This window comes from Stegodyphus dumicola, chromosome 4 (assembly GCF_044657685.1).
Source record: "Stegodyphus dumicola isolate Sdum_Otavi_A_Nest chromosome 4, ASM4465768v1".
NCBI classification, from domain to species: domain Eukaryota; kingdom Metazoa; phylum Arthropoda; class Arachnida; order Araneae; family Eresidae; genus Stegodyphus; species Stegodyphus dumicola.
In genome coordinates, this window is record NC_140771.1 from 118078754 (window position 1) to 118655469 (window position 576716).

Below are 576716 nucleotides of genomic sequence, written 5' to 3' on the forward strand. Positions count from 1 at the left end.
TAGCTTTAGCAAGCTCTCTGTTCCGAGTCAGGTCCTTGCATGTTCCCGAAAAAGGTTAGACGGAACATTGATCCTGATAGTGGCGCCCAACGAAGAAGAATAACCATGGCCGAGTTTCAAGACGAACCTGTGCTGCCTGCAGAAGCGGCTCAGAATCCAGAAATGCCAGCTGCCGCCCTGGAAGGATTTGGTTACATCGTCCAGACCATGCGCGCTTCGATGAAACCAGAAGCAACATTTAATGGAAACTCACCGGTAACCAGTTTTTTGGAAAAATTGGATGACCACTTCATGCTCTACCCCGTGCACGAATTTCAAAAAGTTACCTTAGCCACCAGCGCTTTGAGGGGCCAAGCGCTTAACTGGTTCAAATGTATAGGCAGAAGTCTCTTGGGTCAAGCAGGAAGTCCCACCTATACTTACGAGAATTTCAAGACTGCCCTAGTAAAAGCCTTCCCTGTTGTAAGGGATCGTGCGAAATTAGAAACGGAACTTTTCAGCATATATCAACAAAGAATCGAAAATCTCTCAAGCTTTATTTTAAGAAAAATTCACGTCTTCAAACTCTTGTATGGAAACCGTCCGGATCCTGAGATAATTCAAGTGATTTTGCCGAGGTTACTGCCCCAAGTGCAAGACTTTATTGAATTAAGAAATCCGACTACACTGGAAAAGTTATTTGAGCTAGCAATCCAGTTTGAAAGTAGAAGAATGGCGGACATTGAAAGAAGACGCCAATATCAACAGCGAAACCAATTTGGGGCGCCAAGACTACAGCAAACTCAAGCACACGGCTACGGAAGCAAAGCGAATCAGTGGGCAAGGAAACTCGAGCATTCAAAAACAGCCGGCGAACGTCTCAGTTCAATAGCAATCCAGGAAAAAAGTCTCAAGGCCAGTGGAAAAAGAAGGAAAGCACGGAAATGAAAAATAATTTAAAATAAAACGGATTTCTGCTGACGAGAGGGTGCGGAAATCCGAAGGCCAAGAAAACCCCTCTTCCTTCAAGTTAAATACAGTAATGGTGAAGAATTTGACTCTTCGGAAGATTGAAGTGTTGGTGAATAATATCCCACCCACCGCACTCCTGGATACAGGCGCGCAGTGTTCCTGTGTGGCAGAAGAATTTTTTAGGAAGTATTTTCGCAAACACCGCATATATAATTCGGATAATACGACAGTGTTAGCGGCGCAAGGAGAAACATGTAAGTGTATAGGTAAAGTACCACTGTACGTCCGTATCAAGGAGGAACAAGTAAAGGTGATGTTTTTTATAGTAAAGAATCTGCAAGCACATATAATTTTAGGAATAGATTTTCCTTCAGAAGCACAAGCAACGCTGGATTTTAATGAAGCGTCCCTTAAGCTGACGATGAAACCAGTTCGTGCAGAAAAGGCTGAACCGCCGATGTTAAATCTTGACCACCTGCCTAATGACGAGCAAGGAAGAATCCGACAAGTGATCTTTTGCAGGATCCGGCACGGCAGACACCGCAGGCACAAGCTCCAGAGGTGGAAAAACGACAAGTACAAGGGCAAGCCATTAAGAGGCAGGAGAAAGTGAAAAGAAAGTTTCCCCGCGGAAAAATTGAAGGTAGCAAGAAAAAGAAGCCGTTCCACCGTCCAGAAAAGAGAGTTCACGAACACCCCCAGAATGAAGAAGGGAGAAGGACGACGTATGCAAAGAGAACCAGGAGAAATGACGGCAACTATAACCCGGCTCTAAAACGGAGGATCTACTCATCCGACAGGACTCTCCGCAGCAAATGTCGCCGAACTGCGGAAGGGCCATCAGCGGCGGAGGAAAAGTTACAAGGAAAATTTGAACGGCCAGCAACGAGGTCCAAGCAGGAACACGAAAGAAGTTTCCCGGTTCCGCCAAGACCAGCTGCCATCAAACGACCAAGACCAGAGGCAGAAGCGAAAAAGAAGGTATTCAAGGGTGACAGAACTGGAGAAAAAAGAAAGCATCTAGAGGAAGGAACTGAAGGGCGAGCCCGTACAAGAAGGAGGATAAATCAAACAACTATCTGCACTACCTTTAAGGACTGGGCACAGAAAAGAATGTCCGAATATCACAAAGATAAGTAAAATTTTATGTTACTTTGCAAACTTAAGTTAATCTTTCATTCTTACTGCAAGTGGCAGATTTCAAGAAGTTTTACCTCATGCGAGGTCTACCTTTATCGCCAAAAGGGCGAGAAATGAGTTGTTACCGATTTTGGTATTATGTTTTTCAATTACTCGCGCGTAAAACTAAAGTTGATGTATAATAGCGTTGTGTAACTTAAATATTGTAAAAATAATGTAAAAATATATTGACTTAAATATTGTAAAAAGTTATTGTATAAATATTATTTAAAACATTCTGGCAAGAAAGAAGTTTTAGTCTGAAAGACTTTTTGAAATGTATTATTTCAATGTAGAAAGAATTGGCACTTGCTTTGAAAAGAATAGAAGTTAACAATGTACTACTAATGTATGTTTTCAAATGTGTAAAATTAACGGCATGTTAATATGTTCTTATATACAATGTGAACTGTTATTTTAAACTGTTATTTTAAATGTTAAGAAATACCGTGATATGGTAAAAGTGAAAGTAATGTTAAAATTTTTTTTATTCGTGTGACTGTAAAAAGACTAAATCATGGTGAATATGTGTTAAAGGTTGAATGATGTAGTTAGGCTCTCTGACGCTACACTTCAGAGTTAGCCACTTTCAGAATAGTACATCAGGGTTTAGAGTTGAAATTAGGGTGTGTTACGAGGTCTTGGTATGTTGAATTTTAACACGTTAGTGTATTGATTGTAGGAGGAAGTGTTGAACACATAGACATAAACACATTCGTGTTTGGTGTTCTTTTACAACACATGTCAGAGAGCACGGGGAGAGATAATTAAAATAGTCATGAATGAAATAAGAATGTTAAGAGAAATATAATTATACATGTTACTTGCCATTTCATTGTGTAACATGTCATTAAACTAGTTTTCCTTCCAGATCTCTGGAAGGAATCAGATTTGAATAAAAGCTCCTGTTTAGATGCAGTACAGATGAAAAAATTGTGTCCTGGGAGCTGCTATTGTAAAAACAAATTTCTTTCTTTTAAATTTCTAGTTTCTAGCGAATAATGTTTGTAAAAGATTGGCCTCGCGTTAGATTCTAGAGCTAAAAGTTTTCAACAAGGTCGTTTTAGACCTCAGTTTCAAACTAATTAACTCTGGCGGGAAGTATGTAAGGATCTTAAGTTTTACTAAAGTTTATTTTATTTTAAATCTTTACTATCACTTCTTATTTTCTACTTCCGGCCAGAATTATAAGCGTTAAAGTATTTATGCAAAGTTTGTCTGGCGAACGCCAAGTATTTAAGTTGCGGCTTTTTGCCAAGCGAGAGAGAGGAAGCAGTGAGTCGAAGCAGGCCGCTTACCTTAGAAGTTTTACGCAGTTGCTGGTTGCCTTCCAGGCCAGAGGTTTTAATCCTCTTGATAAATTTTAAACGTATTGTAGTGTTCACAGTTCTGTGTACTACATACGGCTTCCTGTTAATATAAGGCCAATTTTCCACGTTTATTATTTTAAAGTTAAATTAGAGTTTAGTTCTATTTTTATATTTTTACGTTAGACCCCAAGTAGCGGGTCTGTGTATTCCGAAGTACGGTAGTTATTCTAAATAGAGAAAAATAAAGGGTTTTATATACCCTTCTTGTGTATCCTGTTTACTTCCCACAGTTTTGAACATAGCTTTAGTAAGCTCTCTGTTCCGAGTCAGGTCCTTCCATGTTCCCGAAGAAGGTTAGACGGAACATTGATCCTGATAATATGACATGATTTTTTGGCTTCTTTTAAATCGAAAAATGTAAGTCTTTATAATTAATGCTCTATTCGGTTCATTTTAAATTAGAGAATTATTAGGAATTAGCGAAATACTTTAAATAAGTATTTCGCTAATTCCTAATAATTAAATAGTACTTGACTTTCTCTGAACATTTCTGAAAGGGAATAAAATAAGTATTTTTTTTTTTTTTTTTAAGTATTATTTAAAACTTGTAACTGAGTTATTATAAAATGTAAGGGGAATAATTCTTTTAATTATACTTATCAGATTTTTTTTTTACCCTTCATTTCAACAATACATATTCCAAAATTCTTTATTACGTTCTTAAGTGCGCATCTCATAGCATTTGCTTTACAATACCTTTTAACAGATTGCTTTCCAATACGAACAATTCTTGCTTAAATAGTTTTATAACGTATTTGTCAACAGGATTTCAATTTATGTTTACAATTCATTATTAAGTTTATTATATATTTAGATAACATTTATAATCATTATAAATTAAATACATTTAATCATTAGATTTCTTCACAGTACTTTCACAGTTGTTTATAAGTGAATAAATTCTTCATTTCAAATACATTTATAAATAATTTAATGAATATTTAAGTATTTTGTCAAAGGCAGATACATGCTTTTTGCAAGCACATGCATAAATACCCATACATATTTCCTATTTATCATTTCCGGCATGTGCAAATCTTTAATTTCTGTGCATTCACTGTATTTTTCGTGTAAAGTAATTTACACTAATTTAGCATACACCCGAAAGTTTTACATAAAAAATATATATGAATATAATTTGAATGAAAATTATTATTTTTAATACCCATTCAAAGGTCAGTTTTTCTTCAAAATTCCTCCACGATGGCATCTCTCTCTTTAGGCAGATAGCCCTTGCATGCGTTACTCTATTTAATAAAAACTTAATCTGACCTATGTGCCTAATTACAAATATTTTAACATACATAATTTTATATTTACATTTAGACATCAAGTTTCAAACTTTTCAAATCTTCTAGAAAATAAATTTTGGCAGATCTCTTTTAGCAATTTTCTTAAAATCTATATTTTTGTAGTGCAACAGCTTAGAATTTTATAAAACAAATTCATAATCAAAATCGCTGTTGTTAGTTATCGAAAAATAACCAAGATGTGATTTTTGCGTTAATGTCAGTAAACTATACAAATTGCTATTATCCATTACACTATGAATGTTTCTTTCATGCGAGAGTGTCCCTTTTTCGATTTCTATGGAACTGTCGTGTGTCGAAATACTATCAGAATCTTGTCAAGCGAACTTCTGAATGTAAACAAAGAACACCCCGTCTGGTGACCCAAGCTTCAAAGCAGTGCTTCACTTCTAACGCGGTATGGCCCCTCCTCCCTTTCCTACCTCCATGCTTTGCATAAAGCAACCCTACACAAGCCTGTTCGTCAATGTAGGTCTTATCGACTGTTTACAATTGCAGTACTACTACGAAAATTTGTTTGTGTTTAATTGTTGCTTCTTTTTCATTTCATTGTGGTTTATTTTGATAATAATTTATAATGATAATAATTTTTTGGACTATACTTCAGTAAGTTAAACTGAATTTATTCTTTAATTTGTTAAAGTGGAACAAATGGAATGTATAGTAAATAACCAGTTGCTTTTTTTCCTCAGAAATATAATCAATATACATTCAGCTAAATATATCTTGTAATGTTTCCTGTTTTGTAATCCTTCTTAAATGAAAATTTGCTTAGTTTACAATAGATATTTACACTCTAAATAATGAAGCAACTTACTGAGTAACAAGTTTTAAAACCCCGAACTGTTTTAAGCTCAGATAACAGAATATCAACCATACGCCGCATTTATCTTCTTTTAGAATTGTGACAAAGTCGTAATAGCGCCAAATTCTCTTCTGAGCATGCGCAGTACGCAAAATCCGTTTAACATTGATCAACTGAATGTGCGGTCTGCCATTACGCGTCCGGTAACAATCTGAATTATCTGGCGTAAGTTAGTTCTACTAAGGTGTATGAGTTTACCTGATAAATTAAGTGTACTGAATACCAATTCAGAATGAGCGCAGTCTGGTAGTTTAGATAATATATCACCATGTTTGTTCTTTATCCAGCTTCTTACTTCTTTTTTAACAGCTTGATATGAAACTGGGTAAAATGGTTCTGGGCCAGACATGGGTAGTTGCGAAGCATCTTTAGCTACTTTATCAGCTAGTTTATTTCCAGCAAAATCGCAATGACCTGGGACCCAAACTAAACTAATGGTGTTATGGGCCTGAGCCAGAGAACTGAGATCTTGAGTACAGTTCAAAACTCAGTTTTGTAACTTGACACGATTAGCCAGAGCAAGGATGGTTGATTGGCTGTCAGAGAGAATATATATATTCTTATCGACCGTATTTTTAGCTAAGAGCTCCATGGCGACCATATTGATCGCCAGAACCTCGGCTTGGAAAACAGTTGTTAGTTTACGAAGGTACAGATGAAATCTTCTCCAGATCCCTTGGTTCTTATAATAGCTCCAGCTCCAGTGAAGTTGGATTTTGATCCATCTGTGTAGCATTCAACTGATCCTGTTGGAATTAGGTCAATTAGAGATTCTATTTCATTCCTTTTTGGTATATAAGTTGAAAATAGTTTATCTGGAACTATTGTTTTAGTAATTGCATCTTTGGACACATAGATTTTAGAGATCTCATTGCCCAAGTTCAGGCATATGTCAAGGTGGCTTTTATGACCGAAACCTGTCCTTTGGCACCATGGGCCATTTTTATTCAACCTATACATGGCTTTAATTGCTTCTCCACTCAAGAATAATTTCAAGGGTGGATTTTGCAATAAAAATTCTAATGCAGCAGTAGGGGTACTATTTAAAGTCCCACTAATGCATGTATTTCATAGGCAAGCAAGTATTTGCACCTTTTATAAAATGTTTAAATACATGCTTTTGTTAACAGCTTAAGCTGGAAGGATGTTAGCGTAATCATTCTAAATGAGTTTGGTTTCTCATATGTGTCTTTTCCTGGTTTGGGGAGAAACACACCTCGTGAAGTTCTCCACACCTTAGGAACATACCTAAAACCAAGCTTGATTCGAATATATCCGCGAGAATGTGGCCAAAATGTCCCAGCCTTTGTGAAGCAGAATTGGGTAAATACCATTGTTCCCTGAAGATTTAAAGGGATGAAATACATCTAGGGCTGCTTTAGCTTTTTCAAAGTTCACTATTGTTTTAGCAAAATCCAAATCTAATGGACTATGAAGGAGTTCTAATAGGTTTTCCTGGGGGTCAGAGGTTACACTTGTGTCCCCTAGATGAAAATATATCATGGTCGAAAGTGTATCGAAAGGGTTTATAGTATAACTGCCGTCTGGTCGCATAACCGACGAGAATTGAGACTCCTGAGACCTCTTAAGAATCTTATGTACACTGGCAGTCTCATGGTAGGACAGAATATCTGTGCAGAAGGATCTCCATGAGTTGTATTTAGTTTTCCTAATTTCACTTTTAAATTTCCTTTGTAGGATTTTAAAGTTAGACCAGTTAACTTCAGATTTATTTCTGACTACTTGTCTTGTTCTGACTACTTGTTTGTGAGCTCTCCGAACCTCTAGGCGGAGGCTTTCAAGCTCATTGGTCCACCAGACTCTCTTGCTAGAAGAGTACTTTCTTCGTTTGAGAGGGCATGATACATGATAAGATTCAATAATGATATTTGTCAGGTTGTTTGCTTGAGTATCAAACTTCTCGACTGAACAATTATTGTCTAAAGCCTGAAGATTAATGACATTAGAAACCAGTGAGTCCTTATAAAGGTCCCAATTTGTGATTTTAATGTTTCTGAGAAATTCAGCTGGAATTTCATCTCTAATACAAAATTGTATAAGGCGATGGTCTGAAAGTGAAGGATTGTCACTTACATGCCAATTCTTAATAAGGTTATAAATATCAGAAGAAGTTAGTGTGAGGTCAATGACCTCTTCCCTTCTTCTGTTGACAAAGGTGGGGCGATTTCCCCTGTTTACCCAAGTTAGGTTGGTATTCATTATAAGTTCCATGAGTTTTTCTCCTCTAGGATTAGTATCAGAACTGCCTCATGATAGGTGGTGAGCATTAACATCACCTCCAATAACCCTAGGAATACTGTTTATTTCACAGAAACTCACAAGATCTATAAATTCTTGTGGAATGTTGAGGTCATAAGCCATGTAAACCGAGCAGAAACAAATGTTTCCTCTTAGTGAACTGTTTATGTCCTTGGTTAAAATAGCAGTCAAGTCCTCTGATGTAAATTGAGATAATTTCATAGCCTTTATATTTTTAGAAATGTAAATGCTAGTTCTAGGTCTCTTATTAGGTCTTTCTGACGAAAAGAAGTGTGCGTTCATGGGCCTACCAAGGATTTTACCCTTGGAGACCCAAGGTTCTTGAATTAAGGCAACAAAAGTTCCTTGTTTACCTAATTGAGCAGCTAAATTATATGAAACTGCTCTGATGTGTTGCAGGTTTAGCTGACTAACCTTAACCATTAAAACAGGTTAAATGAGAGATAAGAACTTACGCTGAGGGATTTTAGGAGAGACTTAGTTAAAAGCCGCCTCCTTAACACACTACTTCCCTTGAAGTCGTGACAGGGGAAACCTATTTAGAGGTCTTCCCCAGAGCCACCAAAGAAGGCTCTGGTTCTGACTCCTTTTCGGGCTCCCCTTCTTCCATCAACTGTTTCCTCGGAGGATCCTTGGGCGGAGGAATTGATTTCCCTTGTTGTCTCGGTTCCTTCAACTGTACAGAGCCACGGGCGTCACAAAATGTTTGAAATTCTGTGCCTCCAGGTAATCCATAAGCTCAAGTTCCACTCCCAGCACCAGAGTGTTACCTTCGTCTCCAGGGATGACTGCCTTGATGGCGATCATCTTAACATCTAAGCCCTTGTTACAGGCATCAAGGAACTTGATGTTATCTTTTGGTGACTTGTTACCAGGAAACCAAGCGAAAAACCTCTTCATGGGGGGGGTCTGTCCCCGGGAGCCATAGCATGATAACCGGGATGGTTTTCTTCAGGGCTAAATAGATCATTGATTAGGGTCTTTAGAACGTCCCAGTCTCCTGGTCCTCACACGCAATGTTGAGTCCATTCGGCTCCAGGACTGTCTTGTGGATCCTACAGGTGGTTATGGAGCCGTCGATAATTGCTTCCTCACAGACTCTAAAGCCTTCGTTTCTTGAGGGCCATTTCCTGGGTGTCACCAGCAATACGTTCTCTCTTACGAGAATCTTCATTGCTTGGAAGACTCTTCTTCACCAGTTTAGAGGTCGCTCCAGAGGTCCCAGCTTTACCTGTTTTCTCAATTGCTCCCTTCTCCCCGGTGATCGATATCCCTTCCATGGCCCTATCCAGCCGTTTCCGCTCCTTCTGGCGTTGTTTCTTTTCTCTTCTTTTATTTACAACCTACGTCATTGGTGACTGGTCATCCGCTTGCGCATATGCCACAGCACTTCTAACAGAGGAGTCAGCATCCGTCCCCACCGGGTTCAAGGCGTTCGTGTCTAAAGGCACATTCACCCCTTCGCCAGCGGTTCTGGTTTCTGTAGTCCTAAAGAGAAGAGCGTCCGCACCTAAGAGCGAATTCACTCCCTCAGAATGAGCTACAGTGGCTAAAGTGGGGATTTCAGAGGATGCGTTTTTATCTGATTCTGTATTCTTAAAATCCATTTTGGTATTTGATTGAAGAAAGGGGGAGAAAAATTTCTTCCGATTTTCTAAGTGCCATTTTGAAGGGCCTAGCCCCGAATTCAGCAGCCAGCAGTGGCTTCGGAAGAGACCCGCGCTCTGCCATGCAGTACCCCACCCAAGAAACACCTGGAACTACAAGGCAGACGAGATTATACACCAGCTGATAGAGTGGCCAGGACATGCTGGTTCGGATGCCCCGGGCTCCTGTACTATCTGGCGGCTTGAGACGCAAAACTTAGTTTTTCTCCTGTATCGTCTCATAGGCTGCTTCCTCCAAGACCCCTTTTCTCCAGATCGGAGGTCCTTGAAATTTCAGATCCTCCCCACAATTGCCGGTTTTCCCAGGGAGGAGTGGTCCGTTGGGTCGTCATAAAATCCATAATATCATCAAAGCGAAACTCATCCCACTAAGCCCAGGACTTTGTGGCATTTACCCATTTAGCATCACCCAGGGGGCACGTGTGACTCAAGGATAATCACGGACGCGGGTAACATTACCCCCTCCAAGCTGATATAATCAACAACAAAATGTTTTTCCTTAATTTTGGAAACTATATTTTAAAAAACGAAAGTCCTCTTTTTCATCAAATTGCCTTCATAAAGTTTGTCATTAAACTTTTTTGATATAAAAAGCGTGACAAAAACCCTTTCTTACATGGGTTAATTTCTTTAACTAGAAGTACCGTTGCCCTATGGAAATCCACCATGTTGGTCTTCCGTTTACTTTTCTTTCAGGACACCATGCTGGTCTTTAATCTTTATTTATTTTTTTTTTTTTGCAGGAAAAGCAAACATTAAATAAATAAAATAATAAATAATTAATAATAAAATTAACTAAGGTGTAATGAAGCAAAATAAAAAAGTTAATAAGTTAAATTAAATTAAAGATAAACTGTTAAGTAATAAATTAAAATAACATAGCTTAGCATTCCAGTCGAAATTACAGTTTTGCATAAAACTGAGAAATACCGGAAGAAGATCTGGGTAGGTTTCAGTTGAATGAAAGCCTATTTTGAGCCTCGAATTTAAGTCTAAAGAGTAATGAGAATTTTTTTTTTAATCTTCGGAGCCAAATTTCCCATTTCGGCTGAAGACTTCTTATGTGGTATTTCTTTTTTTTTTTTTTTTTTTTTTTTTTTTTCCCATGCTCCGAAAACTGCAGGAGTATAATACATAAAATCATCCTTTTTATAAACATTTTAAAATGAATACTACCTGTGATGGAAACTGCCGAGTTGTGCAATTCTTTTAAGAGATTCAGTCTCTTTAACCTTGAAGACAGTATATCAGGCCGGTATTCTGATAAATTAAGGATGTGATCAAGATAAGTTAAGCGAGAGTAGCTGGAGACGATTATGTCGGAGTTAATAAAAGACTAAAAAGTAATAAAAGTTTTAAGAAAATTTTTAAAAAGAACTCTCACATAAAACTATAGTGCCGATATTCCGTCTTCTGTTGCAAATGAGAGAAGCCTCATGGAGAAAATTTTGATTTAATTGAAATCAACAAGCTAATATATTTAGAAACTATAAAAAAAATTCCTGCTATAAAATTATTGTGTAGAAGTATTTTCCGAGGATGGCCAAACTTTGAGCCAATAGGAGAAGCTTATTACAATTCAAGTACTCTCAAGGGCCGCAGCTACATTTTCTGAGAGCAGCAATTAGATATGCATACTGTTACGAATTTTGTATTTAGATAGATAATTTTAGAACACTTATAATTAAATGTTGTGTTCCCCCGTGCCATGCAGCGCGAGACATATTTTTAAGAGAAAGCTATACCGGAAAAGCAAAAATACAGAAGCACGTGCATTTAACATTAAATAAACGGATATCTCGATAACTTGTATTCAAATTAAATAATTGTAACTGAATACTCTATGTTAGCTGTAACCGTAATTTCATCCTTTTATTGCTTTCCAGAAATAACTCATTTTTTTAACTCAAAATTAACTATTAGATAAATTAAGATAAACCTTACAAGTTTCCCGACCAGAAAATAAGGTCTCAAAAAGACCTTGTTTAAGACTTTTAAAGTCGAAAAAATCTTCTTAAAGTTAAATGCAACACTTTCTAACTCTTTGCATTAAATAATTTTCACTTTAAACTTTCTGTTTAGGACCAACTTTACAGCAAATCTAAAGCTAGACTAAAACTAGAAAATTTTACAAAATTTTACAATTTTTAACTAGAAACAAACTCCTACTTCTTTCATTTGATTCCGCTATTCATTCTCGGTCCTTCCAATTTATCTGGAAGGAAACTAGATTAGTACATCTTTTACAAATATTTCTATTTTTCCTACAATTACTCTTTTACTGACCTCTTTTGGCCCTCACACAATTTACATTCATTCATACTTAAATTTCTCTTCCACCAATGCTCTCCAGAATTGTTCTGAATGTACTTAGTGTATGTTGTGTACTAATGTTGTGTTACCGCGAACACAAACTACCACTAAACATCATCTAACATTTGTTAAACATGACATACTAGACCTCAAAAAATCTTTCTACGCACAAACTCTGCCCTAATGTGCTAAGCGAGAACTTTATTTAACTTTAAAGTGTTAGTTGGAGAGCTAAACATTAAACACACATATTCTAAACATTAAATTCTTTCATAAATTCACTTGCACTTTGGCCAAAATATATCTTTTGTACAAGTTAAAACTTAAGACACTTCAACACTGACATGACATTGCTACTTTGAACATAAAAATTTTCAGATATTTACACATCTCATTTTAAATTCACTTTATATCAAAAGTCATAGCTGCTTAAATACAATTTACCAGTGTTTTTGCTATTGGACTTCCCACCTTTTCCGGTCTACCGATACGCACTCTGCTGAACTTGCGGTTTTTTCTGCGGAGTAAATCTTGAATATTGTCGAAACTGACTTGCACGAGCGTTTTGAAAGCAGAAGAAACGCGTTCTCCGCGTTTCTTCTTCTGCTTTGGAACTTTACAGCAAGCTGTAAGAGGTTTTCTAATAATTGCGGGTTCCGGGCTTCAAGAAAGTCTTGAGCTGACAGTAGTAGACGCGGTAAAATCACCTAAGTTCGCCTTTGGGCCTCTTCCCGTACAGAAGTTTAAAGACTTGAATTTTCCTTAAGATAAAGTCCGTTAAATCATCGAAATTCATTTGATATTTGCAAAACAGTTCTGCTTCTAGCTTCACACGGTCGCTCACAACTGGAAATGCTTTCAACAATGCTGTCTTGAAATTTTCCCAGCTGTACGTCTCCGAACCTAGATCCCCCAACGAAAATTTGCCAATCCATTTGTACCAGCTGAGAGCTTGACTTTTGAGGTTCGTCGTAGGTATCGTGATTTTTTGTAGCTAGTTTACGGAATACAAGGTGAAATGCAGGTTCAGCTGCTCGAGGAAGGTTATTACTGAGCATTTTCGGTCGAACGGTTGCTGCTGCTTTCATCGCAGTTCGCATAGGTTCTACGATAAATCCGAATCCTTCTATCAGATTTGTTGACGTCTGAGAGACCTGAAAGGCTGGAAAGGTCAGTGAAAATTTTTTGTTACTAGCGGCATGGTCCGTTAAAACCTTTCGGGCGTCAATGTAAGATTCCAAACCTTGGATGTTACTGCAATGTGTCTGGAACGTTGAGAACTGATAAGCGAATAATCGCTTAATTCAGAGAGATGGAAATGTAAACGTACGAAGGGTTAATTACCCTTTATTATTCAAAATAAATTTAACAGACGACTCCTTGGAGTTACAAAGAAGCCTCCACTGGAATAATACATGGGCTTAAACTCAGGAATAATAGACAATAAAACTTAACTAAAAAGATATAGTCGAAGCTATCAAGATTTTAACAGAGTTGGTCCCTTATCGCCAAAAGGCTAACCGCACTGATCAGAATCTCAGACTCTCTAATGAAGTTAAATTCTTCACAGTTAAATTCTTCTTCTTCTCCTCATTTGCATTCGACCGCGATTCTGAAAATACGTTCTGGCAGGAAATTGTAAGCTGAAATTAAGGAAAGATACAAAGTAACTTTAACTCAATACTACTGGACAAGAACTTTGGCAGTTAAGGATGATGCCGTTTGGACTACGTAATGAGCCGGCAACATTCGAATCCCTTATGGAGACTGCGTTGAGAGGTCTTTCCTACGAAGCCTCTCTGATATACCTGGATGATATTATCATCGTCGGGAAGAGTTTTGAAGAACATCTAGAAAATCTTGGAAAGTTGCTTCAGAAACTGAAAGAAGCTAATATAAAGTTAAGACCCGCCAAATGTAAATTATTCAGACAGGAAGTTACTTACCCCGGACATGTTATCTCTGCTGAAGGGTTGGGTGTCAGATCCAGAAAAAGTGTGAGTAGTTACAGACTGGAGACTCCCCGAAAATGTCAATTAGCTAAGAAGTTTCCTAGGATTTTGCACCTACTATAAGAGATTCGTGAAGAACTTTTCTTGCATCGCAAGACCCCCTTCACAAGCTGAGAGAGAGCAAGCAAACGTTTCTGTAGACAAAAGAACGATAGGATGCACTTAAAAACTTAAAGGAAACTTTAACAAATGCTCCAATCCTGACGTATCGTATTGATTTAATCGGGAGAATTACTGTGTCACCAGGAAAGAGTTGCTCGGCATAGTTAAATCCATAAAGCATTTCCATCATTATCTCTACGGCAGAAAAGTCCTACTCCGAACGTATCATGCATCGTTGACATGGCTTTTAAATTTGAAAATCCTGAAGGTCAGATTGCCAGGTGTATACAGGACCTCCAGGAATATGACATCACTATCCAACATCGGAAGCAATCATCACATGGAAACTATTCTGTAGACAAAAGAACGAGAGGATGCACTTAAAAACTTAAAGGAAATTTTAACAAATGCTCCAATCCTGACGCCCTGTCTAGAAGACCTTGCCCAGGAAGCTGCTCGTATTATGTTCGGATCGACGCGAAATACGAGCTAGTTAACTCGGTCGCACGACGAATTACAACATCGACATCGTCTGATCGAGACCCATGGAGTGACAAAGTCACGAAAGACCAGCTGGGAGACGGCTACATTAAACCCGTAATTGGTTTAATGAAGTTCTCAAACAGAAAACCTACCTGGTAGGACATTTCGATCTATAGTCCTACAAGAAAACAATACTGGGCCCTCTGGGACTCACTCCATAGTCGTAGTTTGCATCCGTAAGTCTCTGCATACTTAGCTTAAAGTCGTTCATTACAACACGCTAGCTCTTTATCATGGCCATCGTACGTACTGTATATAATGTAAATAGCATAAGATCATGCTCATATTTGTTTCTGAATTTGTAAAGTTGTGCATTTATTTATTGATTTGGTATTCGATTTATTTTGAGAAGTTTCCTAGGACTTTGCATTTACTATAAGAGATTCGTGAAGCACTTTTCTTGCATCGCAAGACCCCCTTCACAAGCTGACAGAGAGCAAGCAAACGTTTCTGTAGATAAAAGGACGAGAGGATGCACTTAAAAACTCTTAAAGGAAACTTTAACAAATGCTCCAATCCTGACGTATCGCCAGCTCGACAAACCATTTATTCTCATTACACAAAGCTATTTATAGTCATTACTGTTTATGTTGTTTGTTATTGTATTGTAATGTTTATTATTGCATTGATGCTTTAATTGTAAGTATGCCTTCCTGTCCAAGGATTGTACTGCCTGGGACCTCTTGGGGGGGGGCAGCGTTACGAATTTTGCATTTAGTTAGATGTTTATAGTAGAATTATAATTAAAACTGTTTTATTTCCCCGTGCAATGCAGCACGAGACATATTTTTAAGAGAATGCCGGAAAAGTAAAAATACAGAAGCGCGGTGCATTTAACATTTAAATAAAAGTTTATCTCGGTAATTTATATTTAATTTTAATAAATGTAATTGACTACTACGGTAGCTGTAACTGTAATTTTACACTTTTGCTTTCTAGAAATAGAAATTACTAGAATCTCTCGCGACCGATTTAAAAGCTATAAAACCCGGAGAGAAGCTTCTCAGTAGTTTGTGGATTGCATTCTATTTATTGTTTTAATAGTTTAAAATATAGCTACTGGTTATATTGCGTAACATTGTGATATTGTACTTATCATCTTCTATCCTATCCTCCTGGACTTGCTGTACTGCACTCATTCTACTTGAAGCGCCCTTGTATGGTACACGAAGTTCTGACAGCCGGAACACAGCATGAATGTTTCATGCTAATCTCGGCATACAGCGGAAGTTGGAGAATGAAGTCTCAATAATTGTTTACATAGTTGCTGTAATTATTGTTGATCGGATTAGCCTTCTCTGCACTGTGGATTGCGTTCTATTTAATGTTTTAATAGTTCAAAGTATAGTTACTGATTATATTGCGTGATATTGTGATATTGTACGAATATCTCTGAGGAAAATTCCAGCATTTTGTTATATTTCTTGCTATAAGAATAAATTTTGTTAACTTGTTATCGGTCTTGAGCATTCAATCTCTTTACGAACCCGTACGCACGCAGTATTGAGATATCCGTAAGAGCTTTGCCTTTTAAACGCGCTTTGTAGCACATTTGGTTAACGTTCTTAGTAACTTGGAGTGTAACCACTGATTGTGGTCTGTGATATTGAGAAGAGCTGTTACGCGTCTTTTTGTGCAGAATTCTAGAACTGTAAAGTAATTGTTTTAATAAAAATAAATTGTATCAAGCTACCATCGTTTCTGGGTACATTCGTTCTATTACGAACCCGTACACACGCGACAATATAATAGTAAATAATTATTATATCTCCCTCATTTTTGCGCTAAAAGTTACATGCATACTGACTATATGTAGTATTATAGATACTGGGAAGAGGATAACAAACGAAATTTCTTACCTCTATAACTTCTGATTATTCTCTATCACAGTAGCTATACGTATCCAAGTTGTCATCCACTTCATCAGAATAAATAATTAAAGACTCGCATATATCTTACATAAAGTTCAGCTTTTTAGTCATTTCCTACCTTTTCTACTTAGGTGTTGTACTTTTTCCAGTTTTCTGTCGTTACGCTTTCGAGATCTTTCCGTAATTTTTAATAATTTATCCATTGCCACATCTCCAGCTGTGTTGCATGTTTGTTACAAATTGCTTTATTTCACCCCAAACGAATTCAATTGCATTAATAACGCAGTGGTACGTGGGCAGATGTCGAGCAGTAAATCCAAGTTCTCCGAACATTGAATCAAATTTATATGACTTTTCTTCAGGAGTACTTTGTTTCATAAGCTCCATCAAATCTACTTTCCGTAAACGCGGAGAGAATTGTAAATTTTTTAAAGAAATCACTGCATACTTTTTTTTCTTCTCGACTTGCCATGATTGGACATTTGGTTAACTGGACAGTATGGTAGAAGGCATTGTCTAAAATCACTACAGCATTTGATAGTAGATTCAGAATGAGTTTTTTACAAGTCCACTTTTCAAAAACAGAAGAATTTATTTGCCCATGAGAGTCCCCCCGACCGATGGGGCATTTGCTTTCCATATTAGAGATGTATGATGTAAAATTCCCATATCGCCTCCAGCCCATAAAACAATCTCATTTAGATGCATTGCTGCTCTTCCAGGATACCAAAAATTGTTTTTTGTTGCTAGCATTTTAAGAATGTTATGTTGCTATCCATTCAAATTTTGTCAAGAAAATGAGAGGATATTTTTTTTCAAAACGAAATTCCCTCACTTATCGAAGATACTGTACTCTTAGCACAATGTCACTTTTTTAATTAAAACTTTTCTCTTGTTTTCGGCTTTTTCTCTATACAAATCCAATATTATGCATCACATTTCTTAACGTTTCTCATTTGAATTTAAAATTTGTCTTTTCTTGCAACAAATTTTTTTTTCTCATTAACATAAAGTTCATGGACAGTTCGTCGAATTCCATAGCAATCAAAACCATCTTTTTGGTTCCCTCCCCCCCCCAACTTCCGGAAGAATGGAAAACTGGCTCTTTCTCTTTTTCTGCCTCACGAAGAATTTTCTTTATTGTCGTTAGCGATAAATGTTAAATGTTTCTGGTTCTCTTCGTGAGCTGTGAGATGGGAATGCTATGTTGTCCATCTTCAGCTTCCATGTCACAAAATGTAATGACATCATAGTAGTAATTTCCTAGCATTGTGAAACGCCTTGTTTTTACCAGTTGTACTCATTTTAACGATAAAAGCAAGCTATTCCTAATACTTACACGAAAAACCACAATACTGGCCAATGTCACGTTAAAATCAACTACGATCTAGGTAAATTCATCGCAAATGGGGTTGAAACCTATTGACTAGTTTCTGTTTTTTCCTACGAAAGAATACTTAGTCCTATACCGCCCAACTAGGATAATGGTTAATGACGCTGATTGCCTTACCAAAGGACCCAGGTTCGAATCCCGGAGAAGGCATGGGTGTTTGTAAATATATAGCGTCTGTGCAGTATGGGGCACTCCAGATATGCGGCGAACCGAAAGTCCTCGCGAAAATTTGATGGTAGGGGAAGAAGGGGGTATGAAATCCTCAGACCCTCTGCCCTGGGCTGCTCTCCATCACAGTTGGAGGCGGAAGTCGTATTCTCACCTGTATGGTGTTCAAGGCTCTTGCCAACGACAGCGCAGTCTTGCACTCCTTGTCACGATGAATTTCGTGGGCTTGTTCTGATGTTGCTGTCAGACAAGTGAGATAAGCCACAACAACAGAGCATGTCCTATGATTTAGTGACCTTATCTTTAAATGAGAGAGAAAACAAAAGCGCGAAAGACAATTAACAACATTCGATGACATGGGGATTCCCCCCTCCCAACCGGTCGCATAAATTCACTTTTACCGCCAAAGACAGGACTTTCATGTCACCTCTTCCCAAGGTCCGTGACCTCTTCCCTCGCGGCACGTATTATGGCTCAATGTGTTTTTCCCTTTTGGAGAACTCTATGTGTTTTGGCAGAATGCCAGCCTAGGTTGTGTTTGAGACGACTGAACACGTGTGTGGGATTACGGTCGAATCAAACACGTATGGACGTATGGTATACGCATGCGTAAGTTTGCTATTTTTAATTGCATGCTCAAGAATCTAAAGAGTAAACTGAAACCGGGGAAAGCGAATAATCAGAAAGTACCTTATATTCTTCCGATTTTTCTCTTCCTTCGTTTTTATGATTATAACTCTTAACTGTTATTAATATCAGTCAACTGAAAACGAAAAAAAAAATAGGAATATTTACTACAAAGCACTAAGAATTTTTTTCATTCGGGTAAAGATTGCGCAGTGATCTGAAAAATGAAGGCTGTTTTCAAGACGTAAGAGAAGACGCGAGGCTGTTTTGTTTTTTCCCTTTCCGGACACGTACTCCTTTGGAGAGAGTAAGAACAAGTGAGAAGAGATAATATATGCTGTGGAGCGAAGCATGAAATTCGTTTTCAAACAAGCTTTCAGTTTAAGGGAATAACTGCTTTTAAGTCGAAGACCAACATATAGAGATAAGATCTCACCGTAAATTGTTAAATTAATCCATTAAATGCAGTTAAGTTTGTCCGTTTCATTTATTTATTTTTATTGGAAGTATACATATTTGTTAGTTGCTGATAGATATTTAATATCATCATAGTAAATAGCAGAAATAGTGTTATTTGCCAGTTGTTTATCGCTTTAAAGATTAAAACAAACAACACAGTTTAAAATTACTTTTATTATATGCATAATTAACTATGCTTTAATAAATGAAATAAATGGTAATTTAATAAATGAAATTACAGGTATTTTAAAAAGCATCTCATAACACAATTTCTTTTTTTCTTTCCTTTTTTTCTTTTTTCTTTTCTTTTCTTTTTTTTTTTTTTTTTCAGAATGTATTTTTTGAAAGAAATTTACTTTTTACTGCAACATGAACAGCAGTTAGCCATGACTGGTATATTTTATTCCTAAAAGTATTTCGACAATGGATAGTCGCCTTTTTGGAGTATAAATAGTCTTTTCGTAATGTAAAAAATATTAATGTATAATGTATAAAATAATGCAATAATTTAGTAATGTGTAAAATAAATAATAATTTCTTAATGTGTAAATGTTGCACTCCTGTTTTCTATTATTATGTAAGATTATACTTGAATATGTTTATTATATTTGAATTTCGAATAAAAATGAATAAAATATTTGCTCTTAATTCTTGCAATAAAACAGACATTAAATAATAAACTGTACTTTCTTTAAAGTTTTATTAAAGTTTTCGCCTGAACTTATCACGCACAAATACACAGATTTAAAATTTTCATGGCAGGGATCTTAATATAAGCAATGCTACAGATTTTAAGATTTTTTATTACTAATTTTTATATGATACATGTGAAATCAAAATTAATGCAACAAAAGTGCTTTCCCTCGTTTTTACTTACTGAAACTAACATTCTTATTTGCAATATCATCCTCTGATCACTTGACAGATAGAAAGTATATTAGAAAATATATTAGTTACTATGTCGTTTAGGGACTAGTTTCATCCTCCAAATCAAATTCTTCTGTAGTAACAATATTCAATTTTAACAATATAATATTCACAACTAATAACAATAATTTTAACAATATTTATTATTATTCTAAAGAATAATAATGAGTATCGTTAAAAGTGATCTGAATAATTGCTATAATATTAAAAAGTGATGAGGCAAAATAATCAGACTACTGACAGAAGTAAATATATTCTTAACACATAAGTATATTTTTATTTTTATTTTTCCTTTCTCTCTTTCACGCCTCTTCGTCTCTTTTTCCTCCGTGATAAATAGGAGAGGGGATGCTTATTTTTAATACAACTAAGAAAATTTTCAGAAAAGAACCAAAAATAAATAAATAAGTAAATAAATAAAATTTCTGAAAATTTAAAAATGTAAAAATCTTACTTTTTATTATTAATTAATTTAGAATTTGCAGATGGGTAAGATAATTCACTGCAAACATGCATCGACGCCCTATTTAAGAAAGAAGAAAATTCTAATTCAATTCACCTTTCGATCGAATTCCGTGATTCGATTCTGTCAAACATCTGAGTTCAGTCGCCTTTACGCGTGAGCTCTGATGGTCTTACTGGCAAGATAAACTGCATTTTTTATTATTTCAAATTATTTACTAAGAAATATCAAGCTATAATTCAATTATTAAATGAAATGCAGTAAAATTTAACGCACTGATTAAAAATTCCACTAGAAAACAGATCATAGTGATGTTGTTATCGAAATATTAAATCTTGCTATGCACTTTTTTGATTTATTTATTTGTTTACTATAAAAGCGCATAAAAATACATTGACATTGTCTGAGAAGGACCGTATTTCTCTTAGCAACACTTTTCTTTGAACATTCTTTTTTTCTTTAAATCAGATAAGTAAATTAGTAAGTAGTTATCTTCTCATTCGACTTACTTGAAGGGTACAAAAAATTTTTGGATGTCATCTCGCATACTGATTTATAGAAGATTAATATCAGCGTTATAATAATTTTTTTCTTTTTTTTTTTTTTCCCACGGTAAACTACTGCAATCTCTTCTTCATCAGTTTCGTAATAAACTTTAAGTGCTTAATATTATGTGATGACTCAAAGAGTAATTTCTGTAAGCAATTCGGTAATATCATGGGACGATTCTATTAAACAAGCAGGGGTGTTCCAAGATTCAGTATAAGACGAAAGACGGAGCAGCAACACGTTCTTTTCTTGCGAGAACCGGAATAAACGACGTTGGGAAAAATGACTTCGGCCATGTTACCCATGGGTGCAGTGATAAGAAAATCAAGTACGACCCCTCACTTCACTCGTTAAATCTGGACTACATATATCTATATTACATTTCGCCCCCTTTTTCCTCTCATAATTGTTCGAAAGAACATAGTTTGGAGCTTACATTTTGTGTATACTTTGCATGTTTACTGGGAAGTGAAAAGTCTACACTCGTTGTCGAGATTGTGAAGATTAAAATTTGCTTTCGAAAGATTAGATCGCTTTGTTAAGATTAGCTGTTCTTGAAAACAGCATTTTCTTGTTTGGAAAATCAATTAATCATAATAGCATATTTTTCTATTACAAGCGATAAAAAGTGGGAATTGATATTTCATTTGACTGAGATCACGTTTCTGAAAGCATGAAAATTCTAAAACATTATTTGGGGAACTTTCAGTGTTGACTGACACTTTAAAAATGTTTGAAAGTTTACAGTGGAAGTAAGTCGGTTTTTAATTGGAAACAAGACTTCTTTAGAATCTTCTTAAGGTACAAATTTTGAAGCTTACGCAATTAAAAAAGTTTTAATGTTAATAATAAATTTGCGTTATGTACCTATAATAATATCATTCAGACGTTTTTTAGCTTGTAGAGATAATTTTCTGAGCAATCATAAGCTTTTGAAACTATTTGAAGGTACACATTTTTTAAATTAAAAAAAAATAATTTTTTAAAGTTATTAAGTATTTTCTATATTGAATGTAATAATTAAGTTTTGGATGTTGAAAGGCATTTTTTAAAATTTATATTTATTTATTTAATTTTGAAGGATGTTTTAAGATATGCTAAAGATAGGGTTTTAAAAATAATTTTCACAATATGTTGCTTAGTTGGTAAGACGTTTATCAGTCCTTACTATTATTATATATATTTAAAAAGGCATTTATTTCACTGTTTGGCTTACGTTTTATCATTTCTCACCAATTTAATATTTAAAAATATTACTTTGAATTTTTAATTATAGAAAGGAAATGCACTTAAATGTGAGTTTTAATGCCAGTTAATTTGTACCTTTTAATTAGAGGGTAAAATATATATTACAGGAGTATAATAATGCAAATTTTATAGCTAGAACTTCATTTTAAGAGTATGTATGTATAAGTTTTTTTAAATATTTCGAGTTTATAATTTTTATTCAACTCATTAACGGAGAAGAATACGATCCATTCCTTAGTGAAGGTAATTTTTTGGTATTAGCACTGCTAAGAAATTTCGTCAGTTTGCAATTAGTTACAGTTAGTGGAAATTTAACATTTTTATTTAAACGTTAACTCAAGCATGAGACAAATCACGGATAGTTGAATCCGAAAAGTTGCGATTATTGGACCATATTCTGTGGATTCCTTATTGACTTAATCAATCAAATTTGTTTATTTCAGGGAAGATTTTCTTTAAGAAGATGGTACTACGAAGAAACATTTCAAATACATTCAATTTACCAGACACTCATAAAATGCTGCAACAAACGTGCAGGAAATTTGCTGAAGAAGAATTACAGCCATTAGCTGCAAAATTTGATAAAGAACATTTGTTTCCCGGAGAACAAGTAATATTTTCCTTTTAATTTCAATATGGCGAATAAATAACGTTAAGCTTTTTTCAGTTAAGAACGCTTATAGTATTTATATATTATATGTACTAAGTGATTATTATATTTATATATACTTACTTCATTCAGATACATTCTACTAACTTTGTATTAGGAGATAATATAATCACTATTACTTTAGTAAATAAATTATTATTATCTTGTTTTGCAGCTATTGCGCATGTATTAAAAAATGATATATTCTTTATAAAAAGCACACATTAAAAAAAAAAAAAAAAAATGTGACTCCCGTACTACAAAAATTGACCGATATATTTAGTTTTAAATTTGGACATCATTCGGGGACTGTAGAAAAATTGAAAAATGAAAAGCATTTGCATTTGACTAAAAGTAAAATATTAGTTTACGATAAGATTAAGATTTATGATTTTAATCGATTAAGTGATGAGCATTTCTGTGCATATTATCGGAAAAAATATTAAGGAATATATATATATATATTTTCAAAATGGGGAACCTTATAACAGAATCTTACAGAATTCTTTTTCTAGAAAACATTAGCAGGCTTCAATATTGTCATATTGCCAACAAGTAACATCATTTGAGTAGTTTAAAAAATGATTCTAGTTTGATGAATATTATGCATGATGTAATAAAATTGCATGAGACTATTAATAACTTATTTCTAACATTTCGAAACTTATAAATTATTTGTGTGAAAATTCTTTGGCATATCCTTTATAACAAAATTATAAATTAAACAATGTTGCGCCCTAGTAAATCGCAAAAGAATATAGCAGGGGTAATTAAGGAGGGAAAAATAAAATGTATTTATTAACCGACCTCTTTTAACTCGAAATTAAGGTAAAAAGTGGCAAGTTTTGAAACCAAATACCTCGTTCAATCTTTGTCCTACCAGAGTCAACTCATTATTGTTATAATAAGCTTGCATTTTCCAAAACATAAGTCTAGGGATCAGGAACTGTATAAAAAGTTATGTTTCGTATTTTATACACATTTATTTTTAAATTTAAAAATGCAAAAACATGAATACTTACATCATTTAAAATATTTTTATATTTTGGAAGTATATATCTGCGACAAATGGTGGAGAAACTAAAGGCTCAGTAAGACTCTTATGCACTCGGTACAAGAAAATACAAGAAAACTAAAAAATATTTGATAAAAATGTAAAGAGTTCGAAATAAGCAGATTTTGTAATGGGATGTGTGTGAGAAAACGGCGCATGTGGGGTGCCGCAAGTAGATAAAAGCGTAATGAGAGCATTAATCTCCATATTTCGTACGAATGTCGAATGGTATGCATTGCTACACGAATGCGGAGCTCGCCGACATGTGCCTTATCTATGGGCTGCGAAAAGGAAACCCAGCAACTGGTCAAAGATTGTGCTCGGGAATCATTCTTTTTACCTTTATATGTATAGTGTGCATGTGCACATTTTAAGGAAATATATATACACATTTTAAATCCGAAAATAGGGGGAAACGTCGGCAAATTCTGAAATAGTAGTTTTAAATTTCATTAGTTAAAATTACTATAGTTTTGAGTGCTTTAGCATTAAGAGATATTTACTTTGGCAAGGCTAATATTTTTTTTTAGAAAGTATATCTGGTGATTAATGGCGATTATACCATTTTATTTATAAAATTTATTTTCAGTTAAACTTTAAGAAACAATCCGTAAAACATACCACGTATATAAATGTATACTGTATATGGCATTTTCATTTATTTCATTCTTAAATACATTATTTCATATTTATATTTTCACATACATATGATAATAATAGTTCAGTGTTTGTATATTAAAAGCTTCCTATCAGGTTTGACTTTATAGATGATAAAACATATTATATGGGAGTACTGACGAATTCATTCAACCAAAAAGGAATTTTTTGTAGGAAAATTGCCGTAAAGATGTTACATATAAATAGTTAATTATATTATATTACACTGGAAGATACCTAATTACATAACCATCAGAGACGAGACTTAGAATTTTTTTAACAATTATCTTTTTATGATGTTGCTTTTTATAATGTATGGATTCGCAAATGATTAAATGCACATAAAACCTATGATAGCTTAGTAAAATTTATTTTTACCAAAAGGAACACTTCACAGTTCTGGAACTTTCCACAAAATACTTGTGCAGATCTTCACAGTATCACAGAGTACAATCAATTACGCCTCAAACTACTAAGGACGCCTTCAACGCCTTTTACAATGCAAGACACATCTAAAAAGTGAAGCTCTCAGTACTCCAAAGTTTAGTCTAGTCTGTGCGACTATAGCCGAAATGTCGCGCGGCTGCGCAACTTGTCCGGCTCTTGAAAATAAGCCCAAAGGGCACATGACGTTGCAGTTTCTTGACAAGTTTAGAGAGGTCAAAGGTGGTTACAGGGGGCGACCATGCGTCGCAAGCAGGAGCCGTGAGGATCTGTGTGAAATGTTTGTGTTGAACATCAAGAAACACAGACAAAATCCAACAATTTCAATCTTGACATTTGAATTTAAGACACATCATAAAAATTAAACATATCATACTTTATTACATACATACTACTGAAACGTAAAAAGGAAATACATAAATTACAATTGAAGAATAAAAATAAAAATAAAAATAATTACATTATATACAATATGTACAAGAGCAGTGCGTACCCATCATGAAAAATTTTACGTTGGGAAATATAAGTCCCTGGCGAGGTGGGCCGCGAGTGGTCTTAACGAGGCATCTTCATTAAGAATCACATAATCCAAGACATTAAGATCAGTCACAGTGTACACATTCCTGAGCCTTATTAAAGAAATTGTTGTTAGCCTTATGCAAATACGTCTCGACGGATTCCATTTTCAAGTCACGGTGTAGAGTGTGATTTGAAACGTAATAATGTGCATTAGCTATCATTCGAAGAGCTTTATTTTGTAAAATTTGTAACTTGTCTATCTCCTTCTTCTGAACAGTTGCCCAGGCGGGAGAGGCATATGAGAAGATAGGACGTATGATAGATATATATATGTGTCTTTTCCTTTTTAAGTCTAATCTGGAAGTCGCAGACAGAAGCGGCGTGAGACTTCGTAAGACTCCGATAGTTTTTCCTCTAATGCAGTTAATATGTTCTTTCCAGAGGAAATTTGAACAATATTTTAGTCCAAGGTAGGTAGCACTTTTGACAACAGGCACTACAGTGTCAAAGAGTATCAGTTGTGTAGTCAAGGGATGATTCATCTTATTTTTCTTAAAGATTAGCAGTTTGGACTTATCAGCATTGATTGCTATTTTCCATTTGGCGCACCAATGTTCCAGCTTAGGCATAAATCTCTGCAGTTTCTTTAGGGCAAAATTCGGCGTCCCAGACTTGACAGCGAAAGCTGTATCATCTGCGTAGCACCCCATGAAGAAGTTTTGATCAAGGTGTTCAGCAGGTAAGTCTGCTACGTAAAAAAGATAGAGTACTGGCCCTAAAATAGATCCCTGTGGGACCCCGGCCTTTACTTCTTTCATAATCGATTTACTTTCTCCAATTTGAATGTGGAAAGTTCTGTTTGTCAGGAAAGAATAAATAATTTTAATCAGCGCATCACTGAACTTTAAGCTGATTAACTTATAAATAAGCCCCTCATGCCAGACGCGGTCGAACGCCTTCGCCACGTCCAGCATGAGTAAGGCAACATATCTCTTGTTGTGCAGTGCACTGCCTATGAATTCGTTGAGTCGAACTAGCTGTTTAGTCGTGGAAAGTGCTTTTCTAAAACCAAATTGTTCTAGAGGTAGCTTATCCATGTGAGGCTGAATACGGCTAAGGATGATTCTTTCTAGTATTTTACCCATACTGGGTAACAGGCTAATGGGCCTGTACCCTTCTGTTTTAGTAAGATTTTTCCCGGTTTAGGGAGTACTATCATCTTAGCAGATTTCCAGATTTGCGGAAAATAACTGTTATAAAGGCAAGCGTTTAGAATGCCTGTGAACCTGTTGACCATGTTAATTGGCAGCCACTTAAAGCGCCACATTATTTATATTGTCCTGCCCAGGGGCCTTCCTGTTCCTGAGTTTTTTGATGATGCTAAGTATTTCTTGGGGTGAAGTGAGCTCAAGATGACTCTGCATATTAAAGTTATCCATCCAGTTAGAAACTGTGGAGTTTACTAAGGTAGAAAAATCCTGATTAGATGGTGATGTGTTCTGGGTAAACTGCTTTTCAAAATGTTCAGCAAGCGTGTTACATTTTTCACTATTAGTAAGTGCAATCCCATGCTCATGATAAATTGGTCTGTTTACCCTATTCTTATTTTTTAAACGTCTTACAAAAGACCAAAAAGAATTACTTGGCTCATTAAAGCTTTCTATCTTTTCGTCCCATAGATCCTTACGGTAAATACTTATCTGTTTTTTGATTTCTCTACTGAGCCTATTCATGTCTTTCTTTGTGTTCGGGTCATAGGTAAGGTGAAACCTCTTTCTGATCTTGTTCCTGTCTCTGATAAGATTTTTAATTTTAATTGGCAGTTTATTAGTGATATGCTTTCTTGGAATCTTTCTGGTGGCAGCGTCATAAGCGTTTTGTATATCTGTCGTCAGCTGCCTCGCAGCACGCTCTATGTCGTCGGGAGTGCGTAACATAAGGTTTGTGCGACTTTCAGAGAGAATTTCATTATATTCCCTCCAGTTCGTCGTATTGATAAGCTCTTCCATGACTTCCTTAGTCGTGCCAAGAGTCGCAATGACTGGGCAGTGATCCGAGTCCAGATCCTGTAAGACCACTAGGCTAAAAGATAGTGAGATGGTAGAAAGGAAGATGTCAAGAATATCACCCGAATTACCGTTATTGGGCAAATAAGTGTGCTCACTCGGCACATGTAAATAAACCGGGTAATTATTAATGAACTCCGACAATTTAATACCGTTATTATTAGTCCTCCTGCAGTACTCCGAAGTCAGCTCGGACGAGCTAACAACTGAGAGCTGGGATTGCGAAGGTGTAGAAGGGGGTGTGACCAACGTCACGTGAGCACGAGAAGACATCTGAATGGTGCAGTGCAGTATACATTATATGCGATAAAATACAAAATACAAGTGAAAATATAAGTTTAAAAATGCAAAATGATAAGTATAAAACAAGTTCTTGATTAAATAATCACTATTTCCATATGGACAAAGTCGCAGGAAAGTATTAATAGTTCAAGAAATCATACGACACAGGTCACGTGGGAGGTCACCCTCCCAAGTCCTGGCTCTGGTGAATGCTGCTGCATCTGTGAAGTTAGAATATGTGCAGTCAGACTTTGGGAAAAACAAACAACTATTTAAGTTGGAAAGTTCTGATTGCTATCTATCATGAAAGCAGCGAAAGGACGGAGATGTCTATCTTCGTCCAGTATTTCATACTGAAACAAGTTGAATTTATCTAGGTGCTCACAGTCTTTAGCTTTCCTAAAGAAGTTCTTGTTAGTTTATCAGGTTCAATGTTTCTTCTTACCTTCTTCGGAAACATACAATGACCTGACTAGAACAGAGAGCTTACTAAAGCTATGTTCACTAATTGTAGTAAGTAGACAGGATACAGACGAAGGGTATACAAAACCCTTTATTTTTTTCTTTATATACAATGACTTCCGTACTTCGGAATACAATGACCCTCCACTCGGGGTCTAACTTAAAAGATATCAAAATAAAACTAAACTCTAATTTAACTTTAGAATAAGATTGGCCTTATAATAACAGAAAGCGTATGTAGCACAGAGACTGTGAACACTACAATACGTTTAATTTATCAAGAGGATTAAAACCTCTGGCCTGGAAGGCAAAGTAGCAACTGCGTAACTTCTAAGGTAAGCGGCCTGCTTCGAACTCACGGCTTCCTCTCTTCTGCTTGGCAAAAAGGCCACACTTAAATACTTGGCGTTCGCCAGACAACTTTGCATAAAACTCCTTCACGCTTATAATTCTGGCCGGAAGTAGAAAATAAGAAGTGATAGTAAAGATTTAAAATAAAATAAACGTTAGTAAAACTTAAGATCCTTACAAGTTTTACGAAGGAAATTGTCCATGGTCTCAATTTTAAGGTCCGTGTGCAAAACATCGTTCCGTACAAAGTAATGAGCGTTGGTAATGAGTCTTAAGAAGCGATTTTGAATTACTTGTAGCTTCTTTAAATCAGACGCTGACACCGTGGCCCAGGCTGATGAAGCATAGATCATTATTGGTCGTAAAATCGATAGGTAGATAAGTCTCTTTTTCTCTAAGCTAAGTTTGGAGAAGCGTCCTAACATGGGATATAGGCTTTTCATGACATAGATTGTTTTTTGTCTGACGTGATTGACATGATTTGTCCAAGTCATTTTACTGTTTAAAATCACACCAAGGTATTTTGCTTGAGTTACAATAGGAATAGGTTCGTTGAAAAGATTTAGCTGATTTTTGAGTTTATTTTTCTTTTTCCTTCTGTGTATGATAAGAAGCTGGGATTTTGAGGCATTAATTTGCACTTTCCAGTTCTTACACCAATCCTCGATGAGCGGGATGTGGTCTTGGAGTTTACGGACGGCGTGATTCACATTAGCAGACTTTACTGCTAATGCAGTATCGTCTGCATAGCACGCTAAGATGGAATTATTGCTGTGAAGAACAGTTGCAAAGTCCTCAGCATAAAACAGGTAAAAGATAGGCCCTAAAACGCTTCCTTGTGGAATTCCACTGAGTATTGGTCGTTCGGAGGAGTAGGAACCGTGTACGGTCACTTTGAATTTTCTGCAGGTGATGAAGGATGGGATAATAAGTACCAGTTCTCTTTCGAAATTGAAATCTATGAGTTTGGAGATGAGACCCTCATGCCAGACGCGGTCGAATGCTTTCGCCACATCTAACATGAGGATAGCAACATTTTGTTTACAGTGCAGAGCTGATCCGATAAATTCGGTCAATCTAACAAGTTGCTTTGTAGTAGAAAGCTGGGCTCTGAATCCAAATTGTTCAGGCGGTAGTAAAGTGAGATAGGTTTTCATTTTAGCAAGCAGAATCCTTTCAAAAACTTTACTCAGACTTGGATGAAGGCTAATTGGGCGGAAGCCATCAGGATGCAGTTGATTTTTCCCCGGTTTGGGAATCCTGATAATTTTAGCTAACTTCCATGAGCTAGGGTAGTAGAAGTTAGAGATGCATGCATTAAAAATAACTGAGAGCTGATGCTCTCTCCGGTCTTACATAGTTTTTGCCAGGCCGCCCAAAAATCTCTAATACCTTCCATTTTTTTAAATTACTGGAAGATATATACGGTTAAAATTACATATAAGGGTCAGATACGGTCACAGTTACGTATAGCCATTAATTTACACTTATTAAATTTTAATATCCATTACAGTTATGCAGAGATCTCAAATGGTTGCCAAGTTTTGGGACGTTTCGCAATTTCTTGCCAAATTTAGCGATAAAAATCAATCGCCAAAACCATCGCCTGATTAGCGATATATCGCCATTTAGCAAGAGAGCCATTTATCTCTCAATATGAATAGAATTTGCCACAGTAACCTTATTTTCCTGCAGAGTGTCGTCTCTTTCAAGCATTTTATATTATATTAAACAAAATATGCTGCAATCTCGCGCGTAATTTCACTAAAGTTATTTACATGTATACAAAATACGTAACACGCCCCTTTTCGAGGACTGCACGTCCCGAGAAGTCCTGAAAAAATGCAATACTAAGATAATAATTTCAATAAAGAACGCGCAAAAAATCAAATATTAAATCAATAAACAAATAAACGCATAAATTTACAAATTTATATACAAATAGAACAATGGTCTTAATATATTATTTACATCACTGTACACCATGGGTGTCTAAACTACGACCGTTTGAGGGCCGCATTGCAAAGAAAAAAAATTTGCGGGGCCACACATACAGTATTTAAAAAAAAATTGAAATAAAAGTTAGCTATAGGTTGTTTTATTAAAATAAATTAACTTCTTTCCATTATTATTTTTTAATTGAATTAGAATAGGTACATATTTATTATTAATTTATAAAAGTTTCGTTTAATTTAGTGTGGATTTTATAAAGATGGAAAAAATTCAAATTAATGAAATGGATGAATTTGCTTTTGTTGAACAAGCAAATCGATATCGGGTATAATAGACGAGACTGCAATTCATAATGCATTTTCAAGATGTTTGCCAGTGATTTTTGTCCTATTTTTGTTTTTTGTATGCTTCATTCTTGAAAATAATTGTTTACAAATATAGGTACTAAGCTAAAGACATTAATAAAGCATGATTGTGAAAATTAGAATATTTTTCGCAGAGTGGGTAATCTTTATAAAACTCCAGGAAAGAAACATTTTCAAATTTTTGTTTCAGTAGAATGCCACTTTCCTGTTCAATGCATCCTATTTGAAGATTTGAAGGTAATTTACTTATTTCCAGAGAAAATGGAGTAGAAAATATGTTGAAATACTGTTAATTTTCCCGAAAATCTTGAAATCTACTTTCAAACTCTTGAATTAAATCAAAAATTAATGCAGCATATTTTACATATTTTGTGCAACTCACAGGTTTATGTACTGCCAAAGTACTGAAATGTGTCAAATACTTTACTCTTATTTGATTGTGCCAAAATTTTAACTTTCTTTCAAGCGCTGTTATTGTTTGGAACATATCATTGATAAGTTGATTTTTTTTCCTCTAAGTCTCAAATTTAAATCATTCAAATGTTCTGTTGTTAAGTCTACTAAAAAAGCTAAATCTAAAACCCAATTTTCGTTTTCAAATTCAGTCACAGGTTTCCCTTTTATTTTCATAAATACTTTTATTTCAGTTCTTAAATCGTAAAAACTTATGAACATTTTCCCCCTACTGAGCCATCTCACTGCTGTATAATAAATAACATCAGCAAATTCGGTGCCCATTACCTTAAAAAAATCTTGAAATTGTTTATGATATTAAGTCTTTTTGCTCTTATAAATTTAATGGTTTTTATAACAGCGCTTAATACACTTTCCATTTTAAAATTTTTCCACATAAGTTTCTCTATTGTACACTGCTTAAAAAAAAAAAAAAAAAAAAAAAAAAAAACCGGGGGGGGGACGGTGCTATATCTCCCGTTCTACTGGGCCGATTGGCAAAATTCAAACTGCGTTTTTCATGTCTCGAAAGCGCGACTTAAGATATATATTAGATTTATATATAACACTATTCTAACGTAGGTATTTTGACACAAAATCGGACTTTTTCTGAAATAACATACCATTTTTTTCCATATTTCGATTCTATGACTCAAATTATGCCAGAATGCCAAGTTTTTAAAAATCGTACGAGTAGTTTTTAAAATATTAGCTCTCAAACTTTTAGCTCCTCAATGTTAATTGAATTTGGGAAATATTTATTAATATCTCTTTTTTTATTAAACTTTTCTAATTTTTCCTTTCACATTTCGAAATTTAGATTCATTCCGAATAAAATTTACCAATTTTTTGTGTTTTATTTTTAAATTTCAATTTTTAAATAATTTATAAATTTTTCCGAAAAAATTTTTAATTATAACCTATAAACTTTTTACCGTCAACTTAAAGTAGGTGTATTTCTAAGCATACCTGCACAAAATTAGACTTTTTTATTCAAAATTTTCTAAGATATACACGAATTTACATATTTTCGCGTTTTGAAATTTGGCATCTTTTTTTGAGCGATAATAACGCCAAATGTGGTTTATGGATTTTTGTTACAGTGAATTGCCACAGCTATTTTTAACCTTAAATTTCAAATAAAATCTTAGGGAGAATTAATTATATGAAATTTTTCCCTAAATGATGCGTAATAAATATTTATTAATACTATAGGAAAAGCTACTTTTTTAAAATTATACATGATATTATTCAAATTTTTAACTATTTTTTTACATTTCTCTCTTCGATTTAAAAAAAATATTTGTAAGCATAAATTTTTATTTTCGGCGTTTTATCGTCTGCTACTTTACTTTAATTTCGTTTAAATCGAATTGTCTAAAACTGAGAACTTTCGTTTGATGTTTATTTGAATTTTATGAAAATATTTTATGACATTAACTGCATAATTTATTTCTAAACAAGCTGTTGCTTATGAAGTGGCTGAAAGAGCGGCTGATACTATCATCCATATTTTTAAAGTACCGTATATTTTTATAGAAACATAAGATTTAGAATAATCATTTTTATAAAATTCAAATTATGATATAAACATGTAATCCTCTAGAGACCGAATTAATGAAAGTTCAATGGTTATGTAGCATGGTTATGCTCAGTGTTATGTTCAAGGGTTATGTTAATGATCTGCAGCTACTTAATGGCTGGATAAGTCAGCAGGTTCAGTGGACAAGTAAGAATAATTATATAAACGACACTCAACATTCTGGATTCAATTAATAACGAGGGTACGATATTTATTAAATGAATTTAAGAAGTTTTTAAACATAAAAAAAATCCACTAATTTTTTATCCTAAAATGTATTTTTGTGCGTAGCGTATTTTCAGTATACCCTTAAAATTCTAATTTAGAATGTACATGTCAAGAACTGAATTTTAATCATCAGTAATATAATACGTAATTATTACGGTTATTAATAAATCCTTCTTATAAAGTAATTTCAAATATTTCGAAAAACTTTCTGTCTGAATGCAAATATTTCTAATTTTATATTAATCAAGATTGCACACGATATTATTTATTTGCACTTCAGTTTTTACCGTCAGCTCTAGTAGAAGCTACAAATCAATTATATTTAATTAAGGAATGACCATCTAAGATTAGAAACAGCGTACCGTAACAGCAATTCAATTATTGGCGCCGTATCTTTCATGTTACTCCCGATTGGCAAGCTATATGATTTTTAATGAGTATTCGGGTTTGGCTAGTAACTTCACTTGGAAATCTCGCTTAAACTAGGTTAGTTGGTTATTTGAACATAGAAAGAACATGGGAAATATTTGGTTAAGATGCTTTCATAGAGAACCTTTGTAAAGAGAACCCAGAAAACTACGAAAACCAACCATGCAGCCTGGGTTAGACTTCGCAATAAACAATTAGTATTTAACAATCTTCAAATGCTAGGCAACCAATTAAATCTTCAGTTTAATATTTTATTTGTAAATATTTAAAATATTGCTGTATTCTTAGACACAAAAAGCAGAATTTAAGTTTTGTTAACTCGTTAGTAAACTACCAAGCCGTAGTGCAAATGAATATTCAATTTCTTTTGCAATAATTGTATTCACTTAATATTCTTGGAATAAGCGCTAAAGAAGGAATGTTCTTGGAAGATTAAAGAAGTGTTTAAATCCAGTGATATTAGGTTTGTCTTACAATATCAAAATCAAAACGATTCTGCAATTGCCCGAGTAGTTGACTTGTAAATGGCTGTGAATTAAGCAGATGACTTTTAATCTTACGTTTTTTAGTCAGAAAACGTATTCCAAATGTTTTTCATGACAATGCATCTTTTCATTATTCAATAACCAATTGGAGAACCGCTTGTATTCCGAAAATAAGCATGTGTACTCAATCGTCCTGCATTTGTCTTCTTGTGATTTTTTTTCTTTCCAAAAAATTAATGTTGCCTCTCAAAGGAACATTTTTTGACATTGAAGAGACAAAAGGAGTATGACATCTACTTTTAGAGGCATGTCAAAAGCAGATCTCTACAAGCCTTCTCTACCATTACATATTGTGCATTCAGACAAAAAGTTGGATCAGCGTAAATTCTATAAGATATTTTTATTACACTCTGATTACTTTTTTTTACATACAGTGAATATATACTAAACCTTTTACTTCAGCTTCAGTAATTCGGAATTTTTTGACGGAATTTTTGTCGGAACTAGGACATAGAAGATAAGTGAAATTGAATATTTCGATAATCCAATAAGTTCAAGGTCGAAGTTTCAATATTTTATTTTCGGAGGAAGGCGAAATTTTTTCAGTTTTGTTCCATTATTATCCTAAGTATATTTGCTTCGATTCTTTATTTTTTCCATAAAAGCGAAAATCTTACGCATGGTATGCATATAATGCATAGCTTCAAATTAAAATTTAATAATATACAGGGTGGTTATAATTAAGGTTTCACTTTGAAACGGTCATAAAAGGAAAACTACTGGATCAAATGTTATCAAACTTTGTGACCGTGTAAAGGTGGTCATGGGAATTTATTTTCCGCGAAAAAAAGAAAGTTCGAAACCTCACCACCAAGGGGTAAAATGGCGTTGTATGTAATATTATTAAAAGGAATATGGGTCGGAATCTAACTTAACCTTTTGTTACACGGGTTTAATATGTTGTATACCCTTAAGAAACTTTGAAGTAAGCAAATTATCATTTAAAGGCGTTAAAGTCGATAAAAGTCGAGTGCGCCATCCGTGTAAGTGAGAAATTCGTCCGTGAAAACCACGAATTAGCAATTACAAAATGTGAGATCGCAAATAACTCGCACAACTCCCTACAATCTGTAAATTGTTTTCTTACAGATCGCTAATTTGTTATTTTTGAAGCCTGACTTCGGCCCTAAAACATGAAGATACTGATTCAAAACGCTTTGAATCAATTTGGGCCAAAGAAATCCCTCGTGTTATCTACCTAGTTCCATTGCATTCTCTTACTGCATTCCATTACATAGCAATTATTACACACCGCTTGGAGTGGAACGACAGCTAGTTTCATAACTGAACCATTTTTCTCTGAAGAGCAGTCGATAGCTGGACTACTGTGATTGCAGCTCGCTTAGAGTCAATGTTAAAATGTTTCGTGATACATGAACTGAAGTAACGTGGCATTTTAGGTACTACGATTTTTATGCAGGGCTGGGCCCCACCTCACATGTGTCGCACAGTTATTTAGGCAACATTTCACGAATGAACGTCTTAAATGCCGACACTTCCCCCCCCCACTTCCCACCGGACCTCAACCTCTGTGACTTTTGGCTATTGGGTTATCTCAAAAACACTGTTTATGGTGATAATCTAAACAATTTGGCAGAAATGAAAAATGTGATACACCGACATGTCCGTAACATTCCTCCTGATATGCTAAGAGCTTCTGTTGAGAATGCAGTAACAGGATTTAACTTGCTTTCGGAAAATGCTGGACGCTACATTGAACATGCTTTGCAACACGTTTCGAAAACGATAAAACACATTTTAAACCAATGTCTTCGTGTCTTATTTCATTTCACAATATTGCATACAACGCCATTTCCCCCCCTGGTGGTGAGTTTTTGAACCTTTTTTTTTTCCTTCGCGGAAAATAAATTTCCATAACCTCCTTTACACGATTCTCAAGTTTGATAACATTTTGGTCCGGCAGTTTTCCTTTTATGACCATTTCAAAGTGGAACTTTAATTATAACCACCATGTAAATTAAACTTTAAAAGTTTGACAGTTTGGTTCAAGTCCCAGCTTTAAATATATATATATATATATATATAAATTTTTATGTTAATCCTCTTAGAAAGAATGTTTTAAGAAGCTAATTTTTCTCTCGCCTTATAGATTGTATAAAAAAACATGATCTTTAATATGATTTAGATTGTTTCAGCCGATATAAAAATCGGTTCACTCGGTGGTACAGAATAAACACTGCTGGACTGTTTTATTTCTTTGTCATTTAGCAAAAAATATTTTAATTAAAATATTTATCCTTTTTACTTCGCTTTAAACTTTATATATAGTTAAAATGACTAGAAAATGAAAAGCTGTCTTCAGCTGAAACGCAATTCATGTAATTGATATTTAAAAAAAAATGACAAGAATGCAAAATTTAGGGAAGTCTGGCAATCAAAAATTCTTAATTTTCTTGTGTGAGCATTGAAAATAACTGTAGAAGGAAAGAAGAAAATTAGGGAGAAAAGTAAGCAAAAATTTGCAGGGAAATTTGGCTGTCAGAGAGTGCGACCGCACCATCAACGAACGCTTGCTGCGTTCTAATCCCGGCTCTCCTGCTAAAGGGAGGAGGCGGACATTGCATAGGGTCCATACGGACCGCAAAAACCTCGGTCGGGCGACGAGACCGGACGAACAGGCTAACAACCGACGGCACAGCCGAAGCCACGCCACCGGCCACCTGCCAACGCACGTCCTTTAGTCCGTCGAGTCTTCCCAACCGGCTACGGCGTCCGACATACCAAGATGTTTAAAAAAATTGGACGCTTTTGAATGTACTTTCATTTAGGAGTTCAAAGAGAAAACACTTGGACGTGTACACCAGCAAATACCATCAACTAAGCTTGTGTTAACAGAAAAGACAAAAACGATATCATTGCAGATTAAAGTGAAGAGCGTCTGGTTTTAGACTATATGGTTATATAAATTTAAATTACGTTATAGAACATCATATCGTATCGTAAAAGGAGAATCCCATGATTTCTCAGTCGAATTATTTGAAGATTCAGGAGTTTGTCCAGTGATGTATGTGGATGTCACCTAAAGACTTTTTTTTTTTTTTTTTTTTTTTAAATTTCTTCCTGATGAAACAGTGGGCGAGCGGTAAAGTCTCTGAAAACTGGTTGTTCGGTCCGAGGTTCGAATCACACGAACGGGCTGGCTGCATGGGCGTTTTCGTGGATTTCCCCATGTGTAACGTATATACGAGCCAGTTTCCCTTAGAAAGTCCTCCACGATGGCATCCCTTTCCTTAGGCAGATAGCCCTAGTGTGCTTTGTCATAATTAAATAAACCAAAACCTCTTGATAAAACCAGTCTTTCCTTTTATTTCAGACCTTCAAAATGCTTAGCTTCTAAATACTGATGAAATGGATTGAATTGGATTATTAAGTTACGACGAAGCAGGGCTATCTGCCTATAAGGAAGGATGCCTTCGTGAACATTGAAAGGCGCTTTACTGTATTTTCTCTTTTAATATATGCAGTTTTCAAAGGCATCGTAGTCTGAGTTACAAAGTATTCTTCCGAAAGAAACGCAATTCAAATAAATAAAATCAAATTCTGGAAAATGTATATTAATAAATATATTTAAAATGCGCAGTTCGAATGAATGAATAAAAGATTTTAAAACAATTATCCGAAGAGACGATGCAACACTAACAATTAAAATAAAAGTCTAAAAATTTTAAAAATTACCTAAAATAATAACTATGACTAAAAATATAGTATAAAGAAAACTATTTGAAAATAAATAAATAAATAAATAAACGATGCGCCTTTGATTTAAACTACGCAGTTCGAATGAGGAAATAGAAATTTTTAAAACAGTTATTCGAAAGAGACTATGCAACGTAAACTATTAGAATAAATTCGAAAAAAGAAAAAAAAAAAAAGAAAAAAAAAAAAAAAAATGCTTAAAATAAATAACAATTATAAATAAAAGTATAAGATAAAGAACATTATTTGAAAGAAGGAACGATTGAGTCTTTTTTTTTTTTTTTTTTTTCCTCTTACGCACTATGTAAAAATAGGTTGCCACATATTAAGAAGTTCGCCAAGTGAACTAATTTTGGGGCAAACTGAATAAAAAGCGCCAACATAAATTGTTGAATTTCTCCGTAAATTTCGCACCAAATTTTACAAAATTTAATATTTAGGCATAATTTGAGTCGTAGAATCGAAATATGTAAAAAAAAATGGTATGTTATTTCAGAAAAACTCCGAATTTTTGTGTCAAAATATCTATGTTAGAATAGTGCTATATGTAAATCTAATATATATCCTAAGTCGCGCTTTCGAGACATGAAGAACGCAATTTGAATTTCGTGAATCGGCCCAGTACAACGGGAGATATACAACTGTCCCTTTTTTTTTTTTTTTTTTTTTTTTTGAGCAGTGTACAATACAATGATATACCATTAAGACCATATTGCCAGCAGCGCGGCTTCATTATTAACCATTTTAACGAGTCCCCCATTTTTACCAAACTGGCAGGGGTTATGATAGCTAATAAATTTTTCATTGATAAGCAAAACCTTTTATCGTCGTTTTTAATGCATCGAATAAATCTACAGACTTGTTTGTGTCCTTTAAAAATACTAAAGGAACCATTTCTTCCGTAATACTATAATGTTTATCGATTCCTTTGATAAAAGATTGCCAATTGTGCCGTATCAGAAGCATCAGTGCTTTCGTCCATGGCTAACGAATAAAATTTTAAATTGATGCATTTGCTTTTTAAAGACTTTTAAATTGAATTTCCCAAATCTTCACTTCTTGTGGCTATAATTTGGTGTAATAAAATGATTTTAGAAAAATTCAACTTTTTTCAGGGCAAATTATGTTTGCTAGGCTTTTCATGCATTCTTTTATAAATTCGCCATCAATAAAAGGTTTTTGATTTTTTCGCTATTAAATTTGCTATGACATAACTTGCTTTTGCAGTGTTATTATTTTGAGTAACTGTTCTTTTTTAAAAAAAATTGTTCAGACGATAGTCCTTTTTTTAGTTCTGTTATTTTATCTTCACGGTTAAATGCCGAGATATACATCGTATTTTGCGGCATATATTTGACTATAATGTCGCTTCAAATTGTAGTCTTTAAAAACTGGCACAAAGTCCCTACAAATTAAGCAAAGTGCTTTTATTCTCCTCAATAAAAAATTATTTCTTCGTCCAGTTTTCGTTAAAAACTCTTTTTTTCTCTTCAATTTTTCTTTTTTTAATGTTCTGATTGTTTTTCAATGACATGGAGGCCATCTAAAAAATTATATATATAGGTATATTTTAATTTTATAAGTAAATATACATAATGAATATGAATTATTCATACCTTTTTAAGAATTTGATAAAGAATTAGGAACTTAGAATACAATGCAATATACTGCATACAAATATTGTAATTCGTCGAAAATTTGTATACATATTTATAAAAGTTTAACGGCAGCAAATAGATATTGACAATTAAGGGTTGATTATTTTTGGAAATATAAAATCGAGTGGATACACACATAGTTCAAAATGTAAATTCTCATGTGTGGTAAAATATACCAAATGGAACGGTTTTAGAATGTATTTAAGTATTTTACAAGTTGTGAACTTTTGTGAATTGCGAAAGTATAAATTGAACTACAAGCTAACTAATTTGTATAGCTAATAATATTACTTGTACTTACTTATTATTATTAATTATAAACCTGAAATTCTGGTCCCACAAATGACAAAGCCAATTCCCGCCAAGAATAAAAGAAGCAATAGCCCCTACAATGATATAAACCTGCAGCGTCATCTAGGTGCAAAACGAGACGTGAAATATGATTATTATAATGTTCTTAACCTACACGAAGGAAAAAACGGAATCTGTATTGAAAATAAGAGAAATAAACTTGCGCATTCTATTTTCACGTGACCCATATTACGAGACAGATTTCCCATCCCATGGAAATCGCGGGAACCGTACGCGGAGGGTTTTAATACATCATGACTTACTAAAAGGTTTTTATTTAAATTTTTATTTTAAAATGTCAACGAATCGATTATATATGAATCAAATTCAAACATTTATTTTTTAAATAAAAATGTGTAAATTTAAATACTTTCATAATTTGCGTTTCGGCCGCATTTTAAAGACTTTTTGGCCGCACTTTAGATACCCGTGATGTACATTATAGGTATTCATGTACACTATATCATGTACACTACTGCGTAAAATGGCCATAGTAAGGGACTAGATTTTCGTAATGAGCGAATTTATGCTTAGGCTTTGATCACTTACGGATCCGAATTTCGACGTCGTTCAGCCTATATAGGATTGTGTAAGGACTGTAGCAAGGTGACTGTACTTTAGATGAAAGTCCTTTCCGTCGAATCTGATTCCATAACCACAACATATGACCTTCTTTGAATCGACATCCTTAGCTCTTGTGTCATATCGGGTCTTTATGTTCTCCATGGCCAAACTAAATTGCTGTAGTGCAAAATTTTGCATCATTGCAAACTGCGCCTAGAGATCTTGAATGTACTCCTCAGGCAATGAAGGCGCATCTGGAGGGCGACCAAACAAGAGACCACAAGGCAGACGATCAAAGAGCATCTGAGATGGAGAATTGCCGGTTGTGCTGTGGAAAGCAGTGCGCAGGCCAGTAAAAACAGGGGTAACTTTCGGATCCCAGTCCTACTGGTTTTTAGAAAGCACGTGAGAGAGTTTATTAAGGATAGTTCTATTAACCCTCTCTACCATGCCGTCTGATTGGGGATGAAATGGTGTTATTTGGGTTTAGTCGATGTAGAAAGCGTGCAGAGTTCTTTAATTGAAGCCGAGATGAAATTCCTTCCTTGGTCGGAATATAATTCAAGAGTCACCACAGGCGTGGAAATCGAACGCTGTATCAATACCTCTACTATTGCGACAGGGATAGGTTACTCTTATTACACGATAAGAACTACTCGCTTTTTTAACGCAGGTCGCTGAAGCAAGGTTGCGCGGCTTTCTTTGACTTAGAATCCTAGATGCCATCAATGAAAATCTGCAAGGACAGAGTTTGCCTTGTTTCTGAAGGCCAGTTCGTAAAAGCGAGATGAGATGCTTTTCGTCATCCGTGGCAAGCTCTGGAATGTTTCCGGGGGTTCTGTTGCAGATTTTTAACTGAAGCCTGCTGTAGTTTTTTAAACATTTCTTTGCAAAGCGCAACTTCAGTGCGCGGAGTAGATCTTCAAAGTCTAGCCTCTGGTTTTCGTTCAGAGTTTGAAGGATATCCGCTGCGTCTGCTTTCAGAAAAGCGGCGGGATAGCAGGCCTTAGCTTTGGAATCCCATCCATTTCCGTCCGCCACTATAGAAAACTGAGCCTTATATACTTGTCAGGATTTCTTTCCATTATAAGTGGCCAGCTTTAGACAAAGTCGAGAAGGTATGGGTAAATACTTAAATTCGTGAGAATTGATTCCTTCTGTCGCTATGAATTTTCTATGAAATCCATTTTTTTGTTCGTCAGCAGAAACTTTCTGTTCGATATTTTGTGCGATAACAGAAATTCTTTCTTCAGTTTCTGCAACTTTACTTTCAAGCCTATATATTCTCCTTCTATAGACTCGAATCTGCTCTCTTTTATGGGGGAATTTCTCTTTTCATTTCCTCTTGACCCGCTTCAGTCTTTTCTTGAACTGACTTGACCGCTCCTTTCATCTTTTCTTGAATAGCTTTCAGCTGTTCATTAACAGATTCTTATCCCGCTTTCCTCTCTACTTTAAGAGACTTGACTAGCTCGCTTTCATCTCTTCTTGACCCGTTTGCATTTTTTACTTTAACTGCTTTCATCACTTCTTTAATGGGAGTTGTCAGCCCCTTCCATCTTTTACTCGAATGCAACAGAGGCAGTCACTCTAATTTACTTAAATTTAATTAGTCTTAGTTACTCTAATTTAATTCTATGCTACTCCTGGTACCAAAGTTTGTTATATGTGCACGGGTTCTTAATGATTTGAATGCGCACAGAACCGATGATATCGTGATAAAATTAATTGTTCCAAAAGAAACACTAATCAATAGTTACTCTTCAAACTGCTAAAAGCGTTAAATAAAAAGCTGTCACGGATATCTCAATATTCCGGTGTCAGCTCGGAACAAGCAATTGGGAGCTGATGTTCTCTCCGGTTTTATGTAGTTCTCCGGCCCCCGAAAAATCTGTAGTACTTTGCTTGAAATTACTGGAAGGCATATACGGTTAAAGCTACACATGAGGCCCAGGTATGGTTACAGCTATTCAATTTGAATACTTAGTACAGTTATACAGGGACCAAACCAAAACAACGCCAAATGGTCACCAGATTTAGCGTCTTTAGGCGATTTTCCGCCAAATTTGGCGACAAAAAAGTTTTTCAAAAAATCGCCAGCTTGGCGATACCTCTTTTAATTTAACGAGATAGCATTTTACCTCAGTGGTCAAAAGAATTGCCCTTGTAACCTTATTCTTCAGGCAGAGCTTCGCTTTTTCAAGCATTTCATATCACATTATACAAAAGATACAATTTCAGGTATAATTTCATAATTTTAGTAAAATTATTTATATATATATATATATATTACGAAATTCTTAATGATACTTTCATGTTAAAACACTTGCTATCATTCTATTAAAAGATTATTCAGATTTCAATGTTTTAAACTTCGGTTAAGAAAGTGTACACTTTTGTCAGTATGAAATCTAAAATTAAGGTAAAATCTAATTGTGGATTAATTTTTTTTAATGGAGAATAATATGAGAGTTTGACTGATCTGTAATGTAATGCCAAATCATTTATAGATTCTCCTGCCTCTTCATACCATCCAAAATCTGCTTTACTATAACAATCCAATATTTCTGGTTTATATCTGTACTTCTATGTAATACTTTAAGAGAACCTGCTATGTACACCTTGCGAAAAAAAAAAAAAAAAAAAAAATACTGAAAGCTTTCAGATTTTATATTACGTCTAAAAGGGCGTTTTTTTAACGTTTTGCGTGCTACCTTTATTTATTAAATATCATGTTCTGCGCACTAAATCATAAAATTCAACTCAACAGCATCACAAAATAATTCAAAAAGAGCATATCTTTAGAATTTCCAATATTCAGTCTCGCGTGGAGATAAATTTTTTTTTTTTTTTTTTCGTTCAATGATGCCATTGCTCGTTTTGAAATCGTTGAGTTTGTTTATAAAAAATTCGTTAGTTTTACAAAATATGAAATCGATAATAAAACAAATTCCAAATTTGGGCTTCCAGATGGCCATATTTGAGTGGAAGACTACGTTATTCAAAATTTGATGTTTCTAGGTACCGCTGTTTTTTCACAGTGCGAAAGCATACATACATTCATTTTCTTCATTATTTAATTTCTTTAAATATAATGCAGAGCTCTAATATTTGGTGACAAAAATTTGAAAAGTGAGGCGCAGTTTATAGTGAAACAATGCAAAATGTCATAACGAAATTAATAGCCCATCTGGGAAAATTTGACCTTTTGGGTTAAAAAAAAAAGGTGCACTGTTCTATATTTCCCGTTCTACTTGGCCGATTCACGAAATTTAAGTTGTGTTTTTCATGTCTCGAAAGCGCGACTTTATTAGACTTATATATAAAGCATTTTTTAACATAGGTATTTTGACACAAAATTGGGTTCTTTTTTTGAATCTAATATATATCATGAGTCACGCTTTCGAGACATAAAAAACCCAAGTTGCATTTTGTCAATCTGCCCAATAGAACGAGAGATATAAAACTGCCCCCCTTTTTTTTTGCGCGGTGTACAAATTCTTCATTTAATTTTGTCTTCTTTTAACTCTTACATAAGCCGAAACAACAAACTTTTGATGAACTTACTTAGACATATCTGATATATCGAAACAAAAGTATTGTTAAAAAAAAAGATTATCGAATTATTTTGAAGAAATGGAATAATTAGATATCCTGGAACTTTGTACGATAATACCTTTGTTCATTTTAAGCTTTTAGTGAAGATCTAAGAGAAAAACGAAAAATATTAATTTTCACCCCCAACCAAAAAAAAAAAAAAAAAAAAAAAAAAGTCGCACATATGGGTGAAAATAATTCGATTGGCATGAAACTTCACGTGCAAGAACCATATGATTAAAATCCGCAAATGGTTGAACTGGACTCATCCACAGTCCAGCTGCACTTTCACTTTTAGAGCAAAAGCACAATTCGAGTGGAGCGCATTCGAAGTTCTCAGTAAAATGAGCTGTGGTGCTGCGTTGTTTAATTCAGTCGCGATATGGGCAGAAAATTTTGCTACTAACTCAACATTTCTTTTAACAATGAATAAAGCTGACACTGACATTACATACTTTTAACGATGAATAAAGCTGACACTGATATTACATACTTTTAACAATGAATAATGCTGAACGTACTTGTGCATTTCACATTTTCACAGAGAACCAAAATACATGGATAAGCGTGATCAGAGGAACAAATCTATCACTTAGAGAAGAGGGATATTTATGAATTCTGCTTCTCTTATCATGAAGGCTTTAATGAGTTGTAATCTAAAATAAGGAAGCAATTTTATGATTGTGAAGCATACTTTTCGAAACCTTTCTTTTATCATCAATGTAGTACCATGCCTTTTTTGTTTTTGCATCTTACTTTCTTCTCAGAATGTATTAATTAAATTTAATTTGTTATTCCTCTAATTATTATTGATTTATAATATTTTATTTATCTCTTTATTTAATTTAATTTAAATTTGACAATTTATTAATTTCTTTCTGCCATTTCTGATAATCTTCCATGAAGTTCCAGCATTTCAGATTGTAAAAATTAAGCCTGTATAGAAATCAAACCCTATAAACCCTTGATTGAAGATACAAAATTGAATTTCATTTGCATGTATTTTCGTCGACTGCGAGGAAGTTTCGATAACAAAGTCTACTCGCGACCGACGCCAAAAACTATGAGCTTGAAAGAGAATAAGTGCGCACCGAGAAGGAGGCGGACCACGAGTCTTATTGGAGGGTCCTAAGAACCATAAGTTTTTAAGCATATAATTTTTTTATACGTAGGAGTATAAAAAAGACGAAGCTAAAGCTGACATTTTCTATGCTGATCCTTTCAATAAGGGTTGGTCCCAGGAGATTTCCGCTCCTTGCTTCGTTAACCGTAGGGCTTGCCACTCATTTTAAGATCGCCATACTTCTCGACATCTGGAACGAAGCCATGCACTCCGATCTAATTGCTGATGCTGTGATGCTGCTGACATCATCCAGTATAAGAAGATGTTAGCAGGAACAGGCGACAACGTCTTGAAGTTAGAATAGCTAACTTACAAAACAGAAGAAGCAAGCAAAAGTGGGTAGCTTAGGGAAATTGTAAACAGGAAGTTGGTTGGTGACTGAAATATGGCAATGTTCACTTGCATACTATGACAAAGCTATTAACACAGTTATTTGCACATTAAGTATTAATTTTAATTTCATTGTCCTTAAAAGTGCTTTGATAAATCTAAGGCTTTCTTCCGTACTCAGGATTTATGAATATAAAATTAAAAGGAAAAAATTACATAATAGCTAAATTATTAGAAAATTTTACGAATATAAATTAACAAATTATTACTTGAAGTGCAGAATAATGAACGCAATATTAAGTTGATATGTTTCGCACCAAAATCGTATTGATTTCAATTATGTGAATCCTACTTTATAAAGTGTCTTATTGAATATGAAGTTCAGACTTCTTTTAACATTGCGTCGCTGTGAATACAATACAGAAATCTTCCACTGTTTTAAATTTCAAAATTGGAAGCTGTGATGACGAAGTTTAGAATTGCTTCTAACATATATGAAGAAAACCCTTTCTTACATGTATTCACCCAAATTGCCCATACAGTTAAGTTCGAAGTGTAATCATCGAGCGAAAGTTCAATAACAAACTAAGAGTCTAGTTATGATCGTCTGACGGCTGTTCACAGCTTCCATTCGTCGAGTTAATTAACAAGGAAGAGACCACAAATTCTAATATATATATATATATACAATAATACATATAAAATTACTGCATAAAAGCAGTAAATAAATAAACCAAAACATTATAAAGTACACGGAAATCAAATTACATACAAATAATCAGAAAGAGCTACATAATTTACAACAATATCTTTTTTTGTTTCGTTATTATAGATAAAGAAAATTGGCAAACTGGGTTTAATGGGGTTGACTCTACCAGAGAATGAAGGAGGCTCTGGACTTGATAATGTTGCTTATGTAGTAGCCATGGAAGAGATCAGCAGAGGATGCGCATCTTGTGCTACAATATTCAGTGTACACTGTGTAAGCAGAACTCCCATTTTATTTATTTCGCTTCCTCATTAACTCTTTAACTGCGATTTTGCATAATAATTTGTCTATGCTTTATTTTTAGTCATTGTATTTAGGTGCCATAGAAAAATTCGGAAACGATTCCCAGAAGAAAAAGTTTTTAAAACCTTTTATGGACGGGAAGAAAATTGGTTGCTTTGCATTGAGTGAACCAGGTACACATATTTTTTCATTCTATCCTACATTCCATCTGAGTATTTCATTAATTATATTACATTTTTATTCAAACATAAACGGAAAAACTATGCCAAATGTAAATGTGACAGAAAGAAAAAATATGGAGTAGTATATTTTCCTTTTAAAGTAATCGATGTTAAAAATTTCAAAGCCCTGTTGACCTTGTATGGGTCTGAAGACCTTAGCAGTGCCTTCTTAAGAAATGAGATAACCTTTTAGGCGCTTATTTCGTATAGAAAGTGAATTCGAGTTGATCTTCTAGGCATTCTTATTATCGCTTTCAGTATCTTTATAGTTTTACCCACTCTCTAATATTGACTGTATTTAAAGTGGAGACATCATGTAGGAGTGATTTGTCCTATGTGTTACGCCTGTTATCTCGCTATTAAATAATTATTAAAAGTACTGATATATAGCAAGGGAATATTTTTTTATAATAGCGGCTCCAAAATTTTATAAAATAACCATAAATTAAAAGCGATTATCCTATTCAAAAGATCAGATTTGAAAATTTTCCCGTTGTGTTCTTTTTAAAAAGAATATTATGCAAAAAATAGAAATTTTAAGCAAGCTAAATAAACTAAATACTTTAGTAATTGTTAAGCAAAGGTGTTGATTATAAATCTACGTGTTTTAGTTTTAATTAAGGAGATTTATTAAAAAGACATTTTTGTAAGTTAAAATTGCAAGAAATAATATTGTTGGCATTTCTAATTTAAGATAAATTGCATTTCAGTTTTTAAGTACAGTAAAATCCATATGAATTAATAATTACATTAATAATTATTTTTGGAGATCATTAGTGAACGAAGATCTTAAAGAAAGAGAAAATCTTGGTCGAAGTTAGGAGGTGTTCATTCACTTGTGCTGTTTTTTGTTAAATGGAGATGCTTTATCGACTGAAGTAAAACTAATTTTCCTTTCGGCTGTTCTGATACCTGGTGAAATGGGACTAAACCTATCCACTAGTCAGACTTGTGATATTCCTCACCTTTGTTTCTCCCCTTCAATGTACAATTTCCGGATGTTATCTAATATAACGTAGAAAAATTAGTTAACAAAAACATGTAGATATATTTACGCATCGTATAAATGAAATATTTTATTGTTTTTGTGTACATGAATGAATCGGGGCAGAAATGAAATGATATTCAGTTGATAAAAAAGTATAAATAAGAAACGTATAAACAGACTTTTACTGTATTTTATATTTATGCATAGTCATGAATTTTTTACGAGCAAGAAGCCTGAAAAATCAACTAGACCTCAAACTAGCTAATCGAACCCAAGACTTTTCAACTTTTTAGTATGGTGTGTTAACCGCAATGTGATCAAAGCGAAAATTCACGATTAAATTTTGCCTAAATTTAAATTTCAGATTGGCATACTACTCTTTCGTACGCTTTAATACAGATTAATGAACTTCCACTAAGGAAGTGTAAAATGTGAAATTATCGTTATATCCTCTTTAAAACATCAGTTTGTTAGCATCCTGGTAAATTTAGAAGCATAATATCAGAGTATGTCATTCTTTATCTATCCCTAAAAGCGTGTTTTAAAAAATAATTGTTAAAGTACATAAACAGAATTGGTGATATGACTCACATATATCCGTCTTCAAGATAATGGATCAATTATGACCATTTCTTTAAATGCTTCGTAGAACAAAAAATGCTTTGCATGTGTTAAGCTACTCCGCAAAGTTACTCTGCATGTGGAATTTGAAATTGTTACAAAAGGCAGTTTTAGTTCACTGGTTTGCCTTCTGTAGTGATGCGTTCACACATCGCGGCAGAACACACACGATACAAACATGATGTGTGAATAGCCTGATGAACGGGCTTAACAACTTGGTAAGTCCGTTTCCACGTGTAAATTACGCAGAGTCAGTTTTAGCTTAGGGATTCTTTCTCTCCGCGTAGAATGGCTCCTTCACATGCTTTGCAGCATTCTGTCGAACCCAGCTGAAAACAGCTTGTGTTAAGCTGTGTATGCCGCTTTATCTTAAATTAAATATCTAGGTATCTTAAATGCTGTCTATTTATTTGCATATAAGGAAACATAAAGTACATAATTTCTATTCATGCAAAGATTATTGATGCACGTAAAAGAAAACTAGTGAAATTTAATTTTCAAAGAATAAATTAATTATGCACGCTAAAGAAATGCAGAGAAACTTATTCTTCAAACAATTAATTAATTATACAACTTTACAATTTTAATCTTAGGAAATGGCAGTGATGCTGTTGCAGCATCAACAACAGCACGATTAGATGGAGATTCTTGGATTCTAAATGGGACCAAAGCTTGGGTAACAAATGGCTACGAAGCTGAAGCAGCTGTGGTAAGCAGACTACCTTTTTAACCTTGAAAAATTAGAATCTAGAAGTAAGAATATTATGGTACACTTTGAAAAAAGAAATGATAAGCCTCAAGTTGTGAGATTTAGTATATGCATGTGAAGCATTGGAATGTTCAGGGTGTTAAAAAAGGCTTAGTTTATTTCTTTAAATATATATTTTAAACATATATATATAATACCTCCGAAATTCCTTGAAAAAAGTGCATAATTTTGTGAAAATAATCTTAATCATACAAATGGAAAAAGGCCTGTAAATATAAAATCATTGTACAATGCGCAAAAAAATGGGGGGGAGACAGTTCGATATTTCTTGTTTAACTGGGCCGATTGACAAAATTCAAATTGCCTTTCTTCTTATCTCAACTACTTGTCTCAACTTTCTTATCTCAACTTTCTTGCAAAACTACTCGTGCGATTTTTACAAAACTTGGTAGTTTGGCGTAATTTGAGTCGTTGAATGGAAATATGAAAAAAACTTAGTATGTTATTTCAGAAAAAGTCGATATTGTGTCAAAATACCTATATTAGAACAGTGCTATATATAAATCTAAAACATATCCTAAGTCGCGCTTTCAAGACATGAAAAACGCAAGTTGAATTTCGTCAATCGGCCCAGTAGAAGGGGAGATATAGAACTGTCCCATTCCCCCCCCCCCGCAGTGTACAAAGTCCCAGTTGTTTCAAAAAATTAATTATAATTTGTAATAATTATTAAAATTACATTATTATAGCAATAAATCCCATATGTTATTATTGATGAACCAAAGCCAAAGATAATTATAGCTTTTATGCAAAATTCGCAGAGAATAATTTTACTCTCTTACGTCATTTTTCATTAAATAAATATTATCCATTGATCTTACAAAATACCTCACAAGAATTGCACTGCTTTGAAATTCAAACGGTCAAATGAAATTTGGAATCTACTGTCCAAAAAACACTGTGATTAGCTTATTAGTATGTATTTTTTATGATATTTCATACATATATATATATATATATATATATATATATATATATATATGTATGTATCACATTACACAATCTCACATTACACATCTTTTGAATATATAATTTTATATAGCCAAATTGAATATTAATTATTGACGCTGACTTCTGAAAGGGCTTTTACGAAGTTCGATAGATTGTGGTGTTTCAGGGTGCTAAACTGCAGTCTGAAGTTTGCAAATTTTTAACGTACCTGAGTTTATTTAATTTTTATTTTTTTTTTAAGAAATATGCAAAAAAATTCTACATTTATAACAGTTCATCTTTTAGATAAAAAGTTTAGTTACATTTTATTAGTTGATGAGTAATTCTTTTTCACATTTCACTTAGGTTTTTGCTGCTACCAACAAATCCAAGAAACATAAAGGTATCAGCTTTTTTCTAGTTCCAAAGCCAATAGATGGTCTTTCTTTAGGTAAAAAGGAAGATAAAATGGGTATCAGAGGATCCTCCACTTGCAATCTGATATTTGAAGATTGTAGAATTCCACGAGAAAACCTCTTAGGTCAAGAAGGTGATGGATTTAAAATAGCTATGGTAATGTAAATCCATTATTATTTTTGTTTCTTTAATTATCTGAAGTATCCAAGTTTTGTGTGTATTGTAAGACTAAAAACTACTTAATAATGGAGATAAAAAAATTTTTTTCGGAAATATTTACAGTAAATTCTATAAAATAAAATATATATTGATGAAAATATACTGTATTTCCTCATGTGTTTTCCTTATCATTATTATTATTATTAAATTAATCGAGAGGGGAAAGCTATGTGAATAGTTTAATTTCCATAGAACGCATACAGTAAGAAACAAATGAAAGGTAGTTATGGATAAACTGCAGGTAACAATCACAATATTATTCCTTCGAAAGGAACCTGCATTCTAATAAGAAGACATAGCAATTTGATACTCTCGTATCTAACAAGATCTTCCTTTATACTTCCCTGTATCTTAAATCGCACCCGTTCTTATTGTGTCTCCGCTACTCCTTAGCAAGGCGTAATTTCTAAAATAAGAAGTGTCGGAGCCCTACAGGAAAATCTTCAAGAAGAAGGGGGAAAAATAAATAAATAAAATAACTAATAACTAAAATAATTAAATAATAATAAAAAAAAAAAAAAGAAAATCTGAAAGGTTTCAGATTTGAAATTACGACCAAAGGGGCGTTTTTTAACATTTTGTGTGTTACCTTTATTTATTAAATATCATGTTCTTCGCACTTAAACCATAAAATTCAGTTCAAGAGCAATATCACAAAATAATTTTAAACTGAGTATATCTTTAGAATTTCCGATACACAGTCTTACGCGCTGGAGATTTTCTGTACAACGTTGCCATTACTGGCTTTGAAATCCTTGAGTTTTTAATCAGAAATTTGTTAAAGTTTTACAAAATATGAAATCAATAATAAAACAAACTCCAAATTTCAAAGTTGGGCTTCCAGATGCCCATATTCGCAGTAGGATTACGTCATTCAAAATTTGATGGCTTTAGGTACCGTTGTTTTCTCACAATGCGAGAAATATTCATGCATTTATGCAGATTCTTCATTATTTAATTTCTTCAACTATAATACAGGGTGATAATATTTTGTGGCAACAATTTAAAAAGTGTTACAGCTTTTTGAAGATTTCAACCCAAAATGCCAAAACGAAAACAATAGTCCCTCAGGGACAAAGGACAAAGCCCCTTTGGACTAATAAATTGAATTAAAATAAAATTCAGTAACATATAAAAGTAAAAATAAAAATTTGATAAATTCTTAAATTCATGCTGAATAGTTAAATAAAAGAAATTAAATATCAAATCGTGTCTTAGTTGAGGCTCTGGCTGTACTTACAACTTCATTCAAAGACTAACAAATAGCTCAGCCGGCCTCCGACTTAATTTAAACCCTGAATATACGGTACATAAGATACTATTTCAAGGGATGAGGGAAGCAAAAACCATTCTTTTTCTAGCACACCGATGCAAAAAATGTAAAATGGTAAAAGCGTCACTAATGAGAATAGACAGAATGCTAGAAACAATATGAGAGCATGGAGAGAAATTTTTAACTGAGAAGTATAGCTTCAAAAACAAAGAGAGGAGTTCAATTTTTTTTCCATCTGATTGCGATGCCCTGCCGATATAATTGTAGCTGTTAAGCAAAATGCCACCTGGCAAAAAAATAAGGAAAAAGGTTTCCCCGAATCCAATCCCATAACAATATGAGAACAGGTGAGAGATGACGAAGGGTGGGGTCACTTGGTCGCTAACAGAGATTAACAGGTATATGGCTCCTCCCCGCGTTTTTTTTTTTTTTTTTTTTTTTTTTTTTTTGATAATTTTCATAAGCAGAGATTACAATACCAGGAGGAGCCTTGATTTAGGCTTAATATATACATATAATAAAGATAAAATTAGAGAGTCTCGTATTATTAGGTAACGAGCTCTAGAAAGACTGTAGAGGAATTATCCTGTGGTTTTATGATGAAGTCAGAAGAGAGTAACTGACCGTATATTCGATTACAAAGCGTTCACAGATGACCCCACTTGGGCTTACATCAGCCAACACTTTTGGCTTAAATTTAAACATGAAATGTAATTAGACAGTTTAAATGCAGGGAGGCTCTGGTTCATAGAAACCGGCAGAGCAAGCCTCAACGTCACAGACTCAAATCGCTGTTAAGTCAAGGTAACAACGTGGCCTTTCAACTGGCGCAATGCGCTCTAAAATCAGCGTTCGAAACTTCGCTTCAATAGCACTTCTTTCTCCCTTAATATGAATATACTCCCAACTAACTGATCAGGATACAAGAAAGGGATGTTCATGCCATTTCGAGCAGCGGTCTGTAAACATAAAGTACTCAACTTCGAATGGTATTTAAATGCAGCATTTGCGAAAGAGCAACGCTATCGTTAAAAGACTCAACTCTTCTGAAAAGGCCCAAACCTAAATCCGAATATTTTGAATATCATTCTTGCTTTTCGAAAATTTAAAACTGGATTTTGCAGTGACATAGAAAAGGCGTTTTTGATGATTCGGATAGCAAAGGAGAATAGACAATATTTAAAATTTTTGCGGTATCCTGATAATGATAGACAGGACTTTAAAATTATGAAATGAATAGAATATTATTTGGATGTAACTATTCACCTTTTTATTGAATACAATGATCAAATATCATTTAGAGAATACTCAGAAACAAACAAAAACTGTATCGAGATGTTAAATATCTCACCTTATGCAGATTATTTGTGTTATGGAGCGAAAAGTATAGAGCCAGCTTTCAATCTTTCATCAGAAGTGGTACCTATTCTGGGAGATGCGACTTTCGATTTCAGAAAGCTAAACACTAATTCTAAAGAGCTGTATGACTTATGGTTCAAAATAGATCATGCAAAAACAATAGGGCCGACATGGATAGGAAGTTAAAAGCGTTAGACCAGGCGGGAAACTTGGAAGAGGATGTTTTAAGAGTAGACGTTATACCATTGAGTAGTTTAGAATCGTTGCGAAATAGTAAAAGATTAGTCTTAAGTACAGTAGCTAAGGTGTTTGATCCAGTAGGATTTATTTTCCTTCTATGGTGCGAATTAAGACATGGAAGGGTTTGAATTGGGATTCAGAGTTGCGAACAGATACCTGGGCTTTATTAAGCCCATACATAATTCTAAATGCCCCAAACCCTAAAGGCGATCCAAAGAGAGATACCCCCCGGTTAACATAGAGGACAAAAATTGCACACAGCCAAGATTTATGCATTACGTGTCAGTGGTGACCGACAAGCAATCACCCACAAACAGAACGAAGACAGATCAAAGACTCCACCCCTCCCCAGTGTTGACCAAGGGAGTCAAACACCCAAGGACAGCCTGGATATCTAACCATGCAACGTCCCCAAAACCAAGGGAAGACAAGACAGTATCAATAGGGTCCTTACCGAGCCTGAACCTACAGTTGAATAAACCATAGTTCTAGTCACTCTGAAGATTGATTACGTACTCCAGGAGCCGAGCCAGTCTAAGTACTGATCTTAGCCAGAGCGTCACGGATTGCCCCCTTTCGACCCCGGGGGGGGGAAGAATTACAGTACAAATGGATAAAGTGGTGCACTGAAATTAAGGAATTAAACGATTTGAAAATAGAGCGGTACTACTTTGCAGAAGTTCTAGGTAAAGGTCATTCGGTAAAAGTTTATACTTTCTGCGACGCGTCAGCGGAGGCATCTAGAGCGGTGGCACATTTTATATACACTCATGTCCATAAATTAAGGATAATGCAAAATCAGGCAAAGGAAGAGTTAGAAGCAAAACAAATTTGACTTATTCATAAAGCTTATTTATTAAACAAAAGGTAAAGAGCAAAAAGAGATGTTATATGTTTGATATTATTAAAAAAATTAGCGATTTTTTCTCCCTGGAGCAAATTAAAAAAAAACTATTTACATAAAAACAATATTACATGATTGGTATGATTGTTAATACATTGTATGTCTCCCAGACGATGCAATACAGTCCGTACAACGCCTAGGCATGCTGAGTATCAAATTATCGATCTGCTCTTGGGGGATATTACAACACTCAAAAAGCAATGCTCTCCGAAGTTCCGGTAGACATGTAGGAGTAGGTTGACGGGCTGAAACTCGTCGGCCAAGCATATCCCACACGTGCTCTACTGGATTCAAGTTCGGTGAGAATGCTGGCCAGTCCATACGGGTGATATCCTCCGATTGAAGGCATTCGCTTACGATGTTTGCACGGTGAGGACGAGCGTTGTCATCCATAAACACAAATTATGCGCCCATGGCGCCCCAAAACAAACGTACATGTTGTTCCAGAATGACATCCCGATAGATTTGGCTTGTCATGGTTCCAATTTGAACATACAGGTCAGTTCTGCAACCCAGAATAATTCCACCCCAAACGAGCACTCCTGCACCACCGTAACGGTATCGTTCAGTGATGTTTTCTTTGTGGTAACGGGTACCTGGAGCTCTCCATATGAAAGTCCGGTGACAATCAGACTGCAAGCTAAACTTGGACTCATCGGAAAACATCACACAAGCCCACTGTTGCGGTGTCCACAATGCCTGCTCTCTACTCCAGGCTAACCGCAGGCGACAGTGAGTTGCAGTAAGTGGAACGCATCTGACAGGTCTACGAGCATATAGACCAATCTGCCCTAAGCGTCTGTACACGGTCTGCCTTGAAATAGTCGTACCAGTGGCTGAAGAGAGCTGACGAGACAGGTCTGAGGCTGTGCTCCGCCTGTTTCTTTTGGCAGTAACTACCAAATACTGGTCCTCATTCGGCGTTGTAACTCAGGGGCGACCTGTGCTGTAACGTCTACTCACATTACCATCATCTTGGAATCATTGCCAAAGCCTGGAGATGACACTCTGGGCAATTCCAAGTTCGTCTGATACTTCCAGTTGGGTACGCACACATTCCAGACGACCGATAATTCTACCACGTAAAAAATCATCCAAATGCGTCCTTTGTGTCATAACTATTCGGTTATTGTACTGAAATGCTTATAAAGCGCCTGCGAACAATTTTACTTCTTTGCCTGTATTCCTTATATATCACTCTCTTACACTCTCGTCATTGTGACGTACCATCGGTGTCATCTGGTTACTTCCTGAAATTTGCATATGATTCTTGAAGATGTGTGCAGTGATATTAGAGGTGATATATTTATTTTAGAGTTCGATTTCCGCGTGACTCCGAATTTCCTTAATTTATGGACATGAGTGTATAAGAATGAGAGAGCACGTCGTTTATAATTTCGAAAAGTATTATAGCACTATTAAAGAAACTGCCACTTCCTAGATTAGAATTAATAGGGGCATTAGTCGCGGCAAGGTTGTGGAAGTATCTATTGAGGGTGTTCGAAGGCTTAGTTGAGAAAGTGGTTCTTTGGATAGATTCAAAAATATGTTTGCTCTGGATTAAAGGATCAGTGCGGGAGTGGAAGCAGTTTATGCCAGATTGCAGAAATACAGGACTGTACTTCTCCTGATAAGTAGAAATATTTATTGTCCAGGGTCGAAAAACCCTGCAAATAAGTTAATTCCTAGTAAGGTATTTTCTCTCTCTTTTCTGCATACCTTAACAGTAGTACATTCGACGCGTATTCAAGAGGTCCAGGTTCGACGAGTATTCAAGAGGCCGGCGAGGGCACTGCACATTTTTCACAGCATCAAAATAACCTAATGGCTCTACAGTGGCACCGGAACTAAAAGGTGGTGGATGATGATTCTTCATCACCATGATTTGGCGATTGAGTCTCCTAATCGCCAGTCGCCCTTTAAAAGTGGGAGTATAGAAGTTATTTTTTCTCTCCTTTCTGCATGCCTTCGTGGTGTAACGGTAGCACACTCGGCGCTTATTCGAGAGGTCTAGATTCAAGTCTCGGCGAGGACATTGCACATTTTTCACAGCATCAAAATAACCTAATGACTCTACAAAACAACATATGCACTACTGAATGATAATATTTGGTGGCATGGTCCATCATGGTTGAAAGGTTGTAAAGATCAGTGGCCTGAGCAAAAGTTTAAAGTACAAGCTGATAATTAAAATTTGGAACGTTTGAGCACTTATGTTCATATGATTGTTCCAGCAGGTGAAATTGCGTTAAATATTACTACGTTCAGAACTCTGGAAAAATTGTTGAAAGTCTCGGTTTGGCTGAAGCGGTTTGTTGCCAAGCTAAAACTTGCGTGTGAAGAAGATCCTCTTGCTGCAGTGAAGATCAAACAAGCTGAGAAATACTGGCTAACACAAGTGTAGAGAGAGAAAGAATTATTTTTCAGATATTCAACAACTAGAGAGGAATAATCTAATAACACCTGAGTCTAAGCTTTACAGTTTAACACCATATCTGGACAGTACAGGTATTTTGCGTGTCAGATGTCGTTTGCAACAAGCAGAACTAATAGATGACGAAACACATCCTGTTACACTGCCAAAGTTCACAGAACTAGGGATATTTAGTGAACATATAAAATAATTCCCTTCAGGTGTTGTGGTAACATTGTCCAAAGTCAGGAATGAATTTTGGATACCTAGAGGCAGATAGGAAATGAAAAAATTACAGCTATTTGTATTATCTGTGGAAAGTACACAGTGAAACCCGCTAGGCAACTAATAGAACAATTACGAAGACATTGTGCATTTGAAACTTCTCCTTTCACAGTAGTAGGAACTGATTTCATCGGAGCAGTTACCATTAAATCTGAGAGAGAAAGGCTAAAAATGTATGCATTGTTCCGTTTTAGTGTGCATAGTGCATACTGATGTCGTCTCAGACATGTCAACAAAAAGATTTATTTTATCACTTCGATATTTTCTATTTAGAAGAGGAAACTGCAAAGTGATCTATTCAGACAGCACCAAATCTTTCCGCAGCTCAAGTAAAATACTGAAGGATTATCATAGATCCAACACTGAAAGACTTCATAACATCTAAAGGTATCACTTCCCTGTGCGTTCACAATGGTGGGGAGAATTCTGGGAACGCATGATGAAGAGTATCAAGGAACTTTTAAAGAAAATATTGGGAAGCGCTTTATTGTCATATGAGGAATTAACAACAATACTTAGGGAAATAGAATGTGTTTTAATTAACATATCATTACCTTACCAGTGCAGTGAGCTGGGTGAAACTCGCTCTCTTACATCATTGCATTTCTTACTTCCTGGACGTGAGGAAATCAGTTTTCCTTTAAGCTTTACAAAAAGACTTCCAGTCGAGCTCTATTAAGAAGGAAAGCCGAAGCTCCTCAAGTAGTTGTGGTTTAAATGAAAGGAACAATATTTGCTACAATTGAGGAAAGCTCATCACTTTTTAAATCTTTCTTCTGAGCTCAACTTTTAAAAAGGAAACGTTGTTCTTGTAGAGGGTTCAACAAAAAGCAAACTACTTTGAGACATAGGTATTGTTGAAGATGTGCTAACAGACACATCTTCAACATGATTGATATGTCAGGCGTCTGCATTGCTTCATACCCACTCCCGGATCTAGAGGGGGGCAAGCCGGTGTCTGTGCCCCGGGGCGGCAACTTCTGCTGGCGGAAATTTCAACCGTGGCACTGGATAGTATTTGGAATGTTGTCTAATTCTGATACAACATTAGTAGTTTTAAAGCCAGGTTTAAAAACCTCTTATAAGAATATTTATAATTAATTACTAAGAAATCTTTTATTGGAACAAAGAAAAAAGAAAGCAAAGTGCAGCCGAATACGACTCTAATCCGAATACGATAAAATCACTGAGAGGGCTGAGAATAGAGGGATTCCAAAGTCCGACGAGGAGCAGTTTAAATTAGCTTTCTTTCTTTTCTTTTTTGTCTAGGTAAATATTAATGAATTTTTTTTAGATAATAGTATAGTCTTAACTTTCAAATTCACCATTTTAGGCAAATATTTTGTAGAGACATTAGGTTATTTTGAAGCAGGAGATATGAAAAATGAGCAATATCCTCGCCCGGACTTGAACCACTGCCTTATATTCATCTCTTAGAATTTTTTATTTCCTGTTCATCCATTTCTTTTTAAACTTGCATCATATATTTCTTTATTGCTGTATATAAGAATTTGTATAGTATTGTATTTTATTCATGCAATTTATATTTAAATGATAATTTTTAGAAACTTCTGCTTCGTAACTCCAGTTAACACACGTTTCTAACGTCTCCGTGTTGATTAATCTTTAGTACGCATCTTATTCAATTTACCAGGTTTAGGTTTCAATGAAATTATTTTTAAAGAGAGATGACGCTGAGTTATGCTAATAATATCTCTAACTGTCGTTATTTATAATACAAGAAGTTAACGTGATTAATAGTGTAGGTCATTTATAAATTTTATAAAAATTTTCATCCAACTGGAATTAATAGCAAATGCTCCTAATATATAGATTGCGTTATCTTCTTCTTTGATATTTTTGTGATATATTGTTTTATGATGGCATAGAGATAAATATAACTCATTTACCAAGTACCTCAATCTATATTTAGCACACTTTTGCGTTTATTTTAATATTGTATGTAGCTTCTATCTTCTTTAATATATTGTTCAACACACAGCATCACATAAGCCTAATTTCAAGAGCTCTACGTGACGCGAGTTTCAAATCCCAGAGAACAATTTGGCTGCATGACAGTTTTCGTGGTTTATCTTCATATGTAACGTGAATACGAGCCAGTTTACCTTAAAAATTTGCTCTTACTAGTGATCGAATTGAAGACCGCTGCAAGCTAAGTTCAATCCCAGGCGAACAAGTTGGTTGCATAGTTGATCTTCGCGGTTTTCCTCCACGGAAATCATTTCACTCCAAGGCAGATATCCTTCGGGTGCTTTGTCATACCATACCGACCAAAAGCTCTTTCTTTCTCTGTAGATATTTACTAGTAAAATGTATCGTAAAAACTTTCGTTTATGAAATAAAAATATTTTTAAAATTTATTCTTTAAAAATGCTGCAAAGTTTTATTCATTGGTAAATTTTAGCTTAGCGTATCTCTTTGCAAATCCTTTTAATAAGAAAATAATAAGCAAAAAAATTAACTCGATTTTCTATTGTTGATACATTTTTGCAAACTCCGGTAGTTTTTCCAAAAACGCACATTTTGTAAGGATATAATTAAAACATGGATTTTTCCTCCATCTAATTTGTTTAACACGTTTATTAGGAATTTTCGTTCTATACTGAAAGCGTTTAACTTGAGCTTCTCTATGCGTTATACAGTTTGAGATCAGAAGCTATATCTAAGCTGATATATCAATATTATTATATATTTTCCGAATTTATATTAAGCTAATCTATCAGAATTTTTATATATATTCAGAAGATATATTAAGCTAATGTACCAGAATTGCTATATACATTCAGAAGACGAAATAAGCTAGCATATCAGCCTTATTGTACTATATATTAAATTAATACATCAGAATTAACATCTATATTCATAATAATAGAATTGTTACATGTATATTCAGAATTCTGAGTATATTAACTTAAGCTAATACATCTTTACTGAAAGCGGAAGATGTATTTGGAAAAAAAAAATCAGTTTTTGAAAAGTAAAACGTTTCCTTTAATAACTGACAGCAATATGATACGGGTGATATTCATTGACCATGCAAAGAGATTTTGGAGTAGTAAAATATTTATTATAATGAAAAGGGTATGAAAATGTTAAAAACTGGAAAGAAAGAGGAAATGAATCTACTAAACTACGCTAAGATGAGCAATGGGGAAAGCTTAAGTTTTATGAAAAACAGTAATAAAGAGTCTAACTCATTTTACTTGTTCGAAAATCGAAACATTGCAAAATAGTATACATAAAACTGTATCAAAACTTCAAAACTTCTTAAGTTATTCTGAAAGTAGCTATAGAATTTTAAGACATTCATAATGACATAAAAGAGAAATTTAAGAGGAAAAAAAAAGGCTTTTTCTATAATCAATCATTTCCATCTTTACCATGCTGACCTGTTTTCGAACATTTTTCTAATACATTTGTAATTTAAAATGATCATATTTATTATAAAATTTCATATTCATTTGCTTCAATACAATGGATTGCAATAAAAAAATGTACGGTTTTTGGGTGACAGGAAATACGTCTTAGGAATTCTAACCGTGAAATCATTCCATACCGCGTTTAAATTTGCAAATCCGCAATTCTTTCTTTCTTATTTGGGTAATTCCCGTTTATATTTTGTTGTGCTTCTTCACAGCATTTATTGCAACAAATATATCTATCTGAATTTCGCGAATGTCATCTGTGAAGGTGACATTAGGATGGGAATGGTAAAAATTCGCACTGAATTTTGAATGAAATGCTTCACATGCATTTGTTCTTTTTCCATGAAATATTAGCGCAAGCTCAAAATATTGGAGAAAAATTTCTTTCATTTAGCTCTCGTACTTATTACTGTTATTCAAGTAATATTAGCCTGCTTGTTAGATATCTTTTACTTGTTCTCGTGATTTTCAATTATATTTCTCCATTTTTCTTTTCCTGTTTGCTCTAGATTGGATAAATTGTTGGGTTGGCATAAAATTATTCAATCCATTTGCATTAGTGATTTGCAGTTTGCTTATATTTGTTTAAATGAATTTTTTTATTATTTAGTAATGTGTGATTCCCATTTTTGTACTGTGCTGAACTACTTTAATCTTTAGTATTGAACTGTTTTCTATCAGTATCATTTATGAGTAGTTATTGTTATAAATATTGAAAAAAACGCCTATTTAAGGTAAAATGTAAATTTGATTATTTCATTGCATCAGGAAGGCATTAGGAGGATTTTCACGGATTTTTGATTATGTAACCTTTGGTATATATTTCGGTTCACCAGCGGCTGACCAGTAGAGTCTGAACACTGGTAATTCGATCGCGAGGTTAGAATTTAGGCGAATCAGCTGGCTGCATGGGCGTTTCCGTCGTTTCGCCCATGCGTAACTTGCATACGAGCCAATTACTCTTAGAAAGTCCTCAGCGAAGGCATCTCTCCTCTTAGGCAGATAGCCCTCTTATAAAGCATGAGAGGGTAATAAAGAAACTAAAGAAACTAAACCATAAGGTAAAGAAACTAAATCATTTCCTATGTATATTTTTTTCATAATCAAAATGGCGCATAAAGAGTTTCTTACTATAAAATGGATTTTACATTTTATCTCAAACTGTACCTATTTCTGCGTTTTTTTTTTTTTTTTTAGATTAATATTTGTTAGAGAAACTTAAAGGAAGATGGGTGAGGGCGGCAGTTTTAAGTTTTTACCGCACCTAGGAAAAATGCTAAATCCGACGCTGTTCACACGAAAACATCTTAGCAGCCAGTCCGTTCGACAGAATTTGAAGCCGTAACGAATTACCAGTGTCCAGAGATTTTAAACATTTGGGCTACTGTTGGGCATTAATCAATATAATGGATAGTTTCATTGTCATTTATTCAGTTACGGCAGAGAAAAGAAAAGTTGTCTGGCTGACAGAAGAGATGTTTTCGTGGAGGACATTCTAACAGTAATTAACCATGAATTTAAATATTGTCATCTCTCACTTAAAATGCTGCATTGGGAATTCTTAGATGATATTATTAGGAATTATTTAGCGTTTAGTGAGAAATTTAGCCATTCGTTACGAATGGCCTTTTAAAATGAATCACATTTTATACAATTAAACGTTATCTCGCGACTGCGTTCTGACAATTTTTATTATTATTATTATTTTAATTTTATCCAGGCAACTTTAGACTTCGGACGGATTGGTATAGCAGGACAAGCATTAGGAATCGCTCAGGTATATTTTATATATTTATTTATTATAACATTCCCGATATTGTAATTAGAGTTTTCTGCCTTCCTCTTGAACTTAATTCTTAAGATTGCAGTTTAGTATCAATAAAGATATTGATATTTTTTTCATTTGTGTATTTATGCTTATTGATATTTACTAAATGCATAAGAGGCTGATGAACTGTCGTTAGAAACAATATTTATTAGATGTTACGAAAGAATTTTAAACATGATACCCAAAGTAACAAACAATAATAAGAAGAAAAGTTGCCAGTCGTAGAAAGTTAAACATGAAGCAAAATAATATTTGCCAGTTGCAGTTAGTAAAATGGTATGATTATACTCAACAATGCTTTATTGATTTCAGTCGGATAAACTGAACTTTTTAAAAGACTGGCGATTGAAAGCTAGAGTGAAATCATCTGTTTTGCTGAGTGATATATCAGTATATTAAAGAAAAGTGAAAATAGGTAACTACGGGATAGCACATTTGGTACCTACCAGTTTGAGTATGCAACTCTGCCAGAATGCACTTGCATACGTGTGGCATATACATCCGTGGAGAGCTAGGAGACAAAAAATTAAAGTACCTCAGACTTTAACCGGTACATCTGAGGATTATGGCACTGGAAGCCTTCATTACAACACAAACGGTCTGTCAAAGTTGCTCATTGGATGTTGGGTCGGCGCAGTGAAGATCGGCCAAATTATGGGTTAGGCAAGTGAAGGATGCAGTTGCAACAGCAGTTTGGATATGCTGAGACGCGCAGAGCAGCAGCTAGAGTTTTCAGCGCCCAGGGAAAACTGATGGTTTCACGTACTCTCCTGTTTGCAAAAAATGGAAACATTTCATTATAAAATTTCGTAACATCAGTTTGCCGTTTCCTGGAACCCGGGAAGCTGCTCCAGGGATGGATGTCTCTCTTGCCCCGCAGCCACTGGAGACGCGTGCGTCTAAAAGCCTTGAACAGTGTATCTAAGCAATAGCCATAATTAAATAAACCAAACGAAAAGTCTTTTCACCATATCACCCGTTTCCCCAAAGTACCCACAATTTGATAGCATGCGCCGATGGGATTGGGGCATGACGTACGATACGGGGTAAATTGGGGCATGACACCCCGTATCTTCAATTTTCAAGAATTTTGAAAATGTAAAATATCGCAATATTTTTAGATATGTACCAATGATTATAGAAAAAATATATTAGCAAAATGCACATTTGTTAGAATTTTTTTCCGTATTGCTCATTCTTGATTTCGATAATAAATGTCACTTTTATTTCATCTGAAATTATTTCAGGCGGCTTTCGACTGTGCAATCAACTATGCCTCACAAAGGAAAGCTTTCGGTTCACCCATTCTCAATTTACAAACGATTCAGGTATAAATTTTTTTCAACAAATCTTATTTATTAAACTCAGTTATAAACTGTTTTTTACATGATTATATTTTTTCAGCTCAAACTAGCGGAAATGGAAATGCGAATCGAAGCTGCTCGTTTATTAACAAGGAAAGCAGCAATGGTGAGGGATACAAGAGAAAAATATACAAAGGTTTGCATACAATAATATTATTCTAATGATTTAAAGTAGATATAGAGTCCAACGTTTTCCCTCTGACACATGTAAAGTGGCATATTAAATGCTTGAAAATCGCAATTAAAGTATTTAGATACTATTTACCAGTAGTTAAGAGTTCTTTAGATAACTGTATTAATTTCATAGAATATTTTAAACGTATTTCATGAAGATATATGACATTTAAAATATCCTATTTTGACAAAATCAACATATTAAAAATGATATACCATAAACCTTCTCAAGAAATGCAGACACATACAAATTCGATGAAGTAAAATATTTATGAAATTTTATAACTTTGAATATCAGTAATTCAGATTTTATATTTTGGATAAATTTCTATCATCAGATTCTTATATCCATTATTCCAACATGTGATACAGCGATTTCTTAATACAAAAGTCTGCATATTATTTTTGTAATGCTTTTGTTTACAAAATATTTAAAATGAATCAATGCCAAATGAAATTTTTATATCAGAATAATACTTGCGCTCGTGGATTTACAAAAAATTAAAACAATTAAATGGCAAATTTGGAACAGCGAGAAAATTAACGAGGGTGGATCAAAATTATATTTTTTTATGCTTATTGAAATTGCATTAAATTGATTTAGTTTTTAGTAGGAGCACATATGCTACACAAACAATCTTTTTTTATTTATCTTTTCATCGCAAATTGTCCTTTTATCTGATAATTAACGAAGCACAAAAGTTCACTGAAAAAATATTGCAAAATTACTTAATGTTAGTGAGGGAATCCACGTTAATTCATTGCAAGTTTTTCCTCGGTTAGCTGATCATTGCATAGTATATAATAATTTATAACTTTAACTATTTATAACTATATTGTAAATAAGTAAATTTGAAAAATAATCTGAACATTTTTTTCTCTTTGATTTTTAGGAAGCAGCATTAGCCAAGGTAGCGGCATCAGAAACTGCTACATATGTTTCTCATCAGGTAAAACTAAACATTGGGCAGTACAACTGAAACCAGACTCTGTTACCATATTTGTAAAATTTATTCGTTATTGTTGTTACTTATCATTATGATCTTGGGATATGCTTTAAATCCACGAATTAATCATGGTCAGTAGGAGAGAGCGCTTGTCATTGGTCATACTATGGTGTTATCACCATGGAGGTAGGAAGTAAGATGAAGTAGCCCTAAACAGGTTTCTCCCGTACCCTGCTTCAAGAACCTAACCTCCTTGCCCTGCTCTGAAGCATACTTTGATACAGAAGTATTTATACAGGGGTCTACTGCATTCGCAGTACTTCCCTGTAAACCTGATGTAATTCCACAATGGGCATGGTAATGAAAAATGCCAGAATAAATCCCATGGAGGAAGCAGTGAGCGGGAGGAAAAAGAAGAAGAAAAACAGCAGTCAGGTGTGTCGCCCTCTGGTGGCGGTGATGGGGGTTAAAAGAAATTCGAAGTCCGGAGGTGGAAAGCCGGGATCAGGGGCTGGCGAATCAGGAGGCAGCGCTGGTGGATAGAAGCAAGGCACTTTGATATGTTCAGGCTGGTCACGTGGGTGGTCATCCTCTCGGAAAATGACCCTAGTCGATGCTGCTTAGTTAGGTGTGCAAATTCAACATGTTAATGGTGTGGGCAGTGAAGGGCCTATTGTAATAATCATCCTCTATGATTTCATAATTCAAAATATTAGAAAAGTCCGCTATGCTATTTTGATTTGCTTTTCTGTAGAAATTTTCGTTGAGCTTGTTGATGTAAGTTTTCACATATTCAATTTTTAAGTCTCGGTGCTGGTTTTTATTTCTGATATAATACGGAGCTCCTGTGATAATCCTGAGAAACTTGTTTTGGATAACTTGCAGCTTTTTAAAATCGTTCGGTTTGGCATTTACCCAGACTGGAGATGCGTAAGTTATAATGGGTCGTATGATCGCCGTGTAAATTCTTTTCTTCCTATTTAGGCTAAGACCTGAAGATTCAGCTAGGAGGTGAAAAAGCTTGCACATGATTCCAAAGATTTTTCCCCTTGTAATATTTATGTGCGTTGACCAGGTGAAAGTTCGATTAAAGGTGATTCCAAGATATTTAGCTTGGGTTACAAGCGGGATTAGTTTTCCAAATAGAGTTACAGTGGCGGAGATATTATCCAGTTTCTTGTAGCGCCGGGTGAGTAGAATTTGGGATTTGTCCGCATTAATGTTCACTCTCCATTTCTTGCACCATTCCTCAACCTGATTCATTTTATTTTGGAGTTGGACGAGAGCGTTGTTAGGCTTTCTGGACTTTTGTATAAGTGCGGTGTCATCCGCGTAACAGGCTAGTTGAAAGTTGTAATCTTCTGGGAAGGTAGGAAAATCATAAACATAAATAATGTAGATAATGGGTCCTAAGATACTACCCTGGGCGACCCCTCCCAGGATAGGATATGGATTAGTAAGATAATCACCTTGTCTAACTGAGAAAGTACGATTTTCGAGGAATGACTTCAGGATGAGGACGAGTTCTCTCGGGATATTCAGCTGTATGAGCTTATAGATGAGGCCTTCATGCCAGACGCGGTCAAAAGCTTTGGCCACGTCTAGCATGAGGAAAGCAATACTTTGTTTATTTATGAGTGCCGATCCTATGAATTCTGAGATACGAACCAGTTGATGGGTGGTAGAGAGTCCTTTCCTGAACCCATGTTGTTCTTTGGGGATGAAGTCAAGGTGATTTTGCAGTCGGTTGTAAATAATTCGCTCAAAAATCTTTCCCAGCGTAGACAGGAGACTTATAGGCCGGTAGCTAGTAAGTTTATCAGGTGGTTTTTTGGGTTTTGGAATTAGGAAGATCGAGGCGTGTTTCCAAACATTCGAAAAAGAGTTCGTGAGGCAGGCGTTGTAGATGGATGTTAATTTTCAGATGACACCGTGCGGGAGCTGCTTTAGGAGTTTATTTGAAATTTGATCAGGTCCAGGAGCTTTTCTATTACTTGAATTCTTGATAATATTTTTAACTTCACCTGGGGTAGTGAGTTTAATAGCGGTATGTTCCAATGGCGCGCTAAGCCAGTTTTTGACGTGGTATGCTCTGAAGCACCGGCGATCCCTACGTAGTGACCAAAACATTGGGTCATTTACCATTTAGTTCAATGGGTTTTGACGCGGTCGGATGTAAATATTTTGTAATTACGTCGTAAATATGCATATAAATGTATATATTTCCTTTTTCTACAACACTTCAGAGTCCTAAGTATATGAAAACAACATACTTTTAAACAACATTTCATTCTGAACGGAATTAAATGCTCTACTTTTCACAGAACATTTTCCTCAGAATGTTTTAATTTGAATGAAATATTTTCACAAGTTTTCGTTAATTACATTAGAAAAAAATTTAAGGTAATAATTCGATTTTATTTGGTTAAGGTACAAAAATTAAAATCAAAGTTTATTGTATTATTAATATTAAAATTATGCATTATTTCTTTTCTATTTATAGAGCTTCTTTCTAAAATACTTTCTTAAATATGACACGATTTTTTGGCTTCTGAGGCATCTTTTAAATCGAAAAATCTAAGTCAATTTATAATTAATGCTCCATTCGGTTCATTTTAAATTAGAGAATTATTAGAAATTAGCAAAATACTTTAAATAGTGCTTAAAGTTCTCTGAACATTTCTGAAGGGGAATAAAATAAGGATTTTATTTTTAATTTACCCAAATAAGTAAAACGTGCAAGTCCAAAGTGATTATTTTTCAGATATATAAAATTAAAACGATGAGTTTAAAATGAGCAGCAGTAAAGCCTCTCCTCTAAAAAATTTTAAAAGGTACATGCTACAGTAATATATGGATGTGAAAAAAAAATATTTTATTTAAAACATTTTGGCATTTGGAACATAAAATAAAAGTAGCGAATACTCTATCAAGGGTAAGGCTCCTCTAAACCAGGCTGAATCACCAACGTTTCTCTCTTGGCGAGGGAGTGAACGCGCTGCCAATTTTGGCGCGTTTATCGCACACGCTGGCTGAATGTCTGCTGTTTTTTTAAAGATTTATTTTATAGACGCGCGGTATTCAGCGCATATAAACTTTTCGGATAATTTATTAATTCTCGAATAGTATATAGTCGTTTTCACTTAAATAAAAATTTCGCGTATATTTTGTAAACATATTCAAAATAACTTATTCTTTAGATGTTTCAGTTTCGTTAGCAGACTATGATAAATAAGATATGAATAAAAACTTTCAATAGTGTCAAATGGGGAAATAGTTAAAGCGTAGAGTGTGCAAATAAATTTATCTTAATGACATTTTAACAAAAATTTCCATAAAAACACTGTAAATTCATACTAAAAAAATAACTTAAGAATATGTTGTCATTTAAGTCTGAGGTACATGGAAATAATTGTGCAAGATTCTGAAGAAACACTTTCTTTTAAATGTGTGAAATATTTCATAACATAATATGGAAGAAGAAAGTACAGCATTCTGTGTTTTGGATGCTTTTCACGAAATGTAATATAAATACGAACTAGAAACCGTAATAAAAAGTCCTTCCTCTTCAATCAGATCACCTTTGTGTTGCATTGTATTTGTAATACTTCTAAAAATCCAGTTTTTACCTAAATTAAAAAAACAGTTATTCCATAAAAGATAACTTTGAACGTATATAGAATGAATTTTGTAATTTGAGTTATGTTACAAAATAATTCATAGTTTATATATTTTATACTAATAATTTAGATAAAACCTGTCCAATTTAAGAATGTGTGTTAACCACATTCTTAAATTGTAAAAGGACGACTTAACCACATGTAATTCATTTCAAAGCATAAAAGAAAGCTTATTTTTTATTTTACACAGCAACAGCATTTTCATGCAGTCAAGTTTTTTTAACTGCTAGTTATTATACATAATACTTAATTTTAAACCCATTCTTATTAGAAAGCATAACTAAGAAACTTCTTTTTAAAGCACCACAGTGATTGCAAAGAATGTCATTAAATTTACAAAAGTATTGAAGATATATTGAACAGCATTATAACAAGAAAGTACTGTACAAAATATGTAAATTTAGCATAACTTCTTTTTTAATATTTGCATAGTTTCCTCCAAATGAACCTTAATGGGAAGTTATCTTGCGAAAATTTAAAAGTATTAAAATGGCCTCTATTTAAGATGTAACTGCATTTATAATTATTTTGTAATTGCGAATAGATTATATTATTGCAATTAGATTATGCACTTACAACATAATTGCATAAAGTAATGAAATTAAGAGTTCACAGATACAATGTAATATAATTACAATGCAATTACCTAAATTGTAATTATAATCACTTATTTCATACCACAATATTATTACAATCACAATGTAATTTAAATTGGGTACTATATTTGCATACCCTCCACTCAAAAGGAGGTACTGATAAGCCTGGAAGTTATTATCAACAAAAAGCCTGTTCAGGACAGTTTGATGACAATTTCCACCGGGCGAAAAGTACATTCTTAAGCCCAGGCAAATCATGACAATAAAAATCATTTAGTCTTATGATTCACTATATTTTAAACCCTAAATTTGAATTCTGCACCAAATTATTTACCTATATTTTAACATACTTTATGAATTATTAGAAGCGATATGGCAAATATCTTCTAAAAATAACTGTAAAATATTTGTATCCATTAATTGATTCAGATACACACTTTTATTATTTAAGTATATCAAAATAACAGTTTCATGTTCCTGAAATACAAAAATTATGGAAAAAGTTAAAGTAATATTCTTAGAAGCATATGATATTAGTCACCAGATGCAAAATTATAGTTAATTTTTTGCCCTAAATACAATTTTATTACACAGTAGTCAAATGTGTAAATTAATAACATGTTATATAAAAAATTAATGATAATAAGTTTATCAGAAATGAATTAATTCTGCAAATAAACTTTCTGCACTTGAAAATTTTCTACACCTGAGGGGAGGGAGAGATCTAGTAAAATTAGATTTATTATAACTTCAGTTGGACCAAACACCTTCTCTCTCTCTATATATGCATCACTAAAGAAATAAATAAAATTATCATGCTTAAAAAACAGATATACCATACCAGTTTTTTTTCCCCTTTACATTGAGAAATAACAAACAGTACAACACTGAAAAATACTATCCTTGAAATTTTGTTTAAATGAAGAAACACACACCATCTTTTTATTTAAGCATTACACTTCAAAAACAGATACACATACCAATTTATTTTCACTAGCCTTTATACCTATAACATGCCATATAAAAATGAAAAGAATTATCCTTGAAATTTAGATAAAATGAAGTAACACAATGGGAAAATTTATGCACACGGACATCTTTTTTCTATTGCATGTTGTCTGACATGATCCACAAGTGCCTAAAAATGTACCCAAAGAAACGCATTTCAATATTAACAAAAAATTGTTTACAGATTAAAATTCATTCATTTCATACCAGTATTATAAAGATCATGCATGAAACAAATCTGCTTTCCCATACTTTTAAGTAAAACTTTTATACTGGAAAATAGACTATATTTCTATAATTAGAAACAAGAAAATACTAATTTGAATTTTTGCATTCATTTCTAAATCTTTACTCCATTGCCAAATTGTATAATACTGTGATTATAAATAAACTTGCACAATCCTTGCAATTATTGAAGTCAGATTATATATATTTTGTCTCACACTATTCAATTTATTCTATTGACTTCAGATGTCAATGTCAAAATTCTGGAAGTTATTTTAACCAAGAAACAGTAGTGGGCACCGTGCATAAACAACTCATCTAACTTTTTAACAATAGTGATTATAAAATAAAGAAAAAATTATATATCATTCCAACGATATTGCAACTATAGTATAATGTTACATATATCTTTAGCAAACATTCAGATTTTATCTTGACTTTCCAAATTATTATTTATTTTTTAATAAATTTCAATATGCTAATGATTTTCATGTTACATTAGTATAAATTCCACAATTAGCACAGGAAAACAAAATCCGCGCTTTATATTAGAAGAGAAATTTCTTTTCCATATTCAAAACATCTACATTGGCGATGTTTGGCGACGGGTACATTAACCCTAGACTAATTTAATTATAGCTATTATTACAGAAATTAGCAGATACTCAGGTTATTGTACACAAGAATTTCACTTTACTTGCACATTATAAACATCAGAGAAGATATAAACTCTAAATGAAGGCGTAATTAACATTATACTTACTAAGCAAAGTTCAGCGCCTGGACCAGGTTTCCAATTGTCTCTTCGGCAATTATTTACCCATATTTTTCTTCTTTCTTCATTTTTAGGAAATTTTACCAATGTATGACCTTTCCGTGAATGATTTGAACAATTAATAGCTGTACATCCGCCCATTTTACACAAAAAAAAAACACAAAAAATTGTTGCACCTTAACCACTCAGCCGCCATTAAATCTCCCACTTGGGAGCGCGAATGCCTAATGATTCAGCCTGGTTTATAGGAGCCTTAATCAAGGGTATCGAAAGACGTATACAATTTTAAAGGTACCGTAAGGTATTTTTCATTCTTTAAGCATAACATTTTTGTTAAAATCTATATTTTTGTAGCTCATCAGCTTAGAATTTTATAAAACAAATTCATAATCAAAATCGCTGTTGTTAGTTATCGAAAAGTAACCAAGATGTGATTTTTGCGTAAATGTCACTAAACTATACAAATCCATCACACTATGAATGTTTTTTTTTTTTTTTTTTTTTTTTTTTTTATGCGGAAGTGTCCCGTTTTTCGATTTGTATAGAACTGTCGTGTGTCGAAATACTATCAGAACACTGTCAAGCCAGCTTCTGAATGTAAACAAAGAACACCCCATCTGGTGACCGAAGCTTCGAAGCAGTGCTTCACTTCTAGTGCCGCTTGGCCACTCCTTCCTTTCTTACCTCCATGGTTATCACATTTAATGTTGCAAAAGGCCAGAAGAAACTTTTTCTAGAAACGAGCTTCACCTTCACCTACTACTGGAGGGTTCCTAGCCAAAATATGTTTCGTTGGAACTGGTGTCCCAGTTAGCTACTTTTCGAAACTGAACTGAAAATGTTTCCGTTGAAGCCCTTAAACAATTTCTCCAAAGAACTGGTCTTCGCATAAGTATTGTAATCAGTTATTCTGAAAACAAAAATTCTGGGAAATGTTTCTTTCGAAGTGCCGTTGTAGGTATCCATAGATGTGAGACTCGTTTTGAAGGTAACAGTATGAGTTTTACGTAGATCCATTTCAACTTCGATTGATAACAAACACTCTTAGGAACATAATCAAAAGTCTCGTGCACTTTTCGTCCTACAGTCAACCTCACAAGGGATTTTCAGATTGGTGGATTTTAAGAATTCTTATGTTACTAAAAATTTACCAACATTCTTGCCTTCATTTAAATTCTGAGGCTTTTGACATCAGCATGATGACTGTAGAATCTTCTGCGCCCGATATCGAATTTAATAACTGATATCCAATCTGAGAGATATTATGATGATAGAATTTTGTGCTTCGTCTGTGCTCGTCACTTTGCATTGGAAAAGTGAATCTTATTTCAAGCTTTCAAATCAACTTGTATACTACCAATTTCAATTCCGGATACAGCAAATTTCGACACTGTATAAAAACACTGCAGGCTCAGTGATTTGGTGCATACAAATGATAGAGAGATAATAATATATAATTTGTGTTCCCTCTGCTGCATAGGTCTTACATATACAACTACCAGATCTTCAGTGAGTTCGTTTAACTGTTTTAAAATTTCTCCCGCTTTTTAATTTTAGATGGTGAAATTAATCTAAATCACGCTATTTCTATACATGGTCTGCTTATTTATTATATAAATTTTCTTTTACTGTTATTTTAGGTTTTTAAAAAGTGGTGTGATGTTATTTGATAAGGCATCATTTTCCTATATAAATTAATACTAGTGATCGCTTCTTTGCTTTCAGCCATTTCGGTTTCCAAACATTTTCACAAGCACACTGTTTTTTCATATAGGTGGGAGAAAGCTATATTCGTAGAGGTAAAAGCAATGCTATTAAAAAATTCTTTCTTAGCAAATTATCAAGGTCCAAACCGTATGGATATTTTAAGCTACATTACAACACCAGAGAAATTTTGTAATTAGTGATCCTTCTGATTTAAATAAAATAGAGATCAAATTTACAATCCTATGTAGATGAAGGGGGAAAGGGCTATGCTTGTTATTGGTTATGGCCTTGGTATGTCACAGGTAACACAGTAAATTTACTCAGCTGCGTTCAGTTTTAATAACTCCCAAGGGATGGATCTAAGAATATTCAATTTCTCTTCACCTATCATCAATTTCTTGATAGGACTTTTGGCTCGGCAGTATTTTAAGTGCCTCCATGCTGCAAAGGCACTTTGCCTTTAGAAAAATAGATACTTAGATACTTAATTTGTTTGATACTGGGCTTCTACTGCACTGGGGCAGTACTTCCCAGTAGCATGAAAGAGATCCCGAGGGAACCTGGCATTAATGGAAAATCAAGTAGATCCTGAAGCAGGAAGTCTTGAGAGGATGCTAGGGAGAGAAGAAAGTGATGTGGATTTCAGCATGTGCCGCCATCTGGTGGCGGTGAATGTGGTGACAGAGTCAGAGTATTCTGCACGAGATGTAAATAATTTATTTTGTTGCATTTATTGCAGTTGAATGTTTAATTAGTGGCATAAAAAATATTTTTATTTTATGCGGATCCTTACAATGTGCGTGCAAGGGTTTTGCGTAAGTTTCGCAAAACATTCTACAGCCGGGTATCGAACTGCGAATCTCCTAGTCAGTAGCTGCGTGCTTTACCACAGGGACATGCGTTCTGCACGTAAAACAGGTGGGAAATGGAATATTTTCGTGGTTGACGGGGTGATTTCCTGTGAATAAGAGTGGGGTTAGATGTCAGCATTGATCATGTTAATGATGTGTGCAGCATACGGTCGAGTGAAATAATCATCTTCGAATATTTCATAGTCGAGGATGTTTGAAAAGTTTGCATGGGTATTTGCCATAGCTTTTCTGAAGAAGTTTGCATTTAACTTCTTGATATAATCCTGTATGTATGCGATGTGTAGATCGTGGTGAAGGTTTTTATTTCTTATGAAAAAGGGAGCTCCGTTAATTAAACGGAGAAACTTATTTTGGACAATTTGAAGTTTATCTATTTCCGAACTTTTTGCATTCGCCCATACTGGCGAAGCGTACGTGAGCATGGGACGGATTATTGAAATGTAGATTTTCTTTTTTCTTGCGAGAGTGAGGCCTGAAGAATTTGATAGGAGACAGTTGAGTTTTCTGATGATGCCGAAAGTTTTCCTTTTGATTTCATTTATGTGGTTTGACCAGGTGAAGGTTCTATTGAAGATAATGCCAAGGTATTTAGCCTTATTTACGACGGGGATTTGTTGGCCGAAAAGGGAAACAGAGCTGGTGATTCTGTCTTTATGTTTATATTTTCTAATCAGTAAGATTTCAGATTTTTCAGGGTTAATGTTGATTCTCCATTTGGTGCACCATGTTTCAACTGCAGACATTTTTTCTTGGAGTTTGATGATGGCCTGGTTTGGGCGGCGTGATCTTTGGATCAGTGCCGTGTCGTCCGCATAACAGGCAAGGAGGAAATTGTGGTCTGTGTTGAAGTTCGGGAAATCATGTGCATAAATTAAGTAAAGAATTGGTCCAAGGATGCTACCTTGTGCTATTCCTCCTCTGATGGGGTAGGAGCCCGAGGTGTAATCACCTTGCTTGACCGAGAAGGTTCTGTGATCAAGGAAAGATTTTAAGATGAGAACTAACTCTCGAGGAATCCGTTGCTGTATGAGTTTGTAAATAAGTCCCTCATGCCAGACGCGGTCAAAAGCTTTGGCCACGTCCAACATGAGGAAGGCGACACTGAGTTTGTTAGAAACATCCACGTCTTCAATGGGATTTGAATCCAAGCCAAGAATAAGGCAGCCGACAATGCTAACCAATCAGGGTAGCACACAAAAGAAATACTTACACCGAAATGAATTATGACTTTGATTCAGAGGCAGATTAACCATTAAAGAAAATAAGTACATGTTTAGAGCATCCTAAAATTTTTCCGCTTGGTTTTACCATGGAATGTATAGTGCAGCTAAACCAAGATCGAGAGACAGAATGGGGTGGGGAAGGGGGAAAAGAGGCATAATTGTATGTGGAGGATCAAAATCTTTTAAGTGCTTTTAGGCTTCTAAAATGTAATTCTAATTTCGGAAGATTTATTTAGTGTATACAGGGTGGTCATAAAAAAACTTCTCTGATGTATGAATCCCTAGCAGCCTATCCACTGAACCAATCGAAATAAAATTTCAGATGCTCTTATTTGAAGGTATATGCTTGAGATTGTGGAGATTTAAAACAATAGAGCTATGGTTACAGTAAAAAAAAAACTTTGAAATTTTCGAATGGCATTTTTTTCCTGCACAAATTGATCAGTGCATTAAAAACCATAAATTGCATTGGAAAGATACACGCATGAGGAAAACTGCCGGCGTAAAACATTTGCAAAGAGCATTGTAAAGGACAACGACAACACAGGACAGAAGAGGGTTGAAAAGTATTAGAATTACAAGTTTTCAATGTGTACAACGTTTCAAGAATAAAGCCACCTCTTGTAACTTTGAAGTTTTGATGCCATCGCAATACCCCGACAGATTTCTGTTTCTGAGGTTATCTGAAATCTAAAATGTACACATCAAAGCTACGAGAATTGAAAGATGCTATAAAACTGCAGGGTGATGTTATGTTCATCATTGTTGTCATCAATCTCCCACATGCAATGTGTTATGGCCTATGAAGGTTGTTGCAAATTTATAATTCCAATAAAAAGTTCTCTCCCCTCTTCTGTGTTGCCACTGCCCTTTATGATGCTCTTTGCAAATATTTTATACGAGCAGTTTTTGTCATAAGTATATCATTCCAATGTCATTAACGGTTTTTTGATGCCCTGATTAATCTGCAGAGGAAAAAGTTGGTGTTGCCATTCGAAATTTTTTTCACTGCAACTGTAAGTGCTCTGTTGCTGTAAATTACCACAATTTCGAGTGTATACCTTCGAATAACAATATCTGAAATTTCATTGGTTTTCATAATTTCGATTGGTTGAACAGATCGGCCGGTAGGGGTTCATATACTGGGGATGTATTTTTACGACCACTCCTGTATTAATTTACTCCTGTGTTTAGTATTAAAGAGAAAAATATACTATCAAAGCCCAAACTTCCTTTTTCTTGGAGGGGGGGGTATAATCAAATGACGGGAAAAAATCAATAAAAATTGGTATATTATAAAAAAAATTAATTCTGAGCCAAAATGTAAATCACAACTAAAATGCAATTTGCTGTTTTAGCATAAAACTTAAATTATGCTTTTAATTTCTTCGTGGATAATATATTATTCAGAAATGCCTTTTAAAGCTTTATTTATATGCATGAGTATATTTTCTAAAGTGTGTTAATTTAATATTCTAAAAAATTTCAAGCATTTTTTTTAATGCTGATCAGGCATCTCATATGAAAGTCACCGCAGATGTTAATAATACACTCATGCGTGTATTATTCAGAAATGCCTTTTAAAGCTTTATTTATATGCATGAGTATATTTTCTAAAGTGTGTTAATTTAATTTTCTAAAAAATTCCAAGCATTTTTTTTTAATGCAGATCAGGCATCTCGTATGAAAGTCACCGCAGATGTTAATTTAAATTTCTATACTTTTTGGTTGAATGAACATGTGTAATAAAATTCAGAGGGTTACTTAGAAAAATATATTATTTGTGTAGTGATTAAGAAACTTCTGAGCAAAAATATTTCTGAGCATAGATTTACATTTTAGGAATATTTACTTATGGATACATATTTTTTTTTTTCATGTTAAGGCTGTACAGATATTAGGAGGAATGGGATATGTTTCAGACATGCCAGCCGAACGCCACTACAGAGATGCTCGCATAACAGAAATCTATGCTGGAACAGCTGAAATTTTGAGGCTTGTAATTGCAGAAAATCTTATGAAACAATATGATCTCACTGAATAAATTTCAATATATATTAATGGCACTGAATAATAACTTATTTTTGTTGTTATAAACAATGAAAATGTGCTGAATTGACACTACTGACAAAGTGAAAGAAGGGCTAATAATTATTATTAAATATTCCATGTTCAATTCACACACATACAGTTACATACAATAGCTGATGAAATTTTTGAGATCTGTATTCTAAGATGTGATATGGGTATGTACAAATAAATATATTACTCATATTGCTGAATGACAGTATGAGAAATTAAAGATGTGAGGGTGCATTATCATGCAAAATCAACACTCTTCCGCTGAATTTACCACAGTATTTTTTCCTTTATGGCCTGTCAAAATTGGGTCACATTAGCTTAATAAATATCTCTTATTGTGGTAAATAATCAATGCAATGGCTTCTAGGCATCTCACAAAAATATACTCAGCAGACTGCTATCATACCTGCCAATCCATATATATGTAAAACACAGAGTTTCTAGGATATATTCCCTACACATTGCAATACCATGTCAAAAGAACTCCAGACTGATTCTAAAATATATGATTTAGATTACTGAACTATTTGTAATTTGATTCTGATGTAACATACATTAGCTTTATTTGATGTTAGCATTATGTTAACATACATACATTAAATACATTAATTTAATTAGTTGTTCTAAATTTTATGTTCTTTAGTTAATTTTATTATATAATTTTCTTATATTTTTAATCCTGAACAGGGAAGAAGAGCTTTTATTTATCAAAGAATTTTTAAATAATACAAAAATAAAATTAATAGTTCTAAATTTTGATATTACTTATTTAATTGTGGACAATAGATAAAAAAACATGAACAAGTAAGTTCAGTGGCGTAGCTAGGGTGGAGCAAGAGGGGACATCTGTCCCCGGGCGCAGTATCCAAGAGGCGCCAAATTGATTCTACGAAATTTTTAAGGAAATGTTTTCCATTCTTGGCACACAGAAAGGGGCGCAAATTCTTCAGTTGTCCCCGGGCACTAGAAACTCTAGCTACGCCCCTGAGTAAGTTGCAGAAAATACAATCAGTTATCTGGAATCGGCAGCCTCAATCCTCCCAGTTAAAAGGGATTCTCCTCAACTAATAATAAGAGAAACTCAGTTTAACAGAATTCGATAAATCTTTTCAAAGTGGGAAGGGGAACAAAATAAAAATTTCAGATTATAGCCTAACACCTCAAACAATTTAAAGTTTCAAAACATTAAATATATACACATATTTAAAAATCATGAGATTAAAAAGAAGCTGTAATCTGATCCTGGTATTAAGATTTCACTTTAACATCTGAAGCAATTTTACATTAATTTAATAAGCATTTAAGATAAGCCTACTAGTTTAAATTTAGTCCTTCCAGATATCAAATATACAGAACACAAAATAATCTTATATTTAAAACAAGATGTTCAAAATAGAAGCAAAATAGTAGGAGAATAGATTTGATATGGCATTATTTCAGAGTAAATTTATGCCATATGGAGACTTGTATATTTACTTAACAAAGAAAAGACTTAATTACTCAGATGTAGCTGTGTACTTGTTTGATCGGATCACTTGAACATCAAGCCTGCATCAAATATTTCTGTCAAATGGCATTATATTTTGCAAGGATGCAAACAATATTTAATTCAAAGAGGTTTCTTTTGTTGAGTTTAAAAGACAAACCGAAAGCTCTTTAAATTTCAGATGAACTTATTTATTGATTACAAATTTCTTAAATTATTATACAAGTGAAATACTATTATCCATATTGTTTTTCAGTCACAACATGATAATTGATCAAATGACTGCAAATAATTAATATGCAGCAAGCTAAGCCATATAATTAATAATTATGTTTATGAAAAATACACAAAATTTGCATGATGCATGAGACAAATGAACATGATTTATTTAATATAAAAACAATTTAATGTACATTGCTAAAGAAGATGAGTCATTTCTTTTAGTTCCGTTAACATTTCAGACTTTATTTCTTAACTATTCTTTACATCTTTAGAATTGTTACAAACTCCTTAACTTCCTAGCTGACTAAACTTGCTCACTATAAAGCATTTTCAAGCTAAATAATGATCATGTTAATTGCTCTTCAGCTTCACAATCTTCAAAATCCTCATCGGTTTCAGTCGATGTTGAAGAAGTACATAACTTGGATCTCACAATTTTTTCAGTACTGAAAGAGACACTTAAAGTCAGAACTCTCAAAGAATATTATATTAACTTATTACAATTTAATAATCAATTAGTATGTTGCCTATCATCAGAAGCAAATAGCAATACATGATTTCATAAATCACATATGTCACAAATATATCACAGTACTTCTTCTTAATTCAAGGGAAATAAATTTACATAAAAATGTTAAAACTTTTTATAATAAATACACATGGTCACCATGAAATGACAAATCTTAGATCCAATGATTTAACAAAACATTCCAAGTTCTTAAACACACTAATTTTGTTTATATCTAAAAATAACCAAAGAATAATTATCTTAATGCTTCTAACTGAAAACACACTAATTAATAAAAATTTTGATCCAACACGAAAGCTAATGCATGAATAATACTGCTTACAGAAAACTTTCGACACTAATACCAGGCCAATAAAACTACTGAAACAGTGAAAGTTTTTAACTGTTGATACTGTTTTGTGCCTACTGACTTCTGTAATATTCAATGGAATTGCAGATACACATCCTTTTTGACATATTCGAGCAGTGATCAAATAATATAGTAAAAACAAGAACATTATCAAAAATTTACAGATATGTTGCAATAATTTTGTTCATATGGGAATAACAGAAACATTTTACACACATGCGTGTATGCAAACAAGCATGCAACAGCCCCTTCAAATAATTTTTTGGATTGAGAATTTGAAACACTGATGATGAACATTCTGATAAACAAAGATTTATTATTAAAATACAAAAATACACATAAATAATAACATTTATTACAAAAACTTTAAAAAACTGTGCTATTATTCAAGCTATTGGTAGTGTAGAACAACCAACAGCACTTGTAATTTGTTATATTTTAATTTTCTAAACATAATGGAACGCTATTGATGACTGCGGATGAAAGTTTCAACAAATATAGGATAACAAAATCGATGATCGATTTGAACTTAAACATACAGTGGTTTAAGAAAAGCTTACCTTGTTAATAGAACATAACTTATTTCATATAAAAGCAGAATGCTTAAAAGCAAGTAAAATTTTAATAGAAGTATTAAGTAAATACCAAATTCTAATTTATTGATGGCAAACAGCACATTAAAATACTTATTCAAGACTACAGCAAATGATCTTTCATGTGTTAGCTATAATCTATTGAATAATTTAACGAAAGAGACGAGAAGCTATTAACATGCTTCAGTTACTTCTTTCACTAAGATTTCTCCAAGATCATAAAAATCTAAAGAAAAAAAATCTTTTTAAAAGTACTTCAAAGTATGGTAATAAAAATATCAAAAAACATTATTAAGAGATCGTATAATAATAGCAATATCACCATTCTCTCTGTTTAATTGCAAGCTGCTCAGTAGGTAGAAGAATCAAAATTTAGCATAGAATGGCACTTTTTAAAATGACTTCAGGTTATTTATTAGTTAAATATTTAAGCAGATAAGTATTTATTAAGAACGAGACTAAGTAACTTTGCATTTGGAAATGTTAAAAATTTAATAATTTGCACAAAATTCATGTCAAAGCAAAATGATAATTTTTCTATTTGCAGAATTTTGTGTTCAAACACAGGACATACACAGTACATTTTTGAAGGTTTAGATATAATTTCTTCTTCTTCTTCTTCTTTTTTTTTTTTTATATTTTTTTTTTATTTTTAAATTCCAGCAAACTTGCCAAATGATAATTCTGTGACGTCCCCATTTGCTTCTCCTAAAATATCATCAGTTTATGAAAAGAATTATCTATACAGTAAACCATTGCTTTTATCCAGTGGATTTAAAAGCAGCCAAATGAATAGCAACAGAGTTTCACAATAAAGTGGGAAAAATAGCAAAATATTTTATACAACTCATGATTGGCAGTGGCACTTATGATTCTGAGATTAAAATGAAATTTCACAACAGCCATAAACACTTGTATTTCTGAAATCTAAGGTCTTCTGGAATCTATGGCAGTAAATGTAAATGTAAACGCAAAGTTTGAAAATGTAAAGCACAGACTTTTGAAGAGAATTCAACACTTTAAGCATAAAAAAGCTCAAATGAATAACAGTTTTCTACTGCATGACATTATTCATCACACAATTTCTTTACCTAAGGTCATAACTTTTCACAGCATTAAGAAGATCCAGCAATCTGTACCCACAAACTTAAACAGCATTCTAAAGATAACTTTTACAAAGGAACCAAAGCAACTGTATGAATGTGCCAAGCATTAAGAATACGGTTAAGAAGTTAGAATGCTTTCTTCAAATTTTGATTTTGTATGAACTTAAACCTAAAACTCTGTAGATGAATCGTGTGCAGATAAATCAACCAACTGTTTACACCAATATGACTTAATAAACAGTATCAATATTCATAAAACATACATTACTGGTTTTTCAACAATAAAAAATATTTTATTTTGCATCATTTTTTATGAGGGGTAAAAATCCCCCCCAGTATTTTTTTAAAAAGAATTTTGATAATTTTTTAAAGGGAATCTTGAATGGCTAAAAATAAATTAATTAATAATACAGGAATTTATGAATTTCCATGAATAAAATGTCTCTTAATACAATCAAAATCACTCTCCTGAAGGGAGAGGGGATAGGCATTTAAATGATTGACAGTTAAAAAAAAACGTTACAGAATTATTCATTTATAATGGATTTCTTTACCTCTTTTAAATAAATACAACAAAATGATGCATTTAATATGAAAACAGAAGTCTGCTGAAAAGAAGGAACAATGTTGAGAAAGAATAACAGCATTGTAGGTTCTCAATAATAAGCAGTAATATGAATGTCAAACTAACTTTCACTTAAAAGCCCTTAGAAAGCTACCTTTTGTAGAAAAAGTACGAATTTTCTTTTTGACTGAATAATGCCACAATGGATTCTCAAATTACCCAATTAGTTCTAAGATTAAATCAGAAAATTACTTACTTACCTTTTGTTGCATGTAATACAAAAAATATGAAATTCACACATGAAATACTTTATTTTTTACCATCACCACTAATAACATTTTGGTAAATCATTACATAAAATTAAAAAAAAAAAAAAAAGAGTATCATATTTTATTTGCATAGTTCTTCATAAGAGTCTGACTGTGTTGAATTAGGGAATTTATTTTTCCCACTGGCAGGTACTTAGCCAAGTTAGGCTTAGTCACTACTAAGCCGAAAGTGATGGCCACTTTATTATGGAAGTGCCTTATAGGTAGGTCACTGTTACCTCCTATGAAGAGATGGGAAATTACAATCATGACTTCTCCAGAATTTGAGCCCTAACCCTTTGGTTCACAGTAGTCTCTCTTAACCACTATACCATCTAAACAGCTAATTAGGGGAAAATGACAATAAACATACCGATGATCTTGTCCAAAACTACATATCAGCCATCTGTACTTCATAGCATCACTAGATCTTTTAAAATCAAAACAAATGCTCCTCATAAAGACAATTCTACTGGAATTAATCAAGAATTGACGCTCATGCTGTTATAGACATGCTATTTGTATCCAGCACACACACAAATTTCACTTCATCAACGTTTATTCTACAAGCAATATCTTAATGACAACTGCTTTTCTCACATGCTGTGTCATCTCTCGAATCATAATTATGCTTAATCGAAACTTTTACATTTATTAAATTGTTTTTGCTGTTCTAAAGTATTCATGGTATTACAAAAAAGAACTAATTTATATTCCCACACATTATTTTATCACATTAAATTTTTGAAAAAGCAGGAAAAAAAGGAATGCACACATTAATTGATGGGAGCGTGAGACAACAAAAGTCACTCTCCGCTCCCTGACACCTCATCAAATTGTTGTTTGAAAAACTAGTTAGCAAAGAAACTTCACTCATGGGAAAAGCAATAGTGATGAAAATAAATGAAATGCGATGCTTATGTTACATTAAAAAATGTCATTCAAAGAAAAAGAAGGAATCAAAATGCTATAATAAGTAAAATCCTGCTGCAAGATCTTGTTGTATTCTAAAACTACAAACAAATCGAATTGATACATATTTTTCATTAAGTTTCAAAGCAATATAAACATAATTAAAAATTTTGAATTCCACAAACCTTGGAATGGGAAAAGATTTCAGATCTATAGGAAAGGAACTCCATATTGTGTTAGTTTTGGGGTTTAATACTAATTTCCCAAAGCTCTGACAGAGTTTCATCCCTGTATCTTCAAGCTGAGGTATTCCAATATGATAACCCTAAATAGAAAGAAGGAAAAATCAACAAAAAATTAATGCCATTAATAATTTTCCTACAAATCAAACCTTTTTTATTCACATCTGCTTACATTTCAGATTTTATATAGCAAGTCCTTCTCAAGTTTCTAAATAAACTCCAATATAATGCAGATAGCTATGATAGATTTTTTTCTGTTACATTGTAGGGTACTTACGTATTAAGACAACCAGGCCAAAATTCACATAAATCGCCAAATTTGGCGACCCTATTACGGCACCCTTATGTTAATTTATTAAAGCGAGGTGTGCGTAGTTCGTAGATTCATTCGTTACCTACATTGTGCCATTCTAGATGTTTTTTTAAGTTAAAACATGTCGCTGTGTACATGGATTCTTGTCTATATTTCGAACTTTAAGCCTAAAATGTCTCCAAAAACGCGGTTTTCGCACATGCAAAAACTACGTTTTGAACACACGATTTAAGCTAAAAATCCGAAACAAAAACAAAAAATTTAGATAGCAAAAATGTAAAATTTCTAACCAAAAATATCTGACAAGAATCCATGTACACAGCGAAATGTTTTAACTTAAAAAAACATCTACGAATGGCACAATGTAGGCAACGAACGAATCTACGAACTACGCACACCTTGCTTTAATAAATTAACATAAGGTCGCCGTAAGTAGGGTAAACAAAATAATATAAAAAACTGTATTAAAAATTATCTGTAATTAATAAATGTACATTTTCTTTCTATTCATACTTTTTTACTCAAACTTACAAATCGCGCAAACCTGGTTGAGATAAACCCATTGTAGTTATACTGTGTCTCACTTTCTGAAGATATATTTCTAATGAGATAAATAAATTCAGTTTTTAGATTCTAGTGTTCAGAAATTAAATTTTTAAATTCATGTATTCTGGAATAAATTAATGACAAGAAAACTGATATTTTGGGGAATAAAAGACAAATTTAATAAATTGTTATAAGACTCTCATTACAACTAATGCATCAAGAAGTACGCTTCCACTAACTTTTTCCATAGAACATTCTAAATATAACAGTTCAGGGTTAGGCTATCTTACTGCTGGTTTATCTAATAAGTTAAGGAAATTCATCTTGAATAGACCCAAATAATGCTTTTTTTTTCACTAGTGGCAGTTTCATTTTTTGGTTTGACTTCAAAAATTTATCATTTGTGTAGCAAACCAATTGAATCGAGAATAAATTCCATGGAAATTCACAGCTGTTTTTTTTAACACATTTAACAGATAATAATGATGCAGAGCTATTTATGAAAGAAAAAAGTATAAAGAAAATCAATAGTTTGCTTTACTCAAATCTGCTATTTACTGAATTCAAAAACTAAACTGTTGTGGTTAAATTTAATACTTTAAAAACATTACAGCAGAAAATTCAAGTTCTAAATAAAAATATAACAAAATACGCATCTAAAAAATAACAGCGCAAAACAGAAATTTTTTTCATCAAAGCAGACATTTTCTCATCATATTTGGTTCTCATGCCATTTTGTCGAACTTCCCTTGATAGCTTCCCACAGAAATTTTTTGAGGGCATACATCACACAGTTTGATAATTACAGCTATAATATATTAGTGCAATGAAGTCAGTTTTGATACAGTGACAAACTTTTAATTCAGTGACATACCTCAGGTATGGCATACTTCTTCTTTTGTGAATCATAATCTGTACTGCAATAATGCTCTTTAAACAATGCTAAGATTTCAACAAATACTAACTGTACTACTACTTTTTTCTGTATAATAAATTAGTTTCACAAAAGGCAATAATTTTATTTTCTATCATTGTCTGCGAGTTAAAATCCAATTATACCATTCCTTTATGTTGCTGCAATATTTTTTGGATAGTATATTTATTCAGATAAAGAAATAAAAACATTAAGAAGCACTGAAAGCTTTCAAGGAATTCTATATTTCTGCAACTTATTTTGGCAATTATATAATATTATACATTTTTAAGTGCAGTCTTAAATAATATATATATATATATATATATATAAATTGTATCAATAAGATGAATCAATGCTAAATTTAAAATACAAACATAGTTAAACAATATACATAGGAGGGGAAGTTAAACTTTATGTCAGTTAGAGCCACATGTTGGAATTCAGGAAAATTTAAGAGCTGGAACTAGATTTTCCAAAAGATGCAAGTCCATACTTACATCATGTTGAAAGTAATGAAACAGGTTTCAGATGGAAAGAAACATTTGATAACTTTATAAAAATAAATTAAATAAATTAATCCTTTTCTTTTGGACAATGGATAGTTTAAGTCTACCATATTTCATACATACATTTCATTTGCATAACGGCCACATAATGTTCATTCTTGATCTATACAATATGTGCAGTTTGTTTGAATGTTAACAGTTAAAACCTCAAAGTGATTGACCTTACAGCAAATTAATGTAACAGATAAAAAAAAAAAAAAAAATAATAAATAAATAAATAAATAAATAAATAAAAAATAAAAAATACAAGATGCTGAAGGAGGAGGCCTAAGAATAATTTAGGCAATTAACCCTTTAACCTTCTAAAACTGGATCAAAATTCTCATAATATAGCAGTCAGACCAGCGTGATCCAAAACACTTTTGCCCCCTCTTTGACATTTTCCTAACGAGAAAAGTCGTTAGTCCCCTCCATGGAGTGCCATGGAGGTAAGAAAGGAAGGAGTGGCCAATCCGGCATTAGAAGTGAAGCATCACTCCGAAACTTCGGTCACCAGATGGGGTGTTCTTTGTTTACATTCAGAAGCTCGCTTGACAGCACTCTGATAATATTTCGACACACGACAGTTCCATACAAATCAAAAAATGGGACACTTCTGCATAAAAGAAAAATTTCTAGTGTGATGGATAATAGCAATTTGTATAGTTTAGTGACATTTACGCAAAAATCACATCTTGGTTATTTTTCGATAACTAACAACAGTGAATTTGATTATGAATTAGTTTTATAAAATTCTAAGCTGTTGAACTACAAAAATATAGATTTTAGCAAAAACGTTATGCTTAAAGAATGAAAAATACCTCACCATACCTTTAAAATTGTACATATCTTTCTGATAGAGTATTCTCTACTTTTATTTTATGTTCCAAACGCCAAAATCTTTTAAATAAAATATATTTTTTTCACATCCACATATTATTGTAACATGTACTTTTTTAAAATTAGTGTAAATTACTTTACTCGAAAGATATAGTGAATGCACAGAAATTAAAGATTTCCACATGCTGGAACTGAAAAATGATATTTATGCATGTGCTTGCGAAAAGCATGTATCAGCATTTAACAAAATTCGTAAATATTTATTAAATTATTTATAAATGTATTTGAAATGAAGGATTTATTCATTCATAAACAACTGTGAAAGTTACTATGAAAAATATCTAATTATTAAATGTATCTAAATTTATAATGATTATAAAAATTATCTAAATACATAATAACCTTAACATTGCATTGTAAACATAAATTGACATCCTGTTGACAAATACGTTATAAAACTAGTTAAGCAAGAATTGTTTGTACTGGAAAGCAATCTGTTAAAAGGTATTGTAAAGCAATTTCTACGAGATTCGTACTTAAGAAAGTAATAAAGAAGAGTTTTGGAATATGTATTAATGAAATTAAGGGTAAAAAAATCTGATAAGTATAATTAAAAGAACTATTCCCCTTACATTTTATAATAACTCAGTTACAAGTTTTAAATAATATTTAAAAAATAATCCTTATTTTATTCTCCTTCAGAAATATTCAGAGAAAGTTAAGTACTATTTAATTTCGCTATTAAATGAAAAGGTGCTCTAATTTGAAATGGACCAAATAGAGCATTAATTATAAATTGACTTATAGTTTTTGATTTAAAAGATGCCTCAGAAGCTAAAAAATTATGTCATACATGAGAAAGCATTTTAGGAAGAAGCTCTATAAATAGAAAAGAAATCATGCATAATTTTAATAATGCAATAAACTTTGATCTTAATTTTTGTAATCCTTAACCGAATCAAATCGAATTACTTTAATTTTTTTCTAATGTAATTAATGAAAACTTGTGAAAATATTTCAAATTAAACCATTCTGAGCAAATTGTTCTGTGAAAAGTATAGCATTTAATTCCGTTCAGAATGAAATGTTGTTTAAAACTGTTTTCTTAATATATACTTAGGACCCTGAAGTACTGTAGAAAAAGAAAATATGTACATTTATATGCATATTTACGACGTAATTACAAAATATTTACATCCGATCGTGTCAAAACCCATTGAACTCAATGGTAAATTACCCAATGTTTTGGTCACCAAAAAAGGGATCGCCAGTGCTTCAAAGCAGGATATGGGGAAACTGGTTCAGGGCCACTCCTTCTAACTTCCTACCTCCATGATGGATGCAGTAAAATTTACATGTATGTCGGACGTTGTTCCACATTAGACGGGTTGCTAGATTTGTGACTTTTTCGATGATTATTTTGCTTTCATTTAAATGAAGTTCTATTTAGAACAAAACGTATGCAATGCTTATATTTCATTTACTATTTCTGATCAATCTTGGCAATAATTTGTGAATTTTATAACTTTGTTTTCACACTTCATTTACATTCGCATATTTTCATATTAGAAACTGGAAAACGAAAACAAAATTTTATGAAATATAATAAATACGAACTAGCTTTGCAAGCCTGCAGGTTGGAATGCGATTTTTAATAACATAATTTCATTAACAAAATAATGGCAATGACTAATTTGATGAAATAATAACAATAAATTCATTAATAATATCTATTACTATTAGATGATTAGAATGAGATTCAATACAATTAGATTTTGAGATGAACTTACAGCAATAATAAAGCTTTACATAACAATAAGATAGCTTTAAATCTGCTTTTTTCGATAATTTTGTTATTATAATATAAAAAAGAAAATCAGAGATACATTGCTTGCGTTTCATCATTTAACTTTAACAAATATTACATTGGACTATCAGGCAAAGAGGTATATCTTTAACGAGAATTTTTCTTTGTAAAACTGGCTTTTGTTTATATTAGCAGAGAAAAAAAAAATCTCTGACCTATACATGCAATCATCAAAAGTATTTTTCAGTACAGTTTTAAATGTTTATGAAGAATTATACGTCAATTTACTTTCATAGGTAGAAATTTCGTCTAAAACCATCGTTATATCCAAAGGTTGAAGTCTATTTCATTTTCAACGAATATTCTTTTTGCACATAATGTATTTTCTAATTTATTTTAGAAAGAGTAATCTTTCCCGTTTTCAAAAGAATAAAGGCACACTGGGTGTTGACACTTACAATGTAGTAATTTAGTTTTTCATATTTCTTCCAGTAATGAAAACGATTGCCCTGGAATATTTTCGAAGCAAAATTAAGAAAACTGTTTATGCCAAATTCTGCATAAAGTATCTCCTCATGTATTTTTTATTTAAAGTGTGAAATCCTCTTTTTGAGAAATAAAAAATCATGAATGGAGCAAACTTAATTCATGAAAAATAACTTTGAAATGCAATAATTTCATCATAATATGAAATAGTGGAGAATAGTGCAATACAGCTTATTTATTTACAAATAATCCCCTCATATGCCTAATTTACGTACTGTGGATTGAGAAATACAGGTTAGTAAATTAAACCGGTCATTTCAATACTTTTTCTTTATCACTTTTTACGGGTCCTTCAGTAGAGCGGTAAAGGTGAACACTTGTAGCTCACTCGGGTTTGAATCCCTGCTAAAGGGTTGGATTCATGGTTTTTGTGTAACGTAAATACAAGCCAGCTTCCCTTAGAAAGTCCTCTGCGAAGGCATCCCTCCCTTTATACAGGTAATTGTTGTGTGCTTTGATGTAATTCAGTAAGCGAACAAAATTAATATAATCAAACCCGGAACGGGTTGATAACATGTGGAGTTTTCCATCAGGAACGTAAATGCGAGCAATTTTCTCTTAAAAAGGTTTACACGAAAGTATCCGTTCTCTTAAGCAGATAGCATTCGCATGCTTTTCCATAATGCAATCCTAATTCTCATAATTTAATAATAAGTTGACATACATCTTATTACAGATAAAATAACATTTTTTTTTTAAAGATAATTTTTTTATTAACTTCTCTGAATTCCTTTTATCGCTTGAGGAGTATAAGAATTTCAGCAAATAAAACTGGCCGAAATTTTATGCAAATTAACTGATGTTTTGATACAATTTAGTATAAGTTATGTGAGCTTTAATGATATTTAAATACTTTTTGGCAGATGCCATCCTAAAAGAGGGTCTAAAGATAAATTGGTTTTATTTAATTTACAATGAATGAAAATCATTCAAAGCAATGATTGAATGAAATCATTGAAATCAATCATTGAATGAATGAAGATCACAAAAACTATTATGCATGCAGTTGTCTCTTATTTATCTCCTGATAAATCACACAAAATTCCCTACATAATAGAAGCACTTTGAAAGAGTTAATAGTTCTTAAGGGTTTTATGCACTCAAAAAAAAAAAAAAAAAAAAAAAAAAAAAAAAAGGTCAAAATAACATCTTATTATTCATACATATAAAAAGGAAGTATATGATAAAAGCGGTTTTACCTTTCTAGAAGGGCATTAAATCTAAAATATTAATCTAATCTTATTTGCTATGATTAAAATGCATTAAATCTGGTAAGCTTAAACAGCATGCAAAATCGCTGACGTTTTAATCATAGCAAAAGTTAGTACTAAAAAAGTTAGCACTAAAATTATGAGACAGTGTTCTAACGTTTGAGAAAGAGATGGCTTCTATTTGATTTTCAAGTATATTGGCACAAGATGAAACCTGCGGTTTTTGCCAAAATGTAGCCAAACTGATAAGAAGAGGGAAACAAAGTGTAGCCAGCGGCTATTCTGAGCAGCGACAATGGACCACCCAGAGATCTACAGATTGGTGATTCTCTAAAATAGGGAGGGGATGGCTGGTACAGCAGTTGTACCACAGCCGGCATTAAAGAAAGTCATTTTCCTGGTACAACTGCTGTACCGCCGGCTTTACGAGGTTAACGATCAAATAATTTTCAAGAAAATAGTCATAAAAGTGCCTATTTTTTTAATTCAAGAAAATTGTCTAAAATTATGTGTATCTACAATATATGTATTCATTTTTAATTTTTGAATTTTTTTAAAAAATTACATTTTTCAGGAAAAGCCAACATTCAAGGTTAATATGACTGAATGTTGGTTTTCCAGCAAGCCAGGAAAATTTAAGAAATATGTGTTTAAACATTGAAAAAGAATTTTAATATACTTCAGCATAATACAAAATGATAAGTAATTTTTTCTTGTGCGACAAATTTCAAAGCATGAGATGCAAAGGCCAATGTCACAATATTGTTTTCATCTCTTCTGGAACAATAAATTTTGCATTCTTTTGATGGTTGTCGTTTCTTAACAGTTTGGGATATCTGTCTTTCAATCAAATGGTTTGGATTATCCTTCAAGCTCGACCAGCCTTTTTTTGGAATGTCTGATGACTGATGCATTTCAATAAGTTCATATATTAAAAATAAACGAAACATCTAATGGGATGTTTTTCCACCTTGTTTTTTGTAAATAAGATAAGAGTTCTTAAAGATTGATCTAACAAATGAAAAAATATGTTCTTATAATACATATTTCTTTCCTCTTTTTCGATCTACAGAGTAATCTCCAAGCTATTGGTCTACAATATACTGCTCCCATATTTTTACTGTAATCTGTGACAACTGTAGGTTTTTTTGACTACTTTGTTATGACACTGTACATCTACCATGTCATTTGCATGGACTGCAGATAGATGGTAACATCTTTCTTATCTTCCATTTCATGGTAAGAACTTTACCTCAACGAAAAGCAACATTTTCACCTTTTGTGATTCCCTTTTTTACCAGTTCTTGAGGCATTTAAGTTCGGTTTAGTTTTATAGTTTCATAACCGTCTGTTTGAAATTTTAAAAGCATGTCTGTCAATTCTGGAGAAGTATAAAAATTGTCTGTTATCAGAAAGTATTCTTGTTTAAGCAGGGGCTTGTAAATGACATCACAACTTGAATTGACTGGGGCAGATCTTTATATTTTGCATCAAAAACCTTACCTTTTCGAGTGTATATACCCTGAACTTAATTCACATAACAAATATGATTTTACTCCAAAACAGAATCTCTTTTTTGGCATATATTGTCGCTATTCTTGAAGAGCATGAGGGTTTCATCAATTGCAATATCACGTTCAGGCATTACAGTTCTTTGAGACAATTCATTCAGGTGCTCTGGCACTGGCCAGATTTTAGACAGCTTGGAATTAGGATGTGTGTTACAATCAGAAGTTTCATTAGCTACAAAAATGCAGAAACTTGTGTATTTCATAAAATCTATTACAAGGCATTATGCTTCTGAAAAAATGTGTTGAAATTTAATGTTTTTTTTGCTCCAATACATTTTTGTATCTGGTTTTCTTACACTACCTTGTAAAATAACTACACTGAGAAATTTAAGAATTTCCTCCTTTGTGACAGGTACCCAAAGTTTTCTGCTTTTGGATAGGTACAATCCTGAAGAATTTTGGCTTTATTCGGCATATCTATTTGTTTCCGAAAGGATGAAATCAAATTAAATCATCATTTACAAAATACTCAAAATACAGGGTGATTATAATTAAAGTTTAAGTTTCAAAACGCTATAAAAAAAGAACCACTGATGAAAATGATGTGAAATTTGAAAGGAATGTTATTGAAGAAGGTGGAAAGCGTATGGCAGAAGAAAAAATGTAGTTTCAAAAGTTAGCAACAGATGGCGCTGTAAGCGGCAGAATCACGACGAGAAACGATAAACGATTCGTAAAACAATGGCTAAGGTAGAAGTTACACATTAAAACGCATTGAGAAATTAGAATTGTTGAATAATTTTATTTGCATGACTGTACATATCACATCGAAAGGGACAAATCGGTTTCAAGAGTTTTGCGGTGACATACCGCATAAGAACCATTCATCAAAGAAGTTCAGAACTGTCGCGAGACTGGCACAAAACATGTTCAATATGGTATCCACCGTTGTGTGCAACAAGTTGAAAGCGACAAACAGCATGTTCCGCAACGGATCGCAGTGTCTCCGGGGTGATGTTCAGAATGTGTTGCGAAATGCGTGCCTTTAATTCCGCTAAATTTGCAATTGGAGCACGGAACACAACATCCTTCAGATATCCCCACAGCCAGAAATCACACGGAGTAAGATCAGGCGATCGGGACAGCCAGGCTGTAGGGAAATGACGGCTGATAATTTGAGCATTTCCAAAATGGCGCCTCAGCAGCTGCTTCACGGGATGTGCAATGTGCAGAGGAACGCCATCTTGCATAAAAATGATTTCATCCACACATCCACGCTGTTGCAGAGCTGGAATCACGTGGTTGCGCAAAAGAGACGCATACCTCTGACCAGTGACGGTTGCGGTAACAGGACCGGAAGCAGCCGTCTGCTCGAAAAAATGTGGTTTTAGGATGAATGATGCCGTAAAGCCACACCATACCGTGACCTTTTCAGGATGAAGTGGTACGGGGTGCGTTGCCAGTGGATTTTCTGTTGCCCATATTCGACAATTCTGGGTATTCACGTACCCTGTCAGATGGAAATGGGCTTCATCTGTCCACAAAATTTTCCACGGCCATTCATTATCCACTTCCCTGCGAGCCAGGAATTCTAACGCAAACGTCTCCCTAGCTGTCAGGTCAGGCGGAAGCAACTCCTGCACATGGCCAATTTTGTACGGATAGCATTGCAGGATGTTTCGTATAATTTTCAGCACCGTGCTCGTAGGCCTGTCCAATGTTCGGGTAATTCCTCGTGCACTGCACGGTTGCACACCACTGGCCGACCCCTCCTGTAATGCTGTGGCCACTTCTTCAACTACCGTCGAATGCACTCGTTTTCTCCCTCTACCAGATTGCACATCAAACGAACCTGTCGTTTCGAATTTTTGCATCATTTTCTTTAGACCTAAGACACTCATTGGACCAACGCTTTCTTTTATACCCTTCAGTGTACTGAATTTTTGCAGAGCTACTCTTGCACAATCATCATTCTTGTAATACAGCTTTACCAGCAGAGCGCGGTCCTGCAGTGAAACACCCATGGCGAACGTCTGAGACGCGAAATGAGGAACAGCCTGGTACCTGGCGGCTTTATAACACTGAAATTTAACTAAAATTTTAATTTACGTCTTCTTCCGCTTGCAGCGCCATCTGTTGCTAACTTTTGAAACTAAATTTTTTCTTCTGCCATACGCTTTCCGCCTTCTTCAATAACATTCCTTTCAAATTTGACGTCATTTTCATGAGTGGTTCTTTTTTTATAGCGTTTTGAAACTTAAACTTTAATTATAATCACCCTGTATTATAAGACATGGATCAAAATTTATAAAATAAAATTTCATAGTTTCAAAATGTTTGTGACATGACTTCATTTAATATTTTATTAGATCAATAATAAAATTTAAATATTTATATTGATTCTTTAAAAACAAAATCACTACAAATAATAATCAATTTAAAAGAGAAAGCAATTTTTCAAAATGACATAATTAAATAAAAATTAAATGTAATAATTATGAAACACAAAACTTGGATAAGTCAATATTGGCTTACTTAGGATAACTATGAGATAAAGTAATAACATGAAATAAAAAAGTAATTATTTGAAAAAGCTAGTAACTTTTTAAATGCTTAGTAACAAAAATTTTAATACATAAAAATTTTATCCTCCACTGATTCCCTAGGAATAATGCAAATTTTATTTGATAGTAAGGAGAAAATAAATATTTCAAACTATTGCAAAAAAGGAACTTTGGCAAATCATGAAAGTGAAAAGTATTGCAGTCTGAAGTGGATTTTGGAGCACTGCATCAAAAACTAGACAGGAAAAACAATAAAATTTTTTTTTTATTAATTTAGCAACTACAGATGGCAACCCCCTCAAACTTTTTTTCTTTCTTAATATTTAAATGTGTTTTCCTTTATTTGAAACAAAATAAATCAAAAGTTTTACAACTTGCGTTTTAAGCACAATAATCACATAAAAACTGCTCTTCAGTTTAAAAATTGCTTACAGCATATTTGCCTTGATTACATCCTCCATATGAACATTCTAAAGTGTAGCTGAGAGCAACATCAAACTGTCGCCATACTGTGACTCTGCCAGTTGATTCTCGACTTCTTTCTACACTGAATTCACAATCATCAAGGCTAAATGTTGGTGCCATCTCATTCATTATAACTGGCAATATCTGTAAAATAAAATATCATATAAAAAATAAAAACAAGCAATGAGCTATATTTAGTAATTCACACAATACTAACTACATCTTGAAAGGGTAACTAAGCTTACAATGTTAATTATGAAAAGTAAATATTCATACTCTACTTAACATACACATTATATACATACTTTAAAGCTCTCACAATCTTGTTTTGTTTCATCACTTGGCCACCACGACTGTTCTGGGTTACAACCGAAAAAGAAAGCATTGCTCCTTCTGGAGTGGCCATGATAATCACAAAATACCTAAGTTTTACAGATATATATGATCACAATAAGAATGAATTAAATCAAATTTTTTACTCTTAAAACAGATCTATAAAAGAAGACAAAAAATCTGTTTTTCATTCAAAAATTTAGATAGTACTTCATAAATTTTTCAAGCAATTAGGAAAAGGCTGCAGTCATTGAAATATTTTAAATCGCCTAATTTTGTCTGACTTACAAATAAACGATTCTTTTCTATCAAAGAAAGTTGATATAGAGAGTTTCAGAAAATCATTGAATGCTAGTCAAAAGTTAAGCATCAAATAAATATACAATGCATAACAGAACGGAGATTTGCCATAACACATAATAGAAATTAGAAGATGAGAAGCCTTCCTACAGTACATAAAACTAATTATACTAGTTATTTATAGCTAAATTAATTACATAACAGCTTTAAACTAACACTCAAAAACCATTCTGTGGCCATCAATACCTATGGTCTTAACTTTTGTATGGAAAAAACAAAAATTATGCACTTTTCTAACATATCAATATTTTTACATGAATAAAAAAGTATTTTTTCAACTGATTTTTACTTTTTCATAATAATAAATACACATTTTCAACTATGAAGATAAAATAATTCATATTAATTAAATAAATATATTAAAAGTAATTATCTGTTAATAAACTTCAGCTAAAAAGTTATTTTCTAACTTTCGAATACAGACATCACTTAGCAAAACATAATAAAATTTCATTACAATAAATATTAGTTGGCCAAAGAAATATTTTTATTGCATGAGAATTTACATACTCACAATTTAAAATTCAAAGATGGTTTACACAAATAATTCATTTGTAACAAATACACAAATTTGTATTCTATTTAATTATTAATTAAATAAATATAATACAATTTTTTTATGAGTTATGAAAAAGTCAAAATGTAGTACTGGAAATTCATATTAACTTTTATCAGTAAGTCGAATTTTAGATTATTCAAGATATTTTCTGCTTCTTTCAGTTTTGCGTTATTTAAGTTTATTACATTTCTTTGCTATATTAAATATTCCACTATACTTTAAAAATGAATTCACTGAGAAATTCAGTTAAAAAATTAATGCATTCATTTCTATTTTTTAATTTCTGTAAAGTTCTTAAGTTTCACATGCAATGTGAATACAATACTGTTTACTTTGAACAGTCAGTCCTTCATGAAGACATCCCTTTCCATATACAGATAGTTCTTGAATTACTCTGCCTTAACAGCTAACTAACCTAACCTATTTGCAGTTATGTTACTTTTCTTCGAGTGCAGTGCTATATGACTCACATATTAAAAAAATTTGGTTACTTATAGAATATAAAATAAATTTCAAGACAATTTTGAAATCATTTTCAAAAAAGATTAATTTTCAAACAATTTTTAATTATTGCTAAAATTTCTTATACTACATGTATGCATATATAAGAAATATATATATATATATATATATATATAATCTTTCCATACATATATTTGGATAAAATTATATAAAAAATATGCAAATCAAAATTATAATTTAAACTTGTGATAACCCCTAATTACCCCTCTATTCTGAAAACTGTAATAACTTTTCTGGACTGCTTTATTTCTAGATCAATCCATCTTGCATGGTTTGTGTGATGCTGATGACATAGCTAATTCAGAATTTGAACTCCAAATTTTGACAGCTGAAAATTTTCTAATCTAAACAAAACCTTCTCTTCAACCTTCCTCCATACTGGATAATTGTGTATTTTCACTTCAGCTCTCTTGCAGTCAAGATGCAACTTTGTTGCCTATGCTTTATCATGCTGTTATCTAAAATATGATACTCTGTACAAAAAGTGTGGGGTGTGTATTGCATCAATGATCAGTGGTGCCGAAAAATATATTTTCAACAATTAGTTCATCACCAGTAATAAAAATTATAAACAATTCGGCAACGTCTGATTACAAGTCTATCCTTCAAGTGTTATCTTTCTAACTACACAATAAAGGTCTCTCCAATTTGTAATTCAGAGAACCATTTGTCAGTCCATTCCAGCTTACTCCAAGTCATCATATATGATAAGTACGATAAAAAAATATAAATAAGTTTTATAGTAATTAATTATAGTATAAATTTAGTAATAGCCTTTAATTTTTTTAAAAAAATTTGGTTATTACCTCTTTATTGTAAAAAATTTAATAACATTTCTGAACTGCTTCATTTCCACATAAATCTATGCCAGAGCTTATGTAACACTGATGATGTAGTTAAAACTTAAACTCTGATAAGTAAAACCTTTCTAACCTAAACCAAAACCTTTCTCTTAACAAGCTGGCCATAATGTATAAACGTGCAGTTCAGCTTCTCTCTGTGTGCTGCTTGAATGCTCTTGTGCTATGCTTTTCTTCCTACTGCAATAGTATCAAAAATGTAAATGTTCTGGAAATAAGTATGACTGGAGTGCCAAGAAGACTGTGGCCACAAATGTGAATTTAAAAAAAAAATGAAGATTTAATCTGCCTCGACTGCCAAGTTTCTTATTCATTGTGGATCGGCATTTCGGTATTCTATGCAATCAGAATTTTTCCTCTTCAGTATGGATACTCTTCAATGTGCCATATACATGTGTCATCATCAGAATATCTGCGTTTCTATGTCTCAGTGTTTTTTACATTAATACTCCAAAATTTTGTTTGCATTATATGTAAATATATATAGATTATCAAAATGGTAGTTAAAAAATTATTTTTATCCCAAATCAGATTTCAAAATTTCATACGATTATTTTAAAAGCAAAATGATTACTTAAATATCAACACAAATTACAGGAAGAATAGTCTGACAGGGAAAAAATAAGATACATAACAGAAAGATTTTAAAGTCAGTTGTGAAAAATATTTGGAAGTGTAGTTTTTGATTTACATGTATATGTTATTGTAAAAGGCCAAATTCCTGTAAATCCTAGGTTTTTACTGGCAAAACTTAGCTTTTACCAAAGCGGCTTGGTAAAAGTCCGAAATGTCCTTTAATATGATTCTATTAAAGACTTTTATAAAGCCTTCAGTAAAAGCTCGAAACGAGGGATTACTTATGATACGATTTTCCATTCGCAGACATATTGTATACAGAGTGTCCCCCAAAAAGTTAAAACATACTTTAACTTTTTAATTGATAATATACATTGTAAAAGTGATCAAAATAAGGTATGATTTAAGATTACGTCGCCTTACAATTATTTTTTAAAGAGTTACAAGAAATAAAAATAAAAAAATGTAATATTTATGCCATTTCACAAATAAGATCCCATGTAAAAAACTTGAATTAATGCACAATTCTCTTGATAACTACTGAATAAATTTCAATAATTAAAAAAAAATACTTTGGCAGTAGTTAAAAAAATAAAGTAGCTTTAGTAGAAAATTCACTTCCCAGTGCCACCGTTTATCACACTGGCGTAGTTATGTGATGTATTAGGGAGAAAATAAGTGCAAGTTTTACCTTCTAAAAATTGTTTATTTTCACAAAATAAAGCAGAAAATGTAATGTTTGGAGTAAAAATATAATAAAATGATGTAAGTATAATAAAAATTATGTTTGTATAATAAAAAAGATCCCCCAAAATGGAGTTTAGATTAATTTATTTTTAGACCAGTAAGGTGTTATATCATGTTTCAGTGTTATACCTTATGAAATCAGTATACCTAAAAAAAAATTTTTTTTTTAATTCTTCTGAACTGATTGAATGGCACAATTTTGTTCTTGATTTTTTTTTTTCAGGATATTAGTTTATATACTGGTCTCCAAAATGGTTAGTTTCAGAAACAATATGAAGCACGAGAAGTTCATCAAAAAAAGGTAAATTCGTTTGAAACATTCGTTATATCTTTCTTTATTCCTGGCACCTACTGCAAACAGTAAACGAAAATGGAAGACACAAAATAAATAAAAAATATGTTTTACTCAAACAGAAACACGAGCAAATACCGCACATTAATTACTTTCTCCATTTCAGAAACATCCCCCTTTCCAATTCCTCTCCCGACTTCTCTGAAGTAGTATCCTTCTTCACATACTCTGTCAAGGTCATTGTGGTGTTGCATTCCAAAGCTTTGTGAATAATTTTATTGGTAGCAGTGCAAAGCAAATAATAGTATTTCAGATTAGCTATTATTTATTTTTTAAAAAATTCAGCTTATTAAATATATAACAAACAAAAGAATGATGAAATCTTCATTTACTTCTTTGAAATTTAAATTATACAAGAAGAGTAATAAAAACTAAATGAGAATGTTACATAAAGCCATCCAGCTATGGTATATTATACATATAAAAAATTAAAAAAGGTTATTTCACATACTTGGGGTTTCTTGTTCTTAGAAACAATATAGTGTATTAAGGATTTTGTGTAGAAGATTGAAGGATGCAAATGCATATTAGGCGTAATCCACTGGCGATTTAAATCCTGACCAGACAGCGAACAACGGTGACTATAAGAAACAGATACAAATGATTATAAAATTTTTAATTTACAAACAATATTGTTGCTCTTTATGAACACAGATAGTTTGCTTACAAAAATATTAAAATTTTCTTATAACTCTTTTAAAATTAGGGTAAGTGTGACTATTGCAACTAAAAATTGATATAGCAATTAGCACAGAAGCTGATATATATATATATATATATATAAGATATAACAAAATATGATGGTTGCTTTAAGAAACGATTGGCAACCTCAAAACTAACTATTCTAAGATTTTATGTTCTCTCCCCCTAAATTCATCTGTTCTCTCAAATTCGAGATCTTTCCATGCTACAAAAGAACCTAAAATTAACCAATCACACCATTGCAGTCGCGTGTTCGGGCGGAAAGCGTTGACCAATCAGAAGCAAGATCAGAGGCGGCATTTTCCGGACGACTGGAGAATGCGTGAGTTGACTTAATTTTAACTTTTCAACACTTGATGCATCAGTTTCAGCCATTTTGTATCAAATGACCTGTTTATACCATGGTTTTTAAATGATTACACTTTCAAAAATTCTTGATGATAATAAAATCAGATAATAATAATAAAAAAATGCATATGCTTATAGAATAAATAGCTTTATAAATTATTATTTAAAGGAAAATTCTCAAGTTTATTAGCAAAATTAAACCTTAACAATCAATAGATTGAAGAATAGATTGTTGTGTTAAAATAGTGATGGATTTCGAAATCCCAGAATTTGAATTTTTCTTAAAATATATCTGCATCAATTTAAGGTTGCTCTTGTTGCTTAGTGGATAAAACATTGGCTTCTTGAGTTAGAGATTTTGGATTCAAGTGTCACCAGGAGTGGTGCTGTAATGGAGTTGGTATTTGAAAAAAAAATATATATATATATATATATATATATATATATTTACAGAAAATATTATTGCTAGTTTCAGGGTAGTCCAGATACTTCTTCAGTTTCCTGAAGGTGAAGTGTGAAAACCATACTTACCCGCAAGATACCTAAGTGAAGTAATAACACACTCAAGCAGAAAATTCAGCGTGTACTAGAGGCTTGTATTGTGGGTTCGGGCTTGTCTTTTCCTACCTTTGATGATGGTATGAATATACCAATTTTTTTCTTTTTAATATTTATCGCGACTTTTTTTTGGGGGGGGGGAGGGCACAAGAAGCTTGCATTTATTTTTCATTTCATTTCATTCATATAAATCTAATTTTCACTAGGCATTGCGTGCATTATCCTTCTTTTGACAACAAGCCTTAGGGATAATTCATAAAATGATCTGACTACTATCTATTTCGGTTGACACGTGACTAGCAAAAGCGATAATGGTATTAGTATAAAGCTGCTGTTTTATCTAATTAAAAAATTTAGAGAGATCTGGATTTTAAATGAGTGGTGACTAGTAAACCATTTGTTTAAAAAAACTAAGAAAACTGTTGTTTATCCAGAAAAGAAGCTTGCTAGTATGTAGCTGATTTTATGTAATACTTCTATGCATATTTACGGCTTCACATTTGTTTTTCTTAACATGCATGACCACTTTTAGAACAATTTATATACAAATTTAACCAGAGGTTTAATGAAGTTACTTCAATGAATTTTAAATAAAAGTGACCTTATAAAATAAACCTTTATATAGTGGCTGTTCATTAACCCTGCAATGGAGGAGCCGGCGTACAGAGTATGCCAATGCCATCTTTTGGGCTGTAATTTTTAGACAACTCCTTCCTGAATTCCTTTCCTTCCTCTACCATCCTAGAAACATTCCCTGAGTGCAATGCATCTTGTATTTCTGGTCAATCTGGTTTTCGCCTTTCTCCCGAAAGCAGTTATTGTGAACATGTCGCATGGGCGAATGCAGTATGCCGCTCCTCCAAGTATTTACAGAAAGAATATTGTACCTCCTGAAGATTATCTGCGCATTTTAGAAGTCTCGGTTGATGAAGACTCCGACAATTTGGATAACACATCTCATGTCGATGAATCGGAAGTCATCGAACATTCTGATCATGAAAGTCACTCAGAAATTGAGGGAAATGTTTCTAAACATCCTCATTTTCCTTCCTCAAATGATGTTTCCTGAACAAATGACGATTTTAGTGAAGTTGAAAATGACATAAGTGATTTTTACAATATGAGGAGGTTTGTAAAAACAATTTACAAAAAGAAGAAAGTTGGAGGAAAGTTTCTGCAAGAAGAAAAGGAAACTTATAAGTGGAATAAAGTTTCCTTCAAGAGCAAATTCACCAAAACGAAAAACTTTCCTAAAAAAGTAAGAGATGGACAATGGTAATACCTTTTGCACTGCTAAACATACCGGGCATAAATTCACAAGTGTTGTTGAACTTCGCCAAACGTAATAAAACCATCAAGTTTAGAATATATTTTTTTTTGAAAAATCCAACTACATCTTTGATGAAACCACATTTTCAGAATCGTCTAAAAATGCCATTTCTTCTGTCGTATTCCAAAGCTATTATTAGAAGGCTGGTAACAACAAAAACGGACAAGACGGCTGAAAAAGACGAGGAACCACCTGCAAAAAAGATCAAAGGACGCTACGCTGAGTGCGGTAGAATGAAGAATAATTACACTACCAATATAATATTTTGAGTGTTCTAAGTTTACCTACAAAAATCTTTTCGGCAAGACAGTACAACTTTGCAAACCCTGCTGCAGTGAACAGGGATAATCTGAAGAGGATTAAAGTAGCAAAAGGTTTTTAATTTTTTCATTTGTGAAATTTACTACTTACAGAACTTTTCTTTACGGAATATTTATAATTTGTAAATGATTTATGATCTTATAATTTTTATACAGAAAACAATACAGAATACTATATAACTTTAAATTACACTTCCAGTGCATTCCATTTTTTGAATTAATTAAAAATTTGTAACTTCCATCTTTACTGCATTTTTTCTGTTATTCCTTTTCTTATATCCCTTTTACTATGACGAATCATCTCATTAATGCCATGTATAAGATTAAATAGTTTCAAACACGAAGCAGCGGCTCGAAAAACGACCTGGCGTACTTCATATGCTGCACCTCTAAAATTGTACCATACGCCAGCCCCTCCAGCTGAGGGTTAATATATGAATAATTACTGTTACATTTGAATTACACACATTTTATATATAACTGAAGTAATTATTGTTATATTCAAGGTAAAAAATATGTATATAAGGCAGAAACTAAAACATTTTTTTTTAAAAATTGCTATTGTTTATTAACTTAAAAATAACTGCTTTTTTCTAAGTGTGATGTTTAATTTAGTAACGCTGTAAATCCTACATATATTTAAATAAAATATACTTTTTATTGCATTATTTAAACCCATTATGGGAAGTTCACTTAAGGAAGCATTTAAGGAAAGTTCATACATCATGCAAAAACATTCATGGTATTCTATACCATGAAACATTTACTCTCCAAAATAGAATCATGCAATTAGGATTTTTTAATTATCATTCAACAGAATTCCTAAATAAATTAAATTAGATATATACAATGATCCTTTTCTGGGATAGCCTGTCTTTCAAATGATTCTTTTCTGCAATATTCTGACAAAAATTAGTGTTCTGATTTTGAATAAATGAGGCTAGAAATTCATCAAATTGATGAGGTATCATGCGAAAGTAATTAAAAGAAATTACGTTTCATTCAAGTGCATTTCTTCAGTTTAATTAATTTGCATCTCCTTGCAGTAGTCATCTCTCACATATTAATATAAACCACTGCATTCTGCTTCTCTTACACAAAGCAAGAAGTAAAATAAGTTTTAATCGAGCAGAAATTAAATCCATTTTAATTTTAAAATGTAATCGTAAAAAGTCAAAATACCACACAAAAATTTCACAAATTTTCCCAAGTTTCCAATATGAAGAGCCATTTAGTGCGAGCATATGACAACTTTTAAAGCAAAAGTTTCCGCGCTAGTGTGAACTGATGTTTGCGGAAAGCATTTTTTTTTCTCACGTTGACGCTTTTTGCCCCAACAGACCAGTGTGAACGCAGCTTTACTGGTTTCTGCATCTATCTCTCTAACTGTGTACCTACAATACTATAAATACATATATACAAGGTGCATAGAAAAGTCCCTTTAACCTGAAAATTCTTGTGAAAGGAGAGAGCTACAGCTGTGCAAGAGGTAATGGTATAGTAAAGTGACTACGTTTGGCATAATGCAAATGACAGCAGTGCCCCTAGTGGCGAAATATGGAAGATAGACATTTCAAATTGAAATCAAAAAGAGATAGAGCAAAACTACCAATTAGAAAGTGTTAAAGCATTAATTAATTAGTACGAAATGACATTTGGTTAACACAGTTGAGATAAATTGTCGCCTGTGTACTCAAACATGTCCAATCAGTGCATGACAATTCTACTCTGCATATTTAGATTTTGGAAATGTAGCAGTGCGCAACTGCAAACTGTGTACTTAATTTCCAATGCATTTAACACTAGAAGTGCAAGAGCAGTCATTTTGACTGCTTTTGTCATTTCACCTTGGATTCTTAAAAAAACCCTTTACCTTAAGAAGTAAAAAAATGTTGGATTTTTCTACAAAGTCTCGAAAATTATTGGTACCAAATATGAATCTAATAAAATTAAAATTAACTAAGATTTTATTAGTTATACCCAAAAACGCCACGAGCAGTCATATTGACTGGTAGTAATGCTGGGTAGATTTACCTTGTTAATCTCACTCAGAAAACACTTTTTCTTTGGAAAACATCTGGAGTACACATTCCTTTCATTCACTGATTATTTACAACAGGATATACTTCTCTTCCATTCACAAAATACCTTTCTTCGTAGACTGCGACATCTACTTCACAAACTACAGCTGGGAAATATGGATCTCAAAATGTGCCAAAAGAATTGCTGGATCCAACATCATATGCAAAAAGAAATTTCGGGGACAATGTATCGAGTGGTTGGATGTTGTTTGTGGATGAATTGATGTTATGCCCTATTAAAATTTGTATGAAAGCATAGGCAGTTTTGAACAATGAAGAAATTTGGACAATATCTTTGAAGCTTATGAGATGATTGATGAGCTTGATGCTTTTATTGCTATTATTTGTGCTTGATGCTTTTATTGCTACTATTTGTGCAAAAGGAGCACATGGTTGATATGGATTATGATTTTTTTGTGGAATAATTAATACATTGGGTCCTCCTTTTTTTTTTCAAGAAACAATGTTTCACAATCGTTTTTGAGATATTATGAAATATCAAAGATTTGACTTGAAGTCAACTGGGACTCAGCGTTTAAAAAGTGACAAGTTTGCACTTTTTTCAGATATTTGGAAAAAATTAATACAGAACTGTGCAATTTCTTACAAGACAGGAGAAAATCTAACTATGGATGAGCAGTTATTTTCATCCAAAGCCAGGTGTAAGTTTATACAGTACATGCTGAATAAACATGACAAATTCAGTATCAAATTTTGGTTGCTAGTCGATGTAGACTCGAAGTTTATGTTGAATGCTTTTGTGAATATAGAGTATGCAGAAACGCTTATTTTTTTCTCAAGACCACTGCTCTCAACATAAAATGCGTCTTTCATTACAACTTAATGAGCTATATGCAATAGTATAAAAATTTAATACATGTTTTTAAATTTTAAGCAGTATTGCAAAAATTGTTTCAATATCTTTATATTGAATTCAGATTAGAGTTTATCTTTTAACCCTTTGATGCACACGATATTATTTTTACATTTTTTTAAACTAAAATCTCTAGAAATTGAATATTATGATCTTAGAGACAAATAATATATGAATTAAAAAAAAATATACTCTTGCCCATTGTTTTTTGGGTGGTGGTTGCACTGTGAAACCACCGCACATCTTGGGCTTTGAAACTTACCTAGGTAGTAGGGGAAAAAAACTTACCTTTTTCCATGCGCGTTTCCAATAAATGACGAAATTTAGGAATTTAAAAAAAAAAAAAATGCATGTGAGAATTGCATAATATATATATCTTTTACATTATTTTACAAATGAAATCGTCAGAAAAAATTCAAAAATAAACATTTATGTAACTTTTCTATAGCAGTGAAAGTATAAGTACCTACATAATAAGGACGTTCGGCTACATGGATTAAAAAACTCAGTAAAATAAGGATAAAAAAAAAAAAAAAAGACTCAGTGTTTTTTTTTATATCCAGCGTTATTTAGTTTCTTTTCATCTGGCATATGAAATTTGTAGTTTTTTTATATTAATTGGGGGGAAGCTTGGTGTTTTTGGCTTTGGTACGGATCATTCGTTTCCCATTCATACTTATTTTATTCGTATTTTGTCTCAAAATACTCAGAAAATATTTTTAATTTAAATAAAACTTTACATGATTTCTCTTTTTAATTACAGCAAAGTATATTTACATTAAATTTAAACCACAGGAAATAATTTATAAAATCACAATACTAGCTTGGGGTGCAAGTGTGTTGAGGTCAGAGAAAAGTCTCTGGAAAAGAAAGACCTTTTTACTGGGCAGGTAATTAAATAACTCTGTGATAACTCTGTGATTTCAAAACCCCTTATCTATATCCGGGTAAAAATAAACATTTCTATTTGAGAAGCAAGAAAAACGCCATTGTGAAGAGCAGTGGTTTCAAGGCGCGACCACCAAGCCTCTAGAGCATTGTGACACAATGCTCTAGTGGGGCAGTGGTCGCGCCCTGAAACCACAAAGCAAATGCCGTACATATAGAAGATTTTTTTTATATATGCAGTTTAATTATTGCTATTTTTTACTGTTTATGATAGAGATCATGATGCGCTATGAATAACTTTTGAAATTAGAGTTTGTTTATATTAATAAAAGGAAGTTATTTTGTCTCATTGAAAACGAATTTTAAAAGGCATCCAATTTGAAGTACTAAGACCTAAAACATGTATGATTCTGTAGTCATTTTGTGTTATTTAGAGGTAAAAGATGAGTAATCAATTAGTTTTCACTCAAAAATTTCAGAAGGAAGAGGAGAAAAATTTCGAAAATTGGTGGTTTCAAGGCGCGACCACCGAGCATCAAAGGGTTAAATATCTAAAAACATTTATACAATTTTATTACTTCACTAATTTTATTTAAAATTTGAGATAACCCTTTGCTAAACAGTTTGCACTAGGCAGAGAAGAAAAGAAACTGGTAACACTTTGCTTTCTCATTATGGTTTTATAACATTAATGTGTCTGATATAGAGGAAACATAAAAAATTTCTTATAGAGATACATCTATATAAAGAACAGTTGTTTTTCATACAAATTTGTAGCTTATTATGATCTTGATGAATTTCGGCACACTTGACCTATAAAAAAGATGATCACTGTCAACATAATATTTCTCGAAATCCACGGGTCTACACTCTTTACATACACATACTTTATGTTAATTTAATGAAATTTTGATTAAAAACTCAGTAATTGAGAGGCTTTGTACTGCCCCTGTGGAAAGCATGAAGTATTTATGTTTCAAACTTAATTGGGAAATTCAGCAATATAAGAGAAGTGTGTTGCCATTTGGAAAAGTGCAATATATTTATTTGTCATTCGAATTTTGGAGAATTCAGCAATATAAAAGAAGTGTGTTGCCATTTGGAAAAGTGCAATATATTTATTTGTCATTCGAATTTATTAAACAAACTCAGCTACTTATGAGAAATGTGTGGCTATTTCTCAGAGATGAAAATATTTTTATCTTCCATGCAGCAGTGTACTGTCATTCAGCAAAGTGGATAGTATTTAATTTTCCTTTCATATTTACTCTGTTATTAACAACATACGTTATTTAAAAGCAACAAATGTAGATTCATTTCAATTATTATAAATTACTAGCTGGACCCCTGAAATTACACTGGTTGAATAAACTAAAATAGTCTATATATGCAGAGAAGAAAACACAATTGTTTCTTTGTGTGTGTGTAATTCATGCAAATCTAGTTTTATTTCAGTCTTTATGAAATTTTGCATACTTGACTTTCAAAACAAGAGGAAGATCACTGCCTGTAAGATTTTGGAAAATTCCCCACAAGATCTAAGCTCAGGGTATTTATATCAGAATGTTGCACCAAGACATCCAGCTTAGGTTCATGTCACTGTTGTTGTGTTCCACTGTAAGTGGCAATCATACATACTAAATAAGAAAATTGTAATTATTATATTATTATTTTTACAAAAAATAAATATTAAGTTTGAATTTTGAAATAATGTTATCAGTTTTAGTTTCATTATTGCTTATAGAATAAGGTAGATACCTGAAGAGAAAGTAAGAGAATTTTAAAGAATAACTATACAATATTACCATCCATTGATAACTCCATCAGGATTAAGCATTGGCACAATCTTAAAAATGTACATTTCCCTCAGTCTCTGAGCCTTATTGCACAATAAAAAGTCCAAAGATCCTGTAAAAAATTAAATTTTAGTACTGAATAACAACTCTTCTGCATTTAATATTAATATAAAATAATAATATATGTGTTTTAAACACCCAATATACATTACACAAAAGCACATGCAAAAAGATAACTGATTAAACATATCTTATTTACAGCTTAAAACATATTTACAGTTCATTGGTTAAGAAGAATATTATTCAAAATTTAGGTGGTAAAGGGATACCATGTTATAGTGATATATATTTTTTCAAAATAAAAGTAATTAAAAGTAAATTAAAAAGTCTATGACTTGCACTAAAGCTGCAAAGTAATAAACCAATAATTCATAATAATTTATAATAAGAAAACTTTCCATGTACCATGTGACTTATGATTTGGATCTAGCAAATAATTTGATGCTTACTTAGAAGTAAGATGAAACACTCTCTTTTAATTTAGTTCTTGTTAATTGATGGTAGATTGTTTTATCCCCTGGATGAGTTAATTAATCTGCCATCAATGACAATAGCTACTTTTTCAATACTTAAAATTTTACTTTTGGTTTTGGTATTTCTGCAATTAAAGATTTTCTTAGCAAATTTTTATATTTTTAAGCAAGGAGGTATCAAAAGTACTAATTTAAAATACTAATTAAAATTCTGACTATTTTTTTTCATTCATGGTTTTAAATTGAATTTGTCTTTCTAGGAGATGGTACATGGAAAGTTTTCTTATTATACATTATTATGAATTACCGTATTTGACGGTATATAAGATGCACTTTTTTCCCTAAATTTGGTCTCAAAAAAGTTACCTGCGTCTTATACATGAAGGACACAAGTTAATTTGAAATACTGAATGCTAGTTTTAGCCCGGATAAAGGTCTAGACACACATAACTTTTTCTACATCTGCCATAATTATTTTGCGCATGCGTGAAATATCTGTCGCCAAAAAGCGCCGAAGCTCGAAGCTGATGTCGAAGTTCGAACAGGTTCGACGGTCACATTACGTCTATGGAGCCTTTCCTTCTTTACATAGACTTTCTTTGACTCAGCCGACACACGTGTCGGTATCGGTGCTACTCTGTATAAATATGTCAGTATTGGTGCTTAAAACTATTTGTTTTAAAAAAATACCCAGGAAAATATGACTACAGGAAACAAGAAATTAAGCTATATAATTCAGTATAAACTAGGAGTGTTAAACTATGCCAAAGTGCATGGAAACAGAGCAGCAGCAAGGCATTTCAGTTCACCACCTACCAAAAAAATGACACGTACTTGGCGACTGCAGGAAGATCAACTGAAGACTGCTAAAAAACAAAAACATAACTTTTGACGCCCAGCTCCATCTTGGCCTGAACATGAAAATGCTGTAAAAATAAGGGTGCTACATAAGAGGAAATCTGGGATAAGTGTTTCAACCAAAATGATAATCAATGAGGCCAAAGGATTTGAGGAAAAACATGGGAATCAAAACTTTTCAGAGTCTGAGGGCTGGTGCTACAGGTTCATGAAAAGGCAAGGCTTATCAATGCGCACAAAAACAACTATTGCACAGAAAATGCCAGCAGATTATGAAGAAAAAATACTAGCATTTCATAGGTTTGTTATAAATGCACGCAAGAAAACTTCTTTTGAGCTCGGTCAAATAGAAAATACGGATGAAATTCCACTTACATTTGATGTACCATCCAACAAGACTGTGAGTATTAAAGGGTCTAAATCAATAACCATAAAAACCACAGGTCATGAAAAAACTCGATATACGGTAGTTCTAACATGTTGTGCTGATGGCACAAAACTACCACCCTTTTTCATATTCAAAAGAAAAACTCATCCAAAAGAAAAACTTCCAACAGGTGTAATTTTTCATCCAAAAGGCTGGATGGACGAAGTTGAAATGAAACTATGGTTACAGAACGTAAGGGCGAGGCGACCTGGTAGACTCTTAAGAAAACCCTCTCTTTTGGATTTGGATCAGTTTAGCGCCCATAGAACTGAAACCATAAAGAATAAAGTGAGAGAATTAAAAACCCAGATAGCTGTCATTCCTGGTGGACTGACTAGCCAATTGCAGCCTTTAGATGTATCAGTGAATAAGCCATTTAAGGAAAAAGTGGACAGGAGAGCCACATCACGCCCTCACACCCTCAGGTAGAATGAAGCGGCCCTCTATTTCACCTATTTCACAAGTGTGCTAGTGAGTAAAAAAATCTTGGGAGGACATAAAGGCTGAAGTAATTGTTAAGTCTTTTAAGAAGTGTGGAATCAGTAATCCTCTAGATGGAACAGAAGACGACGTATTATTCGAAGAAGGTGATGATGATATTCTCGTTTTCGATGATGATGATAGTGAAAAGGATTTTTATGGGTTTTTTTTGGAAAATATGACCTATTGTAACCCTTTTTCTGCATCATCTCTCCTCCTTGAAATAATTCTATCTTTTACATAAGGTTTAGTTCTTATTTTAGAGGGATATAGCAATTATTTCTACTTTGTTTTTCACTGCCACTGTTTGTATTAAGAACGGACTGTTCCAGCCTAATTAAGATGCAAAAACGAAATTTGATGTTACGTCATCTGGAAAGCCGAGTTGGGCCGATAGCTGATTATTGGTTGTCGTGAGATGACGTCATGCCTACTTCAGGTACAAGCATCTCGCATCACTCTGGCTTATTCCTTCTGGTTCCTGTTTCATTGCTCCTTGGTGTGCCGTTCCAGTGCTCATTGGAAGACGCAGTGGATGCGTGCCATCCAGCGGTAAGTACTATGGTTCCAGTCCATGATGATTTTTCCTGGATTCTGCAAAGCGACGATTTCCGGTGGTTAACTGCCGTGGACACCATCCTGTTTCCAAGGTTAAGCGACGTCAAATTCCAGACTATGATTCCCGGTGAGCAACAGCCGTGGGTGGCAATCTGTTCTGTGGTTCGGCGGTGTTAAATTAAAAGCTGTGATCTCTCGTGAGCAACTACGGTGAGCGGCTTTTGCCAGTCCAAGTGCACTCAAGGTTTAGTTTAATTTTTCTGGTGCCTTCTTGACCAAAAGCATGGATCTATTTATAGTGAAGTGAAATTCATATTAACCGCACAATTTTTGTTCTGTGATATGTTTTTCGCATATTGAATACCAGTATTCAAAGATCAGGTAATATATTTGCTGTATCATTAATAGTGTGATATTCTTTAAAGGAAAAAAACCCTTGGGGTTAATGAATAGTCAACTAAATGTAATTTTTGATAATGTTACACTCTTTAAGTTTCTGGTGTTGATTAAATTTATTTTTGGCATTTTTATTTTTATATATATTGTTAATAAATCGGTTAAGTTAAAAATTTTTTGTCTTCAATGTCTGCACAGTATATAACCTTAGGGAGCTTCTATTGCTATTTCTGCTAAAAGTTTTTATAACTTTAAACTTTGCTTTTGCATCAGTTTTGAAAGTGATTACAGTCTAATTTCATGATAAGCAGCGTTTTCCTTGAATCTTTTTTTTTTTTTTTTTTTTGTTCTTTCTGCTTTATTTTGTATTATGCTTGATTGCTTGCCATTCATTCATTTATTCATTATTGAAATTTACATATCATGTTCAAAATAGCTTGCCATTTGTTAATTTTCCTTAATAAAAATATGTTAGGTAAATGCATTCAATGATTGATTATTTGGCTTTTACGAAACGTGAGAACTAAAAGAAACCATATTTTAAATTATTGCGGTACCGTGCTTTCGCGCGGACTATTAAGTATTTTTTCCCCTTGTGTGTGGCCTTCTAAATAAGGGTGCATCTTATATGCTGTCAAATATGGTGTATATATATATGTAAGATAAAAAATTATGTACATCGGGCTTTATAATCTAAATTAGCAACAGTCTCTCAATTCCTTATTTTTATTTGGGTAATTCCTCTCCACATTCTAAAAGTAGTACAGTACAAAGTCATAATCCGGAATAAATCTATAACCCGGACCTCAAAGCTACAAACTTTCTGCGCATGCGTAAACGCATCATGCGTTTACGCATGCGCATAATACGTTTACACATGCGCGTTTAATGTATAACGGATGGTATAAGCTAGGCTAAAATTATCTAATTACCTATTTCAGTTAATGTTGCAGATTGCATTATTCCTTAATCTTCTAATTGGATCCGGCTTATTACTTTTTTCAGACTGTTAGAGCAATTTTATAAAAAGTAAGCTTGAACTTTCGATTATGTCAAAAAGAGTTTCCGACTCTGGAGCCGCAAAAGGATCTACAAAGCAAAAGCATGTTTCGGTGTACCACTTCTGATAGTGAAGAAAACAAATAGAGAGGTAATTGAAAACGAAAAAATTTCAATTGACAAGTTAGTCGGTATTCTCGACACAGCAATTACACTACTTGAACAGTGGAACTGAACAAGAAATTATGTCTGTTTACAGAATTAAAGAGAAAGTACTAGCACAAAAAACGAAGCAACTTAAACAACTTACATTGAAAGAAATGTTTAATAAAGTAAACAAATAAATATTAAGCTTTTTTTTTTTTTTTTTGTAAATTTTGATACCCTTTAGATCATAACTGCTCTTTATTTCATAAATTACGGTTTCATATTTTTAATTTTATAATTTCTGCATGCCATCTTATCAGATTTAAATTGATGATCTATAATCCGGAAAAACCCCTAATCCGGAATCACTGAAGTCACGATGAGTCCGGATTAAAGACTTTGTACTGTAATAACATTTCTGGACTGCTCCATTTCTAAATTAATCTATGTCCCATGGCTTGCATAATGCTGATGACATAGCTAGGTCAGAGCTTGAATTCAAAAGTTTGAGAACTGACGCCTTTCTAATCTAATCCAAAATCTTCTCTTGGTGAGCTTCCATATTGGAATTAATTGCGCATTTTCGTTTTTGTTTCTCTTCCTGTTATGATGCTATTTTGCTCTCTTCCTATCACAACAGTACCAAAAATGTAAATATTCTTGAATAAGCACCATTAGAGTGCCAAGTAAATTGTGGCTACAAATGTCAGTTGAAATAAAAATGAATATTTAAACTTAACTTGGCTGCCAAGTTTTCTAGTCATTATGGATTCAACATTTTAGCATTCTACACAATCAAAATTCTTCCTTTACATTTTAAGCTATCTTTGTGCTATGCCATCAACATTGCTACATTTTTAATGGCGGATTTTCGACTCCAGGTAAGAAACTACCTCTGAAAGCAAACCCAAATCAAACGATATGATGAGTTAACTTTAGGAACAATACAAAGGAAAGTTCATGGTATCTTTTTACAGAATGAAATTCCAACTGTGCAAAAAGTGACTAAAGTGATAAATGATGAAACTGATTTGCCAAATATGTCCTTTTGCACAGTAGGACAAGTGATGAATGATTTAGGATTTGCATACAGAAAATGAAAAGACTGTCAATTTTGATTGAATGTGACGATATTCAATGCTGGAGGCATAGATATATAAGAGATACAACAAAATATCACTTACAGGGTTGGACAATTTATTACACCAATGAAACTTGCGTAAATTTTGGCATTCTAAAACCAAAATTTGGGAGCTACAACTAGAAAAAGTGCTAAGAGAGCCTTTTGACGGTCTTTTAACAGGTTTAATTGCTCCCTCAGGAAAATGTTCAGGATGTATAGTTGTTCATATTGGTAATGAAAACAAATTTATTCCTGAAGCATGTGATATGGTCAAAGGTAAGAAAAAATAGATTATCATGGGGAAATGAATGCAGAATATTATGAGAACTGGTTTGAAAAAAAAAAAAAAAAAAAAAAAAAAACTTACTAACCTGCAACTGAATGGTGTAACTGCATTGGATAATGCATCTTGTCACAGTATTTTGTCTGAAAACATTCCTTATTTAAGTATAAGGAAAGCACATTCAGCTCTAGTTAAAAGAAAAAAATATTTCTTGAGAAGCTGATATGTTGAAAGCGTAACTTTTAGTTTTCATTTCTAAGGTTTAAAAAAAAAATTCAATTGCATCGTATTGATGCTGTAGCTGCTGAAGCCGGGCATACTGTGCTCGATTCGCCACCATATCATTGCGAACTGAATCCAACTGAACTCATATGGAGTAATTAAGATACAATAACATGCTGAACAAATATTAATTTAGAAGTCAAACAACAAAAGTCAGTGTTATACAGTCAAAAGTCGTTAATTCGGACCTCAAAGCTACAAACTTTCTGCGCATGCGTCAACTGCACGTAAGACCTTTACGGCTGCGAATATGCGTGTGCGCATGCGCAAAATACATTTATGCATGCACGTTTAATGTATAACGGACTGTATAAGCTAAGCTAAAATTATCTAATTCAGTTAATGTTGCAGATTGCGTAGTTCCTTAATCTTCGAATTGGATCCGGCTTATTATATTTTACAGACTGTTAGAGTAATTTTATAAAAGTAAGCTTGAACTTTCGATTATGTCAAATAGAATTTCCGATATATATTTACTAATATGTAAAGGATCTACAAAGCGTAAGTATGTTTCGAAGTCCATTAAACAAAAAGTGGAATTGCTGCAAAAAATAGATAAAGGCATAACCTTTGTTTATCTAACCATTCCGAAATCTGTTTATCAATTTCACACTGCTCTGTGGCGGGGGGTGGGGGATGCTGCGATGCGCAATGAATTGGAAGTTGATCTGTCAGCACTATCCTTATCTTCAGGGCAGATGTTTTTATTTTATTTGGCTTATAATTCCTTACTAAATGTAGTATTTCATCTCGATGTACTCCATCTTTGATATGATTTAAATCAAATTCCTCATCATTATAATTTGCTTCCGATAGTGAAGAAAGTAACACAGAGGTTATTGAAAACAAAAAAATTTTGAATGACAAATTAGTTGGTATTCTCGACACGGCAATTATAGGACTTGAACAGCAGAACTTTGTAACTGAACAAGAAATTATGTCTGTTTATAGAATTAAAGAGAAAGTATTATCACATAAAAAACGAAGCAACTTAAACAACTTACACAGACAGAAATGTTTAATAAAGTAAATAAATATTAAGCTTTTTTTTTTTTTTTTTTTTTTTTTTTTGTAAATTTTGATACCCTTTAGATCATAATTGTTCTTTATTTCATAAATTCAGGTTTCATATTTTTAATTTTATAATTTCTGCATGCCATCTTACCAGATCTAAACTGATGATCTATAATCCAGAATCGGCGAAATCCCGATGAGTCCGGATTAACGACTTTTGACTGTGTTTTCAAATTTTCACATGACTAGATTCGATGGTTTTACCGAAACATTATCCTCAACTGCAAAAGCGCAAATGAACGAGATAAGATAAGATAAGAAAGCCTGGACTGGAGATAAGCTACTGGCGCCATCTGTTGATGAAACCAGAACTAAAACATAATTTCCTTAAAGGCTGAAGGCAAAGATGGATTGGAATTAGGATCGTTAACTAGAACAGAAAGATTTTTTGAATGTGAAATGCTTCTAGAAAATTCAGTTCTCCAATGGAAGATGTTTTTTGAATAATTTTGGTAGCAGGAAAATTGAAAGTATGATTTTCGGATCAACAATGTTGGGCAACAGAAGACTTCTGTGTTTCCTTTTTTCTAACATATAGCTCGCATTCCTTGATGTGAAATTCTAAGGCTCTCTTAGTTTGGCCAATGTAAATTAAACCACACTGGCAAGGAATCCTATAAATACCCCAGGAATTCATATCCGGAATGGGGTCCTTGAGTATGAAACTCGGAATTTTATTGATGGGAGAATAAACGACCTGAAAATTAAATTTCTGCAAAATATGTGCAACTTTAAAGCTAATTGAGGGAAAGAAGGGAATGACAACAGAATTTTTATAATCTCCTAAAACAAGAGTGTGCCTTTTAGTGTTTTGAGATGAGAATTTTTTAACTGCTTGATTAATAATGTTGGGTGAAAAGCCCCTGTCAATAGCTATCGCTTTTAACTAATTTAGTTCTTCATCAAGGGATAGTTTGGAGGAGTAAATTTGAAGAGCATGGAAAACATAGGAATAAAGTGAAGCTAACTTTTGTTTAGTCGGATGACACGATTTAAAGTGTGGTGGAAGGCAAACCAATGACGGTTTACGGTAAACCGGAGTATTGAAGTTGGATGTGTTACGTGTGACCAGAATGTCGAGAAACGGAAGAGAATTGCAAGTCTCAAGTTCAAAAGTGAACTGAATAGCAGGATCAATGAAATTCATTGTTGAAAGAACTTTATTTAAATCATCTTTTTTACCTTCAGGGTAAAAGTATTGTCTACGTAGCGGAACCATACCGGGAAGTTTACAGTTTCAAACAATTTTGATTCATAATAATGCATGTATATATCAGCCAGGATGGGACTGAGGGAGCTAGCCATGGAAACTGAGGGACTGCAAGCAAACTGAGGGATTAGTATAGGCTTAATTAATTGGCATAAGATCATTTGCTTCTTAATTTTTATGTTTGTTTTACAGTTTAAAAATTTTAAATATTTTTCTAATACACTGAAATTTTGAATGGTAAACTCTTTAGTCATTAGACTGTAATCTGAAGATCTCAGTTTCCAGTACTTTTATTTATTTTATTTTTGATTTTAAACAGTAATAAAACAGATAGCTAAGACATACTGTAGGAAGGCAAATGTCTGGCCATGATTGGAAGAGTATGTCTCAGGAGACAATTAATGCAGGATATAATTTTTATAATGTCTGCTATAAAATACAGTCAAGAGTTTTTAAATAATCACAAATTAAAATCGAATTAACATCTTTAGAAAATAAATATCGAAATTTTCCCCTGGTTCATTGTTTTGGAAGCAACAAACTTCATAAATTCTTAAAAATTAAGAGAAAATAACTTACTACCAGATTTTCAAAATTTATATATTTTACTTCTAACTACGCGAACATTGGGAAAAAAGTTTAACCTAGACTACAAGGAATAAATACAGTATTAGTTCTTCTGTTTCAAGTTTTAAGTAACAAATCAGGTTTTAAAAGCCATCTAATTCGCATGTGTCACATTTAGATAACAGTGAAAAATTTCATATAAATTAAGACAATGAATAACATGCCCTACATTTTATGCTACAATGAATTAACAATTTTAACTTCAGCTTTATCTCATAAAAAGATTGTTATTTAAAAATATGCTGGATTTGGCAAGAAGTCACAAAATGTGCAGCGAATTGGAGGAATTGAATTTCGGCAGGTGGTTTGATGTGTAACTTGAAGAACAGAGTGAAAAGTTGTGAAAAGGTCGTTCTAGCAATGCATGTATTCTCAGGTTAGCTTGTCGTGAAGTATAGTTTCAATAACGTCAAATTCAGTAATTACAAATCAGGTAACTTAATGTGGTTACAGGAATGGAAAAATACTACACATATTTTTATAAATGACGACAACACTGATGATGATTAATGTGAATAAATAAATGGTATCTGAAATTTGTAAAAATTTTTGGCTGTTATAAAAAGCTCTTTCAAGCTTGTGCAGTAAAAGCGTTTTTAAATTTCTGACTATTTCCAGTGTTGGCATCTTCCACTTTCAGTTCATATCATTGTTTTACAATACAAGAAAAAAGAAAAATTTTGATGCCCTCTACCACCTTTTAAAATTTGTCCCATGAAATTAAAAACACTTTGTATAAGAAATAGAATGGCATAATTGAGTCTTTAATAAAAAATATAATGATAAAATTACCTTTCATAACCCAAGAAGAATTACTTTCTCCAGGATGAACTCGAGCAGTCAGAAAAATATATGGTCGCTTTTCTTTTTTTTTTTTTTTAAAAAAAAGAAAGAAACATTTTAAAAAGAATTTAATATTATGTATAATGAGTAACACAACTCTTAGCAGATAAAAACAACAGAGTGAATATGAAGTTAATGAATCAAAAGTTTTTGCAGAGCAATTTGCATTCAAATAATCAAAGTTTTCTTAGATTTTAGTTTTACAATCTAACTTAATGCAATACAAACTTTTTTCAAATGCTAGGACAATTTGATTCTATACAAGAAAACTCTATGTACATATTAATATCTAAAAGGGAGAAATTGAAGATAAAATAAAGGTTTAATAGAACAGAATTATAATTTACTTTGACAATGCTTTAAAATAAGTATATAAAGGTTTTGAAAGAGGCAGTCATAGACTTCATTTTCTTAAATACCGATTCTAAATATGTATGTTCAATTATAAAGTTTCTCAAAATATATTAATGAATTTTATGAAAGGGATGTCAATACTGTGAGTGTGAAGGTTCTAAAAAAAGAATATTTAATTTTATATATGATCCTCTCAGAGCAAAAAGTTCTCCTTGTAAAATATTTATAATGCTTTAATATATTAAATACAAAAAAATTACATCTATATGTCATATTTTTAGGCATATTAGTACTTAACAGTTTTATGGATACAGCCATAAAGTTAATAGCAAATATTGCTTTAATTGTTAGAACCACACATGACCAAACTAAAGCAGTTTCTTTTATTCATACACTAAAATTGAATACTTAATAGACAAATAAAAGGCTGACCACATTTCCCTCCCCCTGAAACTACAAAATCCCTTCCTGGCAGAGAGAATTCCCCCTTCCCACGGCTGAGAACCTCTGTCTTAGATGAATGATAAGTGATCTAAGTCAGTAAATTAATTCTAAAATATCAGGCCTATGGAGTCGGTAGGGAAAATGACCGACTCCGACTCCTGGAATTTTAATGACTCCGACTCTGACTCCCTCATATACATGCAAACATATACACATGGGTTACAGCTTATTTTTTTTAATATAAAAGAAGTAATAGATGCTACAGAGAAAACACTGATGGCATAGCAAATTATTTATATTAATTAGCATTTATTATGAAATGGAAAAACTGACATTAGGTATTTCTAACAAACAGTATAGCTTCGGCAATATTTTCTTTGTTGGAGGGCCATAGATCCAATTTGATAAACTTCAGAGCTGAGAACTTTCTACATTAACCTGAGTAGGAGGGAGAGCTGTTATTGTTAGGGCTACTTCTTTTAACTTTTCAAGATAGATTTTTGTTAGTTTTAAAAGAGGTGTCTAGCAAGCGCAATCATATTTCTCTATTTCTTCAAAGACCATGTAGAAATCTTGTTTGTATTTTTTCCTTTTTATATCTAAAGGCTCTTGTTTTTTATTTTCATTTGCTTTGCCTTAGCCTTTTCAATATTATACAAAAATATTTCTCAAAATCTAATTCATCAATGGAAAAGGATGATAGAGAATTGCAATGTCTGCAGTTTGACTGTCTTAATTCGAATTCTCCAACTGTTCTGAGAATGATTTCATTCTTAATGAAAGTTCACAGATGACTTTCTTTGCCTTTTTAATTTGTTTGTCATCCAAGAAAATTGAGTGTTTCAGATCTCCATACATTGAACCCAGCAAGATCTCATTGTCTAGCAAACTAGTTTCTCTTTTCTTCATTGAAGAAATGATTCCTGCTGCAGTAAAACCTCCATTTCAGAAAGAACAAACATCCCAATCTCGCCTCCTGTCAATTCTTCAGATTGCAGCCTTTTTGTGGCTATATAAGGTATAGAAAGAAGAGTTTTCAATTCTGCAAGATCATTCCCCAGTCTTTCTGTTAGTGAAACATAAGGGTTATCTACATTTCCTAAAAAAGTTCTTAATTCTAATAACCACTTTATCATCAAATATGTACTTCCTTATCGCATTGCTTGATCAATAATTGCTTTTTTTCCTGCTCGCTTCTTAGGAATGGCATCAATTTTAGGTGTTCTTGCTGCTATTGCTGCTTACCTAAATTTATCAGTGAGATTTGTAACTAAATGAAGTAACTAAATGAATCAGTTTAATCACTAATGGGAAATATCACATCCATCCTACTCCCTTATATTTATTTATTAATAGGTCAATAAAATAGAAAATAACTATTTATTAATGTATACAGTTCATAAACAAAAGTAATAACTCAACTTGTCATTAATTGTTTTCAATTCCTTTTAATTTCCTTTCAAATTCAAACTGTCCAACGAAAACTGGAGTCGCAGTCGACCTGTTTTTAGTGACTCCAGCTCTGACTCTTTTTACCCCCAAATCTGCCCGACTCCACAGCTCTGTAAAGTATCTCCATAATTTTGAAAATAAAAGTATAGCATCTTGCCCATTTACTTCATTAAGGCATATGGAACATCTTTACTTACTGGTTTTTTGACCAGCAAGTGTCGCAAAAGGTGTTAAGATTATATGCCAGAAAAATATATATGTTATATAATAGAATATCTCCTTATCCAAAGCTAAAATTGATTTAAAACAGTTCTTTCCTTATTTTGAAAACATTTTGTAAATAGAGATTGCATACATTTAGGGTAAACAATTTAGAAAATAAAACCTGAAAACACGTATTCACATATCCTATGACACCTTTAGCTGTCACTTCTAACACACTCCAACAAAGGGTCTCTACCACCTTTTTTTAGAAGCAAATTCTTGATAATATATACTAAATTAACAAATATTATTTTATTTTAAAAGATGCAAATTTTTGGTTAATACAGTAAACCCTTGCCAAACACGAGATTTATGTCATTAACACATTGCATTTTATGTGGCAAAATTGCATTCTACAAAGTTTACTTTATTCGGAAAAAATATGTTAAGTATAATTAAGAAAGTATGCATAAATTAAAAAAACAACAACAATATATTGTTGTAATTAAAAGGAAAAAAGAAATAAATGTTAATTGGAAGGATTTCTATTATAGCTTGATAAGTATGTGACACACTTATTTTCTTAAAAGAATAATGATTTTTCTTGGGACAATCAATGACACAACTCTTTACAAGTTTTACGGTAGGCAGCAGAAAGTTTTTCAATGCTTCTCATAAACTGACCCCTTCTTTTTTCATTTGGGTCAATCTCCATTGCAAAATCAGACAGTTCCAGAGGATTTTTTAACAGTTCGTTTAAATTCTTTCAAGTTAAAAATGCTTTACCTTCTTCATTATTGCTGCTATCATGCTGGCTGGTGTTATTATATAATTCAGTTCTTCACTCATCATTTCTCGATTAATTCTTTAACTTCTTCTTCCATCTTTAGACTCCCCTTGATAATTTTTCACAGCTAACTGCTTTTGCAATTTCTTTAGTTTCATTTTTAGTTCTTAAAAAATTATCAATAACATTTGGTTAAAGCTGATGCTAGCGAGCAACCGATGTTTTAGAATGAATGTTGAAGAGAGTATGAATGAAATTCAGTGTTGAACAAAAAAAAAAAAAAAAAAAAAAAAAAAAAGGAAATAATTAAGATAATGTGGATATGTGAAATTGTGTTCTGCAGATCTGTGCTCAACAAGGGTTTATTATAATGAAAGAATAATAACACATTAAAGAAAAATATTTATGCATCAAAAGAAAACTCATGCCCTCATACAACACCAGAATTAAGATCGGACTAGAGAATTATATACATATGCAAGCATGCCACAAACACAAATCACAGTGGGAAAATATTTAAAAATTAAAACTGAATATTTAAAAATCTGACAACATAGTACTACACATACTTCCTTTCTTCTAAGAATTTTAGTAAAAGGTTGTTAGACAAAGAATGTCTTTATTTTTGATTACATTAAAGGTGCCAACTAACAAGCAGTTGTTTCTCCTTCAGCTAAATATGGCACAATAAACCTGTTCTTTCTAAAAATTGCAGCTACAAAAGGCCGTTTTCCGAATGTATATATAATTATAAGAAATATTATAAATCTAATTATTTTGATAACTCCATCAATGAAACTTCATCTACTCCAACAATATATTAAAAAAATTTTAATTTCTAAAATTTACAAAAATATTTAAATTTATAGTAACTGTCATTAAACAAAATGCAACTCTTGATGATTTTATAGTTATAGTTTTTATTATCAAAACTGAGTTTATGATTTTGAAATTTGTCTCCAAATATCTATCTATCTATCTATATATCTATATCTATCTATCTATCTATCTATATATATATATGTAAAATTTTTAAATATAATTTTTTAGAACTTTTAACTACACTACAAACTGACCAAATCTTGAATACTCATTTTCCTCATTCAAAAACGCACATAACTAATTAAATGGTAATAAAATTGTAAATTTCTACTTCCACATGCACACATATAATATAGAGAGATATCTGTTCAATCTGATTACAGCAAACTTAGTTAACATTAATTACTGTAGTAATAAATTATAGCAAAGTGCTCAAGGATTATCTTACATAATATTAAGCTAAAAGGAATACAACTTACGATCCAATGGCTTAGCTGTTATTGTCAATAAGGGAACACTATTGCCTGATAATGTTTTACACAACTCATCCTTTTTGAAATAAATTGAAGTAGTATCATGACTATTCATCCAGTAATAAATATGTGTCTAAATGAAATGAGTAAAAAAATGACACAGTTTTTAAAATAAAAAATTAATTAATATTTTATGAAGTATTACATCATCTAGACCAAACATGTTTACATTTAGAAATGTAAATAATAGTGGCTATGCAAGCCATAAAGATATTTCTTGAACAGTTAGCTGTTCAACATTGTTAGATACAGTATACCAATTCATTTTCCTGCAATTCCTTTACTTAGGTAAATTTATAAGAAAATAATTTAGCTGATTTTTGCTACCAGCTTCAAATAATCGAGTTTATGTATGGTTCTTAAAAAGCCCACTGGGAAGAGAAAAGTAGGCTTGAATGTTTTTAGTAAATCTACCACCACCATCTACCAATTTCATCATTTAAAAGAGGAAGTACATATTTGAGCTACTAAAGAGATCACAATATAGATCTCAAAGTGAAAACAGGATTCAAGCAATAAAAGAAGCTTTTAACAAACTGAGATTTTGATGCATGATATTCATATAGGAATCATATAGTCCACACATCACAGTACTGTCAAAAAAAGGGGAAAAAAACTGATCCCTTATGTACTGAATCTAGATGAAATGGAAATACATGTCAATGACTACAGGTCCTAATTCCATGCTCACAAGCATTAAATAAACTGTATACAGGTTTATGAACTTGTAACATTGAATGTGTTCTATTTTAAGCATATTTAACATCTCGAGAACTTTTTCGTTGTTATTAATCATCCAGAAAATTGAAATTATTAACAATATCCAGATTTTTTTTTTTTAAGTATCTGGGCAAAGAGATAATCAATTTCTTTTAAAAACTTTTAGCACTATTAGCAATGTATCTGAATTTGACAGGAGTTTTATGAAATTTAGGAAGTGCACAGAGATTAGCAAACTTATTATTCAATTTGTTGGGACGAATTTGGAGTCTTTTAAGTAAGGTGGTAAATTTTTTTAGAAGAATTTTACTGTTGGTAGAAACTTGTTGATAAGTGCTGGTGCTAAGCAACTCTTTTTGAATAAGTTCAAAATAGAATTTTTTTTCAAATGACACTGAAATTATTACTCGCCTTGTCTATTTTGGTGATGATGAAACATTCCTATAGAAGCTTGATTTGATATTCTAGATGTTTCTTAGCGTGCTTTTGATTAAAACTGGGTAGACTAAAGAGTATTTGTTCAAAATCTTTAAAAACAGCAGCTTTCCATTCTAGAAAGGTAGTAGTCGGTAAGTTAGTTTGATTGCTAGCTAAAATAATAAATTTATTTAAATCACTGCTGAACTGCTTCAAGCAAAAGTTCTTATTAAGATAGAAAGTAGGATGAAATTTGGTACCAAGTTGCATAAGTTGTCGCAGGTTACAATCTTGAATGATGCTAAGATCACCTGTGACTATGTGTTTTTAATAAGGATCCATATCCATATATTTATTGTATTCAAGAAGCTGGCAATCACAATTGCTATTATCTACAACATCGTGGTGATTAACAATCATACTTCTTAAAGTTTTTTCAAACTTAAAACAAAGTGTCACTAGGAGCTGTTGGTTCGGGAGCAGATTGTGATGTTTTTTAAAAATTTGAGGAATTTGGAGCTGATCATACAAAAGGTGCTTGAATTGAACCGTACAAAAAAAATTTTTTATGGAAAAAATTACTTTTTTTCAATTTATAATTGCAAAAGTCGATAATTAAGTCTTTGACAATTTGGTAAACTAGAGATTGTTTTTTAACTTTATAAAGAAGATTCCATAATGTGACATCTTTAAAAGCATGTAGTAAGTTAATAGAATTTTTAGTGAAGGCATGCTTTTGAAAGAAGGAACAAAATTTTTTAATTACTATATCCAAATCCTGAGTGGGAAAAAAAAATATTACTAGAATTTCCACCTCTTTTTCCTCTGGAAGTTTTTGTACTAAAAAATTTAAACTGTCCATATTGCTTGTCTGTTAGTAGTGTTGTTGAGATGCATGTTGAGCCCATAAGGATAAAGTGTTCTTTTTTGCAAGAAGTAAATTGATTCCAACTTCAATTTTGTGTCAGGTACAATATCAAGAATACTAATCTCTATGTTGTCAAAACTGTGGACTTGAAAATTCATAGTAGAACAATCTCGAAAAATAAAAATGCGAAAGTGAAAATATACAAAATTATACTGATAAAAATGAATCTCCTTTTATTGAAACTCCAATTTAGAACTCATCAGGCGAAAATGAATTAAAGCTTCATAAAAGTCGATTAATATGTTTCAAAATGTACAATATGTAGGAGAATGAAACATATTTTCAAAACATATGAATCAACTTTTATGAAGCTTTAATAATTTAATTTTGAAAATATGTTTCATTCTCCTACCTATTGTACATTTCAAAACATATTAATCGACTTTTATGAAGCTTTAATTCATTTTCCCCTAATGAGTTCTGAATTGGAGTTTCAGTAAAAAGAGATTAATTTTTATTTACATAATTTTGTATATTTTTCCTTTCACATTTTTATTTTTCAAGATTGGTCTACAATGAATTCTTTCTTTAATTGGATTAGTTTTGATATTGCGTTAAACCTCTTATTTACAGTTGAAATTATTGTATTATAGAGGAATTGCCTTCCTTTTATTCCAATTTACTAATTAGTTTAGATACTTTTAAGTTTATTCTATTTCAATCCTGCAGGTATAGTGCATGACGGGTTTAAAAACATTTTTTAATTCTAATTTTTATATATATATACACAAATATAAGAAATAAAGTAAAATAATATAGATATATATATAAAGGTTAGAACTAAATGAAAGCAAATGTGCTAAGTATAACCATCTAGAGTATTTGATTCAGTGACTCTCACTCATTTAGAGCAAAAGGATCAAATTGTAAGTATAAATAATAACTGCTATCTATGTCTTGTTACAATATAATGTCCAGACTCTGGATGACCAATATCCAAAATGATTTAAAATCGAGACCCCCAAATTACCAGTAAATTTTTTTTCTTTAGATTTCTTTTTTTGGGGGGGGTATGCTTTATGCATGCACATCTGATATTTCTTGATAATAAAACATGTGAAGAATCCCGATTCTTTATTTCACTTTGGCACTAAATAAAATACCTCAATATTAAAGAAACAAACACATATTGCGACAAATATGTGTTGTCAATAATTCGGCTCTGTAGGCACTTTTTGCTTAGCAAGCATCTCAAACCAAAACATTCTACATCAAAATGTTATTGATTTTAAACTTAGTAAATAATTTATATCCCTGACCCCAACCTGGCAGATTATTATTTATTGCTTCTATCACCACATATTTATTAGCGAGCAGCAGCTTGAAAAATGACACATGCAACAATGTTTAAATGTTTTTTTTAAATAATAGTAACTGATTACCAAAGAGCAAGGTAGCCTTTTATGTTGACATTATTGCTTGGTCATGATTACAGACTTTAACTACATGCAAAGATTACATTTAGTACAGTTTGAATTGAGAATAACTGATTTGTTGTTCATATGAACGCAGGACTAATGCCAAAGCTAGTGTTACCATATCAGCTATCAGAATTTTAGTCAAGCAAATTTTTTAGAATTTAGAGAAACATCGAGCAATGAAATTATGGGATGGCAAAATTTTTAGAATTTAGGGAAGGTACCGAGATTGAAAATTTAGGAGCAGGAAAATATTTAGAATTTAGGGAGGCTTTTGAAGCAGAATTTAGGATTTGCAGAGACTGCACCAGAAAAAAGTAAAATGGAGACATTCATTTAATAAAACTGTAATTTCAATGAAATTAAAAATGATAGATGGAACAAAATAATAAGCTGCTTTAAATCAGAAAGTTTACCCCTTCAGGACAGGTGTATCATATATGCATCAGCAGTTAATCCTCTTACGAAACGGCATGTCGCTTAGCATGAAGCTAACCTTGGAGGTGGTGTGTTGCACCAGTGGTAGTGTTGCACCAGTGGTATCACCTGGCTGGTAGCAACATTTGGGACTGATACATATATAACACACCCATCTACATAGGGTTTTTAATTCAACAACATGCTGTCATGAAGGGGGCTGAGGGATGAGCACAATTTGTTACATTAATTTAATTCCTACAAATCTAACTCTTTCACCTTTCCCCACTGCAAAAAATAACTAGTATGAGCAACATCTCATTCCAAAATGTGTCTTAGGAGTTTAGATATTATTTAGGTCACACAGGAATATGCTACCCCACACAACTACTCGAGGGCTGAAAGAGTGGTTGTAGTTAGCGTCAATACAACTTCAATCAGTATTTAATGTCATTGACATCAGTGTCATTCCCTTGCCAACAGGTGTTTGAAAGTGATATGCCGGAATTTCAGGCAGCCGGGAGAAAAATAGCTTTTACAGCATACCAGCCTTTTTCTTGAATATTAAATTCTCTTTTTCTAGACTTTCTGAACAGTTTTTTTTCCTTTTTTTTTTGCCAGTAGTCCAGAGTTCTAGTTGTTAGATCATTCTAGATATTGGACCTTGTACTGAAGATACTTTTTAAAATCTCAAATTCAAATTAAAAAAAAGCATTCAAAATTTAGAAAAAATTAAATTTTAGGATTTAAAGTTTTTAAATGTAGCTTAAATTAAAAAAATTCTTCAGCATGTTTAAAAGTACAGAAAAATATCTAAAAAGAAAAAGAATTACCAACCTGAAGAGTTGAAAAGGTATAAGGATAATGATAGGCAAAATAGCAGACATCATTGGAATGTTGGAAAGTAACTGTGAATGTTAACGTATAATACGGTTTATTTCTAAAAATTGAATTGATTGAAGGTCCCTGCGTGAAATGGTTTCGAAAATAACATATGTTTGAGCCTACTCTCATCCAACCTTGTTTTTTCTCCACATGATTCCTGACAGAAAACATGACAGGACACATGCCTGAAATAGCAACAATGTGTAACTTAAGACATTACGGTTACAGATGAAATATGAAAAATAAAATTATTTACATTCACCTTCATATAAGAATACTTTTTTTTAAAAACAGAATGGGCTACTTTAGAAAGGAAGACTTATTAACTACAAAATAAGAGTAAATGAAGTACAACATTTTTTTACACAATTATAATAAAAATAATAATTTGCACATATTTGCTTTGATTATTATGTTTCATTGCAATGAGATAAACTTGATTTTATTGATAACAGTAAAATCAGCCTCTTATTTCTTAATTTAATATGGAACGTATAAAAACAGGAAAAAATAAAATATTCTAGAAGTAATAAAAAATTCTCCTACTACCCATTAACAAACTGCTAATATTTTATTTTTTACAGTATTACAACACCTTTATAGCTATAGTTCGTGAATTCAGCAGCTTTTAAAATAGTTCTATAATATTATAATTAAATTAGTTCTATTTAAAATCTTTTTAAATGATTTTATAAAATAATTTAAAGAAATTTTCAAAACTTTTCCTACTTACTGAAATACACTTCTACTCAAAGGCATTAGTGCATAAAATTTATTTTTAGTCAAACCGTTAAAACCCAGCTAAGCAGTTACAATACTTCTGAATACTATCTGTAGAGTAGGTGTAATTTAATGTGATCATGTTTGTCCATGTCTATTTTAATAACATTAAATGATGAAAAAAAATCTCATAAGTAGAAATATATAAATACTTATTTTCACAGCACTTAAACTACAAAAAAAAAAAACTCGTTACTAGTGTATTGTCCTCAAGCTTTATGCAAATGTTCTTTTTTAAAGTCATCTAATGTTTTTGGAAATTATTTGACTCATGTTGTATCTTTATTTTTAATCTTTGAAGGGCATTTCCTTGTATCGGCATTTATAGGGAATTCACTGATTTCATCTTTATGTTCTTCAAAAAGTTTATTATATGATAAGCTTGGATTTGTTCAGAATGCCCCTGGAAGATATCTTCTACGGTCTGAAGAAGACAGACTTTCATCTGATTATTCTCAAAATCAACAATTATTAAAAATCTGTGCTAAACTAAGCAAAAGGCTGTTTTTTCGCCTAACTTTAAATGGTTGATTAAAATAAAAACCAAGCAGTTTGTTGCCTTAACGACATTTTTCAGTCATTAGGCCCTTTTTAAAATTTATTTTGAACTTATTTGCAGAACTTAATTTAATTTAAGAAATTTATTTAATAATATTCTGATAGCATTAACTAAACTGTTGATAGCAATAAGCAATGTACTTTTCATGTTTTCATATAAAAAGTGGACAGCATTTTGCAATTCAATAACAATATCCAAATGATAATATTAACCATGATCACATTACGTGGTGTCTAATGTATTTATTTATTAAAAGGGGTAGATGAAGTTTTAATTCTGCTCTATGCTGCACCCATAGACCTGTTATATACTAGACGGAGCATCGCCATTCAAAACCGGGTGAAAAAGCGGCACAGGAATGAGCTGCAGGAGTTTGGGCATGAAATGGAGCTGAACCCAGACTTGGCGTACTATCGCCATGGCTGGTGATTTTTCCCCCCTCTTTTCTTTCAGTTCGAAATGCAAACTTGGAAAGATGTCATTTCGCATTGTCATTGCCGCTGAATTTGCAGAAGAGGTTAGATCGATAAACACCAGCCAAAATTAATAATTTCCCTAAAATTGGACACTTTATTTTAAAATTTAAGCCAGACAAATAGCCATACTAGCTTAGCAGCACAAAGGTAGACAAAGAGAAAAAAGACAAAAACAGAATGAGATGAAGCAGTGTGCAATAAATAAAATATATCGGAAAAATGGTAATAGGAATAAATAAAGTACAAATAAAATAAATATAAAAAAAGATTTTTTTTCATTTAAAAATAAATAAATAAATAAAAAGTGATTTAGACAAAGTATTAATACATACTAAAGATAGTGGATGAAAAATAAAATAATTAAAAAATTAAAAATAAATAAAATTCATATATATATATACTTATTGTAATGCATAAACAAGGAGCAAAGATAATTTAAGAAATGATTTTGAATGAAAATGAGATTAAAATAAAACAGGAAAATTATAAACCTAAAAGGAAAAAAAAAAGGGCCAGGAAAAAAATAAATAAATAAAAAAGAAGGTTTTTTTTTTAGTACTTAGGACAGAATAAAAAAAAAAAAAAAAAAAAAAATAGATAACATAAGAAAAATGAGTGAAAACAGAAAATTGTACAAAAAGAAAATTTTATATTTATACGAAAAGGAAATTTAATGTTAATAAGGTGTATTACAGAGAACTACAGAGTAGGCCAATCAAAGTGAGATATTAAATTAAATGAATTAAAAATGAATGTCAATATAGCAGATATAAGTTAAAAGGAATTGAGAGAGAGGTAAATAATTAAATTATGAAACAAAAAAGTGCTAAATTAAGACTTCCTTTTACTAGCAAAAAATATATATATATATTATGCACGTTGCACAATGTAATTGCACTTATTTTAAATAATTTTAGAAGGTAAAATTTAAATAATGTTTATTATTTTAAAAAAGAAACTTAAAACTATTAAAGTTTTGAAATTTAACTGCTATATAATTACTATTTTCTTAATACTTAACAAATTCTTAATATTGGAATAAATGCCAGAAACATGATATAAGAAAGAAAATAAGTGATTGAAAGTAAACATATTTGTTATATTTGGATGCAAGAAAAGGGGATAAAATAAAGCCATTCATGTCCCCCCCCCCAAAAAAAATAATTTTATGCAGTTCTTACACAATGTTACATGAGCATTACCAAGTATTAAATACATACATTACTACTTCGCACATGTCCGCATAAGCAAACGCATACAAAGAATATTTAAACAAACGCATTCAAAGCAGTCCGTTGGCGTATAAAAAATGTCGCCAAAGCAGAATACTAGACTAATTAAAATTATATTATATTACTAAAATTTTAACATTTTTTTCAGAACACAGTTATTAGAAACATACATATATATTAATATACTTTTATTTAAATGTTATTTCAAGTATGTATATATTATATAAATTTAGAAAATCTATTTTTTATTAGAAAGTGGCAAGTAGAGTGGATAAAAAAAACCTATACATTTTATAAAATTAGGTTTTAAAACATTAGAAAAAGCTCTCCTGTGAAATGTTACTTCTCCACCTTTCACGTATCTGGAATTACATCAATATACGGAGCACGAAAGTACCATTTTTGAAGTCCGAAACAATGCGCGTACAAGCAAAGCACTTGCTTCTCACAAATTCTCCATAGAACTGTAATGGTAAGGAAGATTCGCGGGAAATACGATCTGGGAAATGTTCCAAATGTCACGTGGTTCCCATTCCTGTTCCCCTTCAGGGTTGCCGTTTCTCTCTCTAGTACATTACAGCTCTATGGCTGCACCCATGTAGGCAGTTGCTGCCAAAGTCAGATCTGCAAATTCTCTAGAATTTTCCAAGGCTCTAAAAATGTTCACTGATGTTCTATGGTATATCAGGAGCTCTGCAGTTTTCAAGGATTTAAATATTACTTCCATCAATAATCGCATTTTCAATTCTATTTCAAGATTTCATGATAATTGTGAAAGTCAATGTTAAGATGTCATTAATGATACTGAAAAATAAATATACTAATCATAAAAATATACAAAAAAAAAAGGGAGGACATTTTTCATTCTGAAGAATCGTACAGGTTTCTTGTCTTCATAATAATGTTTTTACCCAGTTTTTAATTTGAAAAGATCCCTGTAGGATTTACAATAATGATCATATGCATTGATACTTACCCAAAATGACCAATTTCAGACAACATTTTAAACACAGACCGAATAAAAAATCTGAAAGAATTCAGATTTTAAATTATGTCCAAAGGAGCATTTTTCAACATTTTGTGTGTTACCTTGATTTATTAAATATCATGTTCTTTGCACTTAAACCATAAAATTCAGTTCAATAGCAATATCGCAAAATAATTTTAAAATGAGGATATCTTGAGAATTTCCGATACACACTCTCGAGCGCTGGAGATAAAAAGGTTTTTTTTTTCTGTACAATGTTGCCATTGCTTGCTTTAAAATCCTTGAGTTTGATAATCAAAAATTCGTTAAAGTTCTACAAAATATGAAATCGATAATAAAACAAATTCCAAATTTCAAATTTGGGCTTCCAGATGCCCATATTCGCAGAAGGATTACGTTATTCAAAATTTAATGGCTCTAGGTACCATTGTTTTATCACAATGCGAGAAACATTCATACATTTATGCAGATTCTTGATTATTTAATTTCTTTAAATATAATACAGGGCGATAATATTTGGTGGCAACAATTTGAAAAGTGAAACAATGCTTGTAGTGAATCAACACAAAATGCAAAAACGAAATTAATAGTCCTTCTGGGCAAATTGCCTCTTTAGACTAAAAATTATTTGAACTTTTTAAAGTAAAGCATTTCTTTTCCACATTTCATTTTACAGGTGTTCAAATTCAGATACATAGAGGTAAACTACAGTGTTTGCAACAAAGACAAAACCAGTGGGAAAGAGAAAATACAGTTAAACCCCCAATCTAATTCTCAGTTCATAAATAATTTGGTTCACAAAAACATTATACGTACAAAAAATGCTTCATATGACAAAAGTGTCTCTACAAATATTCAAGAGGGTTACATCATATGTATAAAAGGTGTTTTGAGGTAATTTATGCCTCATAAATAATACTCAGAGACTTCTGAAAACATTATTTTAATACATTTCCCACTACTTAATTCTGATTAACAAAGCCTGCCAGCAAGTGATGTAAAGGACCTTGAATTTGGCCAGCAGGAAATTATGGATAGATTGGGCTGCAGGCAGAGACTCTGAGAACTTAGATACTTTAGGACATATTTGTTACTTATGAGATTGTATCTCTAAAAAAAGTATGGGTTAGGTTTGGTTTGGTTTATGTGCAAAGCGTCCAGGGCTATCTGCTACGAGCTAGGAAATTAACAATAAAAATATGGAGAAGATATTAAAGAAGAACTTAAATAAACTCAAGGAAGAACTACAATAACTTCAGAAGCAGCAACAAAAGGTGTTTGTTAAAGAAATATCTTCAAAAGAAGAAGAAGGAATAAAACAGATTCTAGTTCTCTGATAAGAAAAAATTGTGTAAAATAATTTTAAAGTAATTTGTGTAAAGTTTTAAAGCAATGTGTCACCCTGATAAAGCAATAGCAAGCTCTATTGCTCCTCCATATTTTTATTGTTAATTTCTAGCACTAGCACTTTCAAAGATAATGCCACATCTCACTATGAAAACATTTTAAACTGTTGGTAACAATGAACTAGAATCCCACTGTAAAACTTTGATCAAAATAGAGCCCCAATGAGTCTCAAGCAGACATGAGCAATGCTTAAAGACAAAGGCAAAAGAAGAAGGCCTCCTAAAGACACTTATTTATATTTTTATGGAAGGGAAGCTAAATTATTTCATGATTCTACTTATGTGATCTAATTTCTTTCATACAGATATAGTAAAATTAAGTTTTAATTTATTTTAGCTGTTTAATATTGTGTTCACCTTTTTAATACATATTTAATGATTTCCATTGATTCTGGGCCAAGGACTTGTGCATAAAGTATTGTTGTAAAGTTTAAATAAGAAATTATCTGTGGTCCAGAAATGAATTAGTTCTTTTGCATTAACTCCTATGGCAAAATTGTTTCAGTTTACGAATAGTTTGGTTAATGAATGGCTTCAGGAATGCATTAAATAATGAACTAAAGTTTCACTCTATTGCCCCCCCCTTTTTTTTTTAAAGCCCAAAGGGCGTTAGCTCAGAAGGGCTATTAATTTTGTTTTGCCATTTTGCATCCCTATAAACGTTGGTTCACTTTTCAAATTGTTGCCATCAAACATTATTGCTCTGTGTAATATTTAAAGAAATTAAATAATGAAGAATCTGCATAAATTATGTATGTTTCTTGCACTGTGATAAAACAACGGTACTTAGAGACATCAAATTTTGAATAATGTAATCTCCCACTGAATATGGGCATCTGGAAGCCCGAATTTGAAATTTATTTTATTATCGATTTCATAATTTGTATCACTTTAAACAAATTTTTGATAAACAAACTCAACAATTTCAAAGTGACCAATGGTAATACTGTACGGAAAAAAAGGGAAGGGGAGGTTATATCCAGCACACAAGACTGTATACAGGAAATTCTAAAGATATGCTCACATGATATTGCTGTTGAACTGAATTTTATGGTTTAAGGGCGAAGAACAAATAAAGGTAGCACACAAAATGCTAAAAAACGCCATTTTGGGCATAATGTAAAATCTGAAATACCTTTTGTATTCTTTTAAACTATTCTTTTAATTAAAAAAACATATACAAAACTCCTCGTGTTCCACGAGGCTTACAGAGGTAAGTAAATAACTAATAATACAAGAAGGTAACAATTCAACAATAAAACCATAATATCTAGTTTCCCCCCCCCTTACTGATATGTGCTATCATCAAACAAAATAACAAAAACATCATACTATTGAGAAACAACAAATTACAAGTAAGAAATACATAAAAGGAAAATTGTAAAAAAATACCCTCGTTAAATTGGCTTGTGGATTTTTCCATGTTGACAATATTGAATATATAGGGTATATCGGACTTCATTCCTGAAACTTCAAAATAAAACCATTGCAGATGGCATTTAGAATTGATGTCAGGATTCAATATTAAGTCATACTCTCCACCACCCCTCTACAAGTGAAAAAATATTCCTTAGCACAAATTTAAAATCAGCATGCTCTTTATTTCATAGAAGAGAAAATTAATTAAATGTTATCTATGATGATATGACTAACCCAAAAAGCCTTCCTTAAATTTCCACTTTCAAATCTGGCTTCAAACTGTAAACGGTCACTTTGCTGTTCAGAATAAATCCTAGGAAAAAAAAAAAAAAATATTTTAATTAGTTGGTATTTGAAAACATAATCAGGCATAAAATCAAGTAAAATATCTAAAATTAAGCAAAAAATACCTGGAATAATGCTTATTCTGTTACACAAAACATTAATTTTTGTAGCAAAAGCCATTGAAAAAGATCATGAAAACAAAAATTATCTCATGTAGAAGTAAGTACCTTTAAACTTTTTTTAGTAATTTTTGCTGTGATACAGGAAGCTATTATATTTCAATACGAGGTGGGATTCAAAAGTTGCCGGATTGAGTCTATAATGTAAAAAATATTATGAATTAAATTGCAGAAACACATCCTCCTCTGAAATAAGACCTTGTGCAACAACATACATTTGCCAGCGCCAGTAAAGTTCATCGAAGCATGTCTGGAATCCATTTTTGGCCATATCCTTTAATTCAGCCTGTGATACACATTTAACTTCATCTGAAGATTGAAATCACCGACACTGCAAGCATCTTGCCAGTGCAGGAAATAAGAAGAAATTGTAGGGTGCGAGATCAGGTGAATAAGGAGGATGAGGCAAAACAGTTGTTTTCAGTTTCACAAGAAAGTCATTGATGAGTAGAGATCGGTAAGCAGGAGCGTTGTCATTCAACAGCACCCGTGACTGCTCAGCCCTCATTTTTGGTCTCTTCTTCCAGATCGACTCACACAAACGATGCAGGATTTCGATGTAGATTTCTTTGTTCACAGTGCACCCTTAAGGGATAAATTCCAGATGTGTAGTGCCCTAGATATTGAAGAAGACCTCTAGCACAATCTTTCCTTTAGAGCGACCTTGGCAGAATTTACGCTTCCGTGGAGATTGTGGTGATTTCCACGTTGCTGATGCTCTCTTGGTTTGCGGATCGTACAAAAAACACAATTTCTCCTCTCCAGTGACAATTCTGCCAAGTAGGGAAGGATCTTTGTTAACAACCAAGATTAAGACTCCCAGTATTTCCATACGAATTCCCTTTTGGTCTGTGTTTAACATGCAGGGAATGATGTGTTAACATCATACCCTATGCATGTTAAGACATAATCACCCTATGCATGTTAAGATCCTTAGTCAGTATCCGCTGACATGTGGCCTCTAATATACCAACTAATTCTGCTATTTGGTAAATTGTTTGAGTGTTGTTGCTTGTTTGCACGTACTGCCGCAGACACCTTTTCGGTGCGTGAAGTCATGGGACAGCCACAGCGTTCATAGTCTTCGGCGTTTTCCTTGCTTTCTCTGAAATGACAATGCCACTCAAAAGCCTGCATTCTCGATAATGTTTCCCTTCTGTACACATGCTTCACATTTCGAAAGTCTCCGTAGCATTCTTTCCCAAGCGAACACAAAATTTGATATTGATTCTCTTCTCAATTGAAGACATTTCTTTTTATTGCCGGTTACTAAATGCACTTATCTACAAAAAACTCTGTCACCGTGAGCTTTCGACCACATCATTTGGGACAAACCACTTTTAGAAAAGGCAGAGAACGTAGTAACACAAAAACGTACTCGTAATCGCACTATTGCAAAAAAAAATTTTACATCATAGACTCAGTCTAGGAACTTTTGAATCCTACAGTGTATGTACTGTACACAAGAAGTGTAATATTTCAAATTATGCATAATTAAACTTTTGTTTGATGCACGTTTTACTAAAATGTTTGATGCACACCAACATAATCTGCTAATTGTTTCAATTACTAAGCTGCTATTAATATGGATAATGAGCATATTACAATTTCTGGATTTTTGCATGATTCAAATAAAGTAAGTATTATTTAGTGATTTAATAAAATATTCCTTTAAAAACATATGAATTCATATAATCTATTTTTCAAAACTTATACATTTAAGAACACGACAAAAAATAACAAAAGAAACAAAAGTATTTGCTGAGAGTGTTACAGCATATGCATATATTTAATAAACTTCTTATTAATAATTAATTAATTGATAACTGATAAGTATATATTAAGCATACTTAAAATATATTATTGACTCATTAATTTGGCTTCAAAATTAGACAAAAAATGCAACTATAAATTGGCGTAGGTTTTGAATAAAAATCTGTTTCAAAGGTGATCAAACATAGGCCCATTTTCTTTAACAGCAAAACGTTTTTCCATATATGGTATAAAACACAATCATTGTATAAGGAAATTAATGGATACAGCACAGTGAAAATGAACACAGAGCCATTGATTAAGGAAAATAGTAATAAGAGGTAAAAAAGCTCCAAATTTTGAAAGAATTAAGAAGAAATGTTAATATTATTATAATTTTCACAGAACTAAAATCAAAATTGTACTTAAATGCCCAATTACGATTAGTTATCAAAGCTTTTCTCACTTCTCCTTTTCAACACAGTATTAATATTCCTTAATGCAAGATCTTAACACTCTTTTAGTTTTGGCCAATATATATCCAAACACATTGGAAAGATATACTAAAATTCTACATGACTTAAAATTAGAGATATGGCTAAGAATTAAAAATAAATCTTACAAATAGGTGAGAAAAGGAGCTCAAACTTATAGATAATCCAAGCAACTGTGTAGCTGACAGGAGGATGAAGGGATGACAATAAGGTTGATTTTGTTATATCTAATTACAGAATGTATTTTACGATAACAAAGGAGAATTTCAAAAAATGAATGAAATTTTTTAACGAGCGTAAATGAAAAATTTTAAAGCCTTTGCCATGTATTTTAAGAAATACTTCATTTTGAAAGAGCAAATAATTTACAAATCAATGATTACCCTTTGTTAACAACTCTGGTCATACACTTGTTGTCACCCACCACAACAATTTTACGATTCTAATCACCTATCTGAACAGACTACATCTGTGGTTCTCATGGAACTTTTAGCAACCATTATTTTGGTAACCTGAGTAGAATATCATTCCCATCTTATTTTAATAAATCAACCTACTAGAGTGATAACATATGAAAAGCTGACTAAATTTTATTTTAAACATACAACAAATAATTACTTCCCTTCACCTTTTTTAAACATTTAATAAGTGGTTCTTTAAAATGATCCCAAAATGCCCAATGAACAGCAGTAAGACCAGAATAGTTATTATTATTATTATTATTTTTATTTATTTATTTATTATTATTTTTTTTAAAGTTGGGAGGAACTAACGAGATATATACAACAAAGAATCAACTTTTGCAAGCATCAATTTAATGAGGAGGAAGAAAGTTCAATAACGCTTGTGTCTATCAATTGGTGGAATAACTAGGATTTATAGCAAGAGAGACAAGGAGGATCTATTTAAAGAACTACTACTTGCTATGCTACAATTCAAAAATAACAAAAGAGAGACATAAAAGTGATTTTTGATTGGGTATTATCGAATTGGCGTTATTGAGTTGGTATTATCGAATGATTGGTATTATCAAATTTATATTATGAAAGTGAAGTTTTCGCTCTAAAACTTTCGTAGTGAAAAATTATTTCGTAGTTTCGCTTTCATAGTGAAAAATTATAAGCTATGATTACAACAATAAGCAATATTTTTTAAATTAACCATGACAAAAAGTGTTTTAAAAGGAAGAATAGATGATAAGAGCAAGATGAAAATTTTATATTTTGGGTTTAAGTTACATTCTATGTATTTATTTTAATATGACTGTGAACACAGGAATCCTTTCATAGCTCTTAATCAATTAAAAAGCAGCAAGACAATTATACCTGAAAAATCATGCTTTTTAATATTTCAGAATTGATTTACTCTTTTCATTTGTGTGTTAAGACATCATTATAAATGTTGTCCTTACTGGCCACATTACAAGAATTTAGGTAAAAAACTGTAGTAGATATTTTGTGGATAGGATATTTGCAGCATGGACCTAACAATAACACCTAACTATTAATATATAGTATGTTTATAAAGGACCTAGCTATGCTTTTTTACTCTTACTATTGAAAGGTGAACAATATATGTTACCGAAGAAATGAGTGCTACTTTTTAATTTTTTTTTGCCACATCTATTCATAAGTCTATCTGATACAGTATGGAAAATATAAGAACTTGATGTAACATGTAAGATATTAATATTATGTATGATGATCTAACCAATTTACCTTTTAGACTAATACCTTCATGTACATACCTCTCCCTTATAAATAAATATATACATACATACATAAACAGATTTACAGAAACGTAACAGACAGAGATTAGTTATCCTTTCATTAAAATTATTTTTAATAACTAAATTTAAGACTATATACTTATATTTTTAAATTTAAGTCTATATACTAAATTTAGACTATATACTTAATTTATATATTTTGCATAATATAATATAATTATGCAAAATATATAAATTTTTAAAAAATGTTATTAGAATATTTTTTAATCTTTCAAAGAGAGCTCTGCAGAGTTACAGTTTAGTTTGATAGCAATTAATCAAAACATATTTAATGAAGCTTTGTTTTAAAGGGTGTGGAATTTTTACTTTTATGTGAAAATATAAGTTACTAAAATTAAATATTTTCTTTAGTAATTAATAAACAGCAACATTTTCCTTTCTTTACAAAGTTTTTAACATTAAATTTTCAGCACAGTTAATTACATACATAATGGGGAAAAATTTACCTTTGCTCATCTTTATTATTCAAAGGTGCAGAAGTAGATGCATTGTCATTTAATATATTATCTAGACTATACACTTCATCAAATACGTAGTCACTCTCTGACATTTGTTCAGTATGTTTATGTACTTCTTGGCTACAAATGGAAAACATTTTTTTTTTTTTGTTAATTTAAAATGTTAGAAATATTGGTACAGTAAAAGGTAAAAGGAAAAAAAAATGTTTTTACTCATATAAAATTTTTACATAATTCAAAATTAAAATAACATTGCATCAAATGAACTTAAAGTTTTTTTTTAATATATCTACTTCTTTCTTATAAATATACAAATCTGAAGCTGTCAAAGAAAAACTAACAAGAGAAACTGAATTCATCAACTTCACAATAGCAAAAATTTAAATTTAAAAATACATTCATAAATATCAAGGCAGTTTTGGTACAATGTTTTACAAAGTAATTTGCATAACCACTTTGGATCACATTAGCTACAAACCATTAGCTGTTATACATTAGGTACAAAATAAAAATATATTCCAGACCATTTATTTAATCATTTAGGATCAGTGAAACTGAAAAAAGGGTCACATTATCAGAATTTTTCTTTATCTAATAATTTTATTCCAATCTAAGTGGATGTCCTTAAACCAGAATTTCAACATTTTGAAAAACACCAACACAGTGCCTTTTTTGTTAGAATTTTTACATAAAAATACGTTTGGATCTAAATTAAACAGACTAATTTAGATGCTATATATATATATATATATATATATATATATATATATATAAACCACTAAACTAAATTGTCTAAATAAAACTGTTTTTTAGACAAAATTAATTTTTAATTTTATATCTTATATTACACCAAAGTGAATAACAGTATTCTATCAATTCTTAAATGGATAAAACATTACAAAAAAAAAAAAAAAAAAAAAAAAAAAAAACACATATCTGCAGAGACTGAGATTATTGTAATTACTGCTCTTACTGAAACCACTCCAACGCCTGTACATTTAGCATCTTACTTTAACATAATATGTATATATAGCAACAATACCTATTCAATGATTTTTTTCATAGACTTATACACTTTTAATAATATAATATCAGATAATTCCAATTTGAAGTGGAAAATTTCAATAGTAATATGTAGCCTTCCTTTTTATTTATCTGCATATATCTTGACTAAATGCATTTTAAAAGTGGTCTGCAACTCATATAGTTGTTTCAAGTATTAAGTCAGATATTAAAAGTTTAAAAGTCTCTTAAAAGTCCATCATAAAATACCTTTGAATGCAGAAATTAGAAGAAATAAATCACAGTCACAAAAATATACTCTGCAAACAGTAAAACACAAATACCTAAAGCTTATAATGTATTAATTAATATTTATAATTTATGTTCTTACCGTATCAGCAAAGGATCAGGCTTTAACAATTTTGTGGTGGCTTCAGAAATGGATACACAACCTCTAACATCAGGATATGCCAGTTTCACAAAAGGAGAAATTGAAATTGTATTCACTGCTTGCTTTACATAGATATCAGACAAGCTTACAGTTTCAAGAAACTTCTGATTTTTTCGCTCTTCTCTTGCACTTTGTAACAGATGCATACGCTCTGATTCTGTTAAATGGAAATTTTTATCACAAACTATCTTTGAAGAAGCAATATCACTAGTATCACAAGTGCTATCCGTGTGATTAGGTCTTTTTGAAGTCTTAGTATTGATAGATTGACTAGCAGTAACAGATGTTAATGAAGTTGATTTAGTGACTTTTTCTCGCATGTAAATTGGTGCATCACTGGTAGGCTTACGTAGTTTACAAGAGGCATCTTTTCGTGTTGCTTGTACAGGAGGATACCTCTGAATGATCTTTGGAATTTGAGAATTCAACTTCAGATCTTTAAGTTCTATCACAGGAGATGAGATCAATTTATCACGCAAACTGTTCTTGAACATACCACTTTGAGCTTCATCACCAGATGCAAAGTGGGGCTGTAAGAATTTATGAAAGGCAAGAATTATGATAAAACACAAAGAAAGAAAATACAAAAAACTGAAGGTGGTTAATTGTATATTCTATTCTCAGCAAAATATTAAAAAGAAACAATTAAAGCATAAAAGTTAATCATGGTTATCCAAAGAACACATTTTCATTAAAAATTCTATAGAAGTTTGTTAAAAAAAATCTAGACTTTATAATTGCACTGAAATTACTTATTTATTAATATAACAGATTATTTGGGAGAAAAGTAAAAATTTACTATTCCTAATAAAAAAGAATGTAAAAATTTCAATTAAATAATGTTAAATTAAGAAAGACTAAACCCAATATTCATAATTGTTTTTATAAAGCTTTCTTTGCTACAAAAACAAATATAAATAATTGTGAAATATTTAATATTTGATATTTTCAGCAAGTACACATTTTTGTAAAGTTTTGTAACTAACTTTTTATTTATTTGTAATTTGGTTTTTATGTATTTTTGTAATGTTGTGTTTTGATTTTATTCACTTATTTAATTTATTTGTATAATAACTGAGAATTTTATCCAATTTCAAATTTATGGCCACTTACTGTGTAAGTATTTATTATGTCGCAGATCTTTTAATTCTAAAGCAACTGATGGTTGGATTCCAAGGATAATTCAAATAGAACCAGAGATGGTGATGAAAACCCTCATACCAGGCCTTGGAAATACATTGGATAAAGCTATAGGGTCAACATTTTTCGAAACTGAGAGAAATGCTTACCTTCCTTTTTGAGTAATCCTATAAACATGAGGCCATGAAAAGATGACAGTTAATTAGATGCTTAGGTAGTCCACAGTCCTGCAATAGGTTTGAGTTTCTTCTTTGGTACTTACTGCTTTAGACATCACTCTGTAAATGATTCTGGTAATATGCAGTATTCATCATGTGTAAAAGAAAATTTGCCTTATCTCTATTTTTCCTTTATGAAAAATATACAGCTATTTATCTTGTTGAAAAGCTGCTGCTTTACTCAGTAAAGTTACAAGTCCTGTGGTTCATCTGGCCCAGTTGTTTCAGATTTCTATTAATCACAGCAGCGACAATGCACATATGTATAAATAATTTAAAATATAGTATTCTGTAAGAATCTGTAAATGCTATAACTTATGTATTAAAAGATAACTGAAAAATCATTAATTCATGAAGGATATACAGTGACAATTTTGAGCTTTAGAAATAAAAGGGCAAAAAAGAACATAGCTCCTCATCAGACATAAAATCTACCACCTATAATTAGGTTATGTTTCGTTTCTAGCAAAAAATGCTTAACAAATTTTCCTTTAAACTATGATAAAAGCAAAAGGTGTAATGCAAAAAATTTTAAATAAATAAAAATTAAAATGCTAGAAAAAATTAAAAGAGCAGTAAGAAATGAAGATAATTTTTTTTAAATTATTTTTTACAGAACTTTTTTTAATTATTCTTCACTTAATTATCAAGCAATAATCTGTTTGGATACGACTTTAAACTAATTATACAAAATTGGAAGCTAAATCAATTTTTTTTTTCTTTTTTAGAACTTGGTAACTTGAAGAGCATTATGGTAACTTCATTAGCCATCATAAATTTGGACTCAAAGAAATAGCAAAACTGCTCAACTTCTCTAAAATCTTTTTTGAATTAGGGTTTTACTTGTTTGAACAATTTTTGGTCTTTGCACAAAATTGGTTCTAAATTTCTTACTTTATGCATTTACCGATATTTTTTCGCAGCTTAATGCACGAAAATGCTAGCTAAATTATATTATGTGATTTTAAAAAATTGTAATTACATATATATTAGAACTACATATTTAAGAAATTTATAGTATAGATGAAGGCATACATTTGTGCATTCAGCATAATAAAGTTTAATACTCTTACATGTAAAGTTACTCACCTGAAACTAAGTAAAAGAAATAGAAGATTAAAGTATAAAAATAAATTTCTATTTTATGGTTGAAATTATATACATCGAATTTAAACAGAAAAATCTAAATAATTACAAGCACTAATATTTGATAACTACTTTAAACATAAAATAAGATCAACCTTCACATGCTGCTGTTCATTCAGTTCGTTAAAAAATACAGCAAACTGCTCAATGCATTCATTATAAGGTGTTTCAATATGACCAGCTAATGGCTGCATTTCCTAAAAAATTAAAATATCTTTAATAATAACTTCACGAGAATACGTAAAGCTATCCATCATTAAGCTAACACACTTAAATATCAGAAATACAAAAATTTCATCATACATCTTCAGAATCTGTTCCACTTTCAGCTGAAGATAAAGTAGATGATGCTAAACTTAGTGTGTCATCATTTCTGCCATCTATAATTAACAGAGAAAACACAATACTTGAAGAAATATAAACTGTAGATTATAAGAAAGTTATGAAATATCTGAATTAAATTGCTTGCATGTACTTTAAAATAATCAACATACTTGTTTTAATTTAATTTAATAATTCTGATGGCTCCATCATTTTACATGCAGAATTTTATGCTATGCATATCAATGAATTCAATGGGTACATCAATTTAAACCATTAGTTCTGAGGCACGCATATGTGTGTATACATATAAAGACAAGACAGAAGAGGTGAAAACAACACACTAGTCTTTCTCTCTCTAAAACACTCATAGTTGTCACATAATATTATGAATATTATACATATGCAGTTATTTGAAAAGTGATAATTTTAAATATTACCTTTCAAACTGCTTATAGAAGATTGATACTTACAGATTACACAAACGGATACAATTCTATGAAATGTGGCATTTCTGCGAAAAAGTTTCATGCAAAATTTAATTTCATCTTACGAATCCAAATATGAATAATACATTCACATCATCAAATCTTATGCTGTTTTTCTCAACATAAGACAAATCCAAATTCTTGGAGTTTATGACAAATGTTTTAGAAAGTTAATAAAAATTTTCAAAAATTTAATTATTATAAATATAATTTAATTATTATAATTAGATTTTGTTAAATATCAGATGAATATTTTTTTAAGTGACTTATTTGAAGTACCAATAAAATTGCCCTTTCCCTCTTTTATTATGTTCATAAATTTAAAAACTAAAAGTTTCTAACTGATGCACCACAAGTTCTTATAAATTAGATCAAGTGCATAGGAACACTTGAAACCTTATATAAAAATTCCAAGTAACAGCTATTCCAGATAATATAAACAATTAAAAATAGCTCAGGAAGAACATATAGGTGAGCCAAAATTCTCAACATGCAAGGAATATCACAGATCAACAAAATTATTAACAAAGTCTAAAGCAACAAATCACCAAACAGTATGCTCAGTAACCTTATTCATCCAATGACATTGGCAAGAAATTGACAAATATCTCACATTTGGGCGGGGGGGGGGGAATTGCCACCAAAGTCAGAAGGCAGATTCTTGCCAATATCTGTAGTTCTACTATTTGAAAGAATAGCTACTACTCTACCCTAATAATCTTAACATCAATCAACTTAGAAGTAAGAATTTTACATAACAAGAACATGAATTAAACACATACCAACAAAATAAGTAGCCAAAAATTCAAGATTAAATAAAATGCACATTAAATAAATATAAAATTAACAAAAGCAAATATATAAACAACAAAAGCAAATACGAGGGTTGGAACTTTAATAGTGGCAACTATTTATTTACAATGAATACAAAAGTGATTCATGTCACCATGCTTTACAGTCCTTCAATATAGTCGCCAGCATTGTGTACAACCCGTTTCCAACGATGTGGAAGTCGCAGAATACCTGTAGCAGCACCTGTTTTGTTGATAGTTTGAATGGACTGGTCTACTGCCGCAAGAATCTCAGGAACAGTTTGGAAGCGAGTGCCACGAAGTGGTTCCTTCATCTTAGGAATTAAGTCATAGTCACAAGGGCTTAGATCTGGGGAGTATGGTATATGGTAAAGCCCTTCCCAGCCCCATCGTTTGAACAAATCGGTCACAGCTTGCGCTGCATGCAACCGAGCATTGTCATGCAAAATGAGAGGAGCGTTCTGCAGAAAGTGTCGCCGTTTTTTTCTCAAAGCTGGTCGGAGATTGTGCTCCAAAAATGAGCAGTAATACTGCGCAGTGACGGTCTGCTGTGGGGGAACGGTATGCGTTAGGATGACACCATCACAGTTGTACATGAGAATCACCATAACTTTCACATTGCTGGTGTTCTGATGAAATTTCGAACGTCGTGGTGACCAGTGATGACGCCATTCGTTTGATTGGGGTTTCAGTTCTGGCTGGTACGATCGAGCCCAAGTCTCACCCAGAGTAATGATACAGCATAAAAAAGCATCTCCTTCGCACTCATAGCGCTCCATGTGGGTTTGGGCAGCATCATATCGTAGCCAGTTCTGCATTTCCGTCAATTGACGTGGAACCCATCGTGAAGCAATTTTTCTCATGGACAGGCGTTCCTTCAGAATGTGCAGCGCACAGTCGTATGTGCTAATCCTGTTTGTCCGACCAGCTGACGAATCGTTTGGCGGCGATCACTGTCCGTTAGTGCAGCAACAGCTTGCACGTCTGCATCACTGACACTCGGACGACCTGGCCGAAGCATGTCTGCTACGTTTTGGCGTCTTCCATTGAATGCTTTCACCCATCTCGCTACGGTTCTGTAAGGCAATGCAGATTCCCCGCAAGCCTCTTGAAGCCCTTGATGACACTGTCGTGCTGTATGACCTCTGGCACATTCAATTTTTATCCAACATCGTTGTTCTTGTTTTGAAAACATCCTGACAACACTTACTTTAGACTGCGAGCTAATACAAGGATCCGTTCTTCGCGTCACTCTGCATGCGCGTGATGTAGGCAGGACGAGTCTTTTTGCTGAGAGGTAAGGTAGGTAGGTAGTTCACGTGTGGTATACGCGATATTATTTGGTTTTGTTGCGTAGCGTTTTTTCAGCTGTGCTGCCACTATTAAAGTTCCAACCCTCGTATATAACATATATAACAACGAAAACTAACTAAACAAAAGCAAATATATAACAACGAAAAAACACAAACACCAAATTACAAACAAATAGGACTTGCATAAATTACAAAGATCTTTGCACTTTTGTATAAACTTGCATAAATTACAAAGATCTTTGGACTTTTGTATAAACTTGCATAAATTACAAAGATCTTTGCACTATTGCACTTTGCACTATTGTATTATCAATATTAGAGGTATAAAAACAGGTTTGATTATAAGCATACTAAGTTTAAGTGGTTTAATTATAATATATCCTGCTTATTACTAAATTTTGAGAAATTCTGATATTGTTTCTACAAAATTTTCAAACATTTTAGGTTACATTCTTACAAAATAAGAAACAATCGTATTTTAAGATCAACAAAATTAACATATTCATCAACAATACATTCATTTCATGTTTCCTCCCCTCTTCCAGACAAAAAACAGAATGTAACCCAGTTTCTACGGATACATGCAGACCCTACTTTAATCATTAATAACAAACACAGCAATCAGTTTTGTAAAGCTGCAAGGAAAGATTTCTCACTAATTCACCAAGTGCAGAATAAAGACACTGAAAGGGCAGGATATTTCATTTTTTGAGGTGACAATCATTTTGCATGAGTACAAAAGTCTACTCAGAATATTAGAATCATAAACAAATGGAGGTTACATTTCAAAAATGCAAATGCAATTGATAGGTTGCAACAATGGTAATTAATTAATGAATGGTTATAAGAAATAATCGTTGACACCTAAAACCAAACAGCATGAAACAACAGCATCATCCTACCAGAAACTTCCACTTAAGTTAGGGGTTGGTCTGTATGATATTAGGAGTATTATTTTTCAGTTCCATGACAATGTTATTATAGCTGGAATCTACTTAATAGATTCCAGTCATACAAGGAATGTTTTTGATTATTTGCAATTTTTTATACTTTAATTATGCATTAACAGATTTATTTTTGAAAGATAATCCCAATTTATATTAAATGTAATTAACATTAAACTGATTTAACCCCTTAACGCATTTGCCCGTGTCTCACACGGGCGAAAGTTTCTGGCAAATTTGCACATGCCCGTGTCTCACACGGGTGCCCTTGTATCTCGCGTTATTTTTATTTCTAATGCTTGTCTGAGATCCGTTCCAGTAAAAATAAATAGGCTAGATTATAATTATACTTATTTGACATAGATGGCACCACTATTCAGCATTTTTCTTGTGTAAACCACGTGGCGCATTTTGATGATTAGCTATAAGTTTGCTAGGAATTCTTTGCTATAAAGTAGTCGTTTGGTGTGGAAAAGGTAATATATCCATTTTTATTACGTAAATATAATAAAAGTAAGCAGTTAACTGCAAATTATATTACTAAGTGTTTTTGTAATTTAAAAAAAGTTATCTGATAATGAGCGACTCTGACGATGACAATTTTGAATATGCCAATTTATCAGACAGTTTCAGCGATGAGAGTGATGATTTCTTGAGTGATGGAAGTGAATCGGAAGATAATGACAACGAGATTTTGGATATAGCAAGGAATTGGTATCAAATTAGTATAAATCAACCAAACGTTGCACCACCGAGATTTCGATTTGAAGCTAACCCTGGCTGTTATGCATATATATGATTATGCATGAATATGATTATGCAAGAAAAAAAATAGGTGATTTTTTGACCGAAAATTAGAAATTAATGTGTGCCTTATGGGGTTAATACACATTCAGTAAAAGGTCAAAGTTTTCCTTAATTTCTCTGGATTTAGGATTCTATACGAAACAATGCAGACTAACTCTATATAATCGATAAATAAAATGAAAGATTACAAATTGTCCATTCTATTTGCTTGAATAAATATACCAATATCATACCAATGTTCTATCATGTAAAATAACATTATTATTTGATGAAAAGAAGTAGCAACATTGTACACTTAGATCTTTTCAGCATGTGAGTTTACAATGTATCACAAATAATCAAATTAGCATACCAATAATAAGGGATTTCTAATTCTGAAAATTGCCTTCTAATTTTATTCAAACGGCCTACTCCTCCCACAGTTTTATTTTGAATGACTTGTAATTATATTGTTTGTCCTTTCTGTATAATCTATATTCAAAAGATATTTTACTTGCAACTATAAAAACATTTAAAACTAATGAAACATTTATTTTTTCACAAGATGTTACACAGGCATCCAAAAAATCAACAATACAATTGCCATTGTACAGGATCATAATTCATTTAATTTAATGCATGAAAATACTAAACCAAATTTTTTTGTAATACTTAAAAATTTCATATTTTTATAGCAAAAATACTTCTCAAATTCAAAGAAGCTACATCCATTTTTGAAAGACACTTTCAGTAAGCACATTTTTACTGACACTAAACATCACTTCTAAACAAAGTACATAACACTAAAAAAATAGTTAATGTGAATTAATAGACAAATCTAAAGTTGCAATGAAAATGCTTTTATATTTTATACAATAAATATCATACAAAAGCAGAATTAAAAAAAAAAAAAAAAAAAAAAAAAAAAAAAAAAAAAAAAACCCTAATAAGACCAACTTATTTTATTCTCAATAAACAAGCTCAAACTCAAGACCACCTCAATCAAATATTTTTAATCACTTGGACGTTCATGTCCAACTATGGGAGAAAAATATTCATTCACAGTATTCAAACACATCTTGATATGTTTGAATGAAAAATTTTAAATATGAGAATTTATACAATCTCTTCAAGAGCAATAAGTGTCTGGAATTTCACAATGTAGACAGACTCACCAGAAAAATAACATCATAACAGTAATCCTATCTAAGTAAATTTCAGATAATTATTCTTCATCAAGTAAGCTTGTAACAGTTTAATATTTTAAAAAATTAGGCCACATACCTTAATTAAAATTCTGAGAACAATATTTGCATTAGATACAACTATCAGTTTATTTTTAATCTACATATAAAATTTTCAGCATTTAAAAAAAATAACATTTCTCATACAGTATAATTTTGAAATTAATCTATTTGAACTCACAATACTAACCTGAGCTGTCAGATTCATTAAAGCAAAAGCTTTCAGTAAAAGTGAAAACAATGGGATTGTTTAACTTCCTAACAGGCAAAGGGCGAGGAGGTAAACATCTTTGTACCACACTGCTCACCAGAGATATCAAACAATTATATCGATTACCGGGAATTTCAAGTAATGTTCGCCCCCACACCAAGAGAGATGGAATCATTCCAGCTGCAAGCAACTTCTCACGACCAATTTCTATAACATAATAACAGAACTATGTTAAAACAAATCATAGCTTTGCAGCATTTCAGTCAAGTCTACTATTCAGATAATTTTATAAATCTTAAAATTTAAACTGATTTAATTTAACTGATTAATAAACATAAAATTCTAATTAAATGTGCTGTTGTATGAGAAAGTACATAAAAATATCCAAAATTATTTTAAAGAAATTGTACTACACTTTCCAGTCAAATTGTTTATTCCTTTTCTAAATGCCCATAACCGGCATTGGTTATGGAATATTATTTAAATTAGTAAATAATAATAGTGAGGCCCAGTGGTGCAGCGGCTAGCGCATTGCGCAGCAGCTCCACAGGTCCGAGGTTCAAACTCTGGGCTAAGCAAGGTCGACTAAGCCATTCATCCCTGATTTCCATCCCTTGGGTCGATAAAATGAGTACCAAGTTCGCTTGGGGACTAAACACTGGGGGTCCTGTGACAAGCTAACCACTTATTCAGGGCATATGCTTATGCACCCCGGGACCCACGGTCAAGAAAGAAGACTTCAGGGCACTGCAGACCTTGGCACATTAGGGCTGTTTGTGCCACTGAGTTTAGTTTTTTTAATAATAATAGTAATAATATTCAATTCCTTAAGCAATATTCCATTGACATGGGGTATTATTTAAAGCAAGCAACATACTTTATTGAACCTCACTCACATCATTAAATTCCTTTTTTAGAGCATTTATATATGGAAACAGGAGATGTTACACAGAGCAAGAAGATTTAGTGAGTATTGTGAATGAGCCACAAGCCCCATATTCTTCTTTCCCAAGAGCTATCAAAAGGACAGAGTTTTTTCAAAAATCTAGTAATCTCTTTTGACAATTTTGATAAGTGGCTTAACACATTTTCTTCCTGTTCTTCTTATTTCAGCCTCCTAATGAATGTCGAAGTTTCAGTAGCCCTCATTTGATAGTTTGGAATTTCTGAACCTGAAAAACTACTTGCAAACTTCGTTTTTTTGGGGGGGGATGCATCTTCTTTAAAGGTTTCCTGAAGCATAATAATATTGAAACTTCACAAAAAACAAAATTTCAGCACACATTTTGTTCTTCCTAATCCCACATTACAAAAATTACAGTATGCTGCAAGCAAAGATGCACACAAATCAGCATTGAGGTCGAACCACTACAATCATATTCATGCTCCTTTGCAAATAGGTGTGGATATAATTTCCTAAGTTAACAAAGCACAATCTCTAATCATAAAATGCTTGCTTGCAGTGATGTCATTTTGGCAATTTTTGGTACCTCCTATGCAAAGTTTAAGATAAGAAGTAAAAATCCTTTTAGAAATATTATTCTGAAATATTTGATATTAGGCAGGGCCATTCCTATCGAAGGTGCAATGCTACCGAAGGTGCCAATATGCGAGCGGCAAATTTTAAATTCATTGTAAGTACTTGTCACATGTAAGAACTTTTTATACAATTTGTCAAATGTAAGTATTTTGTGAGCACGAAATAAAAATTTTATTAATCATTAAACACTTTTTTCCCAAATTTCAGGGTGGCAATCTTGGGAAAGCATGCAGCCAGCCAATGCCTAGGAACAAACCTGATATTAGGTATATTCTTGAAGATGAGAAGCATAAAAATGAATTCATATTTACATTACACATTTTAAAAAATAAATCTTTCATACATGAATTTCTCACTCAGAATAACTCATCAGGAATTGATTAGTGGGCTTTTTCCCCAGACATTGACAAATAACAGAACCCATTTATCATAATACAATTTCAATAATACCCAAATGTTTGTAAGCTATGCTCACCTAAGAATATAAACAAACAAAATTTTCGGTTTTCAGAAAATTTAGGTAAACTTAAGGGTAATTTTTTCATATACGTAATGTGAATATAATTTTTAACAAATATATATTTATAACACATTTTAGTTAGAAAAGCCAATTTATTTCATCACTGAAGTTAGTATTTTCTGCACCCTTATCAGCGGTTTCTTTTAATAGCTACATGAATTGTGAATCTCTAAAAATGTTTATTTTAAACTTAGTTTTGGAGGACTGTTTTCTTTCAATAACAATTTTGAATTTATAAAGTTAATTTTGAAATCATGTGGTATGTGTCAAAAATTTATTAGTCCACAACGTTTTAGACATTGCATTCTGACTTAAATTCAGCCCCTAGTTGGTTTGTTTACATTCCAAGCAATGAACAAGCATATTTATATTGATAGGAAAAAAGAAAAGGTTTTCGAAAACAGCACTTGTAAAGACTTTTCTATTGTAAAAAATGGAAAACACAATAAAGAATAAAGAGACTTAAAAAAAAAAAAAAAAAAAAAAAAAAAAAAAAAAAAAAAAACAACTTTTAGTAAATACAGAATACTAGTTCTAATGCTTTTTGTAGCATTATTAATCTGACTGTACATGCACAGAACATTGGAATTCAATTTAGAAAATAACTTACTATTGAAATATATATAAACTTAGTATTTATTTACTTTTTTCTTTGCTCTTAAAAGCATAAAAGTTTATTTTGAAAGTAATTTTATAGGTGGATTTATAATATTTTTATGTAAATTCTTCAATGAAAGAGTTTCCTATTGCACCTAAAAAAAAAAAAAAAAAAAAAAGTCCCTATTCTATCTTTTCACTACATTTTTTCCTTATGCTGATATTATTCTGTTTGTATGTAATTACACCTAAAATATATAATTTTGTAATTAATAAAACTTAGTTAAATAATTCTTAAGATATGAGTGTGTTTTAATCAGTTATTTATGTGCAAACAATTCAGATTTAATGTAAACATTAAGAAAGGGAAAATGTAAACAAAATGATCCATAATCCATTCAATAATCTGCAATGTATACTGCTCAAAAAAAAAAAAAAAAAATGGGACAGTGCTATATCTCCCGTTCTACTGGGGCGATTCACGAAATTCAAATTGTGTTCTTCATGTCTCGAAAGCGCGACTTAGGATATATATTAGATTTATATATAGCACTATTCTAACATAGGTATTTTGACACAAAATCGGACTTTTTCTGAAATAACATACCAATTTTTTTACATATTTCGATTCTACGACTCAAATTATGCTAGAATACCAAGTTTTGTAAAAATCGTACGAGTAGTTTTTGAAATATTAGCTCTCAAAATTTTAGCTCCTCAATGTTAATTGAATTTGGCAAATATTTATTTATATCTCTTTTTTTATTAAACTTTTTTGATTTTTTCTCTCACATTTCGAAATTTAGGTTCATTCCAAATAAAATTTACCAATTTTTTGTGTTTTATTTTTTAAATTTCTATTTTTAAATAATTTTTATAAATTTTTCGAAAAAAATTTTGAATTATAACCTATAAAGTTTTTACCATCATCTTAAAGTAGGTATATTTTTAAGCATATCTGCAAAAAATTAGACTTTTTTATTCAAAATTTTCTAAGATACATACAAATTTACATATTTTCGCGTTTTGAAATTTGGCATCTTTTTTTTGAGCGATAATAACGCCAAATGTGGTCTATGGATTTTTGTTACACTGTATTGCCACAGCTATTTTTAACCTTAAATTTCAAGTAAAATTTTACGGAGAATTAATTATATGACATTTTTTCCCTCAATGATGCGTAATAAATATTTATTAATACTATATGAAAAGCTATTTTTTAAATAAATTTTTTTATATATTTTTTTTAAAATTTCTCTTTTTTTTTTTTTTTTGTTTTAATAAGAGTAAATTTTTGTAAGAGTAAATTTTTACCTTCGGCGTTTTATCGTCTGCTACTTTACTTCATTTAAATCGAATTGTCTAAAACTGAGAATTTTCGCTTGATGTTTATTTGAATTTTATGACATTAACTGCACAATTTGTTTCTAAACAAAATGATGCTTTTGAAGTGGCTGAAAGAGCGGCTGGTACTATCATCCATATTTTTAAAGCACAGTATATTTTTATAGAAACATAAGATTTAGAATAATCATTTTTATAAAAGTCAAATTATGATATAAATATACAACCCTCTAGAGACTGAATTAATGGAAATTCAATGGTTATGCAGAAATGATCTGCAGCTACTTAATCGCTGGATAAGTCAGCAGATTCCGTGGACAAGTAAGAATAATTATATAAACGACACCCAACATTCTGAATTCAATTAACAACGAGGATACGATGTTTATTAAATGAATTCAAGAAGTTTTATAACATAAAAAATCAACTCATTTTTTATCCTAAAATGTATTTTTGTGCATAGCGTATTTTCATTATTCTAATTTGAAATTCTAATTATTCTTAAAATTCTAATTTAGAATGTAACTGTCAAGAACTAATTCCTAATCATCAGTAATATAATAAGTAATTATTACGGTTATTAATAAATCCTTCTTATAAAGTAATTGCAAATATTTCAAAAAACTTTCTGTCTGAATGCAAATATTTTTCTGTGCAAATATTTTTAATTTTATATTAATCAAGATTGCACACGATATTATTTATTTGCACTTCAATTCTTAACGTCAGTTCTAGTAGAAGTTACAAATCAATTATATTTAATTAAGGATTGGATTATTTAATTATGGCAAAGCGCACGAGGGCTATCTGCCTAAAGGGAGGGATGCCTTCATGGAGGACTTTCTAAGGGAAACTGACTCGTATACACGTTACACATCGGGAAAACCACGAAAACACCCATGCAACCAGCCTGTTCGCGGGATTCGAACTTAGGACCGAACTACCTGTGATCAGCGTCTTTACCGCTCCATCCTTTGTGGGCCTTTATGAAATGGAAGGCGATAACTTTATTTAAAATGATTGTCAGAAATACCAAAATGTTTCGAAAAGTTGGATCTTTTTAACATACTTTCAGAATGCTTAAAGAAAAAGAGAAGAAAAATAAATGTTTTCGTAAAATTTAGTATTTGTATTTTTTTAATTTAAAACTTTTCAGTGTTATGATATTTGATTCTTGCGATTTTAAAAATAAAATATTTGACTAAAATATGAATAACATTTTAAGAAACCAAATGTAGGATAAAATTGTGTAAAGCAATGGGCACAATGATAAAACTGTTTAAAGCAGTGTATGCAAGTCATCCTAAGTTAAAATGTCGGTTATACATCTCTTTTATTTATATATATATCTTTTCTGAACGGAACATTGAAAGGCGTGTAAAACTGTGCTTTACTGTATTTTCTCTTTTAATATAGTATGCAGTTTTCAAACTCATCATAGTCTGGGTTACAAAGTATTCTTCCGAAAGAAACGCAGTTCCAATAAATAAAATCAAATTCTGGAAAATTGATATTAATAAATATATTTAAAATGCTCAGTTCGAAGGAATAAATAGAAAATTTTAAAACAATTATCTGAAGAGACAATGCAACACAAACAATTAAAATAAAAGTATAAAAATTTAAAAATTACCTAAAATAATAACTATGACGAAAAATATATATAAAGAAAACTATTTAGGAAAAAAAAAAAAAAAAAAAAAAAAACGTGCAACTTAAACAATTAAAATGAAATTCGAAAAAGAAAAAATTACTTAAAATAATAAGTTATAATTAAAAATATAATATAAAGAATATTATTTGGAAAAAAGGAACGATGGTGACTTTTTTTCCTCACACGGGAAAAGAAACTAGGTTGCCATATATTAAGAAGTTCGCCAAGTGAAGTATTCTTGGCGCAAACTGACAAAAAAGTGCCAACATAAATTTGTGAATTTCTCCGTAAATTTCGCTCCAAATTTTACAAAATTTCATATTTAGGCGTAATTTGAGTCGTAGAATCGAAATATGTAAAAAAATTGGTATGTTATTTCAGAAAAAGTCCGATTTTGTGTCAAAATACCTATGTTAGAATATTGCTATATATAAATCTAATATATATCTTAAGTCGCGCTTTCGAGACATGAAGAACGCAATTTGAATTTTGTCAATCGGCCCAGTAGATCGGGAGATATAGGACTGTCCCATTTTTTTTTTTGAGCAGTGTACCTGGCTCTAAAATGCAAAGATTATTGGAATTTGACCATATACATTTGTTTGCTATGCAAAAATTGAATAATTCATTAATCATACACACCAGTGAAGATCAATTTCTGCAAGGGCAGCAAATTTCATATGTGTTTTAATGTCTTTGGCTATAAAATATGTTTTGTTCTACCTATGTTACGGTGTATACTCTGGGAATAATAATAAAAAGGGGTTATTTCCGGATATTGATTACATTTATACTAAATTAGCTTTATAAATAATCTCAAAGATGGAACAACACAAAAAAAAAAATGTAAAATTCCACACTTAAGAAATTTAGAATAGAATTTTGAATATATTTTTTCCATAAACTAGCTTTGTCTTTAAAATAACATACCAGTCACTTACAAGAAACAAGTTCACAGAAATCAATTTTCAACTGTACATTACTAGAAATAAAGAAGTATGTTTTACCTCTGAACACCACGCATATACATACTGTTTATATGTTAGTGAAACAGAAAAAGAAATATGCAGGGTGTTTATAATTTATTCACCAGATAAAGATATGTTTTAAATAGTAGAGAATAAGAGATACAGAAAAAAGATTGACAGAATTTTATTCAGTACCTCAAAGAATTTTATATTAATACACTCCAAGATGAGCACTACTAGTTGCTCAGAGAACATAAAATATTAAGACACAATAACACACCAAACAAATACTAATTCAGAAGTCAAACAACAAAAATCAGCGTTATATTTTCAAATTTCACCACCATTCTCAGCTGCAAAAGCGCAAATGAACGAGATAGGATATAAAGATTAGATAAGATAATCTTTCCATCAGTTAGCTATAAAGTTGCACATATTTTGCAGAAATTTAACTTTCGGGTCGTTTATTCTCCCGTCAATAAAATTCTGAGTTCCATACTCAAGGACCCCATTCCGGATATGAATTCCTGGGGTATTTATAGGATTCCTTGCCAGTGCGGTTTAATTTACATTGGCCACCAAAATTATTCAAAAAACATCTTTCATTGGAGAACTGGATTTTCTAGAGGCATTTCACATTCAAAAAAGTCTTTCTGTTCTAGTTAACGATCCTAATTCCAATCCATCTTTGCCTTTGGCTTTTAAAGAAATTATGTTTTAGTTCTGGTTTCATCAACAGATGGTGCCACTAGCTTATTTTCTGTCCAGGCTTTCTTATCTTATCTAATCATTATATCCTATCTCGCTCATTTGCGCTTTTGCAGCTGAGGATGGTGTTTTGGTAAAACCATCGAAACTAGTCCTGTGAAAATTTTAAAATATAATGCTGATTTTTTTTGTTTGATTTCTGAATTAACATCAAGTCTGTTCTTGATTTTCCTCCCAATGTTTACATTTACAGATTCATAATAGTTGTTGCTAGGGTGATTCAATTGTTTAATTCTTTAATTGATACTGCAAATCTCTGCAGCATAAATTAGTTTCTAGAAAAAGAAGTCAATTGATGTGATGTTCGGAAAATGGGATGGCCATGAAATTGGTCCACCTCTACAAATCCAATGATCTGGAAATGTTTCATCAAAGAAATCACACACATGTACAGCCCAGTGACAGAAGTCCCATACTGTTGGAAAAAATGTTTGGGTGCATTTCTTCTGAATGCAGTACAGCAATCTCAGTATATCAAAGTAAACATCCAATTTAATTGATGACTTTGAGAAAAAGAAGGGATCGATCAATTTATTATGAGTTAGTGCACATCAAATATTAATTTCAGGGCTACTTCCCTCAATATCCCTTAAACAATGCAGGTTTTATGATTCCAAAATCCTGTAAAGTCATTTAACCTCTCCTAAAACATGAAATGTTGTTTTGTCAGATTTTCTGAACAAACTGATCATCATTACTGTTAATGTCAAGAATGTCTACAGAAAATTCTCTCTGAATAATTCAACCATTATGTTTGATTTATTACCAAATCTGCAGTTTATATGCAAACAGTTTCAAATATTCAAGAGCAATTTTATGAATAGTCAACCTGGGAATTCCTATCTGCAGGTTGGCACGTGAATGGATTTACTGGGACTGTACACAAACGCATCTCGAATGGCAGAAACATTTTCACCACTGACTCTTGGTCTACCTACACCTTCTTTATGCAAAACATTTCTGATCTCTTGAAAATGTTTTGACTATCATTTAATTGATTTTTCCATTGTTTGGGGTTTATTAAATTCATATTGAAATCACCTTTGAACTGTTTTCGGAGATTTTGTTTCTCAGAACCAGAGAATGCACATTGCTTTTCACTGCATGATGTCATTTCATCTGTAAACAAACAAGTTCCCTGTTGTCATTCTGAAAAATTAGAAGAAGTGAAATTCCTTGAACTAAAGATTATATCAATATAAATTATTTAAGGTTACTTTGTCAAATTACATTTCAATTTTATTTTGTTACCTGGTGATTAAATTATGGACACCCTGTACATTGTCCCATGTAAAGCAAGTGCAGCTTGACTGAAGCATAATTTTTATCCAACTTTTTTGCACTGATGCTCTCTTTGCTGCATTTGTGCCATGAAGAGTTTGGTCTTGAGACACAACACAGCTTAAACAATTTCAACAAATAAAGCTCTTAGTTGATTGCTGCTGGTTGTAATAGTGCATTTTTTTTATACAATAATGCTGTACTTTGTGAAAAAAAAAGGTATGTATCATTGAGGTCATGTTTAAAGTGCATTCTTTAAAGAAACTCATGAAAATTTTTATGAACATTTTCCAGACACATGTGTACTTGTGAAGAGTGTTATTCAGGATTTGAATACAAAATAGTGAGAAACAACTTATTTCTCAGTTATCCTCCTCATGCTTGCACTCCGGAAGAAATTCAAAATATTTAACAGAGAACAGCAGCAAGTTAACAGAAATCAATTATGAATTTATAACAGTGTATCATTATATTTTTTTAAGAGATGAAAATGTAAAATGAACTTAACTACCATAGCATAAAAATTAAAAAGAAAAAAGGAAATTAACTTCTTAAATTTATTTTTGCTTTATTTTGAAGAAGTCATAATCTTTATGAACAAATGTACATCTAATGGATAAAAAAGGAAAATGCATATCTAATGGTTAAGGTATAAAAGAAGCAACGCACACATTTGTTGGCTTAGAAACAGAGTGAAAAATTTGAATATAAAAATAAGAAACAAATTTGAAAAATATGAATAACATACATACTTATTTGAGTTAAATGGACAAGTATACGAAGGCCTATTTTGCATATTGCACTATTCATTTTATTACTGTTAGATGCACTGGTACTGAATATAATTTGCAAAATTCGTGAAATAACATCCTCTTTAACAAACTGTCGAGCAGCATGCCCTTAAAAAGAGAGGGGGAAAGTCTTGTTTATATATTTGACATGATTACATATTTATTAAATCATTACAGAAATTTTAAAAAATGCAATTAGCAATAAAGGATAAATATTTTAAGTTCAAGAAAGTAACAAAAATTTTTAAGAGTTTGGAATAAGAAGTTGAAAAATTATTTTTTTAACATAGTGATTCTTAAAAGAAGTACAAATAATAGAAGTATGATCTTATTACATCCAAATATAAGTCAGGTTTTTTTATCAAATTCAAATCATCTAACTAAAAAAGAAAAATCCACTTGAATTACAGTTTTTTTATTACAAAAATTAAGTTAAAAGAACGAGTAAATCAATTCTTCAGCTCATTAACCGGTAGATATGAAAATGCTTATTAAATTAAATATTTTTGATTTATTTTAAGAAAAATGAAACTAAATTTTGTGGAACCAAAATGAAAAATCTCTTTCCTTCCTTGATAAAGGCTTTTGTTTAACAATTAAAAACTACAGAAGATATCTGCACATTATCTGAGTGATTTTGATGTAATAAAACAGTTATAAGTATTACATTTTAAACACTCAGAACAGAAGCATTTTTTTCTTGACCATTGAGCTGAAACATTTCATCACAAAAGCACATTTCTTAATTTTACTGTAGGCAATATTTTTCTCCCTTTTTTGAATAGTCTGCCAATTATTTTTAGCTGTTTGTAGAAAGCCATTCTTCTAACAGTCTGAAAGCACAGCATTCTATTGGTGTTATAAAAGGAAGTTTTAAACTTCCTTTTATAACACCAATAGAATTTAAACTTTACCAATAACTTTAAAGTTTTCTTCTCCATTCTTTTAGAAATTTAGTTCTAGATGCTGATAAGCGTTTGCGGTATTGTCTTGATAGAGTTTAGCCTTTTTTACACTGGATGAATAAATAACTTAGGTTTACTAAAAAAATAATGCCTTGATCATACAAAAAGTTCATTTTGAAACTTCTTTCAACTCCTCTAATTTTTTGTTTTCCATTGCATGGAAAACTAAGCTGATACAATTAAAAATCTTTCAGCCTTTCTCAATACTTCTGAAACCAAATTTCACAAATCTTCCTTTTCACTTTTAAGATGGTGAGTGGATTATTTTCTGTTACAATCATTCAAATACAGCCAAGACTCATTCATAATCATTTCAAATCTTCATTGATTATACAGTTCGTCTTATTCTTCACCACACAGAAAAAGGTGATAAACTTCTTTAAAAAAAAATTTTTTTTTTACAGTTAAATCATTGTTTTTTGCTTTATTCACAGTAATGACAAGCATTTTAAAAGCTTATGATATTGCTGTCAAGAACATGGGTCCTCTAGTAAGATCACAGATTCCATTTTTAAAATATCACAGGCATATACATTTTTGTTAAATAAACTTTAAATACAAATATGGAAAAATCACAAATAAACAATAGTGATTTATCTTATTAATTTACTTGTTTAAATGAACACAAATTATCCAAATAAATATCAAATACAATTCTGGTTCTGACTCTGATTATGTTTTGAAATTTGGAATAAAAGTTTGCAATATGGGAAAAAACAATGGAATAAAATAACAAATGTATTAATTAAAGGTGCAATAAATGTAAAAATTAATTTAACTACATCTAAAATGCTTAGAAAACTCAAAAGTGCTATTAAGTAATTAGCCAAAATGAAAAATGATACACATAAAAGCAATTTGCTGCTTCTCCATTACCATAATTTGTTTTTAATTAGTTAACTTGACTATAAACTTGCACACTCCCACTATCCACTAACTGTTAATCCAGACCTAGCTCTGTTGTTTCTTGGATTCTAATTATGTGGACATTAAATTTGCAGGCCAAATCATAAAAAAGAGCATTATATTAATCCAATGTTGTTTTTAATATTCACTCTAGTGTGCCAAAGCTAACTGTACTTTGAAATTGTGCTCATTTGCAAAAGTAAAATTTCGCTTACGATTTCTTTTTTTCTCAGGTATGGATAAAACAGCTGAATCTTCAAAAAATAATAATGCTACATAACCTAATGGAAAAAAGAGAGAGAGAGAGAGAGAGAGAGAAACATTTAAAAAAGTCTAAAATCCACAGCACAAATCAATAACCAGATTAAAAAATCTTTAGGTTTTGTAGTGACGGTTATATACATAATGTAAAATTTTTAAACACAAAATACCATAATTTTGAATGACTGAAGATATTTCTAAATTTTTCTATAGAATTTTTTTTAAAAGTATTTTCAGCTCAATCATGTTTATCCCTTACTGTTAGTGTTTTCACTGTAAAACATTGTTTGAAATATCTGGACAGGCAAATTTATCTTAATTACTGACATTAATTATATGATAGAGGCTGTCATTCGTAATCAGCATATACTTCTCTTAGATGTGCTGCCTCTAGCCAATTAGAACTTTATCATACAGAAACTCTACAGAATACTTTTACTATAGTTGGCTCTATGGAACAATTTATATTAGGCTGTAACCATTCGTCATCTGACCACATATGTTCACACAGTAACGTGAAAATAATTTATTCAAAAAACTGAAATTTTTTTTTTATCTCTAGTAAAAATTTTGCAACGCCTTTCTAAAAAATATGACTTTTAAAAAATGCATAACTATGATAACTTTCAAAAACTATTAACAAAAAATAAAATCTATTTTTAAATAACAATAATATAAGATTAGAGCTAATGCAAAATACCTGTTGAAATGAACCAGGGGGAAATGACACTGGTTCACTTTAACAAAATAATAATTTTTAATATTTTTATTTATACTGATGAATTTTTCAATAAAATAAGACATCGAATTTACATTAACAAATTTATCCTTTGTTTTGTTTTTAGTCAGTATTATGTTACACACTGTGAAAAAAATAAATATTTACAGTTTGCGCACCCAGACTATTAATACACTGTTGGATAAACTACAGTATGCTTGTCTATAAAGTTTTTTATGACTTTGTGAACATGAATTTTACAACAATTTTAGCATAACAATCTACATACATTTTATTAAAGCCTCTACCAAAACTGGGAGAATAACAGTTCTACAAAAATGTTACATAATGATGAAATAATAGTAAAAATATATATGTAATCACAGTGAACAAACAATGAGAAGCATAATTACAAATGAAACAAAAAAAAATCTTTAAAACATTTTGAAGCCCATGAAAAGTTATCTCACCCTAACTTTGAGAGTAATTGTTCAAAGCTATTAACATACAGATAGCTACACAGAAACATGCGCTCTTTGAATATTAGTGCTATTTACTCAGTCACATAAATCTAGTCCAGCAGCCAAGCAGAGTACAGTTGGAAAGATAAAATTATGTTTTGAAAGCTTGCTGTAAAAAAAAATTCTTTTCAACGTTAAAGATACAACACGGCATAAATACAAAACTTACGAAAATTAAATAATTTTGTTACATATGCATATTTAGTGAAATGCTCCTTCATAGCTGGTGGTGAACTATAGGTTCGCATGAGTCCTTTATTAAATTTGTCTTTATTTGTAAACCCTTGTTATTTTTATTCACTTAAAATAAATACGTTCTACAGTGAGATTAAAGGAATCTGAAGGATTAAAGATTGAAAGCAAGAACAAATTTCACAAACTACTGCAAGAAAAATTGCTGAACTGCTTTGTGATGCATAAAATAGATTAGTACCATAAATAATTATAAAAAAAGGTGAAAATGATGAAGAGTTAAAAGTGATTTTTTATGTTTATAAACACATGAAAGAAGCATGATCAGAAGCAAATAAAGGATACAAATACTTTAATTTTGTTTCAAAACATGAAATAAAAATAAACAACTTTAGATTTGAGATTTTGTTGAAATGACCTTAACAGGAAAACTGTGTACTGAAATTCCAAACAGTGTAAAGAAATCTAAATTTACTATGGAAAATTTGCTATTAGTAGCAATGAAGCTAAATGAATTTTCAGTTCTGTGAACAGTATTTAAACAAGATGATATTGAACACAGAATATATTTTACATTTAAAGATATTTTTAAAGAAATCTTTAAAAGAATTTAATCCTACATCTTAAGCAAAAATCTTTTGAAAAATCATTATTTGGCCTTAGAACCTCTTACAGGTGTCGTACACATTTCTGCACACAGAAATTAAGTACTTGTAAGGACCATTAATGGAAAAAAAAATTATGGACCTATGAGCAAATGGGAACTGAATAAATTCAATTAAAAATATTCTCTGTACCTAAACTTCACTCTTGTAATACCATACTAAAAATAAAATAGATCTGTAAGTAGGATGCATTATTATGAAACAAAAACTTAATTAGCATAATTATTAATAAGTTTGAGAATAAAATAAACTTTATGGAATTTATCAAGTAGCACTAAATATTTTATAATAGTTTGACATATTTGAAAGAAGATAAGTGTCATTTTATTTACATTTTACTTACAGTTAGCTTTATGTTGATTATTTTTAATGTCTCATTTTGTTACACACTTGCACAGTCTAGAGGTTTAGTAAATAGCAAGTAGATTTTATGTCAAGCAGCATAGGTTAAAATGAGAAGTAAAATCATAATTGGGATCACTCATAACAAAAAAACTGGCTGTTGTCACTGCTGCTGCTTGACTAGAGAGACACCTGCTGATCAGAATAAACCTGAAAGGCCTGATGTAGGTATGGTTGGCAAGTTTTGAAAGTTAGTTGGTCTGTCTGATGCAGTTAGCTTTGTGTAGAGTAATTTTCATTATAACCCAATATACTTTAAGGTTCCAATAAGTCACTAAAGCACCACAGGTGATAAGTTTTTGCATTATTTTAAGTCTCACTAGATGCAAAGAGTAAGTTTCACCTGAAGTTTTACATTTTTGTGCTTTGTCTTGAGACCACAGTAAGAATTAATGAAAGGCAATAACTCACTTTAATATGCAAAGATAATTTTAAGGGTAAGCAGCTAGTTATAAATAATTAAATTAGGTAGTTAGATAACCTTATTCATTATAGATTTACATGGCAACTGTTAAATTTCATTTATTTTTTAACAATATTTGTTATATTTAAAAAAAAAATATTTGTTAACAATATTTGTTAAAAAAGCCCTATTAAAATCACAATCTAATAAAATTTCACAGTCTAAACTACATGTAATTTATGACATTGATTCTTAAACAATACAGTCAAAAGTCGTTAATTCGGACACCCATAATCCGGACCTCAAAGCTAAAAACTTTCTGCGCATAGGCGTTTACGCATGCATGTAAGACCTTTTACAACTGCGCATTTGCGTGTGCGCAAGTGCAGAAAACGTTTTCGCGTGCGCGTTTTATGTATAACGGACGGTATAAGCTAAAAGTATCTAATTATCTATTTTAGTTAATGTTGATTAGTGCGTTGTTCCTTAATCTTCGAATTGGATCCGGCTTATTATTTTTGGAAGACTGTAAGAGCAATTTTATAAAAGTAAACTTGAACTTATGTCAAATAGGATTTCCGATTCTGGAGCTGGATTCCCCAAACGATGGTAAAAAACGAAAGTATGTTTCAATGTCCATCAAACAAAAAGTGGAATTGCTGCAAAAAATGGATAAAGACATGAAGAATGTGACAGAGAGGTTAGTGAAAACAAAAAAAATTCGATTGACAAGTTAGTCGGTATCCTCGGCACAGCAATTAACGGAACTTGAACAGCAGAACTTTATAACTGAACAAGAAATCATGTCTGTTTATAGAATTAAAGAGAAAGTATTATCACATAAAATGAAGCAACTTAAACAACTTACATTGAAAGAAATGTTTAATAAAGTAAACAAATAAATATTAAGCTTTTTTTTTTTGTAAATTTTGATACCCTTTAGATTATAATTGTTCTTTATTTCATAAATTACGGTTTCATATTTTTAATTTTAGAATTTCTGCATGCCATCTTACGAGATTTAAACTGATGATCTATAATCCGGAAAAATCGATAATCCGGAATCGCCAAAGTCCCGACGAGTCCGGATTAACGACTTTTGACTGTAATAGGATAATTACACACTGAAAGATGCAAAAACTTATGTTTTGCAGCAACAACACTCAAATACTTATACATCTTTTTAATTTGAAACCTTCCCAGACATTTTGGCTGATTTATATCGATTTCCTTCTCTTTAAGCATCGTTTCTAACAATTAGAAATTTGTCTCAATATGCAAAACTATGTTCTCACTAGTTTCTGCATGTTCTCCTAACTTGTGAACCTCTCTACCTATGATGGTTTATTTGATTTGGTTAAAGTTAAATAGTCCCCCCCCCCCCCAACAGACGTGGAGCAAATTATCACTATGTCAGAAAGTAACTTCAAAGTCAGACAAAGGTTTAAATAAGCCTCTAATTTTAAAAGAATTTAGAACATAAAGGGATGTTCTTATGATAACAAAATCAATTACAACTCTCGGTGATGTAATTAAACCAGAAGAGTCAAATTTAAATAAAAATGTGGACTAGTCAAAGACTATGCAATTTAATTTTAATTTAACTAGCTCAGTAACTCTAGCGTCATAACAAATTCAAATGTCAGCAATGATAATACAAAGACAAATAATTACAAATTATAAGAGCTGACAGGAACTAACGCAGTGAGCAAGGTCAGAAATACACTCTGTCTTACACTCCAAAAACATAAGTTTAAAAAAAAAACTGTCCGAGTGATTTGCATTCTGGTGAGGAAATAGAAATGGGAAATTAGAGTAAAGGCTGAAATTATAAACAACTGGGTAATTTGCATAATCATAACTGTACATATCCTTGAAGAATAATTTCCTCTCTCTTTATGCATTCAGTTTTTAAAAATATTCTAGTATCAGAAGTAAAACATTCAAATACAGTACAAAGTCCGTAATCCGGACTTGTCACGACTTCGGCGATTCCGGATTAGGGGGTTTTCCAGATTATAGATCATCAATTTAAATCTGGTAAGATGGCATGCAGAAAATATACAATTAAAAATATGAATTAATGAAATAAATTTTCGTAATTTATGAAATAAAGAGCAATTATGATCTAAAGGGTATCAAAACTTACAAAAAAAAAAAGCTTAATATTTATTTGTTTACTTTATTAAACATTTCTTTCAAAGTAAATTGTTTAAGCTGCTTCATTTTTTGTGCTAATATTTTCTCTTTAATTCTGTAGACAGATATAATTTCTTATTCAAAGTTCCACCATTAAAGTCCTGTAATTGCTGTGTCCAGAATACCGACTAACTTGCCAATCGAAATTTTTTCATTTTCAATAACCTCTCTGTCACTTTCTTCACTATTGAAAGTGGTATTTTCTGGATCTAGAACCATACTACAGATTTCGCCATCCGTTAATTGGTTGATGATTGGAACATTGTTGTCGCAATGAAAAACTTCTGTTATATCATCTTCATTTATTACCGCTTCTACACATTTCTTTACAAAATGCAATAACTGGAAAATTTCACCTTTAGTTTGCGATGCCCGAAAACCTTCAAATTCGGGGTTATCATTTCCATCGTCCTCACCATGAAATATGGTAGTTGGCCATAAATTATGGCAAGCATTTTTTAACGTATCTGGAGACACATCCTCCCACGATCTCGCGATGCTTAACACAGCAGATTTTATGCTAAAAAATTTCAAAAAGTTTTAAATAGATCAAGAAATTTAACATAGATTTTAAAAATGCTACTTTATATTTGCATTTCAGTGCATGCACTATTCCCATATCTATAGGCTGAATGATAGGCATACAATTTGGAGGAAAGACTAATACGGATACATTAACTTTACCTAAAACTTTAAGTGAAGTATGCACTGAACAGATGTCAACAATCAGGACTATTTTTGAGTCATCAGGCAAACCAACTCAATTCAAATGTCGCCAAGCCTCGGGTATAAAATGATTTTCAAACCAATCATTCTTCAACGCTTGTGTCATGCATGCTCATTTTATTTGCGCGATATATAATGGGGAAAATTTTTTCTCCTTTAAGCCATTAGCCGCTGGTGTTGCATTGACGTGACGGTCAAAATAAATGCGTATATGAAAACAGTCAAAAATCTTTAATCCGGACTCATCTGGACTTTGGCAATTCCAGATTATAGGTTTTTCTCGATTATAGATCATCAGTTTAAATCTGGTGAAATGGCATGCAGAAATTATAAAATTAAAAATATGAAACCGTAATTTATGAAATGAAAAGCAATTATGATCTAAAGGGTATCAAACTTTATCAAAAAAAAAAAAAAAGCTTAATATTTATTTGTTTACTTCATTAAATATTTCTTTCAACACGCACATGCGTAAAGCATACATTACACATAGTCGAAATTAGAAAAATGCAACCAGACAACTATTTGATGTGTATTCGTGATATTTATAATGACAAGAAATTTGATTTAAATCATATCAAAGACAGAGTACATCAAGATGAAAAAACTACATTTAGTAAGGAATTATAAGCTGAATAAAATAAAAAATCTGCCCTAAAGATAAGAATAGTGCTGACAGATCAACTTCCAGTTCATTGCGGGCCATGACATCCCCTCCCCCCGCAGAGTAGCGTGAAATTGATAAACCGATTTCGGAATGGTTAGAGAAACAAAGGATATGCCTTTATCCATTTTTTTGCAGTAATTCCACTTTTTTCCACTTTTTGTTTGATGGACATCGAAACATGCTTTCGCTTTGTAAATCCTTTGCCAGCTCCAGAATCGGAAATTCTTTTTGACATAATCGAAAGTTCAAGCTTACTTTTATAAAATTGCTCTAACAGTCTGCAAAAAATAATAAGCTGGATCCAATTAGAAGATTAAGGAACAACACAATCTGCAACATAAACTGAAATAGATAATTAGATAATTTTAGCTTAGCTTATACCGTCCATTATACATTAAATGCAGATGCGTAAACGCATACGCGCATGCGTAAAGGTATTATGCACATGCGTAATTGCATTATGCGTTTACGCATGCACAGAAAGTTTGTAGCTTTGAGATTCGGATTATAGATTATTTCGGATTATGGACGTCCGGATTAAAGACTTTTGACTGTATAACTACCTAAGATATTTTGTACCAGCAGATGAATTTGTGTAGGGAATATTATGAAGATTATTTCTGTTAAAAATATTTGCCTACAACAATCATTTTATTTATAATAATTAATCTCATACTTTAAGCAAAATTTAAGAAAAATTTTCGACCGGGTATTTTTGCCAAGAATATTTAACGAAAGAATCACCATCTTTATGAGTGATCTATTTTTAGTCAAGGTCACCATTTATCAGAAAATTACATGAATCAGATGTTTATATTTGTGTTGTGAAGGAAAGGAAGACAGGTGTTGCGCTGCCGCAACATAAGCAAAAAACGGGTAATCTCCTTTTTTACTCATTCCTTTCAATGTTCTGGTTCATGTTCTGGCTGTTTTAAAAATGCCTATAATGGGGTATCTGACATTAGAATAAGCCATTGAAAGATTTTTTGATGAAGAAACAGATGGTGATAATGTTAATAATGACTAGAACGGTAAACTGATGTTGTTGTTGTTGACCCCCCCCAAGAAATTGCAGAAGATAGTGATAAAGAAGAAGTAAATGACAATGTTTTAAATAATGATAATGATATTTTACCAAATGACATTGCTGAAGATAAGGATAGTGCTGACAGATCAAGTTCCAGTTAATTGCGTGTCACGAGGTTCCCCCCGCAGAGCAGCGTGAAATTGATAAACAGATTTCGGAATGGTAGGGAAAACAAAGGATATGCTTTTATCCATTTTTTGCAGCCACTTTTTGTTTGATAGACATCAAAACATGCTTTCGCTTTGTAGATCCTTTGGCAGCTCCAGAATCAAATTGTTTTTGACATAATCGAAAGTTCAAGCTTACTTTTATAAAACTGCTCTAACAGTCTGCTAAAAATAATAAGCCGGATTCAATTAGAAGATTAAGGAACAATGCAATCTGCAACATTAACTGAAATAGATAATTAGATAATTTATCTTAGCTTATACCGTTCGTTATACATTAAATGCACATGCGTAAATGCACAATGCATTTACGCATGTGCATTTAATGTGTAACGAATGGTATAAGCTAAGTTAAAATTATCTAATTATCTATTTCAGTTAATGAAATGCATAATGCATTTACGCATGTGCAGAAAGTTTGTAGCTTTGAGGTCCGCAGAAAGTTTGTAGCTTTGAGGCTAGCCTTTGTAGCTTTGTGTAAAAAAGAATGTCCATGAGCAAATAATACTGCCCAAGATTTGTGTATTTTTGTTGGCTATATACAATATTTTATACAATGCAATACTGGCTGTCAATACATTAAAACTGTATACAGTCAAAAGTCGTTAATCCGGACTGGTCGGGACTTCGGCGATTCCGGATTATCGATTTTTCTGGATTACAGATCATCAGTTTAAATCTGGTAAAATGGCATGCAGAAATTTTAAAATTAAAAATATGAAACTGTAATTTATGAAGGGTATCAAAATTTAAAAAAAAAAAAAAAAAAAAAAAAAAAAAGAGCTTAATATTTATTTGTTTACTTTATTAAACATTTCTTTCAATGTAAGTTGTTTAAGTTGCTTCATTTTATGTGATAATACTTTCTCTTTAATTCTCTGAAACAGACATAATTTCTTGTTCAGTTACAAAGTTTCGCTGTTGAAGTCCTATAATTGCTGTGTTGAGAATACCGATTAATTTGTCAATCGAAATTTTTTCGTTGTCAATAACCTCTGTGTCACTTTCTTCACTATCGGAAGCGAATTATAATGATGAGGAATTTCATTTAAATCATATCAAAGACGGAGTACATCGAGATGAAATACTACATTTAGTAAGGAATTATAAGCCAAATAAAATAAAAACATCTGCCCTGAAGATAAGGATAGTGCTAACAGATCAACTTTCAAATCATTGCGTGCCCTCCCCCTCCCCGCCGCAGAGCAGCGTGAAATTGATAAACAGATTTCGGAATGGTTAGATAAACAAAGGATTGTGCCTTTATCCATTTTTTACAGCAATTCCACTTTTTGTTTAATGAACTTCGAAACATATTTTCGCTTTGTAGATCCTTTACATATTAGTAAATATATATCAGAAATTCTATTTGACATAATCGAAAGTTCAAGCTTACTTTTATAAAATTGCTCTAACAGTCTGCAAAAAATAATAAGCCGAATCCAATTCGAAGATTAACTGAATTAGATAATTTTAGCTTAGCTTATACCGTCCGTTATACATTAAACATGCATGCGTAAACGTATTATGCGCATGCGCACAGCCATATTCGCAGCCGTAAAGGTCTTACGCGCATGCGTCAACGCGACGCAGAAAGTTTGTAGCTTTGAGTTCCGAATTATGGGTGTCTGAATTAATGACTTTTGACTGTAGTACCTTAATGTTAGTGATACTTAGCAGATAATTATGGATTAAGTCGGCATTAGTATTAAAAAATGCAATTTAAAATCTGATCAAACAAAATTAAATTTAAACCTCTAATTTTTTTTTTTTTTTTTTTTTTTTTTTTTGCTACCTGCAACGTGCAAAACTGCAAATAAAAACCTCAATTAAATTTTAAAGAACCTTCTAAAAATACTTTAAATTTGGCAACATAACTTTCAAAAGATTAAATAGTACATATAAAATTTTAATGGCAAAGATATTTTATATTTTTTTCCAATTAGATGGGAAAATATGGAAAAAAAAAAAAAAAAAACTTTTCTCCCAATATTTATTTTAAAATTTTAATTACAAATTTGTACATAATCACAAATTAGGTACATACACACATATACATAATTTATATATTTATACTGAACTGTAAAAGTTAAAATTAAATATCAAATACAGACATACTTGTACGTGTGGCTTCCGAAATGGCATCTAAAACTGGAATGATTGTAATTCTTTTTGGTTCATCTAAGAAATGCAAAAGCTCTCTAGGTAAACCATCTTTACTAAGCTTGGTAGCATTGACAGCTATAAAGGAAAAATTCTACATTATGCAACAATTTGTGTAATTTTACAACAAAATAAGAATACTAAAAACCTGCTGCTGTCTAACAATTAACATATAATTAAAGTGGCTGAAACTATAAAGACTTTAAAATAAAATTAAAAAAAAAAAAAAAAAAAACATATATATAATTTTCACTATATTTTAGCAATGCATTCTACAATTATGGAAATTTAATCTCTGTTGTTATTATCTTCATATACAATGCACTGTACTGGCAATTATGCATAGATGATAATAGGAATAGTTTATCTCACACACATTTCCAGTTTTTCTCTTTTATTTCATTAAAAGTTTATTCATGATTTAAGATACATTACGATTTCAAAGAATAGATAAATTTAATTTTGTTTTCAAACAATGACCATTTTAAAGAAAAGTTTCTTATTTACTGTATATTTGCATACGAAGAGAAATTATTGCACATATTATACATTTGCATATGAAGGTAAATCCTTCCTACAATGAATGCTGCAGAGATAAACTAACAAAATATGCAAACAAAATTAGCAATAAAAAATAAAACAAATATAATTTTGAAACCTTATTTTCAGTACTTTAGGGGAGGAGGAAAAGTGTGCAGAAGATATTAAAATAGAAAAGATTTTCGTAGGTAAAGGTTTAAAAAAAAAATGGTACTTTGAGCACATAATTTACAATCCTATCTAGCAATCAATGAGTTAAAACAGATTTTTATGTGCAAAAATTTTCCCACAGCTGAAAAGTTTGCAGCTTCATGCCTTACAAAAAAATTCTGAAGAATATGTTGGAATGTTACATACAGCATCTTTGGAAATCATATCATCAGCTAGGCAAAAATGATAGACCCTGCTTACAAAACATGAAATCCTTTTATTTCTTAACAGCCAACTACTTTGTTGCAAGTCATTTTTAGGAGGAAGCATATGCGCATATATATCTTCTATATTTACTGATAACTTTTTGTTTTTATAACTGAAGAAGCATAAAAAAACAATGCTATTTTATTACTACTTTATTATTAATATGCAACAGCAATCTTCATAATTTAGTTTATGGTAAACTTCATAATTTACTTCATAATTCAATTGTTATTTACTTAAAATATGTACAAAAAAGATGAAAAAGTTATGAAAAAATACTCAGTTCATATTAATCAAAATGCTACTTTTTTAAGAAATAATTTTTATCAAACAATTTTTATTTGAAAAGAGGCATAAACAATAATTTGAATTATACATAAAGAAGCAAAAAATAAAAAATGCAAAGGGAAAAATCAATATTTATAGGTTTTCTTGATTCACTTGCAAATATGATTTCAGTAAAACATTTCGCAAAATTATAGAATTGCTATTTAAAGCAGCGGTTCCCAAACTTTTATGAGTTGCAGAGCATATTTTTAATTAAAATTTTTCCATGGCGCCCAACCCTAAATAAAAGCATGACCAAATTGTATGTAAGAGAGAAAAATAAATAAAACTCGCATCTTTACTATTTAACACTTTTTTAAAATTTATTAACATTGAATTGTGACAGATGAGTCTGAAAATCACTGCCCATTTTCTTAAATTGTGGAATTAAGTTGAACATGGTCACCCTCATTTCCGTCTCCACATTGATTTTTGCTCTATACTTGCTTTTTATTACAGTGTTAAATATTTTGCATAATCATTTGTTGTAACGGCAAGCGCCGTCAATAAAAGGAGGTGCTTTCTTTGGTAGTGGCGCAGTTCATTTTTAGTTCGAGCCAGAGTAGACCTGCCCGGGGTAGAAGTCAGGGAATGATAGATTCCGGTTCCCGTCTTGTTCCGGTTCCAGTCTTGTTCTGGTTCACGTCCTGTTCCAGTTCCCATCTTGTTCCGGTTCCAGTCCTGATCCGGTTCCAGTCAGGCCGTTTAAGTCCAAAACACATAGGAGCTGAAGTCTGAATCCAGCGAAACTAAAATGGAGATACATGCCGAAAGGGCCAGATGGATTTTGTCCTTTTAAAGAAAGCGTTCTTCACCGTGCCGGTGTAGCTGACAGTTTAAAGCATTTTGAATGTTTCCACCTAAGATGTTAAGTTTTCGTTTATGATGTTAAGTTTTTCATCATTTTTGAAGTTCCAGTTGAATAAACCTTTAAGTTTTAGACAAGGTTTTGTGTTCAGAAATTTTAGATTCAAAGTCAGGTATATTACATAGGATTTAACGGGAAAAATCAACAACAGCGACACCTGAAAATCCAGCTTTTCACAAATACAACATCAAAAATGGGTTGAAAAATCTGCCGAAGCCTAATCACTTGAAGGATATATTCATCCTATATTGAAATCCAAAATTCTGTCAACTCCATGTAGCCAAATTTTGCTTTCAAGCTGTTGCTGCAAGATAACTCAATAACATTCCCCTCTTCCACAGAAATAAATTCAGATGGAGCACTAGAGTTAAATGGACCTCAAATCTATGCAAACCCAATAAAAGTTTCGTTTTTAAAGTATTTCACAAACCAGATAATTAGCTGTGATGTGTGCCTTTCAAACATGGTTTTAATATGTTGAGAAAGATCAAATTCATTTGATGTCAGACATTGTTGCAATATTAAAAAACAATCTTTGCCTGCATCTTCATTCAATTTTCTTTTCCACAGTTTTTTTTTCTCTTAAATGCTGATATTTTTTCCGTTGACTTCAAAAGGTTCATGTTTTTTCCCTGCAGATAGAGATGAAAGAAGTCAGATTTTCAAAAATATCATACAAATATGCCAGTTTTACTTTAAAAAAATTGACATCAGCAAAATCTATAGCATTCTTGTATTTTTCCTCTTTATGGAAAATAAAAATTTCTTGCTGCAACTCAAAGGTATGTGATAAAACATTACCATGTGAGAGCCACTGTACACTGCTGTAGTACAACAAAGATGAATGTTCAGTTACATTATTCTCACACAGTTTTTTTTTTTTTTTTGTTTAAAAAAAAAAAAAAAAACCTTCTTTTCAAAGCATGAAATTGAAAAAAATTTACCTCATTCACCTCACATTCTAACATCTGATACAATGCAGGACTCAGATACTTTGACACTAGCACTTTTTTATGAATAATGCATTATGTCCACAGTGAACTTGGAGATTTTCTTCAAGTAAGTGCCTATAATACTCCATAGCAGCAGACATAGAGAAAGGTCCATGTCTCCTGAGCATTCTTATGATTATATGTAGCCTTATCTAGCTATAATCCAAATTCCACTCTCTTAATTTTTTTCAATTACTTGATCATTGATACTCTCTGCCATGTGTTGCATTTCCCGACTAATTGTGTTATTGGACAAAGGCAGTTTTAAAAGCAGACTCACCTACCATAATGTTCACCATATTTACAGCAAGTGGAAAAATAAGTTCTTCTGTGATGATATAAGGCTTCTGACATTTCGTGATTCTGTAAGCCACCTTGCAAGATGCTAACAAAGCACTGTTTAGTACTGATGCAGTCTTAAAAAACAGTATATTTCAGTTCTTTTGAAGTTAAAAGGAGGGAACACATGAGGTTTGCCAATTATGTTGTGCTGATTAGCTTCTAAATGGCACTTCAATTTACCTGGAAGCATATACTCTGCTGCCAAAATTTTCATACACAATGCATTTTGTGTATGAAATTACAGATTCAAATAGAACATTCAATATGCATGAAATTGTGCATTTATACACAATCATTTACAAGTCATTTATGTTGATGTAAAATCAAACTCTAAATAGCCGTCATCATTTTTATGGTATTTTCATTTCTTCACAGTTATGCCACTGGTAGAAGACATGCTTTCTTTATGTGCACTATTATGTTTATTACAGTTCAAAAATCAGTTCATCATCAAAGATACAAGAGGAAAAAAATCACAAAACTATTTATCAAAGTCAACAAATAAAAAGTAATGTAACATTAAATATACTACATGAACTAATTTATATCACTGTTTGTTTATATGAAGTGCTGAATTTAATTTCATTAGACTTAGATTATAAAATAACTGACCGAATCAAGCTGGCAACACTTGCTTATATGCTTTCTGCAAGATTTTTCAGAATAGTCCAAATTGGTTGCAAAGCATCTACACACCTCAATATGTTTATACTACTGGTCAACCTGAGTTCAGAACACTGGATATAATAGAAAGTGCATGAGTCCACCATAGAATATAGTTCTAAGGGGATCATGAAAAGATAATTTTAATAAGTCATATATTGTAAAAATAACACTATCAAATGTAAATATTGTTGAGCAAACACAAAGAAATGAAAAAATATGCAAAACGATACATTACATCATATCTATCCTTTTATTTAAGAATTTACTAATTTCAAATCAATCATTTGATGATAAATAGATGAATAGGAAGATATCCTCTTCAAAGGCAAACCTGCAAATTCCAGTAATCCTGACCTCACCCCGCTCTCGATGAGAAAAGCAATTAAAGTATTCATTCATTCACTGATTGTAAGAGTAAGAAAGCAATTGCTATGACATCCCCTTCATCTTTGGCATATGCATATTGTTCAGTGCGTATGGGTTCGTTACGAAATGAATACACAAGTCCGATAAAAAATGAACAAAAATTTATTATCATCACAAGAAATATGCTTAAATTTCCTCAAATTATCATGCAGTATTACAATATCTCACAGTAGTTATCTTTTAACTACTCAAACGTTCAATAGAACTTAATTCCAAAACAGCTAAAGAAACCTAATCCGCAAATTCGCTACAATCAACAAGAACAGTTTTCTAAACAACAACAAACTAAGTAACTACAACGAACTGAGAGGTTTTCCTCCTTTTATAAGATTTTAAAATCGCGCGAGAATTTTCTAGTACTTTCTATCAAAAAGAGATATTTATTAAATGTTAAATGCACGCACTCTTGTATTTTCAATTTTCCGGCTTAGCTTTCTTTTAATATTCGTCACGCGCTGCACTGCGCGGGAAATAAAACCATTTAATTTATAATTGAACTAACATTAGCTTTTTAAATACCAAATTCGTAACACTGCCCCCTTCCCAAGGACTGCACGTCTCGGGCAGTACAATCCCTGGACAGGAAGCTAAACGTACAACAGTGGCATAAATGCAATAATAAGCATTAAATTACAATAATAAACAACATGAACAATAAATGCAATAAATAAAACAAATCAAATGCTATCAAATACAAAATACAAATCAAATACTAAATACACATTTAAAAACAAAAAGGACCATGGCCTTATACTATTTACAATTATTTACATTACATACTATGGCCATAGTAACGAGCTAACCTGTCGTAATGAACGGATTTAGGTTTAGAATTCGAAGACTTACGAATCCGAACCACGACGTCATTCAGTCTGTTCAGCACTGTATATGGACCATCCGAAGGTGACTGTAATTTAGGACTGAGTCCTTTTTCTTGAATCGGTTTCCACAACCACACCTTGTCTCCTTCTTTGAATCTGTGTCCAATAGCTCTCGTGTCGTATCTGGTCTTCACTTCCTCCATCGCCAAGTTGACTCGCTTTTGTGCGGAACGGTGCATCTCTTCAAACTGGGCCTAGACATCTTGGATGTATTCCTCAGGCGATGAAGGTGCAACCATAGGGACACCAAACAGGCGGTCACAAGGCAAATGAGGGTTTCAACCGAAGAGCATCTGGGATGGAGACAGTTGGTAGTCTTGTGTTTCTTTTCCACCCTAGCATGATTTCGGCAGCTTCCCGAACTGGATCTTTCGGACAAGGCGTCGGCATTTCCAGATGTGGATCCCTTTTGAGGATGGATAGTCATGTCAGCAGATGCTGAAAGCAGTTTGTTGTTTTTGAAGTCTAAGGAAAAATCGTACTTCCTTAAAATGTCCAGTCCGAGTATGCATGGATCTGTAATATTTGCCACATATGCGTGTGATGGTAGGCGGCACTTCCAAACGTGATTTTCACGTTTAACTTCCCAGATATGTCGATCTTGTCACCAGATGCAGTCTGAAGGGTAACACAGGATGGCGTCCAAATAAGTTTATCTTTAATCTGTTCAGCTAAATCTTTCCTAATGATGGAAACATTAGCTCCTGTGTCAATGATCATATTGCAAGGAACTCCATCGATATTTCCATTGATGGACAGTCCGTTACTGTTGCCACTCACTCTAGAAATCTTGAGTGCTTTAAAACAAGGTTTTTCATTATCTGGCAACCTCCATTCCTTGATATGGTCATTAATTTGTTTCCTGCGTCGTTGCTGGGAAATGGTCTCAATTTCCGTGCTCCGGGGTGTTCTGCAATTCTTTCATACGTGGCCTTCAGCTCCACAGTTCCAGCACTTTAGTTTGTTGTCAATCCTTTTCCGTCCCATGGCATTTAATTGTCTGTTTAACCTGCCTCTCTTATTTTCCGTGCTCTGGGGTGTTCTGCAGTTCCTTCATTATGTGGCCTTCAACACCGCAGTTCCAGCACCTTAGAGTTGGTTTCTTCTCACCAGTATTCCATCTCAAGGCATTCACTAGTCTTACCAATTCATCCGCTTTATTATCCGCGCCCTGGGGGTTCTGCAATGCTGCCGCATGTGCCCTTCAATATCACATTTCCAACACCTTAGAGCCACTTTGTTCTCACTCCTACTCCGTATCAAAGCATTGACTTCTCTGGCTAAATCATCTAAACGAGCCATCAACTGATCCCCTGGCTCGTGGACTCGCACAGCTCTGACTGGGTAACGATCTCGACGAGTGGCTTGCTGGTCTGTCTTGAATTTTATGGCATACACTAAAGCGCTTTTCAAATCTTTAACATCTGCCATTCGGAGTGTTTTCTGTATTTCAGTATTCCAGATGCCGTCGATAAAGTATTGCAGGGACAGGATTTCCCTTGTTTCGGTCGGGCACTCCGAAAAGGCGTGATGTGACAGCCTTTCAACATCCGTGGCGAGCTCCTGAAGTGTTTTGGTGGGCTTCTGTTGACGGGATTTTAATTGCCTGCTGTAGTCTTTTAAACATTTCTTGCCGAAGCGCAGCTCCAAAGCGCCGGATAGAGCTTCGAAATCTAGCCTTTGATTTTCGGGAAGCGTCTGCAGGATATCCGCTACGTCTGCTCTCAGAGAAGCGGTGAGATGACAGGCAATAGCTTGGGAATCCCATCCATTCGCATCCGCAACAATAGAAAACTGTGTCTTATATACTTGCCAGGAGGTCTTACCATCATATGTAGATAGTTTCAGAGAGGGATAAGCAGGCACTGGTAAAAATTTAAAACCTTCAGAATTGTTTCCTGCCGTCGCTATGCACTTCTTTAAGCTGTCAACTTCTTTGGCAATGGCAGGAGAAACTCTATCATCAATTTGGGTTTGGACGGCAGAAACCTTTTCTTCAATTTCTGAAACTCTGTTTTCAACCGTGTCAATTCTGTCCTCTATAGCTTCAAATTTGTTTTCTATTATGCATGTGATTTCTCTCTTAATTTCCTCTTGGCCCACTTTCATTTCTGCTTTAACAGCTTCCATCTTTTCTTGAACAGCTTCTTGTCCTGCCTTAATCTCTTCCTTAACAGGTATCATCTCTGCTTAACAGAATCCTGTCCCTATTTCATTTTTTCTTTAACGGAGTTGACGGCCCCTTCCATCTTTTCTTGGAAAGCAGCAAATGCAGTCATCATTTGCCTGAATTGTTCTTCCATCGCTCTTGTTATTGGCATTCAAATCCCACTTCTGACACAAAAAATTGTTGCATGCGTACGGGTTCGTTATGAAATGAATGCACAAGTCCGATAAAAAATGAACAAAAATTTATTATTATCACAACAAAAATGCTTAAATTTTCTCAAATTATCATGCAGTATTAGAATATCTCGCAGTAGTTATCTTTTAACTACTCAAATGTCCAATAGAACGTAATTCAAAACAGCTAAAGAACGCTAATTCGCGAATTCGCTACAATCAACAACAGTAGTTTTCTAAACAACAACAAACTAAACAACTACTACAAACTGAGATGTTTTCCTCCTTTTATAAGATTTTAAAATCACGCGCTAGAATTTTCCAGCACTTTCTCGAAATCAAAAAGAGATATTTATTTATTTAACGCACACGCTCTTATATTTTTAATTTTTTTTTTTTTTTTTGGCTTAGCTTTCTTTTAATATTCGTCACGCGCTGCACTGCGCCAGAAATAAAACCATTTAATTTATAACTGAACTAACATTAGCATTTTAAATACCAAATTCGTAACAATATTATTTCAAAACCTCATGAGGCTGGAAAACCACTCTGCAGTTCCACTAAGATTATCTCCATGAATGTTTCTGTTAAAGGAGCCTTTTCCTACTTAATTTGCAATGAAATAGTTACTTTTGCAGCTGATTTGACTGGGATTTCTGTGACAAGCATAAATCACATGAAATCCAACCTGAAAGAAAACAGTGGATTTTTGCCTAGAGGAAAAAACTACCTCTGAAAGTCGGTACATGTGAACCCAAATCAAACAACATGATAAGCTAACTTTAGCAGCAATACGAAAAAGTTCATGGTACCGTTTCTTTGGTGCTACTTTGGTAGACGGTTGCACGGATTTTGGCGATTTGTTTTTGGCGAGCGATACGACTTATGTTAAACCCATTGCTGGACAAGTTATTTATGGTAACCGATACTTTGTTGTCATTTTATTTAAAAAATATTGTGTTTAATTATGCATAAATTCCATGTTTTAAATATTATTTATGACTTCAAAATAATAAAAATGAATTTAATTTTGCATTTTTATTTGAAATAAAAATTTTATTGTTTACGATATTTTATGTTGTGAATGATGTAATGAATGATGTCACATTATTTTAAAAGTAATTGGTTTTTAATATCTATAAATTTAATCTAATGTTTTAAACATTATTTATGGCTGTTAAATATTAAAATACAATTTAATTTTGCATTTTTGTAAATATGATTTTATTATGAATGATTATTTAAATAATTTTAATTCTATGCCTGATGTAATCAGCTCCCTGATTGGTTACTGAATATTTGTGCATGACCATGCCATTTTAAAATTTTATTATTCATCTCTTCGAATTCCTCAGATTTCAAAGCGAATGGATGTGTCCATTTTGAATATGAATGTTGTTATTGGTATCGGAATAAAAAAAAATTTGCCATTTGAGACCTTATTTTGGCCAACCTTGCTTTCCTAATCAAAAATTTATTTATTGTTACAAGGGTCAGAGGAAATTTATTTTAAATTTTTGGAGGAAACCTCGCTAATTGCTTCTTCGATGAAGTGCGAGAGACGTAGATCACAGATGAAGATCTTTTTTTTTTTTTTTTTTTTTCTGGTACTTATCAATATACAACAGGTAAAATACTTTATAAAAAATGTAAGTACATATTTTGCTTTTACTTTAAAATTGTATACTTCAATTTTTATTAAAAATTAATATACTGTTTCAAAAAATTCCTGAGATATTTATTGCCACATAAGTTTTAATGTTAAATAATTAAATCCTATAAAACTTATTTTTAAAGGATTTGAATTTAATTAACTGAAAAATTTTAATTCTTTTAAACATTGCTATGATGATTTTAATTCAATATTCAATTTAAATAATATTTTATTCCAATTAAATGTTGGCGCAATGTTTTTATTCTATTATATGAAAGTAATAATTTAATCTTACTTTAGCATTTTATACTCTTAGTAAATGTATTTATTTACATTTGCCAGCCATCTTAAAAAACAACCTTTTCAACAAAAAATTAATCCATTATTTTTAACGATATTTATTTATTTATTTTTTTTTAAGTTTCGTGAAATACGTAAAAACGGCGTTTTTCAAGATGGCTGATGACTGTAAAAACCGTGCCAACAATTGCACCAACGTACATCGCCAAAAATCCGTGCAACCGTCTACCAAAGTAGTACCGTTTCTTTTTATGGAAAGAGTTGTGAAAAGGTGATCCCAGCCTTGTACATTTTCTCTCATTAAGATTGTCATGACAAAATTATATGGTGCAATCAAGAAGGTGCAGCATTGCCGGAAAACCACACAAAAGAAATCTAGATATTTTTAGCTTCTTATTTTGTTTTGTGTTTAGTTAGGCTGAATATCTTGGTTAAATTAATTATAAAGCTTTACAATATTTCATGGCATCCCTGTGAAGAGGACATAGAATACAGTTTGGGAACCACTGGTTTAAAATATGCTAGAACTACAAATGGAAACACATACAACTTGCCATGATCTTCTTCAGCAGCTTTAGTATTATGTTCAAAACCTTGTATCTTTTGGCATATGTCTTTATGTGAGACACTATAACTGGCAACACTCCCAAAAATCTAGCTTTCACAGCAAACTTTTTATCTAAAATATATTAAATGTTTTGAATTTATGTTTTTTTATAAAAAATATCAAATTATCATAAATTACTTCTATAAGCACTAGTTACGGACTTATTTATATTACATTAAAAACTGAGAACATTTTTAGTTATTTATAATAAAACTATAGGAAAGATTTTTATAAAAGAAGTAGGTACATAAATGTTGTTTCTAAGTCTAATACTCTCTTTAAATGTAAAATGTAAATTACCTTCTTCACTAACTTTGACTGTTACTCTATACAAAGAGCAAATAAAGTCATCACCCCATGATAACTGGCATTTTACAATGAGTTTTAACAAATGATCCACAGCCCCATGAAGCACAAAGGTCTGGGCATATTCACTTCCTCCTATAAAAAGCAATACAGAAAAAGAAAAGAAAACTGTATGCTTTTAACAGTAATTTCCTTTCTGTAAAGATTAAAAATGACAAGTTTTAGGAAATGGATGTGCCGATTTAAAGAGCTTACAAATATTATCAAATAAATTAGGTAGATTATTTTTATAATACAATGGCCAATTTTTTCCCTTGAATTTAAAAATTAATTCAGTAGAAATTAACTCTACACACTTATTAACAAAAAATAGCAAAGATTTCATAAAAGCTACTTATAAATAATACACGCAAAAAGTGCAATTTACATTTACCCACCATTTTAGAATGTCAAATGTAATGTAAACATTTTAAGTCATCTTATTTAGGGGGGGATGAAATGATCTTCAGAAAACTATGATTCAGTAAAATTTAATTTCATTCCCATTTTAGAATACATGATTATCTGGTTGTAACGAAAGTTTTCTGCCAAAAACGTTCTTAATAAAGTTAGGGGGGGGAACCCATGAAAGCAGCATCTTTAGTGTGGGTAGTAATCACCACCCAAATCTACGATTTCCTGCTAACATTTTGATAGTTTTTCAAAGCCTTCGGCCCTGCGAGTCCAAAAAGATCAACCTCATTTCCGATGTCCTGTGCAGAATGGAAGATAGCACCAACCAGATGTAACTACAGGTATAGAAAAAGATAGATATCTGAAGGAGAGATGTTGGAGTTATGTTGTGGGTGTGGCAAAAGATCCCATCTGAATCCATACAGAGTTCTGACGGTGAATGCAGACACGTGTGACCTTGCATTACCATGATGGAACAATATCTTTTGCGCAGGAACTCAGTTTGACATTTTTCTTTGATAGCAGCATCAACATGGACTAGTATCTCATACACATTACAGTTGAGGGTTTTACCTTTTTCCAAATACTCTTTGTGGATAATACCATGGCAATCCCACCACATACAAAGCTGTTGAAGTAAATCCACTTTTCATCACAAGAAAGCAATCCAGTCCAGAATTGTGTAATTGTTTGATATTTGAGCAGATTAGTGCAGGCCCACAAACACTTCTATCCTTATCTGCTTGATTCAGCTCATGCAGCACCCAGGGATTGAACTTGTACGTCAAGTTTATATGATGCACATCATGGCTAATAGACATGGCACTAACATCTAACTTCTTAGCAAGCTCTCAAGTGGTTGCATGATGATCTTCTTTCACAAGTTCTCCCATGTGGGCCTCATCAACATCAGTAGACAGACTTGGCTTTTTATTGTCATAGTCCTTGTTTTTGAACTTTTGGTACCAAACCTTCACAGTGTCATATGCTATAACATTAGCACCTAAAGCTGTGCACATGATTTCGTGACATTCTGTAGCTGACTTTTTGCAATAGAACTGGAAGTAAATGATAGTTATAATCTGGTAGTTCCATTTCAGACACCTTGTTCTTAATGATAACGATATTTTTTTTACAAACATCACAACAAAGTTTTTCTAAAGAAGTCTTTTTCCTTCAAATGCCAAATATCATTTGACGAAATATGATTAAATATGCCAACATGAATTGTCTGCACAGACGATATTTGCAGAGAGAGGAAACTTTCGTTAAAACCTGATATAATCCATAATTTGAGTTTTAATTATTTTGCAGTTTGTATTGTTCTATATTCATGCCATTTCTGGGAAAGTTTTCCTTTCAAATTGGTTATCATCAAATTCATATGTTTGCTATTGATACATGTCAAGGAGATCATTGTTTGTGAGGCAAGTTAAGAAATTTCTGTACATTTGTCGAAACTCCTTCACTGTAACTTAATTTATATATAATGACCACAATTCCCCCAACAATTGTGATTATTTGTTAACTAAATCCAACATAATCATAATAATTTATTTGATTAAGATGTAGAAATAGATCTTTGAAATCAAGCATACAAATTAAAAAATAAAAAATCGCCGTGCTTTTTTTGGTACATTTTTTAACATAAATTTTCTTTATTAAAAATCAATTTTAATCAACTACATATTGACCATTATTATCTATGACCTTTGGCCTTTTTTGGGAAGCTTCATAATTCCATCAGTGTAGAATTTCTGCAGTTTATTGTCAAAAAAAACTTAACCAAGTGATTTTCAGTGGCGCTTTGGTCGGCCAATTTTTACCATCAAGAGAGTTTTGCAGAGACCAAAACAAATGGTAAAAGTCCATTGATGGTGCAAAGCTTGGGCTATACGGTGGATGCATTAAAACTTCCCAACCAAGTTCTGTCAGTTTGTTCTGAGTCGTCAAATCTGTGTGTAGCCACACATTGTCATGATGGACCACAACTCCCTTTCTGTTGGCCAAGTCTGGTTGCCCTTTCTGGACTGCTTCGTACAAATGGTCGACTTGTGTACAGTACAGAGCCGAACTGATGGTTTCATCAGGATGCAGCAACTTGTAATGGGCAATTCCCTTCCAATCTTGACATCGAAATTTCAGGAAATGGAATCAAGCAAACCACTACTGGGTCCTTCGTTCACTCACAGCATTTTCATTATACACTTCACAAATTTTTTGGCATGCTTCTGAAGCGTTTTTACCTTTTTAATAGTAAAAAAGCATCACGTACCATATTTCTTCAGATATTTCACTCATTTTCAAATCAATATAACTTGTGATATGAGCAACAAATTAGAAAACTATCTTGACAAACAATGGAAGATGAATGTCACCTTTTCAAGCACATGTTTGTTTGAGACAATCAGGTGAGTGCTGCCAGATATATAGGCATGAATACCATCTAGTAGCAAAAAAGAGAGCGAAGACTTCTTATATGACCCAATATATGATGCGCAGTTTAAAGTTAAACCTCTATAAAAATATTGTTTGAATCATGTTAAGTGAAATTCACCTCACGTCAAATAAAAATTGGTTGAAACGTATACACTAAGTTAATTAAAAAAAAGTGCTTATGAAAATTTAAGTTAAATGAGAGATTCTTCTATTATTAAGTTAGACCAAATTTTAGTTTTGCAGTAAGTAGATGAATTTGGTTGCATTCAACTATTCATTCCACATTTATGTAATTTTTCACGAAGCAAATGAGTAGATGATTGTTTGATGCATATCTATAGAGAACTTTTTGTAAACTTAAATTCCACATAAATGCAAGAACTGTAATCAATAAAGGAGAATTTTTATTACTTAAGAGATTACTTTATAATAATTCTTTTATGACAATATTTAATAATTTGTCTAATCTTCTAAGTGAAAATATTTTCTTATAATAAAAACAACGGTAATTCCATGTTTAAGTGGCTACCGCACTTAGTCCATAAGAAATTAGTAAACTTAATCTTCCGATCTGTAAATTACAAATTTGAAATATCTCTAAAGGCTTAAGCAGTGGCCACTTTTATTAAAAAGTAGAAAATAGTTTTTTGCCTGCAAGGAAAGAAAAACTGTCTATTTCTCCTCCCCCTCAAATTACATTAATCAAGTATGTTTTGATGTTTTAGATGAAACACATAAGAATTTCATGATATGGCAAACAATAATAACACAAAAATTGCATTTAGAAATTATAATAAAATATCTAATAAGTTACTACACAGTCTTCTAAATCAAAAGATTTTTATAATGCAAGAGTAATTTAGTCTCTAATAAAGAATAATATTCTTTTTAAAAACTGGATAAGCTATTCTGCAGCATAAAATTCATCTGCTCTAGTGTAAAAAGTCATTTGAAAACATAAAATTTTCAGTTTTTATTTTTTTGTTGAGGATGTTAAAAATATTTAAATGAAAGAACTATTTATTAATTTCACACTTACCTGATTTATGTAACAGCATTTTTTCCATAATCAAAATTGCAAAATGCCTTATGTGTTGATCTTGGCTCTTCTAAAAAAAAGGAATTCCAAAAGTAATTTTAAATTAAAAGTACATGACAATTAAAAAAATATTCTAAAGTCTGTGGGAAAATTGTAGTAGTTCACAGGAATGCTCACCTCTAAAATTGATACTAAAAGTGGTATACCACCTGTGTAACTTGCTACAAAGTGTTTCATTGCACTTTCTGAAATATTTAAAAATTATTAAGTTTCACCATTAAAAATAATTGCATGAAACTATCACATTAATTTTCAGTAAAAACATTTTGTTATACACTAAATTTTTAAAATATGAAACAAATTCAAACAATATGATAAAGTAATTCCAGCTTGAGATTATTTCTAGTCTCAACAGTTTAATCTAATGATTCAGTATATCACTAAATTCAGTAATTCCAATTTTTTAATTGCTATCTGATTAGTAATGTAAATACAGCATTTAATAATTTCAATTAATAGAAATAATTTGAATGAATACCAGGCTATCAGTATAAACTGGAACATAAAGTAACGTATCTAAACTGACATAAACAAATTGCTGAAAGGTAGGGGAAGTTGGTCCATATTTAATTTTCCATCTGTTGTTGTTGTCGTATCCATATTACATGGAACAATGGTTCCCAGAGCCTACTCCGAAGAGAAGTTGGACTTCTATTTTCCACCCCCCATTTTGAGGGAGAGCACCACGGGGAAGGATCCAGGGGTCTCCCACCCCTTTTCCCTTCCACGAGAGGACTTTCAGCTCGCAGCATATTTAGAGACATTTAAAAACATCCATGTCTTCTCCGGGATTCAAACGCGGGCTCTTCAGTACCATAGTAGGCTTTCCTAACCACTATACCATCTGGGTTACCTATACCTAACCACTTTCCATCTTTAATTATTAAATAGAAAAATATTCTTCTGCACTGAAAATAAAATAATTTATCTAAAATAATGTACATAGCAAATAAGTTGGTTAATGGCTCAAACCTAAATCCTCTTACCCCACTTCCTTATATACTCTCTGTAGATTATGTTTGTATTTGTATTCGCTGTAGCAGTTATAGTATCTCTATAGATACTTCTGCAGTACAGAGAAATCTGCAATTCAACATTTGAATTCAGCCAATGTATAATAGCTCAGTTCTCTAATCTCTTACAATAATAAATTTCTGAACTGTGTAATATTGCTTTATGCTCACAATAAAACAATGAAACTATAAACTGGAAGCTAACTACATTGTTATTCTTAAAATAATATGTCTATAAAAACTACACAAATCACTTTGAACATTTCAAACTTAATAACTTACTACATTATAATGGTATGCATTTTACAATATTTTATTTGCATTTTGTTTGACAATCAATTCACTTGCTAGAGATTATAAGCATACAATATGTCAAGCACAGAGGCCATCTGTTGCTATAGATGGTGTTACCTGCTTATTTCTGTATGTCCAACTTTAGTTATTAAATAGCAAGATGTTTTATGCAATGTAATTAATATTCATTAGTAACTAATAAAAATATTTAATGATACCACTTTTAATAGGTTTCATTGTATAGATAAACAAAAGAAGGTTATTTTATTACAAAAATAATACCTATGCTAAAATTTAAGAGCACTACTAATGGCATTAAACCAGAGAAAAAAAAAAAAAAAAAAAAAAAAAAAAAGAGTTAACAGTTAAACCTAAATTTATTTTTAGATCACACAAATTTCTAACTTTGCTTAAATTCAAAATTTCTTGTTTATATGACAAGTACAAAGCTTGTTTCTTTCATTTTTGTACTTATTTTTTGTTTTGCTTGTCTGGCTTTTGCTTTATAATTTAATTAACTTTCTTAATGTTACCTACTTACCCAGATAAAAAGAGGAATAAAAAAAACACACCTCAAACATTTCCTGAAGTGCAATCTTTTTCAGTCACAACATTTAAAAATAAAATTAAAATTCAGCAGTAATAAATGCTCAAAGATATGCTATGTAAGTAGTGTTATATACTATACAAAATTTGAACTGTAAAAGGAATTTAGATTTCACTTAAAATTACTTTTTCAGAAACTGCTAAGAATTTTAAATTTATTTATTTTAGTCCTTAGCACAGATATCAGTAAACACATCAACAGTGAAAAGTAATTAGGGAAGAAAAGTGAATGTTACAATTATTTACCAAATTTATGAAATAAATGAAACCAGATGAGAAAATGGCATAGTTCCAAAGCAGAATAAACAAATGAGACTGCTTAAAAAAGATCCACTATGGATGTTAAGTTGGGAAGGGGGAATTAAACCTGCTTTAAATTATAAAGAACATCCAACTCAGTCATAATGCGTAAAGCAAATGCATAAAACATCACACACTTTTATATACAGATATCCAGTTTAATATTTAATGAAAACTGCAGCATTTCAAGAAATATTTTTAGACATTCATACGTATATAAATGCACTAATTGTTACAAATATTTATATAGCTTAATTAAAAAAATAATAAGTAAATAAACAAATAAAATAAAACTGTTTTTTTTTTTTCTGTTTTACTTTATTGTTTCTTTAAATTAATGTTTAAATTCCTTACTTTAAATGTAGAAATGTGCACACTTCTATTACTAGTAGGTTTAATGAAAATCTTATGATGTAATTCAAAATACAGAGTTTAACTAACAGGTTACTGGAAAATTAAAGTATGGAAAAGAGCCTTGATATTAATCTGATAAGAGTAAAACATGAAATAAATATTTAAAAAATAAAACATGATTATTATATTTAATAATTAGTAAAACATTTTTACACCTATATTTTTGTGGCTTTAATAAAGGCCAAATTAAAAGTATTAATTCTTAATAATAAATTGACTCACCTTCAGAGCAAACAGCTAATTGTAATCTTTCTATAGATCCAATATATAATGCACGGTCAGCACTGGTCTTTAAATTTACTAATTTTTCTAAGCTCTCAATACATTTGTTAACCACAGTAAGAGGATCTCCATTTGGTCTGCATGCATAAGTATTTATAAAAACAATTTCATTCCATGTTAAAGAGCTCATAAGCAGACAAACATATTCAGCAACTGTTAGTGTACATTCATTCAAGCAATTTTTTTAATAATATAAAAGAAGTTTAGAGGAAATAAAGCAAAGCATAATATATTAATGAAGAATATCAAGTTTGGCTAACGAATCTTAAAGCCTTTGCTACATAAATAGCCTTATCAGTTGTACAATTTGTTACTTTTTTTATTTTATATGTTTTCTTGCCTGAAAAAAAATATAAGTACAAAAATTTCAAAGAAAATTAGTAATATAAATTTCTTTATAAAATTTTTATCTTTTACACTTTTCAACATTACATATGCTAAGATTACTTTATCCTTCTAAGTAACAAACTGAACAAAAATTGATAAGAGAAGAAACTAAATACATAGTTACCACATTTCTGAAAATAAAAATAGGATACATAGAAATAAGCTAGCTGCTTCTAAATGGGAAAAGCATTCAAAAGACAAGCTAATATTAAATGCTAGTTTAATACTAGCTTTTGCAAAAATTCCAGTTCATGGGAGTTAGTTATGGGAATAAAATCTACATTTGGTACAAAATTTTGCACACTGAATTAAAAAATGAGTAACTTAAGTTTACTAAGTAATTTGACATAAGAAAGATTACTAAATTTAAAAAAAAGTTATGATCTTTTATTTTTAATGTTTACATTCAACATTATTTATATGAAAATAATTAATGTGCAAATAAATATGTAATATAAAGTAATCTCTTAAGGTTATAACAAGTATACTTCCTTGCATTTATTTCCAATATTTTATAATACTTTTTTAATGGGAAGTAGAACATGTCATTCAGAAACAGAAAAATGACAAGCGGTTGAGAGAATAGAAGCAGGAAAGACACCAACATATATCTGTAAAGACCTAAAAGTAGCAAAAGGTATCATGTAAAGAATATGGAAACAATTTAAAGACACTAATGTATGCAAGACAACCAGATCAAGGCCAAAAACATAGCACAACACAATCTCATGGCCATTTTATTTGGCAACAACTGTTAAAAGAAACAAACAACTGATGTCAACCCAGACTGCATGAGACTTCATTGCAGCTACAGGAACTTGAATATCCAGGCAAACCATGAGTGACAGGCTCCATAAGAAAGGGTTGCATGCAAAGAAGACTATGATTTGCATTCCATTAACTTTGCTTGTAAAATGTACTCGATCGTAGTGCAGAGACCATCATGATTGCAGTTCTATGAACTGGTACTGAATTCTCTTTACTGATGAGTCTTGTTTTTGTTTGGAGGGCAATTCCAAACATGTTACAATCTGAAGAGGGCAAAATACATGTAAATAAGACTGAAAACATCTATTAAAAGCATCTCTATAAAAGTGTTGAGATCATGGAATGGGCAGGCATTATTTTGAAGGATGCATTGACCTATACATTTTTACCACTACAACTATGAATACTAAACTATACAACAATGGTTCTCAACCTTTATTGTCCCAGGCACCCTTTTCACTACTGTTAGACAATCATTTCCTCTCTCCTTTCAAAAACTTATTAAATTCAGATTATTTTTAATATTTTTATAAATAAATTCAAGAAAAAGTATAGAACATGCTGATAAGACGAAATTCGAATAAAAGTAGTTTTTTATATTCATAAATTAAAACTAAATACTTAACATGCAAATAAATACACGAACCGTATTCTTTCCCTGAAACTATGAAATCCTTGCTGGTTGAGAAACCTTGAAATACAGAGATGTAATCCTTAATCCTTATGTTAAGTTGTTTAGAAATGTAATCTACAACACCTTCCTAATGGGTGATAATATTTGTCTGTATCTCATCACATTCGTGACTGACTTTCTTGAATATGAAGGAATCTAGCAGATGGAGTAGCCCACATATTCTCTGGATTTAAATTCGATGGAATATGTGTGGGATACATAGAAAGGATGTGTAGGATATAATGGAATGCTGATAGACATAACTGCAGCTCCCTCATAGCACTATCTATGAGCATCAAGTAGTTTTCTGAATATACTTTATCACATTTTATATGTTCTTATTAACATTTATTTCTTGCACAAATATGCAGTTTTGCATTTCGAAGGCATGTAATGCACAAAAAATTAAAGATCTTAGCACGTTCCATGTTCACAGATGCAAAATTCTTCAAATTACATTCGTCTATATGGTAACTTTAATTTTTCCTGCCAGTGTATAAGCTATGATATGAATGGCAACAATGTTAATAGTGAAATGGAGTATGGCTACATTCACTTGGATTTGCTAATAGCAGAGAGAAACTTCTCTGAGAATTCTCACAAAATGCCGAGCTCATTATCAATATTAAGAAATCTGATTTATGTATATTAAGATCAAATGAAATAAAAATAGAATTTTTGATTTCTATAATATCATTTTTGTAATAAAATCTTATGTATGTATCTCATTTTGAACTTACATATGAAATGACTTCATAACTTCAATAATAAAAATTTTCGAAGAAAAAAGCATTCCATTGGAGAATTCTCAATCGTTGCATGTCCTTAAAAGGACAATTTGTGTTCTTTTTTTTAGTCATCATCAATAAGAAGATAAAAGAGAATGGCAAAGCTGTAGCAGATTTAGCATTATCCAGGGTGTACCACGAGGAGGCCTGCTACGTTACACCCCGATTCGTAGCCACTCTTTTGTAACGGCAGTCATATTGTCAGATTCTAAAAGTGTGCTAACTCTTCTGAATAATAAAAATAGTTCCCAAAGAATCTTAGACTGTAGGCTTAAAGCAATGGCACACAGAATTTCTTTCCAATGGATTTCAGCTCACTGTGGAATTATGGGAAATGAAAAAGCTGATACTTTGGTTAAGAAAAGAACTTTCATAATGCAATGCATTAATCGATTGCTTTCATTTCATACGACTAAACTGTTTATTAATCTGACTCTTAAGAAAATTCTTAAGCAGGATATGACACAACATGCTATGGATAAGAGTTGAAGGATTCTAGAAGAAGAGACAACTTTAATTCCCAGTTTTCCAAGAAAGACAGTGGTAGCTCTATTTAGATGTCTGACCGGACATGGCTATTTGTGAGACCACCTCTACAGAATTGGAGTGGTAGGTTCCCCAAACTGTATTTTGTGTGATTCCAATCAGCCTATGATTTTTGAACATTTAAATAATTGTACTGCACTTTCTCGGTATGAGGACATTGTTAAAAAGTACCAGAAAGCCCGTGAACCAATGGCTTAAGCGCTAATGTTTGGCATTTGTAAAATAAATAAATCGAAGAAAAAATCACAAGTTTAAAAGCTTTATATCAGCCTTAATTTTTTTGGGGGGGGGAGACTCTATTCATTTTGGGTTAATATAACATGATTCTCTCTTTTTAGAGTTAAAAAATATCTTCAAAATATTTTGTGAATTTCATTCAGCTTAAATGCACATTAAATGGATGCTATCCATGGAGGAAAATTGGAAGGGTGCAGAAAACTTATTTAGTAAGTCCTTGAAATGCTAATTACCAAATTGAGAAAAATATTGTTTCTTATGTATTAATCTGTCGACCATGAAAGTTGACTAAAATTGAATGAAAGATAGTGGACATTCTGCTAAAATTGCGCAAATTCTTAGTAACTCTCCGTCCCTGTAAAGGAGGCAACAAACAAATTTTTTATTCAAATTCAATAGGAATATTAAACACACGTACACAATGCTATATTTCAATGATTTGATTTATGACATTGCTGCATAACCTTTTAAGACAGAAAAATATTTTAATCATAAAATTCCTGTTGACAAATAGTTTACAAACATGTAACCTTTTCAAAAATTTCCATTTTGCAAAAGATCATACGTAAAATTATGCTTATGTTTCTTCACATATCTGCAGTTTCGGAAAGGACATTTCTTTCTGCATTTAAAAATACCCATTAACTCTTTCCATTTCTTTTTTCGATTCTCTTTACTAAATGTGCTACCAAGTTTACCACTTAACAGCTGCGGATTTTATCGAAAAATTCCACCATTTACTCGAACTGTTTGATAATAGTATTTTTTTTTTTTTCCCTACCCCCATCCTCAGTGATAAGCACGCGTGAAACAGCACTTTTGACAACAAACTACCCTATCCCCTGAGCCTCGAGCAATGTAGAGGCAAAGAATATAGATGTTCTTTGGTAGTGGTGAGACATACTGTTTAGTATGCAAAACGTCACTTCCGCACGGAATTTCCACTTGATTTTATACAGATGGAATTTGAAGGAGTCAGACCATTATCTAGGAGGCAATGGTCAGACTTACTCTCTCATCTACTGTCAAGTGGAAAAAGAATCCGACTAGTTTTCTGACACCGATCTCGACCAGTGTCCAGACTGACTCCTTATTTAGTTGCCCATCTTTGCCCAACCAGCTCGCTTAAGAAACTTCAAAAGGTGAAGATTCAAAGCAAATGTAGTAACATTTGCAAAGGAAATTTGAAGTCTGATAAAGTGAAGTTCTTTAAAACGTATACTATCAAAAGGAGCAGCAAAAAATATTGACTACCTAAAGAATTTAATTTTAGCATGTAATCAAAGCAAAAATCATCATTCACTTTATAATCGAATAGCTAAAGACGTTCCTGCATTTTTAGTTATCTTTTCAGGCATATTTTAAAAGTAAATTCACATATATAGCGAATTTTTTTACACTGTCCTTAAGATCGTCTAGTAAACTGGTTCAGCCACATTTCCATCTCTCTAACAGAAAAACAACGCATGAAAAGTTCACGTTCTATATTTACACTAAGCAATTCTTACTATTATATTTGGCATGAATTAACATACTTCAAGTACTATTCCATTTGAATGCATGGATGAAGTACTCTGCGTTTCAAAGTTACATATGTGATGCAAATTTTGAGCTTCGAAATGTATGCTCCAAATTTACCGCACTACAGTTGTAGACAGAACCAAAAATTTTTGAAAAACTATGCTGGTTACTTTTTAATTAGAAGAGATTAATTATGACTCAAAAACAGGGCGACCGGATTGATCTAATATTGATGTGTTGACGGTGTAGCATGCAACAAGTATTAAAAAATATCGTCATTATTATGTTGTTGTTGCTGTTAACCAATTTTAGTTCCCCTCCCCCTTTGGAAACAATTTCAGATCAATTATTTGGACACCAGTTCCATACCATCCCAGAGTTACCGATGCCTCTCTTGATAAGTGTGTATGACTTTAAAAGGTATTTTCTCCATTTTTCCAGCACGCCTTTATGGTGTAATGGTAGCACACTCGGTGTGTATTCGAGAGGTTCAGGTCTGAGTTGCGGCGAGGCCGTTGCACATTTTTTACGTCTCCTATTTAATAGAAGTTATGAAAAACAACTGAAAGATCAATACCTCCAACTACTGTAAAAGACTGCATATAAATGGATTGTTTTCTGAGTACCAGTCTTTTTAAAAAGATCTCGAGGCTGTAGAAGCAGGTAGAAATGGAGCCATCAGCATACGAACTGAAAAGCCAATGAATGGGTTGACGCATTGCTCAGGGATAAGTTCAAAATTAATTCTGGAAATTTGTAATAAGTGTGTGAGGATTTGGAAAAATATAAGAAATGCAAAACAAGCCGAGTAACATCATTAATATAATTGAATATCCCACCTTCAGTGCTGCCAGAATAATGGTGTGGACTGGGTTTTCACTGAGTTATCGCACTGACCTATATACTTTTACTGAAAGTATTCTGACATCTCAAAGGAATCAGAATGAAGTCCTTGATCCATTATGTGGATGTACGATTTAGAAGCTGGCCAGGCATTTGTTGTTATGGATGATAAGTATGTCTACATAAAGGAAATCTGGTTGCTGATTTGTATGAGCGAAGGCACTGCTTGGATGCACCACATTCGACAGAACTCAAGTGCATCGAAAGCCTTTGACATGCTTTTGGATTTACGTTGTATACTGGATCTTTATTTAAGACCATGCAGCCCTTCCAAGTAGTCTCAAAGAACTGGAAACAGTGATATTAAAAAACAAAATGATCACCTCTGATTTTGAAAGTTCTATTGAAATTATGGAACGTCGCTGTACAACTTAGATGATGTTCAGAGGTTATTACTCTCTCATTAAGACAAGTTTCATGTTTGAATTATTTTTAAAAATAATTTTTTGGGATAAGGATGTTTAAAATATGATGCACATATATGAATGATAACAAATATATCTAAATACATTTTATTTATTATAGTTGCTTCGTCAACCCAACTGCGAATAGTTATGACTTTATTGTGGTGTATTTCTTTAACTTTTGAAAACAAAGTATAAATCAAAGTGAAATGCAATAGGCAAACTTGTAAAAGTTGTGGTGTAAATGATTTAATGTAGTATTCCCCGACCGGTATATCGTGATAAATTGTTATGCGACATCACCATAAGGAGTGTAATGAAATTTTCGAACTTGAGTATTGTCAGGTCATTAGGAAGGCTATACATAAAAACCTATTACATATTTACATGAAGATATCAATGAAATTTTGAGGCAAGTTTTATCAAACTGTCAACAGCTGAAATAATGCTTACTTTTGCTTGCTTGCCTAGATATTGAATGCCCCCGTACTAGTTTGCTTGGGAATAAAACCGAGCAAAAAAAGAGATTTATAGATGGTATTTTTCTGTACCATCATTTTGGATTTAGGCATGATGTTAGATCTCTAATACAGCCATAAAAATTCTGTTTCTGTCTTCAATGTGTCACCAGTGAGAATCAACAATTATTACAAAGAAAACAGAAAAGTACACGTATAACCACACAGACCGGTAAATTTTGAAGATGAGCAGTGTTTTAGTTTGTCAATTGTAAAATCACATCCTGATAAATTCAATAGAATATAAAGAAAGATTTCTCAGTATCAGAGAGCTTCTCAGTATTTTCATGAGATAAATGCTAACAAAATAATTACAATATAATAGACAAAGAAGCGTAACTAGAGTTTGCGGATGTTCAGTTAAACCTATCAATCAGAAGATCGGAATCACTGACGATTTGAGAGGAGAAGAATATGAGCACATGTCTGCACCAAGCCCATCACAGCCAAACTGTGTTTTCTCCCTTCTTTACGCTACTTCCCTTATCATGACTTTCCAAAATTTAACATCAGACAGGTCTGGAAAAAAGATAGCTAATGCTACATATTCAGGGAGCAGGGATTAGTTAAAATTACCTGCAAACCTCAATCGAAACACCAGAGAATATTATTAAATATGAAGCGTTTCATCGCCAAAGGCCAACCGTGTCACAAAACCTGACACTTCAGTCCGAACACTTTAATAGCTGAACCTTGTCTAAAATAGAAGTTTAAGTTCCAGATATTTAAGAAGATGAAAAAATGTAATAAACCATCAGAATAAAGCATACTTTCTACGTGAAAATAGAAATAGGAGCAGAACATGCATAAGGATAACAGCAATGAGAGCAGACATTTTACAATATTTAGGAATTGATTTTCTCCACAACAGTACGTAATTTAAATGCACATAATCACGGATATATAACTATCGTGAAATCACCAGTTAAAAATAAATTGCTTAATCGTAAAAAATAAATTAATTGTAACAGCCCATTGATTTCTACTGAAATATTAAAGTAAAATAAACAAAATGCTAATGAATGTGATCTTGTTTTGAATGTTGATTTAATTTGCATAACCAAAAGAACTTATTCTCCTTATCAAACTGTTTAAAAATACAGCTTGATTGGTAATAGTAGCTTTTTGTGGACTGTAATAATATGGTCCCCCCCTTTTTTTAACTGCTGTCGGATTAACTGAGAAATTAAAGTCACAGCTAAATTTATTGATACTTATATTGAATCCTATAAACATAACTGCTCTAAAACACATTATTATTCTGATATTTCTTCATCGCATGACATGTCTTCTTACATATTCAGTTCATAATCAGCATACTGACTGGCACAAGAAACGTGAAAGATCACGTCTCAAATATGAGACATTTTCCTGCAATAATATAATAATATAAGTTTCAGAATTCCCTCAAGGTCTGGCCTTACTTTTCAAACTTAAATTTCTTTCTTTCTGTTTAGTATTGTTAAACAAGTTTGCAATGAACAGAAAAGAAAAAAATTGTATGTGCTGTGACAAAGAACAAACAAATATTAGTAATCACGAATAATAAATATAAAATAACGAATAAAAAAGCTCGTAAATGGAGAGGGGGAAAAAAAAACATCAGAGTGCAGTAAAATTTCTGCGGGAAACACAAAAATAACAATGTAATTAATTATACAGCCATTCATATTCTGTTCATTCCTCTCCAAATACAACAGCAAGGTAAAAAAAAAAATATTCTTTCTGTTTGAAGAGTGCCCTTTTTGCTTTTTTAACACAAATTCAGTTTACATAACAAAAGAGCTTATCCTCCAAATTAAACTGCTTAAAAATCGAGGTAAATATTAAACATATTTTTATGTTAATTATAGTATGGATTGTTGCTTTGTCCTGTTTATTATTATTATTATAATATCTTAACTGCCTTCGGAATAACCAGATTTTCGGTGGGTGTCGTCCCCGATTTTATCATTGTTAATCGGGTCTACTGGAATTATATATAATTTTTATGACAAAATTCGCATACATATCTTCTCTCCCAGAGACACTGGAAGCTCAAGCTTGAAAAACTTTTTTTTTGAAAGTAATCGGGAAGGGGGGTGAGGTATAACTTCTCCTAGCAAAGTTACTATTACATTAGACTAATTTTCATCTTAAATTTAGAATGGAAGAATGTATTGTTATTGCATTACAGCCTATCTTCGAAAAAATATGAACAAAGTACTCGAAGCCTTAATTATTAAAAATCTAACATTATTTAAATCTATATACAGCTTAACAGATGTTAGAATTTAGTGGAGAAATACAGTTAATCTTAATATATTTCTTTAATTTTCTGTTGCAAACAGACAAGTGTAAAAAATTCATAAGATGCATGTCCAGAATTTGTTACTTGCTCAAAAGTTAAAAAAAAAAAAAAAAAAAAAAAAAAAAAAAAAAAAACCTAAACTTAATTTTCTTCACATAGTTATAAGAAATATTGTGAGCGAGGTACAGTTAAACTCTAAACAACAATGACTACTTTTAAGATATGTATCTATTTAATATTTACCAATATTAGAATCAATTATGCAATAATGCATGAGAATTCTTCAATAAAATTCGGAATTTAAATAAAAGCAAAAAACAAAAATGAGCATATTGAATTCATTTGAAGACTTAAGTTTACAATAACTACCAATTACACTGAGGAACTAATATACTTTTAAAATATCTTAAAGGATAACATAAATAAGCAATAAACTAGCCATGGATTTAATAAAAAAAAATTACCATATCAATTAGATATTAATAAATAGAAAAGTTTCGAGCTTTAAAAATGCTCACCAGTTAATGTAATTATAACGTAAAACTTCTGCCTATAAATTATTTTAATGAAAGAGCTAGATTGCTTCGAATTAGGTAGGGAAATATGTAAAATAAAATGCCGTCTAAGGCTTCAGTTAAGTTATGAACACCAAATTAAAAATATTGATCAAGGCAATTACACAAACATGCACAAGACAATTAGTGAGAAGAGACACCACAAAAAAACGCAATAAAAGAGTTAAAATAAATGTCACTTAATTAAGTAATAGAGGGAAAAATCTCACTTGACATCTTTCTCCATGCTGGCAGTGGTTTGAGATTGGCGCGTAAGGTAGACAAAACAGCAAGAATCCTTCTTGGAGTTTCGGAGCTGGGCGCAGTCATTAGATGAGACTTCCTTTTTTAAACGTTTTTCTTTTTCGCCGCTCGGTTGATTTTTTTGCGCAGCAGGTGGGCCTGCAGATACAAAAGTTGAAAATAGTTACTGTAAAACGCAGCTTTAAGTGTGGGAGAGCGCTTAGTTCAGGGAAAAGATGCCTGGCCATGAATATGAAATTTTTGTCGAATTCGAAGGAACATAATAGTGAACCTGAAACTAAATTGAGCGAGATCTGCGTAAAACTGGGAATTTAAAATTTCAAATGAACGTACAGCAACAATAAATTTTAGAATAACAATGAAACAGTTTTTTTCCCCGCTGGTAACAAAATTTTATGTTTTTCAAACAATAAATGCTGGTACATCTAAAAATATGCTTACTTTTTATCAAACCTCATTACAAACAACGTAGGATTTTAAATCCAGTATCCTTCACAAAATTTAATTAAATTCAGTTTCATCTTATTTTATAATGAATAGAAACTTAACATTTTATTACAGATATATTCAGAGCCGTTCTCATTTTAGACTTAAGAAAATTAATATTTGTGCATGCTATATATTTAACTATGCATTTATAGCGAAAAATTCCATGGCGATTTCAGAAGACAGTTAAGTTCCCTCCCTAAAAGGAAACTCTGTAAAAAGAGAAACAAAACAAAACAGTCTCCCCCCTCCCCCCTCCCAAAAAAGGAAAATTTACTAGCTTACTGAGATTACAGAGCGACTCCGAGAACTGGGAAGGACTATGAGCGCAAATTTTCACATTTAATTTAATAAACTGGAAGTGACAAACATAAAACAAATTTCGATGATTATGTACAAATATTGAAAATACTGAGTAAAGGAAATTGCGAATAAGCATGAAAAATAATTCTTTAAAATACCATTAATATTTAAAACTCCAGCGAATCTAGGTAAATGTTTGCGTATCAAACGCGGGAAAAGAGTGTTCTTGGATAACAATACTGCTCTGGTGGATGCATAAAAATACTGCTTTTGGTGTTCTTGACTGAAGACGTGAGTGTAAAATCTTGAAAAGAGCATTGTTATAAGAAAGTTCATTTTTCCTCCTTTCAGCATTCGTGGTGTAACAGTAGCACACTCGGTGCGTATTCGGGAGGTACAGGTTCTAGTCCCGGTGAAGGCATTGCACATTTTTTCACATCTCCTGCACTCTGTATAACCTAACTATAGAGGCTCGTGAACTGACAGGTGGAGGACAATAATTCGTCATCACTAGGATTTGGCGATTGGGTTCCCTAATTCCAACACGCACTTTAAAAGGGGGTGTTTATAATAAAGTACAGAAATATATACCTTATTGGGTTTATATACTCTCAATAAAAGAGAAAATACCTTATTGGGAGTATATAAACCCAATAATAAAATATTTTCTCCCTTCTTTCCGCATGCCTTCGTAGTGTAACGGTAGCAGACTTGGCGCGTATTCGAGAGGTCCAGGTTTGAGTCCCGGCGAGGCATTGCTCATTTTTCATGTCACCTGCTTCAAAAATAATCTAATGACTCTACAAGGAGGATAAGGAATCTTTCACTAAATTGCGAATATCAAAGTATGAAGCCATTTCTGTGTCCAGGAAACAATTGTATGGTACAGTAAAAATGAACTAACTGAAAATAACGGTGAATGAGGAAGGAAAGTTAGCGTAAATGCAGTTGAGAAATAGCAATGAAATAGTATGCGTTGACGCTTCCAGTACAACTCCTGTAATCACAGATATTTGTGCCCAAACCTTTCGTGATGTTTCCGAAAAAATAGCTAAGAATTCTTCATTAGGATGCACAACAGAAATAAGAAAGATATTGCTAAAATTTTAAAGATCTAGTGGCATATGAGAAACAACCAAGTTTCGAAATAATAGAATGCACTGCTTTATTCATAAACTTTTGAGTAAAACATTTGCAATTGGTCTACAAAAAATGTTTCGCTCGTTTGGTTTCAAGTCATTGTTTTTATCTTTCGGTATACCATCACTATTCACTTAACCCATGAAGTAAAAAAAACCTGATGTGCACACCACATGACTTCCTTGTACAGAATATTACATTATACGCATTTTTTCCTGCATTCCATTTAAACTTATTTCCTCGAATTTCACAAGCGATATATTTCTCATTCAATTAATTCAGGTTTCACTTCTCGACAAGGCAAAAATGCATAAAACCTTAAAATATTTTTACTAAAAATTGAAAAATATAAAACATAAATACAGTTAAAATAATTTAAAGAACAACTTTTACGATTCAAATTAGAGCTTTTACGCAAAAACAAGCATTTCGGCCAGCGAGCAAGAAGGCATATTTTTCGATACACAAAACTGAAAGATTACTTTTGGTCTCACTCGGCAAAAAGCACGGAAGGTATAGTACTTACTTAATTTATTGTGCATGCTATGCTGAGTCAATATATAGGATAATTTAATAACGTAAATGATAATTCCAGAATGGATTAAGCATGATTTAATGCGCAATAATGAAAGAAGGCGTTATCTTTGTTGTTGCGAAATTTAGTTTCTCAAGATTGGCAACAAATCCACTATTCTGCTAAGTTTGAAATGTAAACATGTGGTAAAAATGATGTGGTAAAAAAAAAAAAAAAAAAAGGCTTAGACGCACTTACACAACTTTTAAATTGTTGGTAATTTTACAACTATAACGTTCTGAGGCTATTTGTTTTTCAGTTACGCGAAATACATACATACGTACTTACAGACGGGCCACGAAAATAGTCTCTTCTAAATCCATTTTAAATCAGTTTTATAATTCGCTTGAGGAAAAAAAAAAAAAAGAGTCCTTTATTCCGTCCTTACGTACAGATGTCACGCAAAAACATCGTTAAATTGTATTCGACAGCGGTCAAAATTGATATTTTCGTTCAAATATGGTACCCGAATTTTTCGTGATTATAATACTTCCTTTACTTCGTACAAAAAAGTAAAAAAATATCAAAATAAGTTAGAACTATTTATTTGAATTTTAGAAAACTTAATGTATCGTTAAATTTTGGAATCATTATAATTAATATGCTATTGAGGACAGGTATTCTTTTCACAGACTGGAATCATAGCGGTGTTCTTATGCAAGTTTCTCTTATTTGTTTTTTTAATGTGTGTGATTTTGTAGATTGCTTAGTTGTATCGAATTTTAGAAATAACTTCACCGTTGTAAAAATTAACTGCAGAGAATCCAATTTAATCTCAGTAATCAAACAAGACTATATTTTAAAATTACGAAGGAAAAGTGACCAACCAGTGCATATTTCCTTTATTCAAAACATACCAATACATTTTTCTTTTCACATACCAAGCGAAAACACTCTCGTTTACAAAACATCTAAAAATTATTTAATCTTTTTTTTCCTTTAGAGAAGTAAACAAACAGCTATAAATTCTGCATAACCATTATATTTTAACATTTTATTTTTAATGGTTTTTAAAAAAATATGAAACAGTAGCAATATCAGTCAGCACAGTCAGGTCAGTTAAACATGAATGAAATCACGACTACAGAATACGCATTGATCTCAACTGGAGAAACAAAATAATTTTTATTAGCGGAAAAAGAATCGCTATGATTCTAAATTCTATGATAAAAATTTGGAATGATCATAGTGTAGTAGGTATTTTTATTAGGTATTTTTTGGAAGCAGGCAAGATGAAAAATTAGCAATCGCCTTCGCCGAAAACAGAACCACGGACTTCCGCATACCGGCCCAGCGTGCAGAACCACTACACCACGAAGGCACGCTAAGAAGGAAATACTAAATAGGAGAAATACCTTATAATAGTACTGAAAAGGTTGCGTAGCGGGTAAATAATCAGTTTTAGACTTTTATAATTAAAAAATAAATGAGTCGTTTTTTATTCCAGTTGTACAGAATTTAATTACCAAGTCAGCAATAAAAAATATCGATTCATCAGTCTTCGAGATATCATTGCCACCAGTTTAAAAAAAAAAGGTTTTCTGGTATACTGTTTAAAATCGGCTTCAGCCTGGCTGTGAAGTTTCATAATTTCCAAAAATCTGGATATTTCAAGCAACTTTAAACAAATTCCAGAAGGACAATAAAAAATAAAATACAAAAAACAAAAGTCTGAGAGGTTTCAGATTTAAAATTACGTGAAATGGGGCTTTTTTTAACATTTTGTGTGTTACCTTTATTTATTAAATATCATGTTCTTCGAACTTAAACTATAAAACTCAGTTCAACAGCAATATTGCAAAATAATTTTAAAATAGTCATATCTTTAGAATTTCCGATACAGCGTCTCGCCCGCCGGAGATAAAAATCCCCCCCCCCGTACAGTGTTGTCATTGCTCGCTTTGAAATCGATTAGTTTGTTAAACAAAAGTTCGTTGAAGTGTTACAAAATATAAAATCGATAATAAAACAAATTTCAAATTCAAGTTAGGACTTCCACGTGCCCGTATTCTATGGAAGATTACGTTATTCAAATTTTGATAGCTCTAGGTACCGTTGTTTTATCACAACGCAAGAAACATACATACATTCATGCTGATTCTTCATTATTTAATTTCTTATATAATACAGGGCGATAAAATTTGGTGGCTACAATATGATGGTGTGGTGTATTTAATTATGGCAAAGCACACTAGGGCTATCTGCCTAAAAGAAGGGATGCCTTCGTGGATGACTTTCTAGGGGAAACTGGTTCGTATACACGTTACACATGGGGAAAACCACGAAAACACCCATGCAGCCAGCCCGTTCGCGGGATTCGAACCTCGGACCGAACTACCAGTGTTCAGCGACTTTACCGCTCGGCCGCTGGTGGGCCCGCTACAATATGAAAAATGAAATAACGCTAACCATCAATCGACACAAAATCCAAAAGCGAAATTAAAAGTCCTTCTGGGCAAATAGCTCCTTTGGATTAAAAAATAAATAAATAAATTTGAAAGTTTTCAGATTTTAAATTACGTCCAATAGGGCGTTTTTTTAACGTTTTGTTTGTTACCTTTATTTATTAAATATCATGTTCTTTGCACTTAAACCATAAAATCCAGTTCAACATAAGCTAGAGATAAAAAAGTTCCCCCCCCCGTAGAGTGTTTCCACTGCTCGCTATTAAATCATTGAGCTTGTTAATAAAAATTCGTTAAAGTTTTACGAAATATGAAATCGATAATAAAACAAATTCCAAATTTCAAATTTGGGGTTTCAGATGTCCATATTCGCAGTAGGATTACGTCATTCACAATTGAAGGGCTCTAGGTACCGTTATTTTATCAGAATGCGAGAAACATACGTACACTTATACAGATTCTTCATTATTTAATTTCTTCAAATATAATACAGGGCGATAGTATTTGGTTGCAACGATTTGAAAAGTGATACAGCCATTTAAAGTTTTCAATGCAAAATCGCAAAACGAAAACAATATTCCTTCAGGAACAAAGCCCCTTTGGACTAAAAAAAAAAAAAAAAAAAAAAAAAAAAAAAATCTGAAAGGTTTCAGATTTTAAATTACATTCAAAGGGGCGTTTTTTTAAACATTTTGTGTGTTATTTTTATTTATTAAATATAATATTCTTCGCACTTAAGCTATAAAATACAGTTGAAATTTTGAAATAAACATATCTTTAGAATTTCCCATACACAGTCTCGCGCGCTGGACATTTTTTTTTTTTTTTTTTTTTTTTCTGTACAGCATTTCCATTGCTCACTTTGAAATCCTTGAGTTTGTTGATAAAAAATTCGTTAAAGTTTTACAAAATAGAAAATCGCTAATGAAACAAATTCCAGATTTAAAATTTGGGCTACCAGATGCCCCATATTCGCATGAGGATTACGTTACTCAAAATTTGATGGTTTTAAGTACCGTTGTTTTATCACAATGCGAGAAACATACACTGATTTATGCTTATTCTTCATTATTTAATTTTTTAAAACATAATACAGTGACATCATATTTGGTGGCAACAATTTTAAAAGTGAAACAACGCTTGTATTGAATCAACGCAAAATGCCAAAACGAAATTAAAATAGTCCTTCTGGGCAAATGATGATTCTGATGATTCTTCACCACCAGAATTTGGCGAATGGGTACCCTTTTTCCCAGTCGCACTTTAAAAGGAGTTATTTTCTCCCTCCTTTCTGCATCCCTTCGTTTTGTGATAGTTAGCATACTCGGCTTGTATTCGAGAGGTTCAGATTCGAGTACCGGGAGAGGGCCCTGCTCATTTTTAATGTCTTCTTCTTCAAAATAACCTAATGTCTCTACAACCTAAGACGTTTCAAAAGAATTATTTGGCAACAAACTCATCATCTATAAATTAATTTATCCTTTAATGTAGTTAAATAATCATATGTTTCAGAAATGTAGCCATGTGAATAAGTTTCGGACTGAATTTTATGCTTCTTTTCTTTCAAAGTAGACACATCCTTATTCCACAGAAAATAATGGAATTGTCATGTCTAATTGCTGAAACACTGATAACCCGATACTGGAAAGCCAAGCCTCGAAGCAAAAGGCAAGGAAGAAAGTCAGTCACAAGCAATCATATGCACAAATAAACAGACAAAAACGGACATCTTATATGTATGCGGCTTAAGTGTTTGTCGCCGATAGTTTACTGGTTGCTTGCGTAACTGTAAATTGCTTTATTCCCCGTGCAGTGCAGCGCGTGACGAATATCATGAGAAAGCCCAGCCGGAAAAATTAAAAATACAAGAGCACGTGCATTTAGCATTTAATAAATAAATTTAACATCTATATACTATAATAGAATTCGGAAATATGCAACCGACAAAAACCGGCAACGATGAAAAAACAAATACAATGAAATAAATAAATATCTTTATTATATGCGGCTTAAGTGTCTGTTTGTCGCCGATAGTTTATTGGTTGTTTGCGTAACTGTACTAGCCAATGGGGTGAAGTTGCCACGGCACAGGGTTGCCGTTTCAATTGAGACGTATACAATTTCCTGTAAAACTTGCCTTTGCTATGACCATCAATAAGTCTCAGGGCCAAACGCTTAAGCGTGTTGGCATTTTTTATCTGAGCTTGCATTTGGACACGGGCACCTTTATTTTGCCTGTTCAAGAGTTCGTGCAAGAACGGACGTAAAATTAAAAATAATTGATGGTCCTCTGCAGGGCGAGCTTAAAAATGATGGAGAGAGCTACACAATATATGTTGTGTACAAAGAGATCTTTGACATGTGAATTAACATTTTATTATTTAAATCACCTTCATTTATTGAGCTAGCGGTGGCTCTTAAGAAATGCACCGCCAGTGGTTTTCTTCATTGCACTCTACTCTAAGCAATTAAGCAAGTAGAAGGGGGAAACCCCGTGGGGCAGTAAGCAAAGGGGCGTCCTCGCCGCCTGCCCAGGGTAATTCAGTTTGAATTAGCAGACAACTTTGCACAAATCATTTTAATTACAATTTATAATATCTAGAACAGTGGTCATTTCATATGACCGCCGGGCTTTCTAATTTTAAGATAACCAAAAGATGTTACTATATAATCAAATGTACCACTTAGATATATAGAATCTTTTGCCCTGAACTTAGAGCTTTCCCTTCCACTACAAACATATAAAAAATTAAATACTGCATTTTCCATTCCGCTCTATACCCACTATTCTATTGCTTTTCCATAAAATTCTATACCTTACTCAGAGAATTTCTACAATCGGAAGTACATACTTAAGACCAATAGGTAAGGAAATAAAGCATATAATCACCTTTCACAAACTCATGACATATACATCTGTAAATTATTTGAAAAAAAAATTTGCGACACGAATTTTTTGTGTAATTCACATTTTGTACTAAATATGAAATTCCCAAATGGAATAGAATACATATTCATTTATACAATTATAATATACACCCTTGTGAAAATTAACTGAAACAAATACTTTTTTTCAGGAATTTAAAAAACATTCTTATCATTCTTCAACAATCATGCTTGCGCTGGAACTTCCGTAAAAGCTTCAGCTATGATATCATCAGCTGAGAGTTCACTATCGTCAAAGATGGATGTGACGGCGCGCAAGCATACAAAGATTGTTACTCTCTATGAACATACAATGAAAACTTATAGAGAGATTTCGAACATAGTTGGCGTTAGTATTGCAACTATGAGCCGTATCATAAAACAACAAACAAAAGAAAAAAAATAAGTATCCATATCCTCAAAGCGGAGAGGTAAATGTGGCCTAAAAAAAGAAAACAACGCCAAGAGATGACTTTTCTATTTACACAAAATAAAAATATCATCGAAAGACTAATGCTGCACTTAATACAGATTTAAAGGGGCATGGAATAAATATTAGCTAATCAACTGTTCGGAGGCGCCTTTTTGCATCCGGTCGGCTTTTGAAAGAAACAGCTTTTCACACAGCCAAATGAATAAAAAGCGCTACTTGTGGGCTTTAAAATATAAGAAATGGAGAGTCAAAAATTGCAGGAAAACGCTATTTAGCATCGAAAGACATTTTTTTTTCGCTTAAGGCCAGCGAACTCATTATGTACGGAGATCTCAAAAGATGTTTTGGAGTTGGTTCTTTGCAGCTTGTTGACGGTATGATGCGTTCTGAGCAATATATTACTATTCTGGATAAAAAGATATTTCCAGAGTGGAAGAAGCGATACCCTGATGGAATGGTGATTTTTCAGCAGGATTTATTTAGACTTGTCCCATACGTACAAAACGGTCAAATTCATTTCTGAAAAACAAATTGAGACATTGGAATGACTGGGGAACATTCCTGATATTAACCCAATGGAGAATCTCTGGGCTACATAAAACAATCGCCTATTAAATATGGAGTATAGAACAATGGAGAAGCTAATCACGGCGCTAATTCATGTGTGGTACAAGGACATAAATATTATAAATGACAGCAAAAAATGGTGTAATCGAAGCCAAATTGAGTCCAAATGTAAAAAAGAGTTGTGGGGATCATATTATGTACTAAAAATGTTTGATTTTGTATAAACTGAAATAAAATAGCATTTCTTCTTAGTTTTGTCGATTTTTCGAGTTTTTTCCTATTAATTTGCGCAAGGGTGTTATTTGAAAAACTGCGAATGCAATTAACTCGTCATTTTTTTACCTGCACGAGACGGTAACATCTTAACTAAACTCCATAAGTACCCGCTAATTACTTACATCCGATCCATCTTCTAGCGAAGAGTCTTACTGATGCTATTTGCTTTAGAACGACAGAAGTTACTGGGGTACAATGAAGTGTCACTGAATAAGGGATACCTGATTAATAGTATATTCCTTCTACTTTAGCCTTGAGAACGACTACCAAAAGATAAAGTATGAATTTAACAAATATACGGAAATGTTCAAGATTTTTCAAGATTCTCTTAGAATTTTTCACAAATCAGTTACAGACGAACTTACACAATTTTTTCAAGTATTCCAAATGTGTTCAATGAAATAAGTCAGCGCTTCTCGATCACTATTTTAGTAGGTAGAATTTCCCTCAAATCAAATGCAGCCAACAGGGATTTGTGACGAGAGTAGTTGACTTGTTAAGTACACTCCATTTTTATGCACATAACAGAAAGCACGAAGGGAGGCACGTAATAGTTAAGAGATTTACATACTTAAATGTAGTGAGGGTGCTTGGTGCAAGTAACTAAAGATCGCAACACTGTCCCAAGAATAGGCCCGAGACCATTACTGAGCTGTCATGACCTTGCACATTTCTAACTTGGACATGTCTGTTGGCCTTTCGGCTAGTGTTGCACAGTCCGTCAATTACTGCCCAACTGAAGCGTCATTCAGTGGGTGCTCACTAAGATGATGTCTGATGACGCTATGTACGATACGGCAGAGTCTTCGCAGATCACTATCACTCAAAACTGCTTGTCCCTTGTAGTTTTCCAGATTACTCTTTTTTTTTCCTCTATCATATATTCTCCTCATACTCATGATACTGTGAAATGAGAAAAACCTCAATCCTCAAACTATTTCTGAAAGTGAATGAATGACCCATGTGTCAAACACCTGTTACTTGTCCTCCATCGAAGGCGTCTAAATTGCAAGTTTTACCCATTATATTAATTGCCATTAATTAGTTGTATGCGTAGGACTTTACTTCCAGCTATGTATATATATATCTTCCAGCAGATCTACATACTTAAATGCAGTGAGGGTGCTTGGTACAACACATGTGCATATATATATGTGTGTGTGTGTGAGTGTGTAAGATATAACAAAATACGATGGCTGTTTTAAAAAATAATTGGTGATCTCAAAATTAACATTCTAAATTTGGTGCTCTACACCTACATTCATCTCTTCTCCCAAATTCGAGATCATTCCAAATTACACAACACTGCTTGAAAAAGGTAACTGAAACTAATATTGACCAATCATAGCTTAGAATACTTTCTGCACCTACGAAGTATAAATACTGAGTCACGAGCTCTACGCTTCCTTTTTTTCCCCGATTTCCATTAGTACATGGTGAATGTCGACATTGACCGGTGTAAGTCAGAAATAAGAGTATTTGGAAAATATTTCGGACATACACCAAGAGACTATGTGAATGTTGACATTCACCGGTGAAAGTCGACATTCTCCAGATTTCGGTGTTTCACCGTAATATATATATATATATATGTGTGTGTGTGTAATTACAAAACTGATTTTTTTAAAACAAAATATAAACATGCCTAGTATTTTCGCGCATTAAGCTGCTGAAAATTTATCATTAAAGACATAAAGTAAGCAATTCAGAACTAATTTTCACAAAGACCAAAAACTGAAATTCATAATTAATAAATTTCAAATAATTCTATAAATGAAACAATAATTTAAAAAGTGTTAAAAAATTTTCAAACAAGCAAAACCCGATTTAAAAAATTAATGAAATTTAAAGAAAAATGAACATACCAGAAAATTAAGATATAATAACACGCCGAACAAGTATTAATTTAGAAATGAAACAACAAAAATCAGAGTTATACTTCAAATTTTCATCTTTGTCTTCAGTCTTTAAAGAAATTATGTTTTAGTTCTGGTTTCATGAACAGATGGCGCCAGGAGCTTGACTCTTGTTCAGGCTTTCTTATCTTATCTAATCACTATATCTTATCTCGTTCATCTGCGCTTTTACAGCTGAGGATGATGGTTTAATAAAACCATCGAAACTAGTCCTGTGAAAATATGAAAATATAATGCTGATTTTTGTTGTTTGACTTTTAAATTAATACTTGTTCGGCATGTTATTGTATCCTAATTATACGTATATAATTAAAAATATCTGATACGAAACTCCGTGGTTCAGCATTCAGGTTATTTTAAAGTATGAACATTTTTTGTATTTAGTATTCCATTTACATTCATTTTAACTTGCTGCTTCCTCCATTCACTACAAGGCAACCACGAAACATTGATTTTCTCAAAACTCCAAGCTCTCCTAACTATGCTTTCGTTTTACACGTGGGACTAAAAATTTCTATCCGGCAAATTCCGAGCCGATAAACTTTGGAAGTCTTCCAGCAAATGTCTCTTAGAGAAGATCCAGAATATTTAAACAGCTATTAACATTGCAGCTTTTACCGCCGATCAAAGCTTTCAAAAGACATATAACTGAACTTTCTTTGAAAAATAAATTATACACGCAGAGCCTGTTGAAATCATTAAATTATTCTCCTTATAAAAAAAATCTCCAGTAACTTTTCGTTTATCGAATAACTTCCGATAAATCTTCATATAGGTTAGCGCTTTAAGTGAGCGATCAAACAAACTGGAAAATATTAAAGTACTTCAGAAAAAGGTTTTAATTACTCTTTATTGAAATACTTTTAGTAATCAGATAAAGCAAGATTGAATAAAATCACGACTTCAGAAACAATTCCCTCCCTCCAAAAAAGACTTTTTTTTTAAAGTACTTCTGACTATTTTAACGTTCTTATTTGTAATAAATCAGTCCGTTCAAGATGTTAGCCATAATTCTACGTTATGGTCTCCTGCTGACGCAGTTCCATGTAAGATGGGGCAATCGCCAAGTCGCCTGAGCACGTCACACAGTTCACCTAAGTTCGTTAAATATCAGACTCCAACTGATTTTGGTCGCTTTCACTACGATATCTGTGTACATGTTTACATGCGTGGGTGTGTGCATTTTTTTCACAATGAATACGTCAGAATTTATTCCGGTAAAATGCAAAATTTAAAAATTAATGAAGGAAGATTATAAAATCTTACATAAGATTGTTTTAAGAATTTGATTTGCACAAGGTACGCCCTTAAAGTAACCGGACAAATTAAAAGACCGAACAATAAATAAAAAAATGAAAAAATAAATGTATGTTTACAAAGATTGGCATATCAGCTCTTGTTAAAGCCAGTTTAACTCGCTATTTAGTCATCTGCATATCAAAACGCCGCAGTCGTTTTCATATACTGAGAAGAAAATGAGAAAAATACTTCATATACTGAGAAAAATTTAAAAAAAAAAAAATTGCTTCGAGACGGAATAACGTTATAATATTAAATTTTGTTCCAAATTAGGTAAAACTGCTACCAAAACTTCAGAGATTAACAGAGCATGGTGATGCATCATCAAAAACTTTGATGTATGACTAGTAAAATGTATGAGTGGACGCCTTTTCCAACTTAAAAAGTTACGCGTATTTTGCCAACAGTTAGTTCCTATGTCAATAAACAGCGTTTCGATGTAAAAAGAAACGTTGAAAACATCGTGTGGACTCCTCCGGCGATTATTTTTACAGGAAACAAATTTACTTGAAAGTTAGTAATCTTTTTCTTATACGAAATTGTCCGGTTATTTTATGGGCACATCTTGTAAAAGTATGATTGAATATGCTCTTGTATGAATGATGAATGATGAATGATGAATGATGAAAACTGTGATTGAATACGATAGTTTAAACCTTTGAATAACAAAAAATATTTAAAATAGCCTACTCAGGTTAATGAACTAGAGAAACTTCATTGTAATAAAAATGCAGAACACGTTTGCATAAGAGACGTTTTTTTTCGTGTCTCGTAACAGGCTATGGTCAACTTCACAAGATTAATTATTTATTAATAATGATTATAAATCGTTAAAATTAATCATGTTCTTAATTTAATTAAACCGAATTCTAAATATTCGATTTTAAAGTCATCGTTTATTTAAGAAAAGCATTCAGTTATAATTACATGAAAATTTCTGGATTTTTTACAACTGCAATTTACCTCATCATATCAAGTCAATCTCCTTCTTCTGAAAAAGATAACTACTTTTTTCTGTGACTTCAACTTTCTGTGACGAAAAAAGGCAAAGCTCTTTCATAAAAATATTCTCATTTTTCCAGCTTAAAGTAACATATCTCAAAGGCGGAGATAGCATTTGATAGCCTAGTAATAGTTTTATACGGATTACGAAAACTAGTTTTGTTTTGCATTAAATAAATTTATGATTTGAATCCTAAGGTTTTATAAGTGTGACCTCAGGAAACAAATGTTTTTACCGTATTCCATTTAACCAGAAGTTGGTCCACCAAGGAGATAGCTAATAAAAATCGTTGAATATTTGTAGGTCGATCCGTATTTGATTCCCGGCGAGTATAATTCAAAAATGCACATAAGTATAGCCACTGTGGGAGGAGTTTCAGAAAGGACCATTGAGCTTCTATTGCTCTTGGGACGCTGAATCTTTGAAAACGTTGGATATGACACATGTTGTTGTTTACGTTTTACTTTGCATTTGTTTCTCAGTTATATATGTATGGCGTATAATGCTGCTACCATTTTAGTATAAAATCTCGCAGTGCTTTCATTTTATAAGTTTACTTAATAGTTAACATTTCACTTTCGTGAAACGTATCACGCACTGATATTCGGATTAATATTCGTGGCATATTTTCGCTCTTTATATTGAGAAAATAACTAAAATACAATTAGCCCTCGAATATCATGCTTTTACTGACACCTGTAGAATAAGAGAATTAAAGTGTACAATTTTTTTTTTTTTTTTTTTAATCGAGCTGACAATAACAGGAAAGGTTTCAATGAATCTAGTATTTTCTAATTTCAATGCTTGCATTCCCTTTATTTTGAAAGCGTAAGATTCGATGCATATATTGTGAGTAATCTGATTTTACATATTGTTAACATTAGAAGTTACATATGAATAAATTAAAAAAATTCTTTCTGCTTGAAGCATATTTCTTGTGCAGACAATAGGTTTCACATTTATTAATGTGAAATTTAACGCAATAAATATGTAGGAATGCAAATAAGGAAAATTCACTTTGAATAAAACTGTGCATTGGTTATTACTATAGAAAATCTTTTTCATATAGGCTACAATAAAATTGCTAAGACTTCTTGGAATTACATATATAATTATGCTTATATTTTATCTAATTTCGCACTGAAAATTTTCGCAAGAAATCCCAAATGTTTTAATTATTTTGTACAGGAAATTGAATGACAAAACATTTTTAAAAATCTCGCTTAAAGCATAGCAAAGGTTATGTGAAATGATAGAAATCTTACTGGAAGTTCATTGGTCTATTCTAGAAGCCACTCCCTCGGTGGTTACACAGATGTGCACTTATTAAGAAATATGCTCCCCGCGAACGACCTGGCTACATAATCCAAATAAGAGCTCACTTTCTTTAGAAAGACGTCCAGAATATATCCCTCCCCCACAGACAGATAGCCCTTCTATGCTTTACGGAATTGAAATAAGCAAACAATCTTTAAAATTAGGGGGGAGAGAAACTTATGTAGATTTTGAATAAAACTCTGGCGATTTCACATCCTTTACCTTCAGAAGTATTAATATTCTGCGTAAAATATTCTGCTCAAACGTAGCACCATGTGTAGAGGAAAACAATAATGAAACATGAAAAACTAAGGTATTAGAATTCTGAAAGCTTAGGAAGGACTATATGGGAATTAAGGTCATTAATTAAAGAAACCTTTTTGACAATGTGAAGAGCTTCGAAGAAACTCATTTCACACAGTGAAGAAGTTTTATAATAACGATAATTTTTGCAGATCGAAAGTCAGACTTGTGATTAAGTGTCCAACTATGGTCATATATAGAATATTTGTTTACATCTCCTTTTCGAACGTAAGATTCGTGTTCCTTGAAGCGAAATTTTAATGCTCTTTTAGTTTGATCGAAGTATGACAAACCACATTGACAAGCTATACAATAAATGTTCAAGGAATTAAAAATCAGAGAAGTTAGTCTTTAAGAATCGAACGAATTTTACATATGAATGAGGAAATGAATGACCTTCTGAGAAATCCAAGCGATTTTATAACTGATAAGAGAATGAAATGGAATAACAACAAGGTTTTTTCTAATAGCAAAATGTCTTTGTTGATGGCAAAGTGAAAAGTTTTTAACGGCTTTATCACTGACTGAAAGAAAATCCTCTGTCAGTAGCAACCGATTTCAAATAATTGAGCTGAAGCTACAACAAAGATTATGGAAAGAACAGACTGACAGCACGATACACACACGTGAAAAGACCGTAATGGTAGACCGTAATACTGAAGTCTAATTCATTTCGGACAATTAGAACATCCAGGTAAGGTAAGGAATTCTCAGATTCAATTTCAAAAGTGAATTTGATCGTTGGATTATCAAATTCACAATAGATCTGATCTTCTTTATAACTGCCAAAATGCGCGAATGTATGTATCATTAAGATAGAGAATTCACAAGCCAAAAAAATTTCACCCTGGCATGTTTCTCTTCCATTAACACACTTTAATTCATCCTAGAGTTAAATTTAATAGGAACAGTTATAATTTAAAATTAGACAAAACATCAACCTTAGACTGTGGTACCTTTTGAATGAAACTCAACTTCATTTCATAGCAACCAGACATATGTCCCTCTTTTCAGGATCAAAATTTTAACATCTTTTCATTATAATCTATCTCAATAGATAGCGATATATTCGTTTTGCTTCATCTACTGATTTTGCTATATTCTGGTTGCTCCTCCCACCTTTGCCCCCCTCCAAACCCCTCCCCCCCGTAGAGAAGAAGAACCTATCTCTGATTGCCCTCAAAATCGATTGCGTTTTATTCAAAATTTTTGCCAATCTAAGGATGCTTTCTTGACTAATTTGAAATTGAATTGTATGTGAATAACCTCTGCCTACATATTTAATAAAAGCTTAAAATTCATATTCACAACTACAGCATGTTTTTGGAATTCTAGAACTCTCGCTGCAATTATTTTTTCTTTAGCAATAAGAAATATTTATGAATACTGCTGTTTAGGTAACAGAACGTCGCAGAAATCAGAAATGTTATCAGAACTTTGCAGAAATGTTCATGTCCACGTCGGAATATCGACATCATGAGCGAGAGGTGAACGAAACGAAAGGAAGTACGCCGTTAAGACCAAGCTAAAAAATGCGAGCAAAGTGTTAAAGCTGAAAGTTATTCGAACAGTATCACATACAGCCATGTAGAATATCCCAGCAAGCACTTTGAAACAAAATGGAGACAGCCTATGTTGCCGTGTGGCTTTTGTACGGAAGAACAAGGAACTGAATGTCATTTCCAGCATTTTCTGCAATAGTACTTTTTGTTCACCATTTTGTAATCCTGTGGTTAATACTGCACACCTAAAGCATATAAATTAGCGGTAAAATAAAGATATGACCTTTTTAGCTTAAAGTTCTGGAACATTTATTGACACTAAATCTACGGTCTTGGTTATTTAGGATAAATTATTTCGACAAGTTATTTACTGAGACTAACAGAATGTCTAACATAAGAAATATGTTCGTGCAAAGCTGTCTAAGCGAATCTCGCTTGCATTTCCATTGCCAGTGGGGAAAATTATGAAAACCACACTTCTTCAACTGCTGGAAAAACAAGAAAAGGCGGGTTAAACCTAAGGGAATGAGCCGTTTTAGATCAGGCATTTGAAAGTCACGTCTCGCGGGTCAAATGCGGTCCCTGAGACAATTTTCTGCTTCCTCTGTTCAATAAAAATTATACAAAATATTAATAAAAATTGGAATTTTACAAAATATGGATACGTACATTCAAATTTAGGTGTGCTAAAATGGACTATTGAGGATGGTCTCCTTAGAAAAATGCGTTTCAACTGATGTTGAGAAAGTGCCAGGACTGTCTAAACGAATGAGCCTGCTGGGTATGGATATGGAGAAATGTGGTGGATACCCATTGTTTAACAATTGACAATGTGGGTATTGTCCAGCCACACTAGATATCCAGATAAATTACACCCCACAGGACTTACAGAGGATATTGCCAGGCGTTGCTTGCAATGCTTTGTATTTTATCAGACCGTGGGCAGTGCCTTTCTTTTCCCTTAAATATACATTGGTGTTTCTACAGTTGGTGCCTTTCGCACTTACATGCTATGGAGGGCAGCTCCAGGTCTGCTTGCATACTATATTTTAAGTAATAGCTTTGTTATATTATTCTAGGTTGTGCTGCATAGCTCATTGCCTCTTGTGGACAAGAAGTTCATTATAATTATGATTTTTTTTCGGAGATGGATGTTCTTGAAAGCGTATCTAATAAAGGGAGTCACTTCACTCTCTGAATTCTGGACTTTTAGATGATGTTCAGCTGTAAGGGGGCATTTGAATATATAATGGTCGGGACTGCCTCTTTCTCCCCATGCACATTGATCTGAAGTTGCTAGTTTCCTTGGATAGAAGTACGTGAGAAAAGGGCCATGCCCTGATAAGAACCACGTTATTTCTCTAGTTATTAAACTGAGAGCTGTGCCTACTTTTGGGAACAACTGATAAGTCCTTCTTCCTTGTTTGGCGTTGTCCCACCAGTTCTACCATTCAGCTGGTTAAGATTTTTTTAAGGTGCGAGCCAGGCCATGGTACTGATAAATTTTGTGCATTCTGACCCCTAGCTGCTTCTTTGGCTAGGATGTCAGCCTCCTCGTTGCCTTTTGTCCCTGCATGTGCCTTCAGCCAAGTGACAAAGAAATGTTGATTTTGTGATGCTGAAGTTCTTTCTGTAATCTCCTGGATTAATTTTGATCGGCGGCGCGGGTTTGCGATGGCATGCATCGCTCAAAGACTGTCTCTAAAGATATGTGCTGCTTTTAGGGAGTTTGTGATGCTGTATTTTATTGCTTCAAGGAGCGCTACTGATTCCGCTTGGAATACTGTATTTTGTTGATCTAGGTGGAACTTCTGTTCTGTTGTCGAATTGGGATCTAGGTAGATTTTGATTGCGCTGCCTTTACCTTCTTCTAGGCCGGAACCGTCTGTAAAGAGTTGGGGAATTTCTTTTCGCTTACTTCTTTTTTCATGCTTAACGTGACATTACTTTTCTTTCCTGGGTGGTATTCATATGGGTGTGCCGGTGTCTCGTAATTCTCTGCTAAAAGTTCTAATGATTTGTAATGGCTCTTCTTTCGTAGTTGTAGTACTGTTGTCTTATGGAATTCTTGTTCAGCGCGTATAAAAAGTGGAGTGCTGTTAGCGATTTGGAAGAGTGCCGTAGTTGTTCTGTAGCTTCCTGTATAGTTAAGAAGGAAGGGTCGCTGGATTGTATGAAGCTTTTTTTGCTTTCTTTTTGTCATTGGTTCTGCACATATGGCTGCTCCGTATAGGGCAATCTTCTCGATTACCCGCTGGGTAGATGTTCGAGGGACCCATGCTTACCCATTTACATTTCCTTTCTGTGAAAAGTTTTCTTAGGAGCCCCAGCACAATGATTTGCTCGGCGTCCCATAATGCTGTTAGGACGACACTCAGCCAGTGCTAGTTAACAGCAATTCAGTGCGACTGAACTCTAAAGCAAATATTCAGCGTATAAGGTATCTGCGAAATTCACGAATATTGTGCTCCAAAACTCACGCGATTCATCGTAAAGCTCACCAATTCCAGAATGTCAACTGGGGGCAAAACCTGCAACAAGAAGATCCTCTGCCATACAGCCATTGGAAAAATTACATGCGCATGCATGTAACTCTCACCTACGTTTATTTAAGGAGCCTGTATAATTTTCAATTTGTTGAATATAATATTTCCTGTATTTTTTAACATATTGATCACATATATTTAAGCAAACATTTTATAAAAAAATGCAGACCCAATGCCAGGAAAAACTTTTCCGAAACTTAAACACCATCTAGAACAGCCACGTCAAACTCATTATCTGTAGTCAGTGTACAAAATAGCATGGGCTGCAAGAAGGTGGACATCAAAAGAGCTACCAACAGTTTTACGAACTTTGAAAATGCAATTGAAAGACTGCTGACGAACAATGCGATCAAACACGGATACAGCAGTTCTCTTTAAAAGTTTAAAATTTCATGAGCTATGTAATTATAAAACTTTTTATAAAATATGATAAATAAATAAATAAAATTCCAAATTTATTTTTAATTTTTAATTAATAATCTAGGTACGAATTTTTAGTTTAATTGTTAGTTGCTATCTAACTAAATAAGTTCAAAGTTTATACCGTAATTTGCAATCTTGGAAATTGCCGTATATTAAACTCAGTCGCTCAATAAACTCAAATATATTGGGAACGAAATGATTTTAGTAACAGGCGGGTACTGTATGTCTTTATTACAAACGCCACAGAGAAATTTTGTTTCAATAAAATTGAAAGAAGTTGCTTGATGACTAGACGGAGCTATTACGAAAATTTTTTTGGTATTCAAAATTTTGCATCAATTAATTGCCCATTTTAAAAGATATGATTCCCTCAATAAAATTTTTAGTTCTGAGTGGAGATCCGTCATTTATGAATTTAGCAAAGTGAAGTTCCCGAGACCTCTTATTCTCTTTGTAGGTTATTTTTTTCACAATTTGTGCACAGAATTTTTTTTCATTTAAATTAAAATTTGATAAAACTGACACAGCTTCTCAAAGCTGCTTCCTATTGTAAATTAGGTTGAACAATTTTCAATATCTTCGATATTTATTTTTCTTGAAAAGCTCTTCTCTAAGTTTCATTTAAAGAAACAGTCCGTTGCTTAAAATTTACAACAAAAATAAATTTTACAATAGTTTGTTGCCAGGTTTAGGAAACAATATATTTTGAAATACATTGTTGCCTAAAAATATGCATTGCAAAAGAAATTCATTCTGGGTACAGTCTGTGCGTTAAATTTTATTAAGAAAAATTTTTTATACGATTATTACGCTGCTTCAATAATCTTATCTTGGATAATGTTTATTATGCTCATTCCGAATATTGATAATGGGAAAAACAGTGCAGCGATTCTCAGAACCAGAAATGTATTAAAAAGGGGGGGATCCCACTATAATGCAAAATTAATAAAAGCGTGCGATGATTCAAATCTTTGCTTGAAATCATTATTTTATATCAAAGAACGTGATATCCGAAACGATCATAATCATTATTCACCTGTAAAATTTCAATTGTTACACATTGATGGCAACCGTGTAATGGATTTTTCAGTCCTTCTTCTTAAAGATACCCGGCGGATTTCTCGATTACCAATACTAGCGGGACCACCAATAAGTATTTGGACACCTATGCAAATGATGATATCTGCGGTCCTAATGTACGTCACGGACTCCGCTGGTATACATCGTGCAGGACACAGCATCGGCTTTAGTGTTCACCCCTGACTTTCGAGTTAGACGGACGCTTTTCTCCTCACTGCTGAAAGAACGACCTTGGGCGTGATTCTGAGTTCAACGCGGAGCGTGAAGGAACTTCAGCCTCCCGCTTTGATTCTCCCTGCACTTGATTTTGCGAACTAACTTTTGCTGTTAGGGGCTAATAGTAGGTTGGTGCTTTGGCCCCGGCTACGAGCACCGTAAAAAGGCCTAGCGAACCTAACAGCACGGCCACGTGTCTGTTGTTTCTACGACATCTGCTCTTTACCTATTGAACAATGATTGAAAAGCTCTTTGACTTTCTCGGAGTGCTAATCACGGAGTACGAAGTGAGACCTGATGACAAGCCACTCACTGATAAGGAGAGTATGGAACTACGAGTACTTCGCGGTTTCAGAGCCACACTCCACAAAATGACTCTCCAAGGATCTGAAAACACTGACGTTAAGGAAAATATACCTGCTAGGAACCAACCAAAACCCGGACAATCTATGACAAACTTGGCTGCGGAATCTATGATAATGGATGAGACGCGGACTTGCAGTAAACGCCCGCTCAGTCCCACCATTGAATTCAATATCCCAGTCGCTAACAGATTTTCTTTTGCTGAAGAAGGAACTCCACTGGACATGGACAGTTCGGATGATGGAAATTACACAGAAATTAAGAAATCTGTCCGGAAAACTAGGCGAACGCACGGGAAACGCCGTACCCCGGCAATAAACCCAAAAGGTAAAGAACAATCCATGAATCCTGTTCCTCAGGAAGAGAAACTTCTGAATCCTGCCGCTCAGGAAGAACTACGCGATTCGTCTGCCGTGATAGACATTGCCTTTCATCAACCAATCAGTGTGGATGGCCCTAACACTCGAACACACGAGGTTGCTACCAGTAGTCATGATAATGTGGCGCCATCTATTCGGGCTACCGAAAAGTCAGCTCACGCGAGTATGTCTTTGGCAGAAAAAGATTCTGAGCCGAAATGTTGTAACTGTCTCGGGAAGCATACCAGCAACTGGAGGGGTTGTGAGGCCTTCCCAAAGCAGAAACCCAATGCCCCCAAGTTTGATGAAAGGGTCATTGTCAATAAATCCTACGCCCAGGCTGTTCAATCTGATATTTTCACGGGGAAAATTCAGAAAGCTGTAGCGGACGCTCAGCAGGTCATGAAGAACATTGCTGATCTTATAGCGCTTCTACACAATACAACTGCCATGGCAGAAAAGCAAACTACAGTGAGGCCCGATACTAAGATAAATTATGGATCGTAGGTCCTTAGTAAAAATGACCCCAGTGACGATCATGACATGGAATGCGCAGAACATTATCACCAAAATTAGCGAACTGCAGGACTTTCTCACACACTACAACATCGACATTGCACTAATCACTGAGACACACGCTACGCCAGCGCACTCCCTGAGTATTGCTAACTATCGCAGTTATCGCTGTGATAGGATCAGACATAGAGGCATAGGTGCCGTAATCTATGTTAAGTGGAGTTTGGACTCCTGCTTCTACGCTTCTGACAATTCTCACGGGTTTGAAGAAGTTAGGGTAGTCGTTCGGATCCCTAATTGGGGAAATATGCTTGTATGCGCCCTTTACAACACTCCAGATCTCAGGCTGCAAGATCAACACTTACAGAATTTGCTAAATAACCCCTTTCCCACCATAATCGGGGGTGATCTTAATGCTAAGCATGTTAGCTGGGGGTGCCGCAAAACAAATAAAAACGGTGATATCCTTCAAAACTTCCTGTTCAATTACCCATACTACATTTACCCTCCAGAAGATTTTACTTTCCGGCCTACTCATCCAAGACAGTATCCAGACATACTGGATCTTTTCCTCACATCTGATAACTTACCGATCACTACGGAAGTAATCAATGATCTTTCTTCAGATCACGTGCCAGTTCTGGCCCACCTTGGTATTGGCAGGCCTGAAGCAAGCACACTTAACAAAATTACTGATTGGGAAAAATTCAAATCTGAAATTAACAATCACCTCCCCAAAACAGAGCAACTTAAAAATACGCATGATATCGACCAGGCTATCACAAGTATCACCACCTGCATTGATACGGCATTGCAAAATTCTACTACAGAAATTATTAATAAAAAACATCACTTCAAACTTCCACAAGAAATTAAATTAATTAGCCAAACATGAAATAGACTCCGCAAGATCTTCGCCTACTCACGTGACCCAGCAATTAAATCGCAAATTAATAAACTTAATCGCAATATTAAAATGTTAATTGACTCCCACCAGACTAAACTTTGGAATAACAAAATTGAAAAATTAAATGCGGAAGACGGAGAATTCTGGAAGTCCCTTCGTTTAATGAAGTCGACAAAAACAAGCAACAAACCTCTACAGGACGACACTGGATTCAAATACAGCAACGAAGGCAAAGCTAAAGCCTTTGCCACCTACTTCGCCAAGCAGTTCACTCCAAATGAGACCCCTTCAGACCGAAATTTCATTAGTCACATTAACATGTTTATCGATAATTGGATTAACCAGCCCAGTGTCAAAAATCTCCCTGTTTTTACCTCTCCCACAGAAGTTAGCTCTAGTATAGCTAAACTTTATAATAGAAAAGCACCTGGGAAGTTCAAAATCTCTAATACAATGATTAAACATTTGCCTGATAATATCATTAACAAACTCTGTAGCATTTACAACGCCTGCCTGTACCTATGCTATTTCCCAGCTGAGTGGAAACAAGCGGTTGCCATCTTAATTCCCAAACCGGGAAAAGATAATACATGAATGGATGGGTTTCACCCAATCAGCTTGCTTCCTGCACTGGGAAAGATCCTAGAGAGAATTATCTGCAAAAGACTACAGCCAGCCCTAAACGCGCTTCCAAACCAGTAGTTTGGATTCCGTAAAGGATTGTCTACCACAATGCAGCTTGTCAGAATCGTTGAATTTTTAAGCGCAGCTATTCATAAGCACCAGACAACTGCTTTTCTTATGCTGGACGTGGCAAAAGCCTTTGACCGCGTCTGGCATAACGGACTTATCTACAAGCTTGCTTCCCTTGATCTCCCCAGGGAAATTTTGATTCTTCACTCCTTTCTAAGTGATCGATCCTTCTGTGTCAGGCAGGGCGATGTTTATTCTGAAAACACATTAATTAGAGCCGGCGTCCCCCAGGGAAGCATCCTTGGGCCTATTCTCTATCTTATATATGTTAAGGACTTCCCTATGATTGAAAATACAAACTGCATCACCGCCTGCTACGCGGACGACACCGCCATTCTTTCTAGTTCACTTAATCCACGACATGCCATGATCAGAATACAAAACCACACACACGAGGTAGAGGAATGGTGTCGCAAATGGAGGACGTCCATTAATGCCACAAAATCTAAATTATTACTGATAGGACGGCATAGAAGAAAAAACACTAATGCAGATCTGACCCTCTTTAATGAAACGGTGCCCAAAGTCAGAGAGGCTACATACTTGGGAGTTCGTTTTAACGGCTCGCTTACATGGGGTTCTCACATTTCCATGACCATCGAGAAAGCCACAGGAGTCTCTAGGAAGCTCCGAAACTTTCTTGAGGCCACTTCACCACTGGATCTTGCTCGCAAGAAGCACATTTACACATCAATATTAAGACCCATCCTTACATATGCCTCTCCTGCATGGTGCTCTGTTCCCCCTTCCGTATTAAATAAATTGCAGGTTTTCCAAAACAACTACTTACGAAAAATCACAGGAGCACCCTGGTTCGTTCGCAATGAACAGCTACACAGAGACCTTAAACTCCAAAATCTGGCGATATTCATCAATAAATTAAATAATAATTTTTTCAAGAAAGCTATCACCAACGCGGAGGTAAATTATTCTGAGAATTTTAAGTACGAGCTCCTAGAAATTGACATCAATTTAAGGCCCTATGCAACCCACATTTATCAGAATCCCCCATAAATACTCCTAACTTCTGCCAGCCAATTTTTGAAGTTTCAAAGTATGACTTCTTCATTTACACTGGCCTGGGCCACATCTACACAATCTTCCTGCAGTCCCTTATCAAGGTATTCCTGCGAAGCACTGTATGTTATGTCTCCCCTAACCGGGATTATTTGAGGTGCCTGTAATAGCGGGATATAATTCCTGCTGAAACAGGCATATCAAAAGTATTAAAGTATCAAAGTATCGGCTTTAGTCGCATGCAAGATGCCTCGCAGTTCGGAGCTCTCTGATTTCGAGAAAGGTATAATTATCGGGTATCGCAAATGTGGCCGATCCTTAAGGGACATATCTAGCGATCTGAAGTACCCAAAATCGACAGTGGCCTATGTGATTGAGAAGTGGAAGGTGAGCGGTGATTGCCGGAATGTGCCCCGAGTCGGCAGACCAACGAAACTAGGAGATAGAGACCGACGAGTGCTGTCCAGAGAAATTCGGAAGAACAGCAACCAACCGATGGCCCTCATCCGCGAGGAGTTTCAACAGGCATCCGGGAGTATTGTTTCAATGAATACCATCCGTAAGGAAGCACATCTGCTTGGTTTTCATGGTCATGCTGCTGCCCATAAGCTTTTGATCACAAAGTCCAACCGCGCTGCTCGGTTAATGTGGTGCAAAGCACATCGAAATTGGACCGTAGATCAGTGGAAACGGGTTTTTTGGAGTGACGAATCAAGACTCACCCTTTACCGTACGGATGGTAGGGTCTGGGTCTGGCGTCTACCTGGAGAACGTCTCCTGCCAAAATGCATTGTGCCAACAGTCAAGTTCGGCGGAGGTGGAATTATGGTTTGGGGGTGTTTCTCCTGGTATGGGCTTTGACCCTTGCTCCCCATTCATGGTACCCCTCAGAGGGATCACTTTTGTGAGTAAGGGTGTGGCAATCCCGAGGAACGCTAGCCCTTCAGGGGATCATCTTCTTGATGAGACGGGTGTCACGATCCTGGAGCCCCAGTGATCTATCCTCTTTTCCGTTTCCTCTCCTCTTGGCTGGTACTTTCTCCCTTCCTTTCTCCTTTGGGGCTCGTCACGAGAGACTGGAACAGACCTTGTCTCTAGTTTTCGAGTGGCGAGAAAACTGCCCACGTGTTTGCCGTGCGTGGAGACCCGTGTCGCTGGAAAGGAGGGTCCTGGTAGTTGAGGGGCGAGGTACTGTCCCCAACACACTACTTTGGCCTCTGCTTCAGCTAAACGAGAGGCATCTTAGTCGTCCTCACGGGTGTCAATCGGCTGGTCACTAGTCCTTGTGTCAGTGGCTTGGGGTCAAGCTCTCGGGAGTACCTGCTTTTGGGAAAGCCGACTGTGGGGCTTCAGTTTGCGTATAAATCCGGCTAGCCCTAACAGAGGAATCTGTGTTCCCTTGTTGGGCTCCTTGGTGGGCGGGGCCGTCGGACCCGAATTTTTTCTCTTTTAATCATGGCTTCTCTATTTATTCTTAAAAAACCCGAGTCGAATGAAACCAACCAAGATATCGAAATTGTCGACAAATCTCTTAACAAGAAGATCCGAACTGAAGCAAATGCCAAAGATATTGAAATTGTAGACAAAACGATTAGCAAGAAGATCCGTACCAATGCAAATGCCAACGAAACTACTGAAAATCCTCGCTTCCTTGTTGGCTAGTCCTTCTGGTGTTGGCTAGTCCTTTACCGTACGGATTGTCCTTGTTGGCTAGTCCTTCTCGCTTCCTGGTCTAGTCCTTCTGGTGAACTGCAAAAGATGTCTCCTTTTCTCGTAAGCAAATATATACATTCATGCATAGGTGAGCCAAGGAACATAAAGCGTCTCCGATCAGGAGACCTGCTTATTGATACCATGTCGGCCACCCAGTCTGCTTCTCTTTCCCGACAAACCAAATTTGGAGAAATATCTATAACTGTGTCAGCGCACAAAACACTTAATTCTTGTAGAGGTGTGATCTTGGAGATCGACCTTCTGTGTGTTTCAGTTGATTGACACGAAACACGTGATCCTTACCTTCAACATGCCTGTTCTGCCTAAGAATATTAAGGCCGGATACTTAAATTGTCCTGTAAGACCTTATATTCCTAACCCTATGCGATGTTTCCAATGCCAGCGTTTCGGCCATTCTAAGATGTCTTGTCGTGGCAGCCTCACATGCGCCCGATGCTCACAGATTGGCCATGATTCTGAAAATTGTACCGCTGCGCCTTCGTGTATAAATTGCAAGGGTCAGCACCCAGCATTTTCACGCCTGTGCCCAAAATGGAAATCCGAAAAAGAAGTGCAGACTGCAAAAGTTACCAGGAACATCTCGTATGCTGAAGCCAGAAAACTAGTTCAAAGCACACAGCTCCAACAAAACAAATCATATGCCAGTGCCGTTAAAACAACACGTAGCACTGCCACCCAAAGATCAATAGGCACGCAGACTGTACCAAATAAAACCCAACCGACCACATCCAACAACAAAAAATTCAACTCATTTAATACAAAATAAAGAAACAGTCATTCAAAGTAAACACAAACTGCCACTAAAAAAGTATCAGATAAAAATAGAAGTTCCAGCAATAGCTCTTTTGATGAAATGATTTGTGAATCTGCGGATTCAGACAGTATGGAAGTAGAGGAGGGTCTAGAACTTCCCAGGCATCTACTTCCACGAAAAACCAAACAAGAGCACAGAAAGAACAAAAACCAATCATAATGGCCACCCTCGTCTCATGGAACTGTCGCGGTTTCCACCGAAATTTGCTCGACATCAAAGACATAATTAATGCTTATCATCCTGTACAAATCTAAAACCAGAACAACAGGCAAAACTTCGGAGGTTTTCTTTCGTCAGGAAAGATAATCTTGCAGGTGAGCGTGCCAGTGGAGGTGTAGGTCTCCTCACCTCACTGGATTATCCCTCAAATGTGCTTTCTTTGACGACATCCCTCCAAGTTGTCGCTACTCAAACAAATTTTGATATTGTTGTTACAGTCGTTTCTCTGTATTTGCCTCCAAATGAGCATATTGATGAGCAAGATTTAAATGGCCTTATAGAGCAGCTGCCTGAGCCTTTCATCATAATAGGTGATTTTAACGGCCATAGTCCGCTCTGGGGTAGTAAAGATACAAATTGCCGAGGAAGACAAATTGAGCGATTGATTGAAGATCATAGCCTTTGTCTCCTGAATAATGGGCAGGATACTTACTTCCATGAGCCTTCAAAGACATTCCATGCTCTCGACCTTGCATCTGTTCACCATCTCTGTTGCCATTTTGCACTTTTAGTGTGGGAAATGATCTTTACAACAGCGATCACTATCCCATTTTTATATCTCTTGCACGAAGAGGAGCAAACCCCATGTCGAGATCCCATCGATTCATACTCGATAGGGCAGACTGGGAACTCTTCTCTTCCATTGCAGAGCTAACAGATGAAATGGTAGAAGATGGGCATATCGATGACGCTGTTGAAGCTGTTACTAATACTATTACTCAGGCAGCTATGCTTTCCATTTCTAGAACATCAGGAAAACTACTAAAATATTCAAAACCATGGTGGAATCGCGACTGTCATGAAGCACTGAAAAAAAAACAGAAAAAAGCATGGGATATTTTTTGTAGATATCCTACTCTGCGAAACCTCATAGCATTTAAAAGAGCCAAAGCAAATGCACGAAAAGTAAGAAGGCAGAGCCAAAGGAATTCTTGGATTTCATATGTGTCGTCAATAACATCCTCCACGCCTACTAAGCGGGTTTGGGAAAGAGTTCGAAAAGCATGCGGTATATATAAAGACCACTCACTTTCCTTTTTGGAAAAAGATGGCCGAGTGATTAGCTCCATAGAAGAAATTGCGAATACTATTGGTGAGGCATTTGCTGCCGTTTCTTCCAGCAGAAACTATTCACCTGCATATCTCTCTATGAAGCAGCACTCTGAAATAAATTCCATCGCATTCAACTCTTCCAAATCTGAGCCTTACAATAGAGACTTTACTATGCTTGAATTAAGGAGTGCTTTATTGCAGACACATAGGTCTTCTCCAGGTCTTGATGGCGTGAATTACGAAATGCTAAAGCATCTGTCCTATAAGTCACTGACTGCCCTTCTCACTCTTTACAATAGAGTGTGTAAGGAGCGTACCTTTCCCAGTGCATGGAGGAGAGCTGTTGTCATTCCTATTGCTAAGCCAGGGAAAGATCCAAGGAATCCCTCCAACTATCCGCCAATTGCCCTTACGAGTTGCTTATGCAAACTGTTTGAAAAGATGGTAAACAGCCGCCTAGTCTACTTCTTGGAAAAGAATAATATTATATCGCCTTATCAAAGCGGTTTTCGAAAGAGAAGAACAACCGTAGATAATATGCTTCTTTTAGAGACATCTATTCGAAAAGCTTTTGTCAAAAGAAGTCACCTTGTCTCAATATTCTTTGACATTGAGAAAGCTTATGATAAGGCATGGAGATACGGTATACTTCGCGATCTTCACGAGAGTGGTTTGCGCGGCAACCTACCAATTTTCATTCAGAATTTCTTGAACGCTAGAACTTTTCAAGTAAGAATTGGCTCTGTTTTGTCAGATGTTTTTGAACAGGAAGAGGGTGTGCCTCAAGCCTGTGTGCTTAGTGTAACCCTGTTTAGTTTAAAAATAAACTCTGTATTAAAAGAACTGCTACCCACCATCTTGGGATCTCTATATGTCGATGATCTGCAGATTAGCTGTCGAGGGGCAGACATGAGATACGTAGAGAGGCAACTGCAGATGGCTCTGAATAAGATCGAAGAATGGTCAAACAAACAGGGATTTACATTTTCGAAACAGAAAACTGTGTGCGTGCACTTTTATAGGAAGCGTGGTCTCCATTCTGAACCTGAGTTATATCTGAATAATACAATTATTCCAGTTGCGCCCGACGTAAAATTTTTAGGAGTGACGTTCGACCGAAAATTGACTTTCCTTTCTCATGTTTTAAACCTGAGAAAGAAGTGTCTAAAAAACTAAATATTTTAAAAGTGTTGGCGAACACCTCCTGGGGTGCAGAGCGTTGCTCCATGTTTCGCATTTACAGAGCGCTTATCCGCTCTAGACTGGACTATGGCTCAGTTGTTTATGGATCCGCTCGGTCATCTGTTTTGTTAAAACTGGATCCTGTTCACCATCAAGGTTTGCGGATTTGTTCAGAAGCTTTCAGGACTTCTTCTGTACAGAGCCTATATGTTGACTCTAACGAACCATCACTTTATCTGAGGCGTGAGCAATTGTCCCTTTTGCAATATTTTAATATTTTATCCCAACCTGAACATCCCAATAAGCTGTGCTTACTTGATAATGAGTGTAACACATTATTAGAAACACGTCCATCCTGTGTTCCTACTTTTCCTTTAAGAGTTCGCCCTGCCATTGAGAAACTTTCCCTCTCTGATATGCACCCCCAAGCAGTACAGAATTTTGAAATTCCACCTTGGAAAAATTCACGGATTCAGCTCCTTGATGTTTTCAAACATCACGGGAAAGCAAGCACTAACGAGATTGTTTACAGACAACTCTTCGCTGAGCACAGGCACAGGTATAGCAGTTATTATCCGATATACACAGATGGATCAAAGTCAAATGATCATGTCGGGATGGCATTTGTATCTGAAGATTACATAGAGGGCAGATGCCTGCACCATGCTTTCTCAGTTCTAACATCTGAACTGCAATATATTATGGTCTTTTGTACATCTCGAAGCTTTGCCACAAAAAGTTCATAGTTTATACAGACTCGTATAGTGCTCTTAAATCTTTGGAAGCTTTTCCCAACACTCAGAATCCTGTGGTAGTGGATGTTCTCAAAATTCATATAAATTTAACGATTCGAGGATATGAAGTCCTGTACTGCTGGGTTCCTGGACATGCTGGAATAAAGGGAAATGAGCTTGCAGATATCGCAGCCAAATCTGCTATTGAACCGTCCAGTCGCCTTATCCCTTTTAGAGACATCTGCTGTGTCATCAAGGGAAAGGTCCAAAAAAATGGCAGGAAATTTGGGATGTTCAGCATGACAACAAGTTGAGAAACGGTGTGTGGTGTTGTGGTGTATTTAATTATGGCAAAGCACACTAGGGCTATCTGCCTAAGAGGAGGGATGCCTTTTGTGGAGGACTTTCTAAGGGAAACTGGCTTGTTACACATGGGGAAAACCACGAAAACACCCATGCAGCCAGCCCGTTCGCGGGATTCGAACCTCGGACCGAACTACCAGTGTTCAGCGACTTTACCGCTCGGCCGCTAGTGGGCCTAGAAAGTTGAGAAAACGTCAAGCCTAGAATTGAGCATTGGGAATTTGCTGGAAATCGTAAGGAGGACGTTCTTTTGACTCTCCTCAGAATTGGTCACACTAGAGTCACACATAACTATCTTCTCAAAGCTGAAAATGAGCCTGTTTGTTTCAATTGTAATGTTTGTTTACCCGTTCGTCATATTTTAATTGAGTGTCCATGTTTTAATAGTCTTCGCCAGAAATATTTTAATAGCTGTGACTTACCTCTCGACCATTTAATCGAAAGAGAGGTCAATTGTAATTTATTTTATTATTTAAAAGAGACTGGCTTTTATTACCTAATGTAATTTGTTTTGAAGACTGTGTCTTGAATTTTAATGTGTGCTTTTAACTTGTGTTTATATGACTTCATCCTCTGGATTTGGTACATTTATCTACTTGTTTTCATTTATTGAATTTTAATGTCATCAACTGTAATCATCCCATCTTGTGTTTGGCGCGTCATAATCATCTCTGGTTTTTGCGCCATAATCACTCACTCACTCACTCACCCATTCATGGTAAGCTCAACTCCGATGCCTATTGCACTATTTTGGATGACAATGTGCTTCCTACGTTGTGGAAGTTTTACGGGTTGGACCCCGGTTACTTTCAGGACGACAATGCCAGTTGTCATGTTTCGACGTTAACCAAGGCTTGGTATGGTACCAATGGAGTTCATCGAATGGACTGGCTTGCCCAGAGTCCAGACCTGAACCCTATCAAGAACCTCTGGGACCAGCTGCATCGCCGAATTCAGGGGTGCACTACCCGTGCAAAATCGGTGAAGGAACTTCTATGTCTTCTCCAAGACGAGTGGAAGAAAATACCATTAGCTGTCATACAAAGACTTGTAGAAAGTATGCCCCGAAGGGTCCACGCTGTAATTACCTATCGTGGAGGCTCTACCAACTATTGATTTTGAATAAAGTTAGTTTTTTTTTTCTATCACAGGTGTCCAAATACTTATTGGTAGTCAGTGTATATTCCGACACAAATGTGGATGAAGCCATTTTTATCTGAAAAGTTTCCGGCTCATGTGAGTTGTCTATATATTTTTGGCCAATATCGAACATTAAACTGAGTAAGTCAGAAACATGCTAGCGCATTGTGCAATGACAGTGTCATGACTAAAGCAAGTGAGATAATCATGCATTCCAACTGAATGAAAACGCATATTAATATCAATCAAATTCATTTTATTGCCTCAAATTAAGTTTTAAGCAGCATTTATGTGATTCCACATTAGCATGGATTGCGAAATCGCTTTTTTCAACATTTCCTCAACTGTTGCTTTCCTTTATTCGATATTTTCCATTACAAGCAATAATTTTCCACACTTTCATATTGATCACAGCAAAAATGCTTCATTCACGTTTCCCAAATCTTGCGATCTCACAACCATTCTGATGTGCAATTGCCAAATGAAAATGAAACTGAAATTGAAATGAACGGAAAAGGTTTGATTTTTCTATGCAGACCGCTAGACGAAGCAAATCGTGTCCAGTTCCCAATAACTTCCGGTCAACCAATACGCTTCATTTAGAAACCATAGAACAGGGATGTCAAACTCATAGGTACACTTGGGCCATACAAACAAGGTTTAACTTTAGGCGGGCAGAAAAAAAAAAAAAAAAAAAAAAAATATTCATAGAAACGTAGATTTATTTCGAATAACACAATAATAAACACATATATATATATAATTATATAGAAAAAAACAAGAAAAATTTAATGTTTACGTCCTGATACTTGACATCTCTTCTCTACTATTATCTTCTCTATTTCGGGAGAAATTTTGTTTGCAGTGATAACTTTCAACGCTGACCCAAGGTGAGCATCATTAATACGGTTTCTAATAGGAGACTTATTACCTTTCATGACTGAAAATAACTGCTCGCACCGATAAGTGCTACCAAACATGGAAATAATTTCATATGCGAATTTTCGAGTATTTTCAAACCTGGCTGGTAAATATTTGTAAAATTCAGGCACGCCCACTTCAATGAATTTTGCTTTCAAATTTGAGTTGAATTGAATCTCCATCACCTCCATTTGCATATGGCTGGGTATTGAGTCAATACTTATTGAAAAAATCGAAGAAAACAAAAAAAAAAAAAAAAAAAAAAAAAAAAAAAAAAAAAAATTGTCTTCGAGGGAACTAAAATCATTAAACCTCGTTTCAAATTCAGTTGTTAAATTTGCAATTTTTTCTGCGTATTTTGGATACGAACAAGTATCATCTAAACTTGATTTATTCATGCTGCACGTCGGGAAGTGAGTCAAATCTTCATTTTTAAGTTGTTTTTCCCAAAGAACTAGTTGACATTTGAATGCTTTAATTATGTCAAACATGTTCGTAACAAACATATTCGTCAAACATGTTCATCAACCATGTTACTTGTAACAATAAATTTAAATCGGTTACGTGTTTGGTTATATCAACCAAGAAAGATAAATCTTGTATCCATATTGGATCGTAAAACAAACTTACGTCTTGATTTTTCGTTTTTAAAAACTGACATATTTTTTCTTTTAAATCCCAGAATTGTTTGAGAATCTTGGAGCAAGATAACCAACGTACCTCGGTATAGTAGGACAAACCCGAATATTCACTATCTAACTCACTTAAAAAAGCAGTGAATTGACGCTGATTTAAACCTCGAGATCTTATAAAATTTATAACTTTTTTTATATATGACAAAACATTATCCATATTTATTACTTTCGTGCATAGAACTTCTTGATGTATAATACAATGCATATGATGAATGTTTGAACCGTGAATTTCACTAAGTTTTTTTCTTAGTAATGCTACGAAGCCCTTGTTTTTCCCGGTCATTGATGGAGCGCCATCTGTAGCTACAGAATTTAATTTTGCCAAAGGTAGATTGTATTTCTGCAGAAGTCCAAAAACACAAGTAAATATATCTTCTCCTGTGGTAGTACCAGGCATCGGTATTAGTTCCAGTAATTCCTCAAAAATGTTAAAATTCTTGTCACAAAACGAAGAAACACTGCTAATTGAGCTTTGCCACTAATGTCCGTGCTCTCGTCACAGGCAATGGAGAAACTTTCGAAACTAGATGATTTTGCTTTGATCTGATCACTTAAATTCGCGGCTAAATCAGTAACTCTTTCCGCAACTGTATTTCGAGACAATGAAATTGATTGAGAAGCCTTCACATTTCCAGAGCTTTCATTAGGCATTCCTTGATGAAATCACCGTCAGTAAAAGGTTTCGAATGTTTAGCTATGAACTCGAACAAGACGTAGCTTGCATGTACCGCCGCTTCACTTTCTTGCAATACTTTACTAAACATGGACTGTTGCTTTTTCACTCTTAACTTGAGCTCTTTCAACTTTTCTTCTCTCATTAATCCTTCGTAATTGTTATATTTCGATTTGTGTTGTTCGTAATGACGTTTAATTTTATATAACTTTGGTACATTAATAGTATTATTACATATCAAGCAGATTATTTTATCTTTTATTTCACAGCAAAAATATTCTAATTCCAATTTTACTTGGAATATTCTATGTTCGTCAGCGATTTTTCGTTTAATTTTACTACCACTTGGTTTTGATATAGACATACTGAATACAAAGGGCTGGAATAAACACGGTTAACGTTAAAAAGTTAACAAAAATTTATTCTTTCCACAAGAGATAAATCAAAATGCTGAAATATTTCTTCAAAAATATTCTAACAATATCACAAAATGTCAAACGTTTAGCAAAAATCAGTTCAAAACAGAGAAACTAATTCTGTCTCGCAGCGAAATCGCTACAAATCAATCACAGCATTAAGTAAACAAACAGTTCGCTAGAACTACAGCTACTACTGAGATGAGTTGTTTGTTCTCGGCTTTTATAAGCTTTATAATTAATTTCTCGAATATACTGGAAACATCTATAAATATCTGGATTTTTGTGGATGGCAACAGCAATTACGAGATATTTATTTATTAGGTATTAAATGCACGCGCTGTTCTATTTATAACCTTCCAACGCAACTGTCTTTTCAAAAATCGTCTGCGTTGCTTAGGCAACATGAAGCAAATCTAATTACAATTCTAAATAAAGAAAACTAACTAAATAAATAACTATGAAATCCGTAACAATATGAATTAAGTAATAATTAATAATAAAGCAAAGTGCATGCACATGCATGCACCAATATACCGTACAAAACTATGATTGGAAAACTGAGACCATGAGTTCGGCCACATTCGGCTATCGGGGGATGCGTACAAGTTCTGAGTGCACGTGTCCCCCAAAAGCCGAAGGTAGCTGAACGCAAGCTACTCACACGCATTTGTAATTTAAGTAGTATGTGTGTCAGCTCGCTGTGAGTAATCTAACAACACTGAATAAATTATCGTTAATTACTTAGCAGTAAACATTTCATTTTTTTTTTCTTCGTCGATATGTTATTTTATTATTATATATTATTATTTGCCGATATATTGGTCGGGCCGCAAAAATATTTGTTGTGGGCCGCGAGTTTGACATCCTTGCCATAGAACTCTACGATGAACATAGATCATATTCAAGAAGAGGTCAAATTTCTTCAATTCCCCCCCCCCTACCGGACGTACACTGTTGCCAGGCCTTTTCTCAAAAGCAGGAAATAAATGATTTCACTTGAATCAGTCGTTCTGACTCCATCAAATTACAAGACCCCCCCCCCCTCGAAAAAAAAAAAAAAACAAAAAAAAAAACCATCTGCTGCCTTCTGAAAAAAGAAGTCCCATACAACCCTTCCACTTACGAAAATTATCTTATTAAGGCAGTTTTACATGGGTTAATTGTTTATAACGTGCAAGAAATTTTTGATGAACTTAAAAGAATTGCAGATTCAGATTCCCATTCGTAAAGTTAAGCAATTTACGAAGAATCGGAAGAACGAGATTGAACGACTGCCTACCTAATTTCTAGATAATTCCCACATGAATTAAGGCAAAGCAGTCTACGAGTTACGATATACATATTCCATCTGAGAATTAGGATTGCATGCTAGAACGGCAGGAAATACCACTACAGAAATCAAAACTTGGCCTCAAAAGCGTCGATTTGATGACGAAACTTGACTGCAGGGAAGCAAGAAACTAAGGTTTTCCTTTAGTTTGTAAAGATACTTCACACTCTTCCAAGCCCGAACGAATCAATTTCTACATGCTACGCTGCCCTCCCATTGCAGGATCACTTGCGATTTTGATTTCAGCCCCCGAGACAACGGTCTCTCTCTACCTAACTTTATCTTTAAACAGGTATGCTTTACCTTCTAGACTCTTCAATGTGCCTCAGAGGCTTATTTTATTATTTATCTCATAACGGCCCAACCGGGCTATAATAAGCAATAAAATAACAAATCAACGAATTTACATATGGGTTATTTAAAAAAAAAAAAAAAAAAAAAAACTTTGACACCCAACGCTGCAACATGCTTTCTAGAATACTCTATTTTATTTTGAGAAATTTTGTGACTGGAAGTACATGCCCAGGATCAATATTAAATTAAATAAAGCCTGGCACTGTCTTTTTTAAACATAGTGCATAAATCATAGCTGTATTCACTTGCATTAGAATAAACACTGATTTGTTTATTTTTACATTAGCACTTCTCCGACCTTATTTATACTTAACATCGTGCGAAATCATACCAAAAATATTTTAAATGAATTTATTACTACACCACATGCATGGCAATACGATATCTAGTGCAGTACTTTTTATGACATCAGTAACAGTAAAAAATGCTTATGGACTTAAAAAATATTTTTTCATTAAAAAATTATTCATTATGTCGTAACTAGGATGTCTCACAAATATACATGAAAAAAAATAGCCGACAGACACTAACGCAAATTATTTTGGTTCTATAGATATAAAAGTGTATATTTTATGGTTAAATCGATAAAACAGTACGCCCAGTAGAACGTTTTGATAATAACTCTTTAGTTCTAACTGAAATAAAGTAAAAGATATAAAATAGTTAACTACTGCAGAAATACGTTGGTAATCTATTAGGATTTAGTACATTTTCAGTTCCTAATTTTGCTATTTAAAAGACCTTGAAAAACAGCCAGAGTCGAAATAGATCCAGCTTGAACTGGGCATACACCTGAATTTATTCGTTCACTATCTTCTCATTTAAAGTACCATCCCACAACGTATCGCTTTCGAACAGAACACCTGGCACAGTTTCTAAATCATTCTTTCAAAAGCTTATTTTCGAAAAACACAGAATTTGACACAAATACCAGCTAATCCACACAAACACAAATAATAATGATTAAAGAAATGAATGAAGTGCTCAGTATTACAAAGTCAAAAGTTTGATTCGCAAGCTTGAGAAGAAACAATAATATACTATCATTAAAAAAAAAAAAAAAAAAAAACCCACTATCATAATAGTGTATTTTTAATTGCTCTTAAAACAACTACTCCATTTCACCTGAAATTTAAAATTAAGCAAAATTAAATCTGAAACATTAGAATGATAATAGCTTTACAAACTTCACGTTTTGAGGGACACTGTCAATGTCCCTTCGTAATATAGTTTTTCTGTAAAACCAATGCTAGTATAGTACATGATACTGAATTTTATCTAATTTTAAATTTCAGTCCGACGATATTAAAATATGCGATCACTTTTAGCTGATTTATAGCAGATAACTAACAGTTTAAAACTAATAACGTTATAATAATATTTATTTTGACTGTTCTGCCATTTAAGAAAAATACTGTACATTTCGGATTTAAATCCTCCCAGTGGCTGCTTCGACTTTTGACAGACAGTTGTCCCGACTAGTTACTTTTGCGTAGATTTCCTTGCGGGTAAGACGATAATTTCCCCATGACTGGTGAAAGCTTAAATCCCTTAAATCCTAAAGCTGCCTGTTTAATTTCTTATTTATGCCTATGAAAATATATGTTAAGTAAGGCGATCTATGGAGAAATCATCCTAAAATCACTCTCTCCTTACAACTATTCGTTGCATTTCTTCTCGTCACCAATTAACAGACTCAAAAGAAGAATTAAAACTTTAATTCGCGAGCATAAATCAGAAATATGGCAACACAAGGTGGATAATCTCAATTCCCAAGAAAGTTCCCCCCCCCCTAGAACTACATTAGGAAAATTAAAAAGAACATAAGAGTACAGCAAGTCAATCACAAGTGATAACAACATGGCCTATAATTAACCAGGACAGAGGTGATGTTTTCGCTGAATGTCTTAAAATGCAGTTTCAGCCTAACGAATTCCTGTGCAACAAGGATACAGATAAAGAAATCATTGACTATATAAATATCTGATTCAACTCTCGGTCCCCCAGAAAATATCATTAAATTCGCCTCCCCTGGTGAGATATATCATATCTTCAAGACCTCATTATCCAGCAAAGCCCTCGGTTTTGATCAAATTACAAAAAGAATGCTAAAAAAAATCTGCTTAATAATTACATAGCATCCCTCAGCAGTATTTTTAATACTTATCCATGAAATTCATACTTTCCAAACGCCTGGAAGCAAACATCAATTTTCCTGATTGCAAAGCCTCTCAAGACGCCTGATTCTCACCGCCAGCTAGACTAATTAGTCCTCTATCTATGCTTAAGAGTTATTGCTTAAGCTGTTGTAAATTTGTTGCAACAGAATAAGTTTCTTAAGAGAATTATTTGCAACAGAATGAAGCCCTATTTGCAAGATATCTCGGATGTACAGTATGGATTTCGAAAAGGTTTACCGATCACTAAACAGCTTGTAAGAATATGTGAATACATTAAATCGGCTATTCACAACAAGCTACGTGTCCACATGCTAGACATGACCAACGCTTTCGACGGCGTTAGGCATGAAGGGCTTATTTACAAATTAATCAAGATAAATATTCCCCGTGAAATCATTTTGCTAATTAAATCCTTGTGGTTGGACAAGAAGATAAATTCTCGGCACCCACTTAAATTAATGCTGGGGTTCCGCAGATATCAATCCTAGATCGATTCTTTACATAATTTTCGTAAACGATTTTCCAAAATTTAGTGAAGATCACAACATGCAATTGCAGTTATGCTGACGACAAGGCTGTTGTGGCAAAATCCAGAAAACCAAATCATCCCATCAACAGACTTCAAACAAATTACCTGTCATCGAACAATGGTTCTACAAATGGAAGACCAAAATATATCCAGATAAATTTGAAGTATTATTTATAAGAAAGTTCAAGAAATTAAAAAAAAAATCATAAATCATGTCACCCTTTTCGCCTCACAAGTTCCGGCTATCTTCCATAGCGCAATACCACGCAGTCACCCTAAATGGCTCCTTCAGCTGAAAAAATTCACACTAAGCTGATAAAAGGCAAGGCCCTTATCTTCAAGCTTAACCAGATCCTCTCGAATACTTCCTGCTTAAAGCTGACCAGGAAAAGGATGAACACTTGCATCATTAGCCCCATCTTCACTCACACGAGAAACTGCCACCGAAAGAAAATATTAAGCAATTTAAGTTCTTTCGAATCATCATGGCCCCTCAGGGGGCTCACTTTTGTGAGTACGGGTGTGGCAATCCCGAGGTACCCTAGCCCTTCAGGGGATCATCTTCTTGGTGAGACGGGTGTCACGATCCTGGTGTCCCAGTGATCTATCCTCTTTTCCGTCTCCTCTCTTCTTGGCTGGAACTTTTTCCCTTCCCTTCTCCCTCGTGGTTTCTCTCTACGGAGTTTGGGGCTCGTCACGAGAGACTGGAGCAGCCCTTGTCTCTAGTTTTCGAGTGGCGAGAAAACTGCCCACGTGTTTGCCGTGCGTGGAGACCAGTGTCGCTGGAAAGGAGGGTCCTGGTAGTTGAGGGGCGAGGTACTGTCCCCAACACACTACTTTGGCCTAGTGCTTCAGCTAAACGGGAGGCACCTTAGTCGTCCTCACGGGTGTCAATCGGCTGGTCACTAGTCCTTGTGTCAGTGGCTTGGGGTCAAGCTCTCGGGAGTACCTGCTTTCGGGAAAGCCGACTATGGGGCTTCAGTTTGCGTATAGGTCCGGCTAGCCCTAACACAGGAATCTGTGTTCCCTTGTTGGGCTCCGTGGTGGGCGGGGCCGTCGGACCCGAATCTTTTCTCTTTCAAACATGACTTCAATTTTCATATTAAAAAAACCTGACCCAAACGAAATTAAACAAGATATAGAAATAATTGAGAAACCTATTAGTAAGAAAATCCGTACTGATGTAAATGCAAAGGAAACTACTGAAAATCCGCGCTTCCTAGTTGTCTCTAGTCCTTCTGGTGAACTGCAAAAGATGTCTCCTTTTCTAGTAAGCAAATACATTAACTCATGCATAGGTGAGCCAAAGAACATTAAGCGTCTCCGATCTGGAGACCTGCTTATAGATACTGTCTCGTCAACCCAATCTGCTTCCCTTTTGTCACAAACCAAACTTGGAAATGTAGCTATAACTGTGTCAGCGCATAAAACTCTGAATTTTTGTAGAGGTGTTATCTCGGAAATCGACCTTCTGTGTGTTTCAGAAGAAGAGTTCGTTTCCGAGTTAGCTGACCAAAATGTCTGTGGCGCTAGGCGGATCAAGATGCGTAAGGAAGGTCAGTTGATTGACACGAAACACGTGATCCTGACCTTAAAATCGCCTGATCTGCCTAAGAATATTAAGGCTGGATATCCCAATTGTCCTGTACGTCCATACATTCCAAACCCTATGCGATGTTTCCAGTGCCAGCGTTTTGGCCATTCGAAGATGTCCTGTCGTGAACCCTGACGTGCGCTCGGTGTTCGTTGGTTGGCCACGACAGCGATAATTGCACTGCGGCGGCACTGTGTGTTAATTGCAAGGGCAACCATCCAGCATTTTCCCGTTCCTGTCCAAAATGGAAATTAGAAAAGGAAGTGCAGACCATAAAAGTTTCTAGGAACATTTCATATGCCGAAGCCAGAAGACAAGTTCAAAGCACACAGCCTCAATCAAACAAATCATATGCCAATGCCGTGAAATCAACCCGCACTATAGCCGCCGAAACTTCCATAAGTACACAGGCTCCACCAAATACAACCCAGCAATCTGCAAACAAGAAAAAGGAAAATGCAACACATGTCGTACAAAATAAAGAAATAGTTATTCAAAGCAAACCAAAACATATACCTCCAAAACCAATTAACAAAAATAGAAGTCCCAGCAATAGTTCTGTAAATGAAACGATTTCTGAATCCGCAGATTCAGATAGTATGGACGTGGAAGACGGTCTAGAAGTTCTCGAACATCTGCTTCCGCGCAAAACTAAAAAGGAACACAGAAAGAACAAACATCAAACATAATGGCTACCCTCGTCTCATGGAACTGTCGCGGTTTCAACCGAAATTTACTTGACATCAAAGCTATGATCAATGCGTATCATCCTGTGTGCTTGGCAATACTAGAGACAAACCTGAAACCAGATCAACATGCAAAACTTCGGAGGTTTTTCTCTCGTCAGGAAAGATAACCTTGCAGGTGAACGTGCCAGTGGAGGTGTATGTCTCCTGACCTCACTGGACTGTCCCTCAAGTTTCTTTCCTTTGACATCTCTCCAAGCTGTCGCTGTACAAGTAAATTTTCATATTGTAGTTTCAGTCGTTTCTCTTTATTTGCCTCCTAACGAACACATTGATCAGCGGGATTTAAATGACCTTGTGGCTCAGCTGCCTGAGCCTTTTATCATAATGGGTGATTTTAACGGCCATAGTCCGTTGTGGGGAAGCAAAGACACCAATTCACGAGGAAGACAAATTGAGCAGGTAATTGAAGACCATTGCCTTTGTCTCCTGAATAATGGGCAGGACACTTACTTCCATGAACCTACAAGGACATTCCACGCTCTTGATCTAGCCATCTGTTCACCATCTCTATTGCCATTTTGCGATTTCAGTGTCGGAAGTCATCTGTACAACAGCGATCATTATCCCATTCTTTTATCTCTTGCACGAAGAGGAGCGAACCCCATGTCGAGACTCCCTCGGTTTATACTGGATAGGGCAGGCTGGGAACTCTTCTCTTCCTCTGCAGATCTCACACAGAAAATGGTAGAAGATGTGCTTATCGATGATGCAGTGGAAGCAGTTACAACTGCTATTACTCAGGCAGCTATGCTCTCCATTCCTAGAACATCAGGAAAAATAATAAAATATTCGAAACCGTGGTGGAATCGTGACTGTAATGAAGCACTGCAGAAACAAAAAAAAAAGCATGGGGAATTTTTCGTAGATATCCTACTCTGCGAAACCTCATAGCATTTAAAAGAGCCAAAGCAAATGCACGAAAAATAAGAAGGCAGAGCCAAAGAAATTCTTCGATTTCATATGTGTCATCAATAACATCCTCTACGCCTAGTAAGGCGGTTTGGGAAAGAGTTCGAAAAGCATGCGGAATATATAAAGACCACTCACTTTCCTTTTTGGAAAAAGATAGCCGAGTGATTAGCTCCATAGAAGAAATTGCAAGGTGAGACATTTGCTGCCGTTTCTTCCAGCAGAAACTATTCAACTGCATTTCTCACTATCAAGCAGCACTCGGAAATAAATCCCATCGCATTCAACTCTTCCAAATCTGAGCCTTACAACAGAGCATCTACTATGGTGGAATTAAAGAGAGCTTTATTGCAGACACATAGGTCTTCTCCGGGTTTTGATGGCATAAATTACGAAATGCTAAAGCATCTGTCCCATAAGTCACTGAAAGCCCTTCTCACTCTTTACAATAGAGTGTGGAAGGAGCGTACTTTTCCCAGTGCATGGAGGAGAGCTGTTGTAATTCCTATTGCCAAGCCAGGGAAAGACCCAATGAATCCCTCGAACTATCGGCCAATTGCTCTTACCAGTTGTGTTTGCAAACTGTTTGAAAAGATGGTAAACAGCCGCCTAGTCTACTTCTTGGAAAAGAATATTATATCGCCTTATGAAAGCGGTTTTCGAAAGGGGAGAACAACCGTAGATAACATGCTCCTCTTAGAGACATCCATTCGAAAAGCTTTTGTAAGAAGAAATCAACTTGTCTCAATTTTCATTGATATAGAGAAAGCTTATGATAAGGCATGGAGATACGGTATACTTCGCGATCTTCACGAGAGTGGCTTGCGCGGCAACCTACCAATTTTCATTCAGAATTTCTTGAACGCTAGAACTTTTCAAGTAAGAATTGGCTCTGTTTTGTCAGATGTTTTTGAACAGGAAGAGGGTGTGCCTCAAAACTGTGTGCTTAGTGTAACCCTGTTTAGTTTAAAAATAAACTCTGTATTAAAAGAACTACCTCCCACCATCTTGGGATCTCTATATGTTGATGATCTGCAGATTAGCTGTAGAGGGGCAGACATGAGATACGTAGAGAGGCAACTGCAGATGGCTCTGAATAAGATCCAAGAATGGTCAGACAATCAGGGATTTACTTTTTCGAAACAGAAAACATCGTGCGTGCACTTTTGCAGGAAGCGCGGTCTCCATCCTGAACCTGAGTTATATCTAAATGGTACAATTATTCCTGTTGCGACCGAAGTAAAATTTCTAGGAGTGACGTTCGATCGAAAATTGACTTTCTTTCTCATGTTTTAAACCTGAGAAAGAGGTGTCTAAAAAACTAAATATTTTAAAAGTGTTGGCGAACACCTCATGCGGTGCAGAGCGTTGCTCTATGCTTCGCATTTACAGAGCGCTTGTCCGCTCTAAACTGGATTATGGCTCAGTTGTTTTTGGATCCGCCCGGTCAACAGTATTGTTAAAACTGGATCCTGTTCACCATCAAGCTCTGCGGATTTGTTCAGGAGCTTTCAGAACTTCTCCTGTCCAGAGCCTGTATGTTGACTCTAACGAACCATCACTTTATCTGAGGCGTGAGCAATTGTCCCTTGTGCAATATTTTAATATCCTATCGCAACCTGAACATCCTAATAAGCTGGGATTACTTGATAATGCGTGTAACAAATTATTTGAAACACGTCCATCCTGTGTTCCTACCTTTGCTTTAAGAGTACTCCCTGTTGTTGAGGAACATTCCCTCTCTGATATGCGCCCCCAAGCAGTACAGAATTTTGAAATCCCACCTTGGGAAAATTCACGGATTCAGCTTCTTGATGTTTTCAATCATCACGGGAAAGCAAGCACTAACGAGATTGTTTACAGACAACTCTTCGCTGAGCACAGGCACAGGTATAGCAGTTATTATCCGATATACACAGATGGATCAAAGTCAAATGATCATGTCGGGATGGCATTTGTATTTGAAGATTACATAGAGGACAGATGCCTGCACCATGCTTTCTCAGTTCTAACATCTGAACTGCAATATATTATGGTCTTTTGTACATCTCGAAGCTTTGCCACAAAAAGTTCATAGTTTATACAGACTCGTATAGTGCTCTTAAATCCTTGGAAGCTTTTCCCAACACTCAGAATCCTGTGGTAGTGGATGTTCTCAAAATTCATATAAATTTAACGATTCGAGGATATGAAGTCCTGTACTGCTGGGTTCCTGGACATGCTGGAATAAAGGGAAATGAGCTTGCAGACATCGCGGCAAAATGTGCTGTTGAACTGTCCAGTCGCCTTATCCCTTTTAGAGACATTAGCTGTGTCATCAAGGGGAAGATCCAAAAAAAAAAAAAATGGCAGCAAATTTGGGACGTTCATCTGAACAACAAGCTGCGAAATGTAAAGCCCAGAATCGAGCACTGGGATTTTGCTGGAAATCGTAAGGAGGAAGTTCTTTTGACTCGCCTCAGAATTGGTCACACTAGAGTGACACATAACTACCTTTTAAAAGCTGAGAATGAACCTGTTTGTTTAAATTGTAATGTTTGTTTATCTCTCCGTCATATTTTAATTGAGTGTCCCTGTTTTAACAATCTTCGTCAGAAATATTTTAATATCTGTCACTTACCTCTCGACCGTTTAATCGGAAGAGAGGCCAATTGTAATTTATTTTATTATTTAAAAGAGACTGGTTTTTATTACTTAATGTAATCTGTTTTGAGGATTGTGTCTTGGATTTTAATGTCTGCTTTTACCTTGTTTTTATATGACTGCATCCTCTGGATTTGGTACATTTGTCCACTTGTTTTTATTTATTGTATTTTAATTTCATAAATTTTGATCATCTCACCTTGTGTTTGGCGCGTCATAATCATCTTTGGTTTTGCGCCAAAAACCCCACTCACTCACTCACTCACTCACTCGAATCATCATGGAAGCACCTTACTTTATTCAGAACAATTCTCTTAATCGTGATCTTAAAATTAAAATCACAACCACAATGACTACCTCAACAAAACTTCTTCAGCGGTGCAGCATGCTGATCTGTGGTGAACTTTGGCGAAAATTTAAATTATGGAATTATACGGAAAAATCTCCATATTACACTATTTGCAGGTCACCCAAAATTAGGTAAGACAATTAAACCTTAGTCACTGTTTGTTCGTTTTCGAGGGATTGCCCCAACTCTATTAGTTAAAGTTAGTTTTAAAAAATTATGTCGATTTGCATATATTTCCTTAAATTTAGGACACCGTTTTTTCGCATCCATATTTTCACAATACATTTAATACACAATAATATACACATTAAATTTAATTTTCTTCTAAATTTGTGCATTTGGTTTACTGAATTTTCCTTATCGCGTAAGTGCTGTAAATATATGTATTGATAATTAATGTACCAACAGCTCCTTCCTCTCCCAGAGACTTCGAAAAGCTTTGACAGGGGAAAAATGCCTCTACCCTCTTTTTTAATATCAAGAATCACTTTTAAGAGTGCAAATAAGGACTCATCACTTTCATCATTCTCCAAATTGAGACTACCTGAGGTTACAGCAAGAGCTGCCCAAGGTAGCTGATGTCTGTATAATAATTGAATATCCCGGAATCTTTGCTATTTTTTAGGTATATCTTCCGTTATTTCGAAAGGTTGCGCGTCTTTTGATGTGGCACCTAGGACACTTCATTTGCTTTTGCATTCCTTTACATTCTCATATCTTCTATTATCCAATTTATTGACGTATCATTTTGGGAAGATAACACGACAATAATCTCTTTAAAAAACGATCTGCGATAATTTGGCTGTACAGAATATTTGGTTATTGTGTATAAATGAAATGTACTTCTTTCTCAATAAATTGTCTCCGAACCATACCATTGTTCTTCGAACGGCGCAAATGATTCTGTTTGAAAAGTTGTAGTATAATAGCTAAAGTTATCGGACAGTATTTATCGGTAATCCTGATACACACAAAAAAAGGCGTTCCTCTCTGTTTGGATCTTTGATGCGTCTACTGCTTATTGCCTGGTGTATATTTTTGCAGAATCTTGATAGTTAGGATACTAACTGAATGCGATCGACAGCTCTGTGATCTTTGTTTCATATTACTATATTATTTTCTATTACTATTGTACTTTGAATTTTATGCCTACTTAGCAGTAGACTGACCTGTATTCAATCTGTTTCATTACTACCCTAAAGTCGGGGTTATGCCACTCAGAATGCAGTTTGGCTACATATTTTTGGTGTTAGGAAAACCGCGTTGATGTTGTTAAGAATGATTCGGTTTTCTTGAAAAGAGCAGTTTTCCGAGTATGGAGTAACTTTTCACGCACTTACTTCATTGTTTCTTAGTTTTTCATCCAAACCAAGCAAAAATGAAGAATCATACTTTCTACGATTTTAAGACATAATTTCTTTATTAGGTTCCCTTTTGAGTTCCAGGCATAGTTACTAGCCTATTAAGATTATTCATAAGCTTGTTCATTTTATATTTCCATAATGCTTCATAAGCTTATTATTCATAAGCTTGCTAATTTCTTATTTCCACATATTTTTATATTTCCATAATTTATATAATTATTCACCATTATGTAGCCGTTGTTTTCAATTTAAAAATAATTTGTTTAAAAAAACTGACTTTACATTTTACGATAGAAAATTCAATCGCAATGTCATTACAGTTTTTTTGTTATCAATTGTAAGTCAGGATAATTTAATAAAGACTAGCTTAGAAGATAATAATTATGATTTCAATAACTTTTGAATATTCATTTAATATTTTTAGAGTGATGAGATTTTTAAAAAAACTTCGAGTTTCGTGAAATATAAATTTAAGACGACGGAAATATTTTTAATGAGCTATAGCTTTCGAAATAATTCATATACTGAGGTGGTTTTTCTCCGCCCCCTTTCGTAATGAATAAAATGAAACTTAAACAACGGGTGCAGCAGACCTCAAAACATTTAAAACAAAATATGATGCCACGAATCATACTCTTTTGGCTCGAAGACAAGTGGGAATAAGATTCAAACGACAGAAATGTTTCCAACTATAAGAAAAAAAGAAAGAAAAGAAACAAAAAAGAAATAAACTTTAAATGCATTAGGAAACTTACCTAAGGGAAATTTAACTTCAGATGAAAGCGGAAGAAAACAGACGAAAGATACTGAGAAGGAGCTGTCGAATTAGAACAACTTCCCTGCCTATCTCTCTCCACTCGAGATTTCGGTATAAATAACTCAAGGTTTTTCATTCTCTTTACAGAAATCCAAGAAAGCCGTTGTTGATACTGGCGTTGCCACGTGTCGCAGAAACGTGAGGTTAATACTTGGAAAGAATGTTTCGGATTTTTTATATCTCAAGAAACCTGCAGTTTTATTTGTATTCCACCAAGCTTTTAAATAGGGTGCAAATAAAAGTAACAGTCACAAGCACAAAAGGTAGAATGAACTTAACACCACAAAAAAGATAAAAGACACAGTTTGGTTTATTTGAATATGACAAAGCAGGCAATAAAAGAGAGATACAAGAAAGGATTGAAAAACTGAAACTATTTAATTACATGGCGTCATGCTACAATTTGAAGCATCATTTTAGGTAATCCAGTTATTTCCTCACCACAAAGTCTAGATTACACCAATTTCGTCAGGTCAGTTTAAAATAAATAAATGAAAACTTGTAACTGACACAAGAGATCACATTTTTCTAACGACCGTTGAAAGATACATAGTGTGTCTATAAAATAACTACTGAAATACTACTGTTTTCACATTACCTGCGAAGAGGTATACAGGTACACGAAGAAGGGAGCGGAACACCATAAATTCATAACTGGTTGTACAGATATAGTCCCACCGCACTAACTGAAGTTCCGCCTCAATTTTGAGGCAGAATGCTTCGGGAAGCAGCGTGCACAAGAGAGAGGCCGCATACACGGCGGCCAAATTCAGGACACCTTCCAAAGGACAATAGTCAGGAGAACCGTCTACTCAGGCGACTCGCACATGTAGCACCATCTATATCATTATCCGGCACCCGAAACAACGCCACCTAGGCTACACCTAGTTCGTTGACCGAACACGACAGCACTTTCAATACCAATCCCAGTGTCTGTCTGTACAACAGAGAGGCGCCTAGCTGAAGAACATTTGGTATTGCAGCGCGTATTACGTGTGCTGCCAATGACACTTGCTGATCATGTGACCAGGCGACGGTGCGTTTGAAATCGTCTGATATCTTTTTCCCGGCAGGCCTTGCCAGAAAAGTTTATGTATACATTTAGAATTCGAAATGTAACGAATATATTTTTTGCTTACTAGGTCAGTTTATTCTTTTTCTCGGATTACTTCAAAATTATACTTGGATTATATTCCAATATAATATGTTTATGTATGAGATGTGTAATGAATAAAAATAAAAAAAAACATGGAGAACACGGTCTTCAAGCGAGAATCACGCTTATTCTTTAGTGTAATGTATTGTTATTTTCCATGGTGCCACGAAAACCGCGAGCCTAGTATTATTTCTTTCGAACTGTTCCAGGATAATTTTGGAACACTTGGATTGCAGGTACTGTAATAGCTTATTTATCACTTGAATTGTTATCACTTTAAATTCTGTTGCGTGTATAAAGTGGAAACTCTTGAAAAGTTGAAATCCAAGAGGAAAGTCATTAGAGGCGCTTGCACGAAATTAGTTAATAGAACTGACTTTTAATTTAGAAGTCAAACAACAAAAATCAGCGTTATATTTTCATATTTTCACAGGACTTGTTTCGATGGTTTTATCAAACCATCATCCTCAGCTGCAAAAGCGCAAACGAACGAGATAAGATACAGTGTTGGTGTTGGTGTATGTAATTACGGCAAAGCACACAAGGATAAGATACAGTGATTAGATAAGATAAGAAAGCCTGGACAGGAGTCAAGCTACTGGCGTCATCTGTTGATGAAACCAGAAAACATAATTTCTTTAAAGGCTGAAATTCGATAAACCATCGGAACTAGTCCTGTGAAAATATGAAAATATAACGCTGATTTTTGTTGTTTGACTTTTGTTCGGCGTGTTATTTATCTTAAGAACTGACTCTTATTTTGACAGTCTCCATATTAATACAGATGAAAGCGTTAAGGAGAATTGGTCGGAATTTTTGTTAAGTTTACAAGGAAAACAGAATGAGCTTCTAATTTGAACATCGAAGACCTAATTTATTATATTATATAATTTATGATAGTGGCCCACCAGCGGCCGAGCGTTTAGTCCCTGAATAATGATAGTTTGGTCCACGAATCCCGCGAAGGGCTGGCTGCATGGGAATTTTTGTGGTTTTCCCCATGTGGTAATGTGTTAATATGATCCAGTTTCCCTTGGAAAAGTCCTCCACGAAGGCATCCCTCCCTTCCGTGTAATGCCTTACGGCAGAAATAATAATAATAATAATTTATGATAGTACAATGTTCGAAACGGAAGTTCAATGTTCACTCGAGTATAATGAATCTATAAATAATGTTAATTCAAAATCAAAACAAAATTAAAAGCGTATGAAACTGAGCATTTTAAATCATCTCAAAATACTTACGTTTTAATTCAAATATTCGTAATACATCATCTTTTATTAATTTGCCTAAATTACACATTCCCACTTTTAATGGCGATTCTAGTTTATTTCAAGAATTCTTTAATAGTTTCTTAAGTGCAACTGACTCTAATAAGTCAGTAAGTAATGCTGTCAGTAAGTAATGTTAAGTTCATATATCCAAAATCTTTTCTTTTGGGCGATGCTTACAAAATTGAATGATTTATGGAAGAATTCCGATTTATTAATCGAAATAAATGAAAATTCTGATTCACATTTAAAAGTAATAGGACTCAGTTGGAATAATATTGAAGACACATTAAGTCTAGACTTAAGGTGATTGTTATCCAAGTTGGATAGTAATGGATGTACTAAACGAAAAGTACCGCACACAGCCGCAAAAATCTTTGATTCAGTTGGCCTTATCTCTCTCTCCGTTTCTAGTTCGAGTGAAGTGTTTTTGATGAGTTGTGGCAGTTCATGTAGAATGGGATGAGGTGTTTTCCGGAGAAATTAAAAGAAAAATGGTAAGCATGGTGTAATTAAATTAAAGAACTTCAAAACCCCAGCTCGCTGTGGATAAACTCGAAAGCGCAGTTAATATCATCGCACAGTATTACAATTCTTGGAAATTAAAAATAAATTCCTCAAAAAGCCTAATTCTCCTTTTCAGACATCATCGGAAGTTCACTCTCGTGAATATTAACATAAAAATTAACGACCAACCGCTCCCACTAGTCACAAGTACACTAGTACCTTGGGGTAGTCTTTGACTTGCAGCTGTTAATCAGAGAAATACACGGAATCCGTGCAAAGCCACCGCAGCTAAAATGTCTCTTTACCCATTAATAAAAAGAGAGGCTAAATTGAATGTCAGTCTCAAGCAGAAAATTTACATCAGCTTAATAAGACCCACCCTTCTTTACGCAGTACCTATATGGGCCACAGTGTACAAGACTTATAGACATAAACCTCAGGTCTTTCAAAACAGAAAAAATACTTAGGGAAATTGTAAACTCTCCATGGTTCGTACGTAACCTTCAGATGCATAAAGAACTGAAAATAAGACCCATAGTTGATCAAATACTTACCACGAGCCATAACTTCTGTACGAAAATAGAACTCTCTAAACATGAACATATTCGTGATCTCATAAATAATGATCCTACAATAGAAAATGCAGCAAAACGCCCAAGAAGCTTCTTTCATAGTAGCAAATGGTGAAATGTGTACATATTGTACATACTTATACTATTATCTACGCATTTAATCACTTTTTCTCATTAGTGTTATTTATACCAGTGTCTTTGAAACTTTATAGGCTTATGGACATGATCCGTGTACCTGGATCTTCAAAGCACTGATTTTTATATTTATCATTGTACTTAATTTTCTCATTAATTATACCAGAGACTTTGAAATATTGTTAACTTATGGATATGATCCGTGCACCTGGATCTTCAAAGCTCTGATTTATTTTATTGCTATCATAGTGTAAAATGTTTTTCACCATTTGCTACTTCGCTCAAATACCACCGCCCCTAAGTGTACATAGTGTATAGCTTCATAAATTTTATGTGCTTCAGTGTTTCTGTGCTATACCCTGCACAGAGCTTTTATATTGTTATTTCTTCGTACTAAGACTTCACTGAAATGTTATATCTACTATTTCAAGATGCATTGGCCGTGGTCAGTTCACGGGAGGGTGACCCCTGTTATATATGTAACTGTAACTGTATCTATTATTATCTTTAATCGTAACTGTAATATAGAATAGTAGATGAGTAATGTAGAATAAACGATGTTTGTGTACATCTTGTAATCATCACTGAGCACGTACCCAAAACATATAAAATACAACACATAGCGCAGCCCGTCGTTGATTAAAAAAGAAAATCTTTTTTGAAGAACCATGCAGCCTCGGTAAAGATGTTCTAAACAAAAACATCATGGGAAGTTGTTTACTGTGAAATCGAAACTTATATCGCTGGTAAGTGAGTTGTTTATTTTTATTGGAAGTGGCTAAAAATACGTATATATAAAATATTTAAAGTCCTAAATTAAATATGGATGGATTAAAGCCACCAAGTAATCTAAGTTTCGAAGGAAATTTAAGCGAAAATTGGAAGAAATGGAAACAAAAATTCCAAATTTATATGTTAGCGTCTGGTGGTATTACTAAATCACCTGAAATTAAAGTAGCCATTTTATTGCATATAATTGGTGAAGAAGCACTTGAAAAATTTAATACTTTTAATTTAAGTGAAGAAGATAAGAAGGATGTTGACAAAGTAATTGAAGCTTTCGAAAATTTTTGCATACCGAAAGCAAACGAAAATGTTGATAGACATATATTTTTCTGTCGCACACAACATGTAGGTGAATCGTTTGATGATTTCTTAACCGATTTAAAGAAATTAAGTAGCAACTGTGGATTTGAAGAATTAAAAGATAGTTTAATAAGGGATAGAATAGTAAGTGGAATTCTAAATAAAAATCTCAAAGATAGATTATTAAGGGAAGATCAGTTAACATTGGAGAAATGTATTAAAATGTGTAAAGCTTCTGAATTAGCAGAACTTCAGCTGAAAATTTTAACTGAAGAAAATAAAATAAAAGCTATCAAACGTAATACATTTCGACCTTCAGAGGAAAAAAGTCAGCCTTGTAAGAAAGACTTTCATGTAAAACAAAAGCAACAAAGTACTAAATCTTCTTCAAACTATCAAGGAAATAAGTACAATAATCCAAAACCATGTAGAAAATGTGGAACTTTTCATAAGTTATACAACTGTCCTGCTTATAATAAGATTTGCTTGTACTGTAAAAAGAAAAATCACTTTTCTAAAATGTGCACTTTTAAAAATGTTAATGTTGTACAGAATAATTTAGAGCATGAGTTACATAATAATGGTAATGAATATATTTTAAGGTCAGTAGAAGATATAAATTCATTTTCTAAAAATAAAACCGAATGGTTTGAAAAACTAAAAGTAAACATACCTAAATATTTATTTGTTAAGTTGGATACTGGAGCTCAGTGTAATGTGCTACCATTGCCTAAATTTAAACAATTAAATTTAAGAGAGAAATGTTTGACTAAATCAAAAGTCACTTTAAATAATTACAATGGTACTACAATTGATGTAGTTGGAAAATGTAAATTATTATGTGAAACATCGAAAGGGGACAAGGATGAAATAGAATTTCAAGTTGTAGCATGTGATAAAACTGTTCCAGCTATTTTAGGTTTACCTACATTGCAAAAATTAAACCTAATACAAAGGATTTGTACAGTAAATCCTGATTCTAATGAAAAGTTACCAGAACTTTTAAAAGGATATCAAGATTTGTTTAAAGGAACTGGGAATTTAACTGGATATACATATCATATTAAATTAAAACCAGGTGCTGTTGGTAAAATAGAACTCTGTAGGAAAATTCCACTTAGCTTATTAATTCCATTAAAAAAGGAATTAGCAAGAATGGAAAAAGATGGTATTATAAAGAAAGTTAACCAACCAACAGAATTCGTGAATTCATTAGTGGTAGTAAGGAAAAAGGATGGAAATTTAAGAGTGTGTTTAGATCCTCAGCACCTTAACCAAAATATACTGAGAGAACATTATCACATACCAACCTTTGAAGAAATTTCATCTCAAATGACAAATGCAAAGGTCTTTAGTATTTTAGATGCAAACAAAGCATTTTGTCAAATTAAACTGTCAGATTCAAGTTGTGAATTTACTATATTTAACACTCCGTTTGGTAGATATTGTTTTTTAAGGTTGCCATATGGACTGAGTTCATCACCAGAAGTTTTCCACAGAAGTTTTTCTGAAATTTTTAGTGATTTAGAAGGAGTTCAAATATATATAGATGACTTATTAGTTTTGGGTAAAGATAAAAAAGAACATGATTTAAGATTAAAGAAGTTGTTGGACAGAGCCAGAGAAAAGAATGTTAAATTTAATTTAAATAAATGTAAATTTGGGCTGAATGAAGTGAAATATATGGGAGATATATTTTCTAAAGATGGTTTAAAACCAGATGAAGACAAAATTAAGGCTATTCTAGATATAAAACCACCAAAAAATGTGAAAGAATTAGAAACTTTCCTAGGAATGATTACATATGTTTCTAGATTTATACCTAATGTATCAGAGTTGACATCATGTTTAAGAGATTTGTTGAAAAAACAAGTTATCTGGAACTGGAATGCAACACACGAAAAAGCATTTAGAAGACTAAAAGATGTCTTGGTAAATAAACCAGTTTTACAGTATTATGATATAAACATGCCAGTAGTTTTATCTGTAGATGCATCTCAAGAAGGACTAGGAGGAGTCTTACTGCAAAATAATTTACCAGTGGCATATGCATCTAAGGCATTAACAGATACATAGAAGAATTATGCTCAAATTGAAAAGGAAACTTTAGCTATTGTATTTGCATGTGAGAAATTTCACCAGTATATATTTGGAAAAAATATTACTGTGGAAAGTGATCATAAACCACTGGAATCAATTTTTAAAAAGCCAATAAATAAATGTCCTGTAAGACTACAAAGAATGCATATAAGATTACAGCCATATCAGTTTGAGATAAAATATAAACCAGGAAAAGAACTTTTTATAGCAGATGCATTATCAAGATCATTCACTGATAAAGGATCTGATTTCTTTGAAGGAGAAATAGAAGCTCATGTTGGATTAGTTGTAGAATGTATACCGATGTCTAATGGTAAAATGGAAGTTTTTCAACTGGAAACAGAAAAAGATGAAGAACTACAAGTTTTAAGAAAATTAATTAAAACTGGATGGCCAGATGAAAAATGTATGGTTCCAGAACTGGCAAAACCATATTTAAACTTCAGAGAAGAACTATCAGAAGCAAATGGATTAATATTTAAAAATTCCTGTGTTGTTGTACCAAGAAGTTTACGAAAAGATATGTTAAGCAGAATTCATTATGGTCATTTAGGAGTAGTAAAATGCAAGATCAAAGCAAGAGAAATATTATATTGGCCAGGAATGTCCAAAGAAATTGAAGATTTGGTACTGAATTGTCAAACATGTTTAAGTTTACAAAAAGCTAATACTAAAGAACCAATGATATCTAAAGAAATACCTAATGGTCCATGGGAAATATTGGGAACAGACCTCTTTTACTTTCAAGGAAGGGATTATCTAATAGTTATAGATTATTTTAGCAAATATGTTGAAATTGGACATTTGGAAGATTTGTAGCAGTGATAAAGCAATTGAAATCAATTTTTGCAAGACATGGTATTCCGAAAATAGTATATTCGGATAATGGTCCACAATATAATTGCAGGAAATATAAAGATTTTGCAAGAAGATGGAATTTTGAAACCAGAACTTCAAGTCCAAAATACCCACAGTCTAATGGAATGGTTGAAAGACATATTCAAACTGTCAAGTGAATGTTAGAAAAAGCTGTAGTTGACAACAAGGATCCATATTTAGTTTTACTGGAATATCGTAACTCTCCTATTTCAGATGAAATTAAGTCACCTTCAGAATTGATGTTTGGGAGAAAAGTAAATGGATTGATGCCTATAAAAGAGAATTTTGTCCAAGCTAATCGATATGAAGACCATAAACAACACTTACTGAAGAGACAAACCTTACAAAAAAGTTATTATGATAGGAATGCAAGACCATTAAAACCACTGAAAACAAGAGATCATGTTTACATAAAAGAGAAAGGGAAAAAACTAAATGAAAGAGGGAAAATTATAGAAGAAGCAGAAAGACCACATTCATATAGGATTCTAAGAACAGATGGAAGAATTGTAGAAAGGAACAGAAGAGACCTTCTTAAAGGAACTAATCAGGAAGAGTTTGCAATACAAAACAACTATGAGAATGAACTTATAGATGAACCCGAGATACATGAAAATAGTAGGAGCACTACAAATTTAGATGTGCCTGTAAGTCCTTCAAAATCTAACAGAAGTGTTGTGTCACCAAATAGCAAAAGAGGTATAGTATCATCAAATTTTTCAAATGGACATAACTACGTCACTCGATCTGGTAGGACTGTTAAGAAACCTTATTATTTAAAAGAATATGTTTAATTTTACTACTTTTATTATTTTTTTATAAAAAAGGGAGATGTTATATATGTAACTGTAACTGTATCTATTATTATCTTTAATCGTAACTGTAATATAGAATAGTAGATGAGTAATGTAGAATAAACGATGTTTGTGTACATCTTGTAATCATCACTGAGCACGTACCCAACACATATAAAATACAACACAACCCCCACGTGACTGCCACTGTCCAATCAGTGCTTTTACAGCAAGTTGAATTTGAATATACTTAACCAATTTGCTGCAATCTCTCAATTGTGCCATTTGTTTTCAATTAGATTGCGATATCAGTATTAATTATTCCAACTTTGATGACCTATTTCATAACTTGATAATTACTACTTTACCCAATATTTCTCATTGCGCGTGTGTAAGCTGCTTTGCTCGGAGTCTGTACTTGGGTGGGTGACCACCCACGTGACAGGCTCCTGCTAATCATTTGCTTCTGCTTAGCGAATACTGTCACAGCTCGAACGGCAAGTCCAGATGCTACTCCACGAACATTTCATACAACTTTTGTCAAATTTCACCTAGTGGGCGCGGCGTAAATCGCCTTAATTAAAAATCTAATTACCAACGCCATAGGGCAATTTACCAACAGAGACGGTTAAAGTAGCGGTTGGCTACTAATTGCCGCTTAGCCATTTAATCGATTTTGATTTCGAACATTTAAATGATTTGAGACCTAGAGTGTTGCAGTGAACAGCAGTAAGCGTAAGCAAGATTAAAGATACTTTAGAAGCAAAAGTGAAAAATAACTTATATTGTAATGTTTTGAGTACTTGAGTGATAATTGACAGTGAATACCCACGAATATTTTCATTTGTTATGCTCTTCCTGTAATCACGTCCTTGGAAATTCAATTATTCTCATAATTTTCTCCTCACGATTTCCGTATGATAAAATTAACAAAAAAAAAAAAAAAAAAAAAAAAGTGCTGGAAATACGGTAATTTCCAATTATATGCGTTCCAAGAGATGCTCATCGAATATGTTTAATTAAAAATAAGTCATAACAGATATTTCTGAAAGGAATTAATTATTGAAACGGGATGCACTAGAACGTCGTTTTCAACTCAATGCAAAAAGAGGGAAACAGAGCAGTTCCAAACATCAAGATCGACCGTGACCACAGACCACATGAAAATTCAACAAAGCCAAATAATCAGGTTTCTTAAACGAAAAAAGAAAGAGAGAAAAAAAAGAGACAGACAAATAAAATGAAAGGGGGGGGGGGAGAAGGAAAATTTAAAAAAAAAAAAAAAAAAAAAAAGGCCCAAATACCAATTTACTACTTATATTGTAATGTTTTGAGTACTATGCATTTTTACTAGAATGTAGATTTCTTTTATTGTGATAATTGACAGTTAATACCCACGAATATTTTCATTTGTTATGTTCTTCCTGTAATCACGTCCTTGGAAATTCAATTATTCTCATAATTTTCCCCTCACGATTTTCGTATGATAAAATTAACAAAAAAAAAAAAAAAAAAAAAAAGTGTGGGAAATACGGTAATTTCCAATGATATGCGTTCGAAGAGAGGCTCATCGAATATGTTTAATTAAAAATAAGTCATAACAGATATTTCTGAAACGAATTTATGAAACGAATTTATTTAACGTCGTTTTCAACTCAATGCAAAAAGAGGGAAACAGAGCAGTTCCAAACATCAAGATTGACCGTGACCACAGACCACATGAAAATTCAACAAAGCCAAATAATCAGGTTTCTTAAACGAAAAAAGAAAGAGAGAAAAAAAGAGACAGACAAATAAAATGAAGGGGGGAAAAAAGGAAAATTTCAAAAAAAAAAAAAAAAAAGCCCAAATACCAATTTCCTATCATGCAAATGATCAGAATTTTTTTATTGTATTAATAATATATTACATTATTTTACAAAGATTATGCACATAAAACAAGTTTTATTTTCTAAAGAAAAATGAAAGCATGCTTACGACAAGATTAAAGACGAAATTATTCTTTACACCGAAAGGCTAATACAGAATAATTGATTTCACTGTGTGTTGTAAAATAAAAATTTCTATGCGTAGAGAGAAATATGATAACGTCTCCACACTTATTCAGCCCATTTTTTGGCAGTGGCAGATGGAATAACAAAGTAAGTTTGTTTTTCAGTTCTCTTCAACTATGCTGCATGGGGGTTTTTGCCGTTTTTCCCTGTCTACACAACACTATTATATTATCACTATAAACCCCTATTTTTTTTATAGCGAATTTTCCTTAGAGTCCTCCCTTCTACAGCACTTAACCCTCCATTGCTTGGCATAAATAACCTAGCCTAACGCATTTTTAACGCTAAGCAAAGAATTACGAAGTAAAAAAAAAAAAAAAAAAGAGACAGCTGGCCTGTTATGAAGTAATACAGCAGTATTTGTGTTTATAACTACATATTTCTTAAATATTGTAAGCCAATTTCAATGTTATACTCATCTAAATATGCTTGCACCTAAATTAATTTTATTAGGCATGTATTATACTGCTTTTTTTCTTTATTTATTACCGTATTACATCCGTATACTTCCCCAAACCTAACATTTTTTTTTTTTTTTTTTTTTTTTTTTTTTAATTTTTGATGAGGCATTTTTATGTGGTGTATACTATTGTTGAGGGAAAGAGCTAAATAACGGACTTATCACAATAAAAAACACATATGAGAAGATGCACTAATATCACTATTACTGTTACTGTTTTCTGCATTTCAGAACTAGCTTTCAATTAACACTTTTCGTGATTTTTTTTTTTTTTTTTTAAACCTCTAGAGTATGGTTTGCTTCCGGCCCATACTTAAAAAGTTTTTGAATCAAATGCTGAAATAACTAAAGAGACAAATACACGCAGGCGGATATGCAACTAAATATAGCATTTATATCACACACACACACACACACACACACAAACACTATATAAATTAATAAGCTTAATTTTGCATGATCTAAAAAGAAAAACAAGCTCTTCAAACAGCTAGAGTTGCGGGCGTTTGGTTATAAACGGAGATCTAGCGACATTAGTTAATTAAATTATTGCAAAGTATATATGAAACCTTTAACTTAAGACTTTTCGTAAATATCAATATATGACAAGTGACAAGAAAAATCAGCCCAGTTTTATCTGAAAGAGTTCGAAATAAAACTGCTCTCGTTCCGAAACTGGATTTCTGATTCATAAGAAGATACTTAGATCACAATATAAAGAATGAGACGATTAGACAAGTTATAGATTCGCACGCTAACAAAGATTACTTTCTTTATTAATGTTTTAATAGAAGGGAAAGGGCGAAAACAATCTTTAAGCCATTTGGTACATCGATTAAAGGTATAAAACTAAATTTAGAAAACACTTATATAATCTTTAACCAATATAATTGTAACAATGCACAGGAAAAAATACACTCGAGTATTAATAAATATACACTCATAACCCAGTGGCACAGAACAGAACTTGGCTGTGTTCATTGCCAATATATTCATGCATCGTGGTTTTTTTAGACAGCCTGTGACCGACAAAGCACTCCCCGTACACACTGCAAAATTCTAAAAGGAAGCTTTTATTATCATTTTTAATCTGCCTAGACATAAGCTTTCAGCTGATTTAAGAATAGCTGTTTTATGTACTGAAAAGTTTATACCTTGGGTACAACTCCAGTCCAAAAAAAAAAAAAAAAAAAAATACCAGAATAAGACGGAAAATCACTGAATTAAGGAGATTATTTCTACACTATATTTAACGAAGACTGAAAGGAAAAAAATTAAACATGTCGCAATTCCCTCGAAATGAAAAAGTTATTCAGAACAGCATCTCACATTTATCTCATATTATCATATTAAAACATTATCTCACATATAAATCTTTCAATTAAATAAAAATCAAAGTTTCAAAAGAAACTGCAATATGATCAGGGTGAACAGATTTCAGTTTAATAACTGAAACATTTTAAGCTAAGCAGTTACTACAGGCTTACAGGTTTAAGAATTAATGCCTCAGCAAATGTAAAACATAAAATCGTATATTTAAAAAAAAAAAAATTTTTTTTCAAAATGGCAAAGCCAAATGTCAGACGGAAAAAATTATTGCATTGTAAATTAACATCAAGTGAGATTTGTACACTTATTTAATATAGACTTAATTATTTAAGACGTCACTATTCATTTATTTAACCGGACTGCTTGCGCAAGAGGCTATGAAATATTTCTTTAAAATGCGTATATTCTGCACAGAATAAGCGTTCAGAAAACATTTTTTTTTTTTTTTTTTTAAAGCTGTTTAACTACTCATGAAATTAGAGTATTCAGATGAAGCAATTTAAAATATTAGAATACGTCAAAATTTCTCTATTAATTTAAAGAAAAAAGAAATGTTATATTTTAATAGTTATGGAACAGCTGCATGGATTGAGCTCTGTTAACAGTTACTAAATACCTGCTAATTGTTTGCACTCTGTTAACAGTTAAATACCTGCTAAACATAAATTGAGTAACATGGATTGAATTATGGTCATATATCGGAATCTAAGCTATTGCATTGGTGAATCTAACCACAGAAGATCAAACTGAAGACTTTATTGTATAAGATTTGAAATACCCTTATGTACAGGATGGTCCAAAAGTTGGAAAATATACGTAAAAAATTTCTAAAATAAACATTTGGTTACTAAACAGTAAAGTTTGCACAATAATAATCTACACGAAGCCTCTTCCGCGGACAAGAATAAAGAATGTCTAGTTTAACTTTTTACCAATAAAAAGCATTGTACTACACTGACGAATAAAAAATACCTTACTTATTATATGATCAATAAGTAACGATTTAATTATAATATAATAAACAAGTAACATACACAGTGAAAATTTGGCTCCGTTCCTGAAGATAATTCGTCATCCGTAAAGCAAAACAGTTTGCCCATACGAAATTAATCTATTGACGGATCCCAAATGATTGCTTGAGAAAATCGTATGAAATTTCGTAAGTAAAAACAATGGAATTCATTAAATCTAACACATACACAATAAACACAAATCTAAACATATAAAAAGTAGGAACGCTTAAATTACTTTATACCATATCCCTATGGAAGTCACTTGACGGCTTTAAACAGAAAAAGATGACGATACCAAAGGTGCAAAATGTTATAACTTGAAAGGAAAATTCAATTCGATAAAAAAAATATCAGGTAGTGCTATCTTCCTATGCAATTTTTTTCTTCCCCCTTTTTTTCTCAATATCGTTCGCCTCTAAGAATCGTTCAGCATTGGTCTTATTAAAAATTTGTTCACCGTGATTTGTTTCTGTTTCTATTTTAAAATGTTTCCTAAAGTAATAACATGGCATCATCATTCGCAAAATTTATGCTACGGCTTACTACTGCTTCATCAGGATGATCATGCTCTATGAACTTTTGCACCTTACCCCATTTTGTACAAATTTTGAGAAACAAATAACTACGCATATCTTCTCTTCCATCTTCTTTCCCTGAAGATATTTTCCTCCACTGCATTAACTACATTGAGTCTTTGTCTGCTTACTTGTTCGTATCTCGAGACATCTTTCATCATCCAAGACATTTTTCGTTTAAAAAATTTGTTCGTAATTTAAAGCGTTCATGAACCAAGGTTCTACTGTACAAAATAATACACAGAGACATTTATTTACATTCAAGAAAACCTTTTGCACCTGTATCTAATGGACTAAAGACCACGTTCGAATGGCTGACTGCATAGGAATATTCGTAGTTTTGCCCTTGTGTAATGTCAATGCGAGCACGTTTCGCTAAGAAAGGTCTTCCCCAAAAGTCTGTATCTCTCTACTTTGGAAAGCAGCACTCATATGCTTCGCTGCATTTAATTAAACAAACAAACAATCGCTACATAAAACAATGTAATTGTTCAAGAACCCGCCATCATATCACTCTATATGGAGAAATATAATTATAAAATATCAACTCAGTTCATAAAATTTGAAATTTAAAAAAAAAAGTGTATCAGAAAAATTTGAAAAAAGATTTTACTAAAAATTAGTTGACACATATCATAATTTAATACTTTTCTGAAAGTAATATTTGCATTCTGAAATACCAAAGCACAGGAACTGCAGAAATTACTTATAGGATGTTTGTAAATATGAATAAACAAACATACCGTGGAGACGTTGAGTCATCCAGCTCCTTCAAAGAATAACTCAATGCTAGCTAGAGCACAGAAAAATTGTATCTCAGCATTTTGTGCTATGTTATCCTTCAAAAAATGTGTTCTCAATTCAAAGCATTTTGGCACTTAACCAATTCCATCTTTAAATACAAACGTTTTTTTTCACTTAAAAAATCTTCCTCATTATATTACCGCCAATGAAAACAATTTTGAGGAGGAGAGGGAAGTTCTATACAAAGAATTCAAATTAAAAGAAATTACTGTATTTTAAATTGTGAGCTTTCTTAAATGTTAAATACAGTTATTTTAATTAACAGTAACGATGGAAATATGCATTTAAAACTAAATGGACTTTGCTTGCCACTAAAAACAATTTCGCGATTTTCACGGATACTTTTATTACGAAAACACAAGACAAATATATGCTACACATGTCGTCAGAATTTATGCACGGAAAAAACGGCCTTTTAGAGGTTTTTACATATGAATTAACTATGAGATACTTGATTTCCGGAATAGCAACTTATTATTACTGAAACTGAATCTTCTCTCCCTAAGAAAAAGACGGAAATTCCAAAAGTGAAGTACCGTATATTCTGGCCTATTAAACTTCCTTTTAATACAAAATATAAGGTTCAAATTTACTGGTGCGCTGTATGCGTCAGAAATAAAACTGATAGATTTAAAAATAATGAAACATGATGAGCATAAAAAAATGATATTTCTACATGTACCTAAATGCAGTTTGTTTAAAAAAATTGGCATTACTTATAAACTTAAAAAATTCCCTTATAACGTGAAAAGTTCGTCACATTCATCTTCCGCTATATCTTCAGGCACATCATCGAATTTTGTTTCATCTTCACCACCATTATTACTCTGATCCAGAAATTAATAATCATCTTCCATCTATATTGTTAGATATACTACCTTTTTAATGACTTTTGAATTATAATGGGTTTAATTTCATTCCATGCTTTTATTATCCGCTACTTCTAGACTTCTTTTTTGGCAAGACGTATTTGGCCTCCTTTTCCTTCATTGTTCCTTTACTGCCTGATGTCCACCTCAAAATTGCGGCTTCAAATAACTACAGAAAGAGTGTTCAAATAACTAACTGCTAATTCTGCAACTTCATTCGGGTCGGAAATGCATTCTTATCTCAAATCATGTTCCCTTTTTCTCGAAGACCTAGAATAGCATTCTTGTGCACTCCTGCATTGAATACAACGCACTCCCAAATAGCCCCTTTGCAGAATTATTTACTCCTTAAAGCATTTCTACTATACATATATCGCTCGCTTTATCGCTTTGCCGATTCAGTATGCTATTATTCGAAAGCCTAGGAAAAATCTTAGAATGAATGACTTCAAAATATAAGAGCATTGCACATGTATTTTTCAGGTTTCTTCGAAAAAAAAAAAAGGTGCCCGTTATATATTAATATACCTAAAAACTAAAAAAACGTAGTTTGAAATTACAGAAGAGCGTTATACGCCGGGATTTACGGTAATGAACATGCGAATATGCTAAATAAACTTGCAGCGAAAAAAAAAAACTTTCATTAATTTGTCAAATTTTACCAATAACGAAAGAATTTTGTTTTAAAAAATAGCGGGTATGTTTTGTTACTGCACGAAGGTAGTACGATAACAAAGCATTATTATTCCTGGATCATGCAAAGGACTGTAATTCGTATTTTTAAGTCTAAAATTATCCTTTACTTTTTTTGTTTAAGAAATTCTTAAGTTTTGAACTATTAATACTTGTTTTTGCTATATTTCTGATGTATTCGCTCTTAATTAATGGTGACAACTTTCTTTTTTGGTGATCCTGACATCTTATCTGTTCTTAACATTCAAAATTTCTTTCAGTAACTTCATATTGCAGATATAAAGATAAAAGGGCGAAGTTCATATCCGTCACATATAAAGACTATTTCTTCAAAGTTAAACTTGTTCGTGGAAAAATTTACGCATCAGAAGTGAACTGCAAGTGGGGAATATAACTTTTCTCTTTCCTTTGATTGTGAAACATACAAATAAAACAGCTAGTGCTATTAACATTTAAGCATACCGACACGTTTTAAATTGCTTATGTTTCTGTTTCCTGATCATAGTTCAATGAAATAAATAAAGATGAAATTTATGCCGCAGTACGGGGGGGGGATTTTCATTCGCTCAGTTAGAGTACACCCTCACAAAACTACTTGACTCAATTATTACTATTGAAGCTTTTTATATGACAAAAAGTTTTAGGTAGGATACGAACTGCGCGAAATTTAATTGATTTGAATAAAAAAAATTATAGATTAATGACATACATAAAACTGATACATAATCATACTATCAAATATTGGATTTGTAGCGCATTTTAAATAAGTTTTTGTGTCTAGATAAATAATAATAAAACTTCTTAGACAGCAGAATGGTTTCAACTTTCAAATTTACCATTTTAGGTAAACAGTTCTAATTTAATTTAAAAAATTCTCTTTATTAAATCTAAAAATTGGATTTCTTAAGTGAAGAAGAAGATTTCTTAAGAATTCTAAATTCACATTAATATTATTGCAATATATGCCTTATTAAGCTTAAGCTTTCCATTTTTAATCATTGTAGTTATTTTAAAGTTATTTAACTTTCTTACAAATTCCATATTTTAATATTAGAAACGTTTAAATGTTTATTCTATTTTCCAGTTACTCTACCTGATGTACTCTGGCATTCATTTAATTTCTAATACAATTTAATTAATAAATTGATAATTATGATCATCTGCAGAATTTTCATAATTAACAGAAAAAATTCATTCTGTTTTCCAGTTACTCTACCTGATGTACTCTGGCATGCATTTAATTTCTAATACAATTTAATTAATAAATTGATAATTATGATCATCTGCAGAATTTTCATAATTAACAGAAAAAATTCAAACTCCCTTATATTCATATCTTGGGATTTTCAGTTTCCTTTTAATCCATTCCTTTTTCACATATTGTTGCATTGTATTCAAGTTTTCATGTATGTAGAATTTATATATTTTGTATTGTATTTATGCCAAAATATAAATTGGGGGTTACGAGGGAATCTAAGTTTGAATTTTTTTCTGTTAATTATGAAAATTCTGCAAATATTCATAATTATTAATTTATTAATTAAATTGGATTAGAAATTAAATGTATGCCAAAGTACATCAGGTAGAGTAACTGGAAAACAGAATAAACATTAAAACGTTTCTAATATTAAAATATGGAATTTGTAAGAAAGTTAAACAACTTTAAAATAACTTCAATGATTAAAATGTTTTCATGTATGTAGAATTTATATATTTTGCATTGTATTTATGCCAATTTATATTTAAATGATAATTTTTATAAATTTTTGCATCATTACTCTAGCTAAGAGAAGATGTTTCTAACACCTTAGTAAAGATTGATCTTCAGCATGCAACTTCTTTTCCAATCTAGTTTCAGGCTGAATTATTAGTAAAATTAATTATTTGAAATTATTTTTAAACAAAGTTGGTCGCTAAATCACGCTAATAATATTTCTCACTGTTGTAATTTATAATGCAACGAGTTCATTGATTTATCATATAATTTATTTATAATTTTTTCAGCAGTATTGAAATCAACAGCAGATACTAATAATGCTATGCATTTAGATTACAATGATTTAGATTGTCATTGCCGTCTTCGTTGATGCTTTCAATGCTACATTCCTAATATTTCATAATGGCATACAGATAAGTTTAACTCATTCACCAAACATGTAAACCTATAATTCAGTCCACTTTTGTTCTTACATGTGCTGTATCTTCTATTTTCTTTAATATATTGTTCAGCCTAATTTCAAAAGGTCTTACGATCAAGCGCGAACCGATTTTCTAATCCCAGAAATACCCCCCGGCTCTTTCCTTTTTTTTTTTTTTTTTTTTTTTTGTACATATTTACTGAGGAAAAATGTATAGTAAAAAATTCAGTTACTGAAGTAAAAATACTTTTTTAATTTATTCTCTAAAAATACTGCAAAAATTTTTACCTTTACCCTAGCATACCTCTTTACAAATCTCTTTAAAAAGAAAAAATAAGCAAAGAAATTAACTCGGTTTCTGTGATTGATACCTCGGTGCAAATTATAGTATGTAACTTTTTCCAAGCATAGAGTTTATATGGATATCAATAAATTATGGATTATTTCTCCATCTAATTTTCTTAACATGTTTATTCCAGAATTTTTCTTTCACACTGTAGCATTTAACTTTATGAGTTTTCTATAATCATTCATTTTCTCTAGCTATTGCAACTATACATACGTTCTGACAAGTAGTCATATTTTTAACCACTGTATTTTAATTCCTGTTGACTACCAGTACATTATTCACTTGTTTCACAAGTGCAACTTTTATTTTATACGCAGATCTACGTAAAATAGCAATAAAACTTCAGTTACGCGTAGCTTCTGATCGATTGTTTGTTTTAGATTAAATGAAATTAAACTTAATGCTGTTTGTTAATTAGCTTGTTATTAATTTAATCACATGTTTCTAATTAATTATATGTTCAGATATTTCCAAGTATATTACACAAACTTTTGCATCCCAATTTTAATTTTCGGTTAAAAAAAATTAGCTTTTATTTATTGAGAAACCTGACTGATTATGTTAATCTGCAGTACTGTTTATCTAATTCTTTTCTTCTAGATAAATTTTAGAAAAAGTTCTAAACGTCAGTGTTCCAAACGCATAGTAATGTTGTTATAATAGATTCCATGCTAAGTTTTTTTTTTTTTTTTTTTAATTATTAATTTCTGCAAACATTTACATGATCACTTTAATTAAGACACAATAACACGCCGAATAAGTACTAATTCAGAAGTCAAACAACAAAAGTTGCGGTTTTGCAGCTGAGGATGGTGGTTCGGTAAAACCATCGACACTAGTCCTGTGAAAATTTTGAAAATTAACGCTGATTTTTGTTGTTTGACTTCTGAATTATGATCACTTTAATTAACAAAAAATATTTCTAGCTTCTTTGGTACGGAATAATCTTTTGCACTCCACTGAACTATATTATTAAATTTTCCAGTCTAATTCACATACATAATGACTATGATTGATGTAATTTATAAAAAATATAATTGGAATGCTTTATAATTATTTAATTTATGATATTATTATTGTAATTAATGGAAGATGTTAGTAATGCTAAATATGTATGTTTACTAATACCTTTTATTTTCTTTGTTAGTTCTCGCATTTATTACTGTTATTCAAGTAATTAGCCTGCTTGTTAGGTATTCTTTACTTGTGATTGTGATATGTAATTCTATTTCTTTATTTTTATTTTCCTCTTGGCTACAGCTGGCTTCGAAAATTAAAATTGTAATCCTGTGGACAGCGGGGAAAGGGGGGGGGAAGAAATTTTGATTCGCGCATTTGGAGTATACCCACGTTTTACATACCAAAGACAGTGCGGCGTAGCTTCTGAATTATACCTCCATACCTTTTTGATATGTGATTTACAATGCACAGATATAACTCTTCAGAGACATACTCAAATTAATTTTGATGATAGATATCACGATATGAAGATAAAGAGGAAAATATAATAGATAAGAAGAGAAAAATTTCCTACTATTGAATATCCTGACCACTCAATTACTATCAAGATGATCTCAATTATTGAGAAATCTCTGAATTATTTAGAAAAGGATTCGGAAATTTGCAATAATTATCTGCTTGTTCCTACTTAAACTTAGAAACGTGGAGTCCGTTATACTCCAAAATTTCTAAGATTAAAAACTCGTTAGTAAATGATTTGGTTTGGTTTATTTGATTACGGCAAAGTACGCGTGGGCTATCTTCCTAAGGGTAGAGTTTTTTTATCGTATGTCTTTCTTAAGGAAACTGGGTCGGAACCATGTTACACAAAGAGAAAACCATGAAAACGCCCGCTTGGAATCGAACCCAGATCGAAGTACCAGTGTTCAGTGCTTTTACCGCCCGCCCGCTGATGAGCTCGTCTAATCTTTTGAAGTTGACATCGGATTTCTGTTCAGATACTTTATTTTAACCATCCAAATAGCTTTCCCAGCATTTCTATCACTTCAATAACTCTAGTTTGACGCCATCACTGGATTTTTATTCAGATATTTTCTTTTAGCAGCGAGAATGAACGAGATTTGTTGGAGCCAACACATTGTTCTTTGAAAAGCATCATAAGAAATAATCTGTTAATATTGTTAATTTTTCATGAACAAATTTTGAAACACTCAATTCTTTGATGTTGGGAGTGGAGAATCTTAATATACGAAAAAGGTAAAAGACAGTTTAACCACTTCATAATAGTATTTGGAAAGCCTGTGATATGAAAGGCATAAATATCGAACTCACAATCCTTGCGTGCTGAGAGGGAAGACTATTAATAAATGAAAAAGGGCAAAAAAATGCAGAAAGCCTGCAGTACGCAAAACCTTAGTATCGAACTTTTGAAAAAGTTACAAGAATTAATGCATGAAATTTTCAATGTGCTTTAATAAAAATATTTTTCAAAAGATTTTATATTTTTTAGGATGATGAATCGATATATGCATCTGTCATTGGAAACAACACTGCCTCTCATTCGTAGGAAACTAACAATATTTGGAAGATTCCAGTATTAATAAAATGTTTGATACAATTGTTTACCGCAGTCTAGATTGGTCAATTTAAAAAATGATCAATCTAGATTGCGGTAATTATATTGCTAGATTACAATGTACATTCTACGTTAATTAACATTTAAATATATAGGTAAAGTTCATTTAACATTTTTTAAACGTGATTGCGAGCATTTAAAATTCCTTAAACATAAAAGGATCGATTTCAAACCCATAACGAAACGAAATTAGAATTCTATCACATCACCATCTCCTTTCAATATTTTACACGAAGAAAATTATAATTATTACAAAAATTGCATTTTAATTTTTCATATTCTTGTTCAACACCCTACATTCATAATAACTGCTTAAATTCTATAAGATGTTTTTTCCGCATACTTAAATTCTGTATGATGGCCTTTCCGCATATGGACATTTTGAAGTTGCACATCTTATTTTCTCCCCAGTCTCTTTATCTCTTTATTTAAATATTGATGTTATGATCTGGAACGGGGACGATTAGTGCACCAAGTTATCAAATTATATTTTCCTTCATTCGCTAATGCTTTACTGCTTTTTCTCTTTAAAAAAAAAAAACTAATGTGTACACACACATGACTTCCTTGCACGGAATATTAAATTATACGTATTTTTTTTTTCGCATTTGATTGAAACTTATTTCCTCGAATTTCATTAGAGATATAATTCTCATTCAATTAATTCAGTTCTCACTTCGCGGCAAGGCAAAAGTACATAAAAACTATAAAAATAACTTCATTAAAAATTTAAAGATTTAGAAAAACATAAAACACCAAATACAGTTAAAACAATTTACACTTTTTTTTACAATTAAAATTACAGTTTCTATGCAAAAGCAAACAATTCGGCCAGCAAGCAAGAAAGCAGATTTTCAGGTACGCAAAACTAAGAGTTTGTTTTGGTCCCACTTGGCAAAAAGACACTAAAGGTGCAGAAAGACTTAATTCACTATTCTGCTAAGTTTCAAATGTAAACAAATATGGCTGGTATGGTTTAAAAAAGTATGCTTTGCCGCACTTAAACAACTTTTAAATTGTTGATAATTATACAACAATTGCATGCAGATTAATTAAAGGCACAAAAACCTTAACCGGAAGATAAATTCAATCATTTTAAAGCCAAAAACGTACAATTTACTTATAAGAATTAGGCAAACAGCTCGCTGAGCCAAGTTACAGAGTGGATATACATATATGTAAATTTAAACAAATTTAAATTTTAACAAACAAGTATATACGTAAAAAAGCAAATTTAAAGTTAAAATAATTAAAAAATGTGCAAACATATAAAAGATTTAATTTTCGAACTAATCAACAATATCATTTAAATTCAGATAGCATAAATAAATCCAGTGCAAAACCAAACCATGAAAATAAATTCACCAATTTAACAAATTAAAATTAATCTAAAAAATTTGTTTTTAAATGCATAAGTGAATGACTGTAGGGCAGGCAGGAGACAGCCTTATCAAGGGGAAGTTGCCTCCAAACCTAACTCTCCAATCATTCAATTTGTGTTTCGTCATTCATTCAGACAAGTGTAAAAGTCAAAAACAAAAGTAAAGAGTGAAGAACGTCTAAAAAGAAATACCAATAAAGTGGTACCTTTAAAAATTAGCAATTAAAAATTAAAGTTCTAAAAGGAAAATACCAATGAAGTTTTTTGAGAAATAAGCAATGTAAAGTCAAGTATTAAATTAAACTTTTTTAAAAAATTAATTTTTCAGAAATTTTTTTCAGAAAAATTAATTTAGAAACCCTTGTCTACAGAAACCTCCCCGACACGAATATGCATATCAATAAAAAGAAACTAAAAAGGAACTAGACATAATTTATATAAACCAATAAGAAACAAAAAGAACTAATTCATAATTTAAAAAAATATATATATATATATATATATACTTAAAAATATAATTTCATATCTAGAAAATACTTAAATACTACATAAAAAATATTTGAAAAATATTTAAAGCAAGTAAATAGTAAGTTTTAATTCTAACTTACCTACTATATTAGCGTTGGGGTCTGAAAAAGTATTTCCAAAGTGATGTAAGTGTGTTCTTCAAATTATATAGATGGCGCGAAACACGAATTGAATGATTGGAGAGTTAGGTTTGGAGGCAACTTCCCCTTGATAAGTCTGTCTCCTGCCTGCTCAACAGTCATTCACTTTTGCATTTACAAAAAAAAAAAATTTTTAGATTAATTTTAATTTGCTAAATTGGTGAATTTATTTTCATGGTTTGGTTTTGCAATTGATTTACTTATGCTTTCTAAATTTAAATGATATTGTAGATTAGTTCGAAAATTAAATCTTTTATACGTTTGCACACTTTTTAATTATTTTAACTTTAAATTTGCTTTTTTACGTATATACATGTTTGTTAAAATTTAAATTTGTTTAAATTTAAATTTCATTCCTTGCAGCAATGGAGCAAAGAATTAATTAAATTTGAATTTAAATTAAATTTATTTAAATTCAATTTATTCTTATACATTATATATAAACATGCCTAGTATTTTCGCTCATTAATCTGCTGAAAAATTATCAGTACAGACATAAAATAAGAAATTTAGAATTAATTTTTCACAAAGACCAAAAATTCAAATTCATTAATTAATCATATTTTAATCTCATCGACTCATGTTTTAATCTGTTGCTGAGATCTCATGTGTGCTTAATCATAATTAATAATCGAAAACGGAAACATCTACCCAAATTGTCTAAAACTAAATATTACCAATAAAAACCAAATACAAAGTCCGAAATCCGGACTCGTCGTGACTTCGGCGATTCCAGATCTGGGATTTTTTTCCGTTATTAGACCATCAGTTTAAATCTAGTAAGAAGGCATGTAGAAATTATAAAATTAAAAATATGAAATCGTGATTTATGAAATAATGAAGTATTTATGATCTGAAGGGTATCAAAATTTACAAAAAAAAAAAAAAAAAAAAAAAAGAGCTTAATATTTATTTGTTTACCTTATTAAACATTTTTTTCAATGTACGCTGTTTAAGTTGCTTCGTTTTTTTGTAACTGCTGTTTCGAGAATTCCGACTAACTTGTCAATCGAAATTTTCTCGTTTTCAGTAACTTCTTTGTCATTTTCTCCACTATCGGTAGCGATATTTTCTGGATCTAAAACCATACTACAGATTTGCCATTCATTAATTGATTGATGATTGGGAAGCATTGTCATCACAATGAAAAACTTCTTTTATATCATCTTCATTTATTACCGCTTCTCCACATTTCTTTAAAAAAATCCGTTAATTGGAAAATTTCACCTTTGTTTTCCGATATCCGAAAACCTTTAAAATTAGCGGCTATCATCATCAAATTTAGCTGTCCTTTACTATACATATTTGGCTATACACCATGAGCTTGGCGACGAAAGAGAAATTGTTCCGTTAAATTTTATTTTGCTTTTATCTCGCACCGAGGCAATTAAGCCGAAATGTATTTGTGTAGTTATTTATTATACTTATGTCTATTTCTTGCATATGCTGAAGGCTTATCAGAGTTCTGAATAAATAAATTCTCACATATACTTAAGCCTTATTGAGGGCCGGCGCTAAATATCTTATCACCAGATGCAGTTTCTATGGGTCCTAAATTCTGCTACTCGGTGCGACCATACGAGCCCTGGGGCTGGTTCTGGGTTTATATGAATAACAAATCAGTTATTCTGAATTCAAATAGCCCTAAATGTAATCTTTGGGTCTATGAGCATCAACAAAATCTATTTTTAGCATATGGAAAGAAATTTTTCTTAAATTTTTCCTCGTCAACATTTTTTAGCGCATTTAACTTAAATCTGTAATCATCGCCAAGCGTAATGTCAACATAAAAGGTTACCATACTCCTTTATTATTCAATTACTAATATGAAAAAATTGTTTAAGCATCGTTACATGAGCCATTACTCAAATTGTCATGTTTTGATAAACATGCGGTGATGAAAGGAAAGTATAACAAAAAATGATTTGAAAGGTTGGCGTCAAATCAACGATATATCTATGTGGAATGTTTCGGTTTGAGATGTGTGCCAAACAGATAAGCAGCAACGAAGCCAAATTACTGATCGTACAAATTTATGCTAAAATTATTGTTTCTTCAAAAACAAGGCATTTTATTTAGTGTCGAAGTGAAATTAAGAATCGGGACTCTCCAGATAATTTATTATGCGCGGAGGGGAGAATCAAAAGCACATGCGTAAAGCCTACCAGAAAAACGTTATTGGTGGTTTTGAGGTCCAGATTTTAGATCATTCGGGATAATGGACGTCGAGATTTCTGACTTTGCATTTGTTTATCTTGATCTAAGTATTGATAATCTAACACAAATGAAGCTTTTTGATAAAAGAAAAGATTTTAATTTTTCTACTAATAAATTAGAACTTCAGCATATCTAAAAATGCTATTTCAAATGCATTAACCAAATTAGCAGAATTAAAAGAATTTACACTGAAATAGAAACACACAAAAAAAGAAATTCTAATTCTCACCAAAATTTTAAAAGATAATGAAATTCCTTTAAAATTTATTAACAGTCTTTTAAAGAATCTGGAGTAGTGTACATCCTATAATACCTTTTAAAAATATGAATTTTTTATTTGAAAGCTCCAAAAGACAACGATAAAGAAGGATGTTTTAAAGGGTTTATAGAAATTTTTATTTATTAGTACAAAGGGGCTTTGTCCCTAAGGGACTATTGTTTTCGTTTTGCGATTTTGCATCGAATCACTCTGAATGTCCGTTTTACTTTTCAAACTGCAGCCACCAAATATTATCGCCCTGTATTACATTTTAAGAAATTAAATAATGAAGAATCTGCATAAATGTATGTATGTTTCTCGCATTGTGATAAAACAACGGTACATAGACCCATCAAATTTTGAATGACGTAATCCTACTGTGAATATGGGCATCTGGAAGCCCAAATTTGAAATTTGGAATTTGTTTTATTATCGATTTCATATTTTGTAAAACTTTAACGAATTTTTAACAAACTCAAGGTTTTCAAAGCAAGCGATGGCAATGTTGTACAGAAAAAGCACTTTTATCTTCAGGCGTCAGACTGTGTACCGGAAATTCTAAAGATATGTTCTTAAAATTATTTTCCGATATTGCTCTTGAACTGAATTTCTGAATTTTATGGTTTAAGTGCAAAGAACATGATACTTAATAAATACAGGTAACACACAAAATGTTAAAAAAAAAAAAAAAAAAAAAAAAAAAAAAAAAAACGCCCGTTTGGACGTAATGTAAAATCTGAAACGTTTCAGATTTTTTTTTTTGATTATTTTTCCCTCTTCTTAATTCCTATTCTGCTACTAAACAAGGGCTTTATGCAGGGTGATCCTAAATTGTTTTTACTAATTAAGAGGGGCGATAAAATCCATCCGGAGAAGCAATAATTACCATGGAACATAGGGTCGCATTCCACTCTGAAAGGCAGAAAAGAAGAATATTAGAATTCCAACCTGAACTCACAACAGTGTTGTGAAAGCGAATCAACGAGACCAAAAGTTGTGCAATCAGATTTATTGTTCAGTGAAAAACTCGCAGAAAGTGCTCAAAATCCCGACCAAGCGGGTCGTTGCACAGTTGACATCGGGCAAGGAACAATTGGCGTACCCTCTCGAAGATTCCTAGTGTCGCGTTAATTTTGTCGCGGCAACAACGATTTTCGCCAGGAGATCTTCAGCTGAGTCTACAGGCATCTCGTACACTAAAGAATTTTATATACCCCAAGAAACAGTCCAGTAGGTTGAGGTCCAGCAGTGTTGCCAGATCGTGCAATTTTGGGACTTTTGACAAACTTGTGCTACTAAAATTTTAGCATTTGCGATTTTGCGACCTCCATCATTTCCTTATGCTACGTTTTGGGACTTCAAATATTTTTTTAATTTATCATAAAATACTTAAATGTTAAACTAATGTATCAATTAGAAATAATTTACATTAGAAAAAACAGTTTATTAAGGCTTAAAAAGAAGTTGGCACCTGGCAACTAATTTATATGTGGGGTTTTTTTAAGGCTGCACAGCCTGACCTCAGTATAACGAGAAGGAAAAAAGGGGGAAAGTGGGAAAGAAAGAAAAAAAACTACTTCGTGACCTCTCACCTTGCCCCCTCCCCTCCTTTGTGTTTTATTTTTAAGTCAGTTTTGTTTTTAAGTAGTTTCTACGATGATAACGAATCGAACAAAAGAACTTGCAGCTTAGGTACCCAAACAGAGAAAGAAATGAAACACATATTGGGTACCCAAACAGAGAAAGAAATAAAACATATATTGGGTAACCAAATACAGAAAGAAATTAAATTAATTTTCCTGGTTATAATATTGCTAAGAACTAAGCAATGGAAATGACTTAAAAAGCAACGGCATTTTTCTAAATAACAACACAAGTAAATTTAACAAGTGAAAGAACAAGTCTTTAAGTAATCAGAATAGGCCCACAAGGCAGAACAGAAAACTAACTGAAAAACATTTCTCAATTAAAATGTTCACAATTAAGCAAAAAAACAATGAATTAAACAAATTAACTGCCAACTCAAATAAATTTAGTACAAAAGCGCTAACAATCTAAACGCGAGGAGTTTCTTACAAATGGATATGCACAAATTAATTTAAAAATAGAACCTAAATTAAATGAGAATTAATTTAAAAGCAATTTGGATATTTAAACAATTGAAAGTGAGAAATATAGTTTAAAAATTTTCGTTAAAGCTAAGATACGTAAATAAAACGACTAAGAATCGAATACAGTCTATAACTTACGGAGGCAATAGACATTAAATTTGTGATGACGTCAGAAGTCATCATGTGAGCATGCGTAACTATGAAGTCACAAAATCACGTGATCTCTGACGTCATTTGCGATTTTTTGCGGCTTTTTGAGTCTGCTCTTGCTACTTCAGCTGAAAATTTTCTGGCAACACTGAGCTCCAGTGAGCGAGGAGGCCAAGCCACACAAGGAGGTTAGAATAGAAGGAGGGAAGGTTCAACTCAAACGGTGAAGCTTGGCGGCCATGTTACTGTTATCACTGTGACTTGTGCAAGGAAGTCTGTAATTGTAACTTTTTTTTTCCTTTTCTTTTTGAAGCATGTCTGCTCATATTGCATATGGATGCACAAATAGATTTTCGAAAAATATTCCTGGCATTACTGTTCACTCGTAAGTATTTTCTTTTTTTTTTTTTATGTAATTTCATAAATATGTTTAAAAAATGTCACAATGTCATGTTGTTTTCTTTCCAGATGTGACAAAAAAGACTTAATAATAATCGAAACATGTTAAATACAATACATTTTAATGCTTTTTCTTACAGCTGGTATCTTCGTTCCTTAACATACAATGATATATGCTAGGATTATATGCTTGCTGTATAATTTGAACGCTTAGATAATTCGTTTTATAATTTTCATGAAAAGTAAGAAATCAATTGTTACTATTTTTATGAATTGTAAAGGTGTTAAATAAAGCAACGCTTTTCCTTATGTATTAATTATTATTCATTCTTAAGTTTTGTGAACTGTTACGAATATAATTTGTGCATTTGATCAAGATAAACTGCTCTGTTGTTAAAATGTTTTTGCATAAGCTTACAAATTTCTGGGCAGTATAGCGATAAACGTAAGTAAAATATTTACACAATTGAACACGTGAAAAGATATATCCAAAAATTTATATAGGTATATTTCTGTAATTCAGTTTAATTCAAGGTAATTTCTTTGAGATTCATAAATATGAAACGCGCATAAACTGAAATCATTGAATTCACATAAATCTGTTTTATTTTATTAAGATTTATTTTCTTGATGATATAAGGTTGTTGATTGTGAAAAGAATTTATTTAAAACTTTCATTTAAAAAAAAAAAAAAAAAAAAAAAAAAAAAAAAAAACATGTTACCATTTTTTTAGATAATTATCTGCTATTAATTTCAGGTAAAAATTATTCTTTAATAAATTATACTTATATTGCGAATAAATCAGAAATATCACTTCTTAAAGAAACAATTGGAAAGTATACCAGAGAAGTTGCTAATAAAACCTAAACAAATTCTTGATATTATGCAGAAACATAATTTGTAAAGGCTTTAATGTTATGCACATGCATTTAGATTTCGAAATATTTCTTAATGATTTTCTGTACTTAGTAAATTACAGATATCACTTTTATAACTTTAAAACAAAAAACTAACAATAGCGAAGCATTTCATTATAAATTTAACATATTTTTACTGGAAAATTCATGCATAGAACAGCTTACAAACACGTACGTTTCACTACCGTATTGCAATGTTTTGAAGTAACAAACATGGACGCCGCTTGTTCTGTGGAGTTTCATTCTCCGATAGTGGAGGAAACTGCGAACCCTCCCTCCTTCTATTCTAACCTCCTTGAAGCCACAGGTCCACCACGTCCGATCTCTCGTATGAGATATTACAGTTAGTTCAAAAGGTACATTCATTATTAGAAAAGTTACAGCACATTCAAAAAATTACCGACCGTGTCGGAAAAATGTGCTGGGGCACCACCTTGCATAAACCTCATGTCTCTCTGGATGGGAAGCGGGACAGCCTACAATAAAGTGGAAAGCACTTGTTTTAAGAAGATAAGGTATTTTGCGCAGATCAAACGGTCTGCCATGATGTAAGAGCCTACCAGGTAATCACTTAGGACACCCGCCCAGACTTCACGGAAAATTTCTGCTGGTGTTTATGAGGGGTGGTTATTATGCACGTTGAAAATGCCTTCTCTGCTCAATGTTGCCTCATCACTAAATAATATTAATGCAGGAAATCACGGATCGTTATTTCTCAGTCCAAGCATCCACTGCACAAAGTCTGCCGGGCAGGGATAATCATCTGTGTCCAAAAATTACACTTTTCGCATGTGGTAGAGGTGCATGGGTTCCTCGTGTAAAATACGCCACACCAATTAATTGAGAAATACCCATTTCGTATGCCACCGCTCGCGTACTTGCGGAAAGAGCTGCTTCAAACCTATTCAAAACTCGCTTTTCCATTTCTGGCGTTCGCACATTTCGCGAACGTCCTATTGTCTGTCTACGAGAAGCCTAACTACGGTGTCTGGCGCTACAGTGTCTGGCGGATGGCGGTCGTTATAGCAACAAGACTAGTACATTTAAAATAGGGGAGCACCAACGGTTGCTTTATTGTTTGGCGACTGTTGGCTGAGAGGAAAAGAGTTTATTATTCGTCTTTAAGACACCCCTACGGAAAATGGGTCAAGGCTCGTTTCTACGACAATAGACAGCTGCAGACTAACTGTCGAGAGCTTTTCTTATGATAGACAGACTGTACTTTTGTGTGTGTGTGTGTACTCTTGCTTGCTGAGTGGTTGTTCGATGGAATTTGAAAGCGCGGCGGCGGCAGCCGTAGAATCGCCGCCGTTATTTATTGACGATCCCGGGCCACCGGATCCAATGCATACGGATATTTCGGATACTCTTACGAACAATACGAACTGTATTAATGATATTACTCAACGATTTCGCGATGACTTCACGAGTAACTGGAAAGATTTGGAGGACTTTGAAAATTTTAATGTGGATGCTTGCCAAGAAGAAATTAGTGATTTACGAACCACGGTTTCTATACTCAAGAATACTTACATGGGACTTAGTGCACGTCGTGTGGTTACTGATCCTGACATTTATACGGATGCCTACCTGCCTACAATCCAGAATTTAAACAAAAGAATTGAAATTTTAGAAGGTAAGTGCAATTACTATCTGGCCATTAAACCTAGTAATTTAGATTATAATGCTAAGATTAATGCGGCAGGCACTAAGCCTAACCGAGAAGCACGTGGTAGTAATGTTAGTAATAGTAAACGAAAAGGATTTGCTAGTGATTAGTGAATTTTCTGATTGAGATCAAGGCTTTAAAAAGCCCTCGAAAACTGCTAGACCACTGAAATTAAAATCTAAATCTAATGTGAATACTGCAAATAGGTTTGATGCTCTTACTACTGCTACAACTGTAGCTAATAGTCTCAACGCTAATTTCGATTCTGATTGTGATGCAGCCTCAGTAACTGATAATAGTAGTAATAATTTATGTACTAGTAGCAATGTCTCCTCTTCTCAAAATGCAAATGATACCAATAATTTAAATGGTGTGAATAATGCCTCTTCTCAAAATGCAAATGTATCTGATAGTAACGGTAACTTGCAGCAGCAGGGTGTCCTTGCAGCTCAGCCTGCAATCCCTCCTATTATGGTAAGATCTCCCGAAGATGTGAAATTTAGTAAATTTGGAAAAAATCTTGCGGTTAAACTGCCTGACTCAAAATTTTTGTGTACGCTTAGCGGAGAATTTGTAAGTGTACTTCCCTGCACTGACACGGACCATAGAGTATTGAATAAATATTTTCTAGAAAAGGGAATAAATCATTTTGTAGTGAACTTAAGGCATGAGCGGTCAGTTAAAGTACTGTTAAGAGGCCTGTCTACTGATTCTCATGTGGATGAAATAAAAAGTGAATTAGAAGCACGAGGTTACAATGTGCATAAAGTTGTGCAGCTGACAAAATTTAAGTCTAAGGCACCTATGCCTCTCTTTTAGGCGCAGCTCTATAAAAACGAAATTTTTGATAGTATTTCCTAACTGATCTCTGTTACTATAATATTAAGGTTGAGAAGTATGTTTCTAAATTTCAGGTGCCACAATGTTTCAACTGTGAGAAGTGGCCGCACTCCAGTGAAAATTGCCATGTAGCACCTAGGTGCGTAAAATGCGCCGGATTTCACAAAACTAAAGACTGCGACAAAACTGGTAGGCTTGAAGTCTCCAAATGTGCCAACTGTGGTAAAGAAGGCCATCCCACGTCTTACCGAGGGTGCGAGAAATTTTCATCTAATAGAAATGCTAGAAAAAGTTCAAATATCAAAGAAGGAGTCAGTTATGCTCAAGCAGCAAATAATCTCCAGAAGTCAAAAATGGCACCCGAACCTGCTGCTGCAAATGATAATATTAGCCCTAGCATAGCTTCCATAGTCCATGATAATTCCAACAACTTTGCCAATAATAATACTTCTGTCAACACGAACTCCGTAGCAAACAACTGAAGCTTCGCAGAAATTAGAATTCATTAAAATCATAACTGAGTTCCAAAATGCCTTTGGCTCAGATCTCAAGAAAGTTATGCAAGTCTTTAAAAACCATTTAGCTGCAATGAGAAAGGTTACAAATATTGGAGAGAAAACCAACTTATTCTACCTCAGCATGGAGGAAATTAACGGGATAAATAACAGTAATTAAATTATGGACTGTGGAAACCTGCGCGTCGTAACATGGAATGCTAATAGTTTGTTTCATAGAATTTATGAGCTTCGCGAATTTATAGATGAGTATGTCCCCGATGTAATCCTCATACAGGAACACAAGCTTGGACCCAATGCAAAATTCAGTATTTGCAACTACGATGCTTATAGAGTTGATAGCATCAGGCCTACCAGACACCCAGAAGGAGGTTTAATTATTTTAATTAAGCGCTCCATTCCTCATTATCTTGCTACAATTCCACGGCTTTCAGCTGCCCAGGCCTTAGCCATTAACATCATTCCACACAGTACTCAACCAATCATTTTTATCTCCACTTATATCCTACCCAACAGGAAAGCACACAGGAACGTTGCAGCTGACCTGCAAGTTCTCTCTAGAATTAACAATAGAATGATTATAGGTGGAGATCTAAATGCACACCACCGCGAGTGGAACTTCGAGTCAAACAACACCTTAGGAAATATAATCCTTCGTTTTGTTGACTCAGCAGGATTTACTATTGCAGCTCCACAAACCCCAACACGTTATGGCGATAATACTACTTTTACCATTGATTTCTACCTTCTCAGAGGTGTAAAAAGTCTGCATGTGGAAAGTCTGTGTGAACTATCGTCAGACCATAATCCCATCATTTTAGAGCTAGATGTTAATCGCCATAACTCACCATACAAAAGGGCCTTCATTACAAATTGGGCAGGATATGCCAAAGCCCTAAACAACACTCACTACTCAATACACACGATACAAAATGAGGATGAGTTAGACGCGGCTATTACTTCCTTTTCCAATGAACTTTTTAACTCCCTGAATGTCAACAGCAAAGCCGTAGAACACAGGTTTTAAACAGAGAAATGCTACCCGCAAAACATGGCAAAAATACCGGCATCCCGCGGATAAATCCGCTCTCAACAGGCTCAATTACGAGATCAGACTCCTGACACGTAAACAAGCACAACGCAACTAGGCTGATTACCTAGAGTCTCTTAATCCAGATAGAGTTATCTTCTGGACTACAAAATTTAAAATATGCTACACAAATATTCCGCCCTTAATGGCCCCCCGAAATATTGCCTACACCGAAATTCAGAAAGTTGAGTCGCTCGCCGATTACTACGCTTCACAGATCCGCACCAACATTTCTCACCCACCAACAGAACACTTGGTTAATCATACGCTAACAAATTTCCTGACAAATTCCCACACTGACAACATCCCTCCAGTTATGCCGTCAGATGTCCTTAAATATATATGCAAACTGAAAACCAAGAAAAATCCTGTTCTGGATAAGATTTCCAATACAACGCTTGCCAACATGGGTATTTTTATGATCTTCAACCTGGTTACCATAATCAACTTTATTATCAAATGTGGAATTTACCCTAAAAAAGGGAAAACTTCAATCATATGCCCAATTCTTAAACGAGGAAAAGCTACCTGCGATCCGGTATCCTACAGACCAATAAGTCTTTTATCAGCTTTAAGTAAAATCACTGAATATGCCATTTTAAAAAGGATCATGCAACATGCGGAAGCAAATAATTCATTCATCAATGAGCAATACACGGCTTCCGCAAACGACACTCCACCACGCATCAATTATACCGGGTCGCTGAATTGATTTCTTCAGAACTGCAAAATAATCTCACTACCGGAGGTATCTTTCTAGACGTTGTTAAGGCATTTGACCGTGTGTGGCTGGAGGGCCTCACTTACAAATTAATTAACCTGGGTTTCCCAGCTTACATCATTACACTCATTAACTCCTATCTTAAGGATAGACACTTTGTTGTTCGAGTCAATAGCACATACTTAACCCCCAGACCAATCATGGCTGGCGTCCCTCAGGGCTCTTTAATTTCGCCAGTCCTCTATAATATCTACTCGAACGATATCCCACAACAACAGGACACAACCACAGCCATATATGCAGATGATACGGCAATACTCACCCAAAATGCATCTATCAACTCAGTAAAACAATCACTCCAAAATCACATCCATGCACTGGAGTCTTGGCTCATCGCCTGGAAAATTGGCATTAATGTCGAGAAATCCGACGCTATTTGTTCAACAGGAAAATCAAAACTGATGAGCACATTCAGATCATTATGTTTAATACTGCAATCCCTTGGGCCATGCAAGTCCCCTACTTAGGAGTAATTCTTGACAAGCATCTCACATGGTCGCCCCACATTAAACACGTAATTAACAAGTTCCGAGCTCGTAAAGCTACACTTTCCCCTCTAATCGCTCGGAACAGCGTTCTTTCAATAGAAAATAAAATACTCATCTATAAAGCCATGCTACGACCTGTTATTACCTATGCCTGTCCCGTATGGGGGTACGCTAGCGATTCATCTATTAAAAGTCTGCAAATTGCCCAAAATTCGGTCCAAAGACAAGCCATTAATTGCAGATGGATCATCCGTAATGAAGCTATCCACAGAGAATTCAACGTAATGCCCATTAACGCCTATATGGCAAAGTTGGCCAAGCATTTCTTTAGGAAAATTCCTAAAGTCCAAAACCCAACATTCCCAATATTAGATTACGACTACAGAAGCAACAGAAATAGAAGAAGACCGAGCGCAATTTTGCGCCAAATAGCTAACACCTAGTTTTAATAGTAATATTTAAATATATAATTATATTTAAAAAATTAATTAATTAAAAAAATTCCAAATTTTAGAGACTTTTTAGCTTAAAATTATTCTTTAGTGCTGCATTTTCTGACTTCCCACTCTCCTCTCTGAATGGCCAGATAGTTTTTAGCACTTTACTTACCTGTTCTCTTACAGCCAATCAACACGACTTACTTAAGATGATGCAGATGAGACAGTGGTTCCTCGAAGTCTCTCTACTATTTATGCTATCAACCCACAACTAACTACCATCTTTACCCACTTGAACTTTTTAGGACTCATTCATGCTCAGTTACATTCCACAAAGAAAATCGCTAACGACATGGTCTGGGATTGCGCTGAGCCGCGGGAGCCCGCTTCGCGAACTGCGTTCGCCTGAGTCGACAGACTGTACATTGCTTTTCGAGATGGCAAAAGAACCGGTTCCTCGCAGTCTTCGATCAGCACTGGAAAAAGGTTGGATGACTTGGAATCCGAGAGTTGGAAACCGCTGTTCGTACAATCTTCGTGCTTCACGTCCATTCACTTTTGCTTCACCGTATGTGAGATGAATATCTGCCAATTCTTCGTTTGTATACTCCGCCATGGCATTCACGAAAAGTTTCGGAGGATATTATCAAGGTAACACTTGAAACGATGACGTTATGCCGTTTTGAAGTATACTGTTTCCTCTGACTGGCTTTCTCCGGTACCGACTAAGAGCAAAATAGCTGCTTCTTCTCGGTCCAAATTTGCATACAGTTATTTCTCGATAGTCTTAGGAGAAAGTATCCTTGTTCTTCCTCGATGCGTTTCGACTTTCCTCTTTTCTGCCTCTCAGAGTAGAATGCGACTCTATGTTCTATGGTAATTATTGCTCGTCTGGATAAGTACTATCACCCCTCTTAATTTGTAAAAATAATTTAGAATCACTCTGTATATTCAGTCTTCATGATAAGCCCATGATGTGAAGACTTTTTACTTTTCTAACAATAGTTCATTTAATTCCTTTTTCAACCTTTTTCTGTAATTTTAAATAATAATAATATTAAAAAATCTAAAATTCAACATTATGGATTTTTCTACTCATATCTACAAAAGAATTATTAAAAGCTTTTTTTATCAATTTTTAGGCAGCTTTTTGAGAGAATGATTGATATTAAAATTTAATCAAAGTTTTACACTGAATGATGTTCTTTATTCCCATTTTCTTTTAAAGTCAGAATTCACTTTAATGTCATTCAATTGATAAAGTAATCTTTTCCTTTGTCAAAATTTTTAAAAAATTTACCGAAGTATTTAAAAGTTTTTCTTTTGCTTTCAAAATTTCATCTTTTGTTCCAAATTTTAGCCTTTTCAGCGATTATTTTCTTGCCAAGGTAGTTTCGCCAATGAAGCCAAAATGGCAAACCTGTACGTCACTACTGTAACGATGTACATAGTTTCGATTGAGGGTCTAATGAATGTGCTCGAAGTTTTTAATTACTTACTGTGTTTTAATTATGTCTTTTCAACTAAGTTTTATAATTTCATTAACGTTTTAAATTCTTTGGATTATATGCTATATGTTTAAAGGTAAAAATTTTGATTTAAATTTTTCACTGAAGTATTTTATAATCTTATTTCCGTTTTCAATTCTTTAAATAAAATAGAATTTTCTTTATTTAAGGTACAAGATTTGTTTTTTTTTTCTTGCTTTGGAGAAGGGCCAGAATTTTTGGATGAACTATTATAATTAAAATACATTGAAATGGTACATCAGCTAATTCTAGATACAGAAAAGCAAGTTTTTTTTTTTTTTTTTTTTTTTTTTTTTTTTAAGAAGAGAGATTTCAATTTATTTCAATGTTCCTCTCCCCCCGACGAAGTGGCATTGAAGTTGATTGAATTCCTCTTCTGTTATGTTCTTTTCTGTTCGTATGTTTTTGTCATGAACCAGGTCTGCTGGTATGAAACCAGTACTTCGTGTGTGACTGTTCTGAGGGCAAAAAGAACTGATGGTAGATAATTCTCCCAATCAGAAGTCGCTCCTATACATACGACTTTTAATACCTTTACAGCGTTCTATGGAATCGTTGAACTCTGCGGATGATATACAGAGCTTCTCACATGTTTAATGGCAAAATGCTCCAAAAAGTCCCCTGTCAAAGCACTGATAAAAAGAGGTCCCCTGATCTATTTGGATAGCTTTTGGGAAACCCATACGACTGAAAATCTGTAAGAAAGCATCAATCACATAATGGCGAAGAAATGTCTGTCACCACAACAGCATCTGGATATTTGGACGACATACACACAGCTGTAATAATATATTTTTTTCCAGTCCTTGAAATAGATAGCGGACCACTAGCATCGACATTTATTTTAGTAAATATTTCGGAAATGACAGGCATTAACGTCATTAGGAGCCTTCTTTCTGTCATTTCCCTTCTCAACGCGCTAACGAGCATCACAGGTTTCTATAAAAATCTTCGGTTTTTTTTTTAACATCTCGTCCAATAAAAATGTCTGGCCAGCGTGTCTTTGGTCTTTTTGACACCCAAATGACCAGATGTTCCTTCGTGGCATATCTTTGTAATTGCTGACTTTAGTTTTTCAGGTATAAATACCAAGCTGTCCTTCAATGCCTGTTTTATGTGCCTTTTTTTTTTAACTAAAAGGTCATTTGCTCTCAGACTATAGAGGTTCGAATCCCGCGAACGGGCTGGCTGCATGGGCGTTTTCGTGGTTTTCCCCATGTGTAACGTGTATACGAGCCAGTTTCCCTTAGAAAGTCCTCCACGAAGGCATCCCTCCCCTTAGGCAGATAGCCCTCGAGGCTTTGCCCTAATCACACACACACACACCACACCTCTCAGACTATAGTTCTCATTTTTGCATGTACCTTAACTTCCTGGATAATTTTAGGCAGTTCCTTATCAGTATGCTGAAGTCGTACAGATTCCTTGGAGTCAATGTTTATTATTTTCATTAGAGCTTCATCTTCCGTGTTTAATTCCGGCAATTTAAGTTCCTCTTCTAACTAACTAAGACTTCCGGTTACGATTTTTATGCCTTTAGTTGACCTGCATGAAATAACTGTGGAATTATCGACATTTTGAAAGTTCTTGAAGTGCGGTAAGCTTAATTTTTTATTACGCTAGCAGCTATACTTGTTTACATTTGAAACTTAGCACAAGAGTGGATTTGCTGTAAGTCTAGAGAAACTAAGCTTCGCCACACCAAAGCAACGTCTTCTTTTATTATTGCGAATTAAAATATGCTTAATTCATTCTGGAATTATCATTTAAGTTATTCGCTTGATTTTGCGTAGAAACTGTATTTTTAATTGTAAAAATTGTTTTTTTAATAGTTTTAACTGTACTTCGTGTTGTTCTATATATTTCAATTTCTCATGAAACTATTTTGAATTTTTATGTATTTTTGCCTTGCCGCGAAGTGCAAACTGAATTAATGAGTAGCGCATACGCATTAGGTAAGCGGCGCTGAATCGTCCATAAAAACTGTTTCTTTTTCAATTTGTTTAATTTCTTTCAATACATCCTTTTAGATTTATTATAGTATTTGAATAGAACATGTGGTAATTCTTCAGACGATATAATTTTTGTGCATTCTGAGTTATAAAATGAATGAGATGTAACTCTGATAAGTGAACCTAGCTTCGAAGTGTCGCTATGGTAAATAAATATAGTGAACTTTAAAGAGTCCATTTATTCTATTGTGGTTTATGCGCTATCGATGAAGTAGTAGATTTAATTCAAAATTCGTTAACTGTTAATTCAATATGTTGAAATGAAATGCAAAAAAATCGCGTATAATTTAATATTCCGTACAAGGAAGTCATGTGGTGTATACATCAGATTTTTTTACTTCAGCTTCGCTCTGTGCTCCGCTTGGACGTAATTTCGCTGTGCTTACTTCCTATCGCAAGTTATAAAAAATTTAAGTGTTCTTTAATAGGCATGAGTAGACTGCCAAGTGAATTGTGGCCAAAAATGTGAATTTAAATATGGAATTTAATACGGCTTGACTGCTGCTTCTTCAGAATAGATGGATGTTCTAAACAACAAGTACACGTCATCAGTATTTCTACGCATTTACGTCTCAGCGTTCTTACATCAATGCTTCCAAAATTGTGTTTTTATTACATACTAGCAGCTACGCTGCCAGCCTTCGACTGGCTTTTAAATGTAGCGTAAAAATGCTTGAAGGGAACACCAAACGTTAAATTTAAAAACTGCGCAAAATTTTACTTTGCAGAAAACTTCCGAGAAAAAAAACACACACAAATTTTTGAAAAAATATATTACATATAAAAAAATTAACCGTAGGGGGGGGGGAAATCATGCAAAACTTTTCAATATCTTACAAACAGTGAAACAAGCAAAAAATAACATGAAAGAAACTCAAAAAACAAAAAATTCCGCGCAGAATTTTACTCTGCAGAACAACTTTATCAAAAAAAAAAAAAAAAAAAACTATTATATATATAAAAAAAATCTGATGTGTACACCACATGACTTCCATGTATTGGAATATTAAATTGGAATATTAAATTATATGCATTTTTTCTTGCATTTCATTTAATCTTATTGGATTGAATTTAATCTACTTCGCCGACAGCGCATAAACCACAATAGAATAAATGCATTCTTTAAAATTCACTCTAGTATTTGTTTACCATAGCGACACTGGCGCTAGATTCACTTAACAGTATTAATAATTATATAACAGTTAACTTATATAAAAATTATACAACGGAAACTAAGTTAATTGTTATATAATCCAATAATTATATAACAGTTAACTTATATAATTCGTTCATATTATAACTCATACTGCACAAAATTTATATCATTTAAAGAATAGAATTATCTAATCTTTGCCACATGTTCTATTCAAATACTATAATAAAGCTAGAATGATGTATAAAAGAAATTAAGCAAACAAAACAAAAAAAGAAACAGTTTTTCACAGACGATTGAGTATTTCTCATTTAATTAATTCAGTTCTCACTTCGCGAGAAGGCAAAAATACATAAAAACTCAAAATATCTATATCAAAAATTACGAAGTAAATCTTAAACACTTATTTCCTCTAAAAAATTCCAGAAAGAATTAAGCATGATTTAATTGGCAATAATAAATGAATGTGTTATCTTTGTTGTTGGGAAGCTAAGTTTCTCTAGATTGTCAACAAATCCACTAGTCTCCTGTTTCAAATGTAAACATCAATGGCCGCCATTAAAAAAAGGCTTAGCGGCACTTAGACAACTTTAAAATTGTTGATAATTCTAAAAATATTGCATACATATTTACTAAACGCATGAAAACCTTAACCAGAAGATAAAAATAACATAATACAATCATTTTTAAAGCAAAAAATGTATAATTTACAAACATATAAGAGTAAAGAAACTGAGATCACTGAGCCGGGTAACAGAGAGGAAATATATATAAATATATTTATATACGTTTGGTGCGGCCGATTGCAACCAAAATACGAGGTGCACATCTACATGTTATAGCAGTCCTATATACAAAATTTCAACGTTCTGAGGCTACTCGTTTTTGAGTTATGCAAGATACGTACGTACGCACATACGTTCATACAGACGCCATGAAAAATTCTCTTCAGAATTAATTTTAAAGCAATTTTATAATTTTTTTGAAGGAAAAGAGTATTTTATTCTGTCCTTACGTACAGATATCAAGCAAAAACACCGCTAAATTGCATTCGATAGCGGTCAAAATGGATATTTTCGTTGAAATATGCTGCCTGAAACTTTTCGCGATTACAATACTTACTTTTTACTTTGTACAAGGAAGTAAAAATGACAATGAAATATGCCAATCTCTTAAAAACAGTGACATAAGAAATACGATGAAAAATTGTCGCCAAACCCATATTTCTAAAGAATGAAGCTATTCAAAATGATCAGATTTCATCAAAAATCTACCAACAACAACAAGAAAGGAAAATTGTTGCCAAAATCACATTTTTAAAGATGTGAGAAAAGTACTCGGAAGCATCATTTAAAAAAATTTTTTTAAATACAAAATATTATCATTTTCCCAAAATTCTTGTAAAAGCAGTCGCAAGGATGAAAGTTTAACGTGTCCAAAAATCAAAGAAAAATAAACTGTACATTTTTTAAAATAAACTTTTTTAGAAAAAATCCCGTTGAAAAAGGTATTAAGCTCACTTTGTTAAACAAATTCGTATTTAATCGATTTATTGAAACACAAAATTTATTTTAAGTTCGTAAAATAGCTAAGTGCCTACGATTCATGACGATGTGAAAATGGGGAGTGTAGAGTAAAATCTCGCTTTCCTATAGCCCATTATGTCTCAAAATGACGCGATTTCGTCACAAAACATAAAATAAAAATAATTCTAATTCAAATTTCGAAAAAATCGCTTCGAGGTGCGCTGGCTCTTGTCTAGATGCACCTATGTACCAAATTTTGTAGCCGTGGGTCTATTAGCTTACGCGCAGCGCGAATGAAAGACACACACACACACACACACACACAGACTCTTTCTTTTATTATATGTAGAGAAGAGATATAATGATAAAAATATGTAAAGCAAATTTCTAATTATAATTTGCAATAGCCCTTTCATTCTTCATTTTAACTTTGGTAAATAACTTTGATATAGTTTACACAACGCTAAAAGCCAATTACCTTGTATAAAGAATGGATGTTTCTACGTAGGTAAGTTGAAAAAAAAATTTCCCCTGTCGACTGTGGTCAGAGTTGTGTATGAAAGTCAAAAAATAGAATGAGACATTAAAGATATGACATACCTTTATTTTTCCACATAGGTACCAAGTACATTGCAACATTTGTCATATCGCTTGATAAGCTTCAAAAAGCCCTCGAGGAAAAAATCAGGGCTTTGCATATAGAAACATCCGTCATCACCTGTCCGAAAGAAGTTCAAGACAACTCCCTCTGCAGGTAAAGTGCTCCTCACAGTTTTCTGGGACGCCCAACGAGTTTTGTTGCTGGACTTTTTGGAGGTTGGAACCATCAATGCTACGCGCTACTGTGACACCATGTCGAAATTGAAAGAGGCGATTCGGAAAAAGCGGCTGGCCTTCTCACATCTGGCGTTCTGCTGTTGGATGACAATGTCAGACTACATTCGGCGACGGCAACGCAAAACCATATTGCAACTCTTGGTTGGGAGCGCCTACACCATCCGCCATACAGTTCTGATCTCGCACCAAGTGACTTCCATCCATTTCCGGCTTTGAAGAAAAGTCTCGGGGGAAGGCGCTTTGGAAGCAATACTGAAGTGAAACAAGCCGTTCAACGCTTCTTCCATATGCAAAGCTCTGATTTTTTCCTGGAGTTCTTTTTGAAGCTTATCAAGCGATATGACAAATGTCTCAATGTACTTGGTACCTATGTGAAAAAATAAAGGTATGTCATATCTTTAATGTCTCATTCTATTTTTTGAATTTCATACACAACTCTGACCACAGTCGACAGGGGAAACTTATTTTTCAACTTACCCTCGTATTTGCTATTGCATTTAAGCATTCCACAAACATCAGCAAGCAGCTATGCTGATTCGCTTGTATGGAGCCTGCAATCTTTTATCAAAGTTTATTATGTTGTATTATTTTTCTATGTTTATTAATTTCTAAAATCCGTTTTGCATTGCTTTAAAATAAGAAAATGTTGATTGTTTTATAATAAGTAAATAATAATGTAATGACTATGTAAGAGAAATTTTTTCGTTTGGTATTGAATACATCAGTTTAAAAAAAAAACTGTCCAAAGAAGGAGTGCAAAAATCACAGGATAGCATTCAAGCAAGGATTTTTCAAGAACTTTGAACTTTAAAAGTTATTTCTTGAAAAATTAGGACAGTGTTTGTGATATTTAGAGAGAAAATTCAAAGAACTTTAAAAAAAAAAAATTATATTTTGACAGAAAATGAACTCACAAACTTTTGAATTGAACTATCCATTTAGTTTATACATTATAAAATGTTATGTTTTTGTATCACTTCTGATTTACATTTTAATGTGTTATTTTGTAAGTTTAATAGATGAGGGAGTTGACAAACAAAATAATGGAGCATCGTGAAATCTAAAGACTATGGTCCTTGAAGAAAACTATATTCTTTCTCACTTTTGTCATTGTATAGAATGTTAATCTTAACTTGCTAATGCTCTGATACTTTTTCTAAAGAGCCTTTTAATCTTTGAAGGGGGGATATGCAAGATAAAAATATGTAAAGCAAACTTTTAATTTTAATTGGCAACAATCCCTTTCATTCATTTTAATTTGGGTACTTCTCCTTTCTGTCGTAAATATAGTAACTATTTATAATATATCAATCTAAAATTGTGTCATTTCAAAATTAATCCACATCATACAGGTGTACATAAGACAGTAATGCAAATACTTTTATTCAATCACTGAATAAGATTTCTATTGAGAACTAAAACTTTTAAACTCTTTTCCAGTTTTCTTCTACACTTTCTCGCTCGCTATGCATCTGCCAATTTGCTACTGGTTGCTCACTACTCTGCATCATTGTCTTACAATGCGCTAAGCTAAAAAAAACTGAGTTGTGCATATTGCACCCATAACGATGTGAATCAGATATTGCATCTCCAGAATTGCTTAAACCAGAAATAAAAAAATAAAATGTGTCGAATCAATGGTTACATCTGTCAGCTAGTGCCATCATTCTTAACAGAATTAAGAAAGTTTGAACTGAAACAGAACAACATGAAGAAATTGTAATTCTCACCAAAATTTTAAAAGAAAATGAAATTACAATTAACTTCATTAACAGACTTTTAAAAAATCTGGAGTAGTCTACACCTTATAAAATCCTTTAAAAGTATGAAAAAGTTCAAATAGAGAAAGATAATGAAGGATGTTTTAGAAGGTTTTATAGTTTTTATTTTTATAAAAAATATATACCTTATTTGACGGCATATAAGACGCACTTTTTTTCCTAAATTTGGTCTCAAAAAAAGTTACCTGCGTCTTATACGTGAAGGACACAGATTAACTTTCAATACTGAATGCTATTTTTAGCCTGGATAAAGGTCTAGACGCACATAACTTTTTCTACATCTACATGTGTGTGGCCTTCTAAATAAGGGTGCATCTTATATGCCGTCAAATACTGTAACTATATTTTTTTCCTATTTTTCAATTCACCTTTCACGAGATTTCTAGCTAGCCTTTCCTAATATGTTTAGCAAATGAAGCCAAACCGGCAACTCTCGGCATCATTTCTGAATTTGTTCACTGTTTTGAATTTTGTGCTTTGTTTTTGCTTCTTTTCCAGTAAATTCTATTTCTACAATTTAATTTTAATCTTACATTGTGTATTTAACTATTTAATTTACTCAAATTTGAGCTTTTCTTCAATTGGATGAGTTTTACTATTTTTAACTACCAGATTGCTGCTTTGTCCACAGAGTAAATTTTAAATTCATGTTCTTAATTTATTTTGTCATTTCTTTCAATTTTAAATTCAATGAAAAGGTCTAATTTTATTGATTTTACATTGCATTTTCCTTTGCATCGAAGAGGACTTCAAAATTTTTGGATGAACTGTTATATTTAAAAAACCTTTATTTCATCAGCTTATTTTGAATACAAAAACACAGAGATTTTCAAGTGGGAAAGTGACTAAAGTTACATCAGATCTAATAGAATTCCTCTTCTTTCTTTAAGTATTTATTATTTTTTGAAGTATTATTATTTTTATCATATTTCTTTAATTCTCATTTTGTATTTATTGGATATTTTGAAATTTATTAGTATTGAATTTCACTCTTTTTGGGTCATTTTGGGTTCTAAATTTCTTACTTTTTGTCTATACTGATCAATTTTCAGCAGCATATTACGAGAAAAAACTTCAAATAAATATGTTTTTAATAAAAACTTTTTGTATATGTACTGGAGTTTATACACACACCTAATTCTGTCTCTACTAATCTTTCTATCACAAACTTAATTTAACATGAATTTAAAATAAATATTCCATTTTCTTTTTATGTATGTCATTTTAATTAGATATGAACAGTTCAACCAATTACTAATTTTTTTTTTTTTTTTTTTTTTCTAAATTCTATGAAATTTTTTTTTTGGGGGGGGGGGTTAGTAGTATACATATGTATGAATAGATTGCATAACAGCAAATGGAGAAAAATGAAGCACTTCCCTATAGCAATGGAATTGATGAAAGCATCTTGAAAAAGGTCTAACCAAAACACAAACATGATGATTAATAACTGAATTCATTTGTAAAACTGGTGAAACATCAGCACTGCAGGAAAATCATGTTACTTTTGTTCAAGAGATCACAGAAAGACTTTAGTTAACAGAAGATGATGATGCCCAAACATTTTCAGTTATATGCAAATATATGTGCTGTTTATTGCCAGAAAGTGAAAATGAATAAAATCTTATCATGTATAAAACAATTTTTTTTTTACCTTTTTATGATGAATTTTTTAAAATTCAAATGGAAATTACTTTAATACATTTTTACATTTTCATTATATGTTTATTACATGTGTAATTTGTTGAAATAAAATAATAAGCTTGAAACAAATATTTTCAAACTGTAATTAAAAATTATTTTTGCTGAATATATGAAACCAATTAATTACCTTTTCTTCCATAGATACAGTGTCTTTTTTCGCATGAATTTTTTTACACATATTCTTTAGGTTAAAAAACAGAATTAAGTGTACACACACACAGACTCTACATGTTTCTTATCTTCACAATTTTATTATCATCTAAAATGTGGTTTCATTTACTTCCTTCATTTTTAAAATGTAATCCTTTGAGTGGGTATCATCAATCAGGTGTTTTATAAACACCAACAAAAGAAGTTCAGTACTAACAATCATATCATAAACACAATGTTATTTCAGGTTTAAATCTACATTAAGGATATAACGTATATGGCAATAATTAATTTATCGTCAGTGATGATTCACTTTTTAATTTCTTCTATAACAAAAAATAAAAATGCTATAATTATTTTAAACTATATACTTCACACAGAGAAAATAATAAACACAATTAAGCAAAAAACATTATGAGCAAAAAAAAAAAAAAAAAAAAAAAAATTACTTAAAATCCAAACTTAAGGCATATTTTTGATTTCAATACATTAATCACTCCTAAAATGAAAAATGTTTAATATGGAAAAAGAGTGCAAACATATAAGCCTATAAGCAGAAGCCCTTATTCCACTTTTTCACTATCTTACTTTTCTGACAAATCTTTCCCTATATCCACAGAATCATCAGCATAAAAATCTTATTTAATATACACTCAGTAAAATAAAACAAACTATATAAGATAAAAGAATAATTTGGCCAGCCTTACTTCATGTTCCCCGATGCAGGGATATGCTACAAAAACAAATCTCTACAAAATTCAAATTCTGCAAAAAATATATGCCCTTAAATGCCAATGATCCTTGGTTTATAAGGAACAGAACATTATATACAATTTTAAAAATCGTAACCATCAAAAAGCACATTTTGAAAACTTGCCAGCCACAATTTTTACTACAACATTAAACATCATCAAAGCACTATAATTTCAGTTTAAACTCATGAACCATGACCCCAAGAAAAGCATGCACATCCAGCTAATAATCTTCTTTTGTAACAATTGGCATAATTTTATAGTGACAATTTTGCCATCTTTCACACACAAAACATTTTAATGGTTTTGATGGGCATCCCACAGCTTATTATTATGTTTGACTCTTGCTAGCTGCAAGAGTAGAAGGGGCTGCTTCCCACAACTGAAAAAAACTATGTGGTCATATAAAATAAAACAATTAACTGAATCTTTCCTGGTAGCCACGAACTCTTGATGGTAAAATAAAACTAATGTATAATTTCAGCATCTGCTACATGTATGCATATACCTAGTAATTTATTTTAACCTAAAGTATAGCTAATAGATATTTAAAATAAAAACCAATTCTAAATTTCTAACCCTTAAGTAGTATAAGATTACTAGCTTAACTCTACCCAAATAATAATTTTCAAAAGACTAAATGAAAAGTCATCACATGAATCTGGCTAGGTTATCCTCAAAGCAACAGTTTGGTAAGAAACCTGAACGTGTGGGGTGCTGCTGAGACTCAAACTGTAGTGACTGGTATCTGATTTGCATTTAAACTGCACAGTTAACCAAAAACACATGTATTATAAATGTATGAGGAGCTCCACTAACATTATAATTATGACAACTGACAATTAATATTGAATGCATAAAAGCAAATTATTTGGAAGGTTAATTATTGTCCTCATAATGTGAAGATCTTGTTAGCAGCATGTCGCTCTCTCTCTCTCTAGATGACAGTTTTAGAACATTCTAAGCACTTGCTCTGTCTGAAGCAGTTTATGTCTGAAGGAATTAGCCACACTCTTTTTATATTTTCGAGTTGTGTTTTACACTGTCTGATTTGTTATAGTAGAAGACTATATCAAAAGGGCTGCAGGATCATTGGCCAGTCAGTCCCCTAAATTCAAGAGGCTTTCATGGATATGCACATATCTGCTTGAGTAAGTGTGCCTAATATTTTGTTTGGCATGATTTGCAGATGTAGGTTTGAACGCATCAGAAGAGCACATACCTATGTCCACATTAGAGATGGATGCTAGGTTAACATGATAAATTGACAATGACATTATTTTCCTGTGAATGCATAATTTGAAAACTTTTGCACGATGTTTGAGAACTTTGAATGGTTGAAATAGGTATCAAACTTCATCACATCACATTAACTCATGTGAACACATTTTAAAATTTTTGTGGATAAATAATGCTTTTGTTGTAAGTGATCCATTTGGTTTTGATTTAAGGTGCTGCATGCAGCTTTCAAGTTGTTCAATGTATACAATAGTATTAACATCAGTATTTGATGTGCAAAAAAAAAAATCCTGCGGTAGATTGAATGCAGTTCTGTAGACAAGCTCAGGAGGAGTGGTACCGATGCTTTCTTTGACAGCTGTTCTCAGACTGAGAAGCATAAGCAAGTATCACACCATGGGAATGCCACAGTGGATGACCTCAAGTGTGACAAGAACAGCCACCTCCTTTTGCCTGGAGACAAATAACAAACGACCTCACAAATGTCATGGCACCTCCCTCCACAGTGTCCAGTGGGCCCAACTAGGCATACATGTGCACTAGAACCACAGCCCAACAATGCAACAATCAGTCGATGCATAGGGTTAACAACAAACAGAGTCATTCTTAATTTCACTTTTAAATTGATGCCAACCTGGCAATCATTATTTATTATTTTTTGCTTTCATCATTCATTATTGGTTACTATCAACACAGTGCAGCTTAAGAAATGGTTCACATAACAATGTCTAAGCAATTTTTTTATTTTTAATATTATTAATTGAATTTCAAAGAGCACTGTAGCCTTTTATGTTGACATTAAACTTGACGATGATTACAGACTTAGGCTAACTCTGCCACAAAGTGTTGAGTATATTGAGGAGAAGAAATTTAATAAAAATTACTTTCCATATGCAAAAGATAGATTTTTGTAATTCATACTCATAGGCCAAAAGATTAAATTAAGTTCCTTTATCTTCGAATTGGATCTGGCTTATTATTTTTTGCACATATCTGATTGGACTATTTTTTATTATTCTTATTTTGTTTTCTTTAACTGCGAACTAAGCGGAGAAATTCCCTTTTCACTTAGTTATATGTATGCATTTGATAGAGTAATGTAAAGTTTTTCAGCTTTGTGAGATATCCATATTAAATCTTTATATTAATAATTCCTGCTGTGATTATTTAATTTGTAACCTGCATGTTGTATCCCTGAGAGTTGCAACATAGTAAATTTGGCGTCCGCGACTTTATATTTTTGGATGAAATATGGATGTAAAAGTTTTGAAAGCAAAACGAAAGTTGCTGAGAACAGCATTTACGGTACGTTGCAATGATATAACTCAGAAAATCGAAAACAAAAGTTTAATAAGTGACGTTTTTAAGTTTATAAGTTAAATAAGTTTTTTTTTTTTTTTTTTTTGTAAATTTTGATACCCTATAGATCATAATTGCTCTTTATTTCATAAATTACAGTTTCATATTTTTAATTTTATAATTTCTGCATGCCATCTTACTAGATTAAAACTGATGATCTATAATCCGGAAAAATCGATAATCCGGAATCGCCAAAGTCCTGACGAGTCCGGATTAACGACTTTTGACTGTAGTAGTGAAAGTAACAGAGAAGTTGTTGAGAACAAAAGAATATCGGATGAACCAGTTAGTTGGAATTCTCCACACAGAATTACAGGACTTGAACAATGGATTTTTGTAACTGAACAAGAAATTATGTCTATCTATAGAATTAAAGAGTCTATAGAATCTATAGAATTAAAGAGAAATAGAAATTATCTATAAAATTAAAGAGTGATATTAGCACAAAAAACAAAGTAAATTAAGCAAAGGACAGTGAAAAATGTTTAATAAAGCACACAAATAAATATTAAGCCTTTTTTAAAGTAAATTTTGATTCCCTTAAGGTCATAAATGCTTCATTATTTGATAAATTACTATTTTATATTTTATAATTTCTACATTTATAGATTTAGACTGATGATCTAATATATGAAAAAATCCCAAAACCAGAATCACCGAAATTCTGATTAATCCAGATCTCAGACTTTGCACTGCACTACATAAAATAATATATCTATGGAATGAATGATTCAGGAAATGGCAAATTCAAGAGCAATAATCAAACAATTAAAAAAAAAAAAAAACTTACATGTTTTATAAACTACTTTTTTCCAAAATTATTTTTATAACAGCAAAGGTTTTAATACTTCTGTATTATTCGATAGAGGAAACTTCATTCATGGTAACTTATAAGTGATGTGAATAAAATTTTCAAATTTCACTCTATCTGACTTTTTAACTTATAGCAGTAATGCAAATGAATCTACAGACACTGTAAATGAGATCCAGCTTTTTAATTTCCTATTTTCCTTCTTACTGTCTGCCAGAACTTTTGAATATTCCTTTTCCACAAAAAACTAATGTGTTAGTGATGCACAATTTCATTACATGAAAATTAGAACATTCTTAAAATTTTGGGAGTTTCTAAAAAGAGCTGAGAGATGAGATTTTATTATTGTTAATTATTATTTTATTACCTCTTGGAAAAAAAAAAAAAAGGTACTCGCCTGTTATTGGAACTGGACTGAATTGATTGACTCAGAATTTGGTATTCTCTCCAAGAGGCCATCTACCTTATTTAACTGTGCAATTACTTCATGGATTGATAAGTGGTGCTACTAAAATTAATGTTTTTACACGTTTTTCTTCCATTTTATTTAAATTTGAAGGATCGGATTCATTATTATTTAATATTTATAACTTTTTAGGTTTTCCAAACTATTTATTTCTTTTGCTGTGTTTTATGCTGCATATATGAAAACTTTCAATGAGAGAATAAAAAGGCGATTTTTTTAATTAAATGAACTGGTTTAAATATTTCAATGAATTACTTGATATTAATATAACTAAAAGTGAGCCCCTAAATGTTACAGATATAGATTATATCAAGAATTTCATGCATATAGTGAACGAAACACATAAGAGGTAAGACATAATACACCTGATTTTGTACTGCCATATTTAGTTGTTTCAAAACCTATTTACAAATAATTTGTTGTAAGCAGAGTATTAAAAAAAGAAAGATAATGAATTTAAGAGAGATAAATGAAACACTGTTGCCACTTAACACATTGTAGTCGGCACACGTAAAATTACGTTTTTCGGCAACTGTGCATAGAGGGCAGATCACGTTTTTTATGGACTGGTGGTAGAACGCGAGAAACGTAGCTAATACGAATTATTACATGTGTGTATGTTTGTTATGCCGCTTATTTATATAGCACTATGCAGGTATAAACATTCCCACAACAGATTAGGTATGGGACGGTAAGGTCATAAATAATAGCGATAAATGAGCTCATCACAACACATTATACCTGCAAATTTACGAATCTTTAGTCATTTTATTTTTAGTGAATTTGGGTAGTTATCGGTGTTCAGACGTCTCCTTAGGAAGAATGGTATTTTCCACATTGCAAACCTATATTATTATTTTCAAAAATCATGAGTTTTTTAGTGATATTTTGTATTTTTTATAATTATCTTGAGTCGAATTTGTTATCGAACTCTTTCAATAATTGTTTTTCCTGTAGAAGTGGTACAGTTATTTTTATATACAAATACTCTAAATACTGATAAAATGAAATACAGTGATGACAAAAGCTACCGGGAAATTTGTGCGGACAATTTGTCAGATTATTTGTGTGTTAGTGATATTGATAGGCAGAGTAAAGAGGAGAGTGATGATGAAGACATTATTCCACGACCTCGAAGATTTATCAATTGCACTATTCCATCTGAGTCTGAATCAAGTTCTGACGAACATGAAGAAGAATGGTCATCGACTGATAATCCACCACCTTGGAGAAGTTTTTAGGTCGTCCTGGGATAAATGTTGATACTGTTCCCGAATCCATAACCGATGCATTGAATTTGTTTATTGGAGTTTATTGTTCACATATTTTGTAGAACCGAATAGGTATTATTACCAAAATATAAATAATTCCAAAATACCTCAAGTGGAAGGATATCACAATATTGGAAATGAAGAAATTTTTGGGACTAATTATTTTCATGGGGCCAGTTCAAAAAGATAGAAGAGACGAGTACTGAACCACAGATCATTGCACAGACATGTCATTCTTTGCAAAAACAATTTCTAGAGATAGATTTCGGCAAACATGGAAAGCTTGGCATTACAAGAATAACGAGAATATCAACAATGAATCAGACCGATTGACCAAAGACAGGCCCATAATTGATTATTTTCTCCCAAAATTTGTGAACATATACAAACCTAAACAGCAAGTATCCTTGGATGAAGGCCTTGGAGAGTATACTTTGGAGAGGACGGTTATTTTTCAGAGTTTATAATGTGGGAAAACTCGTACAACATACTAGTGAGAATGCTAAGTGAAAGCGATACAGGATACATCTATAATTTTGCAGTTTATTCTGGTCAGGGGTCACGGCTAACAGAGACAATACAGACAGTTGCATCTCCATATACAGATGTCTGGCACCATCTGCATATGGGTAATAATTATAATAGTGTTGATAACACTCAAGCTCTTTTTCGAAAAAAAATTAGGTTATGTGGAACCATCAGAAAAAAATAGAGGTTTACTCGAGTGTCTAAAAAAGACAAATCTCAGAAAAGGACAGACAATCTTTCACCGTAAATGGGATATTTTACTTCAAATCTGGCAATCAAAGAAAGAAGTGGGCCTCATTTTGTCTATACATTCAGTGGAAATGAAGGAGATTCGACAATATCGACAGAACAACACACCAAAAAACAACTTTATGAAAGGTGTTGACCGTGCAGATCAGTATTTGTCTTAATATTCAATACTATGAAAGACGACAAAATGAACAAAACAAGTAACAATGTACATGATAAATTATGCATCGTTCAATTCCTTTATTGTCTATAATTCAACAAAAAGCAACAAAGCAAAATATAAGAAATTTTTATATGAAGTAGCTTTGCACTGGGTTACTGATTCGGTACGAACTGAAGATAACAATCAAGAGCCAGGACCATCCACTTTCAGGAAAAGAGCCGCTAAACAAGATCCACCAGGAAGATTGTCAATGGATATGAAAAAAACATGTTCAAGAAAAAATTGTTGGAACCGGAAAGAAAACATTTGCGCAAAGAACAATGTCGAGTGTGCGCATCTCAAAAACTGCGAAGGGAAACTTGTTTTATGTGTACATTTTGTGGCGTATCTCTTCATAGAGGTAAATGTTTTCAGTGCTATCACACTATAAAACATTATTAGCGTTCATTATTTACTTCATTAAGTTATTTACTTATTGAAAAATTTTGGTAATAAATAATACTGACAAAAATTATAAATTTTTCCTTTTTTTGCACTTTCAACTGTATATTCTATATTCATTTATACAAAAAAACCTATCTTTCATAATAATGAAGAAGAATACATTCTAAGTTGAGAAAATCAGTTTCATAAAAAAATTCAAAGTAGTTTTCAATTTATAGTGATTTTACACAAAAACAATATTCGCAAAGATTTTTCAAAAATCTCCCGCAATAATGCACCGACGCGAAGCGCCCAACAACAATGTGTTAAGATAAGAGTTATTTTATTTGCTTCTTATTTCAACTCTTTGTAATGTAAACATGAAAAAAATAAATTTCTATTTAAGAGTAAATTGATAACAAAGATTCAAAGACAGCATTTTAAAAACACTTCACAAATTCAAATTAAAAATTGCATGTGAAAGAAAGGATAAGTATAGACATTGCTTTTACAAACAATAGTCTGAAAAGTGGTGGCGCCATCTAGTATAAAACTGATTAACTAACGAAATCCGGTTTGGGACAATACCTAGAATTCTATGCATGTATGCATATGTAAGTATGGATTATATATCTATGTACATATATATATTTATGTGTGTGTGTGTGTGTACACATACACATCGGCACACATGAGTGCATGCACACATACATTTCAGGATCCGGTCGGCAATAACAAGAGTAAAAAAAAATTAATAAAAGGCAATTCATCATAGGATGGAACCCTCTAAACTAACAGAACAGGACAGAGCATGTCAAACACATATACATCTAGTCAATTCACCAAGATCCATACTAAGATCAAGAGCAGGGCTGTAACTACTACTGGGTCCCCAAGTAAAGGGGGGAACATATTGATTTTTTATAATGGAAATTTTATTTTAAAAAATTAAAAATTAATTAAAACAAAAAAGTTTTCTTGAAGTATAAAAAGCATGTATCACTTATTTAACAATTCCAGTGACAGTAGCTAAGGCTGAATAATCATTATGAAAACTGAAATTAATAAAAAGTCATTTTGAAGCATTATGGTACAGGAAAGGCTCTTCAACTTAGCTCTACTTTTAATAGAGAATGATCAAGCTCAAAAAAAAAATCTTGTTAAAATAATTAATGAGTTTGTTTCATTAACGGTTAACATTTTATTGCAAATGTTTCATATTACGCTCTGCATGATGTCAAATAGCTTTGGATATCATATTTATTTTGATGGGATTAAACAAGAATAAAAAATAACGAACAATAGGACATATCAATGAGGCATTTATCAAAAAGTGTACATTTGATTAAAATGTATAAAACTGTTTTAATTACAGTACAAAGTCCATAATCTGGACTCGTTAGGACTTCAACGATTCCGGATTAGGGGTTTTCCCAGGTTATAGATCATCAATTTAAATCTGGTACGATGGCATGCAGAAATGATAAAATTAAAAATATGAAATCGTAATTTATGAAATAAAGAACAATTATGATCTAAAGGGTATCAAAATTTACAAGAAAAATCTTAATATTTATTTGTTTATTTTATTAAACATTTCTTTCAATGTAAGTTGTTAAAGACGCTTCCACAAAAAATTCAGAAAGTTCCTTTTCTTGTGTCATATATAGTGGACTTTCCAAAGCCATACTTCTCACATAATTTTGAGACGGATAGGCCTTTATCCATTTTTTGCAGTAATTCCACTTTTTGTTTAATGGACATCGAAACATGCTTTCACTTTGTAGATCCTTTGACAGCTTCAGAATTGGAAACTTTTTTTGACATAATCGAAAGTTCAAGCTTAATTTTTATAAAATTGTTCTAACAGTCTGCAAAAAATAATAAGCTGGATCCAATTAGAAGATTAAGGAACAGCGCAATCTGCAACATTAACTGAAATGCCTTAGATAATTTTAGCCTAGCTTATACCATCCATTATACATTAAATGTGTTTACGCATGTGCATAAAGTTTGTAGCTTTGAGATCCGGATTTGACGTCTGGATTACAGACTTTGTACTGTATTAAGAAACATGCCATAACCTGGAAAAAAGTGAAGTTGGGAGAAATAAAAGGAGGCCTCATTGTCATCTGTTACCCCACGGCCCCCACCTTTCTAGTTACAGTTTTGGATCCAACTCGCTTAAATTTTAGAGCTCGTTATATATTTTTGATGCATACTAAATGTGGAAGTTGATGTTTTTTACAATTTTGGCTACACCTTCTGAAAAATTGGGATTTTTGGTACTTGTCAATTCTAGGAGCAATTAAGGAAAAGTATCAACAAGTTTAGGCACTCATGCGCTCTCCTTAAAAAAGGCACATTTTGTATAATGTAATTTTAATAAAAATATTTAAAAGAAAATTTAATTTAGTTATATAAATTTTGCCGTTGTTAGGAATGTGATTTTTGAAGTAGCAAAACCAATTGTTGATGTAAATGTCTTTCGTTTTCGCATTGCATCTCCATATGCTTTCTACGCTAGTATACAACTTAATTTTATCTCTGTTTCATGAATTCAGGTGAAAAATAAAATACCCCTTTCTTGGAAAAATGCAATAGCTTCATTTTCAGTTAGCGATAAATTGAAAATTATCATCATTTCGAATTTAAAAAAAATAATATCTAATGATTTTACAAGTCTTGTTAATTGGTTTTGCTACCCTGCTTCATGCCTAAATGCCTAGCTTCCAGTAAATACAAGTATCAAATTTAGTTTAAATTCCAGATCAATTCTCTAATGAAACATTAATTTTGTTCAAAATACTGCAGAACAACATTCCTAAAATGAGTAATTCTTACATACATGACAAACTTGAGAAAAAGTTAAAAAAGACAAAATTTTAATATCAAGATAACACTAAAAGAGTAAAATGAGCTTACCTTTAAAGTACAAAAATTTTCAAAATTTTCACAGAAGTTTCTTTCACATAGATTTTGAACAAGAAGATTCATTTTGCAAAATTTAAATATATATCTTCATAATATAAGTGGAAACTATACAAAAAAAAAATAGGTGAAATTTTTATTGTGAACAGAAAGCATTGTTATAGTACAGTCAAAAGTCGTTAATCCGGACTCATCGAGACTTCGGCTATTCCGGATTATCGATTTTTCCGGATTATAGATCATCAGTTTAAATCTCGTAAGATGGCATGCAGAAATTCTAAAATTAAAAATATGAAACCTTAATTTATGAAATAAAGAACAATTATAATCTAAAGGGTATCAAAATTTACAAAAAAAAGCTTAATATTTATTTGCTTACTTTATTAAACATTTCTTTCAATGTAAGTTGTTTTAAGTTGCTTCGTTTTATGTGATAATACTTTCTCTTTAATTCTATAAACAGACACAATTTCTTGTTCAGTTACAAAGTTCCGCTGTTCAAGTCCCGTTAATTGTTGTGCCGAGAATACCGACTAACTTGTCAATCGAAATTTTTTTCGTTTTCACTAACCTCTCTGTCACATTTTTCATGTCTTTATACATTTTTTGCAGCAATTCCACTTTTTGTTTGATGGACATCGAAACATATTTTCGTTTTGTATGATCCTTTGGAAGCTCCAGAATCGGAAATTCTATTTGACATAATCGAAAGTTCAAGTTTACTTTTATAAAATTGCTCTTACAGTCTTCAAAAAATAATAAGCCGGATCAAATTCGAAGATTATGGAACAACGCTATCATCAACATTAACTGAAATAGATAATTAGATAATTTTAGATTATACCGTCTGTTATACATAAAACGCACATGCAAAAATGTCTTCTGCGCTTGCGCACATGCATATGCGCAGTGGTAAAAGGTCTTACGCGCACGCGTAAACGCCTATGCACATGTGTCAACGCGGCGCATGCGCAGAAAGTTTTTAGCTTTGAGGTCCGGATTATAGATCATTCCGGATTATGGGTGTCCGAATTAACGACTTTTGACTGTATACGTATAAGAAAATTTTCGAAATTTTACTATTATTGTATTTTAATTCTGCATTTTACTTATACAAGAGAGCTGATTGAAAAGTTTTGAGAATGCTTTTATTTCTCCTTTCCAATATTTGATGTGGCAACACTGAACTGGATTTTGCGAAGATTTCAGATAAAAACTGGAATTTGATATTCATGGCTTCCAAGATTTGGTTACAGAGACTGGAAGTACCAAATATGTTTTATCATAGCAAGTGAAGACCTCACTATGACCATACAGCACAAATTTGATTGAATTTAAAGTAAAACCTAGGAAGCCTTACAACAAAACATTTGAAACATTATAGCATGCATATGAAAACATTTAGCCATGCTTCAATATTTTTAACTACTCTTATATGCGCCCTCAAGTCGCCAAATATTTTTCGCAAGAAACTCCACGATGCCATATTACATCTAATTTTTTTGTCTACATTTCGAACTTTAAGCCTAAAATGTCTCCAAAAACGTGGTTTTCGCACATGCAAAAAAACCACGTATTGAACACACAATTTAAGCTAAAAATCCAAAATAAAAATAAAAAATTTAGATAGAAAAAACGTAAAGTTTCTAACCAAAAATATTTGACAAGAATTCATGTACACAGTGATATGTTTTAACTTTAAAAAAATCTACGAATTGCACAATCTAGGCAGTGAAAGAATCTACGGTACTTACATAATAACGCAACCAAGGCCAAAATTCGCATAAATCGCCAAATTTGGTGACCCTACTTACGGCAACCCGTACTTACAACTTATGTGTGTGAAAATAGATGAAAGTTTATTTGTAAAAAGAAAAAATAACACTGGGCATGTACTACCACAGCAATGGGTTTTCGGCGGAATTTGCCGAGAAAAGAAAGAGACCTTTTTGGTTACTGTACCTAACAGAAGCGCCATTACCCTCATGGAAAAAATTTGCGAAAATATCAAGGAAGGAAGCATCATTTATTCGGATTGCTGGAAAGGATACAATACAAGTGAGTTTGAAAATGCTGGATTTCTGCATGGAACTGTTAATCACAAATATAACTTTGTGGATTCCAACACGGGCGTTCACACAACATGTAGGGCTCAGCCAAAAGGCGCAACAAAAAACAGAGAGGAACAGCTTGTCATCATCTTGACTCATACCTTATCGAATTTATATGGTGCCAAGCTCAAGCTGTTAATGTCGAAGACAGTTTTCAATCGGTGCTAAAAGCAATAGCCAAAAGATTTCCGCCGAAAAAATAATTCTGCAACTTATTCAAATTCGAGACCGGAAAGGTTTAATTGCTATTTTATATTTTAAAACAAAATAATATAAAAAACTGTATTAAAAATTATCTGTAATTAATAAATGTACATTTTCTTTCTATTCATACTTTTTTACTCAAACTTACAAATCGCGCCAACCTGGTTGCAATAATACATAAGTATCGAATCTACGAATTACGCACACCTCACTTTAATAAATTGACATAACAACAATAAATTTCAAAGAATACTATGTACACAGCATTCTGTTTCAACTTTAGAAAACATTTACGAATTGCACAACACTACACACTAATCAACAAAATAAACTAAAATAAATTTCAAACAATTCAAAAAAACAACAATAATGACAGAAATTCATACTAAAAAAAACAATGAACATAACATTCTACAAAATAAGAACAAGAATAAAATAAAATGCACTTACCATGAATGAATGCTTTTTCGAACAGCAGAATTACCAATTTCATGCTGCCACGTAATCACTATCGTATTTATATGGCAGCCAGACTATCCAGAAAATTCATACTATGGTTCACAAATAAATGTTCAAAACCTCCTTTTCCTAAATCCTTGTAAGATTTCCAGCCATCCAAAAAAAATAGTTGTACAAGGCTCAATCTACTCTTTAATACACTGCATCAGTGTTTCCTTACTTCTATCATCACAGCCACTAAAAATAATCTCCCAGGCCCTCTTGCAACCACGTCTCTCATTGCAACATAGGCCATTTCAAAACACGCACAATACAAACCAATGAGAAATTAAACCAATCCAGTAAAGGAGTATTCAACGTCAAAAGGGTTGCCATACAACATGCAATTGCACCAAAAACCAGTGCAGAACACATATCGCCACATTTGGTGATCTTAGGGAATTTATAAGAGTAGAGACCGATGTTTTAAAGAGAGAGTGATCAACAAAGCACATTCTGGCAGATTTATACGCTGTGGTTAAGACACCATCACCATGATGGCCGATTTTGGAGCATGTTCAATCGGTATGGATGCACGGAGAAGCAAATTTTTTTAGAATTTAGAAATCAGATGGCAGAATAATAGGGTTGCAGAGTTTGCATTGGACAGTAAAAATTCAAGGGCCAGTACTAAACAGTACATGTCTTTGGCCGACAATACACAGTAGCTATTATGTAAACTTTAAAATTACGCATAACAGCAACCTTAGTTTGGAGTATATTTTGAATAACACTGACAAGCTTCTCTTCCAATCTGATATTCAGTAAATGTTTTGAAAACCTTTTGCATAAGGCCACAGGGAAGAAAAGACTGCAGCTGCTTAATCCTTTCAGGACGGGCATCCCATATACGCATAACTAAGAACGTCTCTTACAGCCGGGCGTCCCATCCACGTATCAGTAAAGATTGCATTCAGAGGACGGGGTGATGCGTATACGCATTTTAAGGTGGAACGTTTTTCTGAAGGCCACTAGATGGCATCCTGTGTCTATTACTTTTGACATGAACACAGTTTTAGGTTCCTGACCTTGAGTTTGATATATTCTGCTTGGCTTTTTTATTTTACTCATCAGCTGTTCGAGGATGGGCAGAGGGAAAGCGCAAACAGAGGTGGGCTCTTTAAATCGCTGCATGCTAATGAAAACATTCTCATATCTGATTTATATCCAATTCCTTTTTTTATTCTATTTTTTTCCTATATTATATACGGTCTTTTAGGGTACTGTGCGGAGTTTTTTTATGTTTTGCATTGCCTTCAGATATATTTCCGTTCCTTTGTTTTTATTAAGGAAAGCCTCACCTCTAGTCTATTATGGCGGGAAGGCGCTATTTATCAGAGGAAGAATACCCTAGTATGGTTAGTGAACCATTTACTAACGCAAATGAGAATACTTATTCATTTTCTAAAAAGTGATACTTTTTCTAAGAGTTACAAAGTGATACTTCTCTGTGCTTCGAGATTTACCACACTTGTTTTCATTTTAAATTTTGTTTCTTCTTACTGTAAATAGTCTTTATTGTGTTCTTTTTATTAATTTTAAACTTTATTGATGGATTTTATCAATTAAAACTTTGGAATAATTTGAATAGCACTTCAGAAAATTATTTTAGAAGATAAGCAATTTTTTAAGTATATTTTCATGTAAAATAAAGAAAAAAATGTTTTAAGGGATAATTTTAACATATATAAGAGCTCAAGTAATAATCTAAAATGATACCAAAAATTAAGATGCTAGAAGAGAAACTTTTGTTATAAAATTAGGCTTAGTGATGCAAAACCTCCATTCTGTACGGTGACTGCCTTTGATTCTCTTCCATCCCACACGAGCGTTTTAAACAAAGGTGTGCCATTGCAAAAAGGTTAAAAAACCAGAATTTAGCCCTTGGACAATGCCTAATCCGTCAATATGAGAATAATCTGCATATTAGTGCATATTAAACAAAAAATTCTTACAAGCAACTTTTTATGTTAATTAACCCAGTATCTTATAATTTTACCTATGCTATCATGTCTACTATCATCTTCCATCAGAATACAAATAAGTGGAAAGTTCTTGAACCTGATAGAGAAACTTTAACAGCTATCACTGACCAGGTATTCTATTACATCTTCTTGTTAATGAATTGATTTATTAGCTTTACTAGCTGCATTTGCTTCATAAATATTTAGAGCTGTGTCAAAGCATACTTAAATATGGATATTACTGCATATTACTTTAAACTGACATTTGTTCTATGTTTTCCCCAAACACTAGGTATTAAGTTTCTGTTACAGTATAAAGTCCTTAATCCGGACTTGTTGGGACTTTGGCGATTCCGAATTAAGAGTTTTTCTGGATTATAGATCATCAATTTAAATCTGGTAAGATGGGATGCAGAAATTATACAATTAAAAATATGAAACTGTAATTTATGAAATAAAGAGCAATTATGATCTAAATGGTATCAAAATTTACAAAAAAAAAAAAAAAAAAAAAAAAAAAAAAAGCTTAATATTTATTTGTTTACTTTATTAAACATTTCTTTCAATGCAAGTTGCTTCGTTTTTTGTGCTAAACGTGCATGCGTAAACATTAAACACGCATGCGTAGCATTAAACACGCATGCATAAACGCATTACACGCACGCGTAAAGCATACAAAAAAAAAATGTTTGTGGCTTTGAGGTCCGGATTATAGATCATTCCGGATAATGGATGTCCGGATTACAGACTTTGTATTGTATTGTATAATTTGTGTAACTGACAAGCTGATGGGTTAATAAACAGATGTATTTTAAACTTTCATGAGACTTTGTATTTACTACTGTACTTTCGAGCATTAAGAGGGATGATACGTCATCTGTTTACATTCACGGTTCTAGGAGTTAACAATTAAAGTAGTGTAGAAATATTATACAATGTGATTTCTGTATGCTTTCAATACTGAAAAGGTTCTACTTAGATGAGGGAGTAAAAGGACCACAGCAGTGCAAAGAGGACATCATGAAAAGAGCTATTTTATGTTTTTGAATCATTTATAAAATAATGTAAAAAGTATAATTCAATATGACGAACTCATTTTTGACAAATAAAAAAATATAGGGCAAGTAAGAGTTATCTGGTTCTAAATAAAAGAATCAGTTTCAAAATTTTTCAATCTACAAATGCATATATACAGTAATTTGCAACTTTAAATGCCAGCAAATTTTGACATTTTTTTTTAACTATGTACTAATGCAGAAAATAAACAGAAATAGATTTTAAACATTTAAATTTATTTTCTGCATGGCATATAAATAAATGCTGTCTGCCTAAGCTTCATTCCAGTTTTAAATATGAGCAACTTGAAGGAGAGAATGCGAGGGTCTCTGCAGTTTACTTAAAATAGAAAACATAGGCAGCCCATTTATATACTACTATAACTAACTAATCCAATTCAATCATATATCATAGAATGATTTATTATAAAATGATAAATAAAACAGAAAAAAAAATATTTTTAACTGTATGTATAATGAATAAACCATTCTCTAATCTAATAACTTTTACTATTTTTCTGCTAATAGCAAATTGAACAAGGTCAGTAAAACATCATATCACAGCAATTTCTAATAAATAATTCCATAATTATATACACATACAGTGGTACCTAAGTATAAATCCACATTAAAGTAAGTCCAACTTGTATATATCCTTGTTAGATGACAAATGTCTTTTTTTTTTTTTTTTTTTTTTTTTTTAATCTTTGTTTTTGGTATGGCTATAATTGTTTAGAATACAATGCAATGAGTCATGATTAGGCACACTACACTTGTTTAACTCTTTTGATACCATGCTGTAACTGCGAATGAGCATCAGTATGCCTCTTGCTACTTACTATTCAGTAAACAGTCCACACTATATAAGTTTGAAATTTCATGCGATTTCATGTTCATTCATATAATTTTATGAATTTGTGTAGAATGATACATAACCTTCATAACATATAAATACAAAAGAATAAATTTAAAAGCACTACATATGATATAAAAGTGTAGCATGAAACAATAAAAATGGTTGTTAAGATAAAAGAATATAAATAATATAAAAAAAAAGATAAAGGAAAGAACTCAAGAAAAATTAAGGCTTGTGAATATAGTATGGAATGTGATCAGCCCTGACTTGTACCACATATAATCTGTTTTTATGCTGGCAAATAATGTTGTAAACCATAGTTTGGAAAATTAAGCTCCACTCTTCCAGCAATGCAGTCTTCAGAGCATTTACATCACTAGGAGGAGGTTGTCTCCATTCAACTGCTTTTCCAAGGTAGTCCCATAAGTTCTCTATTAGGTTAAGATCATGAGATTTTGCTGGTCACAGTATTCACTCAAAGTTTTCACTTTTCAGGAATTCATCAATGAGGTCTGCTTGATGTGGATGAGCATTACTATCCTTAAATAAAAAGTTCCATCCATATGCACCACTGAAAAGTTTCACATAAGACTCTATGACCTCAACCCAATATCACTAGGTGGTCCCATATCCACTATTAAAAATGTGTAAGGGTGTACCTATGTCAATCATTATTCCTCATCATGCATTACTAAAACATCATGCGTAATGCTTGAAGGAAGATTTTGCATTCTTGATTCCCTACAAATGTAAACACATTTAAAATCAAAAGTTAAACTAAACTTTGATGCATCGGTAAAGAGAGCATAGGACCAATAGTTCTCTCCAGTTTTAATGTTCTTTTCCACCAATTAAGACAATCCCTTTTTTGTTGTGAAGACAGTGAAACACATACCCTTGGCTTTCTGGCAAAAATGGCTTTTTCACGTATACTTCTGTATATAGTCTGCCATGATACAAGAGTTCCAGTGGTGGCTGAAGCTCTAAACTTAACTGCCAAGCAGTAGACTTCCTGTTACAATGGGCTGTTACTGCCAGATATCACTCTTAACACTCACATTTTAATTTGCATATCAGAAACCATTTGATCATTTTTGATAGGATAATGCTAGCGCACGTCTTGTTTTTCCCACATTCCCTCAAAAAATGGTTTGGATACCACAATTGGTGCACTTATTAATTTCATAAAAAGCACCAAATAAGTGGGCGATTCTGCACCTGACCCCCTTTAAGTGGTAAAATAATTCACACGAATATACACATAGTTGGCACATGAAATAACATTTTGGCTGCCTGCACAAACTAAAAGATAACTCAGAATTAAATAAATAATATATAAAAACCTTCAAAAACTCCTGCATATGCCGTGTGCTGTTTCCCATTAGCCTTACAGGAGAATGCAAGGAGTCTGTTTTCCGTTAGCCTCCTTGAAAAAGAATTTGAGAAGTCAATTTATAACGTTCCCAAAGTGAATAAATCAAAATAAAAAAGGGGTTCGCATTCTGAATATTTAGGAATACATTTCGAGAAATAAATTATCCATTTCAGCATACCTATTATATTATTTGATCCCTTTCCGCACTCCAAATGCCTACACATTGGAAGCATTGATCAATAATAAGTTATCTCGTAGATGGCAAGTAAAAGAAGTTTGTAAATTACAAGTGTTCACTTAGATGGCAGTGAATATGTTATGTTAAGTGTCAAAAGTCCGAAATTTGGAAATAAATATTTTATAATTGAATAAAAATAGAGCACAGATTAAAGTCTGATACAACTTTATTTTATATGTAAAAACATTAGTTTCCCTCTTTTTTTTTTTTAAGCTAAATTTTAGTTTTGCAGATCTATTGATTCCCGAAAGTTTAAGTTTCTCATTGTATCTCACTTAGGATCAGAAAAGTTTCTTAGAAATTTTATACATACTTCACTGGCTATACTATTATGCCTTCCAAATATGAAATGGATCCTTAACATATTATCAATGGTAAAACTTGTGTTCCTTCTTTTACATTACGTATTAAAGGGAAAAAATTACAGAAATCAAATCAAAATGGCAATGACATATAATGGCTAAGATCTCTGCAAAATGAAAAGAAGTGAAGCCGTTGTTGCTTGGCAGAATTTTAATCAGCAGAGTTGAAAAAATGCTTTTCTATATTAATGCATAATTAAGACATAGAGCTGGCTTCATAATATATATATAATGACTCATGTCTATTCATGACTTCTAACATTTATTTACATTGACTTCTAACATTTAAGTATTATTTTGATCATGAGGGAAATACAAAACTATGTTAGTTGACAAGCATTAGTTGGCAAACTCAGTAACCAGGAATTATACCAAACAGTCATACAATTATAAATTCTCACTGGGAACTGTATAAAAATATTGTTGAACTAAAAAGTCTAAGGAGAAAAAAGTACAAAACATTTAAATTTTAAAAGTAACTTAAGATAAACTGTTTACATAAAAAAATTTTAATTAATCTGATTTCTCAAATATAATTTCAATTAGTGAATTGCAATTCCTCCCTTATTTAAAAGTTAATATTTTTAACAGATTAATTTTCTGTTAATATTTAAACAGAAATAACTAATCAGTATTTCATATGACTTCATATGCATTTACAGTTCTTATAATTCCTTTTTCTAATTTTATTCATAAATTTCACAGATATTTGATATTATTTTCCTTTTCAAAACTATTTTCATGCTTTGATCAGGTGGTACAAAGTTTTATGCGAATTAGAAGTTGAAAATAATTTTTTAAAAATTCCAAAAGTCCGCAGAATTGTGGACTTAGAAAAACTTGTTTTCGAACTAAGTAAATTTAAGATCATACAACATATATATATATATATATATATATAAATTATAAAATATTTTAAAATAATACTGAAAAATATTAAATTGCAACACGAAGCTTTTCAAGGAATACAATTCTCATAAATATAAGAGAACAAGAACCGAAGTTAACAGAAAAAAAGATTTGATAACTAATTTTTTAAAATGCGCATAATTTAGTATTTCATTAAAAAATAATTTGGATTCACTACATTCTCGGAAATGGTTTTAATACACATACTTCCCCTTTTTATTTTTAACTGCGACAAAAAGAAAAATGATCGGCTTTATTTACCTAAAAACGGTGTTTAACAGCTGTTTGCTAGAGCTGGAGCAAACCGCATGTATTCGTCACTGAGTAACGGGTACATCGGTTGACTCGAAGTACTGATTCGGTACTCACAAATTCATTTCGTTACTCGCATCTGTTCGTTACTCGCATCTGTCGTACGATGCGGTTTGTTCGAGTACGAATGATGCGGTTTCTATGCGAATACGAATAATGCGGTTGCTGTTCGAATACGAACACAATGCGCTCATATTTTTCATAGATAATTTTGAATTTTTTTGGGCATCGGGCAAACTCTTGTTTACATTATGTGTTTTAGTTGAAATACTATTTAGTTGTTGATATTTAAGAAAATGAGCAATTTTGATAGCGTGAAGCGTTATTTTGTATTTGCTTTTTACTATTGCTATTTATGTTTGTAATTTGAAAATTTAGATAATTCATCTTTTTTTTTTTTTTTTTTTTTTCCCCTTGAGCGTGCCATAGTCAGATTTTATTGATTTGAAATATTTATATACTGCACTTAGGTATTGTTTATATAAGAATATGTAGGTTAATATAGGTTCTTTACTTCCTTGTATCAAATAAAATGGTAGTAATTATTGTAATCGAGAAAACGTTTGGATATCATATTTTAACGGAAATATCCGTTTTTGACGATTACGGAATCCATGTGAATTATTTTTTGGGCTGACGCCTGTACGTACGAACACAATGAAAGACTCTCTCTCTCTCTTTTTTTTTTTTTTTCAAAAAAACTTATTGTTAAATGTAATCCCATTTACTCTAAGCTGATACTTATGACTAATGATTATGACTTTAAGTTGATACTTGAAAGGGATTTTTTTCGTGATGTGTAAGTACGTATATATGCATTTTGCATAACTCAAAAACGGTTAGTTATAGAACGTTGAAATTTTGTATATGGGTCCGTGATAACATCTAGATGTGCACCTCCCTTTTTATTGCAATCGGTAATACTACCAAACGTAAATATGTATATATATATCAAATAAATTATAATTAAATGTAAATTACACACACAGACATACTTTGCTTGATATATATATATATATAATAAAAGCCAAGTAAGGCGAAAATAAAAGCTTTGGCTTTTATTTTATTTAATTATTACTAAATAAGTTACTTGACTTTTATTTTCGCAATCATTGGTTGTAGTCAGGACTTAATTTTTAAAATTAGAAGTGCTGGAGCTCTATGGAAGGCAATCAGGAAAGATGAATAAATAAATAAATAAATAAAAATAAATAAAATAAGTATTACAATAATAAAATAATTAGCAACTAGAATATTAAATTATTATTATAATTCAATAAAAATTTAAAGACAAATGAAAATTTAGTTAATGAATAACTAAGTAATGAAATAAAATACCAAACATCGTCTTGTTTGGGGGGCTGTGGCTAAAATTGCAATTTAAGAACTAAGCCGAGCATAAGCTAAATTTAGGCTTTTGATGAGCAAATAATATACTGTTTACCAGAGTATAGATAGAAATTTGGTTATGTAGCCCATTCTTCTAAAACGACGTTTCGTAGCTGCCTTCCATCACCAATTCCTTTTTTTTTTTTTTTTTTTTTTTTCGGTTTCGGTTTATTCGGTTACAGCAAAGCACACTACGGCTATTGCCTACGGGGAGGGAAGCCTTCGTGTAGGATTTTTTAAAGGGAACTGACTCATATGCAAGTTACACACGGGAATAACAATGAAAACGCCCGTGCAGCTAGCCGTTAGCCGGGAATTGAACCCCGGACCGAACTATTAGTGCTCAGGGACTTTACCGCTCGAGTTCTGGTGGGCTCTTTTTTTCTTTTCATTCGCTGTTTAAAAAACGGGTGTTCACGATAAAGTAAGCACATGTTTACTTGAATTAAAATGGGTTAGACGATGTGACTCTTCCTACTTTAATCTCACTTAGCTTTTGATTTCTAATATTGATTCAATGTTTTCTGTAGACAAAGTATTCTGATTAGAATAATAGATTTCAAACATGTTCAAAAGGTGTGTATCTGAATATAATTAGGTTTTTATAACATAGGGCCCATTTTATTAGTTTCACATAGTTCTAAAGCAATTGAACCACAGCATCGTTGTTTTGAAAGAAAGTAAAAATGTGAGAAATGTATAATGAACATTAATATACAAGCTTTATTAAAAGTAGTCAGCCTTTTAAAACGTGACCGTCTGTGCTTTTAGAGGATTTTTGGAGCTCTGTGCATTTTCTCTGGCATCTTAAAAAAGTGATGTTCAATATCAACGTATGTTTATGCTCTCAAAAATACAGGTTTCTTTCAGAAAGCGACCTCTTAGAAGTCGTCAATAAATGATTCAGTATAAATATTTTCTAATAGACCATAGAATAAATTTATTTTAACGTCAATTTAAAAATGGCTGCTTGTACTAAGAGTTAAGAGCAATAAGACTCTAATTTTTCTTTCGCAATTAGCTATCATGCCAGCTGAATTGTTTTCTGCATAACCTTTATTGTGTATAATTGAAATATTTAGCTATGCATTCAACAAATATACAACAAATGTAAGACAAATCATTAAAAAAATTTAAATTTGGAACATTAATGATAATTTTTTTGTTATACATAAAATATTATTAATGAATGATGAATTTATATCATATTATATATAAATCAAAATTTAAACTCCTATTCATTTATAATAAATTGAAGAAAAGCTATAAAGTGAATTAATTTTTAAAAACAAAACGAAAATTTAAAAAAAAAATTTGTCATATACCTAAAATCTAAAAATGACGAATACTGAATTTTACGACTCATGTGTGCACTTAATTACGGCAAGGCACACTATGGCTATCTGCCTAAGGGGGGATGCCTTCGTGGAGGACTTTCTAAGGGAAACTGGCTCGTATACACGTTACACATGGGGAAAACCACGAAAACACCCATGTAGTAGGACCGTTCGCGGGATTCGAACCTCAGACCGAACTAACAGTGTTCAGCGACTTTACCGCTCGGCCGCTGGTGGGCCGTTTTACGACTCATATAATAATAAATGCATGTTCATATTGTAACAGAAATTTTGTTAGAAGTCTAGCATATGTATAGTTATTGGTGATCTTTTAAAACTGTCGTAACATAATGCATATTTATCATTATCGTGAATCAAAACAGTATGCTTTACATCCTTACAAATATACGTGATAGATTTTAATATTTATTTCTGCATATACTTACGTTTCCCAAAGACACGAAAGCAAGTCAAGCAGATTTTTGTTGTATTAAGCAGACTTAAGTTCTCTGTTAGCTAGTGTAACATAATTTCGGATGTTAGTGTAACATAATTTCGGACTCTATGAGCCTTCCAGAATTATTAGCAAAATAGTGGAAACGTCTTTACAAAGTGTTTTTATAAGGAAACAACAGATGTATACTGAGCAGTGATCAACTGATATATTTCTTAAATGATTTGGTTTAGTTGATTATGACAAAACACACTGGGGCTATGTGCCTAAAAGGAAAAATGCCTTCGTAGAGCACTTTCTTAGGAAAGCTGGCTCGTATGGTACGTGGTAAGCTGGCTTGTAAGCTGGTACGGGGAAAAAAAACCACGAAACGCTTATGAAGCCAACCCGTTTGCCTGAGATCGAACTCAATACAAATCCCAAATAGATGAGAACCAATGAAAATAAATGAGATCGAACCAATACTTTCCCAAATACAAATACTTTCTGTATTTGTATTTGGGAAAGTTTTATGGTCATTATGAAAAAGTGAAAATTTGATATGGATTCCGCATGACTTCCTTCTACGACTATTTAAATTATGCTTATTTTTTCTGCACTTCATTTAAACTTATTTCCTCGAATTATTCTAACTCAATTAAGCGATACCCAAAGGCAAGTTACAAATGGCATCAAACATTGCAAATTTTGAAACTAAATTTCCTGGTCAATCTTTGTCCTACAGGACTCAAACTTCTTGTATTTTTCTTTTTCATAACGAGTATAAAGGTTTTCCAAATATAAATATAGAAACCAGAAGACGACATTAAAAGTTAGATTTCATAATTTGCCCAAAACTAATTCTTTTTTAAATTTGACATTGACAAAATATGAATATTTTCGTCATTTAAAATACTTCTGTATTTTTGTTGCACCGTATTTAAACTTGCTTCCTCGAGTTATTGACATTAAATTACATTAATTCCATTATCTATCGGAAAATAATTATAGCAAATCATCTATTTACGACATCTCTAAGAGGTCACCTTTTAAGAGATCTCTATTTTTGGGAACATAAACAAACATTGGTAGTGAACATCATCTTTTTAAGACCACCACATGTAAAATCCTCTAAAAGCATGAATGGTTGCATTTAATAAGGACCCATTACTTTTAATAAGGAATGTAACATTAATCTTAATTATACATGTTTTTGATGTGTGTGCCAAAATAGTGATAACGTACTTCTGTTGCTTTAGAAATGTGTGAAATTAAAAAAATGGATACTATACAACAAAAATGTTATTATATTCAGATACACACCTTTTGAACACGTCTGAAATTCATTATTCTGCTCAACATAATTTGTCTGCATAAAATATTAAATAACATTAAAAAATCAAAAGCTAAGTCGAAGTAGAAACAGTCATCTCTTCTAAAACATTTTAATTGAAGTAAACAGACGTTCGCATTATCGTAAAGTAAACACCTATTTTTCAAACAGCGGATGAAACGGGAAAGAGGGAATTGGTGGGGGAAGGCGGCGAACGAAATAACACTTTTTCGAGCTGGTGATTAAATGAGAAAGGACGAAACGATACTAAGCCAATAAGACAAGATCTGGTATTTTACTTTATTATTTAATTAGTCATCATAAATTTAAAAATTATTTTAATTTTTATTTGTTTTTACATTTTTATTAAATTGTACGTATAAGTATTTTATATTTCAGTTGCTAATTATTATGTTACTTTAATTATTCATTATTTTAATCACTATTTTTTGTTATTTTAATTATTAAGTTTTTTAATAAGTAATTTTTTTGTTATTTTAATTACTAATTAATGTTATTATTGTAATATTTATTTCCTTTCTTTCTTTATTTTTTATTTTATTTTTTCCTGACGGCCTTTCGTAGGCCCTTCTGACTTTAGAAACTAAGCCCTGACAGCAATAGAAAATTTAATAATGAATCATATCCAGTGCACCAAAAAATAATAGCCAAAATAAAGTGAATTATTTCTACCCAAAAAAAGGCGACGGAAAACTAGAATAGCTCACGTGATTCAATACAATGCGACGTTTCAAAGCCCATTTTAGGGCCGTAGACCGATAAAATAGGCTCAGTATACGGATACCGATCGATTTTACCGAAAGTAACGAGTAACGATACGATAGTAACGAGTACTGGTTCACCGAGTAACGATACGATAGTAACGAGTACTGGTTCACCGAGTAACGAATACATACGGGTACACAATTTCTCGTTACTTCTACAGCACTACTGTTTGCGGCTTTATTTTACTTCACTTCAGATTTTCGGTTTATTAATCGCGATAACATATCACTGTAGCTGAATTTCCTAAACTGTGGGTAGCGACTTGCAGCAGAAAGATCCGCAGCATTTTAGCAGTTTTGATATTTCTTTAACTTATTATAATAATTTTACAATTACCAAATATTTTTACGCAATGTATCTGAAAATAGATAATGATAAGACAATATAGACAAAGAAAAAAAAAAAAAAAAAAAAAGAAAACGTTTCGACGCATTCTTTATAATATACTATAGTACAACTGAAAAAATTGATGGTTTCACTCAGGCAAGGAGGTTAAAATAGAAGGAGGGAAGGTTCAACTCAAACGGTGAAGCTTAGCGGCCATGTTTCTGTTATCGCTGTGATTTGTACAAGGAAGTCTGTAATTGCAATATTTTTTTTCTTTTCTTTTTGAAGCATGTCAGCTTGTGTTGTATATGGATGCACAAACAGATTTTCGAAAAAGATTCCTGGGATTACTTTTCACGCGTAAGTATTGATTTTCTTTTTTTTTATGTAATTTGATAACTATGGTAAAAAATATCATGTTGTTTTCTTTCCAGATGTAAAAAAAGGGACTTAATAATAATCAAACTATGTTAAATACATTTTAATGTTTCTGTTTATAGCTGGTATCTTTGTTCCTTAACATACAATGATATATGGTAGGATTTAAACTGTATAATTTGAACGTTTTAGGTAATTCATTTGATAATTTTCATGAAAAGTAAAACACCAATTGTTACTATTTTTATGAATTTTAAATGTGTTAAATAAAATAATGCTTTTCTTTATGTATTAATTATTATTCATTTTAAAGTTTGTTGAATTGTTAAGAATATAATTTGTGCATTTGATCAAGATAAACTAACTTTTCTGTTGTTAAAAATGTTTTTGCATAAATTTACAAATTTGTGGGCAGTATAGCGATAAAAGTAAGTAAAATATTTACACAGCTGAACATGTGGAAAGATGTATCCAAAAATATAGGTATATTTCTCTAATTTAGCTTAATTGAAGGCAATTTCTTTGAGATTCATAAATATGAAACGCGCATAAACTGAAATCACTTAATTCACATAAATCTGTTTTATTTTATTAATATTTATTTTCTTGTTGTTATAAGGTTGTTAGTTGTGAAAAGAATCTAAAACTTTCATTTAAAAAAAAATGCAACCTGTGACTATTTTTTTTAGATAATTATCTGCTTTTAATTTCAGGTTAAATATATTTTAAATGATTCTTTAATCAATTACAATATTGTGAATAAATCAGAAATATCACTTCTGAAAGGAAAAAATGGAAAGTACACCCAACAGGTTGCTAATAAAACTTAAACAAATTCTATTTTAAAGGCTTTAATGTTATGCACATGAATTTAGATTTCGAACTATTTCTTAATGATTTTCTGTACGTAATAAATTACGGATATCATCTTTATAACTTTGAAACAAAAAACTAACAATAGCGAAGTATTTCATTATAAATTTTATATATTTTTAGCGGAAAATGCATGCACGGAACAGCTTAAAAACACGTACGTTTCACTGCCGTAATGCAATGTTTTGAAGTTACAAACATGGACGCCGCTTGTTCGGTGGAGTTTCATTCCCCGATAGTGGAGGAAACTGCGAACCCCCCCTCCTTATATTCTAACCTCCTTGCACTGATCGTGTCGGATTTGAGCAATGCTTATGGGGTTCCACAAAAGTTTTGTAAATATTATGGGGTCCTGGAGTCGTGAAAAAATCTCAGTGATAAGAAGGGGTCGCGACTGAAAAATGTTTAAGGAACCCTGGAATAGAGCATAGAATGGACAAGGATAGTTTAGAATAACTAAGGATGTCTATTCTAATCTCATTAGTAAATGCAATCTGCTTTCTGTGTGTCTTGCCATAAATGTCAAGAATTTAAATAAAAGTTAGGTGAGAACAATACAACCTTACGTGATGTCTGAACAGTTTTAAAAAGTCGCAGTATTTTTATAGACTGCTGAGAGATTTCTGAAATTATAAAACAATCTGCGATTGTGTTCATTTATGCTGTAATCTATGGTAGTCAGATGATATATTAAAATCCCTTTCGAAACTTTTTAATAACTCCATATCCAATTGAGGAATGAGAGCTAAATATTATACAGTCAAAAGTCGTTAATCCGGACACCCATAATCCGGAATGATCTATAATCAGGACCTCAAAGCTACAAACTTTTTGCGCATGCGTCAACGCATAATGCGCGTAATACCTTTACGCATGCGCATATGCGTGTACGCATGCGCGTAATACGTTTACGCATGCGCGTTTAATGTATAACGGACGGTATAAGCTAAGCTAAAATCATCTATTCCAGTTAATGTTGCAGATTGCGTTGTTCCTTAATCTTCGAATTGGATCTTGAAAAATCTTTATGGGAATGAAGAAAAGAAAGAGTTCATTTTGCTTCAATATCATTGTACCGAGAAATAATTATAAAGCAATATTTTATTATATTAGAATTAATGAATTGATAACTAGAGGGCCAACTAGATATCTACAGGCCTGGTCCACCGATTTGTGACGTCACAATCAAAGGCGATCGTTCCCCGGTAGACGCAGCCGACTGATTCATTTATGTAGTACGCAGCGTTTTATTTCAAACTCAAGTCAAGTTAAATTAATTTTTACAACTAATATTTCGAATTTTAGGAATAATAACGTACTATGTTACATCGTAATGATGGATATTTAAATACTAAATACCGTTCTACCGATTTATCAAACAGAAAATAAAAATAAGATTTGAGTGAAATTGTAAATATAGGAGAGCTGATTTAAATAAACTGAAACATATCTGAACTTTTATACAGAAATAAAATGGACACAAAATTATTTATAAAAATTATACGGTATGTTAATATCAATGAAAATATAACATATGTAATGAACTAAACATGAAATGTTTTCATTTTGTAACAAAAAGAAAAAATATGTTAAGGCTCTCAGATGATTTTATATTGCTTAAATTATGAAGACTGATTTATACTGCTTGAATACCAAACAAACATATATAGTATTTCATAATAAAATTAATATCAATTCATTAATTCTAATATAATAAAATATTGCTTTATAATTATTTCTCGGTGCAATGATATTGAAGCAAAATGAACTCTTTCTTTTCTTCATTCCCATAAAGATTTTTCAAGATTCAATCAGAGATCCTAAGATGCTTTTTAATAATAAATACACATGTGGACCTTAAGTGAAATACATAAACCTTATTAATATATTAATATATTAAAAGTATATCTGAAGTTTAGTCTACATATTGAAAAAAAGGTTCATTCTAAAGATGTTTTATAGCAAAAACATTACACAGAATATTCAAAAATATATTTCAAATTCTCTTAAAAAAAGCAAGATCATAACTATGCAATCAATCCCAATGAGCATCATATCATGCTCCAAAAAATTCGTATGAAAGAAAATCTGATTAAAAATACACTCTTAATACATCTCATTAAAAATCACAATATTAAGCAATGAAAAATCCTGAGAATCATTACGATAGTATAAGATACTGATTAGACTGTTGAAATTATCATTTCACATCTGCAATAAGTTGTCATTTGAATTTTTAAATATTAATAATGGAACAATATTATTGTAGACTCTGATGTGAGGTCCACAAAAATAAACTTCAAACTTGAATAAGTTTCTACGACTCACTGATATTACAATATATCATCTATATCATTCTATATGACAACATGGATATAGTTTACAGATGCTTAGTATTCAATTAATTTAGACATTCTTCTTTTTTTTTTTTCCTTTTAAAAATATTTAAACTCTTTGTACACCACATACTACTACATTAATTTGTATTGCTTAAATTAATTAGATTGATTTATACTGCTTAAATATTAAAAAGATATGTGATATTTCATAACAAAATTCATAAACATATTAATTTTAATAAAATTTTGATTTACATTTATGATTTTACATGCAATCCTATTGAAGCAAAAGCCAATTTTTTTTTTCTTTCTCATAAGGAGGTTTCAACATTCAATCTAATATCTTAAGGTTCTTTGGTACTTACGTATTATCGCAACCAGGTTGACGCTATTCGTAAGTTTTGACGCTATTTGTAAGTTTGAGTAAAAAAGTATGAATAGGAAGAAAATGTACATTTATTAATTACAGATAATTTTTAATACAGTTTTTATATTATTTTCTTTTAAAATATAAAATAGCAATTAAACCCTTCCGGTTTCGAATTTGAATAAGTTGCAGAATTATTTTTTCGGCGGAAATCATTTGGCTATTGCTTTTAGCACTGATTAAAAACCGTATTCGCCATAACCATGTACACGTCGACTTATTTTTATTTAAGAAAACATCCCAGAATTGCACAAAAATGGCATTGTGCACACTCTTCACTTTATCCATGTACACTGCTATTTTCTCATAAATTACAAAAATTTGCACGAAAATGCAGGAAAATTTTGTGAATCTCCACATGCTCTTTTTACAAAACTACGTATAACACGTACGGCTGCCGTAAGTAGAGTTGCCAAATTTCGCAATTTATGCGAATTTTGACCTGGTTGCGATAATACGTAAGTACCGGTACTTTTTAATTATAAACGTACAAGTGAACATTTTGGGAAATACAGTCAAAAGTCGTTAATTCGGACACCCATAATCCAGAATGATCTATAATCCGGACTTCAAAGCTAAAAACTTTCTGCGCATGCGCCGCGTTGACACATGTGCATAGGCGTTTACGTGTGCGCGTAAGACCTTTTACCACTGTGCATATGCGTGTGCGCAAGCGCAGAAGACGTTTTCGCGTGCGCGTTTTATGTATAACAGACGGTATAATCTAAAATTATCTGATTATCTATTTCAGTTAATGTTGATGATTGCGTTGTTCCTTAATCTTCGAATTTGATCCGGCTTATTATTTTTTGAAGACTGTAAGAGCAATTTTATAAAAGTAAACTTGAACTTTCAATTATGTCAAATAGAATTTCCGATTCTGGAGCTCCCAAAGGATCGTACAAAACGAAAATATGTTTCGATGTCCATCAAACAAAAAGTGGAATTGCTGCAAAAAATGTATAAAGACATGAAGAATGTGACAGAGAGGTTAGTGAAAACGAAAAAAATTTCGATTGACAAGTTAGTCGGTATTCTCGGCACAACAATTAACAACGGAACTTTGTAACTGAACAGCGGAACTTTGTAACTGAACAAGAAATTGTGTCTGTTTATAGAATTAAAGAGAAAGTATTATCACATAAAACGAAGCAACTTAAAACAACTTACATTGAAAGAAATGTTTAATAAAGTAAACAAATAAATATTAAGCTTTTTTTTGTAAATTTTGATACCCTTTAGATTATAATTGATCTTTATTTCATAAATTGAGGTTTCATATTTTTAATTTTAGAATTCCTGCATGCCATCTTTTGAGATTTAAAGTGATGATCTATAATCCGGAAAAATCGATAATCCGGAATCGCCGAAGTCCCGACGAGTCCGGATTAACGACTTTTGACTGTATATGAGAAAAAAAGTTTTATTTTAAATATGTTTTAAAGCATGAACATTATACGAGAAATTGGTTAATCTTTGGATTATGGTAACTTGGCGATTTTTTGGCGAAACTTTGGCGACCAACTCTGCTACAGCAACCTACTAGTTTTGTTTTGGATGCAATTTTGTTTTCTCGAAGTAAAGGCATTTTTTTTTTTTTTACTCAACATTTAATTACGCTTATATTAGAACTTTTGTGGAACAAAAGTGCTTAATCATGACGAAGATTAGGTGCGAAATTGGGAGAAAGTGCAGAATCGCCCACTGCTTGCCGCGTTTTTATGAATTGCACATGCACGGTATCCATGTACACGTCGGCCTCTTTTCACTTAAAAAAAACATCTCAGAATTGCACAAAAATGTCATTGCGCACACTCTTGACTTTATCCACGTACTCTGCTAAAGTCCTAGCTAGTAACCTTTATCGCCTTACCAAAATGTCGCCAAACTACTTGTTACCGTATTCCAAAGATTAGCCGAGAAATCTTGTAGCATATCCAAAAATATATTATAAAATTCCCTGAAAATAAAGTGAGATCATAACTATGCAATCTACCCCAATGAGCACCATATCATGCTATAAAAAGTTCTTATGAAAGAACATCTAATTAAATATACACTGTAAATTTATTTAATAATAGACAAATAGTAAAAGATGCATGCAGTATTAAGCAATGAAAAATCCAGCAAATCATTACAATGTTACAAGATATCAATTATTAAGTTAAACATCATTAATTCACATCAACAAAAAGTTTGCCATTGAAATTTTTGAAATATGAATGCCAAAACAGGCTTATCATTGTAGCCCCTGATTTGAGGTCTACAAAAATAAACATTATTTAGCCAGTTGTTTTGGCTTACGGCAAAGGATTTCGATTAATGTGCCTTGAACTACTACTTTGTTTTGGTTTTTTATCCAATTTATTAATGCTTGGCAGGCTGAATCTGATTTAAATCCAGGTAGTTGTTCCATGTAAATTGGTTTATTCAAGTATCCATTTAAATATGCAGTTTTTACATCAAAAATCTTATTTTGTAGTTTTTGTAAACATCGTAATTTTCTTATTGATGGATCTTTCAACTAATTTCCAGACTTCATGAGCCTCCATTGAACTTAGTTCTTCTATCATTTCATACATCATACTACATAATCTTTTTTCATTGTTCTCGCTCGTCTTTTCTTCTGCTTTAGTTTTGGTAAAAATTACTTTTAAATCATGATCTACAATTTGTTTATCTTAAAGCTTATCTAATTGAAGCCATATCTTTCTCTTTATTGGATATTTTATTTATTTTATACTTGGAAATGTTCATCTTTGGAAAGGGTATATACTTTTTCGCGATCAGGTAATTTCATATATATATCCATGGCTCAATTATGCACAGTTTGCAAATACTAATTATTTAACTTTAAAATTACGTAAAAAATTCACCTAAATTCCAGAATTATTTAATTTACTCATTTTTCTTTTTTGGTCATTGGTTTCCTTTAAATTGTTATTTTTAACCTTACAGTAATTATTCAGCAATATATTGGAAATGCATGTGGCACAACTTTTCAACAAATCATGCAATGATTTGCCACACTCACAAATACTATCATCCGAAATAATCCTGTTTTCAACTTTCTCTGTGATGAGACCTATTAATATAGAACGTTGATTTTTTGATGAAATATATAATTTCTCATACATTTCAGATATTAGGATTGAAAATATTTTAAATGCAGAGGTATTAATGAAAAGCACAAATTCTGTTGGCCAAAATAAACCACCTCGATCAATAGCAGCTAAGTATGCAAAATCTTCACAATATTCAACTATTAATTCTTTGTCAAGAATTAATTTTTTCCTGCAAAGATTACAATTTATATGCTTCAATACAGATCTACAAACATATCCAGAAATGTAAATTAGACACATTATATCTTTTTCTGTAACATTAACATCACTGGATTGATGCAAAACATCAACAAATTCCTTATCAATAAGTTGTTAATCATTAAAATCTTCAATATCATTACAAGAAAAATGTTGTAAAATAAATTAACCTTTCTCAGAAGACTGCATTTTAAGCAAACTAATTAATTTTAGTTTTCTTTCCGACTCTATAATCTGCTGTAAGGATACATTATAATAAAGCCACACATTTGTCGAAATTGACCGAAACGTCCCTCAAGGTTATCTGTGTGAAATTTTCCTAAAAGAATAAAAGGTAATTTAAATTCTTTTAACAAATACTTTGAAAGTTCATTCAATGTTGCAGTTGTATGGAGAAGAGCAACTTGGGTTTCTTTTGACAGTTTCCCAATTTGCGACTTACAGTTTTTTGTTGTTGGGCAAAAATCATTCCATGATATAAGCCACGAACAAAACTGTGATAAATATTCTAAGCTTTTATCTTCTGGTGTCCTTATAGGCTGCATAAATACATCTCGAAACTGTAAAGCCTTTTTAGAGTGTTTAACATTCGCAATTTTCCACCACTTTAAAATTTAAATTTATAAAATGTTTAGTTTCTAAGACATCTTTTCCATACCCAGTTCTATTATTCTGTGATTCAATTTGCAGAGCAGCTAAAGTTTTTTCATCAAAAAGTTTAATAGCAGTACTTACATTCTGCTTCTCTATAGGAGACGGAAATAAAACTTTTCTTGGTAAAGTTGGAGCCATTTTAATATTATCATTTTTTTCTATTTCATACAATTTTTTTAAATGTAGAACACTGGAATTGTAAACAATATTTGAGTTTTCAAATGACGGTATAAAAAATGTTTGGTTTGAATCTTTCTGATTGAACCAGTTGTTTCGTATAGATTTCAATAAATGAACTGTATCAAATAATATAAATATAGGAAGATTATGCATGGTAGGGTTTATAAATGAGGATTTTAATGCACCACCACAAAGCATTTCGAACATATTTCTGTTAATTCTATTATTGTCTGATATTAGAGTTATAATTCGATAGCCACAAGACTGTACATGGTCAATTACTTGTTTTGTAAATATTAATAATTGATGTGATGATAAGTTTTTTACGGGAGACATTGCTACAATATCTCTGTTTTTTGATAATATAGAGCTTATCATAAATGTTTGCAGAGTTGTGGCCTCCATCTGCGAATTATCCGAAAACCTAAAACACGACCACTTTTATACGAAACTTGTGGTTTTATATATATCTCATCTAATAATAAATTGACAATTTTTTCAGAATCATTTAAAATTTCACATTTTTTTTTCAAATACATCCAGTGACTTGTTTGCAATCCAGAATCTGCTCGGCCAATTTTCAAAGATAACTTCCTTAAGTATGACGGATGAGGCAATATAAAATACTTACTGTTACGTATAATATTGTAGCTGTTTGGATTACAATAAAATATATAATAAGACTAGGCAAGGAATTCTGCACTATACGAAGGCTGTTTCATTTGCATTAATTGAATCTGTTCATACAAAAACTTAAATTTCTCAGAATGTGGGTTATTTTCTGTTTCTGCACATTTCAACAGTAGTTTTGATATTTTATCTAAATTTAAATTGCAGTCATCATGAATATCAGAAGCAGAAAAACCATCCAAATGGCTAATCATTGTCTCAAGTTTAGACCATTTATCACATAGCTTTTCTTCTCCAAATATCCATTTGAACGTTTCAATGGGAATTTCATTTTCATTGAAAAAAACTCTTACATTTAAATCTTCCAATATTTTTAAAGATACAAGCACTTTTGGACAGTTTAAAAATTCTAATTTCGATAGCCAAAAGATCTTACCTTTGGTAATGAATATCCATGAAGAGGGAAGATCTATTTTTTTTTGCAAAACCATTTATTAGGTTTTCAAAATCGCTAATAATATCATTCTTTTTCCACTGTTCAAATTGTTTATCACAACGAATATCAATTTCTGCTTCTCTTTCTTCCGGTGTTTTTCTTTTTGTGGGAAGTTTCTTCGATAAATAAGATGGCTGGTTTTGAAAAATCGTTGGATAAGCATCTTTTTTTAAAGCTGGAATAGTTCTAGGAACTACTAATACCGTCCCATCATCACGAACAGCTTTATCTTCTCGAACGATAAATTCTTCTTCGAAATGCTTAATGCATACACTACTGTGTTTGCCAGCTACAAAATCTTTGCGATTAATATTTTTTATCCATTTCTGAGAGAGTACAGGATCCGAAGGAAATTTGAAAGTGGACACATGTTCAGTAGTGCTAATTTGATCGGCATTTAGGTACACTACACTTTCTTGGCATTCTAAAACATACTTTTTCTTATAGATTCGAATTCACAATATAATATTTTACTTTCCGGTAAAATACAAAATTTTTCAGAAGAAAAAACACATGTAAACAATTATCTCACTAGCACTAGTCCTACGGCGAAGCAAGCTCAACATTACAAAATTGAAAGCCTAGATTATGACGTCAGATCATGTGATCATCAGATTGGAGCAGGCCTGTAGATATCTAGTTGGCCTTGATTGGATTCGGCTTATTATATTTTGCAGACTGTTCAGCGCCGGATTTAGCATTTTTCCCAGGCGGGGCAAAAACTTAAAATTGCCGCCCTTACCCATCTTCCTTTAAGTTTCTGTAACAAATTTTAGTTTTTTTAAATAAACATAGAAATAGGTAGTTTTCGAGATAAAATGTGAAATCCATTATATAGTAAGAAATTCTTTATGTGCCATTTTTGTTCTAAAAGAAATATTCATAACAAATGGTTTAGTTTCTTTACTTATGGCAAAGCATAAGAAGGAAGATGTCTTCGCTGAGGTCTTTTTGCAAGAATAACTAACAAATGATGATAACAAAAAACGAGTCAGAACTAAATACTAAAATAGTTCAGCACAGCACAAAAATGGGAATCAGACATAACTAAATAATAAAAAATTCATTTAAACAAATATAAGCAAATTACAAATCACTAACACAATGGATTGAATAATTTTGTACCAATTTCTCGATACTAACAGTAATTTTAACCTAGCACGTTAAATATTCATTTCACAATGACGCCTTCATGTAGCCTCCTCAAGAACTCCACGTCCTCACAAAGCCCGATAACATAATAAATATTTACATATTCACGCAAAAGACTATTTTGTACTGTAATAATCAAAATTACATTTTCTCTGAAATACGCAATTTTGCAATATTTTCAACAATAACTAGCCAGACCATGGAGGTAAGAAAGAAAGGAGAGGGCATCCCCGCACTGAGAGTGAAGCACTGCTCCGAGGGATTCGGTCTCCAGATGGAGTGCTGACAGCGCATTGATAGTATTTCGACACACGACACTTCCATATAAATCGAAAAACGGGACACTTCCGCATAAAAGAAATATTCAATGTGTGATGGATAATAGCAATTTGTATAGTTATACTTATGCAAAATGTTATATTTAAAGAAGGTTTTAGCAAAACTGTTACGCTTAAAGAATGAAAAATACCTTACGGTACCTTTAAAATTATATACGTCTTTCGATACCCTTGATTATGCACTCGTAATAAAAATAATCTTTAGTTAAAAACAATAGATTACATAAGTTAGGACAATAGATGAGCTGATTGATTACGTAACTATCATTAGCTATACATAACAACAATACGGGCTAATGTTAGTATTAGCCCGTATTTTTAGTATTTGTTCTTCTAGTCCGTTAGCTAGTATTTCTACGGCCTAATGTTAGTATTTGTACTTCTTTTCATAATTCTTATTTCAATAATAATTTTAATTTCTTATCTAACGCTCTTAAAATATTACGGGATTAAAATTTTACTCTGCGAGCATTTTATTCTGCAAATAAATCTATGGTATTGTCATAATTAGCTTGAAGTGCTGTTTGATTTTCGATAGCCAGAATTGAGAGACTTGATAAAAGCTCCTGGCTCATCGATAATCTCAGATAGTTTTTAATAAGTTTTAATTTGCTAAAACTACGCTCACAGCTTTCGGATGTAGTTGGAAGCATAGAGTAAATCCGCAAAGCAATACAAATTATGTACAAGGCATCCTGAAAATCATAGGTGTAGATCTGTTGCAAAAGATAAAAAGCTCTAACCTTTTTTATGTCGATGAATAGCACTGGGGCTTGTTCTTTAAAAACGTCAAGTTCCTGATAGAACTCAAATGCATTTAGAGATCTCGCTCATATTTTCGTGCAAGATTTGCTCTATTCTTTTGCAGTTCTTCAGTTGACATATTCAATATTTCACGGCCATTGAGAAATGGAAATTTGAATTTAGTGTAACAGCTTCGTTTACCCTTGTTTTAATTTCTGATAAGATTCGATCAAATACAATTTTCATTGCATTAGAAAGTAGCTGAACACGATGAAATATTCGTGATTCGTCCTTCCACAATTCATCAAATTTCTTTTTGCGTTTTAGAATTCGTTTATTTGTCAGAATAGGTTCAAGCTCAATTTTTTTCGGCTGATGCTTTAAATTCTTCTATCCAATGTTCCGTAGGAATTTCTCTAATTTTTTGCAAAGTTTTGGTCAAACCTTCCATTAATGCGACGGAACGCGCAAGAATAATATCTTCCATTTGAATTTCAGTATTTATTCGATTGATTTCTTAAAGAATATTAGCCCAAATTATCAGGCTGATTATAAATTCAAAATTTTTACAACATGTATCAGATGTTCTGCTTTGTATTTTGATATATAATTAATTTTGAAATAGTAATATAGTACTTCAAAAGGTAATTAATTTCTTTAAAGGATTTTTACCACTTCTGATAAATTCGTTAGCAGGGCTTTCACAGCCACATATTTTGCAGACCATCTCGTCTGGTTGCTTCCTTTAGAGTTGGTTTTTGTACATCTTTTCATAATATCCCATCGTATAGCGAATCCGACAATAAAGCTAAATATCTTCTGGATAATTCCAAAGAAGTTAACTGCTTTGGGACAAGACAAGGTAGAATGCACACAGACAAGATACAAAGACTGAGCCAAATATCGCACATATTCGGCCTGCTTAATCATTTCTGTAATCCTGGCTTGTACTCCAGGATTACTCCAGAATCTAATATGGCCGGTAAGTACTGGCCATATTAGATCCGTTATCCTCAGATTGACCACGACATTGTCAATATCCAAACCATCAAGTGTCAGTTTTTCCACAATCTGTTGAGAAATACATTATACATTCTTCTGTCTTTCCTCCAATTTCTATGAAATCAAAAAAGCTCTCTTTTATTCCACATATTTTTTACGTATTGAATCACCTGACTCATTTGTTCTGTATGCAACATATCTGGAATGCAATCGAACATTATTGTATAATATTTGGCTTCTTTAATATCATTTAAAATGCTATTGCGAACTCTTTTCGTCATTACATCAGTAATTTCATTTTGATTTATCTTTGTTAAATATGATACTTGTCCCTTCTTTAGGTATTGTAACTGGTATTTAAGAGTTATGTTTGGCTAGCAGAGCCATCAAATTCAAAAAATTGCCTTGACTAGGCCGAGGACACCTTGTGAGCAGACTGCCAGGGGTTTCATCAGACCCACGGAAAGAAAGACAGTTTGTTGAAGGTTACAATACAGCATCCATACTCATCTGTAGGATCTTTCTCTGTGTGAATTAGTCTCTTAATGTCATGATCGATGCCTTGACACGATTTCATTTGTTGTAGTGGAATTTTTTACTTAATCATGCACTCTCTGTGGATTTCAGATATTTCGTGCTCAGTTAACCTTTGTGAAGCTTTTTCCAATTAGTGAATCCTGCAGTACATAATGCTAATGTAACGGCAGTGGCATGTTTCTGGTAAATGTCACAGGGTGTACAAAAATTGAATGTTTAGTTTTAGCCACGATCTTTTAAACCTTTCATTATTTGTTAATGTTCTGTGATGGCTTCCATCACGTTCAGTGTACCTAAGGTCTACGTTTTCTGGATATTTTTCGGCTAATAATACAGCTTGACAGCTAAGAAAGATCGTTCATTTTATGTGCGATTGGCCAACTACCTGGGTCCGACCAATCAAAAGATTTTAAATCTTCTTTCTGCTGCCCACACTCACCTAAATGAGAAAATACTTTATATCCTAATTTCATGTCCTCTGGTCGTCTGGGGGGTCTATGAAGAAAGTCGTTCTTTCAGTTGCTGAAATGAAGTCTGTTTGAAGATGATAGATGAAGATTCTTCATCTTGGTCATTCGAATTTCAAGAAATATCAATATCGTTTAGAATCTCGGCACCATCGGAATTTGCGCAGGGTCTGATGGTTCGCCTTTTCCGTGAAGCCATTTTTCATTTCAGCTGCAATTTGTTTTCTCTGTTCGATCCTATCTTTTGCTCAGGTTCTATATTCTGCTCCTGAGAGTTTTTTCCTAGACTCTTTTGTGATTTCTTGCACCCTAAATAATATGCAGTGTAACTTGCCTTAATAAGAAAAGCTAAAAATTGACGTAATTACATTCAACAGTATTAGGAGAGCGTTGCGGATGCGCGCGTAAACTAAATGGTTGCGTCTTGCTAAATATACACTGGTGTGCAAAAATTAAGGACGAGACAGTTTTTTCAATATAACTTTGTACAAAAGCTTTCCAAATCAACACATTTAATACCATAAGATCCCCAATACGTAAGGACATGAGTAATGTAAGCAACACTTATTAAAAGAGAAATCAGAGGGATAAAAAGAAGCTTTATTGAAAAAGTAGCATGGAGCGCAATGCGACTGAAGGCCGAAACATCCCTGTGATGGGTGTCCAGCAAGAAACATCCGGTTTTTAATAGGGGATATGATCTTCCCTGACTGCTAGGCAAGTTTCACAGCGTCTGCCCATGCTGAGAATGAGGGTGTGAATGAGTTGTTGAGGCATTGCTGCCCATTCGTCTTGCAGCGCCAATCAAAGCTCCGGAATCATTACTGGTCGTAAGATACGAGCTGCCAAGCGTCTGCCTAGAAAATCCCATATATGCTCGATGGGATTGAGATCCGGTGATCGTGCCGGCCAATCCATACGTTCAATATCCTCACTCTCTAAGAGCTGTTCGGCAGCTACTGTGCAATGACATGGTGCATTGTTGTCCATGAAAAGGAACTGCGGACCCATAGCGCCTCTAAACAGACGCACATATGGAAGAAGAATCTCGTTACAATAACGGGTCCCGTTGACTGAACCTGCGTCGAAGATGTGAAGATCTGTACGACTACCAAGCATGACGACTCCCCAAACGAGAACACCGCCATCTCCCTACCTGTCCCTTTCAATGATGTTCGAGGGATGATTGCGGCTTCCCCGCTCTCTCCAGATGAGTATGCGATGAGAATCGCTACTCAGACTGAATCTGCTCTCATCTGTAAAGAGTACTCGTCCCCATTCATTGTCTCTCCAATCCCGGTGTTCCCGGCACCACAGAGAACGCCTTCTTCGATGGGCAGGCGTTAGAGATACACACCATACAGGGAGTCGTGCAAACAGACCACCACCGTGCAGTCTTCTGGCCACGGTAAAACGCGATATCGGTCGTCCAGTCGCCTGTGTCGTGTGTCTAGCGATTTCTCCCGCTGTCTGCCGCCTGTTTCTTCTGGCCTGTAAGGCAATATAGCGGTCATCTGCGGGTGTGGTTCCTCGTGGACGACCACTACTAAACCCCCCGGAGAGCTGTTCCTGTAGTTTGAAATTGTCTCCAAAGTCGTGAAACGATGCTGCGAGCAATTCCGTACTCTGCAGCCACACTTGTCACACTGCGGCCTTCCTCCAACTTCCCAATGATTCGACCTCGGGTAAAAGCATCCAAATGTCGTTTAACAGATTGATTATTCGCCATTTCTCGCCAGAAATACATCTTTTTGTCAGAAATACTGATCTTATACCGACAACATGCTTTATACTACTCAGACACTCCCCCATTACGTCTACCTGCATATCTGCGCATGTGCTACCGTACATCACCTTACTTAATCTCCTGATTGGTCTTTCTGTCCGCTCTGCTTCTTCGTTCAGCTGATATGCTAATTTTTCGACTTCGTCTTTAATTTTTGCACACCAGTGTAGTGAGGAATACTTGAAGCAAGCATATTAAAAGAAAATGAGACAACAAAAAATCCTTCTAAATTAAAAAACTAAAAAAACTTTAAAACCTATAAAAATAATAAATGCCTTTTAAAAACCTAGGTTGCTGACTGGCTGCAAAAAATCAAAATACCTTAATCATTTCTGTTGTATATTCTCGACGTATATTAATTTGAATTATTTCATTGGTCCAAGGTTACTTTGTATTATTTCATTGGTCCAAGGTTAATTTGTATCGGGTGTTAGGAAAGAGTTACAATTTACAATGCTTCTCCATTTATTTCGCAAGAGGCGTTGGTATAAAAACAAGGCCGTTCTGTTTTTCATTTGAATATTCCCGCCAGGAGAGAGGACAACAGAGGGACTGTTGTCCTCTCTCCTGCAAAGAAGTTGAAGGGAAAGATATATAAATTCTTTGCTCTAGGCATCATTTACAGGGACGAAAAACAAAGGGGTTTACGGAGTACCTTAGTAATAAAATTACATGTTGGGTTGGCAGAGGGACAGGGTCCTTTGACTTTTTCAGGGACGCCTGGAGTCCCTCTATTATCCTCTCCCTGAACTTATCTTTAGAGTCGTGTTTGGCTGTACTTAGCTTACTTTTAAAACTGTTTGCTCCATATAAAAATTTCGAGTAATTAATTACAAATATTCTTAAAAGAGGTTTCAAACGTGGCTTTAAAACTACTAATGTTGCATCAAAATTTGACAACATTCCAAATACAATTCAACGCTATTCTTGAATTTACCGCCCGGGGCACAAACCCCCCTTAGATCTGGGACTGAGACTGTTAAAGCAATTTTATAAAAGTAAGTTGGAATTTTTGATTATGTCAAATAGAATTTCCGATGCTGGATCTACAAAGGGAAAGCATGTTTCAATGTTCATCAAACAAAAAGTGGAATTGCTGCAAAAAATGTATAAAGGCTCCTTTGTTTCTCTAACCATTCCGAAATCTGTTTATCAATTTCACGCTGCTCTGCGCGGGGGGGGGGACGAGGCGGCGCGTAATGAACTGGAACTTGATCTGTCAGCACTATCCTTATCTTTTTATTTTATTCGACTTATAATTCCTTACTAAATGCAGTATTTCATCTCGATGTACTCCGTCTTTGATATGATTTAAATCAAATTCCTCGTCATTATAAATATCACGAATACAAATCAAATAGTTTTCTGGTTGCAATTTTCTAATTTAGACTATGCGTAATGTATGCTTTACGCATGCGCGCATTGAAAGAAATGTTAATAAAGTAAACAAATAAATATTGAGCCTTTTTTTTTTGTAAATTTTGATACCCTTTAGATCATAATTGCTCTTTATTTCATAAATTACGGTTTCATATTTTTAATTTTATAATTTCTGCATGCCATCTTACCAGATTTAAACTGATGATCTATAATCCGGAAAAATCGATAATCCGGAATCACCGAAGTCCCGACGAGTCCGGATTAAAGACTTTTGACTGTATTTCTAAATATTTAAACCATGGTAAAAGATTTTAGTGCAATGGGATAAAAATATTTTTTAGATAATATTTCAGCTCCTTACATGAAAAAAAATGAGCCAATTTTTTACGATCACATCTAATGTTTGGAAAGAGAGGTATATGCCTTAAATTCAAAATGAACGAGAACATTCAGTCAAATATAATTAACTAGTAAATATTAAAGTACAAGAAGGTATTTATAAGGCGTAGTTTCGATATTTGTCTCAATCAACTAAATTGAATTCTACATTCAAGCTATTAATTAAAATCATAACTGAAAGATAAAGAAATTAGTACTGAATCCATGCGCTCGTAAGTTAACTTGAGTGCATATTGATATATGTTAATAAAACGATGATTAAAATCAAGAAAGGAAGAAGTTTGCACTTTGGAACAGCTACTATTAAATATTCCTTAGTAGTAAGCGGCCATACTCGGTAGGCGGAAGTGACGTCACAGAAAAGGGGCGTGGTCTCCGCCATCTTGGATCACGTGTCAACCAGAAGTGACGTAGATGGATTGATGACGTAGACGAAATAACGTCATCAAAGTTTCGTTTTTATTCTGTAGCAACGACCCTATTTTTGAAAGTTTCTATTTTTTGTGGCAACGAACAATTTTTATGTTTATGGCAACGAGCTCCTGAAGCAGGGGTTTGGAATGACATCACTTTTAATTTATTATTTTTAATTATTTAATACGTCATCAATTTTAATTATTTACTCTTTTTAATAAGTATTTTAATTATTTAGTAGGTCTTTATTTTAATTATTACCTTTCATTAAATTTTATTGAATTTAATATTATTTTCTCTGAAATTTAAAAATAACTACACGAACGGGATTCAAACCCGCCATCTCTTGTATAGGTGCTTGAGTTTTGCTATGCTATGCTTTATCTCTTGAATCTTGTTATTTGAAACTAAGGAGGCTAGAATAGAACAACGGTACGGAACAGGGGCATAGCTAGAATTTCCAATCAAACAATAATTAATCAAATACAACGAATTAAAATTATATGCACAGATACTATAGATTTACAACGCGAAATTTTGCTCCTTATTAAAATTCTCAAAAATAATCTAATACCCATTCAGTTTATTAACCATTGCCTTAAAAGAGCAGGCATTAAATACTCACTCTAAATCACATAACTGATAGGGATATGATAATTTGTTCCTAAACCTGAGAAGGCGGTATAAGTTGGATGACTATCAGTTGAAGGATTTGTACGAGGGTAAGTTGAAAAATAAGTTTCCCCTGTCGACTGTGGTCAGAGTTGTGTATGAACGTCAAAAAATAGAATGAGACATTAAAGATATGACATACCTTTATTTTTCCACATAGGTACCAAGTACATTGCGACATTTGTCATATCGCTTGATAAGCTTCAAAAAGCCCTCCAGGAAAAAATCAGGGCTTTGCATATGGAAGAAGCGTTGAACGGCTTGTTTCACTTCAGTATTGCTTCCAAAGCGCCTTCCCCCGAGATTTTTCTTCAAAGCCAGAAACAGATGGAAGTCGCTTGGTGCGAGATCAGAACTGTATGGCGGATGGTGTAGGCGCTCCCAACCAAGAGTTGCAATATGGTTTTGCGTTGCCGTCGCCGAATGTGGTCTGGCATTGTCATCCAACAGCAGAACGCCAGATGTGAGAAGGCCAAGCCGCTTTTTCCGAATCGCCTCTATCAATTTCGACAGGGTGTCACAGTAGTGCATAGCATTGATGGTTCCAACCTCCAAAAAGTCCAGCAACAAAACTCGTTGGGCGTCCCAGAAAACTGTGAGGAGCACTTTACCTGCAGAGGGAGTTGTCTTGAACTTCTTTCGGACAGGTGATGACGGATGTTTCTATATGCAAAGCCCTGATTTTTTCCTGGAGGGCTTTTTGAAGCTTATCAAGCGATATGACAAATGTCTCAATGTATTTGGTACCTATGTAGAAAAATAAAGGTCTGTCATTTCTTTAATGTCTCATTCTATTTTTTGACTTTCATACACAACTCTGACCACAGTCGACAGGGGAAACTTATTTTTCAACTTACCTACGTATATCAGTAATCTGGCAAACTAATTTTTGTTGACGAAAATAAACATTTTATCTTTGTTTTTATTCAAACGACTTACTAGTAATTCATAAAAGAATAGACATAATTTTTCATATTTTAATCAAATAAAATTTGAAATTATACATAATGAGCATTTAAGCTAATTTAACTGATGTGATCTAAAATGAACACACAGTTTATTTTAGTTTTTTCAATAAGATGTGAATATGTGTAGGACACATAATTTTTGGAGACTGACACAAATTAAAAGCAAAGTTAAGAAGTAATATGGAGAAGTTGTACACTGTGGGGGAAAAAGGGGGGAGTTCTATATCTCCCATTCTACAGGGCCGATTGACGAAATTCAGCTTGCGTTTTTCATGTCTCGAAAGTGTGACTTAGGATATGTATTTGATTTATATATAGCATTGTTCTAATATAGGTATTTTGAAACAAAGACGGACTTTTTCTGAAATAACACACTTATGTTTTTCCATACTTCCATTCTACAACTCAAATAAATTATGCCAAACTACCAAGTTTTGTAAAAATCGCACGAGTAGTTTTTAAAAAATTAGCTCTCAAAATTTTAGCTCCTCAATATTAATTGAGTTTGGTATATATTTATTAATATCTCTTTTTTTATTAAACTTATTTGATTCTTCCTTTCACGTTTCGAAATTCAGGTTCATTCCAAATAAAATTCACCCAATTTTTTATGATTTATTTTTAAAATTTGCATTTTAAAATAATTTTTATAAATTTTTCAAAAAAGTTTTGAATTATAATCTATAAAATTTTTACCATCATCTTAAGGTAGACGCATTTCTAAGCATACCTGCAAAAAATTAGTTTTTTATTCAAAATCTCCGAAGATATACGTGAATTTATATACTGGCGCATTTTGAAATTTGGCCTATTTGTTGAAAGTGGTAAAACATCAAATGTGGTTTAGACAATTTGCTAAAATTATTTGGAAGTAGAAACGATGTGACTTTCTTTCCGCTTATGCACAGTGTAAAAATGTAGGTTTTCCGTTCCGGCATAATGGAAAGGAAAGGAAAATTGGTTGCCATATATTAAGAAGTTCGCCAAGTGAATTATTCTTGGCTGAAACTGAAAAATTTCGCCAAGGTAAATTTTCAAATTTCTCCGTAAGTTTCACAAAATTTAATATCTAGGCATAATCTGAGTCGTAGAATCGAAACATGGGAAAAAATTGGTATGTTATTTCAAAAAAAGTCCAATTTTGTGTCAAAATACTTATGTTAGAACAATGCTATATATAAATCTAATATATATTCTAAGTCGCGCTTTCGAGACATGAAAAACACAATTTGAATTCTGTCAATCGGCCCAGTAGAACGAAAGATATAGAACTGTCCCATTTTTATTTATTTATTTATTTGCGCAGTGTACATTGCAAGAATAAATGAAAACTGCAGAATTATGGTGAAGCCTAGGCAAGAAATTTCAAGACATTTTAGGATTAATGGTCTTTGGCACTAAACATTTAGTAGTAATATGTTTCATAATTTATTTACAATCAACTAAACAGAATAAAATGAAATGCTATTAAAAGAGTATGAAGTATTTTTAGACAATTCTGTCTCTCTCACTCATTGATTAAAACCTTGAAGGAATGAACAGAAACTACTACTTATATTACATTAAATTTAACGAAAAACTGATTTTAGTATAGATTACATAACACAGACAATAAGAAAAGAAGTATTTAATATTAAATGACAGCTCTCGAACTTTACACATTCAGTAATTTAAGAATGATGTAAAGATACATTTAGAAAATAACAGCTGATAAATATTCAGTCTAGTTTGACCAAGCACGTTTCAATACGATCGTTTTCCTGGAAATTAAAATAGTTCATAAAATTTTATTTCCTCCATATGCAGTAAAAACTCTATTCAAATTCAAGATTATGTAACTATTACCATAATATTGTAAAAATGTGTTCTAGGATAACTCATCAGTTATTTGCAGCTATTCGCTCGCAGGTATATGATAGCATCCATTATCCTCTGTTCTGTCTAATGTTCAACGTGTTTGCTTTGAGCAAAATCATTATATTTAAATATTTTGCTAAGCTTCTCCTTTACAGTGCTCATCGTTTTAATTCTCAGGTGTACAGTTAGAGAAAAAAAAATACTGTAATAATATTGTTCAAACGGCATGTTTCGAAGGATCTGTGGCAGTAGGAGGTGGCGGTGGTCCTTTCATATACAGTTTGTCTATATATGACAACAATATTTCTTTTCTTTTCCGTTTGAAGGAATCCAGGACTAAATAGCGTTTATCATTTTCCAGAATTTTTTCGATGCTTTGAAGATGATCAGTCTTTAGGAGTTCTTTTGATTTATAAGTTATAAATTTTGTTTCTTTTAACAAATCTTTGAAATCGGCTTTTGCAGCTATTAATTTATCTTTCATATAATCCTCGAATTCTTTTTCACATTTCCTTTCCTTCGAGGAAAATTTCGAACATCGTGAGTCACGCAGTACAGTTTGACGTACATCACACCAAGACGATGTTAAAGTGATTTCAGGTATTTCATCTAAAATTTGACGGAACTGCTGCCTCTTTTTAAATAAAAGGTGTCTGACATGATCACCAAACATTTTTTCGCGCTCATCAGAAGTTAAACAGTAAACGACTTCCCATCTATGATCTTTCTTCATTAACCGTTTTGCTTCATGCCATGTTATATCTGCATTTCGAACGAGGTCGAAAAGTAAAGCTTTAAATCCGTTTACAGCTAAATCATGTTTATGTATTTCACGCTCTCTGTCGCGTTCTTTCATATGCACAGACAAATCTTTTTTTACTTCTTGTTCCCGGAATCGTATGCTTGAATTTTGCCTTTCTGTTTTTTCATTTGTATCAGGCAAACTAACATCTTCGGAAAACTTTCTAATATATTCACGAAATAATTTTTCGCATAGCAAATTATCTGCAATTTCTTTATACCTATCATCATTTGAAATTGTTTGCTCAATCTCAGACCAGTGACTATTTTTATTAAGGCACTTTTGTTCATTCAAAAGTTGGAAAAATCGTTCTTTTAGTTCTTGAATATATGCCTTACGTTCCTTCTCCTTTTTACGCAAATCACTGATAAATTCTATGAAAAGCCTTTCCCTTTCTTTTATCTTTGAAATAGCTTTGAATCTTTCGTCTTTGTGGTAACGTTCAACAAATTCACTAAATCTCAGTGTGGAAGTTACACCAGCTTCTAATAGAAGCTGATTGTATTTTTCTCTACAGTAACGGGCTTCCTTGCTTTTTTTATCTTTTTCCTCCTGTAATTTCTCTTTCGCGTATGTATCAAATACTTTTTTGCGTTCTTTAAAAGGGATAAGAGCATAACGAGGATCGGAAACAAATTTATGCAACTCTTTCTCAAATGTTGAAAATGCAGATACGTTAGTATCAATCAGTATTTGACGAAATATTTTCACCCTCTCCTCATAAGGCATTTTTGCTTGTTTACAATTAAGAGTTTCTTGCTCCGATACTGTTTTGTTTTCTTTTGCAGCATCATTACTGTTGGTATGCTGATTGTTAATTATGGAGTCATCTGAAGATTGCCTACTATCTTCTACTTTCATTTTTTTTACACCTGGGCCAGAAATTTCATTTTCTTGCTTTACAGGAGGATTTTCAATAAGCTTTTGAACTTCAGGTCGCGTTTTCAGTTCTTCCGGTTGGTTCCAAACTGATACTTTATGACATGAGTCGTAAAAAAATACTCGGTTATCACCTGTCCACACGACACACCATACAGTTCCAGGAATAGGAGTACTAGAGACGGGACGAGATTTATCAACTTCCTGATTCTTTTGCTTCTTTGCTATTAATTCGTGATTGGAATCATCAGTTTCATCGAGTCGCAAAATTTTCTCTTTGCTGCAAAGATGTCCGACATTTGTTTCTTTCTCAATTTTTGCTTCTTCTGTGTTATGAAAGTTATTTGAAATTGATCTGTCTGTATGCACTGAGGATGTCCTCACTGATTCTACAGTATATGACAGCTCGTTCGTTGCAGTTTTATCTATGTCCATAGCTGAATCTGTTATTGATTCTAATGTGTCAGAAACAGTATCATTAATTATATCATTATTTTCCACTGAAGTTATTTCAGTTGACTTTAATACCTGCGGTGACTTTTCCGAAACAGAAGCATGTTCGATTCTATTGTTATTATCATTAACTGCTCCCCCAGGAGTTTGACTTACGAGCTCGAGCTCTTTGTTTGGGTTGCCATTAGTAACCAACTGCTGCTCTCTTCCTTTAGAGTATTCATTGAAATTGGTACATACGTACGCAGATGGTGTGGCATTTAACGTAGAAGTATCAATAGATAAATTCGTAGGTGAGACGTAGGGAATACTGTGAACATTTAAATTGCAATTTGCGACATCCCGAACTGGTAAAACTGGGTGGACAGCTGGGAAAACTGGTGGCGGTGCGCAGACTGTAGGAGGTGGAAACATAATCATTCTAGCATTTCCCGGCATCGAGAGGCTTGTATTGATATAATGTCCAAAATATTGCGGTGGATTTAAAGTAAATGTTGGCCTATTTATTTGCAGAGAATCTTGAGTCTGACTACCATTTTCATTGCTTGCAATTAATTTAATTTGCTGCAGTGTCATAACACGCACGTTTTCAGGTTGCTCCCATTTACTCTCACGAGATTTTGCATTGTAATAATATTTTCTTCCATCTGGTGATTTTGTTTCTATCCACAAGTCATCGCTGATTACGAAGTCATGTGAAAGTGAATTCTGCACATTTAAAGCAGGGTACATCCGATTCCCAAGGCTCTCTGCGACATTTCGATGCGGGAAATAAAGCTGACTACTTTCATTTTGAACAAAGTTCGCAGGCGGTTGCGAAAACATCGGTAACTCAGCATTATTTTGTTTAACATCACTCATAAAAGTTTGGTAATCTAGCCTATTTTGTGAGTGCATTATATGTCGAATGGAGTGATGAGGATGAATAACCGATCTTGGTAAAGATCTAAAACAGGCAGACGGTAATCTGTTAGGTATAATTTGTGCTCTGATATTGTGTGGAGGTGGACGTCCAACAAACTGCGATGGAAGTATCCGAGAAGATGTATTTAGCTGTTCAAAAGCCACACCTCTTCTAAATTCCTTTAGATGCTCGCTGCTGAACATAATCTAAGACAGTACTGCTAACAACACAAAGTTCTGTTCATTGCAATTAGTATCAAAATCTTCAAATGCCTTGATCTATCTTGTGAAGTACTCTTTAAGATATCTGAAATGTTAAAAAAAAGATGTATTTTAGATTATTATAAAAAAAGAAAAATAATGCGATTAAAATAAAATTTATTTAAATGCAGCAGCATAACCTTTAATTGATCTTTCCAGTTTTCCGTTTCATCTCAATTCATTATGTCATCGGAAACGTTCAGATGGAAAGAACTTACCAACTGGAACTCATTTTGAAATTTTACACCGTTGCAAACCAAGAAGAATTAAACCACATTAAATCATCAAAAGTGATCTGGAAACCTTAATTCAGATAATTCACACGATTCAAATACTGTTGCCTTCGTACGGGTTCGTAGTACAGGAATGCACACAGAATTACTGATAGCTTGATAAAATTTGTTTTAGCAAAAGGAACACTTCACAGTTCTAAAACTTTCCCAAGAAAATATTCTTTCAACTCTTCACAGTATCATACAGTAAAATCAGCAATTACACTTTTCTAGCATTTCCCTACTAAAAACTACTAAGAACTAATAAGAACACTAACCACAATGCAATGCAAAGTGTATCTAAAGAGCGAAGCTCACAAGGAGGTATCTCAGTACTCCGAACTCATGCTGAACTAAAAATAGATCAACTCAGAAACTGATGCTATCTCCGGTCTTATATAGTTTCCCACCTCCCTCCCCGGGCTGCCGAGAAATCTCAAAATTACTGGGAGACAAATGACGGCCAGATACATATTTAGATTAATTATATTGCTTCAATTAAAATACCAATTACAGTTAAACATAGACGAGAACAAAATGTCGAAAATTTGGCGATTTCTAGCCAATTTTGTCGACAAAAATTAGTTGCCAAAATATTGCCAAGTTGGCGATATCCTGCCAATTATTAACCCATTTACTCAATGTTAAATAGGATTCCTGGTGTCTTCTTACTTTTCTGGGAAAGCTTCGCCTTTTTAGATTTTCATGTTACATTATGCAAAATATACTAGAGTTTCACACATGATTTCACTAAACTTATTTCATTACATACAAAATTAGCAACATTGTCCCCTTCTTAAGGACAGTACGATACCTGGACAGGAAGCTACACGTATAACTAAGGAAAATCAATGCGAAACCAAAACAATTACTTCCACCCCCCCGAAAAAAAAACTGAAAGGTTTCAGATTTTAAATTACGTCCAAAGGGGCGTTTTTTAACGTTTTGTGTGTTACCTTTATTTATTAAATATCATGTTCTTTGCCCTTAAACCATAAAATTGAGTTTAATAGCAATGTCGCAAAATAATTTTAAAATACGCATATCTTTAGACAGTTCCACGCGCTAGAGATAAAAAAGTCTTTTTCTCCCCGTAGAGTGTTGCCATTGTTCGCTTTTAAATCGTTGAGTTTGTTACTCAGAAATTCGTGAAAGTTTTAGAAAATATGAAATCGATAATAAAACAAATTCCAAATTTGGTCTTCCACATGCCCATATTACTTCATTCAAAATTCGATGGCTCTATGTGCCATTGTTTTGTCTCAATGAGAGAAATATATATACATTTATGCATACTTTTCATTATTTAATTTCTTCAAATATAATTCAGGACTCTAACTTTTGGTGGCAACAGTTTGAAAAGTGAAACGGACGTTTATAGTGAATCAACGCAAAATCGCAAACAATAGTCCTTCAGGGACAAAGCCCATTTGGACCAATAAATAACAAATCAAACACTAAGTCAATAAATAAATGCATGAATTTACAGATGTCTGTGTAGATAGGACAATAGTTTTAGTATACACAATATACATTATGTACACTACAGGGGCTATGTACTATGGCCATAATGAAGTACTAGCCTATCGTAATGAACTACTTTAAGTTTAGAATTTCATGAATTACGGATTTGTACTACGACTTCGTTGAGCCAGTATAGGACTGTATAAGGACCGTCCCACGTGACTGCAGATTAGAAAAGAGTCTTTCCATCAAATCGGATTTCTTTACAAACCGTGTCACCTTCGTTGAATCGACATTCCGTAACTCTCGTATCGTATCTGGTCTTCATCTTCTTCGTCCCGAAGTTGATTCGATCTCGAGCAAATTTGTGCAACACTTCAAACAGTGCCTGGAGATCTTGAATGTACTACTCAGGCGATGAAAGCTCAGCCGAAGTGCGACCAAACAAGAGTTCACAAGGCAAAATAAGGTCATGGCCAAAGAGCATCTGTGATGGGGAATAGACGGTAATCTCGTGGTCGCCACTGCAATAGGTCAGTAAGAAAAGAGTAAACTTCTGGTCCCAGACCTATTGGTTTCAAGAAACCATCAGCGAGAGGCTATTAAAGCTGGTTAGAGTAAACCTGTCTGCTATGCAGTCTGACTGCTGATGTAAATGTGTCGTTTGGATTGTGTCGATACAGAGTACTTACAGTGTTCTTTGATTAAAGCCGAGATGAATATCCTTTTTTTCATCGGAATGTAACTGAAGAGACACTAGAAACCTGACATCCCATCACTGCATCATTACCTCTCTTACAATGACAGTCTCTTGATCAGGGATAGGTTACGCTTCAGGTCCCCTTGTGAAGTAATCATTGACAATGAGGATGTATTTTTTGACATCGGCAGGTTCCAAAATGTCAAAGGCGGTGCGCTCAACTGCATTGTAACGTTGTTCTCTCAAGTGCGTTTCGTTGGTCCTTTCCGGCCCGCAAAGGCGACGCAAGATTAGCACAACCTTTCCAACGTTAGCCCTTCCATTACTTCAGTAGAAGCGATCTCGAACTTTACGCAAAGTCTTCATGATTCCGAAGTGGCCTCCTGTTAAAAGATGTCCGGGATCTTTGAAGTATCATCTGCCACTGGAATGTCTTTTCAATCGATTCGTACTTCCAGTACAAGACGCCGTTTCAAATATGAAGTGAGTCACACAGAGCCCAATATTGTTTTGTAGTAGGACTATAAAAACAAATGCCTTGCCAGACAGGTTTCCTGTTTGTCAATTATGAGTTTAATGCGCAGTTTTCCAATTGGTCTTTCGTGACTTCTTCATTGATGTCCATCAGCCTATGTTGATGCTATAACTTGCGCGATTGGATTAAGGAGCTCCTGTTTCTCTTTGACCCCGGAACCACATCGGCGGCTTTCTGGGTAGGGTCTTCTAGACAGGGGGTCAGTGTTTCCATGTGATGATCCTTTCCGCTGAAGGGTAGTTATGTTACATTCCTAGAGTCTGTGCATCCATCTGGCTATTTGGCCTTTGGTATTCTTAAAATTAAAAACCAGGTAATAGGCTTGTGGTAGACAAAAGCCGTCGAACATCTGTGAAAAGGAATTTTCTGCCGTAGAGATAATAATAGAAATGTGCTACAGCTTGAACAATGGCAAGCAACTTTTTCTGATACAGTAATTCCTGTCCGGTTAAGAAACACACTTTCTTCAATATGCTACGAAAAGTTCTTGACCGTTTATCTCTTGGGACAAAACAGTCTTGACACTCTCATTGCTTGCATTTGTGTTATGAACAAATGGTTTTTCGAGCTGAGGATACGATAGAATTGTCGCAGATGCTGAAGCTTCCTTCAGTTTGTTAAATGCATAATCACATTTTTCTGTCCACAAGAGCCTATGCTTGGCCTCTTTCAGCTTAGGAAGGGGTCTTTCAATAAAAAAAAAAGCTCTTCACAAATCTTCTATAATAATGCAAAGTCTCAGGAAACTTCTCAGCTGATGGACATTTTCGAGGCGTTTCCAGTCTTTAACTATTGACACATTTCTGGATCCGTACACAGATCTTCAGCGGGGATGACTTGCCGAATTTAAGTCATTTCCTGTCTGAACAATTTACATTAAATGTTCTTCACGACCTTTGCCGTCGATCATATTATCTGGATGTATCAGACAGACTTCTCAACACGGTCCACAAGGTGTTGAAATGTTGCTGGCGCACTACACAATCCCAAAGGCATCACCTTCAACTGCCAATGTTCTTTTCTGGTAGTAAATGTCGACTTTTCTCGGTTATTAGCATGTATCTCTACTTGGCAATATCCATTCTTTAAATCAAGCGTTGAAAACCACTTCGTTCCAGACAGAGTGACCAGATTGTCGTCAATTCTGTGAAGAGGGTAGCTGTCTTTCTTCGTAAACTCGTCAATGGCGATAGTGAACACAAAATCTAGTAGAACAATTTTTCTTTCTGGCCAAGATAATGGGAGAGGCCCATGAACCTGCTGAAGACATGGCTTTCTTGCATATCCTTTAGAAGCCTCCCTATCTCTTCCTATTTAGCAATCGGTAGACGATGGATCTTGGATGTTGCTTGATTGGTGGATCATCTTCAGTATCAATTCTATGCTGGGCTAAACTGGTTCGACCTACGCCAGAAGATGTAGGGGAGAAAACATCTCGGAATTCTTCATTGACACCTTCGGCAGCACTTCCCTTTTCATCGCTTACTTGTGCATTCGGCAATTCCAATATTAGGGTCTCGGAAGAGATTGGAGCACTGGAGAACACGCTTAACCACTTCGCCTCCGAATATTCGCTTTATAACCGACGTTAACAACTGTCACCTAGATGACAAACCCATAGGAGTGCCGAGGCTACTAGTAGTACTTCTCGCGAGGTGTTACAATTCTTGGGATATTACATTATACCGCACCGAAATTCCTGTTTTCGGCTATGGATCCAGGAAGCAAAAATTCTGCTATTGCTGGTATTGTAGTATGCGCTATGATTTGGTAGACAGATTTAACTCCTTTAATTCCGACCAGGGCCATGTTCTCAGAGGCAGAATGCATTTCATTATTTTTAAAGTGCAAGGAAAAAATTATATTTCCTTGGAAAGTATAATCCTAGTATAGGAGGGTCGGTAATACCTGCTACATATGCCGTGTGATGGTAGTCGACACTCCCAAACAGAATCTTTTCCGATGACGGTACCATCGACTCAGTATCAATGATCATATTGCAAGGAACTCCATTTGTATGTCCCATGAGGAAGAGTTCATGACTGCCGTCACCCAGTAGAAATCTGAAGTATTTTAAAATAGGGCTTTTCATTATCCAATAACTTCCCAGCGAGATGGCCACTAATTTGTTTCCAGCGTCCGTGCTAGAAAGCGGTCTTATTTTCCGTACTTTGGGGTGTTCTGCAATTCCTTCGCACGTGCCCTTCAACACCGCAGTTCCAACACTTTAGGGTTGGTTTGTTGCCCCTTCTGTTCAGCGTCAAGGCACTAAATCGTCAATATGAGCAGTCATTTGATCCACTGACTATTGGTCATGGACAGCTTTGACTGGGTGACTATCTCTACGAGTTCTTTGATGGGCTGCTTCGAATTTCATGGCGTACATTAAAGAGCTTTTTAAATCTTTACATCCGCTATTCGCAGGGCTTTCTGTATCTCAGGATTCCTCCCGGGGGTTGACTTAGGTGAATGCCTGGGATGTACTGGTTAGGATCTGCACATAGGCAGTCTCAACCATGGGGGTATAAAAACAGACTTCACAGAAGACCTGAGGGCTCTCGGGACAGAGTAAGGCTCGGCAGGGACCGTACTGGTACTGCCTTGTCTGCCCTTGCTCTGTGGGGTCGCAACACGGTAGATTGTAAGAAGTGCGGGAGGGCATTCAATTCCGAAAGGCAAAAGCTAGGGCGGAAGCGGTCCCGTCACACAGCGTGGCATCTCAGGATCCAGGATGACATCGATAAAGTACTGCAAGGAGAGCATTTTCCTTGTTTCTGATGGGCAATCCGAAAGGGCGATGTAAGACCACCTTTCAACATCCGTAGAGAGCTCCTAAAATGTTTCTGTGAGCACTATTTTAACCCTTAGCCTGTCGAGTGATTTTCTGCGAATCCCTTTAAAACTGTCGCTAGTTTTGGACCGAACTTCCCCTAAAATGTCGCGAAAATAATTCTAAACCTCTGAAAATTGTCAAGCAGTTCTTCTGTTATTTCCCATCCCTCCCAGAATTTTACTTCAATGATTCCGCTAAGTGAGATTGATTGCTATATATTGTTCGGTAGCTGTGAGCTCTCAAGAGAATTGCAAAAGGCTAGACTCTCCGTGATGATCGCCTTAATGCCGCAGGCTACAGCTGCGAAATTTGAAAATTTTCCTTCCCTTAAACAATCTTATCTCTACATATCTTCTCTACATATAATAAAAGAAAGAGTCTGTCTGTGTGTGCGCGCCTTTCGTTCGCGCTGCGCGTAAGCTAATAGACCCACGGCTACGAAATTTGGTATATAGGTACATCTACACAAGAGCCAGTGCACTTCGAAGCGATTTTTTTCGAAATTCGAATTCGAATTTTTTTTATTTCATGTTTTGTGACGAAATCGTGTCATTTTGAAACATAATGGGCTATAGGAAAGCGAGATTTTACTCTACACACTCCATTTTCACATCGTCATGAAACGTAGGCACTTAACTATTTTACGAACTTAAAATAAATTTCGTGCTTCAATAAATCGATTAAATACGAATTTATTTAACAAAGAGAGTTTAACACATTTTCAAGGGAATTTTCTTTTTAAAGTTTATTTTTAAAAATGTACAGTTTATTTTTCTTTGATTTTTGGACACGTTAAACTTTCATCCTTGCGACTGATTTTACAAGTTGGGAAAATGATAATATTTTGTATTTTTAAAGAATTTTTTAAGTGAAGCTTCCGAGTACACTACTCACATCTCACATCTTTAAAAATGTGATTTTGGCAACAATTTTCCTTTCTTATTGTTGTTGATAGATTTTTGATGAAATCGCATCATTTTGAATAGTTTCATTCTTTTAGAAATATGGGTTTGGCAACAATTTTTCATCGTATTTCTTATGTCACTGTTTTTAAGAGATTGGCATATTTCATTCTGATTTTTATATAAATATAATATATTTTTATTGATTTTTTTTTTGATAAAGTTGTTCTGTGGAGTAAAATTCTGCGAAGAATTTTATGTTTTTTGAGTTGCTTTCATGTTATTTTTTTGCTTATTTCACTGTTTAAGATGATATTGAAAAGTTTTGCATGATTTTTGTTTTTCTACGGAAAGTTGGTTAATTTTTTAATTAGGATAATTAATATTTGTATTAAGAGATATAGCTTATTTCATTGTAATTTTTTACCTTGAAAACATAAGATAAAATATCATTAATTATACTTTGCTTTTCAGAAATTTTTGTTTTTTGCAATCCTTTATTTCATTTATTGCTCATTTCACTGTTTTTAAGATATTGAAAAGTTTTGACTGATTTTTTTTAGGAAACGAAGTTCTTAACCTCCTTTATACCATTTGAGTTCTTAAGATTTTGCAAAGGGAATTTGGTTAATTTATTTATTAGGATAATTAATATTTGTATTAAGGGACATTGCTTATTTTATTGTAATTTTGTTATACGTAATAACTTTTTTTATGAAGTTGTTCTGCAGAGTAAAATCCTACGCAGTTTTTAAATTTAACGTTTGGAGTTCCCTTCAGCCATTTTCCCGGTACATTTAAAAGCCAGACGAAGGCTCGCAGCGAAGCTGCTAGTTTTCAAATAAATTGGTTTTAAAATTTACCCGATTAAATTTTAAATTATTACGCATTTTTAACCTAAGTACCCTAAATCTGTATGTCACTGATTATCACCGGAATTTCAATGCAGACTGATTAAACTGCTATCACTAAAATTATATTCTGACATATATTTGGTGCAATTTTCATTCCTTCTGAGATATTGCTGAAACATTTCGTATTATTTCCGATTTTCTGTATTTTTGTCATTAATTAAAAATCTTTAAAACCTTCAGCATTTTCCTATATTCTTCAACTGCAGGCCACTAATAATTATTTTAAATAATTTCTTTTTTCCTTAATTATTACGTAGTTTTAAGAGAGTAATAAACAAAATATTTGGGTGTTTTTAAGGACGATAATATTAATATTAAATTTGCATTTTACTTTTTCATATACATTCAAGATATTCAGAAAGGGAATTATAACATGAAACCGTTTTCGGTGTATCATAAATTTATTGATTCAAATTAAAACTTCTTGCTTTCCTGTCCAAGAAACACTAGTAAATTTTATCTGAAATAGGAAAGATGAGACATATTAATAACAAACAAAGCAATTAATTTGGAGGTCAAAGAACAAAAACCAGCGTTATATTTTCAAATTTTCACAGGACTAGTTTCGATGGTTTTACCGAACCATCATCTTCAGCTGCAAAAGCGCAAATGAACGAGATAAGATATAATGAAAATTAGATTGTGAAAATTTGAAAATTCAACGCTGATTTTTGTTGTTTGACTTCCAATTTAATGTTTGTTCGGCTTGTTATTGTATCTTAATTAAACAAAGCAATGTTGTTAATTATTAGCTTACAATATAATTTATTCAATATGGTATTTTTGTTAAGAAAGAGTGTTGCTGTACATTTGGTAAAGTATAAATAAGCATTTCATTTAATAATTATAAAAGTTATTAATTATTTAATAATTAATCATAAGAATACGAATAATTAAATATTTTTTCGGAGATATATTTTCCGGCGATATTTTTTTTCTAGGGATCCCAGCATACATTTTTGAAGCATTATGCTCTAAATAAATGTCTTGTTTAAACATAGCATTTACTGTTGACAAATCTCCAACCAAAGGAAATACCTTACTAGAGAGGATATTCAAACAAAAATTTTTATTAGAATAAATATTTTCGTTATTTTAATACTACTAATAATATACAAACATTAGTTTAAGCTCACTATAGTTGAGTGAATAAGATTGCTGGATGTTGGTATTTTGTTGTTGGCAACCGAACAGTTTAGCTGCTTGTGGTCTTTATGATTTTCCCGATGCGTAACGTGAATTCAAGCCAATTTTATTTAGAAAATTGCCCACGAAGGTTTTTTTCTTAAAGCAGATAACCCATGACATCTTAAAAACTGTAAAATATAATCCGTGGATATTTTCCGTTATACGATAACACGAAGAAAATGATTTCCTATACGAAACATATGATCAGCGCTGTTATTGCCCGCCGTTTAATTAAATGCATCCATCTTATTCCTTACAATGAATTTTCCTTTTTCAAAGAAAGTTTGATTTCAGTAAAATGTACTATTTACAATGTGTCATTTTATTTTGCTCGTTTTTTATGCAAATATTCAAATTCAGATAGGTATTGCGTAAGTTCAGAAAGCCAACTAGTCTCCAAGCGGTAAGATAGCTGAGCACCGGTAAATTCTAGCGGCTGCATGGGGGGTTTAGGGGTTTTTCATAAGTACAATTGATTGTGAATTAACAGTTTGTTTCCCACAAAAAAAATTTACCCCGAAGACTTCTTTTCCCTTAGACAAATAGGTCCTGTGTGCTTTATCATAATCCAAAATCTTAAGCGTAAAAATCTTTTATCATAGCCGATGATGACGATAAAATATTTTCTATCTGATGTGTCAAGTTAGCATAATTGTATATTTCTAACGAAAATTGTTTGGCTCATGTTACCCTATAATGAAAAAAAGATTCAAATCGGTTTTTAGATTAAATAGTATTTTCATTATTAATTATATCACGAATTTTATCAATAGTATTCTTAGTATTAATTGCAGGCATGTATTCAAGAATATAATATACACAAAGCTGTGTCTAATGATTACGGCTAATTTTTATATAAAATTTTATAGTATAAAAATTTAGGTTCATAGGTCAGCAATATTTGAAAGAGTACTTGTGTATTATAAGAAATGAGAGAGAGAAATTTAAGAATAAAAAAATTTACCACGAAGTAATATAAAAATGCAATAGAATACAAAAGAGTACAATACTATTTCATGTTTTGTGGATATACTTGAAGACAGAAACATGTTTCAGCTGTATTGGTTATCGGAGAAAAACTTTTCATATGAAGCTATTTTTTTCAAATCTTTCAATATACAAGTAATTTAAAAGCAGTATAGGAATTTCTTTTCTTAATACCCAACCGAAGAGCTGAGGGGACGTACAATGATTAACATACAATATGTGCCTTGAATTATTTTGCTTTACATGCAGTTTCCTTATATATGTAAAACAAAATAAACTTTCACCCAGTCCAAGATTTCAAGAACTCACAGTGAGAGAGAAATATCTATAACAAATTTTATTGCTGTTTGACTGATTGCTTCGGAAACAATAAGTCTTCCAACTCAAGCTTTCAAGCTTCAAGCTATTCAAATACGAACGCTTCTCAGCAAAGCCATTTGGACCGCATCTGCTTTGTTAAAGAAAACCTTTTGGGGGTAAAATCATCCACTTCATCGGGTTTTTCAAACAAAGCAGTCAGTGGTCCTGTTACTACCTGCTGACTGAGAGAAATTTCTCAGAAACTTTTGTTCGAAGAAAACGAGTTTTATATTTTTAAGAATTTCCATTCTGACAGCAAGATTTTGTTATTTTTCATATGTAGATGAAAAGAAACTAATTTGTTTTTAATAAAGAAGAAAAAAATTAATAAGCTTATTTAAATTTTTTACACAGCACCGAGTAAGGAGACGAAAATTAATTTTCTTTATAAATATTTTTCTCAGACAATACTTTAGTGTTTTTCAAATAACGAGAATAGCGCGTTAGTGCATGCATTTTCAAATCAGATTTATTTAATTAATGTATATGGATATGCCGAACAAGCACACTTTCGCACACATACACTGTATATTAATACATACATAAAAATGAAATAAAATTTGAAAACAAGCAATTTAAAAACTTCTGTATTGAAAAATTATTGAAAATTTGTTTTTACCTCATTTTTTTTTCGTTACATACATTTACTTCAGTTTTTTTATATGCATTTACTTAATTTATTTTCTTATATGCATTTACTTAATTTATTTTCTTATATGCATTTACTTAATTTTATTTTGTTATATGCATCTGTTAGTGTTTTTGAAAAATTTTTAGATTTTTTGAGTATGGCAAAGGAAACGAGATCTATCAGCCGAAGGCAATGAATGTCTCCATGGACGACTTTCTAAGTAAAACGTACTCATGTTCATGTTACACATAGGGGAAATCACAAAATTCAACCAGTTCGTTTAGCCAGTACCAACCAGTACAAAAAAAAAAAAAAAAAAAAAAAAAAAAAAAAAAAAAAAAAAAAACTCAACCTTCTGAGGAGACGCACGCGTTTTTCATCGCTCCGCTTCTTGCCTGCTCATCTTGCGGAAATATTGTGCTAAAGCATACAAGTTTCGCATTATCATTAAGAGGAAGATCTAAGGATTACAAAGATACCAGATTTGTGATAGAGAGATTGATAGAAAATGATTTATGAATTTTCAGATTGTTCAAAACTCTGAAATGGCAAAAGTTGTAATTACGCAAGCTACAACTTTCCACCGTTCTATATGAGCCGCCGCTCATTGGATCTTCAAGTAACTTTTACCATCGGATGTGTAAGCTTTCCAGGAGCATTTTAAGACCAAGCTCAAGTCGTTCTATTAATTAGGGAATTTAATATTATTAAATTTGTGATTTTACACACGGTGTCGAATGCGATTGTGAACTCTGACCTTGAGCAAAAGGCCGTTGCACTCGTCTCCCCCTCCCCAACGGAATTCGCTACGGAGTGACCGCAAAGAATGCTTCAAAAATAGAGAAGTGGGCGTTTTCATATACAGTGTTTATAGTAGAACTAATTAGTGTACCAAGAGAGGGTTAGCATCTTTGATCTCTGCTCATCGAGACGGATCCAAGTTTCTTTATCTGATGATATTCTGACTAGTGGTTCGCAAATTACGACTTTTTTTTTAAAGCTTAATTATTCATCTTAGTGTGTTACATTAGTTCTCACAGCGTAGTGTGTATCATGGTGAGTGTGTTGACATCAGTTCTTACAGTGTAGTGCTCGTTAGTACGTTATAGTGATCTGTTCTAATTGTGTTGTGCCTTCGCTTTTGGATTACCTAATTCAACAGATGAAATACATAGAAGATAAACGACCAAGGATTTCCCAGCTGAAAAGAGCAATTCACATAGCAGTGTGACGTAGCAGTACGAATCAGAAACTTCGGTTTTCTCAGCTGAAACCTACAATTAACGTAGTAGTGTGAGCTAATTAGTGATACAATGATAGTGTTGTGCGAATACAGTGTTCTACAGCGTGTGTGTGTAGTACTCAGCACTATTAGTGCTTAATAAATATTATTGTGTTTACTTCATAGAGAACAAAGGAAGCGCAGAAGAAGTCCTGCAATCAAGGTAGGATTGTTTTAATTAGCTCTACTGCTACTGCTTTAATTCAGCAGTGTGTTACCTGTCATATTTGATTGAGCAGAGTATTACTTGCATTACTTGTCACTTTCCCAGATTGAGCAGAGTATTCCCACTATCCTGATTGAGCAGTGTATGACCAGTGCTTATCTATACTCATACAACTTACATGCAACTTATCTAGCGGCATTTCTACACTGGTAAATACACCAAAATACCCCTTGATTGCTATACTCAACTTCATCATCACCCATATTCCTTCCAGCACAAACCAGCACTATGCCTGATGCAGAAGCGTCAGTGCGCCTTTGCAAATTCGACGCAGCAACAATCGTATTAACTGAAAGTCTTAATTACGAACAAAAGATTAATACACTCTACGAGAAAGCCAAAGACATTGGCACCAGTACAAAAAGTAACAAGTACCTGTTACCGACAGAGCAAAGAAAGAAACTATTGGCCATTTTAGAGGCCTTCCGGACTCTAGCCACCAGAGGACCTGCTGCCACTCCACCTCCAGCTAAAACCAACACAGGTGTTAATACTGATTCAGGACTCTCCTACTCTCCACCTCAACCAACAATACACCCAGCAGCAGCTCCGGTTATCGAGCGTTCCTACGCGCAAGTAGCATCACATTCTACGAAACACACACTTCTTATTTACCCAAAAGAAGACTCGAACGCCACAAGGAAAGTACTAAAGGAACACCTGAACGCCAAATTCCCTCTCCCATCACTAGGTGTAAAAATACACTCAGTTAGAAATATCCAGAAGGAGGGGATTGCTGTTGACTGCGCTACCAAAGAGGATCTCACCCACCTCACAAAGACACTAGAAAGCACGCAAGGCAAACAATTTGCCAAAACAAAACTGCCAGCAAAACAGACTACCTAGAGTCGCAATCCACGACGTAAAACTAGACGTCACCAAGGAGGACATTGAACGGGCACTAGGCTCTGAACACAACCTTACCAGCAGCACTACAAAAGTCTTATACCGGCTAAAGGATAAAGCAAATGGCATCAAATGGGTGCTGGAATGTCAGCCATCAGCCTTCCACCGCATCATGCAATACCCCAGATTGTATCTTGGCTGGAGAGTGCACCGAATTGCTGAATTCTTCAACACCAGACGATGCTTCCAGTGCCAGGAATTCGGGCACACGCAGCAAGACTGCAAGAACAAAGTCTACTGTGCGTACTGCTCCGGAAGCCACAACGTCAAAAACTGCAAATCCGGGATGGCCACCTGCATCAACCGTGCAGACTATAACTACAGAAGTAATAACAAAATATCCTGCGCCCACCCCGCCTATGACATCTCCTGTCCCACTTACAGCAGGTACGTTGAAAGAATCAAACGCAGCACAACCTATGAGTAATAGCACTGCAGGCATCCATCAATCTACGCCTACAGACCACAACAACCAAGTAACATTTAGCCCCATAAAATGCGTTCAGATTAATCTACAAAGAGCGCAGGCAGCGACATCTCAAGCAGTCACTCATGCAACATCCTACGATGCAGATCTACTTCTGATACAGGAACCTTATTGTAGAGAGGGTCAAGTAGCAAGCCTTCCCATATCGTGGAAAGTCTATCAGCGTAAAGCAGAAACTAACGAAAAATCCCCCAGAGCCGCAATAGCATGCACCAACCCATTCTGGTCTCCAATAGTCATCAAGCAAGAACGAGACTTCGTTGCCATCTTACTAGCATTCAATAACACACAGTACATAATAGCTTCAATTTACTCTTCCCCAACGGACAGTATCACTGGCACCACCTCATACATTCTTGACACCATACAACGATGCCCTTCAACCCCTCTGCTTCTTAGTGGTGATTTTAATGCGCATAACACCATATGGGGATATGCAAATACTACGACGAAGGGACAGGAGCTTGAGGACTTTCTGGCAGCCAATAACATTCATCTATTAAATACATCCGATTCCCCACCTACATTTGATAATACCTATCATGTGGGCTGGCCAGATCTCACCCTCTGTTCAAGCAGCATCGCAAACCTAGTGCAAGACTGGACTGTGGTCGATGATGAGAGCTGCTCCGATCACAAATACCTTCACTTTCTCATAAACTGTGACACGAAAATCACAGTCCTACGTAGGTACAAGCTTCCAGGCAACAAGATCCGCCCCCTCAGTCGCTCCTTCACACGCATCTTAAATAATGAGGAAAACAACCTTGCGCTTCACAACAGCCCAGAAGGCATGGAGATTTTCACAGACCGACTACTTGAAAACCTTAAAGCAGCTTGTAGTGAACTACTCCCTACACGCGCAGCGAAGAAAATACAAGGAGTTAAGTGGTGGACGAAAGAGCTCAGACAACAACGGCAAAAATGCAGAGCTATCAGACGCCGCATACGTTCCACCACCAATGAAGACAGGAAAATCCAACTATTGGCGACATTCCGCAAGGAGCGAGCTCTTTACAGAAACAACATACTAGCGGCCAAAATTACCAGTTGGAGGAAATTTTGCACCGAAAACAGCAATCCGTATGGTATCCTCCACAAGCTAGCCTCAAGTAAAATATATCAGCCAGCTCAAATCTTCATGCAGCCACCAAATACAAGCAACGACAATCCAGTACAAAATACAGCCACCACAATCCTCAACGAAGTCTTCCCCACAGACAACGCGGAGGAAGATACGCCAGCACAGAAAATTGTTCGCATGAATACCACCATCCCACCGACTCCACATGATATACCATTTAGTGACAAGGAAGTCAAGCAAATTTTCCAAAACCTACCCCTGAAAAAGGCCCCCGGTCCAGACGGCTTGGACTATAGCATCATCAAAGTTGCCTACAAAGCACGTCCCTCCTTTTTCTACAAATTCTTTAACCAACTGTTTGACAACCAAATATTCCCGCAGGCATTCGAGAAAGGACAAGTTGTCCTTTTCCTGAAAAAGAATAAAAGCCCGCAAGACCCGCGCTCTTTTCGCCCGATATGCCTTTTGCCAACCCTGGGCAAAATTTACGAGAAATTAATTGTTAACAGACTTAAATATCATCTCTATAGCAACAATCATCTCAGCCCCAGGCAGTATGGCTTTCGCACTGGTCTGTTCACTACGCATGCCCTCTGCAAAATTCGTGAAACAATTCAACGCAATAGCACCACAGGTTTCCATACAGCTTTCATATCCATTGACCTCCAGAGTGCGTTTGACACACTCTGGTGGCCAGCGATAAGACAGGCCCTCCGAGACGCACAGTGTCCATCCAACCTCTTCAGCGTTTTTAGTAGTTATCTAGAGAATCGCAGTCTTCTCATAGCCATCAACAACGACACTACCTTCAAAGTGCAAGAAAGAGGATGTCCCCAAGGCTCTTGTGCTGGACCAATTCTCTGGAATTTAACATTCAACTCTGTACTGGATGCAAACTGGCCACGACATACAAGTGTCATCGCCTACGCAGACGACGCAGCTCTTCTTGTCAAAGGTCGCACTTGTGCGGAGCTCGAGAAAAACGGCACCGAAGTCTGCTCCCTCCTCGCCAATATCTGCAGCAACTTAAAGCTTACAATCTCTACCGCAAAGTCATCAGCAATAATAATACCCAAAGCAGGCACGAATCCAACGCGCAGCTCCTGCATCAAACTACAAGGAGCCAACATAAAGGTTGTCCAAACGCTAAAATACCTAGGTGTAATCTGGGATAAAAAACTAACCTGGATCCCTCACATCCAAGAACTAAAAAAACAAAACATCAGCTATAGCCAGAAAGGCCCGCGCCTTCCAAGGTAAAAACTGGGGTCAGAATCATCATATTCAGAAGATCCTCTACCATGTGGTAGCTGAAAAAATAGTCTTGTATGCTGCTGCAGTATGGGCCCAACCGATGGGAGGACGAAAGATCAAACATCTTACGTCTCTTCAACGACCATTCGCCCTGAATCTCTGTAAAGCGTACCGCACCACAGCCACCAGCTCAGCGACAGTCCTTGCAGGGCTCATTCCACTCCACATACGGGCAGAACAAGAGGCAGTGTACACCACCCTCATATACCTCCGCAAAGATGCGACATTTGGCAACATAGCATACAGCCCTCTGCAATTTCAAAGCCCAGGTAACACTCTTCACACTCATCCTGCACGTAAAGGCACAGAAATAAGAATTAACATCTCACGGATACAGCCACTGTCAATGACGCGAGTTTCAAGGGATACGCAAATATACACCGACGGCTCTAAGCAGGAAGATGGAGTAGGCCGCGCCTTTGCACACTATGACAAAGGAAGAACCATCCATGTATGGAAAGGACGCCTTGACTTAAACAACAGTGTGTTCCAGGCGGAGGTGCAAGCAATTATAACCGCGGTAGATTACATTTTCAATAATAATATAGAACGGGCGAAAATTTTCACTGACAGTATGTCAACGCTTCTAGCACTAGATAATCACAACCACACCTCGCCCTTGATCATCAAATTACAACAACTTTTACAATGATCATCAAATTACAAACTGCGCAACCCGCAGAAACATCTCTCCTTAAAATGGATCAAGGCACATGCAGAAAATGAGGGGAATGAAGCAGCTGATAGCCTGGCCAAGCAAGCAGCCACTGATCCAGAAGCTGAAAAAATCACAATCCCAGCCCCTCCTTCCTACCTCAAAGGGCTATTACGGGGTCAAGGCCTAAATCTTTGGCAGGAAGACTGGACGCACTGCACAACTGGAAGACGTACATACAGCTACCTCCCGAAAGTCAGCACTGAACGCAACATTGCAATAGCTCCTCTTACGGCTTATATTACGGGACACGGTCCATTCCCGACTTACTTCAATAGACATGGCATAACAACCACGAACATATGCGCCTGCGGAGCGGAAGGCTCCCCAGACCACTATGTTTTTGAATGCCATCTGACAGCAGGAAATCACCTCCCTCTTCCCATCAACAATAGTGAAGCTTATCACCGCTTCCTTATAAAGCACAAACCGGCAGTAAATACAATTTGCAAAGTTGTTAACAAGCTCAAGAGAATGGGCCAAGATTTGTGCTCTCCTCATTAACCAAAACTCTCAAGACATGATACACTAACTAAGTCAGCATGCAGTTCCACATTCTCAGACACATAAGTCCCTATTACACCTTTCAAATAATGTACAATCAAATGTATTTAACATTTCCTCTTCTGTATATGCATAATACTTAATTTATTTTTATTTGTTTATTTTATTTTATTTTATTTTTATTTTTTTTCCCTATGAGCCTGTATTTTAATCCTATTATTTTGTAACTGTATTTTTGTATCTGTATATCTAATTTGTATTTTTATTAGAATTTTATTGTGAATGTGCAAAATTACCATAGCAAATTGCAACAACAAATGTCAAAACGGTAAAACGAATGCAATCTGCCCTTGTATGGCCATGTAAATGCTCTTGTTAACATCCTAAAAAGCTCCCGAGGTGGCCTCTTGAGTCCCCAGTGAGTTGTTCCTGGTTAGTGGAGGGCGCGGGACACATGCCTGTTTACCTCTGTTAGACATCAGGCGTCCCCGTCCTCCGTTACCAACCAACCAACCAGTTCGTTTGTTTGGGTTCGAATACGAGTCGAAATAGCTATAATCAGATATCTTAGCCAGGAGGCCATTGATTGGGTTTGACAGATTTGGAAACCTAATAAATAGTATTTAATAAATATAATATTATTAAACGAATCGGATTTATATAAACCAAATAAAATTCTTATATCGAACACAACTAAAACTCGATATAACTTACACTGATAAACTGATGTGTAATAACACTGATAAATTAAAATACTAAACGGAATATACATTAATTCTACATAGATAATTTTTTGTAATGTATTTCGCTGGGAATGTCTGGCCGCAAAATCCTGATTATATATACCCTTATTTTACGGTTATCACATATCTGATGGTTTGACTTTTACCTCAAAACACAAAGAATCCACAAAATTCAGTAAAATTAATAACTTTATTTCCCTGTTGAAAATTCTCTGAATCTTTTCAAATATAAAAGCACACGCGCCAAGCAGTTTGCTTTAAATAAATATATGCAGCAACGAGACGATGCGCTTTTGACAGCAACTCGTTTCGAAAATCGAAAATTTTTCTAAATGTAAGAGATTTGTCTCTTAAATTAATTTTTCATTAAACAAAAAAAAAACAAAATAGAATCGCATATTATTAAAAAAAAATATTGATAATTCAGATTCTGAAAACAAGAACATTGTTATAAAAAACAAATAAAAAATAAACAACATATTTCATTCAACGGGGGCCAACTTTGGCGCATGAACTTTTCAACATAAAAATATTTGAAGCATGTTATGGATAAAAGTTTATTTGATTATGGCAAAGTACTCGATGGTTATTTGCCTAAGGTGAAGGATGCCTTCGTTCGAGGACTGCCTAACGGAAATTAGCTTGCATACATGTTACACATATGGAAAACTAAGAATATCATCCTGGCAACCAGCTCGTTTGCCGGGATTCGAACCCCGGACAGAACCACCAGTTGTTCCGTTAGACTCCGCTCAGTCGCTGGTGGGCTGTCCGATAACGGAAAAGTTCAAAATTTCATATTAGAGGAAAAGTGGTAGCATAGTATAATTCGAAGTTATTGCAATTTCAGTAATGTGAAGAGATTTCAAGAATGTTTAATTATTTTATTTAGCTTATGACAAACTAAATAAAATAATTAAATATTCTTGGAATCGCTTCTCTTATCATACTGGTAGTTCGACCTGCATTCAAACCCCCGTGAACAAACTGATTGCATGGGCGTTTTTATGGTTTTTAACTTTTTGCAGTGCGAGATTGTTTCCCTTAGAAAATCTGTCACGAAAGCGTACCTCCCATTAGACAGATCGCCTTCACGTGCTTAACAATCTAACAAGCCAAACCAAACACAACCCGAGCGAGGACTCGTAGTCAAGGCACGTCATCATGAAAAGCTAACTAAAATTGGCTCATATTCACATTAAACATGCGCAACAAACATTCGCTAAAACTGGTATGCAGGCAATCCATTCATCAGGATTTGAACCCGCTTCAAATTATTAGTATTCAACGATTTTACCGCTACTTCGTTGGCGGCCTTTTGTAGTATCTATAAGAAAAGTAATCGCAAAGACACAATCATTGCGTACCGACGGATGAACTAAGTTCGGATTAAATAATTGATCTTCTGACTGTAATTTTTTGTGCGCAGTATATCTAACCCTTCCGTACACTAACTGTTTTAATTTACACTCTATTAATTTTAAGAGATTTTATATTGATAGATTTCTTTCCAAAAATGTTTCAAGAATTACATATTTTTTTCTTTAGATTTCAAAACATTATGTATTTAAAATCTTAATAATAAAATTTTTAAAACAAATATTTCTAGAAATTCCTTCGGCGTATTCATTTATTCCATTTAGTTGAAGTTTCGAGTAGAATATCTTCCTTTCAACATTCGTATAATTTTTATATGTCAGTTCGCCATTTCTACGGAGCATAGAGCCACACATACGAGTACAAAACTCAGGCATGCTGAAAGCACAGTTTTAACATTTAAGAATGTAAAAAAAGAATATACCATTAGAATAACGCGCATTTGAAATACGAAGGCAAACAAGAAAGCTGGTTGCAACATTTTATATTTTTTCCTGACGAATCAGAAATTGTAATCATTTTTCAATACAAAAATAAAATATTTGATTCTATAACATATAGGCATAAAGGCGTCCTCCGTTACAATTCTTATTTTTTCTTGTTTCTACTAAAATTCGGCAATATACTATAACAAAGTCGGATCCTGTTTGACTTTCATTTGTATAAAGTACCACAAGGCAAACAGCTGTAAAACGATTTATCTTCTTTCGCAAACTTTTAGTCGGCACACAGGTAATACATACCTGCTGTCTGACAAAGATACTTCACTCTAAGGACTTTTTCCTAAAGTGCTCTTTTCAAAGAGACTTCACACCCTATTAAGACCTTTGTGTCAACTGACAGCCGCCTGCAGAAAGGTAGGGGAAGGAAGACCAGATCGCGTCGTCTAAACACGTCTTAAGCAATCTTCGCGAAATTCGGGCTCCGTGTATACACGTCTTAAGCATTTTTCGTGCGATTTGAAATTCGTGTAAAGACGTCTTAAGCATTTTTAAAGAAATTCCAAAAACGTTTAAACACGTCTTAAGCAGTTAAAGGGTTAACTGAAGCCTATTATAGTCTTTTAAACACTTCCACAGTTAAAAGTTCCTGTTTAAACTATAGCTGCCCTATAGTTTAGAGAGGATCGGAACGGCATATGTACGAATTTAAAGGCGTCAAAGTTGTGACCAGCTATCGTTATGGGTTTCTTTAAACTAATCATTACCTTAGCGATAGCAGCAAAAACTTTGTCATCAATCCTATGTAGGGCAGTAGAAACTTCCTTGAATTTCTCGAGCTTTGTCTTCAGCTATGCCTATTCTGACTTCCACAGACTCAAATTTCTAATATGACAGCAATTTCTCTTTTAATTTCTTCATAATCTGTTTGAATCTTTTCTTGGCCTGCTTTCATCTTGCCTTGGGTCGCTTTCATCTCCTCTTTCAATGCAGGAAAGGCTGCCACCAGCTGCCTTAATATCTCTTCACCGCTCTTGTCATCGGCATTGAACCCCACTCCTGACACCAAAAATTGCTGCGTGCGTACGGGTTCGTAATACATTGAATGCACACAGAACTGATTACAGCTTGATAAAATATATTTTATCAGAAGGAACACTACACAGTTCTGGAACTTTCCATAAAAATACTCGTACAGCATTCACAATATCACAGAGGAAATTCAGCAATTACACTTCGAAAGAACGTTTAATACAACACAATACAAAGCGCATTTAAAGAGAGAAGCTTGCACGGAAATATTTCAATAGTCCAAACTCAAGCTGAACGCAAATAACAACTCAGAAACTGATGCTCTTGCCGATCTTATGCAGATTTCCCCGGCTGCCGAGAAACCTCTAGTACCTTCCAATTCTAGAAATTACTAAAAGGCATATGAGGGCCGGATACGGTTACAGTTAGGTATCCAGATTAATGTAATTTATTCAATCTCTGTTATACATAGATCGGATCGAAATGTTGCCGAATTTGGTGACTTTTGCAATTTCTTGCCAAGTTTGGCAACAAAAATTAGTAGTCAAAATCTTCGCCAGCTCAGCGACATCTCGCCAATTCAGCGAGAGAGATATTTACTCAGTGTTATGTAAGCTTTTCCATGTATTCTTACGTTTCTGGCACAGATTCGCCTCTTTCGATTTTCATGTTAAATTACAGGGAAAAAGTTCTACAGTTTCATATATAACTTCACTAAAATCATTTATATATGTACACTTCGTAACAATATATTTAGTTTTAAGGAATAATTGAATTCATGCAATATTAGTTTCAAGATGCTTCAAGTTAATTTTTAAGATTATTAAGGGGTTTAACAGAAGATGATTAAAATAAGAACATTTCCTATTTATACACTGCTGGCCACCGTTAATGCAACACCCTGAAGGAAGCATGCAAATGACATGAAATTTACAACATGCATTAGCGGAGAGGAGATATGCAAATGATTAGAATTTCAGCGCAGACGCACATCACGCGCGCCTGTGGCGCCACTTCAAAACGCTATTTAAGGCTTGGAGTTTTTGACGGTTTCAAGTTCGGATACTGTGTTTTTCTTGTGGTTTTTTTCAAAAAAACGATCAATTATACCTCGTAGTATACGGCGATCATCGTTTGATCACGTATCGGAGTTCCATAGAGAAAGGATAGTGGCCTACCGAAAGTGTGGATTATCCTTCAAGAAAATGGGTAGTCGTGTTGGACAAAACCACACAATTATAATGCGGATATGTGACCGTTGGATGCAGGAGGGTACGATGGACCGGCGTGTTCGATCGCATCCACCTCAGTGCACCACTTCACGTGATGACAGGAACATTATGCGCATGGGAGTGACGGATCGCTCAGTCACATCACGAACCATAGCACAGCACATTCAGTCTGTAACGCATCATCCAGTATCTGCGCGTACTATTCGACGCCGTTTACAACAGAGTGGTCTGTCCGCAAGATGTCCATTTCTTCCTCTACCCTTGACGCAGAACCACAGAACAGACGTTTCCGCCGCCAATGGTGCAATGAAAAAGGATGTGGATAGTAGAATGGAATGAAATTGTCTTTACTGACGAGTCACGCTTATGTCTGCAACACAACAATGGTCAGATTCGAGTCTGCGGACACTGTGGAGAAAGGATGCTCAACAGCTGTGTTATGCACCGCCACAATGGTCCTGCACCGGGTATTATGGTATGTGGCGGTATTGGATATCACACTCGCACTCCTCCGCACGATTATCCTGTTGAAATATGGCTGTGGGCAATTTACACTCATGGACAAAAAATTATGCACCAAGAAATAATTGCGGGATCGTAACGAAACTTGCAATGAAGGTACATGTCGGGGAGATATGCAAATGATTAGAAATGCAGCGTGGTTGCGCATTACGTATAGACGGTAGAAGGCGTTGATAGTGTACTCTGTGGAGTATAAAACAGGTAAAAAAAAGCTTGTTTGAGTGCGCTGAATCATTTACAAAGGAAGAGCTGAGGTAGACATGCCATTAAGCCGTGTTCGAAGACAATATGAGCAGTTGTCGCAGTTTGAGAGGGGGAGAATCGTCGGGATGATGGAAGCTGGGTGGTCAGCTAGGCGAGTAGCTCGTCAATTAGGCCGCTCTGATCGTGTTCTGAGGAGGTGTTGGGACCAGTGGACCCGAGAGACAGTACACGAAGACCAGGTTAAGGACGCCCTCGACAGATCAGTCGTCGAGAAGAGCGCCACATCGTAAGAAATGCACGCGTACAGCCAGATGCTTCATCGGCCGCCATCCAGGCACAGGTAGCACCTTCACTAGGGGCCCCTGTGTCTTCTCGAACCATACGAAGGCGAGTGGCTGAAGGACAGTTGGTATAGCGGCGCCCATTACGTGTGCTGCCCTTGATGCCCACGCATTGACGCCTTCGTTTGGAGTGGTGTCGAGCACAAGGAAACTGGACTGCAGCGGAATGGAACCAGGTCGTCTTTAGCGACGAAATCAAATTCAATCTCGGCAATGATGACAATCGTGTTCGTGTGTGGAGAGCTCGTGGTGAACGCCTTGTAGGGTTTATATTTATTTTAACTATCATTTATTTTAAGTTTAAACTATCTTTCCTGTCAAGCCTTACTTTCCCCTGGAACTGCCAATGCCAGAATATGTAAATTTTAGTAGAACGCGCAAGCATTCAAATTATCAGCGGAAGTATTCTGATTTAAATAGGAAGGAAACAAGTTCGGTGTGTGATATTCTTACTTAGCGAGCGCGGAGGTAGTTAGCGAGAATTGAAGAACCCCGCGTTGCGGACTATGTGCTTGGCGGGAAGTAGTGGTAATCGTTCCAGTGAGCTTCAAGTCTGCTGAATTAGCAGCAGTATTGTAAAACACGGTGAGTTAGTTATTTTAGAGAGCCTCGTAGTTAGAATCTTGTCTTTACTTTCTTTTCAGGTTATTATTTTTATTTGACTGCCAAGTTGGCACAGTCTGTAAGCGTCAAGAGGACGCAATTGTAATTTATTACGTTGAATAAAAAGGGACTTAAACCCTTCACAAGGCTCTATCTTTTATACAAGTTTCACAGTCACCTCTTGGTTGCGTGCAAGTTGGAGGCGCGCAACGTTATATTGGCGCCCGAACACTTAACGAACTGAAATGGCCGAAAACTGGAAGGAAGCCGCTGGACAACACCAAGAAATGACAACTCAGTTAGAAGGATTTGGATACCTGGTCCAGACTTTGAGAGCATCAATCAAGCCAAACGTCTATTTCGACGGAAAAAATTCGGTGTCCGTATTTTTAGAAGGTCTAGAAAACCACTTTCAGCTCTACCCTGTGCCTGAAAGACAAAAAGTTGCCATCGCCACATCAGCACTAAGAGGACAGGCCGCGATATGGTGGAAAAACATAGGAAAATTTCTACTAGGTGAATTTGGAAGCCCGACATATATATTTGACAATTTCAAAAAATCGTTAGTAAAGGCCTTCCCCATAGTGAAAGATCGCGCACGGCTGGAAGCCGAATTATATAGTTTCTATCAACGGGATACAGCACAATTGACGGACTTTATTTTACGAAAAATCAAGCTAACGGATATGCTGTATGGGAAAAAACCCGATGCGGAGATAATTGAAATAATATTACCAAGATTGTTACCCGCTGTCCAAGACTACTTTGAAATTAGAAACCCAAGCACATTGCAGGAACTTTTCGAATTGGCGGTGAAGTTTCAAAATCTCAGAATAGCGGAAAAAGCGAGAGGGGAAACATATTCTCAACATACCCGAAGGAAGGAGGAAACCAGAAATGGAAATCGCTCATATGGGGGAAAGAACTATCAAGCTAACGCATCGAACCTCGAAGGTCAAGGCCCAAGAAGAAAATTTGAAAATAAACATCCGCGTACCCAGAAGACACAGATTGAAAGGAAAGCTTTAAAACGAGTAGAGGGGCCTGTGAAAGGGAGGGTCCAGACCCCGGAAGTTTTAAAAAAACCCTCAAATAGACATTTAAACACGGTCATCGTAAAAAACTCACAGCTACCAATTATACAAGTCCTGGTTGGCGATGTACCGGTAGAAGCCCTCATCGATACAGGAGCAGAAGGAAATTTTATGAGTGAAAAGTTCTTCAAAAAGAATTTTTATAGGATACGACTATTTAAAACCAGAAATACGGAAATTATAGCGGCGCAAGGAAAAACATGTCACTGCATCGGGAAATTATCATTAAACTTACAGGTAAAAGAGGAAAATCTCAAAGTATTAATTTTTGTGGTGAAAGACCTACAACACTCTCTTATTTTAGGTATGGACTTTTTAAGGGCCGCGAGGGCCAAATTAAATTTTCAAGATAGTTCCGTGGTGTTGGAGATGGACCAGAGGGTGGTGGAACCTGTGGAGACACCTGAATTGGACCTTAGCCATCTGAATGACCAGGAAAGTAAAGCAATACAGCAAGTGGTGAGTAATTTTTCTCATTTGTTTTCAGAAAAACCAGGAAACTGCCAAATCGTGACTCATAAGATTCAATTAAATGCCGAAAAACCTTGTAGGACTAAACCGTATCGTTATGATAAACAAAAAGACCTAATCATCGAAGAACATATTCAGGAGATGTTAAAAAATAAAATAATAACGCCCATAAATAGTGAGTACGCGAGTCCAGTCGTACTATGTAGGAAAAAGAACGAGTTTCCTCCTTCGGATAAAAGGGCTTGGAGGTTTGCTATCGATTACAGAAAACTAAATAGTATTACAAAATTTCCAGTTTACCCTTTGCCGGTTATAGACGAGATCATTAGACAGATCAAATCGACAAGATATATGTCTACTTTGGATTAATGTCTGGCTACTATCAAATAGCTATGAGACCCGAATATATACACAAAACCGCGTTTATAACAAAATCGGGCACTTATGCATTTTTACGCATGCCCTTTGGGTTGTGTGGGGCCCCATCAACATTCCAGAGAGCTATGGACATTGTTCTAAAGCCTGTCCTAGGAAAATCAACTTTTAATTTATCTAGATGATATAATTATAACGAGTAGTACGTTGGAACAACACATTAATGACCTCGAACAAGTTTTTAAATTATTAAAAGAGGCCGGTCTTACAATTAACGCCTCAAAATGCAAGTTCGCAACTAAAGAACTTAAATATATCGGTTACAAAATTTCGCAAAAGGGTATAGAAACGCAAGATTCAAAAATAAAAGCTATTAAGAATTTCCCACCGCCCAACACCGCCAAGAAACTTTCGTCTTTCCTTGGATTATGTTCTTACTATCGATCTTTCATAAAAGATTTCGCTAATATTGTTGAACCACTCTTAGTAATCAAAAGAAAAAAGAGTAAATTTACGTGGACAGCGGAAGCTAACACAGCTTTTGAAAGATTAAAGAAGCGCTTATTAATGCCCCTGTTTTAAAATTCCCTGAGGGGGACGAAAACCTGGAAATTGCAGCAGATGCGTCAGACTATGCGGTGGGTGCGGTTCTTATGCAAAATAACCATCCGCTGGCATTTTTTAGTAAAACATTGAATCAGACACAAAGGAATTATACAGCTACAGAAAGAGAAACATTAGCCGTATTAATGGCTGTACACAAATTTCGAGTTTATTTCGGCAAATCGCCAGTAACAGTCTTTTCGGATCATGCGGCTGTTGGTAAACTTTACTCGGGAAAAAACCTAACGCCCAGGTTAATAAGATGGGCTTTAAAACTCCAAGAATATAATATCACAATAAAATATAAACCGGGTAAGGAAAACAATGTAGCTGACGCACTTTCTCGTATAAAACTGGACGACGAAGGAAATGAACTTAAATGCGCTGTGTTGACTTCAAACATTTTAGATTCTAGAGATACGGTTATTACTGAACTGAAAGCTGATCCTGAATTTGGAAATATCTATGCTTATTTGAAAGACCCCGAAAGCTTTGAGCATACAGATATCGATGCGATAAGAAATAGAGCAAAAAACTATGAAATAATAGATAATTTATTATTCTATACGAAAACAACAAACGAAAATCTTGAGTATAAGCCAGTCATCCCAGCCTCACTTCGATTAAGCATTTTGAAGGAGTTGCACGAAGAAAAAACAGCGGGCCACCTCGGGGTCAGAAAGACTATAAAAAGGGTACGCGAGGCGGTATATTTCCCGCAATTATACAAAATAGTAACGGCGTATGTCAGGTCCTGCAATCAATGTCAGTTAATAAATGATATTAATTACAGCCCGGCCGGGTACTTAAATAGCATTCGCGCTACATTTCCGAATGAAATTTTAGGCATAGATCTCCTTGGTCCCTTCCCCCAGAGCGAGTTAAATAAAAATCGTTTTCTTTTAGTAATAGTAGATCATTTTTCAAAATGGATAGAAATTGTTCCACTTAAACGCGCGTCAGCCAAAACAGTCGCAGATGCATTCTTACACAGATACATTTTAAAATACGGTGCACCGATAAAAGTCATTAGCGATAACGGAAAACAATTCATTAGTCAAATATTTGAAAACATATGCAATGGACTTGGCATACGCCATATCAAAATGGTTCCGTATAGACCACAGGCTAACATAGCAGAAAGAGTTAATAAAAACCATGTAAAAATAATTCGCAGTTACGTTAGCACACATCACAAGCGCTGGGATGGCTACATAAATGAATTAGCTTATGCTTTAAGAACGGCACATCATGATACTACGGGAAAAACTCCAGCAGAATTGTTTTTAGGCAGAAACGTAATTACGCCTTTAGATAAATTATTCTTTGTGCAACAAAGAGAGCAGGAGTTTAAACAACAAGATGTGCAAAAGTTGATTGATCAGGCGCTTAAAACCTCGGATACGGCAAGAAATAGACAAAAGTTATATTATGATAGAAAACGCCGTGAAGCAGATTTTAAAGTTGGGGATAAAGTATTGAAGCGGAAATTTTCTTTATCAAGTGCCCCAGACAATTTTATGGCAAAGCTAGCTCCAAAGTTTGAAGGCCCCTATGTAATTCAGGAAATCAAAGGAGTAGTCTTATATCTTAAGAACGAGAGAGGGGAAATCTGTAAAGCAAGTCCCGACCAGGTGAAAAAATACTATAATCCAAATGATTTTGAAATCCTTAAAAGTTTCTTGCAGGACTCAAGTCTAAACGAAATAGAAGGGCCAGAGACTACAACAACTATTCCACCACCCAAGAAACAGAGAACTGAAGAGAGACCTAGCACTTCTACAACCCGGACGTCGGTATCAAAAAGAAAAAATGATTTTCAAACTCCGGCGTTTAAGAAAAACAAAAATACAGATGAACCGGGTAAAGAAACCGTGGTAAAGAGAAAAACACCACCTACAAAGGATAGCAGGAGAAATTACACATCAAGGAGAACGCGCACACGGCCACAGAGTCAGGTGCCAGCAAGGCCGCCGTTCCGGAAACTGAAACGCCAGCAGGAGGCACAAAAATACGAGGAACAGAAGAAATTCAAGAAGGACTCCAGACCGGAGGACGTCAAGACCAGCCGTCCCAGGCAGAAACGGAAAGGCCAACAACCAGACGATTACTCCGTCAAGAGGCCAGCATGTAGAGGACGCAAAAGAAAAAGCAACGTGGACGACACTCGGAGATCAATAAGGAGAAGATTGACATCCATGAAACCTCTAACTTGGGATCAATTTTGCCAAAAACGGATGACGGAGTTTCAAGCATCGAAAACTCAAAGATAAGTTAAAACCTTCTATAAATATTTTTTCTCTTTTGTTCCGAAATGTTATGCATAAGTACGAAGTTCTATGTTTTGACGAAAGTCAATATGTCTCGGTTGAGACTTAGTTTTGTTTTACTTTATTTAGCTAAGGCAAAAGTATTATTTTCTTTAAGTGTAAAAGCTAAAAACAAGCATTTTCTGTTGGTCGAAAGACTAATTCTGTTATGGTAAAGCCAAAATTTGGCCGAAGATAAAAATAACTTCGTATTCTTGTATTAATAAGAATTTTAGTTTCAGTGCCGCCAGCTTGGCGAAGAATGAGTAAAGTAAAAATTTATTTTCTCTTATTCATTTTATGGTAAATTGTAAAAATCATATGTATTAAAATTTTGTAAATGTATGTAAATACTTGAAGGTTATGTAAAAGTAGAATTTAGTCTAGAAGCATAAAATTGTAGATGATAAAAGTGAATAAAAAGTAAATAAAAGTGAATGCTTAAAAGCAAAAGTTAAGTATTAAACTGTAAAGTCATGCTTTAGAGCGAAAGCCTGCATGTTTAAAGATGAATGAGGGGGAAGTTAGAATGAATGTGTTTTGTAGGGTTCTCCACCTACATTTGAATTTTTAAGAATATTAAAGTAGCTCATTGAGTTGTAGAATGTCGAGTAAGGTGTGTCTATTTGGTCGTTGAATTCTAACAAATCATGGTGGTTAGGGGAAGTGTTGTAAGACTAAAACACGAATATTCCCGTTTGACACCACACACGGTGGAGAGCCAGGGTAAAGTTAAATTAATGCTTGAAAAATTGAATGAATGTGAAGTAAGCAATAACTAAGAAAAACGAATCGTTTAAAAACAAAAATTTATTGTGTCAAGAAAGTGTAAATTATAATGTATGTAGAAAGATACTGATACTTATTCCTTCCAGATGCTGGAAGGAAAGATCAAGATTGATTGATGAAGTCCAGGAAAAGTGGCTGTAAGAAGAGAGCTTTATAAGATCAACAGAATTTTAGGATATAACTGTTACATAAGATTTTTTTGTGTAAACGAGGTTCTCGCCAGTTAGTTCAGAATTAGAGAAACTTACAACAGGTCGTTTGTAGGACCTGCTTCGAAGTTTTCCAAATTCTAGCAGCGGCAAATGTAGGGTTTATATTTATTTTAACTAACATTTATTTTAAGTTTAAACTATCTTTCCTGTCAAGCCTTACTTTCCCCTGGAACTGCCAATGCCAGAATATGTAAATTTTAGTAGAACGCGCAAGCATTCAAATTATCAGCGGAAGTATTCTGATTTAAATAGGAAGGAAACAAGTTCGGTGTGTGATATTCTTACTTAGCGAGCGCGGAGGTAGTTAGCGAGAATTGAAGAACCTCGCGTTGCGGCCTATGTGCTTGGCGGGAAGTAGTGGTAATCGTTCCAGTGAGCTTCAAGTCTGCTGAATTAGCAGCAGTATTGTAAAACACGGTGAGTTAGTTATTTTAGAGAGCCTCGTAGTTAGAATCTTGTCTTTACTTTCTTTTCAGGTTATTATTTTTATTTGACTGCCAAGATGGCACAGTCTGTAAGCGTCAAGAGGACGCAATTGTAATTTATTACGTTGAATAAAAAGGGACTTAAACCCTTCACAAGGCTCTATCTTTTATACAAGTTTCACAGTCACCTCTTGGTTGCGTGCAAGTTGGAGGCGCGCAACGTTATCGCCTAAATCCTGCCTTTGCTGTACAGCGACACATCGCTCCCACAGCTGGTGTGACGGTATGGGGTGCCATTGCGTACAATACACGGTCATCCCTAGTATTGTTCCGTGGCACCATGACAGCCCAACGTATGTTCATGAAATCCTGCAACCACATGTGTTGCCACTCATGCAACGGCTCCCAGGAGCCATTTTTCAACAAGATACTGCGCGGCCTCATACAGCAAGACTGTCTCCGCACTGTTACTACCCTTCCTTGGCCTGCCCGATCCCCAGATTTGTCTCCAATCGACCATATCTGGGATCATTTGGGACGACGAGTTGGGCATCCAACGAGTTTGAACGAACTAGAGGGAAGGTTACAGCAAATATGGAACGAAATGTCTCAAGACATCATACAGAACTTGTATGACTCAATGCTCGATCGTATCGCATGCTGCATTCGCGCTAGAGGGGGTCTAATGGAGTATTAAGTCCTCCGTTCTTTTGCCTTTTTCTCTGAAATAAATTATCCTTTTTCTTTTATTTTCCTATCATTTACTCATATCAAAGTAGTCATCACGTATGTAAAATTTCGTTTCCTTTTGACTACTCCTTCTTGGAGCGCTAATTTTTTTGTCCATGAGTGTTCTCCATATTCTTCCTATCATATCGGCAATTGAATTGCGCGATAATGCAATTAAATCGCCTGATTGAATTGCTTCCCTGGCCGGCTCGCTCTCCGGATCTTTCGCCGATAGAAAACATGTGGTCCATGGTTGCTGAACGATTGACCCAGATTACATTCCAAGCTGCCACACCAGATCTACTTTGGCAACATGTGGAAGCTGCTTGGTCTGCTGTACTACAAGAACACATCCAAAGTTTCTTTGAATGAATGCCGAGGCGTGTGGTGCTCTCCAACAATGGCGACTACTCTGACTACTGATTCTGGAAGGAACCACACTTTACAGAAGTCTATAAATTTAATCATTTCATACTTGGTCAACATGTTATCTACTAAATAAATTTTGTTGTGATATCTCTCGTCTTTCTTAGTGTTGCAATTTGGGTGGCCAGCAGTGTATTATACGATTCGTACAGTTTCTCATGCTTCTTTTACTGCTTATATAACTGACATTTTTCATATGATAGTTGAGGAGAAAAGATACTTAACTTCCTTTTTAAAATTCCCTTTTTACTGTCTAAAGCTGTAGTAATTTATGTGAATTATGCAGTGATATTTACTTTAATTTCATTTAACGATTATACTAGATTCTAGATTATAAAATTCAGTAAAAATTCTTCTAAAATTAACACGTTTTGTTAGCAATAGGAAAACTTGATCGCCTACTGAACGCCCCACAATTTTATTATTCTTGATATAAAATTGTAGATGAATTTTATAAAGAGAATATTTTAATTTATTTTTCTCATTAAACAATATGATGATTTTTTTTAACTTTTAGTTCCTTAATCATGAGTTTTAACTAAGAGGTTATTTTATATAAAAAATATAAATATAGAAAATAAAAACTTCAAAAAATTATTTTATATAAACGCATGTATATATATATTTAACTTTCAATTTCTTAATCTCAGAGACACATCGTGACTTAAATTTTTCAAATGAAAAATCGCTTTTCAAAAACTAATCACTCCTTGACTTCAAACAATTTGGCTGTGTCAAATAATCGAAAAATCTAACGATTTTCCTAAAAATTAGAAATTAAGTTTAAAAACGCATACAAAATTCCTTCCATAGATTTTTTTTCGCTTTATACAATAGTGGAAACATTAAATTTCGGGGTGTTTTAGTTTGCTCATTAAGCGGAGCATTAAAATAGTTTCAACATTAATTTTAAAAAATCAAAATTTGAAAAATCAATTCACCATACTATTTTGTCATCTGCAATGAGTGTGTGTGTGTTTATCAGGAAATAACTCAAAAATTCGACGACAAAGTTTTGACCATAATTATACTATGAGCTGGTTTTTAAAAAAGTATAAAAAGGCGGCTAATTTTGAAAAAAAATCTAGAAAGTCGCCTACTTAATATATATTTTGTAATGCTGCGCGCTTCCAACCTGCACGCAACAATAGTGGTGACTGCTATGAACTGGAAAGTATACAAAGTCTTGAGAAGGGTTTAAATCCCTTTTTATTCAACTTTAGAAATTACAGATGAGTGCTCTTGACGCTCACAAACTACGCCGATCCGGCGGTAAAATAACAATAAGAAACTAAAAATGAATAATAACAAGTGACTACCTACGAGGCTCTCTAAAACGTAACTAACCTAACCGCGTTCTAAGATACCGCTAACAATTCAGCAAACTTCTGAATATTACGTTGAAAGATTTATCTATCTACCGAGGCAAGCACACAGGCCGAAACGCGTGGTTCTTCAATTTCTAACAAGCCACTTCCACGCTCGTGAAGCAAGAAAGCACACTTTCGAACTCGTTTCCCTTCTATTTAATTCAGAATACTTCCGCTGACTATTTTGAATACTTTGCGCGTTCTACTAAAATTTACATACTCTGGCATTGGCAATTCCACAGGAAAGTAAGGCTTGACAGGAAAGATAGTTTAAACTTAAAATAAATGTTAGTTAAAATAAATATAAACCCTACAATTTATGTTTTCTTTTTTAAATCATTCCTGTTAAAAAGAGGGAGAAGTGTTTACTTCATAACTTTTGAAAATTTCAAATCTTTATAACATATACATTTTTGAATGTTATAGTATCATAAATGAATAAATATTAAGTGTCAAAATAAAATTAAGAAAATAGACTTGTAAAATGAAACGCTCAAAATATACATAAAGTTATCAAAAAAAAAAAAAAAAAAAAATTAAAAATGTCACTGTAGATTTCGGTGCAAATAATTTCAAACGCTGCTAATCGATCCTTAAATAGCGTTATTTTTTAGATTAATATAATAAAATGAATTGTGAATACAAAATTTAGCCCGTATGGAAGCAAAAAAAATTATGTGACCTAATGACACCAAAACTTTGAAATGATTTCCAAACGAAAGTTAGAACCGATATTTCTCCATATTCTTCCTATCATATTTTTTGAAAAAATGTAATCTTCCAGTAAGTGTTCGTTATTATTATTATTTCAAAAGAGAACGAAGTTTTTATTTTATAATTTGAGAAAATTTCGAAACTTTGTAACCAATCCATTTCTAGATGTTAAAAGTTTAAAGTAACAGGTGTAAAATAGTCTTAAAAATCGACTTATTTCGAAAATTCCCAAAGAATTCAGAAATTACGTTAAAAATGTCATTAAAATTTCTTCTATTTCGAGACTGTTGCCACTCGGAAAAATGAGAGCGAAAATTATCGTTTTCGGAGTTTTCAATTAATATCTCAGCTGATTAAAGCCGTACGAAGATGAAAATGGTCGAAATAGTTTCCCAAGAAGTTTTGGAATCCGAAGATACACTGTGGGTGGCGGGGGACTGAAATATTTCGGATTTTATGACTTATAACTTACTTTTTTCTGGCCATTAACTACTAAAGAGTTTTCGCCAGTAGATCGCATTAAAGTGCACTAGGCAAAGATATTTTCAAATAAATGGTACTAGGGAAGTACCAACACCCGTGGGCGAAAAAATTCAGCTGCGTGAGCAGGCATATCTTAATACTTACGAAAGCAGGCGTTCATCATAAAAATTGTGCAGTGATAAGCAATGGCATTAAATTGAAGCATGCAGGCAGGTGCAGTGAGTTGTATGGCAAATGCAGATGGTGAGTGCAATATAGCTAGTAAGAGTGCAGGATAAGCAGTAGTGAGACATCATGAAAATGGCGCGAAGACAGTTTGAAGCTGTGAATGGCATAAGAGTTCAAAGTCCTTCAGAAGTATGCAGTAGCTAGATAGGCCGTAAAAAGTTCAAAAGTTCGTAGAATCATACGATAAAGTAAAAATTCATACAAAATAATTAAAAAATGAAATAGTAACATAAAAATCTTGAATAAAAAAGTTTCTTGATTGACATAAGTATAAGATGCAACACAAATAATAGGATAGAGTCCAATTTTAGAGTTCAAGAAAATTTTAAAATTAAAATTTACAAGTTACCACCATGACGAATTGCGATGAATTGTCCTTGGGAGTTTGACATTGTATTCAATGGTTGGATCATAATCCAACATTTGTTTAATTGCGTTATACTGACTATGCTTCATTTTCTCGAAGAAGTTGTGAGCTGTCATGAGTATAAAGTTATGCACAGATGGAATATCCAAGTCGTTATGAATTATATTGTTTCTCACGTACCAAGGTGCATTCACAATGCTACGTAGAATTTTATTTTGAAGTATATCTAGTTTTTTTGCGCTCAGTTTTATTGGCAATTGCCCAGGCCGCCACTGCATATAGCATGATCGGTCGAATTAGAGATATGTAAAGCATTTTCTTTATTTTTAGACTGAGCTTTGATTTTTTGCCGATAATAGGATAAATTGCAATGTAGGCTGCATTTGCTTTGTTTAAGATATAAGAAATATGATCTTTGAAGTTGAGAGACTTATCTATATAAACACCTAAATATTTATAGGAATTAGCTACGGGGATTAGAGTTCTAAGTAGATATCAGTATTAACTCTTAATCTTGTTTTGTATCTCCTATAGAGCACAATACAACATTTAGAGGCGTTGAGCTTAATTTTCCAAGTCTTGCACCAGTGATTGATCATATTGAGATGCATTTGTAAATTACTTAAAGCGAGCTGGGGACTTCTGGATTCAGTCAGTACTACAGTGTCGTCAGCGTATTTGACTACTTACGTGTTGAATGGGTGCGGGAAATGATTGATATAAACATTATAGAGCCAGAGGGAAAGAACGGACCCTTGCGAAACCCCGCTATGAATTGTTTTTCTGACAGATAATGCGTCACCGCAGCGAACTTGAAAAGTCCAGTTTTACACATAGGAACTAATGAGTTTTACGAAACTGTTCGGAAGCATAAAATTATTCAATTTATGCAGGAGGCCTGCATGCCACACTCTATCAAAGGCCTTTTCGAAGTCGAGAGAGCATGCAGCCACCTGGTTTTTTTTAGTAAAGGCTTGCGAAACAAATTCCACCAAATTGAGAATTTGATGAGTCGTGCAGTGTCTACAGCGGAAGCCGAATTGCAGTTCATCTATTAAATTGAGTCTTTAAAGATGGTTAGTAAGCCTTGAGCAGAGGATTTTCTCAAATACTTTTCCTAATGAAGGTAAAAGACTGACAGGTCTGTAGGAAGTGACGAGCTTAGGATCTTTCTTTGGTTTTAAGATATTGACAATTATTGAGTGTTTCCATTGCTGAGGGAAATAATTATTTCGGATGCAGGCAGTAAAAATATTGACTATGTTAGTAATACAACGTCTAGTAAGGGCTTTAAGTGCTTCACTGTTAATTTGATCATAGCCTTTGGCTTTCCTTGGCTTGAGTTTGTGAATAATTTCTCTTACTTCTCTTGGTGAAGTAAAGGGAATGAATTTTGTTATAGGATAATTGTTAATACTGTCAATGGTAAAATTAACTTCTTCTTGGGAGTTATTCTCAGGCGGGTGAGGTTGAGAGATTTTCTCTAATTCATTAGCCATTATATTAGCAAACTTGTCCTCAGATTGATAGGAGATTCCCATGTGATGAATTGCATGAGTTTGATTTGGTCTGCTATTTCTTAGAGATTTAGCAATTTTCCATACTGCCTGATCTTGAGAATTCAGGTTTGATAGGAGAAAGTCCCATTTTTTGTTTCTGAATTCCATAATCTAATGCTTGATTTTCCCCTGTTTAAAAAGTTTGATGTGCCTTTTGGCACGAGGGTTTCTCCGGACCGCTGCCATTCTTTATGTTTTCTATTCTTCTCTGCAATAATATCTTTTATATACTTAGGAAGGGAGAGAAAATTAACGCTTTTGCAGGGATAAGTCGCATTATTGATGGCATCTTTCATTTTAGTGGTGAATTTATAAATTTCATCTTCGATATCACCGCAATGATTATAATTATTTCTGCAATTATAGTCTTTCATAGTATCAGAGAATTGGGTCCAATTTATCTTAGTTCTGTGTTTCTTTAACGGGGAATAAAAGCCATAAAAGTCGAAGTTCACTGGATGATGATCAGAATTTAAGTCCGTTATTACTTCTAAGAGAGGAGTATGAGGAATATTTTTAAGAAGTACAATATCCAAAACTTCGCCGTTTCCGTTAGCACTAAATCTTGTTGAAGAAGTGGGAGTAGCAAAATTGAGGTCGTTGCTAATTAAATAGTTATGTAAAATGTTTCCATTGCTGTTAGATCCTCTAGAATTCCACGCCTTGTGCTTTGCGTTCAAGTCCCTTGCGATGATAGTCGGGAAGTTGGTGGAGGTTAAGATATCCAGGTTATTATTAGTCATCAGATTATCAGGAGGATTGTAAATAGAAATAAATAGGTAGGCTTCATTTAAAGCAGTATAAATGATAGCTGAAGTAAATTCGAGCAGACTTATTATGAGGAAGATCATATTCAGTATGCTTTAAGTGATTTTTAATAATAATTGCAGTACCACCCCACCTACTTTGGGTTCTGGCTTTCCTTATAATATTGTAGCCGTTAATTTTTTTTGAGTTTCGCCTATCATCATGACATCAATGTCGTACTTATCCAAGTAATCTTTAATTTCTTGATATTGTTTTATGACACCGTTCGCATTGAAATAGAAAATTCTCAAGAAGCTATTGGTAGCTGAAATCATCGCGTTTATATTGCTATGAGGTCTAAAAGTCATAATCTAAAGAAGTGAAATATTCAATTGCGGCCATTCCGACCTCGAGTTTACCCATGATGTTTTTTACTTTTTAAAATTCTGCAAAGAATTCTTTCGCTTTTAGGAGTTGGGTTTTTATCCACTCAAAAAATGAAACTTCTTTAGTTTCGCTTCCTTGTTTATTTTTGTTTTCCTTTTGAGTTGTCCAGCTCGGTTGATTTTTAGCATTTTCGTTTTCCGTAGCACCAGGGAGGGTAGGAAAATCTTCTTTATTTAATTGAAATTTTTCCTGTTCATGCTTTTTCTCGTTTTGATTGCTCTTATTGAAGACTCTTTTGGGTAGGTTATCCGGATGGTATTTACATTCCTTCGAGTTGCTCGGGTGGCAATCGCCGCACAAGAATGCAGAGCGCTGGTAGTTCGTATTTCGGATTTTAAATTACGTCTAAAGGGGCGTTTTTTAACGTTTTGTGTGTTACCTTTATTTATTAAATAACATGTTCTTTGCGCTTAAACCATAAAATTTAGTTCAATAGCAATGTCACAAAATAATTTTAAAATGAGCCTATCTTTCGAATTTCCGATACACAGTCTCACGCACTGGAATTAAAAATGTTTCTTTCTGCACAATGTTGCCATTACTCGCTTCGAAATCGTTGAGTTTGTTAATCAAAAATTCGTTAAAGTTTTACAAAATATGAAATCGTTAATAAAACAAATTCCAAATTTGGGCTTCCAGATGGCCATGTTCGCAGTAAGATTACGTCATTCAAAATTTGATAGCTCTAGGTACCGTTGTTTTATCACAATGCGAGAAACATACATACATTTATGCAGATTCTTCATTATTTAATTTCTTCAAATATAATGCAGGCGATACTATTTGGTGGCAACAGCTTGAAAAGTGATACAGCCTTTTTCAACATAAAATCGCAAAACGAAAACAATAGTCCCTTAGGGACAAAGACCCTTTGGACTAAAAAGTGTTTTTTATATCTCCCGTTCTACTGGGCTGAATGACGAAATTTAACTTGCGTTTTTCATGTCTCGAAAGCGCCACGCAGGATATGTATTAGATTTATCTATAGCATCGTTCTAATATAGGTATTTTGACGCAAAATCAGACTTTTTCTGAAATGACAGGTTAATTTGTTTTTCTATTTTGATTCAAAGACTCAAATTATGCCAAACTGCCAAGTTTTGTAAAAATCGAAAGAGTTATCTTTAAAAAATTACTCTCAAAATTTTAGTTCCTCAATGTTAATTAAATTTGGTATATATTTATTAATCTCTCATTTTTTATTAAACTTACTAGGATTCTTCCTTTCATATTTCGAAATTTAGGTTCATTCCAAACAAAATTCACCCATTTATTATAGTTTATTTTAAAAATTTGTAATGTTAAATAATTTTTATAAATTTTTCGAAAAAAATTCTAAATTATAACCTATAAAAGTTTTACCACCATTTAAAGTAGATGTATTTCTATACATACTTGCAAAATATTAGAGTTTTTTTATTCAAAATTTCCTAAGATATAAGTGAATTTATATATTGGCGCTTTTTTAAAATAAGCGATAATGACATCAAATGCGGTTTAGGCACTCTGATAACATTATTTGTAAGTAGGAACGAAGTGACTTTTTTCCCTTTCACGCACAATGTAAAAAGGGAAGGGAAAATAGGTTGCCATATATTAAGAAGTTCGCCAAGTGAATTATTCTTGGCGCAAACTGGGAAAAAAAAAAGCGTTATAATAAAGTTTTGAATTTCTCCGTAAATTTCGAACCAAATTTTACAAAATTTAATAGTTAGCGTAATTTGAGTCTTAGAATCGAAATATGAAAAAACAAATTGGCATGTCATTTCAGAAAAAAGTCCGATTTTGTGTAAAAATACCTGTCTTAGAATAATGCTATATGTAAATCTAATATATATGCTAAGCTGCGCTTTCGAGATATGGAAAACGCAATTTTAATTTTGTCAAACGGCTCAATAGAACTGTTCCCTTTTTTTCTTCTTGCGCAGTGTACCTCTCTCGAAACTCAACGGAGCTGTCACAACAAACATTCCGAACCGTTAGTAACATCCTTAATGCAAAAGTTCATTTGTGAGCTTTTTATAACATTCTGGAAATTATTTGACCGGAACAATAACATCAATCTTAATACATTTGATAATAACAGATAAATTTGATAAATAGATATTTGGAAGGTGAAATAGATACACTGACTACCAATAAGTATTTGGACACCTATGCAAATGACGATATCAGCGGTCCTAAGGTACGTCACGGACTCCGCCGGTATATATCGTGTAGGAAACAGCATCGGCTTTAGTTGCATGCAAGATGCCTCTCAGTTCGGAGCTCTCTGATTTCGAGAAAAATTATAATCGGGTATAATTATCGCATATCACAAATGTGACCGATCCTTAAGGGACATATCTAGCGATCTGAAGTACCCAAAATCTACAGTGGCTTATGTGATTAAGAAGTGGAAAGTGAGCGCGGATTGTCAGAATGTGCCCCGAGTCGGCAGACCAACGAAACTGGGAGATAGAGACCGACGAGTGCTGTCCAGAGAAATTCGGAAGAACCGCACCCAACCGATGGCCCTCATCCGCGAGGAGTTTCAACAGGCATCCGGGAGTATTGTTTCAATGAATACCATCCGTAAGGAAGCACATCTGCTTGGTTTTCATGGTCTTTGTGATCAAAGGCTTATGCTGCCCATAAGCCTTTGATCACAAAGTCCAACCGCGCTGCTCGGTTAATGTGGTGCAAAGCACATCGAAATTGGACCGTAGATCAGTGGAAACGGGTTCTTTGGAGAGACGAATCAAGGCCCAGCCTTTACCGTACGGATGGTAGGGTCTGGGTCTGGCGTCTACCTGGAGAACGTCTCCTGCCAGAATGCATTGTGCCAACAGTCAAGTTCGGCGGAGGTGGAATTATAGTCTGGGGGTGTTTCTCCTGGTATGGGCTTTGACCCTTGCTTCCCATTCATGGTACCCCTCAGGGGGATCACTTTTGTGAGTACGGGTGTGGCAATCCCGAGGTACCCTAGCCCTTCAGGGGATCATCTTCTTGATGAGACGGGTGTCACGATCCTGGAGTCCCAGTGATCTATCCTCTTTTCCGTTTTCTCTCCTCTTGGCTGGTACTTTTTCCCTTCCTTTCTCCCTTGTGGTTTCTCTCTACGGAGTTTGGGGCTCGTCACGAGAGACTGGAACAGACCTTGTCTCTAGTTTTCGAGTGGCGAGAAAACTGCCCACGTGTTTGTCTTACTACCGAAGGCTTGTGTCTGATCCCCCTCAAAATCAATCGATTTACTCAAAAGCGAAACTAAGCTTGATTTTTCGTCTAATTTTAAATGGTAGAAATTCGAAACCAGGTTCTTGGTGATTTAACCTCTCACATGGAGATATTTTTCTGTCATAGTGCAATTTTTATAATCTACGTTGACCTTCTTTGGCGAATAGTTGTAAAAATATTATTCTATACTAGTTTAATCATATTAACCGAATTGTTGATCACAATAAACGATTATTTTCCATGTTTTCGTATACAAACAGGAGTGATTGAGGCAAATTGATAACAATATCCGATACTTTTTCCTTACCTGGCAGGCATTTTGATTGCAAAAAATTTCTAGTTATAAAAATAGTAGTTTACACCTACTACGCTTGTGCCAAAAGGTGTGGCATGTTAATAACAAAAAAGAACCTAGCATCCGGGAATTATCAACATTAATCGTGATCACAAACAGCTTCAACTATCTCTTCTCTACATATAATAAAAGAAAGAATCTGTCTGTGTGTGTGTGTGTCTTTCGTTCGCGCTGCGCGTAAGCTAATAGACCCACGGCTACGAAATTTGGTACATAGGTGCATCTAGACAAGAGCCAGTGCACCTCGAAGCGATTTTTTCGAAATTCGAACTAGAATTTTTTTTTATTTTATGTTTTGTGACGAAATCGCGTCATTTTGAGACATAATGGGCTATAGGAAAGCGAGATTTTACTCTACACACTCCATTTTCACATCGTCATGAAGGGTAGGCACTTAGCTATTTTACGAACTTAAAATAAATTTTGTGTTTCAATAAATCGATTAAATACGAATTTATTTAACAAAGGGAGCTTAACACCTTTTCAACGGGATTTTTTCTAAAAACGTTTATTTTTAAAAATTTACAGTTTATTTTTCTTTGATTTTTGGACACGTTAAACTTTCATCCTTGCAACTGCTTTTACAAAAAGAATTTTGGAAAAATGATAATATTTTGTATTTTTAAAAAAAATTTTAAATGAAGCTTCCGAGTACACTTCTCACATCTTTAAAAATGTGATTTTGGCAACAATTTTCCTGTCTTATTGTTGTTGATAGATTTTTGATGAAATGGCATCATTTTGAATAGTTTCATTGTTTTAGAAATATGGGTTTGGCAACACGTTTTCATCGTATTTCTTATGTCACTGTTTTTAAGAGATTGGCATAATTCATTGTCATTTATATATATATATATAATACATATTTATTGAATTTTGTTGATAAAGTTGTTCTGCAGAGTAAAATTCTGAGCGGAATTTTATGTTTTTTGATTTGCTTTCATGTTATTTTTTGCTGATTTCACTGTTTGTAAGATATTGAAATGTTTTACATGATTTTTTATCTTCAACGGAAAGTTGGTTAACTTTTTTATTAGGATAATTAATATTTGTATCAAGGGATACAGCTTATTTCATTGTATTTTTTTTCTCTTGAAAATATAAGATAACATATTATTAATTACACTTTGCTTTTCAGAATTTTTTTACGTTATTTATTGCTCATTTCACTGTTTTTAGAATATTGAAAAGTTATGAGTGATTTTTTTAGGAAACAAAGTTCTTAACCTCCTTTATACCATTTGAGTTCTTAAGATTTTTCAAAGGCAAGTTGGTTAATTTATTTACTAGGATAATTAAAGTTCGTATTAAGGGGTATAGCTTATTTCATTGTAATTTTGTTATAGGTAATAGCTTTTTTTTCATGAAGTTCTGCAGAGTAAAATTCTACGCAGTTTTTAAATGTAACGTTTGGTGTTTCCTTCAGCCATTTTTCCGGTACATTTAAAGCCAGACGAAGGCTGGCAGCGAAGCTGCTAGTAATTGATAAAGGAGTGATTTAAACGAATGAGAGGTGTCTTCTTTATTTTACCTGATGGAGAGCTGGAAGAAATCCTCTCATGCCACATAGAAACTTCAATCTCTACCTTAACTTTTCATGAAAAGTCCTTTTCTTAATGTTAATTCTAGTTTCTCACGTAAAACACATAAAGATTACAGGGAGTGCCAAATGTTTTGCATTTCAAATAAATCGAATGTTAACAGCAAAATAGCTAAAGAGATTTATATTATTATAAAATTAGGCAAAAATCAACTCTGCATTATTGCTGGCTTTGTTGGTGGTGGTGGGGGAAACTTGGAGACACATCTAGATTCGTTCTTCTACAAATTCAGTGCCAATCTAAGACTGATTTTTAATAATTACATGTTTGAGAGTGGAAAAAATCGTCTGAATATATATTTATTTTATTGCCAATAAACTTATTTCGTGAACTATTATAGTTCCTCCTCTCATGTGGGGTACGCACAAATGTCTGGTAATCTGAAGGTCCCATATCCGAATTTGGGCAAGAGCACGGTAATATTTCAACGGTATTTCGCGTCTACACCAGGGGTTCTCAACGATTTTCACAACTGCTAGACTATCATTTCCCTCTCCCTATTTCAAAATACGAAAAATACATCAATATTTAATTAAATTTAGATTATTTTTAAATGTGTTTTCTAAATTAAACAAGAATAAGTGTAAAAAATGTTAATAAATATCAAAACGTGAATAAAGGTAGTTTTTCATACTCATGAAATAAAACTAAATACAGGCTGACCGCTTTCCCCCTGAAACTATGAAATACCCCACTACTGGAGATCCCCCCCCCCCCAATGAGAACTCTGGCCTACAAATTTGTCTCTATTCAGACATCAATCGTGAGAGGAATTTGGGAATAAAAAAAATCTGTCACAAAGTAAATCTTTCCTCAACCAGGATCAAAAATCAGAGTGATCAAAATAAGTTCTAGTTAAAAGAGGCTATTTTGAATTTTAGATCTTCAACTAAAAAATCGGGAATTAATAATAGTAGTGGGAATGTTTATTAATAGTATTTTACAGATTTTGGAACAATGATTAATGAAAATGTCTTGAAGGAGAACACATTGCAATATTTTTAAAACGAAGTAAATACCAAGATTTACTAATACATACATTTGAAACATATATTATAACATACATTTTCATACATTTGAAACCCTAGAATAAAGCGTTTTAAGTAATAATTTTTGATCTAAATACCAGTTAAATCATTTTAAGAGATCAGAAACTATTATAAAGTTTTCAAAATAATGTAATGATCTATGGCCACTATCTTGTAACTTCGTTAAATATTTGGCCTCATTTTAAAATCAAAAGTGGTATATATATATTAATGTTTGTCCACTTAGGTAAAAGGCATTTTTCTACTGAACAGAGCTGTCATCTACAATTATGTGCACAAAATATTAATGCTTTTTCAACGAGTACAGTAGAGTCTTTTGCATAATTTTATTAATTTATCAAAAACAGAAAAAGAATGATTTAAATTTAGAGTAACTTAGTTGTAAATTTTTTTCAAATGGAAGATCTTAATATGATATGTTGTAAATTCTTTCTCTAAAGTGGTGTAAATATGATCACTGGAAATTCTGCTATGTAATTTTAATATGAGTCATAAAGAAATGATATCCTCTTACATGGGAGCATGAAAATTTATTTTTTATTGTGAAATGAAGATCTATTTGTTCATGAATAGACATAAATCTTCACTTTCCCATCTGTGACATTTTTAATATGACATTATGAGTATGAGATTTATATTTATTCTTCATTAATTCAATACTAGAAGCTTTATAGATTCTACGGATTTATATGCGCAGCCTCAAGCTCATACATGTTTTTTATTTAAATAAAATTAAATTTTACCACAAATATTAGTATAATACTCTTGATATTTTTTTCTGAGAAATAACGTCATAAATAAAGAAAAACAAAATCGCATAAAATTCACAGCTACAGAATTTAAATTTCACAACAAATAGCAAATATCCAAGTTGAAGTTTCATAGACGGAAATAAGTGTGAGATTAAAGATGAAATTTCACGAATTTTAATAAAATTTGTTTTTTTAGCAATATTTCCGAGATCATTTAAAAATTACTTTTTTTATATGGAATCGCGTTTGCTTTGAAAACGAAACTTGAGCAATTCCAAATGACAGAAAAATGCACATTAATCTCGTATTTTTCTTCATACATTAACTATCATAACATTACTGTTTATGCGAAGTTTTCAAATCTTATAAATCTTCATATTTCCGCAAATCATATGTAATCAATGTACAATTTCATCTCATCATCAAGTAGTTACTTGTACGCATTTGTAAAAAATCATGCTAAATGTATGAAAATAATTCAAATATTCATACAGAAATCTGAAAACATCTACTTAAATATATAAGTAACAAGAACATTTTAAATACTTAAAGAGTTATAAAAGTAAGTAAGAGTTATTTATAACTTTAGACAGCTTTTATTTTTTTATTTTACCTCACATAAAGTTGAAAGCTATCGTATTTCCAAACAGAACCAAATCCAGATCCGGGTCAAAGATTCCTACAAGTAAATCATACGTTTCAGAGTTTAGAATAACGTGCTGATACATTTATTAAGATACGTAACGGTAATGGTATCCTTCACATGAATTTAGAGGTTGCCAAATGCATAAACGTAATAAAAAGAGGAAACTGCAGTTGCCAATCCGAATATTTAAATTGAGAATATTTCTTGTTTAGAACAGTAACAATATTTACTCTAACTTTTAATTCCAAGAAGTGACAACAGTTGTCGTAAAACAAAAACAAACAAACAAAAAAAAAAAAAAAAATATTTATTAACAGTCATACAGCAAGACATTTTCTCGATTTTTAGTTCAGTGCGGCATCTGCCCAAATAAGCTATTCGTCTCGAAACGGGATTTCATGTCGTACACCATTAACGGAGAATTACTTTTCATATTCTAACACTAAATATTACCGCTATGTATTACTCTTTAAAGAGAAGAACCTGCATGTATGTGTATTTTACGTTCCTCGCACTGTGAAAAAAAAAAAAAAAAACGACACAAGCTACAGCCATTGTTGTGAGCTCCTTGATTTATATTTGTTAACGATAATCAAAAGCCGTTGTTTTCCTTTTATTTTAGACGGAGTTTTATTTTTGTAGTTTAGCAACAGTAAGAAAGATTAGAATAATGTTTTGATTTCCTTAAGTGTGTAAGTAAATAATGTTTAGTTTTCTTAAGCAAGAAAATATAATTGTTTATTTAAAATATTTCTTTTCAAGAGTTATGGAATGAAGTCAGATTTAATTTAAAAGCGAGAACGACTGAATGAAATAATATTCAAGTAGATTCAACGCAATAGCCATCAAATTTTGAATAGCATATCCTCCACCCGAACATGTGCACCTAGAAGCCTGAATTTCGAATTTTATATTTTATATTTTGTAAAACATTAATGAATTTTTGATTAAAAAACTCGACGATCTGAATGCGAGCGGTGGCAATACTGCACGGAATAAAACATTTTTACTACCATTACTTCCAAGAACATATAGTGAATTAGAGTTTCAGAAAGTAGTGCTTTACTCTGCATCTGGTGAAAACTATCGGTAAAACAAAATTAGTGGTGGGGACAAAATGAGATGAAAGCATTAAGTGGCCGCCATTAGTCGACGAATAAGGTGAGTTTCTGGTGGAAGGTCCAAACCAGTGAATTGAAGAAAACATTTTTAGGTGCTACTTTGGTAGACGGTTGCACGGATTTTGGCGAGTTTTTGGCAATTTTTCTTTTGGCGAGTAATACGACTTATGGTAAACCCATTGCTGGATAAGTTATTTATGGTAACCGATACTTTGTTGACATTTTATTTAAAAAATAATGCGTGTTATTATGCATAAATTCCGTGTTTTAAATATTATTTATGGCTTCTAAATATTAAAAATCAATTTAATTTTGCATTTTTATTTGAAATAAAAATTTTTTTCTTTATCATATTTTATGAAATTTTATGCTGTGGATGATGTAATCAGTGACGTCACCTTACTTTAAAAGTAATAATTGGTTTTAATATCTATAAATTTAATCTAATGTTTTAAACATTATTTATGGCTGTTAAATATTAAAATACAATTTAATTTTGCATTTCTTTTTTAAAATGATTTTATTATGTATGATTATTTAAATAATTTTAATTCTAGGCGTGATGTAATCAGCTCTCTGATTGGTTATAGAATATTTGTGCATTAATGAGCTGTAATCAGCTCCCTGATTGGTTATAGAATATTTGTGCATTAATGAGCTGTAATCAGCTCTCTGATAGGTTGCTGAAAATTTGTGCATTACCGCGCCATTTTAAAATTTAATTCATATCTTCGAATTCCTTCAAAATTGTCTCCTTCAGAGATGAATGTTGTTTTTGATAAGTACCAAGAATTTTTGGTTTCGGAATCAAAAAATTGTCCTTTGAGACCTTATTTTCGCCAGCCTGGCTTTCCTAATCAAAGATTTAGTTATAAATTCTTACAAGGGTCAGAGGAAATTTATTTTAAATTTTTGGAGGAAACGTCGCTAATTGTTTTTTCAATGAAGTGCGAAAATGTAGATCACAGATGAAGACCGTTAGAAGAGCCGATTCTGAGACGGCCGTATATGATATTGTCGTCATGTTGGAAGAAATAACCGCTGTAACGGTAAGAAAATTATTAGACATTCCTTTTTTACCGACAATAAACTAATTGCTGTCATTTTAGCTCTAGTGTACGAAGCGTTCTTATTTGCTTATTTTAAAGTATTTAATTTAAGTAATATTTTAATTCTTTTAAACGTTGGTATGATGGTTTTTAATTCGATATTCAATTTACGTAATATTTTAATCCAATTAAACGTTGGCGCAATTTTTTTTATAGTGGTATTTTTATTCTATTTCTATGCTATATGAAAGTAATAATTTAACCTTTCTTTAGTATTTTATACTCGTAGTAAATGTATTTATTCTATATAATATATATATATATATATATATTATATTCTATATAACGTATTTTAAAGTATTTAAATTTAATAATATTCTAATTCTTTTAAATGTTGGATGATGTTTTTTATTTCGATATTCAATTTCAGTAATATTTTAATCTAATTAAACGTTGGCACAATGTTTTTGTAGCGGTGTTTTTATTTTCTTCTTTGCTATATGAAAGTAATAATAACCTTACTTTAGTATTTTATACTCATAGTAAATGTATTTATTTACACTTGCCTGCCATCTTAAAAAACGACATTTTCAACAAAAAAATTAATCCATTATTTCTAACGATATTTATTTTTTTTTAAGTTTCGAATACTTTACTATGCGTAAAAACAGCGTTTTTCAAGATGGCTGACGTTTGTAGAAATCGCGCCAACAATTGCGCTAACGTAAATCGCCAAAAATCCGTGCAACCGTCTACCAAAAGAGCACACATTTTTATCTCCAGCACGCGAGACTGTTTATCGGAAATTATAAAGATATGCTGTTTTTAAATATTTTGTGATTTTGTTGTTGAATTGAATTTTATGTTGGGTAATTGAAGAACATGATATTTAATTAATAAATTTAACACGTAAAAAGGTTAATAATAAAAGCACACACACAAAAGAAAATCCTTGCAACCCATCTTACTAAGAAAACTGAACATTGATACCACGAACTGAGTAAAGACTTAAAAAATATATGCCAACACTGTATCGGGAATTCTGAACATATGCTGCTTTGCAGATTTTAAAACTGTTGTCATTTTGCTGTTAAACTGTATATTGGCGAAAGAGCGAAGAAAATTATGCTTAATAATTAAGCTGAAATACAAAAGAGAATAGTTTAGTAGGAGAAAACGCAAGAGCAGACTGGTACACTGCAAGCTCAGCGACAACAGAAAGAAATTAACAAAGTCTCTTGGGTAACAGTTAAAATCTCAGACTTTTCAGAGTCTTAGTTTTGTTTTTTAATCTTAATAAATAAATTATGTTTCTTATTTACGCATATGTATGTCATAACAAACGTAAATCTACTAGTTCAATCACATTCGACAAAACGTAAGTAATATAAAAAAGATAAAATATTATAAGATTAAAGATTATTACTTCTAATTCTGTAGATTTAATTCACTCATTAGAAAGTGACTAAAGTCTGACCAGTAAGATACGCGGGGAGTTACTAATGATATGCATATGTAATACAGTATGATATAAGTTTTAAACTACGCCAGCACTAGGCGATAACATTTCTCTTTCTTAATAATTCGAGATATTCTGTGGGAATTCCCCTAAATAGCAAAAACAAAACACCTACGCACGGTTGAGCTTCAATGCCCTTTTAACCAATAGCGCCATCTATCGGTCAGTAAAGACAATTTCAATTCTAATAGTCTCTCAGTTTTATTTTATGAAAATACGGACAAAAGTTAATATTCACCATTTGAGACTTTTGGGAGCTTTCACAGCTCTTCCTGCAGGCGTTTCCGATAGTTGCTGCACTTCCTTTTCTTCAACAGTAAAACGGCCGATTTTTACTGGGCCGCTAGTAAATCAGCCGAAAAGCTCTTTGCCGAATATATATTGCTGCGCGTTACCGGTTCATTAATATCTCTTTAAATGATCACGCGAGATAACTCGGAAAAAATAACAATTCGTAATAAAAATTCACAAAACATACCCAAGAAATAGCTAGAAATAGATCAAGAAGAACGCAGATATTAAGCAATTTCTCCTTACAGCACGAGAAATATCGCCAGTTCTCAAAATCACTCGCAAAGTGAAGATCAAGGACCGAATCAGAGTATGCTTTGGTAGAGGTGCCATAGGTGTAGTTTGGTAGAAAATGTTTTGGTAGAGGTGCGCAGAACAACATAATTTCACAATTTGTCGTACAGAGCCAATTAACTGCGGGACTATAGTCCCGCCACACTTACTGTGAAATTCTGTCCAATTTCAAAATATCCCGGAGAATGTCCGAGGTTCTCACACCCCTCTTACCCTACCAACAATCTTTCGAAAGGAATTTCGGTTCGCCGTGCGTTCTGAGTGCCTCCTTACCGCACAGACATTATACGCTTACAAACATCCATGCCTTCTCCGGAATCAGGAACGTCAGTCACAGTAACTAACCAGTACATCGGCTGGACGGCGCTACAGCAGTACATAAGAAACAATAATGCAATCAAAAAGGATTTAAATATTTGCACATATTTACAATATTACACCCTATTTATGAACTGTATGCCACAGGCATAGGAAATCCTAAGATCAGGTACAACCTTATTATCAAAATAAGCTGTGAGTCTATAACTTGTAACAACCTCGAGAACGCTACAGGCTGTGAAAATAGGCTTGATCTTTTTCCTTGAATTGCCAGTCCATTTGACATCGTTCTTTGTATTTATCCACTAAACGACTGTGTTGATATTTCCTCTAGCGAATCTATTATCTCGTAAACTTGCGTGCAGAACTTCAAATAATCTCAAGAGAAAAAGACATGTCTGGCAGTCTTTCGAAGAGCAGATTTCATGGGATCACGACCGTAAAATCATTTGTGTTGCAGGAATTCCAAGTCTCTTATGAACAGCACTTTTGTACTATAGAAAGAATAATGGCAGATTTTGGTCTGAGTTCTGCTGGCTCTGGGATACGAATAGAGAGAGAGAGACGGTATAATATTGTTGGATTAAATTTCCCCACCACGCCGTCCTACTGAGGATGCGTAGGATTCGTTTTGAGTCCTTGCTATACTGAGAATTCCACATAGCCCTTGCACTAAATATATGGAAGATGCGAAGCTTGTTTTTTTTGGCTAGAGTGAATAAGGAGAGGTATTCCAGTTAGTGAAATCAAGTTTTCTGTTAGAACATTTGCCACGGTTGAAATTTCTTGATCAGATAAGGGATAAGCTTCCGGCCATTTACTAAAGCAGTCCTTGAGAAATAGAATGCGCTTGTTACCCTTACTCATTAGGGTTCCTCATAAGTTACCCTTAGATGTACGAGGTAAACGTCTAAGAATATCCAGAATAATCATCTCGAATGATGCTCCAAGACCGTAGTGCTTTAATAGTAGTGCTGCTTCCTTGTGTGCGTTTACCCCGGTCTTTCGGAGATCTCAGTTTCACAGGACTTGCATACATTTGCACACACATTTTTCTACATCTGATTCGGCTTTGTCCCAGAAAACTCCCGAAATTTACTGAGTGTTATTGTTACACCAAAATGATCTACAGCAAGGCTGCTGTGAAGGTCTCACAGCAACACTAGGGATGAAGATCTCGGAGCTGTCATTTGAAACTCTTCCCGTGTTCAGCTTCTATGTCGCAGAGAACTCCTCATAAGTTAAAAGAGTCCCCCAAAGCCCAATATCTTTTCATCATCGGACTAAAGGGTGCCATTTCTTTCCAGCTGATTTGTCCGTTCATTGTTTCTATCAGTTCTAATAATTGTCTCAATTTAGGATCATCCATTTAGACCTTTCTCATTTTTTGTCTGCTACATGAATCAATCTCTGATTTTATGGAGTGTGCGTTAATTTGTTTGACTACTGGGGCTTCAAAGTCATACTTTTCTTCGGCTTTCGAGTAGTTGTTTGTACGTTTCTGCACAAGTGCTTTTTGGAAGTGCATCCTCATTTCCATAAGACGTCGAATTTGCATGTCTTATTCCCGTAACCGCTGTATCTATATAACTGCCCTACGGATTTTTCAAATTAAGCCAATATAATGAAACATGGTCATTACGAAACAGAAATTTTCGGATGTAGTGATATAGATAGAAATGTTCTACTTCCTTGACGTTTAATTATAACACTTTTCGGTTGACGCAGTAGTTTCTTTCCGGCTTTCAAAGGCTTTTACTAAAATGCTCCAATAACATGCTATTTTCCGGCAATTTCTTGTAAGAGAACTGTTACAGTTCTTTCATTACTAGCACCTGCATTGAGAATAAAGTCAGATTCAAGTTAGACACAGGAGAGGAAAGCAGACCACTCTTCAGCGCTTTAAATGCTTCTTTATCATCATCATCCCACGAAAACTTCCCTTCTGTTAGGTGGTGTAGAGACCTTTGAATTTTGTAAAACTTTTAACAAATATTCAATAGTAAGTTCAGAGACCTAGAAAACTTTAATAGATAAAAGCTTAGAGGGCAATATCAGTCATTAAGGGCTTTAGTTTTCTCACGATCTACCCGTCGAACACCTTGGTGGACAGTGCCGCCTGGGCGATATAGTGGTTACTGCTGCTAAATGCCATATCTATGGTTCTGGGTTCAAATCCCAGAGAAGGCACAGATGTTTGTAAGCGTATAGTGAATAAACGGCAAGGGAACACTGAAATATCGCGGTAAGCCAAATCTCCCTGAAAGGATAGTGATAAACCAAATGTCTCTCGAAAGGATAGTGGTAAGCAAGGGAGGTTGGGAGGAGTCTTGGACCCCTCCGGGGTATTCTTCATCAAATTTAGGATGTACCTGAACAGTTCGTGCGGCGGGACTCTACCTGTACCACCGACAGTGAAATTCCCTTCCACTTCTAATTCTACGTGCACCTGCTCCTCTGGCAGTGATAATACGATCAAGATTCCAGTGAAAGAAGAAGAGGTAAGTGAAAAATTTGTATGTGATAATGAATAAGCTTGATAAAAATATAAAGAAGCGCACGGCGCTAAGAACAGCAACAACGAGAATTATTAAAAAGTTAGAAACAGAACTAAATGTTATTACTCCGAATATTGAACTGATTAAAGAATTGTTTTCAGTGTTAACGGAGAAAGAACGCGATATTATAGAATTAAATAAGAAAATAGAAGATGATATTGTTGCGTTTTTTTTTTTTTTTTTTTTTTCCCCCCTGACATCAGTTGTTACGTTATTTTCTTCCTTCACGTTCGTACGGGGTTCGTGAGGATTTGGAGGGAATAATGACAACAGCACTTGATGAAGTATCAAAACACACTTTATTTAGCCAGTACTAATCAGGGCAGCTCCAAAATCACGTTACAGTCGTCGAAGAACTACTATAAACACGCTGACACAATCAGCGACACAGCCTTCAGATTATCAAGCATTCACGGTGGAGACAGCTTCACTGCAAAGCACCAGAGTACAGCTCACGACTCTGCTCGGTCGTTCTTACTCTCGAGACTCTCCACGCTACAACTCGCGATGAACTCGACGACATACAGAGCACAGCTCCCGACTCTTCGGTTCAGTCGTTCCCGGAGCTCAACACGCTCTCTTGACGATGCACTAACCGCGATACACTACGAGACTCAGTGCACTCGACGACCCACTCGGCACTCGCTGTCAACTCGATCGTCTCCGCACGGACTAACTAGATGAGACACACTAACTCGCACTCTAGACGAGGCACACCCACTCGTTACTGACTGCGGATCAGCAGGGTTTATATAGCTTTCGGCTTGTGTTCGAGAACATTCTGGGCTAAACCGGTAAGAATTCGTTTCAGAAAGTTCTCCATCCGTCCATGGCATATCTCCAATTTTGTCGCCAAACCGGCGATTTCTCGCCAAATGTGGCAACCCTGCCTTTCCTTGTCATTTTATGGCAACCCTAAAACTGTTTTGCGGGGAAGCCATCTCACCGCGCCTGTACATTTTGTAACAATATATCAGACGCGAATCAGTTAGAAAAGGACATAACCTCAACTGAAAATTACAAAGAAGAAATTTCAATTTGCAAAACACGCGTAAATAGATATTTAAAACAGATAAGTGATAATAAAGTGCAGGATAATTCTACGCATTCTAACTCGACAACAGCGGGTTTGAATTCTGTTCAGGTTAAACTTCCGCGTTTAGTAATCGAAAAATTCGATGGCGAAATACCAAAATGGCCAAATTTTTGGTCACAATTTAGGACTAATATTCATGATAACGAATCGCTAAATGATGTAGAAAAGTTTAATTATTTAAAAACATATTTAACAGGTGATGCCGAAACTTCCATAGGAGGTCTATCAATGACTTCAGAAAATTATAATAAGCCAATCGAGATATCAGAATCGCGCTTTGGTAGAAAAGAACTACGGATAGACAATCGTATGTCTCAATCTGACGCCATATATATATATACTCGAAAAACATAGCGTCAGTAAGAATTTACGACCACGTTAACAACTGATAACACGTTGTTAAATACAAGCGTTAGCGATCCTTGGCATTGAGCCAAATTCTTATGGAGCACTTCTTTTCCCCATTTTAGTTAGAGCATTACCAACTGATACAGCTTTAGAATTTAACCGACTGCATGATGCCCAAGAAAATAAAGTAACAGATTTATTAAACTTTTTAAGGAAAGAAATTGAATCTAGAGAACGTACAGATAATTTGGAAAATAACTACGATAATGCTAAGAAAAGACTTGTTTCGTTGGTTCGAAGATTTTATAAGGATCCATTCTTGTATGCTGACTATAAATCTGTGATAGAAGAATACTGTAAATTGGAAATCGTAGAATCAGTAACTGAACAAAATGATGCAGGTCAGAATCCGATATATTATTTACCACACCACCCTGTAATTCGAAAGAATAAGAATACAACGAATTTGAGGATTGTTTTTGATGCTTCATCGCATCCTCTTCATGCTCCTTCGCTAAACGAATTGTTACATTCTGGACCAAACTTAAACCCAGGTCTCTTAAAACTTATACTTAAATTTCGAATTAACCGAATCGCATTTATTGTTGATATTGAGAAGGCATTTCTGCAGATTAGTTTAGTAGAGACTAATCGTGATGTTGTACGATTTCTGTGGATAGATGATTTGCCAGATAACGTATCTGATAATTAACCAAAAATTCTACTAATGATTAGAGTCCTGTTTGATATTACTTCCAGTCCATTTCTTTTAGCTGCTTGAAGCAGTATTTCACTATGCATCCAGATACTTGTTTGATGTTAAATGAATCTATGCACGTCAACGGTTTGTTATCAGGAGCTCCGAATGAAGAAGAAGCTTTCAGAAGATCTAAAGAAGCAGACTACATAATCAAAGAAGCAGGAATGAAACTTCGGAAACGGAGAAAAAATTCTGTAGAGCTTGAAAACGTGGTCTGATTTTGTATTTGAAACTAGTAAACCAGACGATACATATACTTTTTCAAAGGTATTGGAAATGTTATGGGATACTCAAAAGTACGTTTTTAAATTTGACGTCAAAAACCTATTAAATTTTGTTTTGAATTCTGATGATACTAAATGTACAATAATAAGAACTGCGGGAAGAATATGTGACCCAGTGGGTTTTTTTCCCCTTTACTGTCAGGCTGAAAATAATTTTCCAATAATTATGGGAACGAGGAATTCATTGGGATGAAGAATTACCTCAAGAATTAAAGGAAACCTGGAAGAACTGGTGCTCTGAAGTAGAACTCCTGAAGGAATTTTCAGTTCCAAGGAAATACTTTCCAACTAATGTGGAGATGATTGCAGATACATTGCAGTTACACATATTTTGCGATGATACCCTAGAGCTTACGGTGCAGTAGCGTATCTCACATTTCAATAAGGAGAGAACATCAGCACTAGTTGTGATGGCTAAAACCAGAGTTTCTCCTCTAAAGAAACTGACACTACCAAGATTAGAATTAATGAGTGCAGTGGTTGCAGCCAGAATTGCCGATTACTTGAAATATGTATTCAAAGTGAGCAATATTTTACTTTTGTCAGACTCTTCCATTACATTGCATTGGATAAAAGGAACGGTGAAGGATTGGAAACCATTTGTATCCAATAGGGTAGCTGAAATAAAGAACTATACCGATCCTCAAAACTGGAATCATTGTAAGGATACGGACAACCCAGCCGATATACTCATGAAAGGAAAAAATGTTTCAAATTTAATGAAAGACGTTAAATGGTGGTAAGGTCCTCCATGGTTACTGTTAGCAGATAGTTCATGGCCTCGAAGCAATTTGAGTGAAGTTAATTCTCAAGACTTGAAAATTGAAACGAAAACTACATTGCAGTTTGCATGTAATGTCACACCGACATCAGAACCATATCTCGATATAGAAAAATATAGCAAATTATCAAGATTATATCGAATTACAGCTTGGATAAAACGCTTTATACATAATACGAGGTGAGAAGTAAGAAGGTCTCCTAGCAGCTTTAGAACTGTCAGAAGCAGAAATATATTGGGTGAAAACTATCCAACCAAAGCATTTTGAAGAAGAAAGGATTGGTTTGAATTATTCATTTATGGCAAAGCACACGAGGGCTATCTGCCTAAAGGGGGATGTCTTCGTGGAGGACTTTCTAAGGGAAACTGGCTCGTATACACGTTACACATGGGGAAAACCACGAAAACGCCCATGCAGCTAGCCCGTTCGCGGGATTCGAACCTCGGACCGAACTACCAGTGTTCAGCGTCTTCACCGCTCGGCCGCTGGTGGCCTGAAGAAGAAAGGAATCAACTGCTTAGTGATCAACCAATAGCAAAGGTACCGAAACTTATTGAGTTCGATCCAGATGAAAACAAACTTATATGCATAAAGGGAAGACTACAATTTTCAAAATTTAAATGAAAGAAAAACACCCATGGTTAATTCTTGGGGGGAACAAGTATGCAGAACTCTTAATTATGGAAGCGCACAATAAGGTACTACATTCAGGAACAGCTGACCCACTGGCTGAACTACGGACCATAATTTTGGATTCTCAGAGGAAGGCAGAACGTTAAATCTGTGCTCAATAAATGTTTAATATGCAGGCGATATAAGGTTTACGCTGCAGTGCAAGTCACAGCTCCGCTTCCAGCAGATCGTGTTCAAAAATCTCCTCCATTCGATGTGATTGGCATTGACTTTGCTGGCCCGTTATTTACAAGGGAAAACAAAGAAAAGCACTATATTTTATTATTGTACGTGGGCAGTTACAAGAGCTATTCATTTAGAACTAGTTCCTAATTTAAGTACAGAAACGTTCTTACTTACATTTCAAAGATTCATTTTACGACGCGGAATATGTTCTACTATCTACTCCGATAATGCGAAAACTTTCAAAAGAGCAAATCTAGAATTGAAGAGAGTATAGAAGAAAATTAACCACCAAGAAGTTAGAGGATTTTTCGGGAAAACTGGAATTCACCGGAAATTTATCATTGAAAAGGGAGCCTGGTGGGGCGGCTTTTATGAACGTATAGTGAGAACAGTAAAAACAAGCCTTAAAAAAAAAAAAAAAAAAAAAAAAAAAAAAAAGGAAATCGTCTCTTTCAACCGAGGAACTGAGAACTAACTGTCTGAACAGAAATAGAAGCCATGTTAAATTCAAGACCGATTGCCTATGTGTACAATAATTCACAAGAGTTATCTTCTTTAAGTCCTTCGCATTTTCTTGTAGGGAAACGTTTGATTTCTTTACCACCGGTAAAAAATGTTGGAAATGTTAATGCAGATTGAAATAATATGATAAAACGATACAACTATCGACAACATTTGTTAGATCATTACTGGAAAACATGGAGAAGTGAATATTGCTAAACTTAAAATGTGCAAACTGTATAACACCAACAAAGGTCAAAGGAGACTTTATGGTGAATGATGTAGTCTTGATCAGAGACAACAAGTTGCCTAGAAATATTTGGAATTTAGGCAAAATTGTGGAAATATATTGCACGCGACGGTAAGATACGATTGTGCAGTGTAAAACTTAAATCTGGTATAGTGAAACTACCAATACAACTTTTGTATCCATTGGAACTTTCAGAATAGACTATATGCTGAGAAAATAAGACAATTTGAACTTTAATATTTCATTTAGAATTCTATATATTATTATAATTATTAGTTATTTTTTTGTTATCTTATAAGGTATTTCTCCCACTTCCCTAGAGTGCCTTCGTGGTGTAACATTTAATTACGCTTGATAAACATGCTAAATTTTTAAAAATCAATCTCAGTTTCAAAAATATAAATATCTAAAAACTCTAATTTGGGAAATGAGGTGCTTTCACCAGCTTTTTCTTGAAAATTATACGCGCTGCAATAGCCAAGTATTTGTTAAGTTTCTGCAAGTCGTCCCTACTCCTCCGGATGTGGTCAAGATGATAGCCGGCAATACGCCAAGGCAAGTGAGAAAACCCATTTGGGTTGGTCTATTTCTTATAAGGTCCATGGATACATATCAAACAATGCTAAATAACACAATAATTAAAAGTATATATGAGATCTTTAAGAATCGAAAAATGAATTTTACTAATAGTGAAAAAATAACTTAAAATACTTAATTTTATTGAACTAAAAAATAACTTAAATTACTTAATTTACTTTAATTTAATTGACCTTACGGAGAAGTTGAGAAATATGTAATTGATAGTAAGTTTGAACAATTATTGGGTACGTGCACTGTAAAAAAAAAGGTCGCTCTTTACAGGCAAATGTTTTGTAAAGTTACAGAAATTAAAATGTTACATGAGAATTTCCTGTAACGTAAACAGTCTGAAATGAATTAGTGCCGTATGCAGACGATTTAAGAGTACACTTACAAGCAAAGACTAAGGTTTCAGTTTCGCGCGCATGAATCAGTCAGGTGACCGATTGGAAAGTGGGGGGGGGGATATCTCACCCAATCTGGAGAAGACAATGATAATTGTTTTAAAGATAGTAACAGATATACATGGTTGCCTGCGTGTTTATAACGTTCCTGAGCGGTAAGTAAAACTTTCATAGTTACTGTTTGAAATATTTTTATTTAATTTATAATTTTATGTATTATTCTTATGCACTTTACACTGTTATATATATTGATAAGTATTTTAACGTTTAGCCCCAGCTACTATTAAATATTAATGTCCGTAATATGTATTCTATTCTCTATACTCAACCAAAGAATATGTATTCTATAGATATTCTGAATATGTATTCTATAGATATTCTTTGGTCTAACGCAGAGTGATTTGTATTAGAACGATTATCTAGCAAATACAAGCACTATCTGCATTTAATATAGTGTAAAATATTTATTCTAAATCTAGATCTAATAATAATAATTGTGATTATGAATTCAATAAATTAAGCTTTTAATTGACCATTTTATTTATAACCAGTATTTTTTATATAACCAGCAGTAATTAATTGAAACAGTGATATCGTATTAATTTCGTTTGACAATTTTATGATTCTAAATGAAAAATTACATTTGATTAAATCGCATGATATGATATTGTATGATAATTTTTGTAATGTTTTGTTTTACTAACTAGGTGCAACTTCGTTATTCCATATATTTTAGTATATTAATATCGACAGGGAAAAGTGAAAACAACCTAAAATATTTTTTTTAGCAATATGTTAAACTAATTGTAAACAAAAACAACATATTGCACTCTATTCGCAAAAATATCATGTAATTAATATTTTCTAAATTAAAAGTTTTATTATACTCTGTAACTGCCATTGCATATTTATAATGTGTTTAACATATATAAACATGTAATATGATATGTAAATCATAAAATAAGTTCTTTTAAAAAACAAATGGTGACTATATGTGGAATTTAAAACCATTCTGTATGTGTATGTCTGTATTAAAAATTAATTGATAATAATATTTTTAATAAAATATTAATTTTAGAATTAACAATATAAATATACATAAATACAATCTCAATACAAGCCACTTTTCTTTACAAATCCCTTCATAATTACATATGTCTTTTTAGGAAAATAGATTTACATGCTTTGCCATGTTCCATCAAACCAAACGATACAAATATGCAGCAAATTTTGCTTTAAGTTAATGCAGGAAATAAAATTCTGTGCATTTGTAAGCTACATTAGTTCACTTATAGCTTGGAATTTAGTTATCCAATCATTTGCTAGTCAAAATTAATATAGAATGCAAATATCTTTTAAATAAAATAAAATTAGGAGGGTCTGATTTTTAGACATATACATGAAGATTGATTTTTTAAAATTATTTTAGATTATCCAAATTGATTTCACATTTAAGTACGTATTTGTGACTTTCAATAGCATCTTTGTCAGAAGTCTTAATTTCAGTTGTAGAGTCATTAGGCTATTTTGAAGCAGGTGACATGAAAAATGACCAATGCCCTCGTCGGGACTTAAACCTAGACTTCTCGAATACGCGCCGAGTGTGCTATCGTTTCACCACAAAGGCATGATGGAAGGAGGGAGAAAATACGTTATAGTATAATAACTGAAGGTAATTTTTCTTGTTAGCGAAATGAAAAAGCATGAAAGACCTGAAGTGTATTATAATTTAAGCAAGTTGCAGGTTCAGAATGTCCGGTGGTTCAGAACGTCCGGAATGTTCCAATGGACCCTTTTTTTTAAATATTTATTAAAAAAATATTTAAGCATAAAATTTTCAAGCTTTGCAGATGTGGAATATCGCGCTTGATTTATTAATTAATTTCATAGTATTTTGCATGACACTAGTCATAATTATTAGTTAAATTTTATGTAGTTTCTGATCTGTGTTTTTAATATTAATTTTATATATTAAATTCAGATGTTCTGTTTGGTAAAGTAGAAATTCTGCAAAATTTCAAAAAGTACCAAAAATGTACTGTGAAATTTTTTTTAAAGCCAAAGACAAATTTCTGTGAAAAATTCTAAATCTAAATGCAAAACGGAAGAATAAATTTGACAATTCTCAGATAAATAAAAAATGTTGGTAATTTTTGCAAGTTTGTAGAAGAATTTTTATATTTTTCTGAATTAAATATACTATTTTTTTATTAATATTAATTACTACTAAATTACTGCAACTTAAATAGATAATTTGGCTTAAAATTTATTTGAACTTAATTTTCTAATTTATTTTAATCGAATATATTTCATACACCTCAAGTCTAAAAATAAACTTAATTCTCATCCTATTTATCGATACAATGTTTTTAAAGAAAAATGCCATTTGTTTTCCTTAGGTGTTTTTCATGAAGATATGTGTCTATATATATGGAGAGGTAGAGGTATCACCATGTTTATTCACAGATTTCCCCCCTTTTTTATTAATTTTATAGTAGGAAAATCGAGAGGAGAAAACTATTCCATTCATTTAATTTTGAAGGATGTGATTACAGTGAGAATATACCAATTGAAACGTATTCAAGGATAAAATATTGGTAACTAATTATTTATTTAAAAGAAACCTACTTTACAATAAGAATGCATTGTAATATTAATATTTCAGTATCTAATAAGATAATTTCATTCCTGCTTCTATTGCTATTAAGTCATCACCATTCAGTCTGTTTTACCCCATGCAATGATTTTCCAAACTTTTAAAATGTATTCGTCTACATAGTGATTGTTTTTGTCATGTTAAAAAAGACAAACTTTTGCTTACTACCTGCAAAGGCCATGCTGAAGCTTTCCTATCTAAGTGTTGGACTTTATGCCAGCCTAATACAAGAAATGACCCATTAAAGTGAAGCAAACATCAATCGATAGTCACTCTCCAATTTTGCCACGTCAGCTGTATTGTCAAATTCTCTAATTATTTGTTAGAGTTGAGGCTTAAGTAGTAGCAAAGATGATTGCAAAAATGGGAGAAATTCGAGTTATAGAGAAGTAGAAATGAGATAATTTATTAAATGTCGTAATTACGTGGATTCTTATCGAAATGTAGTTTTATTTTAAAGAAATAAAATTATGATAGTTACTAGTAGTTTACCCATGATTATTTTGCATTTATGTTCTTACTTCACCGTGTCTTTTGGAAGTTAAAATTGTCTCATTTTCCCCTCTCCATTTCAAATGATAAAATTAGTTTAAAAAAAATAGGGAATACGGCTTGAAGAATATTAGATACCCCCATTTTCTTGAAGCTGTTCACTGTTATTGTTTTATTAATCACGACCCATGCACCCAAAATCTAAGGCAAATTAGTTATTAAGACGGAAACGACAACTACATGAATGAATGTTTTAAAATTTAGGGAAACTCACTGTATGGGCGGCTGAAGGAAGGCGAAAAAATTACGTAAATAATTTTCAAAATTTCAGAAGCCTGTGCTAAAAGAAAGCTAGGAAGAACTAAGTGAGCTAATACGTTACTTAGGGACTGAGATTCAGTGATTCATTTGGCAGAAATCTCTAATATTGTTTTAGAAATCTAAAGGTAATTGACAATTTAAAATTTTTTGTGCTGGAATTTTTTTTAAATAAGTATACTATACATATTACGTTTACCATCTGTAACAGCTTCCTTTATGAAAGAATTTGCCTATTTGCTATTTTTTTATAATGAACCTTCTCTAAGCTACAAGATTCCTGAAAATTTCAATAAAAGTGGGCATGCTAGAAAAAAAGTTATGTCTACTAAGTTATGCTTAATTATTATGTGCGAAATACTATAATCATTTTAAGAAGTTATTGAGGCAGCTAGATGCAATGAGACAGTTCACTGTAATTCAATTGTTTTAATAATATTAATTAGTTAAGATAAGTTATTATAAAGACATGCAAAAATTTTTTATATTGCAGATGTTTAAAACATCTACTAAAATAGTTTTTATAAACATTTTAAAAGCATGATTTATTTATTTATTTGTTTCTTTTTTTTTTCAGGAGACATGCTTTATATGCACAAAGAGAGAAGAACCGTTCTTTCATTTTTCGATCTACTCAAGAGACAAGATTATTTTTAAATTAGTTTTTTTTTTCTTTTCAGATTTTAAAGTTTATGAATTAAATTATATGTTATTTTGAATTAAATAATAAATTTATTATGAATTTAATAAATCATTTATTATTAAATTAATTTATTACTATTATAAAAATAATAAATTATTTTTGTATCTTTATTATTAGCTTCACAATATTACTAGTAAAATGTGCGTGTGTGTGATTATGGCAAAGCCTCGAGGGCTATCTGCCTAAGGGGGATTGATGCCTTCGTGGAGGACTTTCTAAGGGAAACTGGCTTACACATGGGGAAAACTACGAAAACGCCCATGCAGCCAGCCCGTTTGCGGGATTCGAACCTCCGACCGAACTACCGGTGTTCAGTGACTTTACCGCTCGGCCGCTGGTGGGCCCCTACTAGTAAAATGCTTTTGCAATAAAGTTATAAATTGAATAAACTTCTCAATTAACATGCTACTGAATAAATATGGCCTAAAGTTCGTTTTCTGTTGTCACATGTATATTTCACAATTTTGTATGCAAATCTCCAAATTTATAATAATTGTGAATAATTTTTTAATATCACTTTCTAAATGATATTATTTTTGAATTAAAATGAATCTTTAAATAATTTGACCGTAAAAAACAGTGTCACATTTATGCTTTACATTAAATCATACTTATTTGTAATTATGCTAAGATTTTATAATAATATAAAAAAATTTGAATATTATTAGAAAATAACTCTAAATTAAATTAAAAATAAATTATTGTCTTGTCTTAACATTTAAAAATATTTATATGTTTTTATAAAACAAGATCAAAAGCAGGTAATGAACAAGATGGAAAGGCAAAGTTTTTAACACTTTTTGAAACTATATAGCATTGATTATACAGTAGGTTGTAGGTGTTGAAAACTATGAATTTACGAATTTATATAAAATTTTGTGATGCTTATTGTGTGCTTTAAATTTTGTTAACATGGAATTTTGTAATGCAAGAAATGAGACGTTGTAGCAGTTTAAAGTTTGAAAGATGATAATGTCTTTTTTTAACATAGAAAGAATATGAGGCAACTTTTAAAAAAAGATGATTATGAAAAATTAAAAATCAATTCTTGTGTAGCATGGAATATAAAAATAGTATTTCTTTTTTAAAGTGGCTTTTACATTCAGTGGTCAGAATTGGCAAATTTAACCTCACAATCTTTAATCTGCAATTTCAGATGCAAAGGATTTAAATTTAGTTGCTCTATAGCAAACATGTATAACATGTATCTGCATTATGAGTTGGAAAACGAAAAGGTTTTTAATCTATGAAAACTGAATTTTTTAAATTTTATTTTACAAGTTTTTAACCTGTTAATAAAGAAGATTATTACCAGTAATGGAAAAAAGCCATCATTATAGACAAAACATCTATTATCTTTACAGATATATCCTTTAGTATTTGAGTTGTAACAAATATATTCAACATATGTAATTACATAATGTGTTATAAGAAGCAATAAATTTCTAACTTATACAGATACATAGTTTAGGATATTACATACGAAAAGTACGTTGTACTGACATAATTACTTCGTGAAATAATACAAAAAAATAACCTGGAATGGTTACATATTTACATGAGAAAAACACGTTCTTTTCACATAATTACTTGCTGTAATATTACCCGCAAATAATCTGTAACCATTACAGATATATCGTTTGGGATTTTACATGAGAAAACATGTTTTTTTTTACATAATTACTTGCTGTAATATTACACGCAAATCATCTGTAATCATTACAGATATAGCGTTTGGGATTTTACACGAGAAAAATATGTTCTACTTACATAATTATTTGCTGTAACATGACAAGGAACAGATCTGTAACCATTACAGGCATTATCCTTGTAAAGTTGCAACGAATGCACCTGTTACTGTTACTCAAATAACCCATGGCATCCCAGTTTCCATGAGTTTTTTTAGTAACGTTACAGAATTTTTTTTACAGTGTGCCAGCTAAACGTTACTGTCGGCTTTGTGTCCTATCGAATAAATGTGTTGATAGTTAAGTGTCCCGTAATTAAATGTCTGGACGGCTAACCCTCTGTGTCAGCAAAATGTCCTGTCGGCTAACTGTCCGTGTCGGCTTAGTGTCCTTTGCGGCTAAGTGTCTTGTCGGCTAACTGTCCGTGTCGGCTAAATGACCTGTCGGTTAAGTGTCCGTGTCGGCTAAATGTCCGTGTCGGTTAAATGTCCTGTCGGCTAAGTGTCCCTGTCGGCTAAATGTCTTGTCGGTTAACTGGTGTCGGTTAAGTGTCCTGTCGGCTAAGTGGTTGTCGGCTAAGTGTCCGCGACCGCTGAGTTATGTCAGGTCTCAAAATATTCTCGTTTGTTTCCAGTGTCTATGACCACGCGTTTTTACTTAATCCTTCACGAATAGGACACTATCTTCGTAAATGTCTTTCATTGCCGCTCTTCTAGTAATTTAATTTCTTACCACGACTTTTTAAAGTCTTGTCTACATTTGCTCTTCAGTCTGTTAGAAAGATCACTCTCAGCATTTTGACTTCTGCGCGGTAACATCCCCTGCAGAACGAAGGTTTTTTTTTTTTTTTTCTGCTGGCTTTTTGCGTAGCCTCCACATTCATGGCATAACACGAGAGCACTTTTCAAACCTTCCTTATCCGCTGTTTGGAGTCTGTGTTATATTTCAGGATTCCTAATAGCATCCGCAAAATATTAGAGACTCCGTGTCTTTAATTTCACGATGGTAATCTGGAAATGTTACTTAAGTTAATTTTTCGATGGCATTAGCCAATTCTTGAAGAATCTGAATGTTTTGCTGCTTCGTAAACAGGTAGTGAGATTTAACGCTTTGTTGATGAACTCTCATTGATTTGCCTGCGAAATTATTTCAAATCTATTTTGTGCTCTTTACATGATGACTTTCAGTCATATGAAAAAAAGCTTAATTGCGGGAAGACATAACTAAACCGGAATGTAATTCAAAGCAGCAATGAGCCTAAATACTCAAACCAGGCTGAGTTGGGAATTTTTTTACAGATCAAGCAGATTTGTGTTCTGGTCTTAGAATTTCTGTTTAGAGTCTCTCGTTCAATGCAAGAGTTTCTTGACTAACATTCTTTATTTCTCTCTTTAATTTTTTCTTCTATAGAGGCTACTTTTCCGGTTCATACCGCTAACAGTTTTCCTTTCGATGGCAACAATACTCTCCTTCGTTTCTATTGGTTCATTCCTCATCTGAACAATATTTGAGTTCTCATTTCCGCAGCATTTTCTTCTATCGAGGTCTTCATTCACATCTTCACTTCAGCGGCTTTCGCTTCTGTCGAGGTTTTTATTTCCGTCTTTATTTCAACGCATTCGCTGCGATTCTGATCTTCATTTCAATAGAACGTGTAGTAATCTTTTCTGTAATAGCTTTCAGCTATGCTTCCAACTTCCTGATTATTGGCATTTAAAGAAATCCAGAATTATGACGCCAGTTGTGGCTGCCGATTGTTGTGATCACTCCAGATAAGGAGGAAGAAAGTAGCAACTTACAAAAATTCACAACAAACAGTGCAATAAAGAGGTAGAAGTAGTTCAAGGAGAACATGAATATTAAGAAATTCCACCTTAGCGCACAAGAAATATCTGCAGTTTTCAAAATTATTTGTAGGGTTGGATTTAATTAGGTTTATTTGATTACGGAAGAGAACGTAAGGGCTATCTGCTAAGGATAGGGTTGCTTTCTTGGAAGACTTTCTAAGGAAAACTGCATGGTAGCTACGTTACGTATGGGGAAAATCACGAAAACATCCGTGCAACCAGGCCGTTAGCGTGAATTCAAGCCCAGGTCGAACTACTAGAGTTTAGCGACTTTACTGCTCGGAAGCTAATGAGCCATTCGCAGGGTAATTCACGGTAATAACTAGTGTGACTAGTTTATTTCACGAGTTGATGATTTATTTTGTTAACTTTACTGCTTATTATGGCGCAAAGTTTGAGTTACGTTGTAAAATAAAACAATAAATAATTGATCAACCTTCGTTTATTCTTTATTCTCATGCCAAGTCTCAAAGCGTATATAGAACATTAAAATTAGATTTATTCTCTAAATTTTAATTTTCCCATTTTCATGCCATGCAGTTCATACTGCAACGTATTTCACTTATTCGATTTTACAATCGGGGGATTACTAGTACTATAAGAATAAGGAAAGATGGCGCTAAACTTACGTTCAGTTCTGTTTTAATAGAAATAAAGACTTAATAATAAAGGAAAATTGTTAGAGAAAAGGAATTCTGAGCATTTTGTATCCTATTATGAGAAAGTTTTGCCGAATAGGTGTTTCAGTTGTTTTTTTTATGTATGAAATAGATATGAGTCGGTTCTCTTTAAAAGGGCGACACTTCTTTTAAGCAGCTAATTCGATAATGTTTTTACGCAACTAATTAGTGAATTAATCAAATTCTACCTAGAATCCATGGATGTAGTTCGAAAACCTTTATTAAACACCATAAAGCAGAAAAAGATGAGATCAGAAATACTACGATATTTTATTAATTTACGAAGTTTCAGTGTATCACCAAAAATTAATTTAATTAAAATTTCATTAAGCTTATGTTAGTAATTTTTGGGATTTAGTAATCTAATTTTTGGACACGAAAACCAAGAAGTTGATGCAGTTGATTTAGGGTAAAAATGTAAGAATATTTGTTATTTGCATAATTCCATTCCATTCCATTAATGATTTGATTGATTTATGCAAGTATACAAATGCTATGTGAAATTAAGAGAAAATGCTTAAATTTTCCTTATGAGAGACTAGTAGCATATAAAAAGTTGGACAGTGACATACTTTTTAAAGCAGTAGTCAATTTTCAGTCAGAGTAATGCTTTATTGCCATAAGTAATAAACCTTAACATATCAGAGAAAAGCAATTAAAAATTGACAGTAACATACTAAACGCTATTTAAATGAACATTTTAAGACCAATTTCAAAAAACTTAAAAAAAAAAAAAAAAAAAAAAAAAATCTGAAAGCTTTTAGATTTTATAGTATGTCCAAAAGGAAGTTTATTTAACGCTTTGTGTGTTATCTTTATTTATTAAATATTATGTTTTCCGCATTTAAACCGCATAAAACTCAATTCAACAGCAATATCAGAAAATATTGCAAAACAGCATATGTTTAGAATTTCCGATACACTGTCTCGCGCGCTGGAGATAAATTTTTTTTTTTTTTTTCGTACAGTGTTGCTATTGCTCGCTTTGAAATCGTTGAGTTTGTTAATCAAAAATTCGTTGAAGTTTTACAAAATTTGAAATCGATAACAAAATAAATTCAAAATTCGGGCTTCCGAGTGCCCATGTTCGGTTGGAGGACTACGTTATTCAAAATTTGATGGTTCTAAGTACCGTTGTTTTATCACAATGCGACATTCAGGCATTCATGCAGATTCTTTATTATTTAGGTTTTTTTAAATAATACATGGCGATAATATTTTGTGACAAGAGTTTGGAAACTGAACCAACGCAGAAAGTCAAACGATGCAAAATGACGTTTTGAGACTAACGCTCTTTGCGCTAATAAAAAAATTAATGGAACAACTGTTAGTCATGCAACTGTTCGGTGCGTACGATTCGTAACGGCCTGAATCCACACAGAACAGATGATAGATGGATAAAATGTATTTTCACACACACACACACACACACACACACACACACAAATCATTTTACAGATCCAGAATTTTTCACAAAAGTATACGAGCAGCACTTCTCAGAGTGATAGATCCCAGTATTTATTACTTTAAACTCTTAAAAAGGTTAAAAACAACACAATGCAGAGTACATATAAACAGCGAAGCTCGCACGGAGATCTCCCATTGCTACGAAGTGAAATCTGGACTAAAAACTCAGAAATTCTTGTGTGTTGAGTGTGTGTTTGTAAGTATGGCAAAGCCTCGAGGGCTATCTGCCTAAGAGGAGGGATGCCTTCGTGGAGGACTTTCTAAGGGAAACTGGCTCGTATACACGTTACACATGGGGAAAACCACAAAAACGCCCATGCAGCCAGCCCGTTCGCGGGATTCGAACCTCGGACCGAACTACCAGTGTTCAGCGACTTTACCGCTCGGCCGCTGGTGGGCCAGAAATTCTTGTAAAAGTAAAAAAAAAAAAAAAAAAAAAAAAAAAAAATCTTGAATTTAAGACCGGAAAGAAATGTTCTCTCCGGTCTTACATAGCTTTTCCTTGGCCGCCGAGGAAATTGCAGTACCTTCGATTTCTCGAAACTGCTGGAAGACATACACAATTACAGTTACATATGGTCGCATATAGTTAAATTACCTACGGAATTAGACCAATTACAGGAATGCAGAGACCTAACCAAAATATCGTTAAATGGTTGCCACAAAACTAGTCGCCAAAACCATCGCAATTTTGGCGATATCTCACCAATTTAGCGAAATAGCCATTTACTTCAATGTCACATAGAAAATGCCCTGAAATCTTATTTTTCCAGCGAAGTCTCGCATGTTATGAGGCTATTCCTGCTACATTGCTTAATAGATACTACAATTTTACACATGATTTCACTAGAATAATTTGCATTCGTAAAACATTCGCAACATTGTCCCATTACCGAGGGCTGCACGTCCCGGGTAATACAGATCCTGGACAGGAAGCTTACTACAGAAAAATGAAGGCTATGCTAGGACAATAATTTCAATAAATAATAAATTAAAAATAAATAAATGCATGAATTCACAACTTTATGTACAGTGATCTCACTTTATAATTTACATTATATACACTACGGGAACTACGTACTATGGCCATAGCAAGAGCTAGTCTATCGTAATGACCGACTTCAGGCTCAGAATTTGATGACTTACGGATCCGAAATACGATATCGTTTAGTTTATTTAGGACTGTGTAAGGACTGTCCCAGGGAAACTGTAGAACTCTTTTCCTTCGAATGGAATTCCATAACCAAACCTTGTTACCTTCGTTGAATCGATATCATGTAGCTTCCGAGCCATATCCGGTCTTCATCTTCTCTGTTACATCGTGCAAAACTGCATAATTTCAACACGTGCCTAGAGGATCTTGAATGCACACCTCAGGCGATGAATGTGCATCCGGATGACGACAAACAAAAGATCACAAGGCAGACCAAGGCTTTTCGGTGGTGACCTTGGTCTAGATGAGGAATAGCCAGTAGTCTCACTTACTAGGTAGGCTAGTAAGAACAGAGCGCGAATTCGGTTCAGGAATGTAATTAATTTTTGACAGTTCTTCGGCCATTTGCCATCCAAAATATTTGTAAACCGGGACAATTAATTCATTCCTAGACTACAGATGACTGCTTAATTAAATTTTACATCGTAAATTAAGCATATATTTATAGCGCAAAACAGATGAAAATCTTTAAATGTACTAAAAAATATCGGTATAGAAAAGATAAAATTAAATGAAAACTAACCGTATTGTAAGAAAGAGAGAGGACGGTGTAATTGGAAAGTGATAATGAAGATAAAGAGAAAAATCATTGTTTGGAGGAGAAATTCTATTCTGCCAAATCATTAGATAAATGTCTTAAGTACTTTCGTAATTTAAATGTCTTAAGTATCCTTCTTTTTTATTTATAATTTATTTTTTGTATTTTTAAATGTCTTAAGTATCCTTCTTTTTTTGTTGTTTATTAACACAATTTACCTTCCAGCCTTCGTTTCACAGAAATTCTGTCTAGTGCAATTTGTTGTTTATGTTTTAGAATGCTTCTAAAGTGAGACATGATATTGTTTTCGAAAATGCTCATGCTATAGCTTGCTGCTGCTTTACAAGTGTGATTTGTGAAAAGTTTGCAAATTACCTCACTTTACATAAATTTCGTGTATTAAAGAACTAGGACCATCTTTGCTTTTTTCTTCTTCCTCTGACGATATATCCTTCGCAATCCACTTCTGCTGCTGCTTCTGAAGTTGCTCGAGTTATTTCTTGTTGACGTCTTGTTGTTGTTGTTACCTAGTGACCGTCCAAGGATTCAGTTCTGATGTTCCAGGTCTGCCCTCGTCTAGGAAAAAATCTTAAGCGGGAAAGCTCTTGAAGTGTCTGTCTGCAACACTATATGGCCATAATTTCATAAAGGCTGAATTTATAAGCCTTGTAGCTAGGCTTTGTTAATGAGAATTAACAGTATAAACTATTTTATATTGTTAATTCTCAAATGTTAAAATTAAGTTTCATAACTATCTGAGTATTAAATTGGGTCAAAGGTTACCTTCAAACACTTTTGAAAATTATTTGTTACCAACTTGACTCGAGACACTTTTCCTCACCAGAGACGTTTTGTGTTCAGATGATTTGTTCGTGATTCAAGGATCCAGTGTATTTTATTTCGGTTTTTGATTTAAATTCCCAGTATGCCAGGTGGAAGAACGGGGAGTTATTAATTTTAGTTAGAACATAACAGACATTTTGCTGATGCCTACTGAAATTATCAGAGTGTGCTACTGGTAGTTCACCTGAGAGGGAAGGATTGGATGATATTGTCCTACTGCAGTAGTTATGTTGAATTTATGTTGCTCTTATAACATTTTACAGTAAATCTACGGAAGTATTAAGTGGAGCATGAATTTGTAGCATTATTTAATAGTTGTTAATGTTCCCCGGAAAGATAGCACTTGGAGAGAGAGAAAAAAAATAGACAATAGTTTTTCCAGAAACCGGAGATCAAGTACATGTCTGGAAATTGCATTAAACGCCCCAGACGCCAGCCTTATATGTGAATCGAGCCAGAATCATCAGTATCAGCCTGGAAATCAAACTCCATTAACTAATATACCGTCTAGAGAGGAGCATTTTCTATCAGAAGAGATTACAAGAAAACTATTATCTTCTGGACTCACTTTAAATAATATAATAATGATAATAACTTTGTTATCAACACTAAAATAAGCTCCAAGGGACTTTATTTATTTGTAAGCGTTATGTTTTGTTCTATTTCTTCCGGAATTAAAATTTTTTCACGGATTTTGTTAGTGAAAAACATAGTGTTGCTACTGAAATATTATGATTCTGAATGTTTATCTTTTATCAGTTTTTTTGTTGCTTTAACTAAAACATTCACTTCTAAGCAAAGTATACTTAGACTTCAATTGAATTTATATTCAAACAAATAAACCATAGGAATTGCGTCTTTTTTTTAAGCTTTTAAGAGAATGCTATACACATAGTTTACTTGCAGGCATTTGTTGATCCATATCTGGCTCAGGATTACTTTTTTAAAGAAATACTCGCCTTCTCATTTCCCCCATGCGATGTCACGCTGCAGGGTTTCGGATAATTTGCTTATTGAGAAAGACGGAAAATGAAACGGATTCTGTTTTTAGTGCCCCGCCCAAACAATGGGTTCGGGGAAAACTGTCAAGAAAGTAAAGCAGAAGCCGAAAACATCTTTTTGAGCTCTCAGCAGGGTTGAAAAGATTTTGCTCATGCCAGCGTTGAAGGAATTTCTATTAATGGAAGAATGTGTACATTTTCAGAAAAAGAAAAAAGGAAATACTAGAAAGTCAAGGGTGATCTTGGTTTAGTCCGAAATCGTGCTTTTATGCTGATGCGAGAACTGCAGCGGACTATTACAGAAAAGCTTTGGAATATGTGAGTTATTTTACATGTTTATCTAATACTGAAAGAAAACTTGTTATTATATTAAATTACTCGTTTTATTCGTAAATAAATCAAAAATTAATATTCATCTAAATGCAATATCCGTATCAGAAATAATTCAAGCTCGCTGAAGCTTACAGCACTGGAACATGTGAGAATAATTAAAATTTTCTGAAGGAAAACATTGTCGCAAATTTATTTAATATAATGTCGAAAACATTGTGAATGATTAGTGTTGAACCTTTCTTAACAAATATATCGTATTAAGATACAGAGTTTCACGAAATAGGTTTGAAACTTTGTTTGGTACTCGCGCATATAAATATAATTCAAGTATATCAGGTACGTACTATTTGAATAAAATTGCCCGATTTCGCTTACATTTCATTTAAAACAAAATGAGTAGTTTAGAAGTTCTGATTTACTTGAGTATTCACTCAAGTAAATCAGAACGTAAATCAGAACACGTAAATCATTTAAAAGGAATTTTCATTTTCTGTGCCGAAAACATCAGATGAAATATATAAATGTGGTAAAATTCCAGATTTTCTCCGAAACTTAAATTTGATTATGGTTTCAGTCACTCCAAATAGAATTTAACATTTGTTAAACTTATTTTATTTTTTTAATTATTGTCTACAGCTATAGAGCGTTTATGTATGAATTCGTACAATAATTTTTTTGATAATTAAAAAAAAAAAAAAAAAAAAAAAAAAAAAAAAAACCACTCCAAACTCTTTCATGTGATTCTTATTGTTTTAAATAACTATTACTTTGAATTACGATCATAGCATTAGATTTTGCAGTTGTGCACCACTTTTATGCGTGCTTCATGTACTTGAAAAGTGAAAACCTAAAAATTTTGACGTTCAAGTTCTTGTGATGTTCAGGAAAGCAAATTTCTTTTTGGCTTTCAGTTGCTATTTACTTAACTTTCAAATTAGTTTTATTTAGCTAGGAATAAACATACACTCAGATTCGTCATCAGGAAACTGAAATAGCATCCACGTCTCCAAATTTTCATAAAATGCATAATTCATGTTATATCAGGCAAACCGGAAATCAAGAATAAAATTTAAAATAAGATAATTGCAATAATTACTTCATATTAACTGTCTGATTTTATTATATGTTACTATTATTATCTGATTTTATTACCTATTACAAATACTGAAAATTTGAAAAGAGTTCACTTTTCTTTAATTCCTCAAGATTCTGCGAGATTTAATATTTAAAATTGCCAATAATATGTAGAGAGATGATGATAACAGCAGTTAAATGAAATTGAGTCCAATATTATTGTATGTGGGTAAGTCACTCATTGATCGATTTAAAAAGCATCGTTTCACCAGCTTAATTTCAGTGCATTTGTTTTCAGACTGAGAAATGTAACGGTTCATTACTCTAGCTCCAGTAAGTGAATTTAATTGTCCATTGAATAAACGTTGCAAAGAAATCAAAAGCGTTTTTCCCAAATTTTTATCTTTATTACCTGTGGAGTAAAATGCGTTATCTAAAAGGTTAGTTCAGATGTCTGCTTTCCTTTTTGGCCTGAAGATGTTTCTTGACATTTTAATTGTTCTACTCATTATCATAAATAACTCAAGTCCCTAAATATAAAGAAGTTGATAGCAGTACTGCAGTCGTAGTACCGCTATGAATTGCATATGTTACATATTTTATTATCAAGAGGATTATAATAATAAAATCAATAACAGAACTATCAAAAGAGAATGAAATGCATTAATAAATCCACAAGTGTCAGATTATAAATTTATTGCAGTAAGCATGAAGATTTTTCTGTTGCTTTCTATATTCAAGAACTAGATTTTCATTCGATCATTTAAACACAATTTTATCTAGCATAGACATAATTTTAATTTTTAAAATTTTTAATATTTGTTAAAAACTCTAAATTTTCTATCTAAACTTTGATATACCAATTAAATAAACAACACTGAAGTATAACATATTATAAGAATGTAATGTTGCGCGGCCCCTACCTGCACGCAACAATAGTGGTGACTGCTATGAACTGGAAAGTACACAAAGTCTTGAGAAGGGTTTAAATCCCTTTTTTTTCAACTTTAGAAATTACAGATGCGTGCTCTTGACGCTCACAAACTACGCTGACCCGGCGGTAAAATAAAAATAAGAAACTAAAAATGAATAACAACAAGTGACTACCTACGAGGTTCTCTAAACGTAACTAACCTAACCGCGTTCTAAGATACCGCTGATATTTCAGCAAACTTCTGAATATTACGTTGAAAGATTTAACTATCTGCTGAGGCAAGCACACAGGCTGAAACGCGTGGTTCTTCAATTTCCACCTAGCCACCTCCACGCTCGTGAAGCAAGAAAAGCACACTTTCGAACTCGTTTGCCTTCTATTTAACTCAGAATACTTCCGCTGACTATTTTGAATACTTTGCGCGTTCTACTAAAATTTACATACTTTGGCATTGGCAATTCCAGGGGAAAGTAAGGCTTGACAGGAAAGATAGTTTAAACTTAAAATAAATGTTAGTTAAAATAAATATAAACCCTACATTTGCCGCTGCCAGAATTTGGTAAACTTGGAAGCAGGTCCTAGAAACGACCTGTTGAAAAGTTTCCACAATTCTGAACTAAAATTTAAGAGCCTCATTTACATAAAAAAAAAACTGTTTTCTCACAAAAGTTAGAATAAATTTCTGTAGACAATTATTTCATCCTGTCTTCTTACAGCAACCTTTCCTGGACTTCAGCAATCAATCTGTTCTCTTCCTTCCAGCATCTGGAAGGAATAAGTATCAGTATCTTCCTAAATACATTATAATTTACACTTTCTTGACACTGAATAAGTTTTTGTTTTTGATCGATTTATTTTCCTTAGTTACTGCTTAATTCACATTCATTCAAGTATTCAAACATGAATTTAACTTTACCCTGGCTCTCCACCATGTGTGGTGTCAAACGGGAATATTCGTGTTTTAGTATTGCAACACTTCTCCTAAACACAATGATTTGTTAGAATTCAACGACCAAATAGACACACCTTACTCGACATTCTACAACTCGATGAGCTACTTTAACATTCTTAAAATTCAAGTGTAGGTGGAGAACCCTACAAAACACATTCATTCAAATTTCCCCCTCATTCATCTTTAGACATGCAGGCTTTCGCTCTAAAGCATGATTTTATCTACAGTTTATTACTTAAATTTGAATTCATTGCTTTTGAGCATTTACTTTTAGCATCTAAAATTTTATGCTTCTAGACTAAATTCTACTTTTACATAACTTTCAAGTATTTACGTATATTTACAAAATTCTAATCCATATGATTTTTACAATTTACCATAAAATGAATAAGAGAAAATAAAAATTTTCTTCACGCTTTCTTCGCCAAGCTGGAGGCACTGAAACTAAATTTTGCATTAATACAAGAATACGAAGTTATTTTACTTTCGGCCAAATTTTGGCTTTAACATAACAGAACCAGTCTTTCGAACAGCTCGAACTGCTTGCTCTTAGATTTTACACTTAAAATAATGCTTTTGCCTTAGCTAAATAAAGTAAAACAAAACTAAGTCTCAAACGAGACAAATTGACTTCCGTCAAAACATAGAACTTCGTATTTACGCATAACATTTTGGAACAAAAGAAAAAAATTTTATAGAAGATTTTAACTTATCTTTGAGTTTTCGATGATTGGAACTCCGTCATTCTTTTCTGGCAGAACTGTTCCCACGTTATAGGTTTCATGGACGTCAGTCTTCTCCTTACTGACCTCCGAGTGTCGTCCACGCTAATTTGTCTTTTTCGTCCTCTGCATGCTGGCCTCTTGGAGTAGTAGTCGTCGGGTTGCTGTCTTTTCCGTTTTGTCCCTGGACGGCTGGTCTTGGTGTGCTCCGGTCTGGAATCGTGCCTGAATTTCTTCTGTTGGTGGTGGTCTTTTCGTTCCTCCTGCTGTCTTTTCGTTCTCGGGAACGGCGGCTTTGTTTGCACCTGACTCTCTGGCCCTGGAAGCGTTTTCCTCGATGCAGAATTTCTACTGCGATACGTTGTAACTTGTCTTTTCCTCTTTACCAAAGCTTCTTTACGGGCCGGCGTTACTTTCTTGTATTTCTTAAATGCTGGAGTCTGAACGTTTTCATTTCTTCTTTTCGGTACCGTCGCATGACTTGTATAAAGACTAGGTATTTCTTCAGTTCTCTGCTTCTTGGGTGGGGGAGCGGATGACGTTACTTCTTGACCGTCCACTTCTTTTACGCTTAAGTCCTGCAAGAAACTTTTAAGGGTTTCAAAATCATTTTGATTATAATATTTTTTCACCTGATCGGGACTTGCTTTACAGATTTCAACTCTCTCGTTCTTAAGGTACAATACGACTCCCTTCATTTCCTGAATTACATAGGGGCCTTCAAATTTTGGAGCTAACTTTGCAGTAAAATTGTCTGGGGCACTTGATAAAGAAAATTTCCGCTTCAACACTTTATCCCCAACTTTAAAATCTGCTTCACGGCGTTTTCTATCATAATATAACTTTTGTCTATTTCTTGCCGTATCCGAGCTTTTAATCGCCTGGTCAATAAGTTTTTGCACATCTTTCTGTTTAAATTCTTGCTCTCTTTGTTGCACAAAGAATAATTTATCTAATGGCGTAATTAACTTCCGTCCTAAAAATAATTCTGCTGGGGTTTTTCCCGTAGTATCGTGATTTGCCGTTCTTAAAGCATAAGCTAACTCATTTATGTAGCCATCCCAGCGCTTGTGATGTGTGCTAACATAACTTCGAATTATTTTTACAATATTTTTATTAACTCTTTCTGCTATGTTTGCCTGTGGTCTATACGGAACCACTTTGATATGGCGTATGCCAAGTCCAGTGCAAATGTTTTCAAATATTTGGCTAACGAATGGTTTACCGTTATCGCTAATGACTTTTATCGGTGCACCGTATTTTAAAATGTATCTGTGTAAGAATGCATCTGCGACTGTTTTGGCTGACGCGCGTTTAAGTGGAACAATTTTTGTCCATTTTGAAAAATGATCTACAATTGCTAAAAAAAAACGATTTTTATTTAACTCACTCTGGGGGAAAGGACCAAGAAGATCTATGCCTAAAATTTCATTCGGAAATGTAGCGCGAATGCTATTTAAGTACCCGGCCGGGCTGTAATTAATATCATTTATTAACTGACATTGATTGCAGGACCTGACATACGAAGTTACTATTTTGTATAATTGCGGGAAATATACCACCTCGCGTAACCTTTTTAAAGTCTTTCCGACCCCTAAATGACTCGCTGTTTTCGCGTCGTGTAATTCCTTCAAAATGCTTAATCGAAGCGAGGCTGGGATGACTGGTTTGTACTCGAGATTTTCGTTTGTTGTTTTCGTATAAAATAATAAATTATCTATTATTTCATAGCTTTCTGCTCTATTTCTTATCGCATCGATATCTGTGTGCTCAAAGCTTTCGGGGTCTTTCAAATATGCATAGATACTTCCAAATTCAGGATCAGCTTTCAATTCAGCAATAATTGTTTCTCTAGAATCTAAAATTTTTGAAGTCAACACAGCGCATTTGAGTTCGTTTCTTTCATCGTCCAGTCTTATACGAGAAAGTGCGTCAGCTACATTGTTTTCCTTACCCGGTTTATATTTAATTATGAGATTATATTCTTGAAGTTTTAAAGCCCATCTTATTAACCTGGGCGTTAGGTTTTTCCCCGAGTAAAGTCTACCAACAGCCGCATGATCCGAAAAGATTGTTACTGGCGCTTTGCCGAAATAAACTCGAAATTTGTGTACAGCCATTAATACGGCTAATGTTTCTCTCTCTGTAGCTGTATAATTCCTTTGCGTAGAATTTAAAGTTTTACTAAAAAATGCCAAAGGATGGCCATTCTGCATGAGAACCGCACCTACGGCATAGTCTAACGCATCTGCTGCAATTTCCAGGTTTTCGTCCCCTTCCGGGAATTTCAAAACAGGGGCATTGATGAGTGCTTTTTTTAAACTTTCAAATGCTGTATTTGCTTCTGCTATCTACGTAAACTTACCTTTTTTTTTCTTTTAATTGCTAACAACGGTCGCGAAATCTTTTATAAACGACCGATAATAAGAACATAATCCAAGGAAAGAAGAAAGTTTCTTGGCGGTGTTGGTGGGAAATTCTTGATGGCTTTTATTTTTGAATCTTGAGTTTCTATACTCTTTTGCGAAATTTTATAACCCAGATATTTAAGTTCTTTAGTTGCGAACTTGCATTTTGAGGCGTTAATTGTAAGACCGGCCTCTTTTAATAATTTAAAAACATCTTCTAGGTCTTTAATATGTTGTTCCAACGTACTACTCGTTATATTTATATCATCTAGATAGATTAAAGTCGATTTTCCTAGGACAGGCTTTAGAACAATGTCCATAGCTTTCTGCAATGTTGACGGGGCCCCACACAACCCAAAGGGCATGCGTAAAAATGCATAAGTGCCCGATTTTGTTATAAACGCGGTTTTATGTATGTCTTCGGGTCTCATAGCTATTTGATAGTAGCCAGACGTTAAGTCCAACGTAGTCATGTATCTCGTAGACTTAATCTTTCTAATAATTTCCTCTATAAGCGGCAAAGGGAAAACTGGGAATTTAGTAACACTATTAAGTTTCCTGTAATCGATAGCAAACCTCCAAGCCCTTTTATCCGAACGAGGAAACTCGCTCTTTTTCCTACATAGTACGACTGGACTCGCGTACTCTCTATTTATGGGCGTTATTATCTGGTTCTTTAACATTTCCTGAATTCGATGATTTGTTCTTTCTGTTTATCATAGCGGTAAGGTTTAGTCCTACAGGGTTTGTCGGCAATTAACTGAATATCATGCGTAATAATTTGACAACTACCAGGCCGTTCTGAAAACAAGTTTGAAAAATTACTCATCACTTGCTGGATGGCTTAGCTTTCATGGTCATTCAAATGGCTAAGGTCGACTTGCGGTTGTTCCTCTGGTTCCACCACCCTCCGATCCATCTCCAGCACAATAGAAGTTTCCTGAAAATTCAGTTTGGCCTTCGCGGCTTTTAAAAACTCCATACCTAAAATAAGTGGACTTTGCAAGTTTTGTACTACAAAAATTAATACTTTAAGGCTTTCGTTTTGAACCTGTATTTTTAAAGATAATTTTCCAATACATTGACAAGTTTGTCCTTGCTCTGCTATGATTTCTGTGTTTTTATTTTTAAATAATCGTAACCTATTAAAATTCTTCTTTAAAAAAATATCACTCATAAAATTACCTTCTGCTCCTGTATCGATGAGGGTTCTACTGGTACATCGCCAACCAAGACTTGTATTTTACGATGACCGTATTTAAGTATCTTCTTGGGGGTTTTTTCAAAACTTCCGGGGTCTGGACCCTCGCTTTTACAGGCCCCTCTACTCGTTTAAAGCATTCCTTTTCACTTCTGTCTTCTGGGTACGCGAACGGTTGTTTTCAAATTTTCTTTTTGGGCCTTGACCTTCGAGCTTCGATGAGTTAGCTTGATAGCTCTTTCCCCCATAAGAGCGGTTTGCATTTCTGGTCAGCTCATTTGAAGATTGCCTTCGGATACTTTGAGAATACGATGCCCCTCTAGCTTTTTCCGCTATTCTGCGATTTTGGAACTTGACCGCCAATTCGAAGAGTTCCTGCAATGTACTTGGTTTCTAATTTCGAAGTAATCTTGAACAGCAGGTAGCAATCTTGGTAAGATTATTTCAATAATCTCCGCGTCTTGTTTCTTCCCATACAGCATATCCGTCAGTTTAACTTTTCGCAGAATAAAGTCCGTCAACTCTTCTATATCCCGTTGATAAAAACTATACAGTTCAGCTTCTAGCTTTGCTCGATCTTTCAATATGGGGAAGGCTTTTAATAACGATTTTTTGAGATTTTCAAATGTATATGTCTGGCCTCCGAATTACCCTAATAAAAATTTGCCTATATTCTTCCACCATAGCGAGGCCTGTCCTCTTAGTGCAGATGTGGCGATGGCAACTTTTTGTCTTTCAGGCACAGGGTAGAGCTGGAAGTGATTTTAGAGGCCTTCTAGAAATATCGCCACCGAATTTTTTCCGTCGAAATTGACGTTTGGCTTGATTGACGCTCTCATTGTCTGGACCAGTATCCAAATCCTTGCATTTGGCTTGCCATTTCTTGTTGTTATCCAGCAGCTTCCATCCAATTTTCGGCCATTTCAGTTCGACAAGTGTTCGGGCGCCAATGTAATGTTGCGCGGCCCCAACCTGCACACAACAATAGTTGTGACTGCTATGAACTGGAAAGTACACAAAGTCTTGAGAAGGGTTTAAATACCTTTTTATTCAACTTTAGAAATTACAGATGCGTGCTCTTGACGCTCACAAACTACGCCGACTCGGCGGTAAAATAAAAATAAGAAACTAAAAATGAATAATAACAAGTGACTACCTACGAGGTTCTCTAAACGTAACTAACCTAACCACGTTCTAAGATACCGCTGATATTTCAGCAAACTTCTGAATATTAAGTTGAAAGATTTAACTATCTGCTGAGGCAAGCACACAGGCCGAAACGCGTGGTTCTTCAATTTCCACCTAGCCACCTCCACGCTCGTGAAGCAAGAAAAGCACACTTTCGAACTCGTTTGCCTTCTATTTAACTCAGAATACTTCCGCTGACTATTTTGAATACTTTGCGCGTTCTACTAAAATTTACATACTCTGGCATTGGCAATTCCAGGGGAAAGTAAGGCTTGACAGGAAAGATAGTTTAAACTTAAAATAAATGTTAGTTAAAATAAATATAAACCCTACAAGATAAAAGAAAAATATAAACACAAGCTATTTAGAAACATTCTAATGTTGCTTAATTTATTACTAATTAAATCAGGTTTCTCCTGTTCTGCAGATGATATACTCCCTGATCTGTCTCAAGTTTTGGGGTTAGTTTCAAAGAACTTGCCAAAAGTAACTGAACTGGCGCAACGATTACTATTCAAAGTCCCAGCGTCTTTAACATATCATCTCCTTAAGAAAAAGAGTTTATTTGGATCTGCTAGTTTGAATTTATGTAGTGCATAACTTGTTGTTACAAATTGAAAGGATGAAAGCGAAATCAGTAAGACTTTGTTTGAAAAACAGATAATAATCGCAAATTTGTTAAAAAAATTCATTACTAGTAACAGTGGTTGGTTTCCACTTACAACTCAGAAACAAATCGACAGTCGGCGTGGATAAGGGAAAGTTCCCCTTGGCTATAGAAACTTTGAATTTACAAACATCAGGTATGAACGAAATGATGATAATTTCTCTTTCCTTGGCAGTAAGTAAATTCGCAAAGAATTTTTTCTTAAAACATGCACATCTTTACTGCATTTACTAAATACTTCAAGCGAAAAACGTTGTATATATAATCTTTTCAATATCCCATACACATTCTACAAAGCTACATTATATTTATAGTTCAGTCTATAGCATTACATGCAGTTACTACAAGAATATACTGAATTACGGAAGACTTTATGTTCTACAAAGAAATAACAGAACTGAATTGCAGAAAGAATTCATGGCTTTAGGTCAGAAAAATCTCGAACAGGTAACGAAATCTCTTCATTCTTTCCAAAAATGCAATTGTCGTTAAATGTTAAATGTAAAAGAAATCTTAACTTTTATTATTCATCTCCATATTCACTAGATTTAGTATTTTACGAACGATATTTATAACGAGATTTTGCACGTTTTTTTCATGCGTGTTGTCGTAGTGCAAGTGATTAACATTTTCAGTTATCAAGTGAAAATCCATGGTTTAAATCCCAAACAAATTTCATGTTTCATGCTCCGAAAAAACGAACGATCTTTACAGCTGGCCGAAGCTAAAATGCACAGGAGGAAAATACGTTGCCACCTGGATTTGGTTGACTGGGCTTCAGACCTTTTTCAAATCGTCCTTTAAATGAGGGAGAAAATAAAGTATTATCTCGTACCCCGTACGTGCTCTCAAAGTATAATTGGTTAGCAAGTCCTATTAGCAAGTAGAAGATCCGCGTTTCTAATCCTAGAGAGGAGACAGTTGATTTTTCATGCTTCTAAAAAAGCTTAAAAGCTTAATAATCACTAAATTCCCATTCCTTAAAATTAAGTGTTATACTTAAAACACTCTTCTGACAAGATTTCAAAATTTAAAAGAATGTAGCAAATGAATGAAGAAGCGTAGTTCTAAGAAAGCATTCAAACGTTTTACAGTGCTTCACAGGTGCACAACATTACAAGGAATATGTATAGAAGACTAAACAAGTTGCTCTCTTCGAACACATTTCTTCATAAATTCATTTGCCCACCAGTGTCTGATTAAATAAGAACTCTGAAAACAGATAATTTGACCTAGATTCAAATCCTAGTGACCCAACATGGGTGTTTTGATGGTTTCTTCAATGCGTAACGTGAATACGAACTAGTGTTTCCTAGGAAATCCTCCACAGATATATCGATCAAAAATATTTATATGTATAAACGTTGTATTTTCCTCCTTTAATATCAACTCTTTTTTTTGGATGAAAGAATTTCGAGTTTTGGCTTCTTATCCAGTTTTTACGAAACTATGTAGAAAACCATGGTAAATCCCTCAAACATTTGAGAACTGATAATTCTTGTAGGTTTTACGCATAGATTTTGCCTTTAATTATACTATTTTTTAGCCCTTCGGAATTTTTATAATACGAATTGTATTTCTAAAGGCAATTTTTTTGAAGAAAAAGATCGTCCATTTCTGATTTATTTTATTAAAAAATAAAATAAATAAAGCACTATAATTTGCCTACAATTGCTGTGCAAAATGTATTAAGGTACCACCAAGGAAAAAAAAGACTATTGAAATATTTTTATAGCTTGGTCAAATGAAAAGGGGAAAATAGCGCAAAATATTTTCTTCAGGAAAATATTGCAAAGCCATCCATTTTCCAAATATACCATTGACCTAAAAACGTATTTCATGTCTTCCGTGCAGTCATATGCTTTTTATCAGTTAAAACCAATAAGCCGATTGATATTTACAGGAAGATACCGGGCATATTAAAGGTAAACTGCATTTCAAGAAAAAAAAAGGCTCATAATCGTAACTCACGTTCCTCCAAGACTGTGATGTTACTGAACTCACAGAAAAATGTACATGAATGAATGAATAAATGAATTCCGTATTTGAAATACCATTTTCTGGTAGTGTTTTTATCAAATGTATACAGTTTTGGGGCAACTAAGGAACACAAGATCGTTACCTAATGTCACGAACATTTTTTTTTTTTTGGTAACCTTCGATAAGGTCAGAGCTACGTCAAACGATAAATTTATGTTTTATACTCTAGTGCTGGAAATTTTTAGTTCCACCATCATCTTTTCGCTCGAACAAACCAGATTATAACAAAAAAAAAAAAAAAAAAAAAAAAAAAAAAAAGAACGAAATTTCCGCCACAACAAAAACAAAACCAAAACCCGTTTATAACTAAGTTTACTGCTTGTCTTTCGTAATAAGTATATAGTTGGAACGTAGAATATGTGTACGCAATATATAATTTTTTACAATAAAAGTAGTTGTTCTTCCGTAAAATTCGCCAAACTGCGCCAAGGTGATGTGATTGCGATAATATGAAAGTACCCAATTTTTTTTAAATTTTTAGTTTATAGAGTTTGATGTTCTTTGGCAACATAAACTTATTCCAAACTTCTAGCAAACTGGGAGCGAATTATCGCTCCCAGTCTGCTAGACTAATCTGCCTAGGCAGAATTTGCCTAGACTCTGTCGTTTGAAGTTAACGACAGAGTCTAGGGAAGGTTTAAAAAAAAAACAATTTTTATTAAATCGAACTTGAACTCGTGTTTAAAAATCAACTACGACCTTTGGTGATGAAACTTAGTAAGAAGTAAAACTATGGAGAACACCAGCTACGTACCAATAGATCTATGGATAAACTTAAGCGCGTAGTTGGCTCAAAAGTTCTCACCGACGTATCAATTTAAATGCCTGCAGTTATAATTCAAAACCGAAGACTACAATCTTATGTTAAGTAGCAGAAGCCGAGTAAAGTGGCCTCGAGAGGCAGAAACACGCTCTGTCTTACAATCCAACAAACTCAGCTTAAGTACGCTAAACTTGATTTGCATTCTGGTAGGAAAACATAAGAGCGAAGAGACAGTAAAGATCTAAATCGTAATAACTGGTTAGATTAAAAATGTAGCAGTAGATTAAAAATGTATTGTAACATTACAAGTTTCTTAACTACATTTTTTAAATATATTACTTAATTAAAGTCTTCAAAAAGAATTAATTTTCCCTGTGCATTTTTTTTTTTTTTTTTTTTTGTTAACTTGTAAGTTAAACTTTTCATTGACTTGGAAGGGAATATTCATAGATGATCATATGTCAACATTTCCAGAATAAACTGCAATTTTCTGGAAAATTCAGTTCAATATTTGCTTATAATTTTTTTAAGTGAAACGATTTCCGATATAATAAAGATATATTAATGTGTATTAATTCAACATTTTTTACACGAAGAACAACGACATAAATAACCGCGAATGTTAGATATGCACAGTTAATAAATACTCCTTCAGATTCATCTTATAGTAAAACATTAAAAAACAGATTATAGTTATTTGACTATTTTATATATAACAGTTAATTTACGAATTTTTACACAAAAAAATTGTGAAATTCATTTGTTGTACATATTTGTTGTTACATATTTTCTTGTTACATACAAAAATTGATTGAATCATTTTATATTATATTCAGTAATTTACTTATATTATGCATTCTCATATAACCACAAAGCGTCACAAAACACAGTTATGTTTTATCACTACGACTGAAGTTCTTTTATATATTAATTCGTTTTTGCATTTACAATACTGCTGTTATGAACTTCTAAATCAGGATAAAGTAATCTCCAGTAATGGTTTTGGCAAAAATGTTTTTTATACTGCAGTTTACACACGAGACCACTGATGAGCATTTTCTTAGCAGACGAAAGAAGATTTTGAATTCCGGTTTGATACAACAATTGTTAGGAGCAATTTCCATAATTCAAGTTATTTGATAACTTGTCTTATAATCAATTTTTGTCTTTTTACTTCCTTGTACGAAGTAAAGGAAGTATTGTAATCGCGAAAAGTTTCAGGCAGCATATTACAACGAAAATATCCATTTTGACACCTATCGAATGCAATTTAACGATGTTTTTGCGTGATATCTGTACGTAAGAACAGAATAAAATACTCTTCTCCTTCAAAAAAATTATAAAACTGCTTTAAAATTAATTCTGAAGAGAATTTTTCGTGGCGTCTGTACGAACGTATGTACGTACGTGCGTACGTACGTATCTCGCATAACTCAAAAACGAGTAGCCTCAGAACGTTGGAATTTTGTACATAGGGACTGCTATAACATGTAGATGTGCACCTGGTATTTTGGTTGCAATCGGCCGCACCAAAGGTATATAAATATATTTATATATATATCCACTCTGTTACCCGGCTCAGTGATCTCAGTTTCTTTACTCTTATACGTTTGTAAATTGTACACTTTTTGCTTTAAAAATGATTTAATTATGTTGTTTTTATCTTCTGGTTAAGGATTTTATGCCTTTAGTAAATCTGTGTGCAATATGTTTAGAATTATCAGCAATTTTAAAGTTGTTTAATTACCGCTAAGCTTTTTTTAATGGCGGCCATTCATGTTTACATTTGAAACAGGAGACTAGTGGATTTGTTGCCAATCTAGAGAAACTTAGCTTCACAACAACAAAGATAACGCATTCATTTATTATTGCCAATTAAATCATGCTTAATTCTTTCTGGAATTTTTTCGAGGAAATAACGTTTTGAGATTTACTTCGTAATTTTTAATGCAGATATTTTGAGTTTTTATGTATTTTTGCCTTCTTGCGAAGTGAGAACTGAATTAATTAAATGAAAAATGTGAAAAACTATTTCTTTTTTGTTTTGTTTGCTTGATTTCTTTTATACATCATTCTAGCTTTATTATAGTATTTGAATAGAACATGTGGCAAAGATTAGATAATTCTATTCTTTAAATGATATAAATTTTGTGCATTATGAGTTATAATATGAACGAAATATATAAGTTAACTGTTATATAATTATTGGTTTATATAACAGTTAACTTAGTTTCCGTTATATAATTATTATATAGGTTAAATGTTATATAATTATTAATACTGTTAAGTGAATCTAGCGCCAGAGTGTCGCTATGGTAAACAAATACTAGAGTGAATTTTAAAGAATGCATTTATTCTATCGTGGTTTATGCGGTGTCGGCGAAGTAGATTTAATTCAATCCAATAAGTTTAAATGAAATGCAAGAAAAATGCGTATAATTTAATATTACAATTTAATATTCCAATACAAGGAAGTCATGTGGTGTACACATCAGATTTTTTTCTGACTGTAAACCTGTTCCAGTCTATAGCATTTGCACGCCGAGGAAAAAAGAAACGCCAAAACACCGTTTCTTTTTTTCTACAAAACGGATTAACGCATTTTAATAGCTGAGAGAAAGGTTTTTTCTTATATCAAAAACTGCGAACAAATATTCAGGTTCCAGTGAAAAAGCAATAATAATTAATCTGAGAAACGTCTATAAAGTAGTACTATTTGATAGCGACTTATTTGAAGAGAAAGTACGCGGGAAAAATTAAGAATAGAAAAGGATGCGCATTTAATAAATAGATATATCGTAATTTCACGCTTTTGCTTTTTGGGAAAAATCGAGAAAATTGCAGAATATGCTCGTACGTGATATAAAAAGCTTATAAAAGGAGTAAAAAACATCTCAATTCGTTAGTTGATTGTTTTATGAGTTTTGTTTAGAAAACTGCTGTTGTTTACTGTAGCGAATTCGCGGTGAAAATCGGATTAGCTTTCTCTACGTTTTTCTGTTTTGAATTAAGTAGTTAAAAAATAACTCTGTAAGATATTGCAATATTGCAGGAATATCTGAGGAAATTTTAGAATCTTGTTTTATTTGTTGTGTTAATAATAAATTTTTATTCACTTTTCATCGGACTTAGGCATTGAATTTATTACGAAAACGTACGCACGCAACACTTTTTGGTATCAGAAGTGGGATTTTGAATGCCAATTACAAGAGCGATGGAGGAACAGATGAGGCAGTTGATGACTACATTTGCTGCATTCCAAGAAGAGATTAAAGTGGGACAGGAATCTGTTAAATAAAAGATGGAGCGATTCAAGAGAAAATTGAAGCAGGACAAGAAGAGATGAAAAGAGAAATTAACTGCATAATAGAAAATAAATTTGAGGCTATAGAAGGCAGAATAGATGCAGTTGAAAACAAAGTTGGTCAAATTAAAGAAATCGTTTCATCTGTCAAAGAGCAAATAGAAGAGAGAGTTTCGGCCATAGAACAACAAATTGATTATAGAGTTTCTCTGTTAAAGATCAATTAGAAGAAAGAGGTTCTGCTGTGGAGCACCGAATAGAAGAAAGCGTTTCTGAAAGTTTTAAATTTCTACCCATACCTATTCGCCCCTTTCTGAATCTATCCACATATGATGGAAGACCTTCTGGCAAGTGTATCAGACACAATTTTCTATAGTTGCGGATGAGACTGGATGGGATTCCCAAGCTAATGCCTGTCATCTCGCCGCTTCTTTGAGAGCAGACGCAGCGGATATCCTTCAGACTCTTCCCGAAAACCAATTGCTAGATTTCGAAGCTCTGGCCGGTGCATTGCAGCTGTGCTTTGGGGAGAAATGTGTAAAAGATTACAGCAGGCTTCAATTAAATTCCCGTCAACAGAAGCCCACGGAAACACTCCAGGAACTCATAATTGATGTTGAAAGGCTATTTTACCTCGCCTTTTCGAAGTGCCCGACAGAAACAAGGGAAATCCTGTCGCTGCAATATTTCATCGACGGCATCCGTGATCCTGAAATACAGAAAGCTCTACGAATAGCGGATGTTAAAGATTTGAAAAGCGCTCTAGTGTACGCCATGAAATTCGAGGCAGCCCAACAAACAACTAGTAGAGATGACCACCCAGTAAGAGTTGTGCGAGTCCACGAGCCAATAAATCAATTGATGGCTTGTTTAGATGACTTATCCAGACAAATTGACGCTTTGATACGGAGTAGGAGTGAGAACGGATTGGCTCTAAGATGTTGGAGATAAGGTGCTGAAGGCCACATACGACGGTATTGCAGAACACTCCATAGTTCGTAAAATGAGACAGACGAGTTAATCAGACAACTGAATGCCATGAGACGAAAAAGGAGTGACAAGAAACAAAAGTTCTGCAACTGCGGAGCTGAAGGCCATATACGATGGAACTGCAGAGCAGTCCGGGGTACGGAAAATAAGATCATTTCCCAGCAACGACGCAGGAAACAAATTAATGACCGTATCGAGGAGCGAAAGCTGCCAGATAATGAAAAGCCCTCGTCTGGTGATAAAATCGCCATAGATGGGAAGTTAAACGTGGACGTCACACTTGAAAGTGCCGCCTACCATCACACGGCATATGTGGCGGATATTACAGATCCTTGTATAGTCGGATTGGACCTTTTAAGGAAATACAAATTTTGCTTGGACTTCAAAACCAACAAACTGCTTTCAGTATCTGAGGACATGACTATCCATCATCAGAGGGGATTCTCACCTGGAAATGCCGACGCCTTGTCTGAAAGACCCAGCTCAGAAAACTGCAGAAATTATATCAAGGTGGAAGAGAAACACCAGACTACCGGCTATTCTCCATGCCAGACGCTCATCGGTTGTGTCCTTCGTCTGCCTTGTGATCTTCTGTTTGGTTGCCCTCCGGATGCGCCTTCATCGCCTGAGGAAAACAATCAAGACCTCCAGGCCCGGTTGAAGTGATGCACCGTTCTGCACGAGAACGAGTCAACTTGGCGACAGAGAAGATGAAGTCTCGATACGACACGAGAGTTACTGTACATCTATTCAAGAAAGGAGACAAGGTGTGGTTATGGAACCCGATTCGACGGAAAGGACTCAATCCTAAATTACAGTCACCTTGGGATGGTCCTTACACAGTCCTAAACGGACGGAGCGACGTCGTGACTTGGATCCGTAAGTCATCGAAGTCGTTCATTATGACAGGTTAGCTCATTATTATGGCCATAGTACGTAGTGTAAATAATTGTAAATAGTGTTAAGACCATGATCGTTTTTGTTTCTAGATGTGTATTTGATTGTACTTGTATTTAGTATTTGAATTGTTTTCAGTTACTATTGCAATTATTGTTCATGTTGTTTGTTATTGTAATGTAATGTTTATTATTGCATTTACGCCTTAGTTTTAAGTTTGGCTTCCTGTCCAGGGAGTGTACTGCCCGGGACGTGCAGTCCTTGGGAAGGGGGCAGTGTTATGGTTTTTGTATTGATGTATTTAGTTTGATATTTTTAATAGAATTGTTATTAAATTGTTTCATTTCCCTATGCAGTGCTGCACGCGACTTAATTGAAGAGAAAGTTACACCGGAAAAATTAAAAATAGAGGAGCACACGCATTTAATGAATACATATCTCGTAATTGCACGCTTTTGCTTTTCGGGAAAAATCGAGAAAATTACAGAATATGCTTGTGCGTGATTTAAAAAGCTTATAAAAGGAGGAAAACCTCTCAATTCGTTAGTTACTTGTTTTATGTTATTCGTTAGTTACTTGTTTTATGTTATTCGTTAGTTACTTGTTTTATGTTATTCGTTAGTTACTTGTTTTATGTTATTCGTTAGTTACTTGTTTTATGAGTTTTGTTTAGAAAACTGCTGTTGTTTACTGTAGCGAATTCGCGGTGAAAATCGGATTAGTTTTCTCTATGTTTCTCTGTTTTGAATTAAGTTCTGTTGAGCGTTTAAGTAGTTTAAAAGATAACTACTGTGAGATATTGCAATATTGCACGAATATCTGATGAAATTTAAGCATCTTGTTTTATTTGTTGTGATAATAATACATTTTTATTCACTTTTCATTGGACTTGTACATTCAATTTATTACGATGTAGAGTTGCGCGCCTCCACCCTGCACGCAACCAAGAGGTGACTTTTGAAACTGGAAAATAGACAGAGTCTTGCAAAGGGTTTAAGTCCCTTTTTATTCAACTTAAGAAATTACAATTGCGTGCTCTTGACGCTCATAAGCTACGCCGACCCGGCGGTAAAATAAAAATAAGAACCTGAAAAGAAAATAATAACAAGACTCTAACTACGAGGCTCTCTAAAAGTAACTAACCTCACCGCGTTTTACAATACCGCTGCTAATTCAGCAAACTTTGAATATCACGTTGAACAATTAACAATTCTCCGAGGCAAGCACACAGGCCGAAACGCGGGGTTCTTCAATTTCTGGCTAACTACCTCCGCGCTCGTGAAGTAAGAACAGCACACACAGCACACCTCGAACTCGTTTCCTTTCTATTTAACTCAGAACACTTCCGCTGATAATTTGAATCCTTGCGCGTTCTACTAAAATTTACATACTCTGGCATTGGCAGTTCCAGGGGAAAGTAAGGCTTGACAGGAAAGATAGTTTAAACTTAAAATAAATGTTAGTTAAAATAAATATAAACCCTACAACGAACCCGTACGCACACAACAATACAATGCAAGGCCCACCAGCGGCTGAGCGGTATAGTCCCTGAACACTTGTAGTTCGGTCCGAGGTTCGAATTCAGCGAGCGGGCTCGTTGCATAAGCGTTTTCGTTGTTTTCTCCATGTGTAACGTGCTAATACGAGCCAGTTTCCCTTACAAAGTCCTTCAAGAAGTCATCCCTCCTCTCCGTGTAGTGTCTTAGGGCGAAACATGTAAATAATAATAATATACAATGCAATGTAATTTATTTATTGAAAGTGGGAAATATATATATATATATATACGTTAGATAAAAAATATGCAGTAGCTTTATAATGCTTGAATTAATACCCGTTCTCTATTCTAAAAATAGTAATCTCCTTTTGCACTGCCTAATTTTGAGACTATTCCATGACATATGGCTCTTATATAACACTAATGATGTAAATGGAATTAAAAGGGTCAATAATAATTTTACGGCAGTATTCATTATTCAGTCAACCAAATCAACCATTGAGAACCAAAACTCAGTCTGAATTAAGATTTCATCCTGGACAAAATGCATTTGCTTTCTACGCTTCGGCCTAGCTGGACTCATCTTGCTCCAAAGCGATAAAAAATTTAAACATTTTTTAAACAGGCACAAGTAATGAGCCAAGATGTTTGTGTCCGCAACATGTTTACTGAAATAAAATGAAAATTTAACCTGCCTCTGGTGCTAGTTTCCTATTTATTATGGATTCAATATTCTACGTTCTATCTAAGTTTCTGCGCGATCTACGCTATCAATGTTTATACAACGTGAATATTGCAAAGTTTTTTTTTCATTATATATTTAATCATACATATAGTTTTAGTGTATTTATATACTTTTATACTCATGAAAAATAGCTATTTCAAATCATAATACCATAAATCTTACGCAACATTTAATCACAGCTTTATATATTTCGCTAACTCAAACATATATAAGGAAGTAAATTTTGAAATGGAACGCGTTAAAAATATGTTTTTTAATAGATGGCAAATAACATCTGAAGTAGAATAATTAAGAACTGCTGCAGAATTTACAGCACAAACCTTTTAAGCATATTTATAATGTATTTTTCCTTCCTTTTAATCAAGAAAAAACATAAGCAGTTTGTTCAAAATCTATTTGATTACATAATTCTTTAGAGAGAATGGTCATCTTTGAAAGTTTTTCTTGACTAAATGAAGATCTCATATCATTTCCTATTACTTCAAGTTTGCTAAAGCTTCTTTCGCCACTGCCAACAGTAACTCTCAACGTTAAAGAAATTCTTAATGGTATTTGGATAAAACTGAAATAAACTACAATCGTGAATTATTGTTAAAAGACTGATAAGCTGGTTTTTTAAGCTTGTAGTTGCTTAGTATTCAGAATTATCGGTATAAACATATTTTTTTTTTAAAATTTCTGACCGAATATTCTTTTGACATTCATATCATTAAGTTATAAGCTGCTGCCTTTAAATTACTTAAACCTAGTGACACAAATTGTTCACCTGTTAGACACTGAAAATCGTAGCAGATGACCTTTCTGACGTAGCATTTGACATTTCTTTTTGACTACGAATAGGATTTCATTTACGCTTTTTTTTAACTAATAATAACGCCCCATTTTCCTCCCTAGCAAATTTTGGGTGTTTTACATTATATGACAACAGGCGCGAAATAATTTTCAGCAGAAAGATACATTTGCTGCTTTTCCAAAAGGCATAAGCTTTAGATCTTCATCAAAAATCTCAGAAATTGCGTCGCCGTCTGTGAAATTGTCGGCACCGTAACGTAAGTCAAAATTTCGTTTCAATTATTGATTAAATAACTAAGCATCGATAAAATGAATCTTCTGCACCATTATAAAAAACACTGAATTGTTATAAAGCCGCCCGCCTTTATGATAAACGCCAGGTTGGCATTACGGGTGCCGAAGTTTTTGTCAATTAGAATAATATTTCTGGTTGTGCTTCTCGAGAGAGGACTCGGGTGATTCAATAAATTAGATTTAATTTTTACCGAAATAACAAATTGTTATACATATAAAAAGTAAAAAGTTTGAGCACACCTTTTTTTTATACCTGATCTTTTTTTTATCTGTAATAAATACAGACCGTAAACTTAATGAAAATGTCTTATTCAATCTTCTATATTCTATCAAATCTTCAATTTGTAATACGTCTTACAGTAATATGTTAAATATTCTATCCGGTTTTCTTTAGGCTGTCAATATACATATCGATTTTAAAAATGAAAGGCATTTTTATTGTTTAGCGATAGAATGTTTCGAATCCGCCTCTTCCCCATTTAATATTTTCTTTTCTTCTAGTGTTTCCCAAATGTTTTATCATTGTGACCAGCGGCTCTCTAGAAAAAAGAAATTTGCTTTTTAGAAATTCTCTAGAAAAAGTTGGTTGCTATGGAAGAGAAAGAAGGCATCCAGAAGAAAAAAAATTATAACGGATTAAAAGTAAATAAATATGAATATCAACAGTCAATAAAATATATAAATAATTACAAAGTAATTCATAATCTAAATAAATGTACATTAATATATTATATTTACCTTCAGATAAATATATAGTAAAGGAAAACAAAAGATATCCACTTCTAGAAAGCAAGGCCTGCTATCTCTAGAAAGGAAAGCAGATATGCTCTTTTATGAAGAATTCGGGATTAGCATAGGGATTTGAAGCACTCATAATGTTTCAAGCGACAAACTGATCTTTAGTTTGTTCACGCTTCTTACTGCCGCTGCACCGTTATGACGATGTCTCTCTTTTCGAATCGTGGCCAACTTGCATAAAGGTGCGGTACTGTTATGAAGCGCTTTAATGTACAAGAACGTTGCTTATAGAAAATGCAATTCTGAAAGCATAAGAAATCAATTTTAGTGATAGTAGCCAACATTAATGCAAACAACTTTTGAAAAAGACGAAAAATAATTCTCATGTATTTTTTTTTTTTCTAGTTTGGAGCTTGAAATGTCCTAATTTTGGGAAATATATAAAATTACCATACTAGCTCTTATCATGCTGACAATCATCTTAACATCTGCTCTGACTTTCTCCGCGGCAACAGGAAGTGCGCCTTGGTTTCCGTTCGTGATACCTATCAGTACTGGAGGTGGACATTTTCATAAACATACGACGCACGTCGTAACACATCCGTAAGTTCATGTTTCATTTCACTCATTTTAATATTTCTAAAGTATTCTTTAGTAAAAGAAGAATTTTAATGGCATTTTTTTTCCAGTTTTTTAAAAATTTCCTTCTTAAAAACATCATCAGTATTTAGGAATACTTGAATAAATAAGTATTGTTTAAATGATATAACAAAACGAACAATGATACAATAAAAAGATTGAATTTAAACAAAATTTGAACAATGCATTACATAAAGGTGTTAGGCAAATTTTGAATAAATATAATTTATTACAGCTAATTTTGCACTGCAAGCACTTGACGTAGAGAAACAATAACAAAGTTCTGTCATTTTTTTAAAAGTCTGTATTATTTTCTGTATTATTTAAGTAAATGCTAATATTGTCAGTATACTACGAGGCCAGGTATTATCTCAATCATAAAATACTTTTCTTAACCTGAACTATTAAAAAGTGATATAAACGGATTGGTTAGGATGCTTGGAAAACTGAAAATTAATTTACTGTTAACCATTTCTGAAGATTAAATATACATAACTAATTAATATTTAGTACTTTCCATGCTTTAGGTATACAAATACACGAAAAATTGAGGTTTTCACGAGTAACGGTATATTACATACCGTTACTTGTGAAACCTCAATTTTTCGTGTATTTGTGTATTGTTTCGTATATTTCGTGTATTGAAGCTTTCTCTCTTATAATGAATAATATTTGAAATTTGATTTACAAATCAAACTAAAGAAATTATGTATTATCTCAGCAGTGAATTACAAATGCTTTGTTAATATTTTATGGAATGTTTTGAAGAATGGCGATTTCTAGCGAAGCACGGAGTTACGCTTCATGGTATTATCGTTAATTTACCAAATAATAACGTCCAACTCAAATAATGTGAAGAAACGAAGTAGTTCAAAGTAAAAACTAGAACAAAATATTGCAGGAAAAATATCGCTGACTGCAGTTATGATGGAGCTTAGCTTGGTCTGCTGTCTAACGATATTACAGTTAGCAACATTTTCTTGCTTATTTGTGTTTATTTTTGCCCTAAACTTCTTCATTTTTCTGCTATTAAGCTGCACAAATTGGTCTTCATTTGATATTTCAAACATTATGTATTTACATCTACAAAAAATGGAATATATAAGGATGGTTGAATCTCAGTAATAGCTGACATTTTGTTATGCTGTAGGTATTATCACCCATTAGGGGAAAAAGAAGTTCCTAAATTTGGCGTAGATTTTGATTAAAACTGTACCAATTTCGACGACGACCAGCTGATTTCAAGGACGATTTGCTTCTAAAGAAGCAAAAATAATTTTGTTCCTGAAGAACAGGGAAGTGTGTTTTTTCGCCCTCGAAATCGATATAGTTTTAATCAAAATCTACGCCAGGGTTGCTTTTTTTTCCTAAATGAAAATTTTACATTGGCAAGTTCTTTTTCCATTTAATTATCACCTATCTCAGAAATGTTCGAAGAGAAATGGTAAAAATATATTTACGGGTACCCATTGCGAAAATTGGCGATATTTGGCGGCACATGGATACGGCACATGGCGGCACATAGTTTGTGCAATTCTTTAACTTATTATTCTGGCTTGTGTAGCGGCGATTTTTGCGTAAAAAATCGCCATTACACAAAGCCAAAATAACAAGACAAAAAATTGCACAAACTCGCTATCCATGTAACATCGACCTATTTTCACTTAAAAAAACATCAGAGAATTGCACAACTATGCATTGCGTATTCCCTTGACTTTATCCATGTGGGAACCAATCACTTAAAAAGTCAAAGGAGCAGCCAACGAAAAGTATATAATCTCAATAAACTGCATTTTAAATCAAACAATGAAATAACATAAAAAAGGAAATTCATCTTTGCGCTACACAAAGGAAAAATCCACTTACCTTATTTACGAATTAACATGTCTTCAAACAAAATTCCTTAACAGCATCCATAAACTTCCTAAAATTATCTGAAGTAGAATCTGTATACTGGCGTCGCCACATAAATTCACAAAATAAGAGTAAAAAATATTCTCCGTAGCGCCGTTCCGACGTTGGACCATACGCATTTTCTTCCTACAAACAGGACACTTAATAATGGCTACTAAATAAACCTTTACTTATACACCAGTCAAGTAATGCTCTGTTGATTTTTCCGATAATAATCCTATGTGCTATATCTGACTTCGAATCTAAAATTTTCTGAAGAACACAAAAACCTTGTCTAAAACTTAAAGGTTTATTTAACTGGAACTTCAACACTGATGAAAACTTAACATCATAAACGAAAACTTAACATCTTGGGTGGAAAAACTTCAAAGTGCTTTAAAGTAGCAGCTATGCCGGCAAGGTGAAGAACACTTTCCTTTAAAAGACAGAATCCATCTAGCCCTTTCGGCGTATATCTCCATTCGCTGAATTCAGACATCCGCTCCTACGTGTTTTGGACTTAAACGGCCAGGCTGGAACTGGAATAGGACTGGATCAGGACCGGAACAGGACTGGAACAAGACGGGAACCGGAACAGCACTGGATCCGCAACAAGACGGGAACCGGAACAGGGCGGGAACCGGAATCTCTCATCCCCTGGCTTCTCCCCGGGCAGGTCTATTCTGGCTCGAACTAAAAGGAACTGCGGTGCCACTAAGGAAAGCACCTCCTTTTATTGCCGGCGGTTGCCGTTAGTACAGGCGACTATGCAAATATTTAACATCCTTCCACCTAAGGAAAATAAAGAAAAAAAGTGAACTTTCACATCAAAGTAAAACAATGCCAAAGAGCCTTAATATGCCAGTCTGTCCGGCGGAGTTACAGTTCTACCAGATCGTGTTACAGGCCTGACAGATTTATCATCTATGTTGAGTTTAAGTTCAGACAACGAATCTTGATTTTCATTCTGCAGCTTCACGGGTACATCATTTTGCGACACGAACCGATGAAAAGCCTGAAGAAACCCTTCTGTAGATAGAGAAGTCAGCAACTCCAAATGGACCGCTCTATAAACGGCGCATGTAAAAACACAAATCCATGCCTTTTCTTTGTTTCTCAACAATAAAGGACCACAAAGGTCTATACCCGTTACTTGAAATACTGCTGAATCATTTACTCGTTCTATTGGCGGTGGGGCTGATATGTGGTCAACAGGTGCAGCAGAATATCTCTTGCAAGTAATGCATTTACTCAAAACAGAACGCACCGTTTTTCTGCCAGATAACAACCAAAACCTTTCCCTTAAGGTATTCAGTATATATTGTACACCTGCATGTCCTTTCTTTTTATGTTCTTCCATAATTAAATTCCTAACTAATGGATGTTCTCCTGGTAATATTATAGGTGTTCTAAACTCTAACGTGTCATCTTCTCGAAACGCACCAGTTTTAATTCTTACAATTCCTGCATCATAAAATGGACTAAGAGTTCGTAAACGTGCGTCTTCTATATCCTGAAACGATTCCGATTGAATCAAGCGAATAACAACCTTTTCTGCAAAATCAATTTCATCAACAGTGAGTTCACCTTTCCTTTTTTTCTTATTTCTGCAATTAAAGAAAAATCGTTGAATCCAACCAACAACTCTAACTGTTTTTCGATAGCTAGAAAATCGCTCACTCAAACTAAACCTTTCAGTAGACACTAGAGATGAAACCACTGCCTTTTTTTTCTCGCTGGCTATTTCCGCTTCATCAGTTATAAATTCGGCACTCGGCCAATTTTCTTGCGATTTTAAAAGCCAGCTCGGACCCTCCCACCATTTTGACCGGGAGAGTTGGCGAACTGAACACCCTCTACTTGGAAGATCTGCAGGGTTAAGGTGACCAGGTATATGCCTCTAATCCTCCACACGGGTCAAAAGCCTTATTTCCTGTACTCTATTTTCTACAAATGTCCCCCATTGTTCTTCCCTTTTTATCCATGCAAGGACAGTAGTTGAATCTGTCCAGAAAAATATACTTCTGGCCTCAAAGTCTTTTAGAACGTCTGCAGCAAGACGAGATGCAATAGTTGCTGCTAACAATTCTAATCTTACAATAGTAGTTTCCTTTTTACCACAAGGGGAAACTCTAGACCTAGCCTGAAGCAACTGGACTTTAACTGATTCAGGTTCTTCTACACGAATAAAAACTACTGCCGCATACGCTGCTTGACTGGCGTCACAAAAAACATGGATTGAACACTGTTTTGGCTGATATCGTATCCACCTTGGAATTTTAATGTTTTTCAAAAGAAAAATGTCTTTTACCCATTTCAAAAATTTACTTTTAATTTCGGTGTTAACTTCTTCGTCCCATTTTACTTTTGTTTCCCATGTACGCTGTAATAACATCTTAGGTAATATAAGGACTGGACATGTTATACCGATGGGATCAAATACTTTATGGACTATTGCCAAAATACTTCTTTTCGTAACTTTCTCGAAACAAAGATTTTGTAAATTAGCAACATTTATTTGAAGAGTATCGCCTTGTCTTTCCCATAACAAACCTAATACATTCGCAATAGTTTCCGTTTCTAAACTACAGTCGGTATATTCCCAACCCTGCAATTCAAATTTTCGTTCTGCCATAACATCTGAAGATACTTTCATGAAGCGCTGTAATTCATCTTCACTTCCGACACTTGTTACACAGTTATCAACATAGAAACTATTCATTAATTTAACAATAATGTTGGAAGGATATTTTACATCTGCATCATTTTTCTCCAAAATTGAATTTAAGTGATATTGAATAACAGCTCCAAGTAAAAATGGACTACTGGTTACACCAAATACGACTCGACAATGACGAAAATGCTTCAAGCCATCTTCACCCTTTATCCAAAGAAATCGGAGGAAGTTTCTGTCACTAAAATTCAGGCCAATTTGTAGAAAGGCCTTACGAATATCAGAAATCACCCCTATTTTTTCTTGGCGAAATCTATTTAAGATTGTAGGAATAAATGAAATAAGGTTTAATCCCTTTTCAAGACAATCGTTGAGACTCGGAGAACCCTTTGCTTTAGACGAAGCGTCAAATACTGGCCGTAACTTCGTAGTACTATGTTCCTTAACAACATGTCTATGTGGCAAATAATGATGGGGTAAATCTAATTCATTTACGGGTACTTCCTATATTATGCCCTCTTTGAGCCATTCTTGGAATATATTTTCATACTCTTGGCGAAGATTATCTATTTCAAGTTGCCTAATCGTACCGTGCAACCTTTTAAGCGATAACTCAAAATTATCCGACAGGGGAGGGTGCCCTTCCAACCAAGGCAAAGACACTACAAAGCGGTTATCTTCTATTTTTACAGTATCAAGAAAATGTTGCCTGATAGCCTCATACAATTCCAATTTACTCTTTTGTTCGGATGGGTCCGTAATACCAAGCGAGTCGAGGGCCCATAAATCAGAAATACAAGCCTCTTTATTCAACATTGATGTAACTAAGAATGTTGAACCTTCACTATTCAACTCCCCGGTTTTTCCCATAACCGTCCATCCTAACTTTGTCTCAATAGCCACAAGACCGTTTGAAATTTGTTTACGATTCCCCGTTAATAATCGTCATGCAACATCGGCTCCTATTAAAATTTCTATGGGTCCTTCTAAACGATCTGTTAAACTTATTCCACAGTCAGCAAGCTCTTTAAGCCATATTCCTTGTCCAATAGAAGGTATACTATTACAAATAACAGGCTGACTTAACGTATCAAAATTACAACTGTAAGAGCCAGACATATTAGATAAATGAATTTTGTAAACTTTATGTTCACACAAATTGGTCGTTGTACCGCCAAATAATGCGTAGCTAAGGTATTCCTTTACCGTATACCTGTAACCCATATCTTGAGCTGCGCTTTGCAGAATATATGACCTATGAGAACCAGTATCAATTACAGCTCGAGCCGAACGAAATTTTTTATCTCCTTTAATTATTACTCTTATTGTTTGCAGCAAAACTTTAGGAGACCTTGAAGAAATGTTGGCGAGTGTTTCAGCCTGATTTGGAGGCTGTTCCGTTGCCCTTGTCTCACTCATTTGTGAATGGCCCTTACATAGAAAAATATGATGCCTTTTGCCGCATGTAAAACAAACTGTTTTTAATCTACACCTCTTGACAGAATGTCCAGATTTCAGACACAGATAACAAGAGCGTGTCCTTTGGACCAAAACTTCTCTTTCTGACAACGATAAGTTACGCGCCTGAAAACATTCCGCAGAACCATGATTTATACTGGAACAAAATATGCAGCCTTTTCTAGCTTCATTAGAAGAAGTAAACAGTTCAGCTGCCGTAGGTTTTAAGTGAGGTTCTCTTATCTTTAAACCCGAATTCCCTTTCTTATTACCGTGAGCCAATCGATCGAAAACATTGAAAGATTTAGCTGCTGAAGAAATTCTTTCCTCACTTTCAACTTCACCGCGCAAGAAGCATAAAAGGCGCTCAAGGTCAGATTCCCTTTCTCTTAACTCGGCGTTTTCACCGGTTAAACTTTCTGATCCTTTACGCGAAAACCTAAGTCTCTCCCACGTTTTTAAGACTTCATTCGGCAATGCTGATTCTACCAATGGATATAATATCGCGCAATATTTGCCTCTATTTATTCCCAATATCTCCAAGGCTCTTAGATTAGATTCGAGTTCATCGTATAGTTTCCGCAAAGAGTGTGTACCTTGTTTTTGAATAACAAGGGTTAGCAAATCACGAATATAAATCTCCGTTAGTAATTCTTTGTTGCCAAAACGCGTCTGCAATGCTTCGATTGCGCTCTTGTAACTATCGCCAGTTGGCGGAAAGCTTTTAACTATTTCCTCTGCAGGAGAATTCTTCTCCATAGCCTGTGCTAAATAAGCAAATTTATCATTATTATCTAATGTAGGATCTTTATCAATCTTTTGGAATTGCCCCCAAAATCCTAGCCATTTCTTCACGTTGTCGTCAAACATAGGCAATTTAATCTTCGGATAATGTAACATTTTATTCTGAACAAAGGATGGATCAATTAAAGTTACATTCGGGGTTCCAGAAGTAAGATCTTTTACTTTACTTTCCAGAAGCCTCCACCTATCAAAATATAATTCAGATTCATCTATTTCCTTAATAAGTAAAGTCTCATCTGTAATTTCTTTAAACATTAATTCTCGTATTTTCATTTCAGTATCAAACAAAACTTTAGCTTTCTCGGCAATAACTTTTATTTTAATTAATTTTTCTTCTTGATTAAATTTAGTTTCTTCATTGTCAAATTAATTACAAGCTTTACTGAATAGTCTTCTATATTGAGTTAGTGCTACCTTTAAGGCTTCCATGATTCAAAAATAAAAAAGTCGCTTACCTTGCAGATAATATCCTGTCGCTTGATGCCAAATGTTGATTTTTCCGATAATAATCCTATGTGCTATATCTGACTTCGAATCTAAAATTTTCTGAAGAACACAAAAACCTTGTCTAAAACTTAAAGGTTTATTTAACTGGAACTTCAACACTGATGAAAACTTAACATCATAAACGAAAACTTAACGTCTTGGGTGGAAAAACTTCAAAGTGCTTTAAAGTAACAGCTATGCCGGCAAGGTGAAGAACACTTTCCTTTAAAAGACAGAATCCATCTAGCCCTTTCGGCGTATATCTCCATTCGCTGAATTCAGACATCTGCTCCTACGTGTTTTGGACTTAAACGGCCAGGCTGGAACTGGAATAGGACTGGATCAGGACCGGAACAGGACTGGAACAAGACGGGAACCGGAACAGGACTGGATCCGCAACAAGACGGGAACCAGAACAGGGCGGGAACCGGAATCTCTCATCCCCTGGCTTCTCCCCGGGCAGGTCTATTCTGGCTCGAACTAAAAGGAACTGCGGTGCCACTAAGGAAAGCACCTCCTTTTATTGCCGGCGGTTGCCGTTACTACAGGCGACTATGCAAATATTTAACAGCTCTTTCTTTCCAAATAGTACAGAAACTTCAAATTAATCTTACCACATTTAGCCATTTTACTGTCTAAACCAAAAAACAAGCAATATACTTCCTAACCAACACACACCACAAGCCCTTACGGATTTACCGCAGTCATGCAACCGATTACGTCATAATAGGGTTTCCATAACATTCAACTACTCAGGCTACCATAAATAAAACAATAACTTAGCGATAAATGAAACAACTTGGCGATAATACAAGGGGTACCCTTATTCCTACTCTAACCAGTGAAATTTATGTAGAAATATCAAAAGCAGTTTTTGAATATGACAGCTAAGCTTAGCGAGAATCATTGATGAAAAATGATCTGACACCAAACTAACGTTATTTATTTATCACCACTGAGGAGGCTTCTGACCTAAGATGTATACCAAACAGAATAGTGCCTGTTCAGCGGGAGAGCGAAATAGGTAAATACTCATTGCTGCTTCCTTAGCAAGTTCGTCTGCAATTTCGTTACCAATGATGCCAGTGTGCGCTGGAACCCAACGCAAGTGCGGCCTTAGGTCTGGTGAAATGTGAATCTTCATTGTTTTATACAACTCTGAATCTAAATCTGGATATGAGAAACTTCTCTTTGGAAATTGGAATTTGATAATGAGTGAAGAGTACTTGTCATCTTCTTTCTTTATCTTGTGTAAATTTTTCTCATCTCAGCAATATTTGCAAATGTTATTACACTTATTTTCAAAGTTGCTATTATGATATTAAGTATTATATTAAATAAGCTCTAAAGAATGTATCATAGTTATGGAGAGGAGAGAACTGTTTGGATTCTATTGAAACTCTAGAAGACATATTTTTATTTTCTTCAGATTGCTCCTAACATGTACTAAAATCGTATTAAAATACCTAGCGTCCCTGCTATATTTAGTTAAATTATGAATTCATTCTTAAACAGCAGTTGTCTCGAAATAAAAAAGGTCCTCCTACAATTGATCAAGAACTGAATTGATGAACATATTTTAGTTATATTCCGAAATTCAATTACAGCATAATTATGATAAGAAAAATTATGCAGTGATTCGATAAGAACATACTATTTTAGTAGTTAGAAAAGTTATGATTTAACCGAAATTTATTCTTCTAATACTCATATGGGCTCACCGGAGGCCGAACGGTAAAGTCGCTCAACACTGGTAGTTCGGCCTGAGGTTCGAATCCCGCAAACGGGCTGGAAATTAATTGACCTAATTTTAAACTGAGCCAGAACGCAACTTTGGTTTGTCGTAGATATTTCCATGGAAATTTTTTATCAAGAGAAAAGGAAAAATTCTGTAGGATTCTTTTTATTCCTCAAAAAGAAAGACTCGTGTCTGATCGCCCTAGAGAACACTTAATTTGCACAAATAATAAACAGGTATCGTCTTTCCATACTGCTTCTTTAAGGTAAAACACTAGTTGATTGGTTACATTATTTTGTAATATATACTATTACATTCTTACTAACGCCACGGAGCAGGCTTCCGTCCTAGAAATCCACCCGGAATGATACCTGTTTGGTGGAAGAATCTCAGGATAGGACGAACAGATGTAACTTTATTCGTTGTCACTGAAGAGTTTCATGGACAGGGTAGGTTATTGTGGCTTAGTCACCCTGCAGAGGAATGCTACGATTATTCGTGAGGGGAATTACTTTTGACAATAATATGCCTTCGTGTTTGAATCACTAAATGAGTCCATAGTCATAGTAAAAATAAAAGTGGAGAGTCCAAAGTTCTAGGAAAATACCATCGTGCCTTTTGTGGATATTTCGTGGAATTATTCCTGAGAATAATGCACAATGATTAGATATTACTAAATCGTTATGCTATTATGCATAGTTATCACATAACGTGGTTACAGCACAGATTATATACATTATCAATGGTCTTTCCATACGGATACATGCCACAGTTATTAACAAATTAATATGGATAGCCTCAGTAATACTTTAGATTCTAACAGATAGTAGAAGACTTATCAGGTTCAATGTTCCTTCTAACCTTCTTCGGGAACATACAAGGACCTGACTCGGAACAGAGAGCTTACTAAAGCTATGTTCACTAATTGTGGTAAGTAGACAGGATACAGACGAAGGGTATACAAAACCCTTTATTTTTCTCTATATACAATAACTTCCGTACTTCGGAATACACTGACCCTCCACTCGGGGTCTAACGTAAAAAAGTATAAAAATAAAACTAAACTCTAATTTAACTTTAGAATAATACACGTGGAAGATTGGCCTTATAATAACAGGAAGCGTATGTAGCACAGAGACTGTGAACACTACAGTACGTTTAATTTATCAAGAGGATTAAAACCTCTGGCCTGGAAGGCGAACAGCAACTGCGTAACTTCTAAGGTAAGCGGCCTGCGTTGACTTACTGCTTCCTCTCTTACTTGCTTGGCAAAAAGCCACAACTTAAGTACTTGGCGTTCGCCAGACAAACTTTGCATAAAATCCTTCACGCTTATAATTCTGGCCGGAAGTAGAAAATAAGAAGTGATAGTAAAGATTTAAAATAAAATAAACGTTAGTAAAACTTAAGATCCTTACATACTTCCCGCCAGAGTTAATTAGTTTGAAACTGAGGTCTAAAACGACCTTGTTGAAAACTTTTAGCTCTAGAATCTAACGCGAGGCCAACCTTTTACAAACATAACTTAGCTAGAAACTAGAAAATTTAAAAGAAAGAAATTTGTTACAATAGCAGCTCCCAGGATATACAACAATCTTTTTTTCATCTGTACTGCATCTAAACAGGAGCTTTATTCAATTCTGGTTCCTTCCAGAGATCTGGAAGGAAAACTAGTTTAATGAAATGTTACACAATGACATTGCAAATAACATATAGAATATACTTCTCTTAACATTCTTATTTCATTCATGACTATTTTAATTATCTCTCCCCGTGCTCTCTGACATGTGTTGTAAAAGAACACCAAACAAGAATGTGTTTCTGTCTACGTGTGCCACACTTCCTCCTACAATTAAAACACTAACGTGTTAAAATTCAACATAACGAGACCTCTTAACACACCCTACTTTCAACTCTAAACCCTGAGGTACTATTCTAAAAGTGGCTAACTCTAAAGTGTAGCGTCAGAGAGCCTAACTACATCATTCAACCTTTACCACATATTCGCCATGATTTAATCTTTGCAGTCACACGAATAACAAATTTTTAACATTACTTTCACTTTTACCATATCACGGTATTTCTTAACATTTAAAATAACAGTTCACATGTATATAAGAACATATCAACATGCCGTTAATTTTACACATTTGAAAACATACATTAGTAGTACATTGTTAACTTCTATTCTTTTCAAAGCAAGTGCCAATTCTTTCTACATTGAAATAATACTACATTTCAAAAAGTCTTTCAGACTAAAACTTCTTTCTTGCTAGAATGTTTTAAATAAAATTTATACAATAACTTTTTACAATATTTAAGTCTTTACACTACGCTATTATACATCAACTTTAGTTTCACGCACGAGTAATTTAAAAACAGAATACGAAAATCGGTCACAACTCATTTCTCGCCCTTTTGGCGATAAAGGTAGACCTCGCATGAGGTAAAACTTCTTGAAATCTGCCACTTGCAGTAAGAATGAAAGATTAACTTAAGTTTGCAAAGTAACATAAAATTTTACTTATCTTTGTAATATTCGGACATCCTTTTCTGGGCCCAGTCTTTAAAGGTACTGCAAATAGTAGCTTGGTTTATCCTCCTTCTTGTACGGGCTCGCCCTTCAGTGCTTTCCTCTGGAAGCTTCCTTTTTTCACCAGTACGGCCACCCTTGAATACTTTCCTTTTCTCCTCTGCTTGTGGTCTTTGCCGTTTGATGGCAGCTGGTCTGGGCGGAACCGGGAAACTTCTGTCGTGATCCTGCTTGGACCTCGTTGTTGGCCGTTCAAATTTTTCTTGTACTTTTTCCTCCGCCGCTGATGGCCCTTCCGCAGTTCCGCGACTTTTGCTGCGGAGAGTTCTGTCGGATGAGTAGATCTTCCATTTTAAAGCCGGGTTATAGTTGCCGTCATTTCTCCTGGTCCTCTTCACATACGTCGTCCTTCTCCCTTCTTCATTCTGGGGGTGTTCGTGAACTCTGTTTTCTGGACGGTGGAACGGCTTCTTTTTCTTGTTACCTTCCATTTTTCCGCGGGGCAATTTTCTTTTCACTTGCTTCTGTCTCTCATTGGCTTGCCCTTGTACTTGTCGTTTTTTCACCTCTGGAACTTGTACCTGCGGTGTCTGCCGTGCCGAATCCTGCAAAAGATCTGAAAAGATTTGCATTTTATTACGATCGAAGTAGGGCTTGATTTGATCAATGTTTGCGGAACAGGTTTCACCATTTCTGGCTTTTAACACTACAACAGCGTGAGTTATTTTTTCTATAACATATGGTCCTTCAAATCGTGAAAAAAATTTGGCAGTTTTATCTTCTGGTGCTGAAGAAAGTGAATGCTTAATTTTTAAAACTTCATCCCCTACTTTATAAGTTACTCCCCGTCGTTTCAAATCATAATATAATTTCTGTTTTCTTTGTGCTACTTCCGTATTCTTTTTTGCTTCTTTTATTAGTTTTTCTATATCACCCATTTTAAATTCTGGGGCTCTTTGTTGCACATAAAATAGTTTATCTAACGGTGTTATAATCTTTCTGCCTAGAAATACCTCAGCAGGAGTTTTGCCCGTTGTATCATGTTTTGCGGTCCTAAGGGCGAAAGCAAATTCATTGATATAGTTATCCCAGCTTTTATGAAAATTTTTAACATAACTACGGATAATTTTCACTATATTTCTGTTGACCCGTTCCGCTATATTTGATTGCGGCCGATACGGGACCATTTTTAAATGACGTATGCCCAGTTTTTGACAAATGTCTTCAAATATATAAATTACAAATTGAGGACCATTATCCGATATAACTTTTAGGGGCGCCCCGTATTTTAAAATATATTTATTTAAAATAGAATCGGTAACCAATTTCGCGGAGGCTTGTTTTAAGGGAACAATTTCGGTCCATTTACTAAAATGATCAACCATAACAAGGAGATAGCGACTTTTATTTAACTGACTTTTTGGGAAAGGGCCCAATAAATCGATGCCAATTATTTCATTTGGAAATTCGGATTTAATACTATTTAGAAACCCGGCCGGGCGGAAATTAATATAATTAACGGCTTGCCAGTTGGGCAGGACTGGACATACGCCCTTGTTAACTTTTGCAGTTCAGGAAAGTAGACTGCCTCGCGTACGCGTTGGATAGTTTTTCGAATACCAGCATGAGAAGCTAAAGGGCTGTCATGGAGCTCATGCAGGATATTTAATCTAAGACTAGCTGGGATAACAGGTCGAAATTCGTTGTTGGAATTCGTAGTTTTTGTGTAGAATAATAGACCATCTATTAGTTCGTAATGGGCCGCCCTATTTCTTATCGCCACAATATCTTGGTGGCTAAAATTTTCAGGATCCTTCAAATACTCATAAATACTTCCAAACTCAGGATCCTTACCCAGTTCTGTTATTACAGTTTCTCGGGAATTTATTGTACACGCTGTAAGCATTGCAACTTTTACGGTATTACCCTGTTCGTCTAATTTAATTCGTGATAGGGCATCTGCTACGATATTTTCCTTTCCGGGGGTATGCTTGATTACCAGATTATATTCTTGCAGCTTGAGTGCCCATCTTATTAACCTGGGGGATAAATTTTTCCCTGAGTACAATCTAGTTACCGCCGCATGATCAGAGTATACTGTTATCGGCGCCTTTCCAAAATAGACTCGGAACTTTTGCACTGCTAACAGAACTGCAAGTGCCTCTCTCTCGGTCGCGGAATAGTTTCTTTGTGTTTGATTTAAAGTTCGGCTAAAAAATGCCACGGGCTGCTGATTTTGCGACAGTACCGCTCCTACCGCATAATCCGAAGCATCCGCTGAAATTTCTAAATTTTCATCCTTTTCAGGAAATTTTAACACAGGGGCTTGCGTTAATGCTTGTTTTAATTTTTCGAAAGCACTATTGGCTTCGGCCGTCCACGAGAATCTTGCCTTTTTCATTTTTAATTTTAACAATGGCTCAGCGATAGCCGCAAAATCTTTTATAAAAGACCTATAATATGAACAAAGTCCTAGAAAAGAAGAGAGCTTCTTTGCCGTGTTTGGAGTCGGATACTTTTGTACAGCGATTATTTTTGATTCATCTGTCTCGATCCCTTTTTGCGATATTTTGTAACCTAAATATTTTAATTCAGGGGCTGCAAATTTGCACTTTTCGACATTAACTTTTAGACCGGCCTCATTTAATAAAGAAAACACCTGTCTTAAATCCTGTACATGTTGGTCGAGATTATCACTAGTAATAATGATATCGTCTAAATAGATAAATGTGGACTTTCCAAGAACAGGTCTTAACACAATGTCCATGCATCGCTGAAATGTTGCCGGGGCGCCTGAAAGGTCAAACGGCATACGCAAAAATGCATAAGTGCCAGACTTGGTTATAAAAGCAGTCTTAGGCACGTCCTCAGGCCTCACCCCTATTTGAAAATAACCAGTCGTTAAGTCTGAAGTCGTCATAAATTTGGTTGATTTTATGTTCCTTAAAATTTCTTCTATGATCGGCAACGGATATACCGGATATTTCGTTATGGAATTTAATTTACGGTAATCAATAGCGAATCTCCACCTTTTTGGATGCTCCAAAGGATAATCATTATTTTTCTTACATAAAACCACCGGGCTAGCATAACTACTTGAGATGGGCGTTATGATCTTTTTACGTAGCATATCGGTAATATGCCATTCTATAATTTTTTCCTTATTCTTATCATACCGGTATGGTTTTTGACGAACTGGCAATGCATCTCCGGTGTCAATACTATGGTTAGTAACCTGAGTAAATCCTGGAATATCACTAAATAACGAAGCAAATTCACTTACCACTTGTCGGATTCTATCTTGCTCGTCATTAGGCAGGTGGTCAAGATTTAACATTGGCGGTTCAACCTTTTCTACACGCACTGGTTTCATTGTCAGCTTAAGGGACGCTTCATTAAAATCTAGTGTAGCTTGTGCGTCTGAAAGAAAGTCTATTCCTAAGATCAAATGTGCTTGCAAATTCTTTACTATAAAAAACATCACCTTTACTTGTTCGTCCTTGATACGGATATACAAAGGTACTTTACCTACGCACTTACATTGTTCTCCTTGCGCCGCTAATACTGTCGTATTATCCGCATTATATATGCGGTATTTGCGAAAATACTTTCTAAAAAAGACTTCTGCCACACAGGAACACTGCGCGCCGGTATCCAGGAGTGCGGTGGCCGGGATATTATTCACCAAGACTTCAATCTTCGGAAGAGTCAAATTTTTCACCATTACTATATTTAACTTGTAGGAAGAGGGGTTTTCGTGGCCTTCGGATTTCCGCACCCTCTCGTCCGCAGAAATCCGTTTTAGTTTAAATTATTTTTCCTTACCGTGCTTTCCTTCTTTTTCCCCTGGCCTTGAGACTTTTTTCCTGGGTTGCTATTGAACTGTCGACGTTCGCCGGCTGTTTTTGAATGCTCGGGTTTCCTTGCCCACTGATTCGCTTTTTCTCCGTAGCCATGTGCTTGAGTTTGCTGTAGTCTTGGCGTACCAAATTGGTTTCGCTGTTGATATTGGCGTCTTCTTTCGACGTCCGCCGTTCTTCTACTTTCAAACTGGATTGCTAGCTCAAATAACTTTTCCAGTGTAGTCGGATTTCTTAATTCAATAAAGTCTTGCACTTGGGGCAGTAACCTCGGCAAAATCACTTGAATTATTTCAGGATCCGGACGGTTTCCATACAAGAACTTGAAAACGTGAATTTTTCTTAAAATAAAGCTCGAGAGGTTTTCGATTCTTTGTTGATATATACTAAAAAGTTCCGTTTCTAATTTCGCACGATCCCTTACAACAGGGAAGGCTTTTAGTAGGGCAGTCTTGAAATTTTCGTAAGTATAGGTGGGACTTCCTGCTTGACCCAAGAGACTTCTGCCGATACATTTGAACCAGTTAAGCGCTTGGCCCCTCAAAGCGCTGGTAGCTAAGGTAACTTTTTGAAACTCGTGCACGGGGTAGAGCATGAAGTGGTCATCCAATTTTTCCAAAAAACTGGTTACCGGTGAGTTTCCGTTAAACGTTGCTTCTGGTTTCATCGAAGCGCGCATGGTCTGGACGATGTAACCGAACCCTTCCAGGCGGCAGCTGGCATTTCTGGATTCTGAGCCGTTTCTGCAGGCAGCACAGGTTCTTCTTGAAACTCGGCCATGGTTATTCTTCTTCGTTGGGCGCCACTATCAGGTTCAATGTTCCTTCTAACTTTCTTCGGGAACATACAAGGACCTGACTCGGAACATAGAGCTTACTAAAGTTATGTTCACTAATTGTGGTAAGTAGACAGGATACAGACGAAGGGTATACAAAACCCTTTATTTTTCTCTATATACAATAACTTCCGTACTTCGGAATACACTGACCCTCCACTCGGGGTCTAACGTAAAAAAGTATAAAAATAAAACTAAACTCTAATTTAACTTTAGAATAATACACGTGGAAGATTGGCCTTATAATAACAGGAAGCGTATGTAGCACAGAGACTGTGAACACTACAATACGTTTAATTTATCAAGAGGATTAAAACCTCTGGCCTGGAAGGCGAACAGCAACTGCGTAAAACTTCTAAGGTAAGCGGCCTGCGTTGACTTACTGCTTCCTCTCTTACTTGCCTGGCAAAAAGCCACAACTTAAGTACTTGGCGTTCGCCAGACAAACTTTGCATAAAATCCTTCACGCTTATAATTCTGGCCGGAAGTAGAAAATAAGAAGTGATAGTAAAGATTTAAAATAAAATAAACTTTAGTAAAACTTAAGATCCTTACAGACTTACACTGAATATCTAAATACAGACATGTTTGAGCATAATTACATAGTGTAGGAACAGTATATAGTGTGACTATACACACATTCGATATGCATAGTATAAAACAGTACATAAGAAGTACATAACAGTAAAACAGTACATAAGAAGACTTAAACCAAGTATCTAAATACTGACTACCTATCACACAACACGATTACTGTACATAAATTGCATGCATTATCAATCGCCTTTCCATGGGGATACATGTCACAGCTATTAACAAATTAGTATGGATAGCCTCGGTAATACTTTAGGTTATAACAGAAAATATAAACTTAAATATCTAAATACAGACATGTTTGAGTTAATTGTATAATAAATGAAAAATATATAGTGTAATATTATAACAATATACACATTCGGTATACATAGTATAAAAACAGTACATAAGCAGAATATAAGTACTGATGTTGCATGTATTCAGCATTACCAGTACTACTAAATACGGTATAAGGAAACATTTTACAAAAATACAATAATAATTTTACAATAGTAAGTTACAACGATTAGAGGAGGAAATTTGAATGAACTATTCAGAATATATGCTCATGCAAATGTATAGTAACTGTAGTGTGTACTTCAGTACTGAAATATATTGATTAATTTACTGAGTGTGTAGAGACATTAGGTATTTTTGGAAGCAGGAAAGATGAAAAATTAGCAACCGCCTTCGCCGGGAATCCAACCATGGACCTCTGGAATACCGGCCCAGTGTACTGACCACTACACCACGAAGGCACGCCAAGAAGGTGGGAGAAATACCTTATAAGTGCATTTTTATGCCTCATTAAATGCAATGCCCACTCTTTCCAGTATGATTCTGAAGGCTTGGACAGGGGGTGTCTCTTTGTAAACTCGCAGGAGAATGCGTAGTGGTCAGAATTGCCTTGCTGTCCACACTCCGCATGTATCGCTTCCAATTCCAAAACGGTGCAGATACGTCAGGAATGGGCCGTGGCCAGTGAGGAAGGTAGTTAGAGTCGGTGAAAACGAAGCTACATCTGTGGAAACGTGCAGCTGGAAACGAAGAGTTCGTCTTCCGGTGGTTGATTCATTCCATCTGGTTTGCCATTTGGAAATTAGCTGTGCATATGTGGTCTTCTTGAGCTAGGAATTTAGGAACAATTATGGATGTTCTGGTAAGTAAATACTCATTGCTGCTTCCTTAGCAAGTTCCTCTGCAATTTCGTTACCGATGATGCCAGTGTGCGCGGCAACCCAGCGCAAGTGGGGCCTTAGGTCTGGCGAAATGTGAATCTTCATTGTTTTTATACAACTCTGAATCTAAATCTGGATATGAGAATCTTCTCTTTGGAAAATGGAATTTGATAATGAGTGAAGAGTACTTGTCATCTTCTTTTTTTATCTTGTGTAAATTTTCCTCATCTCAGCAATATTTGCAAATGTTATTACATTTATTTTCAAAGTTGCTATTATGATACTAAATATTATATTAAATAAGCTCTAAAGAATGTATCATAGTTATGGAGAGGAGAGAACTGTTTGGATTGTATTTATGGGAAACACAGTTCAATAGCTTGGTACTAAAAAAGAGTCATTATTTTAAGTATTTTCCATTTCAGCTGCTTGTTTTTTACTAAGTACCTCTCTTCTATGGACTAAGTAGTCTGCCCCTGGGAGCTTGCTATGTTGTTCAACGATTAATCGGAATTTGAAAATGTAATGGTCGGGATCCTCTCTTTCCCAGCGTATGCAGTTGCCATTAAGAGAGAGATTAATTTTTGTAAATATACATATGAAAAGAACCATGCCCAATCAAGTATTGATTTAGGAAGAAATTAGTATCCCTCTCGTATTTTACTTGAGGCCAAAATTTGTGTGGCGTCCTATGCTTTGAGGGACATTATCCCAATTAGTTTGCCGCTGTATGTTCTCTATATTTTTCACCTGACTTTGGCCATTTGATTTTTGGACATCTGAACTTTCCTTATGACTTCTATGTCTAAGGGCGTGGCACTGATATTTTGGGCACTGACTTTTGCGTATTGATCTGCGTGTTCATTACCAGAGACGTCTGCGTGAGCTCTCACTCAAGCAAATGCAATCCTCAAAGTCAATAGCGTTATTCAAAATCTGTCTAAGTTTGTTTCAAAATCTATCTAATATAAACTAAGGTTGCCTTTTTACCTAATTTTGAATGATTGATTTAAATCGAATGTAAGCTGCTTGGCGAATTAACCCCTCCTTGGCGACATTTCATTGTCCCTTGACAATTTTTTTAATCTATTTTGACTTTATTTGGCACTTCTTTTATTTTTTAATTAGGCGACTTTAGTTTCAAAAATATTATGTAATAATTTAATCATACTGATCAAACCGTTAATCACAGTAAGTGATGGATTCCCCATGCTTTTGCACACAAACTGGCAGGACTGCGGCTAATCAATAACAGCATACGAATGATAACAGTAACAATAAATAGCTTTTACTGCGATGGTCCAAATATTTTTATCTTATTATGATTTTAGCTAGCAAGGAAACTCAAGCATATACTTGCGAAACTACTTGAATGATTTGAAACGATATTTCATAAACTATGCAACGCTTTCAAAGAAATCCAGTTTTATTACTGTCATCCACTGAAATTATTAATCAGGTACTATGCAATACAATTATATCATTTTTGTGACTCTGTCATCCGTATATCTTCTGAAGATTGGATTAAAACTCAGAATTCCTTACTTTCGTATATGCTTATGAGATATACTATTGTAAATGTGCAATACAGCGAGTACACTGCATTTTGTCATTGGTGCATTTAATACGGCATTGCCCTTGTGTAAAGGGTTTATAATTTACATTTTAATGCATGTAATACATTGGGACATTATTGTCCAAATAGCTTTCGAAATGCTAGATATAAGGTGATATATATTACGCAAAATGAATAATGAATAAAAGAACTGAAAAAATAAGAATATTTGTATAAATGCACAATGAAAATAAAAAATACTTTTTATTTTTGTTTTAGGATTACTCATACACGTGTTTTAGTGTTGGGAGAGGAAGAACACCATCATCATCACCTGCATAACCATGGTCACACTCACCTTCATAAGCACGGCCATGATCACCAACACAGCCACAAACATGGCCATCATCACAAACATGGACATAACCACTCGCATCTTCCCATCCTAGGCCATCATAACCAGCGCCATGCAGTTCATCATCACAGGACAAACAATCATGTTGACGATCATGCTAATGATCAGTCGAGAGGTTTGAAATATTCCATTCCGCTTGAAGAATCTCCATGGAAACCCATCATAAAGCAAATTCCAGATGGATATTTACCTCTGAAATATTTGGGAGATGATGAAGAAAGAGTGTCAAAAGCAATACATGAGGCAATGAAGGAAGTAGAAAAAGAAATTGACAGAAGCAGAAATCTGATCTTGCCAGTTGGCATTAAGAAACTGCACAATCCGCAACTTCGAAGGCCTCCTTCCTTGTATAACGATTTCATGCCCGATGGTGGAGGACAGCCAAAAGGAAGAAATGTTGATTTGCCTGAAAAAATTGTACGATTTTATCCAGCGGGAGATGGCAGTGTTACAGGAAGCCATCCTCATTTATTTGCAATGAAAATTGATTGCCATTGTAAGCCGTAATATAGCTCGTCCTCTAAATTTCAAAAGTTGTACATATTGTATAAAAAGTATTTTTGTAATTAAAGATTTTTTAGTTAACAGAAATTTATAATTATTTTTTTATTTTAACGAAGCTGACATTTTAATGTAATCTTGAAATTTTGGATTTCAAGATTAGAGTAAAATGATAATTTTATTTTAATCTTGAAATATTGGTTTGAAATTAATTACATTTGAGAAAATTCAAAAAGCAAAGCTTCTTATATAATCTTCGAAAATAAAAAAGTTCTAAGAAGCAAGCCCATATTCTACTTTTCATGCTTACATGCCCTAATTTTCCAAAGAAAAATACAGTATAACACGCTTTTGCTAACTTTATTTGCTGCTCATTCTGAAACAAAGAAAATGAAATAACGTGCCTTAGGTTAAAGAGAAAAAGGAAATATTTCTTAAAACTTTGAACATGTACATACGTATTGTATACATAATCTAACTATACATATAAATACGTATACACGTAAAATACGTATTACATACATGTAAATATGTATAATTGTATACAAGGTATGAAAAAGTCCGTTTCTAATAGAATTTATAATTATTTTAAAAGAACTTACCTGATGCAAAATTAGCGAAAACGAGCTATTAAAGCAACAGTTACCGAATTACGTTACGTGGTGTTGAGTTTTTAGGTAGGTGTACATCCAACGTTTGTTTTAAAAGGAGTTAATTTTCTTTTTTAATTTTTGAATTTCACATATAAATTATACCACGTAAATATTTTTTTTTTTCTTTCTGGTAACATATCATTCTATACAACTTCTTGAATTCACAATGCTAATAAAAATTGTAGTAAACAAATCTCCAATCAAACATACTGTGTAATTGCTTGAGAGCTGGAGGATAAATTGAAGAGTAGACTATACGCCGAAGACTGAAAATTTCCAATTTAAGTTAATATGAATCTCCAAAATAAATCATGAAAAGTTCGTCAAAACATTTTATTTTATGGATGTTCATTGCTTATTATCTTCAGGAATAAGTTAACTGTTAAAAAGGAGAAGCTATGCGCAGTGTTATAGTTAATTAACATCGAAAATGAAAACTGATTTTTATTAGACACTTTCATTAGATAGAGATGCTAGCTATAAAGTTTTAAGAATTAGAAATAAAAACCTGTATTTCTTTTGGAAACAAATTTATTCCAACATTTTCGTTATTCGTAGATGGAGAAGTAAATGTGAAATAAGTTGACCCACATCAATGTAAACTCAAAATAAATTCTTGGTCAAAGGACCTTGAAGTAAGAAAGTAGAGTTAGCAAATGTCATTACAGACTATCTCTGTAAAATTAAATTTCATGCTAAACATATTTTAAAATGTAAGAATATTCACAGATATACATATATGTGTGTGTGTGTAATATTTCTGGAGCATAGAAGAGGAATCAGCTTGCAGTCGTTGTGGTTTATAAGGACGGCGTACAGATGAAGATAACAAAACACGAACTGAAAACAGATGAAGATAACAATAAAGGAATACTTTAGTATTCCTTTATTTCCGCGCATATAAAAATCATCACAGTCCACATTTATCAAATCATAATGAAATCCGGTACATTTCTAGGATTCAATCATAATGAAATATGATAATTTGTTATGTACATTGGTTCTTAAAATTAAGACGCAGGCATTTTAGACGGAGAAGCAAAGCGGTGAGATATTAGCAAGGTGGAAGCTAGCAGAATAAGAATGACGTAATTAACTGCCAGTGGTATTTATATTAAGTTCAATGTACAAGTACGGCTAATTTATGATTGGTTAGTCAGTAGCGTTACATAACGATAGGAAGATCTCGAATTTGGGAGAACAGATGAATTTAGGGAGAGAGCACCAAATTTAGAATGTTAATTTTGATGTCGGCAATTATTTTTTAAAGCAGCTATCATATTTTGTTATATCTTACATATATAGAGAATTACATGATTTAAAATGGAAGGCGTGTTTTATAGCTCTACATTGTTTGATGATGAAAAGGAGTAGTATTGTTAGGGTTTGTTGGATAGTTTAAATGTTAGGGATACAGTTTCTGTATTACGTGCGGTAATGAGATACGTGGCTGCCGCTACCAAATATATATATATATATATATATCAGGATAATATTTCGGGGATATTTTTTAATTACTGCCATTACCTGGTTTTAAATGATAAGAAAGAAAGTACTTTTTAAATACCACAGTTCGAGGATTTTCGGCTTCAAGTGTAGATTTTAACTTTATTTCAAAAGTGAGTTGTAATTGTTTGTTTTCTTTTTGTTTTAGACAATCAGAAACATAATAGGAATAAAAATGAGGATAATAAATAGCATGATAATTTATATATATATATATATATATATTTGTGAATTAAGAAAAAATGAAATATTCTCGTCTACTTAACATGCAATTAATTGAAACGGAATCTGGTGACAGTCTTTCATAAAGCATACACTATGAAATAACGTAGATATTTAACAAGCAACTATTTACTTTGTAAATTGATTTACTTAATGCCGGTAAAACATTTTCAAGATTACGTAAAAGCCCATCAATACAGAACATGCTCACCGATCAAAGCGGTGTAAAATCTCACAATCATGTTACATAATGATGATAATTATATTTAGAAGCACATTTCATCACTGCAATTTTTGCTTTCCTACAATGTTCTACGAGAATTCCACCAAGGATTTATGTAGCGTATTGAACACAGAGATATGTTTCTGTAGAGTATTTCAGGCTTGCTTGATAAGATTAAGGTATCAGGTTTGGATAATTCGGCCAGTACTTGGTATTATTCGATCAGCCTAATCCGACAAAGCCCTATAATTATTATGAATCTTTAATTGCATCTGTAAAATGAGTAAATGAAGCTTCATTGTCTTTTCCTGCATCTGCTAACCTTTATATTTTTGCAAGAAGTATTAAAGACTTGCATTAACGAGACGTTGCACATAAATAATAGATAAATGATTTCCATTAATATGCTTTTCAAGGCGTTTAAAAGTGATAACGTGTGATTTTTTTCTGAGCAAGCATAAACATTTAAGCTATTTACATAATGAATATAGATTCCATTGATCATAAATTTGACTCGCAAGAAGCTTTGCATATTTTAATGTACATGTTAGGCTTCTTTCAGGAATTGTGGAGCAATGTGCTTTACTTATCAGTCGACGTAAAGGCCTGTTTTGTGAAGTCTTTTGTGCCCCAAGGAAAACGATATTGTGGAGACTTCAACTTATTTGGAATAGCAGTGATGGGCTTCTTTACCATTTGATCAGGATCCTAAACATCTGCTACATCATTTTTAATGCGAATAATTGGCAACAGTCTTGTAACAGTAAATTAGTGAAAAATTGCTCTCTGAAGTTTGTTTTAAAATATTAGATTCTGTGAACACATTTTTAAAACATTCCTTGTAATAATCGGACCATAATCATCACAAATTGCTCATGGTCTGTATTTGAGGACGCATAATACTTTTACCGTATATCTACAAGCAGTTTTTGTATCATATAAGAAAGAAAGACATTGGCAATCTTTTATGGCTGCTGGCCAAAATCAACCAAAATGTGTGTATTAAGATGATGTTTCGGGCATTGCTATTTTCATTTTAGAGCAGTCTTTCTTGGTGAATAATAAGATAAGTTTTATTAAGAAAATAGTAACAATGCGCTTTAAATTTTAAATATAAAACTTAAAATTATAACTCTAATTAATATAAACATAAATATAACTGTAATTTTCTATTCAATATCAATGGCTTCCCCGATGCTGAACTTATGACGTCAATTTAGTCAAGTCTGGCTTATAATTAGTTATCTGAACACTCGTATAAGCGTTTAAAATTTCGGTACTTAAGCTGATCCTGTTTTTAATTAAAATAAATTTCATGTGTGAAAATATTTGCTCGTAGATATAAGTTGAACCGAATGCGGATAAAATAGAGCCAGTTTTTTTTGGAATTACGGATTATAGATCTGCATTGACAAACTTATCGACTTCTCCTTGAAATTATGTTACAGTTTTTAATTTTTAAAAACGAAAATTATTATTACTGCAACTTGTAATCAAACAAAAGTTTTATTGCTATTATTTATTTTATATGTAGTCCTCAAATGCTTTTTTCCTACTTATGGTTTAAAATTTATTTTTATATATTATACTTTATTTTCGGAACTCAAATGGATCAGTTAAAGTTATGAAATGGGTCACTCGGTTGCCGAGGTCTGATGCAGATCAACCCCATAAAGTGTACTGAAATCAAGAAAAGATATCGGTTTTTGAAAAATGGTACATGGAAGGCAAAATAAGATCAAAATTCTTGTAGAAAACGACAAATATGTAAATGCTGATTAATGAGGAAAGTTGATAAAAGGACTCCTTAAACGTTTTAAAGAAATATTTGCCCGTCGAATCTTATCATTGATAATATTCGATTGGCTCAAGAGATAATATAAATCCACACATAACTTCCGAAAATTTTAAGACTCTTAATGAAATGAAATGCTGGATTACAATGAATTCAAGGAAATGCTCCACAATTTCCAACATATATGTAACACATTCGTAGCAAACTGGCTATAGATATTTAACAGAAATACCTGTCAACAAACCATATATTCGGATATCAGTTATAGATACATAATAGTGATACATAATCTCTTTTTGCATATGTTGCCGAAAAACAAGTGATCAAAAACGACAAGGATTATGACAAAGTGTGGATAAGGATATGAAAACACACATTCTGTGTCAGACGTCCGTTGGACTGACTTCCTTGCAAAGTGGAGCCGAAGATGCTGACAGTAGGAATTCCACCAAGGTAACAATATGTTACCTAATCCGCACTTTGTTAATACTTTGTAGTGACACCATTTGAAACACGCTTCGTCGCTCAAGCGTATTTGGGAACGTTTCCTCAAACTGGGAGAAAGGCACTATTAAACCAAAAGAGTTGAAGTCGCCAATGAATACCTTTTTATGATTTCTGTTACCTCTTTCATTTGTTCTTCCGAATAAACAAAAAATTCGTTTTATATATTGAATGCTAAAGTTAGGACATTTTCATCTCACTCTGCTGAGAGAAATGCATAACAAATTAGTGTTCTAAAAGAAAATCTATTCACATAAATAAAATTCAAAACTAATTGTCTTGTTGTAGGCAGAAATAAACGCACACCAGATATTTGCTAGTTAGTTCATTTGTAGTGTATGACTTTTAAGTTAAATTTATAGACTTGATTTTACAAGTAATAATTTATGATTAATCAGAAATAAATATTTTTGAAATTAATTTACCCCTTTTAGATATTTTGTAGAATCTTCTGAATATGTCTTTTTACAAGAATCATAAGAACGGTCTTGAATTAAATGGCAGAGGTTAACTTATGCTAATTGGGCCCACTAATGGCCAGATGAATAAGACATTCCGTTGGACTAACTTCCTTGCAAAGTGGAGCCGAAGATGCATTAAACATTAGTATACTTGTTTGACTTAGGTTCTAATTCACCAAAATTGCTGACTGAGGGAGTATTTCTTGATTTCCCCTCATATGTAACATAAACACGAATCAGTTTCTCTTCGAAAATCCTCCAAGAAAACTACCTTGCCCTTACCTTAGGGAGAAACCTGCCGTGTCTTTCTCATATTCGATTAAATAAATAGCCAGTTATGTTGCATGTAAACAAACTAACAAATTTAAAGGTCTAGTTTGCATACCCTTGTGAAAATACAGTGGGAATGCTCATGACATAAACAAGAAGGTTATAGATAATAGATAATATAGATAATAAATGTTATAGATGGGGTTTTTTGAATGAATACTGTCATTTGAATAAATACTATGTTGTACCTAACACGCTGAATATTTTTTAGCAAAGATAATTTATTTCTTACAAAATATATTCGCTAAACATTTTCGAAGGTTTTCTGTCCTCCAGTGCCCAAATAATATTTTTGCCATTTAGAAAATAACAAACATAATATAAACTTAAAATAATTTCGGAAATTAAATAGACTGTTGTAACTGATTATAATTGTTAAACGTTGCAGAATTATTGTTTTGCACTTAAGCTATCTATAAAAGAGAGATAAAAGTAGAAACCCACCCCTTCAATTGAGTGAGCTTAAAAAAGAAATTTCATTAGATAATAATACTTATTTAAGAATAATAGAAATACAATCTATTGTTGATATAAGAAAGGTGAAGGGGAATTAAAATTTATTTTTTATAATTGAAACTAACTCAGAATGGATAAAACTGTGGGCACATTTTATAAATGACTTGTTGTGGAATACCGTTATCAACAGCTTCAGTGAGGTTCAGTGAACACTTGATTGTGATGTATGTATATATAAACCTCACTGAAAATAATACACTTGCTCGAAATAACCACAACCTTCTTTTTATGAAATCTAGTATCTGATCGACGAACAGAAACTCTGATTACCTCAAATCTTTTAGTTGTTTCGGAAAGTTCCACTGATTACAAACAGTGTTTCGCAATTTCTGGTTTTTAAATACATACTTTGTCATGTAAATGTATATAATCAAAGAAATTTTCAATATGTCTGAAATAACATAGCTCTCATTTCCAAACTGTGAATAGTTACCGTAACTTGGATCTACCATTATATATCTTTTTTTTTTTTTTCTAATAGAAATTATCTTGTAATATATAATAACATGTATATTGAGAATTCTGCATAATAATTACCCATAGAATTCTATTTTTACATTTATGTAAAAATATCTTAGTATTATAAAATATTTTCAACGCAGATTATCTGACAGATATAGCAAGATGAGTTTTATAAATACGAAATATAATTTCACTTGTATAATAATCTATTTGTATATAACTATCCGATAAAACATAGAATCATGAGACCTGCGAACTCTGAGTGTAAACTTTATGGAATCTTACTCTATTTGGCCACATAAACTCTACTAGATCCTACTAATAAACCTGGCGACTTCTCACACAGGCGTGAAATAATACTAGCGCAGAATAAGGGTGAAAATAACTCTTCACAACTATGAACAGAAAGGCCAGTACTTCGTGATTGCGGCGAAACTTAAGACTTGTTACACAATAAATTCAAGTCTAAAGAATAGTGATGGACTAGCACCTTAAGTTAAGGCTGAATCAACAACCTACCCTGCGTGATAATTATTTAAATGGCCAAAAGGCGTATCAGCAACTCAGCATGACATCAAGAACAGAATCGAAAAGCGCGCTGGCTAGCGAAAACACGCTCTGAATAAACTCCGAGATTCACCCGTTTAAATACTCACTTCACTTAATTTTAAATTAGCATCCAGACGAGGAAATGCGAGGGGAAATTGAGGAGTTCAGGAATAACAAAAATTTGAATAATTGGTTACTTGAACTAAGGGAAACCCTTCAACTTGCATATACATAGAACACAGATTTGCATAAATTTTAGAATATTTTTATTTGGAGTATAGTAACATGTGTCCTGTGAATATTCTACGCGTCTAACATCATCAATCACATGAATATTGTGTTTGACACCATATATGACCATAGATTATACATTTGTAAAATGTAAAACTGCGATGACATTTCTAGTAATTAGTGAAAACTGTCTTTTAAACATACAACAGCAATAATCATGTATGTTTACCAACAAGCACAGCTATTCATTAAATACCATTGTTATGCTTTAAACATTTTCCCTGTTCCTTATAATTACATATAACTGTTTAGTGCTTTACATTTTTATATCGCAATGAGTATTGCTTTTTAATGTTAACCACCTTAGTTTAGTTTGTATTGCAATGGTATTTTATTTCTGCTAATTCTCTGTAAATTTTATATCAGCTACACACTCTATCGTGAACCTTTCTCCACGCTTTCTTATTACGCCTGCATTACTGAACACTTGGCACTCCTCACTGGAAGACTGCATATACTATTCACTGAGTGCATGCACATAGAGCTGAAAAGGGCGTTACGTATGCCAGCTATATATTTAATGATGTTAAAGTGTTAAAAGGCTAAAGGAAAAAAAAATGTAGCTCGTTCAACAGTTTGCAATAGCCATCGAAGTTTAACAGGATGGGGATATTAGTATATATATATATATATATATATATATATATATAAATGTAGTGGAGAAAAAACTCAGATTTTTTTTTTCTGTCGAAGTTTTACCTTTTTTTTAAAGTGAAATCACCATATATTTCAACATCTTTCCAACCGATATTTACTTTTTATTTCTTATGACCGAATTTGTATCTCTGCTTCTTATCACACGAATCTGCTGTATTGTATTGCAAACATTAAAACATCTTTCTCAGAGAAGCAAAATTTTGCATAACATAGGAATATACGGGATGAAAGTTATTTTGGGTACTTCGCTGTTAGTTAAAAATTAGAAATTATTTTCGTAAGTTATTTTCTTGATAACTGCTTTTACAATCAATTAATGAATTGCTTAATCAATATAAGTTGAAACTGCATGTCGTCCGGACGGGAAAGTGGTTAATGACGCTGACTGCCGTACCGAAGGACCCGGGTTCGAAGCCCGGAGAAGGCATAGATGTTAACGAATGTATAATGTCTCTGCGACATGGTAGCACTCAATATGCGAAGAGCTGAAAGTCCTCTCGATAACTTAATGGTAGAGAAAGAGGGGTGAGAGACCCTCGGATCCGCCCCTGGGGTGTTCTCCTTCAAAACTGGAGCAGAACTGAGCATAAAGTCGGAATGTTACCTTTATGGCGCTCAAGGCTCTGGCCAACGAAAGACACAGTCTTGTTCTCCTTTCCACGATAATAATTCTTAGGCCTGTTCTGATTGCATCAGACAAATGAGATTAGTAATAACAACAGAAGCTACCTAAATTCACCTTCGGATGTCTGTAAATAAAGACAAACATTTTAAAACCTCATTTTACTTTGACAATCTAATTGATGACGAAAATGCATCTGCATGGCAATACAATGTATATAAAAGAACTATTCCAAGTAAATGGTAATTTTGATCTAACATAAAGGTGTCCAAAAAGCTTTCAAAATTTGCTTAATCTACAAATGTAAATTTCAGTTAAAAATGCATAATTAGTTTTATTAACACACTATATAATCTGTGGCCGGTTTTCATCTCTGGTGGGCATCCCCATCCTAAACGTTAATGTAAATATCTTGACCTTGAAATATTTCTCAAAATACTTGATATAAATTTCTGGAAACGGAAGTTTCCCAAACTTTTATTTTAACATCCGTGAATTTTACCTTCCCCCCCCTAAGATAAAAATACTATTTTTATTATGGGTTAGGTTATTTGACTATAAAACAAAAGGGGGCTGCCAATGTAATAATGTAATAAGCCAATGTAATATTGCTAAGATGGATGGGTAAAATTGTTTCCATCGACTAAGGAAGCACTGCTTCTTTTTTCAATCTCTATAACTACTTACCCATGATATAATTTGAAAGTAAAATTGTTATTTAAGGGAAGTTTCAATTAAATGCAGCTGTGATGTGACGCTTTATTTGAATTTTTAACTTGATGAAAACTTTAAAATAATGTGTGTGGGGGGAATCCTAAAATTATTATATGTCAATAAAAAAGCGCCTTATGAATAATTAAACCTAATTCATAATGAAGATAGCGCTTTTATCGTAGAGGGAAAAAAAAGGTAAAATTTACGGATGGAGGGGGTAGATTAAAAGTTTGCGTTCAGGAATTTATATCAAGAATTCTGAGAAATACTTACGGTCAAGAATTTACATGGAGATGTCCACCAGAGACGAAAAAGTGACTCAAATAATATAGTGTATAGCTAAATAAAAAATTATTCAGATTGAATTACATTAATTTAAACTTTACGAGCTTTATATTAAATTTATGAAACTGAATATAAAGCATGTAAAGTTTGCTTGAATAAATCTCAAAACGTTGAGAGGTATTTTATGTTAATTTGCCAATTATTATGACTTAAATATTTACTACAACTTCTTCTTTCCGTACTCCTCACCAGAACGCAAATTATTTGTGTGAGTATTTTGAGTCGATTGTTCTAAATGTTACAGAATTAGGGCATTTGACAGCCTCGCCTGTATGTTACGTCCTACCACCTGATTTGCTAAAGATTATTCCGTTTTTAGCCATTTTCATTAACCGATATTAAAGCTCACCGTTAAAATTTTGAGCAATTTAAGGAGGTCATTTTGCGTAGTGTCCAACAACATTACTTGAATTTAAATTTCGACTTGTTTAATTCTGTTTGTAAACTCGACACTGTTTTCAACTCTGTTTGTAAGTACACGTGATGCCTTCTGTTAAATTTAAAGAATTAAAAAACATTTTATTTTGACCTTTTTAGGATTTCTTCATATTCATTCAAACTAGAACGATAACTCGTTTCTCAATTTAGTAATGTCTGAAGAACATTAATTTCAACTTCTATATAAAACCCAACAAAATTTTAAATTTTATATTGTAAAATTTCTAAAATTTGCAACTGTTTGATGTTTGGTGTTCTTGGAAAAGAGAAAAGGAAGTTTTTCAGTAAATCAGTTTCTCAGTAAATATTTAGAATTATTATGGCTTTTTAAGAAAGATCCTTGCAACAGAGCTCAAAGGGGAAAATGCAAAACAATTCGCATTGCATGAATGTTTTTATAAAATAAGTTTCGTTGACATCGAACTAATTTCAGTATATAACATTTACATTCACCTGTAATGTTTTTCTGCAGAAATTTATTTCTAAAACGATAAGCCAAGTCTAAATATTCACTTTTATGCAATATGAATGAATATTATAGATGTGCTGTTTTGAATTAATCCTTTCTTAAAATAATGAAGTCTAAGTAAGTTAATAAAATAATTTTACAGACTGAAATAATTTCAATGAAAAAATCGCCTATTGGCTGATAAATCTAATACTGATATCATTGGGAACGATTCTTTGCAAAGCTTGAAATAATATTGAAATATAGTTTGGTTTTGTTAGTTTTTTTAGCATGGAAAGCCACGCGAGAACTATCTGCCTACTGAAATATGGAAATCGGAAATTATGATCTATGTTTAACTTAGATATGGTCTAAAACGAGTAAGAATTCTCACAGGAAAAAGATAATGATGCAGTTTTAAGCACTGAAATCTACATGGTAGTCGTGGATGATATTCTAACTGAGCTGCGGAATAAGGTCAAAAAATTCAGATTAGTGTGTTGTGATTCATGCTTTAAAAAATATTATAGGCAGAATAAAACAGCGTTAAAATATGTGGCGTTAGATGTTAGTTTCCCTGAAGTATTTTAATCAGCTGAAGAGACTTTAGCTTTGGACCTTCAAGAAAATAGTTCAATGTTTTTCAGAGCATAGCTGAAACAGAAATAAAGCAGATAAATATAATGCTTAGCAGTATATTCACGTCAAGTAATGCTAAAATTTTCTTTCAACAATAAAAGATAATTTTCATGCATATTAGACACTAGTTCTCAACTCTCCAAAAAAGATACTTTCATTCATGTCATTATGTGTGACAATGAACCTTAGAAAGCAATGAATAGAATAACACTTTTTAAAGCTAATACAAAACACAAAAACTTTAAACATCCTTTTCCCTTTCATAAGAATTTTTTCGGTGCGTACTTTTTCTTGAATGTTAAAGTGGCGTAACTGGCTTAGATGTCCTGCTTGAAAGCCATCGAGCAATGGCCCTTTAAAGGAAATCTTGAAGACCTTCGTATAAAAAGAAAGGGCAAATTTGCTTGAAAAACAAGAACACGCTGCGAAAGATTTAAAAAAGAAATCGTAAATATCACTGTATAGCTTTCATTATAAATGCCTCTTGTACTATACTATAAAAGCCATTACTGATTTCACTGGACGAACTTGCTTGCTCGAGTATGAAGAACTACAGTTTCTGACCTTTTAGATGAATGTACTTTGACATAAACTGCATTTGACTCTGCTAAAGGGTAAATAAATATTATTTTTATATAGCATATTTTATTAAAGTTTTTATTTTTGAATAAATATTATTTTTATATAGAGTACTTTATTAAAATTTTTTACTTTTGAATGGTTATTGAAACGAAACTATTTATCAATTAATATTTAGTAGGAGAGAAATTTCGGACTATTTGTAATGAGCTTAAATAATACTAATCTATCGCTTTTAGCTGATAATGCCGGAAACAGTCACAAAATAATTTATTTACTTTTTAGTTACATTTTTAATTCCGATTTTAAAAACCACAAAATAAATCATCCGTTCATCTACTTAGATAAACTGATATTAAAGTACAATATAAAAATTTAAGAATTATTTAAACTCCTAAAGAATAATTTTAAAATATGCCCATCTGTCTTTAAACATAAATTTTCTGGGTAAGTGGCGGATAATTTTAGGTTCTACTTAAAAACGTCCAACCGTAAACCTTAAAAACGTCCAACCAAAAATATGTAGTTTAAAGATATCTATGATTTTATTCACTTCAAAGTTTCTGTTTCACAATATTTCTTCCATTAGCAGTACAAAGTGTAGCAGTAAGTTTACAAAAAACTATGTTGCACGTTCTTTTTTCAATTCGGATTGAATGAGTAAATTTTCCAACTATATACTGAATTTAAATATTTCTTATGAAAGCGTAATGCCACTAATTACACACATGACTGTATAAATCTGTTAATTTAGTTACATACCATAAACTCTGAAGAGATTCAAACGTTTCTCTTGACAGAACGTTTTTTGCTTAGAAAAAAAGGTTTTTACAGAAAGCAGTTTATAATGTTCTATACATGAGTTCTATAAATAAATTTTAGTATTTAGACATTTCTGAAATGTAAAGAATTTTCCTTTCTTATGATTGCATATGCAATATAATCTATTGACAAATTATGCAACCAATAGAGTGTTTCAATAACAATCAATATCCAGATAGAAAGCCATCCCGAACAATTTCCACTTATCCTTTAATGAGAAAATTTTAAATATTTTTGCGTTGTATTTTAAACGAAGAAATTGTTTGCTTTTCCCCATAATTTTTATTTTCAGGACGCTGTATTCTGGCTCTTAAGAACCTGAAGCAGTTTTCATTAATTTTTAGTTATTTAATAAGAATTATGTACATAATTACTATTTTCTTGCATTGTTTTTATTTTTCTTAAACTCTAATGCGCATTACTCCTATGGAAGTAATGCGTAGCTTGAACCAATCATCTTAATTTGCTTTGCTCAGAAATATACATTACGTTTTGTAGTAGATGTTTGATTGGCATGCAACATCAGTGTTAGACTCTAGGAGATGCAGAAGTGAACAAAGGGCTAAACTTATGATTTATATAAATGCCTCACTTTACACTTTTTAAGACTGGAACAATAATTAGCACATAATAAAAGATTGAAACTAGATTACTGAACAATGATTTTGTTTTAAATGAGCTAATTGATAATCATACTTAATTAAAAAGCCGAAATGTAGTTATAAGGTATTTCTTCCGCCTTCCTAGCGTGCCTCCGTGGTGTAGTGGTTCTGCACGCTGGGCCGGTATTTCAGAGGTCCGTGGTTCGATTTCCGGCGAAGGCGATTGCTCATTTTTCATCTTGCCTGCTTCCAAAAAATATCTAATGTCTCTACATAGTAAATTAAGAAAAGTATTTGCTCTAAAAGTAGATATTAGTAAAATGATGTGAAGTTTTAATATCATGTTACTAATGTTTTCATTTTTAGTGATATGAAGTATGTTTTATTGTTTTATTTGTAGTTTCAATTCATTAAACCTTTACACAAGATTTAATGAATATAATTTAAATTAAAATTTTATCATTAAATAAGCTGCTTCTTTAGTTAAAGGCTCTAGAATTGCCTGTTTTGTTTAAGATAGTGTTCTGTACTTTTTAAAAAGACAACTAAAAACAGAATTGGTTGTACGAATCATAGCTTTCTAATGCGATTTCAAAATTTGAGTTCTCTTAGATTTCTTTAAATGTGCTTAAAACTAGAAGGTTAGAATTTCAAAACATATATACATTTATGCAAAGTGTATTTTAAACATATAGGCAATGACAGTACAGAAAAGTTCATAAAACATACAAAAATGTACACAGACACTTTTGTCAATATATGATCGACTATTGAGTCAAGTTGTTATATTAGGCCTGTAGAAATTGAAGAAACAGCGCTTTAAAAAACACTATTTCATTTTTGATGGGAAAAAAGGGGCTGAAAAAAGTTGTACGAATCAAGTGTTTATTTTACTTTGCCAAAGTAAATTCATGAAAATTTTTGTATTTCTGCATTCTCATAAATATTAAATTCTATTGCAATTATTGTATTGTCCTATTAGCATTTTCTATGAGACACTACTCTCGTTTTCAAAGCTGAATTAATATTCACAAAAAGTGAGAGGAAAGCATTTCGGTGAAATATAATGAAATTTGAATAAATTCTAAATGCAAGGTATAATTTCATAATCAAGTGTTGTGTTTCTCAGGTTAACGATGATTTTATATTTCACATGAATCTAATTTTAACACTTTTTATTACCTAAAATACGACAATATGTACAGAAATATTTACATAAGTTTAAAAAATATAATTAGAGAAACAACCATAGGTTTTAGGTTAGGTGTTGTTAACACCATACAAAATTGTATCAACCACCCCGTTAAGTATCAAACTGAAACTCAGGGGCGAACACCCTGTAGAGACATTAGGTATTTTTGGAAGCAGGCAAGATGAAAAATTAGCAACGCCTTCGCCGGGATCCGAACCGCGGACTTCTCAATCTCGCTGAGAGTGCAGACCACCACACCACGAAGGCATGCGAAGAAGGCGGAAGAAATACTTTATATACTCCCCCTTTTAAAGGACGACCGGGGTTTTTAGGGGACCAATCGCCAAATCCTGGGTGAGGAGAATCACCATCCAACACCCTTTTATTTCGGGTGTCACTGTATAGACATTAGGTATTTTTGGAAGCAGGCAAGATGAAAAATGAGCCGGGAATCGAACCACGGACCTCTGTAATACCGGCCCAGCGTGCAGAACCACTGTCCCACGAAGGCACGCTAGGAAGGTGGGAGAAATATCTTATAACCCTACGAAAATTCTCGAAACAATTTCAAATTTCAACTGACGGTCTGCCTCTTTTACTTATTCTCCGTCAAGTTAAGAAGGCAGCTGATTGGCTAACCGCGGAGAGATGCGTGGTACCAGAAGAATAAGCTATAAATGTATATTGGAGCTTAAATGTTTAAATTAGTAATTGAATATTGCAAAAACAGATGCAAAATAAATTTAGTAAAAAAAATGAATGATTAGTAATGACTAGATTGATGCTATTACTCCTAAGTGAAAGCCATAATTGTCAAACTTCACATTTTGTAATACAGATTCTTCTCATAAGAACAAGTTAGCTTAAGGAATAAGTTACGTTCAAAACATCGCTCATACCGTGAATTTGTTCATAAGATGTTACTAGGTTCGCTACTCGTTGCAATACAGACACTTCCCATAAAAACAAGTTACGTTCAAAAGACCGTTCATTACGTTGTTCGTAAAATGTTACTAGGTTCGCTGCGCGTACCTCCTAACGATGTTCATGAGATAAGAACTATAAATGCTATTTAATAAACAATTAACAATGAAAAATATTAAAACAAATAAATAATATATTTTAAGTTTTAAATAAGGTACATCACAAATCAAAAATGATAAATAAATAAAGAATTAGTTTACTATGCAGAACGTAACTTGGATTGTTGTCTTTGAGGCATGTGTGGATGGGATAAGGATGACGCTAGTAAATCCAAACGTGGCTAGTGACGACACAACGTTTGACTCGTCCTCTAAAGACTCATGGGCAAGTAAAGAGTATATTTGCGATGAGAAAATTGCATGAGAGGTGGAAGGAGTTAGCATGTTAGATGGGTCAGCAACATCTATTTCTACGTGTCCTAAACCTGTTCGAACAGTTTTTCCTATTCTTTCGTCGCAAATGAGACGATAGCAATGAATGGCATTGTACGCAACAGTTTTTACCTTAGCAAACATTTCAGAATTTGCGTATTGATTTTCAAAAAAAAAAAAAAAAAAATAAGGCTCTGAAGTTTTTTTATCTTTCTTTTACATCATTTCCCTTAGAAATAGCAAGTAAATGCTTTTGTTATAAATTTTAAACGTTTTCTTGATAACTTTGATATTAGTATTTTTATTTTATTGCTTCATAAAAATAATGCAAAAAAAGAGCAGGCATGTCTTAAAAGAAAATGCAACGAGAATTCCGATTTCCTTAATAAATTCAAGTAATAATTATACGCGTACAAAGGTGTTTACGTATATTTTTATTTTCGAAGCCGTTTAACTGATGTTTAAAACGTAAAGAGTACTTTTTGAATTGTTGGATACGATAGCCGTTTTCTGAACTATAAGACCGCATCGTGATTCTACTGACAGAAAGGCTTTTCATTGCATTCCCTTCCTTTTCAGCTGCTTTAAGAATCCATCAGTCTTGGTGGGTTTGCGCTAAAATCAAAGTCACAATTCAAAAGACCAAAGGCACAATAGTCCATAGATGAAATTTCAAGGAACTTCGTAGGATTCTCTAAGAATGTATATTATATGCAATACCTGTATCTGTTTCCGTTTTTTTAAAGAATGCAGTGGTACATTTCGAAGTATGATTTGTTGCTTTGTGTTGATGAAGTTTCACTCTTTGAAAGTCACTAAAATAAAGAAATAGGATTTCTTTTTCAAACATCGGGCGTAAAACATTCACTTGACAGTACAATATAATTTCAATATTTTATTCTACTGTTAGTACCTTTAATTTCTCATTGTAAAAGCGACAATCATAAACCCCTTACTGAAATTTTCTGTGCCATAAGCGGAAATAGGTTTGACTATGTTTTTCTCTTCGTTTTCGATGGATTAATCATTTTTTACAGTCATTTAAGAAAACCCATGCCTCATCAATAGTCACACGATATTTCCATTTATCTCCTTCTAAATAGTTTTCATACCGGTTCTACAATTTGTTTTACGTTGAGCCATATGCCTCGGCAAAAGCTCGTGAACATTATTTTTTAAGTTTTTTTTTTTTTTTAAAGTTGTAAATCTTGGTTTATTATTTTATTTATTCTTGCTACAGATATATTTAAAGACTCTTCAATTGATGCGTTAACAGATTTTAACTTTAGGAACATTAGCAGCAGACTTATTTTTTTCGCTTATTCGTTTGGAGCCTTCTTTCCAAGTAGTAACGGTTTTTTTTTTCTTTTTCGATAAGTAATGTTTCTTATTTTGCGCTTCGAAATTTTAATACCATACATTTGACAATGCTTCTGAATTACGAAATAGAAATATTTCTCTTCGGAGAGCGCAAAAACATGTCCTTGAAATTATAGCTTGTTTACGTGCGGCATTTTTAAAAAAGAATATACTCAAAAGTACCTGATGATATTTCTGATTTCAAATAGTAAGCTGTCTACAGAAATATTTATTCCAAAATATTTGCTTTTTTAATTCTTTATCGAAATCTTTCTAAAATTGCGTAAACATCCTCTACAGATCATGTTTAAGATCATATCATATTATATACTGTAAGATCTGGTCTTCTTGGTTATTATAAATTTAACGTGATCTTACGGAGAAACCTTCTCGCACGATCAGAATAATACTAGCACAGAAGAAGGGTAAAATAAACCCTTTATTATTTGTCAAACTAACACAAATGCTCAATGTTTCGTGCTCACAATGACACTGACGACTTGTGGAACTTAAGAATAATTTAACAATAAATACAAAGATAATTAGTAGTGCTAAACTAAAAATTTAGTTTAAGGCTAATTAACCTACCCGACGATATACTTGTTGATTGGCCAAAAGGCATATCAGCAACTCAGCGTGATAGCAAGGACAAAATAGTAGCGTCCGCTGGCTTGAGAAATCACTCTCTGAAACCAACTACTAGTTTCGTCTGTTATTATCGTCTCTTCACTTAACTTTAAATTTGCATCCTGGTGAGGAAATGCGAGGGGAAAAGGAGAGGTTCAGGAAAGGTACCAAACTTAAAATAATTTGTTACGCAAACTAAGGAAAACACTATATCTTTCCTCGCCAGAATTTAACTATCGCATAACAAGGTTTCAAACGCCTGAATAAGATATTTAAATTCTAAACCGAAGTGTGAGTCAACCTTTACAATCTAAATCTTAACTTCTTTAAATTAAATTTTTGCAGACGAAAAACGTGGAATTTCAAGTACAGCTCTTCTTTTTACCTTTTCTTGACTTGATTCCTTCCAGGTATCTGGAATGAAAATAGTTTAGGACGATTTGTACACGTTTAACATTCAAATATCTTGCATATTTTAGACGGTTCGGTACATTTCCTTTAATATCATATGGTGTGCATTTACTCATTTTATTCATTCCAACCTTTCAACCCCCCCTTGCTCTCCAGCATGATGTACTGAATATGAGAGCGTGTCTTCATGTAGAATGTGTACAACACTACCAACTAACCCACATCCTACTTGTTAGAAACTAGACATTCTAGACCTCAGAAATAAAAGCCTGAGGTGCTAACTCTAGTGAAAATTAAATTAGTGTTGGCTGGAGAGCCTAACTTTTACTTTACATACATTCTCACGATATTTTTAATTTATTCTTGTACATTTCCCTACTAGCTTAAGTTACTCTTTCATTCATTGTTTCGAAACATCTAAAATACTTTTGGTATTTAACAATTCACAAAATTTTTACATAAACAATTTCTTATGTGTCTTAGCTGAAAACAAGTTCAATTCAATTATATGCAGCAATTTTCTGAAGTAACTAAGTTGTTTTATTAAAGTTTAAACCATGCAAACCTTATCTAAATCAGTCTCTACGACTAAAGTGAACATCTCGTTTTTATCTCAACCAGAATTATTTAGTAAGAAAACAGAAAGCTTCTTGCTTATTTAAAATAAATTTGTCCTTTAACGAGGCAAGAACTAAAGAGAAATTTTTTCAACTAACTTCTTAATTTAAATTTAGACTAATACTTAATAATTCTGACTTATTTTTTACTTAGCGAAGGCCGTCATCCTTTTCTTTACAAATTCTTCCCAGGACTGGGCTTGGTTCATCTGTTAGACTCTAATTCGTTGCGTTGTTTCCATTCTTTGTTGCTGTCTGCTTCCTTTTCACTCCATCTTTCCTCTCCCAAGCCACCTTCTTTTGGCGCTGATCTACCTAGGGAGGTTCTGGACGCTAGCGGGCTGTGGCGGAAGAAGCTTCTTGGTTGGCCAGAGAACTCTTGCGTGATCAGCCTACCGAGCTCCTTTATCTCTCAGTAGTTTCTTATTCCTGTGATGTTCCTCTTCAATTCGTCGTTTCTGCTATCTCCTCATTTGTTCCAAATTCGGCCTAGAAAACAATCCCCTTAATTTTTAACCGAAGCCTCTTGTACGCGTACATTCTGCAACACTCCTACTGTAAAATTTCACCTCCAGATCTAACAATTGTTCCAAGGTGCTGGGATTTCTCAATTCTGTAAAGTCTCGGATCTGCAGCAATAGTCGGAACGAAATAACTTGAATTATTGCGAAATCGGGATTTTTCCCGCACAGCAAATTAGTGACCTGAATCTTCCTTAAAATGAATTCTATTAATTCCTGGACTTTAAATTGGGACTTGCTTTACAACTCGGCTTCGAGCTTTGTTCTGACTTTAATCCCTGGGAATGCTTTCACCAGTGCAGTTTTGAAATTTTTGAGAGTATACTTGAAGCTGTCTATTTCACACAGAAGAAATCATAAGGCGGTAGGCTCTATCGTTATCTTCTGCACTTCCAGGACCGGGTACAGCAAAACATGGTTGTTCAGCTGTTCCAAGAAGTTTCTGACTGACGTTCTGCCGTCTAATGTCACCGCGAGTTTCATGGAGGCCCGCATTGTTTCAACTTTTCAATACAAATCCATCCATTATGTTTACAGGAGCTGGTGGGGGGTACAGAAAGAGGTACAGAAAGAGGCGCAGCCCCCCATCCACCTAATCGATTTGATTTTATGACTTTTCCAGGGGGGCGCCAAGTTAAAAACCACATAATAAAATACGCCCATTAGGATATAACCTTAATGGACCTTAACGGCACAATAATAATTAAAATAAATACAATAGTTAGAAACTAACCAAACAAAAGGACAAAACACAAGACACAGACCATGCTCTATCACAAAATCACCAAACACATGTTAAATCAAAATTCCGACATTAACACGATTATTATTAATAAAATTCATTAATTCCCTAGCAAATTCAAATTCAGTGTTTTTTCCAGTAAATGTATTAATATGTCCAAACTTTTGTCTTATATCATGAGTTAAATCACATTCATTTACAAAATGTTTAACTGAACCCGTAACTCCACAATTATAACATAACTCATTTTCTTGTAGACCGAATCTCTTTAGGTACTCCGGGAAGCGTCCATGTCCTGTGATAATTTGATTAAGATCCAGGCAGCATGAAATACATTTATTATATGTAGGGATCAAACTATAACTGTAATCCTTTTTTCTATCAGACTCATTCCAATCCTTTTTCCACATATCAATATAAAATTGTTTTATTTTATTTACAAGAATTCTTCTAGATGGTTGGACAATGGAACACTCCCCGGATTCGCCCATAACTGCCTCCTTGGCCAACACATCGGCCCTTTCGTTACCCAAAATCCCAACATGGGACTTAACCCATTTAAATTTCACAACATGAATTTTGGTGACCTCCTCATAGAGGCATTTAATATCAACAACTAATGAGTTTTTACATTCGTAATTTTTTAAGGCCTGGAGACCAGACAGACAATCACTATAAATTGATATTTTATAATGTATAAATAAGTTATCCCTTATCCATCTCAAAGCATAAAAAATAGCTGTCAATTCTGCCTGGAACACTGAATTAAAATTTTCCAATTTAATTTTATCATTGTAAATTTCAGTACCATAGTAATATACAACATAAGGAAAACCTATCTTACCATCGATTCCAGAACCATCTGTAAAAATGTCAATTTCACCAAATTCAACAAAATGAAATTCATAATCAATAATAACTCTTTTAGCAGGGTGTATACAATAAGGATCCAAGTTATAAAAAGCAGTACAACAAGCAAAAAATTCCTCATAATGAATAAAATCAATCTTATTAGTAGATAATAAAAATTTATCGTAATAATACCTATAAAATATAGAAAGAGGCGGTGTGCCGGCCAAGATGCAGAGAATTTCAGATGGAGTAGTTTTGAAACACCTAGTCAGTGACAGAAGCCAGGGCCGCTGAATTGTTATTAACTTATTCCTTATTCTTTGGAGTTCCGCCGCCCTAGAGCCCCAACTACCTATTCCATACATTATTATAGGTATGATAACAGCATTATAAATCATTCTGAGTATATTTCTTTTAGTAATCAATACTTTTTTTGGAAAATTTCTTTTATAAAATAATAAAATTGCATCAGATTTCTTCTGAATTTCTTTAAAATGAAGTTCGAAATTTAATTTATCATCTATAATTACACCCAAATATTTCATGTGATCTACTCTTTTCAACAGGGTACCATAAAATCTTAGCCTGGGTGGTCTAGTATTTTTGCCGGCCCTAGGGAAAAACATATATGAAGTCTTTCGCAAATTAAAAATCAACCTCTCATCCTCGGCCCAGTTCTTTAGAATATCACTCACCAGTTGAAAACGCTGTTCTAATTTTTCTAAAGATACATCATATATTACATATAAAATATCGTCTGCATAGCAGATCACATTTACGTATTCAGGAAGAGAAACATTTAATAACTTAAAAATAACGGCGCTCCAGAGCAGCGGAGCACTAGGCGAGCTCTGAGGGCATCCTTTATACACATTTTTAAAAATTTTAAAATCAGCATCATAAGAAAATACAACCTTTCTGTTATTAAAATAATTACACAAAATTGCAAAAATATTTTTAGGTATTTTAAAATTCTCAAGGGTGGAGAGCAATGAATTCCATATAACAGAATCAAAAGCCTTTGAAACGTCGAAAGAAACAATTATCACATGAAAATCTTTCTTCTTTTGAACTATAGTGTTTGTTAAATCATAAAGTGCATCATTTGTTGACCTTCCCGAAACAAAACCGAACTGTCTATTTGAAATAAAATTATTCTCCAAGAGAAAATGATATAACCTATTGGTAAGCAATTTGTCCAGAACTTTTCCAAAGAATTTCAATAAACAAATAGGTCTAACTGCCTGGTCACCCTTTGGAATGAATATTACTCTTGAGATCTTCCACACTCCCGGAAAAATCGACAAACTAAAACATTTATTATAAAGTAGAACGAAAAATTTCTCAAAATTTTTAAATAAACATTTAACCATAACAGCATGTATACAGTCAATTCCAGGAGCACTTTTATTTCTCAATTTTCCCACAACATAACGAATCTCATCTATAGAAAATAAAACATCATCAGCACCACAGTTTGGAGATGTTAAAAGTTCATCTTTAACAATACCATCCTCAGGATTTCCACAATCAAAGTTTTCCATAAAATAATCCCTAATAACATCAGAAAATTCATCAGTACTCTGCTCATCTTTCCTTATAATCACGTGGGAAGGTCTAGATTTACGTGTTGCCGATCGAAAGTAGCAATCATAGTAGTCTTTATTATCCAAAAAATGCTTCATCTTATATTCATATTTTGTCTTTTTAATCTTTTTTCGATAGAGAGCCATTTCCTTTTTATATAATATTTTTCTTTCTCTTCGAGTGTCTTCATCAATTTGTCTAACTTGATAATGTTTTCTTAAAACCCTTATTCTTCGTTTACATCTCTGTAAATCAGCGTTCCACCAATATGTCATCTCTACTTTCCTTTTACGTAAAATTAGATGTTTCTTAGCATTCTTTACTATTAAGTTTTCAAATTCCTCAACAAATTCATCAAGGATAATAGGATCATAAATTCCATCCAATCTTTTTCTCATCTGATCTATATTTGGTTTTAGTTTTCTGCAAAGTTTATTCAGTCTATAAATATTCTTTGTGAACACAATATTTTTATAATATATTGGCTGGACATCACAGATTTCAAAAGAGACATACCGGTGATCGCTTAAACTTTCCTCTTTATAAATCTTCAGTTCGGTATTAAATGTCGATAATGAGGAAGAACCTAGGATTAAATCTGTCCAACCCTCCCCGACAGCAGATACAAAAGTTGGTAAAGAGTCTATTTGATTAAATAAAATCAAATCATTCTGTATTATAAAATCCATAGTTAAAGATCCCCGATTATCAACTATTCTTGCCCCCCAGTTAAAATTTTTGGAATTAAAATCACCAATAATAATAAAATACTTATACATTTCCAAAACCTGTTCCAACCTTGTTAAATGTAAATGTAAATTTTCTGCAGGGGAGAAATAAACGGACACAATTCCTAAAACAAGCTGGTGGGGGGTCTGCGATGTACATGGGGCCAGCTCGCATCTAGTCTGGTTTTCTGCCATTCATTCGGATTCGATTAGGGCCACTAGTAAGATCTGGCCTTCTTTTTAATCATAAAAAGTGATCTTATGAGGAAATAGGGTGACTTCTTGCACAGGTGTGAATAATACCAGCACAGAAAAAGGGCAAAATAAACCCTTTATTTTTCATCAAATTCTTAACACAAATGCTCGTACTTCATACTCACAATAACACAGACAATTTGTGGGAAACTTAAGAATAATTTAACAATAAATTCAGAGCTAAACAGTAGGGTTACAGCCAAAAACATCGCAGACGAAAACGTTGCGAAGAAAACAACGCGGGACGAAAACGTCGTGGTTTAAAGCATTGTGGGAGAAAAGAAAGCAAAGAAAAAACATTGAAGTTCTAAAACATCGTGGTCGAAAACAAAGCTAATCAAAAACTTCGCAGTTTGGCCAAAAATAAAGTACCCACAAATCATCGCATGACGATAACATCGCACACTTGCATTTATCAAATCCCATACTGGCATACTATGTAATTGACTTTCGACATAACTAAAAAATAGACATCCAAAAAATTGATTGCACGCTATACAGTTTAACATTTTAGATTAGTTTAACATTTTAACAGTGTTAACATTTTAGAATAAACGGAAACAAAACAAAATATAATTTTCACTGAAACAATATCAGATTAACAAATGTGAAAGAAAATAATTCCCGATAATTAAATAAGCAATTTTTATAGAGGTAATCTCATGCAGTTATTTATCTTCCTTTTTCTAAGCATTTTTAGACTGTTTTTTCATAAAAAAATTATCAGTAAAACTTTATAAAAAAAGGTTAATTTATTAATAATCTTTATTAACTAACTATGTTACTTAAAATTCTATTAAGTTCTATAAGTTGCATTAATTTTCTGCTCATTTTCAATTTTTAACTGATTAAGTTTCCTTCTTATCTTTTCAGCAAAAATTTATTAGTTCATTCAAAAATATGAAATATAGATATAAAAGAATCGCTCTTTTCTTCTTGCACTCCCAAATCATTATGCGAAAATACATTTACAGCTTTTAAAATTTGGAACGCATGTGTGCGATGTTATTGTTTTGCGATGATTTGTAAGTACTTTATTTTTTACCACGATGTTTTCGATGACGGTGTTTTGAAACTGCGAAATTGTTGAACTGCTTTATTTTCGACCGCGATATTTTGTACCACGATGTTTTAAAACTGCGATGATTTCTCTTTGTTTTTTTTCTTCCCCGATGTTTTGTACCACGACATTTTCGTCCTGCGTTGTTTTCCTCACGATGTTTTCGGAGGACACCAAACAATGGTGCTGGACTGACAGTTTTGTTTAAGGCTAACTAGGCTGATTCAGCAACCTACCTGGCAATACACTGATTAAATATTTGCAATCCACTGAGCAATGAATTTATGCTATACCGAATTCTATAACTGTACTAAATAGAACTGTATTAAAACAAATACATAATTAATTGTATTGGCGTGCCCCTTCAAATTTCTTTGGAGACCGCATGCGGCTCGCGGATTGCCAGTTTGAAAACACTAATTAAACGGTTCTTCTTGATGTTGTAGGGTTTATATTTTAAGTTTAAACTATCTTTCCTGTCAAGCCTTACTTTCCCCTGGAACTGCCAATGCCAGAGTATGTAAATTTTAGTAGAACGCGCAAGGATTCAAATTATCAGCGGAAGTATTCTGAGTTAAATAGAAAGGAAACGAGTTCGAAGTGTGCTTTCGTGCTTCACGAGTGTGGAGGTGGCTAGTTAGAAATTGAAGAACCACGCGTTTCGGCCTGTGTGCTTGCCTCGGCAAATTGTTAATCTTTCAACGTAATATTCAGAGTTTGCTCAATTATCAGCGGTATTGTAGAACGCGGTGAGGTCAGTTACGTTTAGAGAGCCTCGTAGTTAGTCTCTTGTTATTATCTCTTTTCAGTTTATTATTTTTATTTTACCGCCGGGTCGGCGTAGTTTGTGAGCGTCAAGAGCACGCATTTGTAATTTCTAAAGTTGAATAAAAAGGGACTTAAACCCTTCTCGAGACTCTGTATAATTTCCAGTTTCAGCAGTCACCACTTTGTTGCGTGCAGGTTGGAGGCGCGCAACTTTACATTGGCGCCCGAACACTTGTCGAACTGAAATGGCCGAAAATCGGATGGAAGCCGCGGGACAACAACAAGAAATGGCAAGCCAATTGGAAGGATTTGGATACCTGGTCCAGACGTTGAGAGCGTCAATCAAGCCAAACGTCAATTTCGACGGAAAAAATTCGGTGGCGATATTTCTAGAAAACCTCGACAATCACTTTCAGCTCTACCCTGTGCCTGAAAGACAAAAAGTTGCCATCGCCACATCTGCACTAAGAGGACAGGCCGCGCTATGGTGGAAGAATATAGGCAAATTTTTATTAGGGGAATTTGGAGGTCAGACATATACATTTGAAAATTTCAAAAAATCGTTATTAAAGGCCTTCCCCATAGTGAAAGATCGAGCAAGGCTAGAAGCCGAACTATATAGTTTCTATCAACGGGATATAGAAGAGCTAACGGACTTTATTCTGCGAAAAATTAAACTGACGGATATGCTGTATGGGAAGAAACCCGACGCGGAGATTATTGAAATAATCTTACCAAGATTGTTACCTGCTGTTCAAGATTACTTTGAAGTTAGAAACCAAGCACATTGCAGGAGCTCTTCGAATTGGCGGTTAAGTTTCAAAATCGCAGAATAGCGGGAAAAGCTAGAGGGGCATCGTATTCTCAAAGTACCCGAAGGCAATCTTCAAATGAGCAGACCAGAAATGCAAACCGCTCTTATGGGGGAAAGTGCTATCAAGCTAACTCATCGAACCTCGAAGGTCAAGGCCCAAAAAGGAAATTTGAAAACAAACGTCCGCGTACCCAGAAGGCAGAAGTTGAAAGGAAAGCTTTAAACGAGTAGAGGGGCCTGTGAAAGCGAGGGTCCAGACCCCGGACGTTTTAAAAAAACCCTCAAAAAGACATTTAAATACGGTCATCGTAAAGAACTCACATCTACCAATTATACAAGTCCTGGTTGGCGATGTACGAGTAGAAGCCCTCATCGATACAGGAGCAGAAGGTAATTTTATGAGCGATACATTCTTCAAAAAGAATTTTTATAGGTTATGATTATTTAAAACGAAAAGCACAGAAATTATAGCGGCGCAAGGAAAAACATGTCACTGCATCGGGAAATTATCATTAAACATACAGGTAAAAGACGAAAGCCTCAAAGTATTAATTTTTGTAGTAAAACATTTGCAAAATCTTATTTTAGGTATGGAGTTTCTAAGGGCCGCGAGGGCCAAATTGAATTTTCAGGACAGTTCTATTGTGCTGGAGATGGACCAGAGGGTGGTGGAATCAGTGGAACAACCGCAAGCTGACCTTAGCCATTTGAATGACCATGAAAGTCAAGCCATCCAGCAAGTGGTGAGTACTTTTTCAAACTTGTTTTCAGAAAGGCCTGGTAGCTGTCAAATTGTTACGCATCAGATACATTTAACTGCCGAAAAACCTTGCAGGACTAAACCGTATCGTTATGATAAACAAAAAGAACTAATCATCGAAGAACATATTCAGGAAATGTTAAAGAACAAAATAATAACGCCCATAAATAGTGAGTACGCGAGTCCAGTCGTACTATGTAGGAAAAAGAACGAGTTTCCTCCTTCGGATAAAAGGGCTTGGAGGTTTGCTATCGATTACAGAAAACTCAATAGTATTACTAAATTCCCAGTTTACCCTTTGCCGGTTATAGAGGAAATTATTAGAAAGATTAAATCTACTAGATACATGACTACTTTGGACTTAACGTCTGGCTACTATCAAATAGCTATGAGACCCGAAGACATACATAAAACCGCGTTTATAACAAAATCGGGCACTTATGCATTTTTACGCATGCCCTTTGGGTTGTGTGGGGCCCCATCAACATTCCAGAGAGCTATGGACATTGTTCTAAAGCCTTTCCTAGGGAAATCGACTTTAATCTATCTAGATGTTATAATTATAACGAGTAGTACGTTGGAACAACATATTAAAGATCTAGAAGAAGTGTTTAAATTATTAAAAGAGGCCGGTCTTACAATTAACGCGTCAAAATGCAAGTTCGCAACTAAAGAACTTAAATATCCGGGTTATAAAATTTAACAAAAGAGTATAGAAACACAAGATTCAAAAATAAAAGCCATCAAGAATTTCCCACCAACACCGCCAAGAAACTTTCTTCTTTCCTTGGATTATGTTCTTATTATCGGTCGTTTATAAAAGATTTCGCGACCGTTGTTAGCAATTAAAAGAAAAAAAAGGTAAGTTTACGTAGATAGCAGAAGCAAATACAGCATTTGAAAGTTTAAAAAAAGCACTCATCAATGCCCCTGTTTTGAAATTCCCGGAAGGGGACGAAAACCTGGAAATTGCAGCAGATGCGTCAGACTATGCCGTAGGTGCGGTTCTCATGCAGAATGGCCATCCTTTGGCATTTTTTAGTAAAACTTTAAATTCTACGCAAAGGAATTATACAGCTACAGAGAGAGAAACATTAGCCGTATTAATGGCTGTACACAAATTTCGAGTTTATTTCGGCAAAGCGCCAGTAACAATCTTTTCAGATCATGCGGCTGTTGGTAGACTTTACTCCGGGAAAAACCTAACGCCCAGGTTAATAAGATGGGCTTTAAAACTTCAAGAATATAATCTCATAATTAAATATAAACCGGGTAAGGAAAACAATGTAGCTGACGCACTTTCTCGTATAAGACTGGACGATGAAAGAAACGAACTCAAATGCGCTGTGTTGACTTCAAAAATTTTAGATTCTAGAGAAACAATTATTGCTGAATTGAAAGCTGATCCTGAATTTGGAAGTATCTATGCATATTTGAAAGACCCCGAAAGCTTTGAGCACACAGATATCGATGCGATAAGAAATAGAGCAGAAAGCTATGAAATAATAGATAATTTATTATTTTATACGAAAACAACAAACGAAAATCTCGAGTACAAACCAGTCATCCCAGCCTCGCTTCGATTAAGCATTTTGAAGGAATTACACGACGCGAAAACAGCGGGTCATTTAGGGGTCAGAAAGACTTTAAAAATGGTACGCGAGGCGGTATATTTCCCGCAATTATACAAAATAGTAACTGCGTATGTCAGGTCCTGCAATCAATGTCAGTTAATAAATGATATTAATTACAGCCCGGCCGGGTACTTAAATAGCATTCGCGCTACATTTCCGAATGAAATTTTAGGCATAGATCTTCTTGGTCCTTTCCCCCAGAGCGAGTTAAATAATAATCGTTTTCTTTTAGTAATTGTAGATCATTTTTCAAAATGTACAGAAATTGTTCCACTTACACGCGCGTCAGCCAAAACAGTCGCAGATGCATTCTTACACAGATACATTTTAAAATACGGTGCACCGATAAAAAAACATTAGCGATAACGGTAAACAATTCATTAGTAAAATATTTGAAAACATATGCACTGGACTTGGCATACGCCATATCAAAAAGATTCCGTATAGACCACAGGCAAACATAGCAGAAAGAGTTAATAAAAACATTGTAAAAATAATTCGCAGTTACGTTAGCACACATCACGAGCGCTGGGATGGCTACATAAATGAGTTAGCTTATGCTTTTAAGAACGGCAAATAACGATACTACTGGAAAAACCCCAGCAGAATTATTTTTATGCCGAAAGTTAATTACTCCTTTAGATAAAAATTATTCTTTGTGCAACAAAGAGAGCAAGAATTTAAACAGAAAGATGTGCAAAAACTTATTGACCAGGCGCTTAAAAGCTTGGATATGGCAAGAAATAGGCAAAAAATATATTACGATAGAAAACGCCGTGAAGCAGATTTTAAAGTTGGGGATAAAGTATTGAAGCGGAAATTTTCTTTATCAAGTGCCCCAGACAATTTTACGGCAAAGTTAGCTCCAAAATTTGAAGGCCCCTATGTAATTCAGGAAATCAAAGGAGTCGTATTGTACCTTAAGAACGAGAGAGGGGAAATCTGTAAAGCAAGTCCAGACCAGGTGAAAAAATACTATAATCAAAATGATTTTGAAATCCTTAAAAGTTTCTTGCAGGACTCAAGCGTAAAAGAAGTAGAAGGTCCAGAAATAACGTCACCCGTTCCGCCACCCAAGAAGCGGAGAAGTGAAGAGAGACCTAGCCCTTCTAAAACCCAGGCGACGGTACCGAAAAGCAAAAACGAAAACTTTCAGACTCCAGCATTTAAGAAAAACAAGAACGCAAAGCCGCCGCGTAAAGAAACCTTGGTAAAGAGGAAAACACCACTTACAACGTATCGCAGTAGATATTATACATCAAGGAGAACGCTCCCAGGGCCAGAGAGTCAGGTGCAAACAAGGCCGCCGTTCCAGAAACTAAAAAGACAGCAGGAGGAACGAAAAGACCAGCAACAACAGAAGAAATTCAAGAATGGCTCCAGACCGGAGGAAGCCAAGACCAGCCGTCCAGGGGAAAACGAAAAAGACAGCACCCGACGACTACTACTCCAAGAGGCCAGCATGCAGAGGACGAAAAAAACAAATTAGCGTGGACGACACTCGGAGGTCAGTAAGGAGAAGACTGACGTCCATGAAACCTATAACGTGGGAACAGTTCTGCCAGAAAAGAATGACGGAGTTCCAATCATCGAAAACTCAAAGATAAGTTAAAATCTTCTATAAAATTTTTTTCTTTTGTTCCAAAATGTTATGCGTAAATACGAAGTTCTATGTTTTGACGGAAGTCAATTTGTCTCGTTTGAGACTTAGTTTTGTTTTACTTTATTTAGCTAAGGCAAAAGCATTATTTTCTTTAAGTGTAAAATCTAAGAGCAAGCAGTTCGAGCTGTTCGAAAGACTGGTTCTGTTATGTTAAAGCCAAAATTTGGCCGAAAGTAAAATAACTTCGTATTCTTGTATTAATGCAAAATTTAGTTTCAGTGCCTCCAGCTTGGCGAAGAAAGCGTGAAGAAAATTTTTATTTTCTCTTATTCATTTTATGGTAAATTGTAAAAATCATATGGATTAGAATTTTGTAAATATACGTAAATACTTGAAAGTTATGTAAAAGTAGAATTTAGTCTAGAAGCATAAAATTTTAGATGCTAAAAGTAAATGCTCAAAAGCAATGAATTCAAATTTAAGTAATAAACTGTAGATAAAATCATGCTTTAGAGCGAAAGCCTGCATGTCTAAAGATGAATGAGGGGGAAATTTGAATGAATGTGTTTTGTAGGGTTCTCCACCTACACTTGAATTTTAAGAATGTTAAAGTAGCTCATCGAGTTGTAGAATGTCGAGTAAGGTGTGTCTATTTGGTCGTTGAATTCTAACAAATCATTGTGTTTAGGAGAAGTGTTGCAATACTAAAACACGAATATTCCCGTTTGACACCACACATGGTGGAGAGCCAGGGTAAAGTTAAATTAATGTTTGAATACTTGAATGAATGTGAATTAAGCAGTAACTAAGGAAAATAAATCGTTTAAAACCAAAAATGTATTCAGTGTCAAGAAAGCGTAAATTATAATGTATTTAGAAAGATACTGATACTTATTCCTTCCAGATGCTGGAAGGAAAAGAACAAGATTGATTGCTGAAGTCCAGGAAAAGTTGCTGTAAGAAGATAGATTTAAATAAGTATCTACAGAAATTTAGAATACCTTTTGTGAGATAAGATTTTTTTTATGTAAACGAGGCTCTTAAAAGTTAGTTCAGAATTGTAGAAACTTTACAACAGGTCGTTTGTAGGACCTGCTTCCAAGTTTTCCAAATTCTGGCAGCGGCAAATGTAGGGTTTATATTTATTTTAACTAACATTTATTTTAAGTTTAAACTATCTTTCCTGTCAAGCAATTCCTGTCAAGCCTTACTTTCCCCTGGAACTGCCAATGCCAGAGTATGTAAATTTTAGTAGAACGCGCAAGGATTCAAATTATCAGCGGAAGTATTCTGAGTTAAATAGAAAGGAAACGAGTTCGAAGTGTGCTTTCTTGCTTCACGAGTGTGGAGGTGGCTAGTTAGAAATTGAAGAACCACGCGTTTCGGCCTGTGTGCTTGCCTCGGCAAATTGTTAATCTTTCAACGTAATATTCAGAGTTTGCTGAATTATCAGCGGTATTGTAAAACGCGGTGAGGTCAGTTACGTTTAGAGAGCCTCGTAGTTAGTCTCTTGTTATTATCTCTTTTCAGTTTATTATTTTCATTTTACCGCCGGGTCGGCGTAGTTTGTGAGCGTCAAGAGCACTCATTTGTAATTTCTAAAGTTGAATAAAAATGGACTTAAACCCTTCTCAAGACTCTGTCTAATTTCCCGTTTCAGCAGTCACCACTTTGTTGCGTGCAGGTTGGAGGCGCGCAACTTTATAATGTCTTCAAAGATGAAAGGGGAAAATAATAATTTTTTTAATAAATTTCTTATTTTCCTTAGCTAACTTGGCTCTCCTTCTAGTCGTTAATCATTATCCTAGTCCTGATCGCTACTTTCACATTTCTGAATGATGATGAGAATGTTTCATATTACTAGCATCCTCCAAATATAAATTAATTAAAAATCAACACTGTTTCAAATGGATCTCTTACTTGTTAGCTGGGTGTACTAATCATAGATCTCTCACCTGCTAGCTATAATACCTTACGCCATTGCGATAACCTTTTACAAAAACCTCTCACTTAAAAGGCGACTAGCGAAAGGCACCAGACCCAGCTGACGGAATCCGAGCGAGTTATTATCCTCCACATTTTAATTTGAATGTCAGACAACTGGTTTTTTTGAAGCAGTAACACATGAAAAGCCATCTATCTCTCGCCAGGTTTCGAATCTTACATGTTCAGTTTGCTGGTTTGTGAAAATCACTTAACACCGAAATGAAACACTTAACATTGAAATTCGACAATTTCTCACAATAGTATTGATAGTAATATATGAAAATATTAATAAGAAAATGAAACATTAAAATTTACTTATAAAGTAAAAGAATTACTTCAAAGGAGTAATAGAATAAATAACAATATTATGTCATTGTTTTCTTTTTATTTTTTATACATTTATAGTTAAATTCGTGTTTTAAAATGGTATTAGATTTTTTAATAAAGTGGTATTTCAGGAATTTTTTTTTAAAAATGATCCCACATTTTGTGTTTCATTTATTTTTCAGGTAATTTTTTTTTTTTTTTTTTAAATTTGAAATATTTCTAAATTCAGTCATGATTCAAAAGGATGTTATCTGTTGCGTGCTCCTGACGATGATAATAATATTCAGAGCAGAAGGACATCATGGACATCATATGATTCCTATTCCTTTTCCATACTCTACAGGTGGGGGTTATAAGCATACGTCTAGTGTAGTTAATATACCGTAAGTATTTATATGAATTCGTTATGAATTGTTTTTTCTTTCTTATTATTTTACTGGAAGTAAGTAGCAAAGTTCTTGGACATTTGAATTTCTAGTACATTTATAATTTCAATGAAATTAAAAAGAAATTTATGTGTGTTGCTAAATTTGACGTAGTTGCCTGTCAGAAAGCACTTAGAGTAATAAAATGCCTCATGTAAGTATGCAAGGGAACTCATAATAAAGTAAAAATATAAACCTAAGATTTACCTAAGATTTAAGATTAAAAATTGTATTTATTGTTAAGGAACCGCAGCTTCATGTATTAAATATTCTTTACATAATTTTACTAGCATGAATTATTTTCAAGTAACAAGAAGTCACGCATTCATACATTAATGCTTCACATCTACATACGGATAACACAGTCATTTATAAATTGAATGAAGCAAATTTTAGAGTCAATACTTTCTTTAACATTTCGATATTACATGTTTTATATCATTCCTAAAAATATAATACAATAAAGCAATTATGTTAAATTTGTATAACATGTAACATTACGTAAAATAGAGTAATCAAGACGTACTGTTTTGATTAGAAAGTTCTAATTTTAAGGCTAGTACTCTAATTTAAATATATACTGAATTCTGAAATGAATTCTTACTACACTGATTTAAAATTTAATTTATGAAGTAGTACTGACTTAAAATAAATTTACATTAGCATATTTTGTTTTATTTATTGGATCTAAAAACTTGATCATTATTATGAACTTAATTTCCTTTTATTTTCCTGTAATCTTTCTAAAACAAATACGTAAAAGAGTTGCTTTAAAATATTAAGATATGAAAGTTCACAATCAGATCTAGTCGACTTTAAATGAGCTTTCCTTGAAACTATGTTGTTCGAACTGACGATCGTGTTGTATAGAAAAGTGATGAAACGATGCTTTTATTTAAGCCGGGGGTGGGTTAAAATTTCTCATTCATGCCATTCCTCATTTATGCGGCTTTATTTCAAAGATTCTACTTCAGTCGATAGTAATAATATTCCTATCAATCCCTCCCCCCCCCATTTGAGATCTACACAGCCTTTGCAGTCTTTATAGTCAGCTTCCTGTTTACAATACCTTAATCTAACGACTGAAAACACTAGAGTTATTAATTTTTTTAAACAAATTTCCTAAACAAATGTTTAAAAAATTATTAAACTTAGTAAAATGTTTTAAAGTTGTGAAAGTTTAAAACTTTCCACGTATTTTCCTTTTTAATTTTAATTCACAAGTTCTGAAATTTTTTTAAATATTCGCTTAATCCTTTCCTCAGCGTGAGCGGAGCACCCTTAAATTTTAAAATAGAATCATCCACGTAGTGATTGCTTTTATCTTACTAACTACAAACAAAGGTCACGCCGAACCTTTACCTAATGACTGTTGAGCTTTATGCCCGCTTCATACCATCACCGACTCACCATAACTAAGCAGACACGAATTGATATTCAGTATAAGATTTCAGTCACGTACTAAGTTCAGTTTAAGATTTAAGTCAACAGCACATTCACGTTTTCTAATTATTTGTGGATGGTTTAAGGCCTAAGGAGTAATAGAGACAACAATAAGAACGAGTGGTATTAAAGACACAGGGAAATAAAGAAGATGATATCTTATTAGATATTGTAATATTTTGCTACTTTTTTTTTTATTGGAATGTAGAATAGTTGTTATTGATATTGTAATGCTAATTTTGCCACCTTTTTTTTAATTGGAATGTAGAATAGTTGTAATTGATATTATAATGTTACTTTTACTATGTTTTCTTATTGAAATGTAGAATACTTTATTTAAGGACTGCGTGTTCTTGCTGTAACTGAGCTGCTTCTGAAATTAAATTATATCATAATTTTCCAATCGCGATTTTTGGATGACAGACTTTAGTAAAAGAAAGGGGGCCGAATGCGCGAAGAAATACGAGGTATATAAAGTTACCAAAATCACTTTTTATAAGGTTTTCTTATGCAAAATCTTTTTGGAAAAAAAAAAAAACTATATAAATGCTTATAAGCTTTGAAGCTTAAATTTTTTTTCAAATTATTAGGAAATTTATTACGATTTAGCAATATATTTAATTTAATCCAATCTTTGATATATATATATATACTCATCCCCCGGACCCGTCTTACTGACTTTTATTTTCGAAATCGTTCGTCGTAGTCATATATTTCCAGTTACAGAAGCGTTTTAAATGATGAAAATATTCATGTTTTCGCAATGTCAATTTTTTTTTTACACTTTGGATAAATAACGAAATCTAACTTTTAATGCAGTCACCTGGTTCTTACACTTATATCTGGGGAAACTTTCTACTCGTTGTGAAAAAATAAAAGTAGTCTGACTTCCATGAAACAAAAATTGACAGGGTTATTTAATTTCAAAATTTGCAGTTTTTGAGGGCAATTTCAACTTGCCTAGATGCATCGGTTAATTTAGTATAATTCAAGGTAATAATTTAAATGAAGTGCAGTAAGAAGTACGTACAATTTAATAGGCCGTACAAGAAAGTCACGTGGTGTCCACACCAGAACTTTTTTAATTTTTTTTATGTGGTGCCAATTGTTTAGTTTTTTTATACGAAGTTCAGTCTACTAAAAGGCTGAAAATGCTGGAATAGGGCTTGATTCAAAGTGAAAATAGTCGTCATAAAGATTTGTAAGAACATGCGTATGTAATATAAATATTTCTTTAAATATAAAAGACGTTGCTATATGATTCAGTTTGGGTTTTAAATCTGGAGCCATCAGTTTTATTTTACGATTTTCGATGTTTGGGGATTTATCAATACACATCTAAAAATAAACGGAAGGCAAGGTTTCAATTTAGCATGAGACTACCGGAGCCCAGTTGCGAAACATTTCAATTTGCGGTTGAAAGTATGATTCGTACGCGAGCTCCGAGTAAGATGAGATTTGCTATTATTTTAACTTATTATTTAACTATTTGTCATTAATAACTTTATATAATATTTTATATTTAAGGCTAGTTATCTCGAAACACGATTTTTTGTTGTTTCACTTTAATGCGTTACTTCACTTTTCATTCGAGTTTGTTGCCATTCAGAAAAACATAAGCTAATGTTCTTTCATATTTAACCTGTGAGTATTTAATTAACGAACTAAACTGTTTAAAAACAATAGGTGCAATTTTTAAGAATGTGTTTTTTTCACTTTTTAATTTAATGTACATTTAATTCGTGATATATCTAATTAAAAACATTCAATACTTTTATAGAATTACATTACAATTTTTTTTAGAAATATACAAAAGATGTATAACCTTACCGTGTTAGTCTAAACGCTCATCGAATTTCCTATAAAATATTTCCTTATTTCATCTCGGCCGTCGCTATCAATCTTCTATAACTGTTAAACTTTTAATAAGCCTTTTTGGGCGATCTAAAATTTGAACATTTTTAGATTTCTTTATGCTAAAATTAATTTAAATATGCTCTGAAAATTTTGATTTATTCATTCCTGATGGCTTTTTTTTTTTTTTTTGATTGGATCCGGCACTTTGAATTTTAAAAATTAAGCCTTGACGGAAGGTGACTTGAGTTTCCAAGATTAGCAAGAAAATCTTAACACAGAATTATCACAAATGTTCTGGTAAGTATCGACCTCTATGAGAGAAATCCATAACTAAAAGCAGCATTAAAAAGATCTAAGTATGAGATGCTTATCTAAATATTTAAAAGTTAATAAATATTAAGGTTCATCTTAATATTTAATTATTAATAAATTTTCTTATTAAACATTAATTTATCCACATTTTGCGCAGCATAAAATTAAACTACAAAATAGTGAAATATTTAAAAACAGCATATCTTTAGAATTTGGAATAGCGTTGCTGTACACTTTTCCATACTCATTACATTATTTCTATAAAAATAATATAGGGTGATAGCATTTAATGGGAAATTCCTTCTATTTGTTTTGTCATGCTTTTTTTATGTTCGCTGTATAATTTTTTGTTTTGTTTGGTAGCAACATCCTTTTATTTGAAAAGTGATGAGCATAAAATAGTCAGGATCGAGACTAACAAAACTTTTGATGTTAAAAAAGGACACAGTGAGAAAGAAGACGGGGGGGGGGAAGATAAGTGACTTGTTGATTAAGGAATGATTACATGAATTCAGTGTAAGCAACTTAGAACGTAATATTGTAGATATTTTTTGATATTCTAAAGATACAAGTTTCTAAGGTATTAAATATTGTAAAAGGTACTAATAAGAAACATATAAGTATTGACAGGATTCTTTCTTTATTCGCAACTATGAATTATTAACTATGAATTTGGTTTTTTCCTTAACACCACTCTTGGGAGTGCCTCAATCTGCAGGGTTAAGAATTAAAATTCTTGCATCAACAGGTCACGCCATCAGAATCCTACTTTTGAGATCCCTTCTAAGTATAAAATACACGTAGCCATTAATTTAACTGGCTGTCTTAACCACAAAGAGTGAAGCTAAAACTACCGAGCACGTTTCCACATTAACATATATACGTCCTTTAAATGCTTAATCAAAAAATAATGAAAGTGCTCGAATTACGGTTGAGATCCGATCATCTGACAACACGTGACTGAGCTACTGTCGGGTAAACCAGAGTATTGGAAAAGGTGAACTTACAGAAAATGGACTAATCTGGGTCAAACTATCACAGAATTTGCCAGAGTGTTCCGATTGAGAAATCATCTTAAATTTTAAGCACAATTACAGGAAATATCTTTTGAGAAAAATAATTTCGTTACTCATCGAAGACAAATTTATAAATAAGAATAATCTTATACTGTTGTGTCTCTACAAATAATTACGCAATGCAATTATAAAAATAAATATATAAATAAAACTTGTCTCAGATATGCTGTTTTCAAATGGAGTTAGATTCTATGGAATCATCTGATGTTACATTAGATATGCAGGGAATATAAGTATTACCAAACGTTTCACTTACTTTTATTTAAATTTCATTCCAGAAAATTTATTACTTTCTTAGATACGATATCTTTTTTTTTACTGTTACGTACATATATTTAGTAATTTTTGAGGTTTTAACAAATCCATTTTAACTAGTATCTAATTAAAAAGCTCTGTTTCTGAAGGATCCAAAAAATCGTTATAAATAATGTACTATATAGCATCTGTTCTATTTCGTATCTCTAACAATTTTGACGCAGCCAAAAATTTTGATAAAGGTAATAGACATTAAATTTCATAAAATGAAATCATATAAATCTCGAACAGTTTGAAGCAAATAATAATAATAATAATAATAACAGGAACAATAAAGTAACAAGAACAATGCATTTTTAGAGTGACCATAATGCAGATAAGATAGTAATTAATTTATAAACAATTTATGTAGTTATAAGGTATCTCTCCCGCTTTCCTAGCATGCCTTCGTGGTGTAGTGGTTCTGCACGCTGGGCCGGTATTCCAGACGTTCGTGGTTCGATTCCCGGCGGAGGCATTCGCTCAATTTTCATTCCAATTAGCCTAATGTCTATAAAAAGTTATTTTTGAGAGCATTATATAAATGAAAATAAAAAACGAACATGATCTTATGTAAACCTTTGGTTTCATAAAATAGAACAATAACGTTTCGTGTAATATAACTTTAGATCTTCAGGCAGATCAACATATCGCTCAATGAAGGATTCATTGATTGTATCGTATCTTTGATATTTTCTTAATTTTGAATACAGGCTGTTAAAATTCCAAAAGTTGGTCCGCACAGGTTCTGTAGACAAAGAAGGTTAATAATTTAATATTTCAAGGTCAAACCTTTCTCTTCCCAACGCCCGGAATAGCGACATGTCTGTCTGCTCAGTGGCCTCACTTTACTCATAACATTGGCAGAAACCTCACTTTGGCACAAGTCGTCGACGTCTCCACACTGGTTGACCTTGATCGAAAAGAACAATAAATTCCTTAATACTCGTAAATATCTTATTGTGGACTTTCAGACTCGCAAATAAGTAAAAATCTAAAGGGACAATGTCTGAACTATGAAAGTTTTGAGGCAGTATCACCCGTAGAGAATATGCAATTTTTGCTTTATTGTGTGTTTTGCGATGCCTGGCAATAGAGTAGTGCAGTTATTATGAATGCCTTGGTTTGTTATTCATGGTTATGCTCATGCAGCGACGCACACTTTCCTGAAATGGTAATGAAGATCCCATTTTTCCAAAAAATCTACGGAAATCTTTCCATTTTTATCACCGAAGAGAGTTTCATCACTTCGTGTGGCACCTCTATTCTGCTGATTGTGGTTTGAAATCAGGTTCAAGAAAAAATAACCAACTTTCGCCTTCAATGACAATACCCCATTGATATTCTGGCCCATCGCTAAAACTTTCAATAAGATAGTCCATATGTGTCCTTCTTTATATTCATAAACTCGCTAGCCAGTAACTTAAAAAAAAAAAAAAGCATAAACATGCATTTTCCTGTAATGAAGCCTATGGATAATTGATATTAGACATTTCGGTGTGTTTCAAGAACTACTTTGTGGTTATGTATTTGTCATCTAGATTAAAGTTGCTCACCTTTGACTCTTTATAACTGTTTGTGCTCTTTCGTGACGTAGCTTTTTCTCCGTGTTTCTCCAAGTCTAAAACTTAAACAACCAAACTAAATAAACCGGACACCTAGGCTTATTATTAAAGTTTCACTATGGCATCACCATAAGCTTATAGAAGTTACATGTGAATAGCTGTGGGTGAGTAATCTTCGGATTTCAAGAAAACGTCAATCATTGACTGTTCAGAGATAATAATATATATTTCGTCATGTGCTATTACGCTGTTTTAAAGAGAAAAACTGAGCATTAGTGACCACTTATTTGTTAAGGTCTAAATTTGGATTACATAAAGTTTCAGTATTCTGTCTTATTGAACAAAAGCGTTGCAAAGATTGTGCGATAATTTCTGACTGAAGTTTTCGATAAAAGTGCCAGAAAAGTTCAAGAAAAGTTCAAGAAAATAGTTTCTCAGGAACGGACTTCATCTCTTTTTGCAAAAGTTTAATTCGTGACTTTTGTTATTTTGATTTTGCAAAAAGTCGGTCGTCTGATAAGAAGAGGTAACACTCAGCCTAGCACATCCAGAAGAGGTCTATTTCTGGCCTGACTTGCAAGAAAATATCCTGCACATTTACCCCACAATGTAAAGAACATTTTCCTAATTTGGATCAGGCTTGGAACATTACGTAGAAATGGGTTAAGCAATAAGGTTTTAATTTTTAATTAAAATTAAAATTTAAACAAAATATTTAACTACATTTATAGCAATGTTTGTATAATATCAATGTTTGAATTTATTTTTTGTAATTCTTTTATTGAAATAAAATAGAAATGGTAATGGCATGCTAGAATAGAAAAGGTAATCTGTAAACCTATGTATTTAACAAACTTTAAAATATATTAAAATTTTTAAAGAGCAAAAGAATGTTTACCTAAAAATGGATACCTGAAGTTGCAGATTTTTTAAAATCAATCTATACTCGCTTGCAAAATTAAAAGAATTTTAAAATTATGTATATTTTTACGAAACGTATTGAACCAAAGCTACTAATTATACCTCTGAAAAATTATGCAAATATTCAGAGTTGAACACGTAAGCATATACATGCGTGTCTGCGGAGCTCTGGTTGTGGAGGGAGCATAAGCACACGAGCGGGTTCCGGCAATTCGTGTACTCAAAAAATACTCCTTAACGACATTTGTCGTGTTTCTCGCAAGAGGTGGGTAAATTTGATACAGTATTAGGTAAAACGAGTAGCTGCAACCATCTGGATGACAGAATGAGATGAAAAATTGAAAGTAGATTGGAAACAGACCAGTCACAAACACAAGTGGCTACAGAGCTCAATGTAACATCCAGTGTTATCTGTAGTTTGTGAAAACAGTTTCAGGATACTAGATCTAAAGCTGGACAAGGTCGACCAAGATCCACAACGACGAATGAGAAGAGTTATTTATCACTTTCAGCGTGATGACACTGGACTGCTATAGCTTCACAGCTGTCTCGTGAGCTGTATGCTGCCATTGGAACCGAAGAGTGACAATCTACAGTTGCCTGAAGATTTCATGAGATACAGGTGCGTGCGAAAAGATCTGCTGTTTCCGTCCCACTCACTGCTGCGCACAAGAGAGCGCGTTTAGCGTGGTACGAACAACATGTGCCTTGGATCAGACATCAGTGGAGCACTGCGAGTTTTACAGATGAGCCGAGATTCAGCCTGGACACTGATTTCGATGTACCTATATCTGGAAAGACCTTGGAACACGTTACCATCCCTCCTTCATCAGGGAAACGAATCATCAAAGTGTAGAGCTGGAATGGTTTGGATAGGCATTATGCTGGACGGCAGCATGATGACTTGCATTTGTTTGACAAAGGCTACTTGACTGCTATTAAACATAGAGAGGAAATCTTAGAGCCCTTTGTTCGAGTCTATAGGTGCGTAGTTGGTCCTGGATTCCTTTTAATAGACAATTCTCATCCACAAAATGCTCAGCTGGTCGATGATTACCTGGAAAATGAGAATGTCTATCACATGAATTGACCAGACAGATTTACTGACCTTTACCCAATACAGAATGTCTGGAAAGCTCTTAGGAGGTCAATTTCATTTCTTCATCACCCTCTGAGAGCCATCCGGGAGTTCAAAACTGCTTTCTTCAGGAGTGGGATCGACTATCATAGGAATTCCTCAACTGCCTCCTGAATATACCGTCACGTTGCACGACCAGTCATCTAGCTGTGAGTGCAGATCATACCCCATATCAGACTCATTTTCAATTCGATATCACAAAGTGAATTTTGAAAATCACTGTGACCTTTAATGTTAATCATGCGTAGATAAAATGAGTTTTGAATGATACATCTCTTTCTCTGTTATAAATACATATTCATACCCTAAAATCTGTCCATTATATTTTCCGAAATGTGCAGATGATCTTAATTTTGCACACGAATGTGTATCTAAAGTTCTTCTATTCGAACAAGAAAATGTTAGAACTAGAAACGACGTAATCGAATCATGATTTCATACAATATATGAAGCACATCCTGTCTCACAAAAAATATTAAATTCTTTTTGGAAAAGAAGAAAGTAATCTCACTTTACATCTTTAAATAAAGCACAACACAATCGAAATTCTATTAGTGGCCCCTCATGGGATAAAGTTGTTTCTCAGTTATCAGGAAATAGTCAGTAAATTGAAGAACATTAGTTCCCCAATTCTAAAAATTTGAGGATTCAGGAACTGTTTATTGAGAAGGAACGTTCGTTAACGAAAGCTGGACTGTGAGCACAGAATCAATTTTTTATTTTATTACAAGTTGAATGCAATTCATATTGAAATTGCTTCAAAATAATTTTTTTAGTGTCATTTTTTTTTACCAATGGCGGGTTCTAGCCGTTTTGTAGGCGTTGGTCAGTACTAAGACCGGAAGCGGTGGTCTCTTTACTGTGGAGGCATCTAGTAGGTGGGCCACTTTTGCTTCCTACGAAGGGATGGACAAATTAAATCGTTTCCTTCTCAGTATTCAAATCCGGGCCCTTCGGTACGGCAGTCAGAGTCAATAACCACTTTCTCGTCTGAGCGGCTATTTAGTATACACAACTTAAGACGAAATTGCTCCTTTTTCATATTAGTAGCAAAAAGCTTGAAAAAGCTATTTTTAATTTTAGAAAACTGGCTGCTTGACATCATAGAGCGCTTAGCGATCTTGGCTTCCAGATTATTCAGGCCGGGTTCGAATCCTGGAAAATGCCTGGATGTTTTCAGTGTAGGATGGGAAACTTTACTGGAGAGTAGATAGTCTTCTCTTAAGGTTTAGTGGTAGTGGAAGTGGGATGGGAGACGCTTAGAACCCTGCTCTAGAGCGTGATTAACCAAAATTAGAGGTCGACTAGCTCCCGAGCGGTAAAGTTGTTGAACACTGGTAATTTGGTCCGAGGTTTGAACCGCAGCGTATAGGCTGGTTGCATTGGAATTTTTGTGGCTTAACGTGTATAGTAGCCAGTTACCCTTAGAAAGTTTTCCACGAAATCCCTTCTGTCAAACAAACAGCCCTCGAGTGCTTTTCCATAAATAAACTAACTAAAACTGGAACAGAATTTCAATCTTCTCTTGCGTATAAAATCGGTCGCTCCTGTTGTGCACATGAGAACTGTTCTCGGTAATGAGATGGCAAATTATCGTTGGGAATGTCTTTACCAACGAATGCATAACTAGCAAAGTATTTGCCATTGGAAAATAAATATCAAGTAAGGGAAGACCAAATTAAACTTCCAAAAATCAATTTTCTCTTTTGATTTTAAAAAATAAAATTAATCTTGCTGATTCCAAAGATTTATAACATGTTTTACTTTGTAGTTTGAAACACTAGTAAACTGAGGTAAAAGATGTAAATTAAGATTGAGGCATCCCCTTTTTAAAGAGACAGTTTTTAAGATCTGTCTTTGGAGTAATTAACTGAGACTTCCCAGTATTTTTCATAAATACTGCATTCTCTTTATGTCAACATTATTATGCACAATCATTTCTGTTCAGAAATACGTCTGTTAGAAACAGAAATGTTTTTCCAGACATCTGAATTCGAAGGAGCATGTTCTTGAGATTATTCATGGTCATATACCGAAGCTCCTAAAAACGGGTTTGTGGTGCAAAATCATTAGAGGAGAGGAGCTATAGTTATTCATTTCAAGGAAGTTACATTTTGTTGAACTGAAATGTTGAAAATTTCAAGGATTATAACAGATGTACAGTAGATGGCGGCTAGAACCCGCCACTGGAAAAAAAATTACACTAAAAATATTATCTTTGAAGGAATTTCAATATGAATTGCATTCAACTTGTAATAAAATAAAAATTAATTCTGTACTCACAGTCCAGCTTCCATTAACGAACGTTCCTTCTCAATGAACAGTTCCTGAATCCTCAAATTGTAGAATTGGGAAACTAATATTCTTCAATTTGCTGACTATTTCCTGATAACTGAGAAATAACTTTATCCCATGAGGGGCTACTAATAAAATTTCGATTGTATTGTGCTTTAAAGTATTTAAAGATGTAAAGTGAGATTACTTTCTTCTTTTCCAAAACAATTTCATATTTTTTGTGAGCCAGGATGTGCTTTATATGTTCTATGAAATCATGATTCGATTACTTCATAAGGATTTCGAAAAACTGACGTATTCCATTCTTCAAAATAATCATTCAGGAAGCATGAATTTTATTGTCGATAGACATGCAACAACGATTCTACGATAAACTGTCTAAAAGGCAAGTTAATGTTTTAAAAAACGGTGTGTTCTTAACGGAAACTATCGACCAGAATTAACGGCATGATGCAAAAATCGCCAAAATGACTACTAAGAAGGAACCACGTGAACTGTTGGTTGCTGAGTTGGATGTGATTTGATGTTTGTGGGAAACAAAAGTAAAACCCATATATCTTGTTAAAGAAAGCGTCAACGGTGTTATATATTTTGAATAAAAGATTTTTTATTGGTACTCTTTTTATTATTTTTTCTAAGTAAAGTCTGTATTTTTGTAGAATGCACGTCTTTTAAATAAAACTCTCATCATGACTTTCTTTTAATTTTTTGCCTAAATAGCATTTGTCATTCTATACAATGCCTAGGGAAAGCATATAGCATATTCAAATAATTTTCGTATTTCATTACTTTGCCTGAAAATGTCTAAGCATGCTATAGAATGTCGGCGTTTCATACATTGCCAGTAACATACACAAAGAAAAGGAAAAGAAACTTCCTTTGTATTTTAATAGAAAACGACTTTTTTATCAGTTGGAGTGAAATGAAAACCGTGTTTTTATTTACGTATTTACGTGTATTTATTATCTTCACGTTTACGAGAAGGTACAGCAGTAGTTAATTAATCCGACGGTAGAAGTTATAAATTCCATTACTGATATTACACGTACTCACTTTCTGTAATCTGTAGATTCTGATCCCATCTACATTATTTTCTGATGACATTCCATTTGCCTTGATACTCTGTCTGCTATTTTAGAGTGATTCAATCGCGTGATCATACTTAAGTATACAAACAGTATTTAAGATGATTAAATTTCAATATGAAATAAAAATCATAGAGTGCGTAACACAGAACTGCTAACTTTTCAGGATAAGTCAACTAGTGGAACTTCCCAGTTCGAGTAGAATCAATGTAAAATTGAAATGTTCTTATAAATCCTAAAAAAATAGTATCAGGAAATTATCCCATTGAAAGCTGCTGAAAACAAATGTTTTATGAAAAATGGCGATTAACTACATCATTTATTGATGATGTTAGAAAAAAAGGATAGATTGTATTTTTGTTAAAATTTGCTGTTTTTTTAGATTTTCATCTACCATTGTATTTTTATTAAAGTTTGTTATTTAAGTTTATGAGTTTATTTTGTGTCATTTGAGCGCATTTCTATTCTCATCAAAATTTTTCAAGAGTAGCTACTGCCATTTTGTTCTACCGGAAGGCCGTATTGATTTAGGCTCATAAAGTTAGTCTGAAATCAGAAAATGTAGTGGTTCATTTCTGATTGATATAAAAGTACATGGACCAAGATATATATTTTAAAAAAAGATTAAATTAAAATAATAGATTAAAAATTTCTTTTTAAAAGAAAGGATAGAAAAAGTGATAAATAAAATAATTGCTTTTTCGAATTTAAATGGCGCTGCTAATTCAATTTTAATAGTGTTACTGAATTTTAATCATACTTCTTACCATTTGAGACATTATTAGGCAAATAGTATTGCTTATTTCATTTTACGCGTTAAATAAATCATAGAATGTATTTAAAAAGGAAGCATACAAAATTGTTTTTCTAAATGTGGCTTTTTCTTAGATGATCTCCTTCTGAAGAGATTAAATTGCCTTCCTCATTTTACATACCCGGAGAAACGAAAGATGACTTTCTAAATTTATAAATTTTAACAGATGTGTTCTGGAAGGTATCTGATAGTGAAATTTTAAAAATGCATTACAAAGAAAGAAGAAAGTAATAATGAGATCGATTGATCACCTAGATACTGATATAGAGATTAATGCATGCGGTATTTTAAGACACGGATTGAAATATTGGGCTTTATATTGTACACTGGAAAAGTACCAAATTTACAAAATTCTGAATACAAAAGTAATATGAAACTGTACACATCCTAACTCTTTTAACTGTTAACTGCTGGACATGTAAACGCAGCCAGATGACTTAATGTTTCATATTAAACTTCTAATTAAAATAACTCCAACTCAGAAGAAAGTTTAAAATAAACCGTTTTATTTAATCGTTAGTCTAACGGCTACAAAATCTGTGTAATGCAACACGGAATCTGGACAGTTTTCTGGTTATACTAGCTGTATAACTAGAAAACAGCTTGAGGAAAAACTGAAACAAAAGTTAACATAAAATACAAATATCAGATTACAAGGTTAAACACGCCTACACATTTTGGTTAATTATGGCTAACAGAGCTGATTTCAATATTTAGAGTCATATCAGGTTGTTAGCTGTATCACAACCTTATTGAAGTTACAGTGTGTGCTTTTGGAACTTTGTGGTTATACTGGCTTTCAGCAGGAAATTAAAGTCTTGCTCTTGCCAGTTCCTGATGTGATCCCATGTGGGGCCTGACAGAGTAGAAACCTGAAAGAAATTTTCTCTCGTGGAGGTAGAAGTGTGCTGGAGAGAGAAAAAGAGAAAAAGAAGCACTTTGCTCCTGTACTGCTACATCTTGGATGGAATCCGCCAAGCAGGGGCCGGAGATAGAAACTTCGGATGACCTGTGTAGGAAAGCCCGAATACTAACTGTTCATTCGTCGGAGCCAGTCACGTGGGAGGTCACCCTCCCAGAAACTGACCCCGATCGATGCTGCTTGAAAACCGGAAAACTGGAACTTAGAATTCTGAACTCAAGAGGTGGGGAGCAAATGGGCGGAAGTTTTTGTCTTCAGCCATACAGTGTGTGCTTTTTCAGTATTGTAATTTGAACTAATGAATTTATTTTAAAAATTCTTGTTTATTTATTTATTTATTTATCTAGTGTTTTCAAAAAATACTAGAAATAAAGTAGATGAGAAAAAACTAGGGGGTAAAAAACTCTAGAAAATTTCAAAAACACTTTCATATGTTTAAACAGATTTTCTTTTGAGGTTATGTTGAACCTCACTTTGTAAAACATACAGTTACCCTTGTATTAAAGAACATGTTTCTCAAATTTATTATATTAAACACTGTAGCATTATTGCTTGATATTGGCTTTTAGAGACATTAGGTATTTTTTTGAAAACCCGGGCAGATGAAAAATGAGCAATCGCCTTCGCCGGGAATCGAATCACGGACCTCTGGAACAGCGGCCCAGCCTGCAGAACCACTACACCACGAAGGCACGCTAGGAAGGCGGAAGAAATACCTTATAGGCCGTAGTAGACTTGAGTTTCATGCACGTTTACTAGTGGTGTATATTGTCTTTTATGCTTGCTGTCATTTAGGTTTAGATTTGGTTATTACATCACGAAGTAGTGTTTTTTAATAATAGTCTATTAATTTTTAATTGTTAATAATAACCCCATGAACACAAATGCATATTTTCTGCACTAAGGTACAAAAATAACATTACATATCTAATGAAAAAGACACCCCGTATCTTTTAATAACACTGAATAGTAAATCCATGCATTGCCTTTGAGATAACGATATTAATTTAAAGTAACACTACTTGTCAAATGGAATAAGCATGGTGAATCTCCGAATTATGTTTAACAATAAAACTTATGAACGTATACTTATGTATGGTTAACATATTTCCCTAACTCAAAGTCACTATTTTCAAAATTACAAATTACGTAACGTTGTGTTTCAGTATAACTAGTATCGTGCATTTTTGAAAAAGTAGCATCAGAAAGCTAATGAACGAAGCTATTTGTGTTGCGTCAATGAGTTGACAATCAGCATTATACTCGTAAGTACTAACTGCTATCAGTGACTCTAATAGAATCACCTGCAGATTCTGGACAAACTAGAACAGCAGATTAACATGCAAAAATTATTTTTCAGTGTTTCGCAAAGTATATATTATTTCTATGGTAGGTACATAATTTTAAATTATAACACTCTATGTAACTTTATATTGACTATATTTCATAATTTCTACAGATCTGGCCACCGTACCTTAGTTGGTGGTGGCTGGTAGGTATTAGTTTTTTTTTTTTCCTTCGTGGGGTGCCATATTCTGTTTGTTGTCTTTTGACGTGTTAAGTCAGAAGTCATCCCGTCGGGCTGAATCGTCATTAGGTTATACCGAAGTCAAGAAACTGAAGAAATCCCCAATGAACACCCTGGGATTTGAACTCCGGACATCAGAATCTAGGGTGCTTCTAGTTACACTACGAAGGACTGCGGTAAAGAAAGGAAAAATATACTTCCCCCTTTTAATGAGCAACTGGGGATTAGGGGACACAATCTCCAAATCTTGGTGGTGACGAATTATTATCCACCACCTTTTTAGTTCGAAGACCATTTGAAGAGTCTTTCTTCGATATTAGGAAACTGAAGAAATCCGCAAGGCCTTCGCCGGGATTCGAACCCCGGACTTTCCGAATACGCGTTGGTGTGCTTCCAATTACACCACGAAGGCATGCGGATGGAAGGGAGAAAATACCCAATAAGTATTCCACCTTCAGGGAGAAGTAAACAGGTTAGTAAATCAGAACACCTAAAAAAAGATTAATTAATGATTAAAAAGAAAGAGATTCTTAAATTTTAAGCTATGTAAGTTTTGGAATAATATATTATGCGGGGACAAAATTAAGCAAAATTTTATTTTAAAGCTATATTTTACCAAGTGTTACCTATTCTGATCACTTCATAGTTATTCATAGTTATAATTCGGAACTTCAATTAGGGTATAAATTCTTATTTGTTTTCCTTGGGGAGATGGAATATTTTACTCTAACGAAACGGTTATTCCATTAGGCGATTCCGCTGAAATAGTATATCGAATGGAATATTATTTAAAATGTTCAAACTCTAAGCGCTTAGATTCCGTGTCTTCGAAATTGAAGTGCATATGCGTTGCATTTTTAACCATCACCATATAGCAGCAAAGATGTGCAACAAGAAGGCTCAGGTGTTATGCACACATTTTGTCAGGCGCCTGGGCTGGTAGCCGCATCCTGTATAAAATTCGTAAGGATAAGCATGGCGTCCCCAACACAACATAGCGTATTACCTAAGTGAGAGAAAAACTCTTGTGAGTTGCATGGTGAATGAGCCTCATATACAAATCAATCCAGTTACTTCAGTTGCTCATCTTTCAATGTCCTATGGTGTAAAAATGCAATTATAGTTACTGTGTCTGCAAATATAGCGATCTTAGAAGAGCCGATGGTATGGCATGCTACTAACAGGGCGTCCGGAGCTCAAATAGTGTAATAAGAAGTGAGCTCGGAGAATACGTTTCAAAAGTCTGAGGGGTTAAAAGGAACCGCTCAGACTTTTGAATCTTAGAACAACTTTTAAATGTAGTATATCTTATAATGTATAACAGTAATGTAGATCTTAGAACAACTTTTATATTTGAGTGACTTTGTGAAATTGGTAAAGCTTCGTATCAACAGTAAGGTATCGCGTTTCTGTTACAATCAAAATTTACACCTGGATTTTTAACACCTCCATATTTTATCAGGTTCAATGTTCCGTCTTACTTTCTTTGGGAACATGCACAGACCTGACTCGGAACAGGGAGCTTACTAAAGCTATGTTCAATAACTGTGGGAAGTAGACAAGATACACAGGAAGGGTATACAAAACCCTTTATTTTTCACTCTTTACAATAATTTCCGTACTTCGGAATACAGAGACCAACTACTTGTGGTCTTAACGTAAGAATATAAAAATATAACTAAACTCTAACTTAAATTTGGAATAATCAACAAGGGCCTACGTGTAAGATTGGCCGGATATAGTAGGCGCTCAATCCAGGAACGAATTCTATTGTTTGCTGGAAGAGTCCAAGATCTGTAGGTATGGTACGTGAAAGTAGGGATGAACTTAAGAGGAGAAAGGGAAAGGGATTTTGAGTATAGGGAATTTCAGTCTTTCCCTGATTGAGCGCCTACTATGAACGGGCTCTTGCTTTGTGAGGGTAGCTAGCGTTTCGTTAGTAAGTGTATTATTTATTATTCTTATTGATTGTTTGCTCCTTCTTTTTTACAGTTGCAATTTTCTACAATACGTTAAGTAAATAAAAAAATTTACAGTTAAGTATTGTAACTTCATGTAATACTCTGTTACTTTACCGTAATAAGAGTTCGAATAAATATTAAATTTCGTTGGAATAAACAAAATTACGTAATTTCGCCAAAACGTTATGCCTTTAAGCAAATTTTAAATAAGCATACAATTTTACATTGCAAACACGTATTTTTCTACGAAGTATTTTTTTTCATAAATTGATAAAAATTAATCTGGCCTTAAACAAAATGTTCAATAACACATAGAGCATAAAAATAACCAGTGAAACTCCTTCCACGGTTCAGGAATAAGTCAGCGAAAATATCCCTTTTTTCCGTAATACCCACTGAAAGCCATTCCACGATCTAATTATTTCTGTTGAAAACCATTCCTGAACCTTTTCTATTCTTCTCACCTACGTATATTGAACTCGCCCAGCTAACAATAGCAGGCGTTCCGAGATTGACGGTCTAGTGCCGGATATTAACAGGAAGCCGTATGTAGTACAGAGAACTGTTAACACTACAATACGTTTAAAATTATCACGAGGATTAAAACTCTGGCCTGGAAGGCAAACAGCAACCGAGTAAAACTTCTAAGGCAAGCGGTCTGCTTCGACTAACTCCTTCCTCTCTCTCGCTTGGCAAAATGCCACAACTTAAGTACTTGGCGTTCGCCAGACAAATTTTGCATAAATAAGTTAACGCTTTTAATTCTGGCCGGAAGTAGAAAATAAGAAGTGATAGTAAAGATTTAAAATAAAATAAACGTTAGTGAAACTTAAGATCCTTACATACTTCCCGCCAGAGTTAATTAGTTTGAAACTGAGGTGTAAAACGACCTTGTTGAAAACTTTTAGCTCTAGAATCTAACGCGAGGCCAATCTTTTACAAACATTTCTCACTAGAAACTAGAAATTAAAAAAAAAATTGTTTTTACAATAGCAGCTCCATGGACGCCCAATTTTTCATCTGTACTGCATCTAAACAGGAGCTTTTATTCAAATCTGGTTCCTTCCAGAGTTTAATGAAATGTTACACAATGAAATGGCAAGTTACATGCATATTTATATTTCTCTTAACATTCTTATTTCATTCATGACTATTTTAATTATCTCTCCCCGTGCTCTCTGACATGTGTTGTAAAAGAACACCAAACACGAATGTGTTTATGTATACGTGTTCAACACTGCCTCCTACAATCAAAACACTAACTTGTTAAAATTCAACATGACAAGACCTCGTAACACACCCTATCTTCAACTCTAAAACCTGAGGTACTATTCTGAAAGTGGCTAACTCTGAAGTGTAGCGTCAGAGAGCCTAACTACATTCATTCAACCTTTAACACATATTCACCATAATTTGGTCTTTTTACAGTCACACGAATAAAAAAAATTTTTTTGGCATTACTTTCACTTTTACCATATCACAGTATTTCTTAACATTTAAAATAACAGTTCACATTGTATATAAGAACATATTAACATGCCGTTAATTTTACGCATTTTAAAACATACATTAGTAGTACATTGTTAACTTCTATTCTTTTCCAAGCAAGTGCCAATTCTTCTACATTGAAATACTACATTTCAAAAAGTTTTTCAGACAAAAGCTTCTTTCTTGCCAGAATGTTTTAAATAAAATTTATACAATAACTTTTACAATATTCAAGTATTTACACATTCCTATTATACATCAACTTTAGTTTTACTCGCGAGTAATTGAAAAACATAAAATAGGTAACAACTCATTTCTCGCCTTTTTGGCGATAAAGGTAGACCTCACATGAGGTAAAACGTCTTGAAATCTGCCACTTGCAGTAAGAATGAAAGATTAACTTAAGTTTGCAAAGTAACATAAAATTTTACTTATCTTTGTGATATTCGGACATTCTTTTCTCAGCCCAGTCCTGGAAGATAGCAACGATTCGTGTTTGATTTATCCTCCTTCTTGTGCGGGCTCGCCCTTCAGCTCCTTCCTCTAGAAGCTTTCTTTTTCCTCCAGTTCGGTCACCCTTCTTTTTCGCCTCTGCCTCTGGTCTTGGCCGTTTGATGGCAGCTGGTCTTGGCGGAACCGGGACACTTCTTTCGCGTTCCTGCTTGGACCTCGTTGCTGGCCGTTCAAATTTTCCTTGTAACTTTTCCTCCGCCGCTGGTGGCCCTTCCGCAGTTCGGCGATCTTTGCTGCGGAGAGTCCTGTCCGATGAGTCGATCTTCCGTTTGGGAGCCGGGTTATAGTTGCCGTTATTTCTCCTGCCTTTCTTTGCATACGTCGTACTTCTCCCTTCTTCATTCTGGGGGTGTTCGTGAGCTCTCTTTTCTGGACGGTGGAACGGCTTCTTTTTCTTGTTACCTTCAATTTTCCAACGGGGAAACTTTCTTTTCAATTGCTCCTGCCTCCTAATGGCTTGTCCTTGTGCTTGACGTTGTTCCACCTCTGGAGCTTGTACCTGCCGTGTCTGCCGTGCCGGATCCACTTGTCGGATTCTTCGTTGCTCTTCATTAGGCAGGTGGTCAAGGTTTAACATCGGCGGTTCAGCCTTTTCTTCTCGAACTGGTTTCATCGTCAGCTTAAGGGACGCTTCATTAAAATCCAGCGTTGCTTGTGCCTCTGAAAGAAAATTTATTCCTAAGATAATATGTGCTTGCAGATTCTTTACTATGAAAAACATAACCTTTACTTGTTCGTCCTTGATACGGATGTATAGCGGTAATTTACCTATGCACTTACATCTTTCTCCTTGCGCAGCTAACACTGTCGTATTATCCGAATTACATATGCGATATTTACGAAAATACTTCCTAAAAAAATCTTCTGCCACACAGGAACACTGCGCGCCTGTATCCAAGGGTGCGGTGGCTGGGACATTATTCACCAACACTTCAATCTTCGGAAGAGTCAAATTTTTCACCATTACTGTATTTAACTTGAAGGAAGAGGGGTTTTCTTGGCCTTCGGATTTCCGCACCCTCCCGTAAGCAGAAATCCGTTTTAGTTTAAATCGTTTTTCATTTCCATGCTTCCCTTCTTTTTCCGCTGGCCTTGAGAGACTTTTTTCCTGGATTGCTATTGAACTGTCGACGTTCGCCGGCTGTTTTTGAATGCTCGGGTTTCCTTGCCCGCTGATTCGCTTTGCTTCCGTAGCCGTGCGCTTGACTTTGCTGTGGTCTTGGCGCACCAAATTGGTTTCGTTGTTGATATTGGCGTCTTCTTTCAATGTCCGCCGTTCTTCTACTTTCAAACTGGATTGCTAGCTCAAATAATTTTTCCAGTGTAGTCGGATTCCTTAATTCAATAAAGTCTTGCACTTGGGGAAGAAACCTCGGCAAAATCACTTGAATTATCTCAGGATCCGGACGGTTTCCATACAAGAGTTTGAAGACGTGAATTTTTCTCAAAATAAAGCTTGAGAGATTTTCGATTCTTTGCTGATATATGCTGAAAAGTTCCGTTTCTAATTTCGCACGATCCCTTACGACAGGGAAGGCTTTTACTAGGGCAGTCTTGAAATTCTCGTAAGTATAGGTGGGACTTCCTGCTTGACCCAAGAGACTTCTGCCTATACATTTGAACCAGTTAAGCGCTTGGCCGCTCAAAGCGCTGGTAGCTAAGGTAACTTTTTGAAACTCGTGCACGGGGTAGAGCATGAAGTGGTCATCCAATTTTCCCAAAAAACTGGTTACCGGTGAGTTTCCATTAAATGTTGCTTCTGGTTTCATCGAAGCGCGCATGGTCTGGACGATGTAACCAAATCCTTCCAGGGCGGCAGCTGGCATTTCTGGATTCTGAGCCGCTTCTGCAGGCAGCACGGGTTCTTCTTGAAACTCGGCCATGGTTATTCTTCTTCGTTGGGCGCCACTATCAGGTTCAATGTTCCGTCTTACTTTCTTTGGGAACATGCACAGACCTGACTCGGAACAGGGAGCTTACTAAAGCTATGTTCAATAACTGTGGGAAGTAGACAAGATACACAGGAAGGGTATTCAAAACCCTTTATTTTTCACTCTTTACAATAATTTCCGTACTTCGGAATACAGAGACCAACTACTTGTGGTCTTAACGTAAGAATATAAAAATATAACTAAACTCTAACTTAAATTTGGAATAATCAACAAGGGCCTACGTGTAAGATTGGCCAGATATTAACAGGAAGCCGTATGTAGTACAGAGAACTGTTAACACTACAATACGTTTAAAATTATCACGAGGATTAAACCTCTGGCTTGGAAGGCAAACAGCAACCGAGTAAAACTTCTAAGGCAAGCGGCCTGCTTCGACTAACTCCTTCCTCTCTCTCGCTTGGCAAAAAGCCACAACTTAAGTACTTGGCGTTCGCCAGACAAATTTTGCATAAATAAGTTAACGCTTTTAATTCTGGCGGGAAGTAGAAAATAAGAAGTGATAGTAAAGATTTAAAATAAAATAAACGTTAGTAAAACTTAAGATCCTTACAATGTAAGCATCCTTAACGCCCAAATAATTCAAGTTTCAACTACATTTCTAAGCCTTTAACTAATCTCTATAAATATTTAGCTTTTATTTCGTTATCAGTATGTCGGTTGGTTAACTGAATAATGCAAAGTACATAAAAGCATGCACGCCTTATGAGGGATGCTTGCGTTTTTCAGTGCTTAATAGTTTTACTAACTACTTAATTTTTACATAGTGGAGTCATTAGGTTATTTTGAAACAGGAGACATGAAAATTGTGCAATGTTCTCACCGGGAATCGAACACTGAACCTCTAGAATACGCGTCAAGTATGTTTTTAATTACACTACGAAGACATGAGGAAAGAAGGCAAAAAATAACGTTATGACATTATTAGATGTAATAGAAAAATCGGAAAAAAATTTCTTCAAATTAGGACTGAAAAAGATTCGTATGCCGTAAATTTTATGATGTCTGTTGCGATAAAGAAGACGAATTCTTTTACCGTTGAAAAATGCTCATGCCATGGTAGCGCTCAAAGTGTTTAATGAAGAGAGCAGAAATCATTCAATAAATATAAATAAGTCAGAATGGTCACTTTTACACGATCATTTTCGCCTTTTTGTTCTACATTAAGACGCAAAATCATTGGTCCAAACTGTAATAACTGTCCAAATTGTAATAGTTCAGATTACTGATGTATAGGAATGAGAAAATTCCTGGCTCTAAAAAGTATATTTTGAAGTTTTAGTATTACACAAAAATTATTCATAATCTGCTACCTAACAAAGTCACGTACCTTTTTCCTTTGACTTTAGTTACACGTACTTTTTTCCTTTTCCTTTAGTTACTGATAAATAACAAGTTTTATATACCCTAAGTAGGATTAAATGAAATACTACAACTCATAATTTATAGGCCTTTTATTAATAATATAATGAATTACTTTAAAAATATTATTTCATCTTTTTCAGGATTCATCAAGAAAGACTGATTATAGTAAAAAAGGCGGGTAATCATCATCATCATCATGGTCATAGTCATGGTCATAGGCATGGGCATGAGCACGGCCATAGTCATAGGCATGGTCACGGACATAAACATGAACAGTGGCACCAACATCGCCATCGGCATGCTGAAAGCGATCCTCCTCATGAATTCTATTATCACATGCCATTTCTACTTGAAGGCTACAGTGGTGATCATTTTGCTAATCGCATTTCTTTTCATGAATTCACGAGGGAAAATCAACCAGCACTCTCACAGGAATCTGTTTGGTTCGGACACTTGCCAATGGTTGGTGAAATATTCTAAAGAACTGTATTAGTTCTGAGAATTGCTCATCAGATGGATTTATACGGTATTTATTTATGCAATAGTAAATTTATACTATATGCACTAAATCCTCCTTACTTGTAGAGCTTGTGTAGATATGTATATAAAGACTTCATTTATTGTCTCAAGAAGGACTAATAAAATTTTGATTTCACTTGTCTTGAAAAGAGAGAAAAAAATTAAACCAGTGCTTCAGTACTAATCAAGAAAGGAGTAAATCTGTTTAATATTAATAAAATATATATAGAAGACTACAATTTTGAGTCTTATGAAAAATTACTGTAATTTGTTAAATAAAAAAATAAAAAAAAAGATAAGATCAAAAATATGTCAAAAATATGTGTAAAAGATCAAAAATATGTCAGCTTTATAATTTAATTTAGCAATAGCCTTTTGATTCCTCATTTTTAATTTGGGTATTTTCTCTCTGTATTCTAAAAATTGTAATACCTTTTCCGGAATGTGCCATTTCTACATTAATATATGTCACATGCCTTGAGTAACCTAATGGCGTAACAAATTCGGAACTTGACCTCAAAATTCCGAAAACTTTCTAATTTAAGCCAAAACTTTCTCTTGGTGAGCTTCCATACTGGATAATTGGGCACTTCGCTTCTACCTCTGTTGTCGCTTGGAGGCTATTTCACTCTACTCTCTTCCCATCGCAACAGTATCAGGAATGTAAATGTTCTTAAATAGGCACGATTAGAGTGCCAAGTGAATTGTGGTCACAAATTTCAATTGAAATAAAAGTGAATACTTAATATTACTGCGTTGCCAAGTTTCCTAGTTTTCATGTATTCACCATTTTAGCACTCTATGCAATTATAATTCTTTCTTTCCAATATGGGTCTACGTTCAAGGCTATGTACGTGCTACGCCATTAGTATGTCTGCGTTTCTACGTCTGAGTGTTCCTGCATGCGAACTATGCAAAAAAGCTGAGAAAAAGAACAGAAACAGCAACACATTACTGGGGCAGAAAACATTTTATCGAAAGGTTGTACTACAACAGGTGTTCGAAATTACGACCAGAAGTCGTCAGGTAGGTCTCACAGTGGCGCTGCATGGAATTCCTTACGTTCTGGAAGATTCCTGGTATGTCACGTATCCTCCCAACAGCTAGAGATATTTGAGTGACGAGGGCTTCAACTGAAGGAACGGGCATATCGTACATCAAACTCTTCATGTGACCTTCATGACAGAAGAAGAAGTTCATGTATAATAGTTCCGATGATCTGACAGGCCAATGAACCGGGGCACCACGACCTATCCACCGCTGTCCAAAGGTTACGTCAAGGTGTCGGCGGGCATCAGTCGTGTAATGTGGAGGAGCCCTTTATGCTGGTACCACATGAAGAGGCGCAACGACGGAGGAACATGTGGTGCGTCCAGAAGTTCGCGCAGAACTTGCTGCAAGAAGATCAGGTATGCCCTACCGTTCTTTTGAACACATTGTCCAGTCTTAAATGTTACACACGAGCTTTATGCTGACTGAAGGCTCCCTCGTATGTGAGGTATGCTTCATTCGTGAACAATACGCAAGCAGCAGATGGACTGTCTGTAGCACCCTGTTGCAGGAACCATGTAGCAAACGTCCTCCGGAGTGGATAATCTCTAATAAATGGACGCGATGAAGATGGTTTGCTACGAGTATCCTGAAGACAATGGGTTGAGATAAACCCACTTCTTGTGTTATCGCTCAAGTACTCGTACTTGGATTGTCTTCTGCCAGTTATAAGACCGTCTACTCATTGCCCTAAGCCCTCGTGGTTCACTGTTGATTCAGTTTAGCTTTCGTTAAACAACCAGTCTCACGTAACCTTATGTTCCCACTTGCGATGGTCTTGTAATGTGGAGCACGCCTGTTTGGGTAACATCCCTGGAACAATTGCCAAGCGGCGTTTTTTTGCCTGTTCTAATCTGCAGCTCCATACACGATCAGCATGTCGACCAGTTCCTCATTTCAATAGGCGTTTACCCTACTACCCCGGGAAACAGATCGTAAATGACGACTTCCTGCAGGATCACTGTTCACGCTACCTTCCATTCAGCGGAATCTACCGCAAGACTGCCGGGAGGAATCTTCCAGAACGCAAGGAATTCCATGCATCGCCGCAGTCAAGCCTCCCTGACAACTTCTAATCGTAATTTCGATCACCTGTTCTACTGCAATCTTTCAATAAAATGTTTTCTGTCCCACTAATGTGTTGCTGTTTCTGTTCTTTTCTCTGCTTCTTTGCACCATAGCTTGCAACTACGGCTTTGCGACCCTGCATTCCTATGTGATTCCGAGTAGTCTCTGTACCGTCTACACACTCTGGAAGTTTGCCGGTATAGTTATGAATCATTCTGTATATACATTGGATATATATATATATATATATATAAAAAATCAAATTAATGAAATGGAAATATTACTATCAAAAGTCCAAATTTAGCTAAAACTAGGAATTTTAATTTGAAGTCAACATCAATTTTAATCAACCAATGAATCTAAGTACTAATTCCAATGGTACAAAAATTGAAAATAAATAAATTGTAAAGATGTAAAAAAACTGCGTAAAAGAAAAATAAACCTGAAAATAGTAATGGAAGCAAAGAGAAAAACTGCCTGTCAAGTATTAACTATAAGATGGTAAAACAAATTCAATTGAAAAGCAAATTAAACGAAAAATATTACAATTACAGAAAAATGAACAATTGAAAAGTTAGTGAGGCAATAATGACTCATCAGGGCTTATCTCACTTTGTCCCCAATTGCGCAGACATCGTGTTTCATCTTTGTCATGCATAGGTAATCTAAAAAAAATTTATAAGATCTTTATTCATTTTAATTATCCATGTATCAAAATTAGTAAACCCCTATGCATGTTCAAGAATTCCCCTACACTATGTAAAACATTTTAATACAGTAATTTAAAAATGTAAAAAGCGCTAGAAAAATATGCAAGTGTCTAATTGATTCAAATTATCAAAACATGTATATAAATATTTACAATGTTTACAATGAAATTTTATTTCTATATTTATATTTTATATACATTCTATATTTATAAATATAATTTCTATTTAACATCTATATCACCTTATTATTATTGAAAGTAATAATATCGTCTATGTACCTGTAGGTATTGCCAAATAGTTTTAACTCTTGTTCTTTTAATCATAGTTGAAATTTATACTCTTGCGTAAACAGAAACAAATTACAAATCTGTTTGAACTATTAAATCCCATTGGCGTTACTCTAACCTGTAGAAAAATACTATTATGCAACTTAATAAAATTATTGAATAATGTACACTGAAAGAAAGTTTTCCAGTTTTCAATACTGACAACTGAGTAAACTTGTGAAAATAATTTTGGAATTTCTAATAGACTGTTGAAGATTTATTTAAGAGGTAGTAAAGAAGTATAAAGGCTTTCAAAATAATAGCAGTTAATTTCATGAATTGTTAATTTATTAATAGTGTTTATTGCTGGCAGGTTATTGTTAATGATCCAGCTATAATTGTGTTCTTTGTTGTAAAACTATGTATTAGTGTGCAGTTTTCTTTAAGCTTTTGTACAAAGATGTAACAAACATTTTTTTTTTTTTTGTAATTGTTGGTACCATTTGCAATAAGTCTAATTTTAGCTGGAATTTTATGGAACTTTTATAGCGCATAAAGATTAGCCAATCTGCTGCAACTGGGAATTTGTATAATTCTCAGCAATTTGTGAAAAACTAGAAATTTTTTAACAATCGTAGGCTCTTGAAATTTGGTGTACTTACAGGTAATAGTGCTATTTATTCTAATTCCAACAGCTGAGCATAAAATTGTTTCCATATTATGCTAAAGTTACTGCAAACTTTATCTATTGTAAAATGATGCTTTAAATCCTGAATTTGTTGCTTAAATTGAGTCTATTGAAGATTTCCAATAAATTTAATTTTGTGAGTAAGCAGTTTGAGTTGAACAATAGCTGCTGACTTCCATTCCATAAAAGTTGCATTGAGAAATACATATATATATGTTTACAGTAGAGACTGTAAGATTTCCTGTCAGAGAAATATGGAATACGAACTTTATCCTCTCCAAACATTCAAATCACGGATCTTTTACTTGCTAAATAAACGTACTAACGAATAATCTCACAAGGAAATGAAAATCACAAAAATTATGGAGGAATATGGTAATTTTTTACATCTCTGTCCCGCTTAAGACTGATGAAAGGAAAGAGACGCAGTCGATCAAATTCATTGATGAGGAGAAACAGCTTTATTTTACACTGAAGTGAAAATTATGAATTCTAAGTTCTCTATGTTGCCTTCGGTAATTTTATTTTCTAATTCGTTTTGTCATTTCAACGTTTGCATATGATCATTCAAAATGATTTTCCTTTATATTCGGATGTGAAAGAAAACTTGTAATCTTCCGTTTAAACATAGGTGCTACTTTCTACCGAATGAAATGCTGAAATTAACGTTGAAACGCTGTTATGGAAAATGCAACTTTTCTCCCGCCAATTAGACACCAACATTTTACCCAAACTTAGGCTTGATACATAGCTTGCTGAAAAGTATCTTTCCTATGACCATTTTCTCATTTCCTTTTGCTGTCTTGAATATCTTCTGGAGTAAATATATTTCAGTTTTTTTACAAAAGCTATTTTTCTTTGCTTACTATTTCAAAACTGGTGAAGATTATTTATCCTTTTTTCTTCTTACTGATCATATTACAATGAATATGATAAAAAAAAAATCTTTCCTACTAAATTGTATGTGTGTATTTAATTATGGCAAAGCACACTAGGGATATCTGCCTAAGGGGAGGGATGCCTTCGTGGAGGACTTTCTAAGGGAAACTGGCTCGTATACACGTTACACATAGAGAAAACCACGAAAACACCCATGCAGCCAGCCCGTTCGCAGGAATCGAACCTCGGACCGAACTACCAGTGTTCAGCGACTTTACCGCTCGGCCGCTGGTGGGCCCCTACTAAATTGATACGATAATTATGAACAATGCAGTAACTTAATAGACGGGAAAATTTCTGTTAATATTACAGAATTTTATAAGATTTGGCGAAAATTTATTTTTCAGCGAATGTTTTTAAATTGACGAATTTTTTTCATATTATTATTATTTTTCAGTTTCTAGTTTAAGTGTTAGAATTTTTTTTTTTTTCATTTTAATACTTTTCATTAAATTTTCCATAAACGTGGGTTGTAAAGTAATCTTACAGCAAAATCCATTTTAGGAGATTGAATAGGCCCAATTTTACTTGACTTATAGAATTACCAAAATAAGTCTTTTTCCGGCGTTACATACAGTACCACCCCTTGACAATGCCAATAGTTAACTTCGTTGCTGAATGATCCTTTTCTATAAGTGCTACTGTGTGTGCTAAGTGCTTTCTTTCTAAGACACCATTCAATTAAATACTTATCCCGGAAAAGTGGTGGCTGCCGTACTGAAGGGCCCGGAATCTCGGAGAAGGCATGGGCGTAATTTGTGCGTCCATATATAGGAGGCAACGGTGGCCAGCCTAGAGACCACCGCTTCCGGCCTTAGTTTTGACCAACAACTAGAATCCACCACTGAAAAAAAAAATAAATAAAAAATAAAATAAATAAATAAATAAAAATAAATAAATAAATAAATAAATAGAATAAATAAGTGCAATTCTCGTTTAAAATGTATAATATATTTTATATTTAGTTACTAGTCATTTATGTTATCGTTCCGTTTCTGTTAGGCATCTTGTCCGAAATATAAATGTAAATCTTCGACCACAAAGTTTTTCTCTTATTTTTAGTATAAATCCTATGCTTGAAAGTTTCATTATTCGAAAAATTTGTCTTTTTTTTTATCAACAATAAAATCATACCTCTAATAAAACTAACTGACATTTGAATTTAGAAAAATGGCACGCAAATCATATTAGAAATTAATTTTTAATCTTAGACCAGTTGACAAAGGAAACTTCCTTTAAATTAATTAGAAAATTCTCGTTACACGTTCCTCCAAACGCATACTTTGTTATGTATAAGAAATGACATTATGAGTTTATATTTCTTCTCCTCACATTGGCAGGGTAATTTAGAAATCTGAGATAATTTGATAGTGTAAGCATTACATCTGATATGAATATGCATTTTTAGCTAAAGTATTTATCCATGCTGAAATACATCTCTAACCATACACACTGGATTTTATTTTCCAAAATTTTTATTTAAGATTAACAGAAAATTTAAAACATTTTCTATTGTTATTTCCATCTATTGAATTTGAAAATATTCGTTATTGATCAAGAAATTTTCTTAAACTAATTTTAAAATTAAAAACTAAATCTTTTCAGTAAATATAAACTTAAAATGGCTAAATCGCAGAATAAGCTGCATCAGTCGATGCTGTGTTTACTTCTCTTATGCTTGGACACGCCTTTTTATGACGTAATATTGGTTACGCCTCTCCTTAAAAAAGTGCTATAGCTTCGTATTTAAAGAAAACTTACATGAAGTTTTAACTAAGTTGAAATGGTAGTTTTATAATGTTCTGCGCGAGATTTTTTTAATTATAAATCTACTTTTGTGTAGTGTGTGGTAGTGTTAGAATTTAACGCAACGAATTATCTCTGAGAAATGTATTATTAAGATACCAAACGATTGAAAACGATCATTACCAAACGATTGAAAATATTGAATGCATGAGTTAAAAATTATAACCGTAACTTCTGAAAATACAGAAAAGAATTCTTTTGCTTAAAGAATGTTTTGATTATTGATGAGTGTGTCAAAATCGGTGCTTACTGCAAAATGGATGAGTATCTGAATCTGGATTTTTTTTAATCAGTTGGAGCGAAGAGGCAAAAAGAGCGTTATTGAGTGGTGTATGGTGAAAAGTTTGTTTGCAATATCGCATAAGTGCCCAATTTGTGGAAAAAATATGAAACTAGTAGAGAGACGGTTTTGAGACGTATAGACGATTTTGAGTGGTGTGCAATGGCGAGTTTGTGCAACTCTGAGATGTTTTTTTAAGTGAAATTTGATCGATGTGCACATGGCCAATGCTCTGCGCGATGCCGAGTTTGTGCAATTCTAGGATTTTTTTTTAAGTGAAAATAGATCGATGTACACATGGGAAAAGCTAGTGTGGTGCACAATGCCGAGTTTGTGCAATTCTGGGATTTTTTAAGTGAAAATAGATCGATGTGTACATGGGCAAAGCCAATGTGGTGCGCAATGCCGAGGTTGTGCGCGATGCCGAGTTTGTGCAATTCTGGGATTTTTTTTAAGTGAAAATAGATCGATGTGCCAATGGGCAAAGCCAGTGTGGTGCGCAATGCCGAGTTTGTGCGATTCTGGGATTAAGTGAAAATAGATCGATGTGCACATGGTCAAAGTCAATGTGGTGCCCAATGCCGATTTTGAGCAATTCTCTGATTTTTCTTTAAGTGAAAATAGATGGATGAGCACATGGACATCGAGTTTGTGGAATTCTTTGATGTTTTTCGAGCGAATGCTGATCGTTGTGTAGAAGAGAAATCGAGGTTGTGTGTGATGCCGAGCAGTAATGTAACTTTGTTTACGTGCAATGTTTAACATATCGTTAGTATATTTTAAATTTGTATTCTTGTTTTAATTGTGAATTATATTTAAGACGTCATTTTTCATTTAAATTGTATTTTTAATTTTTAACCCTTCAAGTAAAGTTTACCTCATATTTTAATGCGTAGTGTTTGGTATCGTAATTGCACTTGATAATATGAGTTCATTGATAATATGTGTGTGTGTGCGTATGTGAAGCAGTGTTTGGTGTTCCAAGTTTGTAGTACTTATTTTATTATATTATTTTCTTTCATTTTGAGAAATTAGATTTTTTTATTTATTAATGCGTAGAATTCTAGCATGCCTACACAGAATATGGCGTGATTTAGGAATTTTAGAAACTGATATGAAAGCTGTGTAATGATGTTCATATGCAATAAAAAATATTCTTCTTTTTTTATTAATGTAAAGTTTAAAATTTTTAGAAATAATGAAAATTGTCTAATTATTGGTATGTAATGAATTATGTCGTTACGTAGCAAGAAGGTAATTTGTAAAAATGATAAATTGAAATGTTCCACAATATGAATTTAAATTTTAAAGAAATATTTTATTTGTATAAATAAAAAAATTAATAAAAATAATAATAATAATTTAATAAAAATCTTTGAAATAATTGAAGCTCTACAAGTATTAGAGACTGCAACGTTGTTTATCGTTTTAATAATTGGTAGAATTCGCTCATTGTATCATGGTAATTTTAAATATAAACAATTTATTATACTTATTATCAGTAACGCCTAAGCTTAAATGTTATAAATGTAAATTAAAAGTAAAGAATTTGATATTAATTTACAATAATAAACAATTTATTATTGTTATTTTTAAGAGAAAATAGAAAGTACACGTAATGTAAATGCGAGACTGCCATGGACCTTATAAGAGACTAACCCAGTGGCGGGGCGCGCGTCACCGAGATGTCGGCAAGAAAGAGTAGGGACGATCTGGTTTACTTTAACACTGAAACCTATGGCGTTTGTATCACATAACTCTTTTTAATTATTAAATGTGATACGTTGTATAGTGATGAGATTATGAAAGCCACAGTTTTTTTCAAATAGGATTTAATATATATCATTAAAGCACTTTTTACTGCATTTCGCGCATTTTTTTCACGCGTAATTCTTGTACAAACATTTTTACTTTGGTAAAATGGTAAAAACTATAAGGACAAAATTTATGAACTTAATTTTGCGTAAAAATAAAGTAAAATTAAATAAGATTGATAGTACGCCATGCTTTGAAAAAAATAAGGTAAGATTAAACAAGATCTGATAATTTTTTAATGAACGTTTTCGGGCAGTGATTTTCCAAACTATAAAAACATTCTAAAACGATCATATTTATTTGATTATATTATCATTAAATTATTTACATTAAAGTGGATTTGTTATTTTAATAATTCATAAAATTCGGAGCATAAAATTTTCTGAACGTAATGAAGGAAAAAAAAAGATAAAATAAAATCTAGAAGCACGCTTTTTTTAAAGTTTTGTGTGTTACCAATATTCATTGAATATCATGTTCTTCGCCCGTAAGCCACATACATTTGAAAACAGCATATCTTTAGAATTTCCGCACTGGAGATAAAACTGTTATTTTCCGTACAGTGCTCGCTCTGAACTCGTTGAGTTTGTTAATAAAAAATTCGTTAAGGTTTTATAAAATATGAAATAGATTAAAACAAATTCGAAATTCGGCCGTCCAGATGCATATGTTCAGGTGGAGGATTACATTATTCAAAATTTGATGGCCCTAGATACTGTCGTTTTTGTCACAGTGCGAGAAACACACATGTATTCATGCAGATTCTCCATTATTTAATTTCTTTACATATAATACAGGGCGATACTGTTTGGTAACAACAATTTGCAAGGGGACACGGACATTTACAGTAAAACAGCGCAAAATGCCGCTTCGAAACTAACAGCCTTTTTAGGCTACCGCCCCTTTGGGGTAATAAATTAAATTAACAGTAAATAAAAAAAAAATAAAAATCGTACGTTAAACTAAAAATAAATTTAAAAAAGAATCACTATAAAATGCAAGCAAAATTAATTATTACGGTTAAATACAATTTTAATATTATAATTAAATGTATAAAAATTTTTAAGGAGTCAAAAGTATTTATCACTATGTTGTATTATGAAATATAATCGAAATAAAATTCCTTTATAGAAATTGTGCTATAATACTCATCTATAATTTTAAAAAAGCAGCACAATTTAGAATTTTAAACAAAACTTTCAAAAATTCGTTTTTAAATGTTTTAGTATTTTTTAGTTATTTACACCAATAAAAAGCATAAAAATTGCAAGAGACAATTGCTTGTTTGAAATTTTCTATTAGTTCAGATTTAAAATATTATTTTCTAAAAGAAGTAGATACAAATTTCCTGACAGCATAGGAAAAGCTAAAAAAATATCCAGTCCTGAAAGCATGCAATAGCTTTATAATTATTTGGAATGTTAATTATGCTTGATAAATATGTAAATTTTTAAAAATCAATCTCAATTTCAAAAATGAGGCGCTACAACCAACTTTTTCTTGACAACTATACACGCTGCAATAGGCAACCAATGTTAAATTTCTGCAAGTCGTCCCTACTCCTCCGGATGTGATCAAGGTGACAGCCGGCAACGCCTCATACAAGGGAGAAAACCCGTTTGGGTTAGTCTATTTCTTATAAGGTCCATGGAGACTACCATGGCCGACTCTATCATGGCCTTGAAGCGAAATCAGTTTCGGAAGGTCACGTGATCGAAATAGTCGATCTTTTTCTCTTCACTATAATCGTGAAGTTTAACTTGCCGAAAATATTGCCGTTTTCTCTTAAAATAAATTTAAGTAAAATTAATAAACGTGAGTAGGTCGCATGACTTGCATTAAATTTTTCATAGTGCAATATTTTTACAGGCGGTAAAAATGTATATCTTCAATAATTTTTAAAACAATTATACTTTGTTTATGTAACTAAAAATATCATCGAGAATCACCACATACAAACATTATTTCTGCAGTTTTAATAAAAATGGAATCCATATATGTAATCTAAATCAAATTTGTTTCCAAAATAATATAAAATCCACAAAACGGGGAAAATTCAATAGATTTATAGATGTAAATTTTATTTAGATTTCCTTAATACTAAAATAAATATTAAGGGCAGAATATTTTGTAAAAATCCATGCTGCTACCATCGCATCAGCTATATAAATTTTTAAAAGGCAAATATCCATAGTCATCTCTCATCACTTCCCTAATAAAAACTTGCAGATCACAATTTTGTCAAAACAAGGAAATGAATTAAAAATTCCTTAAATACTAGAAAATTTGTGTATAAAGATAAACTTACATGTATGTTATGCTATAAATAAATGTTTCAAGAAAATTTCGAAAAATTAAATGTTAATTACATGCATAAAAAGGACATTCTTATATTTGTGCCAGCTCCAATTTTATGTTGCATCACTTTTTCCAAACCACCTAAGATTTTTTTTTTTTTTTTTTTTTTTTTTTTTTTTTAAGTGGTGTTTCCAAATTACAGGCTTATTCAACTATAAAAAATAGATTCATAAAACTTAAAGCTGTACCATATACACGCATCCTACATATTATACATAATTTATACAGAAGCATACATAAAAAGGCTGATCTTTGGAATATGGTAACTGGTAGTTTGGCGACATTTTGGAGGCGATAAATGTTACTACCTAGGACTTTCATAATAATGTGAGAAGTACTCAGTTCCGATTACGCATTATTTTATGTGAGGGAAATGAGAGATCATGAGATATGTCATGTGACATTAATGGACGAATTACAGTTCTTTAATTGGAAAAGGGAGAAAATCTGAAAAAAATCTGGAAATTTTGTATTTAGCTTTATTCTGTGTTGTGTGAAACAATGTTGGTTAATTTTTGGATCCCATGCCCGTATCTAAAGTGAATTCGAAATGGGTATTTAGTGGGATTGAAAAGGGTAGTAATAAGTGTTTTTTTAAAGTTGTGCGATATAGAAGTAAAGATTGCTTATTAAGTTTTATTAAGTCTGTTTGGAGGATGAAGGTTTTCAACCTCTTCCTGTGGTATAAGTATGATTTTAAAGATCCTGAAACAGGCGCACATACGATAGCTTTTTATTTAGCGGAGGAAATAAGAAAAGTGTATCCGCCACGTAATCAAGATTCTGAAGAAGATTAGGTAAGTTAGTATTTTTAATTATTTGAGGATATTATTTTTATGCATTGTTCTAAATGTAAGGAGTAAATAGTAATATGGTATTATTGGAAAATTGTTATTAGCAATGATTTAGTTTAAAGTAACTAGGATTGTAATCTAATTTTTATTAATTTAATATATGTGCTTATTTGTATTTTAAGTAGTGTTTTTGAATTTAATTATATTTTAATTAAATGATAGTTATTTTGTGAATTATATGTTTGTAGGAATTTGGTATACATTTGAGTGGAAGTAAACGTGCATGGAAATAATTTAAATATTTGACACTAAGTATTTGTAACCATTTGTAATGTTAGCGGTATGAATTCGTTGGTGACGTTTATAATATAATAGATAATTTAGAGGTAAAAGTTTTTGGATATTTTATTTATTTTATACGTGGACATGTTCATCTTTGGAAAGGGTATATAATTTTTCGCGATCAGGTCATTTCATATATGTTCTTTTTACCGGGTTTAAAGATTCACAAAATTTTCATGCATTTTCGTGAAATTTTTCTAATTTATGAGAAAAAGCAGTGTACACGGATATAGTGAAGAGTGTGCGCAATGCCATTTTTGTGCAATTCTGGGATGTTTTTTTTAAGTAAAAATAAGTCGACGTGTACATGGTTTATGTGTATGTGCTATTCTGAAAAACGCGCAAGGAGTTTGCGATTGTGCACTTTTTCCCAATTTTGCAGTTAATATTTGTCATGATTAAGCAGTTTCGTTACATAAAATTTCTAGCATAAGTGTAATTCGGCTAGTAGATTGTTGGAAAAAGTGTTCAGTAAATAAAAAGAAAAGAAACATGTCTTTACTTCGTGAAGACAAAATGGCGGCGAAAAAAAAATAGAGGGTTGCTGTAGCAGAGTTGGTCGCCAAATTTTCGCCAAAAAATCGCCAAGTTACCATAATCCAAAGATCAACCCATAAAAGTAAACAGTTATGACTTATTAACTGGAATTAATTGGTAAATTTTTTAACTTTATATATGAACATTTTATATTAATTTTGTCATTTTTATATTTTGTATAATTATTTAAAGTTATTTTACAAGTTATCAAACAGATATTTTCTAACCGGGTTTGTAAAGTCATTCCACAAGTGCAAGAATCTATTAAATTAAAGTTAATTCGACCTAACTGTATGCAAGATAACTTATTTAAAATATCTAATTGCTTTCCTGGTATAAGAAATATATATTCCATGTTTTTAAGAATTTCACCAAATAAGAAATGTACAATTGAAGATGTTAGTAAAGCAACTTCAGATGATAAAGTTAGTTTCCCCCTTATCTATTCTTTAAGAAAATGAAAAATATCATCTGCTATATATACCGAATGTACACTTTGCAACCAGTCCTGGCAAATACTGCATTTTACCACCCTTAATTCTTTCATGGAAGCATAACCTGAAACATAAACTAGCACTGGTAAAATATCAGAAGGAACATTTTCTATAGAAAAATCATTAATTAGTAAATTTGAATAATCATCAATATTCACAAAGGTAAAGCTAGAATCCTTATCGTAATCTGGTAAAAGAGACATTAAAGGGACATTGATATTTGATGATGAAATTATAATATTGTTTTTAAAACGAGGCTTCTTCTCACTTTCTAATAATTATCTGAGATTCATCAAAATGTTTTATACAAATTACGGGGTTTTTAATTTACTTAAATCTCGCGGAATTTTCCTTAACCATTCAGCTCTTCTTTTAGGTGATTTAGGTAAAGAGTAAATAGTGACATTCTCGTTTTTGTCGTAATTGAACTTTCAACCAAATACACTGCAGTGTCGAGCATTCTGTATTCAAATATGTTATTAGAAAGAAGTAATCAAAATAAAGAATTCGTAATGTAGTATACCAAATAAATATTCCAAACAATACTACGCAAAGTGTTCAAAGTAAGTCTAGAGTAAATGTATTCGATGCTAAAACGAAACACTTGGATAGGCTTGAGAACAAACCTAAAAATTTAAAATATATAAACCAAAATATAGATAAAACTATTATTTATCATTGCATGAAGCTTAAGTTATTTAAAATCACTTAGAATAGCAAAATAATGCACTTACATAACACTACTGGTATAATATATATCCAAAAAATTCACGACCACGGGTTTGGAATCACACACTACCTCAAAAAAGCAATGACCATCTGGATCACGTGATTTTTTCGCTTCAAGGCCATTATAGAGTTGGCTGTGGGAGACTACATTGTGACGTCATAAGCTTAGTTCCACCCATTTATGGACGTCACACAGCTCCTCCTACTGAACTTTGTTGATGCAGCCTATTCTGCGCTTTTTATCCTTAAAATTTGTAAATCCATTCTATTAATAATTAGATACTTTACACGAATTTACTTTCGCTTATCCGACATAAGTGGGCAGACAGAACGTCGGATAGGCGTAAATGTCAAATAATAGGAAGGTGTTAAGAAAAAGTCTATTTCAAACTCTGTTTGAATTTGCATGTAGAGTATTATCGCTTCGCTTTCATCTCATATTTTAATCAATTGAAAATGCTTACTTTTCGAGAGCTTAGGGCTAGAGAACTTCACACCAAACTCGCAATTCTTCGTGAATGTACTGCGATTGCACATCTTAGTTCTTAATTCATTAGCTCATTACCGTTATTTCTTAATGTATAAAAAGAGTTAATCGAACGATAAATGAGCAGCACCTTTTAACAAAAATGTAACATTAATAAATAACAAACACTATTTTCAACATGTACTGAGCAACCCGTAAATCAGTGAGACTTATAAATTTAAGCTGTACAATCTTTTCATTACATTATTTTTTTCATAGCAGATAGTAAAATTTTAAGCAGTAGTCTGCAGTTTTAATCAGTAACGTCACTAAAATATTTTTTTTTTAATTCCCATATAAATTCCGCTCTGAATCTCTATACGCTTCATAATTTTTTATTTCTTTTATAAAGAAGAAATATTTTATGAGATTTTAACATATTATCCAAGTTGGTATCACAAAATAACTTTTTCAGCACAGAAGTGCATTTATGGAAACTGCGTGTTTTGTAACAGTTTTAATTAAAAAAAATTAAACAAAATATAAGGAGAGGAGATCCTAAGATAGATTCAAATACAGCTTATTCATACAACAACATAAAAATAAAAATTAATTAAAAAATTCTCCAAACTTTCTTTTTAGGTACATTATCGATGATTATTTTTTTTTTATTTTGCGACAACTGGCGAGTATATAGAATACCCACTTCAATTAAATTTTCTTTATAGCATGTTAAAAAAAAAAAAGGAAAATGAAATTGTGCTTGCAGCTTGAGGGATTCGTTGTAAGAGTTTAGTAGATGTCACTAAAATTATGTAATCAAAGTGCTAAGAAAAGTACTTTAATGAAAGTAGATTAAAGATATTTTTTAAGATAAAATAAACGTTATGTTAATTGTCTTTCCGTTTATATGTGTCCTACTTGAATTTGAAATTGTTAATTGCAGTATAAAAAATAACGCATTTCTGAAAAGCGCAGTTTCTTTTCAAATAATTATTTAACATTGAGTGAATTTTATTTCCTATTTCAAAACTTAATTCTTTAATGTGTAAAACTTAGTTCATAATTAATAATGCTTAAAAACTGAATTCTTTAATAAGTGTCTATAAATAAATACACTATACTCTAATGAAATGATATGTGATACTTCAGTTTTTAATTGAGAAATATTCAATTTTTGACTTTCGTGAAAAGTAAAGAAAGAAAGTATTTAGGAAACCAAGCAAAAGGAAGTTATCCCAGGTCGGAAGCAACACGGGAAAGATAATGATTATTCTTATTCATTTTTATAATTCGGTTTAAACTGGATTTTTTTTACCTTCAGGCAAAACACGCGAGAAAGGCTTTTGAACTCCGCAAGCATGTTTCATATCGTTTTACGATTGCTTCAGTGCCTCCTTCATTACAAGAACGTCTTTTTATTTTGTTTAGCTCATATTGCTAAGTATTAACAAAACACTCTTTCAAAAGGTTAAGGACGACTGATTACTAAATGAGTTACATGTCAGGTAGAGCGAAAAATACCCCAAAACGTACAGAAAGTGAATAAAAGCTGTAAATAAATAAAAACAATAACATGACTCAAATGTCTTTCATTTCCAGTGTCTTCTATTAAAATAATGGACCAAGAAATTAAAGCTTTTTTTTTACCCTAAGAAAAACAAAAATATTTAATTTATTTTTAATTATTGGGCAGTCATTGAGTTAATTATTTAGTACGGAGTAGAGATTCAATGAAATATAAACAATCTGGCGAAACACTGGAGATTCTAAAACTTAGAACTTCGTGATTTCCTCGTCATTCGAATTTTTCGAATCCTAAACATATATAGTTCTGACTTGTGTTCTTGACTAACTCAAAAGCTTTTCAGACAATACTAGACAGCCAAACGAATTATTCCGCCGTCTTTGAAAGTACGACTAAGTCTTATGAAGCTTTTAAAGAAACATTTTTATTGAAACTTAATAAAGGCACAAACAAATACTTGCGGGTGTTAATTAATAGAAAATTGAAAATGCATTCTAAAAACGACTTGTATTTCGGGGCTACACAAATTTGCATAACTGAGCGTTGGCACGATTTTACTTCGGCTAGCGAAATGGTTAATGCTGGAATATTAACATCTAGAGCTGGCTAGAAAAGATGAAGCTGCGAGCTTCGCTGCCAAAAGCTTTCTGTCTTAAATATTCAAAATCTTTGCCTTAAACAATCCTAACTTATTTGCATTCTAGTGAGGTCTAACGAAACGAAGACGCTATAATACAGATCCATACCATAAAAAAAGGGATTCATTAACATAAAATATACTCTATAATTAAAACTGCCAATGAAAAATTTAGCTCAAAATTTTAAGAAAATTAACTTCATTGTACGAGAGCGAAAGAATTCATTAATAAAAGAGAGCGACTGAGATAAATCTGAATCACCAGCATCGCTTCGTGATAATACTTATACATCGTTTTTCAAGAAACAACAATAGCGAATAATAAAAAAAATGAGTGGTAACATTTAACATTTTAAACGGGAAGTCATAGGTATGCTGTTTTTAAATATTTTGCATTTTTGCTATTCAATTTTTGTTAGAATAAATTAATGTCTCTTTTGCATAATGAAATTAGGAAGCGTAAAAATGGACGTGCACCAAGCTGTGTATATTGGCGAGAGAGTTTTCTACCTATGCCTTGCACCCTGCGCCAGAGCTTCAGTTAATCAGTATTTTTTTCCTTTCAGCTATGCTACCTTCCGTCTTGAAATATACTCGTGCAATGATCCTCTAATAGATAAGCCTGAAGATACTTAGGTACTTATGGGTTATCGGGATCGTATTCAGAAATATATGTACGAATACATACATCTATACATGTGCGCATGTATGCATGTATGTATGTACATATACATAGATCTATGTGTGTATGTACGTACATATGTACATACATATTTCTGACTCCGGCCCTGATAACAGAAAAGCACCTCTATCTATAGTTAATGAGAGAGTGTATGTAACTTTTTTCCAACATCTTCAACTTTAAATGTCTGTGAAGACTATTTATTTAACTTCCGTTCCACTTAAATTAAGCAAAACTCTCTTACTTGTTAAATAAAGATTTCATAGCTGTTTTGACTCATGATTCTTTAATGAAACTGTCCTAAATAGAAGATAGTGAAGTCAAAACGTCTTAGGTATGTTAATGCAGAGAACATCAATTTTATGAAACGTAAGTGCGAAGCCAGCGATGTTTAAAAATAAAGTTAAGAAGACAGAAAAAGTTGTGTTTATAAGAGTGCGTTCGGGAAAAATTCTGAGGAGAATTAAGCATTCCATATTTAATGTGCACCAGTGTTAATTCTTTAAATAATCTTCTCTCGTTTATATTTGCTTTCATTTGGTGAGATTCTAGAAAACAAAAATCTGAACTGTAACTCAAATATATTTTGTAAATTTATATTGAGAAAGTGAACGTAAAGATTTAAGAATTTTAAAGACTGTTCTCTATTTATTAAATTTCATATTTATCATCTTAATTGAATGTAAGCGTATTCTTAAAACAGTATTCATAAATTTTTTTCATTAAACACAGATTTCAATGTCTTCTAAAGATTTTAGAAGTTCTTAGCATTCGGATTCTAAGTCGAGATTGAGTTTGTCTCACTCCTTTTATTAACGTATTGCATAGTGCCTCTTAAGTTGGAAATGTACCTTGAAAGAATATACACCTTAAGAGGCAATTTATACGGTTTATATCAAAATATTGTAATAAGTAGCTGAATGAGAACTCGGAAGATTACTTCAAAGAAATGGAGAAAAAATGCAACATGAATCCTTCATTTAGACGTATTGTGCATAACATATCAGTGAAACAAAGAACTGAATACAGATATAGAATCAATTTGAATGTCTAGCTAAAATATATTATTATAATTCTTCAATAAAATGATGTGCCATAGCAGTAGTTAGGGCATTGTTTTCCTTTGTAAATAGTAACGGCAGTTTCCATGTCAAAGATCACAGTGTTCGAGAAATATGCCTTGTATTTATCTCTTCAGGAGAATTGCACTCTTCTCCCATTCACTTTGCGATATAGATGCATATAACCCAAGTGGCGTTTATACTCTAGAAAAGCTGTTTAATCTACAGAAAATCATTCCTTTCAGAATTCCTTAGAAAATGCTGCTGACACCTGTATTACGTATGAGGAAAAAAATTGAAAATTCTGGTGTACGTACCACACTTTAGGGTGTGAATGAAATTTATAATAAATACGTAGAGTATTAGATTTTCAAGACCAGGAACTAACTAACAAAACTTAAAGTTATGATCTTCTAACTGAAGATTCAATTTTAAAACTTAGAAAGAATTATTTCTATTCAGCAGGAAAAAACTTTGAATTTGCAGTTTAAAAATAATTGATAATTACTTACGTAAAAAGCTAATTGTCCACAGAATAAAGGAAACCAGAGTTCGGACCTGAGTAAGATGAGCCAGAGTGTGAAAACTGTTGCTTAGGCTAGTACTAAACGAAAAAAAAAATGAATTGCTTTCGAAAAGGATTACTATATTATTCAGAAGGATAAATGTTTCTTAATTTAAACTTAATCTTCTCTTATTTGAACACATCTTTGATCTTTGAACACATCTTTGATTAATTGTTTCTTTTATTTTATAGGCACTTTATTGCCTATAAAATAAAAGAAACAATTGACCGCGAGATGTTCGTAGAAAAACATCACTAGTTAATTACGAATAATTACGTTTTTCAAAAATATTGCATCACAGTACTGTAGAATAACATAGTAACACATAAAAGAGATTTTTTTCCACATTTTTAGCTCTCTGTCTAATTTTTATACCTTTTTCATGCTATTTTTATCCTTTATAATACAAAAGCCTAGGATAACAGTGTACACTTTCAAAGGTATCACAGATAATGACAACAGATCTTATGTTTTATCTTATAAGGTATTTCTCCCACCTTCTTGGCGTGCCTTCGTGGTATAGTTGTTCTGCACACTAGGCCGATATTCCAGAGGTCTGTGGTTTGATTACCGGCGAAGGCGGTTGCTAATTTTTCATCTCTCTTGCTCCCCAAAAAATCCTAATGCCTCTACAATCTTATTAATGTACTATTAGCAGTCTACTTTCCTTCTGGTCATATAATGTTTCCGATATATTCACACTTCCCGCTATATTTGTGAAAGTTTTTTTCATGGAACACTGTAATTGTTCATCTGTCACCGTACACTGAATCATAATATCCACATGATTGGAATTGTTTTAAACTCTTACTAAAATGTGTGGCAAAAATTTTAAAAGATACGAATACTGTTGGTCAGCTACAAAGCTAGGGAAGTTCTTTTGGCTGAGCAAAAGTTTTCAGTGTCATAAAATCAAAATGAAAACTTTCATTTGATCTAAACCTCCCTTACAGAATTTTCCGAAATTAGGTTTTGTAATGTTTAATAATGTAACTAAATGTAAAATAATTTTAGAAACTCCTAGATAACGACTCAACTATACCATTTAATATCCGCTACAAAGCAGTAATAGCATCAAACATATGAATGATGAACTGAATAAAAATTTATTTCAATTTTTTACATTCGATTTTATATTTTCTTTCTGAAAGCAAGACACACGTAGGGCTTCCTCACACCGCGAGACTGAACTGCATAATGAGTTCCTTTGCCCCTTAGAACCAGGCACAGAGGTTCAACCTCCGCCCTTGCACCTTGAAGAGAAGAACGCATCGCTTAGAGCGACCCTGGTCGTCAATTTGCTACCTGCCAGTCGCTCGGGCTGCCCGTCGCAGTGGGACATTACCCAGCGAACCCGAGAGCGCTACCTCCCGGGCTACTAGAGCCAGATCGCTCTAGGACTCTCCAGACTACCATGCCGGCCAACGAGTGACATTTCCGGTGCCTCCATAATCACACCAGGTTCATAAATTTTATAATCCCGTAGCCGAGACTGCCTAGGTATAAATCCTGACAGTAGCATCGCAGAGTTCTCTACGTCAACCCCAGGCTATTTACCAATGTCCTGCAAAATAAATAAATGAGAACATTCTGAAGACCAAGAAACCTAATAATTCGAAATATGATATCTCTCAATGATCTTCAAACCCTAAAGACTTGGAGAATGCTTAAAAATACAATTTTCTTCCAAGGAACCCATAAAACTGTAATTTTTATGGGAGCCTTTAAAACTGTAATTACTTTGAATTACTTTGAATTCCGTGAATTGCATCACTAGGAAAATAAATTAAAAAAAAAAAAAAAAACTGGAAATATATCAATGCAGCGTGCCCTTTATGAGAAAAATGAAAATACAATTAACCACCATTATTATTTCATTCATAGAAATAAATGCATTCATATCATTTTAAATAACAATACAGTATAAATACAAATATAAATTAATAAATTATAATAAAGTTTTGCGGTCCACTTATTATTCAAACACCCGAATTTTTATATTGGCTTACAGAAATGCTAGAGAATGGAAACTCAAGCAACTTTTCGAGTATGTACTGTGTAACTCGCGAACCAGATTTCGTTGTGTATTAATAAATTGTATATTACGAGAAAACGAATTTGAAATCACTTCTGTAGATGAATGTTCCAGTAAGTCTAGCAAACGATAATTCCACGATTTACCACATTAACTGAACAGGGGTTTGAGATAAAAAAATCTTGAAGCATCAAGATCTAGGAATTTGTAACTTTGTACTTGATTTATGCAAATATAATACGCTTCTGTATAAAATAATTATTTATTTGAATTTTGAATCATTGTAGGCTTTATTGTAAAATAATAATTTCGAAGAAATTTTAATTATATTTTTAAGTGCATTTTTTTGATTTTGAACTTTACGTGAAAAACTCATTGCGTAATTGCTCTTATTTTAAATCTCTGAACGCCGAAGGGCCGAGTATATGTTAAAAAAGGGAAGACATTATAATTGCGTTGAAATTGAGTAGTATCTTAGTTCGGATATTTTGCTTGGAGTTGCCGCGTAAACCGTACAACACAGACATTACAAAACAGCCAGTAGTATGTTAGTATGGTACTAACCAACATAACAACATACTTGATAGAAGATGATGATTTATGATCTAGTAAATGCACCGCAATTCTTCGGCTGTATGATTCCACGTATAATAGAACGAATCTTTTAATCTCATTTCCACCAAAGGGGAAAAAATAATTTTAAAAATTCATCTAAAGGCTATTTCTGTTAGCTTGATTCGCACTAAGTCTTATGAAATAAAATAATTATATGACTTCTGGACCACAATAATAAAAGCTCATAACATCGTTATATTTATGTTAAAAAATATTAAGATATTGGAGAAACTGAAGCAAGAACGCATATAATTCTTATATTTCATACTTTTTAGTGCGAATCAAACTAATAAAAATAGTCTAAACATTAACTTTTTGCTTTTGTATTTTATTTTAGTTTTTTCGCTTTGAAATGTATTAAGCATCGTTTTCTGTATTTATTACGCGTTAGATGTTTATTGAGCAACTACAACTTCACTCAGTTTTAATTAAACTTTGAATAATCGATTATTTTCGGAAATTCTTAATTTTTGTTTATATTTAACATCTGATTCAACAAGCAGGTTTCATCGCGGCCGTTGTAATTTGTTAGCTGGTAGCGCGCGCCGACTATTAATGAGACGCTATAGGAATCGTTTTGCGTGCTATCGCACGTAAGAGGATTCGGCAGAACGTAGTTTTACGACAGAGATTTATACCTTAAAAATAGCCTTTAATAAACACAAAATTATATGAAAATCATATAAAATATTTATAACAAATCTATTTTGCTGTAACAGTATTCGACTTATCAAAGCTGCTCAGATGAATCATACAGATTTTCTAAAGCGATATCGGAATTTAATTCTTTTAGTCTGCTAATATCTCGATAGTCAACTTCTTCAGAATCAAATTCTTCTGAATCGCCTTCCTTATACGAATCATCTGTTGCATTAGCAATGCAACATTTTTTATATGATTGCTGCTGGCTTTGATTCCTTCTGCTTTCCTGCTCTGCTTCTGCTTTTCTGATTTTTGCTGGTTCCTTCTGGCTTTGATTTTCAAGCTGTTGCTATTCATTCTAGCATAATACCAGCGCTTTCTTTATTTCTCCAGAAGATATTAATAGAAGCTTATCAGTTAAAAGCCGCAATTCATACTTTTTCTCAAATGATTTGTATACAGATTGAAACTTTGATTAGTCACAGTTGATTAATCGTGACACCAGGAATAAAAACCAGTTTGCCACATTTCGGAAAAGTTTAATTTTTAGTACTTTATGAAGAAAGTTAATAAAATGCATCAAATGCGAAAATATTAAGTTAATTACGAAATTTTCCCTTTGGTCTATTCCACGTAACATTTAGCTATTTTTCAGTAGTCTGCCATCATCCAACAATTCCTTTTTACACGCACAACAGGACAGAAAAATTTCATTGCACAATGTTTGATTAAAATTAAATTAACTGATTTGACCATCTAAAGTGATTATATGATTATATTGTACCAATCGCGCAATATGTTTCGCAGCCTTATTTGTATTCGTGATTCTGTAGCACCTTTAACATTGATAACATAATTTGAAAGTATATAGAAGAAGACACCAGTTTCAGTAGCGTTTAGTCTAACTGCAATTGAATGCTTTTTGAAAAAATTATTATTTTTGTTGAAATCAAATAAAATTTTCTTTTGAAGTGCAAAAAATCTCTTACGAGACAGGTATTCAAAGTTTTAACGATGATCTGCAACGATACAAGAATATATCAAACCAGACGAGACTACTTGGAAACTTACTTAGTCTATTTCAAGAAGAGCTCACCAACGATTGTTAAACACTGGTAATTTGACTCCTCTAATCCCGGGGACTGGGCTGCTGCCAAAATAAGAATTTTTATTGTTATTTTCATATAAAACATGAATACAACTCAGTTTGTCATAAATGTTCTCCAAAGTATCCCACCCTTTAGGCAGATAATCCTTGCTTAGTCATAACCAAAAATAAAATCCAGTGATCTCTTGGGAGGAATATAAGAGTTTTTCTGGCTTTTGGTTGCACACGTTTGGAAGCAATGAGTAAATATCATCCTTCTGCACATTTCCCCGTTATAAAATATTTTATTATGAGATGGAATTATGTAAATCCTCTTTCCTTACAGCTTCCTAAAACAGCAAGTTGTTACTTAGCACGAATTTCTCCAAAGACAGATATTTACTTCACTAAGCTCAACCAGCAGTTCTACCTTTATGTTATTCATCAACATATCTTCTTGTTCATAACGATTTTCAGTTCAGTGTTTTGTAGTGTCAACGTTTTGAAAGTATTCTGATATGTAAAATGAAATTTAAATAAAATAAATACTGAACGTAACTTCCTTAAAAGACACCAGTAACATATTCTAGCTAAGATATGAATTTTATTACAATCATATAACAATGGACTTTTATTATAAAAGCAGGGGGAGTAATCATATCACTTTATTTTCAATGGAAATAGAACGGTCAAATTTTGAGGTGGAGTTTACTTATGGAAAAAAGTGTTTTATATAACAAATTTAAACCATGATGAAACAAATTCATGATTGTAAGACACGTCCATCTTTTGGAGTCATTTACACGAGAAAAAATATATATTTCACTGTCAAAGAAATACGGAATCTAAGCGACGTGTCTTGTATTTTAATATACGGATCATCTCTTAAAATCCTCCAACATATCAAAATTGTGAAACATTTATATAAATTCATTCAAAAATCTTCGTTTTGAAAATTTATACTTTAACTAAAATAGTAGTAGCTTCCAAAGATATTCAGATTTTACATATTTGTATAATATGAATGTTATTTTTAGAAACAACTCAGAGATTTAGTTTATAGTTTCGTATATGTTGTTATGTATATTTTGAATCAACTGAGATACCCTCTATCTCTATATTCAATAACTTAAATGTAAATTTACGTACAGAAATTTTTTATAACGAAATTTAATGTACAAACGTATGCGTGAAAAGCAGAATTTCTTGAATTAGACTAAAAGCTCTTTTCTATCGCCCTGCCAAACAGTGAATAACATTTGGTTGGAATGAAACACTACTATAAGGTTTGAAATCCTGCTTTTTTAAACTGTTCGGTTGGTGTTAGGGCAGTTCACTTTTCAGAAATTGTAGTTGTCTCAACAAATTTTAAAAGGTTTGTCTGCTTTTTAATAAGCTCTTAATGTACATAACGGGGAAAAGTGAACAAACTTTGCATTGTAAAAAAGAAATTCATTTACATAAATTGGGAAACTAGCACATTTGTTCTCCTTTAGCTTTGATCTGTGGTTTTCTTTTCCTGCACTGTTAATTTTTAAACGAAGCACACGTTTTCAAATAGTGATGTTTACGAAGCGCAACGAAACTAACACCTCTCGTTCTAAACTTTTCCTCTTTCAAGACCAACTAAGCGTGAACACAGGAAATGAGTAAAACATTCGAGGCATTATACTTTTTGAATAATAATAATATTACAAAACATCTTTTCCCTCCTTGTATCGCATTACCACTCTTTTTTTTTTTTTTTACTTTAATGTTTGCTTATGTTTTTAAGTGACAACTGAACATTCTCAAACACAAGTCATTTCTTATTCTTTCTATGTAACAAATTTAAAAGCTTAAAATCAGTGTTAATATAATTAAGTCAGTCAAAACAATAGTGTATTATTTTAAGTAATCTTTTAAAAATTTCTTAAATTATTATAATTCTCGATGTTCTTAAATTTTTACGGTTTGTTCTTGATAATAAATATATTTTGCTTTGATTTTAATTTTACAGTTCAGCATGTTAAAAAAATAATTAGAAATGCTGATTTATTTTCTCTAATGTAGAACTTTTACATGTGTTTTAAGTAAATATATCAAACTCCTTCAAAATAATAGGATTAATACTTTCGGGAGTCATAAAATTCCAGAACGTGTACCGAGAAAACGTGTTTCACTATAGCTGCATTCATTCATTTTATGCTTTGAAATTTTCTTCTAATACACATTTTTCAGCATTCTATAAGCTGATATTTCCATATTCGCATCTTATTTTACACTAAAGTTGTAAAAACGCATGAAGTTAAATCTGAGTTGTTTCTAAAAAACCAACAGTGAAGTATGATCTATTCTGATAACGGTGTAGAAATATTTTATTTTTAGTAATTACCTTTAGTAACTTAGTCCTGTAAATATTTGTTGAGCTGTGACATTGTTGTATTTTGTGAAAAATATATATTCAAATGCAAGTTATTTTTCAGAAATTTTCTGCGTACATGTAGGGATTTTATTTTTTATTATTACAGTTTTGTTTAATTAAGAATAAATCGGTATACAATTTATTACATCTGATAGATAATACTGAAAAAATGGCTAGATACTGAATTTTTCTACTGAAGGCACAGATGAGCACGTTACTTAATGTTGCCAGCCACTGAATTGTTGCTACTAATACCGTTGATTTCTCAGGTAACATTCCCTTTTAATTTCTAGGCTTTAGGGCATAAGGTACTAGAATTCTATGTTATGAACCACAGGACTTTTGAAGATTCGAAGCTTAAGTATTTTTAATTGTAATTACTGAAATTTTAATTTCTTTTAGACAGATGTACTATATTCGCATGATTAAAATACACTTTTAGTAAGTATGAGGTTGCACATCTGATTGATACTACTCTGAGTACTTTGTAAATGTCCTTACCTTGGTTTATCAGTTATCGATGCATCTGGATAAAATTTAAAGAAGTCCATACAAATACAACTAGTTTAGTTTGTAGATATGGTTCAATGGATATCATATTTATGCCTAAAACAAATGATTAGACTAAATCAAATGGTATTTTCTGTTAACTTCTTGAAACATACTTCCTTAATACTTAATACATAAAGATTAATACTTAATACATACTTCTTTAATACATAAAGATTCTTCCTTAAAAACTATTTATATAACATTTAACCCATAATTTGAAGAGTACTTTTTGCTTCTTTCGATTAATTTTAAAGAATACTATAAAAATATTTAAAATAAGCTTCTTTGAACATGAAGAGTAGACGAATTTAATTGAAAAGCCGAAATTCATTGGAATGCCAAAATATCAATATTTTGTTTTCCTTTTTTAAACCTAAATGGAGCGATCAGGGTTTTACTGATATCATGCTTCGCAATTGAGGAAAGAAAAACGGTTTTACATTCAGTGTTTCTTTGATGAATGTAATTAACAGGATTCTAAATAAATTAATTACCATGAAATCTCATTAAAATATGTTGCTTCATAGGCAATCCAAAACAGGAAGAGAAGACAGGAATCTAAACTTTAACTAATTGTTTCTTTAACAGGAGCAGAAAACATAGCAAGCAGTACTGTACGATAAAAAACTAAGCGTAACGTGTTTGTTATCTTTGCTCTCTATAAATTAAATCTACAAACGATCTATTCTTCATCGACTGAATTTGTAGAGTCATCTGGATACATTTACATTTGTAGAGTCATCTGGATTAATTTATCCAGCTCATGACTTTATTTTATATTACTCTGGGGGTTTCAGTTATGATAAAAGCTGTAAAATAGCCTAAATGCTATTATGAGACATAGGTGTAGAGACATTAAGTTATTTTGAAGCAGCAAACATGAAAAATGAACAATGTCCTCGCCGGAAATCGAACCACGGACCTCTCGAATACGCACCGAGCGTACTGACCAGTACACCATGAAGGCATGCTAAGCAGGCGGGGGAAATACCTTACAAAGGTAGGTGCTTAAGTCCAGGGAAATTCTTCTGAGTTATTGTTGCTCAACAAAATTGTGAAATGCATAAAAATCATGAGTTCTTCTGTGAAGTTCAAACTTTCCCATTTCATGGAGCGACCTGAGAATAGTTTTGAGTGTACGGATAAACCGCAAAAATGGTAGACCAGCCATAAATAAAACGTGTATTGCCTGGTCCTGACTTTCCTTCCCTTAGAAGCCTTAAATCATCTTTCTTTTCGCTCGTAATGTAATTTTTGCTTATGTATATTAATTCAGGCTTAGGATAGTATTAGAACACAAAATGCATAGCTTCGTTATTACGTGTCTCATCTCAGAATGTGTTTATTACCTTATTTTATACATGCAGCATAGTTACTTCAAGACTCGTAATTCGAACACAGTATATATCAAAACCTTACGTTTACTAAGTACCTTACCTTTATACTAATGACATATTAGTGATGGCGAACCAGTTTCCCCTTCGAAAGTCCACCCTGAAGGCAGCCCTCCCTTTCAGCAAATAACCCTCTTATTCTTTGCCGAATTCAACGAACAAATAAATTCCTACATAAAACTAAACTAAAACTAAACTCGGCGGCACAAACAGCCTTTAGAGAGCCGTTGGCCAGCAGTGCCCTGATATCTGCTTTCTGCACCGTGGGCTCCGGGGTGCTTGTGCATCTTAGCCTGGGCAAGTGGTCAGCTTGTCGCCGAATCCTTGTGTTTAGTCCCCAAGCGAACTTGGTATTCATTTTATCGAACCACTCCAGCGATGAATGGCTGAGTCAGCCTTGCCCAGGACGGGGATCGAACCTGTGGTGCTGCTGCCCGACGAGTTAGCCACTGCACCACCGGACCTCTAAAAACCTATATACCAAATACAAATATAAAAAATGGGATGCATTGAAATATTTCGTACCTACTTAGTTTTGAACAATTTCTATATGACTTTCCGAAAATGATTCTCACACGTTCATTTCTAAGAATATGCATCGTTTTCTTTTAAAATATAACAAAACACCGAAGCAGCGCAGAAATTTGATGTGAGTAAAAACAGCAAAAAATATAGATTCATGACTTTGGAGAGGAAACGATAATATACATGCATGTACGAAAATATAATATAACATGTATAAGGTAACACTGCAAAAAAATATCTAATTATAGATTATTTTGAACAAAAAGTTTTTATATTACAAGAAAAACAATTCCTTCCAATAAAAAGTTTTCAACTTTTTCTCAAAATACGTTTTCATTAATTTACCATTGTTATGTTTGCAGAATTTTAAGTGTTTGAGTATCAGCCAAAGTGTCTAAACTTTTGGTAGACGTTAAGCAACTTGTCGCTAAGTAACAACTGAAAGCTGGGAAGAGTATAAAAGACGCTTTGTAAACTAAATAAGTTTAATAGAAGGCACCCTTGGTATGCAGATTTCAGTTTAATATCTGACACAGTTTTCAGCCTAAATAATTGCGATAGGCCTAGTAAATAGTAGTTTAAGAATAAATTTCTGAGAAATTAAAGATTTAACCCATAATCTCATATTTAAAATGAACTGTGCAATGACAATCCCGAACGTAAGGAATGTAATTTGTTAGGACATTATGTCATCGAAAATTTAAGTCATTCGGGATTTGGGCACTTATTTGACGAAAAGTAAAATCAAATTAAATTAAATTAAATCTGAAAGGTTTCAGATTTAAACGGACGCCCAAGAGAGATTGTTAAGGTTTTCCACACTCTCGCTGAGCTTGCAGCTTACCAGCCTGCTGCTACACTCACTCCTGCTAATCCTTTTTTTTTTTTTTTTAAATCTTTTTAGCTTTATTATTAAACATCATTTTCTTCGCACTTATGCCATATGTAATTCAGGAGCAAAATTACAAAAATTTTAAAAGCAGCATAACTGCATACATTTAGAATTCCCGACGCTAAGTGTCGGCATAAATTTTTCTGATTTTTTCACTCTTTTCTATGGTTATCATATCAATGTTCACTTTTCTTACTAAGATGGCTCTACACAATGTTTTTATTTCTTTGTGTGAAGTAAAGGTAGTATTGTAACCGCGAAAAATTTCGGGTATCATATTTCAAGGAAAATTTCCATTTTGACCTCTCTCGAATGCATTTTAACAATGTTTTTTTTTTTTTTTTTTTTTCGAAAACTGTTTATATAATAGATTTACAAGAAACTTTTTCATGACGTTTGTGCATACGTATGTATCTCGCATAACTTGAAATAGGACGTGGAAATTTTGTTATTACGATAAGCGTGCTATAACATGTAGTTGTGACCCTCCCCTTTTCGTTGCAATAGGCCGCACCAAACGTATGCAAATATTTGTATTGTATACACATGTATAATAAATACATGTGTAAATATATGTATACACATGTATTGCCACTCTGTTACTCTGTTCGAGTTCAATTTTTTTATTCTTATACGTTGGTAAATTGTGCATTTTTTGTTTTAAAAGTGATTGTGTAAGGATCTTAAGTTTTACTAACGTTTATTTTATTTTAAATCTTTACTATCACTTCTTATTTTCTACTTCCGGCCAGAATTATAAGCGTGAAGGAGTTTATGCAAAGTTGTCTGGCGAACGCCAAGTATTTCAGTGTGGCCTTTTTGCCAAGCAGAAGAGAGGAAGCCGTGAGTTCGAAGCAGGCCGCTTACCTTAGAAGTTACGCAGTTGCTACTTTGCCTTCCAGGCCAGAGGTTTTAATCCTCTTGATAAATTAAACGTTTTGTAGTGTTCACAGTCTCTGTGCTACATACGCTTCCTGTTATTATAAGGCCAATCTTATTCTAAAGTTAAATTAGAGTTTAGTTTTATTTTGATATCTTTTAAGTTAGACCCCGAGTGGAGGGTCATTGTATTCCGAAGTACGGAAGTCATTGTATATAAAGAAAAAAATAAAGGGTTTTGTATACCCTTCGTCTGTATCCTGTCTACTTACTACAATTAGTGAACATAGCTTTAGTAAGCTCTCTGTTCTAGTCAGGTCATTGTTTGTTTCCGAAGAAGGTTAGAAGAAACATTGAACCTGATAGTGGCGCCCGACGAAGAATAACCATGGCCGAGTTTCAAGAAGAACCTGTGCTGCCTGCAGAAACAGCTCAGAATCCAGAAATGCCAGCTGCCGCCCTGGAAGGATTTGGGTACATTATCCAGACCATGCGCGCTTCGATGAAACCAGAAGCAACGTTTAATGGAAACTCACAGGTAACCAGTTTTTTGGAAAAATTGGATGACCACTTCATGCTCTACCCCGTGCACGAGTTTCAAAAAGTTACCTTAGCTACCAGCGCTTTGAGGGGCCAAGCGCTTAACTGGTTCAAATGTATCGGCAGAAGTCTCTTGGGTCAAGCAGGAAGTCCCACCTATACCTACGAAAATTTCAAGACTGCCCTACTAAAAGCCTTCCCTGTTGTAAGGGATCGTGCGAAATTAGAAACAGAACTTTTCAGTATATATCAACAAAGAATGGAAAACCTCTCGAGTTTTATTTTAAGAAAAATTCACGTTTTCAAGCTCTTGTATGGAAACCGTCCGGATCCTGAAATAATTCAAGTGATTTTGCCGAGGTTACTACCCCAAGTGCAAGACTTTATTCAATTGAGAAATCCGACTACACTGGAAAAATTATTTGAGCTAGCAATCCAGTTTGAAAGTAGAAGAACGGCGGACGTCGAAAGAAGACGCCAATATCAACAGCGAAACCAATTTGGTACGCCAAGACTACAGCAAACTCAAGCACATGGCTACGGAGAAAAAGCGAATCAGTGGGCAAGGAAACCCGAGCATTCAAAAACAGCCGGCGAACGTCGACAGTTCAATAGCAACCCAGGAAAAAAGTCTCAAGGCCAGTGGAGAAAGAAGGAAAGCACCGAAAGGAAAAATAATTTAAACTAAAACGGATTTTTGCTGACGAGAGGGTGCGGAAATCCGAAGGCCACGAAAACCCCTCTTCCTACAAGTTAAATACAGTAATGGTGAAAAATTTAACTCTTCCGAAGATTGAAGTCTTGGTAAATAATATCCCGGCCACCGCACTCCTGGATACCGGCGCGCAGTGTTCCTGTGTGGCAGAAGTCTTTTTTAGAAAGTATTTTCGCAAATACCGCATATATAATGCGGATAATACAACAGTATTAGCGGCGCAAGGAGAACAATGTAAGTGCGTAGGTAAAGTACCTTTGTACATCCGTATCAAGGACGAACAAGTAAAGGTGATGTTTTTTATAGTAAAGAATTTGCAAGCACACTTAATACTAGGAATAGACTTTCTTTCAGACGCACAAGCTACACTGGATTTTAATGAAGCGTCTCTTAAGCTGACGATGAAACCAGTGCGTGTAGAAAAGGTTGAACCGCCAAGGTTAAATCTTGACCACCTGCCTAATGACGAGCAAGATAGAATCCGACAAGTGGTAAATGAATTTGCTTCCTTATTTAGTGATATTCCAGGATTTACCCAGGTTACTAACCATAGTATTGACACCGGAGATGCATTGCCGGTTCGTCAAAAACCATACCGGTATGATAAGAATAAGGAAAAAATTATAGAATGGCATATTACCGATATGCTACGTAAAAAGATCGTAACGCCTATCTCAAGTAGTTATGCTAGTCCGGTGGTTTTATGTAAGAAAAATAATGATTATCCTTTGGAGCATCCAAAAAGGTGGAGATTCGCTATTGATTACCGTAAATTAAATTCCATAACGAAATATCCGGTATATCCGTTACCGATTATAGAAGAAATTTTAAGGAACATAAAATCAACCAAATTTATGACAACTTTAGACTTAACGAATGGTTATTTTCAAATAGGGATCAGGCCTGAGGACGTGCCTAAGACTGCTTTTATAACCAAGTCTGGCACTTATGCATTTTTGCGAATGCCGTTTGGCCTTTCAGGCGCCCCAGCAACATTTCAGCGATGCATGGACATTGTGTTAAGACCTGTTCTCGGAAAGTCCACATTTATCTATTTAGACGATATCATTATTATTAGTGATAATCTAGACCAACATGTACAGGATTTAAGACAGGTGTTTTCTTTATTAAATGAGGCCGGTCTAAAAGTTAATGTCGAAAAATGCAAATTTGCAGCCCCTGAATTAAAATATTTAGGTTACAAAATATCGCAAAAAGGGATCGAGACAGATGAATCAAAAATAATCGCTGTACAAAAGTATCCGACTCCAAACACGGCAAAGAAGCTCTCTTCTTTTCTAGGACTTTGTTCATATTATAGGTCCTTTATAAAAGATTTTTCGGCTATCGCTGAGCCATTGTTAAAATTAAAAAGGAAAAAGGCAAGATTCTCGTGGACGGCCGAAGACAATAGTGCTTTCGAAAAATTAAAACAAGCATTAACGCAAGCCCCTGTGTTGAAATTTCCTGAAAAGGATGAAAATTTAGAAATTTCAGCGGATGCTTCGGATTATGCGGTAGGAGCGGTACTTTCGCAAAATCAGCAGCCAGTGGCATTTTTTAGCCGAACTTTAAATCAAACACAAAGAAACTATTCCGCGACCGAGAGAGAGGCACTTGCAGTTCTGTTAGCAGTGCAAAAGTTCCGAGTCTATTTTGGAAAGGCGCCGATAACAGTATATTCTGATCATGCGGCGGTAACTAGATTGTACTCTGGGAAAAATTTATCCCCAAGGTTAATAAGATGGGCACTCAAGCTGCAAGAATATAATCTGGTAATCAAGCATACCCCCGGAAAGGAAAATATCGTAGCAGATGCCCTATCACGAATTAAATTAGACGAACAGGGTAATACCGTAAAAGTTCCAATACTGACAGCGTGTACAATAAATTCCCGAGAAACTGTAATAACCGAACTGGGTAAGGATCCTGAGTTTGGAAGTATTTATGAGTATTTGAAGGATCCTGAAAATTTTAGCCACCAAGATATTGTGGCGATAAGAAATAGGGCGGCCCATTACGAACTAATAGATGGTCTATTATTTTATACAAAAACTACGAATTCCAACAACGAATTTCGACCTGTTATCCCAGCTAGTCTTAGATTAAATATCCTGCAAGAGCTCCATGACAGCCCTTTAGCTTCTCATGCTGGTATTCGAAAAACTATCCAACGCGTACGCGAGGCAGTCTACTTTCCTGAACTGCAAAAGTTAACAAGGGCGTATGTCCAGTCCTGCCCAACATGTCAAGCCGTTAATTATATTAATTTCCGCCCGGCCGGGTTTCTAAATAGTATTAAATCCGAATTTCCAAATGAAATAATCGGCATCGATTTATTGGGCCCTTTCCCAAAAAGTCAGTTAAACAAAAGTCGCTATCTCCTTGTTATAGTTGATCATTTTAGTAAATGGACCGAAATTGTTCCCTTAAAACGAGCCTCCGCGAAATTAGTTACCGATTCTATTTTAAATAAATATATTTTAAAATACGGGGCGCCCCTAAAAGTTATATCGGATAATGGTCCTCAATTTGTAAGTAATATATTTGAAGACATTTGTCAAAAACTGGGCATACGTCATTTAAAAATGGTCCCGTATCGGCCGCAATCAAATATAGCGGAACGGGTCAACAGAAATATAGTGAAAATTATCCGTAGTTATGTTAAAAATTTTCATAAAAGCTGGGATAACTATGTCAATGAATTTGCTTTCGCCCTTAGGACCGCAAAACATGATACAACGGGCAAAACTCCTGCTGAGTTATTTCTAGGCAGAAAGGTTATAACACCGTTAGATAAACTATTTTATGTGCAACAAAGAGCCCCAGAATTTAAAATGGGTGATATAGAAAAACTAATAAAAGAAGCAAAAAAGAATACGGAAGTAGCACAAAGAAAACAAAAATTGTATTATGACTTGAAACGACGGGGAGTAACTTATAAAGTAGGGGATGAAGTACTAAAAATTAAGCATTCACTTTCTTCAGCACCAGAAGATAAAACTGCCAAATTTTTTCCACGCTTTGAAGGACCATATGTTATAGAAAAAATAACTCACGCTGTTGTAGTGTTAAAGGCAAGAAATGGTGAAACCTGTTCCGCAAACATTGATCAAATCAAGCCCTACTTCGATCGTAATAAAATGCAAATCTTTTCAGATCTTTTGCAGGATCCGGTACGGCAGACACCGCAGGTACAAGTTCCAGAGGTGGGAAAACGACAAGTACAAGGGCAAGCCAATGAGAGACAGAAGCAAGTGAAAAGAAAATTGCCCCGCGGAAAAATGGAAGGTACAAAGAAAAAGAAGCCGTTCCACAGAGTTCACGTCCACAAAACAGAGTTCACGAACACCCCCAGAATGAAGAAGGGAGAAGGACGACGTATGTGGAAAAGACCGGGAGAAAGGACGGCAACTATAACCCGGCTGTGAAACGGAAGATTGACTCATCCGACAGAACTCTCCGCAGCAAAAGTCGCCGAACTGCGGAAGGGCCATCAGCGGCGGAGGAAAAAGTACAAGAAAAATTTCAACGGCCAACAACGAGGTCCAAGCAGGATCACGACAGAAGTTTCCCGGTTCCACCAAGACCAGCTGCCTTCAAACGGCCAAGACCACAAGCAGAGCACAAAAGGAAGATGTTCAAGGGTGGCCGTAGTGGTGAAAAACGGAAGCTTCCAGAGGAAAGCACTGAAGGGCGAGCCCGTACAAGAAGGAGGATCAACCAAGCTACAGTCTGCAGCACCTTTAAAGACTGGGCCCAGAAAAGGATGTCTGAATATTACAAAGATAAGTAAAATTTTATGTTACTTTACAAACTTAAGTTAATCTTTCATTCTTACTGCAAGTGGCAGATTTCAAGAAGTTTTACCTCATGCGAGGTCTACCTTTATCGCCAAAAGGGCGAGAAATGAGTTGTGACCGATTTTCTTATTATGTTTTTCAATTACTCGCGCGTAAAACTAAAGTTGATGTATAATAGCGTTGTATAAAGACTTAAATATTGTAAAACGTTATTGTATAAATTTTATTTAAAACATTCTAACAAGAAAGAAGTTTTAGTCTGAAAGACTTTTTGAAATGTAGTATTATTTCAATGTAGAAAGAATTGGCACTTGCTTTGAAAAGAATAGAAGTTAACAATGTACTACTAATGTATGTTTTCAAATGTGTAAAATTAACGGCATCTTGATATGTTCTTGTATACATGTGAACTGTTATTTTGAATGTTTAGAAATACCGTGATATGGTAAAAGTGAAAGTAATGTTAAAAAATTTGTTATTCGTGTGACTGTAAAGTTTAAATCATGGTGAATATGTGTTAAAGGTTGAATGATGTAGTTAGGCTCTCTGACGCTACACTTTAGAGTTAGCCACTTTCAGAATAGTACCTCAGGGTCTAGAGTTGAAATTAGGGTGTGTTAAGAGGTCTCGTATGTTGAATTTTAACACGTTAGTGTTTTGATTGTAGGAGGAAGTGTTGAACACATAGACAGAAACACATTCGTGTTTGGTGTTTTTACAACACATGTCAGAGAGCACGGGGAGAGATAATTAAAATAGTCATGAATGAAATAAGAATGTTAAGAAAAGTATATTCTATATGTTATTTGCAATGTCATTCTGTAACATTTCATTAAACTAGTTTTCCTTCCAGATCTCTGGAAGGAACCAGAATTGAATAAAGCTCCTGTTTTGATGCAGTACAGATGAAAAAGAAAAAAGATTGTTGTATATTCCGGGAGCTGCTATTGTAACAAATTTCTTTCTTTTAAAATTTTCTAGTTTCTAGCTAAGTTATGATTGTAAAAGGTTGGCCTCGCGTTAGTTTCTAGAGCTAAAAGTTTTCAACAAAGTCGTTTTAGACCTCAGTTTCAAACTAATTAACTCTGACGGGAAGTATGTAAGGACCTTAAGTTTTACTAACGTTTATTTTATTTTAAATCTTTACTATCACTTCTTATTTTCTACTTCCGGCCAGAATTATAAGCGTGAAGGAGTTTATGCAAAGTTGTCTGGCGAACGCCAAGTATTTAAGTGTGGCCTTTTTGCCAAGCAGAAGAGAGGAAGCCGTGAGTTCGAAGCAGGCCGCTTACCTTAGAAGTTACGCAGTTGCTACTTTGCCTTCCAGGCCAGAGGTTTTAATCCTCTTGATAAATTAAACGTTTTGTAGTGTTCACAGTCTCTGTGCTACATACGCTTCCTGTTATTATAAGGCCAATCTTATTCTAAAGGTAAATTAGAGTTTAGTTTTATTTTGATATCTTTTAAGTTAGACCCCGAGTGGAGGGTCATTGTATTCCGAAGTACGGAAGTCATTGTATATAAAGAAAAAAATAAAGGGTTTTGTATACCCTTCGTCTGTATCCTGTCTACTTACTACAATTAGTGAACATAGCTTTAGTAAGCTCTCTGTTCTAGTCAGGTCATTGTATGTTTCCGAAGAAGGTTAGAAGAAACATTGAACCTGATAATTGAATTATGTTGTTTTTGTGATAAGGTCGCATAAAGGAAGAAGAAACTGAAGACTGATATGGACAAGGATGTCTCGAGAGCATAAGATGAATATTATTATTATTTAACTTCGGAATACGTTTTCAATAGTTGTTAAGTTGAATTAATTGTTTTAAAAATAATATTACAGTATTGGCATTGTTTCAAGCTCAGGCTCGAAAGCCACGTATTGCTCTCGCAAGTAAAATGTAGAGAAATTGAATTTGTTTAAAGAGAGGTAGGTTTTTCTCTTGTTGATTGTATGTAGCCATTAGAGTCAATTTAGGAACGGACTTTTCGCCTGTGAACTTGAGTTAACATCGTGCGTTGTTTTGCGTACATCTCGTCGTCTGAGTGTACCGGATCGTCGAATGGAAGCTTCAGAAAAGGCAATATTGTAAAGGATTTTATGTGAACAGTCAAGACTTTCTTCTCTGCACAAGAGCGATCTAATTTTGCGTGCAAGGACAGTTCGCGTGGTGAATCCTCTTCAGAAAGTGACAGTGTGTCAGAAGGGAACGCCAGAGTATGATCTAGTGCCGCAAAATAGTGAAATTGCTCAGAAGTGTTGGAGTATCCAAGTTAGTGCCCGGAGAGACATCGAAGACGTCTTCAAATTGGTGAGTACCATTTTTGTGATTTTGGAGAAGTTATACCGGTTATTCGAGACTAGGTTTGTTTTGGATATAGCTCTGTTAATTGGGGATCAAAAGTTTCTGGTGGTTATTAAAAGTTAGCCTTGTGGTTACTGTTGTTAACTGGAATTTAATTGTTTGTTCTATTGTTTTAGTAACTGTTTAAATTGTATGAAGTATTGTAACGGTATGCTTTACAAAAATTTAGTTTTTAAGTCCAGAGTTAGAGGACAATATTTATATAGTTAAATAGAGCAGGAAAAGGTTGCCTCTTAATTAGCATTTTTGAAATATGTTTTGTATGTAGGCATAGGTATTATCATTTAGTGTTGTAAGGCAATTAGTGTTCAGAACTGTTAGAATATTATTCAGTTTTGGAGAGATAGACCTGTTGTTGCTTTTGTGTTATTGTATTTTGGGGTAGGTTATTTTTCTTTAATTTTTCATAATGGGTGAGTTTATGAGGAAATTTACTAAAACTCTGCTGTTGGAGTTAGCGGAGGAGTTTGATACAAATGTATCTCAGGCAAATAGAGTAAGAGAAATTAGGCAGGCTATTCTAAATGCCGAGGACTATGAAGAAGAAGCGGTGAAAGAATACGCGGCAAGAATTTGAGCAGAAAAAAGCAGAAGAAAAAAGCAGCAGAAGACAAGAGAGAGTAGAGCGTGAACGTGAACAAGAGAGAGCAGAACGGGAACGTGAACAAGAGAGAGCAGAGCGGGAACGGGAGCGAGTTTTTGAATTGGAAAAGTTAAAACTGGTGAATGAGGTTCAGACTAATAGCCTAGCTTCCACGGTTTCGACAGTTGAACAATTTAGAGAAAAAAGGTTAATCTGAAAGATCTAGTACCGCGTTTTGAACTGAGTAATATAGATATTTCATTATTCTTTATGCTATTTGAGAAAAAGTTCAAAAAGAGAACGTAAATGAGATTAATTGGGTCTCGCAATTAATTCCTTTATTACCTCACTATGTAGCCCAGTTAATAGTGAAAGAATCAGCGGACAAAGGGGATGATTATCAGCATGTTAAGAAATTACTCATGCATAGATTCAAGCTTAGTTCTTGGGCACTGAAAACAAAATTTGAAGAACATTCTAGAAAAAACGGAATGTTATGGGTGGATTTAGTGTATGAATTGAGAGTGTATTTAGAGAATTGGTTGGATTCAGTGGACGTTCAAGATTTTGAAAGTCTTAAGAAACTTATGCGCACCGAGTTAAATTAGAAATTAAGCGGCGAGTCCTTCTAGAAATAAGAGAGCACTACTTAAACAAATGGGAAGAATTTAAAAGAGCTTCTATTTTAGCAGAGAAATGCGACAGGTATGAGGCTTTGCGAAGAGATGCGTGGAAGTTAGAAAAGAAACTATTTGAGAAAGATAGAGAGCGGTATGTAAATTCCAATGGTAGTTATAATCAGAAAAGTAGTGGTCATCAAAGAATTAAATCAGAGGAGCATAGAAACGTGGAGGTTCCTAAAAAAAAGCAAGTTTTCAATGAAGCAGGTTTCGAGAAAGTGCGGAAAATAAGGTGTTACCAATGTGGAAAGGACGGACATATCCGACCTAACTGTCCATTGCTGGAAAAGAATAAGGCTAATCTGGTGAATAATCTAGGAACGGAGAGTTTAGGAAAATGTTTTGAGCCGTATTTCAAGAAAGCAGTAATTAATGGAATAGAGAGAGAACATCTGAGAGATACTGGAGCTGGAATAGATCTGTATAAATAGTACTTGGATTAATACTAGTGACTTATTAGAGGAAACTGTATGGGTGAAACAGCCTTTGGACTCAGAATGTAAATGTTTACCTTTGGCGAAAGTCACCATTGAAGGTGATTTTGGTATGGTCACCACAAAGGCAGCGGTTACTCCGGTAGAGATAGATAAAGAGTAATGTTTGTTAGGAAATAAAACTGCACAGTTGATTGAGGAAATTAGGGAACGACCGGTTCTCTTGAATGTTGTGGATACTCGTAGTCAGGCGCATGCACGCAGGAGTTTAGAGAGAGTGAGTGCAGAAGACTTAGATTCCAGATCAGAAGAAGAGAAAGAGATAGAAAGTGAAAGGGTCGTGAATAACAAGAAACGAAGTTAACCAGTAATACGGAGGAGGCCATTAAAATTCCAGACATCAGTTTAGAAGAAAGGTCTATCCTTGCGGATGTTTCGCCAGCAGATTTCTCGGAAGCACAAAAAACTTGCGCTAGTTTAGCGGCCCTGTGGAAGAAAGGGGAAATTGAAAATGAAAAAGAGTTTATAAATTGTCAAGAAAAGACTATGCAGAGTGGCAGGTTCTAAAAAAGGGGAAGATAAGCGTCAGCTGTGTGTGCCTCTCGTTTTTAGGAAAGGGATCTTGAAGTTATGCCACGAGGAAATCTCTGGTCATTTAGGGGTAACAAAAACCAAGGATAGAGTTTTGACACACTATTTCTGGCCTAATTGTTACCAGGAAATTGAAGAATTTGTGAGGACGTGCGATATTTGTCAGAGTGTAAGTCACAATAGGGATAAAAAGAAAGCACCAACGAAGTTTCTGCTCGTTATATCAGAAGTGTATAGCAGATTAAATATTGATGCAGTAGGACTCCTGATCCCTAGTTCACGTGAAAATAAATACTTAATTACGTCTATTTGTGTTGCTTCCAAATACCCCGATGCCATTCCTATAGAGAATTTAAGCTCTAAAAGTGTGATTCAAGCCTTGATACAAATCTTTTCTAGATCAGGTTACCCTAAGGAAATTCACTGTGATTTGGGTAGATCGTTTACCAGTGAATTTACATCTGAGTTTTTTAGCAAGTTCGGAATTAAGGTGTATCATTCTTCACCCTCAAAGCAATCCTGTTGAAAGGTTGCATTCCACCTTGAAAAAGGTATTGATGGCTTTGTGCTTGGAAAGCGGGAAGGACTGGGAAGAATGTTTGCCATGTGCTTTGTTCGCCCTCAGAATTGTTAGCCATGAGAGCACAGGTTTTAGTCCTTGCGAGTTAGTACATGGAAAAAATTTGAGAATGCTTCAAACGATCGTGTATGAAAACTGGCTAGAAGAAGAAAGTTCAGACCCCCACTGGTGATCGAGTATGTTCTAGACTTAAGAAACAGATTAAAGAAGTGTCAGGAGCTGGCTGTAGAGAGGATGAAAAAGTGTCAGAGTAAAAGGAAACTCTGGTATGATCGCAACGCTGTTACGAGAAGGTTTAAGGTCGGAGATCTCCTGCTTGTTTTAGCCACGTCTAAACCACACAAAATGGCTGTAAACTGGATAGAGCCAGGTAAAGTAACTAGTGTGATTTCCGAAACCAATTATACCGTAGAGATTCCGGGTAAGCGTAGCAGTGACACCATTTATCACGTCAAATTGATTGAGCCTTATCATCAATGCCCCGAGTTTGTGAATCTTGTGATGAAAAAAGTGATGGAAGATACTGAGAGAGAAGTGGATATTCCTTATCTCTTGGCTGATCTAACTCAGGTAGATTTTTGGAAAATAGTTGGAAATAGTAAGCTAGAAGAAAGAGCTTCGGCAGAGGAAATAGGAAAATTCCAGAAAGTTACAGGGAACTATGCAGCGGTGTTTTTGTCCGACCCTGGCTGTACGTTTTTGGTCGAAATGGATAATTAAATGTTTTATCTTAAGCATTTTGTAAAATTTGAGGAATTTACTTTGTATGAGGCAGACATTAGGAGTAGTTTAAATCTTTTCGTTTTACTTTGCGTTTATCTTATCTAGAAATAAGTGCAGAGTAATGTAACAGGCTTCTCTATTTATCACTTAAATGGTTACCACTTGTGTTTTGAAAGCAGTGAAAAGTATTTAGAATTTTTCCTTCCATAGTCAAGAAAAATTCTTTTATGAGGGGAGGAGTTGTGATAAGGTTGCATAAAGGAAGAAGAAACTGAAGATTAATATGGACAAGGAATGTCTCTAGAGCATAAGATGAATATTATTATTATTTAACTTCCGAATACGTTTTCAATAGTTGTTAAGTTGAATTATTGTTTTAAAAATAATATTAATATGTTGGCATTGTTTCAAACGCAGGCTCGAGAGCCACGTATTGCTCTCGCACATAAAATATAGAGAATTTTAATTTGTTTAAAGAGAGATAGGTATTTCTCTTGTTGATTGTATGTAGGCATTTTTTTGGGGGGGCGTTCAATAAAATTTTCATGCGGGGTTCCATCATTAGAGTTTTCATTGGAGTTCAATACCACACCGTTGAAGCATTAACACTACACCCCATTCTTATGTTCTGATTTTGGGTTTTATGCCTTTAGTTTATATGCATGCAACAGTTGTAGAATTATCAACAATTTAAAAGTGGCTCTAAGCCTAATGAGGCCGCCATTTGTTTAAATTTGAAACTTCTAATAGAATAGTAAATTAAGTCAGTTGGTGCACCAACTTCATTTTTTGCCCAGTGTGGCTGAAAGTTAGCTTTCAATTTTGTGAACCGAAAATTTTGTCTTGTTGCCCGCTGGCCAAAATGCTTTATTTGTGTAGAAACTTTTATTTTAAGTGTAAAAATTTGTAACTGTTTTTAGCGGTATTAAGTGTTTTAGTTTTTTTTTTTTTTTTTTTTTTTTTTCTGTATTTGGCAATTTTTAATGAAGATTGAGTTTTTATGTATTTTTTGCCTTGCGGCTAAGTGAGAATTGAATTGATGGAATTAGAAATATATCTCTAACGAAAGTCGAGGAAATAAGTTTAAATGAATTACATAAAAAATGTGTACATTTTATCAGGCGGTACAAGGAAGTCCTGCGGTGTTCACATCAGATACTTTTGCTTTTTATTATTAACGTTTTGTGCGTTTATTTTATTTCTTAAATGTCATGTTCTTGGTGTTTATGCCATGTAAAAATGTAAAATTCGATTTAACAACAAAATCACAAAGTATTTAAAAACTGCATAACTTTAGATTTTGTTATAGATATTCTCGTGCCTTGGAGATAAAAATGTTTTATTCCGTACAGTGTTGCTACGGCTCGCTTTCAAATTGTTGAGCCTATCAAAAATTCGTTAAAGTTTTACAAAATATGAAATATAAAAATTCTAAATTCAAAATATGGGCCTTCAGGTGCACATATTCGGATGGAGTAGAACGCTTTTCAAAATTTAATGACTCTACAGTCTTTTTATTACAAAGCGGGAAACATACACATATAAATACATACACGCAGATTCTTCATTGTTTAATTTCTTTAAATATAATACAGGGCGATAACTTTTGGGAGCAACAATTTGAAAAGTGTTACAACGCATTTCTACGCCAAATACGGTTTCGAGATTAATATCCCATTCGCGACTAACGTCCCTTATGGGCTAAAAAAGAAAGTGTTAATTGTTCAAGCTGTAGTTGTGTATTTATTTCATTCAATTGTATCCCCACGAGGCTTGCAACAAAAATTTTCCCTGAGTCATAATATATTTTAATTTTCAAAAAACGAATTTCGTTTACTGAAAACAGTAAACTTCTCTTCTATCTCTTTAATAACTTTCACGAATTTAACTGTACATAAAAAAAAAAAAAAATCTGAAATGTTTCAGATTTTAAATTACGTCCAAAGGGGCGTTTTTTAACATTTTGTGTGTTACCTTTCTTTATTAAATATCATGTTCCTCGCACTTAAACCATAAGATCCAGTGCAACATCAATATCGCAAAATAGTTTTAAAACGAGCATATCTTTAGAATTTCCGACACAGAGACTCACGTGCTGGAGATAAAAATGTTTTTTCTGCACAACGTTGCCATTGCTCGCTTTGAAATCCTTGAGTTTGTTAATCAAAAATTCGTCAAAGTTTTAAAAAATAGGAAATCGATCATAAAACAAATTTCAAATTTCAAATTTGGTCTTCCACATGCTCATATTCGTTGGAGGATTACGTTATTCAAAATTCGATGACTCTATGTACCGTTGTTTTATCACAATACGAGAAATATACATACATTTATGCAGATTTTTCATTATTTAATTTCTTCAAATATAATGCAGGACTCTAACATTTTGTGGCAACAGTTTGAAAAGTGAACCGACATTTATGAGTCCGACGCAAAATGCCAAAACGAAACTAATAGTCCTTCGGGATTCAAATCCCTTTGGACTAAAAAAACAATTTCGGAAATGTTTTAAGTTTCATGCATTTACTTAAATAAGTGTATATATAGACCTGAAAAATTAAAAAAGATTTTTACATGCAATAATTTTAGAGAAATTTTAATTGCGTTAAATAATGTAAAAATTTAGAAGCAAAATTTTTTAATATTATTAAAATATCTACTAATTTCCGATAACGTTGCGATTGAAGCGAATGCGTGTGTCATACCACTAGTTTCGGTTTTGTTTCGTTACAATTATAAGGCCCTCTTTTAATCGAAGATCTGCTGCAATCTTGCCTCTAGGGACCATTTTTTTCGCTTGTTGTCATTATATCACAAAACGATAATTCGTACAATAATTTCAACCATTTTTTTAAATCATCATTATTTAGAAATTAGGTCAAAAAAAGTCTTAAGTCCTTTGTTATTAATACCACATATATCATTCCTTTTTATAAGGCAATTTTTTAATTTTGTTTCTTTTTATATTACCCATCTCATGAATATTTCCTAAGCATATTACATAACATTTCAAAACTTTCATTAACTCAATGTAAAGGATATTGTTCCCAAATTATTTTAAACTTTTCACTAACATTTCATTGAAATTAGGACTATTAATAACCACAAAACTGATTAACTCATGTGAAAAGAAGAGTGAAGCGATTTTCATTTTAAAATCAAAAGCATCGCATCATGGGAAGGATTGATCCCACATTATTTTAAACTTTTCACTAGCATTTCATTGAAAATAGAGCTATTAATAAATGCAAAACTGATTAACTCATGTGAAAAGAAGAGTGAAGCGATTTTCATTTTAAAATCAACAGCATCGCATCATGGGAAGGGAGACTTGTTGAAAAATGAGATAGTCCTAAAAGTAAGTGACGTGCATCAAACACTTAAGTGGCGAATTTTGAATGCAAAGAGGCTCTTGAAAGAAACGCAAAAAAATTATTATAGCGGACACAGAAATGTTAAATATAAATAATCATGTATCATTGAATACTGCAATGAAAATAACAAAATTAATAAAAAGCATTTTACTTCTTATAAAGGAAGAGATGCGTTCCAAATAGTTTCTCATTGTATAATTTGCTGTTTCATGCGTAGTTTATAGAATTCAGGTAATGAAATTTGGTTGGAAGATACTCTCTGCGAAAAGAAAAAAAGTTCAGATTCTGGGATAGTACTTAGAAACAATAATTCCCAAACCACCGGAACGTAACCAGAAGTGTAATCTTACTGTGGTACACGTGTAAAAAAGCGATCGCGCTTTAGGAGTAGAAGACACGCTTTCTTGGTCATGCATCAAAAATCCGCTATTCTTCTGTCTTTTTCCTTAGGAGAAAAAGTGAAAGAAATAATACATTGCCACTAGCGCTCTACTGATCTTTTGGGAAAAAAAAAAAAAAAAAAAAAAAAAAAAGCTTAAAAAGAAACAAAAACCAAAAACATAGAAATGTATATATTAAAAGTATTATAAAGCAACGAGTTGATATCAAATAATATAAAAACAATATATGGCATTAAATTCTATAAATCAATATAGAAGGGAAAAAAGCGTTGATATGAAACAACGCATTGGAAATGTAAAACTGATTAACTCATGTAACTCACTAATTTGTAGAACGTCTGGCTAATATTGTGCCAAACTTTCAGAATGATTGCCGACATCATCTCTAATACTTTTCTCTGAAATAAACTGAATTTCTCTGAAATTTGTGAGTATTCTCGACTCATATTAACTAAAATACTACGCGCAAGAGCAAATGCTGAAGATACCATAGCAACGAGTTGATGAATGAAGTTCTATTTGACCTTCGAAAGTACTCCTGGAAATTTATGCAGCTCATGCTGATTTTTGTTACTTATAGTATTTGTCACATTCTAGACTAGTGTTGGCCAAATGGCAGCTCAAGAGTAACACTCAATCGACAGGGCGATTTATTATAGCAAACCTATTTTTTTAGTCAATTGACTTTTTTTTATTTCGTTTGGGTAGCAGCTTTCGCTGACGTACTTGAATACGACTGCAAAAATGCCTGTTGCGTTTGGTCAGACTTTACTAGTCTTCAAGCTTCCAGCACAGCAAGAAAATTACAGTTAGAATCTCAAATCATTGTTGAGAAGATGTTGACAATCCTCAATGCATTAAATGACTGAAAAAATTATGCGGAACTTAAAATTTCATTATTGAAATAAAAAGCATTAATTAACAACTGAATAAAGTCATAAGAAATTTTTAACTTCACCATTTTAACTCTGAACTCTGAAAACAGTTACAAAATTGTATACCTCCGCACCTATACAGGTAATCTGCTAAGATGGCATCTAGCAGTGAATTTTACATCATGGCCGTCAATCTACAACACGAAAAAAGAAGCTCGAATGCAGTTTTAATAAAGAAGCAGGACAATTCTTTTTGTCCTCGTGGTTTAAAACAAGTAACATAACTTAGAGGCACTCATAATATGTCAACTACAAACTTAATGCTCTCAAAGAATGCTCGAGAAAATTAATATCAACGAATTTGTTCCGATTACATTAAGATCTTGAAGATAAAAAATGAATGGTAGCCTAAATTATTACATAAAGCCCTTAAATATCGCAAAACATTCTCGAAAATTTAACGCGGTTTGGTTTCAAGTTCACGACTTTCCAGGCATTTAAAAAAATACAACAAAGTATTTTAGACAAATTAGTCTGAAAAGCCTTTTATTGCAGTCCTAAGCAAATATTTCATATGAGAAATAAATTATATAACTATTATATAATCTAATTAGTAAGGGCATTAGGCATTTTGCCGCCCGTAGCAATCAATCTCTGCGAGTCCTAAATTCTGTTGTCTTCCTCAATTCTAATAATTTTGACTTAATGGAAATAGCGGTGGATTAAGAAGGATAAAGGGACATTGAGAACCTATGATGAATTTGACAAACGACTCCTCCATTCCCCTTAAGCTTCCAAAACATATCAGTACAATGAATTCTGAAATTTCGCATTAAAATGCGTGTTAAAAAATTGCTCAGAGTAAATACTCGTTATGAAATGAAAGGTGAATTTGGAAAAAATTACATCCCAAAAATTATAACTAATCTCAATGCAGCATCTGAAAAGGCTTATTTTTCGCATATTAATTCTTTTAAAAATTTTAAGCATTCTGTACGTTTAAACTAGTCTAAAAAAAGAGTTTTTTTCCAGCAGAAGACGATTAAAATCATATTTAAGAAATATAACGTTGATTGAATGGGTTTACTCTGTTACATTCATCGGAGCATCTATACATATGAAAAAAAAACTGATGTGGATACCACATGAATTCCTTGTATCGCCTATTAAGTGTTTGATGCACGTTTTGGATTTACTTCATTTAAATTTATTTCCTCGAATTTTGTTAAAGGTGTATTTCTCATTCATTGAATTCAGTTCTCTCTTCGCGGCAAGGCAAAAACATATAAAAACTCAAAACACTTTCATTAAATTTGTAAAATACAGAAAAACCAAAAACACCAAATACAGTTAACAGTTGAAGAAGAACAACTTTTGCAATTAAAATTAGAGCTTCTACGCTAAAACAAGCAATTAAACCAACTGGAAGAAAGACAAAATTTGAGGTGCACAAAACATTTGATCCTACTTGATAAATGATACTGAAGTTGGTACACAAACTAGCTTGATTCACTATTCTACTAAGTTTCAAATGTAAATAAATGGCGGCCTAGCACCGTTTAGGCTTCTAAATTGTTGATAATTCTATAGCTATTGTATCGGCATTAACTAACGGCATCAAAACTTTAACCAAAACATAAGAACAAAATAAATGAATCACTTTTTTAAAGCAAAAAATACACATTTTACCAATATATGAGATTAAAAATACTGAGCTCACCGAGCGGGGTAACAAGAGGACTATATATATATATATATATGTTTGGTATGCTAGGATTGCAATAGAAAAGGGTCGTGCACAGCTGTATGTTATAACAATCGCAAGTCTACTACTTTCAACTACATTTATTGCTTCAAGGAAAAAAGAGTAACCTTACTAATCTTTATTTTATAACAATCCCAAGTCTACTACTTTCAACTACATTTATTGCTTCAAGGAAAAAAGAGTAACCTTACTAATCTTTATTTTATAACAATCCCAAGTCTACTACTTTCAACTACATTTATTGCTTCAAGGAAAAAAGAGTAACCTTACTAATCTTTATTTTATCCATACATATACAGGTATCATGCAAAAACGAAAATCATTCAAGGATTCGAGAGTAGTCAAAAATAGCTATTTTCGTTGAAATAGGATATGCGAAATTTTTCACGACTAAAATACTTCCTTTATTTTGTACAAGGAAATAAAAATATTGATAAATTTATTAGTCATCAGAGATCTCTTGATTTTGGTTTGCAACATTGCTTCATTTAAGTAAACAATTAAATAATATAAATGATAAGGCAACTTTGTCAATATTTAAGTTAAGTAGAAATCAATAACTTTGATTTCTGATTAACTTAAATATTTTGCAAGTCGAGAAAACTCCTGAAGTTTTTGTTTTGTTATGATTGTTTATTAAATATAGTTATATTACTTATAATTAATTTAATTTAAATACTATAAATTTACATTTTAACAGCTACATTATTAATTATTTTTGTTTAATATGATTTCATCATCACATTGTTTTCTGGCAGGTCTTCTCTTTTCTCCCTCTTCTTTCAAAAAAACTATACGATAAATTGCAATTGCAACTGTAGGTCACAATTAATTGCAGTTGCCTGTGAGTCGCAGTACTAAAAATTTAGGGAAACACTAGTTCAACAAATTTAATTTCAGTGAACCCTTCTCAAAAGTAGCTATCGGTGGTTTTCGTCTGCTATGGCAATGGATATTTTAAAGCAGTGTTCTTCTCCAAAACTTATGATATTATCGAAATCTCTGAAAAATCCCTTAAAATTAACCCCGAGATAAAATTTTATCAACCTGATGCACAATGAAGTAATCTAATTTTCCTTCTTATTCTACAGGCTTTGCCGTAAAAAATATTTGCCGTGTTTACCGTTAATATTTTTTTAAATACACCGTTTTCAATAAGCCATTTATCAACAGGTGTATCTTTAATAAGATCAAATGCAGAACACGCTTTATCGCTTTATTCAACTATTTCCTTATGATTTATGATTGACACATATTTTTTATTATTCCAGTACGAAAACAAAACAAAGGATGGAAGGACACTCTAGCGCTTTCTTCTGAGAAAAGTTTTACACATTGGTACTGATAATATTGAGGAATAGATTTCTGAAGACAGCAGGCAGCGGCCATTTGCAAGAGCGAAGTGGAAGCGAAATATGACGCATTCAGGGGAAAGCGTTTAGTTTTTAGCTTGATATAGTAAAAAATAATTACTATTTTTAAGGAAAGAAATGGGAAGTATTAAAATCAAGAATAAAAGGGGGAAGTACCCAAATTAAAATTAAGAACAAAAGAGACTCTTGCCAATTAAAATTAGTTTCCTTTAAGTTACAAGTAAACGTTCTTCAAGAACAAGGCTCTATAGCTTCCATTTTTTTTGCATTGTATAAATGAAAGACGTGTGTCAGCTTTAAATAAAAGTAAATAGGTGAATTCGAATGCATCTCTAAGTTTCTTCTTCATTATCTACTTATCTATTATGACGCCATTTAGCTTTGCCAAGTTGTTACATATATATGTAATAATATTTTAGGATGTGAGGGAGAGAAGACATCACTTTCTTTCCCTAATATTTTATAATTTACTTTTCCATGAAAAATTACTATTACGTCTTTACAAAAGGGAAATAATTAAAAAATTGAATATTATTTGGCAACTATATATGTTAAAATTTTATTAACTGCTACATGCAGTTATAATTTCTACTACTTTTCAGATTTTGAATGCTTAAATTTCTTTGTCAATTTTTCAGCAAACAGTTATTCATTAATTTAAATATCTGAAATTAAACATGTAAAAATGTACCTGCTTTCTTCGCATGCTCGAATAATATATATTAAAAAAGCGAATGCCCGTTTGAAATTTTTTTAATCGGAAAACACAGACTGTGATATTATCGTGGCGCCATGTTTTATAGGAACTTTACATTTTACATGAAGTTTTAAAGCTACGGACATTAAGCCGGCTGAGACAAAATGATGTTATTTTTACCACAGTGTTATGTTCAGGTATAATGTTTTATGCCACGGTATCTAGAACTTCGTTTATCTACTTGATCCTACTCTACCACGATGCTTTGAGAAACTGAATTATGCTCTCGCGTTTTTTTTTTTTTTTTTTCTTCGCTATATTTTTACCTGCGTTGCTTTTTCGGCTGATACCATCTGGTTTACCTGTATTTATGTAGAAAAGAAATGATAGAATTGCCAATATATGCGTACATAGGAACGGCAGCTTTAAATAGTTTTAGAAATCGATTTATTAAAAATAAATAAATCGTAATAAATTAGTGCTGGCTTAGAAATGATGGGTCTTCCGAGGTGACGGGAGACTACAAAAAATTCAGTCAGTCTAAAGAAAAGGTGAAAAGATAAAAATTACACGAATATAAATTTTTCGTAAAAGGCGGAAACATTTATTTTTTTTTTAAATATTAATCGCATTAAAATAGCTTTTTCAGGGTCATAAAAACACTCTAATCACTGCAGTCTTCAAAAAAAACCCGGAAAATTCACTGCAATCGTTTTAGAAATTTACAAAAAGAATATTTTTCACCTTTAAAGCCAACGGTCACTTTTTGTGCGAGTAGCTGTATCGTAAAACAGTAATTTAGAAACAATGTTCGTGATGAACAGTTGATTCGCGGGGAAAGGATGTATTAAAAATTGCTATTGATCCATTCTAACATACCACAAAATTTATTTCCCGAATATTAACATTCTTTTAAAAATATCAGCTCTAAAGCTCGTCTCTACAGCTACTATAGAAAGAAATTTATTCAGCTTGAAAAGGTTAAAATAGTATTTTAAAAATATAATAACTGAACCTTGATGGAATAGACTTGCTTTGCTACTTTTTTATAGAGATAAATAATACGTTTGCTGGTAGTGTATGTAAGGATGGAAAAAACTTTAATTTTTGATAGTTGCAACAAAACCGTTTATTTAAATATATAAGCTATCAATCAATTAGGTAGTCAATTTGAAAACAAAAAATATTGAATTAATCTAGCTTTGGAGCAGATTTTTCTAATTTTTTGAGGGCATCCATTCTCACAAACAGTTAAATTTGAAAAAGGTTTATGAAATTGAAAAACTCCTTTAAAAAAACTATGTATCATTTATTTCTTTTTAAATTTTGTTTTTCCAAGTTAGAAAAACAAAATTTTAATTTAAGCAGCAAAAGGTGAAAAACAAACAGTCGCAAAATATTGCATGATTATTCGATACTCAATATCAAAAGTTCCAATAATCATAAGCATTTTGATATTGTTTACAGCTTTCCTCTTAGCTAATAAAGATACTATATATTACAGGAGAAACTGAGCTCGTTTCGACAAATATATGAACATTAAAGGATTTTTGAACCAAAAATTATAATCACTTTCTGTTTTGAGGTCGCTGGTTAGACTGTATACTATAGGCAACTTTACAACAACAACAACAATTTTATTTCGTGGACTGTATCATAACTAAAAATCTAAATCGAAAATGATAAATTCCCGACCATACGGGACCAAAACATGTATGCTACGCTAGGAGTTCGAATCTTAACTAATTAAAATTGCGCAGAAACAATGCGCTGTACATAACTTTGAAGTTGCGCAAAAACAATTCGCTGTACATAACTTATATTGCCGCGTAGGAGGCAACATACTGCCCCACGTTGCAATATCTATGATATGCAAACTAAATCTAAGCATACAATTCAATATCAAATGCTAACAATTCAGCTATTCATTTTTAAGCAATAATAAGGACTTAAAGTTAGTAAATCATTTACAGAATGAAATAAACAATTCAGAAAATTCCATAAAGTTTGAACATTTGCAAATTTTTTCGATAATTACGGTAAGTATATCAAGATTTCAAACAGTAAAAAATATTGACAATTTTTATCAAAATTACCAAAATATAAGTATAATAAAGAACAATATATATTTTATTAGCAATGAAACTTAATCATTGAAGTTATCTTCAATAGGCAATAAACAAATTTTTGATTTTTGATATTGGCCTTTTAATTGGACCAAACTTTGTGTTAATGACTGCTACTCGTGTCTTACCATCTTTACCAGGAATTGTCTGATCAATTCTTCCTAGTAACCATTTAAATGGAGGTAACTGATCATCTTTAATAATAACCATTGTATTTTTCTTTATTGTCCTATGAAAAATACCATTTCTTTCGTTGTTGCAAGTGATTAAGATAGTCAGTTATCCATCGTTTCCATATAATCTGTATCATTTTAGTTAATTTTTGCCATCTTGACAATCTGCTTTCTAAAAAGTCCAAAATTTGAGGTTCTACAATTGAGTTTATGGGTCTACCTATTAAAAAGTGACCTGGAGTCAAGGGTTTGTAATCTGAAGGTTCAGACGATAAAGGAGAAAGAGGTCTCGAATTTAGTATTCCTTCAATTTGTTCAATTACGGTTAAAAATTCTTCATATGTTAGTTTTGCATTGGAAATAGTTCTTTTAAGATGAAATTTAAAAGATTTGATTCCCGCCTCTCAAATTCCACCAAAATTGGGGGCACGAGGAGAAATAAATTTCCAAGAGATATTTTCAGAAGCCAAAAACGTACCCAAAACTTCATCAGGGACAGTAACTTAAAGAAGCAAGTTTCTTTAACTCTTTGTGAGCTCCTACAAAGTTAGTTGCATTGTCACTAAACAGACATGAGCTTTTACCTCTACGCGAAAAAAATCGTTTTAAACATGCAATAAAGGCTTCAGATGGTAAGTCAAATACTATTTCTAAATGAATCGCTTTTGTAACTAAGCAAACAAAGATTGCTATATAAACTTTATGTAAACTACCTTTCCTTTGATTTTTATATTTGATTAGAAAAGGGCCTGCAAAATCTATCCCTGTGTTATGAAAGGTTAGATTTGGATTTACACGTTCAGGAGGTAAATCGGCCATTAATTGATCTGAAATAATAGGTTTATGACGAAAACAAATTAAGCATTCGTGAACTGTTTTTCTAGCTAAGTCCTTGCCACCAATGGGCCAAAATCTTTCCCTAAGAAAATGTAATAATGTTTGAGGACCAGCATGAAAATTTTTCAAATGATAATGCATAAATATTAGCTTGGTAAGCTTATGATTTTTTGGCAATAAAATTTGATGTTTAGAGTCATAATTAATTGTGGCATGAGTTAAGCAACCGCCCACACGTAATATATCTTTTCCATCTAAAAATGGATTTAAAGTTTTTATCTGACTTTTTATTACTCTCTGCTCTTGAAGTGATTTAATCTCCTCTGCAAATCTATTACCTGAACCATTTTTATCAAGTGCATTTCCGCATCTTGAAATTCAGTACTACTAATGGGGCCTGTTTTCTTCACTGGACCTTTCAGATTGGACAGAATCCTGAAAATAAGACTTAAAATTCTAATTAGTTTAACATAATTATTTGTTAATTGAAAAAAGGTGTTCCAAAACAAGTTTAAATTTCAGTTCAAATTAACGTCTAAAGGTTTTTTAAGTTCATCCTGATAAGCAGGAGAATCTATGAGAGTCTTGTCAAATTCAAATAAAGAAGCATAACTAAGTTCTTTCTGTTCAGGACTATTCCACCACAAAGAAGATGTCACAAGTTCATGAGGATAAGCACCACGAGAAATCAGATCTGCCGGATTATTTGCTGATGATACGTGCTTCCAGTGTCGCGGCTCTACTAGTCTTTGGATTTTGGAGACTCTATTTGCAACAAAGGTCTTCAAAAGATGAGGAGAAGTCTTCCTCCATGACAGTGCTATCGTTGAATCACTGCACAGAATGATGTCACCTAAATGCATCTTCAATGAGTTGCTAACTTTCGAAATCAGATGAGCCAATAACAAACATGCACAAAGTTCCAATCTTGGAATAGAAAAAGTTTTCAATGGAGCCACACGAGATTTGCTGGCTAGTAGATGAAATGACGAGCCGTGATCTTCATCGACACAAATTAAGTAGACAGCTGCACCATAATCGGCTTCCGAAGTATCTGCATATCCAATGAGTGTAATCTTGCTTGGATGATTGGAGAGGATGCAACGATTAATTTTTATGTTTTCAACAGCCTTTAAATTTGAAACTATCTGTTGCCATTCGTGAGCAATAGTTGCGAAAAGTGGTTCATCCCAACTCAGTTTTTGAACCTATAATTTCTGTAAAAATATTTTGGCTTTGGTGATTACCGGACCAATCAGTCCTAAAGGATCATAAAGTCTGGCAATTGTCGATAAAATGTCTCTTTTGGTATATGATGATTTCTCCTTGATTGAGACTTTAAAGCTGAATTCATCCTTCTGAGAATTCCATGTAATGCCTAAAGCTTTAACCACATTATCACTTTTAGAGGAGAATGAAAGCTCAGAGCTTGTAGAAGGGCTATCCAACAGTTCAGGAGAATTAGAGTTCCATTTGTGCAAAGTCATTACACAACTATGAAAAAGCTGTATAAACTGATTTTTCAATTCCCTTGCTGAGTCTAAGTTTGATGCATCAGAGATGACATCATCAACATAACAGTCTGACAAGACAGCTTTGGCAGCTTCAGGATATTTATGCATTTCGTCATATGCAACTTGCTTTATGCATCTAATGGCTAAAAATGGAGCACTTTTAGTACCATAAGTCACCGTTTTGAGTCTATATGTCACAGGTGAGTCGCTAAGGTTTCTCTTTCATAAGATTCGAAGTAAGTCTCTTTGGGATTCATCAACTAAAATTTGCCGGTACATTTTTTGTATATCCGCAATAACTGCAACTCGATGTTTTCTGAATCTCAGAAGAATATCAAAAGTATCGTCTTGGACTGCTCCCGCTAAAAGTAAATCATTCAAACTTAATCCATTTGAACTTGGGGCACTAGCATTAAACACAAATCCTAATTTTGTACTTGACTTCTCTGGTCTATATACTCCCTGATGGGGGAGGTAATATTCAAGTTCCGGTTTTGAATTATCATCGACCCTTTCCATATGGTCCAAATTTTCATATTCTGTTATGAAATCTTGATATAAATGTTGCAATGTAGCGTTTTTGCTAAGACGTTTAACTAATTGATTGAGTCTAATGTTGGCTAAGTGCTTTGAATCTCCTAATTGTTCGTCTTTCATAGTCATTTTTACGATAAATCTGCCATCTTCATTTCGTCTGTAAGTGTCTTTGAAATGTTGTTCACAGAATTCTTCTTGGCTAAGCATTGGCTTTTCTTCACCAATATTTTCCACTAACCAAAATTTTTCTACCAATCTATCAATATTATCAACATTACCGAGAAGTCCACAATAATTCTGACAATTTTCAAAAGATGTTTTCAAAGAACCAGTAGCTATATAACCAAACACAGAATTTCTGAAAACGAGTGATTTCGTAGAAGATTTAAATTGTCCATTAATAAAAATGTCATAAACTATTTCTTCTCCTAAAAGCAGATCTATACTAGACGGAGTTGCAAATTCTGGATCAGCCAAACTTGATGTATTAGGAATATCTATATTTTCAATACTCAATTTTGTAGAAGGTACTAAATTTGCGATTTTATTTAAAACTAAAAAATTTAATGAAGCAGAGAACGAATTATTTCCATTAAAAATAGAAGCAAAAGTACGAGATTTTTTTTAGATTGTTTGAAATTTGCCCATTTAAACTAGAAACGGGAATATTTATTCTTTCCTTTTTTAAATTTGCACGCTCACAGAGTTCATTTGTAGCAAAATTTGACATTGATCCTGAATCAAGAATTGCTCTTGCTTTAACGAATTGGCCATAAATATTTAACCCAAACAATCGCAGTTGAAAGGAGAACAGTTCTATTTTTCGAAAAAAGACACGCCGGTAAGGCTTTTTCTGTTGATTTATTGCTATTCAAAACAGCCTCATTTTTGCGGTTCTCTGGGGAGGGCGTAGTTTCACTTTGCTTTCCCCCCACTTGTTGAAGACGACATGGATCCGTCATTCCGATGAAGAAGTGAATTATGTTTTGATTTGAAAACCGAGCAAAAGTGTCTAGACTGACAGGAAGCTACTTTATGATTCGACTGTAAGCAATTAATGCACAAAGAAAGCTTTTTAATCATTTCATATCGTTCCATTGGATTTAATGCTAGAAATGTTTCGCATTTAAAAATTGCGTGATTATCTTTGCACACCGGACACATATATTTATTATTATTCGTTTTTGTCACTAACGATCGAACTTTATTTGGAGGAATGTTTTGTTTTGTTTTTGCAAATACAGTTTTGTTTTGCATATTTTCTAATATCTGGCATCGCTTTTGAAGAGATGTCATGAAAGAATCCCATTCACATAAATCATTACTATTTAATGACATTTCAAATTGCTTACGTGATTATTTATCTATTTTATTGAGAATAATATTAATCAGCAAAGCTTCGCTTAATTTATCCATATTTAATTCCATAACTTTTAATGCTCTTAAATATTTCTGAATGTTCTTGCCGAAGATAGCTCGAACTTATTTAATGATACTTAACTTCAGTAAGTAGACTGTGATATTAACAATAACAATCTTATTTTAACAAAAAAACAACATTATTGAATACTAGCACAAGCATGTGCTTATAGTTACCTAATGTAACTTAGCTAAGAGCGAGCAACCATATGCTCTTACATCAAGTCAGAAATCATTCATACTAATAAAGCAAAAACGAAATAACTTTAGGGTTACACTAAAGCCAAACTCTGCTTGGTGTAAAACAATGCTGCCAAGCAATACTCTTTCAGACACCGAACATCCCGCCCGGCGTTGAAATATTAATTTCAATACAATAAGTAAAATTCAAAAAAGTAATAAATGTTCATACAATACAAAATGATACAATGTAAATTAATTCACAAATTATAATACAAGAACAAATATGATGAATAAATATGAAAAGAACAAATGTGATGGATTACAATTCAAACCTTCAAATAAACATAAAAATTCGTACATTATTTCTCAATTGGCAGTACAGCAATTTTAGTAACTGCTCGTTTATAAATACCATTTTTGGTTTTGACAGAGACAACTCGCACAAGGTTGTCCTTCCCATAAAACACATCTACAATTCTCCCTAACAACCATTTGCAGATAGGAAGATTTTCTTCCTTAATCACTACCATATCCCCTATTTTAATATTTTGTTTAGCAATTATCCATTAAATTTCTTTGAATCAAAGTGCTCAAGTAATTATTAGTCCAGTTCTTCCATATATTTTGTACCATTTTTGTAGTTTTTTGCCATAAACTAAGTCTGTTATTATCTACTTCTGTTAAATTGGGTTCAATTATTGAATTGATCGGTCGACCTATAAGGAAATGACCAGGGGTCAAAACATTTAAATCATCAATATTAGAAGTTAACGGTGTAAGAGGGCGAGAATTTAAGATTCCCTCTACTTGAACTGTTACTGTCAAAAATTCTTCGTAGGTTAATACTGAATTTCCTACTGTTCGTTTAAAATGAAATTTAAAGGATTTTACTCCTGCTTCAGATAGACCATTAAAATTTGGTGCTCTTGGGGGTATAAACTTCCATTGTATACCTTCCTCGGCTAGAAAAGTAGCTAAAGTTCCATTCTGTTTTAGAAAAATACTCATTAATTTTTTTATTTCTGTATTTGCACTAACAAAGTTTTTTGCATTGTCACTAAATATTTTTTTGGTTTACCTCGTCGGGCAAAGAACCTCTTCAGACAAGCAATGAATGCTTCTGCGGTTAAGTCATTGACAATCTCTAGATGAATTGCTTTTGTCACCATACAAACAAAAATACAAACATATATCTTATGATAGTTACCCTTGCGTTGCCCTTTGTACTTCATCAAAAATGGGCCGCAGTAATCAATAGCACAACAATTAAATGTAAAGTTAATATTAATTCTCTCTTTAGGTAATTCTCCCATTAGTTGTTGAGAAATTATTGGTTTTGCCTTAAAGCAAATTATGTAGCTTTGGACTATCTTTCTAGCTATATTCCTGCCATTAATGGGCCAATAAATTTGTCTAATAGAATTTAATAGTGATTGTGGACCATTATGAAAATCCTTTTCATGAAAATAAATAAATATAAGTTCAATTAACTTATTCTTGGCAGGCAAAATAATGGGATGTCTTTGACTATAACTTAAATTAGAATTCTTTATCCTCTACCACCTACCCTTAACAGACCTTTTTCATCTAAGAAGGGATCAAAATATTTTAACTTACTCCTTGATGTTATCTGTAGACCTTTCTGCAACAAAGAAATTTCTTCTGCAAAATACCTACCTTGGATATATTTAAGGAGTGTATTCCTTGACAGCTACATTTCATCTATACTAATACTACCTGTTCGTTTCTCACTTGTGTTCCTACAGTTGTAGATAAATCTGAAAAGTAAACTAAGAATTCGTATTAGTTTCAAGAAATCATTAGTTATTTTTAGGAAGTCATCAAAGAATGAATCAGTTTTTAAAGTCAACAAGGAAGTCGTAACTGGTTTCAGTTCTGAAGAATAAAGCTCATCACTAAGTCCATTTTTATCTTGAAAATTGTCCTTGTTTAAAAAATCAAGACCTTTCCACCACAGCTTGTTAGATCCAAGAGTTGTAGCATCTGATCCTCTAGAAATGATGTCGGCTGGGTTCATTTCTGAAGACACATGTCCCCCTGATAGTTAGAAGTAAGTTGTTGAATTTGTGAGACTCTATTACTCACAAAGTTTTTCAAAAGATGCGGTGATGTATTGATCCAGGCTAAAGCAATGCTTCAATCTGACCAGAGCTTAACGTCATCAATTTTGAGTTTCAAAGCTTCTAAAACCTTTTGCATAAGTTTGGACAGGAGCAGACATGCTGATAGTTCTAATCTAGGAATAGTAATAGTCTTGATTGGTGCTACACGAGATTTGCTACAAAGAAGTTTACTACAATATTCACCAGGGCTTGTAATGCTTTGAAGATATATCACTGCCCTAAATGCCTTCTCGGAGGCATCCACAAATCCCTGTAAAATGAGCATTGAAAAGGTTTCTTTTAAAATGCAACGAGGTACTTGTATATTTTCTATACTCTGAAGAGTTTTAATAAGCACATTCCATTCATTGGCAAGAGGTAGTGGTAACTGTTCCGCCCAGTCTAGCTTAAGCAACCAAAGTGCTTGCATGAATATCTTTGCCTTGCTAATAATAGGACCGAGTAGGCCTAAAGGATCATATAATCTCGCTATTTGAGATAAAACATCTCTTTTCGTAACATCAGGCTTTTCATTAACAGTAACTTTATATTGCAATGTATCCTTCTTATTATTCCACAACATACCTAACGTCTTCACAGTTGTATTACTATTACGATCAAAAGAAAAATTCTGTAAATCAGAGTTCTGAGAATCAAAACTAGTACACCACTTGTGTAGCTTCATTCCTCCTCTTTGGAGCAATTCTGTCAAATCTTTCTGGAGCTGAATGCATTCCTTCAAATTCGAAGATACAGTAAGACAGTCGTCTACATAGAAATCTTCCAAGACCACTTTCGATGCTACAGGAAAATCCTTTTCTTCATTCTTCGCTAACTGTTGAAGAGTCCTTTGTGCCAAATATGGAGCGCATGCTGTGCCATAAGTTACCGTTTTGAGTCTGTATATTTCTATAGGCTTATCTTCATTTCCTTCCAAAGTATTTTCTGATATTTGGTCTGCGATGGCAATATTTCAATTTGTCGAAACATCTTCTCAATATCGGCAGTAAATGCATAAATATGCTTTCTAAACCGTATCATGATGGAAAAAAGTTCCTCTTGAATCATTCCACCTTTACATAATATGTCGTTCAATGAACAACCGTTAGTAGTTTTGGCACTCGCGTCGAACACAACGCGTAACTTTGTTGTTTTACTGTCAGGTTTCAGCACGCCATGATGAGGAAGAAAATATCCTCCTTCAGTTTCAGAATAGTCTTCCATCCTCTCCATATGATTTAATGATTCTCTTAAAAATGAAACATAAAGTTCTTTCATTACAGAATCACTCGACAAACGTTTCCACAATTGATTCTGTCTTTTTTCAGCGATTTCCTTTGAATCCCCTAATTGTATGTTTTCACCAATATCTGGCTTGAAGGGCATTTTAACCACATATCTTCCATCCGCATGCCGGTAAAATGAGTTTTTAAAACGTTCGTTGCAATAATTTAATTCAGAATTAACTGTAGATTTAGTTTCATTTACTCCTTCAACTTCCCAGAATGACTTTACTAAGTTATTTAACGAATTAATCTCTGTTGACAAAAAACAATAATTTAAGTCATAATTTTTTACATGTGGAATTCTAACGCTTCCAGAAACTAAAAAGCCGAAGCAGCTGTTTTGAAGAACTAACTCATTATCTTCTAAACGTATTTTATCTGTTTTTAAAAATTCAAAAAATAATTCCGCACCTAATAATAAATCTACCTTTTTTGCCTTGAAAAATTCATCATCAGCTAACTTTATTCCTTTCGGAATATTTAATTTCGAAATATCAATAGATTTCGATGGTGTCATGTCAGTTATTTTGGGAACAACTAATAACTCTATTTCCCATTCATTTTCCTTTTCTAAGTTCGATAAACGCGTCTGTATTTGCGATTTAACATTCAAAGTAGTGTTGCCTATTCCACTAACTGGAATAAATGCTCGTTCTTTTTTTATTCCTAATGAGTTCATAACACCTACAGTACAAAAATTAGAAGTCGAAGCTGAATCAAGCACGGCTCTAAAAGGAATTCGTTCATCGTAAACATCGCGAAGATAAACAATCGCTGTATTTATTAACACAAATTTAGATTTATTTGCAGCTGCCATCAAAGTTGTGTGGGGGGAAAGGGGCAGTCCTCTTTCCCATTCACTGACGAAAGGTTCAAGGTCAATTCATTTTCTTTCGATGATTCATTTTGTTTTTCGTCAATTTTATGTAACAGCGAATGATGTGTGTCTTTCTTACAGACATAACAGCTAAATTTAGCCTTACACTGCGATAATACGTGTGATGGAGAAAGGCATTTAATGCATAATTTATATTCTTTAACAAAATCATACCGCTCAGAAACAGAAATACTCTTAAATTTCGAACAATGATAAATTGGGTGTGGTTCTTCACACATAATACACTTTCGAAAAGGGTTTGTTTTAGTTACCAAGGATTTTGAATTTCTAGAGCGACTTAATTGATTTGATACTTTAGTAGCATAGCTCTGCTTAGGAAAACTATGTTTATTTCTTCAAGAATGCGAATTCTTTCTTCGAGAAATTCTAAAAATTCATCAAGTTTGGGAATTTCACTTGATTTTACGTTTAGTTCAAATGCTTTTCTAGATTCTCTATCTAATTTATGCAATAAAATATTTAATATCAAAACATCAGATAAATTATTTCTATCAAATTCTAATACACTTAAAGATCTCAAACATCTTTTAACATTATCTACCAGTGATCTCAACTGAGAAGGTGAGTCATTTATTTTTTCAAAGTTCAACAAATTATTGATAAAGGCATCAACTACTGCTCTTTTGTTTTCATATCTGCTTTCAAGTGCAGAAAATAGCGACTCAAATGTATCCTGACATGATTCTAACATTTTTGCTTCACCTTTAAGTGATGTTTTCAAATAAAACAGTTTCTCAGTATCATTTAAATTATTATTATCACCAATCATAAACATAAATTGCACTTTAAAATTTTTAAAATCTTCATATTTACCATAAAATTGAGGAAGAGGTAAATCAGGCAGTTTAAAATTTGATTTAGAAACAGTTTTGGTTTCAAATTTATCTTTATTATTTGTTTCACAATTAGAAAGAAAAATTCTAAATCTTACCTCGAACTCTTCGATGCTTTCTTCCAATTCTTGTGTAATGCTTAGATTATCCTTCAAGTCAATTTCCTCTGGCAAATTAGTGAATTCCACTATGAGTTGTTTAACCCGAGATTTTAATTCCAACAAAGAATCCAATTTAGTCTTCATAATAACATCATGGTTGAGTTTATTCTCCTCCATTTTATACTCATCAAGGAATTTTATCAAAGCTCCGAGTTTCGTTTTCACTACGCCGCGTTGGCGATTCAATGAAACAATATTAGTAGCCATATTCTTCTCCGGCTCGACGGACAAACTGTTCTTAACTTTGTTCTTAACTTTTGTTTTTGCAAATACAGTTTTGTTTTGCATATTTTCTAACATCTGGCATCGCTTTTGAAGAGATGTCATGAAAGAATCCCATTCACATAAATCATTACTATTTAATGACATTTCAAATTGCTTACGTGATTATTTATCTATTTTATTGAGAATAATATTAATCAGCAAAGCTTCGCTTAATTTATCCATATTTAATTCCATAACTTTTAATGCTCTTAAATATTTCTGAATGTTCTTGCTGAAGATAGCTCGAACTTATTTAATGATACTTAACTTCAGTAAGTAGACTGTAATATTAACAATAACAATCTTATTTTAACAAAAAACAACATTATTGAATACTAGCACACGCATGTGCTTATAGTTACCTAATGTAACTTAGCTAAGAGCGAGCAACCATATATCTCTTACATCAAGTCAGAAATCATTCATACTAATAAAGCAAAAACGAAACAACTTTAGGGTTACACTAAAGCCAAACTCTGCTTGGCGTAAAACAATGCTGCCAAGCAATACTCTTTCAGACACCGAACACTGAACTTTATCAATTAATGAGCGTAAATCTTTAGGATTTTCATAAACTATTTTTTCAATAGAAAGTAATTCATTGATATGAGAATTTACAACCAGTCTGTTATTATTTTATCTTTCTTCAAGTGATTTAAATAAGGAAGAAAATGTATCATCTATTGTTTGTATCTGCTTTGCATCACCAATTAAACGAGATTGTAAATAAAACAATTTTTGAGAATCTGTTAATTGTCTATTAGATGAAATTAAAGCTACAAATTGGTTTTTAAATAAATTCCAGTCTTCGAAATTGCCAGAAAATTCAGGTAATGTTATTTCAGGCAATTTATAATTCAATGAATTACTTCTTGTTTCTGGGATACTATTATTTGCATTCTTACAAGATAATGAAGTATAAAGACATTTCAGGCTTACCTGAACATTGGTAATATCCATCTCGATTTTTTCAAAAGTAGCTTCGATGTCTGATATTTCTTCATCTTTGCACACTTTGTAATAATCCAAGCAATTTATAATTCAATGAATTACTTCTTGTTTCTGGGATACTATTATTTGCATACTCATTATTTGCATTCTTCCAAGATAATGAAGTATAAAGACATTTCAGGCTTACCTGAACATTGGTAATATCCACCTCGATTTTTTCAAAAGTAGCTTCGATGTCTGATATTTCTTCATCTTTGCACACTTTGTAATAATCCAAGCGAAGTTCATCAATTTGTTTATTTAACTTGTGCACTTTTTCTTGCAATACTTCTATTTGTTCGAAACCAAAATCATCACTTTTTCCACTGACAGAGGACTTTAATTTCGTTATTTGTGCTCTAATACCACCACGTTTTCTGTTCAACGTAGTTATGTTTTCATTAGCCATTTTTTATTCTAATTAGCTCCGGCTCGACGGACCAATGTTTTGAGGTCGCTGATTAGACTGTATACTATAGACAACTTTACAAAAACAACAATTTTATTTCGTGGATTGTATCAAACTAAAAATCTAAATCGAAAATGATAAATTCCCGACAATACGGGACCAAAACATGTATGCTACGCTAAGAGTTCGAATCTTAACTAACTGAAATTGCGCAGAAAACATGCGCTGTACATAACTTATATTGCCGCGTAGGAGGCAACATTTTCCATTCATGTTGCGTTTGTCTGTCATTCAAAGCGATACAGGGAACAGCAACGCACCCTTTGTAAATCGTTTTCCCGAGTCTTATTATAACGCCTAGGATACTTTTCCCGGGGCAATGATAAATTACTATTAAAAAATTATAAGTATTTTAACCCATTTTAGTAATTTAGAAAATTATGCTAAAATTTTAATGTTTAAATATTTCATAGTATTATTACGCAATATAAAGCATTTAAAAGGCTTTCTTCGTTGTTTATATAATTTTATTCAAAATTAAGAATTATGATAGGCTAATCCATTGTCATCTTATACAGGGTGATCAGCGAATAAGCCCTGATTTCAAAACTAAATATCTCTACAACAAAGATCGATAGAATTATGCGGTAAACTGTATGTTTATTAGCAAAACTGTAAAAATGGTGTACAAAAGTTTATAAAATTTAGTTATGAGAATCGTTAACAGATGGCGCTCTAATCGATATGACCTATCAATAGCCTTTAATATGTGCTTCGAAGTCGAAAGTGATCAGTACAACTGTTGGCTAGTGAAAAGAGGCCAGCGCAGAAAATGAAATAATGTACTCCATTGAACAGCGTGTATTTTGGTTCTGGAATTTCACCGATTAGAACACAGTCCTACGGCAACACGTCGCAGTTTTCAAAACTGACTCAATGTTCCAGTTGGACCCGATGCAAAAACCATTCGCATGCTCTTCGCGAAATTTGAATGGACTGGCAGCGTGGCTGATGATCGAAAGGGAAATGTTGGGCTTAAGCAAACTATAGTCACTCCTGAAGATGCAGCCAAAGTTTCTGGATTTGTTCAGCAAAATCCTAGGAATTATGGCATGGGCTGCGGTATGCGCCAGAGGCATTATCGGACCCTTTTTCGTACGAGAAACGATAACTACTGAACGTTTCGTTACAATTTTGGAACAATTTGTCAGCACTCAACTAGCGTTGAAGGATCGACCAGGTATCGACTGGTTCCTGCAAGATGGGGCTCGATCACATTGAACAAATAAAGTTTTTCACTTAATTCATGAATATTTTGGGAATAGAGTAATTGCGTTAGATTATTCTCAATATACTGACACAGGAATAGCTTGGCCTCCATATTCTCCCGATCTGAGTTATTGTGACTTCTTTTTGTGGGGCGCATTGAAAGACGTTGTCTATCCAAACAATCCTGCTACTCTAGATGAGCTTGGATCGTTTATTGGTGTTGTATGTGATTCCATTTCCGTCGAACATTGCAAGACGTGATGTCAAATTTCATTGTTCGTTTACTCCACCTCATTGTTTCGAACGGTGAATGTTTTGAAAAAAATTGTATTTAGATTGCAAAGGCTGCTTTATTTTTTTAATTAATTTTTTGACTCCTTTCAGAGAAAGAGTTTTCAGTGCAGAGAGTTAACGATTTTCGTAACTAAATTTTCTAAACTTTTGTACACCCTTTTTACAGTTTTGCTAATAAATGTACAGTTTACCGCATAATTCTACCGATTTTTGTTGTAGAGATATTTAATTTTGAAATCAAGGCTTATTCGCTGATCACCCTGTACATACCCTACTAAAATAAAATACTGAAATCCTATAAATGCTTTTTTGCTTTACTTTGTATTTCTTTTAAATTTGACGCTTTCGAAGATTAGCGAATTTTACACGGTCGTACTTACGGATTCTGTCAGCCCGCCTCTTGCAATGGAAAAAGTGGAATTCAAAGTAAATATCGTTACGAAATGGTGCGAGGATTGGAAAATCAATTTAAATTCTAGTAAATGCTGTGTTGTGCTTTACAGATGCTACAGGCAGAATGTAATTGTTAATACGTATATCAAAATTAAAAACGATACAGTTCCGATGACTGACTCCTATAAGTATTTAGGAGTTATTATAGATAGCAAGCTTACCTTTAAATACCATGTTACAGCCGTAGCGGAAA

At 33.5% G+C, this 576716-nt stretch overlaps 4 protein-coding genes and 1 long non-coding RNA gene across 12 annotated transcripts; 2 read left to right on the forward strand and 3 right to left on the reverse strand.

The window, feature by feature from the left end:
* Window positions 1-21224: 21224 nt before the first annotated feature.
* Window positions 21225-77238, forward strand: LOC118192139 (short-chain specific acyl-CoA dehydrogenase, mitochondrial-like). Of its 3 annotated transcripts, none has more exons than XM_035363040.2 (11): window positions 21225-21377; window positions 22741-22907; window positions 46509-46658; window positions 46750-46861; window positions 49112-49227; window positions 50584-50790; window positions 62494-62550; window positions 63849-63929; window positions 64006-64101; window positions 65033-65089; window positions 77058-77238. In XM_035363040.2, exons 1-11 carry the CDS (start codon window positions 21332-21334, stop codon window positions 77214-77216), a joined length of 1248 nt encoding a protein of 415 aa, XP_035218931.1. In that variant the 5' UTR covers window positions 21225-21331; the 3' UTR covers window positions 77217-77238. The 3 variants fall into 3 exon arrangements, with proteins under 3 accessions (XP_035218931.1, XP_035218933.1, XP_085671505.1); XM_035363042.2 differs by lacking the exon at window positions 21225-21377 and adding an exon at window positions 21439-21801; XM_085815379.1 differs by lacking the exon at window positions 21225-21377 and adding an exon at window positions 21828-21850.
* Window positions 69854-72362, reverse strand: LOC146997659 (uncharacterized). Its single transcript, XR_015040513.1, has 2 exons — window positions 71359-72362; window positions 69854-70500 (listed from the first exon to the last, which is right to left on the reverse strand). It is a non-coding gene; the product is annotated as an uncharacterized LOC146997659 (long non-coding RNA).
* Window positions 77239-79103: 1865 nt separating the features above from the next.
* Window positions 79104-311524, reverse strand: LOC118192138 (cytosolic carboxypeptidase 1-like). 6 transcript variants are annotated; one of them, XM_085815375.1, is made up of 25 exons: window positions 311493-311524; window positions 301654-301767; window positions 198044-198215; window positions 185433-185500; window positions 185256-185325; window positions 181319-181459; window positions 180959-181090; window positions 170611-170733; window positions 158575-158721; window positions 149130-149357; window positions 143335-143411; window positions 143127-143228; window positions 140468-141057; window positions 139063-139194; window positions 134352-134430; window positions 134091-134247; window positions 127210-127442; window positions 122419-122545; window positions 117826-117897; window positions 108046-108148; window positions 99591-99720; window positions 95136-95252; window positions 94798-94974; window positions 83510-83649; window positions 79104-79408 (listed from the first exon to the last, which is right to left on the reverse strand). In XM_085815375.1, exons 3-25 carry the CDS (start codon window positions 198141-198143, stop codon window positions 79309-79311), a joined length of 3345 nt encoding a protein of 1114 aa, XP_085671501.1. In that variant the 5' UTR covers window positions 198144-198215; window positions 301654-301767; window positions 311493-311524; the 3' UTR covers window positions 79104-79308. The 6 variants fall into 6 exon arrangements, 5 of the variants coding, with proteins under 5 accessions (XP_085671501.1, XP_085671502.1, XP_085671499.1 ...); XM_085815376.1 differs by lacking the exon at window positions 311493-311524 and adding an exon at window positions 309691-309708; XM_085815373.1 differs by lacking the exons at window positions 301654-301767; window positions 311493-311524 and adding an exon at window positions 188165-188301.
* A 26394-nt stretch (window positions 311525-337918) lies between these two features.
* LOC146997660 (transcription elongation regulator 1-like) lies at window positions 337919-386327 on the reverse strand. Its single transcript, XM_085815380.1, has 2 exons — window positions 386195-386327; window positions 337919-341508 (listed from the first exon to the last, which is right to left on the reverse strand). Exon 2 carries the CDS (start codon window positions 341403-341405, stop codon window positions 338382-338384), a length of 3024 nt encoding a protein of 1007 aa, XP_085671506.1. The 5' UTR covers window positions 341406-341508; window positions 386195-386327; the 3' UTR covers window positions 337919-338381.
* A 26370-nt stretch (window positions 386328-412697) lies between these two features.
* On the forward strand, window positions 412698-455475 carry LOC146997661 (uncharacterized). Its single transcript, XM_085814266.1, has 3 exons — window positions 412698-413003; window positions 434631-434828; window positions 454734-455475. The coding sequence occupies exons 2-3, from the start codon at window positions 434692-434694 to the stop codon at window positions 455374-455376; spliced, it is 780 nt and encodes a 259-aa protein (XP_085670392.1). The 5' UTR covers window positions 412698-413003; window positions 434631-434691; the 3' UTR covers window positions 455377-455475.
* Window positions 455476-576716: the final 121241 nt, after the last annotated feature.

Coding starts and splice junctions, on each gene's coding strand:
- LOC118192139 (XM_035363040.2), top strand. CDS start 21,332: ATGACTTCGGCCATGTTACCCATGGGTGCAGTGATAAGAAAATCAA. Junction 21,378..22,740: donor TGCAGTGATAAGAAAATCAA/GTACGACCCCTC, acceptor TGTTTATTTCAG/GGAAGATTTTCTTTAAGAAG. Junction 46,659..46,749: donor CAATATTCAGTGTACACTGT/GTAAGCAGAACT, acceptor CTTTATTTTTAG/TCATTGTATTTAGGTGCCAT.
- LOC118192138 (XM_085815374.1), bottom strand. CDS start 190,845: ATGCTTTTTTCTTCGAAAATTTTTATTATTGAAGTTATGAAGTCATTT. Junction 185,326..185,432: donor TTTTAGTATCAATTTTAGAG/GTGAGCATTCCT, acceptor CCTTTTTTTTAG/AAGAGCCAAGATCAACACAT. Junction 117,898..122,418: donor AACAGCTAAGCCATTGGATC/GTAAGTTGTATT, acceptor AAAAAAAAAAAG/AAAAGCGACCATATATTTTT.
- LOC146997660 (XM_085815380.1), bottom strand. CDS start 341,405: ATGTTCAGCAGCGAGCATCTAAAGGAATTTAGAAGAGGTGTGGCTTTT.
- LOC146997661 (XM_085814266.1), top strand. CDS start 434,692: ATGCTGACAATCATCTTAACATCTGCTCTGACTTTCTCCGCGGCAACA. Junction 434,829..454,733: donor ACGCACGTCGTAACACATCC/GTAAGTTCATGT, acceptor TTTTTGTTTTAG/GATTACTCATACACGTGTTT.